The 517,904-nt window shown below is 42.8% G+C and overlaps 1 protein-coding gene and 5 long non-coding RNA genes across 7 annotated transcripts; 5 read left to right on the forward strand and 1 right to left on the reverse strand.

Moving 5' to 3' along the window:
* The first annotated feature begins 95,418 nt into the window (after positions 1–95,418).
* LOC111932922 (uncharacterized) lies at positions 95,419–97,067 on the forward strand. The gene is made up of 3 exons (XR_002866419.2): positions 95,419–95,617; positions 96,768–96,882; positions 96,965–97,067. It is a non-coding gene; the product is annotated as an uncharacterized LOC111932922 (long non-coding RNA).
* Positions 97,068–122,376: 25,309 nt separating this feature from the next.
* Positions 122,377–389,943, reverse strand: TRABD2B (TraB domain containing 2B). Its single transcript, XM_086841861.1, has 7 exons — positions 389,467–389,943; positions 388,469–389,029; positions 244,394–244,540; positions 228,742–228,916; positions 165,362–165,452; positions 144,391–144,660; positions 122,377–125,216 (listed from the first exon to the last, which is right to left on the reverse strand). Exons 1-7 carry the CDS (start codon positions 389,572–389,574, stop codon positions 124,994–124,996), a joined length of 1,575 nt encoding a protein of 524 aa, XP_086697987.1. The 5' UTR covers positions 389,575–389,943; the 3' UTR covers positions 122,377–124,993.
* Positions 154,743–157,856, forward strand: LOC111933076 (uncharacterized). The gene is made up of 3 exons (XR_002866510.2): positions 154,743–154,861; positions 154,962–155,395; positions 157,671–157,856. It is a non-coding gene; the product is annotated as an uncharacterized LOC111933076 (long non-coding RNA).
* A 321-nt stretch (positions 389,944–390,264) lies between the features above and the next one.
* LOC111933074 (uncharacterized) lies at positions 390,265–411,079 on the forward strand. The gene is made up of 4 exons (XR_002866506.2): positions 390,265–391,459; positions 402,078–402,132; positions 403,786–403,927; positions 410,836–411,079. It is a non-coding gene; the product is annotated as an uncharacterized LOC111933074 (long non-coding RNA).
* Positions 411,080–441,767: 30,688 nt separating this feature from the next.
* LOC147651730 (uncharacterized) lies at positions 441,768–442,336 on the forward strand. Its single transcript, XR_015273769.1, has 2 exons — positions 441,768–442,019; positions 442,166–442,336. It is a non-coding gene; the product is annotated as an uncharacterized LOC147651730 (long non-coding RNA).
* A 31,211-nt stretch (positions 442,337–473,547) lies between these two features.
* LOC111933073 (uncharacterized) lies at positions 473,548–478,691 on the forward strand. 2 transcript variants are annotated; one of them, XR_015273768.1, is made up of 3 exons: positions 473,611–474,966; positions 475,232–475,352; positions 476,035–478,691. It is a non-coding gene; the product is annotated as an uncharacterized LOC111933073 (long non-coding RNA). The 2 variants fall into 2 exon arrangements; XR_002866505.2 differs by lacking the exon at positions 475,232–475,352 and having other exon boundaries at positions 473,548–474,966.
* Positions 478,692–517,904: the final 39,213 nt, after the last annotated feature.

Genomic DNA, 517,904 nt, shown 5'->3' on the forward strand with positions numbered 1-517,904 from the left:
ACTCACAGAGATTCCAGGGTTTCACTCTGCCGTGAATTACACTCAGCAATTGAAATTTCAGTGCAACTGTTTGCAGATGCCTTTCTAGGGATTTCTTTAAGACATACTAGTGGCTGAGTTTTCCTAGCAAATAAATGAGCTTAGAAACAAGGCATGTTTTCAAGCCGTGACACCATTCCGAGGATGTGGCAAGACCCTTCTGGTTAGGGAATTCATTTTGCATGCTATGAGGTTTAACTTATTTCCCTTTAAATCCTCACTTTCTCTTCTCCACTTCTTTGGATGAGGGGTGGGAAATCCTAAAGACTCAGGCTTTTGCAAAGCTATGGCTCAAGTCAGGATTGAAAAATAACTTAGTGTTGCGTGTTTCAAGCCCAGGGTTACCTGACCCTCAACACCAGCTGTGATTTTCAGAGTCTGGCATCACAAAAATGTCAAGAGACTTTGAAACTTGTCGGGGCTGCTCTGCTCCCCAGAGCCACTCTCATTAGGGTAGCATTAGCTGTGCCAGCCTTAGGCTAGCACTGTTTGGGGTGAGCTCTGTGGCAGGGCAGTGCATTGTCACACCTTCCCACCCACTGCTGAGCCAGGTAATCGCTGCAGGGTCTGAGCCCACCTCAAACACCAGCCAGATCATAGCCCCAGCCTCTGTACAAAGAGCCAAGGGCAACTCATCTTGGCTCTTGCTCCTCTCCTTTGAAGGACACCCACACTGCTGTTTATTGTCATTCCATTGACACATGCTAGTCTCTTAAAATGCAGGAACTCAAATGTGTTTTTAAACTTGGGGCACCAGGAAGCTGTTTGCCAGTTTCCCAAGAAAAGTTGTCATAGTGTAGTGTACCTGCATCCACACGAAGGATTGGCACAAGTGGAAAGGTGTTGCTTAAAAACCCCTTTACCTCAAATGGGAAAATGGGAGACAGTTTATGCTACAGAAGTAGTGTAGCCTAAACTCTACAAGAGATGGTCATGAGTCACTGACTCTATAATCACCTGACAGAGAATTATTTTGCACTTTTCTTAGGTAAGTTTGGTGTGATTCATGGTTCTCATTTATTCTCCCAGTGGGGAAAAAAGCCTTGTATAGTTACAACAAATGCCTTAAAATAGAAAAGCATGACTTGACAATTTATTTCTTCAGTTGGGTTTTTTTTTTTCCTTTTAGTAAATGAAGAGAAAGATGGTGCTGCCAGGAGAAGTGGAATTAAAGAGTGTCAAATCATTTTTCAGTTCTCTAGGCCGCCTCTTACCCAGGAAGAATGCTAATTGCTGCTTAATTGTTCACAAAACAAATGTGGGTTTTTTTTTATTTTTAGGTGGTAGGGAGTCTGAGAGTGTTACTCTTTCAGTCTCTCGTGGAATGGGAAGAGGGGACACTTGTGTCCTGCGAGACACATGAATGTGCTTAGTGCTGGAGTGTGCAACCTGATGGCATTTGACAGATAAAAGCAGCCTCAGCCCGTGAGGTGGATGATTTGCACAATTGAAGTCTGGATGCAGGTCTGGCTCTGGATGTTTTGCGTGGCTGATACCAATCCTGAGCAGAGAAACCTGGATGTCTGCTCCTGAGCACAGCATCTCCACCCACGGGTGAGGGTTCTGATCATGTGCAGTTCCCAAGGCTAGTCCCCTCCTAGGAGGGCCCTGGATGGATGTTTTAGGGAAGGCTCAGATGCACCTCCCTGCTTCTGTTTTCCTCAGATGAGATGAGCTCCTGGGCACAGGCTTACAGTGCCCCAGTCCTTGCTGCTTTGTTTGTACCCTGCTCTCGGGGCAGAGATAATGGGACTGATCCAAAGCCAGCTCCAAAGCAATCACAAGTCTTTCCTTTGTCTTCAGTGGGGTTTGGATCAGGCCCAAAGCTCATAAGCAGTTTTCCACCAAGAGTTCCCGGCACTTATGTCAGTCACTGGCAACAAGGGAAGGGATAAATCCAGCATCGGCTGCTTCAGATGCCAGGCACATTCTGTGTGTGTGTGTGTGTGTGTGTCACAGGGGTGGATATAAACTCTCACAGTCCGGCTGGGCTCCTGCTAAACTGCATGACAGCTTGCAAAGGGCAGGCAGCTACGGGGCTGCTTCCAGGACCGACCTCGAAAGATTTCAGTCTGAAGAGAGCCGGGATGTTCTGTGCTGTGCCCAAGGAAACCTTCCTCAGGAGCAGCTGCATGGGCACGGGAAGGAGCTGGGATGGCTGCCCAGTCAGGCTGGCACAGAGCAGTGAGGATTTCCTCAGCATCCCACAGGGCAAGGCAGGGGGAAGGTAAGCACGGGAGAGACACTTCTGCTCCTGGGGGGCTCCCTGTGCTCCCCCAAACCTGTTTGTTCTCTCTCCAGAGCCTTAAAGCTGCTCTTGGCCTGAGGGCGGGCGGTCAGTGGGGGGCACATGAGCTCGCCCACACCAGTGGGAGTCTCTCGACAGCCTCTGGTAGCCTTTGGACGCCTTCCCGGGTGTGTTTTAGGACTGGGTGTTCATTTAACATGAACCTTAGCCAGCCCCAGCTGTGTGCGGGAGGAAGAGCCATGGGGGGACATGAGGAGGGAGAGGGGGAGGTGTTTTTCTTAGGAAAAAGGCAAGCAGAAATAGACACCCCTTGTCATTTTTTTTGGCAGGCGAGGGGAGTTTTGGGAGGGCTGGAGGTCAGAGGAGTTAGATCTTCGCCTGGGTCTCTAATTGTTTTTTTGGCAACCCAATTGTTTTAATCCCCTCCTTTCAGGGGGGATAGGGGAGCCCTCCTGCCCCCTTCCTGTGCTGGGAGCAGGGCAGGAGCTCCTCTGTCACCTGCAGAGCCATTTTCAGAGCAAGGTGCGGGCAGCTGGGATTTCCTGATGCAAAATGCAGCAGGAAAGCTGGGCTCTCCAGGCCAAGGAATTAATGACACTGTTAGGGGGGAATTTGAGTTTCCACATCACTAAGAAAAGGAACTGGATACCCGAGGCAATAGACCAAAGTCAAGCTATAAAGTAATTACATTTCTCCCTGCGTTTCATGTGTTTGTTTAATTTTAGTGTTTAAAGGGAAAGGTTTCCTGAAAGCACTGTGCCAGCAACTCTAAAAAAATAATTGTGTGTCTTTCTTTAACATATGTTCTGGCAGGAATGTCCTGCCTATATTTTTTGGCAGAGGTTTTTGCTTTATCATTAGTCTTTTGACTATGGTTTTAAGTTAGACTTGATGTTGGTAAGATGGCAAAACACACCATTTCTGGGTTGTCACCTCCATCTCTCACCCTTTACCTGTGGGATTCTGGGGCACTTTGCTATCCTGTGCTGTGTTAATCCCAGTTCCTCCAAACAGCAGGCACGAGGAGTTTGCACAGCCATCTTTTGGCATTGCTGCCTGCCTGGCTGGATTGAGGTGTGAAAAACTGCCAACGTTTAAAACAAATCTTGTGAAGACACCAGGCCAGCACTTTGCTCTGCACTCTGACCCTGTTTCTGAGTTGAGCCAGTGCTGCACCTGCAGCTGGCTCAGGATGCTGTGGGATGGTCCCTCCTGCAGCCCCTCCCTGTGCCTGAACCGCAGTGCTGGGTGTGAAGTGAGGTACCCCTAATCCCACACAGGTGTCCCTTGGAAGGAGGGAGAGGTTTTCTCTAAGACTTGCATATTTCTTGGTGTTATTTTCTATGAATGACTTTTCAGGTTTAATAGTCTCTGAGGGGCTGTAGTGCCAGGAGAGCACCCACACTGCAGGACCTCATCTTGCCAAAGTGACGGCTTTGTAAGGGCATTCTGCAGTGACACACCCTTCTGCCTTGCCCTGCTGAAGCAGACCTGGCTGTGGTTCATGTGTCACTTCTGGGAGTTATTTTCTCTTGGGTATTTTATAAATCCTGACTTTTGGCGGAGCTGCTCTTTACAGGGTCATGACAACCACAGCCTGATGCTAGACTTGGAAACATCAAGTGAACCACCCCAAATTGCCATTTAGCACCTGTGAAAGAAGCCTCAGCCCCTGGCAGAAGGAAGGGAATGTGTGCCTGGAGCACCCTTCAGCTGGGGACAGGGCAGGTTGTCTCTCACGCTGTCATAATGAGAAGCATGTCATCCCCATAGCTTGCAAGGCGAGCAATTCCTACTCTCATGTGCAAAACCACACTAAATCCCAACCCCTGGAGTTACACTGACATGCTGTGCATGTTAACACACCCTTCAGTGAACTGGGTAGCACAGAGGAGAGGTCAATAAATGGGGAAAATAAAAGGAATACAGTAGAACATGCTCATATGTTCATGCAAGAGTCACTTGTTTTGTGACAGGTTTTTTGGTTTTTTTTTGTTTTGTTTTGTTTTAGAGGTATCTTTTATTTGGTGCAACAGAGAAGCAGAAGAAAGTATATTCAGGCATATGATGAAATGGAAACATTTCAAAAGCATGTGGCTGAGTGGAATGACATGGAAAAATGGCACAGCTGTTTTCATACACCCACTGTTAGTGTGTGTAAGCTGAAGATGCGAGTGACTGTGCAGAGCCTTATGCAGTGTAAGATTTAGCCCAAGCCTTACTTACAGTAGCCTAATTTCTACTTCAGGAGAGAGTGAGCTTTTTTATTTCATGGTGAATTCAGTGTGAGTGGAAAGGTTCACTCCAGTATCTTTAAAGATGGAAGTCCAGTACTCCTAGAGCTACATGGTCAGTTGGGGGTGTTTGGGGAGATAAGGAAGCTGCTTAATGTATGCAATTGAAATAATTTGATAAGATTTAGAGCCAGACATTTCTCACAGCTAAACCCACACACCAACAGCTAGATAGAACCTCTGTGCAGCTGAGAGGTGTGTAAAGGTCCCATTCAAGAATGAGATGTGATCATCTAAAACAGGGAATAGAAGTGCTTTGTAATGCCAAGTTTGCCGTCATGCCTACTTTTGTATAGAATGCAGATCATCTTAAAGTGTTCTTGAGATAAGTGGGATAGACTGAACCAGAGTGTATTGCTAAAGGTATATCTTTGTATTTCTGGAGTAGCTGCAGATTTAGATGTTAAACATTATCCATAATGTGTTTTGAGTATTCTGTACTGTGTTAGTTTTCCCCCACAAAGCTACGCAGTCTGTTCTATTGGAAAGTCGGTGGTGTAGTTGTTCTTCTGTGATTATCCAGTAGGAGTTGGCTCCATTGTCATCTCTGGTTTGATAAGGATAGAGAAAAACAGTTTTCTGAAGCTGTTGAGAGGATGAAATAATATTTTGATGCCTGTTATATTTTAAGATTTGCAGTTCTCTTCAATCATGTGTTCATTCATGACTCGTGCATGCAGACACAAAGCAGGTGTCCTGTGCAGTAACAAACCTGTCTCCTCTGAGAAGTTCTGGCACTGGGACTGTACACAGTAAAGCACTGGGGCCTTCCATGGCAGGGAAGGACTAGGAGCAAAACTTGCTGCAGTCATCCTTTAGCAGCACTGGCAGGGAAATTGTGTAGTTTCCCCTTATTGGGATGATGTATCCAAAAAGAATCCTCCCTTTTTTCAGTAAAGGCTTTCTCCTTTTTGCTTCCCCTTCCACTTGGTCAATTATCACTGCTTGAAATTTAAGATAATTCCTGATCTCTTGTCTAGACAGTGGGTTTTCATTTTCTGATGTGTAAGGAGTTTTCTGGCCCTTCCTCATGCTGTTTTTCCTGCAGTCATAAGCTTTGTTGTAGTGGTAGGGGAGGTACATTGATTTGCAGCCAGATTCTCTGAGGCTCTATCTGTGCTGGGTGACACTGCTGAGAGCATGGGGGTTGTGTCAAATACATCCCCAAACCAGAGCAGCCAAGGTGGACCTGTTTCAGGGAAGGCAGTGGCTGTTCTTCCCTCGCAGGCAGGAGAGTCTTTGCACAGCCCTTGGTGATGGCACCAAGTTGTGATTCCCAAGAGCTAAGGTCTGGCCATCCCAGATCCAGGCAGTGAAAAAGAATTCAGCTGTGGGCAGCCTCTCTAAAGAGTAGAAAAACTGCCCTGATGGAGAGGTCCTGGACCAGTTGGGAGAAACAGTCCTCAGCATCCTCCAGCACTTACACAGGATGCAATTTGTGCTTAGACTTCAGTGTTTTCTAGCTGCAGATAAAGCTGTGCTCTCCAAATGTGTCCTATCATATCCTGAACATATTTATCCTCCCAGCCCCACTGCATGCTTAAGAATGGGCACTGCCACTTTACCAAGTGTTAGTGATGCCCATGACTTTGGCAGCAGTTTCTCCAACAGGGATTTCTTTTCTGAAAGCCTCAGCCTCTGAGGTAGTAAAGCAATGGGAAAGTGCAGATTCCAGCAATAGAAAGTTAGAAATTCTGCTGCTCAAGGTTGCAAGAAGCAGTGATTCTTAAGGGTTAAAGACTTTCTAGATATTGTATAGTTAAAATCACATGAATATTTATGTTATACCCATGATTTTGTGGGGAAATGATTTCCAGCCAGAGCGTCTCTGGATAGCAGCTGCGTGAGAGTTTTGAGAGCCGACTTTGATTTACTGCTGCAGTTCACTACACCTCATGCATACCATCAGCATACTCAAAATTATGGTGTTTTCTAATCTGACTATCTCTGCCCTCTCATTACATCTTCCTGCCATTCTTTTTAGCCTGTCAGCTGTTTCAGTGGGTGTTTGGTGTAGCAGTGAGCTGCTTTGCTGTTCGGTTTCCTGGTCTGTTTGGTGGAGAGCTTGGGGTACTCTAGAAATGGTAACAGGCACAAGCTGTTTTACATGAGAAATTAAAGCTGAAATTCAGAAGCCTTGAAATTTGAGAATTAAGGCCTTAACTGTGGCCTTCATCATCTTCCTTGTGCTTATGTTTTATCTGTGCTTTTTTTATATATCACTGCCAAGCCATCCTAGCTCGTTTTTCTGCCTCATCCCAATTCCCTGATGTCATATCAAGCATCCCTTTGGGGTCCATCTCTCCCCTCAGGTGTTTGTTCCTGGCTTCTCCCTGGTCCTTGCCCCATTTCTCCTACTTTGCAGTTCTGTTGCTCTCCTCTTTTCTTGATTTGGGCAGTGAGGGACTTGCTGACTCAGGCCCTGAGATGACAGGGAGGGCTCTCTTGTTCTCTCTTCTGGTGCCCGGAGCCACAGTCATGTCCAGCAGCCAAGAAGGGAATTATAGCAAGGAAAGACCTGAGCAATCCCCAGAAGAAGCAAGCCCTAGAAGCCCCCAAATGGAGCAAGATCAAGGCAGACAGAATCTATAGAGGTTTTTCTCCCAAAGGCTAATAAATTTTCGGTGGGACATTCAAAGTCTCTTTACTTTGCCAGATTTGGATGTTAAAGGCACATCCCTGTTCCCAGGGTGACACCAAATTTCCAGTCTCCTTTCCAGAAGATGGAGGCGTGAGAGCGACTCCAAAAAAATAATTGTTAGAATTTTTTTATCGACCAAGCACTTTTCTTTAATCTTGTGTTGGAAAACTGCCAGGCCTCCCCCTCTCCCACCCTCCTTGTGATTTCCTAGAAAACTCTGCTGGAGTCAGACACCTGGCAAAGGAGAATTTCAGCCCCAAAAGTTTTAATGTGGTGAAACAGGGGCTCCTGATGGCGCAGGGTGTCTCAACTGATGCCCTTCTGGCATCCCAGTGCTGTGCTGCACCACATCTCCCACCAGCTCAAACTCAGGGCCTCGTGCTAGAAAATTCATTCCTTGTCACTTCAAGCAGGGTAAATGGGAGATGTAAAAGCACTTTGCAGCGTTCAGGGAGCATCAGGCATGAGTGCAAATGGGAAGGCCATGGCAAGTGCTCCCTGCCTGTGCTTCAAGGTAACCCCTGCCAGCGTGCGCCGCCTCCTTGCAAATGCCATACAACGTTTCTCACTCTCTGCTGGAGGAAAAACTGCCCTAAGAAAAGCAGAATGAGGGCTGATGTTTTGAAAGGTGTCCAAGATTAACAAAACTCAACTCTCCAGGGCTGAGTTTTGCCTCTTGTGTTTCTCAACCAGGGTGGTTGAATGTGTTACAGACCTATCAGAAATTTTGCTACAAATGCACAAATATTAATCTACAGCCATTTCCTTTGCTTTCTTAAACATGAATGAGGATTTTTGTCTCTTTCTCCCTCCATAAATTGTTCATGGTCAGAGGGGGCATGTTCCGTGTCAAAGTCTTGACCGCCAGGATCAAACAAAAAAACCCTTGTGAACTCAGAAGTGGAGACAAATAAATGACTATTACTTTTTTTTTTCTTTTTGCCTGGAGTTAAACCTTTTCTCTGTCAACAATATTGACTTTGTTCACTTGGAAGGAAACAGAGGGAGAGAGAGAGAGGGAGATTTCTCTAGATGCTGCACAGAAAAAAAACATTTTGGAAGGAGGAATGAAAAAAGACAGAGGTTACAGGAAATGGTAGACATTTTTTGTTGAATTAAACCATTAGGAGTGACCCAAAAACCAACGGGAAAGAAAGGAAACAACTGGATACATTTAGGTCACAAGAACCAGCCAAACGGGGAGCTGAAACCAATTATCATAAATGAATGTTTCTCTTTTATTCATGACCACCGTGTATGCTCCCATGATGCTCTTTGTCTTATTATAAAAACAGATGAAACTATTTCATTTTGTTCTTATACTTATTAGCTAATGCAACTTTTGGGCAATTTATCAAACACTAACACATGTTGTGATTAATAAGCTCAGAGAATTAATCACAGCTAAAGCCCCTTAAAAAACAGAGGATGTTGGGTCCCTCTTAAATATATGTTTGTGCAGGATTATGTAACTTAAGCAGTCACATCTAGTTTTGATGCATATTCATGCATTTTACACACGGAAAGATCCCTGAAACCATATGTTCAGGCAAGCTATAATTACAGTAACTTCCATTTCTGTGGGACTTTGCCCTGCAGCATGGGCAGAGCAAGCCCTGCTTGCCCTAGACGGGGGTGCTGGGGGTTGTGCACAGAGCCCACCCCCTCCCTGCTGTCAGGAGAGGGGAGCAGCATGTGGGGTTTGGACTGTCACCCTTCAAAGGGGAGATGTCACTGTTGCTGTGGACCACAGAAAAAAACCCTGTCTGCTCCTTCTTTGATTCTTTCCCAGAGGTCTTGCTGCCCCCTTGAATCCAGATGCCATTGAGGGCGGGAGGAAAGTGCCACTGAACCTGGCCATAGCAGCTCTCAGCATCATCCTCCCTCCCACTAACCCAGCTCAGCCTCTAATGAGCCATAACTGGCTCTTAAGTGCCCCTAACCACTTCACCGAGGTTAGAATAAATTTCTAACTGGGGAAGAGGAAAGGCAGAGGCAGCCAGCATAGCCTGCAGCCTCACTGAGGTGCGGAGAAACCGGTTCTGTGCCGTGAGACAACCGTCAGACATAGAGAGGACCAGGGGGAGTACTTTTCACTAGAACATTTGGGGTTGTGGAAGCAGATGTTTTGGGAGTTTGGGTGTCCTTTGCCATTAGGCAGATCTGAATGTCTGCAGTCAGGAGGGATGTGGGGAAGTGGTCACCTGGGCACTGGCAGAGGCTGAGTTGCTTATGAATATCTCTCAAGAGAAACATTGAAAAGACTTGTGGCCTGGCTGAGGGACACTGTCGAAAGAACATGAAGCTTCTGAGAATATTTGTTCTTTACTGAAATATACATTCATATACCTATTTTTTACATTGCACCCCAGCTCCAGGCAAGAGCAAATATTAACATCCTTGAGCATCACAATGGATGGAAAGTCTATTGTTTGGTTGCTATAAAAATGAATAAGTGCATCCCCGTTTCTAAGCTCCAAAGTACAGTAACACAGCTCCCTGAGGCTCCCCGTTAGCAGCCTGTTCTGCTCAGCGAGGTACTCGCTGTGTCAACATCCAGTTGACTTCAGCAGGAACAAAGTATTTGTTTAAGTTGTTTTATTGACTAGGATGGGACTTGAGCATGTGTTTAAATGCTTTTTAGAACTAAGGCATAAATGCTCGATTCTCACAGCCCAGCAAAATAATGGGGCTGATCCTCAGTCAAGCATAAATTCTACACTGTGCTACAGGAGTAGCTGAGTGAAAGTCTATAGTATGTGTCAGACCAGATTTTCATAATGATCCTAAAATATCTCTATCTCTCCATAGACTGCAATGATCTCAGTGTTAAAAAGGAAAAAAGGGGAAAGTGAAGTTACTATCCTCTGTGGTCAAGGCATCTGAAGAAACTCTTTCTTACTCGCTAATGGCTGCAAAATGGAATTTACGCAAGTTTATGCATTCTAATTTGTCAAGCATTCAACAAATATGCAAAAGGGTGCTAGGCCTGCTTGTGTGGAACTACTCTGGCATTTAAGAAGAAAGAAACATCCCTAAACAGCACCTGCTGGCATTTCCTATAAGGAAAAGGTCTTTTTCTGTGCCTCTCATGTGTCAGCAAATTAATTTTTTTTCTCCCAACTTAATCCCAGTGAAGTGTATTTTTTTTTTTCCCCTAAAATAGATGCATACCACCAAAATATTTTTGGTGTGTGTTAACAACATGTTGGCCCTATGGACTACATTTCTTCTGGGGAAGATAGACGACCTTCTTTTACTTTGAGTTTCCAACCAAGATCGCCAGCAAAAGAAAATTAAAAAGCAGGCTTTTCGTTTTCATCTTTCGGCAACCCTGATGTGGTTGCCGAGGCATTGCTTAGAAACACAAACATTACAGCACATATGGAAGTCTACTGTCGAGTGGAACCGAGTCCTAAAGCAACATGTTAAGTCGGAAAAATTTATGTTCATGCTAAAGCGGCAGTGTGGTAATCGGTTTCAATGGAAGTAAAAGGAATGCATCAGAGATGAAAATGGCTCGCTCTCTTGGATGCAAGTGCAGGAATTCAGACCCATGGTCTGGGATGACTGTGTGAAGAGGAAGTTGCTTTTGTTAGTCAGGGCAAATCAGGCTCGTGGCAACTGTACTTCTCTCCTTGCATGTGTATCTGTCTGCATAGAAGCAGCTTTATTTTGGACAGTTGTTTAGTATTAAAAGACCTTTAAGTCCATCGAGTCGCATATGCCCATTTACATACACTCCAAATAGTAATTTTTCCCCTTTATTTGGATGTAAATGAGGTACTTTCAGGCTTGCCAAGGGCAATGGAGGCACAAGTCCAAATTCTTGCTTTGCCAAGTCAAGCCGTTCATCTCTTTCCAGGGTCCTTATCAGGGTTGCTTCTTTAGGTACCTTTGTATTAGGGAAAAGGGAGATAGGAATGTCCAGGAAGGGATTAATTGTGACTCTTTTAGGATGGTCTGAATAACCTCCTGTGGGTGCCTTCTTCAATTGATTCAAAAGCCTGGAAAACTTGCTTAGACAAGATACCTTAAAGCAAATAAATCACAGTAAAGGTTTGCTCTCTGGAACCAGTGGTTTGTACTCCTGTCCAGAAAATCTCTTGGCATCTCGATTACATGTCTGGTTCAATATCTAAATATCTTCAAAAAGCCCAGATCTCCCTAGTTTCTCATAGTTGTGTGCCTCAGTTTCTTGTTTGTGAATTTGAATCTCCTTACCTTATGAGAATGGTGTAAATAATGATGGCTGTGACTTTTACAGATATTGGGAAAAGTCATGGTTTAAAAATATTTCAGAGACAGAGCTTCTAATATTATCAGGAATAAAAAAAGGAGGACAATGTTTATTGCTGCTCAAGTTATGTACTTGCAGTCTCATCATTTTCTAGTCAATAGGCTAAAGCATTTTTGCAGATATAATTGCCTTGAAAATTAGTGTTTGCCTTTCTCTAACCCCAGGGAAGCTGCCTGCCTAGACAATCCTGCATTTTGGAGTCTGGAGGTGGACCCAGCGTGGTGGTGGTGGTCAGACATGGTTTTGAGGGTGAAAGGTGTTGGGAAAAGGCACCTGCCCTGCCCTTCACTGGAGGCCTTGAAGCGCCATCATCACCACCACAGTACCATGGGCTGGATAAAGTGCTGAGCTGCTTCTTTCCCCCATGGACATCATACCCCTGGCCTCAGCAGAGCTAAAAACTTGTGTTTTCTGGGTTAGACATGCAGGTAGCCCAGGGCTGGGCTGAGCCCAACTCAGAGGAGCTGCTGGGGCAAAGGTACCAAGTGTCTTGCAGGAGAGAAGGAGAGTCTGAGGACCTAGCACACAAATCCTTTGTATCCCAGTTTTATCATCTTGCCTGCTGAGGGAATAGGTTGCTTTTTAAGTTGCTTATTGTCTCAGGCCTACAGCTAATCCTCTAAGAAAGTAATTTCTGTTGCTCATGGCTAATACCCCATCCTGCATTGAGAGTTATATCAGAGCAGAATTGCTGCTTAGTCACTGGCTGCTTTTCAGCCAAAGAAACATCATGGGTTCTGGATTATTGTGCTTTTTTTTCCTTTTTTTGCTTTCTCTCTCTTTCCCTTTTTTAAAAACAATTTTTTTTTTTATTTTTAATTTTTAATCCAGATGAATATGTAGATGTCATTTTCGATGTTCAATTCCTTGATTTTGCCCAGTTGGAAAAGCCACCTATTTATTTGAAAAATATTTTTGGAAGCCTGAAGATAACCATGTCGCTCCCATGGTTAAAATGCCTTATATAAAACTTGTTATTACCATAGATCAATGGGATATGTACAGAATATGTTACAATGGGGCCTGTGTTAAGGATTTGTCAAGATTTCCATTATAAACCGCTATTTTCGAGGGTTTATAACTCAGTCATAAAAATTCATTCCAAGCTAAAACTTGGCAAACAAAATGTCAACCCAGGAGAGATTTTCTTTTACCAGATTTACTTTAATGCTTTAAACTGATTTGTCTATTTTAAAATTATACGAGTGCCCTGTTTTATAGACTTTCTGCGTATACAGGGTGCATGTGTGCTAATATAACACACATACCAAGGAAAAAACAACGTTAAAAGCACATTAGCACAGCAAATCAGAGCTCCAGAAAACCCACAAGGTTAAAAATGAGGTTGGATTTGCAGTTTGTGGAATCTTAAGCAGAGGAATGCCAACTTTGAGATAAATCTTCAACTGGTGGACTCAGCTGTTAGGGGCTGGTTTACACCAGCTGAGCTGCTGTCCTGTCATGGTGCCACCCAACGTGTGACATCTCTAGGCATCTGAAAAAGCTGCTGTTGAAAACTGGTGGAAATCATGACACTAAGGTGAGGGGTGGCTAGAGAGGATTGAGGATCTTCTCAGGGCAGCTGGTGTGACAGGAGCAGATGTTCATCTGACCTCCCATCCAGCATTTCTGGATTCAGCCTGCTCTTGATGGTCACAGGGAAGAGGTGGGTGTGACAATGAGGTGCCAAAATCAGAAGATTAAAGCAAAGTTCTCTGTCTCTTCTCTGTGGTTAAGGATCCAGAATTTGGCATCATGATGTAGTAGGTGGCCTGAGCTGTTCATCACTCTTAAACACAAATGTCATTGTCGACACCTACATTTGTCCTAGGTACCATGATACCTGGTCCAAGTATTTCTTTCCCAGTGCTCTGTCTTTGGCTGTGATAGATGAAGTGTGGTTCATCCTGCTCACAGCCCCAAGTCCTGCCTTGCAGCAGGGCCTGGAGCAGAGGAGGACATGCAGCTGGGCTTACAAAAACTCAGCCTGAGCCCCTGAGGTTGGACAGGCAGCAGCGAAGCACAGAATCCTCCAACAGATGTTGGAGAGGAGTTCTAAGGCCTGAGGGAGCTGATTTGCATCCTTAGACCACAGCAGGGGTCTCAGGTAACCCTTCTGCCAGCCTGTGGGCCTCAGCTGCCTGCCCAAAACCCTGAGGTGGATCCAGGCCTTGGTTCTTTGCAGGACTGAGCTTTAGAACACAGGGTCAGACCAGCTATTCACTTTCTGGAAAGAGATGTACAAGACTTGGGTTTGGCAACCTTTACTGGTGCACTGGCTCCCTTTCTCCTGAAATCTTGGGCTGTGAACTCTCTTTTGCTGATAGGACCGAGGTGTTTGCAATCTCCAAATATCACTAGGCTGTGTGACACCCTGCTCCAGCAAACCCCTCCTGGGATCTTTTGTGGAGCTTGGTGTTGAGTCCCTCTTGCTTGTGGGTTTTGTTAATTGAGGGTAGAAGTGGGTTCCCCTCTCTGCCATAAATCCAGCGCACACACACGCACACACACTTTTAAGATATTTAGAAAAGTTCTACTCTGTGTATCTTAAATGTGTGTGGGGGGGGGTGGGGAGTAAAGAAAAGCAATAAAGAACCTACATTATACCACATGTGTGAGCAAAGGGCTGTGGTTAACTCCCTTCAGATAGGTTTCAACCAGGGCCCCTTTGTAACAGCCCCCAGAAGACTACTGAAAAGTCGGCATCCATAGTTTTAAATAGGTTAGTTTAAAAAATAAATTGTATTAGACACTTTTCCTACCCCCACCTCTGCAAACCAAATACACAAGTGACACAAATATGGAAAAATGCAGCTGGTTGTGGCTCACACAGGGTACCCAGTTTGTCCTGGCATGCTGGGGACATTGGCTGTGGACAGGAGGGAAGAGCACCATGTGTGCCTCTACCTGGCAGTCTTCCTGTGCTGGGAGAAATGGATGGTAACTTTGTGGTCAGTGCTCTGGAGAGGGATGATTTTAAATAGGCTGGTGAGCATTTCTGGATACATATGGGATGAAGAAAGCCTTGACCTAAATAAAAGAGACAGGAGTACTCCAACCCCTGTATCCTTTTTCCTCCCTGCCCTGCTTCACCTTCCCTTCATTTAGAAGTGGTGCCAAGCTACTGCTTTTTCTACTGTTTATATTGCTGCTGGTTATGGGCTCCTCTGCCTGTTCTAAGTGTCTGTGCTGCCCCCAGCCCCACTTATCCCCACGGTGTGTCCACAGCCAGCTGTGACACAGTGACACGCAGCGCTGTGATGGCTGAGCACACAAGAGATTGAGGGACATTAATAAGAATCAGATTGAGAATAAAGTGAGTTGACAACTGAGCTTTGATTTTCCAAAGTGCTTTTTGGATGAAAAATGCTTCTCTTTATTTTCTTTTTTTTTCCTGGATGTTGTTTGGCACAAAGGATGACATTATTTGCATTGGCACCTTTTCCAGATCAGCTCCCAAAACGCTTCCAATCTAGGATTACTGATTTTTCACTTGTCAAGAAAACAAAACAAACCAGAATAGAAATGATGGGTTTGGCTTTTGCTTTGTGTGTTGTGAAAAACAAATAAACAAAACAAATATTTTTCCAAGTTTTTAATGGAAAATCAAATTCCCATGCTTACCAGAGTTGCTAATTAAGCAAGCCAGAAGGAGAACACTACACCCAGGGGCATGTAGCATTTCCTCATGGCTTGTCAAACTTATAAGAAACATATCTCAAACATGTCTCTTCATCATTTTATTTATCACTGATGATAAAAATTAAACTTGGATCAGTGGGAGTGAGATCTCACTTTTCAACTGAACTCTATGTCAGAAATAAAACAGCTTCTGAGAGAACAATATAACCACAGTGGAGGGAGCCGGGTCACCTTTTGGTGAATTTAAATGAGTTCTTAATGAAAAGGGGAATAAATTTTTCACACATTCCTCTGCATTAAAGAGGGGTCAGAGTCTAGCATCAAGGTGAGCCTAAACTCAGGAAAGACACAAAGGGAATTCCTGAGCTGCCGACAGAAATGTCTCTCCAGTCTGCCAGGAGCCAAAATGCTACTGCTGGAAAAACAGCAGGCAGGGTGGAAATCTGGGTCCAATGAAGGAGCAGCCAGGGAAGCTGTGGAGTGGGGTCGCAGAGCGGGGAAGATAAACAGCATCCCCCCACCACAGAGGTCAAGCTTATTACAGGGATGGGGCTGCTGGTGGGTGTGAATAGGTTCAGCCAGATGGCAGGGACCAGCAATTCTGTCCCCCATTAATGAAACTTTGCAGCATCCAGTCCTTATTGTAAAGATGTGATGCATTTGAACAGTGGCTGTCAGGATTTATTAAAAATGTGTAACCTCAGGCAAGTTACCAAGTTCTCCGTGTCTCCGTTTTGCTCTCTGTAAAAAGGGCTGTTAATCCAAGAGAATTACCATAAGGATAAGCAATGGGGGTGGACAGGACAACTTTTTTTTTTTCCCTGAGAGTTAATTTATATTTATCTGTCTGATGAAAACCTTAAATGCCAATGCAACGGGCTTTTAAAAAATATATGGGTCATCTCAGAAGCAATAATCCAGAGCTGTTGTTTGTATAGTGTTTTCCTGCTCTGTGGTGTTCCTCAACGATGCTGCCAGTCAGCTTTGAGAATGATCTTGCAAAAATGGATTTCACTCATGTGACTTCCACTTAGGTGGGACAGCTGTGGGAGGACCACAGCCTCTTCCCAGGGCACACATACAGGGATCTGCTAGGCTGTCCTGGGATTTCTGAGAGCACTGCAGTCACACCTGCAGTGCCCAAATTCTCTAGTGTGGGAGTGGTGCCTTTGCTGTGTGTTCCTGGTGTCTCTGCTCCTCTCCTGGGGTGAAGGAATGAATTGCAGTCCCACCAGTAGGCAGGAGCTGAAGCACTGCTGTCAGGAGCCCCATGCAGACCTGGGCTGGGTTGTGGCCTGATGATGTCCCTTCTCAGCTGGACCTGTGGTAGCTCCGACCCCGCGGTGGGAACCTCAGCCTCACTGCATGGGGACAGGGGGTGGCAGAGCTGTGGGCACAGTGGGATGGACAGCAAGCCCTCCTGGGCCTCCAGCAAGGACTGGTGATGGGTAGAGAATAGGGAGACATCTCCAGGAATAGGGTCTGGGTCTTGTTCTTAAATTAGACACGTAATTACTCAAGTCTTTCCAGCATTAGTAAGGGACAGGCATTTCCAGAGGGAAATTCAGACCTGAGTGGTGGGAAGCCCTCCCCTATGGGGGAAGGGGCCCAACTAGGTCCCTAATTTAAGCTTCTTGATTGAGAACTTCACATTTGGTGTAAAGACTCACAGTCTTTGGGGATAAGTCTTTGGGATAAGCATAAGAAAACGTGTTAAATCCTACAAATATTCCCCACTGTTGATAGTGTCCAGGAGAGTTATCTCCTCTGGGAATGGCAACCATTTTCCCTCCCTGCATCTTCTGGGGGGAAATCAGGGGTCCATTGGAGGTGGACAGTGCTGAGCTGCCTTCCCTGTCTGAGTACCCAGTTCTTTTTCTATAATAACTTTATTTAAAAGGAGGGGCAGGGAGCAGTGGGGAGACAAGGAAAATATTTGTGTAAGAAAACTCCACTTTAAAAGACAGCTTAAAACTGGGATTAATAAGTCTGCTTTTATGGGAGCATTTCTACATGTTGTAAAACATTTTTAAAAACATTGTAAAAACTACAGAGTTTCAGGTTAAATATGGCTGATTTTCTTTATAGAGCTGACCTGCTTCCCAGAGGTGATGTATACACACCATATGACACAGGGGTTGCTAGGATAGGCAGTGTTTTTACATTGATTACTGTAGTAAATAATAATGTAAAACTGTGCATAAATAGGGAGTTCAATCCAGAGCTACCCCTGGGGTCTGCAGTTCTTTACATATGGCCCATTTTTCATCACTTCTGTGATTATTTTATTTTTTTGGAGGAAGAAGGAAAAAGGGAGGGAGTGTACTGGTTTGTTTTTTTTTTTTTTCATTTGTTTTTGTTTTTTTTTTTTTTCGTTTGTTTTTTGGGTTTTTTTTGGTTTTTTTTTTTCTCAGAAGAATATCTCCTCTTGGGTCAGCTGTTGAGCAGATGCCAAAAATACTGGTCAACACTATGGGGAATTTGTTCCCTCAGCCATTCAGGAGTTACAAAGGAGAACAAGAAGGAGCTGAGGTGGCCAAAGAGGAGTGGGCAGATGAAGTGCATGCTGTAGTTTAGACACTGGGGAAGACATGAGAATATTATCCAGATATCCAGCAGGAGCAGCAGCCAAGTGAATAACCTCTGCTCCCTGCCTGGGTAAAATATGGAGTGGTGGGTTTAGACTGCAAAAAGGTGTCTTCATATGCCTTGGAAAAACTGGATAACTGCATGGGTGGAGAAGTGCTGGGAGCAGGTCCATGGGTGCCTGTCTGTCTGTCTGCTCAGGGATGACCCCCACTGCTGGGATATACCCATTGCCATGAGCAGCTCTGGACAGACAGATTTCAGCTCTCCTTTGATGGAGACACAATTAATCACTCCTTAAACACATGCTTTGATGGCATTGCCCCTTAGACAGGGCTTGTCCCAGCTGGAGGGGAGTGGAGGGGAAACGAGGACCTTCCTGGCCGGTCTAATAGCCCTGGTGTCCCTGGTGAAATTATTGGCCGCCACTTAACGCAATTTGTTTCATTTTGCAATTATTCTTCAGGGGGATTTTATAAGCTCCTGTAATAAGTCACTTCTGCTGGGATCTGGAGAGGAAGTGACCTGCATTAGAGGCAGAGGCATTAGCCCAGCCTCCCCTCCACACTGCCTTGGGATCCCAGCACAGTGCTTTCCACAGTCCTGTGTGTGTGCCTGTGGAAGCCTGTGTAGGTGTGCCTATGTGTGAGTACATGTATAGTTCTATATGTGACTTTTTCTAGAGAAATATGTGTGTGTGCTACATATGGAAGCAGGGGTCCTCAGGTTTTAGGGGCTGAGAAGCACAAAACCCAGCTGAGCTCTCTGATGTTTCTGCTACAGAGAGATGTGCCAGTAGAAAACAGTTGCCTGCTGGTTTTCCTTGGCCAGGACTGGAGGTGCTTAAGCACAGGTGCTCATACTCCCAAATCCATGGTCATGGCTGAGCTCCTGCTCTCCAGTCTGTTTTCCCTTCAAGGTGTGCTGTGAGCTGGCTTTCCCAGAGGAGGCTTTCAGGTTATGGTGGTGGAGCAGGGCGATATTTCAGTCAGCTGCTCTCCCGGGCTTTCCCGTGTGGACAGGAACCTCAGGCTTGGGCAGCTTCCCACGGATGTGAGGCAGGCACAGGCCACAAACAGCGCTCCGTTTCCACACCAGCAAAAGCCCCACGCATGCACACTCACCATAAATGTGTCACCCTGTCCCATCCACACACAGTGGGCGCCCATATAACCACACACACACAGACACACACACACGCTCCTCTTCCAGATTCCAGCGGGCCTGCGAGTTTTAACTACCTAAATTAAAAACAGATTCTATCCTCCAGTGGGGAGCTGCCAGGAACTCGTCTTTTCCCCCTCCCTGACTTTTCTCTCCCAAATGCATTGGGGGAAAAAATACATGCAGTTCTCCAACGGGGCAAATGACTTCTCAGCATTTAGAGAGGTTGAGGGTGGGGGCAGGGGGATGCACAGAGGAGGAAAAGGGAATGCACAGAATTACTTTCTAGTGGTAGGAGAATAAACAGCTTAAGTTAATAAAGTTGAGGCCGAGGAGAACTATTTGGAGAGTGTGGAGGAAGTCAGGGATTAGTGAGAAAATAGGAGCGCAACAGCAGGAAATAGTGTGGCAGTGCAGTGGATCTGAAGGGAGAGCGGAGGATGGAGGGATGGAGAGGTTTGGCCTGCACAGTGGGCATGAGAGTGGGAAATTGAAGGGCTGGCAGCTCTAAGTCACAGCCCTGCTGAAGACACACCACCTTGTGCTCATCAAAATCTGCCTTGGGAGCCAAAAGCTCCGCCGAAAATGATGCAACCTATTTTTAGGAACGGGTTTACTGATGGAGATGCCTTCTTTGTCGCAAGGCACGTGTAGCAGATATTAAAAGGAAACAATTCTAAGAGGAGAAAGGGGAGCTCTGGGGTGAGAGGACAATGCCAGTCCTATGGGAGGACACCAGGGCTGCAGTCCCTGCCTGTCCCCTCTGACAGTGCTGCTGTCCCAGCACGGGCAGCCCCTTTGAGTGACAGCCCTGGGCACCAGGCACGTTGCTGACTCGATGACTTTTTGCAACTGTTGGAGAAGCTTAGCAGATAAGCACACAACAGTTTTTATTATTCCAAGAGGCAGAAGACTTGCCTTAGTGAGCGGTAACAAATACGGACATTCACGACCAGGATTAGAACAAACTGCACTGGTGGGCAAGGGCCAAAGGCAGCACGGAGCTGCAGTGTAACCCAAAACCTCCACAGCTGTTTTCATTTTCCTCCCTTCAACACAGTCCCTGTGTGGTACTTCAGGGAGAATTATGAAAGTGGCGTGTAATTCAGAGAAGTAATGTCTTTCTTTTTTTTTTTCTCCTCCCTTCTCTCTTGCTCTCTTTTTCTTGGAGTAATGAAAATTGCTGTGGTAGATCATTTTGGATTCAAGGGAAATATCAGACTATTTTCTGCAGCATCTCATTCATCCCTCAGCAGTCAAAACTATAAATTTAATGAAAAAAAAAAAATAAAAAGAAGAGGTGAACAGCTTAGAAGTGCTGGACTTTGTGCAAATGAATGAAGTGACTTGGTGGCCTGAAAGAGACTTGTTGCTTTCATTCCAGTACAAAGGCTGATCTGTACAAATCCCCACCCCGGAGAAGGGGATTCTTACTGCCGTGAAGCCCTGCTGGCTCCCGCCGGCATTTTGATGGGAATTGTTTAAAAAGGCCACATTCTCTGCTGTATCCTGGTGATTCACACCAGCTTGGAGGATGCTCTACCTCTGAGAACAAAAGGTGTTTTTTTCTGGAGGACAAGTCCTCACCTGATCTAATGCTCTTTGCTCTGCTGTGCTTAGGCCAGCAGAGAATTTAGCCTTCTTGTTTTTAAACAGAAATGACCACACTGTGGCTCCTCTGTCCTGTTGCTGGCACAGTTTTCCAAGAGGTGCTGCATTTTCTCATTAAAATCTCTAATTCTAGCATATGCAAAAAATCTGAAAAAATTTCCTTCTTTCAGTCAACTAAAATATTTTGTTTAAAATATTTTGAGGCCCTTCCTTTCAATTGTGCAAAAAAATTTTAGGCAAGAAAATTTAAACATCTTTGTCAGAAAAAAATACATATCTTAATTGTCTAAGTATTTCAATCCAGCTTTATCAAAGACTACATTAAAAAAAAAGGACTTTTTTTCATCTTCCCTTGTTATACTTTAAAAAAATTCCCAACAAACCAGGCTAATATATTTGCATTAAAAAAAAAACAAACAACTAAACAAAACAACAAAACAACCCCCTCAAAGCCATCAGTTGCACTCCAGGAAATACTTCACCTCGAGTGAATATTAGGAAGAAGTGCTGAAAAGTTATATTTCTCGCCTGAAATTGTTGGGATTGTTCAAAAACCTTAGATAGCTGTTGCATCTTGTTATCAAATTCTGTTGGTCTTTCTTTTAATGGGTTTCACATGATTTTTATTCAACAAGAAAATAACTCAGAGAGCGACTGGAAACACTTAACGTGTGTACCCTGACACATCTGCACATACCATAATAGACACATGAATTTAATGCTCAGTTGATTCAATGCAGGGAGTGGAATTTAGTGTCAAGTCAATTAAAATATCCTGTTCCCACCCCCTCCCCCCCCACAACCCCCTCCCTTTTCTTTCTTTCCTTCCCCCCCTGCAGTATTTATCGGGGTTGCTGCATGGGAGGTATGTGGTGTGGAAGTTGTGGGAGCGCTGGAATCGCGCCGTGACGCGGCGTTCGTGCAGCCCTCGCTCCGCTGCCGTGACCCTGCTGAAGGCACCACAACCACACCACTGCAGAGCTCTGCTGAGCCACGGAGCACAGGGGCAGGGGTGCCAAAAGGCTGCCCACATGCACTGGTGCCCACACTCTCCTGGCTGGGCAGTGAAGAAGAGGATTTGGCTGTGTGAGCACGACAGACACAAACCCTGTTCTCAGTGCCCTGTGTGAGTCTGGAAGGCTACTGGGGCTAAACAAGTGTTATAAAACAGTTATGAGCAGCAGATAAATACAGCGTGAAAAAGATTAATGGTTAGGCAGCAGTTAAGGGTAAAGAAATATATTGCTTTCCATCTTGACATGAGCTGTTTTGGTTTTCCTGGAAGCCTATCCATAGGTCTGTTGCGTCTGTTGGGATTTAATATCCTCAATCCAAGGACTTCGGGATGAGGGCTGTGTGTTCCATGCTGTCGATGGACTGTGTGCCACTGTCATGGCACTGGGAGGCGTGGAGCAGTGTGGGGAATATGCAGAATACACAAATCCTTTATTTGGTAGCGATAATGCCAGAGATGTTACAAAAGCAACATCATCTCTGCAGTGATTTTAGAATCAGTTTTGGTTTCAGTTTGGAAGATCGGCAGAGCTGGATTCCTGGGCTGCTACAATGTTCCCTTTAAGTCAATGGGTTTTCCTCCACTGATGTGCGTGGATTTTGGGTACAGAAATTTATTATGAAGATCTGCACTTTGTGCATCAGAAAAAGCATGGGGCAAACCTAAGTATAGTTAGACAAATGTATTTGGATGCACACATAATTTTTTTAACCAAGGGGATAAACAATTGTCCTGTTTTCTGTTGTTTTAGTATTTCTTCCAGTGTAGACAACCTTTGCAGAACAAAGATGTCTTTGTAAAACTAAGTCCTTCAGCATATGAATACTTACACATGTCCTTCAGTGTTTAACTGGAGGCAGGAGGAGCTTAAACCTCAGAGATAAAGCTTGTATGTGAGTCTTTGTAGAGCTGGAAGGGATCCTGCAGTGTGCCAGTGCAGTGATCCCAGCACACCATACCGTGTCTGGTTCACGTTTGGGGCCAGTTCTGATGTATAATTCATACACAACATTTTATTAACTGGCAAATTTCCCCCTGAACCCGCCCCCACAAATTCTCCAGACTGTAAGGAAGGAATTTGTTGTGCGGTGGCCTCTTCCCCCTCTCCTTGCCCATTTTTTTATGACTGAGGAAACCCTTTTATTGTATGCGAAATAAAAGCTTGATGTGGTCTGCCATTTTTTAATTTACCGTGGTATTAAATACAAAATGTATCCGCTTTCAGAAGGTGGTTCATGGCTTGTGGTCTGGGGTTGATCCAGTGCTTGTTGTGACTGGTTGTAGGGGGACAGGGAGAAGGTAAAATCTTCTCCAAGGTCTGAGCAGAGATCAGTAGGGTGAAGGCATGAGAGCCTCATCCCTTCTTGCAGAGTTTATCACCTCTATAATTTTCCTTGTGTTGTGCGATGGCTGCCTTGCAGTGCTGCAGGTTTAATATCATTCTCCTGGGGTGAGGGTGACAAAGTGACCCTGAGTACCAGCATAATGAAACCAGCAGGTCTTATTCTGCTTTTCCAGTGGAGAAAAGTACAAAAACCCAGATGAGCTGCAGCGGTGGTTGGTAAGAAGATGCTGTGGGTGACTGCACGGAGGTAGCACAACCAGCCTCTGGTAAATAATGCATCTGAGGTTCCCCAGAGGGAGGATGGCTGCGAGCTGCTGGGGGGCTTGTGTGGGGGCTGGAAAGGCACAGGCTCATTTTGATGCAGCCCTGTTGTGCTCCCTCATCTTGGTTTTGCGTTTGCTTAATGTTGTGGGCTTGTGGTACAGTACTAACAAAAATCGGATGAAGAGGTCTGGACAGCCTGGGTGCTGATGGCTCTGTCTCCATAAAGTACTATAAATAATATTTGGGGCTTTGAATACAAAGATCTCTGACTCCAAAAGGCAGAATAAAAGACATGAAAGCATCTGAAATACAAAATATTAGGGCTTTTGCTTTTGAATGATCTTCCTTTATACTGCTCCATTGTAATGAAACCCCTTTCTGACCACTGTCTGACAATGTTAGAGATGGCAAAACTGCCTTTTCTGGGAAAGGGAAGCTTTAATGAAGACAGATTGGGGCTCTTTCTGCTACTGTTATTGCTGGATTCCAGTTTTCTTTCTGGAAGGAGAAAGCAAAACCTAGTCCCAAAGAAAAGCACATATGAAAAGAAAAGAGAAAAGAATGCCAGAAAACAGCTTCTGAAGCTGAGTCATGGCAAGAGCTCCGTGTGGGAGAGGGAGCAACTCCCTGCCTTGGCAGTGCCAGGCAAGCTCCACCATGGACAAGCTACTCAAGGCATTGCTTTTTGTTGCCTTTTTGGTTGCAGGCTCACAGAAACACAGCTACATAAATAAATAGAAATAGTAATGTAATCTTGGCTGACTGGATCGGATATATGTATATATATTTGAATATATGGCAGGCTAGAGAGAGGATTAAATTATAGAAGGAATAGAAGATGTGGGAGAGAAAAGCAGATCAGAAATTGGAATCAGGGCAGCACATGGTATGTTCTCAGAGGTGATGGAGAAGGAAATATCATTTGATCCTTTCCAGGGTGGGTCATCTCAGGATGTGGGTGCTGCAGCAGTGGGATCTCAGGGGAAGACTTCAGGAAGCTGTAGCACTACTCAGGACAGACTGGGGTGTTGTCTTCAAATCTCTCTGAAGCGCAAGGGGAAGAATGAACAAATCAGATTATTTACATTTTTCATCATATAATCCTGATCACATTTATCCAGCTCAGAAAATGGTTATTTATTACAGGATCAGAGACTCACACTCTGGATCTTACATTGACATAATTACTCTGTGCCCACAGCCATGATTTTCATTAAGTTCTTATGTATGGACAACCTTTAAAATAGATATTCTGGCAAGGCTATTAATAATTATCAAAAGAAAGAACTCAAGTGTTTTGTCTGGTTGATATAATATGTTTAGCACTAAACCATTGCTTTGTTAGTTAAAAAATGTGTTTCAGGCAGCACAGGCAGTCTCTACTCTCTGCCCATTGAAAGTGCTCCAAAACTTTCACCAAGACATTGAGATAAATAGTGAGTGCTGAGACCATCTTCTCTTTGCTGACACTCTTTGAAGCAACAATCAAGTAAAGAAGATCAAGAGTTGATGGGAAATAATTAGAAGCTGTTACCTGGGCCCATGGATGCTCTGCTGTTCATGTCATTTCACTTTGGAAGGTTAGACTCACCAAAATAATTGCAAGCCAATCTCAGGGGCAATTATTGTTGTAACAAAGATTCAGGCCTGTAATTTTCTTCATGAAGGGAAAGCTAAAAACACCATTTTGACTTTTTGCTGGTAACAGCATTTAATAGCACACAGGCAGTTTTTAAGGCAGTTTCGCCCTCCCTCTTCAGTCTTTCCCCACTCAGTTTCACAGACCATGAGGTCTCCAGGACTTATCCTCAGTTGGTTTACATCCATGGCAGGAGCCAGCCCAAATTCATTATTGTTCTTGTCATGGACATGAGTGTGGCCCCTTCTGACCTAGGGTGAGATGGTCCAAATGCTCACCTAGATGAAGGTTTAAATGTCTATTATCCATGTTCTCTGTTACCTCTGCTAGAGTTACAGCCCATGGCTTGGTTTCCTCGTGTGGGAGGAGAGGCTGGTGCTGCCAGTGCCCACCAGCTCACGGACCAGCTCACCCCAGGCTGTGAAATGGGATCACAGCTGCCCTCTGTTCAGCAGTGGCTGCTGGAGCTGGGCGAGACAGAGGGTTTGAGGTGCCCTTGTGCCCCTTCCTTGAGCCCCCAGCCACCCCATACGGAGTGTCTTCTTTGGGGAAAGCCCTTGTTTGGGGATGGCTTGTCCCCTGGAGGTGATGTGGGTGAGCTCAGGTCATGGAAACAACCGCTCCCTCCATGCAACTATTGTTGGATCCCGTTACCCACATCACAGGGAAAGTTTTCAAAGCTGAGCATACCCACTGCATGTGCAGGAACTGTTTCTAAAACATAAATAGTGTGACCATTAACTGAAGCTTTTCCTTTTTTTTTTTTGTTGTTGCTTAAAGACAGTTCATATTATGTACTCAATGTTTTTCAAATTAAACCATTATTTATCCAGAGGTAGCCAAAAATGTAGCCAAAAAACCACCTCTGATTATTTTTGACCTCTCTAAGGCTAATAATCTGCTAAAACGTCTTTAAACCATCTTAAAGAAAACAGGCACACCACTGCTGACAACTCACATACCTAGTTTTTAATGCAGTGTTATTTTAAATGGCTGCGTTTATAAACCTCTAAAGACTGAGGTTTGTAATAGGAATGCTGACAGATCCTTAACACTCCATCCCATAATAACAATATTTTGAGAAAGAATGGGAATGTGGACACCACTGTCCTTGTTATGGAGCTGGGAATTTATTCCCCTTTTATTGATTTAAGTCATGTAGCCAGAAAACTGTTTTTCCTGTGGATTTGGGGTGAGGACAGAATCGAGATGGCAGCACCCAGATGTTGTTGGACTTTTCCATGAATTTCCAGAATTTTTTCTTCTACTTTCCTATTGCAAAAACACCAGAGAAATGTCTCAGTGGCAGGGGGGTGGTTTGAGCGGCTCTGCACAAAAGGGACCACATTCCCAGGTGGTGCACATCAACCTTCACAAGTATCTTCCTGCAGCCTGGCACAGGGAAAGGTATTGATTGCACAAGACTGCAGCATTTCTCAGGAATGGGTGCTTTTCAGTCATAAGAAGCTCCTTACACACATCCAGGTGGGTATCTTTATCCTGCTCCCTGGCCTGTAAAACTCCCTGAAGGGGAAGAAAAGCTAAATGAGATTTATGTCCTCAGAAAGCAACGTGATAATTTGTGCTGTGCAGTGGAGAGGGGATGTTACCATATCATCATTAAATTAAGATGCGCAGGCCAGATGTGAAATCTTGATAAGGAGCTTTACAGGGCAACGTGGCTCAGCTTGTGATTGACTTTACTGGCAGAGCAAGGAGAGCTGCAGGCAGCATAAAGTGCCCCCATGTCCTCAAGCCATTATCTGGCTCTGATCATGGGCTTATTTGATGTCTGCACCCTGTGATCTCACCCTTCCTCGCCCAGGTCTCCCATAAAGAGCACCCATGTGCTGTGGAAAGTCCAGGCTGCACAGGAGCACAGATGGTGTGGCTCTGTCCATCCCAGCACTGTCAGGCTCTGTTTCTGAGGGCATTCCTTGGAAAAGAAGGCTTTTTGAACATTATTTTTCTCTCGTTTTATTTTTACATCTGGCCATCTGGTTGTGTGTCTCTTTTTCCTCTGCTGGGCTGATAGATGTACGCTGAATTTTTGTTGGCTTTGTTTTTGGACTTTCAGTGTCATAAAAAACAAAGGCAGTGGCTCAGGGAATGCAGGCAGGTATCCACACCTTGTCCAGATTCCCTGGATTTTTCCACTGAGGTCTAGGCTTTGATGAACAGTGTGTGGCACAAATCAGGATGGACCAAGTGAAACTGGGGTTTTCATGCCTTTGAAGATCACAGCCTGAGCTTTCTCTCTGTGTTTTCCCACGAAAAGTGAAACAGCCCTGGAAGCTGCAAACGAGCCCTTGGGTTTGTTTGTTTCAGGCTTTACAACGAAGGGAGTGGCAAAACATAATTAACTGGCCCCCACCAAAAAAAATAAAAATAAAAAATAAATAAATAAAAAAATAAAATAAAATAAAATAAAATAAAATAAAATAAAATAAAATAAAATAAAATAAAATAAAATAAAATAAAATAAAATAAAATAAAATAAAATAAAAGAGGAAGAAAAGAGACACAGGAGGAAAAGAGTTCATTCGAGATTGAGTCATTCTCCTACCTGCCAGGAAAGCCCAGCCTCCTCAGACCTTCCTATGGAAGCCACATTAGGCCAAGCCAGGAGCACATCTGTACATCACCAGTGCTTAAATGCAAGTTTTACCTTTGCCATAAGCTTTTAAAGCACCAAGGAGCAGGGGGCTGCTTTTAGCTTGTTTTCCTGTAAACAGTGCTAGCATCTCTGTTGCTGGTGTGGGATGCCAAGCTATAATATTAAGGGTCTTGTTTATAATTTTGCAAAGATTTCAGCAGCAGGGTTGTATTTTTGCCTATGTTTTTGGCTTGGCTTGCCACAGTCAAACAGCTGGGATCACTGTATGTGTGTGTGGTCAAATTTACTGTGAACCGATTAGGATATTAAACAAAATGAAATAAACATGTAAATCTCAAAAACCATCTTGGAGTTGAGGTTTACTTCTATGGAAAGAATACAGATGGAAAAAGTAACATAAAATTAAAGACATTCCTAATGGCAGGCTTTTTTTTTTTTTTTTCTGTTTTGCCTGTTGCCACTATTTTATTTTCAAGGGGAATAAATAGAAGGAAAATAATTTCAAGGAAAATAAATAGAAGTTACACTTTTTATAGAAAAGGCCTTGCATCTCTAAGGAAAAATTGCAGAGTAGAAAATCTTGTTTCAAATAATTATAAAGCTGTATATATTTGTGTACTCTTCCATGTGTCTGAATATATTTAGGCAGGAAAAAAAAGAGAAGGAAAGAGAAGGAAGCTTTTATTGATCTGGTTTTTCATCTTTTTGTTACCAAAAGTCATCAGCTACAGTCTTGGCAGGCCAAAAGCGATTTCAGCAGACTAACAGGGATCTGATATGATCTAATCTAATCGATCTATGGATGAGAAAAGCTTTTCTTTTCATGCCAGTTTGTTTGCTTAGCAAAAATGTGACTCCAAGAATGGCAGGGACCACCAGGAATAAAGGAAATATCCTTGAACAGTCAAATCCATGCCCTTTTTTTTTGTTTTTTGGGTGGCCTGTTAATGACTCAGGTTTAATGAAGGGATTGGATTTTTAGTAGGACAGCTTAATCAGAATATTAATTATTTCTGACTCCTGCTGTTCCATAGAGGACAGATCTCTCTGGCAAAAATTTCAAACTCAGTGTCTGGCTTTATTCTGTTTCTGAAAAAGAAGTTCTCAACTTTCAAATTTACCTTAATTTATCTTAAAGGAGATTTCTAAGTCTCTTTTGATCTTTGTTGTAATTCTTTTAGGTCAGACTTCTTTTTAAAAAAAGGAAATTAAAATGTGTAGGGTTTAAATTTTTGTTTTTAATTTATTTGGTGTTGAGCATGTTACCTAATGAGCAAATATATTTTAAAAGGGCAAATAGAGTTTCTCCCAAAATAAAAATCAAATAATTTTATTAAAAATTGCTGACATTAAGGTTTTTAATTTTCTCACAACTTTTTCCATTTTGGTTTCTCCAAAATAAAATGCCAGCTAGTTTGGAAGCAGGCAGGTACTCCCCTCCTCTCAATTCCTATATATATAAATTAAAATTTCTGGAAACTGATAAGGATCAAAATTTTTTCCTTTGGTACCATCTTTTTCTCTATTTTGCACCTCAGGGATCTCAAAATTCTTCCAAGATGTGGCTTTTCAAAGCAAGCCAGTCCTTTCTCTTCTGCCTTGACAGTTTTCTGGGGTGTAGATTTTCCAAGATTTTTTTTTTTTTCACAAATTTCTGCCTCAACTCTTCTCCCTCCTTTTCCTGCCAGATCTCGTACTTGTATCAGTATTTTTTTGTGAAGTAAGTTTCTTGGGGATTTTTGGCCTAGAAATGTCAATGGTGGGCTCAGAAGACAATTTTGGAATTGTCTTCTTGTTGCCTTTACTTGTTGCCACCCAGCTAAAGAAGGGTCACCTTTAGTAATATGAAGGTATGATGGAAACAAAAAAAGACTAAACTGTTTTTCCTATATATGGAATAACACATTAAAATTTCCTAGAGTATTTTCTTTTAGGGGAAAAAAAAAAATCTTAATTTTAGACCCATTGTTAATGTTGGATCATAACATGCCTCTAAGAGAAGTGCAGAAAATAGATATTAAATTTCATCTTACTGGATATGGGCTTGTTTATATGAGTTACTTTCCACAAATCCTTTGAAGGGGAATCTACAAAATTCCGGCTTCTACTCTGGCTCCTTTATATTCTTGCTGTGTTCTATCTTACATAGATGGGTTTAGTAAAAAGGTCAGTGATTCTGACAAATACCTGCTACTAAATAAGTTGCTCTGGATTTTCTGATGCAAGAAAGTATGCAGCCTAAATTTTTATGACAATTTTGATACAGATTTTTAGGATGTACAGTTAAAAAAAAAAAAAAAAGCAGAAGATAAAATTTCTCTTGCTATTTTGGTCTGATGGAAAATAGCCTGGCGTGTCAAATATGTGTGTGAATTCTCTTTGAGTTATCTTGGGCCTCATACCCAGCCTTTGGTGGTTCTTTTGCCTTTCTCATTTTCTTAAAAAAAATATTTTAACACCTGACACTTCTTTTGCTTAGCCACTGAGACAGGGGTAACTTTTGAACTTTTTGATATGCCAGACAGGGGGAATTCCTTAAATTTCTTCAGTCTTCAAGTAATTTCATTGCTACTGTCTGCCCATCTCAAAAAAGATTTTAGATCACAACTGCAGCAGTCAAAGTCCAGGAAAAGGAAAGTAGTGAAAGCCTGAACACTGGGCTTGAAGCACACCAATGTCTTAATAGGTCTGAATCCCATTTTCCCTCTGGTATTGATCCAGTCTCATTTCCATAATGTCCCTTTCCCCCTCTGTTCAAGAGGAATATTTTGAATATGAATATTTATATGTGCATGTAGCCTTCAGTAACACTTGTAAATGAAAAAAATCAAATTGACATAACAGAAAGTAAAGACAACATCTTTTTCTGGAGAAAATTAGCTCCCCCTTTCTTCAGCCTCATATATGAATTTTGTGACCTTGTGACAATTTGGGAGGTACTTAAAACTGTCTCATTCAGTTATTTGGCTTTGTTTTCTTTCCATTTTTTTCTCCAAATGCCTGTGCTGCTTTGTTCTCTGAGAACCAATTGCACTGCAGTGACTTTTTTCAGGAAAAATCAAGAGCAGCCTTTAATGGGAAAAGATGATAAACATAATTTAACAACCGAGGGAATCCTTTGGGGAACATGATCCCCTGAAATGTCTGGGTTAAACTGATCTGGATACACCTGTGTAGGTACCCATCCATCTCTCCAAGGAGTTGCATCCCCAGGGGAATTCTCAAGGAGTGTAGCATGTCCTCTGCAAGGCATTTTTGCCAGAACCTGAAGCTCATTGGTGCTATTTTGGGATTTTGTTACAAACCCCAATGCAGGTGCACAGGTCAGCAGATGCTGACAAATGGATTAACTTTGCTCCGCTCCATGTTGGGTTTTTTCAAGGGAATGCAGCAAGCACATCTCCAATGCCTGTGCATGGACTGGGGGTAAGACATGAAGAACAAGACTCTTATGTCTAAAACCAGGCTTCATATTTAGCTTGTTGGAAGCTAAAATATTTGCTGACATCCTGGGTGATTCAGGACCGCATAAATCAAAAGAGGGGATTTCTTCCTCAGGGGCCAGGTTTATCATCTGTGAATGCCACAGTTTTGTGCTATTCTGTCATGGGTTCCTCCCTTACCAGGTCTGCTCTAGGAAAGAGATTTAAAAATAAGATCTCTGAAATCATAAGCATCAAGTTTATTTTTTCTGGAATAAACAAAGTGCTGTTTCCATTCCAATTATGTTAACCATGTCTTCAGTATTGTCCATTACATGCTCAGTATCTAGTGAACCAACCAGTGGATGAGTCAAAATTAAATAGGAGAAGGCTTTCCAGTGAAATATATTAGATATCTAAACAATATTGCATGTAATAATTTCATGTAGAGGCATGCTGGTCGTTTAGATCCAGGTCCAAGCAGATAACTTATTTTATTTTGTTGTTTATCCTCTGTCCTCCCATCTTCCAGATTTATGTTCCTGCAGAAGATAATCCTGTGATAAAAACAAGACTTTAATATACATAAATAAATATGTCTTTACCCCTGGAGAGATCAGGCTGCCTCTAGTCTCATACAGATCTCTGTTTCCTCTTTCTCTCACCAACTATCCATTTAGATGTATGGCTGAAAAAGAACTTAAAATTAATTAATTGTTCTGCAAGAATTACTGAGAATTGTGAAAAACACTCCTTGTAAAAAAAAATAATTGTGTTTTTTTCGGCCTTTCATGTTATAGGCATGTGAACACGTGTGTCAGGTTATTTCAAGGGAAAGTCAAGCTGGATGAGCCAACATGGAGAATACATTCTGCCTCTTCTGCAAATGCAGAATCACTTTTGTGTGGTGTTGCTCAGATCCAGGACAGACTCGGTCCTCATCTGTTAGAAACGTTATTAAAAAGAACAGTGACAGGTAAAACCAGCAACACAGGCAAGACCAGATCTCTGCTTCCCCAGTTGCCCCCTCACAGGTTTAATCCAGGAGGATGCTGCTGTCTCCTGCAGCACAGAGGCCAGGCACATCCACGGCAGAGGAAAAGGCATGCTGGAAATATCTGCTCTGCTCTCAGTCTGTACCTTGTGACCCTGCCAGGACCAGCCCCCCACAGCCTCCATTGTCCCCTGCTCTGCTCCCCATTGTTCCCTTGCAATCGGAGATGGTGCACACAGCATGGGCTGATGGTGTTCTCTGCGTGACATAATTTAGGTCAATCAGCATCAGTTACACCATCTGGAAAGGGAATGGCTGCTTAATGCTTCATCACTGGAGGTCTCAGTTCCCTGCATGCCCTGGTCTTTCTCCAACCTGGGTATAATTGGTGTGGCAAACATCTAGCAGGGAGTGCTAGTCATGCTTTGGGGTTGGTTTTGTGGTGCTAGAAGCCCCAAAGAGCCACTTTCCCAATGGCCATCCTTGTTTTCTGGGCTTTACATTTTCAATGTGCTCCCCCTGCCCTGACTCTGTAAGCTCAAACCTTTCCCACAACCCCCTTGTAGAATTTATTTGACAGTCCTTGTGTCACTTAATTTCGTTAGTAGATTGGGATGGAAAGTTTATAAGACAGCAATAAAAACAAGGAGATTATTCCTTTCAGGCAGAACGGGACTTTAAGTGATTTAACCGAGAAGGGATCCAAGCCCTGGCTCCTGTGCCTTATGCAGATGCTAAAATCATTACCGCCATGTAAAAATATATCTATAAGTTTCCACTTTTGCATTTCCTCACTGCAGTGGGCTGTGATGCCATTTTCCACCTATTTCTAAGCCCAGCAGCTGTTTCATCTCGCCCCCCACTCCCTCCCTAGACCTTTCCACAGCTTTTTTGCTGACTTTGTGCTGTGCTGGGTGTCTGCAGGAGGCCGGGCTGGACTTTCCTCTCCAGCTCTGTCAGCAATTCATCATCCAGATGAGGAATGAATTATCCCAATGAGAATAATCCTGCTCATCTCTGCTTTCTTCTCACTGTCTGCATGGTGGTTTCTTAGCAGAATTGCTTAACCAACAGACTGAATTAAGGAGGGCTGTGCAGGGCAGGAAGTGGTACCATCACCAGTTATTGCTCTCAGAGCATGGAAATGTCACGTGGAGAGGAGAGGGCTGCTCTGCCAACCAGAGCAGGCAGAACTGTGGGACTAATGAAACCTTGAATAACTGGATGGAAAATGAAGATGCTTTGCAGATAAGTATTTGTTTAAGGTTGCTTTGGTTATTTTTTGGATGGGAGAATTGAAAAAACTGCACTCTCTCCCTTGATTTTCCCTTCATTCTCTCTCTTTAGTCCTAAAATCCACACGAGACAGAAGACAAAAAAGCATCCTTAGTCTGCTTCCCTTCTCTGCTTTTTTGTTTTCTCACAAAAGTATTCAGAGAAAAGACAAAAGAGTATTTAAAGAGGGGAGAGGGCATTCAGAAAATAAAAAAATTGGAATGAGAAATTCAAGGAGCTTAGTAGTAATTGCTGGAACAGTAACATTAAACTGTGTCTCTGTGGTGTCCCTTAGCTCTGGTCTCGTAATTCTGGGTAGGAAACAAAAGGTGTAACTGCAGCCAATGGATTTTCTTTTCTATAGCTAAGATCACTGCAAGGAAATTCAGTTTTTCAACAACATGGCTCCTGTTTTACCTATAAAGTACCTATATATGCTGTTGGCCTTGTAAGATGCTTACATCAGGAGCAAGCCAGTGGTCCCCCTGAGGAGCCAAGATGTGTTTTGACTTGGAAAGGATGACAGTACTTTAAAAACATTTTCATAAAAAAAAAAAAAAAAGAAAAAGAAAAAAAAAAAAGAAAAAAAAAAAAGAAAAAAAAGAAAAAAAAAAAGAGAGAGAAAAAGAGAAACATTGCTTGGCTTAAGTTCATTGCCTTGGAAAACTCTTATTTTGTAGCTCTCCAATGAATCCTCCTACCACAGACCATCAAAGTCTATGGTAAAAAAATCTCCAAACATGCAGAGTTTATCTGTTTAAAGACAGAAGTGATGCCTGGAAAGAAATTCTTCCATTATGATTTAAAGACGCTTTTAATTACCTGGGCAAGCATCCATTCCAAAGTAGCTGGTTTATCACCCAAGAGTGGCACTGAGGGAAATGCTGTCACACATCTGCCAGGTTGCTGGTGACCCATTTTGCTAATCACAGATTTGTGCTTTGTGCACATGACATGCAGGGATATTCTTCTATGAATACATGAAGAAAAGAGTAATGCCTTGTTACACACACATTTGTGGCACGTGTATGATCCACCTCTTCACCACAACTACTAAAATCAGATATTTTATTTTATTTTTCATTTACCAACCCTGTATTTAATTTTTCATTTTTATTCACTTTTATTTTTCATTTACCAACCCCGTATTTCACTGAACAGAAGCTTTCTGTTAAACTGAAACAGATGATGTTTTAAACTAATACTAATTGATTCCATTCCTGGAGTTCACAGTGGTAGCAAGTAAAACAGCTCCCTGACCCTGCCGGTGAATTCAGATCTCAGACTGTGCCGCGTTTTGACTTCTCTTTTCCTTTTGCAGTGTCCACACAGCCCTGTGTTGGCTCTCAGCATCACTCCCCAAAACTCTGTGCTGCTTAAGGAGAGGGTTGTACTGGCATGAATGAGGTGTAGGCAGGTTCCCAGCACCACTGGGGACACCCCTGGGGAGTTCCTTCATTATTGCTGGAGTTCCCTCTTGGTGTAGTAAGGTTAAATATGCACTGCCTTATAGAAAGGTAGGATGAAATCCACCAGTGATTATGAGGAGCTTTGTTACAGTCATGCTTATATGAGAGTCACCTCATATATCTCACTAATAACTGAAGTTCCCTGTTCCACAAGGAAAAGAATCAGGTGCTATTTCTTCTTTTCTTTGCTGCCAGTAACATAAACTATAGTCAGCAGTCCAAAAAAATACCACCTAAGCCCTCTCAAAAATATAAATATTGGGGATGCTTGCCTTGGTCTGCAGAAAGGACCTCTAATTCTTTCAGACAACCACATCATAAAAGCATGACACTGATGCTGGGAACAAAATCTCCTTGTACTACTGAGGTAGGGAAAGTTGAATGTCTCATGCTGAGACCAAGGGCTCTGCACACTCTAAGGGTTGTGCACTTACAGTCTTTAAATCAGCATCTCTCCAAAAACCCTGTGCTTGGATTGGGTTGGGCAGTCTTCCACTGCCCCCCTCATTCCCAGCCTGGCTGTGGTCTAACAGGAGAGGAGCAGCCCAGTCACTTGGCAGTGCATTTAGGATGTGCTGGGACAGCCTGTATTGAGCATCCTCTCTTCTAGGAGAGGTTGGGTGTGATGTGGGACAACAGGAGATGATACAGAACTTCCCATTTAGCAGAAGGATGGTTTACTGGGAGCTGGCTGTCCATGCTAATATATATTCTATAATATCCATAAATTTCTATTTACATCCAAACCTGCAATAACATCTGCCTTCTATTGCAAGGCAAATGTTCTCCAAGCTGTGGGCATGTCCAGCTCACCAAGAAGGGCTCTTTAATGGAAATGCTGACAGCTTACTAGGAGCTCTGATGTCAAAACATGGGGCTCTGAAATTGCACTGGCTTTATTTTTGACTATGTAATGAAAACTGTTAAATGCTGGAATGGCCACCATTGGTTCTTTGTGATAAATACCATGCAGATCTTAGCCAGGGAGATCTCTTTGAAAAGCCTTGGTTTTATTACTGTTATAAATTAATCCCCAAATTATTCATCACTCCAAAATGGGGCAAAAAGATTTTTCCTTTGTGTCTCCACTTCCACACACACTTTTAACTCACAGCCTCTGGAACTGCTTGAGTTGATTTCTATAGCAAGGATTGAAAGTTTCAATTAGACATATTTGACAGAAAAAGAAAAAGACCTGGCTTTTATTTAAAACAGGTTTGAAAGAGAGGCATGGAAATATGGGTACCACAACAGGAGCATCTGCTGTTGCAGGTGTATGTCTGGGTGAGTTCCTCTGCTTGAGGAGTTTGTGGAGGCAAGAAGATGCTTTGTCTCCTCAGAATGGCTCATCTTTGGCAGTGAAGGACTTGTGTTCTGTTCATTAGAGGAACCAAGTTCCTTTTTCAGGGAAATGAGTGAATTCTGCTGACCAGGGGATTGATTTTCCTAAGGGACTGAATTGGATAGTCCATCCATATGGGTTCACAGGAGTGGGATACCACCTGGCAAGGCTTGGGGGAAAGCACCATGGGGATCAGGCAAGGAGGCATCAGGACATACTGTGACAGCACAACATGGCTTGTTCTCATGTTGCCCAACATCAGCCCCACCGCTCAGAGACCCCACTTACCCTGGAGGATGCCTCAGCTCCCACCACAGAGAAGGGGAAGAGCCTTTCTGCTGGGTAATAAGGCAGCTTGCATGATTACAGCCCTGCCATTTGTGTCCATAGCTGGGTGGCACAAATCCCATTGAAAGTGTTTTAATTACATTATAAACTCACAGGCAATTAACTTCTCCTCTTTGACACATGGAGATTGAATTGACAAGCCATTACTATTTTTTTCTATGTTCCCTTGGTGTTTGCTTTTGTTCTCTTTCCAGAATGGAGCCCAGATCAGGCCCTTTGGTATTAAATATGTCTGGCTAGAAAGTCCTCAAGTGGATCAAAACAATCTTGATCAGCGGAAAGTTTTTGACGTGGAGCTGGATTTTACAGTGTGCATGTGTTCCTGAAGTGTTTCTTCTGCAGTGTTCAAATAGAGGGTTCATTTCACTTTAAGACCATAAAAAATGGAGTTATTTAATAGGGCCCTTGGTTGGGTAATTACGAAGCAAAGGAAAAGCAGACAATCCACCCAGGGGGTGTGTGTGTTTTTTCTTCAGTGGTGTTAAATACTATTTGGATTATTCACTGAATAAACATTAAATAATGTAATTTGGAAACCAGGTCCCATTAGGGATTTAAATGTGTAGTCTGTCACTGGTAAAGGATTAAGATATTAGTATATTACTGTAATATCAAAAGCTGTGGATTCCTTCTGTGTTGCTTAAGTGCTTTCTGATCAAACATGTTTGAACAGTTTGTTGGTTTCTTTTTTTTTTTTTAATTGCTTGTTTCATGGTGTAATGAAAGTGAGGATGGATATAGCACAGTGTTTGGGTTTGCCTGCTTAGCCTGAAACCCTACAGAAAAAAGAGCCTGTGGGTCTAATCCACCATGGCCTGAGACTGGAGAGACTTGGCAGACCCAAAGCTTCACCTTTGTTTGCAAAGAGCCCATCATGCTTTGGCATTGTAAAAACTCCCTTTCACTGCATCTCCCCCTCCATTCCTGCCCCTTTCCCCAGTGCCACACAAAAAATGCTTTGTGCTTTGGATATTTCTACTGTGTTTCATCTTAGAGGTTTCTTGGGACGAGGTGCTTCTACGAGGCACGAACAAGGATGAGTAGATAAGGCTTTTCAGAGATCCAGGGGCTCTTGAGACTGACTCAATTCTATATTGAGGTCAGATCTGGAAGGGAGCTTGAGAGGCCCTGGATGATCCTTTGGAGTTTCAGGAACACCTACAGTCCCTTTTGGAAATGGGTCTTGTATGAGTTCAATGTGGGAGGCTATTTCCATCCCTGTGCAGAAGCACGCAGCAGGTTAACTGTGTTTATGCTGTTAGAGGTGGAGAGCACAGCTTGATTTTGCAATAAGCCCCAATATTTACACCTTGGAGAGTTTGAAGATGTTGGTTTCCATTGAGCAGCAAGTTCTAGGTGTCTACAACAGCACTGCCAGAAGCATGCTCTGCTAAAACGAGCTCATGGGATTAAAAGTGCTTCCTTCTTTTATGGGTTTATGAAGTTCACATGAAATGCCCATTGTCATTGCTAGGAAAACCTCATGATCATCTATTTTGAAGATGAATCCAGAGACAGGAGCATATCAAGCCTTTCTTAAGCAATCCCTTAAGGATTTGAGTGCTTTGGATTCCTTTTCAAGTGACAGACACTTTGCTGCTGAAGGAGGGTGAAACTGTGGGTTTGGCAAGTTGGATTGGCTTTCATCCACTCAGGATCCAGGCTGAAGAGTGTATTATTAGGGCAAATATGAAAAAATAAAATTGCTTTTGTTCTGAGCTGAGCACATCCTATTGGCTTCGGAAGAAACACAAAGCTTAAAATAAAATATGTGTTTGTTTAATCTGTGCCAGTGGTGAATATAAATCAACAGCTCATCCGAGTCAGAAATTGTGTGCTCCAAATCTGTAGACAATCAAGCATTTTGTTTTTGATAACCAGTCACTGTTTATTGTAGAATACAGCAATGTTTTAAAAAGAACAAGAGTGTTCCTGCTCACTGGGTCAATTCCAAGTACTACATTTCAGCAAATGAAGCAGGAGCTCAAGCTGATGAAATTTGCAAACAAATCCCCATGGAACCCCATCCATTAAAAATTAGCACAAAGTTTGATATTAAAAACAACACTGGAAAATGGTCTCTGTAGCTATTGTCTTGAAAATCTTTAGTGTAATAAAAATTTGCCATTTTCTGTAAACGAGGGGAAAAAACCCAGAATTGTTGGAAAACACTTCAGTTCACCTAATTGGAAAATATAATTCAAATATTCATAATGATTCCTGTTAAAAATGGATGAAAAGAACATTCTTGAATATTATTTTGGAAGCAAGTCAAAATATGCACTTGTTGTTACTATGGCAATAAGCAAAAAGCAGAGAAAAACCCCCAAGAACAGCAGAAAGCCCCTCAGCTTTGAAAGGAACTTGCCATGTATGATTATTTTTATGATCACAAACCTCTTGCAGCAACCAATTTGCTGAGTATGTGATCTAATTGAGGGCAATCGTTGTCAGAGGGACCAAAAATATACTAGGCCTCCATTTTCATATTAAAATGCCATGCCTTGGTTTAACATTTCCAAGTGGTTATTTTAGTCCTTTTTTAAAAAAACAAAAGCCTGTTGAGGATAGGGTAACTCTGTTGACCAGTATATTATTGAACTTGTTTATCTCTGGGAAATGGGACCACCTGATCTCAATAGAGTTTTTCTTTTTTTTTTTTCCCCTCTCTCTTTCCCCATCCCCCTGAGCCCCCCTTCCCACCTCCCACCCCCCTCCAATTGCTCGAAACATTTCACAATTAAAGCAGAAGAGGCTTGTTCTGCAGTTCTCACCTTTTGTCCTGAATAGCCTGGAAACAGAGGGACACTTTCCCCGTTGAAGTCTGGTGTAATTTCCCCTTGAATGGGCTCTCATGATAAGAACAGGGGTCACTGGATGGGATGGTATGCAATAAAGCTTGTGATTGCATGGTTCTTCATCGCCACAAAACAGCCCAACACTCTGCTTTATGATAGCACAATTGGTGCACACAATGGCTTGGGTAGAAAGCTAGAGAAACAGAGAGACGGGTATAGATACTGAGATGGAGATATCAGTCAAGCGATTGTCCCTCTTGGTGTGTTTCAAGTGCTGAAGTGTACAAGTGGCTGAGAACAGGGTCCCCAAACATTATGCTGAAAAGCGGTGAATGAATAAAAAGGGATGGCAGGAGTGGATGAATCTTGCCTATAGAATGCACCTTTGTGGTCAAATGTATAAGATAATATATAGCAGCTGTGTTATAAGCCAGCAAAGGGAATTGAACTTACAAAGCACAGGCTTTCAATAGCTTCCCTTGTGGGAACACCAAAAGTTTAAGAGGTGGAGGAGGGCTTATTGCTGACTAACGCCCACGCTTAATAAGAGTTGCCTTGCATGCTGTGGAACCTATCCTTTGGGCCAGTTGCTAAAGTCCTTATTTACTGCCCCTAAGCGAGAGCTTTGATTGAGTAAAGGCTGAGTAAAACCTGGATAAAGACTCAGGAACTGGCTGAATGTGAAGTTGGTTGCCACGAGCCAGCATTTAGAGGGTCCGTTTCTGGAAGAGCTGCCAGTTCCCATGGACTTAATCGGGAGCTGCAAGGGCTTAGTGTTAGAGGAGGTTTTAACAAACACTGGAATTTTTTAATGATAATACCAAAACCTGGAAACATTTGCTCCCGCTTATTCTTTCCAAAAGTTTTATTAAAAGCAAACCCAAGCATCATAAAGCAGGCCCTCAGTTTTTCAGGAGAAATCTCTCCTTCTTCTCCCCTCAGTTCCATAAATCAGTGAGAAATAGTTTTTTATGAGCTCAGTCGGTACTGTGTGCGTTTTGGCCACACTAATAGTTAGAAATTGCCTTCTAGTGATGCAGAATGAAAATCATACACCATTTTTGTTTTTCACATCCCCATTCCAGCCTTTCTGTAAATCTGCTGTGGATGCTGAGGGTGGGAGTAAGGTCAAGGGAAGTGTCGGCTGGAAGAGGAATTACAAAACTCTTAAGGGGAGCTAAAATACTTCGAGTCAAATAGTGGGATATTCATAAAGGACCAGTTGCTTTTCAACATAAACAATAAGGAAGAAAAATAGTAATGGAGCATACTGCCTTCCCACCAAGGTCATGGACAAAAAGAGCTTTTAAAGTAAGTATGGTGTACTTAGCAAATTTGATTGCAATAGATTTTTACAAAGATTATCTGAAAACTCTTTAGTTTCAGAAGTGAGCTGATAGAATAGGCTTGTCCTGGATTAATCTCAAGACCAAAGACAAGGTCTTACACGCATGAACAGAATAATAAAATTGTTACATCCTCCTAACAGCTCCTACATAAAAAGAGATTTCAAATGTTTAAAGGTGTCATCTTTGTGTAAAATTCAGTTGTACAGTGGTAAAATGCTCTGTGTTCAGTGATCCAACAACCCATCAATATCTGGTTAAAACTCCCCATTTGTCTTACAGCACAGAAACTTTTCTGCATATCTACAAATGGACACAGCTGTAACTATATCTTTCCAGTTCTTAATCCTCTTTTCTGGCCTTTAGGAGAAAATACATTGCCAGGTGTACTAATTAGGGGCCACTGTTTTGTGATTATCATTTTTGATTGAGTGAAGGTTTCACAGATGCACAGAAAGTTTTGTGGGATGGTCACTTTGAATAGGTTGATTTCTCACTTGATTCTGTGGGTGCTGAGATCCTCTGCTGATTCTTCATCCTTGGGAGAAGATTTTCATAGACCAGATTTGGCAGTCTCTTCTAAGAGAGGTGGATGTGGAGTCAGGAGTGTGCTAGGTTTGTCAAACTCAGGATTTGTCTTTCTCTGGAATGCCAGGGAGAACATGGTGATGGATTTTTTAAGAGGTCATGTGAACAATGATCTTGGCAATGTATTAATGCTTTCTACTTTGTAATCATAAAGGGACATATAAATTGCAACAATTGTGCAGTGTGTACTTGGATTAATGTAAGTGTAGGTGAATGTGAATATGTGTATGATGGATGCATGCTCTAGTCTGCATCTCTAGGAATGAATATCTCTGTCTGAAACTGGATAAGGAAATCTTTAAACAATACAAAGGCACTGGTAACCAGAGACAATGCTCTGGTTTCTGCTGGCTTCTTCTAGCAACAACTATTTGACTATTATAAATCAAGCAAGGAATCAAATATATGTAGCATCAAAAATTCTCATTTTTTTTTGAAAAGACTTCAAATTAAGGGGATCCTCTGTGATGTAGTAATTTGTACAACTTGCTTTTGGAAGTCTTCTTTTGTGGTTATCAATTTAAATACAGCTTTCCAAGGAAAGAATTCATTCATCTTAATGGAATATATTTTAAAAAAACCCACCTTGAATTCTGTTGGTCAAGAGGGAAATTTTAAACTGCCCATTGTTGTTTATGGGCTGTTTTGTAACTGGAGAAAAAGAATTTGTTCTTCTGGAAAAACAAAAAGTATCTTTTAGTCTCAGTGAAAAGTGCTACAGAAAACAGTTTTTAGATGAGGGGGAAATTTCATACAATATTATATACAATTATATACAATATAATCCTTATCTTAGTACACTAGGGGAGCCAGACACACTTTTTGCAGTCAGAGTAACTGGAAATAGATCTCTGAAAACACGCTTAGCTAAAAAGGAATCATGATGTCCCAGAGCACATGTAGTGTCTTAGGCTTTGAAAAATCCTGAGGTCTGGAAAAGCTGTGTTTTCACCTCTTTCCATACATTTATTCTCTGTGGGTCTGGTCCAGAGCTGACCGGGCAAAGTTGACTCCCACTGCACAGGTTGTGCTCCCAGCATCGTGTGAAGTCAGGGCACGTTACGCTGATCCCTGTACCTCAGAGGGCTGTTGTCAAAGCAAATTTTTACCCCTGCAACATTCTGAAAATGAACAGCTCTGAAAATTTTGTTTTCCAAGGCAGCCTGTGGCCAACCTAAGTCAGAAAACTTCCTACTTTCTCAAAACACAGAAGGACTTTGGACCAGACTCTGACTGTAATTCAGTGAAGAAATTAATAGTGGACATGGGCTGCAGCTCATTTGTGTTTTTTAGAGATCAGTTTGACCAGTGGATGTTGGCTTCAGACTTCAAATCTTCCAAAAGAGGAGAATATTTATATCCATTCCAAATCAGTATCTGATGCTTCTTTAGTTTTGCATAATTTTATCATGGTGGAATTTAATTAATTAGTTAATCAATTCATTAACAGGAGGATTTTGATCTTGCAGAGGACAGTCCTTGAAACATCAGTGTGATCACACATCTAATTAACTGCTGTGCTGCAGAGTGATAGAATAAATACAGATGCACATATATATACAAAAGCAGCATATTTTGTTTCATGCAACATATATATTTTGTACCCAGAATGTGTGTCTCAACTTGAATCTTCAGTAGTACAAAAAGCTACAAAAATAAGTTCCTCCAAAATATTTAGTTTCAATAGAGCCATTTGTCTCAGAGGATTAGGACAAGCAATGAAAAAAAGTACTTGGATCTTCATGGGCTGAGCACAAGAGGAACCATTACTGGAGAAAGCAATTTGAATGGAAGATTTGGGGTGACGATATAAAATAAGAGCAGAAGAATAAAATATGGAACAAACCAAATGAAAATGTCCGCTTGGGAGAGCAGAGTGCTTCCAGCCAGACCACACTGCTGGCCAGACATCATCCTAAATAGATTATTCAAACAAATATTAATTTGAGTTGCTAGGATGGAATATCTGGTTTAACTGTTATAAAGCACTGTATTAATGTGCAAGCCAGTGATTAATAACAAATGTACTCCCAGAGAACAAAATGTAAGATTAAGGAATGCTGTACAAAACGCTTGCAAGGAGTGGGATGTGCTTGCTCCAAAGAGTTTCAAAGCCAGCCCAGGACTCACTGACTGTGTGGTCACACTGGGTTTGCCTCAGTGCTGGCAACATATCCAGGGCTGGGATCGTCACCAAAATAGCCATTTTAACTGGCTCAGCCATGAGGAAATCCAGTCTTCTGCCTTCCTACCTTGCCAGGACCTCAGCATGAAAGGAAAAAAAGGAAAGCAAGAGAAAAAGGCATGGGGAAAGGTGGAGGTGGGGGTAGAGGGGGAAGAAGGTTCTGTCATGATAAACGGTGAGTGTGAAGGATAAAGTCAATGCCCTTTTAGGAAGATATTGGTTTTTCACTAAACTTCCAGACACTGGCTCTAGAACAACAGCTTAAGCCCAGAGACAAGGTTTAATTGTTGGTATCAGCAGAGGCTTCACCCAGCCCTTGCTCTCTAGGCACTGAAATTTTTAGCTGACACTACTAGAGGTGCCTCTAGTTCTCATGAGTGATGCAGACTACTTGAAGAGCCTAATGTCTGCAGAGCGGTGATTGAAATTACTATGGCATGTCTGCTTTGGTTCTTTACTCCACATTCACAATATCATGGAATGGTTTGGATTTGAAGGGATCTTAAAGAGGATCTTATTCCAGCACCCCCCACATTCTTATATCAAAGCTCACACCCTGCCCCCTGGTAATGTAATATTACCAGATATTCCTTCCTAATAGGGTTAATTTGGGACAGTTAATTGTAAGGTTCCAGTTGGCATCTTTGGACCAATAGGAAACCCTCTCAACTACTCTGCCACTCTAGTTCCCTGCTGAGGAGGAGAAAATGTGCACTGGGCTGTTCTGACCTAGTCCTGAGACCTCAGACTGGGTAACAGGAGATAGCAGAAACCCATCAAATATTTCCCTAGGCTTGTGATTTAGACCTCTTCTCCTTCCTGCTCCAGATCTGGATCCTCCTGTGTGTTTTGTGAGGGATGCAGACCACCCATATGTCACTAAAGTGAAGCCATTAACTAGGCCGGTGAGGAAAAATGAAGCACCACCAAAATGACCAAATCTGTGTGTGCAAAAACAAAGAAAACCCTCTTTCCAAAGAGAAACCCTCTTTCAAAACCGAGACATTCAGTATGAAAAGAGCATTTTAGGTAATGGTCCTTAGTGGGAAAAAAAAAGTATCTGGTTTAAAGTTGTGCATCCCCCCAGCATGACCTGATGCTTCCAATTTTTGCTGCCTCCCAATAAAGGATCTGAACAGCTTCACATTGTCAGCTTAAAAGAAGGGAGCTGGAAGGGAGCTGATGGAATAAGCTCAAGAGACACTATGGGTTTTTTTCTATGTGGTGTTTTATCTGAAGAGTCCAACAAAGACATCCAACTATTTTTTTTTTCTTTTTTTTTCTTTTTTTTAAGCTGGAAAGAAACCTTGATTGTATTTCAGTTCCTTTAATTATTTTGTCTAGCAGTGAGATCAAAGGCCTAGGTCTCAAAAGGAATCAATCCAGGGCCAAGCACTCCAAAGTGGGTCCTCCAACTTCATAAAAAAATACCATATTTAGTCATCTAACTTAGTCTACTATTCAGAAATGTTTGGGCCTGCTGCTCTCTAGCCAGACATGGTAAGCTGTCCCAAGATTGTCAGATGACTTGTGCTGAATGAGCACTGAGTACTTCTGAGCCTGTTTTCTGTGGGTTTATTTGGGGTAGTCCCAGATAATCCTGAAGAGTGGCTATTTTTTGTTTTTCAGTATCTACTCAGTCTCCTTCTGATCAGGCTGTGAGTGAAGGTCTGGAGGGAGGTGGGGGAAACAACAATTTCCTCTGGCCCCTTTGATACAGCTTCATTTGGCTATGTGGTGATGCACTTTTCAGATAAGGCTTTTATCTGGCTCCCTTTTCCATCCCTCTGTCCCTGCATTTGTTACTCTGTGCACATGAATAAACAGAGCCTCTGGAAGGATCCTGTGGGAGGATAACACCATTAGCAACAGTTTAGGAAATGGAGGCTCAAAGAATTGGGGCCAACTTCCCTAATTACAAAGCAGGCCCCAAAAGTAGGTTCTAGGAGGGATTCCTACAACCTGCTCTGGGGCTGACCATCAGTCTGTGCACTGAATTCAGGCTGCCACACTTGGAAGGTGGGTTGGTACAACTCGCTAACATTATTCAGAAAATCCATAGCAGAGTCAAGAGAGAAGAATCTCCAGGTCTCCCTGCTCCCAATCCTGTAAAGCAAGCTATAAATCTAATGCCCAAATTGCCAGCCTCCATCACAAAGTGTCGCTCTATTAGAAACGGCTGGGAGTGAGCAACACAGACTCTCTACGGAGTCAGTCAGGAGAATATCTCGTAGTTTATTACTTCAGCTTTGCTTTATAGACTGGTACGTGGAAAGTACAGAAAGGAAACTCTTATTGGTTAGCAAATTACTACATTGCCATCATTGGTCAGTGGGGTTCACTACCCCACTTTCTCTTGCAAAGAAAACAAGAAACAGAAAACAACACCTGCAAGGATGTTTTCTGTCTCTGAGGATTGTTTTAATTCTTTCCATGAATTTCTCAGGCCACTTTCTCAGGCTGGACTGAGAGAGCTATATGGCCTGCAGTTTCACAAGCTCTCTGTTACAGAGTTAGCATCCACAACAAAGAGCTTATGCTTGAGTTGTACAATTCATAAGGATGACTGCCCTAAAAATGAAATAAAGGACTTGAACTCGTCTTATTTGGGATCCAGTATTCCTATCTATTCCACATCCCAGATCTCTTCTAACTAGGTTGGGTATTTCCCAGATCTCTATCTATTCTTTCTGTGGCCATCACCATCCTTAGTAATTTCTATTTCATGTCTGTTTATCCAGGGTGCCATGGCTTCTGCAGCCTGTACTTCTCCTTCACCACCTTCATGCCAAGCTCCTTCTGGAAACCCCATGGGTTTTGCAATGCTTCAGCATCAGCTGTCAGACCACAAAAAATCTCCTGCAGCACTTCCTTCCCTAAGCAGCTGTTTACAAATCCATCATATTTGGCCCACATTTTAAGACTTAATTTGAAGTGGAGACAGGAGGGCTATAGTCTATGTGCCATGATTGACACTGGTAATGCCCAACAGAGGCTGGAAGGAATATTTCACATCCTCTGTGGGCTTGTGCTGGATGAAACCTAAGTGACGAGTGTGACTGTACAAAATCTCTCCCCTAGGAATGCTTGTTTGGCTATGGAGAGAGGAACCATCTTCTTTTGTCACCTGCAGAGCTGAGGTTACAGAGTAAGAGGGGAAACACAACTGCATAAATTCAAAACTTACTTCAGCTTCTTCCTTGTATGCCTCAAAAACTACCAGGGTGCTATCATGACCTCCAGCGTCTGGGAGATGATGTTCTCTGACATCTGTGGCAGCACTAGGAGCTGCCAGCAGCCCCAGAGCCTCCAGAGGAGCAGTGGGCAGAAGTTAGGACTGATTTGGGCAGCAGGAAACCCTTCTCCAGAGGCATCCTGCAGCAGATCTGTCCTGCCACAGCTCCCAGCCTGATGTACTAATTGAAATCAATACTGTAGCATCACAATGCCAAGTGGAAAGTGCTGGAGGTGTAAAAGCAAGCAGGTCTCCTGTCCATCGAGCTCTGCTGGAAGGAGCTCAGCTTCCAGGGAAGAGCTGGGGTCAGAGCTTGTGTTTAGGTACCTGGGCAGGTACCAAAGCCCTCAGCCTTCTCTAGTGGTAGGAAGCCTTGGCACAGACCCCAGGGAAGGCAGTTTTTGTATGTGTAAAACTTCCCAGTTTCAATAAGAATATCCATATAATCAGTGACCATGGCCTAGAGGAGTGCTGGTAGCTCCTTGAGCCATGCTGATTAATCACAGAATCACAGAACAGTTTGGGCTGGAAGGGACCTTATAGATTATCACTGCAAAGCTGCTGCCAAGGGCAGGGATGCCACTCTCTCAATGTGACTGCTCAGAGTCCCATCCAGCCTGGCTTTGAACATTTCCAGGAATGTGGCACCCACAATATCTCTGAGCAACCTGTGCCAGTGCCTCACCACCCTCTGAGCAAAGAATTTCTTCCCAACATCAGATCTAAATCTCTCCCCTTTTAGTTCAAAACCGTTCCTTGTCACTCTCTGCCTGTGTAAGCACTATGCCAGCCTGTATGAGCTATGTGACATGGTAACAGCTCCCTTGGAGCACTTTCTTCTCAGACACCCTCCCTGCCATGTGTTGTGCTATCTGAAAATAATGTCCTCAGGGTTTTAATACCAGGCTGGGACAACAGGGAGCTGCTGCATCTGGATGACTCTGGGAAACTCTTCCACCATGCCATGCTCTTCCAGCCCAGTGCTGAAGTTTCTTACCTCCTGGTTTTTAAGACTGAATGAATATTTTCCTGTCTCTTTTCTTCTCCTCTCAGCCGCTTCTGCATCTCTTTAATCTGTAGGCTCTTCAGGTCGGGTCTACTGCTCACTAAATCACAGTGGCATTTTGATCTTGCCTGGGTCACCTCAGGTCTCCTGTGTTACCCCTGATGATGATGATGATGATGGACTGGGGTTTGATGTATCTGCTGAGACTGGGATAATCCAGCTCCTGTGCTAAGCAACTCTTCCTCTGCTCTCTGGGGTGCAACAGTAAATTGGAAGTTTTTTGAGGCAAGGACGCTATTTCAAATAAATATCAGTTAAATACCCAGCACATGGGTGTCTGGTAGACATTCTTAAGCTTTAGTGGATACAAGTATTTTATTAATACTGGCAATAACAAGAGCATAATAATAACAGCCACAATCTAATACAAAACCACTTTCTGTCGCTTTGAAGTCAAATGAAAAAATCCCCTTCTCATGTTTATTTGAAATATCTTTCACTTTTGTTCATCTGCAGTTTATTTACATTTCAAGATTCTCAGGTTTTCATTTCAAAATTTTGTAGATTGATAGTTCAAAAAAAAAAAGTGAAGAAATGGGAATACTTTATTTTCAAAATCTAGAATTTCACTAAAATCTGAAAAGAAGGTGTCCAGCTGTTCTCTGCTTGAACTTTCTTATGGGTAGGATTTGAATGCCATGTGTTTAGTGTGAGAACTAACATTTTAATGCTAAAAAAATTCTCTTTATTACAGAATGTACATTCTCAGTCCATTTCTTTCTACAATAACTGCACCCCTGGGTTTCTTTAAGCAAAGCTAAGACCCCCAATGCACACAAATTTCACTTACTAGCAGGAGGAGAGCACGGTCATGTGCATGTGACTTTTTCAGGATGGCTGTGATTGAGTAAGTGTGTTAGAACACATTAAGTGATGCAAGAGTCAGCACTGGTGCAATTGCTTTTCTTCAGGCACTGGGGTTGTGCTCTGTATCTCAATTTTTACCAGCATGTTATTGCTGTGCTGTTTTATCCCGAGCTGTAACTCATGCTTAAACTTCCCAGATGGCCCTGGGCCAGACCTCTGCTTCTTGGGTGTTTCAACCAAAGTTTGCACAACGGGGACCCAGGCTATGACTGAATCCTCTCATCACGTAAAGAAATATTGTTGTAGTTAACAAAAGAGGAAGGAGCTATCCCAGAGAGATTTGAAACATTTACAGCAACCTATGACACTGGATGACAAGTTATGTGAAAGTGTTGCTGCTCTGGTTGGGCACTGGTAAATTTTGTACCACTGGCATAAGTGCCACTGAAGAGTTAAAACCTAGCACAGAGATATTAGTCTAGTGCTCATTGCTGTGATAACAACCTTCAACATCTTCCCCAAAAAATTCTTTTTCCATGTTGTTTATAAGTTGTTTATAAATAAATAATTGAGGGTACAAAGCTGAGACTTCATGCTAACACACACATAAATGTTGTGCTCCCACATATGAGGATCTGTCATTCCATTCTGTTCCATTCTTAAGGGCACTGAAATAATTTATTCCCTCTGCCTTCTTCTTTTTGTATAATTATTACTCTTGAAGTTAATCACTTGCTGAAAGTAAATAAATTCCTCTCAAGGTCCTGAGCTGCAATTTTGTCATGTGGAGGGCACTGGGTTTCCACATTACTCACTCAGAGTGAGAGTACTTCTAGTTCAAATCTGTGACGCTGCATGTTCATTTTCCTTCAGCACCCTTTGACCAAAACTTGTTGAAATTAATTGTGCTGCACTGATTTTATGTCACAGAAATATGAAGGAGAAATATTAATCAGTTTATTAAAAATCCAGCAAATGTCAGGGTATTACCAGCCTTAATTAATATGTGTTTAAATTCTCTACTCTGGGCCCTTTAGTCTTTTATTTTGTTTAAACTGAAGCTTGACATTTTCAGTCAGCGCATTATTGTCTAACAGCGGGAGAGTGAAAGCTATACCCCTTTCCTTAAACACACCAGGCTGTGGAATGTGCTCTGTCTCTCTCCCATTCCCCTTCCATTTCTTAGGTACTGGACACGAGACCCTGACTCTGTTTGAGAGATTGCTTTCCTCTGGACTGAAAGGAAAGAGTCAAGCATCAAACCACCCCTGTAGCCAGAGCCCAAAAGCTGTGTTTCAGGCCTTCAGTAACTGCAGTGGGTAAAATCTTTTAGTGCTGTCAGGAAAGTCTTTTTTTTCTGTACCAAACCAATAATACTGTGTATTTATTGGTTCAGAGTTTTTTTTAACTTGCACCATAAATCATAGTTAAACAAACGGAACAAAAATTCCCAGGTCATAGCAACTGATGGTTCTGTCAATAAAAATGGACAAAAGCCAGAAGGGATATTTTCATGCCACCCACAAAATATTTCTGCTGGGAGCAATTTGACTTTCTCACTGTGGTGCCATCCTGACATCATGCCTCTATTAGCATGTCCTTTCTCCTTCATGTCAGTTCTTCTAATTAGTCCCAAAGCCATGGAGCAGTGACCCCAGTGCTGGCATCAGGCAGCAGTTACCCATGTGGACAAGCATTTGTGTCCTAAGCCTGCCCTCAAATGGTTTAGCTTAACCCTGCTTTGGAGATGGGTTGGAGAGAGAAGTTTTACGAAAGTATGTAGCGACAGAATAAAGGGTAAGCTTCAGACTGAAAGATAGCAGAGGGAAGAGGAGATTAGATATTAGTAAGGAATTCTTTACTGGGAAAATGGGGAGGAACAGGCACAAGTTGCTCAGAGAAGTTGTGGATGCCCCATCCCTGGAAGTGCTCAAGGGCAGGCTGGATGGGACTCTGAGAAACCTGGTCTAATGGAATGTGTCCCTGCCCATGACAGGAGGAATTGGAGCTAAATGGTCTTTGAGGTCCCTTCCAATCCAAACTCTTCCATGATTCTATGTTTCTAAACCAGAATAGAGAACATCCCACTTGAGTCACTGATGAGGAGTTGTTACTGAGCCTGCACTCCTACCCTGACTCTGCTCTGTGGGGATATGTGTATGTGTCATTTGCCAGGGTGAAATATGAGACACATACTGAATATAGGAAATATACTGGAAATAGAACACAGGCAAGTGGCTATGTTATGTCTGTTACTTAACAGACCTCTCATTTGGCCAGTCCTCATTTTCATCAGCAGTTTTATTTGCTCTCACCACTTTGTCAACCTCCATTTTATCTTGGGGAATCATGGATTAATCCTGCCCAGCACTCCAAAGCAGCATCCTGTAGCTCACCTCCTCATTCTTCAACCCCATTCTTCAGTCGTGCCTTCAGGTTTGTTCCAGCTGGACTAAACCATTTGAGAGGCTGCATATGGATTGTGATCCTGAATCTATGTATGAAAGTAGATTGGTCCTTTCTGGTTGTGTGGGCCATGAGAATTCCACCTGTCTCTTCAGGCATTGGTTGAGCCTTTCTCCCCACCTCTCTAGAGAAGGAACACCTGGGATTAGTTTGGCAAGTGTCCCACCTGTGCATATTTTGCCCCACAAGACTCATGATCTGGGCTGTACTCTGCCTTCCAAGTCTGGTTTTCCTTGGCTTCTCTTCCTTCACTGAATGATGTGGAAAGAAGTCTCCAGTGATTTCATGTAGCTGGAGATGGTGTCCAAAACCAAAACATATTCAAGCACCTTTCCCTTCTGTGATGGACACCTTTGATCCACTGTTACTAAATCTCCCTGAATGTTTTTAACTACCATAATCCATCCTTTTTTTGTCTAACCTGGCTCTAACACAGTGATCAAATTGTCACTCTCTCCTGTCCCTGTGCCTGTCTGGATCCCCATGGATCCCAGCTATCCAGCTTCTACCATCTGCCTCCTGCTCTTGGAGCCTCACAACCACATGAAAGATCTTGCTTCCAACAAAGTAAAAACGTTATGGTGGAGACTGATTTTCTTGGCCGTGGGCGAGCCACATAACCACAAACCCATCCTTCCTGACACTGCTGTGCCTCTGCTTATCACCCCACAGGCATGTGGGGATGACATCTACTGCGGCCTCGGGCAGCTCTTCCTATGTGCACCACCCCACATCAAGGGTTCTGAGTGCAGGGGGTGGCAGCAGATGGAAAGGAAGTCCGGAACATGTAACATCAGCCTGCTCAGTGAGCAGTGGGGTCTCAGGAGTCCTGTGTCCTGCAGCTCTGAGTCTTGTGGTTGGACTTGCTGTTGTCTGAGGTTGGAGTACTGTGGGCTGCTTCTGTGCCACAGTTTCTCTGAGAAACTTTGTATTTCAGGGGGTCAGAAAGGTTGAAAGTCTTACTCTGTTCAGTCATTTCATGTTTTGGAACTGGTAGATGTGTCAGAACACAACACTTAACAGTGTTCAGATAACAGGCAACTGAAAGGTTCACTGCTGGTTTAAAGCCCTCTCAGATTTCATTGTGTATTTCTTGCTTCAGAGGAAAGGATTATTTTTCTTATGCTAATAGTCTCATCTACATAATGTACACTGTGTTCCATGGAATTAGCGTATTTGATTAGGTCTCCTTAGCAATATAAGGTACCAAATAAAACCCCCCATGAATCCAAAAAGCTAAGAATTTTGGGATGCTCCAAGTACAAATATGAATTGATCACCTTGTACTGTTTTCTAGGAACAAACTTCAAGTGCAGAAAAATTACCATCATGGTTAAAGTCATCCCCTCTATCAGTTCCACCTTTGTGCATTGCTTCCTTGGATGGCAGGCTCTTGGAGCACAAGAAATCAGCTTCTTTATTTGTGTTCAACAGTGCTCAGCAAAACAAGGCTCCTAATCTGAAAGCAGCCTTTAAGGCCATTAAAAACAAGAAATACAGTTTAAATATTCCTCTGTTCTGCAGGGTTTGACTCAGCCAGCTCTGGGAAAACCCACCTTGTTTCCTTCTCTCTGCTGATGTTGGCTTGGGTAGTTTCCCTTCCCTCCCTCTTCACTTGGATGAGGCCTCCCTTCCCCCAGAACCTGGGATGTCCCAGTTGACATGAAGCCCATGACACTGGAAAAGTGCTGCTTCTGGCACAGCATTGCCCAGGGACAAAAAGAGAAAATAAAACATCCACCTGTCGATCCCACCTTCTCTGTCAGCCTGCACACAAGCTAAAAAATGCTGTCAGGAAACACAGCATCATTGTTCAGATCTGTTGCTATTCTGAGTAATTAAACTGGGGCTTGTAAACAAACATCACCAATGGTTTCACTGCAAAAACCCTCTTGAGAAACACACTTAACATTTGGTCAACATGGCAGAGAGAAACTCTCCCCCAAGCTTTGTAAAGGGAGATGAGTCATTTCCACCCCTGCCTGGGACAGAAGGAGAGTTTACTTAGCACAGCCCCATCTGATGGTTTTGTGCTGTGTGAGTCACTGGGGCTTTCTTTCCAGCTGGTCACCAACAGAGAGTGGCTCTGCTGACAAAGTGTGCTGTGTACAAGGGAGACACGGCTCTGGCCATGGGCAGCCAACTTTCTCCTCTGCCCTGTTGGGGCAGGGGAGCCCAAGCCCTGTGCAATAGTCTTGTTGCACATCTGGTGGTAGATGTGGGATTTATGGAGGGATGGCAACTTGCTTATTTAAGTTAACCATGGTTTTAAGACATGTAATCCCTCTGCACTATGATTGGCGTCCCTGCAGCTCCATCTGGCTCTACAGCAGACCTGAGTGGCACATGGGAATAGCCTGCAAGCCAGATGCTTAACATTTATTTTTAGTGATGAATAAACTTTGTAAGCATCTCATTATATAGTCGCCTGCCCTAATTAGTAACATTCAGACAGGCATTAATCTGCAGAAACGCTTAGTGGTGCTGAGAGTCCTCAGTGGAGCTCTAAGGAGACATCTTCTGAGGGAGGGCATTAGTAGAAACAAATGAATGCCTGGGGCTCTGGTGGGATCTAGTTAGGTGTTCCAGGAGTTTTCAAGGTATTGGGTTCTCCTGAGTGAGTTAAGTGGAACTCTTTGCTGGACTTCATTGAACATCCAGTGGATTCCCTTAACAAAAGGGACTTTGATTTTGGCCTTGTGATTTGCACCATCATCCTGAAAAGAGCAGACCATTGAATGATCTTGTATTAATCTGCAGTGATGTTGGCCCTCCCTCTGCTGCCTTCATCCTGCTGCTTTGAAAGTGTGAACAGAGGGTGAAGGTAGGACAGAATTGCCTGGTCTTTGGGTTCCTGGTCCTCTCCCAGGCCCAACAGTCCCTAACATCTGGGTCTCATTGCGTCCTGTCTTGTGTCTGTGAATGAAACCCAGGCCCTGTGAGGAGCTCCATGCTGGCAAAACCCTGGTGCCACCACAAAACCACTCTTTCAGGAGGATGTTCCTCTCGAATGTCCATCAAACCAAAAGTTTCCCATGCTGTTGGATAAAAGATGAACACCCTGTTATCTCTTGTTGGAGGAAAACCTGTATTAGGGGAGACCCACAGTCCCCCAATGTACACAGACAGTTATCCTGAGAGGTAAAGCAGTAACTCTAAATGCAAGACAGAAGACATAACAAGCAAGTGGAAATTTTTGCATAAAAGAAAATATCTGAGACTACAACAGATATTAATGAACTGAGAAAACAGACAGATGTACATTAGGGATTTGAGTGATACCTGGGAGCATAATTTACTTTATTTTGTTCATATTTTTACATCTGGCACTTTCACCATATTAATGATTTAAGGAATAATTATTGTAAGGTTGAGTTTCCTTTTAAAAACTTTCAGTATTCCATCCTGGAATTCATTCCAGATGCTGGTAACTAAAACTGAAGAAACATGCTTCAAAATGATAGTCTTCTCCAAGTCAGGATGACAGCAAAATATGTAAACGACCAATGGCTCTTCTAGCTGCTTGGTTCTTTATGAGCTATCTGATTCCTTTCCAGTTTGTTTAAAATTTTTACCATGCAGATGTTCCTTTGGGTGACCAATTTTTATAGTTTTGAAAAGATTATATCAGTTTTCCATGGTATTGTGTTACTGTATTTCTTGGATTTTTTTATAGCACTTGAAAGGCTAATTTCTTAATCAGACATTACTAGTGGAATGTAGAAAGAGAGGTTAAAAAGCCAAACTGGCACTGAGAATTAAACACAGGTTCATAATAATATGAAAGGAAAACAAAAAGCATCAACTTGAGGATGTTGTTATTGAATGAAAGTTGAGAAAACTGCTAGGAACATGCATTTTTTATTATTATCAAAGGTGTTAAAATATATACATAGCATATGTCTGGCACTGAATTGTTGTTACACAGTTCTGTAGTATTCAGCTGTCTTGGATAAAAACTATCACTTTGATACTGGAAAATTATTATGAAAATGTTAGTTTTGGGCCTACTAGTAAAAAGCAAAGATTGTCTTGCATGCCAGTGAGGTTTCAGTCAAGGGTTTGCACTGTTTCCAGAAACTATCTTTGGCAGCCACCAGCTTTCACCTCCGTCAACAAGCCTGCATAACATTTTGTCCTTCTTTATCCTTGTCAGGAGAGCTGATGGGGAGACATGAGATTCCAGTTGGCTTCACACCCAGAAATTTCAGAGACAGATTTCAAACACCACTTTAGGATTATAAGTAGCAACTGAAACGGGATTTAAGGAATGCTGGTACAAACATTAAGAAATACTCAGAAAGCAGGAAAAGAACCACATTTCTGACTATAGGGTTATTCTGTTTTGTTTCAAAGTAAACATGAATGCTGTTATATTGACACACAGCTTACTTAGATGTATGGCTTGTGTCCACTCCAGTGCTACCATAATTGCAACAGCCACACCAGAGGCAGGTTGTTTTTTTTCAACCATTCCCCAATTCCAGGTTGTGATGGCTAGGCTCATCCCTCCAACAGGTATGTTCTTTCCAAATTCTTTAGAGAGTATCTTATTTCTGGAAGCTTAGGATTCAGAATGGGCCGCCTATTTCCCGCAGAGTAGTTTCCATTGAGTCATATCATGTTCATGGGAACAAAAAAACAAACCAGAGCTGTGTTAGTTTATAACTTTGTGTAAATGTTACGTAACTTGGCTTCTGAAAGTTTTCTTTACCTTCTTCTGGAGCGCTGGAAATTGGCCCCAGCCAGCAGCAGGATGCAGAGCTGGTTGTGTTGGCGCTCCAGCTGGTGTTAGCTTTTTCTCTGGAGCGTGTGCAGGGAGTCCTGCTCACACAACCAGTGTTAAATCACCAAGCTCAGGGTCAGGCATAGGTGTTTCATCAGATGACAGAGCCAGGGACCTGTCACCTCTTCATTGCCTCCAGCCACAGCACAGCCCATTGAGGATCACCCAGGAATTAGCACCTAGCAAATTCCCTTGCTGCTTGCAGGAGCCCTAGGCATCTCTCTGCCTGTTAGCTTTCCTGCTCTCCTCCTGTTTTATGTTGTAGTTTGTGGCTTTGGGTCTTTTCTGCAGCTTGTTTTAAGCTTGTTACAAGTTTGGGGGAAATGTTTTGCAACTTCCTTTGTGTATGAGCAGGGAAACAGAAGCAGAACTGCTCTATATCTTACATTTCTGTCACTTTTGGAGTTGCAAGGGGCCTTGGTCTCATTTTGGTCCTCCATTCCTGGGAGACATGTACTTTGCAGCAGGAAATGTTTAAGTGTGATAGGGAAGCACTGATCTCTGTGCTGGGGTTTCAGTGCCTGCTGTGTGTGAAAAGCCAGCCACCTGCTCTGCTCATTGGATTAAAGATGAATACAAGTCCTCAGACACAATGATTTTTCTGAGTCATTGGGAAGCAACTTTACCAACTTATTTCTGTCCTCTGCTTTTCTAAGCACTCCTTAGTGCTGAACAGGTGTGCTGTTGCCCGAAGATCTCTGCCTGCAACACCATGCAAAGGGTTTTGGAGCAGAGGTGCTGCTTGGGCCTGCAAGGAGATGTGAGATTTCCTGGGGGAGACCTGCCCAGAGAGGGAGGTCTAAGCTTCCTAAGTGCTTCCTTTCCACTGCCATGAAATCCATGCACACACAACGCTGAGAGCCAAGCCTCAGGTCACAAAACTGAATTTCTTTTAAAAATAACCAGCAGCCCAAGCTGGCATTTTCTTTTTGGTGAATTTTGTTTCTCAAACTCTCAAGGAAGTGGGTGCTTATCTTGCCTTCTGCTCAGTGGCCTTTGGGGTCAGAGCAGCTGCCTGACCTCAGATACACATCCCAAAGGCTGTGCCTTCATAGACCTTGTACTGAGAGACAGCAACACTGAGAAAGCCATTAAGAGCTGAGTTCTATCCGGTACAATTAGAAGTAAGTCAAGCATTTCTAAACCTTCCAGCAAACTTGACCAAAACTTTACAAATCTATTTCCTCAGCTGTTGTCTTCCACCCCTTCTCCTCCCACTTCAGCCTGAATTAAGAGAAGTTATCCATGGATTTACATGAGGAAGGGGCCTGTGCAGTTTCCATGCCAGTCATATGGACTCTCACTGGATTTACCTGGAACTGTCTTGTTTGGTATGAAAAACTATAAATATTTTGATCAGTTTTAAGTAAAACAAATAGACTTTAAAGAACCAAAACCTGGGACCTGTGCACATGGAGGAAGAGAATGCTATACGACCTGATGTCCTGTAGGAAAAGGACAGCAAGAGCATATTTCCTCTGAGCTCACTGAATTTGACGGGTGATGGCTCAATAAATTACGGATAGGTCTAACTCTCTGAAAAGTGTTTACAAATACCAGAATGGCATTTCTGGTTGCTGGGACTACATCTTAGACCTGGCACTTTTGTTCTCCTAGCTGGTATTAAGATTCCCATGCATTTATGCCAGGGCAGAATTGACTTTATACTATGCTCATCTCTATTCCAAGCATGCTGGAAGGGAAGAGAAATGGAGACACTTTAGGTTACATTTTGTTTCCTACACTCTGCCCATTTAAGTCAGAAATTAAGGAGCTGACTAAAGAAAATACAGTAAAGAGAAATATAGGTATTTATATAAATGTGATGTATGTTGTAAGAAAAAAATTTAATTGGGAATTAATGTAATTTTCTCAAAAATACAAAATAATTTGGATTGTAAAAGGGTTATTAGGGTTGAGAAAATAAACATTTCCTGTTGTGGTTTCTGCAAAATATCTCCAGTGGCAGTTTTAGAGTCATCTGTAATTTGTGTTCCCTGGGGAAATATTTCTGTGATTACATATAGGTCTGAAAAGTTACAGTAAGTATGTCTCTCCTGGATCAATGAGCCCTGGAAATCTTTATCTTCATTAGTTATAGCCTCTGCCATTCCAGGGCTCTGAAGGATTTACATTTAAAGTATCAAGCATAGTCATTATAATGCAATAGGAAATAGTCTAATAAATTATCTGTCCTGTTATTGTTTCTAGGACAAATATTGGATGTAGGAAAGATTTATTAGACGGATGTATTTGTGAATTTATCTTATAAATTAAACTTTTTGGAAACTGAGTCTATTATTAACACCAAGACCCCACAAGGATTTAATTAAAGGCCTATTAGTCAAACTAATTCCTGACATGACATAGGTTTGTATTACACAAACATATTTGACTTTCCAAACATGCTTGTGAGATTTGGCATTTTGCTGAGAGATACTTATTGATAAACATAACTGGGAGAAATTACTGAAAAGAAATTCTGGCTTCCACTGGACATATAAATTACCTCTTATTACTGGTGCCTGGGAAAAAATGAACATATTGTAGAATAATCCACTGTTATAAAATCACTTCTAGTAAGACGGATTCAGAATATTGGACGCGACCCTGTGTTTGGAGAGCAAGAGGAAAAAGGCCACACACACTTCTAAAACAGACTCAAATTTTCAAGATATGAGCATGAAAATTTGGTCTGTGCTGTAACAGAGCAAAATGTCAAGAGGAGCTCAGCACCACTGGCAGCAATGCAGTCCTGGGAGTTGGGATATCTGAGCTGCCCTCCTGTCTCCGTCACAGACTGCATCATAAAACCACAGAATGGTTTGGGTTGGAAGGGACCTTAAAGATATCAGGTTCCAGCCCTCTGCCCTGGCCAAGGACACCTTCTGCCAGACCAGGTTGCTCCTTTCCATGTGATGTTGGGATTTAAGCCAGAGTCCTGTTTGGATCTTGCTTAGGACCTTGTGATTGTATGTTTCCAGGGCTGTAGAGAAACCAGGCATGGTCTGAATCTTTCATCACTCTTTTAAATGCAGAAAGCATTGGCCATGATATCTCCATGGACCAATTGCTGGGATAATTGTGCCATTTCACACTCACCTGTAGAATAGATATAACAGCATTTCCAGGTGCTTCTCTCTGTATGGATTTTAGAACAGAGACTGGGAAAGGTGAAGTCATCATGGAGCTTTGGTCCCTGCTTTGCTTCTGTATCAATCCCAGCACCACTGGATGCAGTCAGGGATGGTAACTGGGGGCTGTTCATGAGGCCATTGATGGAAGTCAGACCTGGCAGAAGTTTATAGGAAGAAATGTAATTGCAGCTCTTCTCCTTTCAGTCAGGGGGTTTGTACAGTGTGAGTGAATGCTGCTTAGCCTGGTTTAGGTTTAGGCACAGCTGATCTGCACTGGGGTCTCTGCCAGTGCTGGTTTCTTTGACTCTATTAGATGTTTTCACACAGAGGCTTTACAGTCACTGCTGATACATCATATCTCAGCTAATTCAGCAGACACCTTGGTACAATTAGTAAGAAGATATTTCCCTATCACATCTAAAATGAAGCTTATTTTACAGCTTCTTGGCACAGAAAGTGTTTTGCTAACCTCTTACACCACAGCCATAGAGGTAGAATTCATCAGATTAACATTTTGGCATTGTAGCTTCATCAGAAGGGTCTGTTGTGGTCTGTATCTCCTGCAAGGGCAGTGATCCCCTTCTAGCACCCAAGAACTAGTTCATCAGCTCATCAGCACATCAGCCAGATGTCAAAGTCAGCCTTGCTCTTACCAGAGAATAAATAAGGGAGGGCTTTCACACCAGTTCCCTTCTATAATCCTGTGGGGTCTCTCAGTTTTGGTGAGTATGACACAGGCAGAAGAGAATTAACTTTATCCTCCCACTGCTGGTGCATGGATTGTGCTGTCAGTGGGCAGAGGTGCCACATGTCACCCATGGTGTGGTTCAGGCCCACCCTGGTGACAAACTGCTCGTGGAGGAGAATGGCTCTGAGCCAGCACACTGGGCTGGGGCATTTTCAGTGAAAATGTAATTAATGAGACACCTTTCTCTAGCCATCCTCAGTGTTCAGCAAAAGCATGGCTTGATGTTTTAAAAATTTGTCCAGAGATGTTTTTAAAAAATCCTGCATGTTTATTCAAATCAATTTTTTTTTCCTTTACAAAAATCTATATGGAAAATAAAAAAAGTGTAGTTTGGAGATTTTTCGGTGGACAAAGAAACCAAAGTCCTGTTCTTGCCCTGTGCCCCTAAAAGCCTCAGTGCAGAGGTCTGTGGAATTTTGTATTTAATTTAGGTTTGTTTGTTTTTTTCACATCAGTTAGGACAGGATTGGCTTTAGAAACAAACAAAAATTATAGGCTGAATTCTTGTTTGTGCTTCAACAAGACCTATTGGTGAGATTTCAGTATGGAAAATGTAGGGGAAACAGAGTAGAAACTGAAAAGGTATCCACACTTTAGAGAGCTACAGAGATGAATAAAGTCATTGCCCATCATTTTAGCTCTTCCCTGGACAAAATAATCCCAGTTAATTACCCCACATCAGCCAAAGATTAGCCTCCTCTCTTTAAGCAGGGCCAAGTGGATGGAGGCAACTCCATATACTTTGAAAAGGGTGAGGACTGGAGCATGACTATCATGAGTAGCCTGGATAGATGTGAAGACATCAAAGGAGAAATAACTGCACAGAAATTGGGAACTCAGTGGGTTTTTAGGCCGGATTTAAGAAGGAAGCAGATGATGTTGGCTCTAGTCCTGGCAGTGGTGGTGAAAGTGGAGGCTGCCTCAAGCCCCGCAATCCTCTGTGAGAAACTAAAGGAAATTTCTCTGCAGACTTTAATGGAAAATGTTCTCTACTTTTCAGTCTCATTCTTGCTGAAAGTGGAAAAATTTTCTAGAAATTAAACTTCAATGGAAAACAGGGGTTTTGAAACTTTGAACTTGTCTGTTTTCCAGGAAACCCTTCATTAATAGCCAACATAATTAGAGAGGACACATGAGTCATGAAAACCTCAATAAATTTTCAGCATGAACTAGCAAACAATGAAAAAGAAACAAATTGTCTAAGAATGTGATAGAACTTCTGGGGTTTTTTACCTTCTCTCTAAATGGCAAATGATATGGAAGATTTGAGCTAGTATTAATCACCTCTTCCAACCTAGAAAATGAGACTGAATTCTGCTGCCAGCCTGCTGGGTGACACTGCTTTGCAGTCACCAACACTGAGCCACTTCACACCAGCCTGCCATTTGGCCCTGAATCTCCTGCTCATCTGGTATTTGAATATCATCTCTCCCTGCACCCTGATCTGATTAAGAGCAGGACTTTTAGAGATCAGAGTCGTCACAAAATCAAGGCAGAATTCATACTGTGTTTTTGCAATGTACTGGAAAGAAAATTAGTAAAGCTAATAAAGGCAAAAGGTATTAATTTCTTTATTTTCTCCTGGCTTCAGCTCAGGGACTAGAATTAACTTGAGCAAATGCATATAAATCTCAGATTTAATTACAATTCACAGTCCTGATCTCCTTTCTGAGGGGTTACAAAATCCTCAATGGAAAACCTTAGAAGACCACTAAATATAAATTACTAATGCAGTTCTGGGTGCTTCTCTCACGTCCATCAGTTGTCAGTTCTTTACCTCAAGACTTGAAGAGATCAAGGTGTTGTTGCAAAATGGGAGAGGTCTTTGCACCAGCAGTCCTGGTGACTCAAAATGCCGAGGGAAATACACTGATTGCACTGATTTAAGATCACAGACATTTTCCATCTTTAATGATCATCATCCCTTCTTTGGGATCGATTCATTAAAGTATCTCTTTGTCCTTTGTCAGATTGCTGTGTCATAATGACATTTTTTCCCCTGGATCCGCTGAATCCAAAGCCTGTGTAGTGATTTTGACTTTCCCTCCTCGTTTTGACCGTCATGAGTATTGTCAAAGAATTGGCTTTTCCTGCCGCAGCCCAGGGTCTTGAGGGCAGCACTAATGCAAGTCAGTGTTGAAGACTGATCCATGTATCCCTGAGAAGGATTGCTCCTCCCAAACTCCTCTGGAAATACCAATCAATGTTGCCATCTGGAGGACACACGGCTTTACAGTAGACCCTGTTTCCATTTTATGCTGCTGCTGTGATACCCCCATCATGAAAGCCCAGCTCACCACAAACAGTTGTTACTCTGCTTTTCATGTCCCAGATTTCCTTCAGTTCCTTCTGCAACTGATTATATCTGTTAGTCTTTTTTTGTATGTTCCATGAAGCCTATCATTATTGTATTACTTTTACATCTGAGAAATTGTTGCTATTATCATTATTAAATAATAACAACCATATCTGATATCTTGATTTGTCAGAAACGCAAAAACCCAACCAAACCCCGTGTTTCCTTTACAAATGATTTCTGGTGTCTTGGAAAAGCATTTTTCCTCAAAGCAAGGGCTATGCAGCGTGGCAGACTCAGAGCAGACAGAGCTCAGGCTTGCTTTCTTTAGGAAAGTCAAAGAGCAAATTTCTCATGAAACTGAGTCATGGATATAAAGTGCAGAGACAGAAAGGGCTTTTACACAGGTCAATTTAACCCCTTCATTTGAAATATTCCTAAGGATAGGTTATCTTCTGAAAGAGCTATAGATAATTGATGTCTAATAACATCTAGGTTTCTATAACCTGTGTGGTGAGTGTGGTGTCTCCATGGGATGGTCCATCTGACTTACCCAGACATCTGCTGCAGGAGGAATGAAGAGCTCTCCTTTGCCCACTGACTTTAGAGGGCTGGTCTAGAGGAGTCTGTTCAAATAGACAATTCAGTTTTTACATAGCTGAAGGTGACTGAACTGAACACATACAGCTGACAAAGCAGGGTTAAAAATCTTAGATATCTTGAGACACTGACTTCACTAATCTAGACCAAGGCAGGTTCTCCCTGTTCTAGTCTAAGACAGTGAATCTTTTGTGATATAAAGACAATATTAACCTTTATAAATCTAGAGTTTATGTAATTTGTTTTGTAATGATTTTATACACAGTTGCAAGGATGAAAGAGGTAATCCAGGCATCTCTGTTTCATACCAGCTACTCCAAAGAAATTCACTACCGTGGTTCACCAGTAATTATATTAACTTGTATCACAGAAGTGATTCTGCAGCTGTACCCCAACATGCACCTGATATTCTGATTTATGTTGAAACCTGAAACAACAATTAAAAATAAACCCTCTGGATTTTCTACTTCTGAGCTACTTTCTTATCACTCAGGCAATTTTATATTTGACACAAGGTCCATTGCTCTAAGAGAAGATTTCTTCTGACCTCTGTGAGGGCAGGATGTGCTTCCATTTCTTGTGCTTCAGTTGAGATTATGTGGGGGATCTGTGGCTGGTGTGGCCATTCCAGCTCTTTAGGTCTGAATTAATGGCAGCAGTTGAAGTCAGTACCTTCCAGGGAAGACACTCAACCTAAAGCACCACAGGGTACATGAATATTAGTGCTGGAAATTACCTTCAGAGGTCATCTTTGCCCACTTTCTGTCCCAAGCTGTGCCTAAGCCTCTTGGTCAGAAGTTTTTTTAGCCTGTTCTCAATGGCTTTAACTTCCAGAGATCGTATCACCTCCTCCCCAGACAGCCTCCTCCGGGGTTTCACTGCTCCTCCTGTTTAAAATAGTTGTTCTTCTTCCCCAGTATTTTATCCAAACTTTCCCTGCAGTGTCACACTATCACTCCCCATCTTATCCTCCACTGACACAAAGTTGGAAATTGCAGAGCCAAGAAAACAGAACAGTGATTTTTCTTTACCAGTTGAGACAGAGACATCAAACACAGTTGTCAACGTCAATTTGGGCAGCACAGATGGCCCCTCTTCGAACATCAGTCAGATCAGAAAGTGATTTCTGGTTCTCAGTGGAAACAACATCCCCAAGTTGTTGAATCCTGTGAGCTCCCAGGGATAATAGCTTCCAGCAACATTCACCATGTACAAACTCTGGTGTGCCAAAGCTCCCATGACCTGAGGGCAATAACTCCAGCAGACAGTGGCAGAGGATGGATATTGCAAGGTTCAGCAGGAGTGGTCCCTGTAAAAATTAATTGATTTTAGGACAAATTGCATCCCAGAAGATCTTGACAGTAGGATCCCAGGAGGAAATGGGCAGCCATCTATTCTGTAACCTACACAGCTTTTGTCAGCTTGCAAGTTGGGTTCCCTGCTCCATAGGGTGTTTATAAATCGAATGTGGGAGCCTGTATGGACACATATAGAGACATATGGAGACCTTGTGTTCTCAGGCCCAGGCTCTCCTATACTTCTTCTAATTTAAAGGAATGCCTCTGTTCCTAGCTGGCCTTTTAGTGATTCATGGAGTACTCCTTCAGTATTCCTGTTTTAAAATTGGAATGCAAGTTTACCAGGGAGACTTCTGTAAGCAGAATGACATTAACTTCATTTAATTTTAAATTAATTTTTCAATTTATTTTAAAAGCAACATGATTTCTTGCTTGATGTCCTGCCAAGTAGTCTTGTAAATAATTTTATTCTCTACTTGGTGTAGTGGGGTTGAGTACAGCCCTAATGAGGTACTTAATTTTCTACTTTGATGTATTAGCAGTCTTCTTGGTTATACCTGTTTGTAAACAGTGTAAAGTTGGAAACCATGTTATGCTCATATATTTTCAGCAACATTATGATACAACATCCCTTGTAAATCTCCAAACAGGCCATTAAAGGGCTTTCCTGTGGCTTGCACCAGAGCACTGATGGAAACTGAGGCACAGTGCAGTGATGGGATTTGTTCCAGCAGGACTCTTCAAGCCCTCCAGTGCCCCTTTCTGTGCTGGTGTCCTTACCAAAGTTGCTCAGGGGTTTAAAGATTCCTGTGCCAGTTTTGTGCCTTTGTCTCCACCACTGAATTGTGTGTTAAATCCAGTTAAAACTTCCCAGTGGCCTGGAAGGGCATGGAGAGGATCTTTGTGTGTATCTCCAGGTAGATGTCTGGACAGGCTGGTGCACTGTGACCACATTAACAAAACTCTTGGTGGAACCATTTTCTGCTGTCTTGGAAACTGCTGTGTTTAAGGGAATAATTTTGCTATCAACACTGTTTTCTTTTGTATCCCTCCCCCAAAATCGAGCAATATTTCAGCCCAAATTAAATGGGCTGTCACTTTCAGAGCAGCACATTTGACTCTTGTGTGTGACTTTGCCATTTTTGTCTTGTTGAATACTCTGTGTCGGACTATGATGAATGATTGCAGAACAAAGTAAAAAAATAGGCTGAAATCAAAATGTTTCAGCTTTGTTGAAAAAACACATTCCAATTGAGCCAAAGTGGGTTTTTCAAGGAAGTTTCCTAATGGGGAAATTGTAATTGTGAGCAGAGGGAATTGTAAGCTACTCCTGGGATTTAGTAAAAATATTTATTTTTGCAAAGGATCTTGCAGGAACCTTTTCCATAAACGACCCCCAACAGAGATGCACTAAACTCTCTCCTCATCCTTTTGAGGATCAGAATGTTTCTTGTGACTTTGGGGTTTGGGAGCCTTTGGAGAGAAGCATGCAGTTCTCACTATGCCCTACCAGAATATTTTGCATTTATCCCGCTTCAGTGTGCAAAGCGTGTCTTTAATTTCCAGTGAACAAAGATTTGGTTTCTAGTTCTGCCTTGTTTTTACCATATATTTTCCAAAACCACTTTTTTTCCCCATTAATGTTCACCTTTAACCTATTGATTTGCTATAAAAACAAGCCCTTTTATAAAGGAAAGGTAAAAGGAAATGAGGGAAAACATAAACACATTGCAAAAGCAAGGATTTCCCAGAATAAACCCACATATAACACAAATATATGATGTAGCTTCTTTTATTAGCACTGTAAAAAAGAAGGCAGGGAAAAATGTGAAAATACATTAGGGATTTTAAAGGCAAGCAAATCAATTAGTCATTACTGACATAAATTTCCCTTTCTTGGGGACGTTCAACCTTCTCATATCCCGTGGATGAACTCTAAAGCACCTGTAGTAGATCTGTTTTCAGTAAAGAGATTTAAACTACTGTAGATGTTTTTCCAAGGAAAATACAATGTTGACAGAGTAATGCGTGGAAGAAGAGGCTACTAAAGCAGCTGCTATAAATTGCCAGCCTTGTAATCCCTCTTGCAACACGCCCAGCTTCACAGGATGTGCATTTGTTGATGCTCTACATATGGTTTTGAGCAAAAGTAATTCCCCCCACAACATGACGAAAACTAAGCATGCCCTGCAATTGCAAAGAGAGGGTCCTCCCCTCACTTCCCTCCCCTGCTCGAGCACTGGGATGCTCCTTTTGGAAAGCAGAGCCGTGTTTTCACATATATCTCCAGCACCTGGATAGGTATCTGGCACCTGGAAGATGTGGCACTGGCAGGAGTTAGGACATGAGTGTTCCCAGATGTCCCCAGATCCCCTGGCCATGTGCTGGGGTCTGGGATGGTCCCCTCAGGATGCCCAGCACACCTTGTGCTGCCGGTGAAGGTGGGTCTCTGGCAGTGTCTCTCAGCATGGTTGCACCATTCTTCCTGTGGCCCCCAATGTCTGCCAAGGCAGGAGAGCATCTGGGAGAGATGGTGGAAACCTCTTCCAACATCTTGGTGTCATTTGGCTCTTCAGCCTTTCTTCTCCAACATCCTTTTCCACAAAGCAATTTTACCGTTTTCGCCTTGGACACAATAAGACCTATCTTGTAGTCAAAGCTGATTCTGTGCTATTACAAGCCATTTTTTTTTTTCCTCCCAAATATTATAGTTTAAGCATTCCCAGCCCTTTCTCCTGGTGGAGGCACCCCTAAACTCCACTCTTTTCAGCTGCATTAATTTTCTCACAGACCATTTCCCTGTCCTCTTCCTTGTGTGGCCACGGAAAGAGCTGCCCATTGCTAGTTGAGACCAACTGCTGCTGCTCAGGAAAACCCTGCTCACAGCTTCCTCATCTGGGATGGGTTTTGGATCCCTCAGGGATGATCTGTGCATGCTCATGCATGAATGCTCTGGATCCCTGAGCTCACAAAAATATCCCTGGAGCAGAACTGTAAAACAGGCAGGGGAAAAGATTTTGTGGAAGAGCCCACACCACGGGAGTGCCTGATCCTGAGAGAGCAAGAGTAGGAGCATGAGGAGGCAACCAGCACATTCTCCCAGCTATTGTCCTTTGCAGAAGCCTTGCTGTCTCCTCCTCAGCTACTCTGGTCTCAGCTCCAAGAACTGTTTCTGCTACATCTTGTAATCCAGTAACTTTTCCATGTAAAATGCTTTAGCAACTGCAGCGGTGATCAGCACCCAGGACCCCTCTGCAGCAGCCCTGAGCAGTGGAGCCAAACCCCCTCGTTCCATCCCTTATTCCCAGCAGCTTTGAGCTGCCTCCTGCAGGACCACATGGAGAGGGCTCAGGATGCTCCCACCCTGTCCCTGCTCCTGTGCCTTTGGGGACCATGAGTTGGAGCCTCTCCAGGATGAGGTGTGAACTGCAAACACCATCTCCCTTCTCCAGTGCCTAAACCACGGCTGGGGTGAGAGATCTGGGCTGTGCAATTTGTGGGAGCATTTCAGAAGCACCTCCCACACTGGTGCTGCTGCACAGAAGGAATGAAATCCCATCCATGGCAGTTAGTGAGCAGCCAGGGCTGTGTGTCAGCGTGGCACTGCTGAGCCCCATGAGAGAGGTGAGAATAGGAGGATAAATAAACTGCCACTGGCATCAGGCATCAGGAGGGTTTCACTGCTTGGCAGGGGAATTTGCATTTTCTTAAGTCAGGCAAACTTCTTTTCTGTTTGTGTTTTTTGGTTTCTTGGTTTTCTTTAATTCACTCTAAATAAAAAGGAATGTTTCCTATAGAAATTAATTTCTATAGAAAAAAAAAATAGATGTGTTTCACACACACACACAGACACAAACCATGCAGTTAGTAGGAATCCCATTGTCTGTGGAAAATCAACATAGATGGAGGTTTCTGGTTGTTTGCAATGAGCCCGCAGGCCGACGGCTCTGGTCTGACCCTCCCCAGCATGAAAGTCTCAGGAGGAAAAGGTCTCCTCACATTCTTCCATTTTGAGTTCTGTTGTCTGCTGGGGAGTTCCTGGGGACTGTGGGATGCCCATGAGGAGGGACAAAGAGCTGGTGGAACTCGGTTGTGGGAGCTTGAGAATCGAATGCACTTTAGGTTGGCAAACTGTGGATGGCCACAGGGCTCCTGGGCGCTGCCTTTTGGCCCAGGGTTTGATATTTACCGGTTCGCACTTGCTCTATGGGTCTGTGACCTCTTTTTGAAACTTCTTCTTTACGAGTTTATTTTGGCTTGGCTCAGGCATTCATAAAATTCCTAGGGAACGGGAGGCTTGAAGCATGGCTTGTAAAAGGAGGAGTGGGGAGGTGGGAGAATGGATTGAGGAGGAGAGTTTTCCATTACCCTGTCATAGCCTCCCTAACACAGGTCTTACGCCTCTGAGTTCATTTGCAAAGCTGCAGACTTCTGAAAAGGGGAGAGAGAAAGGGAGGAGGCAGGGGGGGAAAGCTTCCTTCCCCATTTGGAAGGCAGGATCCATCCCTAAGTATATAGGTCTTTCTCCAGTTTCCCTTGTCAGTCATCCTTCTGCAGCTTTTGGTCTTCGCAGCAGGTCAGCAGAGTTGGTGAATAGCTCGGCAAGCACAAGGCATCTGAAACAAATTAGATCTCTTATAGCCACCCAGAGACTGATGATGGATGGAGGTCTGTATTTACAGCAAAACTAATTGGCAACATACACAGACATCCAAAAAAGTATATTATTTTGCCAGACTTTGGAGTCACTAGGCCCTTTATTTTTTATTGCAGAACATTATACAGCTAGAGATAAAAAAGAACAGTGAAAGTTTTAAATCTAATAAAAGCATTTGACTGCAGAGTAAAAATAACATACACAGAGAAGTTTGATTTGGAATCGAATTTTATTAATGGTCTTTTCTCCGCAAAATGTTTCCAATTAAAAAACAATTCTGAAGTGATGCATTAATAAACTGCTCCCCCCTCTCCTTTGGAGGGACTAAGAGTTTTAAAGGCTGAGGTGGATAAAAAAATCCAGTGGATGTTATTAAAACATAATTTAATATAACCTAAATATAGTGCTTGCATACCACAGAGAGAGAACCGGCTGTATAATTGAATTCGAAACAATGATAGTATGTTGACTTTTCAAAGAGAAATATTATCAGATTGTAAGCTGCTGTTCAAAAGAGGGGTCTTCTTTAAACACCGAGGCATGCAAGAAGCAATAAAGAGCAAAATCAGCCACATTTCCCTGGACAGCATGTGGCAGATTTAGATTTCTCAGAGGCATGAATCTATGTGAAATTGGGAGCACGCGGTAGATGAACAGTCTGGATTCCAACAAGTCATTTGTTTGATTTTTAGGTGAACGATCTCTTTGCTTAGAAAAGAGGAGAGAAGGGGAAAACACAGAGAGAGACAGATAAATGGGTCTTGCAGAGCTGGTCTTCCAAAAGCATTTGAGAAAATTGTGTATTTCTATCTGTCGATGTCATTGGGCAGAGCCTGGCTCTGAGTGATGAAAGCTCCTGTAAAGTGTTTTCCCTGGGCTGGGAGCATTGTTCCCTGATAGACATATTTGCATGAGAAATAGGTGAGCTCTAGAGAAGGTCAAATGCATGCATGATGAGGGGGCTTTGGGCTGGGGAGGGGACTCTGATTCCCCTGACCACCTACACTTCTGTAGTTTTCCTAAATTTGGTTTTGAAGTGGGAATGAGCGGAATGATCTGCATTAGCATCTTTCTGTGCTAAAAATCCAACTTTCTCTTTGCTCACACAGAAGACAAAAGAACAAGTTCCCTTGCCTACCCCAAACACCAAAATCTCTGTCATCAGGAATCCTCCTCCTGAAGCCAGAGGCTGCAGCAGAGGTGGTGGGATCAGGGAGCATCCACACCCTGTGGCACTCTCAGCTGGCACAGAGCCAGAGTAAAAGGGTCCTCCTCGTCTCACCAGGCAGGGTGAAGACCTCTCTACACCCAACCATATCATCTGCATCCACTTCAACGCCCCTTTTCCCAGCAGCACTGTGTGAAGGGATCTAAGTGCAAATAAGAATTAAACCCATGATCTTCCTCCAAAGGATTATCCCTGATCGCCCATTATTACTATTATTACCGTGTTTGCTGGGGTGGGTTTTCTTATTCTAAGCTTTTTTCTTAGCTTTTTATTATTTTGGGATTTTTTTTGGCTGCATCTGGGAAGCCGTCCTTTGTGTAAACAGCTATCAGAGTGAGCAGGAGTATGTGATCCATTAGCTCCGCTGAAAACACAATCATTGTGTTATTCCAAGCTGATGAAAACGTCCTCTGTAGTTTTCTCTCCCAATATCCACATGCCAATCAGCATTTGTCAGTGATATAATTTTCTCGCATAAACACATCCGTTGTGCAACTTCCACCCCGAGTAAATAGACATAATTCCAAAACCAAATAACACACTTGGAGGGGAACGGGAGATTAGACAGACAAGGAGGTGGAGGGGGAGCAGAGGGGAGTGAAACTGCAAGGAGAGATCAGCTTTAATTGCAAAGGGGGAAGATGGAAAATCCTCAGGAACAGGCAACACGACTGGTTTATTTCTTCATGGAGCAAAATAGTCTGGGAAGGCGAATAGTTTGGGCTATTTTTTTAATGAACATTTGTGAACGAGGACCACCATGAATTGCTGAAAGAAGGATGGCTGTTGTTTATGGAATTGGGAAAACAATTTTTTTTCCCAATTTGAAACAGAATAGACAATACGCTATAAGTTGGGAGGTGCCATTTCCCCGTTTTCACCAGAAGGCCTGCTCAGACATGCTACATTTTCCCCCTCCTTCTTCAAAGCTTACATAACCTCCGGGAAATTGTATCTTTGAATCCAATATTGCAGACTTATGCAAAAGAATGTTTTCCATCCCATATGTTTCCAGTGTGTTTGGTGTGTCTGTGTTTGTGTGTAAGGAAATTTGTAAAATAAATCCTTTATTTACATGAGTCCCCAGACTTGGCAGAGCATGGCTGTGCCATGTGCCTTCATACAGGATTGGTCTATGGCTGTATTCAGTGTTTATTTAGATATATCCTCTGCCTACACGCTGTACAAAAGGCATATGTGTACATCAGAAAACACTGTATGGCAGTAGAAAATATGGTTGTTCTTTAGTGGAATGTCTCATGTGTGATCCTGCAGAAAAATTATACAAGAAAATAGGCTGGTGCAGGAGGAGGGGTTTGTGTGTATACACATACATTTTGTGTGTGTATACTTGGACCCTTGTGTGTCTCTCCAGGTCACAGCCCTCGCAAAATTGATGTCTGAGAGGGCTCCTACATGAAATAGGATCTACCTCTTGTCCTGGGGCAGAATTAAACCTATGAACCATTTTCCAAACCAATTCAAACTGCCGAAAACACGGCTCTCTGCTCGTATTTGAGTGTGCACTTCTCTACGAACACACGAACCTTAAATTCTACTCTGTGCTCGGGAATGATCTGGAGCGATTTCAGGGGCACCCTGGGCACGGGGGGCCAGCAGAACAGTGCCAGGGCTCCCTCCCCGGGCAGGCAGTGTGCGGGAAGCTGCCTGCACACCCCAACCCCGCCGGCCGGAGATGTTTCCATCCCTTTTCGTGCTCACGGCGGTCTCTCGTGGGTACCAGCCCGTGCGGCTCAGGCTGAGCATCAGCCCGCCTGAATCGGGTCCCCACGAGGTTTTACAGAGCTGTTCCCGTTCTGTCCCGCTGTCCCAAAGCTGCCGGTGCCCTGTTCAGGAGCCAGCCTGGCTGCACTGCACAGGGACGATGGCACAAACATTTGTGTGATCCCATGGGAACCGGTCTGGTTTCAAACACAAGAGCTGGATCACCTGATTTGCTTTTTTTTTTCCCCCCCATTCGAGGGTCCCAGGCTAGGGGAGAGGAGAGCTGAAACTCGAAACCGCTTTGTGCTTATTTGCTTTATGATCCTGTTGGGTGCAGTGTTTACTCAAATCCGGCAAGCATCTGGATTAGATAATTTGTTGGAAATTAGCAGTGTTTGATGGTTATCGGCCCTTGCGTGATTAAAACCCGGCTGTCAGCGTCGTGTTTGGCTTTCAGGAAGGCAGGGACAGCAGCTGCAGGAATCCCGGTGCTCAGAGCTGCGGGGAGCAGCGGGGCTAGCACCACCCTGGAGGGATCCAAACGAGAGCCCCTTGCAGCGATGGGGGCCTTTCCAGGAGAGACAGAGGGGAAAAAGTGCTGGGAAAAGTTCTGTTCAGCTCCTACTGACACACAGATGGGATGCGGCGGGCTGGGGGGCTGCGTCTTCTGTCTTACAAATATTTCAGCTGCTTCTACAAGTCTGTGCTTTGCCGTTCACATTTACACCAAAGGTGGGCACAGCATGAGTGCAGAAAAGCTTTGCTTGCTTTCTACTCTTCGTTTTTGATTTTTCCTATCTAGGAAAGTATTTGTGCATCCCTCCCCATCCTGCACTCCCACATCCAAGCACAAAGAACATTCACCCTCTTCCCTTCTCTTTCCCCCTCCCTCCTCCACCCTTTCCTTTGGGGTTGGATCTTGTTCCCTTTAAGTTACCTGGATTAAATGGTGACAAGCCCAAACCCTGCTGGAGGGGTTTTGTCATCATTTTATTAATATGCACATTTTTTTTCACAAGGGTTCACGGAGCAGTTCAGCAAAACATTCATGGCATAGCAGATGTTTTGCTGGTCACTGGGAGAGGAAAGTATTAAAGACATTGCTTCATTCACCCGGGGCCAGTGGGGCTCAGTGAGTGCAGTGCCCAAGTGATTTTTGTAGAAGAGGGTTAGATATGTCTGTACCTTGTGCTGGGGCAGAACCTGGACTGCCAAACAGGTGCAATGTGCATGCTCTTCCTGGGGACACATTCACCAGCAGGAAAAGCCAAGAGAATGCTTAGGAAGTGAAATAATTACAGTCCCTTTCTCAGCTATATCAGGTAGATAAATGATTAAGAGCAAACTGTATGACAACTTTGCAGGATGGTTAGAGATATGCATGTATAAACATATTTAAAATATAATATATAGCCTTTTAAAGTGTGCTTCATCCTACAGTGACTCTTAAGAATTAATATTTTCAGCTGTGCATGTACAGATATATTTATTGTATTGTATGAACCACATAAAATTGACTCATAGTAAATGAGCAGAGCTGAAATATAAAGCACTTGTTCTATTTTTTTTTAATATAGTGTAATATGCTATCTTAAGAAAGAGTGCAAAATGATAAATAATCTCTGCAGTTATATTCTGAAGCTGTCTCCACCACTTGCTCCCAACAGTGTTTGCTACAGCAGTGCCTGCCAGCTCCCCTTGACACAAGTGGGGTGAGAGGTTGTTTGGTCATCTTTGCATCAGCACAGCAGCACTGCCAGGGGCTGCACTGGTGAGCCTCAGGCAGACCTTCAGGCTGCTCCCACCTGGGCTGCCAGCCTCATCCAAGCAAGATCCGAGCACTGTAAATTTATGAAGGCAAACCCAGAAGGAGCTGCAATATCATACAGGAATGGGTGTTATCTTTCAACCCCTCATTTTCAAGCTGCTGTTACGCATTTGAAAGCTATTTCTCTAGTTTTCAGTAGTCAGCTGTGGGACGTGGGTCTGTCTGCAGACATTCTTGCCGGGGATGCCCCCAGGTTGATCCATTCCACGTCAGTACATCCATATGGACCAATGCATGGTCCCGCAGTACCTGCATCCAGGGCACTTGGGATACGGGGCACCTCTAGACCAAACTCTCTATGTGTGTGTTCTCTGCAGGCTTCTGGACTAGGGAAATTATCAAATCATCACCCTTTAAACCTTTCCAATCACTTCCCGCCCACAGCTTGATTTCTGGGGCCTTCAGATCTCCAGGCAAGTTTGCTGCCTCTCACTAATGAATACCGCGCGCTGAGTGAAAACTCTATCTGCACATCTTTAAATTAAACCAAACCACACACACGCACACACACAGAAACCATTTCAGCCTACCCAGTGGGTTTTTGCCTTGCTGCATGTGCAGGATTTCTTATTGATGTGGGAACCGTGCAGCAGAAGAAACTCCTTAAATATGCATCAGGAGCATTAATTTCTCCGTGTTGCCTGCAGCATGGGTTCAGACGATATGATCATGAAAAGGGAATGGTTTCCTGCCCTGTAGAATTTAATTTTATGAATGGAGCCATGTAACACAGTATAGTAGCTTTAAAAAAACACCATAAAAGACATGAGAGGAGAAAACAAGTTCTACACCACTCTGTCACACAGAAAACAAAGCTGACTTACATGGATTGACTTCCTTGTTTGCCCTTTCATTGTTCCTTGATGGTAAAACGCTTGCCTTATGATTTTCAGAAGCACATAGCACTGAATAGTTTATGGTGTTTACTTAGCATATAGGACAATAGATGGAAAAGCGCCATAATTTGTGACGCTGACTGCAAAATAAACCTACCATCATTCACACAGAGTGCTGTTCCTCTGGATAAACAGCCACGTTGCTGCTTGGCAGGAACAGACCATCGTCTCCTGGGTCCTTCTTGCTGGAGCTGCACATCTTCAGGCCTCGAGCCATTGGTGTTTAAACAGAGAGGCCTTTTGACTCTAGTGGGGCAGTGCTGGCACTGCACAAGCTCTTTGTCCCTATTTAGATAAAATAAAGATCCCTGAAAGGCCTCCTGGCTCAAAACCCCTCATGTGTTGCTCCACAATAGCTGCTGACATGGTAAAGTTGCAGAGAGGCCCCCAGACAACAGTTTAGATATAATATCTTGGGGCCAGGAGCAGCTCAGATGTGCAGCAGGGTCCACGTTGTAGCCCTGGTCACAACTCTTTATTTGATTTACTAGGATAAGAAAATCTTCATCCCAACTTTGACTTATGAAACCATCTCCAGTGCATCAAGGTGGGTTGGAGTCCAAAGTGGCAGAACTTCGTAACTTTTTCTGTGAGACTTTGAGTAAGGCCTTGCCTCAAGACCAGAGTCTGAATCAGGACTGTGTCTGAGAAAGTGTGTCCAGTGAATTTTATATATGCTTGAATCAACAAATCCTAGAAGACAGAGTGGGAAAGGACTCTGAGGAGGTACTGATATTTTTTCTCCTCATCCAGGAGCTAAACAGTCAGCCTTAATCCATTCCTGCCCCACACACATCAAACCTCTTCTTAAAACTCCCTAATGATAGAGGTATATTAAACTTCATCAGCAAACTCTTCCAGTGTTCTCTTGTCTTTTGAACAACTTTCAAAAGTTCTCTCAACTTCTTTCAAAGCTCAAGGACAAGACTCTTCCTGTCCTTCCCATAGGAGACACAAAGCGGGGTCTATAACCTTCCTCTTCTCATTCAGGGGTTTATGGACTGTCACACTGGGGCCTCTTTGCATTTCTTAGACTGAACAAACCCACTAATTTTCAGCTATTTTTCATATTAAGTTTTCTAGATTTCTGATCCACTCTTTGTGGTTGTTATGCTCCTCTGAATTCAAGCTGCTCTGTGCCTTCCTTAAGAATCTCCCCCAAGATCTGACTGTTTCTGGATTTGATCAGCTCTGATCAAAAGTTGGTTATGGACCATCTTTGTGGTTTTGACGTGAACTGGATCCAAAACAAATGAATCCCATGGCTTTTTTTCCCATGTGTCTCTTGGGATGTGGCAGTTTTAAAGCAGTTTCAGAAGATAAACCCAAGGGAGACCTTTCTGGTAGTGAGCAGTGGGACAGCTCAAGTGTCTTGCATAAGATGCCCATGGTTGTTAATTTCAGTGTGAGGCTGAGTTTTTCCCTTTGGCATGTCACACCAGCTTTTGATCAGCCAGGAGCAGTGGCATAGAGGAGAGGGAGAAACTGTACAGGTGCTGAACTTTGTCCACAGCCACATTGAAACAACAGCCCTCCTGGTTTGCTTTGTTATGCAGCTCACCTGCCATAGTCCAGACTCTATAAAACTCCATTCAATATGTCCTGTTCTGCATGGGTGTCCACTCTGGAAATGTTTTTAGCTGGTTTTAGCTCAAATAGTGTAACAGGTTATCAGCCAGACTGTGTGCATGCACGTGGCTGATAAGGAACAGACAGCATGGATTTATCTGATCTCATGTCACATCAGTCTAGTCTCTTCTCCTGACAGAGTAATAAGTTCTTGTGGGCAGGGAAGCTGCAGTTGGGGTATTTTATCTTGATTTCAGAATCAGTGATGTTCCCAAAAACATAACAGTCCAGTCAATACTGCTCAAGCCATTATGTTGTGCTGGGTGTGGAGAGAAATACAGCCGAGGTGGCTGCTTTATATGAACCATTCTGAAAAAAACCCAGACATTGTTTGCCTTTTGCATCCTACTATTATAATATTATTATTATCATTTATTGTCATTATTGTTATTATTAATATTCAAAGAATGTGTCTTCTGGAAGAAGGAACTTTCCAGTTGCACTTCAGAAAAAAAAAATAAAATTATAACCCCTCTAATAAAATTACCAGGAAAGTTTCCTCTAAGAGCATGTCATTATGTCAACTCTGTTCAGTGGAGAAGTATTGCATTCAGTAAATATATATTCGGGAGCTACTTGGTGATCATTGACATTTGGCACTGTTCTTACATCTCTCCCTATTAGCATGTTTATGTTTGGAGTGTACTTGACCTATTTCAGAAATATTCCTCATCTTTTCCCATTATTTACGGAGAGAGTAATAAATAGAAATGCTGCATTTTACAAGCTGCAAAGTTTCATAGAAACAAGAGGCCCCTCTTGTGTTGCTTAAGTAGCTCATCTGTGAAGGTAAATATATTCCTGGATTTAATTAGGAGTTTCAGTATTAATATTTATGCAGATGAAGCTAGGTTGGGAGAGAGGCAGAAGAAGGGGGAGCAATGGCGTGTTCATCATTGCTGAAATGAACTGACCAATTCATTCTTCATGAGGGGTCACAGACAAATATCTGAGGTCTCTTGCATGAAAATAACTGTTTCACTCCTCACTCCTAGCTGAGGGCTGGGACCAGGTCAGATATCAATGGCACAGCTTGCACCAAAACCTTGTTTTGTTTCCTATTTAAATGCTATTTTTCATGCCAAGACAAATTTGAAGGCCAAATGACACTGTTTTGAAGACAGATCCTCTAGGGAGCATGGAGAAGGGAATTTCAGAAGCTGGAGCAACAGGAGAGATCTGATCCATTCTGTCTCATGTTGGATATGTTTTTCATGTGCTGCAATACTTTTCTGGATATTAGTGTGTTTTGGGGCATGAAATGAAAATTCAGAATCTTCCACTATTTCGTGACTGAAAAGGGAAGATTCAGCCATAATGCTTGGCATTCATATTTTGAAGCTGTACCATTTTAAAGTACCTCCTCATTATAGTTATCAAATAACCTTTTCATTTCCAAACTATTAAGCTGGAACATATTGTCCACTTTCCAATTCTCACACACAAGAAAAATATTCGAGTCTGCACTGACTCTTGAAACTCAGAGACAATTCAGGTCTTTCTGATCCTGCCTTTTCAACACAGATGAGAAATCTGTGGCAGAAATCTCCTGGCTTGGACCTGACTTGGTTTTTTTCACTCTTGCAATGACTTTGCACCCCTTACAGAACTTGGTTTGAAAAAAGTTTGGAGGTGCATAAAACAAGGGAACTGGAGATCCATCCTACATGAGTGGTATCACTGTGAGCTTAAACATGAGCACAAATTGTTCAAAGGTGGCATCTTCATGTTGATACGTGTGATGGAGAGTCCTGGCACATCAGAACTTACAAATCACTTGGGAACAGAAAGCTGTGAAAGGCAACAGGGAAAACATGTTTTTTTTCTTGCTCAAAGAGCAGTTCACCTCTTTCTTCTCTGTTTTGTACCCAAGCTGCACCTGCCCTCTTTGATTTTAATTATCAGGTACTGGGGGAGCGCAGGAACAACTGTGTTAGAAAGCGTCACCTTCCCTTCAGGCACAGCTTCAGCTCTTTGTTCTGCTCTTCTAAGGTAATTGGATGCTAATAAATCAGCTCTCTGGTTCACCATATTTAAGATGCTTCTAGTGACTGGAAAAATAATCACACTCTTGTCTGTTTATTCCCTGCCTTTGGTTTGCTCTGTTCTTTTCTTCCATTCTTTCTGTCAAGACAAACACCATTACCTCCATTCTGCAGATCAACTTTTGCTCCTGTACAATTCAATTACTTTTTTGGACAGTAAAGGAGAAAGGGCTTTGGTCCCAGCCCTTTGCTTCTGCTCTTTGCTCTGCTGTGGGAGTCACTTACATCCAGCATGATGCCACAAGTCTGCCCCGCTCCAAGGTATTACATGGCAGGTGTAGAAAACTGGAGACAGCCACCAGCTCTGCACAAGCCTGAAAGCAGTCCCAGGCCCCATGTCTGCCAAGGGACAAGGGGTGTCCTTCCCTCACGTGGCAAGACATGTTGCACAGTCATTCACCACCCCCTGCCCACTCAGGCACTGCAGTCTTCCAGTTCCAGTACAATAGACCATAATATCACCCTGCCACTCTGCAAAATCTGCTGTCAATAGAGTTACCTGCCTCAGGCAGAGACTGTAACTGGGGCTGGGAAATGAAATTGTGTCCATCCTTAAAAATAGACCAAGCCAGGATGATCCAGATCTCAGAGGGGGCAGCCTTAACCCCACGGGAATGGCAGAATCTGGCCATAAACAGTGTGCACCACAAAGACACGCAGGAAAAAAAAAACAACAACAAAAAACCCCCACTTAGCAACAACAGCTACAGTTGCCACTGCAATTATTCCAGCAAATGACAATAATTTGTGCTGACCACACCACGGTCTGCCTATACCTTGCCAACTTGCTCCTGCTCCAGCCATTAATATCAGTTTATTTTGCACACAAAGAAAATAGCTCTCATTTAAAGCTCCCTGTGCACTTTGTGAGTCGTTAATGAAGTCTCATGATATCTATGGCCTAAAAAGAGCACTGTGAGCTACTTTTTCTTGAGCAAGGATCATGATCCGCTGGTTGTCAGAGGAACTCATTTGTCACTTTTTGTCCCACATATTTGTGGCCCTGTTCTTTGGAATAATAAGAGCTTGGCTTGAGGAATGGGCATGAAATGTGGTTGTGTTTAAAAATTGTTTATTTTCATTGTTTTTCTTTAGCTTTGTTCTTGGAGCTTGTACAATAAAGGCAAATAATTTAAAGGACACAGAGGGCTGGAGTTTGGTTTTGTACTGAGTGTGGGAGGCTGACAGAAAAGCTGTATCCAAGTGAAGGGACTGCATTCAGGGAAGCCAAGGTGAACTGAAATATTTAGAGACTCTGGAGGACTTGGACTTGGTGTAACCTCCATCTTCTCTCTCAGCTTGTAACTCACACCAGGCTCACACCCAGGCTGAACTCACACCCAGCTACTGGCAGGGAAATTACACCTCTTAATCATCGGCTGCAAAACTGGCTCAAGAGGCCAAAAGGAGCTCAGTGTGGGCAAACTCACCTGTTGAATCACACAGCCAGGAAGCAACAAGGAGGAGACACTAAGCCACTATGAATCAACGCTAATTACTCTCACTAGCTAACTGATGCATTCCTAAAATTCCTCCTGAGCTTCTTGGCACTCTGAGCTCCACACAGGTTCCTGAGAAAGTCCTTTTTTTTGGTAAATAAACAGACACCACTGCTGCTTAACCCAGAAGGATTTGTGAGACTCAAGCTGATCCTCCACTCCCCACAGCTGCTCCTTCACAACCTGCTTGTCTCAGAAGTGGTACAGTACCTCCACCACAGGCCGTTTCCAAGCTGCTTATTAACATTTATGAACATTAACAGTTACTTTGTATCCTTACTGGCATTCAGATCAGCTCATCTGTAGAGTTGGTTCATGGGAAGATGACAACCAGCAAGTGCAGGGACTGTCCTTGTCTCAGGGCATGCAGTGTGAAACCTCTGTCTGCTGGGCAAGGAGTCTTCATTCTCCTGTGGTTTTCAACCCACAGCATGAAGATCCCAGAGGCTACTTTGAGGTGCTTCCTAACACCATCTGAGAGAGACTGGTCCATCCTCAAGAGGCCTGACATTTTTGCTCTGACAACCTGTGTGTTCAAAATGTGTCAGAAACTGGTTGAGTAATGTCAGGTAGTTTGACCCCCTCCAAAGTCAGTGAAGACAGAGCTATCTCCTCCAGACAGAGAGAGACAAATTGAGTTTGGAGATGATGACTTAGGCACTCATTCCTATGGCAAAGTTCCAGTCACAATCTCCTCTGCAAATATTAAAGACATCCTAAAATAAAGTTAAGTGTTGCCTGTATGCCTTCTCAATGAGGTCTGAGGATGTGTAATACTGTAAGCACAGAGGCAAAAATAATTGCTATTAACAGCTTTAAGTTGGTATTTTCCCTTCCCTTCCCTTCCCTTCCCTTCCCTTCCCTTCCCTTCCCTTCCCTTCCCTTCCCTTCCCTTCCCTTCCCTTCCCTTCCCTTCCCTTCCCTTCCCTTCCCTTCCCTTCCCTTCCCTTCCCTTCCCTTCCCTTCCCTTCCCTTCCCTTCCCTTCCCTTCCCTTCCCTTCCCTTCCCTTCCCTTCCCTTCCCTTCCCTTCCCTTCCCTTCCCTTCCCTTCCCTTCCCTTCCCTTCCCTTCCCTTCCCTTCCCTTCCCTTCCCTTCCCTTCCCTTCCCTTCCCTTCCCTTCCCTTCCCTTCCCTTCCCTTCCCTTCCCTTCCCTTCCCTTCCCTTCCCTTCCCTTCCCTTCCCTTCCCTTCCCTTCCCTTCCCTTCCCTTCCCTTCCCTTCCCTTCCCTTCCCTTCCCTTCCCTTCCCTTCCCTTCCCTTCCCTTCCCTTCCCTTCCCTTCCCTTCCCTTCCCTTCCCTTCCCTTCCCTTCCCTTCCCTTCCCTTCCCTTCCCTTCCCTTCCCTTCCCTTCCCATTGATCCTTTTCAGTCTTTACTGGCATATTTACTTATAAATTGATATTGGTTATATTATTAAGATAAATTAATTAGGAGAGATAGGAGATGGCCTGAGTGAGTTTTAAGGAACGATTGTGGATTAGGTTCTATCTGGATTTACTGCACTGGAGTCACGGTGATAAGACGAAAAACTGGGTTACATCAGGCGTCCTCCTTCTAAGCCAGTGGCCAAATTAAAGCTGCTATATTCCTGTAGTTTTTCTAACAACATATTTCTCTCAATGAAACAATTGCTGTGGCTACATTTCAGCTGAATGAGTTCCGCATTGTCCTTCCTAAAAAGCGCTGAGCTCAGCACGCAGCGCTGCAAAGTTGCTGGATTTGTTTTTGTCTCGTTTCAGTTTAGACATATGGCTAATCATGCTTGAAAACCACGTAATCTTATCCAGGGCAAAATTCATATCATTATGTAGGAAGAGTTTAAGTGTTTCCCCCTTATTTTAAAATAATGTTAAACTGGGATTACACTGTATTATATTCCTTTTGGACCTTAGATGTCCATGTGCATTCATATCAGCCGTGTGGCTGTCACATCCATGCTTGCTGCCTCAGTGAGTAACAGTGAAGGAAACCAGCATATTAGCTCCTGGAACAAATGAGGCCTTTTCTTTGTAAGAAGATAGCTTGGACATAACTTAATATAACTGCTCCCTGTTCTTCTTAATGGAAAGCTCAGTGACATGACAGATGTCATGTCAGGTGACAGACAAATGAGTATTAATGGTCTCCCAGGCTGCTGAAGTTTTAGAGTGTAAAAACACATCCTGCCTCTTAAGAAAATTCTCATTTGTGCATTTTTGAGAAAAAAAAGACAGTATTTTTGAGCAGCATGATTTCTTATTAGATACAAATATAGCCCGTATCCCACAGTAATAAACACAGAGCTCTCCTGCTACACCCAGGCTCAATTCTCTGTTTTTGCAATTTGCACAGACCTGTATGAATAGATAATATGAACAGCTAAACACAGGGGTTTTTTTTGTCAGGTGTGCTGGGCTATATGTGATGTACCCCCACATATTTTGTGTGTGCAGCACTATTCCCGTGGCCATAAACTCACACATCTCTGCAGGCACCTGAGGGTAAATCTGTGTAATCATCCACACTGATGTCTCAAGGCACAGCTCTGAGGGGTTTTTATCCAGTTCTCTGTGGGGAGAATTACTTGCAGGGATCTGTTTATAACTTGCGTGGTGTGTGTGGCAGATTTCTGTGCTGCACTTTGCCCGCACACACACACACCTGTGTGTGCCAGGGCCAGTAGGGCAGGTAGGGGAATATCTATATAATATACATATCAGTGCATTCTGAGCAGCTCATTGAGCTCAGCACAGTCCTCCTTCTGCTGCTTTTGTGCAGTTCATTATAGAAACATACTTGAGTTTGCTCAGTTGCTTATCCCAAAGGCCAACTTTTGATCTTCTCTTGGGAACCTGTCGCACTGCCTTGGTCTCTAGGTACCACAGCCAATGTGTTTACCAACTCTTTTTCTCTTTCTCGCCCTTTCTATTATGAGTCCCCTTTTCTCTGTCGCACAAAAGCCCTGTGCGGAGCTTGTGTGTGGTCCCCGGGAGATGCGGGCGCGGCGAGGAGCCGGCTTTGGGCGATGCCGGGCTGGAGGATCTGTGAACCCGTGCAATTAGCGGTGTGGATCCGGGACCCCACGTGTGGGAGCGGGGCCCGTGGCCGTGCCCCGCTCTGGGGACAGCCGCCCCCCGGGCGAGTGCACCGACCCCTGGCAGAAGGGTCACGCCGTGCCGCAGACAGCCCCCGAGCTCAGGAAAAAAGCCCAGATCAGAGCCGCAATCTGGGCCGGGGTGTCCTCCCCCCCCGCCCTGCACAACACATGGATTCAGAAAGGGATCATTTGGAAAGCATTTGCAAACATATGGGTCGTTTTTAAGTCAAGATTTCTTTAATTCGCTGTGTTTCCTAGTTTTTTTGGAGGGAGGAGTTTGGTGGGGGGTTCGAGGGGAGGTGTTTTGTTTTGTTTGGGGGGCGGAGGGGGATGCAGGCTCTTGCTGCAAAAAGCCTGGCTGGGAAAAAAAAAACAAAAAAGAGGATGGCCGAGCGGTGGGATAAAGAGTGCAGCAAAGCAGCTTGTTCCCAACTCATGTCCCTTACAGAGAGATTAAAAGAACAAACACTCTGCTCTTCTTAATGATGGCATTACCAAGTATAATTAATTAGAAGGGTAGCAAAAGGAATCAGATCTCTGATGCTAATTACTTTCCTAAAAGGATAATATGCTCTTATGTTAGCAGTCTAGATCTGACAGAAATATGTCTATTACTGCTACCGCTGCTACTAATCAAGTAGTAAAATAAAATACCCAAGGGACACTCCTGCCTGGGTTTATTTATATGGATGGATGTATGCATATAAGGATACACTCACTAAATTATATATATTTAATGCTATGCTATATATATAGCACGATGTGTACAAATACACATGTGTTATCAGTTCATGGAATCATAGAACAATTTAGGGTGAAAAAGACCTTTAAGATCATTGAGTCCAACTGTTAAACAGCACTGCCAAGTCCAGGCTAAGCCATGTTTATATATTTATAGTTAGAGTGGATTTTAGACATGTGTATTGACAGACAGCCAGGCAGAAAGACAAATATTTATGACACCACTTCTCTGCAGTGCTACCACCAGAGGAGGGGAGCGATAAACAAAAGCTCCCCCACCTCTGCCAACCTTGGCCTGTGCACTTAGGTCTGGGAAGGAGCAGGGCTGTTTTCCTTTTCTTGGATGGAGATGTGATGGCCCATTAAGCTGGGTTGTGAAGAACTAATGACTGGATGGCATTGATTTGCAGAGGAATTTTAGCTGCAGAAAATGATCAATGCCTTTCAGCAAAAGATTTGTCTCAGCGAGCTGGACGTGTTTTGGGTAGCCTGCTCTGGTTACTGTGAAGGATTGCAAAATAAATGGTGGGTTAGCAGCTGAAAATCACAGGCTTTGGGTATGCAGTGGGAGACTGGGTAGTGGAGTGGTTATTATCATCACTTTGAGAAGCTGGGGGATGTCTAACACAGCCCACGTAAAATCCCTGCTCTCAAATGACTTTACCATATCCACATAGAGTGCAGGGGTTGTTAGTGCAGGTTTTACTAGCTGTTTATCTACATCCTTCCCCCAGATCCTTGTGTGGATGAGCCCAGAGGTGTGATGGACCTGTGGATGTGCATATACACGTGTGGATGTGAACACACATATGCACATCCCTCCATGAGTGTATGAGCACATTTGTGTCTCAGTCTGTGACTATATTTTGGCTATTTTTTGGCCAAAATTTGCATATTTGGGTGCATATATATATATATCTATGTATAGGTGCATTTTACTCACAGGTGTAGAGCTGCATGTGTGTTTTCAGGTGTGTACCACATGCATCAGCACGGACTTCATGTGCTGGTTTTAGTCACTTCCCATCCCTCCAAATAACTTCCCAAAATATCACTGTCTCCCCACTCCTGCCTTCCACTGCCCCAGACTGTGAATTTTCTTCAGGGCTTGAGTCCTCTGCCCAGTGCTCCTCAGTGAGCAGAAAACAGTAAGTGCAATTTAATGTATTATTTATGAGTGGTGGGAAAGTCTAAGGGGGTTTTAATCTCTGCTTCTCCACTTCCTTCCCAGATGAAAACCATTTCACCTCCCTTCCCAGATATTCAGCTCCAGTGTGCTCCCCCACCCCACTCCCATCTGCGCCTTATTTGTACAAATGTTCCCGTGTCTTTAGAAATCATCTTCAAAAAAAAAAACCAAACCAGAGAGAAAAAGAAAAGAAAACCCCTTGGCAAACCCATATTGTACTTAAACATTTGTGAAGATTTTGTTTCTCTCAATATGGAAGCGAGAGGGGGCTCTGGGAGGGGCTTTCGTGGAGAAATGTCTCATTCAGTCTGCTGAGCCCCCTCCTTGAAGTTTCTTTTCAAGGCTGTTGGAAAGTTGGGCAAACTGAAAAGCAAAACAATAATTAGAGATAATTGCTTGTGTCCAAACACAGGCATCAAAGCCTCAGGGGTCTCATTTGTGATGGGCCTTAGTGTGTGATCCAAAAAAAAAAATAAAAAAAAAAATAAAAAAAGGTGACCCTTATTTTATTTATTGAGTGGGGGAACAGAGAGAAAGTGCCAGATGGAAGGACCTCAGAGCAATCTCCAACGGCTCAGCCCTGCCTGCTTGGGCGAACAGGCACTGAGGCCAGGATAAAAGGGATAGAAAGCAGGGTCAGGAGAGGTTGCATAATTACTAGGGTGGAGGTAAAAGGGGTGAGGGGAGAGACAAGGGTCTCTCTGGCCCCACTGTGGGGATCTCTGCAGCCCCCCAGCTCTGTGTAGTTGGTGCCATCCCCTGTACTCAGGATAGGTACCAGGGAGGCTGCAGGATGCAGAGGTGGCACAGGAGTCCTGGTTTTCAGGGGGATGTCACCCCCTTTCCATCCTTCCAGGCTGGATTCCTAGACCCAAGAGACTCTGCCCCAAATTCCTCCCTGGTGGGATGCATTGCCAGCAAGGACACGGCAGCCTCAGGGTTACCCACAGCACAGGCAGCCCTGAATCTCTGGTGTTTTCATGAAAAACAGTCAGTCAGTGAGGGGGACTGGGAAAAGAAATAAGAGGGAAAAGTCAGAAAAAAGAGAGGTAGTATTAAAAAGAAAACCCCACCAAAACCATTGAAATGGTCTCAATCCCCTCAGCCTTACTGGGAAGATGTGTTGCCCAGGCTGTCAATGATGTAGAAAGGGTTTCAGGTAAGGATGGAGAGTGTCAGATTTAGGGGTACTGGGCCGCTTTCGAGGGGACCACAGTGGTCTGAAGGAAAGCAGTAAGTGACAGAAACGTCCAGAGGACATCCGTGTAGGAGAGGGATAACGAGGGACTCTCTGGGGAACCCTTGTTTCATTCTCTGGTTTTTCAGACGCTATGATGAGACGTGGCCAAGGTTTGTCCTCACCCCGCCTGTCCCTCGGTAATGGGCTTGTAATGACCTAAACGATTTGCTGATTAGGAACAATAAATCTGCCTTTCCGTGCGGGATGTCCCTGGCCGCGGGGCGGGGGGAGCCAGCGGGGACAGCCGGAGCCGGGGACACTCGCCCGTCCCCTCGCAGGAAGATGACAGCGTTTGTTTATTTAGCCTGTTGGGAGTTTGGCTGCAGAGCTGAAGTTATTTATGCCAGCATCTGCCTCCCACCTCTCCAGAGGGGCAATTCCGGGGCTCAGACGGAGAGGGGAGATGGACTGCGGGGGCGGGTTCCGGTTCCTCTGGAGGGCTGTGGAGCAAAGCGGGCTTTGCAGGTGAAGAAGAAAAAGGTGTGGATGTGTGTGGAATAGCCAAAAAAAACAAACCCCAAAAATAAAAGCACGAAAGGAAGCGCCGCTGTCTCATGCTCGGCCCCGAGCGGTCCCGCGGCACCCCCTGCGCCCCGCCGAGGGAAGTGCACCGGCCCCTCCGGAAAAAAATCATTATTAAACACTAAAAACAAACAAACACAAACAAACGAGAATAAAATAAACAAACAAACAACCCAAAACCCGAAAAAAAACCCCAGCAACCGCCAGCAGGGATAACAAACATCTCAGTGCATTAGCTCAAAAGAAGCGGATCCTGCGGGATGTGCTCAAGCGCATCCCCCGGGCTGTGAGCGCAGTGCCGGGAGGCAGCTGCGGCTTTTGGCAGGAAGGAGAGGGGTTCTTTGCCCTGTTTCCCCCGGCCCGGTGCAGGTGCGGGAAGGTGGCACGGCGAGATGCCCAGACCGGGTGGTCCCCGGCGGGGCGGGTGGCCGTGCCCTCCCGCAGGAGCGCCCAGGCGCCGGCATCGCCAGGCACTTCTAATTAGCAAAAAAAAAAGATGTTGATCATTAGCGAGCAACAAACCTCCAAGCCAGGCGGGATCTCCCCGGCGCTGCGGGGCCGAGGGCTGTGTCCTGCCGCTGTCCCGAGCCGCTTCCCTCCCGGCCGCCGGGCGCTCCGGCCCCATCACCTGGAGCACAGCTGCGACTCTCCCACACCGCTTTCTTGCTTTACACTTCTTTTTTCTTTCCCGCATAGGGCTGCTGTAGTCGAGGGGAAATCCGCCTCATCCCGAAGCCCCCCTCAACACCCCGACCCTACCCACTGCTAATTAATCGTCGGTCTTGTAATTTTTTTTTTTCCCCCCCGCTCATTTTTTTTTAGCATCTCTCAGTGTTTCTCCATCTTTCGATTCAGCAGGAGCCCCGCATGCCGCTTGTAGCTTCTCCATCCTCCCTCCAGCGACCCCTCCTCTCCCGCTCCCGTGGGAGCGCGGAGCCGCGCAGCTCTTCGTGGGCAGCATCCCGAAGGGCTTTTTACACAATCACATTGGCAAAATCATCTTTGAAAATTGTCCAAAAACGCTCATCCCGGACCAAACCCAACCAAACCAACCCAAACCCAACCAAACCCAACCAAACCAAACCAAACCAAACCAAACCAACCCAACCCAACCCAACCCAACCCAACCCAACCCAACCCAACCCAAACCAAACCCAACCAAACCAAACCAAACCAAACCAAACCCAACCAAACCAAACCCAACCCAACCAAACCAAACCAAACCAAACCAAACCAAACCCAACCAAACCAAACCAAACAAACCAAACCAAACCAGGTTTCCCGCCCCTTCCCTCCACTGATTTTTGCTAAAAACAACGAGTGTCTATGGATAGGACTGGCTCCGCCAAGAGAGGCTGTTTGTGTCCGCTTCGCTGTGTTTTTTAATTTATTTTCTTTGTTTTGTTGTTGAACCTTTATTTAAATTTCTCCGCAGAGATTTCTGCGTAGATAGAGGTTCTACCTGAGAATAAGCGGGTGAAAACACATTTTTAGTCCCGCAGCCATCATCACCTGCCCAGGGCCGACTGCGGGGGGACCCTGGGGGGGTCCGGGATTCTCCTGCTCCTCCCGCGGGTCCAGCTCGGCTGGCCCTGCTTTCGAATTGACATTTCTCCCTGTGAGCCGAGCCAGGCTCCGAAACAAAATCAGCATGTTTGTATCCCCCGGGGTGATTTTTTTTCTGATATATGGCTGCCCGGGGCTTTTGCCTCCTGCTTCGTTCTGTTCGTCACACACCCTTATACCTGTGTATATATAGATGACACATTGGGCAGTTTCGTAATTAATTTCATGATACCTTTGTGAAACACGCCATGAAATATGCCTCATACTCATGAGGTACGTTATAGACACATTATTTGTAATTCGAAATCTTATATACAGTTTTACATACTGTGGAACGTGTTTTGAAGCAAATTTATGTACATCTTTACTATAAACATACCTTTGCAACTAAATTTGGCGCATATATTGAGGCGAACTACGTTCTGAAATGAAAATTGGAATTACAAAACTGGCATATTTGTATGGCAGGCAGTTACAGATATCTTAGGCTGACAGAGTAGGAGAATATATAAATACATGTCATTTGCGGGACGCTTTATATAATATTCCTGTTTGCACGTGTGTGTCCATATAGAGAGAAATGGCCTCTAAACGCATACGTATGTATATTTTTTTACCTCTAAACGACCTTTGAGCTGTACCCACCTACCGAAACAAGCATTTAGATGCAGACACGCACGTCCTGAAGTGAACCGCTCGCAGACGGAGCGCGCACACGGGCACGGAGCGCACACACGGGCACGGAGCGCGCACACGGGCACGGAGCGCACACACGGGCACGGAATGCACACAGGGAGGTGCGAGGGGCTGGGGGGAGAGAACGGGACCCCCCACACCCCTGCCGTGATTCCCGACCTGCTCGCACCGAAATGCGCCTCTTCTTCTTCTTCCTCCTCCTCCTCCTCCACGCCGTGCTGCTCCCCGCCCGCCGCTGTGGGCAGGGTGGGCTCCCCGCTGCTGCCGGTGCTCCCCCATCCCCGGCGCTTCCCCTGCCCTCTCCCTGCGGTGGGGAGGTGCCGCTGGAGCCCCCGGTTGTGCCCCCCGAGCCGGGCTGCTGCGTGTCCCCCACCCCGGCACCTGTCCCCGGGCGGGGGCTCCGGCCAGGGCGAGGGAGGAGGGGGGAAAACGCGGGGAAAGCGAAGATTCCGGGCTAAATACAGCCGCGTTCAGCTGTTCTAGGGACGGGGGTCGGTTCCAAACCCAGAGGCACCAGCTCCTCTTGTGCTCGTCACCCAAAACGTGAGAGCACGCGGGAGGGAGGGGACGGAGGGCTGGCTGCACCCCATCCCCCGGCTGCTCCCTGGGTTTGGGCACTCATGTGCCCACCTTGTGCCCCTCCTACAAACTCAGGCGCCCTTTGGAGCAGAGGAGAAGTGAAAGCCACTTGTCTGTTTTGTTTTAGCACCTTGATGGGTGAAACACAGAACATTTTATTCTGAAACACAGAAAATACAGTGTGACCTGTGTATAGCCCAGAGCCTTAGCTAGAAACCCTCCTTGTCACCCTTCTTTCTCCTTCTGCAGCCAGGGGAAATGATTCTGACTCCACTCAGCAGTATCGTGCCCCCCACAGGCTGCAGTGCCAGCTGTACCTGCCCCTCTGCTGGGTTTTTGCTGTGAACAGACATTGTCACCAGTGTGGGTTGGCACCTGGTCCTGGCGTATGTACAGATTTGCACAATATGTAATATAATGTAAAATACATCTGAGTCAATATGCAATATATGTGTATCTATGAGAAACACTACACAGCATAAAGCATGCACGATATTCTGTGTAATACTGAATTTCCATCAACAGGAGACATATAGTCATGCAGGGATTTTGCAAACTGCTGTGTCTTGTACGTGTCTTGTATGTAAATCTCATATTACAAGCCATTAGTTAGGTTGTTTGGTGATCTTAAGATCATTCATAGTCAATTAACCCATGGGACTAAATTATCCCACACTACTCCTGTCTCAGGTCGATATCTACATAATCTTTCAGCTCTAATACATCAGCTGCTTCTGGGTCTGAGTCACACAAAAATGCTGTATCTTATCCCTGATTTTACATAAGTGTGTGCATGTGTGTGTGTAGTCGCTATATATAGTGAGTGTTCCTTTGCAAAGCTGTGTTGTGTGTAGGACTGCATATATATGGACACTATTTCTTCATAAAACTGTAAAATTTCAAGATTGACAAGGTGTCTTATACACCCAAAGCTACCCAAGCTAAAAGCCAGGAAGGAAAAGAAAGGAGGAAAAGGAGAAAAATCATTATTGTGCTGAGCCTGAGGAAGGCTGGTTTGTTGGGTGCCCTTCTGGGCTGGGATGCCCACAAAACAAAAACAAAGTTGGAGGGTTTATTTTCCAGCTGCTTTAGTGACCCAGCCCATGGAGGAGCCAGCTGTGAAGGGAAGAGCTGGCATGTCTTTTGGTATGTGGCTAAAGCAACTCTGATCTGGGATGCACATTACAACTGCCCTTAGGAGCTGGGTTTGCTCTGTTGTAGCTGCTCAGGGCTGAGGGGAAAAAGAGCCTTGTAACTATCAGCACTTGAGTGCTGATTCTCATTTAGATTCTCATTTAGAGAATGATTTTCTTCTCTGCTACCACTTCTATGTGATTTTTGAAGAAATCACTAAAACTTAGGGTTTGCAAGAGGAATAATGCCAAGTACATTATGAGCCTGTGTGTGCGTGTTTAGAAGTCACAAACACCCACATGAATCCCACAGCTGCCAACAGGAAACACGTGCACGTCCACAGAAAATCAGTTTGTGTTTTGGGGTGGATATCTGTGTCAAATACTGATAAATAGAGTAGAAGTAGACACAGACACATCAGCTGCTCACAGCTTTTAAAAAACTATTTGGGAAGAGAGATTTTTCTCAAGTGCTAATCTATGCAAATGGACAGGATAAAACTATTAATGTTCATGGAGTAGAAAGCTGTAAAAGCACATGCAGAGTGGAGTTTATTTTCTGTGACAGTTACATGGTGTAATATTTTGATCTCAAACTCTAATCATTTGGTCACTAAAGAAGTCTCTTGCTGGGTCATGTCTCAGGGGTTCCATTTTGATCTCTGATATTACAGTTGTCGTCCAGTCATGGTAATATTGTCTAATTTAAAAAATGCATTAATTATGTTATAAACTTTTTTCCTGCCTTCTCCTCTAAATTAAAAACCAGATTTTTATTTTGTGGTTAGTTTGTACTGAGTATGACTCATACTCATCAGGCCAGGCCTATTAATTTACTTGAATTGTTGTTTTTGAAAGGAAAGATGTTTCTTTAAAGTACCATCAAGTGTATTTCTCTTCTCCCTCCCTAGTGAAATAAGACACTTTTTTTTTTTTTCTCCTTGTGATCTGTGTGCAAAATAATCAGAAACAAACTGGTGAGGGGAGATGGAAGAGTTGTTCCAACCTCTGAGTTTTCTGTCTTACAGAGGGGTTTATGAGGGGGTTTGTACAGCATCTTTCCTGTAGCTTCACAACTATTTTGGGTTCTATTTTGCCAGGTAGTTCTCCCCAGGGGGTTCAGTTCAGCCACACAGAGTAAAGTATTTTACTTTATCTTTTATTTTACTACCATGCTTATCTATCTGATGGGCCACTTGCTGGATTGACACCTTGCAGCCAATAAAGGGCTTAATGAGTAGGAACAGGAAGCCTGATTTGTCCTACAAACTGTTGTCATCTATCTGCATGGACATCTCTAGCCAAGTGCAAGCCCTCAATCTCAGCTCTGTAGATTTCTCTCTGTTTCTTTTTCTAGCACCATGTAGGGAAGAAACTGCTGCTTTGACCTTGAGGGAAATGTGCATATCTATTCTGCATTAATTACCTCTCGTCACTGCTCCCACCCCCTTTTTGAGGGTAAAACACCCAGGGCCATAGAGCAGCCAGAATTTAAGAACATTTACTTGCATTCAGCCTGGGGTGCAGGGGCTCAGCTCTGCCTGGAGAGGCTCAAGGTTTTGCCCTGTGAGGGTGGGGAACCTCTGTGGAGGCAAGATGATGTAGTGGTGATATTACAATGCCATCATTAATAGTCCAACAGGAGATAGCCTCATCTGAGCCCAAATTACTGCTTTAACCATTTAACCAGCCAACATTACATTGCAGGTTAGTGAGCCTGTTGAAAAGCAGAGACCTGACACCGTTCAGTTGCCCATGATCATCAGATCAGAGAGGGCACATCAGATTGGGCTGGAGTCTGAGTTCCCATGTCATGGCTCTGCCCAACACCATTAATCACTGCTAGGGGCCAGTGCATATCACAAAAATGTCCTCAGGGACAGGGCCTTTCTCTAGGGTGGTGGCACTTACCCTGGTTGGAATTTGGCTCCTGCCTTCCTCCAGCCCTGGCAGCATTGCACCTGAACTTTATCTGACATGGAAGTGCCACTGACTGATCCCTTAGGCAATTGCTAATCCCAGGGAAATGCCCTGGAACTCTGCACTGGCTGTTTAATCCAAGTCTCTTCTGGTTTATTTCCTAAATCCCATCTGAGCAGTGTGGCTGGATAAATCAGCAGTTACTCACCCAGCTGGGAACTGTGCAGAGCCCCAAGGAAGCCAAGAATGTGTTAGGGAGATCAGGACTGCTGGGCTTTGCTGCTCTTTCTCAGGAAAATGAGTTTTATTTCTGCATCTTGGAGCATGGATTCCCTCAAGCTTTTCTTCCCTTGTGAGCATTGCCACTGGAGGAAGCACAGCTGACAGATGTGCCCTCCTGGCCCTGGCAGCCCCTGGTTCTTCTCTGGACTAATTATCCCCTTGTAACCTACTGCAAAGGGGGTGTGTGCACCCCAGAATGGGATGCCCCTGGTTAAAACCTTCCCAGGCTTCCAGCAGAGGCACAGCAAAGCATCCCACTGGTTTTAATGACAGCACAGGACCAGTTTCCAAGAAATTCAGGGATTCTGCATTGCCTTGTGGCTTCTGGGAGCGATTTGAACCAGTGACTGAAATTAGAAAGCTGCCTGGAGTGAGTTGGTTTCACTCCCACCCCATCCCAATTTTAGATTTTCATCTCAAATCTCCTTTTCATTGTGATTATATATAATACATAATCATCATCTGGTTGACAAGCCAGGGTTCTGACTCCAAGCTCTGCTGCCAAAGAGCCATGGATGGAAATAACCAAAAAACCGTATGTACTTTGGGCACAGTGCAGTGTGCAAGCACAGCACAAACACCCCAAATCTGTTCTTCTGTCTCTGATTTTGATTGACTTCGAAGAATCGTTAAGAATAATAATGAGAAGCTGATGACATCTCAGCCTGAGGAATTCACCACTGCTAGAGAACAGATGGTGCAAAGACTTTTTTTTTTAACTTTTTTTTTAAAAAATCAGCTTGGCACCTTGGCCTTTCTTAGGCTAAATGCTGAAACTTGGAGCAACCACAGCACTTGGCAGTTGGGATCCTTTCAAAACCATTGATTTTGCTGCAAAAGAATGCAAATTTAGCAAGACACAGATTTCTTTCTCGGTGATCAATAATATTTCCTCTTTCATGTTTGAGAGGGCTCATCTCTTTTTTCTGTGTTGTAACTGGAAGAATTTAATTTCACAGCTCTAAAAATGTTCTGATTTTAGGGATAACCGACTGGTCTTTGAAGTAAATAGATAATTGTGAAGAGAAGGGATCATTAGTCTGTCCTTCAGCTCTGTGTTTTATCAAGTTCAGTGCTTTCTGCTCTATTTTTTTACTTAGCAGTCCCATAAGCATTTTCAAGTGGAAGAGAAATCTATCTGTAGTAAATTTAGTCCTATTGATAGCAGAGTGGCTTTTCTCAACCTTAATTCACTGGCTTCTTATAAATAGTCACAGCCTCTTAGAAAACATTAAGTTCAACAGCTAATGTTGTTACTGCTAGATTGAACCCACCTAGATATCCTAGAAGAAAGAACTTTGTGACAAAAGCATTTGACCTTGGTCTGAAGACTTTTAATGGTAGAGTCCACTTTATCCTTTGATCAATGATTCCATGTTAAAAAAAATCTATGCTTTATCATGCATTCAAATTTGTCTGGCATTTATTTTCAAGCAATGACTCCTGTGTGTCATTTCTCAGCTGGAATAAAGAACCATTCCATACTGGGTATTTCCTTTTTCCGTCTGTACTTGGACATTCTAGTGAAGCCACCTCTTAATCTTCTTTGTGATAGAATAATCAGACTGAGCTGCATAAGTCTCTCACTAGAAGGCATGGTTGGCTGTTAGGTTTTTTTACAGCCCTCAAATCATATGGATTTCCATATGGCTTGACATCAGCAGAGATTTATGCTAGCTTGGAATTTGGCTGTATATTTCAATTACTGTGAACATTTTGTGGCCTGGGGTGGAACGCGCCTCAGAGCATGACAAATTATTTGTAACATGCATATCTGTTGAACTCAGGCTAGCAATCAAATGGAGTAAAATTCAGTTGCATGCAGATGATCAGCAGAAAGCCCATGTCCCATTAAACTGTTTTCATGGGTTTATGTTCATCTTAAGTGCAATTGAGGCAATGGGAGCAAAGATAAACATCAGCCATTGAGACAGATGCTTAACTTATGCACCTCATTTTTCATGGCCTCGGTGGAGCTGGGCTGATTTACACCAGCTGAAGACCTTGGCCCATGGTAAGCAGCACAAACTGATAAAGGAGTCCAATCCTCAGCTGGCTGCTTATATGAGAGCTTGAATGCAACCTCAGTGCTTGGTAACATCTCATTAGAGCCTGAGTAAATATGGCAAGGGGACAGAGCTGTAACAGAGCAAAGCTGCAGAGGCTTCACAGAATCCTAATTGCTGTAGGGCTTCTGAGAGGGAATCTGCTCCATCATTTTGGTTATTAGCTCCAGGCAGGAGTTTTCCCATTAAAATAGATACAAAGACAGAGGTAAGTGAAATCCAAATGTTTGACTAATGGAAGTTCTTTGGATCCCACCCAAATGCTTTCTCTAGGCTGCAGAAACCATACAGCAAGGTCCCAAGCATCCATGGGAATCCATGGCATGTGTTAGTGCCCTTTGCAGTCCTGGTTTTCCACCTATGTGCATTTTCACACCTGTGTCTTGTATGAATAGACGCACACACAAACCATAGACATTAATGTTCCTCTACCTCTTACAAATACGTACGTCTAAATAGAGGAATGTGCACATTTATATTTCCTGCAGAGGGCTACAGATGGGGATGGTGCCATGGATGGGGATGCCTGTGTGCTTGTGCTAAGCTGCTGTCTGGTTGTGTACAGCAGTGTGATCAAGAGAATGTGGATAGAAGCGTGTGTGTTTATGTATGCATGTGTGGGGAAGGGCCGCTGGGAAATAAATGATATGAAACGTCTGTACATTCCAGGGAAATGTTCGGATCCCTGAGGTTAAGGGATATGCTCTAGTCATAAAAATAAACACATTGGTATAGCAAGCCATTGATATGTGGATAAACTCACTAAGGACGGGTAAAGTTTCAGCTTTCACCTCCTCCTGATGGTGAACTTGCTGCTTCCCTTGCTGCCTCTTTTGACAGTTCAAAGTAAAAGGACATTTTAAATAAGAGGTTAAAGAGCAGAGGAAAACAGAGGTTTTCTGCTTGAACCAGGGGAAATTTGATAAACCAGTCTTCCAGAGATGCCAGCAATTTCAAAAGGCTCCATTTCCTTTTGATAAGGTTTTGAGAGAGTAATTCAGAGTAGGATCTGTTAGCCAGAGCTCTTAGCTGCTAAAATGTCAGATCAGAGGCTGAGCTATTTCCCCAAGACTAATGGTTAGTTATTGCAATCTATAGCCTATTGTGCTGAGCCCTTTACAAAATCTTTGCACCACTTCTCTCCTGCCCTTAAAATCACACTCAGATTTGCAATGGGCAGAGGGCTTTAATTAGGCAAAACCTGAAGAAAGGCTCATGTGCTTTAAAGCTTAACCTACTTTTTCCAACCCAGTGTGTTCTAATAAAAGATGCTACCTCCTCTTGCACACAGTGCCTTGTACCTCCCTCCAGACCACGACAGCTGCACCAATAGTCCCTCAAGAAGAGCAGGAAGCACAGAAGCACCCAGAACTACAGAGGGTGGAAGTTCTAACCTGCCATCATGAGCTGTGCTGGAAGATAAACCCACAGTTTTCCAGGTTTCATTGGAGATAACCAGTGGCAGAGAGATGCTACACTTCTGTTTGGATGTGAGTTAGGTGTTTCACCAGTGGTTGTAATCATGTTCATAGGAATGGATGTAGATTGCTGAATATGTAAAAAGGGAATTAAACCCATCCTACTGGTCTGTGTGAACCAAGACCATCCCATACTTATACTGGCTCACATTCGTGGTTATCAGCTCAAATTCTGCCTTAAAAAACATTTGGCAGAATGGGGCTGACTCAGATTTGAATTCAGGTCTAACAGTGATGTAGGCACAACTGATTCAAACCATTTTCATCTGTGCACTGACACCTGTAGCTCCAACCCCATGCTGGCAATGTGAACAGAACTTTTGGTTCCAAATCAGCCATCCTGATTTGGAACCAAATCCTGATCTGTGTTCAACTGCACCCTGGCTGAAAAACTCCCTTCCCAAATTACTGAGGAACTCATCAGCTCCTGGGAACTGGTTAGCCCTATCTAAGTCACAAAGCCAATTTCTACATATGAATGAAACATCATCTGGTTCATTTTCCTTGATTTTAAGATGTTTCAGTGAGGGCTTTGCAGCCATCATTGCTTTGAAACCTGGGAGAGGTTTTCTCTTTTAGTGGTACCTCTGCAGCTTCATGGAAACTATTCTGTATTACTCATAGGAATATCTGGTTATATATGGATATTCCACAGGAAAAAGTATGGACATTTTTGCCATCAGACATCTAATTAATCAATCCTTGGGCATAAGTCTGGGCACTGAGGAGCAGACTTCCCCATGTAGTCAGCCCTGTGGAAAATGACAGTGGAAGAACAAGTGTGTTGGAAGCTTCTTTCACTGATCTTTTCCTCTTCAGGGAAAAAAATAAAAGAAGACAGCAGTGGTATTTTGAACAGAATTTTACTTGCTGTAGGTTTGGAGAAGAAGGAAATTTGATGTTTCTCATGCTGTGATGCTGACTGACTTGAGATCACTGTTTTGTCAGTGTACAAAGGAGTAACATGCTACATTTCTGAATGCTTTCTTGAACTTTCCCTGGGATCAGAGGGCAATAACTGGGTTACAAAACATCAGTGGGTTGCTCTGTGTGATGGAGCAGTTATGGCATGGCTTTGAGAGCCAGATTTTTGACCAGAATTTTCCAGCCTTCATCTGAACACCATGTGAAAGATCAAATACACTCATCTTTCCTCTGTCAGGTGCATGAGAATGTGACCAAACATCTGAGCAAACTTCAGGTGATCAGACTTCAGGCATCCTCATCATCTGATGGGACTTGAGAGGTCCCCAGCAGATTGTTCTGTGCTTTGTGAGGTACGTGCCAGTTCTCAGCTCCTGCCTGGTTTCCCGTGTGACCCACAAGGAAACACCTCTCTGCTTTGTCCATGTGCTGAAGGAGGGAGTGCAGGACCTCCAGGAGAGGCAGCAGTGGGGAGAGATTGCTGAAGCATTCCATGGAATAGTAGATCCAGCCTTGGCCAGACCTGAGGACCTTCCTTGTAAGTCAGCATCGTGGCCCATCACGTTGTTCTGGTGGAGCACACCTGGGCTGAGGGGCAGAATCTGGACAACTTTGCTGTCAGGTAAAGAGCTTGGTTTGGAAGAAGGAAAATGCATGTCCCATGGGCTGCTGTCTCCCAGGTTTCCTGCATTACACAAGCCAATGGCTTCACATCTCTCTGACCCAATTCCTCCTGGTACACACACAGCTTTGCTAAGCCACTGGGTGCTCCAGTGATTTCTGAAAAACTTGAATGTGTGCAAAAGCTGAGAAACCAGAACATCCAAAATTCTGTGTTGAAAGAATCAACCAAACACAGATGTAGAAACCCACCACCCTTAAACCACACAATCTAACTTTGGTGAGTGTGACTTGCCAAAAATATTAATAGGACTGTGCTGATTCACATAAGCTGTAAATTTGGCCTATCACTTGTAGGAACAGTGAGTAAAAGATATGAAGGCTGTATAAATCTGGATCCTACAGATGTGCAAGCGTGCACATAGTGTAGATAGAAAGATAGAAGATAGAATCAGGTATCTGTCTAGGGAAAAAAATGTAGCTATCTTTCTGTAACAAACTGGAGTGTTACACACTTAAGATTCCTGTTATGGGTATGTGCTGTACAGCAAAGCCCCTGATTTTCATTCAGGCTTTCACAATCAGTGCTATCTTAACTCCAAAGCCTCGTTAAATCAACCCTGTCTGAACTGTGGTACAATGTTACAGTGCAGATCCTCCCCTTCCCCAGTGGGAAGCTAACTTGGACTCAGGAGCCATCATTTAACCTTGGAGTCTCTGAATCAACAAGGCAGTTTCTGCAGAGACACCTGGCAGCACATGCATTTTATGCTTTAACATGGCTGGTAAATCCTGGGTGGTTAAGTAAACTTAACCTTCATTTATGAAACTTGCGAACCAAAGGGTAAAATGTGCCTTGTGCAAGTAATTACGTAAAGGTCTTAGAGAGTGGAGTTATCACTTAAAGACGCCGGGCATTGCTAATGAGTTGACTGAGAATTGATCTCTCTGTAATTTAGTTATTTATATGCAGTTCCTGTTTTCCATGCTCAGCTATAGGTCAAGCCCACTTTGAACTGCTCAGAGACCCCCAAGTTTGTCAAGCAAAGTCCCAAAGCCGTGGCACAATGATATTTTAGAAAAGTAAATATTGTCCTGAGGGGCTTTAAAAAGGAGGCAAAGCTGTTTGCTTTCTAGCTGGTTCTTTAAACTGGACAACTGCTTCCTGTTACTAAGGGGTCTCTCAGCAACGTGACTTTGCTTCTGTTAAATAGAAAAGAGCTTCAGAAAAAATGTCAGTACCACCTTGCAGGTATTTTCATATCCTGGTGAGCTGGGCAGGAACAGCCTTGGCTTTCTGAACAGAAATACATTTGCATTATTCTGCAAAACATGTAGCATGGAGATAATGAATCTGGGGCTGGAGAAAGCAGTGAAAAATTCAGGCTGCTAAATATTACCCTCAGGACTGATTTTATTCCAAAAGGCTGTGAGCAATGTTCAAAAATCTGCTTGCTGCTTTATATATTCATGTCTGGGCATATATCAACACATCTCTATGTGTGTGTTTTATTCCATATTTGTAAACTCAGGTGTGAAGTTACAGGTGCTGCTGCCTGGAGGTAAATGCAGATGGGCTTTCATTTTCATGAGGTCATCTCCCAGGGAGGAGTAGAGGATGCTCCATTATGTAAAGGGATATTTTGGATGTTTGAGCTGGCATCTGTGTGCCATGACCACCACACTCACACTGGGAGAGCACACACAGCCTCTGGTCCTTTCTGCAGCTTCAGCCACAGGTTCACACTGGGCTGGGCAGACAGAGAGGGTGCAAATTTGAGCACACCTGGGATGAAGCTGCCAGCATCTCTGAGAAGGAGCTGTTTGCAAATAGCTGAGGTTGTGTAGGGAAATCTGGTTAAAATGGTGTCGAATTTGCCTTGTAAACACTGATGAATTGTAAGAGCAGGACATTCCTGGGATCCAGCTGCTGCAAAAACGTGGCTGAAATTACTCTCCTCTAACTCACTGCCGTAGTTGCTGTGTTGGTTTATGACTCACTAGTGCAGTTGAACACTTTCAAAAGAGTCTTGCTTGGCTCACAGCTTTGTCTCACTTGAGCATTTTAAATTGATGTGTTTGTTTGGGGTTTTTGTTTTGTTTAATTTGTTTGAGAGTGACAGGTTTGCTTATAGCCAAGCACCCTAGACAGAGCATTGTCCTTTCTTGTGCTTCCTTGGTTGTGGTTGAGAGGCTGAAGGTACCCGGGGCAGCCAAGCCTCCCAGCCTGGCAAATCATGAGGTTTATTCAGGTCAAACAAACACAGCCTCTGTGGGAGGATTTAAGTCTGGCTCTGACACACTTCTGTCCCTGCATGTGCTGAACAGCCCTGGGACAGCAGGGGAATGCTGCTGTGGAGGTGATGCAGCTTTGGTGGCTGTGGCCTTGCCCGCAGGTTTCTTTCAGATCAAGTGAGGAGGGAGATTCTCAAACATGTGGCACCATCTCCTCAAGGAGAGCTGTACCACCTCCTCCTCAGCCTTGTAACTCAGCCTTCCTTCTCCTGCAGCTTTAGCAGGCTCCAGATGTCTCCTCTAGTCTCCCCTCGGTGATCCAAGCCCTTTCCTCATCAGTCCCTGCTGCTGTCGGAGCTTTGCGGGAGGAAGGCATCCTTCGCCATCTAGTGAGCAACACTCTCCATCACCGGCTCCTGCACGAAGGGCTGGTCCACGGCTCCCATGGAAAATCCTTTCCTCCCCTCCACACACCGAGCTGGAGCCTGTGTCGTACTCTCCCACCCACCGCCAGCAGTGTCTTGCTGACAAGTTTTTGCAGGCAGAAAATTACTCTTACCTAGAGTTGAAGCATTTCGGCTCCTGGGAGGACCTCTGCTGCTAAAGCTCGTGTTTCCTCTCTGCTCTGCTGGGGATTGCAGTCAGAGCAGCGGGAGCACCAAGGGGATGGGGAGACACATCGGTGTAATATGGTCATTTAGCTACAGATGGAGTGCAAAGTCCACAGTTGGTCTGTGGTTGTATTAGAAACAAAAACTTTCTGTGAGATATAATACATGCACTGAGAAAGGTTTTTTTTCCTTATATTTATTATTATTTTTCTCTGTTTTTTTTAATTTTAATATTTTTTTCCTTCTGGGATGCCCATAATTTTAAAGGGTCCAAATTCCCTTTATCTCAATTTAAGAAATGTCTGATAAATGACATCTTCTTTAGGGGGTTTCTAAAGGTTACCTGACATCTGCTGAGAGACACTAACAAGCAGGAAGCAGGGCAGGAGCTATTGATAGATCCATTCCTGCCTTCCTGTCTCGTTTTCTACTGCCTGCCCCCTATTTTTAGCCATTTTTCCAAAGGAAATGGGGAGTTGTGTGATTGCTCTGCCCACATTGGTCTATCAGTCCCTGCCTAATCACTCAAAACAGGCAGGTTTCAGCCAGGTGTGTGAGTGGAGTAGACTCCTATTAGAACCCTCAGTGTTTTTTGGAAATAAATAACCAAGGAATAGGGAAGAATCCCAGATCACTGCTCTGGCTGATGGGAAAACTGTTAAATGAGCCCAACACTTGATAAAGCCTGAGTGAAGCCACATAAAAACTGGATTCAGATAATGAGGTTTCATGCATTCAGCTATAGAGTTACTTGTTATTATCATGGCTAATTAGCAGATTAAATATATAAAGCATTTTATATAATGTTATATTATTACAACAGCATCTTAACAACCCCTGATTAGGAAGGAGATCCAGTGTGTCAAGTGTTGTACAAGCTCATAACTCACAGATGATCCTGGCTCCTCCACTCTGGTGTTTATTCAGTCATCCCATGGCACAGCCACTGCACTGCATTGTTAAGGGTACTGTAAAATTCAGGATCTGGACACTCCTTCAGAAAAATAGTGAGGGATTTTCTCTATTTTGTATTAAATCTGAGGGACATCATGAACTGGAGTTTTGTCAGGGCTAGAGAAAAGCTCATTTCAGCAGAGGATGATGCTACAACACTATCCAAACGCCTGTCACTCAGTGTCACTGAGACTCCCCAAAATGAGCTGCTGCAAAGCAGATATCATGAGCTGGGCTTATCCCTCCAACTGCTGCAAACCAGCTTTTATCACTGTGACTCTTTTCCTGCATTTATTCTGTGTGTTTCAGGGCTCGGGGGAGAGGTCAAGGGCTATCTTGAGGGTTAGGAGATGAGCTCACAGCCAAGGGCCATTCCTGAACAGTGTCAATATTTGGTCCTACACAGAAGATATGAGCAGGAGATAAGAGGGCACTGTGGCACATCCTCTGGGAAGGTGAGGCCAGGCATCTGAAGAGGAGGATGAAGGTGAGGGCAGTGGGGCAGAGGATTTTGCATAGCCCCATGTGGCAGAGGTGGCACGACATTGCAACTCTCTGATATTTCTCTTTGTTGTGTGTAGATGAAGGAGCCTTGTCAGCCCTTAGAGGAAGGAATAAGCAGTTTGGTTGAGGTCAGAGTATAAATTCTTGCTAAAACCCAGAGCCCCTGAACTTCAAACCCAAGTGCAACCCTTTTCTTGCCAATGTTATAAACGTGGAACCCATTTATCCAGCTGCACAGCACCAAGTTCTCTGGGTGCAGTGTGACAGCTGGTTGCCCATGTACCCTGAAAAGCAGAGATACATGATAATTTGGGACCTAATCAATCTTGTATTCAGTGGTCACTGTGGGATGAGGGCATTAATTTGAGCGACCTCAGGACTCTTTCACTGGGAGCTGAAAGGAGGGCTCAACAGATATAGAGGAGGGGATGTAATTCTGAGTGTTAACATGGGGTTAAAATCCTGATAATTTTTAACTAAGGGAAGAAATGTCTCTTGGCTTTTCCTTTGTCCCCAGGAGACTCACCCTGATGTCTATTAAATAGCTATTACGTAATTATGGTATATATTGCCTACTTAAATGCTTTCTGTCCTCTGATTCACATGATTGGGCAATTCATTCTTCCCATTCCACCTGTTTCTTTGTGCTCCAGAGCAGCAGTAAATAGCTTGTGAGCTTCACCAGAGGAATGACTGCAGACCACAGCAAAACCACCCCACGGGGGCTGCAAATGGCAAGTGGTTTTAGGGTGCTCAGTGGTTTGCAGTGACACCTGGGCTTGGGGAGACCAGCTCCTCCTGAAGGCAAAGTTCAACATCCTGGAAAACTTTGCTAAGGTTTGTTGACAAAGGAATCCTGTCCCTGCACCTTGGCTGTGGCTCAGGGGGTGCTGAAATCTGATGGGCAGTGGCTTAGTCTCTGCACAAAGAAGCAAGAGGGCTGGAAATCTCCTTTTACTGTTCAAACGGATGTTTCCCCGGGCTCGTAAAATACACAGTTTAAGTAGTAGCTATATTTCTAAGGCTGCTCCCACACCTGCAACAACCTTGTAAATGGTGCTGGGATATATGGCTTTAAGACTCCTTGTAAAAAGTAAGATCAACACAAGATTTACACGATTTTATGGAATTGTTTTATAAGCTATTTTGACAATGAATCCTGCTATCAACATCACCTCTGGTGTTAATCACGGAGGAAGCATTTAGCAGGAGCCAACAAAGATTAATTTAAACCCCTTTCCTAACTAGCTGTGGGTCTGAGCTGGTTATTTCTCCTATTCTGGGACACCACTCACGCAGTATTCATGCCTGTTTCTCTTTGTCAGGGGCAGCCTTGTCACTCCTTAAAGGAAGGAAAGAGCAACTGGGACAAGGTCAAAGAACAAATCTTTGTAAAAGTCCAAAGGGCTCTGGGTGGTAGGCCAGATTTCCAACCCTGGGAAGTGAATGTGTTTTGGGTTATTTCACCCCACACAGACGGGGATGTCAAGGAGGTACACCCAGACCTCAGCCCCAGCCTGCTGTCCTCCCCTGCCCAGAGATGGGGGACTTCAGCATGAGGCCCAGGCAGGCAAGGGAGAAGGAGGGGATGCTTCACAGCAAGCCAAGCCTAAACACTGTTTCTGGGGTAGTCAGGGATGCTGCAGTACCAGGAGCGTTTCCCTTGAGAAAATCTTCTCGCAATTTGCCCAAAAAAACCCGATGTCAAACCTGACCTTATCTACATTAAACTGAGAGCTGAGGCTCCCCACTGCTAATGTTCTCTCACTGCTCACCTTCACATAGCTCTCGAAGACAGGAGGTCAGGATCAAACTGGCACTCGCTCCATGCTCCTAGGTTGTTCCCAGTTTTCTCTGGAGCTGTAGTTTTGAGTGTAAAACCCACAGTGCTGGCTGACACCTGAGCCTCTCCTGCACTGTGTGTAGGACTCCTGTGGCAGCATCTCCGTGGGGAGATGCCTTGGAGAAAGGACATTGTATTCCTGAGTGCTTTCCCAGAACTGCAGCACAGGGGACTTCCAGCACTGCTGCACCTTTTTTGCTCCAGTGTCTTTTTGCTTTTTTTGTCTCCAGTGGAGCTCTGTTTTCCTGATGTTTGTGCAATTTTCCTTTAACCCTGGTGGGCTTTATATATTCCCAGCCTCCTTCAGCAAAGAGTCTCTCTTGGATCCTCTACTGCCCAAGAGGAATCTCTTTCTCCTCTTCCTGCTCCAGCACAGCTATCAAAACCTTCACCTGAGTCCTGTGCTGGAAGAGAGGGAGCAGCTACCCCCTTTCTGGTTTCTGCCAGTGACTCAGCTGTAGCTCTCTGCCATCCCCTGGCTCTTTTATATGTGCTTACAAGTCTGAACAAAAAGCAGAGACAGAATATGCCTGTATTTCAAATTTCCTCATGCTCTAAAGGCACCCAGGGAGAATGCTGGAGGCTGAATCAGGTGCAGGGTATTTTGGCATCCTCTGCTGCTTGGCCCAGTGGAGTCTGAGGCAGTTCTTGGCCCTCTGCATACAAGGCATGCTCCATGAACAAAATAGCTCCTTTGCAGTATAAGCTGTGGCCACGAGATGTCTCTTTGACTCCAGCCTGGGAAACAGGAGCCCCAGTGGCTCACAAACTGTGCAGAAGCTTCTGGGGCCAGTGGTTGGCACCATCCCTGGTGAACACCCCCACTGCTGCAGTTAACAGGATTGGAGAGCAAAGCCATTTGTGTAGGCAGAGCTGATACCTGTTATCAGGCCTGCAGGTGTAGGTGGGGGAGAAAAAATACCCCATGAGCCCAAACAGCTAAGCTTTCAAACACATCAGGTGTTTTTCACTCCAAAATAAAAATTAACATCTTCAAACTGAGCCTTAGCTGAGAACAGTCTCTCTGAGTGTAATTGGATTTTGTTGGTTATTCAGATTTGTGGAGGAGAAAAGTGTGATTGATACCTGTGGAGAAAAGGCAGTGGCCTTATTGAGGAGAGTTTTTGGTCAAAGGGAGAGAGAAAGGGAGGAGCAAAGGGATCGATGGGGATGATAAAAGCTTTGCTGGTTTTAGGAAAATACATGTATTTTCCTAAAACATAAATACATGCCATAGTAAGAAGTGAGTCCATGAGCTCTAATATGCAGCAGATCTGGGGATTTAGTCTTGTCTTTTAACTGTGTTTGTATGTTTCCCATGAGGTGCTGGACCAAAAAGCCAGAAACTGTCACTGTTTTCTGAACACATTCTCCAGTTGGCAACTGAGTATCTCAGATGAGGGGTAATACAATATAATTTCCAAATAATAATTTTTGGTAGATTATCTGTAGCATCATAACAAATTCTCAACACAGAGCTGACCCCGATCAAGACCTCATCCCTACCAAACGACCATTTTCCAGGTGAGAAAGTCCTGATGGCCATGCTGGGAAAAACTGACCCACCAGCCAGTTTTCAGCTGGTTACCATCCCAGCCTGGGACCAGAACCATTTCTGCAAATAAGTGGCAAAATGTTTGTTTGATCTGGTAGCTGGAACCCTCCATTGGTAGCTCACAATGTGTGAAAAAAAGAAGAGAAGAAAAGCTCTGGCTGTAATGCAGCTGGGAGGAATGCTTTCCTTGCCTGCCGATCAGAGCAGATTATAGCTCACCTGCTGTGAACTAATCTCTCAGGGAGAGGGTCAGTTGTTTGGATAGTGTTGCTAATGGAAGGCAAAACCTTTCTCCACATTCCCTCCTTCAGTGCCGGCTCTGTTAGGAGCTGAGTCAGTCCTGGGTTATTCATCAGCTTCGTTAGGAGCCACCCACCCAAGCTCACAAGTACCTCTAAAGCGCTTTACAATTACAGGAAATTATACTTAGGAGCTAATGTTAAAACACAGCTCTCTGCTCACTTCTCCAGCACGAGAGGCAGAGTGTCAGGCCCGTGGCCTGCATTAGTTCCTTGTGCTGGAGAAATTACGTGGCAGGAATTTATTCCTTACCACGCTCCTCTTTGTGGATCTGAGTGCCAGTAGTGCTGGGGGATGTTTTCCCCGGGGGAGCTGGGCAGGGGGGGAGGCAGAGCCTTTCTGGTGGCTGCAGGAGGTCCTTGCCTTGCTGCAGAAGGTGTGAGAGAGGTGCTGTGGGCACCCTGGTCACCAGGGACAGTGTGACAGCTCTTCTTGCCAGGCTCAGACCACCAGGGGAGAGGATGGTGACAGTCCCCCTCTGACATCTTCAACCCCGACCTCTTCACCCCAGAGGATTTAATGGGCAAGTACATTTTGCTTTTTTCATTCACAGCCTTTCTCTTGTAGGACTCATGAATAGCACAGAGCCATAGAATGGCGTGGGTCAGATAGGACCTCTAAAGGTCATCTCATCCAAGGCCCCTGCAATGAGTAGGAACATCTTCCACTAGATCAGGTGGCTCAGAGCCCTGCCCAGCCTGACCTTCAGTGTCTGCAGGGACAGGGCATCCACCACCTCTCTGGGAAATTTGTGCCACTGCACCACCACTCTTGTAAAAAACATCTTTCTTGTACCTAACATTCAGGATTCAACCCAAGAAGTTCGTGTATCAGGGCAGGAGGTTCTCTCTGTGCCCCATCAGTCTCTCTGACCCATCTCTGGCTCATGCTCTGGGCCCTCTGAGGAGGGTCTCCAGCTCTTCTTCAGTTTAGGGTAGATTCAGCAGCGGCATATGCTCCGTAGCTTTGTTCCTACTTAGGAATTGTTCTGTGTGGATCACCTGTCGGCACATAGGGAAGTATTGTTTGGTTGATTTCTTACTTGTGTAAAATTTGCAGTGTGGGTTTTGGAACAAAAACCAGTACATGTACCCATGGAGTTCAATAACTCACATTTCCACCTTGGAGACAGACTAGAGCCTCTGTTTAGACAGTGGGTTTTAACCACACTTTAACCCACATAGTCCTAAAAAAGTGATAATTTAAAGTCTTTTTTACAGTCTTTGTTACTGCTTAGTAGATGGTTTGTACTTTTAAATTTTAGTGAGAGATGTTTCAAAAAGGGGTATTGGTTCAGCTACAGCTTGCAAGATGTAGTTAAAATGACAAAAATGTTGAAAAGAAAAATATTTAATACTGTTCCTTTTAGCCTTTTGTTGCTTTACTGCAGACTCTGCAACACCAGCATTCCCAGCCAAAGGCTCTCAGGAGGGTGATTTGCCACTATCAGGCCCAGCCACCTTCACTGCCCAGCTCTGAATGTCCAAAATGCCCATCTGCAGCAGGGTCCACCCATGAGGGGCTCACAGGTTCAGAAATCACATCTCCAGGTGTTTACAGCGTGTTCCCATGTACTCTGTCCTACAGGACCAGAGATGTGGACCTCTTTTTGTAAGACAAGACATCAATTCCCTCTTCCTTGGCAAAACTGGGCTATCAGTGGGATTTTGATCATGATGTTTCTGTCCTTTCCAAGTGACCAAGACAATATTTTCCATTCAAACCACTACTACAAGGAAATTTATAGCCATGGGTAATGAGAAATCTTTTAGGGATGTACAAAAGATGCATATTTTGCTCTCAGGCTCTCTGTATTTCATTGCCTTCTGTTTAATCCAGCTTTCTCCTGGGGACATCCAATTGCAGTGGAATATAGATATTTTGCCATCAGATGCCACTTGCCTTATGATTAAGAAGAGGTTTTTCAGTGCTAGCAAGCTGATCATCAATTTTATATCCTGTAATTTTTCTGTGCTTAGCTTTACAACATTTTAATAATTTGCCTTTGATTTAGTGGCTTAAATTTGTCTGTAAATCTGTTCTCCAGGGAGTATAAGAAAACATCTTTAAATGTCTTATGTGGAGAGACGCTTGCAGTATTTTTTTATTAATATTATTCATTACTTTTACGACAAGTTAAAGCCATGGCTGAAGTACTGAGCAGCCACACAGAGATCTGAAAAGAGAGAAATAAAATAAGAGAGATAAGGAGAGAGTGGAGGAGTCACTGTCAGCTTTCTGTACACCCCAGGTCCAGCAGTGTCTGTGATACAGCTGGAAATCTGGATTTAAACCTGTATCTTCCTTACCAGGCTAGTGCTTTAAATGTCAGCATGCTATTTTTCCCTTCTATGTGACTAAATTTCAAATTTTCTCTTCTGTGAAACCCCGTTTTTCACTCCTTCAAAGTACTTAGACTCACAGAACCACAGATTCTTGCTTTTATTCAGGTTGTCACAGGAACATAAGGATGGTGAAATACCAGAACAAGTGTTGGTGTTCTCTATCTCTGCCTACACTGGCTTTTAAGAAGAAGACAGGAATAATTCCAGCTGTGTAATGTTAATTTGGTGGTCCAGGCACCACTGTCCCTGGAGTCACACACACACACACACACACACATACACACACAAGTATCCAGAGCTGTTTGCTGTGCTGGATGCTCTGTTAGTACTTTTATTTAAAAGTAGAGCTAATCATGATGAAATCTTCCTCCTGGGGAAGTGGGACAAGACAAATCCTGGCTTGTGCTGAACCCAGCAGAAGCCTTTGCACTGGGCTCTGTGGGGTTTGGTGTTGGAGCCCAGAGTTACAATTAAGGGCTGCTGGAATAACAAGCAATAATCATTGCTGGGATATAACCCCACAAACAACGCTGAAAGGTTTAGGAACAAACCCTCTTTAATTTTTGTAACTGTCTCTAGATGGCACTATGGCAGTAGGAGTTCTACAAGGAGATTTGAAGGGGATGAGGCAGGAGCCAGGGGGCTGCAGGCTCCTGCCCTCTGCCAGGATGTTCCTCTGCTGCAGAGGAATGAGATCCTGTCAGGTTTTTTTTTTCAGTGCCCCACAAGACATCAATCAAAACAAGTAAACTTGTTTCTTTCTCAGGGGTTAAAACTAGTTTTATGACCCAGAGGAGATTAATTTCTTAGAGCATCTCTGTGTGCTTTGTAGATGGGAATACAGAAGTGAATCCATTTCACCTTCATCATCCTTTACAAGTTTTCCATAAACTATTGCCCACAGGGAAGGATTCATTTTTGTATACTTCTCACCTTACATCAGGGTTTCAGGTGTTATTTTTCTGTTGGTATCAGGTGCTTCTCTGTGACATTCCCACTTAAACCACCAAGAGCAAGGAAATACCACTGAAGCCTAGATTTCTTACACCAAAAATTTGCTTTATTAGAGTCCTGGTGGGAGAAAACATTCTTTAAGACAAAAAGATTGCTGGCAAATCATACTAATGAAGTATTTAGAAGCCTGAGAGACACAATGCTTAAAGGGCTAACAATAAGAGGATGACAGTGGAACACAGGGTGTACAAATAGCAGGGTGGCTCTGCATTTTCAGTTTACATATTGTTTCATGTAATTGCAGCGTTGTTATTTCATCTATCAGGGAATCACTTGTGTTCCTGCCAGGGCAATTCTAATGCTCTGTGGGTTCAAGCTAGCCTTATTGTCTTGCTTTTTAAATGCTGTTTGATTTTTCAGTAGTTAGACTCTAGGGATATTCTCCCAAGAACAATGAATTGTTTTACTTCCTTCTTAATAATTGAAATTAAATAAAGGAAGCAGTCTTACTTCACAGCTGCTGGGTAAAGAGAGAAGTTGAAGCAGAGCCCTGGCTTTGGGCAGATGATCAGACCTGTCCCAGGGTGTTTTCTGCCTTGGACCCTTTAGCTGCAGGGGAGGAAGCAGCTTCATCTGACAGCAGCAAAGCTGGGTTCATTTTCAGCATCCTGTGATGGGCTTTGGGATGAACTTTTCCCAAGGTGCTCAGCCCAGTTTTAGGAATCCAGTTAAGTATGGTCCTCATTGTCCACAGGAATGTGCTCTCAGATAGTGGATGAAAGCATATAAATTCAGTGGGTTTAGGTAGAAATGGCTTATCCTTCTTATGGAGATACAAGTTACTTCGGTGCCTCCCATCCCTTGCACTTCACTGGGAGCTACAGACCTGGGTCTGTCTGAGGAGGTGAGCCTTGGTCAGGGGAGGGTTGTGCCCATAAATTCAGTTCCAGTCTGCCTCAAGAAGTCAACAGCCACATGCTGAAGCTGGCATGCAACCCATGATTACCAGAGAAAAGAAGCAGGAATGTTTCTTTATAGGGAACAGTAATGGAAGATACAGACTCAGCTAACTTCCAGGAATTACCTTTCCACCAGTTTATTGATTTTAGATTTTAAAGGGAATTTTCTTTCCATAATGAAACACATGCAATAAGCAGCTTCCCTTTCCAGATGTGTTAGTTGAATTTTCCAAGGAAAATGTGGTTCTCTATCCTTCCTTTCAGTGGTGTTGCACTTCCAACATTCAGTTGCCCCTTCAGAGCGAGGAGGCTTCTGCTACAATGGGGACAGCTGAAGAAAATTAAGAAGACAGCCCTAAACAATTGAAGAGCATGTGCAGAGCATGTGTGGAAGTGGCTGATGCTCTGGGATGTGTGTCCTTGTGAGCCCCCAGTCTGTCCCCACCACCGCCCTGCTCTGTGCCCAGCCGTGTGTCAGTCCCTGGCAGCTGCACTGCAGGTTGTCCCTACAGAATCCCTTTGAGTACATGAGTTAAGGTTTGGGGTTTTCTTCTCATGGGGATGTCCCAGAGCACCCAAATCCTCTGCTTCCCCCCACTTTACATTCATACCCTGCTGCTGCTGCTCCTCAGCCTTGGGAGGCCATCAGCCCAGGGCAGAGCTCAGCCCCAGTCAGGCTCTCTGCTGCTCTTCTCCCTCACTGTGACCTCAGTGCATGGACCAGCCTGCTCCATGCCTGAAGCCACACATCATTTCTGGGAAGAATCAGTCGTCTCAGGGCCAGGTCCTGGCTGCCACAAGTGCCTAATGCAAAGCAAGAAGGGAGTGATCAAAAGGTTACCTGGCACCTTTGGTGTGGAGTGCTTTTCTCTCATGTCAGCTGCAGCAGGGCTGCTGCCCAGTGCAATGAGAATTACTGGTCTGGAGCTAAACTGGGGAGCTGGGACACTGCCCTCCTGTCCAAAAAAAGTGAGGAGGGGTGAAACACGCAAAAAACAGTGCAAAAACTGGTGGTGCATTCCAACAACTGGACTTTGTGAACTGCCTGTCCAGTGTGAGTCTGCAGCAGCTGCAGGCAGGCAGCCAGCCGCAGTGGAATAATAATAATAATAACAACAATAATAGTTAATACTATTATTGTTGTTATTGTTATTCTTATTATTATCACAATCATCATCATTATTAAAAAATATAACTTCAGGGCTATAAGACAACATGTTGTTCACTTCTGCTGTGCAGCCACTGTTTGGGATGTAAACAGAATGTTATGGGGCCTTTCCATTAAGTGATGAGCAAAACCAAAAGAGAAAATTATGCTTTGTACTAAAAATCCATTTAGCCATTAGATCACAGCATTGAAAGCATAAAGGAAGGGTTATTTTAGCTTTCAGCTGTCCAGAAAATGCCAGTGGGAAGACAACAGGAGGCTCCCTTTCACAATGTTAGAGCCCTTTCTTTCCTGGATGGAGGGAGGGTTTCTGACAGTGGCATCATGCTGCTTGTGTGTTTCATTCTTACTCTGGGCTGAAATGCTCCTGTCAAAAGGTGGAAAACAAATCTAATTGCACATGACATAAATAAAGTCTTGCTGTACATCAGCACTGTATTTTTTTTTTTAATAATTTTGGAGTTATTTTACTGTTTTTCCTGTAACCTAAAGCAATTTCTTTGCAACAGCCAAGTCCCATCCTTGCACAAAGCACATGACTTTTAGGGAGAATTAATATCATACCAATCACTGATAGCCTAAAGGATAAATAACCTGTCACAGGCCATGCTACAGATCACATCTGGGCCTGACTTGTGCCAGACCATGGGAATGCAGGGGCTGATGTCTCTGTTGGATTGCTGCTGCTTGCACTGCTACAGCACAAGTGAAAAACGAGAGATGCGGAGGTGAAAGGCTATCCTCAGGGCAGTGCACTGGGCTTTCAGCCTTATTACCTGTGCTGGGGTCCAGCCATGTGCTTTGCTGTCCCCATCAGCTCTCATTGCCCACTTTGTGCCTCAGGGACCCAAATTCCCTGGCAGCCCCTGGGGCAGCACCTCTGCTGCTGCTGCTGTGCCACAGCCCCTCCCAGCAGCAGGTCTTGACCTGCCTCTGAGCAGCACAGCCTTAAAGAGGAGCCCTTTGGCTGCCTTGGAGAATTAGGCTTGAGGAAGGCTGTGGTTTTTGGGGTGGAGAATGATCAATTTTCTGTTATTTTTGCAAAGGACAATGGGTGTTTGGGATAGCTTTTCTCACAGTGTTTGGCTCTGGACTTAGCATGAATTTCTGTCAAAGCCACCCACCTACGGAAATCTCTGATGCCAGAATGCATTTATGAGAGAATATTTAGTCTACAGGACAGAGCTGCTCAGTGTAACCCTTAATCTGGAGTCAGGATGATTTAACTGAGGAATATTACATTTATTTTGGAGTTGCAATACCTGACAGCAATTTTGGACCCAGAGGAAGACCTCCAAGGAAATGCTTTCAACGGTGTGGAAACATTTCCCAGCATGTTTTTGAAATGTGGCATTCCTGAAGCCTGTGTTGGTTGGGTGAAGTTTTCTTCACTTGCTCATCTGGTAACAGAGCTCTGGATGCCTGGCTCATGAGTCTGCCCTTAAAAATCTGAGTGCTGATCAGTGCCAGCAGCAGGATTTCAGCAGGCACTGAGATGACTCACATCAGAATCTTCTCTCAAGGTCTCTTAGTCACTAGCATGGTTTCCAACACAAAGATTTTACATGTTAAGTGTTAAATACATACTGGCATCCCCAATTCTTCCTTTAGGCTGTATCCATCTATACTCAGCATATTGCATCCTCTGGAACCACCACCACATCCCTCCACTGACCGTGCCTTTGGCAGCTGGGAGACTTTTCTTTGTTTTTAAACACAGCACCTCCTTTTCTTCCTCCTACCCCTCTGCCATGGCCGTGTTCTAGCTGCCAAAATCAATAAATTAAATTTCTAAATTTAAAGTTAATCTGAAGTCATCCATTTAATTCAGAGAGCTGTTTGCAAGAAGGAGCTTTCAGTCATCATTCATGGGAACTGAAGGATTCCCATGGCAGTGAAAGAGAAAAACATGGGGTCTGGCAGACTGATGATGTAGTTCCAGACAGGAATCTGCTTGCTTGTTTGTTTGTTAGTTTTTAATATAATCCCTTCCCTTTTTTGCTTGAATATATCAGTAAGACAATAATCAGGTTTTGCAGCAAAACATATCCATATTTTTTTTTTGGCCAGAGTTTCTTGTGCAGCTCCAGTGTCACAGAGCATCTGTGTGACCTGCTGTCTTAAAATCTGGGCATTCTCTGCATTTTATAAGATACTCACCCCTCTAAGCCTGGTCTGTATGATTTTTGCACTCTCTCAGCTTGTCCCAGCTGGCATCAGAAAGTTTTCCCAAGGGTAGGAGGTAGCATGAAACAGACTTGAGCTGTATCTGGTCATGTTTGAACTCCACTTACCCCACAAGAAGTCTAATCCACATTGGGTTTGCATAGCACCCTACTTTATAAAAGAATCTTTTACTAATGAGTTCATTTACCTCACTGGAAACTACTCTGCAGAGCTGGGCACTGGCTTTTATCTGTCCTCTGAGCCCACCAGCAAAGCACACAATCTCTCCCAAAGCAAACACATTCCAGTGTGAGTACCAGCAGATGGAATAACAGGCTCTGTTGGCATGGAAAAGGTTATTGCTTGAGAAAAAATTGCAGGATTGGACCCCTGAGGAGTGCAAGTCAGCAGAAGACGGGGCTGACAGGATGTTATGTGTGCTCTGCAGTGCCACTGTGTCCACTACCCGCACCATGGCCTGCTAACATCTCACCCTTGCTTTTCTGACACAATCCCTGTGTTTTCAGCTCAGAAATTAGATCTCTTTTGAAGTTTAAAAGCAGCTATGTCATCGCTGAAACAGCTGTTCAGCAACCACCCAAGCAAGCGGCAGCTCCCCGTGCTGCCTTCCCAGAGATGAGCTGGCTTTGTGCATCTGTGTGTCCCAGCACAGAGGAGGAGCGTGAGGAAGCACGGCCAGATCCAGAAGAGTTTCAGGGAATGCCAGTGGATGAGTTTAAGCTTCACAGCAGGGCACTGCCTGAGAGCTGGTGCATAGTGCACGTTGCCTGCCTGTCTTTCAAGGTGGGAAGAACTGGCACGCTTGACCGTTCCACGGATTTCAAAACGTTGTTCTAACACAAGCACACAACCCTCTGCACCTGGCAATGCAGGGAATTCAGGGTGAGGTTTCAGCTATCTCCCCACAGCTGCTGGCCCAGGAATTGTGCCTTGCTGGTGTCAGCCTTGGAATGAGCTGAGAGCCCCAGTGAGGACAGCAGGACAGCGTGGCCACCCACAGCCCTTCACATGGCTCCTCAAAGAGCTCAATGTCAGTGTGCAGAGACCTCAGAGTAAAAGAAGAGAGATGTTCTACAGCTCAGAGATGCCCATCACAGCTCCCCCACCCACTGGTGTGTCCTTCTGAGAGGTACCTGTGCTGCCACTGCACCTGCCAGGTAGTCTGCGCAGGACCTGTAGCACATGTTAGCAGCACCTTGTAATTTCACCCAGTCTGATGCTCTAGGTGTGACCACAGACTTCTGTCATGAAAGAAATCATGGCTAAAAAGAGAACAATTCACAGAGCTGAAAGTGGAGATGGTGCCTTATTTCTCACAATAAAAAGAACAGAGGATGCAGACAACTTCATCTTCAAATACTGGGTGTTACTTGTTAACTTTTCAAAACATGTGGTGTTCACAGCACACCATGTGAATGGCAGCATGAGCACATTCCTGTCAGCCTCCTTATGGCCATGTCTCAGAATGCCTCAGAGCAGCACAGCAGACCACACTGAATATGAAGTTTCCATGATTAACCAATGGATTTCAGCGCTGTGATTATGGTTTGACCAAAGATTATTGCTTTGGTTCAGTACTTCAGCATCTTCATCATCAAATTATCACATTGCAGTGACAATTTTCTTCACACAGTGATTTCATTCAAAGCAATATTTGCTAAGAGAGAGAACTGAGTTGAGGTCTGAAGTATGGGGGGATTGCAGGAAGTTTGATTTAGATAGACCCCATAAATTATTTTAGCAAAAGGCCTTATAAACTCAGAATGAAGGTGTGCTCAAAAAGCTCTTGCTATAGAGGCCCATGCATAGACCTCAAAGTCTATTTGGGTTAATCAAAATCCAGTTCTTAGCCTCAAAACCAGGATGAGAAGAGAAATTATGCTGTTAGGAGAGAGGAAAGGTGCAGGTCAACAATTAAACTGTAGTTTCAACCATCAACAGTGTAAGTAACGCTTTCATTTAGAGCAGAAATAGTGATTTTTTTCCATTCATTAACATTTAAACACTACTGCTGTTTATCAATTACATATATTATTATTATTTGTGAACTTAAACAAAATTTTAAAATTTGGTTGTTTCATGTTTTGTACAAACCACTTGATTTTTTTTTTTTTTAAATTTTGAACTTGCAGTATGAAAGCACATTGTAACAAGAAGTAATTTCGAGTTGAAGTTAAAAACTCCACATTTCTTTCTCAGAGTGGGCTATTTAGTGTTTACCTGAGATTTAGCTAGCAGCTAGATATAAAAAATAGAGATGCCATTTACTGAATGTCACAGCATCATTCAGTCCAGCAGTTTTGACCAAAATATGCAGATGATGATGATGATGATGATGGGCTGCAACTCTGTGAAATGATAATTTTTTAAATGGTCAAGCAGTGGAGTTATTTTAGGTGGAGATTTCAGCTCATTTCTCACCTTGTCCACTTCACAGCTTGCCTGGCAAGCATCCTGCCACATGCCTGCCACATCAGAGACATTTTATGTGGTCACAGCAAACAGTGGACATGAGTCAGTTGTTGAGTTTTGGCTTTGTTTTCAAATGATTTTGAAGCTGGTCATCCTTTATAGGAGACAAACTGAAGTGCCTTTGCAAACATTACCCATATAACTGCATTCTGAGGGCAGGAACTGGCTGGGAGCAAGCACAAGAGCCTCTGTTAAAATAGCTGGCAAGTCACATAAGCTGGAAATATTTCTCTGAGGGCTGAGTCAGTCTGGGTGGCACCACTGAAGGAGGCAAGTTTGGGTGACAGCTTTCAGACAGTGCATGGTACTTGAACAGAATCCTACCTGCATGTTTTTGAAGAGACAAAATGGGGAGACAGTGGGCTGCATGCTTAGCTTTACACTTTTTAAAGAATTTTACCTCGTGGTTGGAGAAGCCCCTAATCCTGCAACACTTGAGTGAATGTTGTGACAGGAGCCAGGCCTGGTGGAACCACTTGATTAGTATTACACAGAAAAACCACTGCAGAGCTGAACTGTCAGGTCAGGCTTGTCTAAGAAGAGATTTTTAAGACTTCTATTTTTCACTTCTAATCCTTTATGTTATTCCTGAATTTACTCTTTTGGGCAAATTTCACATAGTCTGCTTTTAGGGAAACAGCTTATTTAAACACTAAAAGAAAATTATGCCCTTTGGTGCTTTTAATTCACTGTCTTTGCAGTAGATCATGCCAAAAAAAGGTGGCAGGGGAGCCCTTATAAAGCTCTATTAATTGAAATAAATGAGCCATGCTTCGGAGAACAGTGTACCATAGAGGAAGGTCTGCCTTCTGAATCCTGCTCCCATAGATGTCCCTCGTGATTTCAGGCATGTCATAAAATCCACTGTCCACCTCATTTTCCCACCTTATTAAGTGGGGGCTGAGGTTGTTCTTTACCAGAAACCTCTGGGTGTTGTGAAGCCCAACTCAGCGCTTCAGAAGTACTTGGAGGACCTGGAATTTTATTTTGAAAACCATAACGAATGCTAGTCTTTCCCAGGGAATGGTGTTTATGAGCATGCTTTCATTAGTCCCTTAGCCTTTTCTTTCTCATTTGAGTCTGGAAAAATGTGTGGAAAATCATTTCATGGGGGCCTCTGGGAGAAATGAAGCTTCTTGCAGAGTAGGAGCTCTAGGGGATCATGTAGTGGCAAAGTCAGCTCCCTGAATCTACCAGAAATAGAAAAACCCCTCTGGCCTGAGGATGGACTTAAAGCCCCAACTGGCCCTAGGTTGGACCCAAACACTTGACTTTTTCCCTCCTCTTTCATTCATATGCTCAGTCTCAGAGAAAGGGGAAGGTGAGCAAGGCAGGCAGAGAAATAATTGTGTGCTCCCTTCCTCCTCTCCTTCTCCCCAAAGATTATTTCCATCCACCTGACTTCTTTCCCAGATATGGTATCATTTGCTTCTGTGACTGATCTCTGGGTGGGAGAGAAAATTATTTTGAAAGTTCAAGAGAAATATAAGCCTGCACATTTATGAGTGTTTTTCTCCTCTTCCTTGCCTCTGAATGACCATAGTTTTATTATTCCTCTTGACTGCATGCTGAGGTACTTTCCTTTCAAGCAGGGCCTGGTCCTGGCAGCAGGCAACAGAGGCTCCAAACCTGGGATACTCTTTTAATGTCTGAGTCTTCCATTGACACCAATAATTTAACCTTCCCCTCACCTCCCACACCCCCCTTGCTGTTGATGCTTTTGGATAAAGATGGCCCAGGAAAGATGAGGTTCTAGGGAAAGTTAGGTGTTTTTAAGAGAAACCAAACAGGGCTCAGAATTCCACTCTCTTCACATGCATCATGATCTCACTTCAGGTGTCTTTTTACAGGCCTGCTCAGCCACAGGAGGGACCCAGGTGCTGGTGTCATCATTAACCCCTCAGTGATGGGGAGCCAAGCTTCACCTCCAGCCCAGGCTCTGCACAAAGAGAGATGGATGGCTCCAGGGACTCAGCAGCAGCAGCAAATCAGACTCAGTGCCACTAACAGGGCCTAGAACAAATGGCTGGCTGTCCATGAACTGCTTGGAGGAAAAGGCAGCAGCAGGATCAGGTTATTGTGTGGGTTGGATCCTGCCCTCGGGACCACAGCTGGACCAGACACAGCCAGAGAACACAGCCAGCATTGTCCATCCTTCAGTCCACAACCACCATGCAGAGCACACCTTGTCTGAAATAACAGGTCTTCATAGGATCCTTCTGGTTGAGAGATGATATCACAGATTATATCTGTGTCTGCTTTAGGTCTGGACTGTTGCTAAGAGAAAAACAATTCCTGGCAAATTCCTCGAAGTGCTTGCCTCATACAGTTTGGATGGAGACAGTTTTTCCAAGAAAGATGGGTAGGTGTGAGTTTGTCTCTTCACCTTCTGAGAATTGTTTTCACCAGTGCAAAATTGAAGATGATAATGCTCCCATTAAAAATGAGGTGAATGCTCAGACTAACATGAGTGGGTGGAAAGGACTTCAAACAGGATGAATCTGGGGACAAAGCTACCCTTGCCAAGACAAACAGCTGCAGAGAGCTGCAGGAAAGAAAAAGGGCACTGCTGTTCAAAATGGTTCAGTCAGACAGGGCTGATTGAGGCTGTGTATCCATCAGTTTATAATGAAAACCAATGGCTTTCATATGAAGAAAGAAAAGGTACAACATATATCACACAGGAGGACTGGAGAACTGATATCATAGGACAACAAACTGATACTCCATAGGACAATAGAGATACAGGATGAGCACAAATCAGAAAGCTCTCACTCTCCTTCCTACATCTGTCTTTCATTTGCTTTGCTCTATCTGCCTGTTGATGTTTTCTCACATTATCTTGGTCCCTTTGTTCAAGCTGTATTTCATTCCAAGAAGGCAGGGAGCTCCAGGTGTGAATGAGGGCTGTGAGCATGAACTCACTGTTCCAGTTATTATTGTTATCATTCCTCTGAAAACCAGCCTGGTGGAGCTTTGGCTCTGTGGAATTTGTTCTGCTGTTTAACCATACCCCTCTTAAATGTGAAAAATGGAATGAAAGTGGAATGAAAATGTGGAAAGTGGAATGAAGTGCAGTGCTTTGCACGATGGCTTGCACCCAAAGGTGCAGCCTTAGCTAATGAAATGCTGGCATGCTGTGAAGCAAGATGTTTGGGATTGCAGGATTGGAACCTGCTGCTCAAATGAATCAGCTGTTCTTCTTTGTAATGGGAGAAACTGTATGTTAAAAAAGCCAATACAGAATTTTTAATGCTCTATATAGTTTTTAATGTTCTTTTATTTTAAGACCCCAGTGATATTCAGTAATTGTATTCCTGCCATCCAGCTATTTAGCAATCTGAACACATACTATTTTTCCCTTTACTATTGTTTCCATTACTGGCAGTAGACTTGTGGATGCCTGGTTATTTTTGTCTTTGGACACCCCCTGCGTACATCTAACTGGGCACAGATATTTTAATACATTTTTCAGTGGTTCCTTCTGCTCCAGTTGAGCCCCTGGAGGTGGTATGGAGCCCCTTAGTGTGTGTTGGATGAACACATCTCTGGGATGAGTCTGGAGCAGACAACTGCCATAACATTAAGCTGAACTCCAGCTCTCCCCCAGTCTGGCATGATGTGTTCAGTCCCTCCACAAATCAGGTGCAGCTCAGCCCTTACCCAGTGGGGATTCAGTGCACAAGCAATGGTGTGTTTTCCCTCGGATGTGCTGCCTCAGATACGTTTGCCAGGGCCAGGGATAGCCCATGGCTGGACCACACAGACTCTCCAGATGGGCTGAGACTCCAAAGATAGGACGCTTTGGCAGTCTGGTTTGTATTTCAATAGATGGACTCTTTTTAGCTTTATTTTTCAAAAGCTGTCCTTCTATTTTGCAACAGGCCCTTCCTGTGCCATGTTTAGCTCATTCAAACCCGCTGCAGTGTTTATACCTCCCACTGCATTTCCTACAGTGGGTATTTCTAAACCAGCTTTGCTGGTGGAGTCCTCTCCAAATGGTGTGTTAAAGACCAAATGATTTAGCACATAATTAAGAAGTAAACAATGATCAGCAAGAGGTCTGCTGTGTCAGCTACAAGGCATGGCTTGGATGCAAGAAGCAGCAACATGCCAAGAAAAATGAGTGAATCTGTGTGTCTGTATCTTGATGTGGAGAGGCAGCTTCTGCTCCATCCCCAGTGGAGACACAGTTCAATGGGTATTTTCTTTTGTTTTGCCAGGGGCAACAACAGCGGTTCAAAGGACACCAGTGGGACAAAAGAGCTTCCTGCAGCCGCCAGGAATGTGCATGGATGCTTCACCTGGGCTTTTGCACACACTCCAGCTGGTTTGTGTGGAAGGGCTCGTTTCCTGGCTCCTTGTGCTGTTCTGATGTTCTGATGTTCTGATGGTTCTGTGCTTCCCAGCACCAGTGCCTGAGCTCTAACACCAGTGACAGGAACTGGTGCTGCTGGTGTAGCTCCAAGTGCTGTTTTACAGTACCCAGGCAAATGGATTTAGTAGTGAGGGAAGGGAGCACTTAAAAAGAAAGAGCTTGGTTCTGCTTCCTCCATGTCTCATCCCATTTTGGCGTTGGGCACAAAAGAAGCAGCATGCCTAAGGCCCAAAACCAGAATGTTCCTTTTATTCAGTGATTCCCTGGCTTTTAGTGCAAAGGAAAGAATCAAGACACACCAGATTATTGTGCTATGGATTTATAATAACATTTTATTAATATATTATGCTACAAAAATATTTTGATAAAATAATATTAGAAAGCATCTTTTTATTACACTCTTCAAAACAGTTCACAAAAGCAGGAGGCAGAACAGGAAAAACATATCTGAAATATATTTGAATTGAATTGAAAACTGTCAAATACGCAGTTTGAATTTCGATGTGAGCCTGAATCTGCAGGATGGTTAATCAGTCCTGTAGAAGGAAAATATTGCCTACTTATTGCAAAGACCTCTCTGCCTTTACCTAGATTAAGGTGCCTCCTGAAATGTTAGTCACAGGAAAGGCTGAATTTGGGTTGGGACAGAACACAGACAACACACACATGTGAATGTACACACAGACATACACACACACACACCCCCTCCCTATGATCTCAAACTTCAGCAAATTATCTTTCTGCTTCAGTTAAGCTGAAACATGCTTAAATTGAAGCTGAGTTTTAGCACACTCCATGGAACATTGATCACTTCAGAGATATGACAAGACCATATAATTTTTAGATATAATACAGAAATACGGTACTAAGCAAAGTTTGGCATGGTAACATTTATGCTGAGATAATAACTTTGGCACTTTGGTTTCTCTAACAAAAATATATGATGGGAAATTCCTCCCTAACAGTGGTATATGGTAATGACTGAGTCATATCATTTGACTAATCAATGCACTAAACACAGAATAAGTTCTCCTTCTTTCCATCTCTTTCTTTCTTCACAATTGTATACTGAAGAACTTAGATAAATATACAACTCTGTACCTTGGGTGTTCCTAAATTACAGTGGAGCTTGGAGGAATGGGAAGTTCAACAAAGCAGATTTTTGACACCTGTATAAAGCACAGTTATCATAAATCACGTTCATCATTTATTGCCAGAAGACGTATTGCATTATTCAACAGCTCAAGGGATTGAAGAGAAAATACATCAGTCATAAAATATAAAATACCTTCTGTCCCAGCTTACTGACTGGTTCTCCAAGTGGCAGTGCATATTAATATAGTATCTGTAGTTAAGCAAGAAAAGCATTAAAACACTGAAAGAGGAGAGATTAGATTTGCTGATGATATGAGATTATTTATTTCCCCGGGGCAAGATCTTGGCAGATACTCAGTATTTGTTTACAATGCTACAGTTACATTTAATGTGAATGGTGTTGGTGTCCCTTGTAGCTGGGTTGAGAAGATGAATCAGTGACCATCGAGCTTTAGACTCACCCAAAGTTGTGTCCCAGATTGCCAGACTCTGGGTAACTCTCCTGATTGTGTTTCTCAGAGATAAGCAGGATCACCAGTGTTTTCTATTATATTTGGTGGGCATGAATGTTTTTGCTAAATCTCCTGCTCTTGGAACCTTGTGCTAACATAGGAATCTGAGCTTTCCTTTGGAAGAAAGAGTCAAATCAGTTTTTAGTTTTCTGAGAAGCCCACAGAGGAAACTGAAGCCCCCTGAAGCTGGTAGTCAGTGCTGCCTCCAGAGCATGTATCAAATCTGGTCCAGGTTTTAATCTCATGGTTTAGAAAATCATTAGAAATTCAGAAATCATGATCTATTGCGACAATGTGCATAAGTCTGTGCTAACCACTACTACAGTGTTTTAATTAATGCTGGGCTGCCGTAGCTGATTAGTAAAGAACCCATTTTATCAACCACAGTAAAGGTCCATTATCCAGCACTGCTCTGCATACAGGTCCTGCATTGAAGAAAGTGACCTTAAGTTGTACTTTAGGGTAAAACAAGAGTAAAAAAGAAGTGTTTGGTTAGAGACCTGTGCTGAAGCCATTCACGTGGGGTTCCTGAGCTAAGATCTACAGAAACCTATTTTACCTTTAAGTCATGTCTCCTCCCTGCAGCAGAGAGAGCTCAGCTGACTGAGGGAGCTGCTCAATGGCAAAAATCAGGTGTATAGACCCCAAATTCAAGAAACACCTTGTTTTGACCCTGCACTGCACAAATGTGAGGCACCAGCACAAGGGTTCCAGTAAAATTCATTAATTACCAAGAATTACAGATAAAATGCCAGGAAATGTAAAGATGTTAAAACATACTCTGATATCCAAGCCATTCACATCCTGTAATAGCCAGACATACCACAGTATCTGAACTAATGAACATTGAATGTTACTGTCCAGTGCAGGAGAGACTCAGAAAACCTCACTGGTGATAAGAGTGGCTATTCTGTGCAGCACAGTGACAGCTTGGAGTGTGGAGAGATCTGTGTGCTTCTCATATTAAAAAATAAAAAATAAAATAAAATAAAATAAAATAAAATAAAATAAAATAAAATAAAATAATAAAATAAAATTAAATGAGGCCCCAGAGGTTTATGGAGAAAGCCACAGATTGGGAAACTTCAGAATTGTAATTTCTAGTCTTGGTCCTGTTGTTGGTTTTCCTTACAGTCTTGGACAAGTTGTTTCTGTTTTCTCTTATTTTTTCTCTCCCTTATCTTTACATGGTCTTGTCTATTTATACTGTAGGTTTTCCAACACTTGAAATTATTCCTGGGATAGTACCACAAAATAATTTCTGGATATGATCTGGTTACAACAAATAAAATTCAATGGGTTTTGGTTTGCTGGCTGTTCACTTTTACTATGTAACTTATCATCACCCTTCAGATTTACCTACCTTATTTCCAGTTACGTTCTTGTAAACAAGACATTATAATTCAGTTTTCATCTCTGCCTTGAACACATGAGGAGAAACAATAATCTTTTTAAAATGCATTAATATTGAATTTGAAGGTCTCTTAAACCATTATATTCAAATGAAGGCATTTCTGGAGTAATAGCTCAAATAAAACCAAAATGAAAGTTCTCAAAATATGTTTCCAATATCCATCTCTGTGCAATAAATATTATGCAAGGTGAATGGCTTCTGTCCAAAACTAACATCTCTAATCTTCTGCTAGCCAAAATACACAATATGAAAATATGCACAGGGTCTGTTTGAATCTCACATTTGGGGCAAAGCTCAGAGTTTTCCATTCAGCCTTGTCACAGAATCACAGAATAACCAAGTTGGAAGAGACCAACTGTTGTACTTAAAAACAAAAAAAAGTGTGTGTGGGGAAGCTTATAGCATCCTGTGCTATTACCCACTTAAATTGACCAGAAACCTACACAACCTGCTGTCAAAACTAGAGCAAAGGCTGGGGATGATGGTATGTTAAAAAGAAGTTACCTGCTTTGTCCCTGGCCTTTGCAAGGCAATGGGCTGGGAGGCGTGATGGAAATGCTCAGTATTCCACCATGAAACCCTGTGATTTTTGCAGACTAGTTACTTTCTAACTTACTTTCCTAAAATAACTGGTATGAAACGAGCAAACTGAATTCTGAACTCTCTCTGACTGCAGACTCTTGCAGATTGCATGGAATCATCTGCAGCTCCAGGGACCAGGCACTGTAGGGCTGCTGGGAAACTTACAGGGTTGTTTCAGCCAGAATTTTATCAGTAATGTTATCATAATTTTCGTCATTATCTTTTTTCCAAGGTGAAGAAGCACTGCTTTTCCATAAAGAAAAGCTTGTATTGTATTTTTCTGATTTTGAGACTTCTTTTCTAAATAAGATTATTTCATCACATAGTTTTGATTTTTGGTTTGTAGATGACTTAGAAAAAACCCCATTATTTCAACCAAAACTCATTTTCTAAACTCTTGTATCCAAAGAGACTTTTCATCATGTTCTGGTGGTGAAAAAACATCTACATGCCTTTTTAAACATAATAATTTTTAAGATGGCACCAGGTTTTTTTTGTCCCCCATAGATGATGTAAATCTCATTCCTCAACAACAGCTTTTTGGATGGGTAGCATATTTTTCAGTGAGAGTAAGGTGTCATAACTTTTCCATCTAAGTCAGGTACTATAGTCTAAAAATGGAAAAGTGTTCTGAATGTCTCATGGGGGTTAGTTTGATTCCTGTGGTGTTGAGCAGGTTTTGGACAAGACATAATTATTTCAGCACAGGGATATAGGCTCTATCAGCTCATGGCAGCAAGAGAAAAAGGAAAGTGCAGATGTTTTTTGCCTCCAGGTTGTCCATGGGCATTAATATAACTGGTACAAAGGAGTTCTATAGATTAACAGGACACTACATCTTTATAACCTATAGGCACACCAAGCTCTCTTCTCATTTATGCTAGAAAAGGTTGTAGGTTTATGCTTATATAAAATGAGGAAGAGAAGAAAATAATTCCAAGTAGGATTATTCCAGACTTTAAAAGCAATTTTTTATTAAGAAAAAGGTGTCTTAATTTGTGTTAGCTGGTGAATTAATCCCAGGGCAAAGAGGGAACCTGGTGATTTCCAAAGAAGTAAAATAGTTTAGTTAAAGAAAACGGGGGGAATGTAGAGGATGATCCTGACTAATGACTTATTAAATCATGTAAAAATAACTGTGATTTTAGATTGTGGCAGCTAATGAGTTAAGAATGCACTTATTTTTCCAATGGGAACAGGCTCCAGAGAGCAGGATCTGTTTTATTCAGAGTAAGCTATACTAATGAGACAAAAGAAGTAAAATAAAGAGGTTCAGCAGAAATGTACTTATTGGACAGTTGCTGTAAAATGTAATGGTTAAAGAAACAAAGAAAGCATTCATTTGGTGTCAGTTCAGACATTTGCAGAGTTATCAGAAAACAAATATAGAAAATATTAATTTATCTGTTTCACCATCGCTACAGATTAATACGGATGTTATTAACATATACAACAAGAAAAATAAGTTTACCAGTTGAATAAATACATTTTTTCTTTTTCTTTTTTTTTTTTCTTTATATGAACATGTATATTTTACAAAACCCCATAGCACTATGGGAAATAAAGATCCTTCTACAAAAAGAAGATGTAAGTCAGTGTTACAATAAAGCTTTAGAGTTTCAAAATGTATCTGGGCAAAGAGACAAAATCAGCTAGAAGGCACTACTGAGTCACTGAGAAGGTCCAGCTTGGAACTGTTGCTGTCTTAAACTCCAATTCATTCATAAATTATCTCTCTTCTCTATTCCAGGGGATTGGATGCAATACTAATGTGGTCAGGAGGGCTGCAGTAGGTTCAGAAGAAAAGAAGCTATGGCCATGCAGAGAGGAAATGTTACTGATGGCCATGAAAGGCTGGCTGGGGCTGAGCTCGTGGGCTGGGGCTGGGATGGGCGGTCGGGACGTGGCCTCTGATCCAGCTGGTTGGAAATCCAGATGGGAGGTTTGACTGTGATGTAGCCATTGGTTATCCTGATATAGGAAGGCAACGTGGTGGTGCTAAAAGAAAACACAAGACAAGGAAATTAAACAGGAGAACCCTTATCTCTGCTCTGTGAATTGTCATCCCAAGTGGTAGCAATCACAATGGCAATTCCAATTATTGCTGTTATTATTATTATTGCTTGCACACATGAGACACCGGGGAGAGAGCCAGACTGATAACTGCTCTGATCCAGGATGTCCCTCAGCTCCTGGCTGCTGCCAAAATACAGCCAAAGGAGGGACTGCTCTTAGTGTATCTGACTTACTGCACTCCATTTTTAAGCATCCATTATGGCCAGCATCAGAGATTGTGCTAAATGTGTCCTTGTGCTGACCCAAGGTGACCTCGTTCTTACGTCCTTTCTTCCCACCAAAGGTCTCCAAACTTGCCATGTCTCAGTGACACGTTTAATTCACCATGAACCACATACTGAGTCCAGAGGGTCCAGAACACATTCCTTCCCTGTTTCAAAAGCCTTACAGAACTTCCCAGGATCCCCTTACACAACTGATAACCTTGAGCACAGGAGAGCAAGCAGGTTCATCTCTTTTCCTGCCTTTAAGCCATTTTGGATCAAATCACAAAGCCAAAACCAGGCTCAGTCACTGTTAAGTTTCCCTGACTGTGGATTTGCCTCAATAGTAGTGTGATTGCTTATTGATTGTAGCTTGAGTTAGTACTTTGATTTGAATTTGCAGGTTGGAATTCATCATGACTCCCAAGACACTGGAGGTCAAAAAGGTCCATTTACGATTGATTTGGAAGTTTAAGTTGTAATCTCCATTTCATAAAGTGCCCCCAGTGCATCCATTATTGGATGATCCATAATCCACCAGTTGTCAGGGAGCAGCACAACCAAGCATGCAAACTGCACAGGGTGGATTTTGGACTTAAACCCAAGACATTCTGCTGAGAAGTGAGGAGAAAAATGGCAAGCTCCTCTGAAAAAAAGATGTGACACTAATACCTGAAGATTCTCTAAATCTTCCATAAAGGGGATTTGGAGGCACTGAAAATGACCCTCATATAATTTTTTAATGGGGTAAGAAGCTATGCAGTCCCATAAATATTTAGCTAAAGTATCTAAGATCTTGACCTTGGAAGAAAAAGGTTGTGTCTTGCATAATATCAGATAAAAGGAGTAACATCTTACTTCAGATTCATGCACACAAACAGAATTTAGAAGGACTAAGGGCTTTTGTCTTTTTCACCCCTAAGCAATACCAAGATAGATATTTTAGCTGAGATGCTTCAAATGTGCTGAGTCAATCACAGACTGAGAAGATCAGAGCCCACCCAGAAGGGGGCATTGGTCAACATCAAATCCCATGGACAATCCCTGCACATTACACTTCACCCCGAGTTTTGGGAGAAGTCACTTCATTTCTTCCCTCATCCTTTATACTGTCACCACAGCTTCTGGGTGGGATAGTTATTCTGCAGCTAGAAGTGACCTAAATTAATGTGCAATGAATTAGAGTAAAAAGAGAAGGCAGTCTTCAATTAAAGACATAGGAATTGCTTCATGGGAGCAGATATTATCCATCTAACCAGTATTAGGATTCTGACACTGAGGAGCAGTGCTTGCTCCAGAGCAACAAACTGCTGTGAACAGAGAACTCTGAAATCAAGGCTTGTTGGACGAAGTTCTCTGAATTCCCACAGTGGGTGATTGGTTTATGTCTTGAAGGGATGACATAAGGCACACAGCTTTCGAGTTTCAGCTATATTGCATCAAAACTGCTGCAGTCATTTAACACAAAGAGCTGGTGTGTGATAAACTCATGCTGCTGTTCCCAATCTGCCTGGCAGGAATGGCACTGGATTAGGCACTGTGTGGCCAAGCTCCTGTAACATAACATCAGCATGAACAGCCTTCTCACAGAGAACACAAAGCAGCACTAAAGCAAACTTCTGACAAAAAGAGGTGCTACATACTCTGAGTAACCCCACACAAATGCAGTCATGCTTCAATTTCTCATCCAGATCTCATTTATCCTGCTCAGTGATGATGTGGTGCACAGGCCTGGCACTGACAGTGGGATCACAACTTGGGTTTTTCACCTATACCTGGTTTCCCTAAGGTAAGCATGGGCAGGTGTTTGTCCTCATCTTTTGGTACTGATTGTCACGTTACAGAACTGCAAAACTTTGCCCTGAATTAAATTTTAAACTACAAGGAGGGTCTGATTTTAAATTTTAATTAAAAAAACCCAAATCACCAAAATGCCATTCAGATTTCCAGTTTGTGTGTATCCTGCTCTTGACACATTCTGTGAGCTTGATCCTCCAGTGAGATTTAAGTTTCTCTTGCACAAACTGCCTTTCTACTCCTCAGGTTTGTTCTGTGCACACAGGCTGGCCAGGGAACCTGTAAAAGCATCACAAGCCCACTCATCAGCAAGCTACATCTAAGGGACTCCTCAAGCAGTCTTAAATCAACATTTTATGCTTCTGTATGATGTTTCTGTGTCCTAGTTAACTTTCATATGTGTTTTGGTTTTGCTTCTTGGGGGGATGGGATTTTTTGTTATTGTTGTTTGGTTAGTTTTTGTTGATTTTCTTTTCTCCCTTATTCAAAGACCTGAGAATTGTTGACCACTTCTCCTTAGTTAATGAGGTTATTTTCTGTTTTCAAGACATTACATTTTTATAAAAGCATTCTTTTTAAGATAAAAAGATACTGTTAGGTGGGGTTGTTTGTTTTCAAAAACTCCTTGAGTGCTTTACAAGAGAAGAACAGTGTGTTTCCACTAATGTGTACAAAGCATTTGCTAATAGCAAATGAACCACAGTTTATCCATACAAAACATTTTCTTAATGTACTTTTAGCTGACTGCCAAGGTGGTTTAAAGATATTTAAGGAGAATTATCCCTTTTACCAAATGCTACAAGTCCTTGTAAATCCTCTGCTCCCAGTTTGTAACTAGGCTGTTTCTGTAGCAAATGGGGAGAGAAACCTTTCCAGAAGCTGGTCCACCTCATTCCAGGGCAGGTCTCTAGGGGATCTTACTCTTGCTTGGGGTCTTTCACTTCCTAGGAGTTACAGAGGGGCCCTGGACAGCCAGGTTGGATTATAACGTAATCTTAGAGGTGGCCCTGGTGTCAGGAGATGACTTCTGCAAACTCCCTCTGAGCACGTTTGCATGTGGATCTCACTGACCCTTGGACATTCCACTAAGGATGAAGCAGTCCCCCAAACTCAACCAGAAACCTTCCTTGGGGAGGGTTTGAGCATTCCTGAAATGAACACAGAGTATAAAACGAATGAAATGAACACAGAGAATAAAAATTAATCACAGAACGGTGGGATAATAATCTAAATTATTATCGCGTCTTCTCTTGCCGGACAAGGATATTCTATATTTCAGCCTTTTGTGTCTGATAAAAGTATCTTTAATAAAACATTCCACATGATCTGTGGTTAACAGGCAACCACTGGCTCTGCTCTTCATACCTCTCTTTTTTGCTTCTGTGTATGGGATTGTTTTAAAAACTTGGAAGACTCCAGGTACGATTTAGCCAAATGACCTGCGGTATCATATTCATGAGCTTGTTCTTTTGATCAGATAATAGGGCAGTTTTTCAAATCAGTGCATTACTCATACATTGTCTTACCATCATTAGAATGTGTAAAACTTTCCCCAAAAATGGGGCCTCAGGCACAGGCTTTGTGCACAGATTCTACTGAATTACATGATTCAAGTCCTCTAAGCTGGGGGTGTGCTGAAGCACCTTGATGATTTGGGAGCATTTTAAAGCTGAAAAATAAAACAAACACACAAGCAATCTGTTGAGGGAACTTCTGCTCTGATTTGTCTTGGGAGGACTTTGAAGGGAGCTCACAAACTAATTTTTAGCCTGACTTGGTTCATCCATGTAGGCAGGGTTCATCTGACCACAAGGGACCACAGCAGAAGGACACAGGTTAGGACCAGGAGAATCTTTCTGGCACATCTGCCCCAGTCACAGGAAGATGACCTAAACCCCTCCTGACATTTATGTCTCATCCAGTCTCTAAAAACCAGTGATAATGGTAGCAATTCCAGAGTCTGTCCAGACATCCATCCCAGCATTTCACCATTTCTGACTCCCAGAATTACTGCCTAATGTTTCACCAAATCTCCCTTGCTACAGTGTAAGCTCATGACTTATCCTGTCCCCATGGACAGGTTCATTCCTCTCCTCGTCTCAGCAGCCTTTATTTTGAAGATTTAACCATGTTTCACCTCAGCCTTCTCTTTTTTAAACAATTCCCTCCACCTTTCTTTGCAGGTACTCAAGTGCTTTCCCTCTATCCTTTCCTCTGCTCTGCCCTGGCTCTGATCCATGTCCTCTCTGGATGCTCCAAACTGGAAACAGTAGTGAGATCCCACCAGCCCTGTGCTTGGTGCAGCAGGTACCACTGCCCCTGTGTCTGCAAAGTGCATGAAAAACAGGCAGTCTCCAAGGGGACAGACAGTGTTGGCACTGCTTTTTGCCCACGATGTCCAAACCACCATTATGGTCCCAGGAACTCTTCTGAAGCTCATGGAAAACTGATGGTTCTCTGAGGGGGTGAGGACCAACACAATTATCCTGATATTTCTATCCATTTTTAAGCTGTTGCTGTGCCTTGGTCCCAACATGGTTCTGTTCAGGGTGGAGGAAGTAACCCTTTCAAGTATAACTTACAAAGTGTTTGGGGATTTTTCTGGATCAAAGGAGCTATGTAAACACAAGACAACTATTTTTAATAAATGTAAGCAAATGTTGACTCAGACAGCCTTTCTTACAATAGCATCTGATGAAAGAAGCTAGATTGAAACCTGAAAAATGCATGTTTCAATTGAAAACCTAAAAAGCTAGTAAAGTGAAAGAAAATTTTTGAGTAAATACAAGAGTGACTGTTTTGCATTTGTGATTTGATGTTAACCTTATGATGGCTAGGGGTTTTCTTAAGTGATATTAAGCATATGCTTCCTGTTTCTTTTCAAACAAAATTTGCCCTACTTTTTTTTCCCCCCTTTTTATTTAATGAACAGATGTGAAAGGGCTGATCACATTATTTTTTCTGGTGATCAGAAATAATGTTCTGCAAGTGAAGACAATTATTCTTGGAACTAACCAGGCCTATTTATGTCACCAAAATTTATTCATCAAGATTTGAAAAATACATCTGCTTAAAGCGCTGGGACCAACCCGTTGCAGTCTGTAAATGAGCTGGCTGGCAAGGAATCTGACCACACATTTGAAGGAAAAGAATAGGTGCTCAACCAAGAGTTAACAAGAGTATATTGGGGGGTAAAAAACAACTAGAAAAATGTCAAAAGGATTTAAGTTTGAAGACAACTATAGTAGCGTCTTAAAGGGAACATGAAATCTCCTTCTCCTGAAATGTTCATATTATTTCATGTGTGTCTGGAAGGGATTCTTTAGATCAACACAACTCTGTTCCCCCCATCTATCTCTTCATTACTTTCCTTACAGACACTGTTCTTGCAGCCTGAGAGATAAATCCTGCAGGATGCTGAGTCCTGTGGTCCCAGATGAGCAGGACTGTGAGCTCACAAGTGCTTCCAGCAGTAGTATTCACATACCTACAACTCAGCACATCCTAAGGCCCTTTGTGGGACCAGGGCCAAGAGGCTCATGCTTTCACAAGGTTCAATTCCTTAAAAAAAAAAAAAAAAAAAAAAAAAATCCAACCTGGATATGATCAAGGAATCCAGTTTTTGGTCCAGAGGAGGCCACTGCTTATTTGCAGTAGTGCAGTGAAGTGCCTTAAGTGAGTAAGCATTATCACGTGCTGGTTTGGGGCCAGCAGAGATCTGGCCTGAGCCAAAGAAGAGCCTTCTCCATGCTATTTTTTGGTTAATTTTTGGTTACCCCAGTGTCACTGGGAGCCTGGATCTCTGGCTGTGTCCCACAGTGCAAGCTCCCTGTGAGCAGCACAGCCCCAGGCACGTGATGGACACAGGTCAGCAGCAGCACCGGGAGCATTTCCACAGCCCTCCACTGTCCATCTGAGCTCTCCTTCTGGTGAGACTCAAATGGGAGCCATCTCCATCTGAGAGCAGCGTCCAGTTCTGATTCTGCCTTTTTACAGTGCTCTGGCTCCTCTGGAGAGTGACACTGAGCAATTCCCCTCGTTGGAGTGGGCACCTGTGAGCCTCCCTGCTGTGCAGAGGCAGAGGACAGTGCAAATACCCTGGCAGAGGTGCAAACCCCCACCCTGCTTGTTGTTAGGACATCTGCCATGGCTCATCTCTAGGAGAAAGGATAGGATGCCAAGGGATCCACCAGGCAGTGGCTGTGAGAGCTGTGAGCAGCATGCCATGATCACGAGCCACACTGTCACCAGGTGCTGCAATGCAGCTGGGGAGGACATTGCACACAAGCATGGGATCCTAAATGTGCCACTGAAGAGAATCACAGGCAGTCCTTCAGCTGACCTGGCCTGTAGTAGGATTTAAAAGGTGGCATTAATTGTGGCTATGCCATGCAGGCTTGTAGCCAGAGCTATTCAGCTGATTCCTGCTACAGTTTATAGGGAACAAGACATCTCCAGAGGACAAGCCTTTCCCCACAGAGGCATGTCTCCAAGGCTGGTGAGATCAGCTGCTTCTAAAGATCTCTATCTCTGGAATGCAGGTCTCCTGAATCCCAACCAAGCTCTGGCCCCACTGGGGGCTCTGACAGGTAGGGATGTGTTCCCAAATTGGGTTTGGACAGCAGGGTGGGGAAGAGGCAAACTGCTGATTCTGCAGTACAAAAAGCAGCTGCTGGTGGGACACAGCTGCAGTCCCCAGCACCAGGCAGAGCAGGGCTGCAGCTGCTGTCTCTTCCATGGGGTCTTGGCTCCAGGGTTTGACACGAAGGAGGAAAAGGTGGCTCACTTGATCAGGGGCTCCAGGGGGGCCATGATGGTGTGAGCAGGAGGAATCTCAGTGCTGAACTGCAGCTGAGATTCCTCTTGTGCAGGTTTGGGGCCCTCTCAGGATGGGCTGTGGGCTGGAAAAGATTTGGTTTTTATCCCCAAGTCACCCACTAAGGAACCATCAAAACCTCATTAAATCACTTTACTGCTACGACTCCCCTGACTCTGCTCTGAGTCAGGACCTCAGAGCGTTGGTGTGACACCAGCAGCATTAACACAACCTCAAGTGTTTTGCAGGCTCTCGCTCTGATTTGCAGGTCCCTGTGGCTCAGGCCACCTGCAAAACATCTCTGTGATGACAAATTCAGCCCTGGAGAGACACTGACCTGCATCCTAAAGCCACAGGTGGGTCATGTCTTCAGGCAAAGTGGATCATCTGCTGTGGGGCCAGAGGAGGGAACAGGGATAGGAGGGAACAGGGATGGGAGCGGACAGGGATGGGAGGGGACAGGGGTGCATGGGGCAGTGGGGATTGCTGCATCTGAGACAGGGAAAGGGGGCTTTGCTGTCACAGCAATGCAGCCCAAGGGCTGGAGAACACAGAGAGGCAAAGGTGGACAGGAGGATGCATCCAGCAGGTCGGGAATGAGCAGGTGAGAAACAACTCCAGCACAGCCCAAGGGCCCTTTTCTGAGGTGAATTTCCAGTTTGTGGGAAGGATTCCTGCACCTCATGGTTGGATTTAGCTTTTCCCACCCCCAGAGGAGACTGTGCATGGCCCTTCTCAATGTCCCACCCCAGAGTCCTTTAGGAAATCCCAGTGAATACAAATCCTGCATCCACACCTGTGGCTGTGGCAGAATCAGGCCTCCTGCTCCTTTCCAGAAGGCTGAAGAATGGTGTAAAAACACAGAATGTTGTAAAAAACCAATAACCTTTGAAGCACACCCTCTGAGTAATTACCCCATTCCCATCTAATGACTAAAAGATGTTATATTCCTCTCTGATATGGCAACAACAAAGATTTTGACCTTATTAAAACCAGCCCATCAGGAAACTACATGTCATCCTTAAAAAAAAAAAAAAAAGCCAAAAAAGAGGTAAAAAAGAAATTAAATTCTTTAAAATCCCTGTGAACAGTAATTCAAGATACTGTAGCTGAAGACTCATGATTTGTAGTAGTGTCTGGGTGGTCCTGAGACAGGAGATGACAACATTAGCTCTTTCCTTTGCCCTTCTAAGAAATGCTTTGATGATTCTCTAATATCCTAAGAATATCCCCTGTGATTCTGCAGTGGGACGAGGCAATCACAGAGCCGGGATAATGCATCCCAGTTTTACCCTGGCCCTGCTAAGAGAGGATAGCTCAGAGCCCTTTGTTCCAGCAGCTCTGCACTGACATCTGAGCCAGGATGTGCTCATAGTGATGTGGGCTCCAAACCATCCCCAAACTCGCCCCCACCCACTGCACACATCTGGCTGTGTACCTGATTTGTGTGTGCAATTAAAGCTCTCATCATCACAGCCCAAATAACCACGGACATGTTCCTTGGACAGATAATGACTGCACTATTGCAGCCAAAGGAAGCAAGAACATCAAGGGCACAAACACAGACGGGCTTAGCATTGGAAAAACCCTGCCAGTGAAGATTTTTGGGCAACCTGCTGATACACATCACATAGGGATTTAATTTGATGGAGCTGCAACCAGGTGCTTTTGAACCAAATCCCAAGCATGAGCACAATTTCTGTTTTCTGCCTGTATTTTGCAAACTGCTTTCTCTTACCAATACAGCCCCACATGCAAAACAATTTATATTTTTGGGGTGGTCAAAACTGTAATCCATATTTTATATCTTGGGCTCAACCTTTCAATTAATTAGAACCAGAGTGACTCTCTCTGCCCTTTCCTCTGTGTACTCAAGTGTTTGTTTGGCATTGTGTGGGCCTATGGCTCAAATATTTTTTGCAGATGCACAGAATTAACCATGCATGTTTAGATGTGCTTGGGGAACACATACATTCACAGAGATGTATATACTTGACCCTGTCACTTTTTTTGTTAAATACTGTAAAAGACATCGACTTTCCCCTCCAGATTTTAAAATGATTTAGAATAGGTGGTAGTGGGGAAATACCCAACACATCCTGTCAAATTAAGTATTTTTTAGGAGACTGCTTTCTAAGATAAAATTATTTCAGCTACAAAGATGTCTGTGCAATGTATTAAGAAGCAGAATGAACAACGAAAATATAAACTACATTAAATGAATATCCAATATACTGCATTTTTCTGCTTGATTTTAATTTTCTTTTTCCTTCTCCCTGTTCTTTTTCCATCTCCACATAACAGTTTTTCTCTTTGCTTAGTCTGTATCACATTTTTCTTTCTAATTCACCGGGCTCACTTTTTTCCTCACTGCTTGTATTTTTCCAGTGTCTCTCTTAGTAAGAATAATTAAGGTTGGGTCAGATCTTTGAACCTGTTTGTTTGGAGCAGTGTCGAAATCAAGCTTGTACCACTGAATAAAAGCACCAGCCTCTTTTTCTTGCCAATAGACTCACTTATAAAATTTTAAAAAAACAGTTCACAGAGCACATCTACCAGAAACATTGAAGTGCTGCTCTGGTCACAAGGTTTGGGTTCCTCGTGCTGCTGGCAAAGCAGATTCAGTGACAGCAAACTCCTTTTCCTCAAGCACTTCCAAACCCTCTGAAAGCCTGGAGATGCCATCAGTGGCTCATAAAAAGCTGCTTGCTGGCCTGCAGGGCTGGAAGCACTGAAAAACCTTTCCCTGCCAGGTGTCACAACCCAGACCCTGAAGTGTCTCTGCAGATCTGAGCTTCTGAGAGCGTGGTCTGCAGCACGTCTCTCCATGGTTCTGCCATGGAGGCATCCCTGGCACCCAGCAGCTCCCAGGCACTAAGCCTGGCTCCCTCAGGCCCCAGGTATAAAGCTCACTTTGTTCACTTATGTTATTCAGGAATTGTGAAGAGGTGATCTGAGCAAAACCTGAATTTGGCCTGGCATTTTCATAATTGCAGGAACCCGGCTTTTACAGCATTAAAACCATATGAATTCAAATAAATCCTACTTCTCCTTCATCCCAGTGAGTAACTGGACTTAGACCAAAGCTGCCCTTCGGGATCCTGCTGTGTTTCCAGCCTGCAGCGCACCCCACGCTCCTGGGAGTGTAAGGGAATCCAATTTCCTCCTGATTCACTCCACAATGAATCTGTCTTATTAGATACCACAATATAACTGTGGTTAAACCCCTCCTATAAAGCAGCTGCCCACCACAATAGTAATGTGGCCTTACTCCCTGTCATACTTTTCCTCACTTCATTTTCCAGGGCATGACACTCACTAATCAGAAAGGGAATAGCAGAACCAGAAATAAATCCCATATCCCTTACCTTTTTCCTCTGGGCTAGCACTGACAGCGTTGTGTGTTTGCACTTCCCCTGAATTTTAAAGACTTTTCTCTTTCTTTATAGTAAATCACTGGTAGATGATTTTTTTTAAAAATATTTTATGGATTTTATATAACTCTGCTAAGAGGAACAGCAGATTTGCAATTTTCAGGACTTAAGATACTGCTGGATATGTAGGTTACTCAAATAAAAAATTCCAACTTGGGGCTGTGGCATTTGAGCAGGTTTATTCTGGCATTTTTTCCCTTGCCAAAGAAAAAAACCTCTGTATCCAGAATTGCAATACAGGGAGTACAGGTGCTTTACTACCCATTCACGTGTTTGAGGAATCCAACTCAGCCTGGGCACAAGCCCATTCAGCACTTTTTAGTGTCTGCAACTGCAGTCAGCCTTGAGTTAACACAAACCACACTCCTCACCCACCCTAAACTGCAGGGTAAATGTGTTACTGGGTGTTGAATTTTCTCTGCCTGTTAAACCAGATAACTTATTTTTCAGCTGAGTGAACACAAAGAGTTTTGTAGAGCCGTGTTAAAACGCAGCTCAGGTTTAGAGGAATTACCTGAGGCTACTGAGTGCATTTTCCCATCTTCTCTGTTTGATAAGAGCCAGATAACTTTTATTTGTGTGTGTGTGTGTGTGTGCAATAGATAATATGCCATGAGGAGTCATTGTTAAAGATTCCAAGAAGCCAATGCTCAGAACATCTGGCTAGTGAAAGCCCTGGACATGGAAAATATAAATGTCAAGGCTCATATTTATAAATTGGAAGGGCCATGATGACATCTGCTAACAAGCTTTCTTCCAGAGCCTGCTTGCTGCTCATGCTTATTCACAGGCAACAACACAAACGTGCACGGATCACATGCATGGCCTGCCCTTCCTTTCAGGAACACACGCTCCAATAACACACAAACGCTCTGTTCTCACAACACAGAAATACAAGTGTTTGCAAACCTCCCAGCAAAGCTCTTGCATACCAGACCACAGTGGGACACACACTGCTGGAACAGGCTAAAAATAGCTGGGGAAAAAGCCCTGCATGAACACAGAAGACAGTCAAACTCACTTAGCGTTAACTCTTTCAGTAAAATAAGCGCTCTCCTTTTCTGCCTCGCTCTACAGGAAACACTTTGTACTACAAATCTAATCCTGAAGCCTTGTCTTTGTGACTGAGTAGTTGTGGATGGGAATCTCAAGACTTTAAACAAAGTCTAACCTACTTGACCATGGTAGCTCAACACTAACATTAAAACAAACTACAGGTAAAAGAAATGTGATCCTACATTTGTAACCACAGGCACCTTTTCTTCAGTGCCAAAGAAGGGCATTTCTGATGCCTGAGAAATATAAAATGTACCCAGTGCATGAGAATAAAGGTTTAGCTAATGAATTATTATTGTAGGTGTCTAGAGCACAGTTTACCCCAACGCTGTTGGCCCTGGCCACCACCACAGAGGCTGCCCACGAGGCTGCCAAGTTGTCAAGAGAAGGAAAACCAGCAGCAGGAAGAGCCCGGACTGCTTTATGATATCCATGAATTTAGCAAAGAATGGATTCCATGCTGTCTGTCCGGTCTGCAGTACAGCTGGACACACATGAAAATGGCAGGAAAAGCAAAGATGATGAAGTAACATGGAGGAGATGCACGTCCTGGTGAAAAGACTAAGGAGAAGGATGTCAAGCTCTGTCTCTTTCTGCAGCCTGTATTAATGTCAGGTGACAAAGATATAGGACAAAGATGCAGGACAAGTGAGATGTCCCCATCTCAAAGAGATTGTGCTGAAGGCTGCAGGCTCCAAAATATCCCACTTTAATTGGCATGGATGGACTGCAGAGCAAAACGCTGTGTTTGTGTGATCCCAGCCTCCTGCAAAGTGAGCTCGGAGAGCTGGAGGTGAGTGCAGCAGGTGGAGATGAAGAATGGGTCCCTTCCCAAACCTTTCTCCAGGGCCCATACAAGGATGTACAGCCAGAGTTTAAAAAGGCAGGTAAAAAGAGCCCTGGAGAAAGAGAATATTTAAGCAGGAAATGGAGGAAGATGGAGCTGAAAAGTTAACAGGTTGTAGAAGTCCTGTCAGTGGATGAGGAAATGAGGCTGCACTGGCTTAGAAACAGCACAACAAGTGGGGATCACAGAGGAAGAGATCATCTAAACTCAGCTGCTGCTGCTTTTTGAAACTGAATCCTAGGAAAACATTCTGTTTGTGGTGCATCAGGCAGATCTTAGGCAGCTTAACAAAGTTAGCAGTTGCAGGGCTGTGTCCCATGCCCAGTCAGAAATACACCAAGCTGGGACAGATATAAATAGATCCTATAGACTATCTTTACTCAACACATCTCAGATGAGAAGTAGAAAGCAAGAAAGAAAAAGAAAGCTCTTCATAGGCTCCATAAAACATTTTGCATTTTATTTTCAATCTTAATCAGCATTGAGGAGGAAAAAGCAGAAAGTGCTCTTGGATACCCAGTGCTGAAAAATACCTCATTGTTCAAAAATCCTGACTTGTGTGTTCCAATTTTGTTACTCGTTCGCCTTCAGAAATATGGATTTAATATTCATGAAGGATTTAAATTTCACTAAAGTAAAATACCCAATGCATTACCAATAGAGAATTTGGTTCAATGAGACAAAACTTAAATCTATACACAAGTTATGTTTCCAAAAGACTTCTGTGTTCTTTAATGATTTTACTCTCAGGTATTTATAGCTTTCATTAAGACAGCGTTTGCATACTGCTTCATATGAATTGGTTATACTGCTGCTGAGACACAAGCAATAGTGAAAGTAAACATGCAAGGCTTTTTCCTGTTTTTCTCTAATTTTATCTGTGTTTCATCCCACAGTAGCAGCACATTATTAAGAACATCAGAACAAAGTAAAACACATGTATCTTTTCGTGTGTTCAGCAGGTAAAAGTGAGGTTGTACATCTTTTCAGCCCCATCTGGAGGATAACAAATTAACTCTTTGACTTTACAAGGGGAAAGAAGTTATCAGTCACGGCCAGCTGACAGGGAAGGTCTATTAGCACAGAGATGCTATGGGTTTGGACATGAATGTCAGGACTTCCCGTCATTACTGAGATGCATTAGAGAGCTGTGTGCTGAGGCCAGGTTCCACAGCTTTAATTAATATATTCTGTGCACTCTGACCAACCTGATGATCCAAGAAGCCTCAATAAAAACCATCTAGGGAAGGAGGATATGTCATCACCATATCATTTGTTACAGTCAGGAGATTTACCTCTTGTTTTTACTGTGCTGAGTTACACCGTGCTCCTATTTTACTTTCACTGGAGGGCTCGTGTACCTGGGGCTGTGCAAAGGGCATGATGACAGAACTGCCAGAGCCAGGGCTTGTCTAAAGGAAGCACTGAGCCATCTGCTCACCTTTTAAAGGGGGATCAGGTGGAAACAGGAAAAAACTGAGGGGAACATGCAGTATTCCCTACACTTGGCTCTCTGCTCAGGAGGAGCTCAGGATGCCTTCACAAAGCAATCTGGCATGTCTGAGAGAGGCAGGCAGTGCTGAGAGAAAGAAGGAATGACTGATGCACTGCTAAACTGCCCTAAATATCTTCTTCTGGACACTGTATATCCACCAGGGTTCAAAAAAGCTGGGCAAACTAAGAGCAGAATTTAGGCCAGTTCAAGATATAAAGGTTCACCTTCCACAAAGGAACCAGGAAAGGGCATTTGTCCAGGAGGTGTTCTGGGACCACTCCATGTCACAGAAAGCTCTTGCACCCAAACTGACAAGCCCTGAGGCTCTTCTGATGACTGTAGATATTTGTATGCCACACCCTGGAGCCTGGGGGTCTCTGATAGGGACTGTGATCAGGAAAGATTCCCCAGAAGGAAATCCTGCCAGGAGAACATGAAGAAAATGATAGAAATTCTGTAGGAAAGCCAAGGGGCCACACAACCCACTGAAGCCGCAGTCAGCAATGAGGTGGGACAAGGGAGGGAAGGTGGGACTCCCAGCACACCCACACTCCTGCTGCTCCCACAGGGACACAGGTTCACCACGAGACAGAGAGCTCCTGAAGCTGTGTCCTCATCCCTGGCTGAACACAGGGCAAATAAATGCAAAGGTGGCACTGCTTCCTTGGCTGCAAGGCTGGAGGAGGCACTGATCCCCCTCCCCACGAGCATCAGGAGGCACTCCCTGAGCAGTGTCCTGAGCAGGGAGGCAGACAGGGTAATTTAAACAAACAAGGCCCCAGTGATGGAAATTTCAAGCTCAAAGCTACCATATGGAGGGAAATCATCTGACCACAATTTACCTGTTAGACTTCAAAGGTGTCTAGGTCTCCTCTAAATAAAAGCAGTCTTTTCTTTAATGAAGTTAAGTACTGTATTTCAGCACCATGTGTTGTGAAAAGGAAGCAATTTGGATTAATTTACTGAAATTTACCTTTCAGATGCAGTTAAGTGGAATTAAAAGTTTGTCTGAGTTGACAGAGTTCTGTTTTCTATCACTGCATTGTCTTGAAAGAAAGGATAGCAGGCTAAGTGCTTAAATTCCATCCAAACTGATAAGGTTCACTCTGTACAGGCAAACTCAGTGTAGTTTATCACGTATTGTCTCCCTTCATCCATCACTGGTATACGTTTTCTTTTCCCCTAAAACAACTGCTCCTTCCAAAAGAAATTGATATTTGTGATGCTATTGCATTCATCTGGGGTTGAATAGTTTGCACTGGGCTATCAGGGAGCTGCCATTTCTACTTACAGAGAGAATTCATTTCATTTCCCACTGATGGCAGCTTTTGCAGGGCTGAGCTTCCATCTGGGACAGTAATTACTTTTTTCTCTTCTGAGAACAATTCTTTTCCCTTAATTTCTTTCCTGGTGAAGCGTGTGTGTCCTTAGCTTCTTTCCAAACACCACCTTCACCCAGATCTCTTCCCTGGCAGTGGGAATTAACTTGCCCATTACATCCTTTCTACTTTTTCCTTCCCACCACTGCACTTCTCTCTTTCATATCCCCTAGCTGCCGTTGTTCCTTCTAAACCTCACCCCTCCCAGTTAATAACTCCCCTCCCTCCTTTTTCCCAGGAGCTTTCCTCTCTCCTTGCCTGAGGTCCCAGGATAACTCCCCCCAGCAGCTGGGAGAGGTTCTCCTTCTCCTGGGCTGGTTTTGTTGGTAACCTTGAACCATTTGCCTGCTACAACAAAGGTGCAATCCCGACCTGCCCTTCACTGACCACTCTGAAACCTCAAAGGCATTTCTCTATTCTTTCAATTAACTGAGCCTCTTGTCATGAAAAGCCAGTGAATGATCTGTAATTAATTATTTATATTAGATGGGGAAGCCTAGCTAACACAGGAACAATGATACTCTGTATGCCAAACTGCAGCCTTGCAGCCTGAGGGTTTTGCCTCCCCTCCCTGCTGTCCCAGCTGGATTTTGGCCATGGGAGATAGCCAGGGTTTGAGTTTTGTCTAAGTTCAAATTTCTCCCAAGGACAGACTTCAGATCTGCACATTTCTGCAAAATCAAGTAGTTGATGAAAAAAAAAATCTTGCTACTTGAAATCTCCATTTAATTTCAATTCTTGACAAGCCATTTCAAACAGAAACTGCAGTCAGGCAGGACTTTTTCAGTTTGTTTAGATTTTGGGGGAAGGAGGCAGAAGGGAGAGGAAACCACACATTTCATCAGCATTTTTTATATTTTAATAGCCTTCAGTGCAGCCAATTACCCAGGAGATCAGCAAATCTTAGCTCTGTCAAAGACAGGGAGGAGACAGAGCAGAAGCTTCCTCATCCTCCAGAGCAGTACTAACCCTCCAACACACAAATCTAAACACTGTCCACCCAGGGGTGCCAACTCCAATGCCTCAGCTGTTAAGACAGAACAAAAAGAAAAGGACAATCTCCAAGGTATAACTGAAAATAAATACTAATAATGATGTGTGGCATTAAATGATGACTCATTTTTCACGAGGCCATTTCAGATTGTAGCCATAACCTTGGATCAGACCCGAATGACTGTGAGAGCTGAAGTCTTAGTGGAACCATTAATTATGGATTTCCTGGCTTTTATAGGTTGGAGTCAGACCTTTGATGTTCCTTTAAGATTGTTCTCCTGCATTCATTTCCTTTGTTTCTGTGTTGGTAGCTTAAGAAAACACCCTAAGATTTCCATGGAAGTGTATGAGATTGCCTAGAAATGCGTAGTCCATAAAAGCCCTGCAATTCATGGCTCATAAAGTCCTCTAATCCATGGTCAATAAAGCTTTGGAAAAGAGCTGTATGAACCACAGTCATTTCACAGTTCAATGAGGTTCATACAGGAATCAATAACCTGGTTTAAATTCGCCTGGATTTGTCCTCCACCTGTATATTTCTCTTTGACTTTTCAGGTTGAAAGGCAGCTCCAACAGCTGAATTCTGGGGACCTCGCATGGAAACAATGAGCTTTATGCAGCTTTCCCCCCAAAAGACATAACAAAGACCTAAATCCCTCTACTTTGTCTCAAAGGTGAACAATTCAAGTTCCAGGTGACAACTGGTGAGTTAGGGAACTGGAAGAAGAACCATTTGGAAATAATAGGGCCATAGCTCAAGTTAATACTGAATGCAGAGACCTCAGTCCATACAAATCATGGGGGATCCAGCTGAAGAGTATGAAAATGCACAATGGATTTTTGGGACAGGCCAGAGCCAGAACTCCCTAGTATACCAATTACCCTTCAATAATGAGTGCTAAGTCTCACTGCTGAAACATCACCGATGCAAAGAAGTCCACGTGTTTATTCCTGCACAGGTAACCCTCCATTGCCTGTAAGCTCAGCCACCCTGCTTGATTCCTCCCAAAAATGATCACCATACAAGGCTTGGTCACAGACACACATTTCTGCTCTTTTCTTGCCAATCAGAAAGGAACCAGTTAGAGAGAGCTCACTGTTTATTGCTTTGTGCAGGGTCCAGCTTGCAATTAATGCTGATGAAACCCAACTGCCAAAAGCACAATATGCAGCAGCTGGTTTATGAAAATTGAGACTCCATCCAATTTATGGAGAAACCAGAGCTGGTTGTGAGTCTCTGATTTAGTGAACTTGTATTTTTTTGTGTTTTGTATTTTTTGTTTTGCTTCGTTTCCAGGAAAACACCAGAAGTTACTCCAGAACTGTAGAAGCACTAAAACCATCTGAAAGCACTAAGGCAGGCTTCCCTTCTTCCAGCCTTCCCTTATTTCTAGGCCTGTGATCTCTCACTAATATCTCCCTGGGATCTTTCAGCAAGGCAGGCAACACACAGTGTCTGCTTCATCACCAGCGTGGTGGGAGCGGAAACTTGTGTTTCCTTATCCCAATCTCCAGCCTTATGAAATGGAAATAGAGGGATAAAAGGATTTGATTCAGATGAAATCTTACAGGAGCCCAGAGAAAATAATTTAATTCTAACCTTCAAATCTACCTCTTAAGTATCTTTCCTAGGAGCATTTACTAAAACCAGCAAAAGGTGCAAAAATCCATAAGCACCACTTTAAGCTCCCATATTTCCACTGCCAGTATCCAATATCCTTTCTGGATAGATAGGACAGGGGTAGGAGGATTGTGCCCAAGTGCCAGGCTCCCACCAGATCTATTTAAGAACCTCACTTGTACAACACATGAGGAACTGGACCACTTGTGAAATGCTGGGACAACATGGGACACCACAAGTCAGCACCCCCCAGGCAGAAGGACAGAAAAATCCCTCATATTTGAGGCACTCAGCTATGGTAAACCAAATGAGACTTAGTTCATGCTTAAACATCCTCTGTGGAGGGGATCCAACCACTGAATACACTTTAAAAATACATGAATCCTTCTTACAAGGCTGGCACTGACCTCAGAAACAGCCTTATTACATTAATATGCACCACCTTAATAGCAACCCTTACATCATTCACCCTGAGAAAATAATAAACTACAAAAAATGAGGTAACTGCTCCATTAAAAATAAACGTAATAATAATAAAAACCTGAAAACACAAATATGCAAAGCTTTTTTTTCTTAGCAAAGGGAGAAGACCCTGAGAGACCTGCAAGGAATTTAGGTGCTATGAAAATGGGAATATGTTATGCTCAAAGACAATCATTATATGTGTAGGTGAGCAGCCAGCTCCCAACATATTACTTAGTTCCTTTTACTTGTTAGAAGATCAATAAACATTGTGGCTGTTTATCTGCCCATGAATTGGCCTGGATAAAGGCACTAAGCTTTAAAGGTGGGAGAATAAATTGCTCAGGAATCCTAAAAGCACACTTTGAGAAGCCCTGGTCAAACATGAAAGCTCTTATTCAAACACTGAATGGGAGTTTTTAACCTCAGACCAAGATTGGAACAGCCAGGGAAAAGTGCCTACCTCTATTCTCTTCACATGGAGGATTTAGTTAAGTACTTCATTTTGTTTCAGTTTACTATTTTCAATGCAGTCTGAGATGTTAAAACATTTCAGCCCCACAGCAGTTAAGAAGGTTGAAAGTCAGATTTGTCAGAATCTTAAAAAATCTCAGGATATTCTGTATGGTTGGAAAATGGGCTGAAAACTGCTAGTACAGATAGGATAAGAATTATTGGAAGAAAAAGGACGAGCACAGAGTATTTTCTATTGTTGTTCTTTTCCTGGTTTTTATGCTGACAAGTCTTTGTTTTTGTGTATTTTAAATATTTTAAGCATTAACATTTTTTTCCTCTTTACTTTTTGATCAAGCATGCCTATGAGCATTCCTCTTTTCCTCCTAGCTCTTCATTAGGCTACAAAAACATCATCTCACTCCCTATGTCTCCCAGCTAGCTTTTATCCAACCCTCCCTATGGTGTAATCAACAAGAACTGGGATCTGCATGGAGTCAGGAGCCAGCAGGGAGAGGACAGGGAGCAGCCATGACTCACCTGTCTTCTATCCGAACCCAGAGGTCATTGAACTGCCTCTGGCGATGGTGTTTGTGCTGCTTCTTGTGCCATTTCTTCTGCCTGCCAAACTCCTCCAGCTGGCTGATGCTGTCAGGCAACAAGAGGTGAGGAGACAGGCTGTCTTCTTCATCCATCTGCTGCGGCTTCAGGGAAGGAGATGCCAGTGGGACCTGCTCAGAAAGCTGGACAGGAGGCAGGGCTGTCACTGAGGGTCCCTCCAAGGCTGGGCTTGTCTTTGCTGTCCTTGAACTGCAAAACACAGCATTTAAATATGAGTAAAGGAGGAAGGGTGCCAAAACAAGGTGAAAACAGAAGACTGCACTGCTTGGTGGGTGCCCCTGACTGCTGAGGAGGTGCACAAGGCCTTTGCTCTGGGGCAGCAAGTAATGACAGCACTGGACTTTCCTAGGAAGCTTTCAAGTAAAAACTGAAAATCAGGGAAAAGGCAACAGATGATACTCTGTGGCTGTTTTCTGGCATTTCAATGACTTCTTAGAGTCTGTGGTGGGGGTCAATGCCTCCCCTGCTGGGCTGAAGGTCAAATGACAAAACTCTCTCCAAGCTGGCAAAGGACTCTGTTTGAGGGAAACAAATACCTGAAGAGGAGACGATCTTAAATTAACAAGATAACACAAGTTATCTCATGATCTCTTTTTTCTTTCTTTTTTTTCCCCAACTTTGTATACCATCTGCAGAAAACAAGTAATTGTTTTAACTGCGACAAGAATTATGTCTCCTCATCCAGTCAGGATTGGGGACAATCCTAGGCTGACAACAGAAACATGGAATCATGGAAGCTTGGCAGCTGGTATGGGAGATGTGAGACCTGAACTCCAGCAGGTAATGAAGAAAAAAGGGGTAAATGACCTGTCCACAGCCTCTTTGAAACAATTCTGCCAGAGCTCTTCAGTCCTGTCTGAAATATTGCCACCTTTTGTACATGACTGGAATGATGCAGAAAAAGACCTTTTATTTTCATCTTCTAGAGTTTCACTGATTTTAGAGTAAAGTCAATATAAACTCTCTCCTTTGGTATGCAGCCATGTGAACTTATTGTGAGCTAAGATAGCTGCAACAAAAATCTAATAAACCAGGACTGACATAAAGTTATTTTTCCCCCCTAACTTCAGTAGAAGTTCATATTGAGTCTTAATTGCAAGAAATTTTCCTGTCCCTGGGATGGGCCAATGAGTTGTATGTACAGAAAATGGGAGAGAATTAATAGGCAATATGAAGCTGTGGTCTGCAAAACTATTTCTATTACATGGATGCTATGACTTTTATGACAGAAACAATTAAAGCCACGTGAAAAATTTTGCCTCCTGAGTGAAACCAGTAAGACATTTTAATGAAAAAGTAATAAAAAATCCTAAACTTCATTGGTGACAATGTACAAAATGTGCCGCAAGTGAAACCACATGTTTCATTTATGGAACATTTTGTTCTCTTCCAAAAAAGTCACATCCACTACTAATGGAAGTTTTTTTTTTTCTTTTTGACTTTCTTGAAGTCTGTTACAATACCAGTCTTGATGGTCACCTCTATTTCCACTGCATTGTGTTTCATCCAAAAGTCCTTCCAACACCTACTGTTAATTAATTATTGTTACTGTGAGGCTCACTGGCAAATACTACAGTAATTGTCACTTGTAGCCAACATTCATGAAGTTCTTCAGAGATCATACAACAGATAGAGAAAAAAGAGAAAGCTTTCTAAAACTAATTCTAAAATTCTTCATGGTTGGCTTTATTAATAAAACACACAAGAAAATCCCTTTTTTTTCTTCTTTTCCGAAGCATTCAGCCTCCCAGCGAGTCCTTTCCAAGCTCATTCATACTCACTCCATGCTCTATTTTATATCACAGATCTGCCAGTTCCCAATTGTTTTCCCCATTAAGACATTCTTTCGTGTTTCATGTTGAGGGTGAGTTTTCCCCAGTGCAGTAATTTCATTTGAGAGCTCTTGGTGCTCTCCAAGATCTTTAATATTTCCTCAGCTATGGCACAGGCTCATGGCTGAAGCAAAAGGCACCTCCAGAATCAAGTAAATGGAGAGGAGCTCACATTGAAATGAAGAGGTTTGCACTGGGGGGTCTCTCAGGCCACACTGGAGAGCTCTCAATTTTTATCAACATCCAAACCCAGCCATTTATCAGCTTGGAGGATAACACAGTGTGGAATTGGACAGGAGAGCTTAGGCAGGTAGGGAGGACCTGGATGAGGAACCTACAGACACCATGGGTGGGTCCTGAGATGGCAGCAGAGACCAGAGGGTGTCAGGAAGCCACTGGAGCTGAGCTGTGGCCAGGATTTCTGTTCCCATGGACTTCTTTGTGCCTCATGCTCTGTCCAGCCAGTAACTCCCCAGGATGCTGCAGGCAGGAGCAGCCCCCCTGTGCCAGCTCAGGGCTGGGGCTGCCCTTTGATTCCTTGAGTGGTTTTAGGGATATCTGAACACGCACTTTCCACCTTTTAACACCTACTATTTTCTTACATGTGTTTACCTTGCTCTGAGCTCCCTGTAAACTGGAACCAGTAGAGAGGTGTTTTTATGGGTTGAGATTTTACAAACCACTTAAGACGACTGGCAGCTCCCTTCTTATTAAAATTAATGACTATGGGCATCAAAATCCCAGTGGTGGCTTTGAAAGTTTCTGGCTTAATTGTTTCCACTGCCATCACATGAGCCACAGGTTGTAAACTTGATATTTCAGAACATTCTTTGGGAAGAGAATAAATAAACACTGGAGAAACGTTAAAATGCTGTAACCTAAAGAGGGTTATAAACCAACCACCAGCATGTTAGAGTTGAGTCAGGGGGAATAGATCCACTGTGACAACTGCATATTACATTTGGTTGATATTCATTCCATTATGCCCACACTAATATTTTTTTAATTATTAGTAACCACTAATAATTGTACCAAGACGTAAGAGGGACTTTTGAAAGCTGCATGTTAATGCATGCTTGCCCCTTTAAAAGAAAAGAAAGTTAGTTTTAAACTGATTTAATAAATCTGTTACAATAATTATAATATGCTATATAAATAATTATACTATGTTATATAACAAAATAATGATTACAATAAATATTACAATAAAATATTACTATAAAATATTACAGAAAAACCCCCAACAAATATTATAAAAATACAATTAATTCACTATCAACCTGTTTCTTTTCAAATATGACATTCTACCAGAAGGAAAATCAAAACAGAATATGGCTATTTCATCCAAATATATTGCAAGAATATTTAAAGATGTTAATTTAATGCAAGAAACATTTTCTGTAAGATGATAATTTCCCCACTGATTTCAGTATAAAAATTACTAATAAAAAGTGCTCAGATTTATTAATATTCTGGATGTTTTTCCCCTAAAAAATAATGGTGAAAACCTGCCATCTGCAATCAGGTACCTGGACAATCAATCTCTGCATTATTTGAAGCTTTATTGTTAAATTCAACTGCTCATTTCATGGACTATTTTGTGCCTTTTCTCTGGTCTCAGTCTCTGTGCACTCTGTTAGCACAGCTGCACTGTATGAAACCATGGGGATATAATGGACTTTTTTTTCCATTCCTTCACTACTGCTGAGACAGCTTTTCAAGATACACAGTTATTTTTAAAGTCAGGGAAAAAGCAAGGCTAGTTTTCAGTTTGTGAGGCCACAGCGCCTTTTCTGAAGAAACAGTGAGAAAGTACCACCCAAATATCTTGGTCCACACAAAGATCTCAGAGATTTTTCATGAATAACTTGATACAATTCCAGGCTTAGAGGTTCCACCCATTTTTAAATGTATCATTCCCACACAGGGTGGTCTTGGAGAAATGAAAATTATTTCAGGCCCTTAGGTGGGTTTTTCTCATCTCTGACCTTAATTTCCTTCCCTGGGATGTGCAGTCCTGCAAAACAAGTTCTCTAAAACAACCAAGTCCAAATAAGAAAACTTTGGAGCCTCAACAAATATCCTATGTGGCTTGGTCCTAAGGTACAGTAAACAGTGAAAACAGGAAAACATTTATTCTTGCTAGTTCTTGAAAACGCTTAATCCACAGACAAAGACCTCTGTGGTTTTCTTTCACTTTTGGTGAAATTTGCCATCCTTTTCTAATTCTTTTCAAGAATTAAAAGAACAAAACAAAACATGTAAGTTGTTTGGACTGAGCTGGATGCTCCATTAGGCTGTCTCAGCATTTCTCTCTGCCTTGTGGTCTGCAGTGTCACTCTGTGCTGGCAGTGACCATTGAAAATTGACTCATTGCTGAGATTTGTTAGGCCTATTGAGTGGATCTGGTCAGAAAAATAACATTAACACCACGGTGTCCTGCAATATATTATTTTCATAATTCCCAGGCTTAAAACTGCACAGGTCAGGCAGGGCAGAGCCCAGTAACGCCTCTGCCCCTGACCTGCCCGAGTAACACCAGCAACGTTTGGACTGAGTCCCACCAAGCCTTCCCACGGGTTTCCACAGGGCCAGGGAGGGACTTGCCCTTGCTCTATGCCTTTGCTGATGATACACATCTTCCAGACAACAAAATCATCAATCTAATTTTTTTCAGCAATCTTGCGGTAACATCTCTGTTCCCCTCAGACATGTGCAGAATCTTCCGAAATCCCAGCCTGCCAATTTGTTATTTGCATCCTGACTTTGCAGCACGAGCAATGGAAAAGTTTTGCTCAGAAGACTGCCATGCTTTGCATGGGCTTCCAGGCACAGCAACATCAGCGAGGTTTTGTTGCTTCAGTTCTCAGAACTGTCAGACAAGGGGAGATTTTGTTTCATCAGGAGAGGAGCCGCGGTGATAGCAAGGAATGTGCGATGTGGCAGCCGCATCCTCATGCCACCGTTCCTGGGATGCAGCCGGCTGACAGCCAGACAGCAAGTTAAAAGCATTTTATTGTGGATGGATTCTCATAAATTCCAGTTGGGGTGTCTTTGTGAAGGCAGGAATTCGTCAGCCCCTTGCACGCCCCCTCGCTCCCCTCGCCACAGGCCACGGAGACATCTGCTGCTGGCTTTGCTTTCCCTACACATCTCTCTGAGACAGTCATGCACACCCACAAGATGGGCACCACAATGTCCTGGCCCACAAGGGGTTTTGCTTTTTTCCCCCCTCTTCCACGCTAGGATGAAGCTCAGACTTTCAAAGCTCTTGGGAGAGAAGCAAACAAAAGAACAGAAAAGCAGGCAGAAATCCTAACCCACCCTGGCACAGCTTATAGGGTTTCTTTCCAGTGATGGGAAGTGTGGACTGAGAGCACAGACTCACATAACCAGGTGACACCATGGACACAATGTCTTTCAACATGGAAAGCATAAATATATTTCACTGCAAAAGAGAGTTAACTGCAAAGCAGAGATCAGAGTGTTCGATTCTCCCCATACTTAAAACTTAATTTGAGGTGCTTCAGGCTAAGTGCTGTAAATCACTCAGGATGAATTTGGGCTCAAGAGACAGCAAAAGAGAAATCCCTGATCACTCCTGTGAAATCCCTGATTATTCACTCACCTGATCAGCTTAATTATAATGAGGTTATTTTATTTGGGAAGTAGTTGCCTTAGGCCTGTACACTAAAGTTAAAACTTCTTAACAGAATTTGGAAACAAATTTGTTTTTTCATTTTTTTGCACCAGAGTCAACTACATCTCATGAGCACTTAAATTAGGTTAAGTAGTTAAATTAGATTACAGTCCACCCCAAACTTGGATGGTATCTATCTGTGCTCTGAATCCACATCAGACTATTTCTCTGGGAAGAATCACTATTGCTCAAGAACTGTAACCTTAGTTTGGAAGTGAATTTAGTCCTCAGAATACACACATATATGTACAAATCTGTGCATAAATGAAATGAGAAGTTTGTGATGTGAAGCCATTCACATGGTAATGTTTTCCTTCCCACTCTGAGAAACTATAAAGTAAGAGGAACAAGTAAAACCTTTTTATCTATTCTGTTTCATTAGAAGTGAAGTTGGTCTGAGGCACAGGAGAAAAAATTCAAGCTTTCTGCACTTTAGAGGCTGAATTTGCTGAAAAAAGAGAGGGCAGCTGTAACATTTGTAACGTGTCATTTCCACATTTTCATTTGAATTCTTTCAGAAAACTCAAAATGTTTCATTTCAGCATTTTCTGAACAAAGCTTCTAATTTTTTTTTAGTCTCCAGACTTTCAAAGACTTACATGCTACAAAGTGGCCTTTTTTGTTCAGAAATTGATCTCAATTAAAAAGAAAAACCCAACTAATATATAAAAATGACAAAACCCAACAAAACCCAATTCCTGCCTTCAAAAGCATCCTCAAAATGTTCCATTTCAAATGGCTCTGAACTTTTTTTTCCCTTCTCGATTTCTTGGTTCAGTTCTTGAACTGAATAATCCTTTGTTTATGCATCTTTCATGAAAACTCTGAGAGCTGCACACTCCAGCCCCAGAGGATGGGCTGTGCCCTCAGAGGAAGGATGGGTTGACCCTCTGGTCTTGTTTCCATTTTCCACAGAAATAGCAAATAAGAACCTTTTTTGCTCATGGTACACAGGCCTCACCTCAGGCTCTGTTCCCTAAATCTCCACAGTCTCATTACCACCACACCAATTAGTGCTAAGCTATTTCTGCCTGGGTGGTTCAGCTTAAGCCAAATGGTTACAATACAGATACCTTTGGTGCCTCACTGTCTCCACTATCCCTATCCCATAGGTCTGGATGGGCTTTTCCCTGCTCAGGCATCCTGGTTCAACATGGGAGCACAGAGATATGCAAAATGTCCTGGAACACCTTGAAATCTCTTTCAGAGGAGGGAGAAGACTTCACGTACAAATTACAACTCTGTATGCCCATGCAACACCCAAAGGCTTGCTACATAAAGTTAAAATGTTTTATTGTCTTATAATAAAATTTTGACTGCTTAGTTTGCAATGAATTTTAAGGAGTTGACTGACAAAAAATACCACCAAACTGGCTGCTTGATTTGATTCCACAGTAGAACTACAGCTAATATACAACTGTTTATATCTTGCTCATTTACAATCCAAATCAAGTTCTGCTCCCAGTTTGTCTCCCCTGGGAATTAATTTCCCTTCTTTGCTGGATCCTCCAGAGAGAACATGTATCTGCAGAAGTCCATATTCTCTACCATATCTTAAAAACCCTCTACAGGGACACAGCTGAGCAAGGCACCAAATGCTTAGCTTGAGGGACTACAACATTTCCACTGACTTCAGACTGAAACTAAGGACTGATTATTCACTGTCTGCCTGGTGCTTTTTCCTGCAGTTCCCTCTGATGCTCTGAAGTTGGGTCCTGGCCGACGTGAGGTACTGGGTGGGTCACAGATCTGTGCAAGCACAGCAACTTGTGTCCCTGAAGTACCTTGTTCAGTCGAGGCTCTTACAATTGCAAGACACAGATAAGGTGGGCTCATAAGTAGCTGCTATCACCAGAAGGAGAGAGACACAGACCACTTAAGTCCAGCAGCAGGCATAAGTGTGGAACCAAAGAGCCATAAGATGACCATGTCTGCAAGAGACTCTACATCTCTGTGACACAAAATCTACTTTTCTTCTCTGTAGCTGACACTGCAAAACATCTGATCTGCTCAGCCATTGATGGCTGCTGAGCTAAAAAAAGGAACACACAGACACTCCTCAAAATATTTTCTTCACTTGTGAAGAACACTTTCTTCACAAAATATTGTGAGAGCCCATTGGCCTTGCCCATATCACAGTGCCTGAGTGTTTCCAAGAAAAGAACAAGACAGTTGTCAGAATCCCTATTCAGGCAACACTTCAGCCTGTCTGTGGGCATTTTCACTGCACAGTAATGGACAGAGCCCTTGAAACGTGATGAAGGCAAAGAGTTCTCCCTGCAAACCCCACTTGCTTTAATGTCTAATGCTGTTCTGTCAACTCTAATGCTAATGGACTTTACATAACGTCTCTCTGTGTCACAGAGGGTTCCCTCTTTGTATCAAGTCATGTTGATGAAGCTGCTTCTATCAAATGCTCATTTCTGTCTGACAAAGCCATCTTTCACTTAAATTCACTTCTTCATTAACAAAGTATGCACATTGCTGCTGAAACCTAAAGAAAGAAAAGAAGGTTTTATAGTCTCTTTTTGAGTTTGCTAATTGAAACTTATGAGACCAGACCTTGAATATCCATGAGCCATCTGAGGCCATAGGAGACACTGATTTTTAATGAACTCAGGCAAATCTCACTGTCTAGTTATAAAGAACAGGCTCCAGGTCTTCCTTAAAACAGAAAAACTTGCATTGACCCCAGAAAATACCTTTCCTTCACTGAAATGTCTATGATTATTATTTTTATTGGTATACTTAAGAATCCCAGAATTAAATTATGCATTCTTTAAAAACTTCATCTTAGCAAGTTGACAGGCAAAAGGTGTGAGACAATGACAGACAGTACAAAGGTGACAGCCCCTGCAGCCTCCCTCCCTAACTCCTCATTGCACAGGAGCATTAGGGGCTCACCTACCTCCATTATATGTGAATATCTGTTTGTTTGCCTTGAAATGCTTTATCTAAGTGCCAATTGTCCGAGAGAGTATCACAGCTGAGTACTTGTAGCACTGCCTAGCTATGGAAAAACATGTAATATATCAAGTGGAACAGACGTCAGAGACTCATCAGAAGTATGCCTGGCATTCAGCACAGGTTCCAGCAGTCATTAGCTTCTTATCACTGCACAAAGCTGAACACTGAGAGTGACCAAACTAGGACTTCTCATGAGGTGGTGCTGTAATACAGCTCAAACTGCAGGAAAGTCGACGCTGTTGAAATGATTCCCACGTGAGATGTTTTAATTGAAACTGCAGGACGACTCATCTGGCTCTTTCTACAATGAGACTGAGTGCTTGGAGCTGCCCCACAAGCCTGTGAATTCTGAACAGAAGGGGAGGGTACTCTGTCCCTCTGTTGCCTTCTTTCTTTAGTAAGAATTCATCTTGAACTGACAGCCAGTCAGAACGGAATTATCCCAAGTAACACACAGATCAAAAAAGACTGTATGTCCTTATTTATGTGAAAATAAGCATGATGGAGTCAGGCTTTATGAGGAAAGGTTCAGCCGTTTTCTATACACCACAGTCAAACAATTAGGGAACCTACAGAACTCATCAGGTCTGCTCAGGGCTTCTTGGAAAGGCAGGAGAGGTAAAGAAGGAGGCAAGTGTACGCCAGTAGTGAAAGAAGAAGAAAACAAAATCAATCTCCAGCTCCACCACCTCATTTAAACCTCTTCTGGCTGCCTGTGGATTTCATTTGATGCCTTTCTCTGACACGACTGGGAATGGACCATTCAGCAATGATTACAATCAGTATGAATGCTTGAGTACATAGAAATTGCCTTAAATTCGTGGCTACATTTGCGAAACAAACAAATTAAACCCTCTGCTTTCTTTCAAGTCTAGGTCCTTTCTCCTTAAGGGGAATGTTTCCAAAATTGCCTCAACGATTTAAAACCTCAGTGCCTGCTAAATGTCAATGGAAGCTGCAATTCCCACCTCAAACTTAATCTGCATACAAATTTGATACAAATGCAAAATTACCATTTAACATTAGCAAGAAAGCCCATGCCTCTAGGGAAGAAAGATGATCCTTTGTCACAAACTCAAAGTGAGGTTTGTTTTGACAAAACGGTGGCAAAGGTGAATTTGTATCTACTGCATTCACCGACTGTAGGTCAACAAGTGGAACCACACCCTGCTCCTGGGTAAAGGTCTTCAGCCTAAGAGGCACCATGGAGGAAGGATAGAGGCACCCAGCAAAACCAAACTGGAGTTAGAGGTGAGGACATAACGAGGTCCTTCAGACCTGCACCTGCCAGAACAAGAGAAGCAAAGGGAGAACCACCCATTGATCCGATCAAACCACCACCAGTATTGCCTTGGTGTTACACAGCCTTGGTTCTTAGCATTGCCAGTTTCAAAAATCAGCTTTTTCTCTCCAAAGTTCATGGAGGGACTTTTGGATCATCCTTGTGATGGAATATGATACCTTGATTCTGCGGGTGTTAGGAATAATTCCTTAAAATTACTTCAAATGCCACAAATACAGGCAATGTTACAACCAAAACCTACTGCAGCATCAGAGATTTACTGCTCTCTTTGTAGAATCACAGAATTATTTAGGTTGGAAAAGACCTTTAAGACCATTGAGTCCAACTGTTAATCCAGCACAGCAATGTTCACCACTAAACCATGTCCCCAAGTGCCACATGTACACACCCTTTAAATCCCTTTAGGGATTGTGACCCCACAGCTTCCCTGGGCTGCCCATTCCAATGCGTGGCAACCCTTTCTGTGAGGAAAATTTTCCTAATACCCAATCTAAACCCCCCTGGCACAACTTGAGGTCCTTTCTTGTTTTCCTATCGCTTGTTATTTGGGATAAGGGACCAACTCCCACCTCAGTAAAACCCCTTCAGGTAGCTGTAGAAAGCGATAAGGTCCCCCCTGAGCCTCCTGTTTTCTGGGCTAAACAACTCCAGTGAGGTTATTTCTAGCAATGTTTTCTTTCCCTTTCAGAAACCATGAGGAGACAATACCACAAAAGTATTTGAGATCCATGTGAACCTTGTTTATCCACTGTGGATTGGGATTTACATTCCAGGGGTATAATGAACCCAGAGATGCAAAGATGTGGGCGCACAACGTTATTAAACCCTTGAAGATTATCCCAGTCTCACTCAATAACAGAACCTTTCCTTAATGACTCTGGCATGGATATGAACTATAGCCTTTAACAGAGCTCAATGCCAACAGAAACCAGGAACTCTGCCGAAGCTTTATCATTTTTCTTCAGTGGAGGGGGAAAGTGTTTATCTGGGAAGCATTTCACATCACAGACAATAGGAAACTGTTCAGCTTTCCACAAACAGGCTGGTGTGCAGCTTCCAAGCACTCTCCAAGGAAAACTTTGGAACACTGGCCACGTCTTTCCAGCTTGGATTTAATGTAAAGTAGGTAATGCCCCACATCCTTCATCCTGATTTAGTCCTGCTTCATCCTCATTTCAAAGTGCTCACTTCAAACATAACACGAGGCTCATCTCTGAAAGCGCGCTTTGATCACCGGGGGCTCCAGATTGGTATCGGCCCTTCAAACATAAACAGGGATGTGCTGTCCCGGCACAGGAATTTCTGGGACTGCCTTTATTTTTGCAAAAGTAATTTGGAAATGTGATGCTGGGGTCATATGACAGGAGATGCAAATCTAGTTGTCAGACAGGGCACTGGGTACTAAAGCACTTGGAGCCTGTCTGTGACTTTGCTGCTGAAGTGCTACAGGTTAGCAGGAAAATGTTCTTATTCCTGAGTTGACTGGAAATCAATGGAGAAAGGCTTCAGTGTGCTCTCTCCCACAAATAAATGAGAGCACCAAATTGGGTCTCCTCCTCTGCAAGCTGTCACCGGCAAAGGGGCACTATGGAATTGAGAACTGCTCTGATGTCCCATACAGCAGTAGGAATGGGAAATATCCCAAATTTAGTCCTTCTGTCAACTCTGTCTCTCAGTAGGACCAAATGTTTTCTGGCTGAAGTGACAAAAGTTATGCACACGGTGAGTACAAATTTACACTTAATTCTTGATGCTGATGAAGAATTCTGTACTATGGTGGGGCTACACGAGGCAGACAGATGGACATAGCCAAGTCCACAGTGGCCACGAGGGGATGAATCCTCCAGGTCCTTCTCCTGACCAACAGGAGCCTCTGACAGTGGCAGAAGATCCAGTTTTCACAAGCAGAACTACTGCATTATGTGTAGCTGCTCACCTAAGCAAGAGGTCAATGGGAAGCCCAGACAGTTCAGTTTCTGTCAGACACACCCTGTGTCCCCAGCTTTCTAATTTTTCCCCCATGAATCCTGAAGCTGGATTTTTATTTAAGTGGTGTGTTTTTAGCAATCACAATTGCAAGAAACTGTCTTTATTCAGGAAGTTCTTCCACCATATCACTTGACAGCCACTGTACCTACATCCATCTACAGAATCTGATCCATTTTTCCTCCCTCCTGTTTCTATTCACAGATCCATTTTTCATTCCTCCTGGAATGCAGAGCATTTGGGAGTATAGGTGGGAAACCAAAATCTTTCACCACCCACTAATAGAAATTTGTTTTATTAATTAACTTTGTGGGAAGAAAAAAAATGAGAGAGAGCTGATCCTCAGCTCTGAAATCATGAATCACTGTGGAAGAGAAAACATGTCCTGTGAGACACCTGAGGCCACTTCAGACAGAATGAGTGACTGAGCTGCTTCCTTGGAAAGTCCTGAGTCATCAAACACAGCAGTTTAATCCCCAGGAAATGGGAAACACATTGGCATGATGTTCACTTGTATGGAGCATGAGGTCCAGAGAAGGGTGAAACTCCAAAGATTCTTGAGATCAGTTTAGCTTGTGGAAGGATTTTAAAACCTAAATGCTTCTCTGAAGTATATCTGATCTGGATCTGGGTACTGTATTCCCAGCACATGATTTCCTGGATGAATTAAACTCTTTACAAACTTTACAGACTGGATATGAATTTATTTTGACTTCTCATAAAAATGATTCAATGATCATGACACAAAAATGCATTCTGGCTTCTAAGGTATTTACTGTGACAAGCGCTTCATAAATTCACCATCCTTAATTTACTGTTATAAGAACTTACTCTTTTTGGCATTCCTGCTCCCTCTACTAGCACCTAACTAGGAGGAGGGGCTGATGTACATGGATCTCAGGCTAACTCTTCACCATATTCTCCTGAAGGGACACCTACACTGTAATTTAGGAGCCAAAGCTGGGTTGTGGCCAGAATGAAGTCACCTGGCTTGGCTGAGATACCATGAGCTGTCAACAGTAAGAATGTTCTGCACCAAAATGGGCAAGAAATGACCCAAAATCATACTCCATATATACGTTAGAGTGACTTTCTACTCGTGGGGGCAATTGAAACAGGTTTCAGTAAATTTCACAGCTTGCCACAGTAAGATCCATCCACAGGGAGTCATTTGGTCATGCCACCAGTCATAATAGTACTCTGGAGGGCTTCTAACCCCATTTGGAATAAGAATATCCTTATGAACACCTGATCACTCATGGAAGATGACAGAGGTACTTCTCAGCAAAATCCTCTGTAGAACACTGCATCCTTGACTGTTTTTTCCTAAGGGACTGTTATTAAAAGAACTTTAAATGAAAATATCATTGAGAGAAGTCATTGACTTCCTTTCTCCTTATCCCTTTTTTAGGAACTTGTGCATTGTAAAGAGCTCCCTGCAAGCTGAATTACTACACTCATGCTGAATCAAGCAGCTCTACTGATTGCAGCACAGCCCAGAGACCTCTTGTTGAAGGAAAAGAAGTCAGCTCTGGATGTGGAAAAGCTCTCTGTCCTAACGTGTGAGGTCTCTTTGCCTGACAACGTGATAGTGAAGGTAAGGGAAGTCGGCACTGCAAAGACAGAGTGACAGCAAACAGACCACAAACTTCCTCAGATAAACGACATCTTTCCAACCACACAATACCACTTGATACCTTTGTGCTCCTTGAGCTGTTACAAAGTGCAGCTGCACTTCAGCCCAGATTGATATCGCCCTTGGAGGAGGCCATCAATCCACAGGACAAGTGCAGGCTGAACACACAAACAAAGTCATACAATCTCACTGTTCCAGCAGGGGATGGGTTGGTGCAGTTCTCTCAAAGGCTTAAAGGAGCCTAGTGACACATCTCACAAAAACAACCAACCATCTAAAACTTGATTAGCCACCTAAAACCAGTCAGACACCTCCTGCAAGCAAGCTGGGCCAGTTGTCTAAGATGCCCATGAGCACTACTCTGGAAAAGCCAGTCTTTTCACTTGGACTGTAGAAGGCCTCTGCACAACTGGGTGAACATATTTTGAGTTTTCCACCAACTCCCCCATGAGCTGATGCACAGAAGATGGGAGAGGATCAGCAACCATCTCACATTAACAATGACCTCTAAAAGCTACTGGCAGTGATGGAAGCCAACAGTGCAAGTTGGATCAGTTTTATCTCTAATAACTATAAACCAAAATTATCATCTCATACTCATGACCTAAGGTGAAAAGATCTTCCAGCGCTGGCTGGAAGCAGAAAGAGGATGAAAAATCAGCTTCTCCTGTGGAAACAAGAACTCTAAAATTTGGCTAGGAAATAAGGTAAGAACTAGCTCTGAACTTTTGAAGTCTCCAAGGCTCTGTAAGTTTACTATTAGAGTTTATGGAGTATGAGATACAGATCTCCTAAAACTGATAGGCTGCAGAGCAGCAAAAATCTCTAGAAACCTTAGCACTGGCTTCAGGACAGCTCAGCGAGCAAGCTGCCCTTGAGCAAAAAGAAGCAAGCCCAGCTTTCCCCAGAGGCCCCATTCCCAAGGAACAGAATTATATGGAATATGAAACAATTTTTTCAAAAGAAACCAGAAATTTTGCCAAGGATAAAATCTGATTATATACAAAGTGAATGTCCCACTGGGAGAACTAGTCAAGCATGAAATTCCTGAGAAGTTCTGTTTTCTTACTCCAACACCATGAACTATCTTGTTCTTTCCCAGTTTTGGGGTTTTTTTTGTAGCAAGTTGCTAAATTCCATTCTCTCAGAAGGTGTTCAGTGTCTAAAGGTGGCCTAAAGAACATGCAGATCCACTGTCCCTATGTAATGTGTTGCTCAGGAAGTAACAAGATAATTAAATTTCCATGGCTGAGAATTTGTAAGTTGAATTTGCTTCTTTAGCACATTTTGGAGACCTTCTTCCATGTTTTTCCCCCTGAGAGTTACTTGGCTGGCTCAGGCTTTGTGGCTGTAAGGTAGACACAGAGACAATTAATTTGCAAAGGTGGACATTTTAAAGGCACATAGGAACACGAAAATGTAATGTGCGTATTATCGTGGCTAAGTATTTTAATCACTGAGTAGTCATATTCTCCAATTTTAGATGAGGCAATAAATTCACCAATGCATGTAGAAGAACCCTATTTAATCCCTATGCACCTCTTACTGTAAATTATGCTGTCAGAGAACACCCTGAAAAAATGGCTTCACTTTTCTTCTCAGGAGAGGGTGCTAGTGATGGGAGTACAATCCCCAGGCTCAGATCAAGTGAAAGATCCAAAGGCTTACAAGAGGTTTAAGAAGAACTGCAGAATCCCGATGGGGAGATTATTCCACCCACATTAAAAAAGAAGGATGCATTTTCCCCTGTATCAGAAGAGATGGGATCCAGAATCTACCTTTCTCAGTTCTTTTTTCCTCAATTAATTGTTTCCAATTAAAGTGTTACAGCTCTTGTAATTTTTTTTTTCACCTGTGTATTTTCTAAATGAATGTTTACTTATTTCACAATAACTTCAACATTATCCCTAACACATTCCAAAAATTAAAAGCTATGCAGAGTGGAGCAACCCTGACTAGCAGGCACCAGAAAGCTGAAGCTGTGTAGGCATCCCAAGGAGCTTGGCAACTGCTGGGAGATTCCTGACAGTTCTAAGGGCATCTGTAATTTTCAGGGTTATCCAAAACTGGGTTTACCAAACTGGGGCTGTGGGGAATGTTACGTCAAATATTTTTCCCAATTCTGCCTATCACCTTGGGAGGGTTAGGGGTCCTGGTGGAGTGAAAAGGCTGCATCACTGTGTGGATGGAGTGTGCTTTCACCCCATGGGGAAGGAGAGCATTCCTAAGGGAGCAGAGACTTCCACCCTGAGGCAACAACGAGCAGCAGAGCCAGGGTCACATCTGTAGGATGCTATAGGAGAAGGAAGGGAGGAAGCTCTTTGCTTCAGACAGAAGGACAGGAGTAAGTCACAACAGCAAAGAGACGTTGCTTCACCTGGGGCAGGAAGTGCAAATATAAGGCACAAGGGTAATTAATTGAAATTAATTAATTTCAGAGCTCTGAGAGTTTACAATAAACTCTCAAACTCTCAGACACGCAGACATAAAAACTTGTGCTGAATTATTCCGTCATCCTGAACTCCCTGATTCTGAAGGAAGGCAGCACTGATTCCATCCTTAGAGGGAGCAGCCTGATAAAAACGAGCATTTCTGCATGTTCCTCTGGCCAAGAGGACGGTGTGCAGCACATCAGGGCTTGGCATGTGGCAGCAGGTCAGAGCTGATTCTGAGAACCCAGCAACAATAGAGTCATCACAGACACAGGTGCTTCCTGGATTGATCTTGCAGCTTGGCTGTTTCCAGTTAAATGTGAAGCAGCTGTGGCCCTTTATCTGCTCAAGTCACTGGAATCCATCTAAGGGGAGACTTTCTCCCATCTCCTCCTCTCTCCCAGCCCCATCCATGCAGCTCTGTTTTCTGAAGACAGAGAGGAGCAGGGACAGCCAATTGGCAGAACTCCACACAAAAAAAAAAGAAAAAAAGAAAAAAAAAAAAAGTTGTCTTTCTTATCTCAGGGCAAAGCAATGAGATATTGATTCAGTCACTAATTTTCCAGTTCCTTTATCTGGGGACAAGGATGACAGCCAGCAAAATAAGAAGTAAATATGAACACTGCTGAAGGCTGTCACGCAAACAGATTCAGGACACTTCCCCCAGGCAACAAAATGAACAAATTAAGCCAATGTGAGAATAAGTTCTCAAGTGTTTATGGCATTGTTCTGCTGGATGAATAAAACAGGGTTTCTTTTACAGAAAGGGATTGAGCTTTAAAGAAGGTGTTTTCAATAGTCAGATGGTGGAATTCTGGAAGAGACACAGGAAGGTCAACACTGGGCCACCAGGCAGATCAACAGGAGGAGCCAGGAGATTTCAGAAATCCAGTCAGTAAGAGTTCCCAAATAGCTCCACACCAGCTAAATGTACTTTATATAAACTCTTCTTTGCCAGTTCACTGATTCTGGAGCCATCAGACCCCTATATCTTGGCTATCTCTTCAAGCCAGACAAGATCTCACTTTATTTTTTCCCAGTACCTTAGGAAAGGGAGGATTTGGCTCAAATTTGTGCTTGTCACTAGACAACAGAAATGTGAGACTCTAGGTATTTAGTTTGGTTGGCTTAAAGAGCAGCCATTTCACAACCCATGCTTAGCATTTTGGATAGAGGAAGCCAACAATCTTCTGGCTTTTCCCAGTCTGTATGCAACTGCAGGCATGAACAGTTTCAGCCTTTGTCCTGTTTCACTCTTCCCAAGGCTTTTCTCTTCCTGATACCTAGGAACAGTGCTAATTATTTTCTACAAAAGGGATTCTCTTGTCCTTTCTAAAAGCAAAATGGATGGCAGAGTTTAGACATCATACCAGACTATACTCCACCTATTTATGGTAATGCTGCTGAATTATATAATTTTATATTAATATTATAATGCTGTTGAACAATAAAGATCAGACTACTAATCATGTTAATAATAGTAATAATCACACTGTTCTGGGAACAGAGAGATTAAAGAAAATGACCATTTGTTTTTTTGGCAAGGCAGAACTGGTGGTAAGTAGGACATAGCATGAGTGTTTTGCTGAAGTTACTTTCATATAATGGGGCTTCTTACTTAACCTGAGAAAAACTGTCCTGCAAATCACTGTCAAGGAATCATTGATATTCATCCAAAACCACTCTCAAATTCGATCTGATATATTCTCAAACATTCCTATGTGCCAGCTCAAACTGTTCCTCTTCTTTCTCCTGCATACAGCCTGTCCCCAACATTTTTTTTTAATTCCCTTTGCCAAAACATAAGCATGCAGCTGCTTCAGGTTTTTTTTCCAACTCTTGCATTTTTTCCATGTGCTGTCCACCCCTCAAACTCCACATTAGAATCCAGCTGATCTTCCCTGAACACTATCCAATTTTTCAATTGTCAATGCCAGAATGCAACACAGTGGGCTTGACTCCCTTATACAACTTATTTGGAAGTAAAGCAGAAATGTCTCTTTTGGGTTTGGGCACAGGAGAGAAATACCTCTTCATGTATGCCTCCACAAGAATCAAGATGAAAACACCTGCACGTCTGTAAACCACAAAATAATTTCTGCTTTGCAAGCAGCTCAAAATTTGTTGAGCTCCTGTTTGTTTATTCTGTGTATATATTTTGTTACTACAGTCACTATAGCAAAATGGTTCCTCTTCTGGGCCTTTCAACTGCTTTTATTTAATATTTTAAAAAACAAAGGGAAGAGTGAAAAAAAAGAAGGCTAAACAAAAATGCAAGGTTCCTTAAGACACTCAATTACAGCACCATGATGATATACCATAAACATGAACAACACAACAATCATTAAGCTGTCGTGCTCTCACAATGTTGTACTGTGTTTGGCTAGACTGTCTTTTGCAGTTCACCCAGAAATCATAAAATACAAGCTATTCTACAAAAAAAAAGAGACAAAATGGTTTGCAGCAGCCTCTTCATTTCTAAGGGGAAGCTGCAAGTACTTCTGATAGCTACAGCCCCAGTTAGGGGAAAATGACAATACAGTCCCTGATGTGCAGTTTTGAGAGTATTTTTTTCTTCCTAAAGCAGAAAGCTGCTTCTTGTGAGTATATTTAAATGCTCTTTATTCACAATTTCTATAGTTTTCTGCTGTTTCTGCACCTTGAGTAGTTCAGTCTGGTAGCAACTCTGGACTTTTTTGCCATGCAATTTATTCTTTCTTTATTTTCATCTAGAACTGGCAGACCTACCTTATCATCAGACCACAGGAAAACTCACAGAGCACCCTATGGGGGGCCACCATGTGCTCTCTCATCCATTCCTGCACAACCATTTACCCTTTAACAAAGTTTTGTATTTCACTGTTCAGAGCAGACCCCACTGGAATTAGGTTTCTAGTCCAGGCAAACCTGCCCAACATGATGCTCTGGAGCTGGGAACAGAAGCTACCAGTGTGGGACCATTCAGCTGAGGACACACACATTGATCTTGGCAGAGTCCAAGCCTTCTTGCTTTCAGGTGCATTTCCCCAGAGACTGAGAATTTTAGAGAAGACATCATGAACAGGAGACATTGCTGCCAAGGTAGGGGAATGTGCACATAGAGATGTCCTGTCACCCTGAAAATCAAACTTTCTGACATTGTTTTCATAGTTTCTAAACACTTTCCCAGGAAAGTAACTATAAACATAGATGTTTATACATTTTATTAAAGATGTGTCTTTTATGAATGTTTCTTATGGCCAGTGTGGTTGGGGAGGTGGTAACCTAACTGTCCAATCACTGGTCATTGTAGAGAATCTATAAATACTTGAACAACAGAATAAAGTTGCTTCTTCCTCTACCACACCTCCAGCAGTGTCTGTGTAAATCATTTTGTGTCTGACAGTGACAGTGCCCCACTCTGCAAATAAGTCAACATTTATCACTGGCTGCGAATCAATTTTCCAGCCCCATCCCTTATTTCAAGTCTGTGATGATGTGTACAGACATAGCCTAACACCAGAGAGCAGAGACTATTCTTGGACTTCTTTCACACTACTGCATCTTGAGTTCTTCTCAAGGGCTTGCAACAGCCAATAAATTAATAGTTTCACAATTTCCAGTTGAAACACTTTTCATGGGAAGATGATACTTTCAACTAAATGAAAATTGCTGAAGAAAGTGCCTGCTTCCCCCAGTGGAAAGTTTCTTTGTTAGAAACCTAAGAATGGTACACCTCGGCTGTTCTGCTCTAGTTTGCTTGGTTTTTCTGTTTTGCTATTTTTTTTTTGGTTGGTTTTAGTCAAAAATTTCCAGCTCCAGACTGTTACAGTGTTTACTGCTCCTCCCTGCACCATGTTGACTTTCCTCCCCCTGCCAAAGTGCTTCTTAAACCTCCTGAATATATGCTCTTCCTGGTGGTGTTTAACAGCCTTTTCTTCCTCTTTCCCCCATTGTTATTTAAGACGATGCTTTTATTGCTCAACAGATTCCAAGAAGCATTTAGAATAAATGCTCTGTCAAAGAACACTTATATACAGTTGAACTATATTATATTCTATATGAATCACTGTGGATGTTTCCCAAACAAGGTTAGATCAGCCAGATTTTCCAACAGCTTTTAGATTACACACAGCTTTTTCAGACATGGTCTACTACCTCTGCCATTAATCCTCCTCATTGAGACTCACCTCAGTTTTGGACCATGTCACGTCTGCCCACCAGGGACAGGAGCATGCTGCTAACACTTTCTCCTAATGAGGATAACAATCCTATGACAGAATAGCCTTAGCCAAATTTTATCTGCAGAATGTAGGGGAAAGGCTGATTTTGCAAAGCTGGATGGTCTCTCACCAGCCCTCATGGTTTTATTATCTGTGATTTCTTCAGACAGAGACCTCGTTTAAATAGCCAGGAAAAAGAAAAGTCTATGAGATGAAGGAAGCCTGTTTCACCAGCTAAGGACAATTTTTTGCCATATTTTATTTGATACTAATGAAGATTGCCAAGAGCCTGTTGATCAGTCCTTCTTGCTTGCTTTACTTGACCAGATAGATGGAGAAGCTCAGGGAATACTGAATTGCTCTCTACCTGCCCAACACACTTTCAAAGGTGCATCTGCTACATTAAATGTGGTCCTTCAGGAAAAACTGAAATTCCACCTGAAGAACAGCAGCCTGACAGAGGTCTGCAATGGAGAAGCAACAAAAACCCCACGGAGAGCAAAAGGAAAAACAGCTCTGGGGGAAAATGAGCTGAATGAGATGTTTCTTTAAAGAAACCATGGCACTTCTGAGCTGGTATAATGAAGCAGCTGTGATATAAATAATGTCCCTAAGTGGAAAAAACCCACAAAAACACCAGCCATTCAGGCTCCATATGTTTCCAAACTCACACAATGGATGCTTTACAATGAACTTTTTGTCTGGAAATTGGGTGGGAAAGGGAGGTTCCTCACCCACCTCCTATACTAATGCAATAATCTTGCTTAGTCACAGAAAAAGGGAGAGAAAAAAAGGAGAAAAAGTGATTAATAATCTGTGGGCAGCTGCTTACTTTCCAATTGGTTGTCCAGGAGGGGTGTGCTCCACTTCAAATCCTGCTTGTCTCAGTACATCAATCACAGTGTTGTTACCCAGGAAGTGACCTAAAATACAGGTAGAAAATAGCACTGTCAATCAAACTACTACTCTCACTCTTGAGTGAAACTTGAGTTTCTTTCTCCTGTTGGAACAGCAGCTCTGGGAGACAAGGGTACCAAAAACTAGAGCAGAGGAAGGGACAGCATACAGCCCAAACACTTTCTTCTTCCATCTTATTTATCCCTCCCTCCCCTCACATGGCCAAGGGATTGGGTGGATATTATGAAACCTAGATGGGTTGCTAGTCTTGCCTTCCACTGTGACCATTTTTAGTATGTACACTGATTCAGTAAATTTCCAACATGGAGATCAGAATGAACCTGCAGTGGCAAAAGGATATTACTAGGGCTTAGACTCATGAAATGGAACAACTCACAACCCTGACCATCACTGTTCATGTGCATCTGCTAGTGATGAGACTCTGAAGCTGCTGTACTGCATGTTCAGCACTTGTCTGACTAAAACCACAGTGATTCAGGAATTGCCTCATCAGCCATTCAGCCACCTGCACAGCGGGGCTGGGAGGAGCTGGGATGGTAACCTTATCTCTTCCAAAACATGGAGATTTAGTCCTGTAATTCAGGGCTCTTTGTTAGAAGTGTAAAGGTCACGTTCCTATTCACAGAAGTAACAAGGAGCCCAGTAAGTATTGCAGTGTGTCCAGGCCTTGAAGGAGTTTACTTAAGGGAGTCCCATATACTTGAAGTCTGAACCAAATCCCACCGGAGTCAATGGGAGCCCTCAAAGGGCTTTGGGCACAGACTCAATAAGGCAGTGTAATCCAGCCAAAGCTTTCAGCTCATTGTCAGAGTCCCACACTGTTTGCAGGATGGGTTGGATAAATAAAGTAAGGAGGCAAGAAGCCCACAAACAGGTTTATTAAAATCCACATAGCACTGTAACCTGTCTCCACCTGCAGCCATGCCTGACACAGGACAGAGCAATCCTCTTCCATTATATCCATTAGCTTCCAGCTCTGCAGGGCTGGGGGACCCCCATTTACACCCAGGTCACTGCACCTCACTGCCAGCTCTGAACAGACCAATTCACCAGGAACGTGCTCAAACCTCCGTGTGCTCTGTGCACTGTGGCATCTCGGAGGAGAGAGTTCCACCACGGTGTGGGGTGTAGGAACTCACTCCTCTGGGTTGCTGGTGCTGCTTGGAGAGCGTGTGCTTGCCTGAAGCACAGTGAAAGTGTTTGCAGGAGATGTTTCTGACTGCCTGGCTCCACAGCAGAGCCAAATGTTTTGCATGGAAAAAACCAAGGCAGGCAAGATGTGCCCGAGTCCCCCTCCAAGGGCACCGCTGTGCAAGGAGCTGGTGAAGCCACCAGCAGGGTCACCCCCGGGATTCTTCACCCACACTGCACAAAGTCCTGATGAATTTGAGAGCATTCAGCACCCTGGATTTGCTCAGCCTGCATCCCTCTGCTCCTGCTGCCAACAAGGGCGCTAACTCTCCTCAGTTGTTGGAACGATGTAGCTGTATGGCTTTGAGTGCAACTTGCAAGCTCGCTGGTAAGAAGAGCTTTTAGCCAAAAGACATTTCTTTAAATGATTAAATGTACATTTGCAGAGCCCTAGTGTGTTCCAGGATTCCTCCACTTCCTTTTAAGAAAACTCAAAATTTGATTTTCCCCTTTCTAACTTACTTATAACAAAAGCCAAAGCAGCAAAGAACAGTCCCAAAAATGTGTTATACACCCTCAGAGATTCAAGAAATGAGACATTTGTGAATGATTAACTGGATTTGATCATATCCTGTTTTTTTATGCAGTGGCCAAGGCAAACAAAGGTCCCCATTCTGTCACTGGCAAAGTGACACTGAGGAACCAAAGTCAAAGGTATCAGAGTCCGAGATGTTTCCGAGTCCACTTTATTTTCCCTGAGCCAGATTCTTAAATGCCAAAAGATTTCTTAATGTAAATAATTGTCCTGAATCCAGCAAATTTTTGACAGCATGAGAGCGCAGGAGAAACCAGTTTTAACTCTTTTAAAACCAGGGAAAAAGTAACTGTGCAAAGGCTCTGACTCCTCATCCACACAGTGGTAGGTCTGTCAACAATGTCAGCTCCTCAGCAGGGCCTGCAAGTCCCTTCAAGCGATGGATGAAGACCAAAAGATGACACTTCCTGGACTTTTCCTTCCTGCCCTTTGTGTGGATACCATGCTGAAAGTTGCCAGCTTCTGGGACTGGTGATCTGCTGTGCAACATGGCAATAGGGCTTGTTCTTTTAATTTTGCCTTTCCTAACTTGAAGGAATGCCAGCTTCCATTAAAAACCTCTCAACTTCAAATTCCCAAATAAATTAAAATCTTAATTACAAATATCCATGCAAATATCATAGTTACTTCATTGTATGCCCACAATCCAATACATACTGAAATATTTTCAGTGCCTCAGTTCAACCAAGAGAACAGAAATAAAAAGAAATGAAAAAATCCAAGTCCAACTTTGAGCTGACCCCAAATAATTTGCCATTCCACATACATCAACAGAGCCCAAAAATTTAACTACTAGAAAATAGCATGAGCAAGTGTTTGCAAAACTTGACCTTTAGACTCTGCTTAAAATTTACCTGCTTGTATTATCTCATGTACAGCTGGGTAAATTGCCACCCATCTCACCCCCAGATTGCATCTTCTCCATCTGACTGAAGATTTCTATTTGTCTTAAGTTCTCTGTCTAGTCAGAATTCACATATTAAGGTTGGTTTTGTATCCACTTGTTCATTTTACATCATGGTAATGCTGTTGTAGCCAACTCATGCACACCAGAAGCAACCCAGAATCATGTTCTACTTTAGCACCTTTAATTTATGTTCTCCTGATTGGAAACATGAAATTATGCATGCTCAGACCTGCAGTCTTTCCCACCCAACACAGACATATCCCAGCAGTGATCCATGTTATCCCATGGCAAGGAGCTCCTCAGGAACAGAGACATAGAAGAGGAAGGTTTAAGGAAAAAGGTGGCACTTGAGAGGTCCAGTGTAGGTAGGTAACCCAAAAGGTGAAAGAGTTCCTGGAAGAATTGTCTTGGTCTGCCTCCTGCTGTGAAGTCCACCATAATTACCCCTTCCAGTTTTAAAATCCAGGAAAATCTACTACATGAGAAATATCTTACATAAAGTAACTCTCCCTAGTCACCCACAACTTGAGATAAAGACTCACTTAGATATTTAGATATTTACAACAACAGAATACTTTGACAGCCTATGGCATGTGATGAAAATAACCAGCAAGTTAGAGACAATTAAGCTCAGCATCAGAAAAAAACATCAAATTACTTCCTCTGGCTGCTCATATGTGCAAACAGAGTATGCAGTAACTGTCACATTCTTTATAACATCAGTGGATTTGATTTTTATTTAAAGTTATAAAATAAATGACCTTTATATATATATATATATATATATATACATACATATATATGTATGTGTGTGTGTGTGTATGTATGCTTCTGCTTAAATATTTTAAAAATGTCTCTTCCTGGCCTGGGAAAAACCTCAAGAAAGTACAACTACTAAAAATTTAGTGCATCTAGAGACATATCAGACAGGTTAGAGAGGCAAGGGAATGATCTTGCATTTCCATCACTATTCCCTCTTCAGTCTAAATCTGAATAAACCATTTCTGGAGTATTAACCAAATTTATCTTGACAGCTGATGAAAACTGGATCCGAGAGGTCAGAACATCAGCTGCCTTGGGAAATCCATGGAAGTGGAAAAGGAGAGAAAGCAGACATGAAATATTTTCTACATAGGGACCTGAAGAGAAAGTCTGTACTTGGGCATGGAGATAGGCAGAGCAGCCACCCTTAACAGCTTAAGATTAAAAATGCCCAGGTGTGGATGCAATCCTTCCACTCTTTGAGAACAAGGAGATACTCATGGGATTTGCTTGAGGACAAGACCCAGTGCTAAACACAGTCATTTTGCAGTTTGAACACAAACACAGACACAGTGGAGTGGTCAGTGTGGCTGCTGCACTTAAGAGGGGGTTTCTTACTAAATTTGATGAGGCCAACATTATTCTCCTTTCATTCGTATCTTGTTTTTTCGAGACAAGGATCTGGAGACAGTGGAGGAACACATTATACAGCATGGTTGGTAACATTAATCATAGACCTTCCATCCTTGGTTTGTTTTTTTATTTTTAATTAAGAACTGTGCTTTGGACTACACAAAACAGATCCATGTAATGTGTTTCCTTATCTCCCAAAGGTTTCATTTTTCACTGGACGAAAGAAAGAATAAACCATCAATTAGGGTTGTTTTTTTTACTAAAAAACATGTAAAAAATACATGAAATATCCGTGGTTTCCTTAAAGCACATGTTTTGTCCATGCACAAACACACTGCTGAAAGAAGGCACTTTCTTTCTTTCTTAGTGGAATATCCTGAGGCAGAGAGAAAGACACTTCTCAGCCAACTCTTGACAGCATTTATTTTCTAATTGACCACAAAAACTAAAGCTCTCCTTTTCCATTTCAGATATCCTAGTGACCCTCATCAATAAGCCAAGCATCAGGTTGCATCCCTCAAAAGTTAGATGAACCTGGGTGTTCCTACACAGAAAAATTATAACCGTGTTTTGATGACAGAAGCAGAAAAAATGTTTTTAAGCAAATGTTATGTACTTTATCTAGGTTTAGAGATCTACTACAAATTACTTTGTCTATTCGTTTTGCAATTCTTTGTTCCATGGCTTAGAAGGATAAGGGGGTACAAAGGAGCAGGAGATAATTCCCTCACAAAGGACCTCCATTGCCAGAGCCTTTGAAGTTGTGCTAAAAAAGCCTTGCTAGCCATTAGCTGACACACAGCAGAAATCTGAACTGTTTCCATGCACACTACAAGCAGAGCTATTTTCTGCACAATTAGTCATAAAAAGGGCCAATGTAAACTGTGTCGGGAGGTCTCAATTCTTTACATTCTCCACACAGTGAATCAGACATTATGTATAACGTTTTGTTGCCATTTAGACCTTGGGCTGCTCTGCAATCAGGAGGCGGCAGCCTCTGTTCCTCCTTCTCCCTCGATGCTGGTTCTCAAGCCCCTTGGCAGCACCACAGTGTTTATGGTAGGAAGGCTTCACAAGAATTAGTGTAGGGAAAAATGCAAAGGGCTGAGAGCTGCCCCTTCACAGGCAGGGTAAATACTTTGTGGTTCCTTTGCCTGCTGCCTCCTTTTCTCCTGCTGTACAATGGTCAAAGCTGAGTATTTTGGAGGCTGAAAGATGACTTTGTCAAGGTGAGGCTGTAGGAAGGAGCTACAGCAAACACTCCAGGCAATGACTTTTATCCGAATTTGCTGATTTCTCCACTATAGCATTCCAGTCTGAGGCAGAGGTCTCTGGGTAACAGCAGGAATTTACTGGGAACCACATGCCATCCCACATTACTCTCTTCTGACTGACAGATGTTCCAGACCCATGGCAGGGAATCAGTTTTGTGGATAAACCCTGCAAATTTTTAATTCCCTTTCGTTCTTTGTCCAGCATCTTTCTTTGCTAATGAATACCATGCTTTAAAAACTGAAGGCTCTACAGCCTTCCTCATGATGACCCTCACTGCCAGACAATTGCTGCTCTTTGTTCTTGAACCACTTTCTTCCTTGAAATCTCACTCTAGTGGTAAGGATGGTCTTGAGTAAGTACCTTGAATGCCCTTTGACGAGGAGCCAATGCTGGATTTGTGCGGATCTTGCTTTTGCAAGTTGGATCTAGATGTGTCTGAAAGGTTCCCCCAGCCCGAGTACCCCTCTGAGTGAAGTGTCTTATCAAGGAATGACACTGGTAATGGATTAGGTGGGTGACATGCAGCAGCTAGACATGAATACGATGAATATTTTGATTTCAAATTTTACTGATAATGTGAACAGATTTCTTGCTTGTGGGGATTCAACAGGGGAATTTTCTGGAAATGGCTTGAAGGACCCCAGTCTACCCCAGTTAGTAAGAAATAAAGTGAGCCATACCATGCCAGAGGCTGAGTCATGCAGCCCCACCACACCAGATGTAACAAAAGCTTCCTAGAGGCTGGTGCTCAGGCTTGAAACAAGAGCTGTGTGGGCTTTCCCAAGAGAAAGGGATTATCAAAGGCCCCACCTTCCAGAAAAGTCTGTCACTCCAGGTTGCTGGCTTTTGCTCTGCTTCAGGACACGGTTTTGCACTTGCAAATTGCAGCATTGTGCAAAGAGCTGTGAAGGAGAGCTGGAGATGCAGGGAATGAGCTTTCCTCCTCCTCTGTTTGGCAGGAGTGTCCAAGCCCAAAGCATGCCTTAAAAAATACTTTGCACAAGCCACGTGCAATGGTCTTGTAAACCAAGTTTTCATCATAGACTCCTTACATCATGCCACCCGTTCTCCAAGCAGATGGAGAAATCATTTTCCCTCTTGTTTGATGTTGTTATTCCACGCAGTTGTGAGGAACTGACTCATAGCCACTTTTGGACAGTCACGGGAATCAGAGCAATAACACATGAAAAGCCAAAGCGTGCAGCATTTCCAACGTCCAGCAATCCTCCCATGGCTCCCCTTCATTCTTTTCTTGCATGTAATCACCTCTCTCCCCTCTCACCCGAGTGCACTTACAGAACAAGCTCTGGAGAAAGGCCACACCGTAGCCAGAGGGAGAATGGAGAGATGAGGGGCCAAAAGTTGAGGGGGTTATTCCAGATTGACGCCAGGCTAATAGAGCACAGATTTGTGCTTCCCTGGGGTGTCTCTGAGATCTGCACTGCAATTCTATACTTGGAGTATCTCAATCTGAAGGACAGACAGATTCCCACAGACTCCTATTTCCTTGCTGCCCCCAAGTATAATAAACTCCCCCATGTCTCCGTTTCTGATCTCCCTTTCTGAACAGCCCTTCTGTTAAGAGTATGGAGCTGTTGTTGAGGCACTCAAACGTCACACCATGGAAACCCTTCTCCAGAAGCACCCTGGAGTGCAATGCACACTCCTCAACAGGCTCAGCAAGAGCTGGGACAGAGTTTACCAGTTTGGAACTGGCTCCTTGCTGGTACAGCCCCCTGTTTCCAGTCTCAATGCAGTGCCATAATGTGAACTCAGCAACTCAGTTCTCTGCTGCCTTCGAAGTCTTGGAGCACTAGCAGACCTGCCCTAAACATATGTGGTAAACAATAAATTTATTTTTTTGGGGGGGGGAAAGAAAGCTTCGTTTTCATCCAAGTCTAATCCAGCTGTTTCACTTGGGTTAAGAAAAACAACACAAGAGCTGAAGTGAGGTCACCTCCCAAGCATCTCCTCTGGCCTCTGTGTCAGTTTGTAGCTGCCTCAGACATTTCCAAATGGAATGACTGGTCTGTGCTAGCGAGTCTCGCTGGAGAGGATGGTACCTCCCCAGAGCAATTCATTCCAGCATCTCAAATACTAGGTATGGGAAGAACATGAGCCCTCTGTGTGAGTCTATTTCCATCGACCATGTGAGCTTAAGGAGCTCCTTTAGCCTTGGTGTCTATCAGACATGGCATGGTGGCCCACCAAGCCACCCTGCTGCTTTTCAGAAGCTCCTCAACACTGCACAGAGCCCTTCCTTCTTCCCCATCATTCCCTTTTCTGCCCTGTCCCCCGCCTTTCTCGTCATGTCAGAGTTTGCACAGGACAAGAAGCTGTGCAAACTGCTGTGTTGATCAGGGCTTTGGTTGGTTATAGGGCAATCTGGGCTATTTCATATTCTTGTTGCTTCACTTATGTGTCATTAGAGCAGTTCTCCACATAAAGAAGGTGCAACACAGGATGACTATTTCAAAATATATTCTTAAAGAAAACATAGGATCCCTTGAGAGTCAAATAACAAAGTCTGAATATTTGAAGTGTTTATTCTGTAAAATATATTGGTTGTATTTACTGGTATAAGCTGCACCAACTTACCAAGGCAAAAAATATGGATGCAGAAAATTATGTGGGCAGGGCTAAAACAGATGTTTGATTTACTTTGTCCCCAGGTTTTACTGTGAGTAAAGGCAGGGTTTACTCAGTCTGAGATACTGCACAGAGAATGGTTATTGGCATTTTCCCCTCTAGCAGAATGCCATGACTAGATGTGATTATTTTTATTGTTTTTGTTTATTTTATATTTTTTAACGAGCATGCTCCTCATTGAACCACATTGCTGGGAATGTACCTTTCTACACCAGGTGTGACTGGAGGTGTGTGCCAGTCACACAGATGTGTGAAGGGGAAGATATTTCTGTGTCCCCCATGGGACCCTCTCCAATGGACAGGGTCAGTGTGTGAAATCATAGGAGCTTCACCATCCCTAACACTGCAGCAGAAGAGAAGGAGACGAGTCTGAGGAAAATCTAGAGAAAACCCAGCATCTCTAAGGGTCTCCCCAGGATCCTGGAGACATCTCTGGGACCATCAGATCCCCCAAGTGCAGACAGTCTGCTGTGAAATGCATTGTCTTAGCATTCTTTGCCATTTGTCATCAACACCTCAAGCAATGAGGAAATGGGTGAGGAAATACAGCCTCTTTTTTTTTACCCAAGCTGCCTTATTAGTGCACATACAGCCTTGCTCAAGTAGACAACCCTCTCCCACCTGAACCACAGTTATCAGCTCTTTCCACAGAAGCTGCTGCCGGCCTCATGGACAGCCAGTGCAGGGCGAGCAGCCTCTGAGAGAAGTGTTTCATATCCCATTGCAAATCCCCTGAGCCATCCCCAGCTGGTCTGGAATGCACGTGGACCTGCTTGCCAAAGCCAGGCAAAGGTCGGGGTAGGGGGGAGAAACTAGATTCCCTAACTCCTGCCTTCTTTGCAAAGGAGGATTGACTGTGAACACTGTACTGCACCTCAAGGACACGGTGGAGTCTGAGCTCCGGGCAGCTTCGGGCCTTGGAAAGCTCCAGCTTCTTGCAAGCAGAGAATCTCACTGAACTTGTGGAGGTATCTCTGAGGCTGAGCAAGGAGCAGACCATGTGGGACCTCAGCTGTTCTCAGCACACAGCCAGTGTTATGAAATGCATCACCTTAGCTTGACTTCGACACGGGCTTCTAGCAGGTAATGCACTAAATGGCTTCTTATGGAAAATAAATAGGGGTGAGGGTCATGGTCTATCACTGCAGCCTCAGTAGTGAGCTGGACTGCTGAGTCTGTCCTTTTCTGGCCTCATGGATGCATTTGGCTCCTATAGTATACCGTGTCCACAATGTAATCAAACCTGGTGTGAAACTGTACTTCACTGTGCTTGCTTTGAACCTGCTTACCTCAGTTACTCTAGTTTGCACAAGACAGCTCTAAACTGAATTAAACAAAACTGTAATCTCCTCTAGTGTGAGATCAAACCACTTCAGGAAAGTGAGTTGGGGGCAATGTATGTCGAATCTGCAAAGTTACTTCAAAAGACTACATGATGAGCTGTCATTTTCTGTTTGAAAAGCAGTTTGAAAGCCACAAATCAAAGGTCCCAATTGGCAGGATATGGATCCTTGCTTGTTCTTTCTGGTTTTGACCTCTCAGTCAATTATTTTACAGACTACACTGCTTTCTTCATCTATTCCAGGAGTCCCTTTCTGGTGGTTTATTTGGATTGTGCATGTCTCATAAGTGAAAAACGTGGTGATGCCTTAGCAGAAAATGGAGTGATTCTTCAGCAAATTGCCAGTCCCCTGGAGTTTATGAACACAGGACAATCTGCTTGCTGGAGCAGAGAGTACTGATGCTTTCTACCCTACAGACATAGAAAAACAAAAACCTTTTCACCAGATTTCTTTTTTTAAGAAGGAAACTCTTCAAGGAAACCCAAACTGAACTTCCTTAGTCAGGATGTTTTAATCTATAAAAAACTTCACATTGTTAAGACTGTATGTGGTTCATTCGTTTCCCAGAAAAATCCAGCTGGCCACTGGATGTCACTGTTGTTGCAGAAAAACACCCCCTGAAAGTTCACAAATGAGGCTGTGAATAAGGTGAGGTGTCACCCCAACCTGGAAATGGCCTTTTCTTCCAGGTTAATCAGCGCAGCGCTGGTAGCATCTGGAGGCTGCCCAGCCAGTGCAACACCTGGAGGCAAGACACCCTTGATGGTCTCCATCAGCAGCTGAGGGCAGCTCCAGGGAGCTCATGGACCCTGATTCACCTGTGCTCAGGTGTGTGTGTGTCCCCTCTTGCTGGATCCCCCTGCTTTTGCTGAGACACCCCTGCTGAGCACAACAAATCCAACCTGGTCTCCAGTTTGGACTCGACCCTTTCTCTTTTGCCCTACAGAGGAGCACACTGCAGCAGGCATGATTCCAAGCTTGTCCTTGATCATGGATTAAAGGCAATTCCATGTAGTGCTGCTCTGTGGTTTTAACTGGCGCTGCTCTAAAGGCATTTTGGTGCAGCTGCACGACTTGCAAGGGTTGAGCTAATTGCTCCATTGAAAACTGCTCTGTGCTGCATAGATCATTTGCCACCTCACAAGCTACACCAGGCATCTCCAAATGCATTCAGCCACACAGCAGAAACCTGCCCTAAAAGACCATCCTCAGCCCTATAACTGAGCTAAGGATTCCTTTGCAGCACCATAATGAGCCTTGCCAGTGCCAGCAAGGGGGTTTTTCAAGGAGTGCTTTGAGCCCTAGGCTGAGGTCCTTCCCACAGAGGGAAAGCAGGAGAAATAAGCCCCAGGAGTCCACAGGACACTCTCAGACTGGGGTCAGGTGCTGGCATTCCAGGAGGTGCAAACTCAGACTTGTTTCCCACCTTACACTCCAAGCTCAAGGCCTGCTGCTTGATTCGTGCCTGTCCTGACACTGGGAAGCAAACCCCCAAAACAGGGCAGATCACCAACAAACTCTTGCCCCTGAGGAGAAAAGGAAGGCAGGAACACACTACAGACAGACATTTGTGAAGCTGCTGAATATGGTATTACAAGACCCTGAGATACATGTGGTGCTGTTGGAAGAGATCTGGAGCACCTACATCTGGAGCTCTGTCTCCTTTGAAATGCAAAGCATGCCAAAAATGTCGAATAATAGAAAACTGGGCTAGAAAGTACCCATTTTAGTGCATCTAAATGTTGTAAACCAGGATCATCTCTGCCTGGATATGATGGATCAGATCAGCTTTGACACTAAGGATGCTGGCATAAATTAGAAAAAGGACTTTCAGAGGACACTGACAGCATTAGGAGATTCCATGGTTGTGTATTTTCTTAATTATTTTTTCTTTCTTTAGAAGCAAAACAGAAGAAAGAAATGTTTTGTGAAGGACAGACAGTCCTTTGGCTAAAGATCCTTTGATGGAAGAATGGGGACGTTCCAGCCAGCAATGGCAAATGCTCTACTAGAAGGGTCAGTAAATCTCATCTGTCAGAGAGACCATCTGTGTAGTGGGGAAAGAACAGAACATAGTCCTGCAGTAGTTAGAGATTCTCAGCTGCAAAGGTGCTGCATGAATACCTGTCACAGCCCAGCAGAGACGAGCTCCATCCTGCAAATGCTTCCATTTGTAAGCTACTCTGGGCATGCAAACAGTTGTATCAAGTCCCCACATTCCCATGGACAAAGGGTATCTCGCTCATAAATTTAAAATTCAATTGACTAAAAGTCTTGGAAAACTGTATTCCTCAAGTACTAGTTTGTATATGCTATGTCTATGAATAAGTTCTTATTACAAATTTATTCCCTATTAGAGCATCAGATGTGTCTCTGCATTCCACTCATTACTAGTTATTTTTGTGAGTTTCACCTACACAGATCTATTCTCAGCCACATGGCCAAACATCCTGACTAGTTTCAATTTAGTTTTTTTCCTATATAAATATACAGGATTTCTATATACATCCATGTTTTGAGCAAGCAGAAATATTTGATTTGAGTCCCCACTGCAGTACTCTGGTTTTACACTGATATAAACAGTAGTGGTTTCCACTGTTATCTCCTGCTGCCCAGCTGTTAACACTGGGGGAAAGGAGCAACAATGAAGGCAAGCACAATTTATCTGAACATCCTCTCATAATATTGGCTCAGGGAGTAGACTTCTAGTGAAACCAAAAAGAAGGTGATTCAGTGCTCCTGTGGAGTTTTCCTGACACAGCTGTCCACTCTGACACCTGGTCACATTCAAAAGCTGACTAAGTTATTATGGAAGTTCAGAAACCTCAAAATACACGCGACAGATTTTGAAAAACATTGTGGTTGTGTGGGTTTGAGTGTGCTTGAGGAACATGTCAAAATCCAAACAAACAACCCCTGCCTTCACCCCTTTCTGTTAACACACGAGTGTGTGAGCACATCACCAAGCCTGCAATTTGTAGCTCTGTTATTCACAGCCTTCATTAAAGAATAACAGCCCCTGTTTGAGTATCACAAGGCAAAATTGTTCACACATGTGGACCAAACAGACACACCAAGGCTGCACCCTTATGGTTTGTGAGTGACAAGCTTAATAAGATTATGCTTGATCTTTCTCTTAATAAAGCTGGATGACATTCAAGCAAAGCCTGGGTTTTTTTTTTTTAATGGTACATTAAGGGAACCCAGAGTTTGGCACAGCTGGAGGCCTGAACCATCGAACAAAACTTGGCACTGCCAGCATTCCCTTATGATCTCAGACCTCACATAATGAATATTTATATCTATATATACAGACACACACATATATTAAATACCTATCATTAGCTGGTCAAGGTCAATGCTCTGGGTAACAGAGCTGGATGTAATACCAAGAATGATGATGGCCCTTTTTTTTTTTTTTCCCTGTGTTATGAATCACACAAATTAAGCAACCCACAGTTTATAGAGTCTGCAACATGATGGACTGCTTTTAAACCACACATACTGAAGGGAAGGAGAACAACTCCAAGAAATTACAAAAGCAAAAGAGAAGTGTCATCACCTTACTGTTTAAACTTGAACACAGCAGAACACGGAGACTCCTGCTTAACTTTAATAACACCAGCAGCCTCAGCCTGCTCCAGGGAAGCAGTCATTTGCTTGAGATAAGTCAGGGCTTGTGTGTTTTGAAGCTTTATGGGTTAGAAGCTAAATAGTGTTAGCTGAGTCGCACTGATTTAAACCCTCACTGCAACTGGCCCAAAGATTACAAAAGACGGTTCACGAAGAAATCACTCAAAGGAAGAGGAATTACTGAATTTTTATTGGGGAACATATATATATGTATATATATTAAAAAAAAATGCCTCCCCAACTAAGACTTTACTTTTGGGAAAGGTTCCATAAGGGCAAACTGAACATTCCCATCTTCTCTTTCCCTCATCTCTGTTGGTAATGCCCTCAAGCTGAGTGTCTGTGTATTAAGTACCAGTCCTACAGATAAATCAGTGGGTCTCAGGATCAAACAGAGAGTTCATGATGGAGCTGGTGTCTAGATGTACAGAGGGTAGGTAGATTGTGTAATTCATCTGCCAAAAAAAAAAATATTTTTTTTTGATAGCCAAAATAGTTCCCAAATTACATTAGGAATATGATGAGGAATTTAAGACTACTGGAATACTGTCCTTTGCTATTTCCAAAACAAAACAAAAAAATTTAAAAAAATCACAGTTTTATTTCAAAGCATTCAGCAATGATTTACTGAAATGGAATATGTGTACATTTAATTTCAAAAAGAATACAAACACAGATATTAAATTAAATACTTTGCAGAGCCTGAATTTTCTTCCAGGCTTTTGTTTTGGTGAGAAAATGAAAACATGTTTGTTCAGCATTGACCCAATATAACTCTTCCTTCAATCATTTGGTTCAGCTGACAAAACAAGACATAAATCATTTCCACTGCTCTAGACTGAGTCCAGGTCTTGTTAATGTGGATGAATGATCCTTGGCATCTCTCTTTTTCTTGAGATCTACTTGCAGTATCTTAAAGCTTGAACATGGTGGTGGGACCTTCCCTGGCTGTTGAGGTCATATTCATGAACAAGAGGTTCAGAGCCAAAATACCACTTTGCAGAGTCCCATCTCCTTCCCTTAAAGTCAGTAACAAGACTCCCACTGAATCCAAGGGAGCTGATCAGAGATCTATGCTACAAAAAAGTACCTGAGAAAACTGTGCTTCCTTCTGTCTTCAACTCACAGCACTCAATTTACTTCTGGGGCTGCAAACCTGCCCAGTCTATTTCTTTATTTTCATTTAGAACACTTTAAAGCTTCTCTTTGTGTGCAATCTGATCAGAACCTCATTGAATCCAATGAGAACACCTAGAAGATTGCATTTCCTGTGCAATGTGGGATCCTTGCTTCCAGCTGGTTTGAAGACACCAGAGCTGCAGAGCACTAAGCACATGCAATTACAGGTGAGCAGAATGTGAACAGCAGACAAGATTCTCTTACCTAAAGAGTGGCCCCTTGCCACTTGCCTCTTGTGGCCAAAGTGTGCCTTCTTGAAGGAATCTAGCCCATAATTATCCAGTTAAATAATTTTCTGCTCCTTTCAGTGGATGAAACGGAGATAATCCTGACTGAAGTAGGAAATTCATTGCTGGCCCTATTGGCACTTTTGTGCTCAAACCCTGCAGAACTTCTCATTCAACTGAACTCCACCTATGATGCTCTCACACTGTATTTTGGCTGATTATTCTGGGCTATTATACAAGCCCTTTGGCACAGACCTGTCCCAGATTTCTCCCAACCTCCACACCTTTTGTCATAGCCAGGTTTCTGCAGGAAACAAACCACTTTTCATTGAGGCCAATTAGCCCAAGAACGTCAAAAGAAAAAAAAAAAAATCAAAAGGCTTTGGGTCAGTGGCAAGAGCAATAGAGAGGCCAACAAAATGAAAGGGACTCATTCTGAAAATGTTTTTGACTATGTCAGAGCCAATTCCCAATGGAGTGAAACAAGAAAAACATTCCTGCAGAGATTCGAGATCTGTCATGAATTCCCAAGGCACATTAAAAACTCTCACTCTCCCCTCTGTCTCTCATTCCTTTCTGAGGTACATCATGGGCTCCAGAAGGAGGATGATAAGTCTGTACATCACCCACCCATTATCATATAGAGGATGATAAGAGATCTGTACAGTGGCCCCAGAAATTCGAAGTCACAATCAACCAAGGGTTAGGGAATCCTACAATAATGTTCCATAGGTTCTCATACTTTTTGGGGAAAAACAATAGAAATCAAAATTCTATTTTATAGTATTTTCTTTGTGAATGAGATACTGGTTCTTGAAATCTTGAGATTCTCTTAAGAAACACCCACTTGGATTCCTTGAAAAGTAATTGGTTTGTGCCCCTGCTACTCCATCCTTAAAACAAGCATTATGTGTTTTCTTCCCAGAAGGACACATTTGTCCCATTACACGCCTATATGTTGATAAATTTGGTGATGACTGAACTTTGGAATGAATGTCAGGGTACCACAACCTCTGTCTTTCCCACCATCACCACAATGCTCATCACTGACTCCACATCCAGGGTGAGGAGCTCCACCAGAGCAGCAGACACCTCTTTTTCCCAGACCTGGAGACATCAGACTCACAGACTTGTCAGTATTAGAACCAAATCTCACCTTTCAAGTTGTTTGAAGTATGAATTCAAAGGATTACTAAATATCAGTCTTAGAAGGAATAAGGCTTCTCTAGGGGGGAAAAACATCACTGGTTTCCAGCTGAGCTTTATTTAATGACAGACTTTGCACTTCCTAATCTGTTTGGAAAATAAATGCCACATGGCATGTTAATATACTGAGCAAGGGACAGTCAGGCTCCCAGCAAATAATTCATAATGACATCTTTTGGGTTAGATTTTATGACACTCTTTGTAGGACAATGCCATGAGTTGGTCTTGAGTATTTCACCATGAGAACAAAGTATTCCTCCTGACATCTAGCTCTGTGTTCATGGGTTCATTTTTTCTGATGATTAATTCTGAGTTCACGTAGAGTGTGTTCAAGATTACACGGATTCATATTCAGTTGACCATATCTGAGAGGATTATTTTAGTGTGCCCCAGTTTATGGCCCATGAAACATGATCCCTCTTGTCTCTCCATGTCTCTCACTCTCCCAGCAGTATTATTCTAACAGCCTGTGCTGGGAACTTGTATTACTTGCATAAAAGCAGAAAACAGCTATTTTTCTCTATGAAAACCAGCTCTCATTCAATGCCTTACACTTGCTTTGCTCTTGGAACCAACAGCCTAGCAGAAGACATCGAAATATCAAAACACCCTTAAGAATTAATCTGCATTTTGGGTTTGCCACAGTCTTGGTCACTTTTGGTGCATCTAGCACATATTTCTGCTCTTACTAGGGATACTGACCTGAACAAGATGGAATATAGTGGAAATACCCTGATGCCACTTGAAGCCATTGTTTGTGTCTCTGAAGAGCTGTGACATGTATTACACTGGAAGGTGTTTCCATCTCTACCCAAGAGACTGGTGCTGGCAGCTCAGTGCTGATCCTGGCAGCCAGCAGGAAGATGTGCTGTCTAATAGTTTTGGCAACTTCTGACTATCTTTGCTATCATGGCATCATTATCTCGAACTGCCTGCCAGCTGGCCTGAACGGTGCTGGATACATGAAACACGGAGAAGCTTTCAACTGACAACACCCTGTAAATTATACATAGCACTGTTATTTCATCTGCAGCCCCCAAAGATCTCAGAGCAGTTTAAGGACAGAAATCAGGTCCAAAGCTGTGACCCTTACTTAACAAGTGTTAGCTAATTAGAAAGCTGTCCCATTGAAATAAGCAGAGTTCCTTGAAGAAGTCTGCTTAATGCGCAGCTGCGCAATTTAAAAAATGAAAATAAAAGTATTACTTACACTGGGGTTGTTTCTCAAAGCCACAGTTCTACTATATCCCCTCGGTGCTGTACCAAAGTAACAGAAATATGGAGCATTCCTGTTCAAGAAAACCCCATTCCTGCTCAGTAACACAATTACTTTGGAACCGACAAATAATCGCTTCTCCAGATCTTCAGGCAACTTACAACACACTTATGTTTTGGTAAGTGGCCTAAGTTCCCACAACTCATTAGCTGAACCAGAACTTCTGCTGCACACAACCTCACCTGAACCAACAGGCAACGCAACTTGCTCGTGAGAAAGAGACGGATTTGAACTAAAACCTCTCAAGTGAAATCCCTGCAGCAATGAGCAGCAGTAAGCTGCTGTTGCTCAGTATCATTACTGCTGTGACCAGAGCTGCTGGGATTTTCTGTTGGTATTATCAGGCATCCCTTCCCTCACGTGTCACTCGCAGAAAGCAGAGGTTATATACACCGTTCCATTGGAACAGAGAGCGCCTTTCACAGCCCCTCGGCAATTTCATTCTCCTTTGACTGATGCTGTCAACACGTTATCTGAAGTCTGCCTCGAGAGCAAGGGCTCGGTGAGAGTGTTTGCATTGCACTTGGGCGTTACGCTGCACCCTGCTCGGGCACCCTCTGCCCATCACTCACCGAGCCCACTTTCTGATCACTTGACTGCCGTTTGGACAAAGCCCAACTCCAGCCCTCTCTGAGCACACAACACAGTCAAAGAAGGAAAGAGTCCTTTTCGGTTCAGTTTTCAGCTGAAAGTCAGCGAGTTGTGTGGTTACTGGTCCTTTTTTGAAAACAGAGCTTTCTGTAAATACTGTGCTTGCAGGAAAGATCAGAACCCACTTTGTTTTTCACTCATTTCAGGGAATTTCAATATGCAGCCTGCAGAATGCTTCTTTTGCAGACAGGAGTGAGACTGTCTTTCAGTAACTAATAAATACAACACATACACTTTATCAAAAGATTCTGAGTACAGTACTGCTGTGCAGTAGCAAAAAGCTTCCTTTTTGTTCTTGTCTCTGAACATTATTACTGTAGTTGACATACTCATGGAATTCCTTAGCTGATCACAGAAAAGAAAGCACACCTTAACGCTGACTAGCTGACAGTCTGTGACAGTGAACAGCAAGGAATACTCTGCATCTGGAATCGCAGTGGAAATGCATCTCATCCAACTTTCCAGGAAAGAAATTGGCCAGGACATCAGAGTACAGAGTCTCTTTGGGAAGTGTGCTACTGAAGCATTACTCACAGCAATTCCTGCCCAAGGCTTGTGAGTCACCAAAGAGAGGAGGGACCTCACCATCCCCTGACCGTGCACGGGGGGACGGCCAGTGCAGATGTACAAGGTAAAGAATTACTCCTGAGCTGCCAAGAGCTCCACCAGCACTTGGTTTTCCCTGCCATGGCTTGATTCCATCTGTGGCTTGTGCCAACTGAGAGCAGTTAATGAACAGCATTAAAGAGATTTGCCTGTCCATGGCACTGGAGTGGCAGAAGTGTGAGGCAAGGACTGCCACAAGGATTTGTTTCTTTTCCATTGCTGAGCTCCTTTTCCATAACACTGCTTTGCTTTATTCAGCATCCAGTACCTGCATCCTGAAAAATAATAATGCCAGCAATTCCAAATCCACACAAATGCAGATGTACTACACACGCATATACAAAAAGCATGTATATATTTTCCTGTAGAGGATATATGGTATTTATGCTTTATAAGATGAACAAGGAGAAGAGAAAACCAAGAATTCTGGGCTATTGCCCAAACCACACAGCTTTGAAATCAGCGGTGCACTGAAAAAAACCCACACAACAAAAAAACCCCCTACGCTTCCTTCCAAGGAAAGTGTCTAAGTTTTCCAATTTGTTTATGACTGATGTCTACCCACAAGAGTCTAAATTCCGGGCTGGATGAGACTGGACTGGCATACAACACCAAAAACCTCTCCTTCCTGAACTGGGGAACAATATCTCAAGTGTTTGTACATGGAGGCAGACCTGGTGTTGCAGAACTTTTTCCCCAAACTGCTCTATCTGCTTTTAATTTCCAATGAATCAGCAAACACATCTGTAGGCTACTACTCTTCCAGACCAATACTCTTTGTTTTTTTATGCTCAGAATTCATCTCTCTTTTCCTGACACCTGCTCACTGTTCCCTCTGAAATACAGTCCAGAAGTATTCAAGTACTCAGGAGTATTCAAGTTTCTTTCTCTGGAAGTCTCTCCTTAGCTCTGACTTTAATTAAATTGTATTATATGTGATGTAGAAACAAGTGAAGTTAAAAATATAGTAATTAAGGTAACTTGACTCTCTAACGGAGAAAGACAGGATCTACAGCAATCTCCAAATGCTTAATGTAGGTGAGGAATGTGATACAGTTCTGCACAGAAACAATATCCAGATGATACAAATACAACTGCAATATATCCCTAATTGCCCCAATCTTTAAGTAGTATCTAACTTTAGGAATCTGTACTAGTATTAGCGTCATTTCTCTGGAAAGCTCAGTCTACCACAATGGAAACAATCCTTAGTATCAGCTACATCTTTGCTCAGCTTTGAGCCAAGGAATCACTTTGGTGAATCCTCCCCTAAGTCCCTAATTCCCAGATCTGTCGAGATATTGAAAATAGACCTAAATTGCAAACACTACCACTTCTTACTTCCAGACTGGAGGCGCCAGCCCAGAGGCTGGGTTTGGAAAAAAGCCTGCTCTGTACCCCAGGAGCTCTGAGAGAGCATCACCTACTCCTCACATCCCACTACTGTTTTCAACTTAACGCCATTAGGGAGTTGTTTTTCCTCTGAGCCAACACCAGAGGTGTGCTGGGGTGTCATGGCAGAGACCATCCTGCTAATTGCTTGTTCTTTCACTTGGGTTTGGCCGATGGTGCTGTAGCAAACTTTTCTTTGCTCAGGAAGCCAGGGCCAGGCTGCATCTGAAGAAATGACTTGTCCTTTCACCTGCCAGTCATTGCTGGGGTTATTGCCCAAAACCTTGCAACCTCCAAATCAGAGGTGGGACTTGCTGGTGGGGAGATCTCCACAGCAGAAAAGCAGCATTATATAGGTCCCTGCCACCCTCCTTAACGCAGTCTCCAAACATTATTGTGCTATTCGTGGTTTGTTTTTTGTTGTTTGGTTTTGTTGGTTTTTTTTCCTCCCTGCAGAGGAGGCAATTGAACTATCCTCATTTACCCAAGGCATAAAGAAGATAAAAACTTGGCCCAGGACCAACAGGTGGCCAGTAGCAGAGTAGCAATAGGAATAGGGCTCTCCTGAGACTGATGTCCTGAGCTCTCAGAGGATGTTCTGCACACTCAGATGAAGCATGGCCTGATAACATTATGTATGACCATTTCCCTGCTTATGCTGGGGCCTTTCATCTCTGAGACTTCACAGCTCTCGCTGTCCTGTCTTTAACCTTGAGCTAAGCAGATAATTTATGGCCATACCAATTCCAAAAAAGAAAAGGAAAAGCTGCAGTACTATATTTGAAGTGAAGTCTGGCAAGACGTCCTGCTCTCTCTCCACAAGTACTTTATGGCAAAGCCTGAAACGGTTTCCCGGGATGTCGTATATCTGGCATGAATCCCTGCCAGGCAAAAATCTTGTCTCGTTTAATTAGCTCTCACAAATTTTCACCATCCAACTTTCTCACTGAGGTCTGAACCACAGCTCCTGCTGTCCAGACACCATGGGGAGTGAGACACCACGTCCAAGGCCACTGCTGGTGGCCCGGCTGTGAAAACGCCTGGTGGAAACTCATCTCATTAAACTTTCGAAAGATGGATGCTCTGGCACTGGACCAGCTCTGAGCTCTCAGCTGGAGTTTCTGCTGGCCTCCAACTCTCTCTTTGTAATATTTTAGGGTTTGCCTGCTGGAAAATGACTTGTAAGAATGCTCTCTAGTGCCAGTGTTTGGAACCAGAGCTGTTTCCAGCATTCCCAAATCCTGGGATGCTCAGAGCTGATGTGCTGACTCAGATCACTTGAGAGGAGCAAGTTAGTGAAAAGTTCAATCCAGTGGTAATGAGATCTGGTGGAATTAGACATCTGTATGATTTATTCTGTGTTTTGTAATCAGTGTAGAGTGTTAATGTCATCCATTTGCTTCCAAACCCTGGCCTAGGAAAGAACAAGGCTAGTCAAAGAAAATGGCTCCAAAACCTTCTAATGTTAGCCTCTTCTCTTTGTGAAATGAGTGGTTCCAGAGTTGCCTGGCAGTTTAATCCAACCCTCTCAATGAGTATTTCTTATTCATATTGAGTATTAATTGGTTCAGCCACATGATGTTTCCCAGCTCCCTGACAGAGTGACTGACATTTTTTATTGAGCATATCAGCCAAACTTAACAGGTGTTGAGATGAGAGCTCTGATCAGGAAGTATGGACATTTTGTGAAAATTTCACCAAGTTCAATGGGCTTTGAAGATTCACTGACAGTAAATGATAGGATTTGGTGAATCCCAAAATCATCAGAGTTTTCTAGGGCCCCCTGCCTCCTCAGTTGCCTTCTGCACACCACAGAATCTTCACCAATAATTCCTGGAAAACATGTTATTGTCTTCTGAGCTCTGTGGTCTCCACTACATAGCTTTTTCAAGGCCCAATCTGTCATGTTTATAACCTAGACAGAATATGTGATGGAGCAAGAAGGCTTATGGCTCTGGTAATCTGGAAAGCCCTCTGGCACACAGCAGAACACCAGGGGAGTAACACAACACCAGGACTTGCCACAAGTGTACAAGAAGCTGGATGTGTCTGTGCATCAGGGAGCAGAGACTTTGCTTTGTTTCTTGCAACTCAATTGGAACAACAGCCCTTTAAAGCACATCTTCTTTCTCTTCAGTTTTCATAGCAAGGCAAACACTGAACAACAACCACTCCAACCACTCAACAGGCTTGTCCTCTCCATCAAGGCAAAGGTTTGGGGCTTCTGAGGTGATTTATCTTATTCCTTTAACTGAATTCTACATGTTATACCCCAATTTTTGATAAAAATTACTTTTATTTTTCCCCTATAGTGCTTATGATCAAGTGGGAATCTTTCCTTATTCCTGCCTGTACTGTTAGATATTTCCCTTAGATTTTTTTTTTAAACTGTGTCCAGCACTTTCATAGGAAGAGAACGACTGCTAAAAAATCCATTAGCGTGGTTTGGCCAGAGTCCAAAATTTCAGCTACCAAGAATGTTAAATCCTCCATCTGTTTGCTAGTTAGATAATGTTACCTTTGAGCTTTCCTTTGGCTGCTAAAGACACTTTATCTGCCTTAAATGTTGCAGAAAATTACACTTCAGGTCAAAGCCTGTGTGCCATTAAATAAGGTGGGGGAGGGAAAGGTTCTTGCTATAAATTTCCACCTTCAGTTCCTCCTAGCTCTTGGTACATTCAGACACAGAAGAGTCCCGAGCTGAGTGCAATCATACTAATGACCTGGGTAATTGATGGTGAATGATGGATATGCTGAGCTAGACTCTAATCCACTCTTAAATATTTGCTTGACTTTTTCAAAATCCAGGGAATACCCCAAAGGGAAGGAAGTTCTTTTGCACAGGAGAAGCTAAGCAGCCACGGTGTGCTCAAGCGAACATTTGGCTAAGACATTACTTCGCGCCTCAGCTGGGGATGCAGCCTGGGCAGCGAGGCCCAGCTCGCTCCTCAGTGCCAAGTCCTGGCTTTAACATCCATCAGACACCTCCAGGGAGAGGTGACTCAACTGCTTTCACTGACGTGATCCCACCGAGGGCAGGCCAGGAGGTGAGCTTGCACAATCCCTGCCTTCACCATTTATCTCTTCACTTCTCATTACAGCTGATGGGACACGCAGCCAGCCACCTTCTCCCCGAGGAGTGTGCTGCATGTGGAACTCACACGATTGACATGCATAGGAGTTTTCCTTATGGCTTCAACCACAACCTCTTTCCACCCACTATTTCACCAGAGAACAGGGGTTGCTCCCAAATCACATCATAACTTTCCATCTGTCCATGACAGATGGTCTCCAGCCAGGTCTCCAGCCTGGCGCATCAGGTGCCTTCCAGATGAGCGCTGGAGATTGTCCAAGCTGCCTCCTGTGCTCCCCAAGGAGGCAGCAGCCCTGCTGAGAAAAGCTAACAAGAAACCACTAAGCACAACTGTATGGGACACTGACAGCTACTTATCAGGAAGGATTAAAACACGACCCAAACCCACAGAAATTCAGGCACTGCCCGTAGCAGGTCCAGAACATATCTGCCTCTGATTAGGTCTCCACACTCTCCAGGAGTGGGTGGCCGGACAGGATTGGTCAAAAACATGAATAAATGGTTGACCAGAACATAAAAACCTGAGATGCAATTGATGAAGACCAGAGGCAACTGTTACAGGCCAGCACGAGGATCCTTGCATCCCACGGTCGGGAGGACAGCAGGGTGAGGCTGGTCCTGACAGTCAGGAAATCCTCCCAGGTAGCAAGAGGAGCAGGGATGGGACTCCATTCCTGAAATGGGAGGTACAGACCAGCCTGCTGCCTCCATGCAGCTGGGAGAAAGGTTTCCATCCAGCCCTGACAGGAGTTTCCCACCATCCAGCCAAGTTTCCTTAGCAGCAGCTGTGGGACTTAACTTTTAGGGCTAGAAAGAGATTTCTAAGTACAAGAGCCCCATCTACAGCAAAGTCAAAGTGACCCTGACAGCCATTGTGGGAGGCCAGGAGAAAAATGCCTGGAATATATGGAGTTGTCACTCCATCTTCCCCATCAAAGAACAAGCTGGCAAGGAAGAAGATTGGGCTGGCTGAACAGAGAGCCTTGGCTGGAATTCAGGAAAAAAAGAAGAGTTTATGACCTTTGGAAGGAGGGACAGGCAACTCAGAAGAACTAGAAGAAAATTGTGAGGCTATGCAGAGAGAAAATTAGAAGTGCCAAGGCCTAACTATAAATTAACCTGGCTACTGCAATAAAAGACAATTTAAAAAGTTTTCTACAAATACATTTGCAGCAACAGGAGGGCTAAGGAGAATAGCCAGACTTTATTGGATGTGAGGGGAAATGCAGTGACTAAGGAAAAAGCTGATGGACTCAATGCCTTCTTTGCCTCAGTCTTTAATGGCAAGATCGATTGTTCTATAGGTACCCAGACCCCTGAGCTAGAACACAGAGATGGGAAGCAGCATGAAACCTCCTTAATGCCAGGGGAATGGTCAGTGACCTGCTACACCAGGTTTAACACACACAAATGCTAAAATGCCCTTATCACTCTCTACAGCTCCCTGGGAGAAGGTTGAAGTCTGGTGGAGATCAAGCCCTTTTCCCATGTAGCAAGGGACAGAATGAACAAATGACCTCAAATTGTGCCAGGGAAGGTTTAGATTGGATATTGGAAAAAATTTCTTCACCAAAAGAATTGTAAAACCTTGGCACAGGCTGCCCAGGGCAGTGTTGGGGTTACCCTCCTGAAGGAATTCAGAAGATGTGTAGATGTGGCCCTTGGGGACGTGGTTTAGTGGTGGACTTGGCACTGATGGATTAACAGGTATACTGGTTGATCTCAAAAGTCTTTTCCAACTAAAACAGTTCTAAGATTCATTAAGAACTAAAGAAAGCACCAATATAAGCACAAAAGGCATAGAGGTGGGAGAACTGGAAAGATAATAAAAAGGTCATCCTGCAGCTCAAAGTCACAGCTCCAAATCTGGCTTTATACAGAGCAATCACAATTCATTAGCCATTGCTGTAGTTGCCTTAGGGAAAAGTCCCTGAATAATTTGTAATGGAGGAACATCTGCAGAACAGTTGTGCAAGAAAGCCAGCTCGCCAGTCTGCATGATTCCCAGGTATGCACAGGGTCTCAGGGACTACCAGTCCTCTTGAGCATATCAAATGCATGAAAAGAGGAGCAAAGATAGGATTTGCACAATCCAGGCACATGTTTTCTTCAGTAATACACCAGCTTTGTGTAAATGGCCACAACCAGTCCTGCTCCTTCCACAGAGAAACCAAGCCCGGTTGCTACCACTGACCTAGGAAGTGTGAATGAACCGTTTGTTTGGAGAGGGATGAAAGGAAGTGTGCAAATGAAGCTTGTCTCCATCACCACGACAGATTTACTTCTTCAAGTGGCCTCAAGTAGCCTTGGAAAGGAAATCTGGAATGTTGTAACATTCATAAATATTTGACTGTTCTGTCTTACCTTGAAAACAGGCAGAAACTCTATCTTAAAGAAAGCACTCCCAGATTGAACAGTCATTTTGTTAAGCAGGCCATGACCTGTGGAACTAGGTATTGGTGACATTTAATCTGTATCTGTATCTATGCACATGTACAAACACACACAATAAAATGCAGTGGTTGTCCCAAGGAAAGCCTGGCAAGCATTTGAAAACAGAGCTAAATCTAAGCTTGGCTATTTAGACTTACAAATGAAGTCTTGTAAGTTTTAGAAACAAATCAGAAATATTTTAAACATGTTAGAGGCAATAAATCATTAGTTCTCCTTTATTTTAGTTACCCCCAGAAACCAAAAATGTTTTACTATTTTCATTAGAGCACAATATCCAGTGTTTTAGGCATCTCCTATCTGATCTAACACCAATCAGTTATGGCAAACTCCCACCTTTCATTCAAACTTCCCACCTCGTCACCACAGTTGAATTTGAGAAGAAACAAACAAGAAGTGCTTGTGGAGAGAATAGTGAATGGGTATTTTAAGATGCACCATGTAATGTGATCTACAATTTAAAATCTGCACCACTGAGCAGATCCAACACAAACCCCTTCTGCTCCTGTTGAGATGGAGTAATTCAGTACCTGTGGTGCTGCTGGCAGCTACAGAGAAGGAGAAAAAATAAATAAACCCAAGGAGTTTCCTTCTTGAGATACTAAAGAATCTGAACACACTCACCCAATACAAAACCCCCTACCTTCAATGGGTATGAACTGCATTTAAAACAGTTTGGTTGCTCAGCTAATGAAAGACACTGATTCTTTAACTGAAAAAGATGTAATTTGGATCCACAGGAGATTTCCCCTACCAGCTGGTTTTGAATGCTGTGGGGTACTCTCTCCTCTGGGTATAATTAGATTGCTGTAACCTAAACAGCCCTTCCATTCCCATCACTTTAATGTCCCCCAAGATGAAAAACAGCATTAAGGTCTCATTTCTACAGCCCCTAGATTAAGAAACAGGTATGATTATATGTATATCTTAAATGCTTTTCCTTGTGACCACAGAATGAGCAACAATTATTTCACTGAAAGAATTGCAAAATCTGACACACTCTGCTTTAAGTCTTTCAAAGCCATATTAACACAGGAGCCACATCTTATTCAACATGGTGTGATACCAAGCTCAGTGGAGCCAGGAACCAGTCTAGCCTTCATGTCAATCAATAAGAATAGTAAAGAGGAATGCCAAAAAGGAAAAGAATTTGTCATATACCAATTGCTTCTTTTACAAGAAAATATACTGAGCACTGAGTACCGTGACAGATGTGCACAGATAGATGTGTGAGTCTGCTTTCTCCAGTTCATAAACTGTTTCAGTAAAACAATTTATAAAAACAAATAAGCAAACAATTATAAAAGGAAATAAAACAGAAAACTGGTTTTGTTTGTCCAGGACAAATGTTTTGAAATGTATTTGCAAAACTCTTTTTTATCAGTCAAATCAGAGATTAAATATTTTGTTCTTGGGTTTCTATATTCTTCTGTAATATACTCAGAAATTTTCTTTTATAAAATAATAGAAGTCAAAGTTCCTCACTTTTAATACATCATAAGGCGTATTTGAATTTTCTGGGATATAGAAAACACTGGAGAAGGAAGGTACTTCCATGATTTTTTTCCAAACTCAACCCAAATTAATATGGCATTGCAAAACAATATTTTTAATCAAGAGAACTAGTTCTACTTTTAGCATAATTATGTTGATTGAGTAGCACTGGAACTGAATCTGGTTACTTTCAGGAATTCTCTCTGGAACAAAGGGAAAATATAAGTTACCTAAAACACTGACATTTTGTATCAAGAATAAAACATAATGAGCACCTCGAATCTGAAACTGATAGGAATCATTTAAAGACACTAACAAAAACACTTTGTTAAAGAACAAACCCCCAACATATTAAAAATTGAACAAGCACACTATTACATTACGAACTCCAACAGGGTTCCCTGAAAATTTCAGGAGTATGTTTTACTGTTCTCTAGAAATGCTTTGTTATTGCTTTCTGTTTGAAAGACAGGGACCAAAATCTTCAGATGCTTTTAAAAAGGAGCAAAATAGCAAAAGAATAGTAAGAGCAGGAAAGAAGAACTTGTTCTTGTAGACTTTTTTTTGGGGTGGTGAGATGATTGACAAGATTGAAATATACCAATGTGGGAAGATAATCCTACAACTGGTTTTTCATGGATGCATATTTTACACAAGCTGTTTATAAATACATATAGACACATATATTTTATATACATGTATGTGCACACCCAGAGTTCATAGAAAGGGTCAAGCAATGTGAGGACTGTGTCTCTCAGTTTTAACAGCTATTTTTACAGGTATTTTCCTTTGCTCTAATTTCACTAATTAAAGAGAAAACAAGCTCCTCTTTTCTGTTATTTCTGAGATACACAGGCATCAAAGGCAGGGGAGGAGACTGAAGTAGAGGTGGAAAAGCTTCAGATGAGGATTAGAGAATGCAATGTAATTCTTCCATTTGAACAGGAAAACCCTTTAAAAATGGATTTCATTTCAAGGGGAAGAAACCTTTCAGATTAGTGAATTTGGCTTTTTTTTTACCACCAAAGAATTGCTTTAGTGGTCTTTTAGGTCTTTAGAGTGCTATCCATCAGAACATGCTCTTGGGCTGGGTGTTTGAACCCTTCACAAACACTGGACATACGACACAGGCTACACTGCAGGGTTGCAGAGACAAAGTGCAAGTTCTCCATCAAGCTGCAAAGATTATTCTGAGAAAAAGCAAAGACAGATGAAGATGGAAATTTCCTCCAACCAGAACTCCAGCACATCATGATGTTGTTTCTTATTAACTAGAAGGGAACATGAGATTTATGAACAATGCTATTGATGGGACATACAGTAAATTTCACATGAGATTAAAGAAAGTTGGTTCATTAACTAGATTTAGATAGAGGAAGAACCAAAATGATTAATCAGTGGAAGACAAAAAGGAAATCACATTTAGCACAGGAAACACACATATATCCTGAAGGCATATGTTCGCTCACTTAAGTAATTTTACTAAACACTCAAAAAATTTAATTGAACAAGTGAGAGATTCTGCAATAAATTAGGCATGGAATCAGAAAAGAAGATTAAACCCGGGCCTGAGAAAAGGAAATGCATTTAAGTTTCTGTTTCCTTCTGTTGTTAAAGTACTTGGCATTGCAAACACTCCTTTTTTCCCCGTTTTTTCCAGTGCTGTCTATGACATTTTAGAGTGCTCAGGATACAGGAGAAACACAGTAAAAGTTCAAGTTCAAGTCAGTTCTTTTATCAGGTTAGGTGACTTTGGTTGAAAGAGTTTGGAATAGATCCTTGAAGAAGAATATAGAATACTCACTGGGTACAGAAGATCCTTAGGAAAGGAGTAAGGTAATTTGTAGTGGTAGTATGACATTAGAGAAAATAATCATGTCAAAAAAGAGTTGTTTCCTTCTGACATTATTCAGCATCAGTTGATAAAATGGCTAAAGTCGTAAGCCAAGGGAGATTAAGTTTCTGCTTATAGAACTAGAAATATGTAATATTAATAGAAAACACCTCAAACAGTTTGAAAATTGACTATACTGAAAGATGTCAAAAAGTAGCTGTAAGAATGGAGAACCATCTGTGATGGGAGCTTTTTCTAGCAAAAAAAAATTTATAGGGATTGGTAATGAGCCCAACACTAGTCAACATTTTCATCCATGACTTGGAAGTTCTCGAAATGCTGCCAATAAAATCCACATACACGAGACAGACTGTCAGCATGATGAATTCTGAAGACACGGAGCCATCTGAACAGATTTGCCTCCTGAAACGAAGCAGGCAGGAACACACCAACACCCAGAGAGAGTTTTGCAGACGGGGATACCAGGTAGAGCTCTTGGAAGGTGAATCTGGATGCTCATTGCTGACCACTGACCCTACTCTTTTTGTGCTGGATGTACAAGATACCTGGCTCTGTATCTGAGCATGGTGAGACTGAGCTGTGAGCATCATGCACAGCTCCAGGGATGCCTTCAAAAAAAGCATCTTCATGAGCAATGTGATTCAAGAGAACTTGTGGCAGGTTGCTCCAGCATGGATTTATTGATGTCTAATAGCAACTGAGCACAAATGCTTTTCCATCACTAGGGCACTACCAGGATTTCCCTCCTCTTTCTGGCTGTGTGTCTTCATGTAAAGATGAAGCTTTAAGCTTAAAGATCTTAAAGATCTTTAAGACTCCTCCTGCCTTTATGAAATTAATGGGGAGGGAGAGGATGGGGACCAGGCAGACACACAAATGCACTTTCAGTACTTAAGCCTTGTTTTCTTAAGAAACCACAAACAGAAAGAAGATCAACAGGATAATTCAAGGACTAGGAAATAAGCTTTGCAGTAGAAAATTTAAGTAGGTTGGTCAGTGTAGTGTGAGATGGAGATGGACTGACTGCAGTTATGCACATCTTTGCTAGGAAAACTTGTGGAAATGGACAGATTCCTAAGTTTAGCAGAGAAAGGCACAACTCAGTCTGAAGTGAGATGAGACACATGCTAAACAGAAAGATTTCATCTACTTATTTATAAACTTCATCTATTTATTTATTTAGTCAGTTGCAAGTAAAAACTACTGGAAGAGCTCATCAGAAGGGAGGTGGAGAGAGATCCCTCCAGGTCCTTTAGATGACTCCAGATGCCATGAAGATAGATTTTAATGGACTGCATGTTACTGGCTATCTGCAGGGCTGGAGCAGGTGACACTGTCCCACCTGCCTCTGGTATTTTTTGTGACATCTGTTCACCTTAGGGCCACACTGATTCACACAGGATGCAGCTCCACAGGGGACTCCCATTAACTCTTACAGTCTCCTTGCTGGGGACTGGGACAGGAGGGTGAATAAAGTGGGACAACCTCTACAGTGCCTCTCTGAGCACAGCAGTTCAAGGGAGCTCAACAGGAGAACTGCATCTTCTGTGGACCTGCAGGCACCCAGCACCCTCCAACATTTGACACCTTCCTAAGTCTTTCTATCCTTCCCCCTTCATCCTCAAGACCACCTGACCAGTGAAACATCAGCCTGGGGATGGAAGGCAGCTGAGAAACATCCCCACTCCCATATACAAAGCCCTGCTAATACTCAGTGATGCTCCTGTCAATACCAGAACCTTTCTCTGGTGTTTCAGTGGGAGGAAGATTTAGTCTCCATTCTTCCAGAGTAACATCACAGAAACACCACTCTGCTAAAGAATGGCTCTGATTTGTCGCAGAAAAGGCCTCACAAACTGACAGTTTTTGTCTGATTTTCTGTGGGCAGTGGGGGAAGGAACATATTTTCTCCTCCAAAAGCATTCAGCAAATTTGTACTGCGGTCAGCTAATTTTATTACTTCTCATAAATGTCTGTTCCTGTAATGCTCTCAAGGTATTTTCATAATTCTACCCTGGGAATTACAAATCAACTTTCTCTTTGATAAAGTAACCTGCAGTATTTTATTTTATTTTTTATGTTATGAACAGCTGAAAATGTATGACATCCCATAAAATGTCTGGGTTAGGCCTTTGAATATTGCTTCTTTTAAAGAGTCTTTTAGCATTGAAGCAGAGAAATACAGTCCTAGGATTGGAGTCTATTAAGCAAAAAGAGGAAAGGAAATCCTTAAAGCCCATGTCTAGAGTGTCTTTAAAGTTGCTTTTCTATATTCCAAAGGGATCTAACTTCCATTTAGTTAAATTCTTGTTTAAGAAAAAGGAACTTGGATTATTTTATTTATTTATACATTTTTGCAGAAGTTTATGATGAAGTATATTAGGGAGGGGAGAGGAGAGACATGCTCCCCAAAGACAATACATATTTAAGTAATGAAGTATTTTACTAGAGAGCCTAAAAATTGGCCTCATGGCCTCAGAGGCAGAGCCACAGCATCTCTCACATAGCAACAACTGCAAGCAGAGGAAAGAGCCCTCTACACTTAGACAGGCCAGGCTGCATTTTCATTTAATCACCTCTGAAATCACAGGCTGGGGACCATTGCTGAGGTACTCAGCCAGTTTTCTGTCATGCAATTGTTATGAGAATTTTACAAGGCTAATTCTTACCCTTTTTGATCATTTTATATCAAATTCTGACGGCAGGCAGTACCACATCTGTTTGTAAACAGGAGAGGCTGTACACAAAGATAGCCAGCATTTCTTTTACTACATTTAGGGATATAAAAAAAATATCATTTTACTACATATAAGGATATAAACCCAAATGATTTTATATTTTAAATTCAACAAGCAAGCCATTTTCCCCAGTAGTAATTCTGGCTCAAGACTGACTCAGTATCTCTGCACTTAGAGAAATAACAGAAAAAAGACATATGTCCCAGTGGAGCATTTCTCAGCATATCCTTCCACTCTCCTTGATTCAGAGAATTGCTGGACCAGGGGTTACACCTCAATCATAACTTTAATGAGCCATTGGTGAACTTATCTTCTGTGCATGTGTCAGAACTTTCTGTGGAACCACTAGAAAGAGCAATTAACAAAAGTGGGTTCACCAGCCCCCTCCTTTCTCGACACAGCTGTCCCAAAGCAGTGACAGCATCTTCTCTTTTGTTGAGGTTTGCATAAACAGTGTAAACTTCTTCAGATTCCCCTAAAAGATTTCTCTCTTCTGTTTAAGACTCAAGGTGTTTCATGATATCAGATCAACAGCTCCCTCTGTCACCTACATTTAGGGGGATGGTGTCACCAGGTTCCTCACAACACAGTCCCCCAGCTATAGCAAAGTCCAGGGATGCTTCACCACCCATGAGCCCTTGCCCAACCCTAATGAATGTACTACAGACACAGTTTTTTCAAATATAAATACCTTAATGGTATCATTTCTGGTGCAGAACCTGCTTGAAGGTTCACAACTCCTTGAGAATAATTTCCTTTAAAAATGCCACAGATCTAACCAAGCTTCCTTGGTTTGGCATTATCACCATCAGTTGCACTGACCGCATCAGAAGAGAAAAAAATTGCCCATTTGTCAAATGCTGAGAGTGGAGACACTCTACCACAAGCAAATCTTTGACTGAGGGATGATTGGAAAATTTCTGAAAGCCTTTGTACTAGAAATAAAACTAAGGATACACACACTGAGTTTTGAGAAAAGGCAGGGATTGCTTTCAACGCCCCTGTTTGGAGGCTTCCTCTCTGAGGCTGCAGATGCCTGCACATGCCAGGCAGGTTAACAGGGCAGTTAACAGGACATCAGGTACTCAGCACCATGACGTGCTCAGGGAGACCTCAGGGAGACTGGGAAGCCAATATCCTCTCCACTGCTCTTAGCTTGCTTTATAAGAGTGATGTAGACATTTCCTATAAATCTAGAGTTAACCCTATAAGCCTGGGGAGCCAGAGTCCCAGACTCAGCTCAGGACTAAGAAGGTCTTTGCAGCATTAGCTCATTCTAAACAATCAAACCTGTTTCTTGAAACATTTGTGTAGATTTATGAGGCTCTGGTGGGTGGGAACCTGAAATAGATACCGTGCTCTTCTCTTCAGTGCAAGGATGATTTATGCTGCCAGGCAGCTCCTTGGCACGAAGCCAGAACAGATCTATCAGATGTGACTAACAAATGTTGTAAAACTGAGTAAACCAACTGCAACGTGAGCATCAGCTCCCCAGGCATGCGGGCCCCGATGGGGAACAACAGGTGCATAACTTAATTACAAGCAAGGAGGAAAACAAGAGGTATGTACACAGACAAACCTCCCAAAGTTGCATTCATTCCCATAAATCACTGTGACAACTACAATACCAACAAGGAAAAAGCCAAAAAAAAAAAAAAAAAAAAAGGAAAGAAAAAAAAAGAGAGATACATGCATGGAAAAAATGTCATAGCAGATCGAACAACAGAACAACAGAATTGGAAGCAGCCGTGTTAATCCCTCGTGGACTATCTCACCATAATGATTATTTATTCCTTACAAATGGGAATTCTAATCTGCTGATTTTGTGGTTGCATTTTTGTGGCTTAACATTCCACATGTCAGAAGAAACATCGGCCTCCCCACCCTGCCTAAATCTCCCCTGGTTAAATTGATCACATGTGTGGCATACAAACTGAATGGCCACATGCAAACATCTCATCTCTGATGGGCTGAATCCTGTTTATCCTTAAAATAAAAGGGAGTCTAATCATCCTATCCTCACTTCTGCAATGTGAATTTCTTCCTAAAATGCCACTGGAATAATTCTGTCCACCACAAAAAAATCCCACAGAAAAAAACCCAAAGAAACAACATAACATTAGCCTGGATCCCAGTGGCTATTTATTAAACATTCCTTTATCCAAACAAACAAAAAACCCCAAAAACCACTCCTTCCCTGAACACAAACATGTAAGAGATTTGGATGTGATTTGGGTTGGTGTTCTACTGTCTCTTGGTTTCTAGCCAGGACAGCACCCTGGAACTCAATCTTTCAATGAACCCAGACTTTGCCTGTCTACAAGTAGACAACTGGATTATTTGATTCCAAAATGATGAGAATGAGAGGATCAGCAGCATTCAAAACCTTTCTTGCAACTCATGATACCAAGCTCCACCAACCTCACCAAGACCCACAACACCACAGATTATTCCATGGCAATTTCTCCTACCAGGAGTATCCAGGCTTGTCCCAGCATAGGCTGGAGGATGCTCAGTGTCCTGAGAGGAACATTACAGATAAATTAACTTTCTGTGGAGCTTGTTTGGATGGGGAAGGCTTCCATACATTTTGCTGTTGATGCAAAGAGCACTTAGATGTCCTGCTGCTGGACAGTGTCTTGCCCTTCTGGGATGAGCAATGCAATGCCTGACTGCTTTCTCACACCCTCTGAAGCGTGAAAGAAAAAACATCTCTATTGCTCTCAGGTTTGGCACTGTAGCATAATAAAACCATTTTAATAGAAAGCAGCCTCCCAAGAATCACAGAAGATCCATGAACTGACTTCCCCACACACGCTGCTTGCACTTCTGGGCTTTACCACAAAGTCTGGTGGCTTTTCCTGAGCTTTGAGCCACATCAACTGCACAAAAGCCACAGAAAAGCTCCAGCTCTGTGCTTCAGGTGTCATCCTGTGAACCTGCCTTCCCCAAAACAAAAAGTTGCCAAACTGATGGAGAGGTCAGACAGAATTGGCACCAGATGCTGCCTCTGCCCAGGTCAGCCAGGACAGGCTGATGGGATCGCTGTTCCGCGAGGTCTCGCAGCTGGAGGCTCCGTCAGCATGTGATATTAAAGTACATCTGATGGTACAGAAGGGTGTGCCAAATAGCTGAATTGTAGCCTTCCTCTAACATACCAAATAACAAGGCAAACTCAAACTAAATTAGAAGGCAAACGGTGGATTAAGTAATATAACAATCGTCATATGTATTAAATTTGGTATTTTACTACAGCGGGATGTTAGTAATGAAAACAATCCTTGCCCTGCTCAGCCTCGTAAAGCCACAAAAGAAAGTGTGCTCGTCAGATCCCTCTGTCCTGTCACCCAGGGAATGGTTTGTAGCAGGAGGCCACATGAAAATGAGAGCAAAGATAAAGACAAGTACAAAGTAGGTTAAAACACTCCCAAATTAGCTGTCTGCATGCAGTTATTTCAATGACAGCATTTCCAGCCCAGCTGGTACTCAGCTGCTGGAGCTGTGGAGAAAGATGGTGAACCGGAATAACTGTAATTTATTGATTAGAAGTTACGCTTCATTAGAACAATTTGCTATTAAATTCCACAGTGCTTTTCTCTTGCAGACCTAAACAGCTATTAATTTTCACAATCCACATTCAATCTGCCTAATAAAATAATTTTTAGAGCAATATTTTGCTTCTGGGAAATGCTGTCACAGCTCCAAAGCATTTTGCAGATGATGTTGGTTTTGCCAAAATTATTGAAAGGGAAAATTCAGTTTCAATCAGTTCGACACCATAATGTCGCTGTTAGAATTTTCATAATTTCTAATAGCATTCATTTAGTTCTGAATAGCACTCACTTTTGAATGACATATTATTTTAAAATATTAGTATCAGTGTTAAAATGATTCCACAGATCATACTGTTGCATGATAGCCAATCTGTTATCTGCAGTGCTTGGCAGTTTGGTTATCCTCAAGAGAGAAACAAAATCAGATTTCCACTGAGGTTCATTTTGGAGCAGGTTGGAATTTCTGTTCCAAAACCTTTTAAGTATTGCTTTTTTGATTCATCTTAAAGTACAAATACATTTCTTTCCTGGGGAAAAAGCAGGAAGAGAAATCCTGCTTTTCAACATCCTGTATGTGTGGTGATGATAACAGCATTCATTTCCACTGATTTTCAACCACTGTTTTGGAAGGAGTTGGAAAAAACCCACGAGGAGAATTCACTGGTGCCACAGTGATCAATATTCCTGCAGAACATTCCACATAGAAATGGACACTTGCACTTTTACCTCCTTTAATAGGCATGGCCAGGAGGTTTGCCCAAAACACAGGAACCCTTCCTACACCTCCTGTTGACTAAACCATCTCTCCATGGAGGAGCATCCCCTTCAGGTCATGCTTCTGCAGTTGGATCCCAGCACCAGGCATGTGCCAATTGTGGCTGCTTCTTCACACTGAAGCTTTGCATCTAGTCTTAGATGTTTCAAAGTGAGATTCCTCAGGCTTTGCAGCCCCTGAAGGAGAGTACAACCATGGGCAGCCCTGGCAGACAAGCTTCAGGCAGTGAAGAGCAAACACACTGAAGAATGAGGCTTTGCCTCTTGATGAAGCAGTTTCCCTACATCAAGAAGGGAAACTACTTCATCAAGAAGAGACTACTGACAGTCTCCAGATCATGAATTCTTTACCTTCAACGTTGAGGAAAGAACAGTGGCCATCTCAAAGCTGGGGACAATATAGAGTAAATGTACATGGGCAGCACTTTTAATTCAGACAGAGATGGAACTACACAACTATCCAACCAAGACAGAGCTTACTGATTTCTTTACTTGCCCTGACATTCTTTCCTACCATTTTATGTGGTAGAGCTGTTTCATAAATGTAAAGAAAGGGTCTGTGAGTGAATCTGAAAGCTGCTACCCTGAGTGTCAGAAGATGACTAAACTCCACAGCAGCTCCATGAAAACTTTCTGTAATGTTGCCTTCATATTGCAAATGCATCAATTGTAGAAATTATGCTGTGACATGTCACATGCTTTATTCTCTTTATAGTGCTTCTCTTTTTATATTGCTTCTCTTTCCAATAATTTGCATCATTGGTAGCAAAGAAATGCCCCTGAACAACCTACCCACTACAAAAATCACACTGCTTGACTATGCAGGAGGAAAACACTTGTGGTGAACACAGCAAAAGTAAGATACATTTACAAATGGCCCCTTTGAGAGGTAAAAAGGTGATAAAATTTATTATCAGCCATAGCACCACAGTAAAAAAAACTCAGTATAATGCCTATGTTTCAAAATGGGAACTGTGGAAGGGGAACTGGTGCAGAATCAGTACTGAGGAAATTATGAGGCTGGGTTACAAATGAAAACTAGATACTTGCTGAGAGTAATTTAATACAGCTACAGTCAGCTATTTGCCAGAAACTCAAAGCTCAATAAACAATCCTATCTGGTTTATTGTTAACTTATTTTCTTTTTTTTATTCTTTTTGGCCCAGGTGTTTTTGTTCACCTGCTCAGCCTCCAGCAATCAGGCAAGAAAACACTTAAAAAAAAATTCTAAATCCCATCTAAAATTGTAAAAAAAAAAAAAAAAAAAAAAAGTCCATGGAGTTCACTGGGTTCGTGGGAAAAAGGTGAAACACATGTAGAGACAGAGACACCGTGGAGATCTGCAGGAGTAAACTGGCCATCACCCTACAAAATTAGATCCAGGCAGCTCCCACTGCAGGCCCTTTTGTCAGTGTGGAGCAGATGTTGGGAGGAACTCAACTGGTGTGGTGCAGCAGTGAGGGAGTAGCTGCAGAAAGGAAAATAAGTCTACAGCAAAGAAACAACAAGGCTATGAGGAAAAAACCACAAACAACTAAACCCCAAATCCCAACCTTTAATCCGTAGCTGGCCTGAAAAGGATTTTTCCAAGCATTCTTTAAACAAACAAATATTCATTTTTAGTTTCATTTTAGTTCCAGGCATAGGTGTTAGAGAGTAGGCCATTTTTTAGGCTAAGATTTTAGAGATATTCCCTGTCCCCTCATGAAAGCTTCCCCAGGAATCTCCCCCCAAGTTTCTGTTTAATGAATTATTGGACTTCATATTTTCAGAAAGGGGAGTGGGGGGGAAAAAAAAAAAATCTTAATTATTTTTAAAAAGAGTTTTTTGTTACTCATTTAGAAAAGAATATTTTTGTTTTAAATAAATTAATTAATTAATTAATAAAAATTTTTAAAAAATCTCTTTGTCTTCTCGTTTCCTGATGTAGGTTCAAAACATTAACTGACAGGACAGAAAAGCTGCTGTATCATTTCTCGAGAAATCTTTGGTTTTATACTAAATGGGGCCACAGGATCTGGAAGAGCAGAAGCAGGACAAAGTAGAGCAAGAGCAAGACAAGGTATCTGCTCAGTGTCTCACGTTCCCATGACTGCCTGGCAGGTAAGTGGCTTCTTTAAGCAAATCATGCACAGACACCTGTTAGCAAGAAAATAAAACAAACCATGGCAAAAGGATCTTCATGAGGCCTGAAAAAAAAAATGCTTTAAAGCTCTTTTTTTCTAGGATTTCCAAGCATTTTTCTATTGTAATTAGACTGTGAGAGGCTGGAGTCACTCGTGGCATGCTCCACTGAAGGCCATCAAGGCAGACTGACTGGTTTGGGCCAGTGACTGTCAGTGCAAGGGCAGTAACACAGGGCTGGAATTTTGTGGCTAAGTCATAAAATGTGAACTGTAATCACTGTTGAGGATGTGATCCTGCACCTGACCCAGCTGTCAGTCTGGTGACAGGAATTTGGAGGCTTTGGGAAACCCTACCCAGACCAGAGCATGCTGTTTCAGACCACTGCAGGGCTTCCCATTCCCTCTAGGAGGAGGTTCCAAACACACCCCAAGAAGTCCCTGTGGCCTGGGGATGCCTGTGCCCAGGAGGGCTGTGCTTACTCCCTCCATCACACCCCAGCCTGCTGAAAAGGGAGCCCTCAGCTGCTGCCAGAGATAAGAACATAATCCACGTTCAAGTGTGGTTAAGACATTTCTTCCTGGCAGGATTTGCTCCTGGGTTTTCACACAACAGGACAGACCAACTCGGAGAGGCTGGAGGCACTGGTGATGTGCACAGTGAGGGTAAAAACCCCAAATGTGATGAATGGCAAATGTCCTTACAGTGACATCGGGACATCTGCCCCTCTGTCAAAGGCACTGAGGCCTGCTCCCTGGGGAGGGGAAACATCTTCCTGCACCACTACACTGGGGTCTGGGTCCACAAACAGAAGACAGCACAGCAGGTCCAAAATGAAGCTTAGAAAGTTTTCATCCCCACAGCCCAAATCCCTGATTTTCACCAAACACTCATTTGCAATGGTAAGAAAGGAAAGGAGGATTAAAAACGAGCAAGAACTCTATTAACACATGCAAATGTCGGTAAACTAATGTGATTCCAAAACTGCCTCTCTCCCAGAAAGAAATTACCCAAATCAGGTCAATCTGAATAGTAATGAGATGACATTTTCTCCTCACGGGAGGCCAAGCCTACGCACTTGAAGCCGTTTACAGCCCTCTTGTCTGAATGACCGCATCAACCTAATAAACTTCTGTTACATCAATATTGTTCCTGTCACTGCACTTAGCATAATTAATGCAGATGCAATCAGGATGGAGAGCAAAACATTCTCTGCAAGCGCCCCCCCAGTGCTGCAGTCAGGCTGGCATTTTAAAAGTGGATTTAATCAAATGTTAATCAGGAGAGAAAAAGTTCAGGCAGGTGCAGCCGCAAATAATCCAAGAGGATTAAGGATGTCTGGGTGGCTGATTACTCTGCAGCGCAGGAAATGCACATCTGAGGAGGATGGCAATATGTTTCCATCTCCTCCTTTAACAAGGGGCATTGTAATTACTTGAATATTTATTTTTCCAATGGGAAGCATTTGAAACATTTTGCAACATGTGACCTACCACCTCTCTTCTCCTTGTCTGTGCAAAACAACCTGAAGTTGGAGTGACCCGGTCAAAATGAATTTGTATGAGTATTTTCTCCCTCAGTCACCTGTTTGCATTATGGTTTAATGAAATTCTATTATTAAACTTATGTTATTTTCCCCTTCAGTAACTTACTAGCAGTAATGTTAAGGTACAGCCACATTCAAGAGTTTCCCTGCAAGTCTGGAGCTCCAGGGAACATTGTGGATGCTGCCATAGTTTTGCTGACACTCAGGGAGGAGTTTTTAACAAGTCTGAGCTCCTACAGAGACCGGGGCGAGCGCAGTGATAGGTGCAAAGCCCAACATGCGGGTTTGGGGCACCCCTGGGTCCCTGCCCGGTGTTTATCTGCTGCACAAGACAGGGCTTGGGGACCCTTTAGCTCCTGGACACTACTGGGGCTGGTCTATGTCACCAGCTTTACAGCCTGATCCTTCGGCTCGTTATCAGTGCAGGAGGGAAATGCCAATGGAACAACTCTGGCTGGAGCTGGAACTGAGCAAGAAAAGCTCATTTAGCAAAAGCACCAAGGGAGGGAGGCAGCGGGGCTGGTGGGGGCACACAGACAAGTGTTCCCATTCAGATGCCAAAACACATGTGAACAGACAATTTATTTACATTAGCCATTTTTTGGAAGAAGAAATGGGAAGGGGGAGAGGCTGGCTCCACTGTGCATTCTCATGTTCTGTCTCAGCAGATGGAAGCTGCTGGGCCCCGTGCTGTATCCCCTGGCACCACAACACTGCCTGATGGCCAGGGGCCAGAGCATCCTGAACAAAACATCACAGCTCCACGGAGCCCTTCCTATCCCAGGGCACTCTGCTGTTGGTCCAAGCAGTCCTACCCATCTCCTTTCACTCCCAGTCCCACCACTGGCCTGCCCATGGCCGGGAAGGCTGCTGCTGGAGGACCAGCACTGCCTTCAGCTGAAGTGGAGCTTGGCCTGCAGCATATGGTGGGATGCAAAGTTACCAGGCTTCATTCCAGAAGGCTTTTAGATGTTTCCAGTGCATCTTTCCAGACCATTGACAAGGGGAGATGAAAGGAAGCCCTGCAATTGGAGGATGTAGCACTTACTGAATGGGATGTCACAGACCTGTGAGGTTGTCAGCAGCTCCCACAGCCACACAGTCAGCACCTGAATGAGCACCTGAAAATGGCCCCAAAACCACAGCTGGGCCTCAGTTTCAGAGCCTTCTCCCAGGGCAAGGAGACACTGTACAATAAAGTTACAACCTGGAGTATTCATTGCGTCCCTCAAGGACCTCGTATGAAAACAGCACTTGGCTTTAGAGCTCAGCTTCAAGCTTCTCTCAGCTTGAGAGTGCTCAGGTTTCCATCTCCAAGCTTAGGACTATCTAGGCTAACTAAAGCAAAGGTATGGCACAGATCACCCTATTAGAGCTCATACAAGTGGGTTACAGATGAGTCTTTAAAAGGCAAAAAGAGCCAGAAAGCTCTTGGTGTGATCTGGATAAACGTGCAGCAGCTACATTTATGGAAAAACTCCTTGCACAAACTTTGAGGACACTGCCCAGTAGATCCAAGACAAGTTCAGACCAACAGAACAAGCTACATTTCAATGGTGGTGGGAATTAATGCAATTTCATCTTTCCAAGGATTGAGCTTATCTTGGATGTATCACAGAAGGGAAGAGATAAACAGTGCCACGTGGCTGATAATGAAGAGCCAAGAAACCAGGTTGATGTCTGAATGCCAAGCATCTCACAGGCCCAAAAGGATGAAAAACAGCTTTTCATGTGGACTCATAGCTGTTTTTTTTTATATGTGATATTGAAAAATTGAAGTTTAAGATAAAAACCACCATTATACAATTATAAACTAGGCCTGCTCATGCTGGTATTCCAGTAAAGGAATGTAAAACTTTTAACTGAACTCCCTTCACAAAATAATTTTCTTACTCATAAATAATTTAAATTTTAAACAAATGAAATTTTCCTACAGAAAATTATTAGCTGATATTTTATGCATCAGGTCTTGTTTTCAGTTTGCAAAAAGAATTTTTTAGAAGAAAAGAAAATAAAACAACCAAAAACTCCCAAGTTTCCCGTTAGACTTTAAATTTAGTATCTGAAACAAATTCAGGACTTAGTGCTCCCTGTCTGATCTCACAAACTGCTGAACTCAGCTCCATAAAAACCAGGATGTCAATTCCTGGGAGAGCTCCTTGTAAATCCTTAAACCTACTGGGGACTGGACAGGTGAGCTAAGTAATGAGCATGGGGTTTTTTAATGTAATTTTTCTCTATGTTTCCCAGACTCAAAATACCTCAGGGTTCCCAATCTTCTTAGTTAGCTCAGACACACACAAAGGTGCAGAAACAGCTGACTGGAGAGAATGGGAACCAGAGCAAATTGAACTGGAAACTGATGCCATGAGGAATCCCATGATCCATGGCTGTGGTGAGCCCTGTGAGCATTCCCTGGGCCAATTCTGGCTCACACCAAGCTGCCCCACAGAGCCAACAGCACAGGGACTGGCTCAGAACCCGGTCCCTGGCAGCAATGGACATCATAAATGTGAAATATCTACTAGGGTGACCAAGCTAAACTTCCAGTATACTCAGCCCCTTATAAAATTAAGATCAGCACATCTGATAGCAGCAGTTCTCTCACCAATCTTACAGGAAACCATTTAAAACTGCAATTTAAGGAAGTTTTAGGTGCACACCTATGTCCATCCCTGGAAGTGGCCAAGGCCAGGTTGGATGGGGCTCTGAGCAATCTGGTCTATTGAAAGGTGTCCCTGTCCATGGAAGGGGAGCTTGGGAAAAGATGATCTTCAAGGCTCCTTTCAACCTAAACCACCCTGTGATTCCATGATCCATCTTACCCAGCAAAGCCCATGAGCACATGTTAAACTTTAAGTGATGTTTATGTCAAAATGAAGCCAAGTTGAAGGTAAGCATATGTCTAAAGTGCAGAAGGTGTTGAGGAGAGTCAGCAAAGGGGAAAGGCCATCTGTCCTGGGAGTAGAATGTTGCTCATTTTATAGTTCCTCCCAAAATCCAGAGTTGTAGGTCTTGCCTCTAATTTTAGCTACTCTTCTACGCTACTTAGGTTCAGTTTATAAATGAGTAATTGCTACTAAAATAGAACTTCTGATTTATTTTATTCATTTTTTTTTTTGACACAGCTGCATCTATTACCCAAGTGTACAAACATTGTGCTAACAAGATCACCTGACTCAGGTCTGTTTTTTATCACAGCAAATATGTTACAGATCTATAATCACAACCATGCCTCTCAACATGATTTGTGGGAACTCTGTTAACAGTTCATGCTAAAAATAGTCTTATTCTTTTAAATTTAGCAGCATCACAATATCCAAAGAAATTGTCAGTGTTTGATTCTTGAGCATTCAGGGCACTGCAGTTACAGGGAAGTTTAACAGAAGTTTGGGTTCATATTCCTTGAAACACTGCAAGAGCCCACCCAAGCTCTTCTCTCTCTTTCTGTGCTAAGTTGTGTTGTGATCTTGTAGCTGATTTTGGGTATGTGGGAAGGATCCATCAGGAATAGGCTGAGCCCACCAGACAAACACCAGGGTAGCTCTGTAGGGATCCTTTCCCCTGATCCCTCTCAGCCCCCAGCCTTTTGCACCTCAGTGGCTTCCTAAGCCAAGTGAAATCTTTGAATGAAGTAATTTTCAGTGGATTTATTTCCATTCCAACACCAGCCAAAGCTTGTTTGGACCTAACAGTTGTTTGTTTTTTGTGAGAAGTTGTACAGTTCAATAACACCTGGTAATTAGGAAATGCAGGTGTATCTCAATTTTATGTAGATATAGTCATACACACACACACACAAATATCATACATTAGAAATATGTGTTTTGTTTGGAGGGGTACAAATCCTCAGCTGTGAGCAGCAGCAGCAATGGCATGGAAACAGTTAAGGTCATAACTGGACTCCAGAACACCCATGATCACTTCCTAAATCTGCCACAGATTTTCTGGTTTGCTTTGGGCATATTAATTGAGTCTCTTATCTGTCAACTAGGAAAAATTATGCTGGTTTGTTCCTCTCATAAGGTCCATGGGGTATATCAATTCCCAGCCCAGATTTTGCCTAACTGTAGGTATTTAACCACAGCATTTTACCTAAGGCTCCATTAAAGTCAATGCAGAGAGACAGATGCAGTGAGAGTGAGACCAATCTCCTAAGACAGCTGTAGCTTCCTCTGGAGAGGTTTACTTCTTACCTGACATATTCAGTAGAAATCCCATAATGTCTGAATAACTAATATAATTTGCTGAAGAACCTGGAGTCAGCTACCATGAATATCCAGGTCTTAGCATTTAAAACAATGAGCTGATATAAAGAAAATTTCCAATAACAGCATGGAACAACTGCATCCCACCTGCTGAGCCACAGCCCAGGGTAACTATCACGTGGATGAGCATTCATGGAAGTGCCTGAGGATAGCAGATGTGAAACCCACAGGCCAGATGCAAAGCACTGGCCTTCCCAGCATCACACTGACTTTCCCATTGACAGTCCCCTCAAGCCTTTGCCCTGCAGGGAGGTTATAACCTGAAGCTTCCACATCAGTTATATTATCAGTATATTACCAGTTATATAATATTTCTATTACAATAACTCAACTTCTGAAAGATTTTTGTTGGTTTAATAATACTTCTAAATAAGCACTTTGGTGCAGCTCAGGTTCATTCCAGCTTACATATACAGTCAAATCCTATACATATGATCTAAGTGTTTGTTTTTTAAAAATTTTCTTACACACTCACACACATCCTTGCACACCCTTACACACTTTTACACACTCTTGCACAGTTTCTTGCTCTAACAAGAGCACAGCTACTTTCTGTGAAGCCCATGGCTAAGGCACAGGTTGATGTTACAGTCTCTGCTCTGCTGTTCATCTATAGCACACCTTGTTTATCTCCCAGAGTATGTTTTGCAATAGCCATAAACTTCACCTCAGCAAGAAGCATCTGAGCAATGCTTGGACGGGGAATTGCAAGCAGCCATGGCAAACAGCAGCCACCTGGCTCACATCCCAGTGCTCTTCCATTCGAGCAGCTCAGTTCTTTGGTGGCCACTTAGAGTTGTATTTTATTTATATAGTGCTGCTAAACCTCATCTTTATTTGTTCATGTGAATTGCCTGAGTAGCCCTGGACTTGGAAGGGAAACACATTTTCTTCCCTGACAAAGAAACAGATGATCTCACTGGCAAATGGGACACATACGGCATTGTGTTTACTTTAGAGTAAGCTCGCTTACCAATCAAGGCACTTGACTTATCAAGCTTTACCCCCCCAGCTTTTCTATTATGGGGAAGCCCCCTGTCAATGAGAAGAGGATATCCCTTCTCCACCTCGTGCCATTTCCCATTCCCCTGCCAAAGGGTTGCTGCCCTGGTTGCCATGGCACAGCTTTTAAGTATGGTGCTGACAGGTCACGCACTGAAGAGGTCTGATCCCACCATAATGCACATGGAAATCAATAGGATTCAGTTCCTCCTAATGATGCCATGAACTTATGAGACAGACTGTCCCTTTCTGCTCGATGAACATGTAAAAGGTCTCTAAAGCCAGCCACTGGAATTCAGCCAGGTTTTCAAAACTGCTGTCTAAGGGCTCAGGCCTTCTGAAAATCCAGCCCTCAGTGCAGCCTCTGGTTACAGAGCACTCAACATCTATGATCCAAGAGTCAAATTGTCTCAAGATTTTGGATACATGGAAATCTGCCCCTTTGTATTGCATGTACTGAATCCTAAGAGCAAGGTCCTCCAATTAAATTTGCTGCAATAGATAATGAACAGTAATCTGCTGTTGGAGAATGCTTCTGGAATTAACCTTTCTTGGCATGCTGCAGCCATCACCGTCCTCCTGCAGAAAGTACTCCAAAAGCAAGTCATAAACTCAATTCCCTGTGTTATCCCTGGGAATCAGAAATGGATGTGAGCTTCTGTTTTCCACATCCCAAAAGAATCTAGCCATCACCGGGCAAATTTGCAAAGGAAAAAGTGTAAAGTCTCATGGCGTGAAATACTGATACTACTGTTGTGTTTGGCACTGGAACAGGCTGCCCTGGGAGGTGGTGGAGTCACTGTCTCTGGAAGGTGACTTAAGAGAATTCTGGATGTGGCACTCAGCACCATGGTCTGGTTTACAAAGTGGTGTTCGGTCATAGCTCGGACTTGATGATCTCAAAGGTCTTTTCCAACCTAGTTAATGATGAGATTTTGTGTTTCTTTTATTCCCCTGGGGAACCTGTCCATTATATTTCTACAAAAAGACACCATGAATTGGCATTCTGGAGCAAAGGATCATCTTGTCACAAGGTTGTCTTTTAGCTCTTCCCAGGAGACTCTGGTCCTTAATGGACAAGTGGCCACCCATGGCTTCCCAAACTGTGGAAGGCTTATCCTGCCATTTAACTCCACAACTTTTCTCTGCAACATTTTTAAAGTTGGGACAATCTTTTCAGTGCACAAAACATAAGGTAACCTTACAAGCCCTCTTTGCTGAATTGTCTCTGTTGCAGCTCATATCCATCTGACTTAAAAAGGACTGTAAGTCAACTGAACGACAGAGTGGAGGAAATCATGGAATCTTCACTAGTCTGAGCCCTGATTATCCAAAATGCACAATCACAGATGGAATAATTTCAAATACAGTTCTCTGTTTACAGAACACGTGACCACAAGTGCTCCTCTCCTAATTCACGAGCTGTGACACTCCACACAACCTCTGTTCCTTGCTGTTATTAATTAGCAGGACAGTGTTCAGCCTGGGGACTGCTGCCATGAGTGCTACCACAGCCATGAGCTAACATATTTGGAAACTCATTGTTAAATGAATTGCACATGCTACCTGGTAGTGCCATTAGAGTCCAGGGCTTTTACAGCCTTTTCTCCCTTTTATTTCCTCTTCTCAAGAACAGACTTTCTGGCAGTTGTAGTCCTGTTGATAAAACCATGCAAAGTCTGTTCATATGGAGGAGTGAAGAAAGGCACCTTTTGTAAGAGCTTGCACAGTTGAGTACACAGTGTTATCTCTATCCATGTGCTGATTCACTTGTTTATCTGGGTTATGCCAGCCATAAAAACATCTGTGAACACACAGGAATTTGTGCTTGTTTAAGTGGCAGCACGAAAAACCTACTAGAGAGGGGACAGAACCCACAGGTTCCCAGAGCACACACTGTGTGCCAGCTCTCCTGAAGGTACTGGAAGAAATTCTGCAGATCTAAACAAACCCCAGCACAAAAATCTCCACTGCAGCTGTTCTTCTGCAGCACTGGGAAGCATCACCCCCAAATATCTTTCTGACAGGCAACGTTATGGTCCCTGAAATTCATCCTGCTGTCCTTTATTATGCTGCAGTATTCAACAGAAGAGGCAAAGAGCAAAACTCCCCACTCCTCTGCACATGAATTATTGTGCAGTGTCTTGGAGGCAGAGCTCATAACATTCCTTTTATACATCCACCTCAGCTTAAACCTGTTCTTGGGGTTATCAGTGCAATGCAGGGAGGAGCAGTGTGAAAACAGCTGTGGGGTATGATTGGGTGCAGAGGGATGAAGGGTTTCCTTCCCTGGCATCACAAGCAGTTGTGCTGTACATGCATGTGAGCCCTGGACAAAGCTAACTGAAGCCAACAGCCAGGACTTCTCAGCCACACAGCTCACCCACAGTATCAAAAGAGCACTCGACTGAGAACACATTCTGCTGCACTATTTCAGCTGCATGCTTCAGCAGCCCTGACTGATCTTCCACCCCGGGGAAAAGGAAGGAAAAAAACGGAGTAAGAAATTCCTGCAACATCTGAACTGAATATATAGCTGTTGGCAGCTTTTGGTTTTGTGTTTTACCCCGAGCTTTCACTGGCAAGAGACAGTAAAATCACGAGCTTTTTCCAAGGAGCCCAGGAGAGGAGGGAGTCTGCTTGACAGAGTTATATCTCTGGCAAGGAGCATTGCTGATAATCACTTTCACTGGAGATGCTGTAAAGTGGCTCATAACTCATTTCTTTTGTACAATAAGTGCAGGACAATTAAATCCAGCGCTCTTTGAAACTGTGCACAGAACTGTGGGACAATCCATCACTGCCTGCTTATACACAACAGCATAGAATGAACCCACCCAAAACAAAGAAGTAAAAAAGCAAATGTGCCTGGGTAAACTGTCTCATCACATTTTCCCACAGTCACAGTGATCCAGGGCTGTAACTCGACTGCACTTAGCTCCTTCCCTTTTAAGACTCAGATTTTATTTTCCTGTGTTCATTTCCCTTTCCCACCCAGCAGGAAGAGATTTTGAACCCAACTGTGTTTGTATTTCATTAATACAAGACCTGTGCCCGTGCCATACCAGACTGGTACCCAGCCTCCTCCCTGCTGGCCACTTGCTGAGACCCAATCAGGAATCTCCTTCCTTTCAGCCAAATTTTGGAAAAGCCTCCTTGTTTCATCCTTCATATCCACTGGAAGCAGATGAGGAGCTGAGCGCCTGACCTGAGAATCCTAAGCACTTAATTTTAGTAAAAAATATCATTAAAATCCAAGTCCTTTTTTCCTGATCAGTGTAACCAGCAAAGCGTGTTTTTCCTACACATCCATGTGTGGAGAACGAGCTCCTTTTCCAATACCTAGGAAAGAGTGAGTTTCAGTTTATATCACAGTATTTTCCTGAATGGCAACATTACCAGAAGTTTCCTCCTCTTGCCAAAGGCACCTCTTTCCAAGTAGGAACATAACCACAGGAACTTCCACCTTTAATCAAAATTCCAGGGAAACCAGCCTATGGTTCCTAGCAGAGATGAGTAGAGCTAGGCTAGTGCCTCTGATGGAAACTGGAACCAAGCTTCCTCCCTGACTACACCAAGTCTGAAGGCTCTCACGCCCCTGCTGTTACACTTCCCAACCTGTCATCACTGACCTCCCCTGAAGCTGCCCAGGGCACTTTGGTATCCAGATCTGTGCAAGAAAGCTCTCAAAATTAACACATGGTCCTTAACTGAGGAAATCACAGATTTTAACAAAAAGTCAGTCTAAGACAGCAGTCCTTATCCAAGATAAGAGCTTGTTGAGACCTCAGCCAACATCTGCCTTCAAACAGATCTCAAACCTGACCTTTTCAAGCGAGACGTTTTTGTCAGACCCAAAGAGGAGAAATAAATGATTCAGGGCCACACAAGACTGTCACACAGGTCTGAAACCAGGCTGACAGGGTACAATAACCTGGGGATGAAAAACAGTAATGGGAAACTTACAGCATTCCTGCTAGCAAGCATTAAAAAAACAGGAAAAAAAAAGTTTATGCAAACATATTTCAGTCTGCCTTGTTTGCAAGCTGTTAGTTTTGTGCTGTTTGCCATTCTTGGGATGCAATTAGACATCAGCATCCCTTGGCCTGTTCATACAGTGACTGAGATTGAGAACAAAAACAAAAAGAATAACAAATAGGACAACAACTAATGAGCAATAAAAGCACATCCACAAGCCAGTATCTTTATGTTCTGACTGATATTGAAGAATAATTGCTCTCCACCAAAGTGACACAATCACACTCTCTTTATAGATGGCAAGAACCAGAAGAAGAAAAAATATTTTTTAACTTTATTTCTTAAACAAAAGAAATTCTTCAAGATATGTTTCCATGTCTAATCTATAAAAATAAAATAAAAATAAAAAAAAAAAAACAAACACTTGAGAAAGGCAGATTTGTTTAATTAAATATGCTACAGGAAGAAATTACTAAAGAAATGATCAAAACCATTTGGTATCCTCAAGTTGTGCAATATTTACACTGCATAAATATGGCAATTTCATTTTAACCTTGCTTCCAAAAATCATGATGCTTACAGGATCCTGCTGTCTCTTTGTGTCTATGTTTTTGTTTTTATGATCTCCCTTGAAATATTCTGAACCCATGGGCAAATTTCAAATCTATTAGACAGAAGAGCAGCTGTCTCCAAGAGAGCCCTTTCTTATATATTTTATGAATACAGATGGCTGGATAGAGACTCACTGATCTCTCCTGTGGAAAGGAAAGTTGCAGAGTGAGACTTTTTAGGGACATCAGAGACCCATAAAGATAATACAAATGCCCTAATTAATAGAAATGACTCAGCTACAGCTCAAACCTTATTAGACTGCTGGGAATCCAAGCAAATGACCTAAATCCATAGGAAACCAGGCTTCATTAATGTTTCTCCTCACAGTAAGCGTCTGAGGATCAGAGGTTTAAGTCCAAGTGGCTTCATGTGAACCAGAGTTTAGGTAGTTAACGCCCTTAGCCTGGGATCTCACTTACTCTGTGCATCTGCTACATCCAACCCAGAAGTCCTATCTGGGGGTCCCTCTTGGGGCTTCTCCACCTGATGTGTGTCACCACCCTAACAAAGAGTTGTTTCATACAGCCCTGGGTGAGTTGTATGAAAGTTCTGAGTCCCCATGGGCAGTACAGCAGCATTTATTTCATGCAATTTATTAGGACTGTCCTGAGCTTTAAAATAAATGTTCAAGGCAAAACTGGGGGCTTTCCTGCAAGGGGAAAAAATGTATTCCTCTGGCCATCTTCAGCCTTTAGTAAAACCCACCTTATACGAGTAAAAGCTACTCTTTCATTATTTAACTTTTTACTATTTTATGTTCTAGATCTTTATTTCTCATGTCCATACTTGATACTGAAGGAGTTAAAAATTAGCACTTGTGGCCCATAGTTTGAAATTCACAGTTAAACACATGGTGTTAAGGCCCACAAAAGAACAGGATGAAATTCCAGGAGACCAAACCAATTAATCTAACAGTCTCTTCTGGCATTTAAAGTTTTGAGGCTATCTCTTGAGGGTTTTTAATTGATTGTCTCAATTTTTCAAATCCTTATAACCATTGAAAATACTATTAATTTTTCTCCTTTTATTAAATAAAAAAGCAAGTGAATCTAGGAACAAGGAAATTTATCCTGGATTCTACTAAAATATCAAGAAGAATTTTACCAAATGTCAGTCTCCTCAAGCTGCGTGTATTTATTTAAACCATTTTGGTTAACAGCAGACCGAGGGGGTAACTTTCAGGCGAGGAGTTTTGCAAATATTTTAAGTAGAGTTTTAATTGACCCAGTTTGACATTAAAAGCACTTTTTAAACTCTTGATATTGTTAGCCATTTAAGATAAGTGGCAATAAATACAGATTAATTGTAGCACGTGAAATGAAATCTCGGGGCTGCGGTGGGCTGGTGAAAAGGCCCTTTGTGAGGCAGGGAGGTGGAGGATCGTGTGCTGGGCTTCGGCTGACAGAATCCCCCGTCAGGCTCAGCCAGCCTTTTGGTAGCTCACGCTGGGACCAACTGCAAAGACAACAAACTTTGGGCAAAGGCAAGCGGGGTGATTGGCAGGTCTGAAGGAAAACAAAAGCGCCAGGACCAAGGGCTCCCTTTTGACGGGAGCGCTGCGCGGAGCAGGACTTAAAACGAAGCCAACACTGGGGCTTTTATTGTGTGGGAGATGATTGAACTGGGAATGTAAATTCAGGAAGACAACTTCTAAGATGCTGGTGTTTCATAGAAATGCTGAGTAAATACTACAGACCCGGTGAGTGACCCCCACAGGGGAGACTATCTGGTGAGTCTCTCCATAATGCTAAAATAACAAAACAGAAAACCCACCCACATGCCTTCTTATGTGCCTCTAAGTCTTGCATGCAAAAAACCAAGAGATATCAGAAGGCTTTTCCAAAGGGTCTTCAGGTCTGAATCACTCCTCACTGACAGCACTCACGTGGATTTGGCCTGGCTGTAAGAGAACAGTGAAAGGTCTGACACACGGGATGTCGAAATGCTATTTTTTGTTGTTGTTGTTTTGACTGTTTGCTTTTTCCCTTGCAAAAGGGATAACCATGCCTGATGAACAGAAATGGGAGCCTGCTCTCCTGTCTGCAGTTCTGTCTCCAGGCAGACCAGCCTATAAATGACTGTGCTGGCACTGAACTGGCTTTTGTTCCCTCAAGCCATGAGAAGAGAAAAGATGGAAACACTTTACACTTCTGCATGTCCAAATCCACCTCTTCCATCCAACCACAGAGATGAAGAGTTTGTCTGAGCACTGGGCTTCACAGGGATATCTGCACAGTGGAAAAAATGTGTAGTGAACCTTGGGCTCCAACCATATCACACGACAGGATGTGAAAGTTTCACGTGGTCGGGTGTTACAGCTCCTTCTCCCACCCCAAAGAAACTTAGCCCTGGAAGAGTTTTCCAGAGCTGGTGGCAGAGGACTTTCTTCTCCCCTTGAGACCACACCAAGATGGTCTCTCCAAAGCATGATAGAAAACAACCCTGTGTCAGTCTTCTGCTTGCAAATTTGCCTCAGGACAAGCAATGCTCTACCATTGGCAGCAATGCAAAATGTTGCTCAGGGAGCACTCAGTGCTCCGAGCAGCGTGTTCAAGGTCAGGTAGAGGTAAGGACAGAACACCCTGAATTCTTGACTCCTGCTCTCAGGGTTCAATAAATCCCACTCATCTGAAAGTCAGGCATCTGTTGGAGGCCAGTTTTCTAGGTTTCCTCTGTGGTCAGTGGAAAGATATCTCCAGAGGGCAATTCCCCCCATTTTAAAATATGCATCTGAGGTAAGTGGGAGGATTTGTCCTCTGAGGGTTTCAAAGGAACTGATGGTCTTATACAGAACACACACTGAACTTTCAGACACCTAGAGTTCAAGAGGGAGAGTCCCACCCCAACAGCTGCCACTATTACCAAGACACTAAATACATAATTTTCAATCTCAAGCAAAATTAAGCACTAACCCTGGCTTGTTTTTTCTGATCCCCATCTGTATTTTCCTTTGGAAAGGTTTCAAGAACTCTCCTCATCACAATGTTTTTGGAGCATCTTCTCCAGCTGCTATGTGGCAACTATCCCCTTGTTTGATAAGCTAAAGTTGCAAACCCCTTTCCTCCTGGTCATGCTTTACTCTTCCCTTTGTTTCTCAGTTTTGTTCCCCATTGCCAGGGAGCTGCTCCAGCTCTCAAGGGAATGACCTTGGTTCTGGGGAAAGTGTTCCTGAACTCTGCACACAGGAATGCTGCCCCAGGCTGCCTCCTGGACTCACAGGAGTTTCTGATGCTCTTTTCACCCCTTGTCCACTTAAGAACATTTTTGGGCATGGTTGATGGCACACTTGGCCAATTAGCAGTAGTGAGGCTGCACAGTTTGAGTGCCCACGACTCATTAGGTTTATAGAGTCCTGGAGCCATGCCTCGGTCACATTTATTAACTTGCTCCCTGCTACTGCTCTGGCCTTGAGAATGAACAGCTCATTAGAGGGCAGCCCAGGGGTAATGTGGCTCCTCAGATACTCTAAATAATAACTATTTGCTGTAAACATCATCATTACATTTAAACCATGCCATGTCTGATCTATTTACTACACACCAAAGCCTCCCCCATGCAGAGGGACCAGAAAAATGCTGTTGTCCATGCAGATGTGACTCACCTCCCTCTCCCACTGGGATTTTCTGAGCTGTAATAAAAGTTGAGCTCATGCTATGCCCTTTCAGTGGATGCACACTATGAATGTCTTTTCCTTCTATCCAACCACTTATTTTCATGAAGCATGCAAGAACTTATTATCTTGGACACTCAGCCATCTGTCAGGTTTGGTTATAATCAGCCAACAGATGAAAAATTTACGAGGGCGAAGGACACAGTCACACACACCTATATATACACACACGCATACTCACAAACACTGCCATTGCCTAAGCCTCATTTCCTTAGGAAACCAGATTAAAAATAGCATTGATGTCAATAATGAAGTCTTTATTTCTTTGGCAGATCTCTGTTCCTTTTAAACCAATCCTCCCAGTGAGAGGTACTGCAGAATTTTCAACTGGAACCAGACCAGATTGCTAAGTGATAAGAACCTCACAGCAGTTTCACTGTACCTCAAACACCTCAAGGAAAAACACAAAGTGAATGTGAATTCTGTATAAATACTGAAAACTGGTGCTGAATTTCATACTGAGTTAACCCAGTGGTGGCATTTGATTTTTCTCTCCATTTACCTTCAGTGTATAAATACTATTTAAAAAGTTTGCAAACCTCAGTATTTAAGGTATTTCCCATAATAAAGTACAGAAAAATACTAAAAAAGACTTAAGTTATTAATTTAAATACAAGTCACATAGGTTTCAGTCCTGCAACATTATTCCAGGAAAATGATGGCAGATTTCACTTTTCTGACTGAGAGTTCCAAAGCTGAACTCCACCAAAATGTTGTGCTTAGATGAAAAAGCTGTTTGGAAGTTCTCTGGCAGAGTAATTGTCAAGCAATGAGCAGAATTTTATCTAAATCTAAGCATTTGGTAGGTCTCATTGATTATCTCTTGCAAACTAGAAGTTCCAAGGTACATTCATCTGGCTTTTTATTTATTCACCTACCTCTTCATTCTCACTGCCTGCCCAGAGGTTGACTGGGAGCAAAGCCTGGTAGTTCTGAAATCATATTTTGCCATATTTCAGTTCACAACTCTTTAGCAAACTTTTCTAGGAAGAAGGGCTTGTCTACCTCTAAGTCAGTCCATTTTTGCCAAGAATTACCCTATTTTCCAGTTTTGTGAGTAATCTCTTCAAAATCCAATTTGAAACAGCAACACTTTTCTACAGATTGAAGTTTCTTCTCACTCCCCATCAGTCCAGTCCAGATTCAGGGTTTCTACTGAAGAGAGCTGAGATTCAGGCACGAACCCGAACATTTTCCAGTTTCAGATGGCAGCTCAGCTATTGGACTTGGGCTTGAGCCCAGCTTCAGCTGCCACCAGAGCAAATTTGTCCAAGAGACCTCTGTTGCTTTCTGTAGGCCTCCATAAAATGCCTGAACGGTGGCAGAGTTTGTGTTTTGAATGTCTAAGAGAGGTGAATAACTGAAGTTTACGACATCTCGTCTTGCCGGCTGGAGCTTTAATTATTTCCCTTCTGCCCCTCTAAGTAATTCTACCTTCACTTTACATTTCTGATGTTTAAATATTGTTTTTGGGCAGGGGTATACTGTGCATACATTTTCTTTTCCTTGACACATCTCTTCTGATCTACCAGAGAAAATAACAATGGAACTGGGATTTAATAGGCTTATAAAGAGGATATTGATGTGAAAGTAGCAGACTAGATTAAAGACCTGGAATGACAAATAAATAATGTCTCATCCAGGTGCACATGCCAGTCACCTTGATGTCAGTTGCAGAGCTACCATTAATTCCGTGAGAATAGGATCTGATCCCAAATCCATAAATCCTTTCTCAGCAAGTTTTCTCTGATGATATTCCTGGCACAACCATGACTAAGAAAACCTGAAACTCTCACAAGAACGCCCAGTTTAATGAGATTTCCAGTCCCAGTTTCCATACCAGTAAAAATCCTCAAGAAATCCACATAAATTACAGCCAGGCTTTCTAAAGCTTTCAGCTTCAAATCCACTTTTGCAAAACAACTGACTCCAGCCAACTCTTGTGCCCTGCCTTTCCAGGGCACCAAGACTACTACCAGTTCTTCTCCATATGCAGCCCTCCTGCAACTTGGCTCTTAAACTGGTCAGAAATGGCGTGAACCTCTAAGAGACCAACACCACAAGCAGTACAAACTGGTTCCTTAATATCTGGCTTTACTAAATTCCCTTTCCAGCTTCTGCTCCAACAGCTGGAGGCTCCAAGAGTGGAGCTGCAGGGAATTCAGCTGTGGTGGTCCAGAATGCCTTGGGACATCCCTGATCCTCCTCCAGAGTACGCACCCAGGCAGGAGGGGCAGAAGAAAGAATGTGAACTCAGGCCAACCCCATCAACTTGCATTAATTTAAAACACCACTGAAAGATCTTTGCTTGTGCTCCAGGCTCTGAATTCAAGGAAAAGGAGTAACCAGATTTCCTTCTGCTCTGGAACACCACCAGACTGCAGGGGGACTAAAAGTACACTTGGGTGCAGAGACATTTTAATCAGTGCAAGCAGCACACAAAGGTATCCCGGCTGAGACAAGATCCTTGGATCCTTTGCAATCTGCTTGCCTTTCACAGGAGCATCCCACACAAACCTCAGTGTTAGAGAAAGGTTGCCAGTCCTTGGGTTCGCCTTACTGCTCTTTTAAAATCTTCCCAACAACACTATTAGAGCTGGATGGGAATTTTCAGCTGAGTTTTGGGATGGGAAGTGATGAATTGTCTGGCATCCATATATTGATTTCAACACTCCCATTATGAAATCTAGAGTTATATGGGAGCTATGCCTGGTCCCCTGAGAGCTTACAGGGTGGCCTGTGGATCCACAGCAAGCTCTTGCGTGTGTGTGTGGGTGAAAAAGTATTTCATCCCATGCTTAAGCCCATTCCTGTTCAGCAGAGTGCTTGAGCCTCTCATGCTGCTTCAGCTCTGAAGAGAAATTTCCCAAATTATGTCTACAATTTTTACATCTCAGATATTGAAGAGAAATACAGTAAAGGACTAATAGCCAAAATCCCTATATTATAAGGCAGGAGGGGCCAATAGAGTTTTGTTTCCTTTGAGAACAGAGAGGCAGAATTAGACTTACACAGTAGAACTTGGCACAGGCATAATAATAAATATGATATGAAAATGACAGGGACCCAGAGGAGCTGACAGTAATAGATGTGCTTCTTTAAACCCAAATCCTACAGCATACAGGCAACCTTCCCCACATACACACTGCAGTTTGCAATGCCCATTTTAGTTGCTTTCAGTATTTGTTTGAATATCTGCAAGTGACAAACAAAGACCTGGATTTGGGGCTGCACACATTTTCAGTGGAGCAATAATGCAAAGGTGGGAAGTGGCCAGGCTCAGCAGGACTCCCTGTTGAGCACAATGAATTCTCCACCAGACCACCAAACACAGTCCAGAGCTTGACCAGCTTACCTCAACAGTTTAGACAATGACATACCAGGGGAGAAAACAAACTGCAGCCTCACATACTGGAGTATTTTCTTTCACCTGCTACGTGTTTTGCATTCCTTGGTTGGTATAGGTGATGGAGGCCTCAAGACAGCTCTCACCATTGCATAGGCAATGCTGTGTTTCTACAATTAATATCTTGTTATACAACAAGAGTTTCTCAAATCAGAATTACAGGAATCAGCCTTCAGAACAGAAGTTCCCTTTTCACAAAGGGGTGGTGCAGGCAGGTTTATTTTGGCCTCCCTAACTGAAGTGCTCTTTGCCGATTTAAGCTTCAGGTGAAAAGCAAATATTCAAGGACTTCAAACCCCCTGTATTATACAAGATCAATGTACATAAAAAAAAATTCCCTTGAATTTTTTTTTATTTTTTTAAAGGCTGCAGGCTGGATTTGCACTTGGAACAAGCTTTTCCCTAGTGGAGTATCTCCTGATTTACAACAGTGTCTGAAAAGAGAATCAGGCATTGCCTGTTTAATGAAGACTTTTAAATTAATCAGTTGCATGGTTTTGGTCAAAATTTGCATGCAAGTCTATTTCTAAAAGCAAAGTGATACTTTGCCTTAAAAACTAACAGTAAAAGAAGCCCATACACAAAAACAGGCTGACCTCACTACAAGCATCTGCATGCCCAAATAAACACGAGCAGAGGGAATTCTAGCATCTGCAAACTGTTAATTCACCCTTTTCTTCTCTTTTGTAGGCTGGCCAAGTTCAATCTCCTGGTCGCCAATTTCTTGCTCCACTGAGACAACCCTGTTGATGAACTGTGCTGGTGATGTCAGTAGCACCACTAATCAGCATTGGATCAGGATGCCTGACCCAGGGGATAAAGTCTCTTTATATTCCAACCTGCAAGTGCTTTCTTTTTCCCCCTCCTTTTTTTTCCTTTTGTGTTCCACATAGGATCCAAGATGACGAGTGAAAATTGTAAAGAGCTCCACAATCCTGGTGGAGAGAGGACTGGACTTCCAGTGAGTTGGTACCCAGTGACACAACAGTGGTGCTGGTGCCTGATTTGCACTCAACACTGCCTCAGTTGGGAGTGCAAAGCAGTTATTTGCATATTCAACATCTGTAAATCCCCATCCCTCAGGGTGCTGTTGGACAGCGGCCTCAAGGCACTTCCCTCCTGAAAAAACACTTCCAAGTAACACATGTGAACCCCCGTGCCAGATCCCGTGGCAGGTGCTAATGGCTTTCACAAAAACTCTCAGGATTTTAATTAGTTGAGTTTCAGCTGCTCATAGTATCCATCACTTCCTTTCCTCTTCCAAACTACTGAGCAGAAATATGGTTTTCCAACAAAACCCCACTGCCACCTCTCCTCTGGCCCCTTCCCCCAAAATTCAGCATCCATAACATCCCAGCTCAGCTGTGCTCAGCTCAGTACCCTCTGATGAACCATGTTCAAGCTATATCATCTGGATATCTCCTCAGGCATGCTGCAGTTTTCAGAGAAAAATAAGAACATCTCAGTGGTGATCAAGGCCATTGCAGACTTGAGTCACCTTGGAGACATCTGTAACTCCTGCTCATTGCAGAAGGTGAAGAGTGAGCCTGTTTCTGTCTTTGGCACACCAAGTATCTATAATGATGTGTGCTGAAACTCCCTTGGGAATCCTCTGCAGAGAGGACAAAAGGGAAAGAGCTGGAGCTGAGGACTACAAGGAGGAGATTTTATGTTCTTCTTGTGCTCTCTTACCAGCCCCATCCTATAGAAAAGTTGCACAATTCACTCTTTCCCTGCTGAAAAGAAAACTGACCTTTGATCAGTTTGATCAGAAAAGAGAGTTCAACCCACTTCTGAGCCATTATGAAGAACCACCAGGGAACATTTACTTTGGAAGCAAAAGCTCTCAAACTTCTGTTTGAGAGCTTGGATTTAGATGACCTTTAAAGGTTTCTTTCAACCCAAACTATTCAATGATTCCTGCTAACAGGCTAATTTATGGTGATCAGAATCATTCCTGATGATGCTGCCCATCCAGTGATGACTGAGAGAACTCTGAAGGATGGGCAGAGAATTCACCTGTTCTGAGAATGGAAATTATCTAATTCTTGATTCTCTGATCTGCTGTTGCTACACTGGGATGGATTCTTCTCCTTTCATGGCAGCACACAGACATCTACAGCAGAGCCTGTGTTTATTTTCTTGCAGAATAAGTCAGAAATTTAAACCTAATCCATCCACAAATATGAACCTAAACTCAGCCAGCTAAGCCCACAGATGAGCAAGAGTGCTCTGACTTGCACACAAACAGATCTCTGTGATCACCAGCTTCATCAGGAGCTGGGGGCAACCTGGCTTCCACCACACCACAGACAAAAGCTGGGTCCTCTCTGACCTCTCAGATGCTGTGGGGGCTGGTGGGATGGTTTAACATATGCTTTCCTCCACCCCAGAACTGTGGTCCAGAGACAATTTGCTTCCCCTCTTGCTGTGGGAGATGCTATGGTACTTGCATTTCTACTCTGTCTCAGTAAAAGAATATTCTCCATGATATATTTATTATTTTAAGAAACAAAACCCACTGCTTTAAAGCCTACTGATTTGGCTGCAAATAAACATTGTGAACTGGAGCAGCATCTGAATTTCTGAAGCAGTAAATCCAGCTCTCATCTACAAAACTGACAGCTCTCATAAAAGAAAGAAAGAAAAAAAAAATGCAAGTAAAACATCCTAAGGAAATTATCGTTCAAATTAACTGCAGACATAAATTTATCCATCTGTTATCATAAGTGTTACTTGAAAATTATTTGCCCATAAAAATGAAATAAACCAGAGTGTTTTTTTTCTTAAACATTGACTTCATGTGTATGCTCTTAGCTGCCAAAATATTAACTCATTTTAACAGCCCGTGTGCTCTTGGCTGTGTGTCTCTTTCTTGACTGTAAAAGGACCTTTATAAATTGTCTGTATAAATGATGTCTAAGGCACTTCACTGTTATTCCAGATCAATAATTCCAAGTAAACCATCAGGATTTTCAAAACACAAAACCCAAGCAAATGCCCAAATTTTACTTGGAAGTAGTCTATTTAGCTACCTTTATTCATTCAAAGGGAAAAGTACCCTGCCCATTAAATGAAAAATATCATTTAACTGCACAAACAATAACTGCTGTTTCATTCCTAGGGTACAGTTACTGTGAATACAGGTATGGTGAGATTTTCACATTAAGTCTGAACATGGCAAATACTGGCAGGAGTGGAACAAAGTCTTCCGAACTGGGTACAGAGCTGGGTCTCTTTTACCCAGAGCCTGTGTTTTTCTTGGAGAAGAGAAAGAAATGAAAGTAGAAAGAATAAATGGCTATTTTCACTTCTATGTGTTTTATAAGGGAATAAATTAAAAGTCTGAATTACTCCAACACATTTAAATAGTAAGTAAAGTAATGGAAGAAAGAAAAGGTGGAAATCTATTGAAAAGTCTATTTTTTATTTTTAAGAATGACAGAAAACTGAAAAGTTCCTTTCAGAATTCTGTAATTTGTTTGTTTGTTTAATACTTTTAACTGGAACAAAACCCCCATCTTTGAACAGCATAAAAAGACTTCGCTTCACTTTATGAAAAACTTTTATTTCAGGTTGCATGGATATTCAAATATCTGTCCCTGCTCACTCCTGTGTCCCCAGGATTTGTCTGTTGAATGTTTCACAGCCTGGTGCTGTTCCAGGCCAGACTCAGAACCAGCTCTCCTCTGATGCACCACAAGGTCTTTGCAGCACAGATCTAAGTGGCACGTGGTGAAACAGTTTACAGGGAGCAATGATACCCAAGCACCTGGATTTTGACTGGAAACTGCAAAAATGGATTTATTTTTCCACAAGAAAACACAAAAATTCTGTTTTCCACAAATGCCACAAAAACTGTCAGCAGAAAGATTTTGATCAGCCTTCTTTTTACCAGGAAGGATGAAGAAGGGAGAAAGTCTGTGTATAAAATAGGTAATAACCAGCCATAAACATGCAGAGTTGCTCAACTAAATTAATTTGCTTGCTGTACTCCAGTCAGTTCAATGGCCCCATCTTCCACCTCTGAGCTGAGTGGGTGTTTCCTGATCTCCAGATCTGCTGGGACTAGGGTGTGGAACCTGCCCCTACAGGGAGATTATTTAGATCTGGTCAGAGGGGTGGCCACAGCTCCCTCCACCTGGGTGAGGTATTTATTTTTTTTTCTGATGGTAAAGTGCATTTTTTGTTATGGGGACAGGGCTTTACACTCTGCCATGTTTCAACCCAGGAGGGATTTCTGACCACACCACTTTCTGCTGACAGACCCCTGCATCTTCCAGCTGAGTGGCACCAGGCTCCTGCACCACCAGACTGCCAGGATATCATCATCATGTTTCTCCTTTGAAGCCACTCACTGGATTTGTTTGGGTTTCTTTTGGGTTTTTTTCAGGACTACAGTCATGGAGCAGGACACACTGAGCCAAACCTGACTGCAATTTGCAAAGACACCTGTGTGGTGCCCTCTGCCTTAGTCAAACTTATTATACTAATTCATTATGGGATGCTGCAGAACTACCCATCCATGGCACTGGGATTTTACAATAAGCTGAGGATGATGCCCCAAGAGAGCAACAGAGCCTCAGTTGCTGCATGCAGCTGTGCAAAAGCCAAGTAAAACTTCACTACAGCAGCACCCACAAGGTACAGCTCCCTGCAGGGAGGCCACCAGAGGAACAGGCAGGGCTCTGCCTCGGGAGTGCTGTTTTCTGGGAGGGATCCTATTTCCCAGCCCCTTGGCTCCAGTTATACCTGGGAGTAACAGGATACCTCTGAGTCCATATGAATCATCCTGCAGGGCTTGGGGCTCCCTCCTAGAGAAGCCCTGCTCTGTAAAACTGCATTTGTTGAAGTGTTTCCAAGGTGCTTTTCTCATAACAGGCTTATTTTCATTCTTAGGAAAATACTTATTTTCCTAATTTTATTTGGCAGCACAGTTTTATCCGATTCTTCCTTTCCCAGAAACTATGATGGAGATTATGAAATTTGGAAAACAATTCATAATACACATATATAATTTAATCACTTTTCATTCATTAGTTCCAATATCCTCAGAATTAAGGGATTAATGCAGAGATCATGTTTGGCATAAAGGCCAATATCTTCTGAAGCACATTGTCCAGAATAGGTTTTTTTTCAAATTATTTCCCCTTCACCATATTAGTCTTAGAGATGCAGAATCTTAAATTGCACTGTTCTGGGAGCAAATAAACTCCCACAGACACTATCATGCCTTTCCTAACCGAAAGTGCATTCCTAAAATTTTGCACTTCAGAATTCATGGGAATATGTGAAAGCCTAAACTTTCATCAAAAACATCCTTTACTTTTATAAAAGGCGAAACCAAACCCTCAAAGTTTTATAAAACAATTTGAATTCATGACCCAAGCACATATGAAAGAAACCCCTCAAAATTAAAGAACTAGATATAAGGATGTAAATGAAATGGTTTATCAGTAAAACCCACTCTTCTAATTCAGTGCATGGGGGAAAAGAGGAAACAAATCCTCCAGGAAAAAAAACTGCATTTGAATCATATGAGGAAATGAACTTGCCTGCACTTTGATCACATAAAAGTTTTGGCATTGAAAATAATTAATAATTTTCTTAGTGTTCACTGCATGAAGAAAAATAAAAACCCAGAGAAGAAAGCAGGAAGTAATTGTACTTGAAGTAGGAATAGCTTGCAGGGATGGCCCAGTCTGGTGAGAAAAACCAAAGGGATGCTGGAACAAAGAACCCAAAACAAAAAGCTTTCCTCGGCATCTCCCACATCCCAGTTTTCAATAAATCCGGCTGCGCGTGTCTGTTCTGTCCTGCCACGCTCAGTGCTGGGGAAACAAAACAAGCCAGCAACAAAGGCAGTTTTCAACATCACCAGAAATGGGCCTAAAAGACAAAATGAGACTTGCTCTTTATGAGCCAGCTTTCCCAAGGGATGGTCCCTGGGAGTTTCAGGAAGGTGCTCTCTGAGGGGAAAGAAAGCTCAAACCTCCCAGAAGTTAAAAGTGCCTTTCTAAAGAACCTAATGAGGAATTATCATCCACTGGCTTAATTTCACTTGTGTTATTAGCACAAATAGCTGAAGTGGGTTGGAGCCATGACCCACCTAGTCCAGGGTTTGTAGGTGATGCCCAGTTTATCCTCTCAGCTCCATTTATGTATTGGTTCAGGGATTTCCAAAACTGGAAACTGTTATCTAAGCCATCATGTTTGATAATCTCCAATAAACCTCACTCCTTGGGTTAGACAGGCTGGTTTTTATGAATGCCTGTCCAACTATGAGCCATCATGATGTATTTTCCTACTGTAAAAACAGTTAAGCAAAACTCCTTGGCCAGAAATATCAGCCAAGCCTGAGATTAAATAAGCTTGGGAAAATTCAGTCTGGATACACTCAAAAAATAAATACATCAAAATGCACGTGTCTCTGCTGAAACCCACAGTCTTTAATCAAAATTCCCACTGAAGTGAGTAGCAAAAGGTGAATTGTTGCCAAAGTTCATAGAGAGAGCCATGGGATGAGAAGAAAAGTTCTGTCAAAAATGAGGAATTTCCAAGGAAAGGGAGCAGGAGGAGCAGATCGGTTCTCAACACAAATCTCAGGCTGCCTTGAAGTCGAGGGAGCTCAAAGACACTTAAGCTGGTGCTCAGGATTCTGCTGAGCTGGGGCCTGAATGGTTATTATTTATACTCTTATCACACAGAAATGTGAATTCCATTGGAAAAGGGAAAAGAAATAAAAAAGGAGAGAAAGGACAGTAGCGTGTATTGCTGCAGGCTCACTGAAGTACTGCAGACATCTTTGTTCTGCAGACTTCAGGAAGAGGGACATTTTGGATTTTCATTTAATGGTTTAAAAAGCTGCTATTTAGTTACACACACAACTCATGCACTTGTGCACAGCCCCAGACCAGCCAGTCTGTACAGACACACCAACATATTCTACACCTGTGGCCGAGTAGCCCACAGGTCTGGGAAGGGAACAAACACAACAGCATGAAAAGTGCTTACAGCTTCACATTTCTACAGCCAGATGGAAAACAAAGTGAGTGCAGCCTGTCTGCAGCCTGGCTGGACCTAGACCCACCTCCTGCAACAACTCACTCCATTTTAGAAGTGGCTCTGGACAAACAAAAGTCTTTCGGCTTCAAAGGGAAGCCTCATAAGAAATCTTCCCACAGGCCCAGAGACCTGAAGCATTCTGAACACTTTCCTTCCAATCATGGTAATGGAATAAAATAGAAAAAAATCATGCCATACCTGCTCCAAAGGCAAAGAAGAAGCTCTTGTCTCTGTTCTCCCTTAGAAGTGACATCACTCTTCTCCCCATCCTCTCATTCCTCTTGTAGATGAGCTCCTGTCTGAAGTAGCTGTCTATTTCCTGAGCTGTCACCTGCTCGTGGGGTGGGAGTGTTGTGTTGATGAAGTTTGGGACCTGAAACAGAGAGAGAGAGGCCACAGCCCAGGTGGCATTGGTTAAGGAACCCACAAAACACTGCATGTTTTAATGCAGCCTTCTTTCAGCCAGCTGAGCAGCACTATCACACAAAAAAACACTAGAGGATCAAAGCATAGGAGGTTGTTAGGAACTCTCAAAAAAAAAAAAAAAAAGTGAATGAAAGAAATTCCCAATGAATATACATTCAAAAGAGTGAAACTAGTATTTTACTAAAGACCACTTTAATTAATTTTGATTTTTTTTCTGCTCCTTCATCAAAATGTAGTTTCAGGCATTACATTTAGGTGATTTACTTGGACCTTTATTCTCTGTTTGTTCCAAAAAAATAATCATCTGTTTAATACCAAATTCCTGTGATCTGTTCTCAGCTGAGGTCACCACGAACTAAGTATGGACTGTAAGATTTGGCTTGTATATGTGGCTTTTTAAGCACTTAACAGTTTAGAAAGAAGAAAAGACAGCAAATACAGACAGAGGAATATGCACACAGGGCAAATATCCTTACATGCTATTAGGTCTCACCAGAGAAGGCCATGCACAGCAACACATAAACCCCTGGAACATTCCTGATACATCTGAGGAAGAGATTTTCACAAGCACTGCTCTGTCAGTCCCTGCTTTTGTGAGGAGAGATGATCACAGGCACAGCACAAAGGACACATTGGTCAGGGCAGCAGATACAGGAATGAGCCAAGATCCAAGCTGTAATGGATAGATGAGCCAGAAGTCTCTGATTATTAGGACAACAACTTATTTTGACACAGTCAAAACCCCAGGTCTCCCACCAGGGTTTGGGAGCCCACGTGCCCTGCAGAGAGAAGAGCTGTAAGGGGGCTGTGTTTGATGGCTGCTAACAGGACCTAGCACATTGTGGTGATTTTCTGTGCCTCACCACTGGAAAGCAGCTTAAGCTGCAAACCCCAGATTCAGATTTCTGAGTCCCTAGGCACAGGTAAAGCTGCCAGGATTTCCAGTGTTAATCTGAGTTGGTGGTAATGACATTGCATGCACAGCCCATGAGGGGAACATCCCTCACTCGCTGTGCTGAAACACTTGGTGCAGTGACTCTGTTACTTGTGTTAATTCCATCTCTGGTTTTCTACTATACAAAATCCCTGCATGCATTTTCTAAAACTTGCTTTTAATTTTTGTTTTTCAGCCCACATCTTCCCGTTCCATTTGGTCACATGGTTTTATCACAACAATTTTTGTCTCTTCCCACCCTCTTTGCTCATAATGCTTCTCCCAAAGTTTTCAGCAAGTCTTAGGAAGGAAAACTGATTTCCATCTTCCCAGTGACTCTCCTTAAAGCTTTTTCATTGCAGCCCCACCTGTATCACTCCTAATATATGCCAGGGACCAAGCAGCAGAGATTTCTCACCATGCATTTTGCAGGATGAGTCTCACTCATGGATGGATCCACCTCACTCTGGATTCACACTAAAGGCTGTTCCCAGCTGTGTGAGACAGAAAAGGGGACCACATCTCCTGAACCAGGGCATCCTGAGGGGATGGAGATAACACTCCATGTCAAGGACCCTGCCCCAGCCTATTGGATCTCACAGACCAGCTGGACCTTTGACTTCCCAAACTGCTTCTCAACCTGCTTTGCCAAATCACTGTGCTCCTCACAGCATGTTCTTTTTCAAGCATTCAGTCATATTACCCTGAGTCATTCCCTTCCTCCAGGCTTTCCAGCAAGGCTTGGCATCACCAGTGTAACTTGTGAACTCCTCAGAGCACACAAGTACTTTGCACCTTGTTCTCAGTTTAGCCCTGAGCCAGCACTCAACAAGTAATAAGTCCCATTAAGTCAGACCTACTGGAGACACCAGTTTCCTGTGAAAACCCAAGGAAGTTGCCTCCATGTCTGGCAAGAATACGTGTTTGTCTCTAAGGGATGGAGAAGCAGACTGACGGTGTCAAAGAGATAAAATGCTGCTGGCTACAGCAGCAAAAGACATAGTTGCTTCCATTCCTGCTGAAAAACAGGGAGAGATTTATATTGCAGGAATAAAGTCTGAGGAATGAGTAGCCATTTTACACTTGCAGTAACCTTAGTAATGCAAAGCTGCAAATCAGGTCCATGGAGATACCACAAACCTTTGTGTCTCCTCTGTGCTGGGGCTCTCAGGCAGGAGTCAGGGAAGCCTTTAGGCACTGAAGTGGAAGGTGAAATTTTCTGGAAGCATCTGAAGGCTCAACACCCACATAAGAAAAGTCTCTTCTTCCCAGCTTCTGGCTGAAGGGAAGTGAAGGCTGGGACCTGGTTTTGAATCACTTGAGATGGTTTGGGAAAACAAGGAAAGCCTTGCCTGTGAGCATAACCTGCTCCTACATAAAGCAGGAGCAGCTATGCTGGGGGACCAAGCAGCTCTGTGCATCCCACTGGTGATGGAGGTCTAGATAGCCAAAACCAGATGTTGTATAAGGTCTTTGCTAAGAAAGGAAGCAAGCACCTTTCACCTCCTTGTGCAACTCCATCATTTGCAATCCTATATCGACATTTAACCTATAGTTTATTCCTTCTCTTTATCTAACCTAAAATACAGTACACAGACCAGAGGCAGACTTGCCTTTTTTCCCCCTTCCCCTTCTTTCCTTCTCTTTTGTGGGAAAAAGTTTGCCAACGGCAGAGAGATAAACTTAAACCCAAGGACTGGGTTTTGTCAATCTTTCTTTTGCTTGCCCAAGGAACAAGACAGAAGAAGGCAAAACCTAGAGAGGCACAGCACCAGCCACAGGTCCTGCTGCACTGTGTGCATTCTGCATCTCTGATGGCTGGCAGGAATAAAGTCTGCATGTGTGTTTCAGCGTGTGTGTGGCAGAGGACAGAAGATAAATGACTGCAGTAAGCATGCCCCTACACAGTAGTGCAACCACACTCTGAGCTGTGACACTTGCCCCATTAATCAGCTCCGTTCCTCCCTGCATCCAGGTCCTTTCCACACACCATGCCTGGCTTCAGGGAGACAGCTGCTCCTGCTGATTTAAGAAACCCTTAAACCAGACAGGGATCAGGAAATCAAAAAACAGTCACATGCAATTAGGAAACTTTTAACTGGAGCCAAAATTAAAGTTGGGGGTTTTTTTGGAAAAGAGAAGATCTGTTATTTTAAAAAGATGGGCTAAATATGCACCAAAAGGATGCATCTTCCCCCTTCTACTTTAATTTTGTTTTAATTCTGTGAAAAAATTAATTTTAACATTTTAATGACATGAATCCGTTGTTTTTGAGCTGAGAGTGAATGGATGAGACATCTGCTGTGCCCCTGGGTGAGGGACTGATCTAACAATATCTGAATATTGCTACCAGTATTTAGATGTACAATGGAGTGGATGATGTGTGTGTTGAAAGATCCAAACTTTTAATTTTGCTGTTCACCTAGGAGAGTAACAGCTGGATCAGCAGAAAAATGCATCACCTGGGGTGTGCTCACTTCTAGTGGATACACATGACAAGAGATAAATAGATTCTTTACATCCAGTCTCTGCAAGCTGTGCAGTTTTCTGAGAACCCAACCACCTCCTATTTATATATAATTCCAGTGGAAATTCAATACTGTATCTCATTGAGATGTTCAAAATAAATAATATTTTGTTTTTCTTAACAAGGTAGAACTCATTCTTTTTTCTACTTTGATTTCCTTTAGGTTACAGCTCTCCTATGGACAGTACTGATGGGCCACAAACTCAGTCATTAGGTACACCCTGCATTTCTCAGTTAAACTTTTGAGGTTAAAGAAAGAGACTATGAAAATAAAAAAAAGAAATCCCAGCCTTGCAAAAATTTCTTCCCCTCCCCACTGTCTGGGCAGTTTTACTTGAGTCAGTATCCCTGATGGAATATATGTGTGGATAAAGCTCTGTACACACGTCTGAGCTCACAGCACTGTGGGATGCGGGCCATAATTCTTCACCTTTGAAGTCAGTGGGAGCTTTAGGGAGAAGAAAGAGGAAGGATTGTGGAGTGGTTATGACACTACCCTGAAAAAATGGTTCTGCTCCCATGGGTGATACAAATCTCTTCCACGATCACAAGCATGTCATTTGGGTTTAAACCTTCAAAGGAAACTCAGCACTTAACCTCCACTAAGTGTCTTTGAAGCATTTGGCTTTATTCCTCTTGTCTCTCAAAAGTCCATCTGTAAAATGGGGACAGCAAGACTTTCTACCTTGATGTTACATACAAGGCACTGGCTCAGTCTAGCTCTGGAGGGACCCAAAGGAAGATCCAAAGTCCAACACAGTGCTCAGCAGTAACCTCTCTTCCCATAAATTTCCACTGAGGCTTGGATTCTGCTGCAGTCATTAGCATAAGAGCTAACAAGATACTTCAGCTTAGAAAAATGCATCAGCCATAACTCAAGATCTATGCTATGCTTTCAGCTTTGTCTATAGAGACAGAGAGAAAGAAAAAAAAAAAGAGAAAAGCAAAATATATTGATGCAGAGTCTTTTATCACATTTAGGGCTTACTGCCAAAGTTCAGCTGAAAATTCATGGACACGGGACTACATTAAAAATACATTTTTTTTTATTTACTCTTTTTTAATATTTGGACAAATATTCTGGGCAGGGGCACAATGCCAGAGTTGAGAATATCTATCTACAAATAATTTTTTTGGACTCACATAAGCACTATCATCTTTGATTACATTTTTTTTCCTACTTTGGATTTATTGGCAAAAGTGGAACTGCTCTATACTCAGTCCAGTATAAAATCACTATAATATGTGGAGTAACAGTGCTATCATTCCTACTCCTATGCACTACATTTCCCAGTCCTCTGATAACCTTGTTTAGCCTCTTTCTGTTCCAGTGATGAAGTGTATTTCTGGAATGTGCATTCAAATTGTAATATTATGTCAATCAAAAACCAACATCACCAACACTGGACTAAAGAGATGTGTGCCTTTCCTCACCTGCTTGTGGGCAGAGGTGATCTTCAGCCATAATTCTACTTGCAGATGGAGAAGAGGATGCTGAGATAGGGAAACAGGAAGCCAGCCCTTCCCATGAAATACACAGTGATCCTAAAACCTCTCCAGCTGCCATCTTCCTGTATCTTGGTCAAATCTCTTGGCTTTTGAGACTCCTCTCTCCCACTGTCCTAATCAGCAGACTCAAGGATTTCCAGGCTCCTCTCCTGAGAAATATCCAAACTCCAGACTGCTGCATGTACAGCATCATCACCAACAGTTGCAGGGGAATCTCTTAATAACACAAGTGCCTTATTTCCTTATTTCTCCTTCTCTCCCCAGAGGGTTCACAGGCTAAATAGAGAAAATAGAAGGCAGCACACCCAGGGTCAAAAGGGACAACTGTGGCAAGACAGAGAGCTGGCCATCAGCTTCCAGAGTTCCAGTCCAGCTCCTCAACACAAACCCCATCCATCCCCCCCTGACAAGAGGGCTCTGCCTCCACACTCGTAATCCTTATCTCCAGTTGTGAGCAGGGAGTTGTTCCCAGATCACGGCAACTACATTAATTTTTTTTAAAACATGATAAAGATTGGGTTTTCTTTATTAGTCTTCTGGTTTATGAGCTTTATGTGGGCAGAGGCCAGGAGACAAGTAAGGGATCCTGCTTTGAAGGATTTTCCCTGCACCATGCAGGTCAGGAACCTTTACACAGCTGACAGCACTACACAAGATAAGGATCTCAGGAGCTGACAGGCAGCTTATGGAGGCTGCCAGGAGCCAGAGCAGCATCCCAAAACCTGCTGGCTCCTCCAGCAAACCAAACAGCCCTAAATTCACACCAGCCCTTCTTGGGTCACAGGCTGACATCTGAGCTCTAGTTATCATTCCTTTATGAAGGGAGGATACCCTCCTGTTAACCAGCCTTGACAAGGCATTGTGGCTTTTACTGCAGGGTTGCAAAATACACTGCTCTGGACTTGGAAGACACCTGTTTTCCTCTGATTTATGGACCCTTCTGGCATCTGGGAGAGCAATATCCTCTTACTGCAGCCTCTGATAGGAAGGACTGAAATAGTGCAAAGTGAAAGGGCTGTGAGAACAAGTATCTCCATGAGGAGGACGTGGCTGCCACGAAAGCAAACGATGCTGCCAACTCACCTGGTTTTCCTCCAGCACTCCTGAGTGTCCATCATGAGGGACCAGCAATGGCCAAGGAGGGAGTGCTGGGTTAAACTGATTTAACCCAAAGCCCAAAGCTGGCAACTGCCAAGAAGATAAGCTTCCAGCTTGTTATGGAAAAGGGAAACCAAGAAGGAGCAGTCCCCAGTTTGAGCATGTGATTAACCCATTATGGCCTTCTTTCAAGCACCAAAATTTAAAGCAGTATATTAGAAGTCTGAGTGGACTGTAAAAGGAGCCTTTCATCTTTGAGTAAAGTTCAGTTCCATCACTCCTTGTCCTTTTTCAGAGCAAGAGCTGGGGGAAAGGCAAAAATACTTTTTGCTTGAAGGGAAGTGAAGAACACAAGCAAGAACATCTCTTGGGACTAACTCTGGGGAGTCACTTCTGGCCATGAGCTAATCCCTGCCCACCTCCCCTCAGTGCTCATGGTCCATAGATGTTGCAGTTACAACACAGTTCATGTTAGTGAGATTTCTGTAACTGGCCTCTCTGATTTAAAGCTACCAGCAAACCCCTCAGCATGCCGTAGCAACTTGAGTGTGAAAATAGAGGTCTTTGTGTTTCAAACTGGTTGCCTCAGATCTAATGGCCACTGGAGCATCTAAACTTGTAAATGGGGGAAAATTACAAATAGGAGAAGATGTGGAGGGGAAAAGCAGACTGAATGCCAGTGAAGTCTCTATGGACAGTGAACAATATATTTAAAAACCAGCTCTGCAGGTGACACAAGAGCTGTAGGAGTCATTGCTGGCCTGAGTGTAAAGCTGCCTGCAGGCAGGGTGGGCTGCAGCCCTTGGACACTCCTTGTATCTGCAGTTTCAGCCCCCACTGCACCTGCATGGACACCCTCCCTGGGAGCACCAAACCCATCCTGCCAGGGCTGTTCTTCCAGGTGGCACCTGGCCAAACAACAGCTGTGTGTCCTGACTAGTTCCACCTTCTCTGTCCATTTGGGCCAAAAGAAAACATGTTTATTAAAAAATAAAAATAATAAAAAAAAAAAAAAGGCAGAAAGGCTACAGGGATGGGCTGTGTGTCTCGCACAACTCACAGCTTGGGGGTGATACTTCTATCCCTGTTAAAAAAGACTTTCAACAAATCCCTGCAAAGTCATGACCTCCATGTATGTTTTCTATTTGTTCTTACACACCAGTTAAATAGCTGCTTTCCAAGCACTTGGGAAAAAAAAGGAAAAGAAGAAGCAAGCAACACCAACCCCTCCTCCTCCCTCCCCACCCCAACCCCATCCCTGCTCCCCTTGGTCGCGATGCCAAAATATGCAGCCGGCCTCTCTATCTGAATGAATGTTTTGATTAAAGAAGTCTTAACAAAACACAGTCAGAACAATGATCTCGGCCCCCTTTCTGCAAGCTTCACCCAACTATGTGAAGTATATTTAGGACCAGATTACAGGGACCTGCTCATTAATTGACTAAGGATGACAAGCCTGCAGTGTATGTAAATAAAGGTTTGGGTTTCGGAGGGGAGGGTAAACCTTAACAACCTAATGATACTCCTGCCACACTTAAAACCCCTTTAACACTGGGATTTTTTTGAGGCCAGCTTTCACGAGCTTGAAAACATATGGAAAAGTTCAAGTTTTTCTATTTCCCTTCCAAATGCTTTCTTCTCTTTGACAAAGAATATTTTTTTTCCTGTTCTGACACTAAAACCATCACCTATTATATTGCCATGACACCCAAGTAAAGATACTGATCAAAGGGCAAAGCAGGGCAATAAAGTGAAAAAACTGGGGCCAGAAGGTTTGGGTTTGGGGTTGGTTTATTAAAGAACTGCATTTCTTTTTCCAAAGGTATTTTTCATTTTGTCTTCTGTTACACAGTGAGAGAACAGCTGGTTAGTAGTGGGTACAAACTCAGCTTTGGTTGTCTTGGATATGTATTGTTCAGGGTCCTTCAACGAGATTCTTTCCATCCCTGTGTAGTGAGATTCTAGGAAAACCCTGAATGTGAAATTTGCAATGTTATTTTAACCTGAGGCGAGTCTGATCCAAAATATATGATTTGCAGAGTATCACATAACTTAGCAAGGAGCAGAAATCTGGTTCATAACACAACAGCAGCTGGGCTGGACATGGGTCCTCCAGAGCTGACCCTCAAGGGAGTTCATTGCAGAGGTGGCTCTGCCTTCCTGTTTGGTCCTAGAAAAATTCCAGGCTTCTCCCAGTCCAACCAGCTTTTCTAGTTATGCTGGCATCTGAAACAAACTGGATGATAGCTTTCAAACTGATTTTAACTTTCTTTAAGGTGGGGTTACTTGAGAGATCTAGTACCAGATGAAAAGATGGAGAACATCTCCAAGAGAGCCTTCAGAAGTGGAACAAGGACCGGTGAGGAGAAATGTAAGGAATGATTCCTGTGAACTTACCTCTGAAATGGATTTCTTTGCATCCAGTCTGGTGGAGCTTTACAAGCCTTTGGGTTTATCAGTATCAGCTCTCTCAGAGGACACAGATCTAGGTCTGAAATCAGCATTAAGGAGCTCAACCAGTTTACACTGGAGATACCTGATCTGTGGCACTCACCATTCTGCACACCAACCGTATCAGATCAGGAAATGTTGTGAAGATGTTGAGAACACAGTGTTTTCAATAATGTCTAGCACTAATCCTGCCAAAACCTGCCAAACCAATGAAGTTTCCCCCTTGTCCCACTTTTCTCCCCCTCACAGTAATAATGAGGAGCAAATATATCTGCTAGATAAAACAAAAAGGAAGAGAAAGCACTTTGCACATTCAACCAACAAGATGCTATTTAGAATTCTAACCAGTCTTTTTCATTTCTCTTTAACAAGTATTTCCAAAAAACACTTCATAAACCAGCTCTTTAAAAAGAAGGGAAAGTAAATGCTTTACAGCAAACACACAGCACTGCACAGAAAGCAGCACCTTCAACTCCAAATATTTTTCTAACAGTCACTCTTTTATACTCATTTATAGTCTATTCCTGTACTAATAAATACAGATAATCAGCAATCATCAATGTTTTAATGCAAATCAGCCCTTGTCTGCAGGTGAATGTGTTCTTTATCTAATAATACAGCAGTCTGAAAGAAAAATCATAGCTTTTAAATGTCTTGTTCCAATTTCTCCCTGACTCACTCTTCCCTCACGTTGCTTTCTTCATGGAAAAAGGAGGGAAAGAACTTCCAAGGAAAAACAATTCCAAATGCAAATATGTAATGAAAATTTTCAAGCAACAACAACCTATTTTCAAAACCTGTAGCATATCTGGGCATGTTCCAGATTATTAATAAAAAAACAATCTCTGCAATGTTTTCCCCAGTGCTGTCATCAACAAGTAGACTTCACTCTCAATCTGGATCTGCAACCAATTTTCTGAAACACATAAGCCAAAATACAATATTGCTCCAATCTGGAATCCTGTTCTGACATAATATGAAAATTAGACTCTGAAAATTTTGGCTACACTTCTGTTTTTTTGTTCACTTCCAAATGCTCACAGCGTACCAAAACACGGAGCAGTAACTCAGGTGCGAGTGGAAAGGAATGATGATCCCACCACAGCAGAGCAAGAGCTGTTCTGAACTCTGGCAAGGCAGCCCCTCTGCAGCAGCATCTCCAGGGAGGAGGAGGAGGGGACAGGCAGCTCTGAGCACTCGTGTCACCAGCACCCAGCTGGCGTCAGGACTGCCATCAGTGTCCTCCTGACAAACACTCCTGAAGTGTGACCAGCCCTGCACACACGCTGGGGAATTTGAGGGATGGCTCCCCTGCTGCACTCGCTTTTCTGGAAAGCCCACAATCATTTTCCCTGGAAGAACCAGAGGCTGTGCCAGTCCGCCTGCACTTTGTTAAGGCTGAGAGTGATAAGATGCTTCCAGAGCACTGCATTATAATAGCTGTGCCTTCAGTCCATGGATTTGCCCTAGATAAACTCCTCTTCTGCCCTAGATAAAACCCCATTCCTTGGACAAATTAGGTCTGCTTGTCATTCAACACTCTACCTAATGGTCTCAGCTGTGTGTTTCTAAAGTTACTGAAGCTGGAGCATTCCACAGATAGTTCTCATTGATTTGAGAAGTGAGCCAGAAATCCAGTTGTATTTTATCCAAAATGACAACAGGGCAAGTTAATGATGTAATTAGAATTATCAGGACTCTTAAATCTTAAAGGACAGGTTTCATTGAAGGATGATAATTTTTAAAGGGGTACGTAACACAACATGGTGATTTATAAATAGCAAGTGCCTTATAAAGTGAGCCACTAAACATTTTTTTCTTTAGTTTAGGGAGGCTGATACTGACATGGGCTTAGTGTACAAATCTTTAAGATCATGTTATCAAGATCATCATATGCTTTTTAGAAGGCAACACCCACTATCTAAATCCACCCATGGCATTGTGAACTGCAGAGGCAACTTGAAATATGGGTGGCATCACTCGAGTGAGGTATCCAAAAAGCTTTCTTGTTTCTGATGGACACAGCTTGAAGGAGCATGCACAGCACCTGGAAGGGGTTGAGAAGTGTCTGCAAGCTGTGGTGACAACCAAACAACTTCACTTTTGTTTGTGACAAAAACAAACCACAGTTTGTTTAACCATGTGGGATGCAGTCAAGGCCTTACCCCTGCTGTCAATGAGATCCTTCTGCTGAGCTGAGCTCCAAGCCTGTAAACTGGTTAGTCACTCACTTTATTTACTCACTTTGATATCCAGTGATGGCTGGGCCTGCTGAGATGAATACAAATCCATTACTTCAGTGGGCTCTCAATGGATCTAACACACAAACCATAAAGGCTCCCTGCATGAAAGATGCTTTGGAAGTGTCAGGTATGACTCTTGCCCCATGCTGTTAACCCCAAATGGGACAGGTGAATAGTTAAGTATGAAACCTGGGTAGCTGGGCCAGTAGAAATTGTCTACAAAGTGATCAGCAAAGCTGCAGGTCTCTGACATTCCAGATCAGCAGTGAGAGAGCAAAAACCATCTTCTCCTGGGACAGGAGCCTCCTGAGGTCAGGAAAACAGCTGGGGACAGAAGATGAGAGACAATAACTGGGGACCACAGCTACAATTTTTGGGAAAGGCTGAAGAAAAAAAATCTCAGCCTTGGATTTTCAATTTTCCTCATAATAAAGAGTACATAGGGGTACAAGGAAACATAGAACCAGCTAATTCAATGCTGGAAAAGATGAATTTGCTTTACAGAACTATCCTTAAAAATGGAATAGCACAAAACTGACCACAGGAAGTAACTGGTGCAAAAAACTCCACACAATAAATTGTTCTGCACTTCCTTCATGGAGACTTTGGGTCATTAGGCAATTTCTCAGCTGTCTCAGGTAAAAAATGTATCATCTGGAGATAGATAATTTTCTAATTTTGAACTAACAGATTTTTTTGCATTTTAATACTTCTGGACACACCTCAATTCCCTAGTGAGAGCTTCAGACAGAATACAGAAGTTAAAACTACTGATCTAATCCAATCAATTTTTGCTTTTAGGGAACATTTACAAAAGAAGAGAAAGAAACTGACTTCTTTGAGGTGAAAAACAGTCTGGAACAAGAGCAGAAAATTTACCCATCCTATCTTTAGCTTAGAATACTTTCTCTTCAGTATCATTTTGACTCTCTGCCCAGAAGCCTCAACTTAAGTCTCTTGATTGCACAAGTCACAAGAGAATCAAGTGTTTGAGGAAGGCTATTGAAAAAAGAGATGTTTCCTACTGCACTTTTGGGTCATAGTCTAACTTACTAAATTCACCCCCTTAAAATTTTACTAAGTTTAAAGAAGGATTTTTACATTTGGAAAAATACTGCTTGCAAACAAAGTTTAAAAAAATGGAGAGAGGAATGATGAATGATGAATGTAATGTAACCACAGGAAAGCAGAGGTGTTTCCTCTTTCACTGTTCTTAATTAAAATAAAAATTTTAAAAATCCACTGAAACTGAGAAGGATTTGTTTACTCCTCTGCTCTCATCAGGGCTGATGGCTCTGGGAAAGGAAAGAGTTGGACATGGGGCCCTGCTCACACCCCTTCATTCTGGGCACCCAGGCTAAGCTGCACTTCCCAAGCCCAAGGTGAGCAGCACCTCCCTGGGGTGGTCCTGTCCCTACCCAGGGGTGACAAAGGAGCTGTCCTCTGACCTAAAACCTGCTTTGGACTAGGAAGCATCTTTCCCTGCACTTCTTCTCCCAGCACCATCCTGTCTGTGCACCCCCTTGGCACAGTCTTGGTCCCAGAAGGACTCTGCCCTCTCCTGCCAAATGCTGCAGAGCTCAGGAATGTGCAGGAAACCACACCCTTCCCAAACTCTTTTGGGGAGGCTGAAGTGACTCAAGGAACTAATCTCTAACATGTCAGGTCAACAGTGCTGGTATTCCTCTTCTGGTCATTTCTGCTCCAAGATGGTTTTTGCTCTAAAGGCACCTCAGCATCTTGCAGGCAGCTACTGAAGCTGCTTTGTCTCTCAAGAGTCATTGAGGCATTTAACAAGTTTCTGCACCCACATGAATACTGTGGGTATAAATGCCCTCTCCCTGCCACCATCCTCACAGCAACTTTGGACTTTGGCACCTCCTTCCCAGTCCATTACAGCCACCTCAAGCATCAGCTCTGAACTGAGCCAGCTGATGGACAGTTTGCCTTTATTCTGCAGCTCCTGTTAACCTTCAAGGGACAAGCAGGCATGAATAATCTTAAACAGCACCCCAAATTGGTTCTCAAAGAGTGAGAGTCCCATCCTTTTGCAGCTGTCCTGAGCTGCACCTGATGGAGCTGAATTCCCTGGCCTCCAGCATTCACAGAGGTGTTGATTCTTACAACTCCATTCCTGATCTTTTCTTCCATTCTCTGGGGTATTTCAAGGTTGTATTAACAGTACCAGCTGCAACTCTTATCAGACCTCTGGAGAGCTGGGCCAGCAGCTGGGTACCATGGAAGAAGGGACATTCTTCTAAATCTTCTAAATAAATACCTTCTAAAATCACTGTGGCACTCTTGGCTCCCAAGACTGCCATGGGTACCTGCCCTGAACTGCAACAGACTCAGCACATGATAAATAAATCCCTGTGCCTACATTTAATGTCTCCAGAGGGAGATCCCATGGGGGATCTTTCATGTGTAATATCTGAGCCAGGCTAATCTAATTTGGTAACCAAATGGCAAAAACTCTCCATGACAGACAGTCTTTCATCCTTGCAAAAAACCACACAGAACAAACTTTGGAATGACCCCAACTGGCAAAACCTGACTTGAATAGGGAGTTTATTTTACATTTTAATTTTCTATTTTGTTCTGCTTGCAGTTAAAATAAACGGTATAGAGCTGATTTATAAAAACACTACCAAACAAAAAAACTCTTTACCCAACAGTACTGCACAATATTTAGAGTTCTGCAGGGACCAGTATATATAGAGGGATTTTAATTTTCCATGGCCTGTAAGCGTTATAATCTCCATCAACTGCGTGCACTCTGGGACCATGAGTAACACCAGTGCTTGAACTCTGACTGGCTGTTGGCTTCTTTCTTCTGTCTTTAACACTGTTTTGAAACTCACACTTGATCCAATAATTTGCAGGAATAAAGAAGTTGTTATAGCAAAGGGTTCCTCTCGAGTCTAACTCACAGGTCTGTTATAGGACAATGTGTCAATAAATCAGAGGTGTCTGTGAGTCCAAGCAACTGCTATGAATGACCAGCACTCATCTTAGGGACAAAGGCTTTACTTATTAGGAGAAATTACACTGGTAATTTAAATTACACATTCAGATGCCAGGACTATCTTCATGGGTTTGACTACTAGCAGTCCTCTCACAGCATCCGTGGCAAATATTCCACTACATCTTGTTTATCATGTGTGCCGTGCCTCAACATTTCAGGAATAGTTACAACCACTGACTTCCCCAGGATCCTCTATAGGCATGACCTCTCTACCTTTTCCAACTCATATTCCCCATCTTTAAAGATGTATTCCTACTCAAGCTGCTTTCTCCCTTTCTCCTTTTGCTTTTCAGTGCAAGGCTGACCAGAATGAACAGCTCTGGCAGTTTTGGTACCACACACTCTTGTGTTTCGGTGCTGCCACGTTAACCACTCTGGTATGTCCTGTTCAGTCATGCTAAAACAATGCTTTGCTTTCCAGGACTGAGTTAAGTAGGACACCAAAGGGGTTTTATCACATGCTGGGGCCCCACTAGCTTGCCCAGATTTTCTATTGAGAAACAAGCGACCCACAGAGCCCTGTGCAAGCCAAGACAGTGATGGCAAGATAAAAATGTCTCAGAGACCTCTGCCTCAATCCACACACTGAGCTTGCCCCATCTCAGTTCTCTCTGGAAGTCACACAGCTCTCCTTGATTTGCATTTGCTAGTGGTAGACTGCTATCAGGATTTAATTATTGCACAGGCAAAACACATACAATATTGTGGCTGTCAAATTTAAACAGGTGTGCCCCAAGTGAGTCACTGCACCTGAGACTGGAATCTGGGAATATTGATCAAAAAAAGGAGATGCTGGAGATGACATCCAAGGACCAAGTCTTCATAGAATTAACTGGAAAGTAGAAAGAGGAATCTCAGTTTGCCATGAAGCATCAAACTGGTCTGGAAAACAGATTTCTGCTCCCTTGAGAGTTTTTAATAGTTTTGGATAAATAAGCTAAACAGAGACTGAAGGGCTGCCTGAAACACACACAAAACTATTGAATTATGACATGTTTGAGAGGTTATTTACTTTATAGAGTATTTACATAAGGTCCACTTCTTCTTCATATATAAGCTCAAATACTACAAAGATTCCCCCTCCACCCTTAATGAGGGTTCTGCATTAAACAGTCCCAAATATCCATAATTAACCTTTTTTCAGGAACATCCCTAGGAAATTTTTCCAAGCAATCCATTGCTCGTTAGCAATAGAACAAGAGGAAACAGTCTCATGTGGTGCTAGGGGAGGTTTGGATTGGACATTAGGAAAAATTTATTCATGAAAAGAGCTGTCAAGCATTGGAACAGGCTGCTCAGAGAAGTGTTGGAGTCACCATCCCTGGAGGTATTTAAAAGACGTGTGGATGTGGTGCTTGGGCACACGGTTTAGCTGCAGACTTGGCAGTGCTGGGTTAGCAGTTAACTCGATGATCTTGGAGGTCTTTTTGAACCTAAACCATTCTATGGTTCCCCAGAGCCTGAGCAAATCCAGGGAAATTCCACTCTCTCACCAGGCAAATGAGGCACGTGTGGAAAGAAAACACAGGGCATTAAAAGGAAGAGGAGTCAGAATATGAAGTGATGACTGGGATATTGATATTAAAGCAGCGGATTTTTCCTCAATTCTCTGGCCCATCTGGACCAATTCTGCTCACCTGAGAAGTGTCATGGTTGAATATGACAGCATTCAGGTCTCCACAGTTGTAGTGCTTGATGAGATCCTCAGTGGTGTAAGGGGCCTGCAGACTCCCTGCTCGAAGGCTTTCATGTTGGAGCAGAGTTTGGTTTAGAGCAAACAGCACCTGCAGAAACACAGGCAGGAAAAGGCAGAAAAAGTTAAAGATAGTAGGAGTCAAAACAACAAGGACTAAAGGACAAAACTTTGAAAGACTTTCCTGCACTCGAAGTCTATTCCCTTGATCCATTCTGGCCCACAGTAACAAGGGATGGTCTTTAGGCATTCCCAAATGGAAAAGCATTCAGGTGCTTGCAAGGCCCTATTATATTTATATATTTATATATTTATATATTTACATATTTATATATTTATATATTTATATATTTATATATTTATATATTTATATATTTATATGCTTATATATTTATATATTTATATATCTATATATTTATATATTTATATATTTATATATTTATATGTTTACATATTTATATATTTATATATTTATATATGTTTATATAAGTTTATTTATATATGATGGCTTATATTTATATTTATATTTATATTTATATTTATATTTAATTTATATTTATATTTATATTTATATTTATATTTATATTTATATTTATATTTATATTTATATTTATATTTATATTTATATCTATTGCAAGGCCCTCACAGGGAACAGCTTCAGAGCAGACACATATTGCTCAGAGGTCACTGAGGACAAGAGTCTTAGAACTCTTGGGCTCTCTATGCTGGTTGATTTGCTTCATGACAGACACTGGAATGGAAACACCCCTAAATGAGGAAACTTCTGTTGCCTCTGTTTCCTGTACCCCAGCTTAAATCCAAAGCCCAAACTCAGTTGAAAGAGTTTTGAGAAAAGAATCAAAATCTTCTGACCTTCTGAAGTCAAAGGTGGGAACTTTGGGATGCTTGTACTATTGGGATTTTGTTCACACTGGTAGTAACAGAAACTTTAGGAAATCATTATTAGTGTCCCTCCTTTTGTCTTTCCTCCTTCACCCAACCATTTGCAAAGTGAGAACTGAGATACATATCTGTAACACTGTCCCAACAGACTGGTCCAGTATCCCCATCCCAAACTTGGAAAAAACCCAAAAAAGCAGAAGCAGTATCTACTGTGTAATTTTGGGTAACCAAAGAAATAAATGTCCTTGAATTACCAAACAAAAACAGAAAAACCCAAGCAAACAAAAAAAAAGGTTCCCACCACAAACCTCTCCTCAACAAAAAACTAAATGAAATCAAACAAAAAAAAGGATCACTAAATTTCACATGAACTACCAAAAGTCTTTTTAGATTTGTGACAGACTGTGGGAGTAATATATATCAGTTATTGAACCCCCAAGTCTGGACTTTATGTTCTGCTTTCCAAGAACCTTCTGAAGAAACTTGATAAAAAGTAGATGAATAAATCTGAAGAGCAGTGAAGACTTTTGTCACAAACTATATAAATAAACAAACACACTTTTTCTAAAATAAAGTGGAATGTGGTGACTGTGAAGATTTTAATCAGATTTTTCAGAGTTCTGAAAAATTATACTGATGTGTCATTTTTCATGAAAAGACTCCTGCACCCCTCAGTCTCATATTTCACCACATTTTGAGCTTTTCTCATTTTTAGCAGCAGTGCCCCATCCTTCCCAGAGAATAACAATTATCTCAAAATCTGGGTAAGGTAATCCCTACTGAGCTGCAGTGTGGGACCTGAATTCTTACCTTCTTAAATTTTAGCAACTGAACCCACTCCAAGGAGTGAACCCAAGAGCAGTTTAAAATCAGCAATTTACATATGTATTTGCAGGATGGAAGTTCTTCTTAGTTTAAAATTATGATTCCCATTGAAGTTTATCTGAAGGTGAAGGAAAGGAAATTGCAAAATCTCAAGTATATTAAAAAGTATCAGATAGTTAATTATTAATAATAACAATGATAATGTTAATATGAATAATAAAAAAGGTTCTTCAGGGCACTAACAGCCTCAATAAAAAGCTGTTACATGCTAACTAACATACACAAATTGGGTTGAGAGACAGCAAATGTTATTTTTTAATTTACTTAGGGAAAAAAAATAAAAAGGATGGTCTTTCAACTGAACCTGTTATAATTCAATCTGGTAATCGGTTCCCAATTAAGAACCAAGCCTAAAAGATTTCCTTGCCCAGATCTAAGGGTCTCTTCAGGCTTTTCTACAAAGAGATCAAGCCTTCCCAGGACCACAGCTTGAAGTTAAGCATCTTCCTAACTTAGTTTTTCTCTAATTTAAAAAATATGCAAAAAACAGAGTTTGAAAAATTTCTAACATTTGAAAGGATCTGCGCTTTTTCTTTTTCCCCTAAGGGCTACAGCTCCAAGAGGAAATGGTTCATCCCAGGATTTCCTGGGGATTCTAAACATTTTGACTAATAAAAATAAAAGCTTAGAAAAACATTGTCAGGAAAAATGAGAGCAGAGGTTTTCCCAAAATGCTTTTAGCAAAATCCTTCTCATTTTTGATTTTTTAAACAATGGATGTTACTGGATTTTTTATATACAAAAATATGTATACACACAGGCACACACACATATACAAACCACCAACAAGTCCTGAGGGCAAGCCCATGTGTTTTATGATAAAATATTAAGAAGGCAATAAACAAATCCTTACTTATTTTATTCCCAATGTCCATTTTCCCTCCCTTTATTCTTTTTTTTTTCTTTTTTTTTTTTTCTTTTTTGTTATTCTGGGGAAATCAGTCCTGTGCATTAATGCTGTGGGTCCTTCTCCTCTGAGTAAGTTTGGAACCTATTATAGTATTTCAGTCACATTTGCAGGGGGTTAGAGATCTTGAAGAAAATTGTCTGTGTGCTCCTCAAAAATCAGCCTGCAGAGAAGTTCACAGTACGAGTTCACTACTTATAAGACACCAAAGATTCCAAACGAGACAGAATGGGTTATTTTGCAGTTTTTGGCAGATGGCCCCCCATGATTTCATTAGTGCCAGGACGTTCATGTCCCTGCTTTCTGCCTCAGAGCAGCTTTGGGACCCAGAGGTGATGCTCGCCACCAGCTGAGCCCATCCAGCATGCTGCTGTTGCCATGGGGAGCTCAGCACTGGGTTCAAACTGCTGCCCCAAAAAACTCCTCCAGAGATTTTATTTTAGGAGGAAAGTTAAAATCAGAAACTTGAACACTTGAATATGCTAAAGGAAAACTGTAATTAACTGATTTCTAGAGAAATCTTACTTAATCAAGCCATATACAACATGGATTTTGGTTGGGTGGCTCAAAACAAATTTAAAGAGAAGCGGGGTCTCATCACAGTTGCCTGTTTCCTGGCTGGATTTGTAGACCATTTCCTTCAGAGTATTTTAAAGCCAGCTTAAAACCCAAATTTATTTTTCCTTACTGTTCAGTTAATGCCACAAAAACAACGCTGTTTCCTTCCCTTCTCTCTATCTTAATATCAGTGACCCCACGACCCCCAGCCTAATCCTCTAAGTTAAATCTCCCAGAGCTGCCTGAGATTACTGAACAACTGATGACTTCAAAATAAACACACTTAGAGTGACTGCCCATACACAGTCCCACCTAATAAACAGAGCAGATGGGATTTGTTCTGGGAAGCAATGGAAATTATGACTTTGGCTCTCTGGAAGTGGATTTTTATTCACACAATTTATGGTCCTCACCCTAGTGTGCTTTGAAGACATTTTTGCACATCTGTCTCTGGCCCCACTGTTTGTGACTGACCAACCTTTTAATCTGGGCGGTGTCATTCCCCCAACACAGAGGTTTTATTTGGGTGTTTGGAGACACCAACTCAGCCCTCAGGGCAGTCCTGTTTTACTGTCAGTGGGGGTGGATCCCACTGGTCCAGGCATTTTTGGAATTGCTTTGTACAGCCTTTGGACCTCTCAAGGAAAAGGGGCTGGACCAGTGAAGACCTTCACAAACAGCTTTACTGATCACCTTGACTCTCAAACAGGATTCCCTCTCTCCACACTTCTGGATTACAGAGCCAGGAGTCACACAAGAACAGAAGGAATAGGTTACAAAAGCAAACCTCCCATATAAATCAACTGGAATATTTATGGTGTTTAACTTTCACTTTCAGAAAGATAAAGCATTATAAAACCTCCAAACCACACATAAAGCAAGCAGACACAACTGCAGTGAGTCCTAAGGTCTTGAGGCTGGCACTGCCCAGAAATGTTGGTATCAGCACTTGTCCTTGGAACAGTTTGAATTTTGTTTAGCAAACACATTGGTGAGGTTGGAGGTTTGATTTTATGTGATAATTTAATGAGAGTTGGTTTCCAGGGAAATAAACCTAATCTACAGAAACAGATCTAGAGAACCACTGCTGCCTTTTTAAGGAGGTAGGAGAAATGAATAAATGTGTACTTGGCTGGGCGTAGGAACACTCCAGCCTTTCCACCAGAAATCAGTTTCTTCATTGAACTTTTGGGAGCACAGCTAGATGAAAATCCCATTGTTCCAAGGTCCTCTCACAACCATTCACATATTGTGTTTTATTGTGCCTGGTCAGCAGCTTCAAACTGGACATTTAAAGGCCCCTGAAGGCCAGGACCATGTCAGTGCTGTATGTGACAGCTAAGGAGGAGAAATCACAGCCTCTGTGCCAGACAGATTTCTCCTTATCTGTGTTCTACATTTGTCTCTAGGTAAAGAGCAGTAAGAAGAACCAGAAAACAAAAAACAAGCTAAACCTCATCAAATACATCATCATTCCTGGTTACATCAGCAGTGGACAGGTGGACCTGTCAACCTGTGGAATCAAGTAAAAAGGTTGCCAGGTCCACCTCTTCAATTTTATTAAGGCCCCAAATAATGCCAGAATAAGAAGAAAAAAAAAAAGAAAAAAAAAAGAAAAGAAAAAAAAAAGAAAAAAAAAAAGTTTTGTGGGAACATCTAATAAGCAACTGTGAAAGTAAGACAAGGAAACCTTATTTGCAGATAAAACACTTAAATGGTTCCAAACCTTCCCATGAAATATATTGCTAATAAAACAGAAAACAAATTCAGGAATTGCAACAGGAGAAACACATTTTTTGTGAAGCTTAAGAAAAAATGGAGCTGTGTTCTTCTGATGTGTTTGCTGTACAGGAGACTTGAAGATGAAAGGCAACCCTAGGAAAACTGTCAGGCCAAGCTCTGCATTCACAGGACTCCAGTAGCTGGAATTACAGGATGACCCCTGCACAGACCCATGATTAATAACAATACCACAAAAACAAGTACTTAAATTTCACACTATGATGTCAGCTCTTGAGCAGGCAACTTATTGTTTTCCTTTGCTCTCTCTTTTGGACACGTGCCACCATAATGCAAACACTAAATAAGCATTACTGGAAGTGTTTGAGTGACTATATCCTGTCAGTGCCCAGATTACAATTCCAGAAAAGAAATACCCACTTCTCCTACTTGGTTCAAAACAAACTGCAACATAAATATTGAGATATACAGTTCTGTAGGGGTTCTCCTTTTGTAGTTATCCTCATCTGTAATCAAACAGAAAATCAAATATACAGCTTCAGTCAAAATAGTTACTTGGGAGAAAAAAAAAAAAAATAGAAGAAAGAAAAATGCAACTCCCTGATTTTCCAGATTAATGAAAAGCAATAAAAGTGCTTGCCCAAATCTGTTCAGTTCCATTGGTTTCCAGAAGACGGGTTTCCCCTTTCCTTGAATCTCCTGTGCTATTGCTAGGAATTAGTGAGCTGTGAAACTCACCTAATGAGGTCAGCGTCAGGAAATAGCTCTGGAAAAACAGGTCCTGGGGGATCTACTAAAGGACTCCCCCAGTGTCCCAACGAAATCCTGGATGCATCGGCACATTGTACAGCCGGGGCTGTGGGAGGAACGTGCCCAGCTTTGTTGTTGTTTTTCCTATAAAGGGACAGCTAAGGAAAGTGAAACTATTAACTCATCCACTGGAATTTCTACTCACAAACCGTGCCCCCTGTTAAAGCTGCTCATAAAAGCCTTTCGGCTAGTTAGTTCCATATGTTCCCCAAATCCGCAGTTATTGCTTCTGAAAGGCAGGAGTAGTTAACAGTCTGCGGCTTGGCACTGTCCAGGGAGACCCAGGGACCTCTCTTTTCCCCCTCCCTTTCCAAGTGCCAATTAGCCAGTTTAACAAACCAGTTAGAATGTGACTGAGGCGCTTGGAGAGACCCCAAGCCGCCACCCATCCTCCGGCTCAGTCACGACAGTGACACAGCGGTACAGTCACGCAACTGACGCGCAGCCACCGCACTCAGACTGGTTTTCTTGATGCTGGGAAAGCTGCAGGGACATTGAGGCCCCAGTTTTCAGCCCTGCATGCCCAAAGCTCCTGCTGAAGTTGACTCCAACAGCTTGACTTTAGCGTCCTGACTTTTCTCCTTACGCAGAGTTCCCATGATGAACTTGCACAGGAAAAGTAATATTTTTATTTTATTTTCACTGTGTTCTGATTGAATCAAAAACCAACAGAAAATTTCTAGATATCAAACATTGCAGAATGCATGAGAACCCCGTTCTCTCAGCCTTAAGTTCCCCAAGACAGAAAAGGAGTCTCCTGGATGATGGCAGCTCACACATTCCCTGGGCTGACCCTACTACACTACTGCTTCTGCTCCAAGTTCCTGGCTTCAGCAGGGCTGGGGCAGGCACAGGGTTCAGTGAGACCCTGGAGAGCAGAAATTTGGGGTTTTGGTGGGTTATGTGATGGAACAGGCAAGACAGCAACAGTTTGAGCTCTTAGGTGCACGTCTTCTCTTACACAAGGTCATTAAGAAAACAAAGACATGGAATTAATTTCTGTCCTGAAAACACTTTTAAAACTTATACTATAATACACTATTAATACCACATCCATTCTAAACAGGTCAAATAAAAACCAAAAAAAAGTCTTAAATATGTAACCTGAAGTCAGCAGCAGCTGTAGTAAAGGCAGTATTAGAATGAGGTTAAGAAGTGAAAACTTTTCTTTTAATGGCAGTGACCTCTGTTACTTTCTAAAGGTACTTAGAGTCCAGATTAACATAGAAGCAAGGGGGGTGGGGGGGAAGGAGCTTTGATATGGAATTTCCATGCTTTCCCCTTTTGTGAACCACCACACTGATGATGTTTTAGTCTCAATGCCCTCACCACACCATCAGCAGAGTCTCTTTTGCCAGTAACTCAGCTTGATGTCCAGCCAGTCACAGTGTGACTGAGCAGTGACTCTGTAGGACAACTCTGCTTTGGTCAATGCCCACATTCAAGCTTAGGGAAATAAATTAAGAAACAACAGGAAGACAGATTTGCATTTTAATCAGAACTGAAACTCTGGAAGGGACAGAATTTCTTCTGTTAAATTTGCAATCTAAATGTAGGACTTGTATGGATTTCACATGCAGTACTTCTGCATCAGTCTTGTTTCTCAGCAGATTAAGTTTGATGAGTAAACCTATCTAAAAATTTAAATATTTTCACCAAATGAGTTATACTCTGAGCAGTCGAAGTCTGCAAATGTTTTTACAATGAATTCAACCAGTTCCAGTAACCAACACCCTGCCCAGCAGTGATGGCTTGCAGGTGCAAGTGTCACTGTTTAGACTTCTACACTGAAGTCTTAGATCTTGTAAACAAAAAAGTAAACACTCAGTAAAATCAGTTCATACTTCTGGCATGAGAGAGCACTCTCGAAGGAAGGTTGAACTCAGAGTGGTTCTAAAGCAAATTCCTTCTCCCTAGAACTCACCTCAGCTATTCAGTTATGTGACTTAAGGAAAGGACATATTAGACAACAAAACACTGCATATGAAATATGACCAGAGACCTAAAAATCCCATATTAATTTTAATCAAGTCAGACATCATGGTGTAAATTGCTTCGGCTTCTTTCTTTCCAGCCTTCATGTTAACTTGTGGCAAAGCAGTAACAGGTCTTCCAGGGCTGAGTAGCTGGCAACTGGGTTTGATTTTAAACAACCCATAAAAGATATCAGAAAGACCATTAAAAGGGCAAAAGGCTGGAGTGCTCAATTGGTGTGTACGGACTCGACTCCACAAAGAGAAAGGAGATGGACTGTGTGCCACTGGATGTCTAAAGCAGCAGCCCTGGATCATGTGAAACCCACAGGCACAGAGGAAGGCAGAGACAATTCTCACCCAGACAAAGCAGGCAGTGTTCCAGTGGGACAAACCAGACAGGGCCCTGCTGCCTATCTGGTGCTGCCCTGGGCTGGCTGCCAGCCTGGCTCCTGCACACCTCTGGGTCCCCACAATTTCCCCCTGTGCCACCACCCCAGCGAGCCTTGCTTGGCCTCCAGCTTCACTTTGTCCTTCCTGTCCTGGGGCTGTCACCACTTACCAGTCAACAGCAAACCCCCCGTATTCAGAAACCCCAAACGCTGCCTCAATGTCAGGGAATTGCCTCCCCACACACACCCCCCATGTGACACAAGAGCTCTGTGGGCACTGGAAGCTTGTGAGGAGGTTTCTGGAGAAGAGCAGTGTTCCAGGAGAGGTGCCGCAGCGTCTGCAGCACGTTGCTCAAAGGTGTCATTGAAACAAGAACAGTCAGCCCAGATAAGCCCAACATCCCCAAAAGCGTCTGGTAGCAGATACTTTGGGAAAGCATGTAAGAAATGAGGTGAGCAGAGCATGAACTTTTCTCAGACAACACTTCCCATCTTCTGGAAATCTGCCAGCTGGGGACCTTGTGGATGAAAATACCTCTTCTCCTATCACTCCTTCCCCCCCACCTCCCTGCTCCCCACGCCTTCACCTCAAAATTATCCCCATGCTTGGTTGCACCACTCTTCTGAAGAGCAGCCATCTGCCTGCTCTGTGCAGAGAGGAGCTCTCAGCCTGCTGCTTTGATCAGCAATTTCACTCCCAAATGGAAGCCTGGCAGCACGCCCCAAGGGCAGCGCCCACGATCACTTTCCTCCACCTTAAATGGGCACATTGTCCCTTCACCTTCAGAGGGGGCACATGAAATCCTTCCCAAGAACCTGAAACCACGTTTGCGCTCGGCTCACGAGTAAAATTGTTACTGGGCCCTTCTGGGGTTTCGATTTTTCTTTTTTTGTCTCCACTGTAACAGAAGGAATGTGGGAACATGCCCTGAGTGGAGCGGACCAGTTGGCCCCGGTGACGAGTGAGCTGCAATGAAAGGGGCACCCTCATGGAAAAAAAGCAAAGCTCTGGGGCGGTTTGGGGAACTCCCAGCTTTAGGCACCCAGCCTGAGACATTTTCTTTTTTTTAAAGTCTAGTTTCATGATATGCTAAGCATCCACCCACTGAAAAATGCAACTTGTCCTGGGTATATTTAATTTGGGGTTTATTCATATTACTGCTTAACTTTGAGCTGTTGCTTTTTAATTACCAGCTGAAGCTACATAGTAAAATGGACTAGCCCCACAGGCATGTTTTTCTTTCTATTAAATTACAGTGAGGCAGCAGATTAACTCCTTCAGCCATCCCAGCTTAACACCTCGCGATGCCAGCACGGCCCCTTTCCAGACTGCTGTTCCTGCAGCAGGAATGGCTGCAGGGGACACAGATCTTTACGTCCTGAATTTCCAGCTCCCAGCCTGGGGTATCAGCACAAGCAGGTGCCAGTTTTAATATGCCTCTATCCTGGAGAGTAAATCACAGCCCATGGGGAAGGGGAGCACTTTCCAAGGGAGCCAGATGGAGCTGCGACCTCTGGCCAAGGACAAACACTTTGGGGCAACAACTGTCTCAGCTTTCTATGCTCCACGTGAGCACCACTGAGCTGACAGCTGTAGAAAAGGGAATGTTTCCTAAGCCTGAAGGGGGCTGAATCCTCATGAGGTCAGCAGGGAAAGGGGAAAAGGAGGAATAGAAATTACAGTTCAGACCAGCGTAAGAAAAGGAAAACTTCCAGCAGGAAGCAGGGAGCTGAACTCATGAGGGATAAGAACATGTTAAGAACTGTTGTTTTTTTCCTTTAGCTTAGCATTATCTCAAGATGAAATAATTTTTTATTGCAGGATTTTTCTGCCATTGGGGTACATAGTGACCAGGCATGGAGTACCCCATGTGTGTTAACAAACACAGAACTTGATCTGGCAGCTTATCTCTTTGGGTCTTCCCCACCTGGAGAACACCTATGCCCTTAACCAGGACAGATGGGACCCCATCTTTCCTGAGCACCTCCTTCCTCCTGGGAATTCACATCTTCAGGGTCAGGGTTCCAGTCCAGACCTTGTAAAGCACAGGTTGGGCCGTGCTCTGCTCACCCCTCGTGCTGCTTTCCTCTCCCAGAGCTGCTGCATCAAAGCATGAAAAGGGCTGAAACTGGTGCTCCCCTTGAGAGTGTTGTCTCTCTAGTGCAGTCTACATAAAAATTACTCAAAATTCAGTTAGCCAGGGAAAGAAGGTGGACTACCCATCAAATCACAGCAGATCAAATTTCTAATATCATCTACTTGCAGCCAAGCACTTGCCTTCAAATTAAGCAGAGGCCAAGAATAATTACTTACTATTCACTGAGATATTTACATCAATTATTCAGCAAATAAATTCAACTAACAAATAGCTTCAAGGAAACTGCAATCTATTCACAGCCAAGTTGCCAAACCAAAAGAAAATTATAAAATTAATTATTTGCAACAAACTTCTCTGTTAGCTTTCAAAGTCAGAATGATAAATTCAGACACTTTATTTTCTACTATATATTGGCTGCCTCAATCTAATGCTCCTGTTTATGAATTATGGGAGGTTATAGCCATCTCTTGAAAGATAGCTATTATACTTTTATGATCATTGGAACTAAAAAATCTTTTTGCTTGAAGCTTTTTTAAGCCTAGCCTAAACAGCCTCCACTCCAGTCAGAGAACACCTAAGAAATCAGCTACCAGGGAGGATATGCTGCTAAAGAACCAAGAAGAGTGTTCTCAGATTTTTGCTCTCCTGGCTAGAGCCAGAAACCAGATGCCTCTGCAAAACACTTATTTCAATTGGCAATTTCTGAAGAAAGCATTCCATTCAAGTAACACTTTTATTTGCTTTTTTCTTCCAACTAAGAAAGGATGTAGAAGAGTATTCTTTACACAGCTTCCTAAATTACTGAAGCTGGGATATCATAATTGATGTCAAATAAACAAATAATAAACAAAGTAATTAATACTGTTTACAGGCACCATTCTGGTCTATGCACATAAACAGCAGAGAGGGTATCTGCCTCAGATTCTCCTTCTGCCCCTTTAGCTGTATCTCCTCACTCCTTAAATGTACTCACAGAAGCTGAGCCAAACAAACTCCTCTCTCCCCTCCTATTTTTCCTTGCCTGTTTAATACCGATGCTCTGTAAATACACCCACAGTTAAGCAAGCACACGCTGCCAACCCCTGAAACACTCCATAAATGTCCAGCAGGTTTTTCCCTCTCGAGCTGTGCTTCACCAGGAAGATTCCCAGAGATCCTACAGCCACTGAAGGCATTGAACACGAGGACACAGTTCAGACAAGTCCTAAAGATCCCAAAGGGAGAAAAAGCAACTCCCAAAAGCAAATGTCTTTGCTCTTGCCCTGGAATAATATGGATGGATGACAGCCTTTTGCACAATCAAGACAGTGGGGCTGGAGCTCAGAGGCTTCAGTCCACTATTCTACCTCAGGACAGAAGGGAAGATGATTGGAGAAATCCCAAAGCAGTGGTGTGTGTACTGAGCAGAGCACAGAGGATTGCTTCCAGGTTGGACTTCACTTCCTAAGGCTGACTCCAGTGAGTAGAAGGAAGCTCATCTGGTGTAATTTAGCACTGTTCTGATGATTGACACCCACTGAAGTCCTGCCCACATGTCCCAGAGGAGGAGATGGGAGTGGTGCAGGGGGTAGGAAATTATATCCTCCAAAACCTGTGGGGGATCAGCCCATTTTGAAGATAATATCTGATCTGCATTTCTTCCTTCTTCCTGGTCTTTTTACCTTCCATAAAGCAGGCAGGATGGGGAGTAGGTTCAGGTGGCTTTATGGGCCAGTTTCTTTGCAGATGGGAGTTGGTCAGACTAACTTGCCCCAACTGTCCTTTATTAATTCACTTGGCAGGGAACTTTGTGCTACGTTTATATTTTGTGCAAGGGCAGCTATGGTGTCCATTTAATTGTTCCTCAAATTTGAACTATAAAATTCTTGAATTTTGAGCAGCAAATGTTCTGGACCACTTAGAGATGAGGTGAAGCTCTGGAATCATTCAGTGAAGGTACAAACAATGAACACATCTGAGAAAAATGTCAGAGAGTTTATATAGAAAGGCAAAAATTGAATAGGTTGCAAAAGAATTTGCTCAGGAAACATGGCTTTACTGAGCTCTGGTAACTAGAACTTACTGGATTCAAAGCATTAGGATACAAGCATTATTAAGACAAAGACTCTGTGGAGTCTTGTTTAAATTGCAAATTCTGACTCTTTTTTTTCTGCTGGGGTGACCTCTCCTCTCTGCTTTTGGGAAGCTAAATTTCACTTTAGTTTGCCTGTTTTCATCACATTTTGCTTTGGGCACAAATGACCATGAGCTTTGCTCTTTCTATGCTGATAGAAACTGAAAAGGGATTAACCAAAAAGCAATAAACTATTCCCTCCGAATTGTTAGCCCTACATTTTCTTATTAGTGTCTACCCACACTAACTTGAAACTTAGCAATGCTGGTTTTCTCCAGAGCTGTCAGCTGAAATTAGGTGGTTCTGTTCCTTGCAGGCTGCATTTGCCAACAATCTTTTTGCTTTCAAAACACGCCCCCTCCACCAAACACAGCGAGACTGCTGCCCTTTTCAGAATTTCCCACAGGTACATGGCGGGAACATGTACATAACATCCCTCATTGTTAAAGAGGGAACAAAACCAGCATGGCATTTTTCAAGCTATTATCATGGGAATGCTTTGTACACAAGAATGTCAGAGTGAAGCCAAGCCTCGTGCAGAGCTCTGAAGGTAGATGGATGGGTGTACGAGCCAGTGACTTGCAAAGATTACAGACCAGAGCCATTAAAGTCTTGAGAGGAAGGATTCCTGATGCAAGAAGATAGTAGGATCTGAAAAGATCCAAAAAAATCCCTTTCAGTTACAATGGGAGTTGCTCAAGAAAAGCAATCCCATTGTCTCCTCTTTGGACTTCTCGTAAGAGCATTGGGAATGGCAGAGCAGATGTCCCTGTAGCACGGAATAAAGGCTCCAGCCCAGCCCTAGACATCTTAAAGCACTTTTGCCAGCCTCTTCTCTAATAAATTTAGAAGCTCTGGCACCTAAAAGTTTCCAGATGATACTGCAAGCCACCTATTGAGGACTGACTCAAGTGCCTTGGCTCTGTTGTACTGCCTGACCAAGAGACCAACTCCGAGCTGGCACCAGTATTCCTCTGAGCTGGGCCTGCCGCCGACTCTGCAGTCTTGGGCAGAGTTTGACCCTTTGTATTCACAACTAAATGCTACCAGATGGATGCATCAGTTCAAAGGCTGGTGGAAACAATTAAGATTGCAGGAAGCCACGTTTATCCTTCCACCTATAGCACTGAATTAATCACGGCTGATAGGGATCTAAGCAGAGCCCACTCAAGGCTCTGATTTATATCACTACCTGTCAAGAGATGGCAGAAGATTGCCCAGTAGCTGCTGAATGCTTTTCTCCCACCCTCTCCCTCTCCTGGGGAGGCAAATATAAGCCAGGACATTCCTGCTTTGCTCAGGTTGCCATGAAACCTAACCTCCTGTTGACACAAGCATTAGGCCCCAGGACTGTATAACAGGTCACTGACAGAAAGATATAAGATAGAGCTCCCAAATTCAGCTGGCCACACACAGGCAGGCACTGGGATTCGCATGGTCCCGGCTCCCAGGGCCTGAATGACTGTGAGGGAGCCTCTGAGGCTGATGGACATCGTGGGGCCCTCACCAAACCATTTTGCAGTTGTGTCTTCGGGCAAGTCCAGTGGCTGATGCTGCCTGAAATTCCTATGAAAACTGCTTCCTTACTAGGTAGGAAAGGTTGGATTTCATCCTAAATACAGGAAAGAACCAGGGAGCACCAGACAGTTGCTATTAAAAGAATGACAAAGGAGGAGTGCCAGAACTCACCCATACTGGGTGGGACTGGAAGTCTGAGTGCCCACATGTGAATCTGAGTATTTGTGCTCAAATAAACTAAACCCTCAGTGCTCATCTGCCTATCAGAAGTCCAGTGTCAAGGACTGATGGGGGACTCTCAGTAACTGCGAGCTCAGTGCTTCCTTTGGAAGCAAAGCTCCTGAAGCCTGGATGCTCCCTTTCCCAGGGACTCACTGATGAGCACATTTCACATCAAGCATGGAACGGGAATGGATCTGTTGCCATATGCTAAGCTTTTCTCCATCCGTAGGAGGCAAAAACAAAGACAAAGGAGGAGGCTTGAGTCAACACAAGGGTTAATTTAAGAACTGAGCTTGCTTAAAGTAAGAGTTGTCACCAACCAAAAAGAACAAGTAGCCATTGAAGAGAAAACTGTTGAGATTTATGGGCCCCATTCTAAAGACATAAAAGGGGAGTCAATCATCATTTGAAGTTTATTTTTTTAATAAGAGCTCCTCAAATATTCCCCCCACTTTTCATTGCCAGAAACGTAAGCTTGTGGCTGTGAAAAAGTTAAAAATTAGGGGTTTCCTAAGTGGGAGCAGAATGCATGGTTGCTCTGTATGACCCCAGCTACTCTAACAGCTACTGCTAATTCCCAGTGGAAACATCAATAGCTTGTGAAATAGACTCCTTTCTTTTCTTGTACAAATTATTCCTTTATATTTTTGAACTTCTGAACCTCCTGGCTTAATAACAACTCCACAAGAAAGAAGGAAAATAATTGAGTGTTTATAACAGCACGCATCTTTTTTTATTATCATCCCAGGCTGTGGCACTTTCAGTTCAGCAAAGCTTTAGTTGAAGCTGCTCTGCAAAACTATTCGGAAGTGGGAGGAGAAGAGGGATGGGAAGGACATCTCCTCCTGCATAGGAACTGTAGTCAGTGGACATTTTTTAAATCTCCCAAACATATAGTTTCACTATCTTCCTCCTACTCCCTAAATTATAACCTACCCACTTACTATCTGTTTGAGTTACAAGCAGAAATTAAAGCATTGCTCCAGCCTCACAGCCTGTGAGCAGCAGCACATCAGAATGTGGGCCAGCCATAAAAAATTGCAAAACAAAGCAAGACAAAAACCTTAACCCACCCACACATGCAAGGAAAGAAAGAAACAAATCAAGAAAAAAAAAACAACAGGAATAAACTGTCTTTAGCCTCTTCCTTTTTCCAGTTTTAAATGGAAAGCAATGTGACAGTGCTGCAACAGATGACAGTCTATTTATTTTCTCTAACAGATCTACAGTTGATGGATTCCCCTCTACCTCCCAAAAGACTTACATGGTTTGAATTAAAAAAGGCTAACAGTAGAAAGTATGTTTACTCAATAGGAAATGGCCATGCCAGGCTCAGGAAGTGCTCATCCTCCTCCAGCAGTTGGTTTAACAAGCACTAAATCACTGAGTATTACATTCTAGATAATTTGCTGCCCGGTTTCATCACTTTGTTGATTAATATGCTAACTCATAATAATGATAGATTCATAATAGTACACGTGGCAATTCATATTCTGAACTAGACACCCAGCCAGGGAACAATCCTATGCCCTCTCAGGTCAGCTGCTGTGTGCAGCACAACCCAACCCTTTTAAAGGAAGATTATGACAAGATGAGCATTGTAAGGACTGGGCACATAAAACCCAGCAGCATTTCCTTGAAGAGGCTCAAGAAATGCCATCACCCACACTTCAGCAGAGTCCACTGCTCAGAGACACATCTTCACTTTGCTGTCAGCAAGGGCAATTAAAACCTGCTTCACTGGAGCAGCTTCCTGTCAATAAAACTCACCTCAGACCAATACTGGCTTGGTAGAAACTGAGCTGTGTAAATCAGAGCTCAGCATCCTTGAGGTTTTCAAATGTTTGCCTTTCCAGCAGTTATTTTCAGGTGATGTTTTTTCGGGTTTTCACTGGTGCAGTCCAGAAATAACTCATCCAAGCTGATGGATGTGCACCAAACTCCACCACTCAATTGATTACACCAAAAAATAAGAGGCTCCCACCTTCCTTGCCTATATATTACAAAGATCAACTGAAGGGATAAAATGAGAACTAATTTTAACAGTTTCTTAATGGGCATTGGAGGTGTTTCCTTCAGTCATCCTTATTTAGACATCTTTTCTTTTTCCTTAGTGAGGGTTCCTGAGTGTAGCTTCTGAGGCCAGGCTAAGCCCCCATTAAATTTTCTCCATAAAATGAGATCCCCTGCAGCTGGAACATGTGGATGGTGTAGGATTCAAGTGGCAGCCACCGCCTGCCGCTCTCCCAACCACTGGTGCTTCAATTGAAGTCCATTTATCACAGGCTTACTGTCAGATCTAACCTTAAATGAGCCACTCCATGACTGTGACCTAAAATATTTATTACTTCTGAGTTAGTATGTTAAGATGGAAAAGAAAAATCCAAACCCTAAACCCAAACCAAGAAACAACACTGGCATCTCAGTAAAAGGCTGAGCAGGAGGCTCTGTGGCTACTGCTCACATTTGTGCAGGATATGTAAAGGATCCCTCTCACTTCCATCACTGGGCATTTATCCCACAGCCAGTAAGTGGATGATTTCCATCATAAAATAAATTGTATGAGGCAGTGGAAGCCTGAAGGGATGAGACTGCATTTGTCCCCATGTTAGTTTTGCAGCCTCCTTTTTCCATGTATTTATTGCCTGTTCTTACAGCAGGTGACGGACAGGGTACAGCTCTCCAAACAATTATGTTTCTACAAGTTCTGTGAAAAAAGCTGATGGGGCACACACAATGTGAAGGGAACCCTCAAAGAATCCATACAGGACTTCATCCTTGAGATGAAAATCCTGGAGAGATGATGCTCCCCCTTGCTCTTCCTTGCACAGAAAAGTTGTTTGGGCTTCAGGTGGATTTGGGATGAGTTAGAAGCAATGGAGAGGAAAGAAAGGAAAGAAAAGGGGAAGGGTTAGAGGAAGGGGAAGGGTCAGGGTTAGGATGGGAAGGAAGTTTGTGCCCAGGGTAACAACTCTAACTTGTGTTTAGCAAATGTGGGTCAGCTTTCTTGATGTGAGTTTTGATAAATCCCCTTGGGTAAGGGGAGAGTGAGACACAAAGGGTTTCCCTCTTTGAAGGGGTTACAGGAATATGAAGATGAGTCACTTGCTGCAGCCTTATGAACCCACATCCCAAAGGACTGTGATGGGGATGGGAAGGGCCCGTCACAGAGTGGAGCTGTCTTCAATTAGTGTGGCATTTTTTGCCATGGCATTGTTGGTTTCTGGGCTAAAACGTCAGTCACTGCACAGGAATGGGTCTCCAAATGGTGGAGATCTCGTTTCTCCCAAGTACTCAAGTGGAGCAACCTTCACACCAATCTTTCCACTTTCCAGCTGAATGAGAAAACTTCCTTTAGCAAATATTTGAATCATTTTTTCCTCCTCGTGACACATTAAAACAATAAAAAAAGTAATAGCCATTGTTTCTTTGTCAGTAACAGTAAGGAAACAATATTAAGCAAAAAAATCCAAACATGAATAAAAAAAAAAAACAACAAAAGTGGGTTGTTCCTCATGATATAAATTATTCTTTTGAGTGGGCTAAAATCCACATAAATGGGACAGAGCAATTGAAAACTTCTGCATTTTGGTCCAGCTTCTGTGTAAGTATATGGCAATCCTAAGACTGATTTCTATGGATCTTGGATCAAGCACCACATGGAATTCAGCACTCTCCAGGTTAGAACAGAAGCTTTACAAAAATACCTTCTTATAGCTCCTGCCAGATTTAGGTTTCAGAAGTGTGACTGAGAAGGTTTCAAGCAATGCTGAAATTCCATTGCTGAAATCCAAAGGGGAAAACCGAACAATTCCAAGTGAAAAAAGCTAGCAAAGCTGCTGAATCAGCTCTCTATAGACTCTCCTATTCTCCAGCCCAGGTATTGTGAGTGTTGTGAGTGTTGTGTCCATAAAACCAAACTCTATTTCCTACAGACACAACAGAAATTGAGATCCTTCATTTATTTTCAGTATTGCTTTCTCTCTTGGGTTTATTCCCCTTAGACACTGTCTTTCTCTCTGACTCTTTCTTCCAGCTCCCTTTGGGTAACTAAATAAAAACCTTGTTTTAGTGATGCAAGGATGCCTCTTGGCTCCTGAGGTTTTGTTCTTGGAGAGCTCCCATTCTTTCTGAGCTCATTTCTGTGCAAGTTTTTATTCCTCTTCTGTGCTGGTTTTGGGGCTATGGCTGAATCTGTCAAGAGTGACCCACAGGCTGTTAGATATTTCTTTCTCTCTTTGGGTGGGATTTTTGAAGAGCGCTCAGAGTTGGCCTCACAGAGAGCTGAAATCATCCAGAGTTGGTTGAGAAGAAAAGCTGTTTGGATAAAACTCCAGGGACATCTTTGGGACACTCTACTCACCTGGTTTCTCAATTATGACACGCTTGTATAAAAGACACTACAAAATCCCTGACCCACATAAACCCCACAACCAGTTGGGATTACCACTACCACCACTCCCAAACAGTATAAAGATGAAACTTTGAAGGCAGCTTCCAAAAAAAACCCTATTGTCAGTTTTATGCTGCTCTTTTCCTGCTTTCAAACTCAGCCCCAGAGAAGCCTCCACCCCCAAGCTTTCAAACACCAGGAGACATCTCCCACTCCCTGAGTTTCAATCTGCATCATTGGCTACCTCTGGCTGTCACCAAAGCCACGGTGTCTGGCCATGAGCAGGGCAGAATTAAGCCATCCCTGGCTGCTTGCAAAGCCCTCCTTTGCTCCCTTTGCCTCCTGCTCTTTCCAAGCACCACTTTTCCTTGACCTCATCCCAGCCAAGCCCTGCTGACCGAGGGCACGACGCCTGTCACGCAGCACAGGGAGAGCAGCCCCAGCCAGCCCTACATGCCGGGCTTTTCCTGACTCCCTGACACTGCTGAGCTGATGGATTTTGTACTGGCCTTGTAAATGGGAATTACTCATGCCTGGAGGGTCAAGGTTGTCAGACCTCATGCTGAAGTGCACATGTATTCCTCAAAGGAAAACTAACAAAAGCAGGTTCTGTGCCAGGCTAGGAGGGAAAGAAGATATCAACAAATTGACAGAAAACAGCTTCTGTGACTTTTCAGCCCAGCAAGGACCAGGCAGCAGGGCTGGGGGGGAAAAGAAAGAAAAAAAAAAAGGGAAGAAGGGGCAAGTAGGGAAAGGGAAAATAAAAAAAGGAAAAGGAGGAAAGGGAAAGTAAAGGGGAAGGGGAAGGGAAGGGGAAAGGGAAAGGGAAAGGGAAAGGGAAAGGGAAAGGGAAAGGGAAAGGGAAAGGGAAAGGGAAAGGGAAAGGGAAAGGGAAAGGGAAAGGGAAAGGGAAAGGGAAAGGGAAAGGGAAAGGGAAAGGGAAAGGGAAAGGGAAGAAAAAAGGTGAAAGAAAGGAAAAAGCTCTACCACCACTCAGTGGTACCAAATCATGTCAGAGAACAAACTCTTACTTTGGCCATGGCAACCACATTCTAGCTAATCACTCAGGATCTTTACTGATGAGGAAGGAATTAAAAGCATTGCAAGATGTGATGAATTCAGACAGCCTGGATAATATAATCCCTTGTCTTTATAATACTGCTGTTAGGACAAAACATACTGATAGATAAATAGGAGTGAACACAAAAATAGAGATAATGAAATTACAATAGACTTAGCTGGTACAAGTCAGCCTAGGTCAGCTAAAAACAGTCAAAACAGTCAACAATGACAATTTTCCATAGCACATAGTCCAGCTTCCCACCTTCTAATCAAGAGAGTAAATCCCATCCCTGTGAGTTGCACCAGTTCACAAGGACTACAGTGAAACTGAGTGAAAAGGGTTTCTTGTGAGGAGTGAGATGGAGGAGGGGTTCAGGGGAACTGCAAAAAAATCAAAGTCTGAATTGGCTAAATTGGCAAGTAGTGTGGCCTGAAAGGAATGGATCAGGGGAGAGGCAGGGCCTGACATAAACATTACATACATTTCAGGAGGTTTATTTTGGCTTAGTACTATGCTGAATGTCTGTTGAATTCACAATAAGGACCAAGGTGCACAGGGGTAACACCGAAGGATATATTTCAAAAGCAAGTTCCTAATCCAAACTAAATGCTGATGTGGACAACTCCAAATTTATTTTTATGTGGGGACTACATTAAATGCTGCTATCATTTATAGGCATTTTGGGGAGGAATGGGGTAGAAGTTTTGTGCTAAGCATGCAAACCATAGTTGAAATTACTGTGATGCAGCAAGTTAGATGCCAGAGAAAGCGTAAATAGCTGCCCACATGCCAACCCTTGGCCTGCCACAATGGCAGGGGAAGGTAACTTGACTTAATCATCATTTAAGAGCATTTGTGCAGCCTGTTAGGGAGCTCTGAAGGCAGGCAGGAATTCAGTGAGCTCCCAAAGGTCCCATATACCTGAACTCCTAGATGTTACTTTTGGGTGGGTTGCCAATGCTGAAGGAAAGATTAATATGAGAGATCCTGACCCTGCAATAAACACTCAACAATACTTCTTCCTATTAGGATTTATTTAAACTTCTGCTGGTTTATCTGCTGAACCACCTCATTTGGTGGGTCCTCTCTGAGAAGATCAAGTTTGATCATGATAAAAGATACAAGAAGGTTTTCCAGATGGATGAAAGTTATTCACTTACAGACAGCAAACTGGAGAAACTGCTAACACTGGAGAACTGAAGAACACTGGAGATCTCCTTCAGTCTTTGGGGAGGCTGCAAAGCCCTCCCTGTACAAAGAGTGCAGAATCTCCGGGCTCACACACAGCACCAAGGACACAGCAACAGGGCACAAGCTCTTATCTAATGAAGATACAGGACAAAACCAACACTGCAGAAGCTCAAGCTGTCAGCTTTGTTTGTCTACAGTGCTTACATGACCTTCACTATCAGAGTTTCTCTCAGGGCCTGGCTGATACCTCCCTGAGGGGCTTCACTGGCTCTGCCCAGTGCACTCGTTATGATCTGCAAGAACCAGCCCATTGCCACTTCAGCTGTCCCATACACCCTTCTGGTGACAACATGAGGCTGAAAACGTGATCTGGGGGTCCCTTCTCACAGGAGAGAGACATTCTGCAACCCACTTAACCCAGAACAACACGGGAAGTCCATGACAAGCCTTAAACACTTCAGGACAGAAGTGGAAAATCTTTATTTTCACAATATTCAAACTGGAGTCTCAATGTATCTGATTATTCATTTACTCTTGGTTTTCCTGGTGCAGGAGGATCTATCAACTTCATCCTTGGAGAGGTTACCACTTCAATGGGAGAGATGCTGCATTTTATCTACAGAATGGGAGAATGGGGCCAGTTCTGGGCAGAAGGGGTTTTCAAGGAGGAGGCAAAGCTATGCAGGAGCTTGATGCTTCTGTGATAACAGCAGGATACTCAGTTGAGTTTGCTTTGAATGTCTTCTTAGTCATGAACCACCCAAACAGCTGTCAGAAAAAAGGTGTTGAGTCCTGAGAGAAATCCCAGTCCTCTGACACTTGCTTTCATGTTGATATGAGCCCAAAAAGTTGAAAGAGCAGAATTTTCAGCTCTCAAGTGTGACAAAACAGAGAATATCACTTTCTTTGGTGCCAACAAAAGAGGAAAATTCAAAACAGTCTTGTGACAGCTCTTGCAGATTTTCCCTGGACAAGCAGCATCACTGGGTTTCCTGGATTATTACCTTTAGTCTGGAAAAAGTTGAGCCTAATCTAAACCCAGCCCCAACACGAAGACACAACAGACTGAAAGAGTGAGGTGGAGGCATACAGGGAACCCCCTCAATCTGAACAACAACCACAACTGTGATCCACTACCCCAGAAAGCACCACCCTGCCCTGCTGAGCTGCCATCCTCCCCTCTGCTCACAGCCAGACAGAAAGGACTCCGTGAGCTGAGCAATAATCCCAAGCAGAGAGACATTAAATGAAAGGGTCCACCTGTGCCTGTAAAGTACATTGAGGCAAAGTCACTCGTGCTTATCAGTGGGGACAGTCAGAAGTGTGAGAGTCGTCCCTGAATGGCACAAGTGTTCCTGCTTCAGTCACAAAAACATCATTTCCCTGTTTTTTTTGGTTTTTTTTTAATAGGTATGCTTTTATTTAAACAGCCCTTTTTTAAGACTGTAGGCTAAGATGGCCTTGCTTCCCCAGGGGTCTCACTAAAAGCCAAACTGCACCCGACTCACCAGTGTAACTTAAAAAGTTAAGCAGTGGTTAGGGACAAGCCACCTCATTCTTTCCAGCCCTGGAATCTTAGTGCATATGAATTTTGGATACTGCTGCAAAAGTGGCACATTACAAATTAGCAACAGTTTAGTTTATTAGTCCCCAAGTGGATTTATTTATGGCACAGAATATATTGCTGTAGGTTCCCTGAGACCGAGACTGTGACGTTACTGAAATTAAAGGGGATTTCATGTGGAAGACCGTGCCAAAACGGACTTACTCCTATTGTGATTTCAACATGTGGTATTGTTTTACCATATACTTCTTCAGCTTGATGCCTTCACACCTTACAAAGATCTCCTGTTGCAGCAGCTGATGGTGCATTCTGCTGAGCTCACTGCCACAGGCACGGAGGGAGCCAAACAGAACAGGAACCTGGATCCTTCAGCCCTGGTCCACTTCTTCAGGGAACAGCAGCACCATCTGCTACTCACAGAGGGAATTCAGGACTTCTGGTGCCCTTGGCTGCTCAAACAGTAGGGACACAGAGGTTTGTAGTGGTGATGAAGAAGGAAAGAGGTTTCTCTCTAGGGACACAGCTTAAGCTGCAGGAATTTTAAGCTACAGGAATTGTAAATGTCTAAGCTACAGTAAATTCATCCCTTCTCGTTAGAACAATGAAAAAAATACCTTCACTTTTACAGCTGGGGAAACTGAGGCACAAAACTCGGCATATGCAGCCCTTCTCATCATCTCAAGGAAACCATGATGTCTCTGATTAAGCAGGATATTCAAAGCCTGTCTCAATGAAGTTTAGTTTCCCTGAATTTTCTGAGTGAGGGAGCAGCCAGATTCCAATAACAGCTCCAGCATCCAAGGGTCCTTCACCATCATGATGCATATCCCCAGTACCAGAACTAGTTCTGGACAGAGTTAGGGGCCCCTCAAGCAGGTTAACCTCTGAACACAGCTCTGAGCGTGGCAGAGGCAGGAAGGGGAAGCCAAGGAGCTTCATCCCTTCATTCTCACACTCTATTAATGTACCTCTTTTCTATCAGTTGGATCAGCCCTATGCCTGGCCTGAAAGAAATGGCAAAGAACAACTCCATCTTTGTGTCTGGGATAGGAAGTAACTGCTGCAGTATTCACATTATTATTCACTTTATTTTAGTGTCTTCCCTTTCAACTGCTAGTGTAAGAGGTTCTACTCCTTAGCAGGATGCTACTGTTTATCCCAGCTGTGGCTTGGCAGGTGTCACTTCCCCATCCAACAGAAGGAAAAACTGCTGTGCTGCAGAGCTAAGTGAGTCTTCCAAGGCCACACACCGAGCAAACAGCAGCTCCAGGACTGGAAATAAGGAATCCCAAGTGCCTCACCACAAACACAATCCGCTGAGACCACAGTTGCCTGACAGCCAATGCCCACTCTCATGTACTGGAACACAGTAAGTGAAAAAACAGAGTTTGGTTTTAGTGCTGGCTGGCCTCGCTGGAGCAGCTCTCGGCTCCTGGGGAGGGAGTGGGGAGGACATCAGTGCTTACAAGGGGTGGAAGGACAGTGCCATCCCTGGGTGACAGCAGCTTTCCCATCAGCCATCACTGCCTGTGCAGACTGAGCCCACGCCGTAAGCCTCTGCATGAATCCAGCAGCAGGAGCAGGAGAAATACAGGGAGACCATCAAATTTGGGTCTCTTTGTAGGCTTTCCTCCAGGGGTGATATGTGTATGAGGCTGGCTAGTGTGAATTCCTGTCCCTGAAGATGTTTTGGGGCTGATTCCCTGTCCCTGTTTTCTCTTCAAGAAAGGAGGTGTTGAACAGGATGGGAACGGGGCTTGTACTTCTTCCTCCACTCTCTCTCCTCAGTGAGGTGAAGCTAATGACAATCAGACTTTCTCCCAAGGAAACAAAATCTCCTCAGCACTTCCTCACCCACTGCTGAACTGTAGAAGAGTTAAATGAAATGTCTTTATCAGCAGAAGGTGGCTTGGTTCATCTCCATGGACTTCAGGGACAGGATCTTGATCAGATGTTGCTCATGTGAATTCAGGCCAAGTCATGACAAAGTTCAGACAACCTGTTACCTTCTGCCAGGGACAAGAGGTGACAAGAACTGACTGAATGTTTGGCTTCATCCCCTCCTACATGAGTCAACTGGATGCACTGAATTCAGCTGAGTTGCCTCAGCACAGCTTGTCACAGCAGCCTCCTTTGGTTTGAAACAACTTTTGGCATTATTTAGTACATCTGTTTCTAGAGCCCAAGGCCAAGATACTGATTACCAGATTGCTAATTTTAATTACTACCTGGCATGTAGAAAACAAAACCAGATACATGTGCCATTTACCCCAAGGAAAAAAAAAAAAAAAGAAAGAGTCAAAACTAACCAACAAAATACAGAGCACTGCACTGGAAGAGAAACCCAACCTCCTTCTAACAAAACAGTTTCTGCGGCATTCCTCCCTTCCTGTGTTTGTGTTTCTCCTTTTCCTAAGGGCTATAAAATTTAGCATACTAGGAATTGTGGGTTGCTTTACAGACCAAGCGGTTGGGTTTGTTAGAAGTTGGCTTGAAAGGCTTCCTGACGGCTACCTGGCTGCCCTAACTAGTTTGACACCTGCAAATTATTCATCTTTTTCTTCCCAGAACACATGCCAATCAAAAGCAGCAAACCTAATTCCTCTGAAAATTTGTGCCTGAACATGCAGATCTCTCTGCTGAAAAAAACCCATGAAAATAAAGCTCTGCAACCTTCAGCACCTGCCAAGGAACATCAGCTTGACCTTTTCTGAATTGTTTTGGACCAACACTTTTTTCTCACCTACCTCTAGACCTTGACTTCATTGTTGACCTGTGCTAATCCTTGGCATAAAGGGCAGTTTAATCTCTAGAGCTGGACTTGGACAGCCCTGCAGTAACAGTGTCCTGTAGCACGCTATGTCACTAATCCATAGAGATTATGAATTAATTATTCCTCCCAACAGGAAGACATAATTAGTTGCATACAAAGCAGCAGCTCAGCAGTTCAAACCTTGCTGTTCTAACCAAGGTGCTGACTGAGGTTCATCACAGTGCAGTCAGTCAACACCACTGCTCATTATCCACAACGCTGGGATTCATTCCACCTCCTTTCCCAGGCATGAGTTTCACCAGAGAGAGACTGGGGACGTTAGTTAAGCAGTTGTATTGAGTTGAATGGGTCCACTTGGATGATGGAGGAATGACAGAATCAGTCATCAAACAGGCAAAATTCCCACTGGTGGCATAAAAATGTCAGGGCTATATCATACTGTAAATGTCACCCGTTTCTGCCGATGAATTTTTATTTGAATTGTTTCTATATAAATATTCTTTTCTAAAAATGTCAGTGAGAAATGCCAGTTAGTTTCTGACAATGATGACAAAGAGAAGATACATGGGAAGCTAAGTAGCAGAGTTTCCCAGAAAATTGTAGAGGATTTTTCTAATGGAAAATATTGCACTTTTGTTGAAAAATCCCTGATCCTTTGGCCACCCACCAAAGACTCTTGGAATGGACAATATTAGATTTGGCCATTGGGCCTTCAATATGGATCCACAGCAAACACACAGATTTGGTTAAAGAGAGAAAACCCCAACAAGTTAAACTGTTAAGCACTCAGCTGATCACCAGAAAAGTTAAAATGAGCTGTATCCAGTATGTCACTGGTAATTGACACTAAAATCAATGACACTCACTCCACTGTAAAGCATTTAGCACAGGGATCTTTCCTGATCCATAACCCAGCCTGGCATTCTGCTGAAGAGGATTTTCCAGAGAATTCTGCAACTTATACTGCTTTGCTGCAATGTTGCTGATTTCCATATATATACACATAAATATACATATATAGATACATATACTTTTATATATATGTCTTCATATATATTACATTTATTTATATACTTTGATGTATTTGATTTAATTTATTATTTATAAAAAAATCTTCTAGAAACTGTTTAATGCAGTTATAAATTTTAATTGAGGATTCCCCTGCTTTTATAAGCAACTATATATGAGATTAGCACTTTAAAGACTAAAAGAGCTTTATAAAGAGCTGCACCATCCCTGGTCACTGTAAAGTCTGAGTTATGAAGCTTCCAGTATTTCCTGCCAGTGGTAATTAAAGATGCAAACCTATATTTACAGAACTTTCAAAACTTCTTGAAGACATAACTTCTTCTTTTAGAAGAGATATAAACTAAAACTGTGTAGAAATGAAATAAAAGCTTTTAACTGCATTTATATACTACTTTAAGATCTTTTTTTTTGCCCTTTTCCATCAGTCTGAGAGCAGCTGACAGTAACACAGCCTAAAAATCAGAAGCAGAGTCAGAAGAAGCCCTTCATGGCCACAGAAACCTCACCCTATTCACCATTACAAGTCTTGCCATCATGTTAGAAGCTGTTCTAGAAACAAGGTATAAACCGATGTGTGAACGTGTCTCAGCCCCCGTGAGACAAACAACCACTCCTAGATTTTACCCAAGCATGGCTCTAAAAGCCAACAGACAGGGATTATACTTGAAAACCCTCTGAGCTCCTCCAAAGCTCCAGCATTGTCCCTGAAAATTCTTACATTTCTTTGGAAGAAGGCCCACAATTCTGTTCAGCTCAGTCTCTGTAGCACCTCCTAAAGTAGCCTAGCTCCAAGGAAAAGCATGCTTCATTTTTGTTCTCTATTTCAGGCTCTGAATGTGGCAAAAGAAGGATGCCTACACTTCCTTTGGCAAAGGGAAGGCTCCGCCACGCCGCCGCGCGTGGGGAAACCTCCAGTGCTCGGGATCACTCCCCACACTGGGGTTTCTCTGGAGGTGACCCCACGTGGAAACAACACAGAGCTGAACTTCCCACCGGGGAAGGGTAACTCTGACAAGGTGAGAGCTGAAATTCCCCCTCCTGGTGAAGCTGTGCTGTCCACACCTGCCGATTAGGCTGGGGGCTGTTGTGGTGCCATATTCCCCCGACGTGCACGCCTGCCAGGCTTTGACACAACTCTGCTCCAAAACCAACTCCTCATCAAAGATATCTTACAGTCAGCTGAAATCAAAGAGCCTGAACAGATGTCTCTAAATATATTTCCTCCTTGTAATGATGGCAAATAAAAGCACTGTCCTCTAACATGTTCTGCACAGCATCTGTAACGCAAGTGCCGCAAAGGGAAATCAAAAGGAACGGGGTAGGATGTTATGTATGCTGTGTGCTCCGAGAGTATTTTAAACTCCCTTAGCCTCTGTAATGAAAACCACACTGTCTGAAAGTGAAACACTGCTGATTGTTAACTGTAGGTCTGTTGGAAATAAAGTGAGGGACACAGGGAAAGGGAATTTCACGTAAATCTAATTTCTTCTGTGTCAAACAGTGCTACTGTATTTCCTCCCATCTGCAAGGATACTCTGTGAAATGTGGATGAATGTTATTACAGTCTGCAATAAGCAGAGTTCAAAGCGGGGAAAATTTGGTTCAGATTTGGATTCGGCAGTTCAGAAGTTTCTTCACACTTTCTTCAAACGACCCAGAAAAAAACTCTCAAGCTCTGACTTGCCAATCTTATATAAAAACTTTTACATGAATCAGGTTGCTATGCAAAGTAGGTAGATTTAAGCAAATATTTATATATTTTGCTTTTTCAGCAGAACTAAACTAGATTATTTTGCGGTAGGATGCTGACTGGGATGAAAGAGAGAGCTACATCACGGTTCCCAGTTCTGTCTGTGGCTCCCTGCATGACTTTGGGCAAGTTATTGCTTCTCTTTGTGCTTCATCCCCTTTCTGTAAATCAAAGAGCCTGCTTTGCTTTTACTCCTCCTTAACTAGATAGAAGTAGCCTGTGCTACGTGAGCAGTCAGCAGAAACCAGATGGGGAGGGGGGCTCTGATGGCAGTGAGACCTCTTGGTGCCATTGTGATGGACATTAATAACAGAAGCTGTGTAAGAAGAGCTCTTTGAAACAACTTCCACCCAATTCTGACTCTCTGAGGAGCCAGACTACAGCTTATGTTCGCTGTGCCTAACTGAACTTCCAAGTTAAAGGTTGTGCTGTTAGCTCCTGATATATGGGCTTTTCTGACCACCTCTAACAGACTGTGCAGCATTTCAGATGCTGTCAGATGCTCTGGACACCCACACACCCACACCCCACAGCTCTGGGCTCCTTGTCCTCCTTGGCTCATCTCCTCCCTGGATGCCCAGTGGCAAAGCCCATATAAACACCCCAAAAAGTGCATTAGCAAAACTCAACACCAAACCCTGATGTACCTCCTGGAGTTTCCTTCCTCTTAATGTCCCCATCAGTGTTCCAGATTCCTTCCCAAAACACAGCTCTGGCACAGACAGTAAAACTTAAGCTGGTCGAGGTCTTGCCACCAAGGAGAAACTGCTGACACCTCTATCTTCCGGAGCAAGCTTGGCTGACAGAACAGTTTAGGAGCCAGCCTCCTTTCCTTGCTTCCAGACTCACAGCCCTGCTGGCTGTGGCTCCCAGGAGACCTCTTCTCCCCTTCTTCCCAAAGCCCTCACCTTAGACATTGGACCTACTCACCTCCCGAGTTCCCTCCAGGGACCATTAACCTTTCTTTCAGTTATTACTTTCTTTGTCAGCTGGGTGGAATAAAGACCCCTAACACATACCCAGATCTGTTCAGTCCTGAAGGGATTTGGAGCTCCCTGCTCAGTCTTGAAGGGACCAACATATCCCATTACAAAGTCCCAGACTAAATTCACTACCAACAAAAAGTCATCTCCCTTTGGACGGGTAAAGTCTACCTTTTGAAATGTCCACATGTTGTCTCAGCAACTCTCCTTTATGGCTGTTTACATTGGATAAGAAGTGCAACACAAAGCAACATTCAGATGAAGAAAGCGCTCAGAAGTAGTAAAATACGGTGTTATCTATTTTTTTAGCTGAATAAATTGAGCTTGCTTTGCATTATTGCTGGCTGTCTTAGCCCCGCTCTGAAAGTGAGAAAGAGAAAGGGAATCTTGAAAGGCAGCTCCCGAGAGGACACTAATATTTTTAATAGTTTGTGGGTTATGAAACAAATCTGTGTTAGCAGTATTATATATCTCAGCCTGAACCACTGGGGTGTTTCCAGGCTCTTTAATGAAACTAAAGCACTCACACAGCATTGCCAAGAAAGTAGATTTATTCACAAAGAAATGTTTGCTAGCAGAAATGAAAGTGTAGGCATGAGTGGGGCTGTAGCATACTAATGCATGGTCTTGTCACTCACATTGCCCCTTATCTCACCAGCTGAACTCTGCTATTGCTGCTGGATCACGAGGCAGACCTTGTCCCCCTTCTCCTGCCATCCAGTCTTGCCTCTTCCCTGATTTTTGGGGCCCACAGCAAAGCAACACATCAACATAGGCCGAAACCTGTGCTAAGAGCAAAACTTGATCTATAGCCGAGGAGAGCTGAACATAAAAAGAAAAAAACATACACAAACACTAGGGACTTTTTTTTTTTTTTTTTCATTTTACAGTGTGAAATAGGACCCAAACTAATCAATGGAGCTCAGTGGGAGTGCATAATTATTAATAGGCCCTACATGGGGCCTCAGAAAATATGCAGTTCTCTTGCAAGTTTAAAAGGTCACTGTGAATAACTAAAACATACTTTTCTTGGTAGTTATTTTGCAGTAAAAAAATAATTCATAAGGAAATCAGTTTAGGAAAAAAAAAAAATCCTCATGTTCTAGCAGGGTGGTTTAGGAGTCATTCCTATGTCTTCCATGTATCTTTTCTGGCAGGTTAATGGGCCATGTTTCATTCTCTGCCTTATTTCCTAAAGCTCACATAGCCCAGTCCTCTTTCACCATTTGTTATTCCAGAACTTGCCTTCCTGCTGCCCAGCCTAGAGAAGGAATGAGAAATGGAGTGCCCCTGGAACAGCCCACACTGGTGGGGAGCAAGGCCAGATGAACACCCCTGCGTGGTGCTACTGGTCTCATTTAGCCTCATTTACTAATTACACAGCCTGAGAGGCCTGGGCATGCACGTGCTGCTTGCCAGGCTGAGTTCTGCTGGGTTCAGACCTCTGAAGGAGCTCTGCACCGTGTCTGGGCATCAGCAGACATTTCAATGAGGAACACTGAACAAACCCCCAAGTCTTCCTAACACTGGGTGTTTAGTGCTGGCACCAAAGAAGTTGTGCTCCTTCAAGAAACCCTGGGAATTGTAATGAAGCAGCAGGAGAGCTTGGCAGTGCTCCTGGGACACACTTCAGGTACACCAGTGTCCAGTAGGAGAAATTCCCAGCACCAAAATTCCTCCTGGCACAATGGATGGTGACACACCAGCAGAGATCCCACACTGAATGGTTTAAACATGCAGCAAAGTAGTGACTGTGGCAAAGATCCTGACGGAAGCAATAGCTGCTGGCATGAGGCAGAGCCCAGGCAAGAATCACCTTCAGGCATCCTCCCACCATTTTCTGCATTCAATTCCAACATTGAATGAGTGATGTTGGAATACAACATACAGAGTTCAGCACAAGTGAATTCTGAATTTGCATTCATTTCAAACAGCAGAAACTGCAACTGAGCATGTGTGAGATGGACAAACCAAGTTTGCCCTTACCTCATACCAGGGAGTGACAGCTGGCTATGTGATGTGCCAGAGGGCTGCCACCACTCATGGACATGGACCACATGGACAGCTGAACAAAACACCACAATGCAGTGGTGGAGCACAGTGCCAGCATGGGCTGGGAGGCTGAGCAAACAGATACCTTAAATCTCAGATCTCAGGAAAAAGCCATCCAGCCTTATTTAACACAAGCATGGCCTTCATCTGAGGTAGCTGTACACCATCAGAGGGTGGGTGGGGATGTGGACAGTGTCTGTGTATCCTCCTAGATATGTGCTTCTGTGAGCTGAACCAGACAGGTCCTTGCCCAGACCTGGTTTGATAAGCTTTATCTTGTATTTATGCTGTCATCAGCTCTGCCCAACAGCACCCAGAGGTGCACACAGCAAAAACTGTGACTTGGGGCAGAAATACCCACAAACTGGCCAGCTTTCAGTACAAGCTCTTTTCTCAGCAGTGAAGTCATTTTATTACTATGCTCTACCCAGGCATGTGTAGCATCTGGTTAATATATTTCTGGGTAGTTCCTAGCTCTCCAAACACTCCATCCCTGCCATACTGCAACACACACAAAAGGCAAACTTTCCAACAGTTCGCTTGGGTACCTGTTCCAGGCACTTACAGACCTGGTTAGGAAAATTTTCCAAGGAGCTAGCCTGCATTTTCCCATGCTTAATTTAGTTATTGGAATGTCTGCCATTTATATGTGTTCTCCTTGGCTCCTGCACAGGTCAGCTACTATAAATCAGCCCAGTATCACTGCCTGTAATGGAGCTACAGTAACTTACAACAGCTGAGTATCTGGTTTATGAACACAGTTCCCAGAGCTTCATGTTAAATACAGCCCAAGGCTGGGGCATTGAAAGAAAATGAAGAGGTTATAAAAGGTACATGTGCCAGTTCCAGTTCAATACTGTTTGTCCTAGATACCTTCTAGGTGATGAGGGATAAATAACCAGACCCCAGGCACGGTGATGTCAGACACTGCTTCTGCCAGTGATATTTTCTCTGCAAAAGGAGTGCACGTGAAACAAATGAAGAAGCAGGTGAGAGCAAATGTTTGGCTGCCAAACTTGGCCACAGATAAAACATGATGAAGATATTAAGCCTGTGGACTGGAATGCGAGTGCAAGAATACCTGGGGAGGGAAAGGAAATCACCACGGCCATTGAGAGCCCTGCCTAAGTACCTGATGGCAGCTAATGAGGAGGTGTGCAAGGAAATTCACTTCTGAAGCCACATCAAGCATGATCCTTAAAGCCCTGATCCCATCTGGTGAGGGAAAGAATTTACTTCGCAAATTCAGTTTACTATGCTCTTCCCTGATCCTGCTCTTCTCCAGTTCTGTGTAGACACATCCACGTCAGGTTGCACATTATGGGAGCTCCATACTCTTCATTCAAACCCTTTTGCTGCCAGCAGCAGCAAGAAAGTAAAAAGGAACAGATTACTTCCCACCAAAATGGAAACCACGTGGGAAGCACCTCCATCTGACAGAGCTTTGGTAGTGTTTGGTTTTGCTTTGGGGGAAGGTGTGGTTTTAAAACACTGGGAACAATCATTCTGGATTTCTTGAAATGGAATAATTCTGCCCAAACTAAAGCACCGGTTTGGGCCAAGGACTGGAACAAGCCTCCACTGCACACTGGTGATCCAGCTCTGCTCCCCTACCCAGGAATGCACCAGGACCTCCTCCATCTGCCAGAGAGCTTCACCACCTCACCAAGCCTGACCCCACAGCACCACTCCAGGGAGCTGTCTCTGAAAAACGGGATAAAAGCACAAACCCCACGAGCTGTGCCAGCAGGCTCTGCACAGCTAACCTGAGCCAGGAGAGACCCCAGCTGGCAGCTCTGCCCATCCTCTCACTGCAGCAGGGAGCTTTCTGCTCCCTCTCCCTGGCCATGCACTGGGGAGGGGAACCAAAATGCATCACAGCCGAGATGTCTCTGCAGCGAGCAGGGCAGCTCCCATGGGAACTGAAAATTCTGTCTGAACTTGCATCCAACACACCGAGGAACGGTTTCTTCCCGCAGAATTTACTATATATTAATTAGTGAGCAGCTTGACATATCTCTGGCTAGCACACATTAAAACAACTCCTCAAGTATTCACCAGCTGAGGTCTATGAAGACAGGGGCCAGAAAGAAACGCAGAAGATTAAAAAGAAACTCAGCTAAGTGAGGCCACGGCAAATTGCTCTGCTGAGCTTTCAGAGAAGCAGCTCCTTCTCTCTTCTCCCCCATGCACAGTTCTCCACCACTCACAAAGGTGCAAAGGGCAACCTGTGACAGGCTAGAATGATGCTGGATAAGGAGAATAGACCCTTAAACTTGTGATCAAGAAACAAAATGTTGATACATGTGGCTAAAACACTCTGGTACCTGACATTTTGGGAATAAAAGAAGGTAGCAGGGCAGAATTTCTCAGTGGAATCGAACATAAATAGAATAAGCTGTTTATTCCCTATTAAAGTCACCAGCAATTTCACTTCCTAATTTACTACTTCTGTCACTGTCATAATATATGGACAGCATTCAGCAGCTCAGAGGTTTCTCAGAAAAAAAAAAACCAAAGCCACTTTGGCAAATGTAACCACAAAAATTCTTGTATGTTTTCATATGGATAAGAATAAAAGGCTCTTTTCTAAATTCAATGATTTTGCTTCAAAAGAAAAATGTGAGTCTAATTAAAGCTATTTTCTGGCATCAAGCAAAACTCCTACAATAATCTCATTATTTACATTACATCATTTACATTACATTGCAGGATATTATTTGCAGTCTTCTATCTCTCCTTTCTTGATTCCAGAAAGGGCTTTAATGATGGTGAAAAAGTTGAAATATTTACTGACAGATGGAGTATAGGCACAGCAGGCACAGAAGATGCTGTCTCTGAGTTTAAGTTCTTGGCAAAGGAACTGGGTTTTGGCATGGTTTGGGCCCACCACCTAGGGATGCATTTTCTGTTGGGTTTCCCAGCTGTCCTGGAGTCACCAGCCTGATTTACAGCACATCCCTAGCCTGGGCAGGACAGGATGAGAACAGTGCTCCCATGGCATGTGTGGAGAGGGCAGAGATGTCAGCAGCAAGCACATGGTCACAGCCTGGCCTCCTCCACTGCCATTCCCAGGGTATTTAAAAGCTTTGTCCCTTGATACATTTGAACAGTTACTCATTATTTTTGCAAAGAAGGTGATAAATTACAAAGGGTGATTGATTTACTACATCAAGGTAGCAGCAAGTGATTTCCCCCAGAGCAGCTGCTCTGCCAAAACATCAGCAGAGCCCCAGAAAGGCACATGCCTTTGGAAGGCAGAGCACCAGAGGCTCCTTTTCCAGAGCTATTTCAGTCTCCTGATGACTGTATAATAGAGGAAGAACCGAAGTCATCTGCTTTCCTATTTTATGCAAGGTGACTAAAAAAGTCTTATTTGGTTTGAATAGATTTCAAAAGTGTGCACATATATTTTTATATATATATATATATACACACACACATACACACACACACACACATGAATAAGCCTCTTTCATAAGAAAGGCTTCATGAATATTTCATGGCTTGCCCCTCAGGTTTGTAGGTATTTGGTTTGCAGGCTTTGCTAAGTACAATTTACTGCCACCTGGGCTCAGGAGCAGAAGATTTCTGCTGGATTCTGTCATGTTCAACAGTGGCTACAATGCCAGGGGTACCTCAACTCCAACAAGTCCCAGCATCCTCTCCAAACAGAGCCATCTTCAGTTGTTCCTGAAGCAAGTAGATGACAAAATAACCTCCTGAAGTTTTGCAGCCCAGTTAGCTACAAGTCAGTGTTGCCCAGTGGGTCTTTCTTTCTCTGCCTGGCTTTTAAATAATGTTTTCTTTAACCCTGGTGCTTGCAAGATGCTGTTCAAAGGGAAAGAGAAGTACAGGGTCACCCATGGAATTCATCTCTCATCACATCCCACCACTTTCCACATATTTTTTAAAAATGTAAGTTTGGATAGCCAGGCCAGTTTGCTGTCATGTCTCCCCCTTGCAACTGCTGACAGTCAGATGTTCTTGCTTACTTTAGGGTTTGATTTATTGTCTGCAATTAGGCTAAAAATGGATATTTTAAAAAATACAAAGGAAATCTATGATTAGTTGCAAATTGGAAGCAAAAATAGAGACAGAAAGAATGATTTCTTTATCCAACTTGCCAGGCATGAACTCATCTGTGTTTTCATCTCCATAAACCTGTCGGAGGGCTCTCTCCACTCATGTAAGGAATACTCATCTCACTGAGCATCTCATCAAGATGAATGAATTTCAGTTCAAACCATCATGAACTGAACTTTCTGCTGTCCACTGCCCTCCCTGAACACACCCTCAGCTCTATGCACCACATTCAAAATGCTGGCACAAGTTTGGTGGTTTTGACAGGGCTTGTAATATCCGGAAATCCAGGTCTCGAGCGCGATGCTGACATGGAGCACTGTGAAAATGAAAATTCAGCATCACAGAGCCATCTGCTGAGAAATGCCATGACTGAGAAACGCAGCCCAGGAACACGAGTTCAAACCAAAAACTGGAATGAGATTCCTCCAGCTTCCACCAGCTCATCATCTCTATCTCAATCAACACCTGAGCTCTTCAGCCCATTCCACTCCTGCCCACAAGCAGAGGACATCATACACTAGCCAAAGGGTGGTTTAGTGCAAGCAGGATCTGTTTTATTTTGAGGGAGCAACTGAACCTAACACAGCCACCTTCTTTGGGCTTCTTTTGAGCACATTCCAGCAGAGCCAAAATGAGTTGGCTGTCTGGTGTAAGCACTGTCTGGTGTAAAGCAGCCCGTGGCCCTCACATGCTCCACCTGCCCAAGTGCTTGGCACAGGCTGAGGCTCAAATGCCAAAGGGTTCCAGTGCATAAAGGCCTTCTAAAATTGAGGCTGGGTTTAAGTAGCCAGGCAAAACCTTTGCATATAATAAGGGGCATGAGAAAGGTTATGCCTACTTCACAGAGCAGATTCCAGCACACAGATCCCTTTTCTTGGCCACCAAAGATGCAGAACTCTCTGCAATTTGGTGTTTATTTATACGAAAATAGCCTTCATTTTTGTTCCATGCCTTGAGGCTGTGAAAAACATGATAGGAGAGGCATGTTTCCAGCAGTGATAAGCAGCAGTATTCTGTCTAGAAACTGTTATCACACCCCTCCCAACCCTGAACAAAGTGAATTAAAATTAGCAAGATGTTAAAGAATTAACACTATAAGCATTTACGAGCAGTGTCAATCATTCACTCTCTCCTGGACCATGCAGCAGAGGGTGAACAAGCAATGCTGTGCTCCAGGGATTAATGGTACATGACCAAAGCCCTGATTGCTGTGGGCTTTTTAGTGGTGAAACACATTTGCCCTCAGCCAGGCAAAAGGAAGTAATGAGCTGAAATAAAGAAATGGGAAATATGAGTTGGGCAGGAGAAGAAAACATCCTAAAAAGCTGCCAGGGGAAGTGTTGGTTCACCGCTTTGGTCATTTCAGATTGGACTGGCTAATGCACTGGAAAGCATCCTGGTTTCTGGGAGGCTGTGCACTGAATGTGAAGGATGAAGGGGTATAGCATATTTCTGCCTCTTTGACTGGGTATCTTCCATGACCTGCTCTCCAAATACTCATGGTTCAAATAAAGCCCAGGCTTATCTTCCACCTGTGGCACAGGGCAATTACTCAAAAAAACAAGTATGCTCACCATCCATACCTGTATTAACCATCCACACCTCCCTGGGTAGCCTTCACCACCTCCCTTTGGCTGCAGCCACCCATTTGCAGCCCCCCATAGCAGTTCCTAACAACCCATTTTAATTCCCACTTAACACACACTGGCAGTGACTGTCGCTGGTCACTGACTCAGTCACTGGTGTCCACCATAAATAACCATGAGACAACATAAAACACCTACCCAGAACTTCTTCACAGGCTTAGCTGCCTCTAGGATTTTTTTGTCCACATGGCTCAATCTATTCTTTAGGGTCAGCAATACCCAAACTAAAGCTCAGACCCCATGGGGGGCAAGCACAGTTATTAATGGCCTTACGAGCCCCACAGAAATTTAATTACTTGGACATGTATTCAGGGATCACACATATTTTCTACATGGAGGTCGTCTGGCAAGCAGAAAAAAAAAAAAATAAAAAATGGGGGGGTGTCTGCTATTTTATAACCCTTTTTCCCCAGAGAGAACAGGGAGGTAATATCCAGCAAGGTATGCCCCCCCCCCCAGCTTCCACAGGCAAGGAGAACTCATTTATTTCTGTGCTGATAGAGGGAATGGTGGTGATTTGGGAATGAAACTCAGCCAGCTTGTTACATTACATGCCCTTTTCAAACAGGAGCGATACTGCTTTCACGTCTGACATGCATCATTAAAAAGCAATCACTTCGAGCAGGGCTCTTTTTATTTATCACGAAAAGAAACAGAATGGGAAAAAGAGAGAGATAATCATCACTCAACCCTTTCCCTGCTGAAAAGCACAAGCCTGTGTCCAACAAGGCAAGACCACCCATCTTGAAAGGGTTTGGTAAGATTTACATTTGGCCGGTGTTTTAAGAAGCAGTGATTCCTGTGCCTTGCAACACATTCAGGGTGATAGTCCTGGGAGCCCCATGTACAAACCCAGAGAGTAATAAAAATCAGATGCTTCTGCATAATAGATATTGATGAAACAGAGTGTCTGCTGAGAGTGCTCTGTCCTACCTGCAGACAGTTTGGATTTGGCTCATGTCCTGGATGAAGAGTGTTTATACCACTTACAAACGTTTACTCAACGTCATGGAAGGGAGCAGAGCCGTGTAAGTGTCCAATTTCCCTCGCATCTTCCCGTGTTCTCAGAGCCCACTTTTGATGGTATCTTGTGGACATAGCCTGGAAATGGCAAAGCCATTAGCAATATTCACCTTCCTGGCAATGTTTGGCAACTTTGGCAGATGAGGGAGGTTTGGAGGCAATGTGGTGGCAGCTCTCAGGGGAAAAAATCTTGGCTACCTCAGAAAATGATCTTTATGTTAATTTGAGATGTAAAGTTATATTTCTGCTCATGTGAAAGGGATAAATTAATGCTGTATCAGGGAAAAACTCCCAAATATAAGAACCTGAAAATAATTTTTCCATGAACAGTTAGTTTTGACTTAATCTGCCTTCGCAAACAGAGCAAGTATTTTGACAGCAGGAATGCAGTGCAAGTGTTGCAAATCTGGATTCAGGGAATGAAAAGATACCTCCTCATTCATTTCCATGGCTTCTCCCTCCTTTTTAATGCCTGAAGCCTGGGTCCTGAGTCCCATGAGTCCTAAGCCATCTATACTGCATGGTAAAGGAAAGTAGGATAGCAATGCCTAGAGGTGACCCAAGCAGCTTCCCAAGGACTTCAGCAATTGATTTCCATTTGTTTCCAGGCATGAAACTTGAGACTCAGAGATGGGAAACGATTTTCTAGGTGCTGTGTGAATGAATTGCACAAGCCATTTGAACTTCTTTTATCCAAGAGAGACACACAAACAAATGGGAAATCTTGGCAAAAGGGCTGATCTTGACTAGCAGACTGAGAACATCCTCCCTGGTGTTGCTTCAAAAAAAAACTTGAAGCTTAAAAACTTCAGTCCTAGCTTGCACACTGAATTAGCTCTGAATTAAGTCCACCACCTCTGCTGGAGAGATTCCTGCTCTGAGGGTGAAAGCAAACAGTGGAGCAGGAGGGTGAAACACCCAGGTCTGGTGCTGCTCTCAGCAGGAACAGTAGCAGGGTCCTAAATTCAGTGGCTTAGTCTGACCTATTCAAATAGCATTTTCTCTGCCCAAATAACAGATCCTTAATGAAGCTATTTGTGTAAGGAAATTAAATTAAAAAGGAATGTTAGTCACCTGGGTGTTGCCACACGGCTGTAATGTGTGTCTGGGAGACCTGAGACTCATAAATTGTATACAACACACTGAATGAAGGTCTTTAGCCTGTATAATTAAGTGGCAACTAGTTTTATATTTAAGATATTACACATACACAGAGGCACAAACAAAATGTCATATTCTCTATTTCCTGTGTATAAATCTCTGCTCACAGAAAAGTCAAAGAGCGTGGGGTAGGAGCAAGGAGGTCATGATATTAAAGAAAGGTTTCAGACTAAAAAACAACCTACCACTCTGCACCCACAGCTTTTGGGGTTGGAGGTAAGAGGCACACACCAATCCAGAGGCTGCTGTGGCCACTGTTACAGCTTGAGTCTTCAGACACTCAAGATGAAGCAGAGCACACAGGATCTCTGAAAAATGAATCATCAATTGCCCAATGCTAAACAGTACAGGCCAGGCAGAGTTCAAGGGCAGGTTATGGCCTTTTTCAAATACCTGTGGCAAAGATGCAGGATGAGAGAAGGCCAACAGCTACTGACTGTCAAACCATGTTTGACACTGAACTGGCTGCTACAGCCAGAGCTCAAGGTGTGCTCAGCTTGCCTGGGACCCTAAAATACAGAAGGTAAATCTCCATTTCAGGGCAGCTCAGGTAACTCAAAAAACCTGTCTGTGTCCTACAGGCTTTCACTGTGGCTCTGCAAATGCATCTTAACTCAGGACTGGGGCAGCTATGAAGTACATAAACCCGCACAGTCAGTTCCTGAGTGCTCCCACAGTGCCAGGCTGGGGGCTTCTGAATTTCTGAATCACAGGCACACGACCCCAGCGTGGCTCTGCACAAACACAGCCAGGACACACAGGATCAGCTGTCCAGACCTCACCTGTGTTCAGCAAAGAACAACTGTACCCTTCAGCCTAAGCTACAGCAAGGCTTCCTCTATAACCAGCAAACCTTGAGCCCAGGACTTTTCCTCCTTCAGCACACTGAGCGACCTGCTCTTCATCCTGCAAACAGCCACAGCTATTGCTGATCCCCAGGGGTTACATCCTCACTCAGCAGCCAGTCCTGAGCTGGCACAGGATCCCAGTTCAGCCCACAGCAGTACTGGGCTCCAGGCACCCCAGGAAAGGTGGTTAGGGTGTGAAAGGGTTTGTAAGACACAGGACTGCATCAACACATTCGTCTTCCCAGCACTCTGCTGGCACGTGGAGCTAATGCTTAATTATCCTGAGTGATTTATTAACATATAAAGTCAGATTAAATGGGTATTTGGAGCTGAGTGGCTGAGAGGCTTTGAAAGGGAAAAGTGATTCACGCTATTTATCCAGCTGAGACAGAAGCCACGTGGCGTGAACCCACAATACTGATTTCTCCAGATAAAAAGAAATACATTTCTAGGAAAAGAACCTCATTAACATCCAGCAGATGTGTCAGTTAGGAGTAATTCCCGATTTAGACAGGCACACTGTTCACACCTCTAAACAGAGCAGAGAACATTACTTAGGACCCTGTATTTTCTCTAAGGCACTTGTGCTTTTGCTCACCCATCACACAGGGTCTGTTGGGGCTCCAGATCTGCTCAGGCACAACTGGAGCTCCACCAGCTTCCAGGGCACATCACCATCACTGTGTGACCACATCCATGCTCAAAAGGTTGTTCTTAGCAACATGTAATTCCTCCTTCACTGAATAAACAACCTCTTGGTTGTAACCTGGATTAAAGTCTTCCCTCTTCCAAAGGAAACTTTGGAAACAAAAAAGAGAGACAGCAACAGGAAGCAATATTTATGTGTACTCGTCTGCCACAATCTTAACTGGTTTTCTGTGATACTTGCTGGTGTGGGCAAAACTTGAATCATCTGATGTGTTAAATGGACAGTTTCTTAACTTCTACCTGTGACATGATCACATTGTAGGCCTGGCAGGGTACACTTCTGATATGCAGTCACTAGGACCTGGGGACTTTGTACAGAAAAATAACTTAAAACTTTTTTTCAGCGTAACCATATGTAGTTTATGCTTGTCAAGTAAAGAGAGAAGACAAGTAAACTCTCAGGCTGACCTTGATGGAAGATATGCAAAAATGTGAAGGATAGAAATCAAAGAATGTAATACCACGGTTTTATAAAACTGGTGTTTCTTAGGCCAGGTGCCTCTACCCTCTTCCACTTAATTCCTCAGCACCCTCCTGCACAAGGATGGAGAGAACAGGCAAATTACTTGCATCAGCTAATCTAAGCAGCTGCAAGGGAATTAAGACATAAGCAAAATTTTCACTGGGGTCAAACTACACTTTTTGTTCAAGCCTAAAATGAAGTATTTCAGCGTTGAAAGTTTGCCTTTTAAAAATTCGCTTAAATGACAACTCCACTTAAACTGGAAACAAAAGCTGTAAGGATTTTGTGTTGAAATGGCTGAGATGAAAATTTTGGGGTTTACCCCTTCTTTTCTTTTCCTATATTTTTCTCTCCATACATAAAAAGATGTCTTTTATAGCTAAATTGTCTCACATGTCTAAAAGTGGTGGGTTTGTACCCACCAACCCCAAGATGCTCACAAAGTGATGTCAGAGAAGAGGAGCAGGTACTCTCACCTCCCACCCACCCCAGCCACTTGTGTAGCACAAAAAAGACAATCTGGCTCTGTATTAAGTGCACCCAGCAAAGCTACAGAGCAAACAGCATCTTCTTAAAACAGCGTTTTAAGACCCAGCTGCTTTTACAGCTTATTTTTATCTCTGACAGGAGATGGAGTCCAGCTGAAGAGCAGGGCACGTACTCTCACTTCTGGCTCCACTCTGAGCTTTCCCAGCCACTTCATCAACACAGCCTCAGATTGGCTTAAAGCAGGAGTAAATTTCTATTCCTCCCTGTTGGCCAGTGAATGAGCAGAGGTAGCCAAGATCCCCCTTTGCTGCAGTCCCCGCTTGCCCGTGTCCCGCCCGCAATCAGCCCGGTGGGAAGGGCTGGCGGTGTCAAGGCGGTTGGGAATGCAGGTTGCTGGTTCCTGGCATGGCCCAAAATCCAAGGCACAGTCAAACCCACAGAGAGCCACTAGCAAATCGCTCGAGCTACTTTTTTATGAGACACTTTAGCCAGCCCTCTTTTCATATCCTTTACGAGGCTGCCTTCAGCCGTACTTGTAGTAAAAACTCCCGAGTTATGGAAATCATAAGAAAGAAATTATGTATGGAAAAATCATTACATTATAAATTGGTTCCACTGTTCAGAACATGTAGGAAATGGGGCATATAAAACTCAGATGGTGTAGCAGGCTTTGATACAAGGTTCATTATTACACCATGACACAAGTGAAATATGTGCTAACACACTGCCAGCTAATTTGCCTTTACTCACAATGCAGAGCCATCGCTGGGCAGCTTCACAAATTTCATCGACCTGGGTGATTTCTCTGATGGGATGTGGCAGCCCCCACGGAAACACCACAGGAAAGAGCAGATCTTGTATCTTCAGGGCTGGGAACGTGTTCCTCCACCTCATTCAAAAATAACAGCCATCTCCCTGTTTTCTCCTAATCTTTTTCAGATTTTATCCATGTACTAGGCTATTGAAATGCTGTTATCCAGTTGTACAGGTGTTGTGTCTCTGGCTTTTAATGACCTAATCAAGGTAGGAGGCAGGGAAATGGGACAGGAACGGCTTTGACAAAATGTTCTTTGTTACAAGATACCAAGTGGTTAAAATAGGAACATTTCCATGAAAATGCATCAGTTTTCCTTAAACTTTTGTCACAAAATATTTTGAAACCAACCAGGGAATTTCAACAGTCACAGGCTGATGCCTGAAGCTGTCCCCCAGAAAAAGGGAAAACTAAGGAGTTTTTGTAACTGTGTTGGATGCAAGATGCTTCCCTGGGGGGAAAAAAAAAAAAATAAATAAAGGACAACCATGGGATTGCACTTAGACATGGTTGTTAATTGAATAAGAAGGGGAACAGCCTGAGAAGTCAAGAAATCCACAGAGCTTACACCAAGTATCCACTGGATTTCTAGTTTTCTTTAGAAAAGCTCTTGTTTTAATAAAACAGTTTAAAAATAAAATCATAGTCATTATGAAAATATTTCTTTACTGGAAAAATTTAGGGGAATATTTTTTTTAAGATTCAAATGGTCTGTTTCCATACATCCGCTGAGAAGTTTGGTTTCTTCCTGCAAAATTACTTTCTTTAAAATAGACTCTACTTTCTATTACATTATAAGGGGTTGAAATCTGAATGAAGTGCTTAGAATATATTGAAAATGTTTCAAATGACCCAAAAACAATTCTGCTTTTTTTTTTTTTTTTTTTTCATTCCAACACGGAAAAAAATTTCTTTTGCTTGCTTCCCAAAACCTCAACAAATTGGAAAATCCATTTGCCATGTAGCTCTACTCAGAGCAAGAACGTCAAGAGGTCCAATTTTTAATGCCTAGATGGTGTCTGAATTAAAGAAGTGCCGTCAAAATGTAAAGCATTGTGAACCTCTTCAAATTTCCAGCTGGTTTTGCAGAAGGAGGGAGGCTGATGAAGGGTTGGGGCCAAGATCTCAATGCTGCCATGGTCAGGGAGCGTGCCTGTTAACGAAACCTCGGATCACCACCCAAGCCTCTCGCTGCCTACCTAAGCTAAGCCCTAATTTTGAAGATACTGAATTAGCTAACTCTCAGGTTACAACACCCCTGCCCGTGGGGGGTTGGTTTTTTTTCCCTGAGGCACGCTGACAGACTGGAGGGGTTTACATCTTGCTGTGTGTATCTTCTTTCACATCTTTCACCATCGTTTTAAATGAAACCACATACGGAGTGGGAGGCAGGAGGGGAGGCAGCACAGGGCAGCCGAGGAAACCCGTCAGGAGACGCTCAGGGTGTGTGATGGGCTTGTTTGTGAAATGCTTTTTTCACTGAGGTCCCACAGCCAAGGACTTACAAAACCATTACTTACAGTTGGAAAATTGGTGTGGAAAGTCTTTAAGACCCACAGGCTCACATGGACTAATGGCCTTCCACGTCAGATTAAAATTACAGAAAGGCCACTTGAGGTGGGTGGAATGAGAGTTTGGGGATTTTGCTCACCGCAGGGACTTGAGGCCCTGCTCCTATTTCAAGAAGCCCAGATGCCTGGCTACTACAGTGGTAAAAATAAAGCATCCTTCATTGCTAACACAACTTCAGGGATTGCCTGAAGGAAAGGTGCTTCTCTGCCCATCCACTCAGGGTCGTGTCATGGCCAGAGGCTGAAGGCAGCTCACTCAGCTGTCAGCGAGCAGTGCCTGCCTTCCATGTGGGATGGAGAGCTGGTGGTTGGCATTTACAGAGGAAAACCAGCCAGGCACAACATTAGTGCTCAGCACAGTCCCCCTGGTAACCACTCCTCTCCCAAACCCTCCCTGGTACCTGTCTGCTGCTGCCAGGAATACCTGAGGTGTTTTTCATGGGGCACATTTCACCCAATGGGCAATTCTCTGGGGAGAGGTGGTCAATTCTCTGCAATTCAGGTAATGGTGAAGGCCTTGCTATAGATGCAAAATGACAGCTCTGGAGTTGCTCAGGTCCAGCAATTCTTGCACTGAGCACATACCCTGAATTCATGTGATTCTCCTTTATTTTTACCTTAGATTTAACAGCACTATTTAAGTTACAACTTTTTTTTTTTTTTTTTTAATAAGGAAATTGCATATTTAACGGAAATTAATCTCCCAGTCCCTCTCAATAAACCTTTTGAAGGTCTGCATGACTATGACAGGGGTAGGTATTTTTAGAAGGACCATGCAGTAATTTTCTCGGCAGCATTCAATAATTTGCAATATCATAGCTGAAGGTAAAGATTTCCCCTAAGAAAAATTTGGCATTACCTGGGCCTTCATTGCAGAAAGGGCACCAGCCTAGAACACAAGTAGGCTCCTTTACCCTAAGGATGCTGGGGAACTGCCAAGCTGAATAACCCAGCCTAAGGCAAATTCACAGCCAGATAAAGGCTGGACAAAAGCCCCACCTCAGACACAGTGATCTGCCACCACTGGCCAGCACCTCTCTCCAGGTGTGCCCAGGCAGCACAGGGAGATTGTGCAAGCAAGAAGAGCCATTCCCAGGCTGGCATTATCACCAGAAGCATCCTTCCTGGGAGAGGAAGGCACAGGGAGGAGCTGACCTGCAGCACAGCTGATGGGTCGTGAGCCCAAATGATCCACAATGCACAGATTTATGAGGTTCTGGGTCCCCTTCCCTTCTTTTCCCATATTATTACCATGGATAATGTTTTGCAGCAAGACTGGGAGGGCTTAAACATAAGCACTGCAAGGATGTGTACTGGGTCGTGGCAAGAACAAAATGCTATATAGGGTAAAAATAAATGCAAGGCAGAAGATTTACAAACTGCTCCTAAAATGTGTGTGCTGTGCATGACTGCATACACTTCTTCACCAGAATGGCTCTGTCTCAACCTCCTCAGTGCTTTAAGGAAAAGCCATCTGACAACACTACACTCACAACAGAATAACTATTTTATTACCTGGGCACTAGGTCATGGCAGCTTTTTTTGAAACAAAGTTGAATTTAATATAGATGTACCCAAGCAATATATAGACTATGTTGGGGTTTTGTTCTCTACGTCTTCCCCTGGCTACAGTATCTGGAATTTCTTATTTGAATTTTAAAGAAATAAATTTATATGCAAGTTAAAGAATAACTTGCTAAAGAATAGCACCAAAAAGTCTGACTAAGGGACAAAAATCCAAGAAACTTCCTTATTTAATGAACCATTGAACATCACTGTGAAGAGAGGAGGTCAAAGCTGGCTTTTGCCACCTTATCACCTATTCCCAAGTACCCAGTTAGCAGATCTGCACAAAGTGGTGGCTATCACTAGAATTGCCAGAACAGCAAATTGTGTGGGAAATGTCAACATCTTGGGGCCTGCATTCCCAGGAACCAAAATTTCTCAAGAACAGCCGTTCTGTAAGGGTTTTTTTGCTACAAATGTGTATAGAATTACGGGCTGTTAAAACACACAATAAAATATTACTAGTAGAGATGTATAGAAAAAAATCTAGACAGAAAAATATATAAAACAATTTAAAAAGGGATAATTTGTTAAACATGATATTTTTTCAATTAACTTTTCTTCTTCAGAACCAACCGTAACAATTGCTCTGCAATGAAAATTTCCCAACCAGCTTATTTCCTTCTGACAAATCTTGTCAAAATGAGCATGGTATGGAGGAAAAAACCCTTGGGTTTATAACAAGAAATAAAACCAGATAAACATTAAATAATACTTAGTGTTTGGCTCCATTCAAACTGCTGGGAGACATGCTGCTGTTTATTATGGACACACAAGGATCTGCAGAGCTGGAATCCCACATTCCCTCCCCTGCACTCAGCCCTTTTCCAACCACAGCGAGCATCTTAAACCAGCCAATATCCTCCTGCTTTCATTTTACATATGTATAACTTAATACCTGATTACATCGGCGTTTAAACTGATGACTTGTGGACCCACAAGACCTTGGGTGGTGGCTGGCAAACATCCAGGCAGAAAACATGGAAACAGAGGGCTCCTAAACCTGTAAGGGTGGGTGGAAACACTCCCAGCTCTCCTGCCCCCATCTGCTCAGTATCTGATCACAAAGACTGTCGTTATAATAACTTTATTATGGACCTTCTGGGGAAAGCGAGCTCCCAGCAAGGGGTTTGCTGCAGCAGACAGGAAACTCGTTTGTTCCCTGCTAGAGCAAAGCCCTTTATAATTAATGCTGGGTAAATAAAGCGCTCATCTGTAAACACTTTTAATTAGAAATTGGTTAAAGCTAAACCCCTGTGACCACATTGGCCAGGGGGATTAGACACACGTCAAGCTTTGCCCGATCAGCAAATAAGAGGCCCTTTAGTATCCTCAATTCCTGTGCTGTGGGACCTCTTTCAGCTCCGATCACACATTGCTGAGCTGCTCCAGCCTGCTCTCCAGGCTCAATAGAGGATCAATATTTGTCTGTACTTTCTGAGAAAAAGCCTCCTTGACACAGGCAGCATCTGTGTTTGAACAGTCACTTGCTAACACATAGCAGACTTTAACCAGAGACATCTCGAGTTGCTGGGTCAAGCACAGCCAGGGTCACCCAGCAGTGCTGGTGGTTTCTGGGTTTGCTCAGGGCACTGCTCACAGCACAACCATCAGAAAAGTGCTCCCAGGGCAAAACAGGCATTGCAGAAAAACAATACATGGATAGAGAAAAATAAAGAAAACCCCTGAACCACCTGTATTTCCATTTTGTTTATCCCTGTAGCTGACCTGTGCCTGATGTCTCTACTCCTTCGGTAATATTGAAGGTTTTCCATCAGAGGGACTGATGGATATGTTATCAGATCTCAGGGAGAAGGGACTTTCTCTTCTGATTGCTGCCATTCCTCCTAGTTCCAGGTGTCACCTGTGCATAAGGAGAACAGCAAAAGCATTCAGGGATGAGGGAAGTGCTTCCAGCAGAGATGGCTCTCACTTTGGCCAGAGCGTGCCAGCCAAGTGTGGCTGGCAAAATGTCTGCATTGCAAATGGTTTGTCTCCATCATGGAAAAGCAACAAGCTGGAAATGGCACCAGTTTGCCCTCCCCAAGACACCCAGCACAGCACTGACCAGCAGCCATGTGTCCTCTCCTTTCCACCTGCAGGAATGCTGATCACTTCTGGTGCACCATCTCCTCTCCATGCTCTGTCTACCCAAAGTCATTCCTCATGGAGGAAAACTCCGAAAACACTCATCTTCAGTCACCTGTGTTGATGCCAGTGTCTACCTGACAACTGAACTAATGAGTGTAAGTCAACACCAGCACCAAGACTTATGAGATTCTCCTCTGCCTCTGCTGCCCAGGGCCAACAGGGGGACTGCAGGGGAGCTGAGGGGTCCTGAATGCCATAAAATATGAGGTCCTGGCACAGCATGAGTGAATATGAACACACCAGAGAGGTACTTTTAGAGATGGGGAAACTGAGGCACAGGAGGTCAAGACAATGTGCCCATGTCTGGCCAGAGTCAGAACCATTTCTGCTGAGCCCAGCCAGTGCTGCTCCAGATAATGTTCTCCCATGCTCCCCATCTTCTTTGTTCAACCTTGTCTGCCACTTCCTAAAGAAAAAGAAGAATCTTCTCGAGCACAAGATGGGATCTCTCCCAGAAGTGCCTCCCTTTGCCCTGGAGGCCCACTGAGTGAAGCCATCAAGCTGTCTGTTGAAATGCAGCTGGGCATGGGCAGGCTGATCATCAGGGCAGGGCTCACGCAGAACACCATGGCCAGAACATGCTACACTGCAGAGGCAACCTTGCCAACTGGATAATTCCTGGCCCGTAACTCCAAAACCCTGTTTTTTTTCCCATTCCCAGCTCTCCTGTGGATTTTGTGCATGTTAACTTCTCTTTTCCCCTTCCCCACTTTCTGTCTGTGTAGGAGTCCCTGGAGGGCACTGTGCTCCCTTACTCCCTCCCAGCTGCAGCTGCTGCAGCGCAGTGACCTCCTGGCAGACACAGCCATGCTGCTGGACACTGCTGGGCCTGGCCAGCCCTGCCACGCCTTACAGCTCCAAGTACATGGAGCCAGCACACATCCACAGCTCACTTGGCCTGCCAGGAACTCAGACACCCCTGGGAGTACGCAGAGGGGTTGTAACTTCAAAGCTGTCCCGTTCTTGCTAACAGGCTGGACTGCAGACCTCTGGAAATGCCTTCCAAGCTGAACTGAGCTGGGATGAAGAGGGGATTTCCACCTTTGTCTTATAGATGGATCATCTCCAGCCAGCCTGGCTGCAGCCTGAGTGAGACTTCCAGCCCAAGCCTGTGCTGCAACAGTAGCTGACAAGCAGCTCTTCTCCCCTGACACATTGCAGGGGGACAAGTTGCTCCAAGTCTGTCCTGAAATAACTTCTGTCCTGCCACCATCACCACCTGTGTTTTTCCTTTCTCCCACATCCAGCTGGAAGCAAGGTCCAGCTCTAGCTCCAGGCAGACCTTTTGTTAATGATGCCTTAGAAAAGAAAGCCAAAACTGCTCCATAGATCCCCAGCTGGCTCCTGATCAGAAGGCACTTGGTGGCAGCACATCAAATACACCCACGTGCAGCATAGCTGTCTGGACAGACATCCTTCCCACCCAGGGACCCATCAGGAGTCAGGAAGTGGTGTTGGCTAAGGGCATCTTGTGGGATGGAAAGATTTTTGGAGACGTGGAATATGCCAGTCTTCCATCAGATGCTCCATCACAGCTCCCAAGAAATTTTTGGAAAAGAAGAAGCCTGGCTACCAGCGCAAAGGAGCCTGAAATGTCAATCCCACCCAACTCCCCGTCCACACTGAGGTGAGGTCTCTTTGTCCTTGAAACAACTGAATTTCTTGAAACACTAATTTCAGACATTTCCAAATTCAGCCTAACATCATCTCTCTTCCCCAAGTGGCCTGAATGTAAATGGGCTCATGGGATGTGTGGTTGCTGGAGTGACCTTCATCTGGGAGGTGAAGCCCATCACCATGAGTAGGAATAACAACCAACCCAAGAACAACACCCACAGCTCATATTCCATAAGAATATGGAGCTCCAGTACTGCAGGATTTGGGTCTTAATTCAGAAATGCCCTCAGGCAACCTCCTAAGTGGGGGTGGTAGTGTGGATGTGTCCTTCTCCAGGAATGGCTTTAAGTCCTCCTCCCAGCCCTAAGTGAGATTTGAGGTTTTAAGAGACAACCACCCATTGCTGCAGTGAAAGGAAGGATGAGTTGCTGGGATTCTTGTGGTTTCCACACTCCTCTTTCCTAGCAGGAAGCATTTTTAATTTTTATTTCAAATGCACAAAGTATCCTTCAAAAAGAGAAAGGCAACAGAGAAATTTTCACGTGGCCAAGAGACCCACTCAAAAGGCATTCAGTCTCTTAAATCATGACATAGTGTCCAGATGTGTTATTAGTATATCTATTATTAGTTCTTTTTAAACCCTGTCCAGCACAATAACTGAGCTTTGGCCTCCTCTGGCCTGTTGGTGAACAAAAGGGAATGGTGCCCATTTGGATTACCTACCTCCGGAGAGAAAGCTTTGAGTCCACACCCCAGGCCTGAAGCTCCCGGCTGCCACTCGGCTGCCCTGGGATACGGTGTCACCACTGCTCCCTGCCAGAGGGATCAGGGGCTTAGTGGGATTTAGGGTGGAAAATCCAAGCCCAGCCAGAGGTGTCTGCAACACAGGATTTTGCAGAGAAAGGGGAAGAGAGCCAGGTCTGTTCTTTCCCTCCTCTCTCATCCAGGACCAGCCTCATTTCTCTCAACCAGGCGTGGAAGGGGAGATGGCAGTGTTACAGTGTCTGTTGTTAATGTCATTACAATCCTAATTGCATAATTATATATCACACCTGCTGAAATTATAATAGCAACTTTAATAGCCATTATGAAGAAAATAATTAGTCTGCTGGCTGAAGAAAGCAGAAGTCTGAATACAATGGTGAGCAAATCTCTGCCAGTCCTGGATAGGGACAGGGAACAGAAGGTAAAACTTCCTTTAGAAGAGGGAGGGAGGCAGGCAGGCAGAGAGGGAGGGAGGGAGGGAGGGAGGGAGGGAGGGAGGGAAGGAAGGAAGGCAGGAAGGCAGGAAGGAAGGCAGGAAGGCAGGAAGGCAGGCAGGAAGGCAGGAAGGAAGGAACTGTTCACTCCCTATTCTTGGTTCATGAGCACAAGTGAAACCATTCCATATAAATGGGAGTAAAATTTGGAGGGGAGAAGCTGTTCCTTTTACTCCTCATTACTCTGATGTGTCTTATTCAAGAAGTATACATTGCACAGAGCACACCCCACATGTGCTGTCCTCAGCGTTTGTCCAAAGGCAAATGCTTTTGATCTGACCATATTTTTACAGCTCTGCAAATACACAAGGTGCTTGTATTAAAATTAATTACCATGAAAGCCCCACAAATTCACAGGATTATTCCCAGGCAAACCTCCCTTATAAAACAGAGGTTCAGGATGTCAGGCATCCTTCCCAAAGACACAGAAGAGAGATCTGGGTGGTAGAAAGCTGAAGCTTTAAGACCTCTGCTGGCAACACTTCCAAAACTCAGTGATTGCCTCACATTGCAAAATTCTGTTCCCATTTGAAGAAGTAGAAACTCCATGTACATGACAGGCAAAAAAGCCAGGCCAAATTCTTCACAGGAGTGATTTTGGGTTATGCCAGTTAAAGACAGGATGACTCATGGACTACACAGACAAACTCTTTGGGAGAAAATTTCTCAAGTCTACATTATTCATGAAACATGTAGCTAATCTGAATGGTCAGGGAGTTACTGTCTTGTGTATTTAACATGAAAAAAAAAAAAATCTGGGAGCAGGTACCTCCACAAGAAAGCACATGTTAAATCACCTCCAGTGCATGGGGCTGGATTACCATGATGCCCCCCCTGCAAATGAGTGCCCCTGGTTTCTTTTTCACCTTTCATAGGGCTGAGGAGAATGAGGTTATTTGGACTTTGACATACTCTGTCTTAATCCTGGCCCTGATTTCAGGGAATGGAAATAATAAACTTCTGTTTCAGGACTTTAGATGTGTTCAGGATGAGGAAGAATTTCCTATGCACATACACACAAAGGTCTAGAGGTTATTTTCACTCCAGACTTCCTGCAGCAACACCAAAAGCTGTAACAGTGGCAGAAGAGAGTTTGAGCAGCCTAGATCAGTGCTGCAGGCTGAGCATAGAAAATCTGTGTCTGACCAGTGTGCACACTGCAAGAGTGTGGAAACAGTGACCTCCTCCAGTCCATCCCAGAGAAACCCTCCAGGATGGCACAGAATGGTCCCTCAGGATTATTTAGGAGAGTATCACCTGAACAGTCTCCTGCTAATGTGGGAGCTGTGCCCATGATGTCTGCTGGCAGCTGAGTTTGGTCCTCTGGGATCTGTAATGCAGGGGTAACTTTACCTCCAATATGGAAACACAGAAAGAAGCCAACTCTTGACAGATGCCTGCCTAACCTCCCCTGAAAAATCTCTCATGGTGGAAGCACCACATCTTGCCCAATCTATTCCCACCCAAGAGCTAGAAATTACCTCGCCAAGGTCAAACCTGGCTCTCCTTGGCTGTTCTTCAAGGCATAGCACTTCAAGTCTCATACAGGGGACAATCTGCCTCCTGTCTTGTTTTTGTTTGGGATTTATGTTTGTTTGTTTGGAGTTTTTGGAGAGACTTGCATGATTGAAAATGTATATACTTGGAATGAGGTTTATAAAGAGGTTTATCTGGGCAAAACAGTTCATGAAGTGACTGCTGACTTCTCCCTGCTCTGTGCCTCTCAGTCCAGCTCAGGGCATGAATTGGAGGCTTGAAGGAGCTCATCTGTACACCACACCTACATGTCTCCATCTTCCCTCATGGCATGCTGCTCGTGACCTGAAGCATTTTTTGGGTCTCCCAAATTCCCATCCTCTTTTGCACTTTCCTCCGAGGCCAGACCTGTGCTGCAGTATTACAGGAACAGTGTGATGTTACTGCCAAAAGCAGTAACAAAGGACTCATAAACTTTCCCTCTCAGCCAGGAATAATACCCAAGGAGTCCATCTGAATTGCAGACAGGAGGAGGGAAGGAGTGGGGAACCTATTCACTTGTTTTGCTGTTTAAACAAAAACGTGTTCTCCAAGCTACATCCATGCACTGCTTGGCAAGCACAGGAATATTAACTGGCTTCACTGGAAATGCTGACAGCACGACCCTGAAAGACATTCCTGAACATGTGAAGCGTGCAAGACAGGGATCTGGAAATCTGCATGTGTGTCTTTGTGTCTGTAACTGAAGATAGGCCCTTTGGGAAATTCTGGGAAGACACAAGCGCAGCTTTGGATCCCCTCCCATTTCCTCCTGAGAACAGCTCGAGGTGAAAGGGGTGGCTCAGCAGCATCCAGAGAGCAAAAGAGGTTCATGTCTCTCTTTGAGCCTTATGACATTTCCATCCTGCCTTCCCTGTTTGTGTTCACTTCCCTCCCTTGCCTGTCCCTCTTTCCAGGACGGAGCATTTTGGAGGCTCTGTTCCAGCTGGAACAACGTTCATCTGAGCTCCGCGGTTTCTCAACCAGGCAGAAGCCAGGTCCAAGAGGACTTTGGGTTTTCCTCTAAGCCATTACCCAAGTGTTAATATTACCACCCAGAAGCTCTTAGATCCGTGTTCTGCTGCTGGATCCTCGTTAGGCTTGTAACCTTCTCTCTGTGGGGAAGCAATGGCTTCACACCAGCACACCAGCTGGCTGCTCCATTAACTTCAGCTTCCCCAGAGGAGAAGATGGAGGGCATCAGCATCTTGCTCAGGCAGTTTAATGTATTGACATTTCACGGTGGTCATGAGAGCAGGGAATCTGCAGGATCATTACTATTCCACAGAGGGAGACATGTGGAAATGGAGAGCCATATAAATATATACAAACAAATATATACAAGCTCAAACCCCAAATCTCAAGTGTCCCAGAATCTTGGCATTCCTTTAAAGAGATTTATTTCATCCATAAAATTCCCTGCAAGCTTGTATTCTTGTAAATCTGTACTACAGACTGTCAAATCCCTTCTATGTGATTAAGGGAAGGAAATCTGCCAATGTCATCTGAGGGCAGTCATTAGAGGCAGGCAGAACCTCACCAGTCCACCTGGCTTTCTCCAAGAGGAGAAGCCTTTGGTGTAGCTGAGGGTGCAATGATGCTCAGCATGATGTGGCCATGGCACAACCTGTCAGGACACGAAGCTGGGAGAGGAAGAGGCATGTTTCCTTCCTTGCAATAAACCAAGGAAGTCACAATATTCCCCCTTAGAGGAAAGTCCCAATGTAACCAACTTCAGTAGGTTTCAACTAGAGATCTCAATTTACTGAGTAACAGAAAGGAAAAACCACCAGGCATTTTATTAGGTGGGGAAACTGAGGCAGAAATTTGCACAGAGCTTAGAATCATAAAATCACAGAATGGTTTGGGATGGACGGGACCTTAAAGATCATGCAGTTCCAACACCCCACGCCATGGGCAGGCACACCTTCCACTGGACCAGGTTGTTCAAAGCTCCATCTAACCTGGCTTTGAACACTCCCAGGGATGGGGTCATCCACAATTTGTCTCAGCAAGCAATAGGAAACCCTCAGTCTGTCTTCATGCTCCTGGGAATTTGTGCACTGGAACACATATTGCACCATTCATCTGCTACCCATGCAAACCCCTCTGGGATGCTCTCATTAAAACCACTTTGTGTGTGTGTGTGACAGAAAGCTGGTCTTGGCTCCTCTGCCTGTGACTGGGTAAGGCTGCTGGGTTCTTAATTCTGGCTGTACCACACATTTCCTGTGTGACCAACTCTTGCTACAACTGCCTGCACAGCCAAGAATGAAAATCATCAGTGCCAGTCACATAGGCTTCACAAGGCAGAAACACAGAGCGGTAAGCAAAATATCCAGGAGTGGAAAAGCCTCCTGTTCTTGATCATAGCAGGATTTAGTCCAGTATGGTTATTGTCCTGCTTCCAGCAGCTGCTGCTTCCAGATGCTACAGGAGAAGGTGTCAAAGCATCCATATGCTGTGAGTGGTGTGATTCCTTCCTGACCTCAGCTCTTGTGAACTTATGCCTGGAGCAGGGGAGCTGATGGGCCATGTGATTTTACTTTCCCCGGCGTAACTGCAGATGGTATTCACCTTGCTAAAAAATAATTGACCACAATATGAGAGATGTGTTGAAAACCAAAGGTTAGCATGGCTAAAATGTGTCAAATTCAATTACCTGGGACAGAAAGAACTATTGCTACAGGAAGAAAAGGTGAGGTGCTTATGAAAGCTATGGATAGTGGTTTTCTGCTCTCTCTCCATTCTTTCCTTTTGGGTTTCATTGCTTTCAGGTGGTGTAATTTTCCTAGCAGCTGCTGGGAAAGCCAGCCTGGGCTACTCAGAGACTCTTCAGGATGAAGCTGTCTATTTTTTGTACTGTTGGGAGTGGCCTGACCCACCTCTTGCAGATGTAGCCTCCAACTCAGGAAGTTCTCACAATGCCTGTCTGCCCCAAACCAGCCAGAAACACGTGGGAAAAGGTTACTACACTTGCACCCTGAATATTCACCACCAACCCTGTCTGATGGCTGGGTGGGATCTGAACCAGTTCTTATGCACTAACACTGTGACAGTGGCAACATTCCCATTTCTGGGAAGCAGCTGTGGGTTAATGAAGGATGTGGTTTGCCCATGGGGAAGGGTGGGTGCAGGATGGACCCACAGCTAGGGAAGATTGAGGCTGAACAGTGAATGTGTGGGACACAGCATTTGTGTTTTGTGGCAGTCTCACCTGCTTCTCTCCTAGGATGTCAGAGAGGTGCTCTGAGACAGGAACACAGCAGGGAAACCATCACACGCCCTGGGAGAGGCTGCCCCATCACTCATGGCCTACTTCTCAGTGTGCTGAATGTTAAAAGAAGAAAATGGGAATGTTTCAGGAGCTCACCAAGGAAACAAAGGAATTTAAGAGGGGGAAAAAAGACCAAATAGAAAAACACAGTCCATGCCAACTTCAGATTCTATAATGCATTATCTAAGCCAAATTCAATCTGGGCTGGTTCACTGCATTGAGGATTTGTATGGCCCAATAACAGCGCCTGTAATCAATTCATCTCACCATAAAATTCATCCCAAATGCTGCAAAATACCTGGTGTCATTCCCTTTGAGTTCCTTTGTCTGTCACTTCATCATTTCCCCTGCTTACAGAGGAGTAGGGTTCCCCTTCAAGCCCATTAGCCGTGTGGCGAGGGTGGCTGGCTGGGTCTATGCTGCAGCATTTGTATATATATTGGCAGATGTGAAGGGGCTGCATTTCTGTTTCTTCAGCTACATGAACCCTACCCAGAATCAAATGCTCCATCAAAATCTTAAATTCACTTCAAACCATTAGGAATTTCTTTCCTGGCCTTGTTAGTGGTGGCCTTGTTTCAACCCAAAAAGCAGATTTTTGATGGAAACAAAGACGGCACTTATGCAACTTCAGCATTGTGGGGAGCATTCCTCAGCAAATACCAGCACTCTCTTTTTTTATTCTCTTTTTTTTCTTTTTTTTTTTTTTCTTTTTTTCTATTTTGTTTTAATTTCAAACATGTCTTTCTCCTTCTTTCCCACTTCATACAGGAGAGGCTCACGAGGTCTGCAGAGATGTGGCACGCTGGAAACCACTGCAGCCCTCCTGGTTACAAAACAACAATAACAATAAAAATAAAACAGTAAAATAAACCCTGGAATGGATGTGGGTAACCAGCTGTTGAAACCTGAGGTTGTGCTTGACTGAGGCATGATAGGAGAGCCCCAGCTACTGAGCACACTAAACAGCTCCATACCCACCCCGCCTTTCCCCAGCATCCTCGTCCCACACCCCCATTCACAAAACAGGAGCAGCAGATCATTAGCCCGAGGGCTGTTTGTTTTCACTGGGGTTTTATTTTCCTTGTAAAGCCCCAGCCCACAGCGTTAAGAGGATCTCTGCAGTGCTGTGGTTACTCCCCTCACAGCCATCTGGGGATGATGGAGCGATGCTTTCCCAGCCTGCACACACATGCACACAGATCATTAGCACGCTCCCCTCCTGGCTGTGGGTGATGTTCATACACCCTGGCTCTCAATGATGTTCATATTCCACTGGTTTCAAGCTGAAAGAAAAGTGCTTCCTGAATGTCTGAAGGGTGTGCTGGATATGGACACACCTTGTGCAAACCTCCAAAGGGCCACCCCAGGGAGTCTATACCTGGAGGGATAAATCCTCTATAAGCATCTATGTCCCCAGCACTTTATTTTGTGGACTGGAGTAACACCTCCTTGATTCCAGTTAAACTGCATAATTAAAGAACAATTATGTGTGGCTGAAAGCACCTCTACATCATCTACTTTGGATTTTCACCTAAAGTCTTGGCTTAGGGAGGTGCTGAACATCCTCACCTCCTGCAGACTCACTGCACCAGTGAACTCTTAGCACACAAAACAAGGTCCAGGGAAAGCTAACAAATCAGATGTTTCTTTGTGGGGTATGCATGGCCAGGATCTCACAGGTGTAGGATGGGTTGGGGTTTTATTGGAGTCACTGGCACATGTGAGGAGAAAATCTGTCCCCAGCAGCAGCCACACTGCCCTGGCACCATTTGATGCCCATTTCACTTGGGTTTCATGAACTTTTGCACCATTTCCATGGACTATGAACACGTGCAGTTATCCTGGAGAGATTTCAGCACTCCAGACTTCCCTGTCTCTAACATTTATTACCAAGGACAGCAAAGCACTGATCCTGACAGTCACGAGATACACCTTGAGATTCAATGCAATTCACCAGCACACAGGGCCCCCTCAGCACCTCTCAGTCCTCCAGACAAGTTCACCTTTACCAAGTCTGTTTCCACACAAAGGCCTGCAGATCCCATGCTGACCTGTTTCAGGATGGATCTCCAGCCATACCCACTCCTGCCCATATCACTGCAACTGGGAAAGAGACCACAGCAACAGCCTCTCCCTCTCTACCCAAGATGGATTTCATTAAAGCTCTTCTACTGGCCATGGGTCTTGTAAGTCTCTCTGAATTACAGAAAAGAGATGTTTCAGCAGACAGTAAGTGAAAGTGAACCAGATTTGGAGAGGAAAATGCATTCTTTGAGAATGTAATAAAACACATATTGACTGGGGATTTCATTTATAAGGGGAACCATTGTGCCTTGGGTTGGAAGCCTTCTGAACACACACTACAGCCTGCAGGGCATTGCTGACATGTCATAAACCTCAGCTCTCCTCAATAAACAGCACATGCACACGTGTAGCCATGTAAATAACTGCACATGGAGCAGCACAGAGTGTGGGTCACACACTTCAACATGGCCTTGGAAGCCCTGGAACAATAGGCTGAGCCAGATGGTGGAGCAGTCCCACAGGAGAACCTCATGCACTAATACAGAACTTCTGGCAGAATCAGCACAGTTCTAAGACAAGGATAAATCTCTTACATTTAGGCATGATGCCTAGGCATTAACTTTCCTTTCTTAAGTCAATAGCCTAAGTAATATTTATTTTCTGAGGTAATCTTCTTGTTTCCTCTCACAAACACAGGACGAGGGCTGCTATTGTCATTACATTCTCCCAGACTGCCTTCTCCAGTGTGTTGTCCTCCTTCATTCAGAGGCCCTGGACCTGGCAGTGCCCTGCACAGCTCTGTAATCACCTGTAAAACTGGCACTGCTTCACCTCACAGAGGCTGAAGTTGCCACTTCCATAACATGGATTTGTAGTCTGCTTGCTAACTCCTGTTGAGAACTTGTAAGACAGTCAGGTCCCTTTCCAGCCAACTTCAGATATCTCAGGAACAGTTCTTTTGCAATCTTAACTTCAGCTTATTTATGCCTTTCCCTTAATCACTTGTATGAGGGGAAAGACCTCGGTGTCCTCCAACCACCTCAGCTGCAATAAGGGTGCAAAAAATGTAGATGCTGTGGCTGCCTTCCACTTTATAGTCTCTGGGCTTTCAGAGGTACATGGACTTTATTAAAGCCTCTTTTATGTCACATCCTGCCCAAATCTACTCAATGAATTTTGTCATCTTTTTATACAGTTTCTAGTAAATGAAGAAAAATTTTGTGTGTCCTTGTCTGCTGACTAGAAGTTTGAGAAGCCGTGTATGTTGTATGGATCTGGATCTACTTATGTGATCTTTGTTTAAATTACTGACACCTAAAAGATGAATAAATGTAGAATATTTGCTGAGGTGTTTCAATGGAAAAAGTAAATTATTTAACACATTTTAATACAAAGGTTTCAGAATAAATCATATTTTTTTTTCTTAAAATGACACAAGAACATGTTGAGTTTTCAGTAAAGATAATTTTAGTTAAATTCATCAGTATAAAAAAAAACTTTTCCTTTGGAGTTCACCCCTAAATGACTTAATTTTCAGTGCTGGTAGCAATACCACAAGAAATTACTTGCTTTAATTCCAGTTAATTCAACCCCTGGGAAGGAGTATTAAAAAGATCAAATTTTAGTTCTAAGTTTGGGACTGATAATAACTTTTTCCAGAACTTCAGAGATCCTAAGGAGAAAAACTATTATGTCTTTTAAATATAAAATTTCCCAAGACAGAGAAATAATCAAGAATTATATCTGCTATCAACCCTGTTTGCGCAGCCAACCAGACTCAGAGATGCTTAGAGAATCTCAGCATCTGTTTAAGAGTCATAAAGCTGAAGTAAATGAAAATATCACCTTTTTTTTTAACCTCTCATGAATATCTGCAGCCAGGCTTTGGCCTTCAAGGCTTTTATGGCCAACACTATCCACACGGGATGCTGGTGGATCACAGACCAGCAAGAGTCTCAGTACAGTAAAGGTGTTGCACACATATTAAAATTGCTAAGCCTTTTCCCCAAAGCATTTCATGAAGCATATCCTATGACATAATTGGTGAGCTAATAGTAAAACCTGTGGCAAGTTCTGGACAGTGTTTTAGACAACAAGATGCGTTTTCTCGTGATGGCCCCACGGAGGAGAGCCCTGGGATGCGATAGCATTGCAGCCTCACCCAGATCACTTTGTAAGGACCACAATGTTATTTTACTGGGGTTTAGTGATCCCTTATGCAGACCTGGGCTCAGACTGAACTCCATAAACTTCCCTTCTTGTGCAGCTCAGTGCTACACCATGCTATGCTTAGGAAAATTAATGCCTTACTCCTTGCTACACGGCTACTGGGAGGTATTTCGGCACTGGTAAGGGTTGGAAACACATGTGCCCTAATAGACTCTCTGCGGCCCCGTTCAGCAGCCACAAAGCTGCTGAACTTCACATCACGTTATTTGCAAACACGGAAAAAGGGGATCCTGCCAACCTTCTCAGCATTCCTGTAAAACATGTCTGATTTTCACTCATGGCACTGCAGCCTGCTGACAATAATCAACACCTCTGCCACAGTGCAAGGGAGCACTGTGGGAATGTGCATCAGGCCCCCAGGCTTTGCTAAACCCAACCAAGGGGCTGTTCTGTCCTTCCAGACATGGTATTGTCATAACTTCCCTCAAACAAACCGTGCCTGGACTTATTCCAGCCCTGCCAAACAGCACAAGGGCCTTAGCTCATTCTTTGCTGCTTAAAACATCTAAATTCACTGCAATTCCTCAACCAAAATTAATTGTAGGTTTTCAGTTCTTAAAACCTTGGACCCTCCAGACTGTCCCACACCTTTTCCCAGCACTATAGTGAAGTATGTAATAAACTAAACACATCTACGCAGAAAGAAACTGGAGGGGGAAAAAAAGCTCACAGTGCAGTTGAGGTCTGGGATTTTCACTGCTCAGACTGCTTTCCCAGTATTTGGAATACCAGTAACTCCTGGAAGTGATTCCCAGCACTTGAGAAGAATAGATACATGCCACCTGTCTGCACTTGCTCCTGATACCACTTTTCTCCTCCTCCTTGGAACATTTCAGTCACTGATGGCACCAAGTTTCCAGCCAGTGTCCTCAGGGCTAGCAGGAATAAGGCTGTGGAGTTATTCCAACCAACAGAGCATCTGACCCTTCTTTGCATTTTATTTCAATTGTATTTTGGAAGCACAGAGTGATTTAAAAGCAAATCAAGGATTACAGGGTGATCTTTGGAAGGGGCTGGTACATATGCCATGCCAAATACCACGTAGTCACCTAAATGGTGTCTTTGCACAAATTTAACAAGCTCCCTGTCCTCAGCCTGTCCCCAAATGCAAGTGCAATTCATAATGCCCATGCACACTTCAGGCCTTGTTTAGGCCCTTGACATCTGCTTGCTCAAAAATAGCTTTGGCACAGACTTACTCAACAGCAAATCTACTTACACTAGGAAAACATGTTATTTGTTGTTATGGTGCATTACAAGTATAATTCAGAAATATTCACAGGGAAAAAAGAGAATGATTTAGGTCTGGTTTTCTGGCATCAGCCTCTCTTTCCTCCTTTTTTTCTTTTTTTTTTTTTAAACCACAACATTTTTCTAAGCAGGTTTTATCTTGATGGAAAACCATATAAACACATACAGAGTCTGCAGACTGCAGACATGCAAAAGTAGTTAATAACTGCAGCATCTTTTTAAGGTTTTTTTTTTTCCTGTAACCCCTGTACAAAAAGCATACGTCAGCAAACAAGGAAAGTTAACATCAAGGAGTAAAACAAGAAAGGCCAGACAAACTCTGCAGTAATTTTCTTTTGACATTTATGCTTTAATAGATTCCAGAACCTCATAATTTCTAAGAAGTCTGAAATGGCCATTTGACAGATTTTCACCCTGATGAAAAAGTCATATACTTCAGAGTAAAATATGCAAAATAAAAACAAACAACCTTCCCCATACACAACAGAGTGTCCCTGAAGCTTGCACAACAAAGACTGAATACCCCAAATCCAATTCACCAGCTCTCCCCAGCCTGGGCAATAGGCTGGATGCTCTGCTCTTAACAGCATGAACTCCCTGTGGCTCTGTAGTGCTGCCCATGTACCACACCCATATCCATACAGGTGCAAAGACATCATTCTGGACATCCATCCATTTCTGTTTCGTTGAATTGGAGACTTAAATGACTTCTCAAGAAACATAAACCTCCCTGCTTTGGCTTTCTCCCCCTCTCCCTTAGTCCCTGCTCCCCTCGGCAGGGTTGGCTTGGCAGTGAGAGTGGCACAGAGAAATGCAAACACACCACTGAGGTCTGAGCACTCCAGCTCTGGCCAGAACTTGTGCTCTCTGAAATCCCCTTGGATGAGAGCTGGGGCAGGGAGCCTGTCCCTGCCAAACTACTTGCAATGATTCCTTTGGATCTCAGGGAGGCATTCCGCATTAATTCTGACTGTGCCACATCTGCACGCTGGATTAAGATAGGCTTTCATTTTCCAGAGTTGTCAATCTGGTATTTTTCCATGCTCAATAAATTCACTTTTTCTATAAACAAAAAAAAAAAAAACAAAAAACAAACAAAAAAAAAATTAACAAAGGAAGAAGATGAACTACAAGGCAATTTAATCCTGAAATTTCTGGCCACTTTTCCTTTCCTACTGAGGGATCAAGACATACTGCTACAGCTTCATTCAGAAAAGTCTTATGGAAACCTCATTTTGATACTAAAATGATGTTTCCAAATGTATGTTTTACTCATTGAAAAATCCACCCTTATTTATCTCTCCTCTTGGACAGAAAAGGAACCATAAATTATTCCAGCTCAGAAAGCAAATAGCCAGTGACAAAAAAAAAAAAAAAGAAAGAAGTTTAAAAATAAAATTTTAAAAATAAAAGAAAAATAAAAGATGTTTGCCACTTGCTTTTCATTTATCTGCCTAAATATTTCAAAATACCTTTGTATTATGAAAAATATGTCTGGCTCAGCTTTGGATAGGGGCTTACTGTAGCTGAATCTCCACAGCAGTAGTATTTAGAGAGGGCAGCCAGACCTGTACAGCCTCAAATCTTCCTTCTTTCCTTGTGATTTCACACACAAGACTTGGTAACAGAGTGGTATTAGGTAACCTGCTCTGGTTTTCAAGTGTTGGTTAAAGCTGGAGTTGCCTTTCTTTTGGATGAAGCTGGTAACCAAAGATTCACATGAAAATCCAGAAGTACTTCAAGACTTCACTACAAGTAAAGCTGGCACAAGAAATGCAACTGGGGGCTAAAAAAGCTTTCTCAGGCTATTGGCCAGAAAATGCACTTGCAGAAGGTGATGCAATCACCACAAAAGCAAACCCATGCCTTTTGTTTTGCAAATATTTCTTCACCAAGATACTCTTCAGGTCAGTGCACTGGCTGACAAACCCTGCCAGGGGGTATGATGTGATTTGGCAGTGCAGATGAAAAAAGACACCATCAGAAGGGAAATCAGGACAAGGGATTTGTAATGGAGACTGGCAAGTTCCAGGGACTCAATTTTTAATGACATAATTTTAAGGAAATTCCACGCTGGATATCATAAGATCACAGAAATGCTGGTTGGAAGCGATCTTTGAAAGTCTCCAGTCCAACCTTCCACTCATAGCAGGACTATTGCTGACAGCAGGTCAGGTCAGCCAAGCTTTGTCTAGCCAAGCCCTGAAAGTCTCCAAGGACAGAGACATCATGACAGCCAGGGTAACCAGAAGTGCTTCCAGTGCTGCTCCACCTTCCTCATGAAGTGTTTTTCCTCACATCTAATTCCAGCCTCCCAAGCTGCAATTTGTTACTGCTCATGGGTCACTGCTGTGTTCCGTGCCTTTCCTCAGACTCATGCTGATATCTTTGTGATGACCTTCGAGCAGAATTAGGAGGCTACTCCAACACCCCTGCACCTCCTCCTCCCAGTCTGGGAGAGCCTGCATCCCTTGTCCCTCTCCAAAAATTGTGCTCAATGCTCTTGAGTGCCCTGTGCAAATGCAGAGGGCTCTGAGCAGCCAGGGCAGTGTGACAGCCCTTGGGTACAGCCTGGTGTGGCCACACTGGAACCCCCTGGCCATCCAGCTCATGTCATGACCCAGGTGCCCTCCTACAGCAACAGGCTCTGATGCTTAATGATGACATTTTACATGCAAAGGCAACTCTCTGTTATTCTGCATTCCAGTCTTGTTTTGCCTGAATATTCCTCGGGCTTAAAGCAAAGAGGCTGAGCAGACCTTCACCAGCCCTCACCCCAGCACACATATTTATTTCACTGTATTTCATCGTGGCTTCCCTTGCTCATCTAAGATACCTATCAGCAAACCAAACATTTATTTAAGGCCAAGGTCTGCTTTTTTGGTTGTTTTTTGTTTTGGTTTTAATTCACTGCATCCTTTTGATACTGAGCAGAAACAGCAGATGACTCATGGCCACAGAGGGAATGTGCCACCCCCAAAACCAGGGCTGACTTAGTGGCTCTGCACTGACTCAGAGGGAGAAAACCCTCCTGGGGAGCCTCACCATTCCAACCTCCAGCACCCTGTGTTCTCCCTGGCAATTCCCAGTGCAAGGGCTGATCCTGCCTGAGCCTGATCAGCCGGTGAGATAAGGTGAGCACACACCCCAGCAGTGATGCCTCTAGGCCAGGGAGAAGTCACACGAGCTGGCAATACCAACTCAAGGGATTTCAAGAGGAAAGAGTGGCAAAATGTGTTACTATTTACCAAAAACACAAATAATGTCTTCTGCAAAAACAAGTCCAAGTTGCTCCTCAAAGTCATGTAACTATTTCAAGTAATTATTTTAGTTTGGGTTGAAATCTGTATTCTTCTCTTGTCCCGTAAGTAGGAGAAGAGAGCAGCAACAAGAACAGAGTTCAGGGTCCTGGTGTGGGTTCTCTCACTCACTAACACAGCAATCTTCTGTGAGCCCCTAAATTTGGTTTCTCCTAATGCTAGCTCTTTACTAACCAGCGTGCAAATCCCTTAGAGAACATCACTTACTGCATCCTCTGCAACGAGTCCTGATCCCATTTCAAACTTGATACTGCTGCCAATTGAAGTAATTCTCAGGACAGCAGGACTTCCAGACTATTAGTAAATGCTAAAGATTTGTCTGGGTCCTGTCCTTCTCCTTATGTGTGTGAGGCTAGTTGTTTTCTAGATAAACAGAGGAAGTACTGCAGTAATATTTTTTTCCTATATTCTTGAAATGATTTAAACTAAAGTTCTGGTCTTGATTCCCTATTATACTCTCAATACCTTTCAAGTGCCAAGTAGTCAATCTGTGTCTTTCATGCATTGAGGATCCATGACTCTAAGTCAGCACAGGGATCAAGAGAGGTAGGACTGATTTCATCTGAATTAAGCTGATAGTTGGCTGCCTCATCTCTCCAGTTCAGCTCCTCCCATCCTACTGAGCCAAAGGAGATGGGAGCTGCTCTCCAAAGGTGTCCCTGTTAGCCTCTGATAAAAAAGTGATCCTAGATGATGAGATACCAACCCTGAAATTGTTAACATAGGATGAGTGTCACCACATAGGTCTGATTCAAAGCCTAGAGAAATAAATTAGGAAATTCCTGCTGAATGCCAGGAATCAGGTTCCACCCTGTACTAGGATTATTAACTAGCACATGAAACTGTCTCTGGGTCTGCTCCAAAGCCCACTGGAGTCAACAGTGTCTCACTAACCCATGTAAACAGGCACTGGATTAGGGCTTTTCTGGCAGATCAACGGCATATTAGTGCAGTATCTTTTACATTAGACATGTCTGGGTATGCTTGTTCCAAGCTCAAGATACAGAGAACGAAATAACTTTACCCTTTAGAAAATGAACCCAAAAGCCCAGAGCCTGAGCAGGGTCTGCTTCTTTATTTTTTTTTTATATTTTTTTATTTTTTTTTTGGTCTCTTGTACCAAATAGTCCCTACCAGGGCTGTGGAACAGAATTTGTTTGGAAGACAATTGCTCAAAATCAAATTAATTATTCCTTCTCTCTTTACTTACAAATGCAAAAGCTTAAATGTAACTCCAAGCAGTTTGGATTTCAGTAGTGATGGATAGACACTAGAAAATGAGGACTTTCTTCTGGTGTATTGTTCCATGTGAAATGTGATTGATTCCTTTGCCATCATATTTTAATATAATTGTGTTTTTCTTGGGGAAGCACCTTTTCATTAACAGACAGTAAAGCATAAACCTCTATCTTTAATGTGGTGTAGAATTGTTTGACTTAAACTATTTTTACTATTTATTTTGACAGTTTTCCTGGTTCTACATTCAGGAAATATTTATTGGGAAAATGGCAGTAAGTTATAGAGGCCATAGCTGAGCTGAAGATGAGCTGATAGCTCTTCCTACTGGCTAAAACCAAGCAGATAATGTCATTTTTGTCACACTGCTTTCCCAGTCCCTAGGGTTAGCTTTCACATGATCCCATATTTAGAAATGGATGGCATTAAAGCAATTGTGGGCTGTCAGCTGAGCTGCCACAGCAGACTTGTGCACTGTCTCAGCACACTGGGAAGTGGCCTTGTGTTGGTTCAAAACCATTTCTGAAGCTCAGACCCCCCAGTGGTAACACAGTTCAGAGTATTGGTGTCTCAAGGTGCTTTTCAGCTGCATCCAGTGGTGTACTGGGCTTCTCCAGCACAGCTCTGTAAGCCTGGAGGACAAGTCTTCAAAGAAGCAGTTGAGGGAACTGTTTATTCTGGAGAAAAGGAGGCTTGGGGGACCTTATAGTTTTCTACAATTACCTTAAAGGAGGTTGTAGTGAGGTGTGGGTTGGTCTCTTCACACAGGTAACAAGCCACAGGACAAGAGGAAGTGGCCTCAAGGTGCACCAGGGAGGTTTAGATTATAGATTAGGAAAAATTTATTCATTGAATGAGTAGAACAGGGTGTGCAGGGTTGAGTCACTTTCCCTGGAAATGCTCAAAAAACTTGTAGATGTGGTGCTTAGAGACATGGTTAAGTGGTGGGCCTGGCAATATTAGGTTAACTGGTGGGTTCAATGGCCTTGGAGGTCTTTACAGACCTTAATGATCCTCTGATTCTCTAATCAGGCTTCAGCAGGTATGCCAGTGACTCCCAATCCTTCCTATAACATGCCTGCTCACATCCCAAGACTTCCACAACTCTCAGCTTCCCAGCAGTTAAAAGAACCTGTCAGACCCAGCACCACAAACCTGCCCTGACCCTCCTGGGCAGCAGGAACCAGGGCAGTCTGCAGGGGAGGGGAGCAACAAACTGGAGTTCCTGCAGTGCCAGGCAGCCAGCCACACCCTCCCAAATGCTCAGTGAAAGCTGCCACCTCTCCCACACAGAGGGACGTGGGGGAATTTAGTGGCTGTTACTGGCTGATCAAAGGTTCTCAGTGGGACTGACTCAGTGCCCAGTGAAGTCAATGGAAAGCCCTCCCATGGACTTCAGTGGGCTGTGGATGAGACACTGTGTTCATAGACTATTATGGCTATAATTGATTTATATGAATGCCATGTGTGCTGAAACAATACAAAAGAGCAGAGCATTCAGAAAATAAATAAATCTTTATTACGTCTCTTCCAAGTAACATGTCACAAATTTCTGTTAATCTGAAAAAATGATAGTCCAGATGTCTGTCCTCTCCCTCTCCCTTGTGTCAGTCTCATTCCATACAATATCTGGGTGCAACCACATGGAAATTACTGCATTATTCACCATCCCTCTCCACAAATGTATCTTTCTCCCTTTACTTCCCTTTTCTCTCAGTGCTACTTTTTTTTTCCTGAATTGCTGGAATAATTTAAGGAAAGGAGCCAGATGTTTCTGTTGTAAAGACAAGCTCAGTACCTGTAAGTCATGGAGGGGGCTTAATAAACATAAAGTGCCTATTCTTTAAAGCGTTCCAGAGTTTTGCATTCAATTTTCATTTCAAAATCCACCAGAGCTCTTCAAAGATTTTGCTACTTTTCAACATCATGATGTTCCTATCAAAGAAGGAACTCATCAAATCTATTCAGTAACAAAGCTACTAATCCCAGTCTTTTCTTCCAAGACTTTTTTTTTCCATGTAATTTCATAGCATCAGGATGTCCTGCCACAGTTTAAGAAAGCAAGCCAAAAATTCCATGTGATATAGCTTTTTCTAAGTATGCTTTACCCCAGCTTGCCAGTTACAGAAAGATCAATTGCTTTCTAGCCATTGAAAAATAGAATAAAATTAAATTAAAAAGAAAAAGAGGAAGACCAGAAACAACACATAATTCTAGAAACAGTCACCTTTTGAGAGATCTGTAAGAACTTTGCCAGACCAACATATTCACAGAATAGCAAAAACACATGGAACTTTATATAATAAAGATGAATAAATAGCAGTTTCATGACAGATACTGTTGAATGGCTCAAACCTTCTCCTGCATTATTGGCCAACCAGCAGATACCGAGAATATTTTGCTGTCTCTGCTGCTTTGGATTGCCCAACTAAAGAACCCAACTGCTGCTTCCTAATCTGGTTGAATTTCTTGGGATAAATATCTGTATTTTCATTACAGGCACTGCCAGGTCTATATCCATCCTAATCCCACATCCTTACACACAAGATGAAGGAAAGGTGCAAAGACAGAACACCTTCACATTTACCTTCACACCTGCACATTCTGCACAACAAGCCAGCCTCAAGCTGAGCAGTGCCCGGGAGGACATCACCAGCTTTAGTTTTCTGGCATTTTTAACAGAATTGACCCTGCACCACCACCCTCTCTGAATTCTCAGACAACAGCCTGAACTCTCCATTAATTCTTGAGATACCTCTATGTGCTGTTACTCAACACTTTGTCTCCCTCCCTGCCCCTCCTTCTATTTCCCTCCATCATATAACATATACTGGCTTCATATTTCCTAAATACATAAAGTGAAAAAATACAACCACATACAAAAAAAACCCAAAACATCAGTCCTATGCAGTGTATTTCAGAAAATGAGGTATCTGGTTTTTAAAGACACATTCCGGATATTTGAGGATTTTGTTAACTTAGACTGTCAACTCCAATGCTTGGATCATGGACAAGACAAGTTTTGCATGACCACTACCTATCTGTAGATTTCAATTTATTTCCTAAATTCTTTTTTGATGTACATAAAATAAAAATCTTCAGGCGTATTACCGTGATTTGAACAATAAAACAAGAATGTTTGCTGCCCGTCTGCCAACCTCACCATTGTATCTTCAAAAGAAAAGACCCAAAAAAGCAAAAAGCAGTAAGAAAATACAGCCAGAGAGTGATAAACACCGGTATTTTAAGTTGGTTGTCGGTGAAGGGGTGACTGAGCACAGCATGATAAAAGCAAGAGGGTACCAGCTGGAAGTACTGAAGTGGCAGTGGAATGAAACTGAATGAGTTAGAATAGAAACAGCTTTTCTAGACTTGGTCTGAGAAACACCACATGGGCGATAAGACAAATATGCAAAAGGGCTGCCAATTTTCTAAGACGCAGAACTAGCAAAAATGTTTAAAATACTAACATCCTGCATGCTGTTGCATTTTTTAAAAACAGGTGTTATCAGTTCTAAGAAACCAGGGTAAATACTTCTGCTGCATGTTTGTTTAATCACTTCTAGGAATTTTTAAAAAACAAAATCTTGAAGAAATCTGCTAAGGAGGAAGGAAAGAGGCCATTCAACAACTGTTCTGTCAGCTTTTCAGGAACCCATCCTTCTGTATTCTCAGATTTCAGCCATAAAATGTTAGGAGAAATTTTTAGTCCTGAATGTTTGGGTGGATCTAGATAGTAACATGAAGCTCCACCAGTGGGAATACCTACTTAGGATCCCAAGAGTGTTCATATTTTAATTCCTAACCCGAATTTTCCCTGCAAGTGTTAACCACGAGGTGTTCTGAACCTCACAGTTACTTCAGTGAAACACCATAAAGGGTAGGACAGCACTCCTGAGCACCAAGGGTAGAAAAATCTCACTCAGAGACTGCTCTCCCCAGGCAGGGCTTATTTTTGGGGTTTTAGCTTGGATGGCACCTAAGGCATTTGGATCCTGACCCATGACTGGGGAATTTGTCAGCACAGATAAATGGCAGTGGTCAGGTAACACAGCCATGACTTCAATCAGCACCCTGTGAGATTGGCAGCTGAAACCTGGTCACCACCCCAGATTTTAGAAATGGTGATGCTACTTCCTACACGATGTAGCTTCCACAAGCAGAGTAACCTGCCCTTCCATTCTTTCAAACTCACACCATCCTTTAGGCCTTCACTCTTGTGCAGGTCTAGGGGAGTTTTTCCCTTTTATCTTGCTTCACCTGGATCAGGCCTCAACTTGGCAAGGGAAACACTCTGAGCACACACAAAAAATGCACATTTGGGAAGAATCCTGAGTTATTTTCCTAAAGAAGAGAATTCTGCAGAGCACAGAACAGGAAATAATGTGCTCATGGGTGGTTTCCTCCTCCACAGCAGCTCATACGCTGCAGCTGAGACAACACACACGCTGGCACTGGAATGGAGTGTGCCCAGATCCCTCAAATGGGGTTTCACAGCACTATAAGGGAGCTACAGATGGAGGTAAAGATGGTTTTTCAACATGTGTCTACAGAAGGTGGAAGAATTCAGTCTTCTTCATAAGCTGGAGCTGTTTTTCTCAATGGGATGTGCTAGTTCTTGCTCTCTGCTTTGAGCAGTGATTAGTCTGCCTTTCAGTAAACTCTTTGACATATTCCCATTCTCTGTGGTTTCCTCACACAAACCATGATGGATAGCCCACACCAGAAGGACATTTCAGCAGTGGTGCCATACAGAGAGGAGGATGCTCGGCCCATGAAGTCAAACACAGTGCTGAAGATTGATCTCTTCTGGAATTCCTGTCTGATGCACTGACCATTAAGTTATGCAAACATGCTAATTCGCATGGCAGAATAAAGCAACTGCCTCCTGCCTTCCCAGGAATGTTTCATTTGGGGCCCAGCAGGGAGAAGACATTCTGTTAAAATGAACATTTTGTTAGTTTTAGCAACAGGGAATGTAAACTACAATGGAGAAGTAATGAATGAGTATTGAGAAAGAAGCTCAAGGTTAAAATTTGTGTCCTCCAGTAAATTAACATGTGTCTGAGAAGTTAGAAATGCAGGCACAGAGGCTTTTAGAATTATTTTATTCTTTTTAAAAACTATGAGTTGTGTCAAGAGTGCTATTTGTGGACCACTGTACACTAAGCCAAATCTCTGAAGTAAGCAGGAGCTCTTCCTTTACAGAAATTTGGCACTAAAGTATCCTCTAAGATCAGAGCCTCTGCTCACAACTTGCTGTGGCATTGTACCTACTGGCAGGTACTCTACAAACTCATACAGAAAACAATGCCTGCTCAGAAGAGTTCATAATTTAAATAAAGAGTGGATGAAAGGAAGGATTAGCACTTTGGGGCTGCAGACCACTGAAGGTGGGCCAAGATGATGCAGGAATTTCCAAAGGTCATATGGAGAGTCTGTGGCAGACCCTGGAAAAACTCCTAGATGTTTGATTACCACTTTCCTTGCACTTGTTCCTTCCCCTGACTCAGTCTATAGTGCTCTGTCCATTTTTAAAGGTCGTGTTCCTAAAGCAATTTGCCTTATTGTATGACCACAGCTCTTATCCTGGAACCTAATCCGAGCTGCAAGAGAAACAATGGGCACACAGAAGGAGATGGGACACTGGTGTCCACACAGCACAGCTACAGGACATCCATCACACCTTCAGGTTTCAGTGAGAACAACTCACTCCCCAGCCCCTGTGCTCCTGGAATCTACTCTGCCATGACCTCTCCAGCCACACAATGATTTGCCAGCACATCTCACTGCAGTCTAGAGCACAGCCTTCACTCTCCCTGGATTAGCACCCCACCTTTGTCCCCATCTGCAGAGGCTGAATGCTGATCTGTGCCTGAGAAGATGGGCTCAGTCCTGTTCTTCACCTCCCTCTGCCCGCACCAGCAGCAGGATGCCAGCACAGCCCACGGCACTCTGCTTACACAACTTACACAACTTATACAACGAGCTGAGAGGGGTTTTCCCGTCTTCCCTCTTCCAAAAGTGTCAGGTGCTTTCTGCTAGATCAAAGGAGAGGCAAATTAGTCAATCACACCCCTAAAGCAGCAGTGGCACATCAGCTTCCCAGAAGGGCTGTGTGCACGCTGCCAGCAAACCGCAGGTGTAACCTACTGCTACAAGCACAGCTATCCATCATCCCTGGCATACAACACCAAGATTCAGCAAAGAGGCCCCTCTAGGGCCAGAAAAACTGCAGCAGAAGTGACACCCAAGACCACATTTGTTAGCTGAGTCCTGTCTGGGACCTGCAGCACAGGGTGGAGCACACAGCGGGTGCCCAGTGCAGTTTGGACACCTCGTGCTGCAGAAACATGGACAGAAAGCACAGCAGCCCCGCAGCGTGATGTTATCACGAAATACCTTGGCATCCCTGCCCCTTTCCCATCATATCTGGACTTCTGGCTTCACTGGGAGTGCTGGGAGCCCTCTGGGGCAGCTGCTCTGGGAAGTGCTGCAGCTGGTGAGTCCTGGCACTGCTGCTGCTGCCCAAGCTCCATGACCACATAATCAGCCAGGGCACGAATTCCACATGCCTGTGTACATCTCTCCAGCCAAAAATATCTTCCTCCCTCTCCCCTTGTCTCCCTCTAAGGCTTCACAGGCTTGATGATTTGGTTTTGGTTAAACTTTATAAATAATTTTGTTATTTCTCCAGCATGTGTGTTAAATAATGTGATGTGAGGAGCAGGAAATTCTTTTGGTTTACATCTTCGGTGTTCAGCTGGATGTGCAAAGTGGGTGAGAAGGAACTTAATCATGGTGGTTTTGAGGTTTCAAGACTATGGGGAACAGAGTAAACTGCTTCCTGACCCTGATTTACATTAAGAGTTGAATCTAATGGAACAAGTATCTCTATAATGATGAACCCCCTCTGAAGCTACACCAACAATCAGTTAGGCATCATCTCCTCTCCCTTCCCCAACTGCTTTTATAGCAAGGAATCAGTAAGAAAACAGACATATTTTTTTAATAAACAGCCCTTGTTACTACATGATAACCAGCCCCAGGATGTTAGCAAAACAGACAACACGTCTTGCTAGCAGCAGGCACACACAGTGCTGCAGCACTACACAACTCCCTTCTTTGGAGGTAGCAAAGAGCATGAAACCACTCCTGACCAGCCCATGTCCCCAGCTCACACTGGCAAGCCTAAAAATAAACAAGTTGCAGCCTGAGGAGTAATTACATCTCACTGGCACCCAGCACTGTTCTCACAGGGAAGGGAGGCAGGAAGCCAAGGTGAGGGGATCAGTTACCAGTCCATCTTCCTGCAGGTCCCCAGTGCAGAGCTGGAAGCAGCAGTGAGGAGGGGAATCCATGTTCTGCCAATGTCAAGCACAAATTCTCAGCTCTCTGCTTGTTCAGGACGAGTTTAAACAACTCTGTCATCTTCAAGATGGAAGAGATCAATGAGGCCAAATGAGCCCCTGAAATTGCACTCTGGTGCTTAAAGAGGTGTGAAAGAAAAATAAATCCCCAAGACCCCTGGTTTCCTTACAAGCACTTCAGGACACTGCTCCTGCATGGATGCTCAGGTGGTGGAGTCGGTGCCTCAAGAGCACAGCAGAATAAAAAGTGTGAAGTCTCCTACAGACAGACCTCTGCTGCATGACACCAATTGCTGCTGGCCAGGGGTAACTGGGAGTGGAAAGCTCAAGTGAAGTTTGGTTCAGGCTTAATGAATTATGTTCATTTTCCAGCACATTGTTTTGGCTGATAAATCACAACTTCATGCACCATTAGCATGTCATGATTGGAATATTTAATCAAAGGCCAGCTTTTTGTATCATTTACCTTTGAGAAACCAGATTTGCTCGCTGGAACAGTTTTGAACCATTACGCATGCTTATCGGCAAAAATCATTGCTTTATGTCAAGTGTTGCAAAATTTAAAGCCCTTGCAGGCAAGCAAGGATTGGGAAAAATGAGTGGCTCACTTAGCTTGATAAATGCAAATGCATTTGTGATGTTATTTGAATGAATTGCAGGAAAAGAAAAGAAAAATTAAAAGGAGAACAAACAATTCTGCATTTACAATCAATTATTATAAATGGTCTTTTGTTTTGGGTTTGGATCTCCAAGCAAAATGAGGATTCTTTTGTTCTGGATGATGTAAGACATTGTTTGGAAGACAGAGCATCATTGTTTTTGCTGTTTGTTTTTCTTTCTCAGAGGATGCCTCTCTGACAGCAGCCACGTCTCCACCCAAGAGTCACCCCTGAAGTCCACACAAGGCTGTCCTTGATGCAAATTAGAGCACCCTAGGGAAAATGTTTTGGTGCCAGATGAGAAATCCAGTCCTTGCCTGAGAGGTCAGGATGGCTCATCAGCATGGACCCTAAACTCAGCCTTGACCCAGAGTGGCAGAGGACAGAGAGTATCTTTTCATGCCCTCACCACAGAGCTGCCATGAAATGGCTGGAGAGAAAGTTTTCTGCACTTCAACACACTTTCCTCCTCTATCTATATACTTTTGGAAAGGGGGAGACAAAAACCTCACTTGTTTCTGTGGAAAACTGTTGAGAAATGATTTGTCCATAAAACTATAGAGCTATCAAATGCTAAAAATTAAAAACGCCTCCGACAGAAGGGACAATCAAAGGTATGCAAAACTGAATACAAATCTGAGCTTAAACAGGGTTTCACAACTCCCTCCTGAGTACAGTTTGTGCTCCTGGATGGGAATGAAGTCTTGTATTTCCAGAGCACTGGGTGCTTTTGTTTGCTTCTTGAAATGCTTGGTTGAACAGCAGTGCAGAGCTGTAAAAATAGGTTTATTTTTATGTGCTTTATGGGTCTGATTGTTAACAGAAAAGGCCCGAGGGCTGTGTGAGTCTGTGCTTGTGCACTTCTGCATTAGACTTTTATGTGTGTGATCTCCCACACTATGTAAGTGGTGTCTGTGGCCACATGAACCGCTTGTTCTGCCCCAAACAAGCTTCTGTTCAGGCACAGCGACAGCAGCCACAGTGTCAGTGCGGTGTGGATCTCCATCTCCCAAATCCCAAGAATTAAGGATTAGGATCACAGGGGAGCCTGTACATGTGTGCGATATACAGGTTCAACTGGAACAACACCACACAAAGAAGGAGGGTGAATCTTCCTACCTGTCACTCTCCTTCTAAGATGAATTTTCCACTATCCCAAAGTGCCAAGCAGCCCTTTCTCTTCAACTTTTCCATGGTTTCAACCTACGCTGAGAACTCCAGATGTGAAATCCCAAACTTTTGGGGTTTCCAAATCCATGTGCAGATCCAGTCTGGATCCAATTAAGTCAGATCTTCTGCTGTGAGTCAGAACAAGAACGACAGTACTCAGCTTTCTGATGACAGCAGTGCTGTTAATCTGGCCCTGGACCTGATTCCTCTGCTTCAGCCCACTCTGCTTATAAACATTTGCCTTCCAAGGCAGATGTGAAGAGATTTCTTCCCAAATGAAGAAAAGGAGATGAAGCTCACTTGAAACAGCAAAAATTGCCACACCAGACCATAGACCTTCAGCCAACAGCTGCATGTTGCAAATGTGCCACCAAAGGGCCTTCATCATCAGTGGGTCCCTCTGTAGGTCTCCAAAGTGACTCCAGAGACACCAAGAGAATAGCCAAAAAACCAGCATCCATCTCATGATTTCTTGATCGTTTACATCAGCCAAACTGTGCTCAGAACAGTAAACAGATTTGTTTGAAATGAATGGTGCTTGGCACACAGAGAGAAATAAAAATACAATTAATTTCATTTTTTCCATGGTGACAGTTTTCCAGCTCACCCAAGTTGCATTTTCCAGAAAGCTCAGTACTTTCTACCATAACTGTTCTTGTTGGACTAGAAGATGGCAATGCCTTTCTTTCCTTATTCAAATAAAAAAGAATGGAATTAGTTTGCTAAAGCCTTCCAGTTCCTAAAGGGCAGGCATGCTGATATGCTTTCCAGATCTTGGTGCAGTTTCCTCATAATTTCCTTGCAAAATGTTTTCCCCCTGACAAAATCTTCTGGTTTTGCACCCTTGCAGCAAGGTTTGACCAGAACCCTGAAGCCACCTACAGACCTCTGTGACAGTGACCTGACCTGTGCTCCATACAAAGAGCTGTGGAAATGCCCAAACATCCATGTCTGTGTCCCCAGGGCTTCTGATCACAGATCTGGGAGTCACTCTCCAAATTGTCCTCCCTGTCCTCTTGAGGGGCCAACCATCACCTTTGCCTACCTAATCAGTTTGTCCTTTCTTCCAGTTCCCCTGTCAGTGGCACCACCAGCAGAAGCTTAGGAAGAAAGCCGATGGCAACACAACCCCACGTGTGAGATAGTCAATGACAGGTAACATGAGGGTCACATTTTACTGGCTCTGCCAATCTCTCTGTTTGTTTTTACAACAGTTTTATTGAGAAGGTTCCTGGGGCCAGGACAAGGGTTTTCTTCACAGTCACAGATAGGGGAGCTCGTTCTTCAGGAGCACCAGAAAATCAGACACTTTAATTTAAATCCTGTGTGGCTCACAGGAGGCATCAAAAGAGCCCAAAAGTTTTGTGTTCCCCTTTGATCTTGTGCAGGGTGGTCAAGTCTCTTCTTCCAACTCATCAAAATTTTGTCCTGAACCAGAGTAGTTCTTCCCAGAGCTTTATCAAAGCCAACATATTTCTCCCAGAATCTTCTCTGACAAAGAATGAGCAATTTCTAGAAAAATCAATGAAAACATTTTTCAGTGAGCTCCCTCCCATCCCTCAAGTTGAGTGCCTTTCACTCCCATATTCCTATGAGAGAAGGAAAGAGGTTTGTGTCTCGTTTTGGGGACGACTGGCGAGCTCAGGCGGATTGCTCTGTGACCCACTTGGTGGCAATGGCCAAGAACTTGTGTCCTCACCTCACATGACTCGCTCTGAATCCTTAAATGTACTCGTTCCCTAGGGAATTTTATCCTGAAATGTCTAACCACAGACTTGGAAATTATTTCAGATATACTATAGTGACTGTTGTTAATCACACCCACTCTCTTATAGCATGGCCTGTAAATTAAGAATAGTGAGGAGGTCTTCCTGCTCCCCATACTCTGGCAGCAGATGCATTTCCTGTGTTCCAGAGCTATACATTTCACTGGGAAGGGATGCTCTCTAGTGGTTAGACTATGAGATGGGAAAATTAGATCCCAGAAGTTTCACTTCCTGTCTCTCCCCTCGGTATCCTGTGTATGATGAGGCAACTCATCCCATCCCACTGTGCCCTGGTGTGTCCCTTCATGCCTGTGGGTGACAACAATCCCTCTGCTATGTGGGAAGGCTTAAATGACACATCCAAACGATTGGAGGGGAGGTTTTAGGGTAGGGACAAGCACTGTGGCCAAGTTGCATTAGGATGAAGACAGGAAAAAGTGAAAAGTGGTACAAAGAAAAGCAGAAGAAGAAACACCCCTCTCAGATCTTCCTCACCTTTTTATTTTAAATCATGGAAACTGCTCTTTAACTGGACTGCTCCTTATCTTTACCTAAGGCATCACAGAATTTTATATAATTAAAATTTCCTTGACAATTGCCAAGGATTTACAACGTGAAATGTTTCAATTTTTCTTACATTATGTCTTGGCATCAAAGAATCTGCACTCATTTCCTAAGCATGGGATAAAGATGATTTCTAGTGGGAGACAAATGAATCAAGACCTTGACACCCCCATTTTTTTTATTTCTCTCTCCTTTTCCTTTCCTTCTTTTTTTTTTTTTTCTTTTTTTTTTTTTAAATACATCTGGTTATTATTGAACAGAGGCTTTCATGTTTTAATGATAAATTGTCTTCTCCCGCTGTAACAATGTCCCCAGACGGCTTGTCTTGGCTGAAATGTCTTCTAAGAGCATCTGCTTTTGATCTATAGGGGTTTTAAATCTTTGGATCTAATCTCTAGCCTGGCTGACTTGAAAGCTGATTTCCACAAAAGCAGAGTGTGAAACATGTAGAAACCCTTTAGTGGAATCACTTGAAATTGTTTAAAAGACTGTATTGACAATACTCAGTACGTCCTCATGACTTTTTTCTTTATATTTACATATATACACATGGATATAAAAATACACGAAAGAGACATAAGAAAGGAATTTCTTTTAACAAATGCTCCAGTGGTATTTCCATGTAATCTGCATGTGTTGTGGCTTAATACTCTAATAAAGAAGGAATGGAAGCTTTCCAGAGCACAATATTTATGCCATGTATATCAATTAAGATAATTGCCAATTATAATGATATGTCAATTAAAGTCAAGTGACTTTTAAAAGAGTTATGCCTGCTATTAATTTAGTTCCACACACACACTGTAAGTGTATTTATAAGGGTTGATCTTAAAATTTCCCAGTGTTGTTCCCCTCCAGTACATCCAGCACATAATCCCCGTGTTCATTTTGCTCTTTCTGGTCCACTTCAGGCTGCAGGACAAACACAGAGAAGACAAAACCCAGCAGAGAGCTGTCTCCCTTGGTGGCACAGTGCTGGCACGCTGTCTGCTGTCATTTGAAGCATGCCAAGTCGATTTTGATTTCACCCCAACACAAATGAAAATAGGAGCTGGCTTGTGAACTCATGGGATTTCTGTGGCTAAGGAGAAACCACTGTGGTCAAACTAAAGAGAACCTCGTGATGCTGCAATATATATATGGACATATACACATTTGTGTGTGTTTGTGTGATAAATACCCTCTCAGAGTTCATTTGTCTATCAAACCCCCCACAGAACATTGTAACACATTAACAACAGCGACAGACAGACCCTAAAGGACTACGAGTTAGGTTTTGCTGTGTTTAAACTGAATTTACAACAAATTCAGGAGAGTTTGGAGCACAAAAGCTCTTCTGCACGAACTTTCTGGTTAGGATATAATGGAAGCCAGACCCCAACCTCCCTGGTTGGAGGTTTGTAAAACCAAATCATAACAACTGGTGAGGTTTTGCTAAACCAATGCACTCTCTGTTTTCTCATCACAAAGATGAGATAAAAGAGGAATCTTTTTTCAACCATTTACTCTTTGCACCTTAGCAGCAGCGCTGAAATAGAACCTATAAGATATTTTTCCATTATCTCCCACTATCTCCAAAGCAATTATTTTTCTAGTCAGCTTTTACAGCCTCAGAATGCAGCCTCTCCCAGGCCATCCATAGATTTCTCCCAAAGTTCATGGCTGAAGATTAATTTTCGAGGCTCCACCAAAACTTTAAACTATTTATGTGGCTGACTGGGCCAGAGACACGACGGAAACAACCATTTCATAACCTTTCAGCACTGCTGCTTCTATCCAAACCCAAACTCCAAAGCTGGGATGGGATGTGAGAAGCAATCAAAAACAACACTGGAAAAGCATGAATCCATCCTAGTAGTAAGGCTCAGCTTGGCTTTGGGTTTGATCCCAAGCATGAGGAAATATTCAGGGAAAGTGGAGTTATTTCCTTAGATTCATTTGCCCATTTCTCATTAGCAAATCATTTTGATACTCTGCAAGAAAGAAAATAGAGTGAATTATTCCTAGTTTGTTATAAAACCGGACTGATAGAATAAATATCTGGGCACAAAGCCTCAAACTGAGCCAAGAGGCTCATTCTCCCCTAGAAATGAGCCCTGTGCAGCACAGAATTCTTCTCTGTCTTGCAAGATGATCAGCGAGTGATAAGATTCTCTCTGGATTTGAGTGCTAACTGAAGCATCTTGCCTTAAGTGAATGTTTTATGGGGAACTTACTGCACTGAGCCATTATCTACAAGTTCTTCTGTTGTCACAACTGTTGTTGCTTTGACCTCAAAAATGTATGAGCTAACTGGGGAGCCAGGAGTTCAGTCCAGGCTCCCCTCCCCAGGGACACTTTCTATCAGTTTTGCTACAGCTACTGAAGGGTTTGGTTTGTGGGGTGATAAAGGAACCACTATGAAGAAACCCCAGCTGCCAACGAGAAATGATGACACAGCCCAGCATTCCCAGGCTGGTTTCTGGCAGAGGCATTAGGAATTGTTACTTGCTGTTGCTTTGCTCCAGCCAACCCTTTTCAAAGGGGAAATTCAACTGCACGTGGTCCTAAACTTCCTCTAAATTCAATCTGAGGCACTGAGCTGTCAGTTTAATTGCCCTGCTGTGGATGCTGCTATTTTATCTGAGTGTAAATCTGCCTGTCACTCAGGGTATCATGTAAAGTATTTTTGATGAGGCATGCAGAGTGTCTGCTCTTAAATGCTACAGCAGGGAAGAGGCCCAAGTGTCTCAGATTACCCCAGGGACAGACAGCTCACACAGAGATAAAGAAGGAGGCAGGATGCAAAGGGGCTCCCTGGGATGCAGGGACAGCAGAGGATGAGATATTTGGTGTTTTCCCCATTGCAAGGATATGCCTGGAAAGTCTGTCCATGGTGACAGGGAAGAGCCCAGAGCTTTTCTGACTCTGCCAGGTGAGTTTAGGACCCTCTTCCACCCTAATTACAGGTCAGCTAGAGTGGGTGTCCACAGCCACAGGACTCAAGAGGTGTCTGGGTGAAGCATAGGGTCAGCACAGGGCACCAGTGGCTTGGGCAGGAGCATGGAGCTGAACATCTGGCCACAGCTGGCAGCAGGCTTATCCCCCCTGCCCTGCAGTATCACTCTGCAGATTTGCTAACTCTCCTGTTGAGTGCAGTTATGCATTAGAACTGCTAATATGCAGTGATTTTGCCTTAAGCTTGAAAGCACCAGAGGTTAAACAGATTTTGATATAAGAGCCTACAAGGAACACTCTATTTAAAAAGCCTATGCATCACTGGCTCCGACTGAAAGGATGATGAGTGGTAGGAGGAGATGAAAGGTGGTTCAGACATGGGTATGATGACAACAGTAAAGGGAAATTAAATACACTGCAGGGAAATAGAAGTCATAATCATCTTGGGCTTGCAGCTCATGAACAGTGAAAAGCTTATGTGATGAAACAGCAGGTAGAAGTGCCTTGAGACTCAAGTTTTAAGGCCCCAAGAGTTTAAACTTGACATTCAAGCCTTTTAAAGTTTTATGAGGGCATCCAATAATTCCTCCTGCTCTGCCCCCACCCCCTGCCTGATGTGCTGGTTGTTTGATTTACACACCTTCCTGAATGTACAATGAATTCCAGGGAAAGCATGCAGAAACCATTGCAGGTCTGTAATTAAATAGCCTTCACGCAGCTTAACCTCTCCAATAACTAAAGTCCAAACCTATGCAAAAGGTCACCACACCTTTGGCTGGTGAAAACTGACACAGTCCCACCAAAGACTCCAGGATCCAGAACAGATTTACCCAGGGAAGTAGAGCATGGCCATTCCCAAATGGGCTCTCTGCTGGATGCAGGCAGGAAAATCTTGCAAATACACACAGGGCTAATTTATACACTTGAGCATCTTCCCATGAAAGTTACTAGCCCGACAACACACTCTCTATCAGCAAAGAATACCCAGCAGAGAGCTCCAGCTCTATCAATTCCACTGCCAAGCTCTATCAGTTCCTCTGCCGGTCAAGTGCATGAACCACCCACCAGAAATCACCTGAAGCACAGAGTGACAACAGCTGCACTGACCAGGCCAGGTTCATGAACAGTACAAGAGACCCTACACTTAAAATACCTTTGTGCTAATTTTATACATGTTCTAATTATACTAATGATGTTTCTAACTACAGCATGCTAATTACACTGAAATTACACGATTATGTTAATTATCTAACTCTGCACTAATGCCACTTCTATTAGATACAAATCTCTTTTGTTAGTCTTAAGTAAAACTGATGATTCCTTAAAAATTATTGAAAGCCATGAGTGCCCTTTCTTTTACCCACTTAAACCATTGTTTCCTTGCTGTAACTTCAGGAAATGTCCATGCTTTCAGTTGTGGCCATTAATTTGAGATCCTCAGTCTGACAGAGAACTCTGGAGAGTGTGTCCATGATCACAGAGGACAAACTCCACTCTCCAGAGAAGACACAGGAGAGCTGCTGAGTACCTCAAATCACGGACACAGACCCAAGAGCCCATACTGTGCTGGAGGCATGATGGAAAAGAGAAACTGTCTATCTCAAGATCCCAATCATTCAGCAAAACATCAAGAGGAGGTTGCTTTGCTCCTGATATGCAAAAGGATAGTTCAGGACTAACCATCCCTTGGAGCATGTTTGACGTTTGGATGGACACAAGGATGGGCAGCACATCTCATCCATTATGGGTTAGGAGCACACAGGGATAGGGAGAGAAACCTGAGCTCTGGATGGGGACAACGAAGGAGCATTTTCTAACAGATCATTTTTGAATAATGGGAACATTTCAAACATATGGATTATTAGGTAGAAGGAGAGATGAAGTGCATGTTGGGCCTGAATTCCTAACACACTTCCACAGATGTTGCATCAGCCTACAGTCACCAGTCAACATTGTCAGACACGTCCCAGCATAAGACCTTAATCGTGTTTTGGCAATGCTCTGCCAGCTTTTAACAAATCATAATGCAATTTTTTTTGTACAAGATTTTTTTTTTTTCCCAGGCAACTTGAACTCCTCATTCAATGCTCTTTATAGCCTAATTTCCTTTGCCCTATCTAGCTGTGCTTCCTTTGGATCTACCTGTCACAGTAGCTTTCCATTACCTTTTAACTCCCTAGGCCCATTTCCATCAAAATGAAGGGAGCATAAGGCCACTAACTCCTACATCTTTCATGAAGAGAAATAACCAAACACAGAGAAAAAAAATCTGCTAAAAATCACTAAAGAAACAGCATGGCTGCAGCACAAAATCAACCCGTACTAGCGCTGAGAATCCAGCCAAAAATAACTTCCAGTAGAAATTTGGTTCCAGTGGGTCAAACCTTCAAAGAATAACAACTTGATACAGAACAAAAAAGGGTGAAAAGGATTCTGTTCAGCATCTACAAACACAGTCCTGGATGGCTGTGTGTAGATACAATATGCCCAGGGGAAAAATCTTAACAACTTGTAATAGCCACATGGCTCTGAGTATCAGCTCTGATTCTGTACAATCCATTGAAAATACCCTTTCCTGTTGTTTTGGTTTTTTGGTGGGTATTTTTTGGGTTTTGCTTTGTTTTTGGGTTTTATTTAAGATGTATCCTTGTCATGGCTCCAGGTACTCAGGATGTCCCTATAAACCTACTTCTGACATCTCAGCTGCCTCAGGCTCATTGCACCCGTGAGACACAGGTTGTGCCTTACAGTGTCAACACACCCTTAACATGGCCATGAGCTTCCGAGCACACAACCTGGGAGAAAATCAACAAACAATACAGGCCACGCTTGTGCTCTTCAAAGTGTGAGCCAATGCTGCCTTTGATGCTACACACAAAGCTCCCTTGTTCTTGTTTTCCTAATTCCTGCACATCTGATTGTAACATATGGCCAGTTTCAGCAACTGACAAAATATTTCCTTTCTATATTCCCCCTCCTGTTTGCATCACAGCTTTCTGGAGCCATGGATTGCCGTGACTTAGCAAATGACAATTGGGAAACAGTGACGTGCCCTCTGTGTTTGAAAACAAACCACAACAGCAGCAGCAGCAAGTCAGCTTCTCTCACCCACAGACTCCCATCCCTTCACGCTGGATGCCTGCTGTGTTGTTTTATTCTAATTTTGATGATCCCCTTTTCACTGGTGATCTGTCCAAGATTTAGACAGACATTGAGAGCATCTGAGACAGAACACATTTTCTGTTGCTCTACAAGAAGCTCCAGATAAGCGACAGACAGGCCAGAAGAAAAGGGTTGAAAAGATACACCACTCATTAACAGGTTGAATACTCATATGGTTGCATATTTAAACCACATACTGTTAAAATCTGGCATTCATTCCACAGCTGACCTATCCTAAAACTCCCCAAAGAGAGGTCCAGCCTGAACTCCTGCTGCAATCATTATCATCACTTCCAAACTCTCAGAACGTATTTTCCTCAGCAGAACTCAGGAAGAAAATTGTTTTTTTTTTTCCCCTCTGCTGAGGGGAGGTGATCTTCCCAGGGCCACCATGTGCCAGGACTGCAAACACAACCCAAATCTACTGAGGCAGCACTAACGTGGCCTGGATATCTCACATAAGAATGATCTTCATCAGCTGGTTGTTGACTGAAATAGATGTTCTGTACACACACACACCTAACACATCAGCAGGATCACCAGCAGCACTCAGAGATTCCAGCAGGACAAACTGGAAACTTGAGGGTCAATTTGCAAGCACAGGATTGAAGAGTCTTCCTCTTAGAAAACCAATGACTCCCCACTGACCTTAATTTCACGTCCCTTCAAACAAAAGGCCAAACGCAGTTGTAGTGGCCTGGGGATGAATCAGAAGAACAGAATATTAATTCCATATAGAGAGGATTGGAAAAGAAAAACTCTTCCTGCAAAATTAACAGTGAAAAATTAAAAAAAATAAAAAAATCCTAGTGCAATGATTGTTTGGGTGTGTTCTGTTCCCTTTTCCTCCAGAGACTGAACTCCCTCCTTAAATCTTTCCCAAAGCACCAGGGTGATGGCTGTTTCCTGAGGCTCCCTGGCCAGCGAGCCTGAGGAGAGGTTTCTGGAGCTCGACCCACAGAGGTTAACCAAACTACAGCTCCAGAGGGGATATTATACAAATGTACCCAAATTGAAACAACCTTTTTTTTGCCCTTCCTTTTTCCTGAAACATCTTCTTTTCCAGGATTTTGAAGAAAAACAAACTTTTTTCCCTGCTTTTCAGTAGTAAACCCTTTCCCACAGTGAAATAAAAGCAAAAGAATATGCTTTTAGTTGTGCCATTTTTCAGGGTCTCTGGCAGGTTCTGGGGAGAGGGGGCAGCCCCCCCTGGCTGGATGACTCTTCCATCTCTGGAGGAGAGAGAAAGAAGAGCCCAGGCTGTGGAATCCAAAGCTGCTGCTCCTCTGAGCTTCCCTTCACTTCCCCTTCACTTCCTTTCCTATCCAGGGCTCGGTGAGGAATGCAGCAGCTCTGGACTCAATGTGGGTTGCCTACATTAAGCTGGCAGAGTATTTGGGCAGCATATTTGCACATGAATCCTTTTTTTTTTAACCTTTTTTCATCAGGGAAAAATATAGAAAATTTTCTTTGACAGAGCAGCAAGTCTTAACACTGCAGAGGCTTTATTTTTCTTACTCCCATAATTTTCCCCTGCTGTGGCAGTACGTGGGGATAAAGGAAGAAGAAAGTTACTTTTCAAAATTGCAGCAAGACCTGTCCAGATTCCATCACTCCATTTATTCCCCTGGCATCCTGAAAATGAGAGCCTGTGCAAAGGCTTTGCTTTGCAGGAAAGACTTCAATTGGATTTGCTAATGAAAGCCATGGAAGTTTCTTAGATGGCGGAAAAAAGTGATTTTTCAATTGTCCTTGACTTTTTGTTTTTCTCTTCAGGCTGGAATACAAAAACTTACTCATTCTCAAGACATTCACTGGAACTTTTTGAAATATAAAAGACTGTGACAAGCACTAAGCCTCTGTTCATAAAGTAGAAAAAGAAATGAGCGGCAATTTGTTGGAGAAATATACTGGAATAATCTCATTCCAAAATCTTGGGGACACTTCTCCTCAAGAGACAGCACCTGTGGTTTTGTTTTCTGTTTGGAGAGCACCATGTCCAGGCATTTTCCAGATCCAGTTCCAGGGAAGCAGATTTTGTCAGGGAAGTCTAGAATTCAGTGGAGTTTTAGGACCTGCCAATGACTTCTTGCCAGAATCTTTTAAATTTTTTTGTGATTTTTTTTGCTTGCGTTTCTATCAGATGGAATTTCCTACTTTTTCCTCCCACTGTTTTTTTCCTTTCCACTTGAAACACAGATGTATTTTTTCACAATATCTTACTTGAAATGCATTTCTCTCTTCCAAAGAAACACTAATAGTCTGTTTTTTCCTACCAGCTGTAATAAGGACAGACCACATCAAACTTTCAGAGTTCAAATATCAGCTGACATTGTTGAAATCCAAAGCCATTTTTCAACTGGATAAATCCCCCTGATTTTTGGTATGAAGCCATATCACGAAACTTGCTGCCTTTAAGGTCCTGTTGCTCAAAATAGTAGCTCTGCATCACTAAAAATCAAAGAAACTACTTGATCTGTGTTTTGGGGTGCTTTTTTTTTAATTTTTCACGGTCAGCTCATAACACGGTGTTACATAAACTCACTATTCCCTTCACCTTGGATGACTTTATGTTTTGGCTGAGGCTCGTTCCAGGTAACCATTGCTGCTGAGTACTTGGGTATTAAATCTGAGGGGGACATCTGTGTTCTTCCCAGGTTCAGTGGAGAGAGACAGATCTTGCCAGAAATAATTCAGACCAAGGGTGGTCTCAGCCTCTCATCTTTGAATGAAAGGAACTCCACCAGGACTTGTATTTTTCTCCTTTGATTACAGGAGGAAGAAAAAATTTCTGTGACTGGAGAGACTCCACTTTCTGCAGCTCAAAATGGGTGTTCTGCATGTGTCAGTCTCTCTGAAGATGCTGGAAATTCCCCACGGAGGAATGGACAGAGCAGTGGCCAAGCTCCCGCCCCTGGAGAATTTCAGAGCTGAACTGGGCAAGTCCCTTGCACAATCTGACTGACTTTGAAGCCAGCCCTGCCTGGAGCGGGGTGTTGGACTGAGATCTGCAGAGCGCCCTGCCAACCTAAATCATTCCATGCATTTATGAAAGAAGCTTTACAGGAGCTGGCATTACAGAGAGAAGTGCCCCAGCAGAATCTTTTCCAAACCACATAAAACAGGTATCATTACAGAATTCGCAGAAGAGCACATGAGCTCCCAAATCAGGCCCTTCCAGGTAGTCAATCAAATTCATCATCCTCTTCCTGCAGCGGCCAGTGGCAGAGGCTTCAGGGAGAAGTGTGTGGAGCCCACAGTAAATGGCTTCAGCAGAACACAAAGGAGAAATTCCTGCTTAATCCCATGCAGCCAGTAATGGGTTGGTGCCCTGGAGCACTCGGGTTATTATCCTCATTAGATTTGCACCTATGCAGCGTCACCGGGGATGTTCTCATTGCTCATGCCAAGAACATGTTTTCTTGGCACACATCTGAGGTGATACAGAGCTTGCTCAGGCCTTTGCTACTCAAGCTAAGCTAGTGCATGCCAATAAAATCTTTACACCACACCATCTTGCATTAGGCAATATATATTTACACAGTCTGTGTGGTAACAGTAAGGGTTGTTGATTTTTTTTAAAGGCAGAAGTATGTAATAAATGACATCCCTTCAAACACACACAGACTTTACATTTCAGCACCTTCTGCCTTGCAGTCCTCCTACAACCTCAGCTCCTATATTTTGTTATGAAATTTATAGGTTTATGCATACCAAAATTGTGTGTGTGTGTGGACTGTTACTGCCAGGGTGGTCTTTGAGAAAAGAAGCAAGTAAGATGCTCAAATTTGATTACAGGATATAATAAAAGTCAAAGACTTCTTCCTGCTCATTCTCATATAGTCCCTTGAAAGAAGAAGAAGAATAAAAAGTCTTTCCTTTTTTCCCATTTTCTATAAAGGAACTTCTTTCTCCCCACCCAACAGAGCTGGCAGTGATAGCCAATTTTCCTGTGTTTGAACCTTTGAGTATGCACTTCACAACCTCACGTGGTGAAAACTAACCCCAGAATACCCAGGAGACAGCTGAAAAACCCATTTCAAGGGCAATGCTTTGATTTCTGCACATACACGAAATTGGACTTTTTTTTTTCTTTTTCCTTTTTTCCCTTTTTTTTCAGTCAGGAAAAATCCCCAATCTCTGAGTGAAGGGAAAACTGCAGTGATTACTCCTGCCTTTAGATGGCTGGATAAATATTTACCCTCTAAGACCGTATATTAAGGAATGAGGTTGTTTTTTTTTTTTTTTTTCCCTCCCCAAAATACTGTTTCACTGTCTCAGCAACTATGAATGGTGCTGGTGTCTCTCCCAGTGTGGGCACTCATTTTGCTGATGTATCATCTCACCTTTGCTGGAAAAGGATTAGAGACCAACACCATCAGTGGCAGAATTCCCAGGCGTTGCTTCACTGTGCCCCACATCTTGTGTTGTTGCTCATGTCGGGGCAAAATAAACACACAGTGGTCTAAATGCAACACTAGAACAAAATCAGATCTTTCTGCAGCCACCTTGCACTTATTTTTCACAGTAATAAATGACTAATCAAGGGGCCAGGCTGTGATGGCTGAGAACTGTCCAATACTGGTTGTGTAGGACCACCACTCTCCCTCCTGCATCAGCCTTGGAGTAACTCCAGCAAACTCCACTCCCAATTCAAAACAACCACATTTATATAGGAAAAAAGCATTTTAAAGTTGTTATTTAGCAGATTCTCTAATTTTCTTAGTCCTTAGAGGAGTGGGCTTTTAATATCTCTCTGCACAGGGAGAGCCAGATAGACTGTAATAACTTCACTGATGTTACACAGTATTTTACCCCACAAAAAGTCCCACTGGAAGGAGTGAGTGAGAAACCCATCTCATACAGGGAGAACAAAAGTAAGAAGAATGGAGCTGCCAAATCACACTGGTTGGTTTCCCCCAAAATTTTTCCCAAACCCCCAAAAAAGTCCTCCATAATGACAAAATTCCTTTACAACAGTATTGTCTGGCTGTTGCTGAAATAAATAATGTGATAAATGCAAGCAAAATATATAAGAAAAATGCAAAGCAGTGAATTAAGCATTGTTGTCTTGAGGAAGATTGCTGTGTGGAACAAAAAAAATCCAGTATGTTTATATATCAGTGACAGCTTGAACTAATTTAGATAAAAATAAAAAGTTTTGAAAAGTAAAATCCAAAGAGGAAATAAAAATTTGCAAGAGAAAATATACAGTAGATGTTGCCATTTCTGCAAGCTTTTGAAAAAAAAAAAACAAAACAACAAACTGAAGTTTAATTGAAATGTTGTACAACTAATTTTGTGGTATTTGCTTCTTCCATGAGAAATTCCCTGGCACTGGTGGATACAGCATCCCACAGCACTGATCTGAGAGGTCATTTCCACAGCAGCATTTACTGGTAGGAACCATGGCTGGAGCATAACATATGATCAATCACAGAAGTAATGAAAACCTGAATAAATAAAATTTTGTTTCACCATGGAACTGTCACTCCAATGCTAAAGTAGTGCCAACAACAGCATTTACTGATGATGAAATTATTATTTGTTTTACAAGAGAAGTTATAGATCGCACACAGAAAAGCAAATTCTTCAGTTTCTGGGGGGTTTATCCTGAGATTTAAATTATGTTTTCCTGTATTATAAACCTTATTTAGAAAGCAGGATGGATTTCAGCAGACTTATTTAGAAAACCTTATTTAGAAAGCAGCAAAAGGATTTCAGATCCTTTTGCATCCATCCAAGCAGCAGCGATGCCATGTGGCAGAACAGCATTATCCAGGTTACTGGAACGACAGAGAGGAACTTTTACCTAATCTCGCTTTCACTTTTCTCCAACACACTTTGCATTCAGCAGAAAGGCACTGTGAGACAGGCAGAGCATTCTTCCTTCTTTTGGCCAACAAAGTTCCTGAAATATGTGTTGTTCCCAGCATACTATCTTTCACTCATTAAGGAAACCTGGGTTTTCTCAAGGTGAATTTTCCTCCTCTCCTTACTTCCACTCCCACTGCCCGCCTCCACCCCAGCTTCATTCATCAAGTGAGGGAAAAACGAAGTAACTTTGGTTCACCATGAAGTGCCACAGGTCTCCAGTAAGAACATAGTATAGCTACTATGTTCAGCAGGAGGGAGTGAGAGAGAGACGACAGAGCGATCCAGCTCCTTCCAAGCACAACAAACATGACGTTGAGAAATGCGGTCGGAATAACTCTGGATAAGCCTCACCTCAGCCTGGCAGCCAGCTCTCCAGAATTTCTGGATAACAAATACAGCACTGGATGAATAGATAAGGCAGGAGGTTCCTCATCCCTTTCGCCTGAACTCTTCCCTCCAGCAGCTAAGCCGGTGTTTTGGCCTCTAGACCTTGCATCAGAAATAGTTACCCATTAGCTCAAAACAACATCCAAAAAGAGTTAAATCAAACACACAGATTGTGCCCACCTTGAAAATGGACTGTCACCCACAACATGATGGGAACACATTTTCAAACTGAGGGAATTTAATTTTTTTTGACTGTCAATCATCTTGGACCCCTATGTGTTTGGGACTGATGGCGAGATAAAACTGCTGAGTGAAACAAGAATTGCAGAAGACCATTAGCCTGCACTCTCCTATGCCAAGAGGGATGCAATACCCATAAACTGGCCATGTGTTAGCTGGTTTTGAACCACTCACACCTTGCCTGATGCCAGTTCCCAGCATGTTCACTACAGCTGAACACAGAGAAGGTTATGTCCATACCTCAGGACCCTTCCCCATTTGCTATTAGCACCCTTCCACATAATGCCATGCTTCTGGCTGTAATCTATAGCATTTAAAAGTAAAATGAAATTATTAGGTGGCTACAGTTACACCACAGAATTGGTTTTCAGGGAAGACATCTAAAGCCCCATGCAGCATAATGCAGGAAACACAGAACAGCTTTATAGGTCTTCCCCTGCCCCCACAGGGCTGAGGATCTTGGAGCGTCCCTGCATCTGTCAAGTGTGATGTTTATTTCCTCTGTGGAACAAGCTATCTTTATGGAATGAAATGACTGCCCTTCATATATTAAAATAACACCTCCTTAGGAGAGGCTTCCATGGGCACTGGCTATAGCCACTTCATAAAGGGAACATTTACACTGCAGAAAACTTAAAAGTAGCTCAGGATTGGAGCAAGACCAATTGGGAAGCATTGGGACGTGGGCATGTCGTCTTTGCTATGAAATTACGGACCAAGCAAAGGCTGGGGTTTGGTTGTTTATTGTTGGGGATTTTTTAACTGACTTTTCCATCTTTCAAAGCCTCATTGCTAGAAACAAAGAAAGCTTAAATGTGGATTTTTAATAGTACTGTTAAATTTAATAGACATTTTGTGCAGCTTTGCGCTGAAATTGTTTAATGGTTTATATACATGGCTGGCTTCATACCCTGGTGCTTTTACTTCATGCTAAACTATGTAAACCTTCTGCTGGGAACACAACTACTTTTGTATCCAGGAAGCAGGGCTTTGAAGCATAATGTGTAAAAGTGAGTGGGATTTCAACACACGATACTTAAATGCCATTCTTCGCCCCATATGGACAATGTATTTCTTGTCGGTGCAACAAGGTTTGCAGAGAGAACAAGCAGACAACGTCGTTAGATATTAGTCAGCTAGTAAAATTTGACATTTTGGAGCTCTGCATTAGGTAATCAGCTGTATAAAACAAAAGCATTTGGGTGCCTTTCTTAAACCTTCAGCTGCACATCACAAACTTTTCCCTGAAAGCATTCTGAGTGAAATGCCCATTTTGCCATACAACCTTTCCAGCACTTGGTCTTTAAACTTTGGTTTCCTACCACGGAATGCTCCCTTTGTCCACGTACAGATGATGTTACCAGCACAGAAACAACATTAGATTGGCCTGTTTCTCAAACTTTTTTTTAATACTATTTACAAAACATGGGTTAGAGATGTAATGAATTCTAGCTCCCCACTAGGGTAAAAGAGATTGATTTAATTCTTCGTTTTGCCAAAATAACTCCTTGGTGACCTGAGCAACATTAGCTTCAGAGGTGAACTTGACTTTGAAGATGTAATTTGAGTGGCAATCTAGAGCAGAGGACCTCCTGAGATGCTTCCAACCTAAATCATTCTATCATTCCATTATTAGATGCTGCCTATTGATCTATAATGAGGATTACACCTCCCCGTTGGAATGAACATTGCTGAGGAAAAATCACAAAGTGACTGAGAAGAGGTTGTGCTTCATGATGATGGAAGCCATAGAAATAGATGTTCAAACTTCTTACTCTTCCTTTCTTGATTTTCACTATGCATTTAACTGAAATTACAAACACCACACAGCTTTTGCTGAAGTATTTTTTACCTCAATAAAGCAACAAAATCTGAGCAATAAATGCTGAAAGGAAGTAGTACCTTCTGAATACTTTTAAAGTACTTTCCAGACTTTTTAAGACAGTCTCAAAATAAGACCTGAAAAGCACCGATCAATCCTGAAAATGCTTGATTGACAACAGAAAATACGTTCCTCAAAATTCTGCCATTCTCTTTTGCAGATTCAATGAGCTTTGATATAACAGGGCTGAGTTCTGGTCCCACAGATGTTTTTGTTTACAGCTTGTGAGTATTTGCTAGGACAGAACTGTGAAGCACATCAGAAATACAAGAACACAGGAGAGAATCTATAATTTCTGCAGTTCAGCACTAGTAATCAGTGTCTCAGTATAGGAGCACTTTCTCATGGTAATGACCAATTCAAGAACTATTACCCAATGCATGGCACATAATCTCTTCAAAAATCTTCTTCTTTAGTGGAAAACTGGAAATTGGTAGATCCCTCCACAGGTACCAGAATGTATGAAGTTGAGTTAAGGAATCATAAGTCACTTCAATTGAAGTTTCTTACTCAAAGGTTATTTACACCTACAGACACAACCAAAACTAATGCAATAAAATGAAGAGTACACAGAGGTGGTAAAAATCCTCCTTTCTCACACCAATCACCCACTCTCAATGTGAGGTTTGTGCCCTGCACACACTGCTGGGACTGACCACACTATTTCTAAAACACCCTGTTATTAAGTGACCCTTAATACTCTTAGTACCATGACAGCACCTCAGAAATCTTCCTCCACTTCCACTAAGTGACAAGACAAACATTTAGCCCTGGTAAGCCACTCATTCCTTTCTTACTGAATGAGGCAGTCATCTGACAATTTTGTTTTCCTTTCTCATCTGTGGAGATACAAACAAATACACATTTATCAAGTGAATATGTGCTCTTCTTAAGTATTCCTTGAGAGACTGAGAGACTAAAATCTGTATGGGAAAGCAGTTACCATGTTTGGGCTCCTCCACATGGAAGGGAAATGCAGGCAAAGAGTTCTACTCTTCAACCATTTCACTAAAATCATATAAACATGCCTACCTACCTATGTACACTATGTTCTTTCCCTTATAACTATGGGATCACTTCCACACTATCAATACAAGCCAACAGTTAGGACTCACAAAATAATCTTCATTTCCTATTATGAAATATGGGGAAAACTAGCATTATAATGCTAGTTTATGGAGAACACTGTATCTAAGAGTTTCAGAGAAACTGCATGGAACTTGCACACACGATGGACTTTTTAGTCCATTAATTCCTAGAAATTCCAAAGGCAAGCATAAAATAAGATGTATATATCCAAGAAGGGGCTTTCAGGAAAACACACTTTGTCAGAATATAAACATCTCTTAGGAAACAGAGATGCAGAACAAGTCCACATCCTTCTTTTCAGGTCTGTACTCAAGATGCTCACTCTACATCTCACCTGGCCCATGATGCCAGCATGTACTCCTTTTGTATTTTAGCTAATGTGTAAATTTAAGCCAAAACTCTCCTTTTCACTGAATACTGTGAAACCTATGTCTTGCCTAGAAACTTCTGCATACCCATGCCTGAAAGAATTAACCAATTCCCTTGTGATTGCTATCTCACATTCCTATCACACACCTAGCTGTCTGCCTGTTTCCATCCATCGCACAGAATACACCATTCTTCTTCTAAATCATTGCTGGAAATCTGATTTCTTTCTGAAATCCATTACAGCCACTTTGGCAAGGAGAATCGAAGCTGGATTTCACAGACTGCCCATGTGCATTCAAGGGTTTCAAAGTTTCAGTTTCCTGCTCACAGAAGAACCATTTTCTTTTTAACTCCCTCTCAAGAATTCTGGAGAAAGCCAGGGGTATCTGACATATTTTGGCTTGCTGTAACTAATACTTCATGGTCTGATGATGAACATAATAGGCTGTAAGCTGGATATTGTTCCAAAATTGTGTGTCAGGCATTAATTGTTGGGAGCTGGAATCTAAATCAGATGGCCCATTTTGGACTGACAGAACCCAAAGGGTTGTTCTTCACACCTGAGTGACAAATAAATCAGTGCTGGCCTGACAGCACGTGACATTGCACTGTTTAGTACAGCACCAGCGCAAACGGATTGGGAAAGAAAGACACACACATGTGAGCACGCACATCCATAAATACATGGAAATTATTCAGGCTCCGTGTTGCTGCAGCAAATACATGGAAATTATTCAGGCTCTGTGTTGCTGCAGCTGCTAAGCTTTTACATTAGGGACTATTTTAAAGCTCTTTAAAAAGAAACATTTTGTCTCGGCTTTAATGCGACCAAGCAATTGCACTTTCCTTGTGTGCCAATTCTCCGTTCTCAGGATGTCTCCCTGAGTCAGGAAGAGCATTTCCAAACCCTGTTGTACAACTCAGAAGCTTTGCTAACACAACCAGAACAGTACCACCCTGTCAAATGCCGGAGCCTTTACGCGAGCTCTTCACCAGGACAGCAGAGGAAATCGGTGCTGGTTGGAGCCAACTGGTCTGTGCACAGCTCGGGCAGGAAGGGAGTAAAAGTTACAGGACTCAAAGGGAGCATGGGGAGAGAGAATTGTTGCTGAAAAATTATTTTTGGTAGAAACAGCATTGCTACAACAGAGTTCCAGTGTTAGAAAGGGCATCATGAAGCAGAATGTACTTTTGAAAGCGAAGGAACTTGGGCAATTAAGATGGTTCTAATAGTTCAAATGTTGTGTGGGAGGAGGTATCATTTGATTGACATTAATTGCTTCTATTAGGGCTGTGTGTGCTATACTTCAGCCAGGCACCAATAGAGACATACAATCCATGGATTAAGCAGAGGACAGTGGCTCTTTTGTAGCTCCTGGAGTGCATTTGGAGCTGAATGACAGTCCCTGAAGCATGCAGTCAGACCGCCAAGAAATCCCAGTGGAGCTTAACATCACAGGTGGAAATAGTCTCCTGAAAGGTCTTGTCACCTGCTCCAATTGCTGAGTTTAAATGTTTCAAGGCTTTTGCATCTGTAAGCAGCCTCTCTCCTCGATGTGCCCATAGGGAAAGGCCCATCTGAGCTTCTCTGGCCTACTGATCACCTTAGCAAACATCTCCCAGCCAAAGACATTCCCAAAGACAGTAACTTGAGGCTGGCTTCCAGCCTCACTCATGGCTCCTCAGCCTCATCTACCACGCATCCACTGAAAGCAGATGGCCAGAGGAGCAGCATTTCTCACAGCTGCAGCACAAAGTCCGAATTCACGTCTCTGAAGGGATGTGAAGCACTACACTGCCATACTAGAAACAAATTAATTCCTTTCTTTTCTTCCTCCCCTGATTATATGCCTCAGAAATCTCCTAAAGGCAGAAACAGCCTCCCTGCCCACATTCCACAGTTCTGATGAGAAGATCTAACAGTGGGAGAAAAACAACTACAATGTGTCTTTAGACAAGTAGCTTAGCTGAGATGTTTCATTTTTAGATAACTAGAATTATATGAGATAAATCAGTCTCTCATCATTTTCCCATTCAAAAAAATAGAGCTATTAACACTTCCCTGTGAGCACACTGATGAAAACATTGGGAAATGCTTAGATGCTTTGTCACAGTAAGACATGAAAGGATCTTCAGAGATGCTCTTCAGGGAACAGATCTGTAATTGCAGTTGAAGAAAGAGCTTGACAAAGATACACAACATCTCATCCCAAGGTGAGAGAATAGTTGACTATTTTTTTAACTCATTGTCAGCAGTAATGAGAAGTATTGCTTTAGGTTGCCTTGAGTAGACTTTTATTTTTCCTTTTATTACCAGTTTCCTTAGTTTTAGTCAAGTAAAAGTTTTTGTTTCAAAATTCTCAAACTCATGACTCACTTCATCTCTCAGAGATTTTTCATCCCCTTAGCAAAGCCATTTAAAGACAAGTACATATACACAACTTCACCAAATTTCAAAATTAATTTTGTGTTGAAATAAGAAATCTAAATATTTCTTTCAGAAATTATCAAAACAGACCTTTGCCCAGGATTGGAGTATGCAAGGGGAGGGCAGGGATGTCACCACTCAGCACAGATTTCCAAACACCCTCAATTAACTCAAAAATTACTTTTCCCAGGAAAGAATCTGTTTATTCCCATACATCTGGTGGGCAGGGGGAACCCAGGCCTGATCCTGCTCTTCTCTGGGACAGAAGCCCTGTGCTGGACCTATCATCAAACCATCACAGAGATGGTTTTAACTGCCTGTTCTGTAATGCTTACAGACAGTCATAAATTGAAGAATTGTAATTCTTGCAATTACATTTTAGGAATAGTTTTAATGAATATTAAACAGCTTTAAACATCAAAGTATTGACTGAAGTGGAAAAATGGTATCTTTACTAGCAGCCCTTTCCCCTTGCTCAAAGAAGACGCAGTGAGGAAGGGAGAGCATGGGTTTTATCAGGGATGTCAGAACAATTTATAGGAGCTCAGTGACCTGCACTTTGAACTGGGCTCTTCACCTACAATCTGTATCATCCTATAAAAAGATAGGCTGTTATCTCCTTTGCTGCAGCCAGACATCCCAACAGGAAGGGCAGGCTGCCTGCAATGCCTGCGGAAACACTCGGACTATTAAAGGCAGACAAAGGTCCTCCATTTTATTTTTTATTTTATGTACACTGTTTGCTGCAGTTTTCTTTACAGTATCTCAAGAATAGCAATTTGGGCCTTTTGAAAGTCAGCCATCAAATCTACCTAGGAGAAAATCTGAACAGGATTGTCAGCACTGATGCTGCTGTGATTTATTCTGGACTTTGTGGATGGGAGCAGAAAGAAGCCACGGTTCATTCTCCACAGTTGAACCCTGCCTGAGGCCAGGGGATGCCCAGAGAAACACTGCCTCTCCTGCTGCTGAGCCAGCCCAGCAGCCTCTCCTTCCTTCCCTCAGCTCTCTCAGATATGCCATCCATCCTGTGGCTTGTGGAGAAAACGTGGGGATCCTGCAGGAATGACCACTGGTATCTCTAACCCTTTCTAAGCCATGTGCACAGTGGTTCAGTGACAGGGTCAGCAGTTCAGCTGGCAGCACATCATCATCCTGGCTGAACTGTGACACACCCCTGTGAGATCAAGGCTCCTTCTGCACATGATTATTATTTATGTATGGCATGTGATAAAAATTTACAGTATCACAGGGAGGCTAAAGCTGAGACCAAGATAGGAACTGTAAAAAGATTTTATCAGTGAGAATAGTCAGTTTTACATAAGGAACAGTTTTATATGAGAAAATACCAATACAAGAGTGCTTCTCAGACCATGCTGATATTGGCAAAATTTCTAGCAGGGAAAATTACCAAAATCCTTGATTTCAACAAAGCCAAAGTGCTTTATTTCTACTGTCTTATGGACATGAAGAGAATGGGACACTGCAAGAAGTGATTCAGTCTGGAACAACTTGATGCCACAGAAACACACCTGACAAGTTCACTTCTCGTGAGGAGCAAGGAAAAGCCTGGCTCCATGGTGCTCCCAGTGGGAGAGTGGTCAGAACGAGTTTCATCTGCAATGCCCATGCATGAGTGAGCCTGACAGCAGGGAGCTGATCAAACCATTTCACCCACTCAGTGCCTTTCCACCCACACCAGCCTCTCTCCAGGGATGGCAACCTCCAGACAAAGAAAATGTGCCAGGTGAGCTCAGCAACCAGGCTGCACCTCCCTGCACAGTGATGGCCACGGGCTTGATGCCCTAAACTGCACATGTGCTCTCACCAGCATCTCCTTGCCTACAGTAAATGTATGTTTGGCTCAAGGAGGAAATCAGTCAGCATGTTTCATATGGTTTCTGCTGTTTAGTTCCCCAGTCCCACTATAAAATCCATGATAAAAGGACATAAATAACCAAGCTGGAAACAGCTTCTCTAGGAATCATCCAGAATATTTCTGAGCCATAAATATTCTGTCACTGCTGATTTAATTTCTAGTACTCAGGAAAATGCAATTAAAAGAGACAAATGGTGATGAATGCTGAAACCAAGGGTATGTTTTTGACAATGGGTGACAGGACTGGCTCTCTGTGAGCTGGAGTCAGAGGAATGCCAATCCATGTTTTAGCACTGCCAGCTTTTGAAATGCCTCACTTGCACTGAATCCCCTACAAGACATAAATTTATGCAACTGTTTCACTCAGTTGTTGCATTGCCCATTTGAAAGGGTGGATGTCAGAAGCCCAGATGCTGGGACAACATTTATAAAGAAACTTCTCAATTAAATTGGAAAGAATAAAAGTAAGCAGGGTAGCTCTGATTCACAAAAGCACCCAAGAGGGGTTTCCTTTGAACTCAGCACACCCTAAATACCACACTGAATGAAGAGAACCATCTCACTCCTCCTGAACTGCTCACAGGACCCAGACTGTCATTTACTTGCCCCAGCTGAGACAAACTGCTGACCATGAGGGACCCAACACTATCCTCCTCCCTGAGGCCCAGCTCCAGGGGCAGGAATGCTGTCATCCTTCACTGGGAAGGATGTTGAGCAAGAGCTTGAGGGCTTTGCTGGAGCCATAGCCATGGTGCAGAACCCTCACTGCCCACCTTCTGCGTGAACCATTCCATTTGCATGACACAATCTTTTGGTTTTTAGATCAGCAAAATGAGTCTCTAACGAAAGTATGAAAGGGTGGGAAATAAATGCTGACATTTCAAAGTGAGTCTTTAATCTAAAAAGCTTTCCCTTAGCATTTCTCCCAGGGAGGTATCTCACTGAGTATTTATCATGTCATTTCTTTGCTGTCAGGTAACTTCCACTGTTAGGCCATGCAAAACACCTTGCTACCACGAACACAATCCCAGGGCTCTGAGTTTGCCCAGACACTGCATTCCTCACCTCACTTGTGTAGGTCACTGAGAGCCTCCTGCACAGTAAATACTCCTTCATGGGGCATGGCACTGATAAAATCCCTCTTTCCCACAACACCTGGCTGCTGTGTGGTAGCTGCGGGGTAACGTCAGGCACTTTGGTTAGACACTCATCCCAGAACTGATCCATTTCCCCTTAGGGGACAACGCTGCTAATTATTGAGCAAATAACCAGACTCTGCTCTTTTATGTTCCTGTGTGCTGAAATACAATACAAAATCCTTTATGGGGTCTGATCCAAAACCAATCTGATTTTGTGGGCTGTGAATCAGGCCCGCTGCAAGTAATTCTCCACACACCTCCAATTAGACAACTGCATGAAAGGCAGGTAACCACAGGGAGAGCCTTCCCACACAGCTTCAGAGAGCTGGGACCACAGAAAGAAAACCTCTGTGTGCAGATGTGGGTGTCTTCTCTCCTGGGGCTGAGCCAGTGCCATGGCTTGCCCCCTGGCAGAGGATCTGCCTGATGTACTGCCAGGAGGGACAAGGAGGGACGAGGGCTGCTCTTGGAGAATGTGACTTTTGACTGTCTTTTTGTGAGTGGTGACCACCCAGAAGATGATCCTTCATCTCGCTTCCTAATTCCAGTTTCTGGTGGGAAGGAGACCGAGAAACCAGAGCTGTGTGAGAGCCAGGGAGCTTGAGGTGGGAGAATGTTGGGAAGCATCGCAATCATGTCCAGCTTTAGGCAGAGGAGCTGGCTGAGATCACAGCCCCAGGGCTTGGGGATGGAGCCCAGGCTGTGCTCCCTCAGGAGGATTCACTCACACTGCAGATGTCCTCGCTGTGCAGCAGAGATTGGGCCAGCTACCTTGAGCTGTGCTGCAACATCCTGCAGCAAGAACCCATAAACCCCCTTTTCTTCAACCTTCACTGACGACACTCAGGCTGGTCCACAACAGAAACACCAGGGAGGCCAGAGAACCCCAGGAAATTTGGGGGAAAATGTCCTGCCGGGACCCCACACACTCCATTTTCCCCTAGATTAGTTCAATCCGCTTCAGCTTCCAGCCAAATCAAGACATGGGCTCATCTTGCTAAATATAGCTCTCAAGTAATTTCCTGCATATTGGGAGCGAGTCGTTTGGCAACTGCCAGATCATGTGTAACACAAACATGGGGCAGCGCCTGTGGCTGCCCATAAACCATTAGCGGCGAGGTCAGCAGCCTCCGACCTGATTGTGTAACCCCGGGCATTACCATTCCTCCGTTTGTTTTCTCTTCCTCTCAGGAGGACGGTGGAAACTTTAGGAACAGGGAAAGGGCATCCAGCACTACTTGCCTGCCGTTTCCCAGCAATCTTCTTAATCCTACCCGGTTCTGTAACGCTGTTCTTTTCCCAAGCCCCTCCTCAAAAGAGAGATGGAGGTGTCCCTTGAACTTAGAACATATTGCCTTTAAGTATCATCTTAAAGTCTTAGTGTAATGTCTTTACATTGCTTTCCATTCCCCAGTAACTTATTCCATATGCTTAAGTACTCCTCGAGCATAATATGTCTGCCTTATTCCCATCTAGCTTCCCAGGGTTTTCAGACTATCCCCCAGTTTCTGAACCCCTTGCCAATGTGATTCATCTGCCCTTCAGGAATTTCTAAGTCCTTTTAAAGATAAAACCAAAAGAAGAATCAGAGCCTACGTCTGTCTTGTTAAATATTCTGTCTTCCAAGTTGACTGAAAAGGGAAGAGTGAAAAAGAAAAGGTCACATGGAAAATGGTCACTTTTCATGGCACATCCTTCCTGATGTCTGGAAATCATCACATCAAGGACTGCCCAGAGGTCACACCAGGACCAGGGGCTACTCATGGACTTACCTTCCATGAATGTGTCTACTCCCCTCTCAAATCCATCTGTACTCTTGGCCTTCACAATATCCTGTAGCAATGAGCTATTTAATTACGTGGTATGTGCCACAGTCCTGCAGTCCCTCCTCACTAGGTGAGATTAACATCCTTTAAGCATTTCTCATGGAGACTGTCTATCACCTCATCATCCCAGGAAACCGCTTCCAAAAGCAATAATGTTTGTCTGTGGTCCAGCGGCCCCCAGTCAGAACAATGTTCCTGATGAGGACAGAACAAGAGCCAGACACCTTAAAAGCATTGCCCAGGGATCCTGCAGCACCTCAGCAGTCAGCCATGTCCCCTGCTCTGTGCCTGGCTCCTGGTGATGCCAGCACTCCCAGAGAAAGGCAGTAAGCAGTTCCAGTATCCTTGTCAGAGGAACAGAGTGTTAACCCTGACGAGCCAGAGATGAATTTATGTACCAAAGCAGAACTGTTGATAAAAATGGATATTCTTGTTATCCATGGAAATATCTCAGGTTTGGGGTTTAGTGTTTGTTTGTTTTTAATTTCTGCTAGGTTCCTGATCTCAAGGCATCTTGAAGAAACAAGCTCTCCTTTTTAATTATGCACCCTGTGAAGAAGTACTCTTTTATCAGCATTTCTTTCATCACCTTTCTATTTTAATCAGATGTCCCCTTCTCCTTTCATTATGAGGCAAAGCAAATATAAGTTTCTGGTCTCCAAACTATGCATTTTCTTCTACTTGCTCATTCCAGCTCTTACAATTCACCCTAGGAGGTCAGCAGCCATTTCTGTTCTGCATCTTTGCCCTGGGCTGTTTCAACAATAATTTCCAGATTCATTTCCTGAGGACTGTTGCTTTTAGCCCACAATCCCCACGCTGGCTCCACCATAGCCTTAGCCTTGCTGCCATTACGTTGCATGTTTGCCACCTGCAGCTTCACTTATCTCAGTGATCTGTGACACCATGAAGTTGTGACACCATGGTCACACATGGGCTCTGTCTCCACATGGAGATGCAGATGGGCTTTTGTTCCACTCACAGATAATCCCATGGATATTATGTATAGAGCCAGAAGGGATCCAGTGGTGTGACACAGCATAAATCCACACTTACTGACTGCCACCATGGGTGTGTCAGGTCTACCCACTCTCACCAGAATCCTGAGCTGGGGAACTCTAAATGTGGGATCACCCACTCTTCTGATTTATGACTGCAGCTTCCAAGGGAGTTTAACTCTGGTAAAATTCAGTCATATTAATTAAATTGACTTGTGCTAACTCAAATTGTATCAAATTATATCAAACTGAACCTTTGTTCTTCATTCAGGACACGACTTTACACCATTAAGAGTTGTTACACTTAAACAGTGATGGATGAGCCTCAGGAAGCACTGGAAGGTGGTTTGGAGGAAACATTTGCATCTTCAGGTGCTGATTTCAGATGCAACAATCCTGCTGGGATTAAGTTCATATCTTGAGACATATGAAACCATCACACTTTGCATGGTTTCCAGCTGGAGACACTAACTCATTCCAGGCCATCTGCAGGTCAAGCTCATTCCAGTGATCGTGCATCTGAACGGATGCAGGTCTGCTGAGAGGTTCATGGGAGCCTTCCCTGCTACAGTGCACCTAAAATACTCTATTAACTTGTGAAAGGAGAAATTATTGTCTCCTCATTTCCTGACCAAGCAGACTTTTCTTTTCCTACAGTTGTCTCTTGTCTAATTTTGGACTGGGAAGCCCTCTTTGTGTAACATAAACACCTTTCCAGTAGATCAAGGCTACATCTCTCTCCCACCAAGGGTCAAAATAAAGTCCAAAGTGTCAAAATAAAGTCCAGAGAAGCCAGTGTTTGTACTTCTCAAAGTCCACATTTTTCTCATTAATTTCACAGAACTTGAGTAACAAACTCCTCTAGTAGCTTTAAAAAAAAACATATCCCACTTATCAATCAAAAAAAAACCCCTTGTGGTCATTAAATTACATATCAAATTAAATGGAACAAACATGGATGAGCCAAGAAGGAGCTAGGCAACATATTTTTACTAAAGTATTTCTGTAAAAAATCTTTTTTTCTCACCAAAAACTCATACATTGTGAAAAAGTTACTGTGACAATTAAAATCAGCAATGAAAAATCTAAAAAATGAGGTTCAGGTTTATATCATTTTAAATCCAACTATTTTAGAAGAAAAGAAAGTAGAAGGTCCATTTTGACTGAAAAGACAAACTGAAAACTAGAAGAATTTAAATACCAATACTTTAGACTAAATAAAAATGATACAGTATTTCCCACAGTAAGTAAATAAACATGTTTTGGTCATCTGTACTCCCATCAATGATGGCATCAGCTTTGGCACTTCAAGATTAAGTAGAAAAGTTCTCCCTTCTGCTTCCCCTCTAACTGCTTCTTGATATGAACAAGATACATTTTTTCAAGTGCTGTGTAATAATTTGGGCTTTTCCCACTATACGGGATAAAAATTTCACCCTATCAACAGATTATGAATCTGTACTAAGGTACTTCTAGATTTTTAATAGATAATAAATATCTCTTATTTAATCTCTTAATTAACACCCTAACCTCAGACCAGGCTGTTTGCCATCCTCCTCTACGAGATGATGAGTTTAGTTCTCTGAGCATCCCTGTCTGATCTCGGGGAGTTGCATTGCTGCAACAACACACTGATGGTTTTTTACTGAACATAACTACAATGTGTGAGTTACCACAAGTAAAAACACAGCCCATTATGCAGTGAAAATGCAGTAAAAAATATTGTCATACCAGTTTTAGGGTGAGAAACTAGGAAGGGCCTGAGAAAACTGAGTTTGCAACCCCACCCTCAAACACTTGGAAAGAGTTCAGATACTACAAAGATGGGGCCAGGCAGACTTTCCTTCGATATTTCAATAAACAAAATTCCCAAGCCAAATCCCTGGTCTTAAACAAATGAAAAGAGAATAAAACTTCCCCTTCAGTGTTTTGGTGGAACATTGTTTTTCAATGAACACTGTGCTTCAGTGAATGGCAAAACTCTTCAGTAACCTTGGAGGGATTCCTCTCCAGATACACAGCTCAGACCAGACCTCAGGCTTGGCTTGAAACTACTTCTTATACTCTTCTTGCTGGGAGGGATTTGGGAATTGGACACTACTAATGCAGAACCACAAGGTCTGAGGAGCTTGAGGATGAGAAGACCACTTTAAGCAGAAAAGGACTCTGGAAAGGTCAACAGTTCTGGGGTGCTATAAAACTTCCCATAGGAACTGGACAGAGATTATTCACAGGCTTTTCTGCTGAATTTCTCTTTGTTGCTTAAGTCAGTGTGAAGATTCTCTTTTCCACCTCCAGCAGTACTGCAAACCTCTTCCTCTATTGCTCATGGTAAGCTCACTCTTCAGGAACTTCTGCCACTGCTGTACATTGTTTATTTAGGATTTTGAGAAAGCAGATTTCAAGACAAGGCAGCAAACGAAATAAAGGACAAGGCAAGGCAACAGCTACAAATTTTACACTGGCAACAAAGTCATGATGGCAAAGCAGGTGAATGTCTTTCTCACAAATAATGTCCCAAGAGAGGCTATGGATCTGGGAGCTGGTCCTCCAGGATTCCTTTGGGATGCCTAAAATAAATGCCCAGTTTGTGGAACTGCTGGTCCAAGTCCCCCAGTGCAGGAATTACGTGACAGCCCGTCGATCCAGCCTGAATGACTGGCAGAGACCCATCGGAGGCAGCAGAAGTCAATTAAGTCTCTGCTTACACACAGCCTTTCTGAGCCAAGCTAAATTTTTATAACCCCAAACGTTCTGTTTCAAATTCTAAACTCACACTTTCACATCCCTTCCAGTAGAAAATATGTGAATTAAACACATGTGTAACAGTCAGACAGACACACTCAGAGCACCTTAGGAGACCCTGACAGTAACTGAGGGGGAAAAGAGGGGCTGAATTTAGGGCAGGGGGAGGAATCATACTTTGCTTTTTACAATAAGGAAGCAGGACTTGGTGTGATGGGCCTTGGGGCAGCTGAAAGCTCTGTGGGAAAGGAAGAAGTCCCTGCCCTTTACAAGAGCCAGAGGTGAAATCGATGCAAGGGCTCTTCATATCTCCAGCAGTTAAGCTGTGACTATCCCACCACAGTTCTCCAGGGACACATCCTGAAGAGCTGCCTTCGCTCACGCTTCACCTTTCTCAGGCATTGCTTCACACTGCCTCCAAATAACGACTTGTGGCTGGCCCCAGCACAGAAGTGGGGGGATCCACCTGGTAACAGCTACCCTCAGAAAAGTTCAGGCTCCAGGCTCTTTTCCATAAGCAGGCAAATGTTCAAACGCTTATCCAAAAATACAGGTACAATCTGGCAGTACAGCTCACAGGAAACATCCCTCACGTGGGAGTTTCAGCACTTGCTGTTTCTAGAGGTGCCAGAAATACTAGGGGCGGAGGGAGTGCTTTTCTAATAGTATTTGGAATATTTCTCACATCATTATGAGTGTAGCTGGGAGAATAATTTATAATGAATCATTTTATTTTAATTAATTTCCCTGTTTATTCTTTGGGTGACTAACACACTCCTTCAACTGCCTTACAAGCACTTAAAATTTCTTCCTCAGTAACTAGGGCCAGAAATAATAGGGGGGAGGCTTCATTACATGTGATTTTGGGGTTCATTTTATCTTTGAAAGCTGAGATTTTTTGATGGGTACTTCTTGTGACTTATGTACTGCGATTCTGCACTGTGATGTTTGTCACATTTTGGCTCAAATTTCAACACCAGCAGGTGCCACTTCAAATCTGGAAGTGGTTATCCACAAGCATCTTTTAGCTGTCACAAACTTTGCTATTTTAACAAAGAGACTTGCTGGTAATCAGAGTGAACCCAGAAGTGGTTCACACATTCAGAAGAGATCATCTTCAACTCTAACAAGAGAACATATACCACTTGCAGTCTCACAAAAACAATGCATAAAAGAAAAAATATTTCCTCGTGGATGTGGTTTATTTTCTTGCATGTGTTTATGAAGGAGGCAGTTTCACACCAAGAAACACAAAGACATCTGCGGCCAATTCTTCCTTCACGGAACTCAGAGAAAACAAGTATTTTTCAATAAGCTGAAATACCTGCCCCATATCTATGTGCTATAAGGACAAATCCTTTATGGGTGAGAGGTCTAAGGCCTCTAATTATGATCTGTTTTCCTTAAAAAAAAAATTTAAAATTCAGCTCTGTCCATCTGTTGTCATCAGAGCTTGGCTCTGCTCTCTGCTCCAAGAGAACAGACTCGGCCCTGCTGCAGCCTTCTGAATGTTTCACCAGGGTGGTGACAAGCCTTTGTGCTGTTTCCTCAGAAGAGGACCATGATACTTGAACCAGATGTCATCACTTGAAGCCCACATGAGTTGTAGGACTTCCTCTCTGTGTTAAGTGGAAGATATATTCTTCAGCAAACTCTTTTATCTGCCTGAATGCAATTCAGCCAGCCTGAGTTTCTTCTAAATGCCTTCCATCTGCTTTTGATTTGATTCAAGCAGGCTTTCAAGGTAGATACATTCCTCTGTTTTGTTTAATCACTTCACCACAGACATACCTTGCTGCCCCAGGTTTTCTCTGCCTGCTCTTCATTTCAGATACAAGCCAAGTACCCACTTTTCTGAGTTTCATTACGTCTGAGTAGTCTCTACCCCTCTGTGCTCCACAGATGTGCAGTGCATACCCTGTCTCTGTAAAGCTGACTCCTGAAAGAAAGCATTTCAGCAACATACAAAGAACAATGTGGAAGCACCACATTCTGCCAGAAGGTTAATTATTCCTGAGTCTGCACACACTGTAGGAGAGGACTGCGGTCTTTGGTTTTTTCCTCACCTGTGGAATCGACAAATATACCACAACAATGGTGCCTCTAAATCCAGTATCCTGTCACCAGCAGTATCAGCTGTTTCACAGGAAAAAGCAGGGATTTCTGTAGTGAGCTCTCAGCTAATAGAGTATAATCAGAATCAAAACTGTAATTCTCCAATAGTTCAGACTGCCATGCTCCAAACCCAGGTCAGAGGTGTGACACCACAAAAGCCAACGGGTATCTTACTCAAGCAGAAGGAAAAGATAGAATTTTCTCCCAAAAATATTTTAAATTGAAGTTTGATGCCTTGATGTTATCTTTAAAATCCTATCCCAGCACTGTGGATTTAAAGGTTTTCCATGAAGTAGGACAATCTTTTTTTCAAGTTACCTGCCCATTTCCCAAATGCAAACAAATCCATCCTACTGTTCCATCATTATCAGTCCTACCTATAATAGTTTGCTGTGCAGGGTATTCAGCTGAATTTCTCATGTTTTCACTCACTAAATGTGATCTACCAGATGGTATAAATGGAAAACACACTGGAACCCTTGGATTGGTGCCCACACATACTAATGGTTTGGTTTTTGGGTTGTTGTTTTTTTTTTTAATTTGGGAGGAAAACTTGATGAGACCTTGACATCATAAAGGGTACACTTTATTTCACACCCTTTTGGTGTGAAAGAGTTCCTTGAAACAAAGTTTTTTTGCAGGAAAATAGATGAGATCACTTGATGTGGAAGAAAAAGGATCTCATGGTCAAGAATTATCCTACATAACAGAAAGAGTCCTGTGAGGCTGAGACACAAGAGAGATGGAGAACAGTTGTCATGGATGAAGCAGATGAAGAACAGTTCTCATGGATGAAGAGTGACTGCTAAAGAAAAATGTGCCTTTCCCATAGGTGTTTATGGGCTACATCTGCTCATAAGCATCTGAGAAGAGCTAGCCAAAAAAAGGTGCTGCAAAGTCAAAGATTATCCCTAAACAACACAGGCATCTGAGGGATGTCAAGGGAGACTAAGAAAAAAACCAAACCAGTCTCTTAATCAACATTTTTTTCCCACTGCCACAAAATGTAAGGCAATCTATTTAGTTAAACATGGTTTATTGCAATCTAAGTAATTTTTATTTATTTATATACCACAAGATGAAAACTAATCTAGTTAAGGAAACACAGTTTCACTGCATTCTGAGTAACAGCCCCTGCTTTCCTACACTCTGGTGTGTTTTGTGCTGCTTTTACCACTTTCTGCAGGCCTAATGGCTTTCAGAACACCTTGAAAACCCTTGGCCACTCCCTTCTGGAGTGCACTTGGATTTCAGAGCATATGCTGGGGGTGGCATGAAAAACTCTCAATGCACTGCAGTGGAAAAACAATTTGTAACAACATTTCCTGAAGCAATAGGTTCCAACCCATTGAAAGTCTATTTACCATATGCTTGAAAGACTCCAGGAACAACAGAAAGTCATGCATGGATGCCTCTGTGCAAACACAAGGCAAGTAAAAATAGATCCTTCTGACCACCATCCAGCTGCACTTGAGGAAGACATTTTTAGCTTCTCTGAGTACCTCAGCACTCCTCAATGCTCATCATTTTATACCAAGGAAACACTTGCTCTTGCCCCATGGAAAGCCAGTGGAAAACATGAGGGGAAGTTCCCATCTGATTTCCTTGGGGTGTGCAGGCACATCTGCCAGCAGAGGAACTGCTCCTGAGAGCAGAGGGCAGCTAGGTAAAGTCTGCCTGGAGAAAAGACACCCATGAACATGCAAACACACGGCAGTGCCACATGCCAGGAGGGCAAACATCCTCACCCAGCAACCTCCCACACCGGTGCAAGTGTCTGGCTGCCCTGGTCGGGCTCTCCTGGCTGGGGCAATCTCACCAGTTCCGAGTGCCACACGTGTTCTCCATACACGGACCCAAATGTGTGTTTGGTTTCTGAAAGTTTGTCCCCAGAAAAGGGGAAGGTTGACCACCAAAAGCTCACATTTTGTTGTCTTTTGTAAAACGGCAACTCAAGCAAGTTTCCCAAAACCAAAACTGTCCAACAGAGAGTTGTGGCCAATGTCTGCATGGCAGCTGACCGCTAATGTTTACCAACACCCCTCATCTCTGGTCAGACAGCTTTGTTTCGCAAATATTGACCTTAGAGGTCACAGCTTAAAAGAGGTCAGAACTTCTGTTTGGTTAGGATGAGTATTAGGGAGCATTTAATCTTTTTTGGTTTGGAAAGTGCACTAAAAACATGAAGGAAAGGACTCATGAAAGGATTTACTGTTGAGCTAACTCTGCTCTCCTGGAAATTACTGATAAAACTGCCAGCACTGTTTAATAAATTGTGTTTGGGTTTTGTTTTTTGTTGTTGTTTTTTGGGGTTTTTTTTCCCAAACCAACACAAGGTGCTTCAGTCAGATTTTTAAAATTATTTCTGAGTCAAGTACCCAAGAATAAAGGCAAAGGGAGAGAGCTAAACACTGTCTAGAAAGGAGTTACAGAGAAGATGGAATTGAGCTCTTTTCAGAGGTGCCTGGAAAATTAGAAAATGCAATGGACACAAAGAGCACAAGATAGGTTGAAACTCGATATTATGAAACAAAACTGTTCAGAGGGAGAGTGGTCCAGAACTAGAGAGATCCTGTCAATAATCTTCCTGCAGATTTCCAAATTTTAACTGCTTGGAGCAACCAGACCTGATTTTGAGGGCTTTTCTGAGGAAAAGCAAACAACACAATTGCACTCTGCATCGTTACTTTCAAGGTGTTTGTCCAAGACTCTCATACTCATGTGTATTTCAGCACACTGTGCCAATGAAGAGTTTTCACTTAATCAGAAAACTGTTTTAATGTTTTAAAAGTAAATAGAGCCAAACTTGAATACCTCACAGGACATGGATTCTAGATACCGTGGTCAAATGCAGGTCACATCACTACTGCTCCAAGGTTTTTCCATCAGATGCCAGCTCAAAGAATTCCAGGAAATAATCTGCTGTGCATACACGTGCCGTGATTTTTACCAGTTGGCATTTTGTGCCTGAAGTCCTGACGGTACAGATATCTGAAATGTTTTTAAACAAAATCCAGTACTAGGAAAAGTTTCTCCATTGAAAAGGTGATCAGGCACTGAACAGGCTGCCAAGGGAAGTGGTGCAGTCACCACCCCTGGAGGTATTTAAAGGACATGTAAATGTGGCATTCAGGGACAGGTTTTGTGGTGGACTTGGCAGTGCTGGATTAATGGCTGGCCTCAATCTTAGAGGTCTTTTTAAATTTGAATCATTCTGTGATCCTGCTTGATGAAAAGTGGGGAGGTTGTCAAAAATTAATGCTTCATGAGAATAAAATTATTTTTTTTTAATCAGAATTGTCCAATCCATCAAAAAAGGAGCTGAAACCAAAATATTTATTCTAAAAAAAAAGGCAGGAGGAGGGTGCAGAATGGAAACCTCATATACTTAAAATATAATATGTATACACAGAATACACACATATTTTTTCCTTCTTAATAAATAAAACTGTATTTTTCCAAGAGTATAAATAATTTTATTTTAGTTTTCTGTGAAAAAAAAAATTGTGTTCTTGGCCCAGTTCTCCCTAACGGAAAGGCTGAGGGAAGAGATACGTGGAAAAAGAAAGGCTTCTTTTCAGAGGTGACCTTCCAGGTAAGAACTGAAGTTTCTTATAACGTTGCCAATGAATTGCTTGACCCATTAATAAGGAATGAGAGAGCATGAATGTCTAAGGCTGCCTGGTGAGTTAGCACCTCTGGACAGTCTGAATTCCCCATAAATATAAAGATTAAGGCAGGTTTTGAAAGAAAGTGCAGTAACATTTACTTGTGTGTGCCCAAATGAATGGAGAATCCCTGGACTCAAACACAAATCCCTGGTTCATCACATGCAGCCCCTCGCAGCCAAAGTATAACAACATTTATTCAGAAAGGTCCACCAAACTTGACTTCACATAACTCGACACACCACAAGCCACAGAACACTTCCACATAATCTATAACAACTTAAAATCTCTAATTTGAAAAACCAAAAGCCACAAAAAAAAAAAAATTACAATGCACTTACAGGCAGAAAGAAGAAACCCTGATGCTTGCAAGAACAGGTAATTTGTTAGGTGATAATGCCTACTGGTCAGAGAAGAGTGTCCCATACTCAGTGCTGCTTAGCAAACACAAAAAATGAAGGAAAAGAAGGCCTTCTGACACTTGTATGCATGAGAGAGACACAGCCACAAGGCACCTGAGCATTTCTAATACACCAAAGGGAGCAATAGATGGAGTCACATCCATTCTTTTCCTTCCAGGGAATCAAGAGAAAGAAGAAACAAAAACCCATTTAAATTTAGAAGGGAATAATAATCAACAAATAAAATCCTGCCCTTTGTAGGTGGCTAATAGAACCAACGCATATCAAATGAGGGCAAGTAATGACAGTGAGACCCCACATGGCCTCCCCACTGTAGTAGAGTCAGGGAGCACTTCCCTTCACAAGGAGCTGCCCATCACTCCTACCTGAATTTGTGGTTTCTCAGGTAGTGACTACAATGAGAAATGAATACATAATAAGACAAGTTTCTGAAAAAGGAAGAAGAAAGGTGTGGGAACCTAAAAGCCTAAGGTGTTTTGCTTGTCTTCAAGTAGGTTCTTGCTCCTCCGCTGACAGTAGTGAAGAAAAAAGTGGGTGTAATCTCTGTTGCTAAGGGCAAAGTCATGTACAGTCAAGGTGGATAAATGTTGAAAGCTTTGGTTTGGATAAGTGCTTGGGAGCTGCGGTGCTTATCTACATCTCAGCTTATCTGGAGCACTTCGATCAGCAGCACTGAGTCAGGAATCATGCCACGTCTTTGGGCTCTTCCCAAAAGGTTCCCAGCACTGACTCTCACCATCCTGGTGAAGTTAGGGATGTCCAGAGATGGGTGAGTCTGAGAGCATCCCAAGGCTCTACGGCATCTCCATCCCTGTGTAAAACAAGAAGGTAGCCTGTTGGGCAGAACCAGACTTACATATAGCTTGGAGAGTTAAGAGGATTTTCATCAAATCCAAAAGCAGATTCTGTTCAAGTTTGGGCAGGAAATTCAGAAATGCTCAGATTTTTATCTAATTGATTTGCATGCCCCTGTTTATAAGGAGATTCCAGACGTGGAACCACATACAGACTGTTTATTATTGCTTGCACAACTGTCATTTTCAGACAGCTTAAATTCCACCCGAAGTTCCCGGGGGTGAAATTCACCTCCCATACCATCGGCTGCCTAAAAGTTAGGCGCCGAGTCTCAACTCCTTGGCTAAGCTCCACTGAGAGCCAGTGGAGAGGGGCTGGCACCTCCAGGGAGCGAATCCTGCCCCGTATCTCACCCATCTTTGCTCTGTGGAGATGAGTCACCCACCAGAAGGGCCTGTCCCTCCCCTGTGCTGCAGAGAGGAGCTGGGTGATTTGCCAAGACCAGCCCCGCCGTCTGGAGCCCCAGACTAAATCCCTCCTGCTCCCACCAAAGCGGGAGAACATTGTACTCCATCTCCCAGTAAGCCAAGGGAAGAATGAGGTGGGAAGTGCTTTATCATGAAGACCTTTAGATGTGTAACTCCAAAGGGAACACAGGGCACCTAAGCAGCAATAAGAGGCTTAAATCAACTTGTGGATTTAGGCCTAAGTGACTTCCCCCAACTTTTCACACTAATTTAAAACACTTCTTTTCTAGTCATGTCTATGATTTTCCCCTGGCTGTGGTCTCCCCTTTGAAGATTCTCTCATGAATTTTTTACTGAAAACATCTCCAAACTCCTGGATAACCAAGAAAAAAAAAAAAAAAAAAAGAAAAAGAAAAAGTAAAGACAGAAACAGAAATTAGCATGAAGGAAAGTCTCCAGCAGCACTCACAAGGCATCCTGCTGCACAACGTTTTGCCAACAAAGCAAACAAAAGCTGTGAGGCCTTTTCTCAGCCCCAGGCTGGAGAAGTGAATGCTCACACTAACTTTCTGTGCACTGCCCTGAGTCTGTGAGCCCCACCAAGTGACCCCAAAAACCACCCCTGCCCTCCACACTGACCCCCTGCCGTGGCCCTCCAAATCACATCCCATTTAACTCAGCACAGTAGCCCCTAAGAATTGCTGGGTTCATTCTTATGTTCCTTGCTGAGAATGAAACATTTTTATTGACATGGAATGATTGCACCATGTGCATAATTGCTGCATACAACAAGATGGAAACCACAAGCAATAAAACACTCCATGGGCGATGACTCGTGTTTACAGTAAATAGGAACGATGCTGCCAGATGTCAGCAGCACCAAATCATGTGTTGCTATCCCAGGTCTCCAGAAGAAGGAAATAAAAACCCACCACGGATATTTTTATTTCTGGCGAGGGGATGACTGCTGGGTTGATTGCATCTCTGAGGCTCTGGGTAAGTGGCAGAGACAAGATCTTACTCTTGTTTCAAGAATTCTTGTACACTGTAGTGGGAAAACAGACTGTAATAGTTTTTTGAGCCTCGATATTTAGAAATAACATGTTCCCTTGTCTAGATCTGCTAGTGTGATGAGCCTGCATTGAAGCCCAGGGGAGCAATTGAATGCAGAACATTTGTTCCATATGCCACCCCTCCCCCAGACCACAAAACACATCCCAAAATTCTACAGTTCGAGCCTCTGGTGATAGACCAAATGTCACCATTGCAACTTGCCAGGAGAAGGAAGTAGAGGAGATCAAATGTGTCACTGTCATCACAGGAACCAGGGTACATCCTCCTTCTAGCACAGTCTTTCAAATGAAATCTTTCCAAACACTGCTAAATCTCAAGAAAAAAGAGACAAGCTAAATTCCTGAGTAAAGCACAACAGTTATGCAGAAGGCTGGACCAGAGACTTCTTTGTGGATTATAAAACTATGTATTTGTGCAGCTCTAGCCACTCATTCAGGACCCATGGGACAGCTTTTAGGACTACTTTTCTGAAGAGTCTAGCAGTTTTGAAATGCTCCCTTTAGGATACCTCAGAAGTTCTGACCTGAAGGAAGTGCTAGGAATCAACCATTAAAAAATAAAAAAATAAAAAAAAATAATAATTCAGGACTTCTCTAAAAAGGATTTAAGTTGTCTATTACAGCTGTAACAGTCAGTTCAACTGGCAGGTTTTTCTTCAACTGCGTAGAGCTTGGACATCCAATTTTCAGTCTCCTTGCTCCCAACTGAAGACTAAATCCCAAACCCTCCTTTTCAGACTGCAGTGTCACAGTCTAAAAAGCACAATTGTCTCTGGGTATGCCCAGGTGGAACCTGCCACCAGATACAGTCTTGCCCTTCCTTTATGCTCCCATTTGTCTAGAAATGAGCCGGCTCCAGAACAAATGCTGGCTGTGAGGGTAGATCCAGGTGTACCATGTTGAAAGCTGTACCATGTGCTGCCTCGAGATCACAGAGGACCCCCTGTATATATTGTCTGTTGGTAGATACAGGCAGAGCACCAAAACTGTTTGTCTTAAATAAAAAGCATACAATTAAACCAGTTAGATTTGATCCTTAGTATCAGAGATAGCTGCATTTGCACATCAGGCCATTAAGGGAAGAAAAAGATAGAGGAAATATCCCAGAAATGAGATGTCTGTAGACCATAGCCCACTGACTGCAAAATCTCCATCTGTCTATCACAGGGTTCAAACTGTCCTCTGAGCCTTCCCTGTCAATTCACATAACTCCTGGTAATGGTCTCTTGGCAGCTTCACCCTGGAAATTAATAAGCCAGCAAATTACACAGTCTTGGACTTATTTCAGAAATACAAGTACCTGATCTAATTCAATAATGCATGATGCTAACAGTCCTTCTTGCAGATGTGATTATCCTGGTAATGATGTATTGTGGAGACCACAATTTGGCAAATGACCTCATCCTTATCTGCAGCTGCAAAGCACTACTGGATTCAAGGTTTAGGCTGCAAGTGGCCTCAATTCAAATATGTCCAGGGCTCTGAGGCTCTCAGTCCTAAACGCCCCCATAAGACCAGACATGACCTGTTGTCTGAGCCAAATTCTCACCTAGAGTAAGTAAGCAGGAAAAATGTACATTTCCAAATGGCTGGGGTTCTTTTTTTAATTTATTTTTCCTATCCACAGTTCTGAAACTAAAATCTCCTAGTCCCAGAAGACTGGCATGTTTCATTAGGAATTGTTGTCCATGTAAGAATAATGTTGTCCTGTCAAATCTAAGTGTTTTACTTAGGATGAACTTTTCTAACTCAAAACTCTCCTGAAATTTTCATTTCACTGCATCTTCCGCCTTGTTGGCAACTATTCTGATTTCCTGTGCTTATTAGGAGAGTTACTTAGGAATACTGATATTCCCTATGCAAGTAAAAGAAAAAAAACAACAACCAAAACAGTTGTGAAGCTGAGCATATAGCACCTATAACTAGCCAAAATTTGGTGTGTAGGACACAGCACACTCTTAAGAGTCATGACCCTGATGCTCACACCCAGAGAGGACCCTCTCAACTTTCTTGCTCAGCAGCTTTTTTTCAGCTCAAGATCAGGTCTGTGTCCATTTCACAACTCCTGCACACAGGTTCCCACTGCATGACCCCTGGATAAATACCCCACACCCCATGGCTGAAACCCTTGGCTTATTCCAGTGCAGTAATACGTTTTCTTGCTGCATCCGACAGACCTAGAAACTTGTTTTTCCTCTGTTAGTTCACAATGTGCAGCTAAAAACATCCTCCCAAGTTGTGACTTTGTCTGCTCAGGTCTGAGGAGCACCTGTTATGAATCACAAAAACTTCTCATACCATTGGCAGCCTTTCCCTGTTTGGAAATGGCTCTCTTCATAAAAAAACCCACCCTGGCCTCAGTTTCTTACTGCCAGAAAACATGGATTTTTTTTTCTCCTAAGCACAATATTTGCCTTGTATTCCGCTGACCTTCACTGACTGTCCTGTCTAACCGCGATTTTGGTACAATGGGGTTTTCTCCAGATGTCTGTGGCTTTGGGGTGACGTTTCAGCACACTTAGGAGCTGAAAGTTGGTTACAACAAAACCTCAGTCACCCCAGATCTCAAATACCTACAGCACTGTGCTACTCTAAATGGGCTTGTGTTCCCTCAAGGTCAGCAAACAACACTGAGCATTCCCTCAGTTAGCTCAGAACTTGGCAGAGAAGCATATTTATTGGTCCTAATCCACACAGCTGGAGTTCACAGGGATGGCAGCACCTGAGTTTACCTTTAGTAAAGGAACATTTCTCCTTGAAAGTCAACTGCCTGTATTTTTCCACCTTAAAGGAAATTCTCCATGCCATCATCTGCTCTCAACGTGCCTCTGTCTGCCTGAGGTTCCCTGAAGAAGCTACCCCATAGCTTCTAATGCCTGCAAAATCCAAACAGGCATCAGAGGGGAAAATCACAAAAGGAGGTTGCAATTAACCATTTAATTCCCAAGAGAAAAAGTGGATCATCTTTTTCTCTCTTCAGAGAGACAGTGTCTAATCCTCTGGAAAATATGCTTCACCCACCCATCCACTATGGGTTTCTCTGCTGGAATAATAAATTTCCCTCCTCCTTGACCTGTGATAAACAAGGGATTGTATTTGTTGATTAATGGTCCTTTGAACTGAATATAGAAACCTTCCCACACACAAAGACCTGTAATCAGAGCTCTTTACACCTCCGAACATCCTTGCCAAGCAAGGAAAGTAGCAATCCTAATGGCAAAACCTTTCCTGCAAATTCCAGTTGATGTACATCTCACTCACCTGCATCCCCACCAGTTCCTTTTATTCCTTTAATTAATACAGTCCTAAACACCAGTCAGTGCCACAGTTTCTCCAACATTTTCTCCTATTTAGCTTGATTTTCTTAATTCTCCATTCTTCTTATCTCACTATATATTCTATGCCCACTCATTCAGATATCCTCTTTTCCCTTCTTTCTGTCAGGATGTATGTGCATCTAGAGCCAAACCAGTCCAGTTTGGCTTTCCAACCATTCAGCAGGAGCCATTTACATAGGGAAGATTCTATGATAATGCAAGAACCAACTCCTTCAGTGCTTTGATTTCCTTGTCTAAGTGAACTGCAGTAAAATTTTCATACCCCTTCCTCAGTCTATAATGGCATGATTATTGCTCATGATAGGGAAGATAAATTGCCAGGACACACAGGGTTCTTCTGGGGGGTTTACCAAGAATAAAAATTCAAAACCTCACCTAAATTACAATTAAATGAACAACAGCACTCTCTGGCTGTATTTCCAGGGCACAGCATGCACCAAGGACATGCTGAATCCATGGCTGGGGCCCCTGGAGCAGGCTGTACACCAAATCAGCATATTGTGGATGAGCCACTTTCCGCCTCGTGCCTGAGATTGTAAATCCACTCCCATCATTCCTAACCAGGAACAGCATCAGCCAAGAGAAGGCAGCCTGGACACTCACACTGGCTGTGGACATGGGCTTGAAGCTAGATGTGTCCCATAAGGTCATCCCAGTCAAAAATAACTCTTACTTTTGAGAAACAAAGCAGCTTTGAGGACAATTCCAAAGTGGAACCTTGGGGAAGATGGCCCTAATTTAATGGTTGTAGCCTTCCCAAAATGTCTTTGCCCAGAAGGCAGGCTGTCAGCCAGATGATCCTGCAATTCTGTCCTCTTGCCAGCTCCCCAAGGAGGATCCATCCCTCCACAAGGAGTCTGTCTGCACAAGATCCCAAGGAACAAGGGGACAGCCTGTTCTGGCCGTCACTCGGAGCCGGCAGGGAAGCCCGGAGTCACCGCCGAGCCTTGTGTCAATAAGCACCGGCAGAAAGTCCTCTCTGTTTCCCTTTAGCACAATAAACTGTGCCTCCCCCTTCCCTCCGCTCCTTCCTCCGCATCCAGACAAGCACCACAGGGATGGACCCCTGCTCCCTCTCATCACCTCCAATCCCTCCCCCATTTTCCTGTCTCCACTGCTGAGGAAGTGTCTCTTACAGACAAGGGCAGGACGCAAGTAGCTTTGACTCATTTTGCATGATAATGGATAGATAATGGAGGTATGAAATTCCAGCAACATCCCAGAGGGCTAGCGAAGGACCCCTGCCACTGCTGAAGTGGAAAAAGTCGTGAATTCTGTTTACAGACCCCAAAGATAGCTAAAGAAATGGAGGAGGGACAACACATTAACCCAGAAATCCTGGTTTCACATCTAGGAAAATGTATGAGAGAAAGAAGACTGAAAATATAAATCTAGGAGTTAGGATTTGTATAGTACTAAATTAAAATCTATTTTTAGGCCAGGATGAGAAAAGACATTACAGTCTTTCATCATGCAGGAAGTAGCTGTGAGAAGAGATTGCGGAGCTGTCCCTTTGGCTTCTACCTTGTCCTACACTCCTTCCCTACTGGGCTTTAAAGCTGGATTAAAGCTGGGGATAAAGTTTGCCAAGGTTGACATCTGCCTTGAAGTCAAACCAAATTCAACTGGGATTTTCTTTTTTTGTGGCAAACAAACAGCTTTAGCATGCAACAAACAGGGATATTCAAGGTTTTCTCTGCCCAAGGGACACAAGCTGCTGTACTTTCACTATTCTTGGAGTACAAGACTACCTCTTAACACTGAATCACACATCCTTGCTGTCCATGTGCTTTCTTCCAAAAGGGAAATAATGGGGTGAGAAAGGAGCTTGATCCTTGGTCTTGAGTTTCTTTACATAAACCTGCAGAGTCGTTTCTTTTCCCCACTACATTCAGCATCCCCAGGCCCCTCTGTGTCCTTCTCAAATGAAAGGCACCTTGCAGTACGATGTGGAGCCCCAGGCTGAGGAGCTGTGCCAGCCCTGAAGAGGTGAATAGGGAATTCCTGCTGGTGTGGCCACATCCCAGCAGGGAGGGAGACTACAGCACCTGTGGATTCCTGAGTGATCATTCCCTACCTGACTCTCCTCCAGCACACAGTGAGGCATCCCAGCAGTGCCTCAGCCTGCTGGACTCAGGCTGACACCAGACAGCCTCAGCTGGACCATGACCCTTCCTCCCCAGCTCTGGGCTTGTCTGACCACCAGAGGCTCACAGGAGGAGACCCTGTGGTGGCCCTGGGAGCCAGGGTGCCCTCCCCACTGGGCATCTCTGTTGTGTGGTCACACAAGAAAGCATTTTCTTCTAGTAAGACATGCCTTGATGGACAGCTTTGGCTGATGGAGCTGCAGCTCAACACTCTAGTGAGGACAAGGGCCTCGCTCTCCACTACAAACCTGTGAGGCTCATTAAAATGGTGGCCCTTGTGGAAGCTGCAGCCTTTCCTAGTGATCCCAGACAATCTATTCTTAAGGGGTTTTTTATGTGTCTTAATAATCTGTATAAACCTTATCCCTTTTACAGAATAGAATGTCTCCTGAATAAAATCGTATTCTGTAGCTGACCTTAGGTGTCAGACAGCTTGGGATCAGAAAGGAATAGTGAACTGAGGCTTCCACCTTCCTGTTTGGTGTCTTCCTTAAAGGATTTTTCAGTGAGCTACTGAAGCCTGTAACAAAAACAAACTTTAAAGGAAAAAAAAAAGATCTGAAGTTCCTTCCAAATTTCAACTGAATAATAAGCACAGGAATAGTTTAGTTCCCTAAAGCCAAGGGAGATGTAAAGTAAAACCTGAAATACCAAACATGGAAGCAAACAGTACTGGACAATGGACATCTAACACTACCAAACTGAGAGAAGCATTTTGCCAGTAAATGTAAAATAAAAATAACATGAAAAATATCTGTGGAAACTAGGACATATATAAAGCCTAAATATGAAATTAGATTTTAGGTGGGCCATCCAAAACTTGCATATGCTTTCTGAAGTGCAACCTTTTGCTCAGTGCATGTTTTATAACACTCTATAGTAAGAAATAAAAGATGTTTTGATTTGTGGCACTGTGTCTGGAACTAAAATCTCAAGTAACAGCCCTGATCATTTACAGTGCATTTTTTTAAAATCCATGGATCACAAAGCATTTTAATGTTCCTAACTAACACCACGTGCATCAACATAGAGTAGCACAACTTGCCTCTGATGTAGGCGGTATTATTCCCATCAGACAGGTGAGTAAACAAAGTCACAAAGAATTAAGTGTTAGGGTCCGAAAGGAAGTCTGTGGCTGAGCTGGGAACAAAACTTGTCCCTTGATACCATCCTCTTCCTTAACCACAGGGTAATCCTTCCCTGACCTATGCACGCAACAGTAGATCACAACCGGGATATTTTTTCCTATGCAAAACATGAGGGTTTTCAATTCTTCCTCTTCTCCCACATCTGCCCACGATGGCAAGCTGAGCCCTCCCTTCAACAAGCAACTGTCTTGTACCACATGGTTAAAGGCTGACAAGGTGAAAAGGGAAACCAAGCACAACTGTCCCAAGGTCACATGGCCTATTCAGGGCAGAGAGCAGCTGGACTTCTTCCCCCAGAACAATATTTCACCCACTGACTTGCAGAGCAGTGACTGTCCCAAGGCAGATGGATTTAGTGCCTCACTACAACAGGGATCTTTAATTTTCTGTAATGGTATATAGCTCTGTAACATACAAGGAAAAAATACCAAATGTCTAATCCTAGTGAAGAAATGCCTTTCAGGCTTTCTGAAACCTCAGGAACAGCAGCATGGGGCGTCCTCCAGCCTGTGTGTGACACCTCATTTTAGCTGCCACAGCTTCATCTCTGGAAAACACAGGGAGCATCAGTGACACCGATGCACATGGAAATGGAGCTCAAAGCCTTGGAGCATTGATGAAGTTCGTAGTCTCTGTTTTTACTGTAGATTACCCACAATACAAGACCCTATTGTTTTTGGCAGTTACTGTGCATGTTTGTGATCCACACATCACTTTTCAGACCCTGGATTTTTCTTTCCCATCACTCCAACTTGCAAAGAAACTGGACCCATGGTAAGAAAGAGCTCTACATCAAATTTTCTGTCCTGCTTACCTAGCCAGAGGACAGCTTTTCAGTACAAAGCCTCTCTGGAGCCTACCTGCTTCCTCTGAGCCTTTCCCAGCCAGAGGCAGTGCAGCCTTGAAAACACCAAGAAGGGGATGCCAGCAGCAGGCTGCTGTGGTCAGAATGAGGGATGGGAGGATGGAGGCTTTCAGCCCTTCAGGACAGCCCTGCCTGCACCCAGCTGTACTACACAAGCTGACTCTCGAGCTGAGCCAAGTCATCACTGGCAGATAGAGGGTAGTGGATTTATAAGGATAAGTGATTTGATCCGTTACAACAAACCTTTATGTTCTTTGGCAAATCTTGTGAAAAGACTTCCTTTTAAAAAAAATTGTAATAAATGCGGGTATTAAAAAACAAACCCCAGTAAATTGTACTTAGGAGCAATTCTCAGCTGCGAAGCTCACTCATCCCTCAGATTACTGGGAGATTTAAGAAAGTGAAACAGTTGTTATCACTTGGTCTGTGGGATTTTGTTGGCTTTTGCAGGCTGATTGCTGCGTTTAAGGTAGAGCTGTTGTGTCAGACTCCCTATGGGCCAAGAACAATATATTCCAATTATTGACATCCCAAATGTATCTTTTTTGAGGGATAGGATATTACAGCAAGTTTCAAAGACAGAAGAGGCATGGTACCCTGAAGAGCTTAGCAAATCTGGTAGGCACAGCATGCAGAGGCACTTGGATGGAAGTGATCTGAAGATGTGACCTCCTTGCCCACAATCTTCCCACAGAGAGGGGATATAATTACCATCCATCTCAATTCAGTGTCCCTCAATAAACAAAACCTGGAGGGGCTGAAGTGACTTCCCCTGAGTCAGTCAGCACACCAAGGACAATGATGAACCACTGCTGAAAAGCTGCAGCCCCAAACTAGCACTTGCTCCAAGCCAACTCATATCCAAGACAGTTACACCATATCAAGTAAGGTCCTCCATATTTCAGTGTTGAGATCTCTGAAAAAACACTAAGGTTCCGTCACAAAAATCTAATTTATTTAATGGGGCTCACTTCCATTCTGAAGTGAATTCTGCACTGAACCTCAAATCAGCAGAGATTCATTTTTATAAGGTTCGAGAAACTCTTTTTACAATGTTCTCTTCCCTTAGCATGGGTTGTACTCATTCTGTTTTTCTTCCTAGAGATATTTTTATCTTCACTTATATTGATGGCCAGCTTGTTCGCATTCCCCATACATTTATTAAGCTTACAGAAGGATTCTCCGATTCTTGGATGCAGATACATTCTGAGTTGTCTTACAGGATAATCAGCAGATCCTGTAGCTGTAACTCATTAGATTTTGTATACTCTCCACCTCTTTGGAAGTTTTCTTTCGAAACTGGAGTATTATTCCTAATGGTTGCAGAAATCAGCTGTGATAACAATACAGCTTCTAACTTTGTCCTCTTCTAGAAGCCACACTCCAACAACTGGTTTGCTTAAATAGGCTCCTTACAACCACTGCTCTTCTTCATTGCTTAACAGCTGGCAATGACCTCTCTTCTTAGTGCAGAAACATCAAGCACCAAAATAATTCAGAAAACAAACACCAGCCCCAAACTCATCCCAGTAATGCCCAGAAGCTCTTGAAATACATCTCAGAACATGAAGCCAAGCCAAATATTGGGTTCCCCACTCCAGACATGCTTTTAAATTGTACAGAACAAAAGGCTTTAATTTATATTTGAGTTTAAAATTCTAAGAGCAACAATAAATTAGGCAAATAAACCTGTTGCCCAGGATCAAAAAAAGCTCTGAGAGTGCCTAACTGGGAACATGACCAGCAGTTAATCTTCTAATGATCAGTGGAAAATAGACCACTGAAATACCCCCTGCTCAGAAGAAGCTTTCTTTAGTTTCTTTCCTTCTACCATTTTTTTTCCTAGCCAAATCACTTACTGAGAGCCTCGTTTTCTCATGGTGTGAGGTCAGTGCAGCTCTGCTCCTCACACTGAGCTACCTCAGTGAGGAGTCGTGCTCCGAACCCCAGCTCGGAGGAGGCTCTGCATGAGCTGCCTGCCCCTTGGAAACCTCCAGCCGAGCACGAATCCCAGCTGTGCTCACACGCGGCAGGAGGAAAACAAAGAACCAGATAAATAACTCCTTTTGTAGAGCTTTGTTTTTCTGCTTTCCCTCAGCATGTGTGCTTCTGTGTGTACATATGCAATCAAGCTGTGACTGTTAGCAAGTGACTTCTGAATTTCCTATCACCCGAAGCTGAAACCTGACTTACCTTAAGGACAAGAAAATCAGGAATTCTGTCAGAATCTGCATATTTGAAGCAACCCCTCTAGGGTTGCCACAAATCTGCCTCATGGGCTATTTCTTAATTGCATCAGGAACAAACCTCGAGTCAGGATTGTACTTTTACTCACACTCCTGTGATGACCTAACATCTTCAAAGTAGCTGCCACCCTGATATGGACAGCCAGTAGCTGAAATGCTGAGAAACAGCTGCTCAGTGCCACAACCAGCTTTGTTTCCCAAAGGTAAGTTACCATAAGACTCATGGTAAAATGAGTAGAGGAAAGGACTATACTGAGCTAAAAGCAGGTAGATTTTCTGTGGAAAGACTTGGAGTAACTGTAACTGCATTTTCCTGTTTAGATACTGATCTGAGATTGCTTCAGATGCTAAGAGGGTACCAATGAGAGAACACCCAAGAGCAGCACTATTCCCCAGCCTAAGGGCTTAGTGGAAACACTGTTCAAGCACATGCAGAAAATATCTGTCATTCACTGCTGGTTTTCTGTCCCTTTTTAGGAATGGCTCACCAATCAGATTAAAGGTGTTGCCCCTGTGACTGCTTACCAATTACAATTACACACCACTAATTACAGGAGGAATTAAACATTTCCTGAATGAGCTCCAGTGCTGTGGATTATACATGGGAGTTCATACTTGCACTTGAGAAGAGACACAGAGATATGTGGCACTCACTGCAAGCTCTTTGCCCCTGGTATGAGATGGACAAGGTGAGCCTAAGAGCATTCAACCCACAATGAGAACACACAAATCCTTGGTAACAACAGCTATGGCTGTCCATTTTGAAAAGAAGTATTCTGTCTCCTTCACAACTTCTGTCCTGCCCCACTCAGAAACTCCACATCAAGCAAAGAGTGGGTTTCAATGCAGCTCTCCATAATGGCATAAACAAAAAGCATCATTGTTAGAAAACAGCAGTTCATGTGCTCCGTTAATGTATATCTCTCTGTCAGGACCTGCTGGAACAGGACATGTGAAAGGTCAACCAGTCAAGTGTAGGGAAGACAAAATCATCACCCTGCAGTGTTGGCTGTTCTCTGCTTCAGGCCTGTAGTGAGCATTGGGCAGTATCTAAATCAGAGCATCCCTGCAGGAGCTCCAAGCAGTCACAAGGACACTCACAAGGACCCAGGCAGCTGCAGATAACAGAAATTGCACTCTCTGCTCAACTAGAGAATTGGTCCTTGCTGTCCCAAAAGCCAGTGTAAAGCCTAAGCACAACACCATTCTTCCCCCCTAATGTGCCTGCTCACTAGCTAGCTGGAAAGAAGGGGATTTTTGTCCTGCACAAGTCCAAGAAGCCCCTCGAAGCCCTCGCTCCACCTTGCCCATGTGCAGTCAGTTTACTCAAGCCTTGCAGGTCGGCTCCTGAGTTTGGCCCTTTATGAATAGATCACTATGCTGGCTGCTCCCAGACGTACACAGCCAGTTGTATGTGGTGAAGAATCGTAAGCAAGGGCAGGAATGCTTGGTTGGCAGACTTTCCTGGCCTCTGAGTGTCTACTGACTACGTTTTTCTTTCTTTCTTTTTTTTTTTTTATGTCTCTGTCACCTAATTTTTAAAGCTGGGTTTTGATCTTCTCTGCCAACATAAATCAGAGAGAGAGTCACTCCAGACTGACATCAAGTGGGCATGTGCAAGCTTCAGAATGCTGTGTCCAACCATCTGCACATCTTGCAGCAGATGGGACCTGGGATAGGTGACCACGCATTTCAACCTGCTGCCTCACCCCTCGGGATCAGCTGGGGGCTGTTCCCTGCCTGTTAAGTCAGCAGCCAGGTGAGAGAAGACAGGTCACTAGTGAAGAAAAGAAACAGCTAAAAAGTCCTGTAAAAAGTCCTGTTATTTATCTGCATGTGCTCACCAACTCTTTCCATATATATATATATATATATATATATATATATATATATATATATATATTATATCTTGCTTTTGCAATTAAAACACATTACTTAGGGAGAATATAATATTTCAAGCTGAAGAGTAAATTGGAAAGCTGTGTTTTTCATTTACATGAGTTAAACCCACAAGGGACAGCTGGAATGGCAGTTACAATTAGGCTGCCCATTAGGATGCATTAGATGACATTAACCCAAGACCTCTCAGGTCCACCACAAAACCATCAGGCTGCAAGGCAGTTTAAGAGCAACCTAGAGCTTTATGGTGACACTCTTGCTCAGTGCAAACACGGTAGGGAGCTGTTTTTCCCCCTCTGTGACATGGCACATGGTCAGTGCTGCTGCTTCCAGACTACAGGGGCTTGGCACTTCTTTTCAAGCCTTTATAAGTCTGAAATCAAACGCTGTGATAACTCTTTCACTTCAACAGAAAAGTATTCCAGAAATGCTATGCAAAATGCACCAGCAAGCACAGCCAGACAAGGGTGTGACCAATCAGGCTCCATTCCCAAATACTGCTTATTCATCCTTCCCATGCGTGGTCGTTGAGATTGGAAATTATCCATCTTCCTGGTAAAGAAAGAAACAAAAATACACTGACGCATCAAGCCACTGAAGTGCTACACAAGCACTACTGCTTTTGCAATATCTACCATGGCTGCTTATCTGTGATTTTTCTCCTGGGATCCAACTTCATGAGTCGTCAAAGAGAGACCATGAAACACCATTCAAGTATTAAAAGACTCATATGAAGCTTGAAATGAACTTAAACAGCAGAGTGCCTACAACTTGGAGTACCTCCTGAGATTTCACTCACATAATAACTGAATTATTAACTAAAAAAAGAGCAGTGTGTGGAAAAAAAGAAGCCACTTGCTTGTATGTGGCTGGAGTTCTACAGGGATTTAGGAGATATTTAAAAATACCAACTTTTTTCCAAATGTCTCCTTAGTTATGAGAGGAGACTTGCCAATTGGAGATCAGGAATGCTTTAAGGGAAAACAATCACTCACAACTAGACGCACTGCTGAGACACGCTTGAAGTCCCAGAGACCCGACCCAGTCTCGCTTGCCTCAAACTACCTGATCCTCTTGAAATCACCAGCAAGCTCCTGTTTGTAAAGCTGCAGAAAATCAGTCATAGCTTTTCACAAAAATGCCGAGTTGTCCATGTCAAGAAAATTATAGAAAGTCAGGCTATGGGCAGGAGGGGGAGAGGGTTAGAAAAAGAGAGTATTGTTTATGGAACATGAAAAGCTCCAGCGACACAATATATGGAATTCGGAGGCAAACAGGCCCTCCTTTCTTTCTGTACAATTCAAATAATTCCAATGGCAGACTGGATATTCCCCAAAACGAGTTAAAAAAGCACAGGGCTGTCAAAGCAATTTAGAGAGGGAAAGCTGAAGTAAACATGGTGACTTTTTTTTAAGCCTTAATGCTTGGAAGACCTGAATGTTACCCTACCTAGTGTATGCTTTCCATAGAACAGAAAGAAGTAATAGCTGGATATGCAGCCCAGTGCAAGGAGACTGGGCATTTACAGAAAATGTAAATTTTCTAGAAACCCCTAGAAACAGTTCGAGCATGACAGCACACACACCTAACTCTAACCCTTTCTAGGTGGTTCTAGGTTCTAATTAAAGAAAAAAAATCCTTATGATGTCCTACTACTGACTTGGTGTTGTTATCTTCTGTAATGAAACTCTCCTACTCAAGGATGTTTTAAAAATCAGGATTTTAAAAAATCCTACTCAGGATGTTTTAAAAATCAGCAAAGCAGACAAACAGTTTTTATTGCTTTCATGTTTCTGCATTCATGAAGATGGGGATTTATCATTAAGAGCAAAACACTCTGAATTTATGCTTTCCCTAACTCTATTCTTCTTGCAACTGTTTTACCTCCTTACTCCAGCTCTAAGTAGGAACTAATTCCTGAATTTGAGGGATTCTTTGGACCTTCTAATTTCAAGCAAAGCCTTGTGCAAAGCATATGTAGGACATTATTCTCCTTTGTTATGGAAAGATGGTTTCCAGCATTTTTCATGATTTGGTTTTCACTGAGAAAAGGAGAGGTGACACTATTTCCACATCCCTACTTATCATTTTGATTTATACGTATATACATGGAATTGTGATTAGATTATGGTAAGTATAATCTTAAATAATTTGATCTAAACACATAAGACTAATGTAATCACAAGACCTCTATTCAGCTGGGTCTAGAGCAATTACATCCAGTAAAACTGCTTGCTTTATATATAAACTTTATTCCTCTAAAGGCTTCTGTTATTTAAAGTATCATTTTCACTGAGTTTGTATCAAACACAAGAAAGGCTGCACACTTTGCCAATTCTGAGAGATACTGAATTCAAGGTCTTGCTCACTTACCATTAGAAAGACTTATTACCTGGTGAACAATCTCACCAGGACTCAACTTGTTTAAATTTCTACATTAATGGATGACCTGAAACCTAAAAAAGTCAGTCTGTCTTTCTCTTGCACAAAGCTTATCATCTAACTCACTCTGGACTCATGTGTTTGAAGGAATGGGGTTTGCTTTGTTACTTTTCTGAACTGACTGGTGTGGTTTTGACTACACTCAGTTTTTGAGAAGCTAAGAATTGCAGCAAACTGCATCCATGTAGTCTGAGCTGCCTGCTGTACTTCTTACAGAATGGGAGTATAAGCTGGAGTGTGGGAATCTAGGAACTAACCAACAGTTCCTTTCATCTTGGAATAGAAAATTTCCTTCGATAGTTTTAATTATACTCAGGCAGACAACATGTTGCTGTTGGGTTTGGGGGTAATTCCACTTTAGAACAGATTTGCTTAATTGTTTCCATCAGAGGAGAACTTGAAAATACTTCTAGCTTTTAATTAGCAGGTTGGCAGCCTCACTCTTAACTCTTTCTCAAATAACTCTGGATGTTGAGGCTTAGAATAAATTAATTTGACATGAGCACGATGCGCTCTGTAGAGCTCCTGACAGCCACGAGGTGTCTCTAGGAACTGTCCCAGAAGGGGTGTGAATCCTGGTTAACCAACAAGACAAAACCTGAAATTCAATCTCTGCAGAAGCCTGTTTTTTGTCTGCAGTTGTTAAAACTTTCTTTAATAAATGACTCCTAAAAGAGAGAGCACGATCTTGTCTATCAAATAACTGCGGAGTACTAGAACCAGAGAAAATATATTTACAGAGTAGAAGAATGGTAAAACAAGGGTCTACATCTGGAAGCAGTAAAGGAAAACCTTAAATATGTTAGGAAAAAGTTCCAACAGTGGAAGTCACTTAGACAAAGGAATACGTTGCTAGTTGAGAATGCATGAGGCAACGCTAGAAAGAGGTGCTTCAGAGATGAATTTTGAATTTTATCATGACAACACTATTTGGCTGTGTCATCAAGAGCATTAAAACCCATGCTGATTCTCAGAACTTGAAATCTCATAATCCAAAACCTACATCTGCATTTGGGCAGCAAAGCATACAGCACACAGCAAATGTTCTCTGCACAGAGCAAGTGGTTAGGACCTAAAATACTGTGGAAATACAGGAAACAGAGCCTTTGTTATGGAGTGATCACTGTCCTGATAGTCACTGTGACCAAGGAATTAGCCAACATGGACTCTACTGATCGAATCTCTTAAACATTACTCTGCACAGAGCAGTCAAACAGAAATAGGCATAACAGAATGGGAACAGATACAGAAATTGTGTAGAATCAAACAGCAAAGCCAAACAAGAATTGCAAGCAGGAGGCTCTCAAAAGCTGGACTAGGCAGATCACACCCTTTGTGATAGAAAGGGGACATTTATTAGGAAAAAAGGATGAACCCTCAAAGTCCAAACCATGATCACCTCTTCTATCTGCCTCATCAAGTGAAAGGGTAAGTTGGTTGTCTGGTGAGATCTGGGTCATCTGAGCTACAAAGAATGAAGTCCTGGAGCTGCAAGAGATGCAGACCCAGAATGTATACTACAGCTTATGTGGCTTCCATGTATGTGATTTTTACTTCTGAAATTAACTTCAAGCTAAGACAATCCAAGAGAGACCTCCATGATGAAATGTTGAGGTGAAACTGCCATGTCCTGCCTCCCATATCATTCAACTCTACTTCAAAAATTGAAATGACCATGCACAGCACGACGCTACTGATGTGAGCAGAGACCTGACCTGCTGCAAATCAGGTGTAATTACATATTAAGTAAGCTGTAAAGCGCTATACTCTCCTGATGTCTGTAAAGAATTTTCTATTATTTAGAAATCTATTAAAAATTTCTATATTCTAAAGAGGTAAAGTCCCTCTATTTCAAACAACCTGCAGTCAGGCATCCTGGAGCTGTGTTAGAGGGCTCCCACCAAGGAGGCACAGGAGGACTTTATTCTCCCTTGGCAAGTTCATCCAAAACTGCTACAAGATTTCCATCTCTGTGGCTATCTACAGTTCAGTGGGGAAAAAGCTAAAAATTCATCCTTTTGTATCTTTTATGTGTTGTTATGCACTAATAGCACAAAAATTTCCATTTGGGTCACTCACCAGATTGTTCTTTGCCGATGAGACTCATGGGGTTTTCTTACTTCTCTTTAAATTTGAAATTGAGACATTTCAAGGAATGTTTCTTTCCTCAAATTCAAAAAAATTACATGAGCACTGTTTCTGTTAAAAAAAAAAAGCGTTTTCCAAAAATAAATAGCTCTAATATCTTTCCCATCTTTCACGCAGAGAACTGAAACACAAAAGGCCACATCAGAGCTGTCTTTGAGAGCCCAGAAAACTCCTGCCTCCTCCTAAAAGAGCTCTCCTGATAAGTTTGGAATAGTGCACGTAGAGCTCAGAGTCCAGCTGGCCTGGAATGCTTCATGGATCACAGACAGGTATATCCCACATATGGAGAATGAGCAGAAGAAATAGAGGGGGTGCTGCTGTTTCAGAGCCTCATATACCCACCAAGGTTTTGTCCCATCCCATAACATTTTCAGATGCTTCAAGTTTATTCTCCCTGGACTCTGCATACTCGAGGCTGCATCCAGCTGCTGCTGAAAGGGTTCTGCAGTGTGCACTGCACAGCTGGCAGAGCAGCCACAGCAGGTGACAGGAGTCTGGCACAACTGACCCTGTTTTCCATTCCCTCTGCCTCGCAGCGTTGTCCATTGCACCCCACTCCTACATGTTGAATTACCACTCAAGTCCTTGTCTTGAGCTGGCCACTCTCCACTGCAGCAGATTTCAGTGGCAGCAGTCCCATAGTGCCATGGATGATTGGAGGCACCATGGGATGAGACACCAGCAGTAAGGCACAGCCCAAAAGGAACCACAGAGCCTCAGTGGGGCTCACTGGCCACGCCAAATGCCAGCCTCTGCCTAGTGCAGAAGGCTCCCCAGAAATTTTGAGCAAACACAATGGCACCTCTTACATTTGGACAAGCTGAGGTAGCCCAAGTCAGCTTAAAACACCTCGTTCACTTCAATCCTGTTTTACACTTGGACAACCCTACGCTCTTCACAGACTCTTCAAAAAGTGTCCTGAGTGACACTTCAAATGCACAAGGCACATGGGGGTCAACATTACTGTCTTCTCTCAAACCACAGGTCCTGTTCAGGGCTGCCTGCCAAACTGCTGGATGAACTGGTCACCCCTGAGGCATATAAGCCCTTGTGAAGAGAACTGGACAAAAGAAGACCAAGGAAACACCCTTCCATTGATCCCAAATGTGGTGGGGAATTCAAAGGGCTTCAGATAAGAGGAAAGACACGTTTGATGAAATAAAACTGGTATTTTTATTGTTTTGATAAGCACGATGGATGATAAAAGATCTTGGAAGGCATTAACTCTACTTCACACTGGACTGCTGTTAAAGCCAGCATGGCAAGAGACTATAACCCTGTAAACATATGTTGTGTATTAGATTTTGATCTGGCAGCTTGCCTTAATTTTGTTTTTTTAAGGCTCCAGCTAGTTCCAAATACACTTCCATGTTTGTGTTCCAGCAAATGAGCAAAAGGCAGAATGCTTGAGCGACGGGGACAATGGAATGCACTGGTCTGTAAGTTCATTTTAAAAAAAAGCCTCCATTAGTATTGGCACATCAGAAAGAGGATGACAAAAATATCAGTGAATTCTTTTTCTATCCCTTTCTCCAAGCTTTTTGTTTTTTCCAGTGTGCACTTCACAGCTGCTGAGAACGGTAACAATTTTAGTCTCTTCTATCTGATCAATATAGACAGAAGTGACAAAAGAATGCCTTTCCAGACAATTTTGTGACTCCCAGCTCCTCACCAAAAAAGCAGCCCACAGAGCATCCTCTGAATAGCAAACAGCTTGGGTCCCTGTAGGTGCAGATGAAGACATTCTTTCAAGAGGCGCTTCAGACTGCTCAGGATTGAGAGTCCCAGCTCATATAAACAAACAGTGTTACAAGAGGCAAAGCTGATATGGATTTATGCAAGGAATGCATAGACTGAATAAGCAATCTGATAATTAATGGAGTTGACAGGCACTTTCTAATAGTACTCAAGTATGTGCAGACTGAATGCTTTCATATACATGCTGAACCAAATACAGTATTAATTTTTAACCCATTTTATACCTAATCACTCAGATAAAGGAAACATATGCATTTTTTTCCTCTTGGGTATTAGTCCTGACCTCCCAAAGCCTGACTATTGGGACATAAATCTTTTGCACTTAGAACTATTGCACATAACAAACCTGCAGATGTTTTGTACAGGATGATTTTTTTCTTAGAGACCATTTGAAGAATGAACTTTTTATTTTTTTCTGAGTATTGATTACTTCTTTTATGTCCCACAGCTTAAATGCAGCAGTTTTCCTCTTAACAAAGAGCTGATAGCTTAGTTGCATGAGTTCAGGGAATTTCTGAAGAGACCCTCATGACTAAAAGAAATTTTTTTTTATTACTGGCTTCCAAGCAAGCCAAACCACTGTTCCTGCAAGCCCAGCTGCAGAAACTAAAGATGCTTAGTACAGTCTTGAGCAAAGCACTGACCCACCCGGCAGGAGATGATGGTAATTTATTGTGTATGGAAGACATTGTGACATTTTGAACTGCACAGGGAGAATGGAGCAGTAATATAACTGCTCCCACACAGGAATGAGATACTCAATGTTTCCTCAGTCTGGAACAGGTTCAGGGATGATGCCTTTTGATCTGTTTCACAACTTCACCCCTTAGGATCAGGAAACAGGCTTCTAATACATTTGGTTTATGTTCTCATACCCCTGAACACAGAATAATCTTCCAAAGGTCGTGTCCACCGAAACCACCTATGGAAACAAGATTTGGTCAGTCTTTCCTTACCCCACACTCTCCTTCTCCTTTAGTGACAAAATCAAAATTAAGACCAAGACAACCCCTTTCCAGGGCCTCCATAAAGGCATTGAAAGATCAGAAGGGACAACTTGGAAACCCTGTCTCCAGTATTGAAACTGTAGGTAGTTGGAAAACACCTCTTGAATGACCCCAGCTCTCCAGCAAAAGGTAGATGAACGGTCAAATAGAGTTAGATTTTAGGTGCTTTAGGCCCATTATTCTGTCCAGCTATACATCAGACACCTAGGAAAGTATATATTAAATACATCCTCTGTTAAAAGCCTTATAGATGGGGCAGAATTCTGGCAGCCTGCTGGGAACCCCGCAGCAAGTCAACATGCTATGACTCCTCAAACATCAAATGACACAGTGCTGCCTGCTAAGTGCCCTCCACTCCAACTCCAGCTGCAGCTGCCTTTGAAGAAAGGTGCAATGCCTTCTGCATAGATGTATGCGCCGAATAAAGTCTTTTAAAGCACGTGAGAAAGAAAACTGTCATCAAAATGTACCGAGCAATTACGGGTTGAAGGTTGAACTATTATTACTTCATGCCCTCCCATTCCCCTCCCCTCCAGGGTGGGAAGAAAGGGGGAGGATTATTCATTTGTATTCAAGCACTTCATTAATGTTTATAAGAGAATCCAAACACGCAAGCAAAACAAGGACGAAACACTCGCGCCAGACGTGTGATGCGATAAATGTCACTGGGGCAAATATTTAGATCTGTTTACAGAGAGGCCTATTAAGTCCTTTTTGAAAAGCTGTGCAGTGTTGTGGCTTGGTCTCTGCCTAGCAGCTCCAGCGTAAACACATGGAAGATGGCTAAGTCTCTCTCTCTCACTTTGTTATGACATCTGGAAACCTAAGGAGGTTGGGAGAAGCCAACTGGCTGCCCTACTGCAATGTCTAGCTAGAGGGTCTGCCTGTTGAATGATGGCAGGACATGCAAAGTGGAACTGCTGAGTTCTCCAGCTTGTGCCAGAATCAGTGGATTTTCAACACAACAATCCCTCAACAAAGGTTGTTGCAACACACAAGCCCTTGGTTCATTGTTAATATTGCAAGTCTGTGTTCTCTGCCATTTTTCAAGACCATTTGCATTTGAGAAAATCAGCTCCACTAGGGGCTAAAATAGCAAAGATGGGTGGAGACACTCTATTTACCAAGGGATGAAGATATGTCCTATAGTCCATTGCCCAAAGAGCTGTAAGTTCTGGAGTTCACAGTCAGCCTGGACTTCTCCAGCAGATGTCCCTTTCACATCACCATCTCATCAACTCCAGCCCCTCTGCACACAAATATTTCTTTTTCTACAAGTACTAAATAAATTGAAAGGCATAAGAGAAATTTATAGATGGAAAAAATCATAGTTTTAGCCCCAGATGTAGCAATGTAATTGGGGTATTTCAGCCCGTGAAGTCATGCCTCAGTTTCCAACATGTTATGTAAGGCCTACAGGTATAAAATTGTCTGTGTTGTGTACACAAAGACTCAGGGTTTCTTATCCTCATGCTCAGCTTGTTTCCCTTCTGTTTGGAAGGAATAGAGCTCAGGCCATACAGATGTACAGGACTCTGCAGAGTGACTTCAAGTGGTGCTGAATGAATCAAAACACTTTTAGTTTGAAACTCTCCTTCTGACTTAGTGAGTTTAGTTCATTTTTTTTCTTGGCATCAAAAATTCAACATGAAATCACAATTAAGTCTACTCAGTCTGGTTTTTAAGCCTGTCAAAATCACACATAAACTAGAATATTGACTAACATTTCTCTCTTGTTCTCTTAATAAATCATTTGCTTACATTAAACTCCTTTCTGCATAAACCACCAGCAAAGACACCTTGCCTGGTTTCAAGAGATATTTTGGGTTCCCAGTAGAAGGATTGCCAACTTGTTTGATTTGTTTTAATGGGAACTACACTGTGCTTTGCCTCAGACAACAGGGGAAGAGGTGCCAAGTCTTTTGGGATTCTTCCATAGTTATATTCCAAGCTATACCCTTAGGTCTAAGCACTCTTGGGAAAATACACCTCTTCCTTCCCTGATTGATAATAATGGATTATTGATGTGACAGTTGCGAAACTTGTTGTTCTCTTATAAAGTGTAAAAAGGTTGTGATACTTCATGTTTTAGAAGAACAGAAAAATTCATATGACCACTCAGCTGAACAGTAAATAAACATTGGTTGTCCCTAATGAGTAACAGGGACTAATCTTTTCAGACTTAAGCATCCAAGAGATTTTTTTTTTTTCTGCTTAAGTTTTCTTTTTTAATTAGTGTCCCTGATTAATTCTTGCAGAAAATGTGTGACAGCTTAGTGGCTTGGTCTCAAACCATGGTCCTTTCCATGATGCTACATTCAGCTGTTGTTCTCTGCTTTTGCTGTGTTATACTGCTCTTAATACACCAGACTCGTCAGGAGTGCCAGGCCTCAAAACGCTCTCAGTAGCATGCCAAACATCCACAGGGAAGAGAGAGGAATCCCTTCCCCTACTCTTGTTCAGCTACCTCCTGCTTTGGAGCTAGCCCTTGGGTTATTTACGTTGCGTGACCTTGAGATAAATGGCATTTGGCAGGCCGCCGGATGACTTTGTGCTTCAAATCAAACATTCTCCGTTTCTCCCACACTGACAATGGGAATAACTTCTGAATACTTTTTTTGGGGTGGTTCTTCCCATCTCATTGCCTGCCATGGAGCTCTTTGTAGCTACGTCAGGGTTGGTGAACTTTAGCTTGACTTTCTTGTTAGACTCAAGTACCAAGTGGTGTGTGTGGTTTTCTTCTGTGGTTTGGTGTGTATGTGTATGTGTGTATTTTCTCTTTGTCCCAGAGTGTCTGCACTGCTGGTATTAGAGCTACAATTGTTCTATATATAAAGCAAAGATCCCTTGAATGATCTGCCAAAGGCTTTATCTGTGAACAATCTTTGTCTGTACTTGCTTTGCCGTCAACCAGTTTTGACTCTACTCCATAATGGCTGGAGTTGCTTTGCCTTAACTGATATGTATCAAAGAGAACTGCTAAAATTAACTGTTCATGAACTGTGTCCAGGATGTTAGATTAACTCATGTGGAATCCTTCAGTGAACAAACTGATTTATGATGTGTTATGACATTGTTATTTGATGTGTTGCACAACAACTCAATTTTAAAAAATGAAGAGTGCTCCATTAATAAGAGATAAATCTTTACAGTGTAATTCAAATGAATCTGCAACAACTTTAGAGAGAGTGTGATAAGGGATCTTGTGTGGGTTTAGTGATTGTGTTTTGCATTCTTAGGAATATCTTCCACTGGGATCTCTTTGTCATTAATGACAAAACCCATTCCAAATTACGCCAAAATACAGCACCTTTTGGGAGATTGTAGCTCTTTGTACTTCCTAAAATACAAAAATACTACAAGTGATTCCCAACGACTAATACCTCCGGCTCAGAGAACATACAAGTGCATCAATGATGCTTTCTTTTCACTTCAGAGCCATCATTTGCTGAAATCCCTACAGGGTACATTCATTTCAAGCTGATCCAGTCACAGTTAACACACAGCAAGTGCTTAGAGCAGTCATTTTCATTTTCAAGAAAAAAACCTACCTTTATACATTTAGATATAAATTGAGTATTTTTTTTAAAGCAAGCACTACTCTATTACTGGAACATGAACTAGTGCAAATGCTGACCTTAAATTACGAAGTTTTTAGAGTGTGTTTCAGATGAGTACATGTTAAAGGCTCAGATCTCTCTGGACACCCAACTTCAACAAAAATGCCTTTGAAAGCGAGCTTGAGTTATACACTGTACAGTATGTCTCATTTCACAGCCAAGCCACTCAAGTTAATAAAGAAAATCCTCTCTGGCCTCACACAATTGGCTGGGTAAAAAGCTGGCCAGTGCCAGTCTGCAGACAGGGACAAGCTGATCCATAAAGCTGGACAGTGTTTCATGCCTGCAAAGGCTGTTGTGCAGAGAGCCTGCAGAGGCTGCCGTGAGCCTCTGAACTCCATCTTGCCACGAAACACCTGGATTATTTCAGGGTGGTATAACCCGGTCTCAGGGACTGATGAGGTATTTTCTTACTGGTATTCTGTAAATGGAAAGGAGAAATGCTGAAGGAGCAGCACTGCATCCCAGTTGTTTGAAGGCTAAGCCATATAAGAATTGTTTTGGTCATACTTCATATTAGAAACTTGACTTTGTTCAATTCTGAGTGTCAGTGAGTTATCTTCTCCAGAAGGAGCTTTTTTAAGCATGTTCTTTTTTCCAGTATTAATCAGGAAATTCATTATGAAAAAGAAGGGCCTTCAGTATCATTAACTCTTATGAAAACAACATTTTTATGCCCATTTTGCACACTTGCACCTCTCCTGCCTCTGTGATATCCCAAAATTAATTACCTCAGTTTGAAAGCAAGCTACAAGTTAGCATCTCATTTGACTCCCAGTATGTCAGGAGCAGTTCCTCTCATGGTGTAAGGCTTAGCATTTTCACAATTAATAACAATTAACAATTAATAGTGCTGTGATGATTTTACCAGTGCTTTAGAACCAACAACACACTGGGACATCACACTTCCTTCTGGCATAACATTTATCTCAGTGATCATTTCTAAAACAGTAAACCAATCATATGCCAGGAATACAAATACCTTCAAAAATTTGGGCATGTTTCTCAAATCACCCTTTTGCCCTCTCCCTCTCTGCTGACTCTGCAAACTCCTGCACTCTGAGCATTTGGTCTCACATTTAAATAAATATTCCCCATCACTATTATGCTGTCACCTGTAATAGGAAAAGGCTGCAAGAAATCAAAGGACAGCTAAATTTGTGCAGTGGCAGAAAGTGTACAGAGAATAATCAGTCTTCACTGTGATTGTTAACAAAAGTGAGGGAGCCTAATGGAGACCTTGGATTTAGTACAGTCTCTAAAATATTGAGGGGATACTTTCAAGACACAGAACTGCCTGCTTGAAAGAAATACTTTTCCTGTGTTCCCTGTAACTCTACTTTTATTAAAATGGAAAGGGGTTAGAAAATAACTGTAAGATTTGTTTCCTTTTTCTCATTCCTTGGCTCACAAAGGGACTCTGATGAATATTTCTTTGCTCTATGAAGATGCTTCCTCTCTGTTTTATGTATTGGAGGTATGTGTGTCTCCCCAGTACCCCAATGGAAGAGTTAGGGTAGAAGCAGCTAGCAGGTTTAATTAAATCTAGGGGAAACATAAAACATTTCTTCTTATTTCCTTAATTATGTTAATACAGCTATCGGGCTGCCTGTGACTGAATTCCTAACTTTTTGCCCCATCTTAACTAACTCCTATTTTGTAGGGATTCCCAAGCATGAAGAACCTCTGGACTAGAATTCATGTGGAAGGCTTCATAACTTCCACTCTTTACTGAGTCTAGGAAAAGAGGAAATCAGATTAGCTTGTTTTTCTATTTTACAATCCTTTCCCTGTGTGTTACTAGGAGTTTTGGGGATGGTTCAGTGTTACCCCTGGCTCCAAGGAATTCTCTGGAATGGGTACAACATACAGGATTTGGTCTGTCACTTTTAACACTACTACCCACCAGCATGGACTGCAATCCTGATTTTGAGGAAGTCAGGAATAAAATAATAAAGTTTTTGACATCTGCAAGACTTTTCAACCCCTCAGCATCATTGCAGTGCCTGGACAGAGGTGACCAGCAGATAAAAACTGATAATAAATCTAATTGTAATACTTCGGGGATGATGATTTCTTTAGGTATAACTGGCAGTCTATGTATGATGAGAAATGGGGTGTCCAGGACTATGCTAAATTATCCTCAGACTGGAAAATCTTGGGTCTTTGATCTCATTCAAACCAAAAATACTTTTGCTAATGAGCCTACTCAAGTCATACAACATGCATTTCAAAATGCTGAGCACATGGTTTTAATTTACAGTTTTTACCAACTTTCATTTATATTGTGCTAGAAGTCCTGAAATTATTTGCACCAGAAGCTCTAAAATATTGGAAATCCAAATGTGAAGAACTTCTGTTGGAATAACTAGTGGTAAATGCAACAGACATGAGTGTGAATTCCTGCTTGAGCTTCTGACAGGTATTAACCAGGTCACTTTTCATTCTCTGTGCCTTTAAAAGACAATTAGATTCAATAAACAGTAACAATAATACCAGATAGTTGTATTGTTCTCTTGAGCACCAGAAAAAGCAAATTAATGGAGATTCTGAGATACCATAATTAGAGACTTAATAGGGATCCAGCTATTGTGATGGATACAACCAGTCTTACAGATTAGTTGCATGTCTGTTACCACTCTGCAGAGGGCATAGTCTTGCTCCAATTCCTGCCCAAGAAATGTACTGCGTTCAAACACTGCAGTTTTAAGCTCTGCAGGCACCTCTTTAATTTCTGGTGTCTCAAGCGAGTTGGAAACTATCATGCTTTTGGGGTTACAGAAGGAGTATTAAGTTCAAACATTGTTGCCATGTGCAGAAAAACATGTCTTAGTAATTGCAACCTAGAAATAATTTGAGAACTTCATAGAGATATTAAAAATTTTGTATCAGCCCACAGTGCTTTCTGCAGATTTTAAGTATAGCAGCATGAAGCATCTGTATGGGTTGTCTACTTGGAAGAGGGATTGGGGAAGGAGTGAGAACACAAGGCAGGTATGTTTCCCTGCAAAATGGGGCTCTTCTAACACTGACCCTTGAAAGTTAAAAACAATGAAGTTTCTAAAATACCAGTCATTGCTGAAAATCTCCATTTTTGTGCTACAACCTAAACACTGTGCTCTGAGGATGTCCGCTTAGAGTCATTCACCCAAGCAGGCAGGAGACTTCGCTAATAAGACCAAAAGATGAAAGAAATTACACCAAGTTCACATGGCTCAAGTAGTAACACCTTGATTTCTTCTGCCTTTTACCTGTCTCATCAACTCCTAATGCCAGTGAAAAGATTAATAAGGGTTTACAGTGTAAAGCTGAGCACAGGGAAAACCCGTTACTTTACAGTATGTCCTCTGAAGTCCCTAAATATGCTTTGCCAGGAGCCCTGCCACTGATCTCCTCTCTGCAGGAGTGCAAGGTGAGTGAGTGCCCTTGCTTAAGATCATTTCTGGCCTTTGCAATCCAGGAACCTCTGACTTGCCTGAATGATGTGGGCTGACTTTATAACGTGGATTGCTGCTCACTAGGGAGCTGAGGGGAGGCTGTTAAAGACTTTCTGAGGACTGTAGGTTGCACTATACTTGAAGTTGAGGTTTTTAAGGTCAATGGTTCATTCTGTTTATAAGCAAAGCACTGGGCCTGGAAGAGGACCCTGACTGCTGCTGCAACAGCATTACAAAGTGACAGCAAATAACAAACAGACTGAAAATCATCACTGTGAAAATACCATTTACTAAACAGGGGTTTTTGTACCTGCTGGGTTAGCAGCCCTGAGGTGGCAAACACACACAGGAAAAAAAGGCACAATTGTGCTATTTGACTTGTAAACACTGGTAAAGTAAAGCTGCCTCAGGTACAGTAAGGACTCCCTTAAGTGTCTGTCAGACTGTTTCCTTGGGGGTTTTCTCAAGACCCATCTTACAAAGATGTAATTCCTACCAATACAAATCACAGGCAGCACCCATAATTTTGCAGACAAATCAACCAGCAGAACCCTCCAGACCTGCTCGTGGGAAGCAGGCAGGTACACCTGCCTTGGGCTTGGTTGTTACCAAGGAAGGTGCGAAGGATCAGAGGGAAAGGAAGGGCTCATACCTGACCTGTTGTACAAACACTTCTGGCAGTTATATATACAATAAATACAACAGATTAATTACCAGCTGCCCCTCAAGCCATTATTAGTGATTGGCTGTTTTCTTAATAGGCATCAAATGCCTGGGTGAGCCTTCCAAGGGGCTGTGGGGCAGGAGCACACAGTCACTGGCTGCATAGAGCAACACCTACAGGTGGGTACAGCTCTAAAACATCAGCTGCTGATCCCTTCAGGTGTTACTGCCACTACTGCAGTTTTAATACTTGCAAACTTTCATCCTCACCAGTTCCCCTGGTGAAGACATAAAGCAGCTCCCACTAGTATTTAAAGGGAATTAAATGGAAGGATTTCTATTTTTGCTGGTATTTCTACCCTGAGGTTAATTTTGCTGGGGGAATTTTTTTACCCCAGGGCATAAAGGGGTAAAGGGAGCAATAGTTTAAGAAAAGACAGCAAGCTGAAAACTATGTGCACTATGTCTAACTATGTGAAATCAAACCCTCTAACAACAATTCTTTCAAGAACATTCAACAATCAAAACAGGTAATGCTGTTTTTGATGACTCCTGCTCTCTTCACAAAGCCTGAAATTCTATAAAAGCAAGAAGGTGCAATTTCTACTAGGCAAAAACCACTTTTATTTCAAAAATTAAAAAAAAAATCAGTAATATTCCCTCATATAAATCTGTACAGACTATCAAAAGTCAGCTACTCTGAAACTGAGCCCTTTAATTCAGTTCAGAAAACTTTGAGCTTGGCTCTTTCATTAGGACAAACAAGTAAATTTCTCTTTAAGTCAGTTACACTGGTCCTGTCAGCTTGGAGAATCTCAGTGTTGTGATTACAGAAATGTTTAGTTTTTCAAGGGGACAGGGCAGATTGAGCAGAGAGTCCAGGATGTGGCCCTGCCTGTATATTACTGTGTATATGACTGTTTTGCCACTGAAGGTCCAGCTTCGAGCCTGCAGAACTGTCAGTGACCAAACATGACAGACCACCCATTGGCCTTTTATTAACTAGCACTTGTTCCCCTCTCTAATCCTATCACCAGAGTAATCAAAGCTGCCATGTCCCAGGGTTTGATGGAACAGCAGGACCTGGGAAATGAAGACTGATTTTGTTAACAAAGTCATTCCTGCCCCATGAATGCTGTCTCATTGGTGGAAAGCGGGGAGATGAGGTTTATTTGTGCAGAGAACGAGGCGGCAAAGAAATGAAAGGGGGAGAATGGTGAAGTGTGAAGTTTAATCTGGCACAGTCTGAGGTTTCTTTCTTTGAGGCCGTCTCTGATCCAATCAACACTGGTTTGATATTTAACATCTCCCCCTGCAGTTGGAAATGATACCAGCTGAAGGATTCCAGAGTCAAGGCTTCCCAAACGGGAGAAAAGGGGATGCTGGCAGCTCCTCACCAGCCTGACAGCTTCCCCACCAACAGGCTGGCACGAAGCCGGACCCTGACACAAAATATCCCCTACAAACCTTGGGATTCAGGGCATCTGCAATGAGCTGAATACAGCCTGTCCCTGAGGAGAGCAATCTCGGATGGGATGGGAGGGGGATTTTAGTTCTAATGCTGAGGCAGGGCTATGCCCTGTCTGGGACTGGGGATTCTGCTGAGAAACAGGATCAAACACAAGCAGGAGATGCCACCCACCTCCCCAGGGAACAGCAGTTTGGGTAGAGGAGTAAGACCTTCTCCTTGTTGACTGTACAGACCTTCAGTGGGGACACACTGCAATCACTCCAGGGTGATGGGGGTCCCATGACAGCCCTGGGCCATCAGGAGGATGCAACAGCCACCACCACAATTCTTACTCCAGCAACAGCCTGGGGAAAACTTCCCATCACAGATGCACATGAGGGTCCCAAAGAAGAGAGAAAACTTAGCCCTATTCCCAGCTGGTGCTCAGAGGACACACAGATGAGTCCTCACAGCCAGCAGTGGCTGCAGTGCCTCTGCCACGATTCCACGAGAAGGCCTGGAATGTCACCTGCCCCTCAGCCCTGGCCAACTTGATTTTGCCCTTTTCTGGCCACTCTCTACATAAACATCAGTGCTGTCAAACAGACTTGTCTGCTTCCTCTTCCTCACTTGCCTCAGCTCTTTCTGTCCCACCTTCCATGAAAACCCTGAAACTTCAAATAGCAAGGCACAGTAAAATTTCAGCCTGACCCAAACGTGCTATGAGTTCCCCTGCATCCAGGCTCCCAACACTTCCTTCTGCTGGGATTCAGACACCTTGACACCAGCTCTACCATACCTGGGGCCTGCACATGGAGTGATCAGCAGCTGCCAGGGACCCAGGAGGTGGGATAACACTTCCCCCCAGGATCCAAGCAGGAGAGCAGCCGGTCAGCAGGAGGCAAGAGGACGGGAGTGAGGTGGAAAAGCAGCAGGAAACACTGTGCAAGGTTTTCAGGGGGAGCAAGAATCGAACTACAAAGTTTCGGGGTTTACAATAGAAAACAATGCTCCCTGCCTTACCTGCAGGAGCTGGCTCTCCAGGAAGCAGCTAATTATATGAGCCACCTTAATCTTTTTATCCGGCTAAGACAATCAACATTTCAAAGCCACGAACAGAACGTTTCAAAGATCGTTCCTGGTCAAAAATGCAAGTGTATCCACTTTCTTTCAGAGCAGATCAAAACCAAGTACCACACCGGGACCACTCCTAGATTTCCTCCTCCTCACGGTATCAGATTAACAGATTTGGTGTATGTAGTCAGATTAAATATTTGCAGTAGCACAAAGCTGCCTTTGAGGAGAAGAAGTAGGGAAAAAAGCTTTTTTTGTCTTTTTTTAAAAAAATTTGCTTAGGGCAAAAATACTGGACTTTGGGGACGTGGGAAACAAAAGCATTGATGTGATTCAGCAATCCTAAAACCTGAATTCTGAATGCAGAAATAATGTACAGTGTTCCTGTAATAGTAACACTGAAAACAGGTAAAAAACCGCTGATACCCTTAGCAGATTTGGGACTATAATTTATCACAGATGTTCTCATCAAACTGTGCAAACACCCTGCGAGACAAAAGCTGCTCAATTTCTGATTTCCATTTTATTGTGTTTTAATTATGTGTTGCTTAAGGAAGGCTTCAAGACCTGGAATTGGGAGGTGAAACCTTGCAATAGTAATCCACTCCACTAAATTAGCACAGTAATACACCAAGCAGTAGGACTGCCAGACGGTGTGATAACATTACAAATTACTATTGTTAAACAACTAGCCAGGTGTCAGGATGCATGGAAATCTAGAGGAAGCAAGAAAATAAATATCTGGTTTGTTTTGTTTAATTTTGTCTCCTGTTGTTCTGGTGGCCTTGTTCCCAGAAAAAGCTTCAATCTAGGAAATTTCCTCCTGAACACTGATCTATTTCAGCAACTTTGTCAATTCTCTCTAACAATTAAAATGGAATGTATTCCTTTAATCAGCACAAATGTTTTGCATAAATGACTGTCTTTTGCTTGCCAAGAGGAGTAATACCTTTACTGTGCTTTTTTAGATTATTTTGGAGCAAAATGAATGAGAAATTTTTGTTTCTATTTAAAAGTTGGACAGAGAAACAATTATGGTTAAGAGCAGCAGTCAGTTTTGTACTCAGTTCCTTTTCCTTTCTCTGTTGCTCACTCTCTCTGAAAAGAAAAAAATGTAGTATGATTCACATTTAAAAGGCTTCCAAGTGGTACATTTTTAACCAGGTGCTTTCATATGCTTGATTCTAACTGCCATTTTTGACCTAATACAACCAAACACTATAGGATGACTGGAATGGTTAATTATTTTTACCTCACCTTAAAGAAAGGGTTCAGCAGAAAGCACTCAAACCTTTCACACAGAACAGTTTAAAACGAATTCCTTGATTTGGATGTGTGTTAAATAATGCAAAGGTCCTGAGGGGCTTTCTTTTAATTATTTTTGTTGATAAACAAGAAAATACATTCAAAAGTGTATGCAACAAATCTTCTCTGAAGGCTGTATTCAGAGTTAAAACTCCTAGTTGAAGTATTGGATAAACCAAATGTTAGTGAAAGTCAGACTTTTTCTCCTTCAAATAGTTCCTACCGGACTTCAGGGGAGCAGGGGGTGAAGGCACTCTAAGGACATTTTAATCACACCGAAGATTAGTACTTTAATCCTTATTCCCACATCACCAAGAATTTTTATGGTCAAAGTAGGACAGTAAGATAAGGCTGGAAATAGACTGATCCAAAACTAATGACGAAAAGCAGGTAAAAAATGAAATATCAGAGCAGTAACTGACACCATCTTAAATCTCTCCTGGATTATTTGTTTTCTTCCACACACATTCATTTCCTCAATTTCTCGTAAATCTCATTTCACATAAACAGTTCCACAAAGCAAAGTCAATAGCTGTTACTGTGTTCCTGATTAATCCACTGAAATGAAATAGATCTCATGGCTTAGTATTTGGTTGTTTAAAGCTAAATCCATTGAAAGAATTCCGGAGTCCAGTTACACCAATAACTTTTGTTTCTTAAACTACATCCTTTTCTGTTTGCTGAAATTTACCTGCTCTAAAATGAAATAAACCCATGCCTATTGCACACTTAATTTCCCCCAGTACAAGGGCAACATGAGCCACTTTGTTTTGACCCAGAGTGACCACTAAAAAGACAACTGACAGTTTGCATGTACTTAAATCAATTTGAACAATGTCGAAATTTCTATTTTCATTGTTCATGCTTCATCCTCTTCCTGACAAGTACCACAGAGCTGCTTTACTTCAAAACAAACAAACAAACAAACAAAAAAACCCACTTTTTACCCAGCTCTGGGGCAGAATGGGAAGCATGGAAGTTTCCCTCACAAGTGGCAAGCAAGCAGACACACACATTCACACCCTGGACATTTGCCTCTCAAATAAATTATACACACGATACCCACACAGAGCTTGCCACGCACATCACGGGTTCCAGCAGGCAGCACGGATCGGTGTGACGGAGAACAGGCAGCCCAACACAGAAGCTGCTGAGGCCCACGAGTGACTAGCCCACTGTTTGGGGTTCACCCCCTTCAACTGATGGAAGTGCAAGGAGAACAGCCCCCATATCCTGGGATAAGGCACGAGGCCCAGAAAGCCTCCTTACCTGGGAGAAGTTGAGCCCGTTCAGCGGGTGACATTGCTCCTCCACCCGCTCCACCGCACCCGTCTTCTTCTTCATCCTCTCGGCCTCCTGGGCGAGGTAGAGATCGAGCACCGGCACCCCTCTGGAGCGGATGTCCGTCTCCGTCAAGGAGTTCACCATGAGCATCACCCAGACGGGTCTCTTGCGCTCCCAGTTCCCGGCGATGGCGTTGAAGAGGTAGTCGGCATAGAGCCCTTTGCCCCGCTGGTCCGGGGTCATCCAGTGGGGCAGCATCAGCTTGATGTAGTCCAGGTGGCGTTTGAGGCGGCGGTACAGCTCCCGGGGCAGCACGTCCTGCAGGTTCTCCCCGTGGGGCAGCATCTGGCAGCTGGCCAGCCCCGAGATGGTGTAGGGGTCCGTGAGGTCCAGCTCGAAGTACACGCTGGAGCTGGCGTGGAAGGCGGCCTTGGAGTTGTCAGGGATGAAGTCCCAAACTCGCGTGTAGGGCACGTGGATGGTGCCGAAGAGATAAGCGGGGGGGTCACGGCGAATGGTCCAGAGGAAGGAGTTGAGCTCTCCTTGCTGCGGGGAAGACGGAGGGGCCGGTCAGTGATGGAGGGGCACAAAGGCAGGAGACAGCGATGTCACCCTCGGGGCTGCCCGCAGGGCAGGAGGAGCGGGGGTCCCGCTTCCCCCTCTCCTCCTCGCACAAGCCCCACGCGGGCTCGCAGCGAGCAAAGCCCCCGGGCACCGTGAGGCCCGCGTGGGGCTGGGACCCGCCGTGACCCTCCGCTCGCCCCCGCATCCCTCCGGCCCCGCTCCAGCCCCGGGCCCCTCCGCGGGGGACGCGCGGGGCAGCGCCGCCACACCTGCGGGGCCACGCGCGCCCGCGAGCGCGGGGCCCCGCTCCCTCCGCGCGCCCCCGGCCCGCCCGCGCCCCGCGGCCCCCGCGCGCCCCGCGGACACGCGCGCATCCCCCGCGGGCCGGCGCGCCCCCGGCCCGGCCCGGCCCGGCTCACCGAGCGGGGCAGGTCGCACTGCCCCGTGTCCATCTGCTCCCGCCGGGCCGCGGCGTCGGGCAGGAACCCCCCGAAGACGATGCAGATCAGCGTCAGGTTGAGTTGCATCCCGCTTCCTCTCGGTCTCCTCTCTCTCCTTCCCAGATGAGCCTTTTTGGATTTCTAAGATCTTTTTTTTTTTTTTTTCCCTCCCCCTCCTCCTGCTCTTCCCCCTTTTTTTTTTTTTTTAAGCCTTTTTTTTTTTTTTTTTTTTTTTTTATTCAAACAAACTTTGCCAGTCCCATCTGCATCTGACAAGTGCAGGGGGAAGGACTGGCTGCCCCCTCCCTCCCATGCTCTCCCCCCTCCCGCCCTTTCCCACCCCCTCTGGCTCCGGGCTTGTCAGAGGCGCTGGATGCTTTGGGGAGGATGGTTCTCATCGCCAGCCTCCGCCATGCTTTGGTGTTGCAGACCGGAGACGCTCCTTCCCGCCCCGCCGCCTCGGGAGGAGGTTGGGAGGAGAGGGGCGGGGGGGGGGAGGAAGAGAGGAGGAAGGGGGGGAGAGCAGCCAGAAAGTATAAAAGTTTAAAACCAAGATTTTTTTTGACTGTTTTTTTTTTTTTTTTCTTTAATTCCGCGGCCGAGAAGGGGGTCCCGCGGCGCCTTTCGGAAGGCGGGCGGTGCTCGGCGGGGCGGCGGCGACCCCCGCACCCCGGCCCCGCTCCGCGTTCCCCGCTCCGGAGGCCGGACCCGCGCGCCGGCGGAAAGTTCCGCGCAGCCGCCCCGGCCCGCCCGCGCCTCCCGCCGCCCGCGGCCGCCGCCAGGGGGCGATGGCGCCCCAGCTGCGGCTGAGGGGCGGCGGCGCTCGCCCGTGGCCCGCCCGGCCCGCGGCACCTGCGCGGCGCGTCCCGCGCGTTTAACAGCCGACAGCGCGAATCCGGCGAGCTCCCACATCCCCAAACTGCCAAAACCACTTGAGAGAGTCAGTCCGACGGGGTTTGTCACGGGCAGGAACCGAGGGCAGGCGGCTCCCCGGGGGATGCCCTAGGGCGCCCTCCCTCAGCCCTCGCCGGCTGCTGACCCGCGCGGCCGGGACACGTCCGGCTTTCCCCGGCCCCTCCGAGCCCGGCGGGGAGGGCAGGACAAGGACGTGGCCCCTGCATGGCGCGGGTGGCACCCTACCCCGTACCTCAGCTGTCCTCACCGGGACCCCCGCCTCCCGAGCTTCACAAGGAGGATGGAAGCACGGAAACTTGTGTAGTTTTCAAACATGCATCATTAGCGATCCAGCTTCCACTTGAACTGAAAAGCTTCAGCAACACGACCCGAGGTGATTCTTGGTGACAGGAGCGCTTGAGGGTCCCTGGGGGTCTGGAGCCCTCTGTGGAGGTCATTGCAGAAGGCGATTGAGTCCAGCAGCTCCAGCTCACACCACTTACCGTGTGTTTAAAGGGTTTCAGAGCAGAGGACAGGCTGAGAGTGCCCGTCACCGTCGCATGCAAGAGCTCCTGCTTGTCCAGATACATTCTGGGCAAGGATGGGTGTCAGGCTGCCAGACATAGCCCATTTTCCCTGCTGGACACTGCCCCGGGCATTGCCCTCATCCTGCTCTGTGCAGCAGAGCCAATCTGTATCCTGGCTTCCCCATCACCTTCCTGACTGCAAACCCTGACCAAAACTAGGAAGTTCCACACTGTATTGACAATGATCAAACTACCAAAATTGACATGATGAAATGCAGTCATTACCACTATGATGCATGGAGCCAGCAGAGTTTTGAGTGACAGACTCAGGCCCACCTGGATGTAAATGTGGCTTCCTGAGAGCCCTGTGGAGACTGTGAGGGACACTGGTTGTTGTGTGACTGAAGGCACTTTGGAACCACTGTGTGTTCATCCCCTGCACGCTGCCCCTGGCAGGAGAGCATCCTCCTCACCACAGTGTTGGAACCAGCAGCTCCTTTCTAAGTGATGCCATTCATCCTCTTCTCTCTCCTCCCAGATCTCCCAGACAGGTAAAAATCAGGTGGAGTAAGGGACTGGCTTTTCTTCATTTTCTTCATTCAAAGCACACAATCCTGTTGCTTTTCCCTAAGCTGCCACAAACCATTTCAAAGCTACAGGCTTGATGATGTCATGACACCATAACATGGAGCTCCATTTGTTTTCTTTTTTCTTTTTTTTTATAAATTAGATTGGAAGAGATCTTCGAGATCATTAAGTCCAATCCATGCCCTGACACCTCAACTAGATCATGGCACCAAGTGCCAGATCCAGTCTTTTTTTAAACATATCTTGGGATGGTGCTCCACCTGGATCAAACTCTCCTTGCATTCAGCAAGTGCCACGTCCAAAGTGACATGGCTGCACTTGCCTGGCTTACAGGCTTTGACTTGGCCTACTCTTTCTCTAGCTCCTTCCCAAATCTCTTCCAAAGCCAAAGAACAGAGGAGCCTTGTCAGGGGGCTGCTAGGGACATCAGGAGTGACATGGCCCAGAATCTCACGCCCTTGAGAAGACTCCTGGGAGGTCTGTGAGGATGTGAGGCCCTGCTCAGTGCCGGGTGCTGTGCAGTGAGGGAGGCGATTGCCCTTATCAATAGCGTACATATCAAAGCAGGGCAAGAATAAACAAACATCTTTGGCACTGTGCTCGTCTTCCATGAGCCAAAAGGCAGGTGTGTGTGTGTGTGTGTGGATGTGTGTGTGGATAGCAAGTTTTCCAGCCGTTTCCCTGAACTCAGCCCTGATGTTGCAAGAACTGTCTAGCTGTGAAAACACGGCCTCGCCTTGATTTATGCCGCTTGTGGGTAAGATGACTAAGAAGAAGAAGCGGGGGGGGGGGAAAAAAGAGCATAACAGGAACAGAAATCCCAGTGGGAGCACGATGAGGGTGTGTACAGATTTGGTGGGACAGTCAGGTTAGGGAAACTGCAGCCAGAGCTTCAGGCAGTAGGAAGAGGAGACCACAAAACCACATGCTATGTGTCATGATGTTCCACCTAAGATACAAAAGCACACCACAAGTTTTATGAAGGCAACTCTTACAGTAAAGAAATTAATTCTTTTGTGAAATTGTATCATTTTTTTTTTCCTCCTTCAGATGAGTTCCATATGTCCTCATGATTTTTTACTTTTAAACACAGCAGTTTAGAACAAATCTTAAGTAACGTTTAGCCTGCGTCTAAAGTAAATATTTACAAAAACATTAAATAATGGTGCTGATCTTTGGAAAATGTGTATTGCTCCCTACCTGCTACTGTTTTGTGCCTATCTGGAGTAACAGAGAAGCTTTGTAATACAGCCCAAGGCTGTAAAAGCAGTATAACAGTGTGATTAGAAGTAATCAGATGGAAAATACTGACTATTAAAAACTGTGAAGAGAAAAGAGGGCTAAGCTGCAAATAGAAGGTTACATTAGTTTGGTTTAACAAATTTTAAGAAAATTAATGGGGGAATTGGCTTTTAATCTTACAAAAGCTGTACTATTTTTGTAGAAGCATAATAAATAGTTATAGCTGTTATTTATGTCATGTATCATTTTCAAAGAACCTTGCTAAATAAATATTAATCATTTCACCAACCACTTAAAGGCAACCACTTTAGGGGTGCGGTGAGGCAACAATTTACCAAGTGAGTTGTGCTAAACAGGAAGTGAAGACAGCCAGATTCAATAAGGAGTCTGTGTGGGTATAAAAAATATTTTTGGAGGCTTTAACAATATCTTTAATGAGGTAAAACAAAACCCCATGGAATAGAGGGTAGATTTCTTTGTTAATGAGAAGCTTGCATTGGAACTTGTAATTACAGTGAGTTTCCAACAGGTAAAGAAGATTATTATTACATCTGAGAGAAAACAAATTGTGATGGATCAGTACTTGCATGCAGGGAAGTGTAACATTTTTATTAAAGAATGTGCTTCTCTCTGCTCACCTTCCTCACAGGAAAAACACCATATATTGTTGGCCTGTGATGTAGCAGTATTTCCCTGTCTCCACACTTTCATTTGAAGGCACTCAGTGGATTTCAGTCTCTGAATTTCTTAAAACCTTCCTGCAGTAAGGAATTCTGCTGGCCAATGACTCTCCCCAAACCTATCCTGTGTTAAAACTGGAAGAGTAAGCACCCAGCTTTTCCTTTTTCCACCTTTTTCCACAAATGAAGCTGAAGGTGTCTTCTGCTCCTGCCAGAGATGGCAGATGAGATTCAATCTTCTTGTATGCTAAATATCACAGAACAATCTAGGTTGGAAGGAACTTTTTTTCCTTCCTAGGAAGGAACTTTCCTAGGAACTTTCTCCTTCCTAGGAAGGAGATTTTTGTCCAACCACTCTGAGCAGGGTTCATTTCAATGTTAGATCGTGCTGCTGAAGTTCAGTTAAAGATTCTAATTAGATTTCTTTACTCCTGTACACAGGTGGCATTCTCTGTAGCTGCCCTGGACTCAAAAAAGTATCAAACCTAAAGCAGTTGCACCGCTAGCTGTCATGCCATGACTTGTTATTTGCTGTGACACCTGTGCTGTGATATGTCTGGCAAATAGATTTTCCTGCAGAAGATTGATTTTGATGTTGTAGTCACATAAAACATTGTGGCTCAGTCGTGCAATTCATGATTTGAAACATGCAGTTGTCAGATGAACAAGCCTCTACTACTTAAGGCTGTCACGCTGAAACTGCTGAATTATCACAACTGTTTCAATGTTTCACCTTTTTTTTTATGTGTGTTGCAAGCAATACAATGTAGTCACTGTAGTAGCTCTTACATTTTCTTGCCTGTTTGTCCTTCTGTGTCCAATTCAGTGCCTTTTGTCTCAGTGTAGCAAAAACAACCAATCTAGTTGTATGAAGAAAATCCCCTCTCAATCCTGACATTCTCCCTTCTAAGAACGAGGTATGAATTTTGCAGACCAACCAGCATTAGTAGCTTGTATTACATTTTGCAAAGTCTCACCTTGTGCTGTGGCCTCTGCAATGACAGACCACATCCTGCCTGAGACTAGGCGTGTAAATAGCTGAAGAAAACCTTTCCCAGTGTCAGACTCTGGAATGCATTCTCCCTCTGTAGAAAGTTTAGTCTGTGCTTGTGTATGTCTGTATTATTACCTATGCACACCTCTAAGAAGGTGTATGTAGCTATGTGTGTGTGTGTTTATATACATTAGTGCATTCATATATATATATATGTGCATACACACACACAAGATGATGGGAGAGGTGAGTGCTATTAATGCTCCCTTATATTCTTTTCAGTCCTTTTTCTCATCCTCTCAAAAATATTCTGAATTTTAGTCTATGGAGGCAGAAGCCTATCTTCCTCTTGTGAGCTACCACAAGTATGGTGGAGCCTGTCTTTTCAAGATCTTATGTCTGCACTATTGTTCCATTCCATTCCCAAAGCATATTAAATCAGAGAGATTGTGAAAAAAAGATCTGAAGGCAGCTCATCCACCTGAACAGAAATAATCTCCCTGCTGCATAGAAAAGGCTGAATCTGTTTCCATAGCACTATAGATTATCTCCTTGAGGCCTAATAAGCAAAGAGATTTCTTCCTGTTCAACATAGTTCAGTGTGCAGTTCCAGAAGCTCCACTTAATTTCATAAACAGTTGAAGCCTCTTTCATGTTTGGAGAATGATTGTGAGTTCAGCTGCTCAAGAGTCCTCTAAATGCTCCACTCTTTGTTATTCACTCTATTTTCTTTTTCTGCTTTCTAGATTGCCACTGATTTATACAACCTGGGTATCATATTATGTTCATTGATATTTATTAATGAGAAGCCTCAGAGGGTTTTTTAAGTGGGATGAGTCTTTATTATAAGGCAGCTAAACCAGCCCTCCAAGAGAGCACTTCTGAAAGACAGAATCTGTGTCTTTGGCCTGATCTGGAGCAGAATATTCCAAGTAAATCCAGTAACGTTGAGTGTATGTCTGATGTAGCTCATTTGCCAACAGCATTCCTATTCCGGTTGGAACACATAATAGACATGCAAAATATGCCAATATTTTGGTAATTTGGTGTAAAAACTGCTGCTTTTTTTCCTTTGGAGCTGGTAGAATATGGCTCACGTTTGTTGCGTGTGTATGGGCCTGCTCCTTATTAAACTCGTGGTCCCTTTTTCCAATAACCACTTCAGTGTTGGGAATCAACATAAGCAGTTCAGAAAAACACCATCTGTTGATTGGATAACCAAAAGTCTAGTTAGCTGGAAGTTTAAAAGACCACAAAGTCTCACTGAATCCATTTTTATGTTAATAAATTCCACCATGGAATATTTTCTGATGTCACATGGTAAAAGTGCCCCAAATAAATAGCAGCTGAAGCATTTTCCACTATTTATCACAGTGTTTTGTGAGCTTAACAATAGAAATTGGCCAGGATCTAAACTTCCCTAATCTCAGAATGCCATATGAGCATGTATATTTGGTTTCATGGATCTTAGACAAGTAGGTTCAGAAGGGATCTCATCTAGCCTGGCCAGAGCTGGGTCAGGTGGGCCTCTCCTATCCCAACCTCATGTTCATCTCACTTAGGAGTGGAGGCTGGGGGTAGCACTCTGTAATAGCTATTGACCTCATTCCATGCATCCTGTGCCATCCATTCTTTTGGTTCAGGTCACCTGCATAACTGTTTTTCAGTAGCAGTCCAGCACAAAACTATTGCTCCTCTGGACCTGTGTGCAAATACTTGATGAGACCTTCCAAGTCATCCTGGGTCTACTAAAAAGGGTAAATAAGGGATTTGCCTACGATGTTATAAAATTACTTCTAAGTAAAGCTAAGGAGGAGGACTCTGCCTTAGTGCTAGTGGTGCTGAGAGACCCTGAGGCTCAAAGTTCATGCCAGCACTGCAGCAATACTTTTGCAGGGTCATCATGGGGATGGTCTTCTCTCTAGATTTCAACACAGCCTGTGCTAGTATTTCCTGATAAATGGGCTACTGGCGATACTAAAGCCAGTATGTGCTACCCACTCATGGCCTTCTAGGGCACCTGCTGCAGCAGAAATCTGGCTGCCTCCTTTTATGAGAAATTTGGTTGTGGTTGTTAGAAGAGAATCCTAACCACCTCTGTGCTGTATCCCTTGTCCTCTCCCCCAGGTGGAAAATGACAGGGAGCTTTTTCAATACATGTAATTTTCTTGTAACACTGGCAGTTCTCTGTCCAAATCATGATTTTGTCCTGTTTTTAGGAACTCTCAGGTGAGGAGCGGTGTGTATGTATTTTGTACAGCCACATACCTAGTGTAGAGTCCTACTAATTTCTTTCTGTTGCCTGGAAACAACTTCTGCTGTTTTGAGTAGAACATGTAAATGCACTTAATCATGTGGAAGAAGCTTTGACATTTCAGATCTTAGCAATCTTCCCCTTTCCTTCCTCATGTGCAAGTCAAAGTGGCTTATACACTTGAGATCCAGCTGTGCATGCTTGGATCTGTGATACTCAGCCCATACTTTGAAACTACTCCTGCCCTGAAATCACACTGTGTATATCCATTACAAGCTGTAGGGAAGAATTAATTGAATAAAACCTGATGCTCTGCTGTGCAAAAGCACATCACAACTTACCTATCTTTTCCTACATATCTTCTGATTATTGCAGAACTGTAAAGGTCTTCTATTGTTTCTTTGAAACAAATTTAAAATAGTCCCAGTAATCCTTTTGGACTTGAGAAAAAATAAACATTTCACACTATGGCAAGTCCCTGAAATGCCTACAAGGGCTCCTCTGCTGAGCTATCCTAGGGATATCAAGTTTACTGTGATCTGGAAGGCTATGGCCAGCTCATCTTTTATTTATTTGGTAGGATCCCATTTTCAGTTTATCACAGAAGTTACTGTTTTCAGAGCCTTTTTCAGTGCACTCTTTTCCAAACAGTTTGAACTGACAAAGAGAAAAAACTGTCTGTTTTGGAAATGTGTCTCTAGTGCATGTTGATCACTCCCAGTTTGCGACTAATCATTTTTAGTCTGCCTGCATGAGGAGTTACGGACTAGTCTCTCCTCTTGTTAGCACTGGTCATGTGGAAAGCACCAAGAAAGCAGGGGGAAAAGTGTCAAACAAAAGAAATGCCATAATTTGGCAGGAAGAATGAGCTCTCCCGCCTTATTAGAAACTAGCTTTATTTTCACGTGGAAGTAGATCTTGCAGGCACTTTGCTTTCTGAGCACATCTTCTTGTTGCATCTTTTTCTACACACGCCTATCCCTGTGATGATGACTAGTCTCTGAGCATGAAACTAAAGGATGAATTATATCTGTGTTTCTGTCAAGAGCAGAGAAATATAGCCACAATAAACCTAGAAGTTTGTAGGGTGAAGTATAAAGAGAGACTTTATTTTGAGAAGCAAAAAGTTATGACTATTTAAATCTCATTGGGATGATGTTCATTGGGATCATCAGTCACACTTTTTGTTGTTGTTGCTAACTTACACATGCACATAGAAACTGCCTTTCATGGATGAAAAATGTCTTGCTTATTCACAAGCCCAGTAGAAATAAACATCATTTTATATATATATCTGTACTGCTGGCAGTGAGGATTTTATTTGTCATGCCATGTGCCAAGCTTTCATTAGTCAAAGTGTGAAAAATCCCATTTGCTGTGTTTTGGAGAGTTCCCATTGGAAGCATTTAGAGAGCAATTCACTGATCTTTCAATCCCTGGAAAGGAGAAGGGATCCCCCTGGGCACTGGCCAATAACATGGGACTCAGGGGTTCTGCTTTACTCCTCAACTTTGTAACCCATCCTCTTTTTAACTCTGAGCAAATTGCTTCATCTGTCCACATCTTGAATCCCCAGTGACAAGGATCAGGCTTTCAAGTCATAAATTTGTTCATTAGCATAAACTTAATATCTCAGATGCTAATATGGTGGTAACCACATGGTCAGACTCTTCAAGCTAAGTAAGTTTGATAAATGGAGGCAAGTCTGGGTCTGAACATAAGTTTTGGAGAAGCTCCAGAGCACAAACAGCATGGCTCTTTGATTTCACTGTACACTGTCACAGAAAGCCAAGCACACTTTTCTGCACGCTTGGATCTCTGCCACTGCTGAAGTCCAGGTCCTGTTCTCTGCATCCCAAGCCTACCTCATTTGGGGGCTGATACAGGGAGGTAAGGTCCCTGTGGTGTCCTCTCTGAATGAGGTCACTGTGAAGATAGTAGAGTCATGCAATAAGTAGAGCTGACAAGGAAATGGCTTTGGCTTGATGAATTTAGCTTTGTGAAGCTGTGCATATACCCACAAATCTGCAGACTGAAGAGTTTGAGGTCCTGCTCCTGCCTGTGCTGGTGAACTGTCTCTACGGCCCCTATTCCTTTGTGTAAAATAGGTAGCGCCTAAAAGCCAACATGAGTAAGATCAAACTCTGCTTATTCAGATGGAAAGTATTGCTCCAGTCCCCTGGGAGTTTGCTTTCTTTTTTTTTAGGAATGGTGTTGCCAAGTTCTGGACAGAATTTACAGAACAAATCTCTTGGCATTGTAATTCATTGCAAAGGAGATCTAAGTTTATCAACTGAATTATAGCTGATGGAGCCTTATATCAATTTTTTAAGTGTCCTTTTGACTTCTTTTATGTTTCTTCTCTGCCCTCATCAAGATGCTCAATGAAGGACTTAAATCTATTTTCACCTTCTTTAGAGGCACCGATGATAAAGCAAATGAAATATTACTCTTTCTGGGTAGTAAATTTATAGCAGGCAACAACAAAACCATGAGAACTTATATGGCCTTTTGCCAAAGAAACCAAGGATTTGAATCCATATACTGAAAATATATGCATATCTGTTCCGGTGTTTAAAGAGCTGTGAGAAATCCTTTTCTTAAGTGAAATGAGAGAAAAGTCTCCCAAATCACCTATGAGCCTCCTTTTAAAGCCTGAGTGTTGTCAGAAGTTTAAAACTTTATTAAGACTTTGCTTTTAGCTCCATGACATATCTTAAGAAGATGCAGGTATGAGAAGAATGAAGGCATTGTAGGATCAAACAGCTGAGCGTCCATTATCCATGCCTGGGACAATGTGACTCAAGGCTCAGTGTCCATGTCTGCCCATGGAGATAAGGACTAGAAGCCTGACCAGATCTTCCCCTGAAGGAGTCATGGAAAATGGCAAGACATTCCCTTTGAACTGGAACAGCACCATCAGTCCTAAAACCAAACTGCCCCTGGGCTCCTGCAGCCTCTGTTCATTATCTGTTGGTAGCTGTCTCCTTGCTGCAGTTTTCTCAGCCAGCTTCCCACAAAAGGTACTGTGCCCTCCTCCCAGGAAGCCCTGTGTTCACTGGCTAAACTCTCTGTTGGAGTTCTTTTGCTCTTTCCATTCTCCTCCATTACTTCTCTTGTGATTCAGTCATGTTGTAGGATAAATGAGGTATCAGCATCTAACCAGCCTGGACCACACTGAGGTTTCATCCTCTAGTCTTGGATTTGAACTCTGTGTTCTGAGAAGCCTCTCAAGAATGACTGACCATCACAGTGTCTTGCTTGCTTGGACACCTCAGGTCTTTGTGGCTCAGTAGTTAAGGGAGTCCACCACATCTCTAGATGGACATTTCCCAGGCTGCCTGCTAGGGCACAGTCCCCCGACTGTGCCCTAGAAGGCAGCCTGGGAAATGCCCATCATGTGCCTGCAGAGTTTGCAGGTTCCTGCCTGGGAAATGCCCATCATGTGCCCATCATGTGCCCATCATGTGCCTGCAGAGCTTGCTTTAACACTGCTGGCAAATCCCATCGTGTCCTCACCAGTCCTCGTTTGACTACGCATGTGGAAGTCTTCAGACATGTCTGCAGTCAGATGCTTGCCGTGTTTTCAATCAACACAATTCAGTTTTAAATTATAGCTCTAAGAGCTTTCCAGGCTGTGCCGACAAGCCTGGTCCTTAAAAAAAAAAACAAACAACAAACAACCAAGCTCCAAACCAGTGTGCTTTGAGCAGAAGAATGAAGGGAAAGTGACATCCATTCTGGGAAGGAAGAAGCAAGAATAACAAAATCTGGCACCCTGGTCTGTGTTTGCTCTAATGATGCATCTTCATGTGCTTCGTGTCCTTTGGTAACACTGCCCTTTCCGTGCCACGTCGTGGATCGTCAGATGAGGAAGCTTGGCCCAAAATAAACGCCAGGCTGGTTTTCATCTCGGGGATTTGTTTGTGCCAAGCGAACAAAGTAACTTCTTTGTGGCTGTTTGCATTTGTCGTTCCAAGTTGTCTGAGCACTGGGTTATAAATACACATCACCGATTGATAGCCTCAATATGTCCAGCCGGACAAGCTTTGCGTGCTGGCAAGGAAAGGATTTGGCTTGCCTTAATTATTTTTGTTTTAATACTTTTTAAAAATGTTTGATATAAATCAAAGATACTGTAAATATAACACAGGAGGAGCGGGTTCCTTCCTTACCCATATTTTAGACTGGGTTTCTGTGCAACGATTTTAGGTAAATTTTGTTTCATATGTATATTCTTTACAGTCATGTATGTAAAGGGGTGATGTCAAGCTACGTGTGTAATTTAAATGTTATTTTTAATGCAGAAATAAAATAAAGTCAGAATTTTTATTAATTTACCTCCTATTAGAGGAGATATGAGGTATGAGAGGAACGTGAAGGGCTGAGTTGTTCTGAGCTCTGCCTTAGGAGTGCTCATGGTAAGCCAAGACCTGCTGTCCTGGGCCTGTGACAACAAGGCCTCTTAATCACCGGTGACTCTGAGCAGCCTGAGCTAAACCCTGAGTCTGGGGGACTCTCAGCCAAATCCTGACTCCTTCATCAAGGAATGTTCAGCCTTCCAGACTTGCTTTACTTCTGCGCCCACCCCCAGCCCCTACCACTGAAAAACAATGCTGGTGAAAAATGCCTCTTTGGGAATTTAATTTGTATGGAAAACATTTTATTTTTGTATCCAAATCTTCCAGTCTGTGTAGGGTTTTCCATTTGCTTTCAGCAAAGACACTTTTTCACTGTTTTTCTCATCCAAAATTCTTATTAAGAAACTGAATGCTTCTACCAAAAATGGGCATCTTTTCCTTCTCCTTTACCCCCTTCTCCATTCACTACATCCCCTGAAAGCAAGTTAATTTAAAGAAAGCACATTTCTCTTAAAAAAATTCCCATGGAATTGATTTTGTTGTGGTTAATGTCTGCTTTGTCTGTCTTCTGTCTGGAGGAAAATTCCTTGAAACATTATCAGACAGTGCATCTCTACAGCCCAAATGAGGTTCTAAACATCTCATTTATTCATTTATATGATAATCCAGTAACCATAATTGTGGTCGCTGGCTTATTTGCAATTGGTATATTGAAACAGTTGTGCACAGTTGTTTGAAAACTGGATCCCTTTCCAAAGGTCTCAGCCTCAGACACATTTTAGGAAGAATGTGCTTACTGGATGCAGTGAGATGCCATGTTTTGTTACATACACATGCACATGTGTATTTTTATTAATGTATACACATCTATTTATAAAATATGTGCATGTAGCTAGAAGTGAAAAATCACAGTATCTTGTACCTGATTTTAGTTTTGCTTTGAACAAAACTTTTCCAGGGTGTCCTGGAAACAATGCCCATACAGAGCAAGAGACAGGCAATTTTACACAAATTTACAAATTTACGGTGATGACTTGGTTTCGCTTTCAGGTTCTGATGCAAAAGGAGAATATGGGGCCATGTCCATGCGTGACAGTGTGGGAAGGTACGTGCTGGATCTGTGTGGACTGAACTGGCCAGCATCAGTCTGTTCCCCACTGTCTAAGAGTGAACAAGCTTTCAGAGTGTGGTTGACCCTGAAAAAGCATGAAAGAAAATAGACGTGTGGGTCTGAGTCCCTTCATAAACCCAGGTTGCAGAAGTGGGCTTCTTACTTGCACTTATTCCTGTGTGTGTAAGTTAAGGGGCGAGTAATATAAATTGAGGCCTAATTTTTTCTTTGAAGCCATTAACACCCACCCACAAGCAACAGGAAACAGACTTCAACTTTAATTAGTACCAACACATTCAAAATTCACCGTATATTTGCCTTCAAGTGCAGCAAAGCAGCTTCAAAGCTAAAAGCTTCTTCACTTTCTAAGTAATAATGAGGTATTAATGAGGCAATTAGGGGCTTGTAAACATGGTGTCAAAGAGATATGAACTAATCACCAGCAACAGGAAAAAGACAGATCCCTCTGACTTCAGTGCTCTGTGCTCTCCCTAGGCCCCTGAGGCATTCTGTGCTTGTAAACTAATCCACAAAAATGTTCTAGATTAATTCAAAACACTATCCTCTTTTTAATTCCCTGACTGTCTTCGGGCTTGTTTCTGAATAGATGCTCTGTGTGAAGGCTTTTAAATACGCACTTTTGTTACTGCAATAAAACCCAGATTGAAGTTCTCTTGCACTAAGCTGTCAATTTATATTTGGCTCTCTTCTTAGATACATATGAAATACTTCTAAATAATTTGTTAGAGTATTTCTTGCAGTTTATTTCCTTTTAGGCTATTTAATTAAAAAAATAAAGCATATAATTTAATTAGAACTGACAAACACCATGAATTTGCCCCTAGAATTTGAAATGTTTGCATTGAAAATGAAGGATTAAACACACCAGTTAAATCTTGGAGTGATGCAGAGAGGGCAGGGACAAACATTTCCCCTCACAGATTCGTTAGCTTGAATCTTGGACTGGGATTAGTGCAATGTGATTTTATGAGAGTAGAGTCTCTTTTTCAATTCTCATTTCCTTGTAGCGATAGAGTTCAGATCTCATCTAGCTCATGTTGAATTCAACCTGCCATGCTGTTTTCTGTTGCTAAAGGAAAACTCACAGCAGATTTATCCACAGTAAGATATCAAATATTGTTCTGCTGTCATGATAGATTTTGAGGTTACCACTATTAAAAAACCATAGAATCACAGAATCATTTGGTTTGGAAGGAACCTTAGAGATCATCTTGTTCCAGCCCCACTGCCATGAGCAGGGACACCTTCCACTAGACTGGGTTGCTCAAAGTCCCATCCTTGGCCTTGGCTACTTCCAGGGATGGGGTATCCACAGCTTCTCTGGGCAACCTGTGTCAGTGTCTCACCACCCTCATATGGAAGAATTTTTTCCTAATGATTCAAATAATTTTGTACTTTCTAAGTGCAAGTAGAGGCAAAAAAAATAAAAATAAAAAATACCCTTACAATATAAAAAAATGTCACAGATATTCACAAGACAGTGAAACTTGAGGTAAAGCACAGACTGATGAATTTCATAAGCTGGGAGCAAACATATCCTCACAATATCCCTGATATGTACACTCCAAATCTTCATGTGATAGTTGAAATTCTGACCTCTCTGTTTCCTTCACATTATCTCCACAGATGGTATTTCTCCACAACTGGAAATACTACTGATTGGAGAGAGGATTTTTGGATATGGCATGTTGTCTCCTGGAGATTAGTGTGAAACTCCATATCTTTTCTCTGTCTGATCTCATTACAGTCAGCTCTCTAGGGGTGAAAAGTGAGTTCTCTAAACCAACTTATTGTGAAAAAATATTTTGAAACATAAAACATTGTGGTTTGATCCTACATTCTCACAGGTATACATTGGAAATCACTTGGTTGAAGTCAGGAAAGTGTGTTAAGCTCTCAGAAGTAAAAACAGAATGGAGGCTCTAATAGTTTTTCCTACATCAGGAATTTGATCTAATCCACAGGAAAATTGTACATGAGTTCAACAGTCCAGCACTTTGCCTAGTGGTATGCAGCTGATTATAACTCTGGACTTGTCCCTCCAAAGACCAGTCAAAAATGATCTCCAAACATTTCTGAGAAGAATTCTTGTAAAGATGATGATGGTGAATCATGTCTTCAAATGTGAAAGCTAGTACTGTCTCCAGAAATTCAGTTGATTTGAATTTTCAGCAACATTTTCTTCTGGACATTACTCACCTCTGATAGCAGCAGGTTATTGTTGCAGAAGAGATTGATGAGTGTTCAATGCTGTCATGATTGTCTCTTCTAGAGTCATCGATTGTCTCCTTCACCTAAGCCCATCTAATTTATGGCTGATTTAGAACATTTCAGTATTTATTAAAACATTTGCACATTGAGGAATCAACCTCCCCCTGTGGTCCTGTGCAGTCCAGTAATGGCTGTCCCCTCAATATTGATCCTTGCAAAGCTTTAGTTTGTACTTGGATATGACCAAATCTTTTTTCTGGATATGAAATTTTGTTGCAGCATCCCTGGTCAAGAGAAGCAGCCCTCAGGTATCCCATTGTGTTTCTGGCAGGTCTTGGTGGAGACACCACACCTTCCACACTGCATGTAAATTCCCAGAGCACGAGCACACACACTCCTGGCTTTCACCCAGGGCTTTGTGCCTGGGAGCTCAGAGCCACGTGAAGATTTTGGTGTGTGGTTGTAGGACCAGGAGAGTTGACACTTGGGTGAAGATTTCACCAGCTCTCATTAAGCAAACACACATAGGCCAGTGTCACAGCCTTTCCAGTATTCCTTGCCTCAAGCACAAGAGCCATCAGTACCTGTGATGCTGTTAAAAAGAGACCACAGCTACAGACATCAGCTGCAAACACATCTTGGTTCCTCCCAGGCAGACAAAGTGCTTGAAACCTCTGACTCCTACTGTGAGTTGAAAGGAGTTTGGGACTGGTGACCCTAAATGCAGCTGATCATTAAATCACAGCTCTGGCCCAGAGTCCCAGAGAGAAGGGAATCCCCAGCATCCTGCGTGGAGTGCATCCTGTGAGTGCATGGAGCAGAGGCCGAGCTGTGGAAGGGGGGACAGCCACAGCATCCCCTTTTCAATGTGTGAGACAGCAGACCTGCCTTGATAGCTCAGAGCTGTAGTGCTTGGGACATTACCTTTCCTTCACCTCTTTCCTTCCTCTCCTCCTGTGTTAATCCTACATAACTCTCTCTGTTCTTTCCATCTGGGGATATCTTAAAAGACCCCTACAGTTCTGCAGGGCCTCTCCTGATTGTCTGTAATAATACAGGATGCCGGGACCATTAACACCTTCTCTGAGCACAGCATGTTGGAGCTGCAACATTTTCCAGCTTGGGCTCCTTTGCCAAAGGGTATTGTGTGTGCATGCTCAACTTTTCTTTTAAAATCCCAAATAGGGTTTTCTTTTCTCTCTTCCTTCCAGGTTGTGTGTGTTTTTGCTATTGGTATCCATGGGACTTTTCCTCTTGGGTTTCCTTTAGAGGTCTAGGGTTGGTTTTGGTTTTTGGTTTTTTTGGGTTTTTTTTTTTTTTTTTTGTTTCTTCTCCTTCTCCCCACCAAACCACAGTTTCTGGGAGGGTGGTAACTGAGAAGGAGAGAATGAGTGAGTCTGCAGAGTTGTAAGTGAACCCTTAAGTGGAGCACTTTTCTTTGGGGGTCATTAGTTCAAAGAGAAGTGAAGTGACATCTGCAGTGTTCCGCCACCTGAGAGCTGGTAGATAGGTTTCCATCACAAAAACATCATGCAGGCAGGTTACTGGGGATTTATGACTGAGTTTGGTTCTCTGGAATATAATAGTCACCACTAAAACCTTTTTCAAACTTGAGACATTCCTAGTAGCTCTGTCATATACATACTTTTGAGGATCTAAGAAGAGCCAGTTCAAATCCCAGCTGTGCCTCCTGAACTGGCAACTCAAGGGTAAAGGAGAGGAGCTTTGTAAAGAAGGTAAGACAAGAAAATGAGTTTTCACTCCAAGGACACAGCTTCCTGCATTGACACAAAGGTATTGTAAGCATATAAACAAATGTGTCCCAGAGATACATGGCAAAGAGTGACTTGTAAGTGCATGTGAGGTTGGTTTGAAATGTAGGTAAGCAGTGAGCAAAAAGCAGTCTGAGGGAGAGAGATCTCTACAACAGCAGAGATGCCTGCTCCTTCCCTTCATGTTGAACCTCTGCCAGCAAAATGCAGGGGAGGAACTTCAGATGGACCAGGATGTGTCCTGTGGTTAGTGACAGCCCAGATTTGTTTCTAAGTGGATAGACACATCTTTCTAAGAATTGAAATTTTGCTGTCTACATGTAGTTTTCTGAGGTAAAATCTTGCTCCATCAAAACTGAGTCATCCTTCCCAGCTGGGTGGGTACAGTTCTGTCTCCTGCCTTGAATAAAGGAGATTATACAAGTAACTGGGATAGGCCAAAAGCATCTGTAATATAACACTAGTGAGAAAGAGCAGTTGCCACGAGTGATTTTGTGACCTGTGGAGTGCTGGAGATGATGTGACCAGAAATAGGTCAGGCCAGTGACCCTCCACCTGAGCTTGGACCTGCCCTAAATGACACAAATTGCAGTGGGAGCTGTAAAGCTGGAGCAGTTTGGCTGTGAGGCGAGCCGTGAGCTAAAGTGCAGAACACCATTGATGGCTCTCCTGTGAGTGGAGAGTCTCTCCAGGATCTCCTTGTGTCAGAATGGTCACCTGAGACACAGCAAGAAATGACCAGTGCCAGTTAAGAGCTTTGTTCCCTCTTTGTCCTGGGCTCTGCAGGGGCTGTTCCTGAACTGCTGCTGTTTTCCACGCTGCAGTTCCCTGGCATGGGAATGTGTTAACAGTCTGTTTAGCTGGTCTTTGTAGACTACAAGCTTTGTGTATGCATATGCTGTGAGAGATTTGTCAGAGCCTTTCCTGGAATGGGGTGCGGATTAGCCAGGGCCTCCGGAGAGCTTGTAATGGAAATCAATATAATGGTTGTAATAACTAATGATAACAATGTCAAGAATGGCAACAAAAAGCTTCAGAGCACAGTGTCCTTTGATTTTGAGACTTTTGAAGGGGAGCAGAAAAGAATTATTTGAGGACCGTTTCATAGAACTCCTCCTGGGAAAAATATTTTATTGAAAGAGGGTATGTTAGCCAAAGCAAGACATAAATATTTTACTTACTAGAGCACAGGCTGTTTCTCTTCTCATTGGCCCCTTTGCCAAGGTTGGCCTCAGACAGAAATTTGCAGTGTCCATTTCTGTACTGTGTGGAGGGGGAACTGGGGGCATGGAGACCCAGGCCATGAACTGAAAGCCTTCCCCAAAGAAAAGAAAAAAACCCCCATCTTAGAGAAATTGCCTTGCTCATAAAATGTGACATTTGCATGGCAGTTGCTAAGATTGTTTTTTCTTCATAAACACGGCTTCAGAGTAAAGATGTGGGAAGCCCACTGTGGATTGAACTGGGTGAAGGTATCAGATCTCAGCAGCTAACTTGACAACAAAACTAATTACCCTGTGAGGGCAGAACAGATACTGCCACCTTTCCAGTACACACTGCCCTGTGTGAGCTCTCTGATGTCTAATAGAGCTTGGGCTGAGCATGATTTCTCTCCCTGGGAGAGCTAATAAGATTTCATTCCCTTCTACCTGACTATTTCCTCAAGATGTGGAGAAATGTGGGATCACTGAGCTCTCTGGCACCATTGCACTTCATTGTGTCACATAATCTTAAGAAAGGAGATAGACAGGAAGGCAGAAATGCTCAGGCAGCCGAATTCACATAACAAGTGAAATCATAGGTGCATTTCCTTCCCATTAGAGCTGTTCAATCACTTTTCAAATCTGTCAAGGAAAATACCTCTAAGTCTCCATCTCAAAGTGTCCTTACACTAGAGGCTGTGAGACCCTGAGTGTAGGGTGCAGTAGCTCAGAGAAGCAGGGCTGTATTTCTTTCATATTCTCTCTCCTGTAGCATGAGTGTCTGGTTCTGAGCACAGATGGATCCAGGGTGACAGTTTTTATCTTCTTATACCCAGTTTTTAAGGGTGCTGTCGGCACTGGTAGTTTGTAGCAGATGTCCAGGGAAAAGCATGAAGGTAAGATAGATGATATCCATAGTTCTCCAAGGTATTCTCTTTCAGCCTCTGGAAGATTGTCATTTAGAGACATTGAGCCAGAAGTGGTATCTGTTGTGTTTTGGTGCCTTTGCAATTTATTGCTTTTTCTTCTATGCCTTTGTCTAACTTTTGAGCCCATGTAAAGGGCTGACACGTGCCAGAGAGCTCGAGTTCAACAACCTCTGTGAGTGTAAAAACCTCTCTCCCCTCATCTGCTCTGTACACACCTCCAGCTTATTCAAGCTGGCATCAAACACCTCTTGGAATCCACAAGATGCTGTCCATCCCTCACTGCTCACACAATTCTCCCTCGAGTTTTATAGGGCTTGAGCATATCTGTTTTCTTTTCTACCCTCAAGCATCTTAGTGCATTCTCACACAAAAGCTCTCCAGCTATTTTCTCCCATATCTCCCATTCCAGTTTTACTATATCCTTGGCTGTTCAGGATGAAAACTGCCAGTTTCCCAGGGCCAAGCCAAGGGCTGTTTGGCTTGTAGCATCTCTTAGAGAAGTTTAGCATTTGTTCTATGCTTGAATTCTTACTGGTAAGCTGAAAGAGGGCAAGAAAAGGTGATCCAGAACCTGATATGGCTGGTTTCTGTTCTATCATGTTAACTCTCCAGCTGCACTGTTTGGAGTGAAAGCAGGTTCAATTGAATTAGAAATGGAGAAAGTTTGTCAGTGAGTTGGCAGATAAATTTTGCTTTACACCATGGAAACAGATATGGCAGTAGAAATCCTTGCTAGCCAGTGTGCATTCTCTGCAGCTCTCTCTGCCAACAAGAAGATACAGCAAGAGCCAACTTTTTGCTTGCCTGGTATCGCATTGTGAATCTGCTTAACCATGTGTTCACCCCCAGTCTGCAAATGCTTCTCAGATTGAATATCTGTTGGAGAAAATAGTTCAGAGGTGACTGGTTACTTTTTAACCCCTGGAAACTGCTTTCAAAGAACTTTTTTTGCAAATGTGGCGTTTTGTAGCCCCCTTTTTTGCCATCCAGGGAATTCAGTCTGTGTACAGGGTATCTGCAAGGGGCTTCCAAAAGGTTAGGCTCCAAAGCTGAGCATGTGTTTTTATGAAATGCATGAATAGCTTTGACCTCACTGAGGGAAAATATCCTCTGTAAAACTTCAGCCATTGCAAGGCAAGCTGTGAAGCTGGAAATGTGGTGCTGTCAAGAAAAAAGAGTTCCTACAGTCTTCCAAGGTGAAATCCTAGCCTTCATCTAACTATACAAAGCTGGTGGCAGATTTCCCAGATTTGAACAGGCCATGATTTCACCTACAGTTGTCATGGACTGCAGGAGCTGAATTGGACTGGACAGAGTTAACTCTGATGTCATCCAGGCAGTGGGATTTTTTCCCAGCGTTTTCTGCATGTGGGTCTAGGAACTTGGTATTGAATTAGAATCTGTCTAGGAGGAGTGCTGGTAATTGCAGAAACAAATCCCAGGGGTTGCCATTTAATCTACAAGCTCAGTTTTGTTTCAATTAGCTGTAAAGTTGGCAATGAGCACAAATGGGTAACCATGAAATGAAAGCTCCTCCAGTGAACACTGTGTCCACAAACTCTCCAAATTGCTGACTCTCATTAGAAAGCAAAGGGAGGGGAGAAAATAAAACCACAAACAGTGAGATCCAATTATGGTCTTTCTTCTTTGTTCTTCCACCATCTGGAAATGGCTGGTTTATGTTCTAGAAAAGGAGCATGCTCTAGACCTGGGTGTGTAGTCCCTCTGCAGCAATGTCCTTCACTGGGACTGAAAGATTTCATTTACATGGGGCAGAGGAGCTCTCCCATTTCTTTGCTCAGGATTTCTGTGCCCACTCAGGCCTAAACAACAGATTGTGCTGTTCCCAAGTGTGCAATTAGCTTCAAAACAGAACTTAAGTCAGTTAATGTTGTGTCCAGCTTCCTCCAAAGAGCAGAGCCTGTTTGAACTACCATCAAGTAGAATTCAGGTAAATACCTCCTAAAAACTAAAAATGCTGCTTCTCTGGCAGCTTTCACCAGGCTTTGTTTAAAGAAAACATTGTGTTTTCCTGACTTTTTAAATCAAGTATTCAGTCAATCAAGCAGGACTACATATACCCTCAATTATTATACTAACTCTTATTTTCAAAGTTCACTCATGGAGATCTTCTTCATTTCAAAATGTCTTTTGAAATCCTGCAGATGATAGGAAAAGGAGGACACAGAAGTAAATTGTCTGAGGTGACAGAGCAAGCCAGGATCAGAGCTGGAATCAGGATTCCTGACTCCTGGAAAGTTTCTTATCCAGTGAACACAGATATGTGTTACTGCTGTTGAAGAGGATGATAGCATTTTCATTAGGCAATTCAAAAAGAACAATTGTTCTATTCAGTACTATATAACAAAAGAATGTATATTCAAAACAGAGCCAAGACTGTTAATACCTTGTTTCCAACCCACTGGATGCTGATGTCTTATGAAGAAACCCTTAGTGATTTCCCTAACAGGAAAAGCAATAAAGCCATCCTAATCATCAAAGATGTTGATATTTACAGTTTCCAGAGCTATCTCCATTGTATTATCTTTCCTTTTCCTCCAGACAGGTCCTGGTGGAGCCCATCAAAGCCTTGTGGTGTGGATTGAACCAGAAACCACCAAAGGTGCCGTTGGGTCTAAATTATGCTCTGATTTTATAGGCTAAGGGTCATCTAATCAGCCTCTGTGAAAAATTTCCTGGGCTACAAAATACTTGTGTCAGAATACTGAAGTCTGTGGGGGCAAGATTTATCTTCAAATAACTTCAAATAAATAAATATGGCAACTGCCAAAAACTTGGCTAGAAATAGTTCACCACTATGGCTTTTTTTTCCCAGGATCCTTTGCAACCATAAGCACTTCTTTTTTTCTTTATTTTTTTAATTCCATTTGCAGGCTGTTTACTCAGTGAAAAGTGGTGGGTGAGCTCATGTCATTCCCACACAGGTTTTCAGAATGGGAATGCTGTGTGTTACCTCATGTTCCTGTGGCTTTGACCAAAGCAGCAGTCCTGACAGACGTTAGTTCAGAGATCACAGGGTACAGAGTGACTAAAAAAATGTGGTTCAGGGTAGATTTAACATGTAGTTTTTCAGATGTAGTAAGACTTTGGGGCCAAAGAACAAGTGGCAAGAGTTGAGGGACTGGTAAAAAATAGTGCACCTTTCATATGCCTTCACCCATTAATGCAGATAACGCTTAGAGAGAAGTAAAGAAACAGAGAATTCCCAGAGCTTTGTTTCAATTGATTATAAGCTCTTCTGGCTTCCATGGTATCTTATCTTTACCAGGACAGTAGAGACAACCTAGTGTCTAACACTTTCTCCTTGCTGCATTCCTGTGGAGGAACTCTGTGATACCCTGCCCATTTTACAAATGAAACACCACAGGGTTGAGGGACAGCCTCAGGGTCATGCAGGGAATCAGTCTTAGAGCAGAGAATTAAACAAAGCCCTCCCAAATCTTCATGAGTGCCTTAACCATCTTTGTCTCCCTATCTAGTTTTAGCACAGAGCAAATTTTAATTTGATGCTGAGATGGGCAAAAGCACCTCAGGCACTGTATGAAATGAAGCATGGGAGTCCTTTCAGAAAAGTCATTCTCTGGTTGTAGTTGCTTTTTCAATCCATAAGCAGTCTCACCACAGAGAGAACTATTGAAGTCAAAATGCTCTGGAGAGTAATTTGTGGAACCAAAATCTGGCCCAAGAAAAGAGAAAAAGAGTGTCACTGCCTGTCAGGGAAACTCATCTGAACACCTCTAGCAATTTAAGAAAAGTCCTACAGACACACCAGTAAAGCATTTTTCTGTTTTCCATTAAATAGTTATCATAGGTCCTGCTTGCAAGCAGATCCATTTCTTAATATATAAAGAAGTTTAGTCCCAACCATTATATATTAAAAAAAATAATAATAAATAAATCTATGCATTCAGGAACACTTGAGCTATGCAGTAAATTCTCCTTTGAACTATTAAAATTTTTGTTAGGCAACATCATAGCAAGAACATCATCTTGTCTTGTGACGGTGGGTTAGTCCAATGAGCCTTCCTATGTTCTTCAGGTCACTAATGAGCTATTCAGCCCTCACTAAATAAATCCTGTGGCAGTCCTCACCCAGGAACTTCCACACCCCTTTCATGAATACATTTATTCCCATGTTATAAGTGTGATAACACAGGTCAAGCTGTAAATGGGATTCTTGTTTCATTAATCTAATTGGACAGCAAGGTGGATTAAAGGATTAAACTAATAAATGGAGATAACAGACTTTTCAGCTGTTTTGGACTTTCAGAGCAAGTTCATTTGAACATGGTTTAACCCTGTATGCCACATTTTTACCACCTTGCAGCCCTCTGAGATGATAGTTCTATGACATCCTGCAATGCTCTGCTAATTCCCATGCCAAAATATTAGCTGCCATCCTTTACCCTCTGTGAGTTACTGGGTCTGAGCCAAGAATCTGTCAGCATAAGAGAAGCAAAGTCAGATGGTGTAAGCCTGATTACAGTCCATTGGTGTCTCACCCAGGCCTCCCACTGGTCGTTTCTCAGCAGACTCACTGCTCTGCCAGATTGTTCTCCTGCCAGTTCATCAGTCGACAACATTAATAAATGGTTATAAAGATAAGTTCCATCTTATCCTGAAGGTAATAGAAAAGATCCCAGCAAAGAGAAAGAGATGCAAGAGTAGTCTCGGCTTGGGACTATTTGGTAGTGCAGGGGCAGGCAAGACCTCCCTGGGAAACAGTATTACTCTGCAGTCAGCGAGATTGTGATGTGTGAGCTCAGTAAAATCTTTCTGTCTATAATTTTTCTCTAATTCTGGTACCTGCATCCAGTAAATGAAGACTGTCACACATTGCAAAGCTCCCATTCCCCTCCTGAGTTCTTTGCTACAGCACAAAAGGAAGTCTGGAGCAGACCCAAGTACTTTTTTACTTTGTCACATCCAATCCAAGTTATTTACATATTATCACATTTAAACAGAATTTGAAAGTCTTCACTCTTTGAGTAGGGTCCCTGTGTGTTAAAGTATCTGAGATGCCTGCAGGTTAAAGGTAGTGAGGTTCTAGGATTACACCAGCATTCACACACAGTTACCTCTAAAACAGACTATGCTTATCTCTACTGGTGGCTGTGGTAAAAAAGTAAATGATGTTGCTGACAACCTGGCTTTTCATCACAAGATTTTTGGAGTATGGATGATCTCTTTATAGCACACAAATTTCAGTAAGTTAACCTTATAATTCCTATAGACCCTCTTCCTCATCCTACCCCCTCTAATTTTTTCTGGATAGATTTAATCTCATCTCCCACAGTGGCCTTTCTCTCCTGTTCCTAGGAGGACCCTTAGGCTCACAATGCTTTTCCTGACTGAATGTTGATCCTTGTGCAGAAGAGTCAATATTTTGGCCTATCGACCAATTTCGTCTGGGCTTCTGGAGCAAAGCATGTGCCTTGTAGCATTCTCCCTCTCTGCACAGCCAGTCACCAAGGTTGGGAATGTGTGAGGAAAGCTGGTGTTCCTGCACCACATAATGTACAGCTCCACATTCACTCTGCTCTTAGCTTGGGCCAGTGGCCAATCCTCCTCCCTGCAAGCCAAAGAATCTTGGATTTGTCTCATTTCTGGGTGGGACCAGATAATGAAGATACCATCCAAGGTGTCATGTCCTAATGCCAGACCACAGGCATAGAGTAAGTCTTAATTTAGTCCGATTGTCATCACAGAGCTGTCAGACTAGGAATAGCTCTGCTTACAGACAACACATGGGAAACTTCCTGTGAATCCATACAGGAAATATTTTCCCAGGCAGGACCCATTTCAGCCAAGCCATTTCTAAATGAGTGCCTCAGGAAAAGGCTGTGGTCAAAGGCAGAACCTCCCCTAGCTCACCATAAGACTGGGGAGGTCTAAGCAGCAATAGCAGACTTTTCCTCCCAGCTGTCAGAGACACCATCACAAATTTCTCTCCAGCTCCTGGGGCAGACGGGAACAGGAGCCAGAATGTGGTGAGTGTGAACTCTCCCTGGTACCTGGACAGAGAATACAAACTCCTTTGCCAACTTATCACAACTAGTAGTGGAAATGACCTATTAAACCTATTTGCTCTTTCTACTGTCCTCACCCTGGGTTCTTCCTTTCCATAGGTCTGTTAATGCTTTGTCAAAAGGCAGAAACACAGCTTTGACATAAAAAGCTGCTGTTTACAGTTGACAGAAAGCTTACATTAGACTGGGCCACCTGAACCCCCTCACCCAACATAAACAGAATCTATCAACACTGCTTAAGCCATTAACCCTGACAACTGAGTTTTTCCAGGGAAAGCCCTTATCAAGAGGGGGCTGCAAATGAAACCCAATGGAAAAAAATCCTCATTGCCCCAAATGAATCCAAATAACTTCCATGAGAAGATGTGAATGAGTCATCTTAAACTCACCCTAATCCCTTTGACAAGCCAGAGTTTCCTTCAGGTTGGAACACAAATCCTCCAGGAATCTGTGTCTTCATCTTCCTCTGCTCTCCATTTGTATGGCAGCTATACTTTTTAAAAGATCATTATTTGATTAACATGGGATAGGAATGTTTGGAGTTGAGCATCTGAGTCATTAGTGGAAAGGCTCTCCCATTTCCAGTGAATTCTGTTCAGAATGTGTGCTCCCCACAAGGTTTGTGACTCCTCTCTTGCGTGTGCCCAGACACCAATAATGTCCTGGTGAAGCCCTGAGAAAAGTCTGTCTGAAGGAACCCACCTGGAGAATGTCTCCTGAAACTTCCTTCTCGTCGGTGTTTAGAGCAAAGGGTGAGGCCAAGGGAAGAAGTCTGTAAAGAAAGCTTCACATGGGCTTTCCAGATGTTATCAGGCTCTTACCTCAAACATTTGGCCCTTGTTTATAAGGCAGAAGGCTTCTGGAAAAAGGTGTTTTCCAGCACAGTGCTGACTTTCCATCTCTAAATTTAGACTCTGGAAAAAACAGGCAACAAATAAAGAGTAAAAGGAACTTCTTCAACTTTGGGATGAGTTTCTGATTTTTTCCACTCAGGATTTTTCAGGTTTCAAGGGAGACAAGATATTTTCACATTCCAAATGCAGAAATAATTTTCCTTTCCATTCTCTCAACTTCTCCTTCTTTTGAGAAGAAAACAAAAGGGAATCATAGATAAAGGGATGATATAGGAGATTTTGCAAACAGTTATTTAGATGCACATAAAATTGCTTTCTGAGCTCTAGATCTCGCTTGTTTTCCCAAAGGAAAATCTAACACACATCTACCTCCACCTGCTGGAAGGAGATTAAAAATGTTAACAACTATAATTTTCAGCTTATGGACCAAGGATCTTCTACATACCGTGTGAGGCTTGAGGTGGGGAAAAAGATCATAGTGATCCCTCATAGTGAGGGCAAATGTTACAAATCCACAGTTTCTAAATTTACCAAGATTTCAGTACATAGTATTAGTAAATGTTTAGCAGTGTAGGGCAGGGGGAGACTTGTTTTTGTACTGAGTAAATTTTTGCCTGACATTTTTCCTTTTTGGACAGATATTTAGGGAACAGTATTAGCCTCACTGGTCAGTGGTGGAAATTCAATGGAATTTAGTTTGAGGCAGAAGCAGGCCATTGGTATGTGAACTGTGAATGCAATTGAGCCTTTTCCTCTCTGCAAATGGTAAATTCACAGACATTCAGCACAGAAATATTCTCATTTTAATGCGTTCACTGTTGGCTGAAAAAATGAAATATATTTAAATCACAGAGTAATCTTTCTGATCTAGATTTGAAAACAAAAAAAAATAAAAAGCCTTTAAGCCTTTTGTCATTTTAAAGAAGGTTGGAATTTTCCCACTTTTTTTTTAAACTTTTATGGCAGTCATAAAGAATATCAGACTGGTCCTGAGGAAAGGATTCTTCATGACAGTATGCTAGCCTGGACTTTGGAAGGTTCAGTTTTGAGTCTGTATTTCACCACTGATTCCCCATGTGGTGGTGGCTGTAAAGCATTTTGTGAGATCAGAGATACTTCTTTCTCCCAAGTTTTCCCCAGGCATTTTAACTAAAGATGCAGAATGGCAAGAAGACATTATCCAGATGATTAAGAAGACAGCCTAAAGAGAGATTTGCTAGTACTGTCCATAAAATTAGGATTTTACAACTCTGAGAATATGTTTTCAACTTTCTGAGTTCAAACATGGCCAGAAAGCCAGGACATCTATTTGGGGATATCATTGGATTCATTTAGTTTCTGCCTTGTCCCTTGTCAGTAAACCCAGCAGCAGGAAAATCCAGACTCAAGGGAAAAGGGGGAAGGGGCTGGTGGGATAACAAGTATCATTTCCAAATCTTTTCTCTGCTCTCTGTGGATGGACTTCACCATGAGCATTAGCAATAAAACACTACATTTTTGCATAAAGCATCCATGGGTTGTCAACATCTTCTTTCCTGATCCCAGGAGGAGCATGGAGGAACCAATAATCTGAAAGATCTTCCTAAATCCAAGGACTGTCCCACCAGATGGCTGGTCCACAAAGTGCATCATCCAACCACAACCGCTGAGCAATTCTGAAGGCCTGACAAGGGAATGCCAGTATTTTATTGCCGCCACATCCCGCCCCGCTGTTTTCTTTCCAATCAGTTAAACATTGCATCTGTCAAAGCTCAGCATAGGTGACCCTGAATATCTGTTCAAAATTGAGGTTTAAAAATAGTAGACAGAACGTGTGCATACTTTTTTTTTTTTTTTTCATGCAAGTCTCCAGAGAACCTTCCACAAACCAGAGTGTGTTTTTTATTATGGTTTACATCAACAGGCTGATCTTGGGGACTTCTGTCTCTGTGTGTTTCTGTAATTGATTTTTTTTGCAGGGGATGTGTGTGTGTGTGTGTGTGTGTGTGTGTCTATCGTGGCCCTTGTTTGCTCTGGAGAAAGGAGACAGTAAAACCCACTTGAAAATTTATACACACAGTGTCAGGAGCCCAGTTCATTCATCTGAAGGCACTCCTGCTGTGTTGGGTAAAATGCCCAGAAATATTCAGGGCTGTGTTAACCACAATTCTCTGCTTCCACGTTGTGCCTGCTGCCATATTTGGAAGCTGTGATTCCTTTGCTCCATGTGGCTGACTCAGAATTTGCATTTGCTTGATAACAGCATTGATTTCCTGTCCCTTTGGGTAGCTGTAATGGATGGAGTGGCCACAAAAAGTTCAGCAGGACAAGTAGTGAGAGTTAGTAAGCTCAGTGGAGCAGTATCGAATGTCAGCCAGTGGCTGCTCAGATGTCAGGGATGCAGATTCAGATGCTGGAGTCTGGCAGACACATGACCCATGGGTTGAAATGCATTGTTAAAGAAATGAAACCTACCCAAGTTATTCATACAAAGTCTGACATATTGCAATTGGCAGCCTCATGCTGGGTCTGCCCTAATCACCTGCCAGCATAAGTTAAGAATGTGATTTCACATCTAATGATATTTCTAGACTAGCAAAAGACTTCTTTGAGGGAGTGGCCTACTTTTCCAACCCTCTCTGCCTCACAGCAAAATTTTCATGTAGCCAAGAGCCACAAGACTCAAAGTAGACCTTTCAGGAAACAGGATTGCTTCTCAGCAAGAGACAGTGGCTCCCTTCAGAGTCCCACTGGGAAGTGTCTTGAAGTAACCCATCTTTTTCAGACTCAGCTGTCCCTGCTGGCTCATTTCCTGCCACAGCTAGGAATTTGGATTTACCCAGCAGCTCTCACATGGAAAGCCACACTTGGACTACTTACAGCCTTCAAGGATGTTGAGTCATATGATGCCATCCTTGTCCTGGGATGTGGAAAGTGGAACTTTCCTGGGACTAGTGGACAACTGTCACCCATTTTGGGTGGGGAGTATTTCATTAAGGGTAGAAGGTATAGGGCATTCTGATGCTAATGCTGAGGGGAGTTTGCCACCATGGTAAAACCTGTAACAACCCCAGAAACATTTTCCAGGGTAGACTGTGAAATAACAGAAATGGAAGCTGTGACTTTGGCTGTCTTGGAAGCACTGGTTCTTGCTGGCAGCTACCACATAGCTCACACAATTTTGTCTGCTTTCAGCACTTCTGGGGGCTTGTGTGCACTGGTGGGTGCAGGATGCAATCCAGAAGACCAGAGGTGCTAGGAGAGAGAGGTCACATGTAATTTTTGTTTGCCATGCTGGAATTCTCAGAAGCCTTTGTCCTGGAGAAAAGCTAACTGCTGCTGTGATTTGATGTGATGTGATAGAGGCAGTGTGCATAAACACAGTTCCTGCTCAAGAGTGAGATGAGAGACAACAGCAGATACAGCTAATGAAATAAACTTTGTTGCCTCATCATAAGCGGCACCAGCCTCAGTCTGTCAGTCTTTTATCAAAGCTTTTTCATTCATTGCAGTTTGGAAGGAAAGCAACAAGTTGTCTCTATGGCTTCTTGGGAATGCCCTCCCTTGGATGGTGGCAGCACACTGTAAACCTGTGCCAATGAAAGTCCTGTGCCACTGAATATGAGGAAAGATGCAGAAGGGATGTTAAAAGTCACAAACCATTTACAACTGTTTAAACTAACACAAGAAAGGAGGGCACTAAGTGAACACAAAGAGAAGGGCCACATTTAAAAAGTATATGAGAAGAAAACAGTTGTGTCTGTCAGACTGCTGCTCACAGGGCTGGTAGTTCCCTTGCATTCTAGGACAAGTTTGAAGGTTCAGTTTCAAGCCATGTTTTTCCTGCACCTTTTAGTACCACAAACTATGCATACATTGCACTCTCCACCCAAGTGTCTTCCCCACAACATCCATTCCACTTAGTAAAATTGTGTACAGGTTGCCATGGTAATTGGTCTCCAGATCCCATTCTGGGTCTCAAAATAAATGGGAAATACCTGTCACAACATTTTCAGGCTCACCCAAGAGTAGAAAGAACCTTTGTGAAAGAAATCCTGAAACAAAGGGAAAAGCAACATTTTATCACTCTTGGCACAGAGAATTCCAGTTGTACTACTGCCTTTATCCCAGTGAGATAAAGAAGAGAGCAAGAAACAAGGAAAATGGCTAGTGTGTCACAAACACAAAAAACCTTCTGGAGCCAATTGTCCTGAAAGCTTATCACTGTATTTTGCACAAGTCTTAAGTCTCTCAGCTGCTCTGTCGCATTCATGTCATCTATAGGAAATATAAAATATCAAACATTAAACATTTTTGTTTTAACTAATTAATATATTTTTTCATCCCACACTTAAATAAGCTTAACCAGCCATCCTGTAGTGTGTGATAAAATTCAGGCCCTGCTATCCTATGCAGATGTAAATGTTTGCAGCCATATTGATGGATGTCTCTCCAGATAGTTTTCAAGAGCAGTGTCTAGACTTGAAGAGTGAGCACAGTGCACTTCTGACTCTATCAGAGTGATTGCAGCATTTCATAGAGACTCTCTTGTCTCTTCAAGGCAACAGCAGGACAGTCAGCAAATATCCTTTCTTCTTCTGTAACTCTGCACAGGGCTTTAGATCAAAGGTTGTACAGGAAAAAAGGCTGTATAGGAAAAGGGAGGAAAGTGTCTGAAATCTGTTGGGAACTGCCTCTTACATTCAGTTGTCAAATTTCCAGTACTTTGTCACACTTTGCATTTATGTCTGTTTAATGAATTCTTTATTTTTGCTATTTTTGTGCTGCTTCAGATGATGAGGACAAAGCTTAGCTGAGTCATTGACAGCTAACAGAAGAAATTATATTTCCATCTATATCTGTAGAGTCTATAAAGCGTAAAAATTCAATGTTTTTTGAGAACAGCCAGGAGTTCCAACAATTTGCACTGCAAACCCTTCCAAACCTGGACATGTGGAGCTATATCATTTATTAGAAAAGATTTGAAATACCACAGAGAAATAGCCCTTCCCTGAGTGGAAAACTTTGTCTTCCTGCAAAGAACAGAGATAAAGCATACCACATTGGCAGTCCTCTAATGGTTAAGAATTCAACTTCAATAGCAGATAAATGTCTCAGTTCTTCTGAAAAACATTACTGAACTCAGAAAGAAATGGGCCTCTGCAGAGTGCAGTTTATCCCATCCAAAATTACTCAGGCAATAAGCCTAAGCAGCTATAAGCACTCATTTCGCCTTGTGGAAAAAGTGCAATAAATATCTTTCAGTTTTGGTATTTTACTCTGTAGCTCTCTGCAGCTGATTGTCAGTGTTTGTCAACATTAAATTTAAATAAAATACAAGTCTGAGTCAGGTTTTTAGATGAAGAGAGCAAAAGGGATGTTTTGGCAACCTGACTGCTGAGAAATTACAATCATTGTTTCAGTCCTTAAAATAAAAAAAAAAAAAAATGGGACATTCATCAGATGACATTCATCGTGAACAAAGTTTATATGTGAAGATTTACACACCCTAATCTCAGCCAGCCACATCCTGATTCTGCAGTAGATGTAACTTCCTAGCCTTGAAATCAGAGACTTCTCCACTGTAATTAGGGGCAACTGGGAAGAGTGGTTTTCCTAGGTGGTTTATGAGGCAGTATTGAATCCTTGTCTTTCTGTTCCCTGTGGAATTCTGGATGGTCGTCAATAGGATGGAGGTGTCTCAGTGTCACCTGAGCTTTCCCATTTGTAGCAGTCTTTAGAAATCTATATTTGCCATTTAAAACAGTCAGCAGTCTTGCCCCAAAGCTTGATAAGCAAAGTACTCTCACAGTTTCTCTCATCATACTATATTTACTAATGTATTCTCCGTGGTTGATTTGCTGTCATGCATAAACTGCACAGGAAAGATCTACGGACAAAAGACCTGCTTTTTTAAGTCATTCCCTGTAAGGGGAAGCCTTGTGATCCTTTCCAAACAGCAGCTGGGAAAGTGGGGCCAGAAAATGGCTGTCACGTTCCTGCTAGCTGAGAGCAGGGCTTGTCCTCTCTGACTCCTTACTTCCAGTCTGCCAGAGTAATACTACAGAGAAATGTCTTATTCCAGAAGCTGTTTGTGCATTTAATGAGAAGGAACCACAGTCCCAGTAGCCAGCACTGCCTTCCTTAAGGTGATACCCTGGCAGGTTTCCCACGGTAGTTCAGTAGCTTGGCAATTTCTTTTCTAAATTTACAAGCAATCTCCTGTTACATAGTGGGGCCAGCTTCTGGGATATCAAGTGGTTTTTCAGGTGTTGTATTACAGGGGGCTGGAAGCTTTTATTAACCAGGCAATGTACGTAACCAGTGTGTGTTAGAATGACTGTGTCTCCAGTGTTTCTGCTCTAATTCATTGCTCAGCTTTGCATCTTCCTTTGTCCCTTTCTCTACTTCTGGTTTCCCACCTATTAAAAAATTAAAACTATGGGGAAGAATAAGGCTTAGCTCAAAGGAGTGATGTCTCACTTAATCACAAGTCCCAGGAGCACCTCAAAGAGACATTATTGCAGAAAGTTTTAAAACTGGTGGCACATCCAAGCTCCAATTTATGACAAGGAAACTCGAAGTGTAAATATAGTTCACAGAACTGCAGATCAGTGACTAGTCCAGGGTGATGAAGAGATTCTGGCTCTAGAATGTTTAGGATTGTTCTTGTGTTGTTAGTATCTGTCTAACTGCTTAGTTGAATTAAACAAAACATCTGAAAATGATCAGTCCCCCTCTGTAAACGTCACTGTTTCATAAAAGAAGACTCTGACTTACCAAAGATTATAATATATACACATGTGTTTTATCTCTGCAAGATGTTTTCAAGAGGTTGAATAAGCCAGTCTATGTGCTGACATGAACTGTAAGCAGAAGATCAGCTTGAAATATTAGGCCAATAATATGGATAATATACATCCAGTTGCACTGCAATCCATCTCACTAGGTTACTCGGGTCGTGGTTTTGCCAACTGAAGTTAAAGTGCAACATCTGGGATAATCCCACATTTCACATGTTCTTGCTTTGTTTTCTCAGTGCTTTGGAGTTATTTGTAACCCCAAATGTTGACGAAGCTCCACCACCGCTGTCTTTGAGACGAGGACATTAACTGGGCTTTTTCCCAACTTGGTCATTCCAGTGCTATCTAAGGGTCAAGAACCACTGCAGAAAGCTCTCCCTCGAGCTCTGTCTCTACACGGGTGGCAGATTCCTCTGTGAGGGTCAGTGGCTATCTCAGCGTGTGTTTTATATTTGCCAAGTCATTGTTTAAAAGAAGACAATTTCTTTCAAAGGCCAGATAGTTTTAAGACCCATCAGGGTTCCACTCCCCAGGTGCTGCTCACCGTTCCTGTTGTCCTGCTTTTGCTCTGCTACAATCATGCAGGGTGAATTCTGTGCCCACACAGAATCCTCATTCCAGTTTATAAGATCAGATAAATCAGTATAGACTGGACTTCATTCTTGGGAACTCTTGAAGATAAGCCTAATTGTGCACTATGGGTTTTTTTCACATGAGTTCATGATAGCAAGCCTGTGAAATAGTTCATGACCTGGCATCCACATTCAGTATATCTATGGTACTGAGAAAAATGAAGTGTTATACCCATGACCTCTAACATGGTAGATAATTCAGATAAAACTTGTAGTGAGCAGAAAAATCTCATTTGTCATATTTCTGGCACAGACTCCATAGCAGCAGAGAGGCTGATGGGTACAACATAAGCACATTTAAAATCTAATAAATCGTAGCAAGGAAATAGTTGAGTCATGTGTAATTTCTCCCCCCCCCTACTTTACTGTTGGGAACAGTCTTTATTTCTTAAGCATATCTTTTTAATGTGATGTTCAGCAACCAGTTGCAGAAGGAATTTTTAATTTGACCAGAAAAGCAGGGAGCATGTAGCATCTTTCCATGGGTTGCCGCTGCTCAGGGTTTCCAGTTACTCTTCTTTTCTAGCAAAGCTCCCTACAGAACTGGACAAGGCATTTTTGACTGAACTATAGGCTATTTGCAGATACTTAATGGTTGTTGGTTTGCAGTCAACACTGAGCTGATTGAATTAAAGGTATGATTATTCCCCTAATGGATTTAATGTAAAGCTTGTGTGGACAGGTTTGCATAAATAAATTTCTGGTAATGCCAATCTTAAGTGGTTAGGAAAAGGTTTCAGATCAACAAAAGTAATTTTTAATTTAACCAAGTACTCATTAGAGGTGGTTTTCTGCTCACTTAAAAGGCAGCTTAAGAATTCGAATAAAGCGCAAGGGGTTCATGTGTGGACAGGTTTCATTCAAGGCAGGGAGGAAGCATTAACTGCTGGACAATGCACAAAACCATTTGCTTCTGACACCACCTCAAAGCAGAGATTTGGAACAACCAAGACACTTTCTACTATCATCAGTGTGAAATATTAATCTCATTTAAATCCACTGATCCTTCTGTTAAGATTTCTGCCCTGAGTGTGTTTTGGGACACATACAAACAGAGCAGCTCCTGGGAAAGTCACTGCAGAATAACTCAATAAGCTTATCAAGATTCTGAGTCAGGGCTTTTGCTGGATTGTTTGTCCATAAAAAGGGTTGATGGTCAAACTGAGAGGGGGTGTTTCCTCAGCTTGGACTGTATCATCTGTTCTTAGTGAGCATCTTTAGATCCTTCCCTTGCTGAGACAGTTGTATTTCAATATTTTACATCAACAGACTGGGAAGCAAATCAGTCCTCACACCTTCCCTGGTACTGCTGGCAAGTCCATCTGAACTTCATGAAGAGATATTGTACTTGAAGGAGTTTCCTAGATCACTTTTAGAAATTCAAGTGGAGCTACAGATTGAATGTTACCAGCTTCATAACTCAGTGAAGAGTCACCACTGATACAAAGTGTGTTACTGCAAGAGCAGAGGGACTTGTCCAACATTGAATCTTTATTGTGTGATGCTTCATGTACCACAGCTGACCCCAGACCCTGAGCAGCCACTGTTTGTTGGGCACCTGGATCATGTGGGACATGCCTGTGTTGGCCAAAGGAAGAGAACAGATCTGTCCAAAGCCATAAACAAAGTCAGTTACAAAAGAAAGGTTTGAACTGCAACTCACTAAATTCCCACCTCAATAGAACAGTCCCTTGGACTGATGCTGCCATTCCCAAGCATCATGCAACAGCATGAACCATTTGTGACCTATCATAGGCAGACGGGGATAAGGAATAAATACACCAAGGACTCCGCAGTAGTAAAACTGACCTAAGATGAAATAGTTTAAAAGGGTGTGTGCTATTGGTGTTGGTATGTCTCAGCATTTGTGTCATCCATGGATTGCTTGGCAGGAGAAGCCATCTTTTCCTCTGGACACAGTAATATTTGGGAGTCTGTGTGGGCACGAAGGAGTCATCAGTGTTCTTGATGAAAATAAAAGAAGACCATAATTATTTGTATGGGTGCAAGGAAGATGTTATGTAGCAGCTGGCAAAGAAGCCCCATCTCCAATGGCAGTGGTGGATCAGGGAAAGCCCTAAGCTTGTCCTTATGTCTATCACTCAGAATAAATGGTAATGCAGACAGCATGGGCTGGGCAATTCTTTCCCCTCAGTCCCTTACAGCAGAGGTCTGAGTGCAGAGGTCACTTTCTGTGGTTAATAGCTGTAGATGGATTTCTCTTCCCTGAATTTGTCCAGTCCCTTTCTGTACCTGTCTGCATTTATGTCAGATTCCTTCTGCTCCAGTCTGGGCTTCTGTCCTGTCTCCTAGTGGTGAATCACCCTCCTCTTTTGCAGAGGGTTTCATTCAACACAGAGTTTCATTTCCCTGAGCTGCCACAATGGCATAAGCCTTAAAGGAAAAAAACCATGATTTTTAAAAAGAGAGGAGGAAGAGTAAGAAACTTGAACTGGAGAAGTAATGATATGATTTAACAATCAGCAGCTTTTCCCTATTTGGTGTCCCAAAAATTTTAGGAGTAGATGAAAACCACAGCATGCAGGTGATCAAACGGAGTACTTTGCCTCCTAAATCAATATAAGGAAGAAGGACTAGCTGGCATTTGTCACGCCCGCCAATTTGGTTGAAGTGGAATTTGAACCACGCTGCTGGAGATATTGGACAGTTTTCTTTCATCTGGTTGTGGGTCGTGTCACATGGTCACCATATGTGTTGTTCCCCAGCACGCACACACACACCTCTCACTCTGCACAGCTGTCAAAACAAACATCAGCTGCCTTTTTTCAATCCAGGAGAGTTTCAGCTCTGGAAGCAGTGGAAACCCCTTTTCTAACAGGATTTCACATTGCAGATTATCTTTAATCCAATTCATCTCTGACTGATACACTTTTTGGAAGCCTGTGACCCATCTGCAGAGTTTGCTAGATGGAAAATTCTGTCAGCTGTGCTGAAACTGCCTTCTCTGCTGGGCTGTAATAACAAGGAAAATCCTGTAATGATCTTCCTTAACCATTGAAGAACTTTGTTGTGGTCATGAATAAATCTGAATTTATGGCAGAAGCATTAGGTTGTATACAAGGAATAGATTTTACAGGACCTATTGAAGTCATGCATATTAAATTGGACTCCTCTCATTTCTTCTAGAAATGAATGCCAGAAAAGTATGTTTTTGTTGTTGCTGTTTTTAAAGTAATGCTTAGCCTTAGGATTGCACCCAAACCCCAGAAAGCCCAAGGCAAAATGTTCTGTCACAATGCAAAGAAATGGAGATCTCTCTAACCCATCAGACAGAGGAGCCAGTCACAAACTGCTGTCTTGTCCTAGTATCTCAGGATCAGTGCCACAGCACAGTACCCCAAAAAGAAACCTGACCCAAAAACCGAAAAATACTGTGGCTGGAAGTTTCTAGTCATGTTGCAGCCCATGCCTGGGCTGATGGATGAGGTAAGATGCTGTTGGGCAGGAACAGAAGTGGTCTGTGCTGTTGAGCAGTGGCCACAGTAACTCTGCTTATAGCCCACTGGCTGAGTTCAGGGGCAGGGTTTCTTTGCTTCATTCCTTACTGGTGTTTCCAGACTGGGTATGGGATTCCTCCTACCTTCAGTGGGCTTGTGAGTAAAACCACAGCAGCTGTGGGAGTGCTGGAGAAAGAAGCAGTGCCTGTAAATGACACATTTCCCTCTGCCTGATACCCCACCTCCTGTTTTCCAGCAAGGTATTCAAGTAGGAGGCAGGGAAGGCAGAAGCATTTGTCCTGAGATGCCACAGTCCCTTTCAAATCTTCTAAAGGCCAGAATTTTCTTTATGTTTGTTTTATCCCTGTTGCCATTTAACACTGACTGTTCCTTCTTTAGCCACATTTAGCCTCCTTTAACAGAAGGAAAGGAACCTCCTGTTAAGTTAAAATGCCATGCAAACACCCTTGCTTATAGCCATGTTTTAATGCCATCCTTATGACCACAAAATTTTAGACTTCTGGTAGTAGAGATTACTTTTGTCTCTGACACTGTTCATTCCCTTCGTCTTCTAATGGAGGTGAATTCTCTGAGAGCAGTGGAGTCCTTGCTTTGGTAGGTTTTATAAAAATTATTTATGGGGTTTGTGTGTGCAGGAGGGTGTATACATATGTGCTGATTTATGTTTGCTTTAGAAGAGAACCTCCAGTTCAAAACCACCCAAAACTGCTGACTTCCAAAAACAGCATGTAATCAATGGATGTCCTCAGGGTTTGGAAGGGATGAGGAGCGAGGGTCCTTGGCAACAGGGCTGAACTCATGCTGCTGGATTTTGTATTACTACTTCTGTTTGTCTAAAAGGGAAGCCCAAAAACTTCAGACGAGCTCTAGCACTGAGCAAGCTGCTGTACAAACCCATCCCAAGCAGAGATAACTGTGCCCAGATGAGCTGGAAACATGATAGGGACATCTACCTTTTTACTAGTTCATTGTAGCTTGACTTCAGAGATTTTCTTGCAACCCACAATCATATTTCTACTTAAATTTTTGTTTTCTTTAGAATGAAATAAGATAGCAGTGGGTAAAAACAGTGAACATTTTAAAATGAAAATGTGTTTTGAAAAAAGAAAAAGTTCTTCCATAGAAAACAAATACTGAAAAATATAAACTCTAACAGAGAGAATAATGGCATAAGGGAATTCAGCAGCTTATTGCAGAACTATGCTAACAACCTAAGAATTCAATTTTTAACAACCACAGCATTTAGACTTCAACAGACACTCTTGGTGTGATTATTTATCCTGCTTCTTACAATCTCAGGGACTACGGGAGTCTTCCAGAGGGTAAAAGTTTCTCCTGTAGAGTAAATCACAGGCAAGGCAGGCAATACCATTTATACTGGAGGAGCAGAAGCTCAGAGACATTAAAGGTGAGACATCTGAAAGTGCTCAAACAATGCCCCCTTTGAAATATTCTTTGACACCCTCAGAGTTAGGACAAGTAACATACCCTTTGAAGATACCACTTAAAAAGCTTTCCAAAATCTGCTGGTAATTTGAACCCCTTCTGTCCCTATCTCAGAGTCCAGAATCCATCCCTTCCCTCTCTAACAGCGTCATCAAGGCAGGACCTACTTTCTCTGTACCATTCCCAAGGCCATGGCCCACAGCACTACACTCTACTGCCCTCTAAAAAGCCCAGTAAGGTTTTTCTTCAGAGCAAGGTTTAGGATCCTTGGGCCAGCGGGTCTGTTATCCCTTTTGCAGCATTGGGCAGCAAGATACTCCAGGGTGGTGGCTGGAGGATGGTGGGGCTCAGCCCTGCTGACACAGAGGCCTCCAGCTGGCAGCAGCTCAGAACCAACATACTTGGTTTTGTGTAATTACCCCTTCTTTCCAGGGATAGCTCAAAGCTGGAATGGCATGGGAAGCCTTCTTCCCCTGGCTGCCTCCCTCCCCCAGCCCATCTGAGGAGGGCTTCACATTCTTTGGTTGCTAAAGTGCTGTGTTGATGTGTGTGTGCAGATATTCCTGTGCTAACAGATATGTCAGGAAAGGAACCTCCTGTTAAGTTAAAATGCAACCAGGAGAGGCTTCCCTGCAAGATTGCATATGTTTTCCTTAAGATAAGGCTTTAGAGGGATAATATCATTCCCTGCAAAAAGATTTTTCAGCTCCCATGACACCTGAAGCAAACAAATGTCTTGTGGCTCAGCATTGATTGATGCAACATTAAAAGCAATTTGATATCCTCTCCTAGGCTAAAAGGAAGGAGCCTTCTCACATGCTGTATCGAGGGACTCACAATGAAGGAGTTTTCTTCTAGACCTGGGATTCGTTCTGCTGTCTTCCATTAATGTATGTTTGCTGATGTGGAGGGAGTTGCACCACTGAGAACATAAAGAGAATGAAGCTTTCTGTTGTGACAAGACCTGGAGGAATAGGAGGTGAAAAATGTTCCCTAAAAGAATTGAAAATTTCCTTCAGACACAGAGAAATCACTTCCATTTCAATCTTCTACTCCTTTTCCCTTCACTGAATGTTAGTAGTATCCGACATCTGTTTATCTCCTGTCTTCATCTTACCCTTTCATCCACTCCATGCTCCCAGGCTTGACTTGTTGCTCCTTTGTGGGAAGAGAGCCTGAGGCACACATTCTTCTCCATCCTCATATCACTGCTGCATTTGAAGATATGGTCCCATGCCAATTCATCTGTTTCTATGGATATACAAAGTGTCTGGAAATGGCCTTCAACTCCTAAAGCTTACTTGTGTACCTTGCTCCCTACACTGCTCTTGTTCCTATCACCATGAAGAACTTGTGTTCTGCTTTCCTGAACTTTACAGTCCCTGGAAGTCACTTGGTTATCTAGACAGAAAAGATCATTGAGTTCTCTCAGATGACGCCCACAACTCTTTCTGTATTAAAGGATCTGGCCAAAGCATCATTCCTTGGTGAAGGAGCACCTCTGCTTAATTAAATGTTTGATTAAATAATGGAACTCCTTGCCAAATGATTCCATAGAAGTGAAAGCTTTGTATAAGGGCAAAAAAAATGGGCAAAATTCATGGAAGAAAAATCCACCAAATCTTTTTATATCCAAAGTCATTATCACTAGCTCCAGAGTCACCTGAGCTTGTATTTGGAGACATGTTTTAGAAAATCAGGACAGTGTTTGCTTTGTTCCATGACTGCTGGGTAGCTATCTGTACATGGGTGCCGTGGGTGAAAGCATGTAGTGGTAGATTGGCATCAGGCCTGAGCAACTCCAGGTACAATACCCACTTGCAGTTCCTTTTGCAATAATCCTGCCCAAATCCTGCTCTTGTTCTCTTTACCCCACCGACTTTCAATCTCGTCTGTCAGTGTGTTGCAAGAATCTTCTTTCCCTACAGCCTCCTTCTAGCTTTCTGCTTCTGCTTTTCTTCTTTCCTTCCCACTCAATCTCTCCCCCACATCATGCTTAATAGTTGGGGGAGAAAACAGTTCCTTATCATGTAAATCTGCAAAACCTCTTAGGGTTCAAGACAATTTACATCACAGAGACCGTGCACCTTAAAGCAATCCCGAGCCCTCCGGGGGGAGCTCACGGAGGAAGTTACTCATTTTGTGGTTCACTCAGTTTGCCCAATGATTTCACATTTCAATCCACAGTTTGCTAACCTCTCCTTTGGAAACGCTGATGAAAATCTTGTGGAGTTCAGTTAGGGGTTTCTGGATTGTAGTTCCTGCAGGTGACTTTTACTTTTCAGGCTGTTTGGCTGCTCCTTTTCCCCGGGGGCGTGTTCGTGCCTCCCCAAAGGGCAGTTGTGCAACACGGGCTGCAGTGATTTCCAGTGTCTGCACTCACTCAGCCAGGGCTGCATTCAGGCCCGAGGTGCAGGACACTCCTCGTTGATTGCCAGGGAAGCCAATCCTTTCCTGCAGTTGCAATGCCGCCGAGGGGGGCTGATAAAAATCACTGCATTGTTCTGCCCTGGGAACCCTAAGGACATTGTGCTGGGGAGGAGCTTGTGAAGGTATCTTTTACCAGTGAGCAAAGCTAAAATAAAAGAGCTGTGGAAGCCTCTGCCCAAAGTTCAAATTGAAGCTTGTTTTCATCCTGCTTTATTTTGGAGGCAATTAAATGTTTGCTTTTGATTTCTTGCTGTTCATGATAGTAGGGGATGAGGAGAGGGTCAGTCAGTTAAATGTACACTTGAGCCCTCTCTACTCCCTTTTATTTTCTTTATGCTTTCATTTTCTTGCCTAATTTGTGGCAGTAGCTTTCTGGAACTAGATTTATTTTATTTTCTTTATTTCTCTATTCTCTATTCTCTTTATTTCTCTATTATTTTCTCAGGGTACAGAATGGACCTCTAAAATTTTCTCAGAGGAGCTAATACCTGTTGATGTTGATTCAAACCTACTTTTAAAATGTTACCAGTTCTTAATGGATATTCAGTTATATTTCTTCTTCTAAACACAGATAATTTTTCTTCAGCTGATTAGAAAAAAAGAATAATACAAAAATAAAATAATAATAAAAATAAAATAAAAGATAAAAAAATAATAAATAATAAATAATGAATAATAAATAATAAATAAATAATAAATAATAAAAATAAAATAAAAAGTAATACAGACATCAGTCATTACATTTAGGACAGTTTTCACCTGAAATATCTTACAGCTGGAGATCAGGATACCAGTTCTTTACCCTACTCATAGTGTGCATATTAGATCTATCGGAGAGTCTACCAGGAATTCAGCTACTAAACATTTGAGAAGAGTAATATAGCATTTGAAGACCTTTTCAAGAATAGCCATTTCACAGGGAAGGTCTGGAACACTTTGTTCGGGAAAATTGTACTCACTGAAAACTTCCAAGGGTTCAAAGGGCGACTGGACAAGTACATAGGAAAAAAAATATCTACAAAGAACTATTAAATACAAAGCAACTAAGCCTGGTTCAGGGAATCCTTGCAGGCTGGGGGGTTTCAGAAGTGTTGCTGTATATGTTCTCTGTTCTTATTCTTTCCCTCAAGGTGCCTGTTGTTCCAGTTTAGAACTGTCACCCTTCACTCCCATCCCTACAAAACCTACAATGATACTTTACAAAGGAAGTTTAAAGAAGAGATTGAGGAGAAATAACCAACTACAGAGATAATAAAATAAAGAATGGGTCAAAATACAATTTTTTTTAAAAAGCCCCAGGAACAGGAATGCAGATAAGGATGCTGAAGGGGGCACTTATGCAGCACCAATCATTCCCTGACATTGTCCAAGGAGTTATCAACAGTCTAAGACTGGAGATGGGTGGGACTTCATAGAAAACACTGGTCTGACAAGGAGACTCTTCTGTGCCCATACTGCTGAGCTCATTGTCACAAATATTTCATGAGATTCCAGACTTCAAACCCATTTTACTGAAGGGGAGATGTGGCTGTAGGACACTGTGACTGAATAACCTATTTCAACCTCACGACTCATAAATTGTTTTTTGCCTTGTGGTTTTGTTGGGGTTTTTCTCTTCTTTTCCTAGAGGATGAGCTTTTGTCTGATACCTGTTCAAAAATGATTTAACTTCAGTTTAGTTAAGACAAACCTCATCCTATACTTGTCCAAAACTGGTTCCTGAATTAAAGATCCCTTATTCTGAACATATTCATATGTGATATACGTTACAGACATCCCTTAGCCTTGACCAGGAGCCTCATTATTGGCAGGAGAAGTCTACGGGCTTTCAGGGAGCCATTTTCAGAAGAAAATAATAATAAATTAAATAAGCACACAATAAATCTTATTATGTGCTTAATGTCTTTTTTGTCCATCTGCCTGCATCCTGGGTTTGAAAACACAGCCCTGAATGTCTTTATGTGGCCTTTTTTGATGTGTACTGCTGACCTGTGAGCCTCACCTCTTGCAATGAAGGGGTGCCTGCACCTGCACTCCTGGCAGACCTGTTCTGTTGGTGAGGGAAGGCAGAGGGAAGGGACCAGACCTTGCAGAGGCAGCTGGTTTATCCCAGCACTGGTTCAGTGGGGCAGCTTTGCAGGCAGTGGGGCATGACCCAGATGGAGAGACCCATGGCTCTACTGCAAGGCTGGGAGGAGGATGAGTGTTCCTTGCACTCAGTCGAGCCAGCACTGGAGATGAGCTGTGTGAGAGGCTGCTGGGGGATGCAGCTGGGCCATGCTGGTCTGAAGGCAGTGCCTGTGGCTCTGGTGGGCTGGGAACAAAAGGATGCGCTGAGCATGGATAAATCAGCAAAGCAAGGCTAACCTGCCTTCCCTTTCCACCCATGCTTGAGAGTCTGTAGCTCAGTGAAAACATGAAAACTCCTGACTGAGGCCAAAGCAAAATGAGTGGAAACAGGGGATGCAATGGAAGGCGGATGAGTCATCTCTTTTGAGGGATATCGTAGAGTGCTGGTTCCCAACATGGAATACCAGCAGCAAGTTGAATTGGACAAGTCTTCCAAATCATAAATGTAAGTTCTGAATGGCAGTAAAGTGTTGCTGGGTGTGCAGAGAATGTATTGCAGGTGAGGATGATGTCCACATCTGACTGCTCTCTTCATATCTGGGCACTGACGAGCAGCTCATAAGAGGCTGTAATGCCTGTCCACTACTGCTTTAAAATTAGGAATACTGTGTTGTTTCCCATTGTCCTCAATTAACCCTATATGCAAAAAAAAGGTAGAGCTTTTCAGGATACAGGTAGGAACAGCCTAAATGGAAAAGAAATCAACAAAACCAAATTAGAAATAGAGAGCTTTGGAATTTCAGCCAAGTTCCAGAGAAATCCCTGGCAAAAGTTTGGTATTGGCTCCCTTAGAAAGGTCTGAATATCTTGAAGTAGAAAAGTCTGAAAAAGTAATCCAGAACATCTTGGTGCAGAGCAAGGTGACAGAATGAAGGATGCGTCACTGTAATTACTTCATCAAAGTGCTTTCAAATGACTGTGGCCTTTGTTGCACTTCCAAAGCCAAAGGAGGGATTAGGACCTCTGCTTGGATGTGCAGCAGAAGTTTCTCCCCTGCAGATCCATTATATGGAGACTGCACTTCTATATGAGGGCTGAGGAAAGGTCAGCCCAATGCCAGGCGAGATTCTCCCAGCCAGAGGGAGCAAAACCAAGCCCTCTCATGTGAGAAGCTGAGTTACGCAACAGGCACCTGTGAGAAGGTACTGAAATTGAATCCCTGAGACTTTTGCTTATTGCCCTTAGAAAAACACTTGTGTTGGAAGGCTCCGCATTTAATTGCTGGGGAAACTTGATCAGAGCAGAAAGGAGATTCCCAGCCTCTGGCTAAACTGTTGGCTTTACTCAGTGGTTTCTATCAGCCATATGCTTCTCAGAAAGTTCCTTTCAGGTGCATCTTTCCTGAAAGATTAAATGCCTCTTTGCAGATTACAGTGGTGGGGATTAATTGCCCCCTGAGGCAGAACAACTGATCTCTTAGGCCATGTGCACAGAATGCAAACCATGTATAAAGCAGGAAGCAGCGAGGGTTTGCTACACAAAACCATTGGGAAACATATTGTTCAAGGATAATCTAATCTCTTAAGGAAGAGAAATAGGGAAGGAGTGCAGAGCAAAGTCTGTCCTAGGCAATAAGAAATAAGTGGTCTTAGAAAGACATCCGAATTCCAATTGCTGCAGGAATTTGGGCTTAATCCAATTCCACTAAAGTTGATTGAAAACTTGTGAACATTGCATCCTCCATGCTGCAAGAAGTGAAGAGCTGTTTGAAAGATGGGAGACAAGTGAGAGTAAAGGTTGGTGAAAATAAGAGAGAAGACTTAGAAAGAAGAAGAGAGAACTGAGAAAGTTTTCAAACTTGAGGAGACTTGAAGGGTCTGGAATTGAGGATACCAGTTTGGACAGCTACCAAGAGAGAGTGACTGCCTAAATATTTTGATCATAATCTTGCTTCTGAGTCTGGTGTGACTTCTCTCCCTTTCCCAAATTTATTAAGGTTTACTGAGAGCAACTTCCTAGATCCCATCTGTTAACTGGCCACATCCACTTTAGTGCAAACCCTCGTGCAGCTCTGTGTAGTATTTCAGCTGTGGTAGGTGCTTCAGGTGCCCTTTCCCATTGGGTGCATCAGGCTGTTGCAGGGTGGGACTGTCTGAGCCCCTGCACCCCATCAGAGGTGGAGCTGAGCACAGAAAAGACTTTGCCTGAAGGACAGAGATCCATGGGCAGGAAGATGGGAGCAGATGTGTTAGATGATATCAAGAGTTCACTCCCAGATTAAATAAACCACCATGATAATACAGCAGGAGCTGTGGTTCTGGCAGACAGCTCACTTCTCACATGACACTGAGTCACTTCGGGGGTTGTTTTCTTCCTGTTCATTTACCTCTCATTTAGCGCTGCCAGTGAGTAAATAGTGAAATGGGATTCTCAGGGTGTGATCTTTACAAAGGCCACTGAAACACTTCCTCCAGAGAGCCCTGGTTGGAGACAACTGGGGCTAGAGCCGGAGGAAGTGTCCTGTTTGAACTTTTTGGTGAAAAATGCGGATTCAGTGACACCAAACTGTAAATTAATTTCATTCTCTGTTGCAGAAGGGGAAAGAAAGAGAAGTCAAAACAGTTCTTTTTGTTTCCAAATTGAATGCTTGTGTTTTCACATGTGAAGAGACTTTTCATGTCAAAGATTATTTTTTATTTCTTGTTTGAAATCTTGCAATGGAAAAGAAAATATTTTAGCTGATTTTCCCCCCATTTCATCAGATACTTGAGAAAGTAATTTCAGATCAAGCCAACATTTTATTTCAATATTTAATTTGGAAGAGGCAGGAAACTGAAATACCCACCATTCCAACAGTTCAGATTAGAATGCAAATATTCTATTTCCATGGAGCTCCCACTCCTCATCGCAGGAGTCCAGAGCCCTCTGCACATTTACTGGGGAGGACAGGATAAGCACCTGGCCAGTGCACTGAAAAATGAGTGTCTGGTGCCCTCTACGGGTCCATCAAACCGGTGGGCCTGAGTCTGACCCCCGAATTCCAGTTTTTATGCCTGAAAATCAGATTTAGGAATTAAACAGGTTACTCCTCTAAACAAGAAAAATCTATGAATTATTTGAAAGTTCTTCTTGAAATAAAACTTGCAACTGAGTTTTAAAAATGTGTTTTTCACCCTGGAATGCAGGATGATTTTTTTTTTTTTGGAAGACAAGAGATAAAAAAATTAAATTATTGTCTCTTAATCAGGTTTAATATGGTATGAATGAAATGAGACGGGTCTCTCACAGGCGAGCAAGTCAACAGGGTCTTTCACAGGACATTTCTCTTAAATCAAGCCTGTATAGAAGGTGCAAAGTCCCTTTATCTGCATGCCTGAGCTGGCTTAATTTCCTCAGTTTGGTCAGAGCGAGTGACAAACCCGAGTTTCCAAGCAGGCTGTGCCCAGGGGCAGCCTTTTGTATTCAGCAGCTGGAGTCGGTGTGTCTGTGCTGGCTGTGGTCCCCAAGAGCTGCTTCAACTGACAGTGTAGAACAGCTCTGGCTTGCAGTAAAATACTCGAGGCAGAGGGAACTGAGGGATACTGAGGGACTCCTAAGGGATTTTTTGCAAATCAGTTTACAAAGGTGCCAGAAATAACATGGAGTGCTGGCTGGGATGAGGGCAATTTTTGGGACTGAGACTTCCTGTGCAGTGCTGATAAAATAAACTCTACTTACCTTTCCCTGCTTCCATACACCGATGTGGCTCGTTACAAAGTTCATCTCTCCCTTCCTTCTCATTTATTTCCTCCACTGGACATGGAGCTGGCACGGGAAATTTAATGGGCAAACTGGAAAACTGATGATCTCTATGCTCAGATCTGGCAAAGCCCAAATTACGAGCAAGTATAAAATCTTCTCTGTTCAGGTATTGAATTATGGGTCTAAGACCTGTGAATCTCACTGGTTGCCAGCCTCATTCAGGGTCTGTGGGACCACCAGGCTCTTCCAAAACATGTGTTGTGGAAAGATAATGAATAGGAAGCTAAGGGGCAGAGTGTGGACCTGAGCCTGGGCAGGAGAAGGGACAAGACAGCAATAGTGGTGGGCCCAGTGTCTCTTGCAGACAGAGGGTTCCCTGCAGACAAGGGTTCATGGTGGCTGCTTTTTCCTGAGCTGTAGCAAACCTTTCACAGCAAAGTGACCCAAGTCCCCAAGCTCTTGATGGCATCTAAGCTCTGTCAGCATGTGGGAATCCCGTTGAATTTCCGTGGCTGCAGCCCATCTTCATGTTGCCAGCAGCAACTTCCCATCATCCCATGCTTTGCCAGCACCAGTCCTGAATGGAAGAGATTGTATATTCACCTAGAATTGAATTTTTTTAATTTGACAGAAAGCAAGAGAGGTGCATATAGAGTCAAACTTACAGGGCCTGATTGATTTGAAAAGAGAGGGAAGGGGAAAAAGCCTTAGGTGCGGTTTACCTTGTAAAGTATGTGTTTCCCTGCTGGTAAGGTATGTATATGAGTTTCCCTCCAATTCAAAGCAAGCTCTGTTCATCTCTTAAGCTCCTGTGTTGCCAGGATGGGCACATTAGGAGGGAGCAATCCATTCTGTGAGAGGAAGCAAGGAAGAACGAGGCTGCAACGTGCAGCTGACCAGAGACATTTCCCTGTGGCAGGTTACTGGGTCAGATGGTGCTGCTCAGCACTGGGCTTCTTCAGCAAAGCACAGCCCTCAGAGCCTGGGATGGTTTGCAAATGATTTAATCAGATCCTTCATGTGTCACTGACTGATGGATCCCACCTTCTGCTGACCCGAATCATACAAGAATTCACCACTTCCTGTGGTAGTTTGTCCTAAGATTAATCATCCTCTTCGTTCAAAATGTGTCTTTTATTTCTCAGTTTCTGGCTTTGCCTCTCAGGCACAGACTGTAACTATGCCTTTCTCTGCTGCCTGAAAGGGTCTATTCACCTGAGGTGTTCTCACTGGGTGAAGATTTTTTTTTTTTCTTTTTCTAATTGACTCATCTCAATACATTTTGATAACCAATCAGGGAGTAAATTAATTGTTAAGGAGGGTTTTGTCTATCCCTTTACTTCTATTGCGTTCTACCCTCCCCAAAAAAACTCTCAAAACTGATATGCATTTTAATTATTCACACAAGAATTGGTCTTGGTATTGTACCAAGACCACATAAAGAGAGAACCACCTGCTATCTGTTCCTCTGTGGATCTAGTCAGGTAAAAATGATATATTTAGTTTCTTTAAGTGATATATTTAGTTTCTTTCTGTTTTGTCAGTGCATCCTCTCTAGACTCTTCTACAGATCTCAAATAACTAAGCTTTGCCTAAAACATGCCTTTATTGATGTGTTGTTATGGCACTTTGTATGTGGAATGTTACATTGTGCACAATTAAATATATACCTGGAATTTGCACATTGCATTTGTCAACCATCTCCCCAACTGAGTGCAGGTTTGCTTATCAAACTCTCTTTTCCTTAAAAACTTTTATGGAAAACATTAGTTTTATTTTCAGACTTCTGTTCTTTCTTTGCTTTTCAGCTGAATCATCTATCAACTTCCCCATTATTTTTGCCTGAACTGATTTCAGGCTCCCTGGATGAAAATTGGCAGGGTGAGCCACTTTTTCTTTGCTAAACTCCCCCTGTGTTTACCATGTCAGTCCTCTTGAATTTCTTAGCTTTTTAGGACTTAGCTTTAATCGTGTACTGACATTTGGCTATGGTATGTGCACATAGACCAGACAAGAGGTGAATCCTTCTCCATATTGCTGTGCTCCTTCTGAAGTGTTCCAAATCCAGAGCTAAATATTTTTATATTTATATAAAAACATATATATGCAGAATATTTTTTTCTTTTCTCAGTTGTTTGTTATCAGCAATTTTACACTCTGCAGTCAGGTAACAGACAATTGTTAGAAATTCTGTTATCACAGTCTTACCTTAAGCATTTGGCTTTGGCTTCCAATCTGCCAGCAGTAATTTTCCTGATATCTTCTGCCTCCTTTATCAGTTACCTGCAGTTCACAGCTTCTAACTGATATTTAATGATGATATTCTCTCTTCTAAAAATGGCTTCATGTAGCTATTTCTATTACTGCTGGGTTTTTCTCTGAATTTGGCTTTTAGCCAAAACTGGCCTTGTTCCTTGATTGGGAAATTAGTGGTTTATTAAAATATAAATAAATAGAGAGGAGGAGGTGGTTAATGATGCAAAAATTGGCTGAAATAGTGATCCCCTTAAAAAATAAATCCTGTGCCAAGAAAAATATGTAGAGTCAGGTCAGAAAGACCCAGTCTCAATAACTGTGTTAAGAGAATGGAAACATGTAGAGATAAGAAGTTACTGCACATCCCAGGTTGTTTAGGGAATAGCTTAATAAACATAAGCCTTTGATGGGAGGCAGTGAAAACACAGAGGAAAGCAGCACAGTTCACCTTCAAGTTCAACAAAAGAATTGCAAATGTCTCAGTTGTAACAACTGATCTGTTCTGGGCCTGTCATACCCAAAGTGGACCTTCTTGTCAGATTTTTACTTTTATTTTAATAATGCAAATCAGCTATACAGGTTTATAAAAAGTTCATCTTGTTTGGCAAACCTGTATTTTTTTTATCAGAGTATTTTGATTTTAGGGAAGTGTAAAATCCCAGTGTCTTACAATGAAACCTGCTTAGGTAATCAATGCAAAGTTGTTTTGGAAAGAGGTACTGCTGCTGGGCTGAAAATGCTCCCTATGGGAGCAATGAAAACAAACAGCTTTAAGATGCAGGCAGGGCTTTTCGTGGGTCACCAAAGAGATCAATGTAGATCCAGGTTCTTGACTTGCAGAGCTGATTTTAAAAGTAACAAAAAAAATGTTCAAGATCATTATGTGTTCTTGGTCATGAATTTTGCTTCAGTCTTCAGCTGGGAGATGGGATCATGGCTGGTAAACACAGACATGTGTTACTAAAAAGAAAAATAACACAGAAGGGAGAGAAGCAGACAAGCAAGGAAGCAGGGCTGTGGAGAAAATAAATCTGAGACCAATCAATTTAGTAGGAAAGGTAGGGAAAATAAACATATGCAGAAGCAAGACTGGTGGAAACATAGGAGTGTTTCCAGAGGGATCATTCTGGAACATAAAATGATCCAATGGGATGCAAAGAAAACCCCCATAATTAAAATTTTTGAGGCTGCTTGTGCAAAAGGCATCATCTTATGGAGTAAGGATGCAATCAGCTCCTCTGATCTTGAAAGTTTTTCCTGAGCTTGACAATTCTATGAATCTGTTGTGGTTATATCTGGCATTGTGACCAAACACTGAATTCCCAATATTGTCAAATTTGAGATAGCTCAGAGAAGAGGAAGGAAAAAAACTATTAAAGGAGCAAATTTGTCTTTTTACATGACTAATAGCCCATGCTGAGTCCAGCAGGGTTACTGTGTGTTCACACCCTGAGTGACTGAGACCATAGCCTGCGGATCTCCTCTCCTCCTGAGTCTTTAGTTCATGCACAGAAGACATCTCTAGGCCCATTTAACTGTTCCTCTCTGTCCTGGGCCAGTGTTACAGTCAGTGAACCTCCAGTCCACAGCAATACAGAAATATAGGCAACAAAGACTATTCCATGGGATAGTTTCCTGATAGCATGATGTGTTCAGGGGATGGATGTTCCTGGAAATGAAGGGGTAAGGAGTAAATTCCATCATTAAAATGGCATGGTAAGGATTTTGAGTTAACAGGATAGGTTGGGGGATATGTTCCCTCTACTTCAGTAAGCTGTGCCTTGGCACTGCTCAGTCTGCAGGTCCCTAGAGAGGCTGGTGGTTTGTACTCCCTGACTGCTGCACAAAGGCTGGAGAGTCAGTATGGAGTGGCCTTATAAGCAGGAAACAAGACTGAGTTTTATAATCCCCCAAGACAGTAAATACTTACTTCTGAACTACACCTGCTTTCCTGATTTTGTTACATCTGATTGCTTGTTCACACTGCACTGCATCATTACTCTTAGCCTGGGACAGCTGGGGATGGTCTTCTGTCCTAGCCAAAGTTGTCAACATTGTGCCCCACAGCTGATGTATGCCTCAAGCAGGGGTTTACAGAATTTCTTCAGAGTCTTTCAACTCTACTGTGTCAGAGCAGGCCATCAGAGATGGCTTTGAATTTGCTGCTAACTGACATATGAACAGATTTTCTGAAGAGCAGAGGAGGATTTGGCAACACTCTGGGATCTCAGTCATGGAGATCTCATCATGCCCTTCTGTTGGAGCCAAGACTCAGAGGCATTGCAAGAAGGATTGACCAGACCACTTGCTATGACAGCTATAAATTGTCCTGTCTTTTCAGGCAGACAAAAGAGCAGTGACAACTGTATTGTAGGCATTTGCTTTTGTGTGCAGTCGGATGTTGCCTTCATTCCAGACACACTGAATTCATCTCCCCAGGGCTGCCCTGGCTGGTGCTCTGCACTCATGCCTTTCCAAGGCAGCACTTGCCAGGGTAGCAGTTTCTTTACCCATGTCAGTACAACATTGTCAACTGCCTTTATACGCTTGCCACCAAGACCTTTCTTCCCCTGCTGCTGGCATTCAGCCTCCTTAAGCAACTAGTAATGATCAGAACATTTCTGAGCGTATGTAAAACCAACAAATGATTGTTGGAAGATGACAGATTGCAGGGCAGCAGCTCTGTGATTTTTTGTCCCATGAGAATGGCTGCAATGGAGCAGACCACAGTTCCATCAATCCCAGGGTTCTGTTTCCAGTCTTGGCTCAGAGAAGAGAACTACTGAAGGATGTGAGAAGAAGGTTGAGTGTGCAATACATCTCTCCCTAATGCATTCCTGACCTCCAGTTGTTATCATTTTGATCTTGCTAAGGAAGGCACGGGCTGGTGGCAGCCTCTGTGGGTTTCTATAAAGTTGTTCACCCTCCCTTTGAGTCTCTGTAAATTCCCAGTGTCCACAATGCCTCGTAGTTCATCTGTCTTCTGTAATCAGAGACACTTTTCTTGAGCTTTTTCTCTTTGCCTCTAATAATGACATTTACTGTCCTTTAGTGTTTGTAGTGTAGTACTCCACTGGCTAACAAGTCTGAGTAACACACCAGCGATGTGCACCTGCATAGAAATCTACTCTGGGGTATCGGTGTTTACCCCTGCAGTTCACCCATCCAAATTGACTTTGTATTTGCTAAGTGATACTTGCTGCCTATAAGAGATCTGCAAGACACTTGTGTAGCACTCTCCTAGTGACCACAGTCACTCTCCAGCTTCAGATATGCCTCAAATATTCCCTCTTTGCTGATTCTCTCTGCAGAGTGCATCACTCTGAAAGGAAATAAATCAGAAGAGCTCCCCAGGGCTGTGCTGGAACACCAGAAAGAGAACTGCACAAGGCATTGTCTCTTTTTTCTTTTTTTTTTTCCTGTGTAATCTTGAGAACACTTTGTAATTTTCTTTCAAACAAACAAGGAGAAATGAATGGCAGTTAGGAATATTGTGTAAAACATTTTGTTGATTGAAGCATTCATGGCAAGAGGTAGGACCTATAACTGTCTTTTCAGTAGGAAATTTTCACCAGCAGTTTTCTGAATCACTTTCCTGACTTATCATTAAAGAAACAGAGTAACATATCTTTACCTCAGCTGTGTGGACATGGTGGATCTTTGCCAAGCTGTATGTGTTGGGAATCTAGGCCAACTTTTTTTATCATTAGGTATCAGTTACTTGTGGCCTTGAATGAATAGGTCATGCTAGAAATAGACCTTTTTCATGAAGAAAACATTTTTGTTTCATGGCCTGTAGATGTATTGGTCTATTCAGGGGGCTTTCACAAGAAGTTCAAGGAAGTACAGTACAACACAAGCAATAGAAGCAGTGGGAGGACTGACATTTATCTACAAAGTCTGTCAAGTGACAATGAATATATGTCTGTTTGGGACTCATGGAAACACAGCTTGTGCTAGTCTACCTAATAATATTTTAGATGTGGGCTGTGGAGTTCAATCCGAGGTACATTTACTGTTTTATTGTCTTTCATGATCACAGTGCAGCTGTACTCTTGTGTCTGTGTGTGTCTGTGTGTGTGTGTGTGTAGGGCCTATAATTTTTCTAGAAAGAAATACTTAATTTAATGAATCCCATCATCTTCTTTATAGGCAGCATCCTCGTGGTTTGTTCAGATGTCGTTTTCAGTCCTGAAGGTCTTATTTGTTCATTCAGCTGGATTTCTCCAAGCAATACAGTATTGGAAATTTGAGCTCTGCTGTGATAAGCATATGATGTCACTTATTTTCCCTGATTAAAGGACTGCAATTCTCATGATTTGATTTCTGGAGTGTATAATACATTTAAAATTCACTTTTAGGGTCAAAGTCTTAGATGGTATAAAATGATGAGGCTATGTTATCTTACATATATAATAGACAGCCAGGAAATGCCAGATAAATGCAGCACTGACAACTAAAATAACAATAATTCCATGAGGTTTAGGCCTCCTTTTAATCCACAGCACTAGTCCAACATTTTACTGACATTTTTCAAAGCCATATGGGTCTCATTTTCTTCTCACATATCCCTGCTCACGTACAGATGCAACACCAGTGAGTTCAGTGGAGTTGTGTTTTGATTTAAACAGGTGTCAGATCTCAGCCTAGAAAGGCACTTAAGCACGTGCTTAACTTGAAAGCAGGAATGTGCTAATACAACTTCTGATCTGACCTTGAAAATGTTGGCTATCTGCTTGAATGCTTGCTGTCATAAATGAGAATCAGAAAATAATTACTGTGTTTTGACCACTCAAGAAATCAAATAATTGCTCTAAAATTGTTGCCATCAATCCATAAGGAAAACTGTTGTTTCAGCAAACAATAGTAATATTTGGAGTTAATATCAACTGGTTTATATCAATTTAAAAAATACTCTTCAGGAAGAAGGAAATGTACTCAAACTGTGCAATTTCTTGAATGGCATGTCTTATCTTTTTTGATCTTTTAGAAATGACATTTCAGTTTGAATTTTAGCAAAACTTGTAATTTTAACAAAAAACCCTGTTTCTCTCCTTTGACAAATTAATTTGCTGTAACTTTCCAGAGATGACAGATTGTCATGGAAAGATTTTCAACTTAGCTGAGTAGCAAAATATCACACAACTAGAATAAAGTACAACTAATAGGTGTTCTTTCCTGAGCATCACCAAAAAAAATCAGCAATACCTAGCCAAAACCTGCATTTTGTTGGAAATTTATAAATTAGACATTTAGATTGTGTCTTCCTTTTTGTTAATGCAATGTACAGGATGCAGGTTAAAGGTTTTTGGTGATTCAGTCTTCACATACCATTAGCAAATCCTTTGTGCCAATATGAATGTAAAATATTGAACAAATATAAAATACTGAAATTATGTAAATCTATAAAGCATAATTGAGTTTCAGTGTAGAATTCAGAACTGAGGTGGATTTTTCAACATTTCAAACAGAAAATCTAAGAATTAAACAAACAAACCATTACCTTCTCTTTTTTTTTTTTAAAAAAAATATGCTTAAGGTGAAAGAGTTTCTAATAAAAAATAAATTATGTTTCCCATGTGTCTAAAATTTAAATATTAATGGTTTTATGGGAACAGGTTTTTTGGAAGGATTGTTAAGATTTTTTTTTCTTCTTGTTTTTTTTTTAACCTTTTGTTTGTGAATTCCTCTGTGGATAAAGATGAGATGGTTTCATTAAATATTGGGTGATGAAGGTTAGATTGAAGCTGGTAACACCAACCTGGTGTTCTGCAAAGCTCTCCACAAAAATCAGTTTCCTCATTTGTCTCTCTCCACTGGAAATGTGTTCTGCTCCTTGTTCTGTTCCAGGGTGTTCCGTGCACCCATACCCAGGAGGATCTGAGGGGTGCCCTTGTGGAGGAAAGTCAGACAAGCAAGAGAGGCCAGTTTGCCTGAGTGCCACATTCCATACTGGTGGGAGACACTTGTACCAACAGTTTTATAAATATATACACAGGGAAGATAAATTCTACAAATTCTCCTTCTATCTTGGCTTAGGATGCCTTGTTTCTTGATATTTTAGGAACACCTTATCTCTTTGAAGGCTATATACCTCAATATTCAGGGATCCTCCTTTTAAACCTATAGTTGACAGGAACTTACATTTGCATATGAAAATCATATTTCTGCAGAAATTCAGAGATTTCTTCTACATGTGAAAACAGGTTAGGAAATACCAAATTGACTAAGCAAATCCTTCTTTCAGTTGGCCTGGTGCCAGCTGTTGGACTGCACTGTGCAATATTTCATGCAATTCAGGTTGTCCAATGAAGGAGCTTAGGCTGAGCCCACAAAGCTGGACAACATAAAATGCAAGTTCAAAGTTTTGGCAGAAGTGTTAGAAGCATGTTCAGTGCCTTAGTTCACCATCTGAGACTTCATAACACTGATATGCCAGTTTATGGTCCTGACCATAATTCTCTAGAGAAAGCAAAATTAAAGCCGTGCTCTGGAAGAAGCAAAGCACCTTCAAATCTGGAGCATCACTAAGGCTTCACCTTGAGTTCTGTGAGTGAGAAAGCTCCCAGCGCTCCATAGTATTTTGGTGTGGGATGAAATAAAAAGAAGAAGAGCAATTTAAATACATCACCACATTCAGAGAGCTTGTTAACATAGGCACTGTTTAGCCTCTGAAGAGGGAGGAGTTAAAGGGAGCAATAACTTAAACATTTAACATCACTCACCAGAGCTCACTGCTCAGAGGATAAGACTATAGAAGTATGACACAAGGGGCTGCCTTTTGCTGATGAGAGTACCCCTGCTTCCCAAATGACTGCTGTAAAGCCTTTCTGGTTTACTGTGATGGGTGTATTTTTGAGCTTCTACAAGGCAATTTTCTAATTGGGAGATGGGGAATGGATGCCCTATAGTCACTGCTGTGCTGTAGGGACCAGGTGGGACAGCAGAATACCCTGATGGAATGCTGTCCCCTGTCCTCCACAGGCTGGGGAGCAGTGTCCAGGTGGGACCTGACAAGCAGGCACAAAAGCAACTACATTGTTATGTCTCAGTGTAAGCTTCTGTCTCAACTGCTGTGAGCACAGCTGTGTTCATCTGCCCTCCAAAGTGCTCTTACGTGCAGCAATTCAGATCACAGGAAATGGGGAAGGAGTGGATACTGTATTTTTGTATTTTGTGTACAGCCTCATGGCAGGATAGACTTTGGTTTTCATATGTCAGTCCTTGCTGCATAAACATCTATCAATGGACATGTCCCTGCTTCTGTATCATAGAGTCCAAACAGTGCAACACAAGGAATATTTTAGGTGTGGCTCAATGCTGTCAGTACCTTTGGGACCTTCTGGTTGGTTGCCTGTTGTCAAGCCCACAGTGCCTGGTCTTTTCACCTTTGTTCTTCCCCCAAGAAAGGCAAGAAGGCAGCTCCATGTGCCAGGCGTTAACCTGGGAGCCTGACCTGTAGAGAACATGTCCCATTTGTGCAGTTCAGTGCAACAGAGAAACATCTGTCCGTCATGTCGTGCAAGATAAGGTGATTTGTGAGTCTGCTTACCTCATGTGGATTCAATTTTTGATCTTGGAAGGAAACCAAGCTCGAGAAAACTGCGTATACTCCTCTGTCCAGCCTGCAGAGCACGCACTGAGCAACTGGCTGTTGCAGAGATCCTGTCTCTTGGATGCTTTCTGGAGGTGCTTGGAGATTCCCAGCCCCTCCCAACCCTTCTCTCATCACAAACAATAACCAGATCCCCCTGTTTGCCTACAGAATCTAAAAGGAGACACCTCAATTAAAGTGAATGTTTCCCATTATTTAGGCTGATAGGGAAGTTTCTGTTGTTTCAGCCTCATAGTGATTCATGTGTGCAATATTTTTTTTCTCCTCATGGGTTTGTTTGGTTGGGTTTTTCTATCTGCAAAACTTGCATTAGTTCTGTAATAGAGCTCTGTTTTTAGGGGAACTATATGGAAAAAGTGAGTCAGAGTAAAGCCAGTTCCAACCCCAGCCTCACACACGGCAACCAGACAGGGATGAAGTGCTGCCATAAACTGCTGATGGCCAGAAGACCTTGCAGGTGAAGTGTTCAAGTGAGCTTTGCTCCCTGCTTTGGCCTGATTCAGCTTCTGTGGAAGCCAATGATAGTTTTATCCCTGACTCCATGCCAGCAGAGTTAGGCTGATCTGTGGAATAGTGCAGGCTCTTAATCCCAAAATGTAAGTTTCTGGACTGCAGCTGACAGTGAAGCACTTGCGTTCTTTCAAGTCCTGCCCCAGGTTTTCTTGAAGAGCAACAGAAATATGAGTGGGGAAAGGGAATTGGGGTGTGCTGGGGGCAGCCAAACATCTCCTCTGGAGGATGCAGGTTAGGTCTGAGATGTACTGGGGGCTCACTAAGACACAGAAACAGGAATAGGGAGTTGGACTTCAACGATCCTTGTGGGCCCCTTGCAACTAAGGATATTCTATAAATGTGTTTGCAATTCTGCATAAAATCTGAATTCCTCTACTCAATAAGGAGTTCTTAAAATAGAAGCTTGGAACTCTCAACACCTTAATTCATCTAGAGATACCTTTTCTTCAGTTGTTCAGCAGCCTGGCTGACAGGAGATAAGTGAAAGAGGAGTACATGTGATACGTATGATTTTAGAAATTTAAATATCAAGATGCTTGGGCAGCTTATGGAATCAACAAGACAAAATTATGTGGGAAGAAATTTACAGCAGAAAATTTGATGCAGTGCATTAAATCTTGCATGTTAAGTATCACCTATGTATGAACTGTAAGAGGAGACCTTCCATTCCCTGTTACAAACCTCAGCCTCTCTCCTAAACATGCCAGATGCATATGCCACAGCTCTCTTGTCTGATTTTGGTATTTCTATACATCATAATCTACTTGGCATGTAATCCTTCTCAGGGTCAGATGCACAGCAAAGGAGGGCGTGTTTGCTTGTTCAAGAACAGGAAGATGATCTCTCTAAGAAGAGTGGAACACTTTAGTGTAAAAAGTGAATAGACCCCATCTCTTCAGAGCAGGAACAATCTGTATTATCTCTTTGGAAAGCACATGACACAACAGGATCTCAGTTGTTTACTGGGACCACAGCGAGTTGGTAATTGTACAGTCATGTTCAGCAGATACAGGTAACATGTTTTTTTAGCTCCACCCAATGTGCAATTGTAATCATCATTGCTCCTTTGCAAATTCGTGTTGACAGATTTTAATTGGAACAGATTTTTCTGGCAAATCCCCATCATGTTGTAATTAATTAGTTTTCAGCATCTGCTCAGTGCCAGAGCATTGGACCATGTCTGCCATGCTTCTGTGTGGTGAGTGAGAGAAAGGGAGATCTGGTTTTGTCTCATTTTCTGCAGATGATGGGATTTCCCCAAAAGAACTCAGCTTTGCTGACCTGAAAGGAGAAGAACAAATACAATAAACCCCAGTCCATTCAGCTACTGAGAGCTGCCTTCCCTATGGTGCTCACCTCTGAAAGCTCAAACCCTACCCATACAGGAGCAATACAGCAATACTCACTGATAAACTTTGAATTGTCTTTGCAGCCTCCAGGTTTTGAGCCACTCTGGAGGTCTAAAGAACTCTCTGGCATAGTTTTCACCCATCAGATAGAAGAGTTTGGCACTTCAGTCCCAGAAATTGATCTCTCAGCATCACACTCCTTATCATGGTGCTAGCTTCAGCTCTGGGGGCTTGTACATGGAGAGATGCAGAGGGAGACCATGTAGGTCAGTGATGTTCAGCCTGTGGAGCAGATATATTGTGTGATGCAGGATCCCACGTGGGGAAATTCTGAGCATTCTTCATCCTCACTAGAAAATCAATTATTCAGAGTGTTGAGTCTTGAGGAAGGAAAAGGTTGAAAAATTCTGTCTAATAGAATGGAAACAATACAGATCCCTGGTCCTACCAGACCTGAACAGAACTATTTCTACAACAATAATTCAAATTACATTTGATTGTGGTAATGCTTAATCTAAATAATGAGTAATGATCAGTGATTATTTAAAATTTGGATTGTGCATTAATATAAGTTGTTATGGTCCCAAGAGGAGATTTCACCAAAAGGCTTTTTCTTTGTAATACACACACTAGAAAGGAAGCTCTGTTTACAGCTTAGAAAACAGAGAAGTAGGAAAAAAAGTTACTAAAAAGGCTTTTGAAAATTTATTTCAAATGCCAATTCAGTTGTCATCCTTCCATCAAAGGATCTCAGAACTTCTTTAAACTGCTGATAACTACACTATGACTTACCTTTTCTGTGGGCATTGTTAGGTCCTTGAGAAGCTGTGGTGGAGGCAGTGCAGGAATTTTCACTCAAAGTCATTCTGTATGTGAAGAGCAGGGATGGACAGACTATTTTGCACATGCTGCATATTTTGGAGAAGCATTCAGCTACCACAGCAAAGTGTGTGAGGGGAGGGAGAGGCAGAACACCTGTGAACTTCTCCACAAGAAATTATCCTGGCATCCTTGGCACGTCAGGCAACACAAAATGAATTCCTGATCCCACACAAATAATTAGAAACACCAAATCACAAAGTTGTCTTGCAATAATATCATGTTTTCTGTGCCCTGTGTTCACTCCTTGTATCAGACATCCTGACTTGTCTGAGCTTCTAAAGCATTATTTTGTTTTGATTTTTTATGAACTTTCCTGTCTCCCCCCCAGTGTCTCTCTTTCAATGTAGATTGAACATATTTGTGCAATGTTAGTGTAAGTTATAATGGGGAAATTTTACTGTCAAAGCAGTATTATAAAGTATGGGTTAGTTCATGTGGACATCTGAAAAAGTGGGCTTTGATTTCAGATCTCTAACATCAGCTCCACTCATACCTTTGAAAATGAACAACTTGGAAATCAGGAACCTCAGCTCCTAGTGGCTTGGAATTTTACTTACCATTTGTTTTTTATGAGGAAACATGAGAAAATGTTCATTTCTGTCCAGATCCCCTGTAAAAATCTCAGAGGTAAAGAAGAAACTGCCAGTGCTGAAACATCTTCAAAGCTGAAATGTATGTTTGAAGTTTTTAAAAAAATCACAGTGCCCTAAATTCAGCCACTGTTTTTTAATAAGAACACTTAATGAAATATTTTTTCTTTTATTTGTAAATTAAAAAGAAAAATGATTTTGTGATGAAAAAATGGCAGCAAGTTGTAGACAAGATTAGAAACCATTTATGATAGCTGGAAGATGAGAGTTGTTGCAAGGCCAGCAGAAGATCCTGCTGGAAGAGACTTGGCTGTCCAAGTTCCCAAACATCCAAAGCCTTCATCAAAAGGGAGTAATTTATCACATTGGAAGATGAAGGGTAAATATCCCATTTCACCAGCACAATTCCTTCCCTCCTCCTCAAGAATTTATCATTTTGCTAATCACATGCCTTCAATTAACATTTGCAATATTGAAAGTGATTATAGGTGCATCCAATCCAGCAAAAGCAGCATTTCTCAAAAAAGAAAATCTGTTTTTTTACAAGGGCTTCACATTTTGTGTTATGTAACTTCCATCTAAGAATCCCAAAGACATGCAGAAAGCAATTTCTTTACAGCTCTCTCCTATATCCTCATTGCCCACATCACAGCACTTTCTGTGAGTTATGCAAAGGATTCAGCACTCAGGGCAACAGCAAAAGTACAGGTGTAATGTTTTTTCTGCTCACCTTCAGATCACAGAACATCATGTTCCCTTTTTCAGAGGTGTCAACCTGCTAAAAAAAGGCTTTTCCTCAGCACAAGCTGATGCCACTGAGTGCTGAAGGCTGAGACATGCCCACAACATGTGGAGGGTGAAGTAAGTTGTCCCAGAGTAATTCTGATTTTTGTCTGCCTCAGGGAGTGTTGTGAAAGGGACTTATTCTCACTTCTCCTCCAAGAGGACTCCCCACCCATCCTCCTGACAGCTCGACTTGAAAGGGCTCACCCGCAGGAAACTGTTAAACTGATGATCATTCTTGTGGTTTATGCATTGATACAAAAAGGTTTCATTGCAGAAAGAAAAAAAAAAAAAATCTGTGGTAATTTTCATAATAACTTTTTCCTCCTCTTAAATAAACTTGGGCAGGATCCCAGTGAAGGTGGTTGACTGTGTTGTATAATTAAAGGATAGATCTTTTTCAGCATAAACAGATTTGTGAATGTTGTGTAAATATGCATTTAGGCAATTGGAGGATTGTGCTTCATAGCGTAGGCAAATTCATGGACACCTGCGTGGGATAAAGCTTAGATCAGCCAAAAGGAGCGCTAGAAGTCAATGCAGAACACTTTCTGCAGGGGCCTCACCAGTGTCAAACACAGCTGGGGCATTTTGCTGAAATCTCCCTGGAACCAGTGTTATCTCACTTCATCAAAAAGCCGTGCATTGTTTGTGTTTTCCCAAGATTTTTCCAGGGGAATAGCAAGCCAGCAAAGTTAAGCTGAAAAATGGAGAACTTCTCCCAAGAAGAGAGATGTGAGAATGTTAGGGAATGTGTTTGGTAGTGTTTGAAGTGTGGCAGTGGCATGGAATCAGAGGCAGGATGCTTTCAGAGAGAGAAAAGATGGTCCTCTCACCAAGCACATTTGGCTTATAAAAAAAAGCTGATTCCAAATTGAACCTCTTTGGTCTAAGAAATGAGCTGGGCTGCTCCCAGGAATTTCCCTGGAAGATTCTCACCTGCCTCTGAGCCAGAGGTCAGAGAGAGCCAGGGACCAGTCAGTACCTCACCCTTAGTCTTATTTCCTACTCCTGTTAAGGAGTGAACTGCTCTGAGACTGGACCCAGACTAGTTGAGGTGACGGCTCAAAGGGTGTTTGACAGTGCTTTTAGCAGTGTGAGACCGACAGGTACAGCAGGCCCAGGCAGATGGGAAATCACTGACTGGACCAGCGAGTTCCAGAAGCTCCTTGGGACCTCATTTCCCCCTCCTGATTTCTTGTTGGTTGTTCCTTTTCTTCTCCCATCTGCAAAAACAGGGCTCTGCCCATTTATGTCTGAATCATTCCCTGGCAAATTATTTGGGAGTAGATTTGGGTTCGACTCAGGAGTAACGCTGTTAGTCTGGAAGAAGTGTGCGACACACGTAGTCCACGTGTTTTCTGTTGACTTGAATCCTGATCTTTCTTTCCCTCTGTTACTCTTGGTGCACAGATCCCACAGGATGACATTGGTGTAACTGATTCACTGCTGACACCAAACAATTGGAGTCATCCCACACCAGTGAGATGGGAGCTGCCCAGGAGCTCTGGGAAACATGGGAATTGACATGTTTCTGTGGAAATAAAATCTCCTGGCAGGATTTTGTTGTCCTTGCAGAGGCTGATTGAAGCATCATTTGGGTGATAAATGGGTGATAAATAAAACAGCCAGCAGCTGTGTTGCTGCTAGTCCTGTCTCTTTGCACACTGGCTGACTTTTCCAAGGACTTCCAGGGTAGGGATGAAACAATCTGATGATTTGACTTTCTAGTAATGTGTAATCTTTTTTTATGTTTTGAGGTTAAAGTGCCAGTGTGTAGAAAGTCTGTGTGAAACCTTTTTGTGTTAGTTTGCTCTTTTCAGAGCTGAACTCCCTCCTTTGATTAGAGAAAGAAAATGCTTAAGAAGTTTCAGGGTCAGGACTGAGCTTGGGGATAAGCAGTTGAACCACAAGAAGGTAGAGCTTGACAACCACATTTGCATTGTAAGAGTGCTCAAAAGATGCCCTGAGATTCAGCAGCTTACCCAGACCAGAGTTTTAAAAGAAAAGAAGCTTAAAAATCAGACAGAACCCTACAGCAAGGTCTCCTAAATGTCATGTGAATGTCCAGCATTCACAGACAGATACCATGAAATGTGAAAGTAAAAAATAAATATCATCAATATGATTATGGAGCCATTGTGCTTGACCAATTAATACTGCTCACATCATACTGATCCAGAAAGTATTCTGCAATGCTAGGAATAATTTGTTGTTTCTAATTTTTTTTTTTTTTACTTTTTAAATTTTTTTGCTTGAATTGGGGAAATTTAATCCTTGAAGAGTGTATGCAAATTCAGTTTGGACTGTAAGTCACAACCTATTTTAACCAAACCAGTTTGCAAGCCCCTGATATATATCTTGCTGTTAACTTATTGATAAAACCCGTACTGCTTGAGATGGATTTTGTTTTGTTTTCCTCTCTCCCAGCCGAAGAGCTCCCTAGGAAAGTGTTGCCAGGTAAATTACTAACATGTATCTAGCAGCGACAATTTCAGGAATGTTCCAATTCCTGTTTTTCTGTTTGTCTTCTCAGTAGGTTTATCAAAAAAATGTCTTGAAGAGGTGGAGTCTGACATAAAAGAGAATATAAATCAGATTATGAAAGTACATGCAGGGGCCTTTCCTTAACTGTTCCAATTGTGTAATATATTTAACCCCAGGAAGTAACTTCATGACTAAACTTTACATCATATTCAGAACCACTCATTTTGCCTGAATCTCATGTTGAAATGGGGAATTGCCCACTCTAAAACTTTATCCTCATCATCTGACTTCTATTTTAAGAGGTAATTCATCTTTTCCTTAGTCTGCCTCCAACAAAGGTGTTACCTGTTGTGTAGTTTAAGGGGCTGTGTAGAGATGACTCAGAGCAATAAGTTCTTTCTCTTTCAATTCTTTAGAAAGGGGATTTTCTTGACACTCATCCCACCAATTAAAACTCCAGCAGAATGTGGTAGGGCTCTGCCATCTTTATCTTTTCAGATTGGTTTCCTAAGGAAGTGAGAAATATGACATTACATGTTCCATATGTCTGTTTTTCTCTGTCATCCCCTCCTGCCCCCCGCCTGCCCCAACAGTGTTAAAATCTGCTGATTTATTCTAACCACAAGTATAACAGTGGAGTGCTCTTTCCAAAAATATCAAGCTGCTAGAAATGTCTTGGAAATCAGAGGCTGCATAATGTCAGACAAGTTAAAGCACAGATTTACTCTTGTTAGACAGCAAAGAAATTTAGCCTTAGATGTTCATCTGTAGGAAACCAGGCCTCGGTAGCTCTGCTGCTCCTACATGTTTGTATTATGGAGAACAATTATGTCCAGAGATCACATTTTGCTATCATGCTTGTGTTTAAAAGTTAATTCCAACTGTCGACACTTCAATTTGCAACCAGAAACCAGGAGTGCTAAGACCTCCTCTCAACATCAATCTACCCCAAATCCTGGTGGGTGTTTCTTCTTCATTTTTGGCTACAACACTGTGCAGGTTTTCATACAACTTTTGTCATTCACAACTTTAGTCTAGTTCTGAAAAAGCCATTTTGCCCTGTCATCCCCTGCTTTGGATAGCTAACTTCCTCTGGGGAAGCTTTTCATTTCTGTTGTGGCAGGGGAAGTAAGCACATTGTGCTTGGGTATTTGGCTTATTGGTCCTAGAAAACATGCAGAGGCATAGACTGATGTGGCTTCAGTACTTCCACTAAATTCCAGGTTTTAAAGGCAAGTTCTTTCACCTATGTCTCCAAATGGAATCCTGGGCTTTTCTTGTCATGTAGGGTGCTGAAAAAAAAATAAAAAAAAAGCAAGTTCTCTCTGTTAATTCAAGGAAAACCAGAGAAAAGATTTTGTCCAAGCAGATGCTGTGACAAAATGGAACAGACAAATCATATTAAACTCTATCTAACATTATTTTGATTCAGGCTTTGTCTGTTTTCTCAAAGCTGGCATACTGACAGGTTAAACATCCTATTGTGTGCCTGTGCAATGGTAAACTTGTATCTGCTCACCATCAGAAGTGTTGTTTATAGGAAACTTAGTAGTGAGAGTCAAGACTGGTGGAACTGTGGTCCTGCTAGGCTTTTCTTCAGTTACATCTCTGCTTCTAATGGCTTTCACTCCAAGGAGTGACTTCTGCCACTGCAGAAAGAAAAGTGGTTTGCACTCACCAAGCTCAAATCTATCCTTCTCCAAAGTCTCCAAAGTGGGCCTTGTCCAGGGCTTCACAATAATTTCTTGGTCCCTTCTGAGACACAGGTAACATCTCTATAACTTTGATATACAATAATTCCTTTATTTGCTTATTTCAGGTAGTTTTGCATGAAAAAAGCTATGAATTGTGTGGTACCCAGTAACAGTCACCATGTTTTTTTCATTAAGGATGTTTCATCTTGGGGCTTGGAATGAGAGAAAAGTTTCCCTGGGGAGTGTTCAGGGAGCTGGACGGCATGCTCCTACTTTCTTAATGGCAGGGGTTGCTTCTAGAGATACATTGAGATTTTTCTGAAGGAATTAGCTAGTTCTGTCCCAAAGGGATCCCAAGGGAAAGCACCACAGACAACTGAAGAATCAGGATCTGACAATAAACCAGGGAGCTCAGCTATTTGGCAGCATAGATGTTTCTACTGCTGTTATTTTCAAACCAAATCTGTTCTGTGTTGTGGAGCAGTGGGAGATGACTCTGGGCATGCTGCTCCCGTTCACAGCAGGGCTGTCTCGTAAGTACAGAAAGGGAATTTTAAGTGATCTGCAGGATTATTCAGTTAATTTTTGGTGAGGACAGCTGAGTGACTTAGGTCCTCTCAGCAGGGGAACATTGTATGATTTCACTCTGCTAGTAAGACAGGCACTTTGCACTCTTGGTGAGACTCTGCAGTGAATCTATGACTGTGTTTCCAAGAGACTGCAGAAAAATGCTAGGGAATACAAGATTTTCTGTAACAATGCAGGGCCTTTCACTGACATCAGGGAAAAATATTCCTTGGGACCTAAGCTGAAATCAGATGCCATGATGGACAGGTCTGGACATATAAACTTGATTTTTGAACTGAAGAGGTTATTTGGCCCAAAGTGCACTAGGGTTCACAAAGGAATTTTACAGGAAGTGTCTTAAATATAATCAGGTTGTTGTCACTCAAAGTCATGGCAAGTGGGCTTATACCTCACTGACTTCTCATCCTCTCAGACAATGAACTTCCCTCTCCACCCCTTCTTAGGGGAGAGAGACCCTGGCAGTTGAATTTCCTTTTGATTCTATGTGCAATGCACTAAATGACTATGAGAAAATTAAGGGCTAGATTTAGGATTTAGGATATTAGAATGCTCAGAACCAGCATGACTCCATGGCAAATTCAAATGCAGCATCATCACAAACAGTTGGGACCTGAACTCTCTTGGTTCAAGTCAAGTCATGCCCTTCGCTTTTATTTGGAGGTGTGGGGGTGAAAAAACGTATTCTCCTGTCTCACACAGCAACATGAATGCCCTGAGAGCTTACTGAACACTGATGCTATACATTAAAGCCAGCAAAAACCTCGCAGAAGAATTCCAGCCTCATGGGAAATATTATATACAAGGATGTTTGAGAACTAGGGCTGAAGGGTTTAGTTTGATGTCTTAATTGGGACCTGATGCACAGCTGCCACTGGGTTTCTTTGCTCCCTAATGTTCATTTCTTTTGCTTGGCAGACACCCTGCAGACAAGTAAGCCTTCAAAAGCTGAGGAAATGTATTCTAGGTGAGGGTCTAACAGGTTACATCCCAGAAACCTCTGAAGGATGCGCACAGTTAAACAGACTTTCCCACTGAGCTATTAGCAGTCTAAAGTCAGGCAGAGTTTTCTTTGGATGAGACATACATTTCTGTCCCTCTCCTGATCTCCAGACCCAGTCCAAGAGCACTTGGGTAACTTTTTCTCCTTTTACAGAGTCCTGTGACCTGCAGGAGATTTATAGCTGCTGCAGAGAAGCGGGTGCCAAAATGACCATGGCATATTGGGAAATTCCATTCCACTGAGAGAGTGCAGATTTTTCAGGAGATGGTCAGAGCTGGTCCAGGACTTTGAAGAGAGCGCAATCAACTTGAATGCCAACTTCTTTATTTCCTTTTTTTTTTTTTTCTCCTTTTCCCATAAAGCCTAGAAATTGATTTTCAGAGTTCCTTATGTCTACATGATGATGATATGGGAAGGAATACAGAGAATTCCTTGTGTTTGCCATTAGTGAAAAATTGTTTGCATCATGAATGATCAATATCTGTCATATGAGAGAGGGTTTTTCAGGCTGGCTTTCAATCTTCCTTCAAAATGCTTCCCCTTGCCAGATTCACCACTGAGCCCGGCACCATGTGGATGTCTGAATGATAAATACGGAATGTGGAAATTCACTTGCTCCAAAGTCATTGTGTCTAAGTGACAAGTAAGTGCAAAAAGAGACATTGTCAGACAGAATAAACCTTCAAAATGGAAAAGCAAAGTGAGGAATTTAGAGGGAATTATGTCTGCCTATGAGTTAGACTTACCCTAGAGAGATTCTCCGCCTGCAGACTCAACATCTGGCTGCTCTAAAACATTGGTTTGGGGCCATTTTAGAAGTTGTCATCCTCACATTGTGTATTCCTTATTTCCTCAGAAACATTCTTCTGTCCTGACTATTTTGGTTTTACTGCTTCCTGGGGTCATATTTTCCCATATGACTTGTGGCCTGGTCTCCTCCTGGTTCCTCAGTGACAAAAAGGAGATCAGAGCTTGGGCATGCACCAAGTCTCCCCACAGTACTCTTGGCTTTGTGTCCCTTGGAGCAGTTTCATTCACCCAAGAGGTAGCGATATTTGCTTTTGCCTTTGCTACCATAAAAAAAATGACCACCCCAGAGTCAGCTTCTTCTCCAAAAGAACCAGACTGTTTTATGAAGTCCTAGAAATATGGACCTAAAAATGCCAGCTGGCTTAATCAGCTGGAGTTTTCTCTAAATCTATTTTGTTCTTCTATACCATATCTATAGCAATGTGTCCAGCCTCAGTCTCTGTTTCTTGGCATCCTGTTGTAATGGGTAAAAGAAATTCACCAGAACACACTCTCCAAAGCATGGAATTTCTTTTAAATTTATTCTTTTAATAAAGCTGGAAATGAAAATTTGGGGAAACAATGGTGAAACATGTCCAAAGTATCAAACCATGGAGCAGGCAGAGATGCTGAGATCCAGCTGTGAAATTCCACAATGGATCTCCTCTCAGAGATCTGCCAGAGAGGAGCTGGGCTGTGCTGCTTATAGCTTCAAGTTAACTCTACACTGAAATTTTACACAAAAGGAAAAATGTCCCTTTTTTCTTGCATTTCTAGCATTTTCCCAGCAGGGACCAGCAGCCAGTAGCCAGATTTCAAAGAGAACTATGATTGATGGGTGAATATTTAATTGGGAAAATAACTTGCTGCTTCCTCATGTCTAATTCCCACTGCTTGTGAAGGCTGTATCCCAAAGTACTGCTGGGAATAAACAAATGAGTTTCCTTTCTTGGACATGTTGATGCTTATGAGATGGACAGTTCAATGTGAAATCACTTCATGCTTATTAAGTGCTGATTTGACATTTGTATACAGAGATACATAAGCAGAGCTTCCCAAATAATCAGAATTCATTAAGACTCATTATTAACAGGGAAAATAATGGCTTCCAGGGATCAGGTATGCTGTGGGTGGAGATCCATGTAAGTCCTGGATAGTCCTCCTGGTGTCACTGAAATTGGGGCTTTTTGGATTCCTGCTGTGGCTAACTCCCCAGTGAGGTCACATCCTCCTGGCAGGATGCAGGGGGATGTTTGAATTTTGTTTGCCAGTGACAGAAAATGGTTGATATGTAAAGGATAGTTCTGTTGCACTCTGCAATTGTTTTTAGTGTGTGGTTATGACTTCTGTAAGGTTGGGCAGAGTTTTGTACATCAGGATTCTACAGGAGATGGCATTAGCATGGATGAGTGAAGCACCTGAGCAGCTGAATGAGTGGTAAAAGACAGAATCCAGAAGTAATGAAAACTTTCTTGATGTCCATCTATTTTTTGAGGGCAGTTGGCTGATAAGTTCTTTCTTGCTAAAAGGAACACATTTGGATGATTCCCTGAAAATCAGTACATCTTCAATTACTTTAAATAAAATGTCAAGACCATTTGAATAAATCCAGTGTCAGGAAGGAGCTATTAAGGGGTTTTTCCCCCATTCTGATTTCACTATTTCTGCAGTGAGTATTTGGACATGCAATTTCTTTTTAACCTTCAGATTCATTGAGTGCCAATGATTAGTTGCAAAGCAAGAAAATGTTCAGATAGCCAGTGTTTTGCAGATGTTATCCATTGTTGGTGATGCTGTCTTGAGGTTAATTACAAAATAGAAAAAAAGCAACCTTGGAGAAAGTCAGAGAGCCCTTGGGAATGGTAATGCAGTACAGAGCCTTTCACCCCGAGGTCAGCAGGTCAAACCCATTCCAGATCTGGAGTGACCAGCAGTGATTACATGTCTGCTTTCAGATTCACAGAGAGGATTTGTAAAATGTTACTTTTATTAGTGCTACTGGAAGGCCATTCATGCACCTATATTACAAATCCTGCTAGTCTGTGTGATTCTATCTTGACAAAATGGCAATGAATGAATACTTTATAAATGTCCACAAATATGGGCTTATTTACAGTACAAAAACCATCAGAGTTGTCATCATTTGCCCTTTTGTGGGCCAGCACAGTAGAAAGATCAAGGCTTTAATTGACTACAATTAAGGACTTTATTCTTGCCCTTGGGGTCAAACTCAGAACATTCATAGCTCCTGCCACAAAGCTAAGTCACTCTTCCTGGGTATTTCACTAGACATATTTATCCTCAAAAAGTGTCCAAGCACCTTAAAGCAATGCAAATTAAACTTCACACTGTTGTAAAGAGAAAATGTAATAAATGGAATAAAAGGGAAAAACAAGAAATAGCAATTAAAAAAAATGAAAAAGCTGATAACAAGAAAAACTCATCACTCTCTCAAATTCTGCTAGGGACAGTGCTGACACACAGACTCACCTTCCATGAGAAGCATAGCTGTAGGCAGTACATTAGACATGTGGAAGGAGTAGTGCATGAAGTCAAAGAAAATCTAAGATTCTCTTCCTCTGCCATAAGTCACAGTGTGTGTGAATTTTTTTTTTTCCAAGGAAAGGTGGAAGATTGATTTTTGCAGTGTAGGGCTGCATAAATTAGCTTCTGATTTTCAAGAAATGGCTCCATCTATGAATTACGTGACACACATTGTTTTCATTTTCAACATGGGCAGTAATACCTAAAACTACTCCATCTTGTGACCCTGCTCTCTTCTCTTGTGCCCAGCTCTTCTCCCTGATTGTTACTTTTCAAGCAATTTCTCCTAAGCAGTTCTTGCTTTTCAACTGAAATTTGAGGCTGTGAAAGACATTAACTTCTCTGAGGTGGCAGATGAATGAAATTCACCCTCACCATGGCCACAGATTTAAGAGGCCAAATATTTTGGTTTCATTTAATGCACCCATACCATATAAAGCAACACTACATACTGAGTATAGCATCAGTATTCTAGATGTGATTGGAACAGACTAATTATCTAAAAGCTAAGCATGATGCTGACTTTGCACCACAGTGGGGTCTGGTTTTGGGGATTGTGCCTTGCTCATTACCTACAGGAACCAGCACAAGATGAGGGAGAAATTAGTATGAAGGAAGAAAACACAGAAAGCAATAAAGGCAGAGGTGAAGATGTGAGTTTCAGGAGGAAAAGAAATGGGATTGCCAGAGCCTATGGAAATCATAGGCTGCACTGAACCAGTGCACTGAACTAGGAATTAGGAAGTCTATTGGACTTTCTGCCATAAAATAGGTGCTGATGGGCCACACTGTATGGTTAGTCCCCTCTTTGGAAAGGTTACTGTAGGGCCCAGAACTGCAGCAATGTTTTCAGCTTTATAACAGCTTCTACACCAGTGTTTGTGTGCTCTTCCTATAGCAGATACTGACCAAATACTGAGCACAAACTTCCATGTTTTGTAACAGTGGAACAGTGATGGAATTGCTTTCTAACTGAATTTTCATTGGAAAGAAAAAGAAGCAGTCTTTCTCCATCTCAAGGGTTAAAGTAACTCTCTTGAAGACAGTGGTGCTCTAACAGTAGGGGCCTTGAGTCTATGCCTAAAACACCTGCCTTTATTAATTATTCTCATCTATCACATCTATGAGGACAGTCTCTAAAGACAACCTGTTTCTTTTTGGTACAGACTGATATGATTAATGGGCATCTCCAACCTAACTGGTGGACCTCTCCCAAGTTAATTCATCCACTTCTCCACCTCTGCATAAGCCCCACTGTAAGCCAACCTTCACCATGGCCTGCAGTTTGCACTAGGCCATGGTCTGGAAACCTTTAGGGACTTTCAGGTGGTTTCCATCAAAGTTGGCTTTCTTAGAACCCACACCAGCTAGGAGCTGGCTGTGCCACAGCAATGGTATAAAATAAATTGTTTAAGAGACATTTATTTCCCTTCCTGATCTTAAATGAATTCAGTTTCTTCAGATCTTCAGTTCTTCAAAGTAGTGGATCCATCTCTGCCATGAAACTGGCACAGAAGAGCCTTGCACTCAGTGTTTAGTCTGACATTTCTCTCTTCCTGGCCCACCCAACCTGCAGCTCTGATGAATCAGCCATGGGAATGCAGCCCTTTCTCTCGAGCTCCACAAGCCAGTGCTGCCCATGTGGCTGTTTCACTGCTCCAGCCTCAGCTTTGCTTAACTTCCCTTCCTCTGCTGCAGGATGGGCAGCTGTTTAAAGAGCTTTTTAAATCTCGAGTTTAAAGAAGCAGACAAGGTAGAAACAAGATTGCCAGGTCACAGAGGTGGGGTGAGTTGACCCCATCTGAGAATGAAGGAAACATGAGTTCAGAGTAGGTGTGGCTGGTGCTCTGGGCTGCTGACCCTGCTTGGGGAGCTGTGGGACACAGGGCTGCCCAAGAACACCCCCTTTCAGCTGATTTCCCTTCCCAGCTCTCAGGAGCCAGTGCTGTGAAGATTTACATGTTTTCTTTTTGGATGTTACTCTCCCTGTGGTTCTCTGCTTTCTGATAGAGGGCTCTTATGGGCTCAAGTAAATGTGGGATGCAAAATCTTTTGGAGATCTGCTTCTTTGTGGTTGTTTCCTGTGAGAGGTGGGATCCAGCTTAGAACTGGATCTGCACTGTGTGGTAATGGTTGTGTTTGTTTGTTGTGTTGGTTTTTGTTTTTTTTCCTATAAGGCTTAGAAGCAGAGCAGGGAATATTTGAATACCCCTTAAAAAACATCACAAACATGCTCTGCTTCAGTGAAAAATCTCATGAAAACATTTGTTTACACATGAGACAGGGGACAAGGAAAAGCCTTAATTTGTATCTCAGCTAATGATAAAATTTATCTGAGCTGAGAATTACATGTTAAGTGACGACTGCTGGCTGTGGTGACTTTATCCACTGCAGCACATTCTCCCTCAGCTGTCCCTTGGATTAAACTCTTCACAAGGAGAAAAATGGTATTTATGAGATCACCAATCCTCCAAGAAATTGAACTTATGTGTTTCTTTTAAACTTCATGAGTTCTGCAGAAAGAAGTCCATCTGAGCCCAGCATGGAGAAGATATCATTAGACAAATGAAAATCAGTGACAGTGCTACAATAAAACTATATTGCACAACCGTAGACCTGTGTGCTGCCATGTCTGTTCAAAGGCTTGTCCCGTATTCTAAAACTCTTTGAGAGAGAAGTTATTCAATTAAATTGAAAGTTATTTCCATTATTCTGGTTATGCACCCATTCTGATTATACTAATCTTGTTTCAGAAGGGGGTTAGAGAAATTAATTCTTGATTTAATAAAAGAGAGGAAATCTTGTGCAGTTGAGGTCAGGGTGACCTGATGAGTTCCTTCCCCCACCCAATAAACATTCATTTTATGGTCAGAGGGAACTAAGTCTTGGGTGGATCCCAAAGATGCAAATGGAAAGCAACACCCCAGCCCCTCAGGCCGGGCCCTTGAGAGCTTTTTGTTTTTAAAAGCAACAGAATTTGATTAGCAATTTCTGGCTTTGAGAGGATGTGACTGTTGGTGAATAATTTCTCTGGGCAAACTGAGATCTTTACTATAAATTTCTGTTCATGAATGGGTACAGCTGGCATCTACTGAGTGTAATTCAAGACTGTAAACTAACTATTTTACTTATACAGGTGGTCTTTTGAAAGATTCCCAATGGTTTAAAAGACCTTCTTGGCTGTGAACTTGAGTAGGCAATATTATATCCAATATTATATCTGTTCTAATATATCTGTTAGAGATAGCTCCATTTCTCCTCACTGCAAATTGGTAACTGTCCTCTCCTTTGCCTGAGGTGGTCCTTTTTGTGTCTTTGGGTGACCAGCTCTCCATATTTTTACCTTTTCCCAAACAAATATTTTTTCATACTTTGGGTTATTATTTCTCTGGACTCTGCTGATGTTGAAGGATAAGGCTTTTCAGCTTGTAAGGATTTCATTTTTCCCCTTCTCTCCCCAAATATTTGGATAAATTTGACCTGAAACTATTCTCCTTTTAATTCTTAATACACCAGAAGTTCTCTAGTCCCTCCAGTGCTGTGGGAAATTACAATCTATTTTCTGAGCAAATGGCAGCAGCAGTTGTCTGCAATAGCTGAGAGATGTCTCATTTTACAGAGCAGCTTCCTTGGGGCTCTCCTGATCCCCTGTCTGTAGGACAGACCCATTAACAGAAAGGCTACAGCCAAGGATCAGCACATTGAAGGTCTCCAGCCTCAGCAAAGACCCCCAGGAGTCTGGGCAGATTTCCATTGGAAGCTTGCCTTGGAATCAATAAAATTTCATTAAACCAATGCTGTGCCAAATGTAGCATATAAGGCTCAATGAAAAAAAAATGCTGGCTCTCACAGTTTTCCCAGTACAATTCTCTGGCCCATACTATCTATTTCTACTGCCTCCTTGCCCTTCCCAGTAAAATTAGCTATTGTAGACAACAGCTGTAAACAAAAGGACAGCTAAACCATTACCCAAAAGCCACTAACTACTGCAGCAAACCCAAGTAATTCACAAATAATTTCTAAAAATGTATAGCTTGAACAAATTTTTCCATAGTTTTCAATTATCCATTGCAGACTTCTCCACACTACTATTTTTAGGAAAGACCAGCCTATGATAATTTTCTTTTTATGACTTATAGTGCTAAAAGTGGTTGTGGAATATGCTGTCTTCAAAGGATGACTACTGCTTTGGGAGATTCTGTCACAGCCCTTATTTGTGTCAGCAACCTTAGATAAACCAGTGAAACCACAAACATTAATAGCAGAAATGCAGGTGTAGTAGGATGGAAAAGGTATGAGAAGAACCATGTTGGTCTGAATCAAGAGGGAATCAAAAGGGGAGAGAAAGGGTTGGCTCTTCTCTGAGCCAACATCTCTTTTCCCAAAATAGATTTTAGTTTATAGATCTGATCTATAAACTATCTAAACTTTCTCTTTTATTAACAACATGGAATAACTGCTTTACAGCAACCACACCATCAAAACCCTTACTAGATTCCATGACTGGAAGCTATAACTTGTCAATTTCAGTCTAAAAATAAAATGTGGAACTTGTAGTTCTACAAGAAGCTACAGTTTTTAAGGTAATTGAGGAACTGGAATATTGTAGCTGAAATAACTGGGGATTGTCTCTAGTTTGGTGTATGGGTGCTAGGATTGCAATGTTTTGTGGTTTTTTCTATTAATTCAGATAAAATTTATAATTTTTAGGGCAAGAAATCTTGAATTACATGGGATTTTTATTTGTCTGGTGCTTTGTAGAAAAGACAGATTAGAAGTCTCTTCTAAATCAGATTTAAACTCTATGAAATGTTCACAGCACCCATGTTATGAAAACTGTTGTTTCTTACATTTACCAAAGCCCTGGGGGAATTCAGTCATAACATTTCCTCACCTATTTGCTGAAAGGATCACTATGATCACACCAAGAGAGGTATACAGGGATAAAATAAGAAAGAAGATAAAATACATAGAAAGAAGCAGTAATTACTTTCTATCAGAGTTTAAGAATAAAAGAAATGTATCTTTTTTTTTTTTTTACCAGTAGATTTTTTTACAAATAGACTTAAAATATTTCTTTTTAGATTTGTGGCTCCAACAGCTGCAGCTGAAACCAGAAATCAGCAAAGCCCCTTGTTTTTATTGGCACTGAAGTGGCTTGTTGAAAATGGATTGGATTACGGGGATCAATCAGCAGCAGGTCGAGGATGCAGAGGGAACTCTGCCAATGCAGCGGGCTGCCAGGAGCAGTGAAAATCCTTGGGCTAGTGGCAAGTTCTAATGTACTGGAAAATCCATTGTTTTATAAAGAGCTTTGGAGATAGGAAGAAGATTGAGTTGCAGAAGAATGCAGAAATAACAATAATACTATCCCAAGTTCCTGTTCTTTTGCACGTGACTGAAAGGAAAACAAACTCCATGGAGATGCTGCCTCAGTGTAAGTCTAAGCAGTGCCAAGAGAGGATCAGAAATAGGACAGATGCTAAATAATACCCTCCCTGAGTCATAATTTAGGAAACAGAACATTTCTGAATTTCAATAGCAGTCAATTAGAAATTTACAAGCTGCTGTATAGTTCCATCCTGGACAGTTCTGGATTCTCCCAGAACAGTGTTGATTGCTGTTCCTTTCTGTTAAATGAGCTGAATAATCTTGTCATTGTTCTGGAGATAGTCAGTTCAAAAAATATTAAGCCTTGGTTGATGTCAGGATGAGCTGACACTCCTTTGTGTCCCTAGTTACACAGTAGATTCATTACACAACTTGCTGGGAATATTACTAAACAGGCTAAAGTCAGAGTAATTAGTAACTTCTGCATTCAACTGTGATGGTTCTGTCATATACTAATTAGCCCCCTCATTAAGCTGAAGATGCCTCATAACCGTCTGAATTTTAAAGCCACACATGGCAGAGAGATGCTCATGAATCCTGCCTGGCCTTGTTGACTTAGGAATCAGATTTTCTAGATGAAAGACTTACACTACTGAGTGTTTGGGAATACTGACCTCCAGCTGGATGCTGAATAGAACAGTAGTTTGCAATTCCAAGAAATGCTTGCAGCATGTGGCTTGTTCTCTTGAACTTTGGTCACATGGTGAGGTAACACAGATGTTTTCCCCAAATATCATCATTATTAAAAACAGGTAGCTCTGATAGAAGCATAGAGGAGGAATGTATCTATCTGGTGACATCTACTCCTGTGTCAGTGGCAGGTTCCATGAGACTGTGTCAGATATCAAACCAATTCTATGCTTGAATTTGGCCAAACGTCTGGCCTGAGAGGATTAGAAAATCCACTTAACGAGCATAGTTTATAACAATAATAAAAGTTCTCCAAACTTGGATCCTAATGAAAATCCACATAACAATCTAAGAAAAGCTGAGTAGCGGAAAAAATGAGGCATTTGAACATTCTCCCTCTTTCTGTATTGGGCTCTGGTACTCTTGGGACTGACTCTTAGGTGTGGAAGAGCTGCAGCTCCCCTTAGAGAAATGTCCTCCTTGTCTGCTTGCAAGAGGCCAGATTTTACATTGTAATATCAGGCACAGAAGAGAAAGTTTCAGAGGTTTGCTGATTCTGGTTTGAAATAGCAAACTCTTTGTGAAAGGATTTGAGATGTAAGTTTTTTAGGGACAAATGGAAGTTTTTGCTTCACAATTTCATATCAGTTCTGACTCTTAAAACCTTGTAGGATGTAAAATTTTTTAAATATAAAAAAACCATGTTACTTTGAAAGGAAGACGTGGAATCTTTCTCTCTCAGATCTGAAGGCTTCTGAACACATTCCTCTCCAGAATAAAGTGCCAGCAGACTAGAAGGCAGTTTTTGTTACTTTCCTGATTTTTTCTATCACCCGGCTACTTTTTATGCTATATTTGGGGCATAGATGTTAGATGATTTGGGAAAGGAATGTCTATTTCTAGTTGCTCACTGGAATGCTTAAAACACTTTTAGATATTTTTGGACAGTAAAATAATAAAATGTAGTTCAGACATTTCTGTTTTCTGTGATGTCAGTTTTCTAAGGCTGTGATACCGGTGTCTCTCCCAAAATATACATAGGACTGTGTTCTATTGCTTGCTAAGTGGAGAATAACCAGAAAATTGCTCTTTTCCAAAGTTTTGTGGTAATGCTGCCAGAAAGAAGGGCATTGTAAGGGATCTGAGTGCCAGTTTTGGAGGACTGTCTCCCAGACCATATTTCATTTGAGCTGCTTTCTCGTCACAAATTCTCAGGAAGATTTTCTGGAAGGGACTCACTTCCAAACACTGAAGTACCTCACATACCCTCCTATGATAAATTGCAGAAACAGTGAACTCTGCCTGCTGCCAGGATTGACTGATCATTTATTTTTCATATTCATAATACACTGTGGTCATCACTGGTTGTCAGAGAATGGACCAGGACCTCACAGGTCAAAGTAAAAATCTTGCTACTGGAGCTGGCAGAAGTGCTAATTTGTTGTGCCTCAGAAAGGAGTTAGGAATAGAAAGCATATTCTATTTTAGGCCCTGAGTGAGCCACCTGTCAGGTTACAGGTAAACAGCCAAACCCTATTGCACCTACTGATGCAAAACCATCATGTATCTGTATCCCATTTAGAAAGCTGTAACCAGTGTATGTGGATTTCAACAGTTACTATTCCCTTTGCATTTCAGGGAAATTTCCTGAATAGCTGAACAGCAGAGTGATTTTCCAATCCTTCTGAAAGAGTCTGAACATGTAAAATACATGTAAAATATATATACATATTATTTTAGTTTTGCAAACAAAGGGCACTTTATGTTTAAAGATTTAATTCACAGAGCAAAGCTTCAGATGGAAACACAACTTGTCTCCGTGTGGTGGGCAAATAGCATTTTAAGCCACTCTTCAATGGCTCCCATGACATCCTCTTAAACAATCAGAGGCACAATAAACCAGTGATTTAGATGAAGAAGTTTCTTGTTAGAGAAATAGATCAATAGGATTTTATGGAAAAAGTCACTGATTTTTACTCCGGAGTCAATAATGATGATGTGACTGGAAACTTGATAGTTCCTAGCTTGGATTCTCAAGCATCTGACACATTCACATGCAAGATATTCATCTTTGCTCTGACAGGGGTCTTCCTTTCTGCATTTCCTCCCCTCTCGCCAAGGACTCAGGTTTAACCAGCAGAAATCTACCAAACTCTCATTTCATATTTATCTCTCTCTGAAGCAAGAGTCAGATTTGTTTACAGTGGCCAATTGATAAAATGTGTTTATCAGGGCATTTTCCAAAGAATAAAGGCCCTGGAGATTTCATGATGGTGGAAACTTTGAGTGACAGGGATGTGCCCACATTTCTTCATATTCTTTCCTAGGTGATGGAAGGATCTGGTTTTCAAACAGAATGAAAATAGAGTACAACTATGTCTATGTCTGAGTCTCCTGGATCCACCTCCTGTGCTCTTAGCACTAAAAGGCAGTCACTCACTTTGGGATTTGCCCCCTGCAGCAAAACCATGTGCCAGCTGTGAGGAGATCCTCATGTCCAAAAGAACATGATGCTGCATTTCTTGCAGCAGCTTCTGGAGGGGAGGACAGCCTCTGCTGATTGCCCTTTGAGGTTTAACTGATGTATCAGCCCACCTATATATGTTTTTAGGGGTTTAGCCTAGCATGAATTTGTCTTCTAAATTCCTGTAGAAGCCACGAACAAACTCATGGTGAATCTGCACATTGCTCTGGATCTGGGTGATACTGCACATCTGTAGAGAAGTCAGAGACCCTGTGTCCTTAGCAGGATTTCCTTCATGACAGGCTGAAACATAGGAAAAGTCCATGATCTGGGTCTCTTTCCCATTTTTTCCCCATTGAAAAATTAAAACCACTGAAGTAATGAGGTCAGGTGGGATGGTCACACAGGATCTGAGGGTATGAAGAGTTCAGTTTGCAGACCCTACCCTGAACTGAGCATCTCCAGCAGGAATGACAAGACTTTTGTTGCTGTTCCCTGCAAATGAATTTTGCTGGTTCCTTTTCACTTGGCAGCTAAGGGAATTCTGAGGTTCCAGGATTTTACATTTTAAGATGTATGTTTTAACTGTTCACTCATATAAAGCACAAACCTGGATGGAAAGAAAAACATTGCAATCTATTATTTACTCTGTTAATTGCTTCAGACAGCCAGCAGAGAACTCATGTAGAGGGAGAACCAATCTAAATCACTTTTATGAGCAGAGATAGTCGATAGGGAATTTTGGTTTTACTGTGCTGCAGTTGGATATTTGGTATCAGGCTTCCTAAATGGACTTAATCTCAGATTATGGTTCTCTGTGGAGCCATTTGGGTCACTTTGTAATTGCCCAGCTTTCCACACTTCAGGTGATGAGAAGGACGTGCACAGGAACAGCATTCTTGTACTCATTTGGTTAAAAGAGGGACCTTTCCAGAGATGCAACCCCAGTTTGCAAGGACTGGGGTTAGGAAGAAAGACCAAAGCACACAAAACCATACATTTTTAGAAGCCCTGATGATGATCCCTGGGAACAGGGATATGCACTATGCAGTTGTGTTTACTTTGGGTGTATCACTGTGGTCTGGTTGGTTTAATTACAACTGTGACTTCCTCTCTTAAAACCATCACTCCTAAGGCATGGACAGGAGGGATAGATAATAAAACAATTTTTTGGCTGACTGTGATCAGCTAGCCTTAAGATTTATTCCTGGGAAAGGATGTCAGCAAGTGAGACTGCGACCAGAAGGAACATCCAGATACCTCCCTTGCAATCTAGCTTTATTCCTGTGACTTAGGAACTTTGCTGAACCCTGAAATTTCAGGAAAACAAACAAAAAACACCAGAGAAAAAAACAAAATATCAAACCTGAAATAATGATGGAAAAAAAACAAAGCAGAGTTTGGATCATGATTTCCAATAAAACATAGAAAGAACACAGAAGCTCAGTTGTTCAGGCAAAAGCTAAGAAGGGAGAAATCCTTTTGGCCCTGTAAGTCACACAGAAGCTGCATATGGAGTTTTATTTTATTTTAGCTTTAAGGATCTAGCTCTCTAAATGTTCTTTCCTTTTCTTTTTCTTGTGTCCCATGATGTTTGCGAACATGAGAAATGGTTGGGGAGGCTGTAAGCCAAGCACCAGTGATGTTAGATTTGTTTTCACATGGACCAAAATAGACCAAGGAAAAGAACTGAACAAACTTGCCCTTTGCAGAAGTAGGGTGGCTCCTCCTTGATGTTTAATAGTGGTGTGTATGGACATCATGTAATTCACTTGAGTTTAATGGGATGAAGAAATAAACCAGGAGCTGATGTTGGAGGGTGATCTATCAACCTGCTCCTGTCACACACCTGGCTGTACACACAGTTCTCAAGGATAAACATCTCCAAGAGGGTTTGGTCAAGTTAGCAGAAGAGAAGTTCAGCAGAGACTGTTAGACACGATGTGTCCAAAGGCAGCTTTTGTTTAAGAAGACCATGAGCTGCTGCTTTCTGAGGGCTGGAAGAGCAGAAGCAGAATGCTAGAGTAGTTGGTTTTTTCTGCTTGTTTGAGCACTGGCTACTGGCTGCTAGAAAGGCAGAGCACTGGCCCAGAGGACCTCCTTTTGTGACTAAATATAGTGGCTCATATCCTCTGTATTTGGCCTCTGTAAAATTTTCTGTCTGACTTAGCAAGTTGGGTATTTTTGAGAAAGAAAGAGTATATGGGCATGTTGCCACTTGTTTAACAGGAATAAGGAAAAAAAATCCTCAGTTAATTTCATTCCAGTTTTTTCTAAGTGAAACTTTTATGTTGTTGACTCTGAATACTTTCAAATTAATTTTTTTTACTTGACTATTAGAAAAATTAATATGGAAGAAAATTGATGTCTGAAATGGATTAAATATATTGTTCATTGTTAGCTTTTTCAATGAAGCTAAAAAAGCAGTTAGCACTCTCTTGTCACCTATGTGAATAAGCAGTATTTAGGTATCATATATAATTGAGCATATTAATAGAACTTTATATGTTAATATATATTAAAGCATATTGCATATGTTAAAAATAAGTGCATTTATGTGGTTAGGTAAATCAAAATGTTAATTTTGATTGGTTTATAAATGGTTTATTCCTGTGTTAAGAGTGTTCTCACATCAGATAGAACTTCAGCCTGTACCTGCAAGGCTTTCCCTGCTGTTACACTGCAGGTCTTACAACACTTCCAATGAGTGACCTGTATTTTTGGAGGGAAGGTTTCTGTGTCTTGTCCTTAGCAGTGTGTGGATGTTACATCACCACTGAGTTGTGGAGAAGAGCTCCTTGGAAGGCTGTTTGCTGGGTGGGATCCAACCTCTCCAGTGAGTCTGTAAACCAAGAGCTGAGGGGCAGTGCAAGGGGAAGGATCTCTCCATACATGCCCTGTTCCACTCTTCACTGAGCATCCACTGCCAGATGCATCTCCTGCTGGGTGGACTTTGCTTTGACCTACCTTGGCCGTCTCTGTGTTCTGCTGCAATCCATGAAAAGCACGATTTCAAGTGAAGTCATGTTGTTCCTAAACAGTTCTTGGAATGGCAGCAATTTTTAGAGCAAAATTTTTATGGAAACCTTTTGAATTTCATTCTGTTTTGGAAGAAAATGGGTCCCCAGGTCAGTCTGTGAGGTCACTCGATCACTCAGCACTTGGATGAGGAGAGTCTTCCAGAGCACATTGCGAAAAGCACTAGCAGAAAGCTGGCTACTCGTTTGTGTTTCACACCTCCTTAATTACCCACCTGTGTTCCTTTTATTATCAAAGCTTGAACAGGATTGCTCATAAAACAGAGGCCAAGAGGAAATTGCTGGTTTGCTCGGATTGCATCAGCAGCATAAAGTGGAATAATTTAATATCAGAACACTCTGCCCTTTCATTTTCATTTTCCTTTGTCCCTTCCATGCCACTGTGGATCCTGCCCACCCAACACTTACAATACACTGAGCAGCACATACCTGTTACTTTTTCTCAGTCTAGCACTTCATACAATGCCACTTCAGTCTCATGAGTGACTGAAAAACTGGTGAGAGGTCTCTTCAGCTGTATGGAGCTGCCCATGTAGCCATTGTCAGTCAAGCTGCTCTGTGAGAGAGACTTGAACAAAAGCACATCTTGGATTAGGAGGTGTGTGGAGCGTCCAGTCCACCCTGGACAGGAGTGGCTTCATTCTGAGCAGTTTATTTCTAGAAGTGGAAGAGTTTGTAAGACCTTTAGAGTTTCTAAGCAGTGTGTATAACCTGGGTGTGTGAATACAGGCAGTCACTCCTTGCAATACCAAAGCTGATGCAGCTGTATCTCAAGTACGTAGCAATGAAATGACAACTCTGTCCCCACTGTGTATGTTCTGCTCAGTTCAGGGGATTTTTTTGGGTGCTTCTCTTCCCTCATCTGGAGGATTCACTTCATGTTGCTTTCACTCATCATTTTTCCCATTTCCTTTATTCCAACCTTTTGGTATCTTCACTGAGGGCAAACCCCTGACATTACAGAGAACTTGCTTCATGATCTGTGTTAGTTAAAAACAGATTGTGCCATGAACACCACTTTCAATGACATCCCATGAATTTGTGATTCAAGGGTGGCACACTAATGTGGATTTTCCAATGGGTAAGGTGGAATTATCCATGCAGTCCCTCTATGAAGGATTTGCCAGTAACCTCTGTTCAAGAAATAGGCAAGAACTTATTTTTTTATTCTTCCACATCTCTGCTAAATTTGGTTGCACCTAAACATTATTGGGAAATACTATCATGGATTTCTTGTCGTGTTCAGAGACACAACAATGGCTCACAAGTTTGATTTCCTTTCATAACCCATCTGAAAGTAAGATCTTACATTTTTGCTGACTTGTCCTTTACCCAGGTTCCCTTCTGAAAGTGGTGCTTTTGTTGTTCCATGTTTGTTTGGAAGTGCAGGGGTGCCCCAGTCCTCTGTATTGACTGCACACTTAACCCACCTTGCCAGGCCTTTTTATCATCCTGTTTCTCTTCTTCATACCAGAATGTTTTATCCCAGGTCCTGGAATTTGCATTTCTTACAAGTAGCACAGCATACATGGTTTCTGTGTATGATGGAGACACAAAATATATAAAAATATCTTTTTTAACATTTCTTAACCCATGCCTCTGCAAACCACAGTTCAGCAGAAACAGCAACATGATCACACCACTTGTGCCTATGACAGGAAATAATCACTTTTAGGGTTTAATAGCTGATCATGGATCTTGTTCTGGATGTTAAATGGAAGCTTTTCTTTTTTAAAAAAAATACAAATCATGATTTACTTGCACAGAAAGTGATCAGTCTACAGCAGAAACATAAGGTTGTTGTCTGCTTTGGTTTTTGCTCCTGTTTTTCTTGCCTAGACTGCTGTATCTGGTAATGGGTCAGGGAAGGAACACAGAAATTCAGGCTATGCCTTCACTGGAAGAAAACACCATGCTCCTCCTTGGGGTTCAATGTCATGAGGCACCTGGCCTGAGGTGAAAACAAGGAGACAAGTTTGTTGTGTGAACAAGTGTGAGCAGGCCACAATAAAGGTTATGGGGAGAAGCCAACATTTTCTTCTCACCACATACTTTTATGACCACTGCTCCATCTTCTCTGGTTTTGTCATTTTGTTTCCCAGACCATCAAACTCAAAAAGACATGAGCCACTTCCCTCAGTGAAAGAAGCCTTTCTGGCTGTGACAAAACACTCATGCAACATAAATCCTTGCAATTCTTCCCTTTGATATTACTTTTGCTTTTGGTAAAGCCAATGCTTTTCCTTCTCAGCCAACATCCTTGCAAAATTATCTGAGGTACAACCTAAGCACTGAAAATAATGATAAATAACATAAATGCCAGATTGCATCAGTTTAGGTAGCTGAAAAGGTCAGATTTTGTGATTTTTGTCTGGTTGAACAGATTCCTCACACATGGCTACTTCATTGACCATCTACTTCCTGCTGTGAACAGTTTGACTTGATGATTTTAAAGGTCTTTTCCAACTTAAATGATTCTATGATATTATGAAAGGCAGAACAAGGGGTCTGGCAAATTGTGAAGGACAAAGCTCTGGTAATGGAAGTTGGAGATTAGAATTTGACTCTGTGCAGGTTTTGGCAGGTTTGTGTCATTTTATCCATGGAGGGCAAAGGAATAAAATCACAAACATGCAGAGACATGGAAAAACTGTTTTCTCTTTCAGACACTTCCTGTGCTATTCTTCTTGTCCATTTTAACCTCCCACTTTCTTGAAAGAGAAATGATGGAAACAGATAAGAAGTGACTTCAATTAAGGCTGATTCTTTCTTCACCTTAAAGAGGAATCCAGGAAGCTCTCCACAGCCTTATTTCTCTCTTTGAAGTGTTGACTTATCATCCTCCTGCCATTAAAATATAATGGGCTAGCAGTGGGTGTGCTGGGATTTGACACCCAGTGGGAAACCACACCTAATCCTGTTTGGCTTATTTTCCCAAGACATGGACCCCATCTTCACCATTCAAAGCAGAGGAGAGGGAGGACCAGAGAATTATTGTAGAGGAAAATATAAATATAAATATAAATATAAATATAAATATAAATATAAATATAAATATAAATATAAATATAAATATAAATATAAATATAAATATAAATATAAATATAATTTAAATATAAATAAATATAAATATAAATAGTACAAGCCACCCAGTTTCTGCATAGGTGTCACAGAAGATGGTTTCAAACACAACCAGATAAGCAGCTGCCTGCAGGAGGGACTGATTGCAGACCTCCATGAGGAGGAGAGAGGGACAGGGGATTTTATCAGATGTTTGGTGCATTTGATCACAGGGTACCTTTATCTTCCCCACACAGTGGGTTATGGTGACTCACCAGTCATTTAGTGGAGTGGAAATAAGTTATGGGTCATGGCAACAAACAAACAAGGATGGGAGCCAGAGAGACAGAAGACATCTGCTCCAGCACCATTGGCCTTATCTCTGTCACTTGACTGCTTGCAGAGCACTCTGAGTCTGGTCTGACAGCCCTGTACGAAGCAGAGGTTTGCCTGCCATGGAGCTGTGGATGAAGGATGGAAGGATATGGGGGGAAGATGGGCTTTATCCTTTCAGCAGTGGCTGTGGTTTCCTTAGGAGACAGACAGCTGTTACTGCCTCTACAAACCCGTTTCGCAATGACAGTGTCTCAAATGACCTTGTCTGATTGCTTTTCCATCTGAGCCATGAACAACACCAGAGCAGGGATTCACCTTCAGTCAGTCTTCTCTCTCTTCAGCAGTGGAAATGGAAGTGAACTTGTGTTGTTGTGCCATGCACACGTGCACTCTGCATATCTCTTCTGGCACAGCAAAACAAGACATAACACAGTGCTCACAAAGGGCAGTCCATGAAGTGCTTCCTGTAGAAAAGAAGGCTGCTCTCTCTCTTACCTGTGTGGTGAGCAATGTGTTTGACAGCCCCATCTAGGGGAAAAAATCTCAAGTATTACTCAGGAGTTAATCTGCACAGGAACACATCTGCTTTGCTGCTCCTGACCTGCTGGTGCCTTGTCACATCATCCAGATGCTTGTTCTGGTGGCTGCAAAAGGCTCAGATAGGGCTGGAACTGCAGATGTTCCCTAGAGGTGTGAGAGTAAGAATGAAGAAGATATGAGGATTTTTGGCCATTTTCCCCTCTCCCTGCTTCTTCTGCTTTTGCTTAATTTTGCCAGCCTAGCCCTGAACGTTTGGGAACATTTTTTCCCACTAAAATAGAATTAATTCATCTGAGTTGTAGATTGACAGCTCCAGTCATTGCAGTCACCCGCCACTACTTGTTCATAGATGGTGAAAGGAAGGATACAGGCAGGTAATTGCAAGTAATTGGCATACCTGGGCTTTTTCCAGGCCTGTTTCTTCTCGCTCCTTTTCTTTCTGTGTCCAGTCAAAACCAAAGCTGTCCTGTTCACTCAACACAGCCTCAATTTTAAGGCTATGAAAACAGCAGCAGGCAGAAGATTTCAAGAAGAGCACCATTGCCTGCACGCCTGTGTCGTGTTAGATGATCTGTAATGATTTTGGCTTCTGACAGCGGCTGTCTGCAGTTGCACACATCAAAAATAATAAAGAAATAAAGAAATACACAAGACTGACTGGTAAGTAATACCAACACCTCATGAAAATCAAAGTTTGGATTCTCTTTTTTTTTTTTTTTTCAGGATTTTTCATTTAAAAGTCAAACTTAGAAAACCAGGAGACAAAATACAATGTGTAGTTTGGTCTGGATCATGAGACTTGGTCAAAAAGTTTTACTGAACTGAGGGAAGAAATTCCAAGTTTTATTGTCTCTGCTCAGCTCACTATCTGGAACACAACATCCCAACCTCATCTTTACCTTTTTTTTAAACCAAAACTGAGAAGCATTCAAGTCCAAGCACAGTAACTTACTCACATCAGCAGCCAGAACTGAGCTGGAAAATCAGATCCAAACACCATTGCTGTCAGGTTGACCGTTGTTATTTGTATCTCTTGGTTGTTTCAGGTAAGTGCTTTCCACATTCAACTTGTTTCTTGGTTTAGTTGAACTTTCTCTCCAATCAATTTGATCAAAGGTTTATAAATAGAAGACTGGCTACAAGTGACCATGACATTTCCTAACAAGTTTCTACCAAGCAACCATTTATGCCAATACTTTAAAGCTTTCAGGAAATATTAATTTTTACACAAATAATGGTGTATTTCCTAATAACTTCAGCTAACATGACATGATGAATAACTGGGAACTGAAATCATCAAGGAAGTAAGTCTGTTACTGACTCAAACCAGTCATTTTTTTAGTTGAGTTTTGGTCCAGCTACAAAGAAAGTTTTGCTCTGTTGGTTGGGGTTTTTTTTGAGTCCCACATAGTCTTCAAAGTAAGAGTGTAGGTTCAGTTCTGGGTTTGAAAAGAAATAACAGTTCAAATCAGTTTTCAATTTGGGTTTGGGTTTGATTCAAAGCTGTCAAGCATATTCACAGAGTGATTAAAACTGTTCCAACAGTTCTGGCCATGAGGAAGGTAAGACAAACCCAGAGGACATGCAGATCTGGACAAGTACTCTTGCTATTAGCTAAATTTTTCTATTACTTAAATGTTCTTACAGACCAAAGCCCCATTGTTTTAGGCAGGGCAAGAAACAGGTAGTAAGAAATTACCCTGACCTAAAAAATCTTCCTGTCTACAGATGCAAAGCTAGAGATGAGAAGAGATCAAGATGAGAAAAAAGAAGCGATATTGCCTTTCTCGGATGAGGAACCGAGGCATGGGGAGGTGAAGTGACTTGGCAAAGGCAGTGCAGGAAGGCTGGAGCAGAGCTGGGAGGTGCAGCTGAGCTCTGGGAGCCCCTCACCACAGCCACAGCCTGTCCTTCCTGCCTCCCCCTGCCACTTGTGTGGCACCCACACAGAGCTCCGGAGAGCAAGACACAACAGTGACCCCAGCGGCTGGGGAAAGAGGGGAGAAAGAAGCCCCGTTTATTTTTCTTTCTGCTACTTTATCTCACTTCAATGGGAGCAGTTGAGAATGTCGAGGATAAATGAAAACAACTGTTGGGCATCAGTCCAAGTGGTTAACAAAGAACCCCAAACTCTTTTAAGTCCTACAACTAAAAGGTGCTGGCATTAAAAGAATAGCATTTTTCTTTGCAGAAATCATTTGTTGAACTCTCTAGTTCTGAATAGGATTTCTTGCCTTTTCCCCCTTTCCCCCCCAAAAATATCATATTCCTCCCTTATATGCTATATTAGATGTTTGCTGAGAAACCCTGCGGTGTTGTCCCCATGTGATGTCAGTGTAAGGTCCTGCTTTAGATGACATTCCTTAGAAACCCAGTATGATTATCCCCCTCTCCCTTCCAAAATCACACTCTGGAGTTGGGCCACATGCCAGGACAGGTACCTATTTTCATCCTCATCTGGACAGGAGCTGTCCTGCTTTCTGTGGCTCTGTGGTGCATCTGAAAGCACCTGTCCATCCTCAACAGGGAGGAATGCAGCACTGGAGAGGGAACGTGGGTGGCTGCACTGTGAAGTTTCTCCTGATAGCACGGTGGAAATTATTTGGAAAATTAAATAAGAAGCCAAGTGAAAAGACTGGATTTTGGAAAGGAAATTGCTGATGCAATAAAGCAGAACAGACAACCAGAATATCTTTAATAACCTAGTAAAGAGACTGACCTGTGTAACTTGGGCTGTGGAAGAGGTTTTGCCTGGAGAGAGAGAGAGATTGTGTTTTCTGCAGCACTGGGACCATGTCGGTGCCAGGGTGGGAGCATGCAGAGGAAATTTGGCCTTGAGGTTTTGATGCCTGCAGTGGGGAGATTTTTTAAATGAGCATGCAGCTGTGAATTCCCTGTCAGTTTGCATGGCAAGGCTGAAATTGTGTTTGAGACTTCAATATTGCTTGAGAACAGCAGACTTTCACCTACCCTGTGCTTAGTACAGGTTGAGGGGGGAGCCCAGCTGTATTATTAGCCTGGGCCAGACCTTGTCATTATAAAATTCTGCGCTGTAGTTGAACCTCGAGTTGAAATCTAACAAGTCAGGTGCCAACAGTGGTCTTATTGCACTAAAAGAAAACAAGGAAAAAAAAACCAAACAGAATGAATGTACAGGGGGAAAGTATATTATTTTACATAGTAAAATCCACAAATATTCATCTCAAAAAATCTGAAAAGCATAAAATTGGGCTCATTGTTTGGAGGTGATACATTATGCCCTGTGAATACATTTGCTATCTCCTCCCTGCCTCCCTCTAAAGCTTCCCCTGTCTAGTTACAGCATAGTGAAAGAAACAGCTATTTTGACATTTCCAATTCCTCCTTTGTTCTGAACTTCTGTTGTGGGAACAGAAAAAAGGAAATGGAGAACCTTGGAAAGACTGTGAAGATGAGACAATTTACACTACCTTACTCATATGCAACCTTAAAACAGGGCCTGTATTACCTGTCTCTTTTGAATCCTCAGCCATCAGTAGAGACCTAAGCCCAGGGACAAACTGCCTTTATTTATGTGCACAGCTGATGTGACAATTTATGTGGTCTTTGTTCAGGTGGCTGAAGTCCATCCCATCCAGGCCATCCAGTTTCTCTAATTCTTTTGTTAGCTGTTTAATAGTGAAACCAAATGCCCCTGAAAACATTAATTCAGCCACTTTCTATGGCAGTTTTTACAGTTTCAGTTAATTATATACATTGGCTTTTTCAACCCAAAACTCTGTCCTTTTCTAAATGCACAGGAAAGTCTCACTCTGCAGATTGAAATAAGTTATCATCAGGACACATCTGCCTCTGCTGCCAGCAAAGCCCTAAGTGGGAAGGTCAAAAAAGTCCTCCAAAACCACAGGCTTGTTCCCTCCTGGGTGCCAGGCACTACTTGCATTAGAAGGATGAAGTGGTGAAAGAGCAAAAAAGCTCTAAAATGTTCATGAGGTCAGAGGTCTGGTGTGGGAATTCTCAGCGCAGGAAAGTGGTCCACGTCCAGTACTCCCTAGGAGGCCCTGGGGAATCAGTAGATGCCTCCTGTCAAGCAGGCATCAATTGTCTTCTCTGCACTTCTGGAGACGTCTGTTGTGGCTGGGCTGATGCAGAGGTCTGGCAAGGTGCAAATGTGAGAAGACACTGAGGAAGGTGCAGACAGAAGCTCCTCTGGAAGCTCTGAAGAAAGCAAGATGCAGTGTCAGCTGCAAACATCGAGCCACAGGCCCCTTGAGTTTCTCAGGCTTGGGAGAATTGTGGGATTTAATGCATCTTTCTATCCTTTACCATCCATAAAGCAGCAGTGACACCAGCCAAACTTAACTCCTCATCAGCAAGTTGGGAAAATAAATCCATTTTCATCATCATTTATGAAATGCTTGGATTCCTTTGTGATAAATGACATAGAAGAGGCCACAAGGAAATGAATAATTCCAACTTCAGAAGAGAGTTTGAGTAGTGTGCTGAAAAGAGATGACCTTGGGACCACATGTTAGTTCTGTATATTAAACTAAAATATTCAGCATCTCCATATTGAACTCTTTTCAGGCTGTTACATGAGGCAGAGATGTTACCAAAACCAAAACCAAGCAAAATCCAAATGAATAAGGACATCTTTCAGACACCAGCAATTCCATAGCTGCCAGAGTATCCTTCTAGATGTTTTCTGGGTTGGCAAATGTCTGGGTTGGCAGGGAGTATTTAATGGTGGCAGAAAACTTAGAGGGTGAACAAAAACCCCACGTGAGGATTGACATAATATTGTCAGTGTAGGAAAACCCTGTAGTAGCATGTCTCTTGCTGTCTTCTTTGTGCAAACACAGAATATTTCATATGGATCTGAGTGCTTCTTTCCACTCTGCTATGCAGGAGGAAGGGAAAGAAGAAGGAGAAAAATCAGCTGGCCTGATTTCAATTTCTGATTTTGCAGACCGCAGTAATTCCACCACAGTGAGCAAGATCAGAATTAATCTCTAAATATTTATTTAGAACTCCTTGAGGATGACAGAATAGAAAAAGTGGGGATGTGCTGAAGCATTGCCCCAGGCACATTCAGCAGTTATTAAAAAGAATTCACTTCCATGCAAATTGTATTTCATCAGCTAATTAAGTTGGTATTTATCCTCTGGTTTAATTAATATCTTGTATCTTCCTTCCGAAATACTTAATCGTGGAATGAAATCATCACAGAAATATTGCCCTGAAGTTAGTATCAGCATTTTGTATCTCAGCAAATCTGACATGTGTGTATGCATATATATATATATATATATAAATATATATATATAATATATATATATATGTGTGTGTGTGTATATTTTAATAGCAGTAATTATAAACTACTCTGCCAACTTACAGAGCTGCTTTACATTTCTGGCATGCTGCCAGGCTTTTTTTTCCCAGTGCCTGATGAATAGCAACTGTTGTGTACTCTAGATCTGTGCTCCATTTAAGCAATATCCCCAAAGAAATCGGCCTCCTTAGCCGTTAAGCACAATTTTGTTAGGCAGTGCCTGGGGCAATTGACAAAACCTATTTGTTAACTAAAAACCGTAATCAGTGGTTTGTGTATCAGCAGCATAATACTCTCAGCAAGGCTACAATATAATGGATGGAAAATCGGTTATTTCCTGAGCATCAACAACCAATTTTCCACCAGTTAGGCCAGAGATGGATATCCCAGAGGTATGTAGGAGTCAGAATTAACTAGTGCCAGGTTAAGCATGGGAAAGATACTAGCAAGGCATATGGGAGTGGGCTTTCTAAACAAACCAGAGAACCCATGCTGGAATATATTTATTGCTGCCTGTAATTCAAGTTTAAGTTACAAATCTTGCTGGTCTATTGATGTTGGATTGAAGTGGAATGCATTTTCTGGGAGTAGGTGTAGTCCTTGTCATTTGCAATATGTCAATTCAGACTGCTTACAAACGTGTTAAACAGAAGTTATGGGCTTGTGGGAGGTACTGCAGAAACTCTACCAAAAAAGAAAAGCTTGAAGATAATAATCCTATCCATGCTTAAAAAAAAAAGAAATCGATGAAATTTTGAGATGAGGCCTCAATTCCTTAAGCAAACCTCACTCTTGCCACAGCAGGCTACATTCAGTCTGCTCTGAGCATCACTCCCATGAGTGTCATCTTCCCATTCATCTGGAGACATTCCTCACCCAGAATCCTTGATTCAGCTCAGCTAATCCATTAATATAAATAAAAACAAACACCAGCAGGATGTAGCTTATCAGTTATTCCTGAAATGTTCTTATCTCTTCTAGAGTTTCTCACTGGGAAATAATGTGCAGACTTTCTCTGCTCCTCCTTTTCTGTCAAACCTGTGGCTGGAATGCTCCACAATTGCTAAACTGCAAACCAACAGTCATAAGCCTAATTGGAACAATTTACTCACTGCAGCACTCTTAGAGATTTTGGAGATTTTTGGAGTTTCCCTTATGAGTCAAGAGCTGGAAAGCCAGGTCCCAGAGGCAAGTGACTGCACGTGCCATCAGCCAATAGCGCACAGAGGTCGCAGGACCCAGGCTTCAAGCCCTTAAGTATTTGTGGGAAATCTCACTGTGTTAACAATTCCCTTCTTTATTTCTCCTCTTAACAGGGTACATTATTTGAACATTATTAAGTGAATCCTTTGTTAGAGAGCATGACAAATCCCTAACTAAGTGGAAGCATGGTGGACTGAGTGGCCTGTAGATCTTTCCACTCTAAAGAGAATGATTGCAATTCCTTGTGACATTTTTCATTGAAAAGATGGATTAGTAGGCAGGCATGTGCTGGGACTGTAAGTTACAACTTATCTCAGAAAGTTTTAACTTTATTCCTTTGCATGCCTAAGAAGTAATTTTTAAATGCAGCTTTAGCCTTTATGAGTCCCTCTAGATCTCTGAATAAATCTGTAGCTGCAAAAAAGCTGTCCAGGCTGTTTGATGAGGGCCTGGGAGTTCAGATGGGACAAGAGGAATCATGACTCAGTTTCTCTTCCTTAATGTGTCACCAACTCTCATCATGTCACTAAAGTTCTCCAGGCTCCAGTTTTCCATGTAAAGCAGGTATAGAAAGATCTGGAATATTTTAATGTTTTGTTAATTGTTGGAGAAAGGCTTGGCTAAATGGCATCACCAGGAAGTGTTTCAGATCAGCGCTGAGTTATGGAACATTGGTGTCTACAACTTTGTCTCCCTAGGCTTGTTACTGAAAATGACACAATGAAGGGCTCAGAGTCCTGGTGGGATTGTTGTGAGGTCTGATGAAAGGAAACTCAGGAGTTCCCACCACCTAATCCACCCACATCCGTGCCTTGACCCTCTTCTTCCTCCCCTTCAGAGCTCAGTCCATGGTGTCCGCTGCTCAGTAGATCCTACACCTTTAATGCTGACTAAACAGTTAAGAAATCTGTGCTTCTGTGTCCATTAGTCCCGTTTTCAGTCAATATAATCAGGTTTGCTGTAATTTCCACATTTTGGGATTCATATTTATTTCACAGAAACAGTCAGAACAGTGAGAGATTCATTTTCTTGCCTAGGACAGATGGGAACTATCTAAACATTTTTATCTGCCAAACTTAGTCAAAAAAATGAGAATAAGTCCAAAAATAAGACTTCTTAGAACTTTTCCTGAGGAGACATATTGACAGATGACCAGTAAAAGTGCATGACCTCCCAGCCCTGAAACAATAGAGTTCTTTAGACATTTTAAAGGCCTTCTTGATTTGTTCAGGAGTCTTGCCAGATTTGTCTCAGTTCTTGTATTTTCTGATCTGCTTTGCCCTATCAGTGCCCTCATTAAGCAGTGGAGGCAGATGCTGCTGGGAATTTTAGAAGGAGCTTAGGATGAGGCAGACATTGATTGTTTTGCCCTTCCTTTTTCAAGCACTGAAATGACATTCAGATTCCAGGGACGAGCAGATATGGACACTCAACCATGTGATTAGAAAGGCCGAAGCAGAATCTGCATGTGTATAGAGAATATATCTGCAGACTGGGCTGTGATTTACTGCAAGGCTTAAAAATGCTTTAAAGACTTCTAAGCACAGGAAGAAATATGCTGTTAGTAAAGCTTCCGTGTTATCAGCCCAGCTAAATAATGATGTGCAATGTGTCATGTGCAAAGAATATATTAATGCTTGGATAAATATTTTCCTAATGTCTGCTTGGTTGATATCTCCTTGGCATATAACCAGGGGATAGTAAATAACACTCATGACTCTGTTTACTTAAGGTCTGTTTTCTCTCTTGTCTTTTACACTGGTAATAATTTTGGGGGCTTCAAGGGAGGAAAAGGCAGAGGAAACCAGAGCCTTGTAAAATGTTTGTTTTCCTTACAAATTTCACAAGAAATAAACTGTTTATGCTTTAGTGCTTCACTGCCATGTAAATGTTAGATGATTTTGTGTGACTGTCAAAGTGTTTAATGTGTAGCCAAGCAGTAGCATTATAGAGAGTGGGAGGGGAGGAAAAGGAGAAACAGGAGGAACACAATGAAAAAAAAAAGAGTCCATTTTACCTCTTAGTTTCTAGCATGTTATTTTCCCTTGCTTGTGGGCATGACTTAATGCTGGTTGCTTCCCTTGGCTGTAAACTGCATTCATTTTAATCATCTGTTTTGACAGCTTCTTCCCCCCTCAGGCTTATCTCTAATTGAATTTGTCATGCAATCTCACCTCCCCTGAAATTGTTTGTATGGGAGGGAACCTGGGAGGCAGCTGGACCCAGGTTGGTTTCTGTAGTGTTACCTGCAGAAATCAGCCTGTTTCAGTCCTGCCTTTGGAGCTGGGAGATCTGGCATTGCCTGCCATCCCACAGATGTGGCAGTCATACTTTCAGGTCTAATCTGATGCCTTCACACAGGGCTCAGTGAACTTCCAGTTCAGATCCCTACCAACTCCTGCCCTTCTCTGCCATCTTCTGTATCATGGAATAGACATGCTCATAAAGAACTATTCACTATGAGATTAAACTTCTCCCTGCAACCCCAAAAATGCAGCTCCACAGCTAAGTTCTGTCCTTTCTGATGTCCTTGTACATTGAAGGGTGTTGGTGGATTGAGCAGAGTGGATTTAGAGTCTCCCAAGCAAAGATGCAGCCCTGAAAAACTGAAATTTTCAGGGATACAGGCATCACATAATTTGACATGTGGTGTTTAGTGAGGCTGTGATTTGTCCTAGTGGTTGAGAAGCACTTTAAGAAGAACACTTCTTCATTTTTCTCTCTCCAAATGTGTTCAGGACTATCAGTCTCAAATACTGTGTTTTTATTCTTAACAAAGGAAAATAACACTTAAAAAAAACCAACCCTAAGGCAAGTTTCCCATGTGGGTACACATTTACTGTAGAAAAGAACTGGCTACCTTTTGCTCTCTGATCCCACAATAACAAAATGAAATCCTTCTCATACCCAAAAGAATGATTTTTTTACCATTTCTGCTATTGAATTAATCTGATTCATTCCTCGCTGCGAGCCCAAGATGACAGAGTTAGGCCTGGCAGGGGACACACACATTAACATAAGACCACTCATCTTGTCCCTTAGCATAAGTGGAGCCGTCATGTTGTCTACATCTCCTCAAAAGTGCTGTGTCAACATGTCCCTGCCACAGAAGTGCTCATGGTGTCCAGATAACACATGTCACGTGTTTGACACACCAGCCTGTTATCTCAGCTGGCCAAACACTGAGGATAAACAGTGTCATGGAAGAGCACACGTGCTTTAGACAAGGTTTGTGATCAACTCATGTTTACAACCTTTATATCTGACTGCAGCATAAACAAAAATATGATGGACTTATATGGTCTACATCTGAAAGATAACCTGGAGGACGAGTTGCTTTATAAAATCACAAGGGTTACACTTTGGAAGTCAAAGCATTTCCCAGCAGAATCTACAAGATTTCCTATCTCTCCCTACCGGGGTCCTAAGTGCAAGAGAGATACCTGTTAGTATTTTAACTAAATGCTAGTTAAGTGTTTGTTTTGCTTTCTAAAGACATACACTTTCTAAAGACATACACTTTTAAAGTGTGTGTCTAAAACTCATCAAAGCCTATTTATTATACTTTTCTTTTTCTTTTTTTTTTTAATCAGGCTCTTTACTTTGACCAGCAAATTTCTTCCTCCCCTCTTTGGCCTCTCCTCAGAAACAACTCATTTTTTTCCTTGTTTATTTTGCGTATTTTTCCAGTGTGTATTGTCAGAAAAGAAAGGAAATACTTTGAACCCTCCTAAAAGCTTTTGCTTCATTGATGAATCACAGAATTCAGTGGTGGGCTAAAGAGGTTACTATTCCTATGCAGTGCAATCTGGAGTAGATGAAAAAAAATCAAACTTCTTATGGCAATGCCATTATAAAGTGAATAAATATTTCCAGATTCCAATTTGAGACATTTTCTTTCTTTCTTATATGCAGAAGATCCATGGGTCTTGTAAATAAAGGATATAATGTCAGGGAGATGGAGGTAGGAAATGAAGATTAGTTTCCTTTTCTTCTATCTTCACCTCCCAGGGAGAAGTTAATTTTGGCTGTGTTCAGTCTGAGTTCACAGAAAGGAGAACACAAAAAGCGTACTTCTTCTGTAAGTCCATTGCCAAATTAAATGGAAAGAAGAAGCAAAAATAATAATATAAAGATCATATTCGGATCGGGGGAAAAAGCTAATATCCTCTCCAGATTTCAGCTCTCACCCCTTTGGCATCTGTATTTGCCAGTTCATTAGGAAACATCTCAGTATTTTGGTCTAATTTAAGTGGACAGATGCTGGTTTTCCACAAAACGAAGTGGTATGAGAAAAGCCTGTCAGATTTCGTTTGGCATTTTCTTTTGTTACATTTTATGTTTATGGGCCACTTTTTTCCTTCCCACAAGTAAACTCTCTAAGATAGACATGAGTCCCTAGGCAGCAAGGAAACAGAAATCCTGCTCGTAGGCATATGCCCTGCTCTGCAGGGTCAGAAAGCTTTGCCAGTGTCCAGGTTTGGCAGATCCATGTTATGTTACATATATCTTTTACATGCTGGCAGCAGTCCTTTCCATTTAGGATAAACTGAGTGCTGAATAGGCATAAATATTTGGGCTTAACTGAGATACAGCACGGGAAGGTGAGGCCAGATGATATTATATGTGCACTGTGGTGCAAAACATCTGAAGCCTGAGAGGTCCTGTAGTTGTACCTGGCAGGAAGTGCAGCAGAAATCCAGCCAACCCCCTCTAAAGGCCCAGCCTCATTCCCCACATCTTCCTGGCCCACTTGCAGGAAACTCCGGGCGAGGTTTATGGACTCAGTTTTGCTGCAGGTCAACCAAAAGGCTTGTAAGTCTCTCATGGGTTTGAAATCCAGCAGAGCAGGACTGGATCTGGTTCCCATGACTCTGCTTATTGGCTGTTCTGAAAATTAAGTCCAGAGTATCCAGAGCAGAGTAAGCAATCAACGTATCTGAGCTGGTGTCTAGCCTGGATAAATATTCACTCAGCCCTGCCAGCTCCAGAACCTGGATACCCCTGAATCCAGGTGGAAACCAAACAGGATTTCCTCATGCAGAGGGGCACAATGAGCACCAGTCTGAATCCCACATCACTGCTGTATCTAATTACCCCCAAAGTCATGCCCCATCTATCTATTCCTTGTCACTTTGATTCAATCTCCCCACTAACACAGCCCCTGTGCTGGAGCATTCCCTGCTGGAATCGCTGGTCTGCATTAGCTGGCTGTGGAGCGTAACAGCCCAGCCTAAAGCCCATCAAAATCAACCTGTGGATTCCCAGGGGCTCTCAAAAATGTGCAGACATCATCTGGCAACTCACAGCCCTAAAAGGCCGCCTTGGAAATCAGCAGAACCAGGCATTTCTTGCTGGGACAGAGGTGAGGTTGTGCCAGTGAGGAACAGCGTATTCCAGCCAGTGTGGGCAGGAGCAGAGCTCTGTCCAGCACATGGGGTGTCATTCCAGCAGTTCTGTGTGTGTGTGTGTGCCCAGAACTGACATACAGAGCCAAAGTAAAGGCAGAGCACATGCTGTGGGGTGTGATGAGGTGATTCGGAGCAAATAAAGCTTAATTAGTGCACAGTGACCCTCAACAGTAATTTCCTGGATGATGAAATATCCACCACTAGTGATCAAAACATACCACTTAATCATATAGCATTTTTCTTGGAAATATGCATTTAATTTGAGCTTTCATGTTTTCTTCAGGAAAAGGGTAAAAGGGTAAAACACCTCTCACTGATCTGATGCTAAAGTCCCCTTTCTGCTCTTAGTTCTTATGGCCAGCACTGCTTTTTTCTCTCTCTGATTTGCAGGCTTGGCCCTAAGTTTTCCAGTGTTCAGGGCAGAGAAAAGGACTCAGCTCTGGCTCATTTATAAGGACTGTTTGAGCCTCAGGAGAGTGTGCTCTGTTCTTCAGGGCATTCATGGTCTGAGGGACCATGTGGGACTCCTCTAACCTGGGACTCTGTGCTGACACTGTGCTCTCTGATATCTCTAATTAGATGTGACCTCGAGGGCTTTTTGCAGCTGGGGAATTTGCACTCCTCTCAGGAGACAGATGTTTTCTCAGGTACATAGGAGCTCAGACTGCACTGAAAGGATTCTCCCAGAATGGCACTGTCTCTTCTGCTCCGATTTAGTGAGATATAAGAACAGTATGTCCTGTATGGACAGGACTTCTCTGTGTCCAGTGTTGATATTGCCCCATGTATTCAGACGTTTTAAGGAGTGGGATGGAGTAACAGATTAGGAAAGACAAGCTGTATGGAATCATTAAAACTCCAGCTGCAAAATAATGCTAATTGCATGGTCCCTTACCGCCGTAAGAATTGGGGTTTCTATTAGCAAATTAAATCCACTCCCAGATGAGATACACCACAGATGAGATTCAGCCACAGGTCTGCTCTCTCTCTCTTGAAAGCTTTTTGAATATTGCTCTTTTCATTTCCCTTGCTGACAGAGCCTCACACGACAAGGGCTGCACTTGCAGAAGACTCTGCAAGAGCCCGCTGACAGGTGATTAACAGCTCCTGGATGCTGGCAGCCTGACCACACATCTGACCACCGGAGCAGTTAAACAAATTATCAGCAGAGCATTTTGTGGCTAACTCACCCTTTTCTCTAAACAAGCCATTCCCTGGCCTGGCACCCCTGCACGCTTGTGTGCCGAGAGATACTGTTTCTCATGTCTAACAGATTCCTTAAAAAAGCAACAACATAGGCAAAACTGCAAGGCAGAAAGAAATCTGGACTCCCAGTAAAATGAATAGCAAAATCTGAATAAAGGAGTGCATTTTAGTAAACGAGTCATTTGGAGCCAGGTGAGGGAGCTGGAAATGTTTTTATCCCATTTATTTCAGGGCAGTTTTAGCCAGAGTTTTCTATCAGACTCAATACTCTTTCCATCCCAACCAGTGGCTGAGAGAGTGGGGTAAGTCCCTGGCACTTTGAAGGGCTAAGAACTCAGAATCCAAGAAACTAACTGGGATCCTAAACATGGGCAGCAATTGTGCAAATGCTTTCACTTGCTGCTTGTCCAAAGCCTTCATTGGAAATGATCCATGGCATGAAGAGAAGGGGAGATCACAGTTTCAGACTGGATGGAGAAAAATCCCCTGTGAGCACAGTGAGATGTTGACTGTATGGGAAAAGGAAGGAGGGGTCCATTTAACCCCCTCAAGAGTCACTATGGGTTTTGTAGGGTGGTGAGACAGAGAGCCTCGCAGTAAGTCTGAAGCAGGATTTGATCACACCCAAGTCACTGCTCTGACAGGTAAAAGACACAGATGGAGCCAGGCAGCAGCATACATAGACCTACAGCAGTATGGAGACAGATTATTTTCCATCTTGGATGCTTCCCTGGTGCATCTTATTCACTGAAACTTCTATCTGATGAACAGAGCTAAGGGTAGAAGGGAGCTGAGGATATTGCACACCCTGGTATGGCTCATGGGATCTTGTGGGCATCATCTTCATGGCTGTGCAGAAGCTTTGGATTCTTGCACCTGGATATCTATGACCAAGAGCTTAGTCTCCTCAAGAAAGGGGAATTTAGGGCTAATCTCAGTCTTTGGCCTTCTTTAGAGGTGTCTAGAATTGAATGCATGAGGATGAAAGACACAAAAATACCCTTTGAGCTTTAATCTTTTAGTTAAGAATATGTGGTGATGTTTCAGGAGATTCCTGTCATGTAATGTGTCTTAGAGACAGTTCTTAGGAAGCTGTAGTGATCCAAGGTATTGAAGCAGCTCTAATGCCAGCTGTACTGAAGATCCAAGCTAGGAACTCCAGGACTGGCCACTCATTTGTACTCCTCTCTACACTCCTCTTCACAGGAGGATTGTCTTCTCCTTGATTGTCCCTTGAGATTGTCTTCTCCTGAAACTGATGGGGGAAGACAAAATTCCAGAGATCATTAGATATTGTCATGAGGAATATGCTGGGTAACACCTGGTTGTTTTGGATTTGGGGAGACAGGAGCTACCAGGGGAGATTAAAAGTTGTAGTTAACTCAGGAAATGTGTCCACTTTAATTTTAACCTCTCCTCTCTTGTCTTTCCTCCTTTTCTGTAGTCAAAGGAGTCTTGTAGGAATCTTCACCATGACAATTAATTCAATAGCTCCCCAAGGAATAAAAGCAGATGGTTCCACACCTTTACAAAGTGAATTGCTTAAGTGAGAGAAGAGTCCTTTAGAGAGGTTTTCAGCTCCAGTAACTCACTGAGGTGTGTACAGAGAGCTCAGAGAGTGAAGACTTGCTGTACTTATAGGATGGTATTTGCACTGAAAACCATTATGTGAATCCTGCTTTTTTCCCTTAAAATGAGTTAGAAGCATGTGGCTGTGCAAAGTCCAACCCTGAAGTGCTTTTTCACTTTGAAGGCTTCAGGATACAATGCCTTTTTTTTTTTTCTCTATGCATGAATGAGAAGTTAGGTCTGCTCACAGCCTGGCCTGGCCTCTGCAAACTTAACCCTGCTGAAAATACTGGCTATGTTTGTTCAGAATTGAGAGGGAGAAAGAAATCCAAGCTGTCATATCCAGGCTCTTCTGAGCCTCTTCTGCTGTGTCCTGACATTTTCATTCCAGAGAAAGAGAGTTATGCCTTCAGCATGTCTTCAAATTCACGAAAATGTGATTTTTGAAAGCAATGCAGTGGGATATGCAATTTATAGAACAGTTCACATAGCTCTTTCTTTCACAGCATTTATTAATATTTCACTAAGCAGATTTTTTGTTCAGGAAAAAGAAAGGACGAAAAGTCAGAAGACTCATTCTGAGGAGAAGCTGCAAGTAACTTTTGTTGCTTTACCTCAAAAGTAGCAGCTTCTGCTATAGGGTTAAAGATTGTGAGTGTTTCTACCTGCAGGATTCGCTGCAAACAGCTCTGACAGAGGCTGATGGAGTGTTTTGAGAGAAACTTTACAAGGGCCCTCAATTTCCAAAAAGAAGCTTGACTGATCTGAAGGGTCCATTCCGGAGGCAGGAAGGGTAATAACCCTTCATTTACCCTGTAGCCCTTAAAGTCAAGGGATAGCTCTCTCCAGGCCATTGTAAAATTCCACTGGTGGCTATTTAATGTGATGGTAATTTTTTTTTTTCTGATGTTAGTTTTTTTTTAGTGTGTTTAAATGAAGAATAAAGTGCAAATGTATAATTATTACCATGCTTTCTAAGTAAATGCTTCTTAAAGCAAAAAATCATGTCAAGAAGTCTAAGATTTTTATTTCAGGTTTCCTGCCCTCTTATGTGTTGTCATGACTTGTTTTCATGTGGAAGCCATGGGTTAGTTTTGCCAAGAAAACTTTACATGTTCCTTTGTATCTATACAGCAGTCAGAACAGGTTTTTGTCATTTTGCTTGCTTTTGCAGAGGGATTTGTTAGCAAAAACTATCTCTGTGTACTATGGAGGGCCATGAACAAACAGCATTTCTGGATTAAATTTGTTGCTTTCAAATCAGCCACAGAAAGATGCAGTCACTTGCAGGTGAGCTAGACCTGCACAAAAAAAAAATGACTCTTTTTCTCCCCTGTGGTTACAAGGAGAAATTAGGACCGGGAAGGAGAGAATTGGATTTTGTCAGACCAAATCGTAGTGGTTTGGACCATTTGGTGAAAAAAAAGAAAAATAAGATCAGTCAATTTGGGCCACTCTGTTTCACTTTCAGGTTATTTAACTCTGAAGATAATAACAACAATTTTCAAAGAACGATATCAGAACTGGCAGAGCAGTCTTCAAAATGCATCAATACAGAGGGAGGAAATCAACTTGCATGGTTGGTTCAGTTCATAGTTATAGAGAGACAGCATGATTTAAGTTTTACTCAAGTTTTGGAAACTGAGCCTCTTTCAAAAGAAGGTGAAAGTCTTCTACCTTCCCCCCTTCCCTGAGTATGTGCACTCAACAAGAGTTTGGACAGCAGCTTTTGTAGAACTTCATGATGGGCTTCTTTTTGTGCTTTAAGTGGTGAAACCAATAAAAAAACCCTGAGGGCAAGGAGCAATTTAGAGATGCTCAGACTCACAGTTCCATTGCTGCTTTATCTATTATAGGTATTTCCTACCGTCTATGTGCTATATCAAGCACTGTTTAAACTCTATAGGGTAGATGTAAGCAAACATGCAATGTCTGTTGCATCAGAGACTATGCCTTCCTTTTCAAAGAATATTTTCATAAGTTACTAGTTAGGGCCTTTAGGTGTATTCAAGCAGCCACTTGTTTCTGAGGATCTGAGACGATGATTTTCTAAAAGAACTTTTAAGAGGCCTTTCTGTTTTCACCCATTTCTCTTACCTCCCTACACCTAGAATTACAGAGAATTTTGGGAAACATTGAATTATATTCTTTATGTTGGGAGCTTGCATTTCAGCTCCAACACTGCCCTTGGTCCCTTGTGACCTGGAGATCTGCTTTGCTTAGTGCTTGAGTTTCCACATTTATGGATAATTAATAATAAGAATTGCTTCTGGAACTGTGGGACCAGTCAGGCTCATGCTGGGGTGCTTTCCAAAGGATACTCTCTGGGATCATGGCCCTTTCACAGCTCTTCTACTCACACACCAAATCAAACATTTTCTGGAATGTTGAGTCCTTATGATAGAAGCTCCTGAACTGCAATACCAGAAAGGACAGGAGCTACAGCAGGGGAGTTTGTGTCCCCCACATAGTTCCCATTCATCCATATTACATTCTCAATCCCTTTTTATGCACAGTGAGACCGTGGGCAGCACTTCCTTCATTGGGCCACTCTCCATCCAGCAATCCACAGCCCCAGGATTGCACGTGTTTATGCTTGACAGCAGCAGATTTAGGTCTTGTAACAAGTCAATGGCCAATCTTTTTCCACAGATACATCTTCTAGAAATTTGCTTCCTCTCCCCAGTCCTAACACCCCAAAAACTTTTGCAAAATACTCGTTTTTTGCTTTTGGCAATCTTGGTTTCAGATTCGTTTTGATGGCTAAAGGATTTCTGGGCAGATTGACAGACATAGAATCTCCTCTTTTTAAAAACAGTCCACACATTGGAGTGATGAGCTGGGATCTGTGTTTGTCTTAACTTGAATTGCAGAGCCATCACTCAAGCTGGGAAACTCTCCCTTTCTTAGCTTTTTCTGAAATGAAAGACCCCTTGCCTTCACGTCTGTGCAGGCTGATTTAAAGTTGCTTCTGCATTTTTCAGAATCTACATCGTATGTACAAAAGAGTATTACCATGAGAAGGGATTTTTATAAAACATGCTGATGGCAAAGAAGTAAAAAAAAAAAATTGAGAATCTTTTATAAGCCTTGAGTCAGGGGTGCTGCCTTTGTGGGTGACTTGATCTGAGTTAACGTGTGTGTTATTTCGCAACTGCAAAGACATTTTCATTCATTTTGGGACGAGTCAAAGCAGCTTGAAAGGCCTTGTAGATACTTGGTTGTGACTGTGTATGAAGCATTTCTTAGGAGTCTTGATGCTTTATGGAGAATAGCACCAGGGATGGAATACCAGAAGCGCCTTGTTTCCACTTACTGTAAATGATCATAAATTCTACTGCTACTTTATTGTGGTGGCTGTAGCTCTTGGAAGAGTAAAAGGGGTGGGAAACCAGCTCCCATTCAGTTTTATAAAGTACAAGGTTGCTTGTATTGGTACCAAGTCCAAAGTGCAATATTTCAACTATGAATGATTGGATGTTTTCCCAGATTCCCATAAAGTCATTAAACACACTGTAAAGGGTCACCCATAACAACCAAAAGATCCGTACAAGCAGGACTGGAGCAGATTGTCAAGGCAGTCCTGGTTTTCCAGGAGGTGAATTCACACTGAACTGTGAAGCCTTGGAGGTTGCCCCAGCTGGGAAAATAGGCCTTGTAAAGCCAGCTCTGATCATGTCTCATTTACAGCTCACTCTGGCCAGTCCAGTACATCTCCTAAAAGGAGCAGCCAACAGCCAAGGCCTCTTCCATCCCTAGGGAACTCATCTCATGTGGAACTTCCCTTTGGAGAAATCTTCCCTTAAGTAAGATCCAATCTTGGACCAGTTCCCAGTGATCTTCCAAAACTGAGAAAACAGCAACTCTCACGGTTATTTTTTAATGCCTTTGTGGCAAAGTTTCATCTGAAAGAATGAGGATGATGCCCAGAGGACCTACATATGTTATTTTAGATCTCTCCACAGAAGTAGCAGAGAATTGGGTTGTCACCTATGTTTATTGAACCATTCTGCAGAATTTGATAGCTGTAATGTGATTTTTCTATTACTCTGTATGACTGTTCTGCAGCTAGTGGGGAAATCATTATTTTATAGCACACTCTGGTAAAAGGTGAGAGCCCACTGCTGGCAACAGCTGGTGGTGTTCTGCCTGCAAAAACACTGCTTCCACAGGGGGACTCCTCCAAGAAAAACTGAGGAGGGGACTTGAGCCAGCAGAGACACAGCTAAGCATTGGGATGTCACAACAGCTCAGCAGACAGCTGAAGTTTCAGCTTCCTGATCGTCTTCTCCAGAGGAGGATCTCCCTCAGTGCCTCAGAGGTCCAAGTGTGCTGCCTCAGCACAACACTTGGCTTCCAGTGGCGTGGGAAGGAAAAGAGGACATTGGGAATCAGCTCTTGTTTCCTCTCATAGCACACAAAGCATTGGCACTGGAGAAACGCAGGTCACCACGCAGATTTAAATATTCACAAAGAGTTTGTTTTCTCAGGAAATACCGAGTTTAGGATGGAAAATAAACTTTTAAAATTTGGCTTTTGTCATCTGTTGTAGAGACAGCTCATTATGAAGCTGCAACAAGATGCACTTCCAAACCGAAGCAGGAAATATATTGGTTCATCTGTGATATACAAAAGGCCTATGCAGCCCAGTTCATGCTTGCTTAGGGCAGCAACAGACATGGAACCAGAGACTGGATACAGGAATGAACTTTTCACAGTCCTGGGTGTGTTTGGGTTAAGGCTTTGGCTCAGTTTATGTCAAAATACAAGCAGGCCATGAATCTGAATTTCCCCAAAGTTCAAATGCAGCTGTATTCAGACTCATCAGACCCTTGCTTATTTGGCATGTTGTGACATTTACACACACACACACACAGGGACTCATTTAAACCATCCAAGTCAAATCCTCCTACAGCCACAAACGCATAAAATTTGAATGCTTTTTTTTCAGACAGTTTGGCTGAAATTAGACCTTTTTATAAATAACAGAATAATTATTTTTACTTCCTACACAGGAACTCAAATGTTTGATTCATTTTGCTCTTTTTGGCAGAGCTGATAGTTCTGAAATAGTTTTCCCTGGCATCTTGGCAATAACAGTTCCCATTAACCCTGAAGACTCCTGATGACCTAAATTCAACTTCAGGACATTTAATTTCTCCTTCTCCCTCCTGCCCACACAGGAATGCAAGATGAAACACAACACAGCATAGTAATATGAGTGCCTAACTTTTCTTGTGACTGTATCTAGGATATGTGCAATGGCCTGAGGTACTTCACATCTGTCTTTACATAGAAATATGCGTATTTTATATTTGGATATAATTTTTGGTAGAATCTGAGGATTTTTTGATATTTTTCTAGGATTTCCTTACCCAATAGGAAGAGCAGAGAGCTACTGAGTATTTCTCAGAGGAAATAAACTGATCATACCTCCACTGCACCTGAAAATCCCAACTCTTTCTGGAGCCCACATCTCCATGCTTCCTGGAAGATCTGGACTAACTGTGCCCACACTGAACAGAGGGTTCTTCAGTGAGCAGTAAGCCATGTGCAAATCAAAGATGTTGGTGTTAAGAGCCTGCATGGAGTGGCTGTACAGCTTGATGCTTCCCAGAAACCTCAGAGAGAGAGTGTGTGTGCAGCACATACTTCTGCCTGGGAAGTGCCAGGTTCCACTCACCACTGGCAAATGCTGGGGTTTAATGAGAATTACTGTGCTGACAGATCTTTGGCTGCTTCCATTACACGGGAACGGTAAAGACATGATTGTTCTCGCTGTGTGACTAGACCCACATGCTTGCCTGCCCTGGCCTGTCCCAAGCCACTCAAGATTTTGTGGCCTGTATGGCACACATTTGTCTCATTGTGTGTCTGAACTGGTTCAACCACCACCAAACAAACCCAACCCACAGACAGCTTAATCTCTCAACCCTGACCAGTTTTATTGTTCATGCACCCAAAATGATACAGCAATCTCCTTCTAGTGATATTTATATGTGGGATAAAGAAGTAGAAGAGTAGACTTTTTCTAATTTAACCTCTTTTTAATAATCAGTGAAGAGCTCAGAAATTGGGGAGCTCCATATGGAGGACAGACACTATTGGGGTTAGACAAAACACTATAGGCTTTTTTCAATGAGCACAGTAGTGATGATACCAGCTTAGAGCTGCAGAAAACAAGATGCAGACCAAAATTCTGGGATAATGTTTGGAATCTCTTAGGTGTCTCTGCATTTCGGGTGGAGAACTCTTGGATCTGTTTGACTGTTCCTCTACTAGAAAATTGTTCCAGATTCTGTGGTCTGGAATGATTAAGACGCAAAGGATCTTCTTCATGTTGGAGAACATCGCTCTTCCTACTGCAGTAATGTACAGCAGAGCTGGTATATTTATATTTATATTTATATATAGCTAAATTATTCTTCCACCTGCAACTGTGTTTTCTTAGTCCTTGCCCTGTCAGCCAACACAGTCCCTCTCCTACATTAATCTTTCCATTCTGAACATTTTTTCTTAAACTGTAGACACCTTTCATGTGTCCTTTCAAGTGCGCTAGAGTTGTTTGGAACAAAGCAATACCAAGTACAAGTCAGACCTGTAGATGGGGACCCTTCCAGAGGAGACAAAGAGGCAAGGAAGTCTGACCCTGGTTTCCCCATATGGTGGCTGAGAGGATAAATATATTATCAGAGATATTTAGAAGTGAAGGGCTAGAAGAGCACACATGATAGAGATGCTGCTGTGTACGAGTAAGAGATTGTCTCTGTCTGTGTGCATAATCTCAGTCAAATTACACAGGCACAATCCAGCATCTGAGAATCATTTTCTCTAAGGATCATAATTGTAAAGTTTAACCAAACAAATATTGAAAGACATTATATAAAACTCCCACACAGGGCCCTGCAACCTGAAACATAAAATATACATACAGCAGATTCTGCTCACCACAAAACTATGCCAGGAATATAAGAGTATCTTTTATACAGATTGGCTCCCATCCCATTCTGGGGTCAGAGACATGACGTCCCAATAAACATTCACGGATCGCTTGGAAATCACAGGCATCTATGAGCTGTCTTGCCTGCCCTCCCTTTTTTAGATTAACATTTAGTGCTGAGTTGATAAAGCTCCTCACTCCTTCCTCATCATTCTCATCTCCTTAATTCCACCAAATAATTCATATGGAGCAGTCTCATCAGCTAAATAATTTTTAAATCTCTAAACCTCTTCTGGGGTTTTTAAAACAGTTGGCTGTAGAACTGACTCAAAGTCTAATCTGTATCTCTCCTGAGAGGATACTTTTTTCTGCCTCCCACCTTCTTGATGACTGCAGGACCCAATAAATACAGTACTTCCTAATGTTCTAGCTGCTTGCTTGCCTGCAAGAGGCACAGAGGGAGCCACTATACTGAAAAAACAGCTGAAAGAAAACTCTATAAATTCAGTCTTATGCATTCAGAGCTTGTAAAACCGACCAAGGCATGAATTCCCACAGGAACTGTGCTCCTCTGTAGTGGTGAGAAGAGCAAAGCCCCCACCATCTGAACCCTGAAGCCACATGATGTGTGCTGGCAGGCTCCCCATAGCACCCAGAAGTAGCTTTGGCCTTTCTTTGTTTGGGAATTAGTAGGAATTTCTATTCTGAACCAGCTAGTGAGCAGACAGTGGGGACAACAGCCACACCTAAATGTCCATGCCACTGGTCATGGTATTTGGTTGGCACTTGGTCACCTGGGAATTAGACAGCCCTCACATAATTCCTAGGCCTGCTCTTCTCCATGATAGCTGATCATATTTCTATATTACAAACATATAAATGTGCATCTATCAAGTTTCTCCTATTTCTATGTCCCATGAACAGAGAAATCTAAATGTATTTGAAAAATTCTTCATTGATGTGTCTCTGATATGGGGAAATTCCAGTTTACTGTGGAGGTAACAAGGTCCAGTCTAGTGCTAAAAGACAGAGGTTCAGACTCTTCTTCTGTCTCATTCGCTTGCTCTACCTTTGCCCATTCTAGATGTTAGATAATAAAAATGTTATTTCATCCTGAGGTACTCCTGTGGATTTCAGACACATCTATAGATCCTTCAAGCTACAGCAGCACAGAATAATAAATACATTATTATTTTTCACTGAGGAATGAAAATCTGGATATTAAGGGAAGGGATGACTAAAGATTGGAAGACCAGATGATGTTTGATTCATTTGTCTGTATGGCTTTAGGAGAGTTCACCAGCATACAAAGGGGACAGCTGGATAGAGACTTGCACTCACCTAAGTCCATGGTTAGGATGTATTTCAGAACTTTTTGTTGGAGAGGTGTTGGGAAGTGCATTAGAAGGACTGTTAGTTACATCACTGCCATGTCTGGTGGTTTTATTGGTATGAAACTATTCTCTCTTGCAGGCAAGCCTCTCCTTCAGAGGGGACAGGTCACACAAAGTGTGGGGACATCTTTGTGTAATGAGCTCCACAGAAATGGAGGGGCTGGTAGAGTTTGCTGAAGAGAGGAGAAAGGCATCTGTGCCCAGTCTGTAAAGATGGGTATGACCTGTCTTCATTCACATTTCTGGGAATGTGAACAGTTTCAAAACTTTGGAGAGTGTTCTGCAATCTGAGTATAAAACACATGGGCAGACAGGTCAGTCAGTTGTCCTGGGCATCATTCCCAGAGCTTCTGGGACAGATGGGCTTTCAGGGACAGAAATTGAATCCTGAATTCTGTGGCTGGTAAACATCCTTGATGTGCTTAGATCTGCCTTCTTCTGACTTAACCATGTGCAGATCTGGGCCTACAGAGGCACTTGGGAGCCCAGTCCTGGGAGGACATGGTTACACAAACCCAGCAGTAGCACAGCCAGTACAAAGCAGTCGGATGAGTCACAGGCTTTGTGGAACACTGAGGCTGCAGATGGAGATTCTTGTTCACGCCGAGAAATGTGGCCTTGTTCTGTACTCGCTGCCATCTGGAGACACAGAAACCAAATCCAACTGGCATGTGTTAAAACCCCTCCACCCTTTTGTATGGTTTGGTCTTGCAAATTGCATTTGTTTAGCAAAGGAAAAATGTATTAATTGTTCTGCAAGTGTGACTAATGGTAATTAGTTCTATTCTGCTGTCAGGAAAAGGGCCGCAGTTGACTGTATTTAAATCCTTCTTGAAGCTGCTCTTTTTTATACAAAGTTTCCAGACTTTTGGCAGCTTCAAAGCTAGCATTGCCTATCCAAAACACTCTGTGGTTAGCAGAAGGACCTGCAGAGGCAAACTGCAGAGCTCTCAAATTCAAGACTTCTAGAAGCTGAAGAAACCGAGGAAGTCTGAACACAAAAATGTTCCCTTCTGAACAGAAATATCCGTGTTTCTCATTCAGCATCTTGAGGCTGATTTCTGACTCCTTTAGCACTGTGGTCCTTCAGTGGTTGGAGACTTCATCATTTTTAGGTTAGATGGCAGTAACATGGCCCTTATATCCAATCTGAAGCTTGTAGATAGTGCCACATTTTGTTACTTAAGCATATAAATACATAAAATAGTAATGTCTTAGAGGTTTCAGAACTGAAGGTCTGAGCAGAAAAAATTATGTTGGTATCCCCCTCATCAGGGGGACTATCCTCCTTTCAGTGCACGGAATTTGGAAAAGGCATTTTCTACACTGCTGGAAATGTACAAATAATAAATGTGTGTGCTGAGGGATAAGAAATAGTTGGGATGTCAAATCTATCTACAGTTCCATTTAACATTTGTTTTCTTAATCCTCCTGCTTCCATCTCTGTCTGTGTCTTATAATGTATTCAGCACCGCAGTTGTGTGGTGTGTGGCCAGGAACACATAAATGTGGCTAAGAAATGCCACACAGAAATATAATGTTATCAACATTAATGGTCTTTTTGTATGTCAAAGAAACCTCTCCACAGAATGAAGATGGGACAAGGTATGGATGCAGCTCCTTCTCCTCCCTACATAATATGTAAAAAAAAAAAAAAATAATTGTATTTAAAAGGATTTCACAAAGTCTGAGGACATAGAATCAGTGCAGTTGAGGGAAAGGAAACTATGGGGACATAGAATAACTTAACAGGGAGATCTGTTAGTGGGAAAGTCTCAGAGAAGTGAAAGACTTTACTCTGCTGTATCTGAAACTGAGGTCATGAAAGCACTGAAGAAAATTCACCAGGGCACAAACATCTGTGATGAAAACAGAGGTGCATGTGAAAAAAGCTCTTTTCCCCAAAAGCCTTCTTGTGGCAAGAAAGAGGGACCAATAGCATTTTTTTGTTTTTCTAGGGGTTCTTCTACCAAGAAGTCAACTGACTAATGTGTGTGGAATGTGATCCCATCCTAAAGCCACACTCAGCTTCACTGTATTTGTGCTATTATCTTTATAGCTGCTCCTGTTGCTTATAGAGCTGGACCGAGAGCACAGGACTGGTAAATCAGAATGGACAGCCTAGGAAGTGGTCATGTTTCAGCATCAGTCAAGTGCTTTCTCAGGGAAGAATTTGCAAAGTCACATGTTCCACATCTCTTTTTGACATAGTCATGAAGGAATAAACAAACAAAAGGAGGAGCATGTGTTGTCTACTCTGCAGCAACCTACACAGATTTTCTTTTTAAAGAGAAAAAAACTGCCAAGGTGGAAGAAAAGTAAAAAACTGAAACAAATTTTGTCCTGCTTTGTCAGTGCCATGGAATTTGGGAATGCTTTGCAGCTATGATGACACCCAGATATATAAGTAACACTCTGCTATTCTTTCCATGAAATGGCTATGCTCAGAAATATGGGCAGGGTTGCTGCCCTTTGGGGGGCCTGCCTTTATTTTCTCCTCAACTTGCCTGGCCTTGCCTTTGTAGCACATGGACTCAGAGTATAAAGACAACAGAGCTCTGAATGATGAACATCAAGGGTGCGGCTTCTTTGCCATGGGCAACAAAAGCTCATTGCCAACTTTACTGGATTTTCCAGTGATCCTATGTAGAAACAGCAAATTAGGGACTGATGTGAGTCAAATCACATCGCTGGATTTCTTCAGATCCATGCTGCTCCTGCCATTTTAAACCATGTTCCCTACACTCTAAGGAATGTGTTAACTGCTCTCAGACCTACCTGTATTTTGTCAACCACACAGTCAAGGCCTTGAGCCTAGTCCAGGCCTGACTGCAACCAAATGCTCTTTGTTTCTTCTTCAGGAACATCACTCTGTAGACTCTGCCATTCACTTGTTCTGTATTTTCTCTTGCTGTTAAGGGATTAAATTATAGGTGAAGTGATTAGAAACAGAAGGGAACTTGGCTTTAATGATCTGTACTCTGTTCACAAAATAACTCACAAACCATTCACCGATATCTTTTGATTTGCAGATCTTCCTTGCAGGCTCTGAGTCAAATCAATGATCGAGAAGAGCTCAGAAAGGAGACATTTTTCCCCCCTCAAAGCAGTGATATTGGAAAAAGATGTGGCCCTCTGCAGCTGTCATGGCCTTTGATATCCAGCTACATGTTGTTTCCATATTGCATAGTGAACTGTGAGACCAGATGATCTCCATAAATAGTGCAGGCTTGTGATTTCCTCAATTACCATTCCAACAAATACTTCCAAAGGGTTGATGCACCAGGGAGCATTCATGAGCACAGAAGGACACCTAAACTTTTGGAGTGCTCGTGGGCATGGATGAGAGATGTCCTGATGTGAGAGGCCACATAGACATAAGCATCCAGTCCTACACAGGGCTTTGACACTTGGAAATAAACCTAGAACAATTTGCATTATGGAAGAGTCTAGTGCTGGGCAGTGTGAGTTCTTGATGATTAGTGTTGTTAAGGTGGTTTTTTCTCATCCAAGGCTGTCTTACACATAAGATTACATTCTCAACACAATAAATTGTGCACATAGACTATGAAGATTTCTTTATTACCTCTTTCTATAAAGCCCTTCAAACATCTTTCTAGAAAATTCCCATGAAGAATTTTTTTCTATTGTGATATCATTGCTGTTCTAACACAACCTTGTTAGATATTTTTTCAATACATAAGAAAGGTCCTAAGAAGTTCCTTTCCCAAAGAACACTCGATAAATCTTTCCCCACCAAGACATTGACCACACGAGTCAGAAGCACATATAACTTACTATTATCTTTATACTAAGTAAAATTAAATATAGTGAATTTCCTTTTCCCTGTCACAAATTTACACATTTGCACTTCCTCCACCAGTGGCTGTAAATTAATTTCCAACAGGCATACTTGTCTGGTCTCCAAAAATTCTCCTTCCCAGTGAAAGACTACATAATCTCTAAGAAGAGTCTTTACTAGGCCAACTGAAGGCATCTTTGGAGGACTGAGCCTTCTGAAAGGACCTAACAGTGTGTTGTGAATGGTGATGTTTTCAGAGAAACAGCAGAGCAGGATGTTATGGCAGACAGCACTGGCACAGCTGAGCAGATGGCAAGCTGAACTGGAACAGATCAGTTATTCACTCAGATCCCAGCTGAAAACTGATTATACGGAGAGTTGTGTGTAAAATATTTTTAGTCCAGCCTCAAAACTCAAAATCTATTCCAAGTGGGATAGTTTACATAGTCAAATGAATTACCTGTATTTTAGTTCTAAGATGCTTTGATTAGATTTGAGGGGGTTAGTGGATTTTATTTTTCTTATTTGTTTTTGTTGTTTTTTAAAATTTGCTAATTAGTCTTAAATAATATCACACTGTGAAATGTTCTTACTGAAAGATAAAAGATACGAGAATTCCCACCTAACTGAGAACAGATTTATGTCTAAATTCATCCCCCCATCTTGCCTCCCACAGACAGCTCCCAACAGAAGGAGTGGTTGGGTTTCCATCTTTCCGTTTCTGAGCCCCACATGCCACATGCACATTGGTTCTTGTAGTTATGCCTTTAATTTGAGGCCTGACATGAGAACATGTGGTACCACAAACCCCACCAAACACGGCAATCCAGGGATTGGCTACAGAAATCACAGAGGGCCTGCAGAGATCAGTGACAGCAACTGTGAGAACCTGTAGAACATCTCACTGGAAGGTAGGTGGGTCTTCTCAGAACAAGACAGAAATTCATGGACACATTTTCCAACATTTCTGTGTAAATACATGTGCCCAAAATAAACACTGTGTTCAAAATTGCCTTTTGTAGTCTGGTATTACAGCTGCATTAGCAGCCTGGGAACATCATAAATGAGGGACATGTCAGATCTCTCTGTCATATCCTCTCTGAAGGGTTTTCACTTTGATACTTTTTAGTTTTGTCTGATGTCTGTATATATTCACACACTGAAGCTTGTCTCTGTGTGCATACAAATATTTATTTAGAAATATTTATTTCTAGAAATAGTATTTATTTTCTTTTTTTATAGTTTCTTCTATATTTTGTTTGTTTCTAACACTATGATTGCTAGGATCCTGATCCATATATTCCCAAGTTTGATTCTTGTATATAGATTAACACATTGAAATAATTCCCATCATTTCCCACTGCCTAGAGCCCAATTTATAACAGTTTAAAATGAGGGGACAGTGCCTTTTTCTTGGTGTGAGTTTTGTTGAACTTTCAGGAAGAACTTTGCTGCCATGTGACCTGAGACAGAGAAAATGTTGATACCAATAAAATTTTAGCAAAGCATGCCAAGAAAATCAGCATTCAGTTTACCTAGGATATCCCAAAGGAAACATACAGTTAATACTGAAGTTTAAAATATCTTAGTCTTGGAATCTTAAAACTCCATCAGCTCTTGGAAGAGAGGGAAAAAAGAGTAACAAAAAATCCTGTAGCAACAAGGAGGTTAAATACACACATGTGCAAAACGTAGCACAACTCAATGGATCACTTTTAGCAGCTACAATTTTGTCTGACATGGGTTTTGCTCTTGATCTCCTCATATTTGTAGCATTTCACAAAAAAAAAAAATTAATAAAACCTTCCCTTTTCTGAGAGTACCTTATAATGAAAACAAGAATATTTTGAAAGGAAAGAATAGGAAATGTTGACTGGGGTGTCCTGCTGCTTTCTAAGTAGTCCAAGCTCCCAAGATTTATGTCAAAAGCAACAGAAGGTTGGAAATGAAAGAATGCCCTTGAAGTTACACTCTGTAACTCAGCCAAGCAAGATGGATTTTCATTTACCTTGTCAAAAACCCAACATGAAAAAAAGGTTGGAGATAAAAATCTTGCAGCATTACTCGAGATTTACAAATGATGTGACAAAATAAGGTGTGTTGCACTCATGAGAAGTGCTCCTTTCAATGATCTAATGGCTCCTGGGCTCAAGATAGGTGGTTCTTAGTTTCAAGTCTGCGGAGCATTGGCTTGAGTTGCTGCCCTTTTGGCCTGACACAATCAAACATGGGCTTTCAGTAGGGATGAGGAACTGGCACAGAGGCAATTGAGTCCTTCCCTTGCTGCCCCAGGTCTTGTGGCATCGTTTACCTGCTCTGTGTTTTAATTCAAGATCATCCCATAGATTCCACTGTCCTGCCAGTGTCAGTATTCCTGAACTGTGGGACTAAATGGCCAACACGAGACAGCAATGGAAGTTAAATAAGTAAAAGGTAACAGGGCAGCTGTGTGAAGAGAGAGTTATTGCTTCAGCAAAGTCATTTCTATACGAGAGTGGGGATGTCCCCATTGCACATTGCAGATTTTGACACACAGCAGTTTTGAATCAGAGTATGAAAGGGCTCTCACTGGCTTCTGTTGATTTTGGACATGCAGCACTTGCCTTAGTTGTGCTTTTTCTTAACAACAGCAGAGTCCAAAAGTCATTGTGCTGAGGTGTTAATGATTTCTCTTAATCCAATTGGTTCAGCAAACACAATAAAACCTGGAAGCAGCTTTCTTTTCTTGGGAACCCAGGCCTCCCAGCCTTGATTAGGCACAGAAGAAAGTCCACATTCCAGATACAACATGAGATAGGTTGTGTTAATACCTGAAATAAGATGCACATGGTCTGAATGGATCAATAGTTTTGAGAGTGAAGGTAGTGCCACATAAATAGCACAGGAACTTTCAGTAGGCTGAAGTGTGCAGTGTGTAATTCAGCCTGCTCATCCTCAAACTGTTGATTATTTTTGCTCTTTCCTAAGTTATCTGTTTCTCAGATAAGATTCTTCTAGCCATGTATGGTAACAATACCTAGACAGCAACACTAGAAAGGGCTGCCATGATTGTACTGACTTTTTTAGAGTACAGGTGAGGGAATGGCACATTGTTTACACATTTATCTTCAGTTTGCACTGTTCCTTGTATGAGAGAACACCTTGTTCTCCAAATAGCTACTGCACTGACTTAATGCATATATAATTCCCTGTAGAACATTAAATACAAATTAATTCAGGATGATAGTGTATCTAATTTAGACACCTAGAACTTAGCATTTTGAGAATCTCATCTTCTGTTTACAGTGTAATTCAAACTTTGAGAGTAAACACTCAAGTGTCTTCTGCCAGTGTAGATCCCTCTGTGTACCTTCAGAAATGCAATTCCTCTGTGCAGGTTTTCTTACAGAAGATGACCAACCTGCTATAAAGACATATCTCCATTCAGGATACAATTATTTAAGTCTTCTTTCCACAAGATAATCAAAGGGGCCTGGCTCTTGTTAATAAACAAAACAATGGTAACAATTTTGTGGCCAGAACATTCGTCTCAGGGGGATGGATACAGGTTATAGCATTACCTTCAGGAAATCTGAGCTACCACACCAAGAGAGTTCTTTAACCAAAACACATCATCATATTGAAACGAGTTTGCTCTGCTTAAGACTAGTATTCATGGCTCATGAGTCTCCAAGGCTTTAGGTAGCCATGTTTAGGTACCTTCTGACAGATCACACCAGAGTTCTAGATGTTTATCTAGATAGGTTTATCTAGATAGGTTTATCTCCACACACAAGACAAATTTAGGTTGTGTTATCTAATTCCAGAGCCTGAAAAACTTTTAAGTGAGTGAAGATAGTAATTAAGGGCTAGACACTAATGGATGTGTAAGTTCTGAAGAGCAAGTGAATTACATGGTGAATTTTACTTTGTACATTTTACATAGCTGAATCCAAATTTTAGAAGATTTTATGCTAAATGGTTGTTAGACTTACATCTTTCTTCCCTGCTACCCAGTCAGCATTTTGCTGTCTTCAGTGTCACAGGATATAAATATCTATTACTTTAGACAGATTCAATCAATGAAGGTTTTGTACACGTAGTATGATTTCAGTGCTTCATAAAAATAAATGAGAGCAGTCTAAACTCTGCCCTGAATGAATACCCAGTCACCTAAAAGACAGAGATAAAGATAGATATGAATTCCAGTTTATTTCTTCACTTCTCCTTCTGTAATGGGCCAAGCCAAAAGCCTTCAATCCAAATAGCCCTGAATTGTGAGGAAGTTCAGATCCAAACTCTTACAAGCCAAGCCATTTCTAATTATTTTTATTGCCTCATTAAATTTACTATGTTGAACCATTTCAAGTGACCTCATTAACTCTCAGCAAAGAGTTTGTCACGTACAATCTTTAACAGATGTCTGATTTCAGGCATGGCAAAGTCAGTCATCTGGCCCTTCCCCCAGCATGTACAGACCCTTAGCTCTCCAATCCTATGCTCTACTCTCTTTTAAGAGGGATTGCATTTTGATGATGCTGTATTACTGGCAAATTTGCTGCAATCCTGCTTGGGCCAGTTTTTATCCCTTCATCCTCTGTCTGTGTCCCGCATATTTCTTCTCATCTGTCTTGTTTCCTTCTGCATATATCCAGACGGGTTGTATACTAGAACTGCACTCTCTCCTGTGGAGAATATCTTCTGGCTTCTTGACTCAACCAGGGTTTGCAGTGCCCCTTTGGGCTTAGGCTGTAAAACCCCTCTAGGATATGTGCAGCTGGGCTCAGAGAGCAGATTTCACTTTGTTCTTTCTTTATCCATGATTTAAATGGCTCGGATAGCATGACAGTTAAATGCTAGGATTCTAGACCACAGCCTTCAATGGCTGTCAAAAGGATTTTGAGGCACTCTGCAGCTGAGAGCAGGATGTGGGACTGACAGGATGAAGAAGGAAGGAAGGAAGCTCCCATGTGAACCTGAGACTCAGCCAGGTCTCCTACCACTGGCTTGCCGGGTAGGCAACAAGCGGTGCCAGACGTCTGGGGATGAACACAAAGCAAGGGTTGTTTTTGGAAGAACATGTGGATTCTGCAGTCATCTCCTGTTCCCAGAACATTACCCCAGCAGGCTGCATCACATGGATTGACACAAGGACAGTCATTGAAACAGGCCAATGGTCCATCCCTCTGCTCAAAGTCAGCCCATATCCAATGATGATGGTAAAGGCAGCATATTTATACAGAATATATGCGTACCCCTCAGCATACCCCCTGGTATGATACAATTCAGGTGACTTCTTGTATTGAGCATTTAACATTTCTTGATAAATTTGAGCTTTTTTTCCCCCAAAACCACTTTTTGAGCTGTTGCAAAACTTTACTCTCCACAAGCTCCTGTGACAAGCAATTCCACAGCTGAATGAAGACTCACCTTTATATTTTTTAAATCTTTCTTCAGCTTTCCAGTTTGTTTTATTTTTTCCTTTCTTTGAGTTGAAAGACTGTGAATAATTATTCTATTTTAATCTTCTGCAGACTAGTCATGATATTGCAGACAGCTATTTCTCTCCTTCTCAGTCATATCTTTTTGTGTTGCTTCTGTACAAATTGCACAACTTTCTGGTAGGTTAAAAATGTAACAGGCTGAGAATTAGGTAGAGTTTTCAGTAGTACAGAGAAGAGGGAGAAACAAGAAAAGGGGAGGAACCTGGACAGCAGTGATTAGATTTTTTTGTTGTGAAGGTGCTGCAGCTCTTTCCTCAAAGAATATCTAGTTTTCTAACTTATATTTGCTAAGTTTCAGAAGCTGTACACATATAAAAAGGGGAGGACAGGAATATATACAAACCTCCAATTTCCACATAAAAGTTAAGCCCATTTCTCCTCTTGACTTCCATAAAAGCTGGTTGTAACTTGGTGCTAACGTGAATGATTGCAGAGATTAGAAGGTGAGATGGGTCCAGTTCTTAGTTCATCTCACTTCTTGGTTTTATAGAGGTGCAGCTCACCTGGATTTATATCTGATTTACACCAGGACAGATGGGAGGAAAGTCAGGCCTATTGTTTTTTTCACTCTGCTTTTGACAGTGCTGAGAATCTTCATGCTATAAAAGTGTCCACGCTGTGCCGTTTTCCATCTGTATTGCATATATTGTATCTGTCACGCTGTTTGGGAAGAGCTGATATTTTTGGCAATCTTTCCTTCTTGTACAACTCCACATATAGCATCACATATAGCATAAAAAATAGCAATGGATGGGAAAAAATATCTGACTCATGGGAAATTCACATACTTGTTTTATCCCATGTCAGAGCGGAAGAGGAGAGTACCAGTGGAATAAAAGGTGTTATCAAACTTAAATTATTTCTCATCCAAATGTAATGAGAATACTGATGCTGGAACATTTCAGTCATAGGAGGCTCAGATTAATTTCTTATAGCTCTTGTTGCCTAAAATGTCTTCTAACATAAGAGAAAGAGAGGGATGACCCAATCTAGAGTGGGAGTCCCTCCATTCTGAACACCACAGCTCAGATACAACAGATCCCTGCCTGTTTAGAGATATCTTTGCTTGCTGTCCTCACTAGATAAGGAATCCAAACATCCCATCTGACTAACTGCATGCCCTCCAAATTTTTTGGGGGAGATAGTGTTCAGCTGAGAAGACAAGGTCCTGACAAACTCAGAGCTGCATCTTCAATGAGAAGCGTGTTGGCTGATACAGAGTGCAATGCAGCTGAGAAATATTTTATCTTCATTTTTTTCTGGCAAAGAAAAAAATCGTCTGAAAATCAACCATTTCATAGGGAAGACTTTTGAATGAGATGACACCCTGCCTTCTCATGGGAAAATTTTTCACTCAGAATTTAAGAAACAGATCCAAGAAGTTAAAAAAACAGAGTAGAAAATTGTTTGGTAATGAAGCATACAAGTGGCAGCTGATAGATTAAAAACCATAATATTCTTGGCTTCCACAGCTGAAATTTATGAGGGTCTTTTCTTTCACACTGGCACTGACTTTATCCATGCAAAATTTAGACATCCAATCTAAGCAATGTTTGATGTCCTTCCATGCTCAATATAGAGACACAGGCACGTCTGCAGAGAGACTCATCTCACTGGTTTTATAACTGTGTTAAAATCTGAGGAATTTGCACGTCTCTGAGTGAGGAAGGTGCATCTGATAAGGAAGTTGGCACCATTTTTACTCCACTAAAATACTTAAGTCATTCCCAGCATCAATTTATAAAGATGCTATGAATGGAGAAGTTACCTAGCACAAGATATGCCTAACAACCTCAGAAGGGACAGGGAACACAAATCCCCAAATATTTTCCTCAAAATTAAGAGGTCTAGAGAGGCAGAATGGAGGAGACCTAAAAGAATTCTTGATTAGATCCATTAACTGCACCTGAGATAAATGTCCTTAAATATAATTAACCAGCATTATATTATATTAAAAACCAGCTTCTACCTCCAGACATGGTGCAATCTTTAATTTCCTTGCATCAAATTTTGATGGATTTTGATTGATTTTGATTTTCATAGCAGCACTGATGTCAGCCTCCTGATGGTAGCAGTCTAGAGGTTGGAACAATGCTTCTTGGTGGCTGCAAAGTTTCACTGATCCTGCAAACCATCCTCTGCGTCTAAAGCATCCAAGCATGGGGTGAAGGGAGGGATTCTGCAAACCTGGTTACTCATTTGGAGTATGACAATGGGAAAACCAGCAGTGAGGAAGGAATCTGGAAAACAAGCACTAAGGCAGCCTGGCATTTGCCCCAAAACACTCTGCCTGCTTCATGGTGTCAGAACTAGAAACATAAAAAACCCTTTGCATTTCTGCAGGTCCTTGGAAGGGGTAAGTGTGCCACACCCTGTGGCCTCCTTCTTTTAGCAGGCTAACAGCTGGTATCCTTGCAAGGTGTGTTTTCAGCAAACACTGATTGCTACCCTGTGACTTAAGGTTGTGTTTTCACCCTCAGTGACCCATAATCACATGCCCTGGGATCTTCCCCCAGAGTATTTCAAATTACTTTACTGACTGACTTAAGTTTAAAAGCAAAGAGGCCTTATACCTTCAAAGCCTGTGAGTGTATTTTTCACCCAAAGCAGAAAGTTCAGGCACTGTTTATCTTGTTCTGCCCAGGGCTTGCTCTTTTTTATTTTGCACTTAAGTTCTTTCCTGCTAGACATTGTCTATGAACTAAGGTTTTCTTTGGAACAGTAAATGAGAAAGGACAACCTGGATTGGGAATTCCTGTCTTCTGGAATTGCAATCTTCTGTGCCAGTTTCATAAACTCTTTTTTTGTCAGAAAACAAGGATGTAGTGCTGGCTGGGAATGTGTAGACATGCCCTTCCCTTTGGCTACCAGCTGTGGATCAACACAGAGAATAATCTTCCAAAATAAAATGCATTGTACTGTAATGACCAAGGTGCCTGCCTATTCCTACCAGAATCAAAAGGCAGCTATAAATACATTAACAATACATGCATATCATCCTGGAAATGTTAGGAGGGAAGCTCTACCAGAGGCAGCAGTCTGGTACTCAACAACAGCCCTCTGTAATCCCAGAGAAGGAAGGCAGGTATGAGGGAGGAGCAGGATTAGGTCTGTGGCACAGTGTCATCCCATGGGCTGCTCCTGCTGGGCATATGGAGAGGGGAACGAGATGCCCACGTGAGCTGCCATGGCCATGTCTGTGTCCTGTCAGAGCCAAGGAGTGAGACCACAGCACAGGCATGTCAAACACATTGTCAGAAGGCGCTGAAGTGGCTGGGTTTATTTTAATCTGGAAATGTGGCCCTTGCTGCCTTTTATGATGTGCCAGTCTAAGCTGCCTCTGGCAGCTGTGAGAATATTGGTTTTGGCAGACAGCTGCAAAGAGCAGCAGACTGGAAGGAGTCAGCAACAAATGTGATAAAAGGGGAAAGTTGCTGATGCCAGGAGGAAAAGCACAAGGTCCTGCTGATTACCAGAAATCCTTCAGGAGCTGTGAGGAAGAGGAGGTCTCCTCTGACACTGGGATGGCTGAACAGATAATGACCAGCCTTCTCCCCCTGACTTCCCATCGAATTGTCCCACTCCCCATGTAAGATGCTGCACTGGCTGGAGGGGAAGGATGCTCCAAAGGAGAAGGACAGAAATCATGAGTAATGGGAAGTTTTCTCTTGATCTGGCATTTGGCTGATTTGATCACCTTTGATAAGAAGCACTGGGTACAGGCCACCAGTAAAACACAGGATCTGTAGAAACTGAAGACACAAACTAAAGGGTAAAACAATGTATGCAACCTAGTTACATAGTTAATATAGCTAGTAACCTAGCTGTATTAATAGATATGGTATTTTCCAGTGCTACTTTTATTGCAAAGAAAATAACTGTCTCTGTCTTACAACTACAACCCTTCAGGGCTGAGCCTTTTTTTTTTCTGCCAGCTAGATAACAAGCTCTTTGACACCATGATTTTTAATGTGTTCTGTGCTCACAAAGAGAGTGGGATCTTCAAAATGTCCCAAACCCTTGTGAATGTTAAACAGTGATGATAACAGTATGAATGCCAGTGAAATTCCCACAGCTCCTTCTCTAACCAGCTGGCTGTATTGAGAAAGTTCCTCAGAGATGATCTCCGAGAGTGGATCCCTGAAAGCAGGAACAATTTAGATGCCAGCTTGAGGATCCATCCTGCTTTTTACTATTGCTGTTGCCAGTTACATCCAGAAATGAATGGAGCTGGTTTTTTTTCTGTCAACCTGCAGCTCAGATCACCTCAGGAGAGGAGGTTTTGATGCAGCACAAGGCTGCCAGCAGAAAAGGGAAAATTCCAGGTAGCATTGCTAATGTTGCAATGAGATGGGAACACTAAATCCATGAGGCAAGACAGAATTCTTCAGAAAATGGTTTTAAAGGTCTTGGTTGGCTTTTTTACTTTTTTTCCCAAGGCCTGTGAAGGTCTTTTTTTTTCAAGATAATTCATTTTTAGCATGAACATGGAAGACTTCTATTTAAGAGAGTCTTACCTTGCAAAGCAAGATGCTTGGCCAAAGGACTGGTTACCCTGTGCCTGCCTGGTTTGTACTGGGGTGCCCAATGTCTGGGTGAAGACACAACAATGGGTCACAGCTGCCCATAACCTCACTGGAGACTGCTCTGAGCACACCAATGCTCTGGAGTTTTTGGAAGAACAGCAGCTGTTGGAAAAGGTGAACTAGTCAATATTTAAGCATTATTCAAAAATAAACAAAGGGCAGAATCTCTGCTGTCAGTGTGGCCCTGCAGAGGGGCAAGGAAATGCAGTGTTTGTCACAGTGAACTTGTTGTGCAGGACCTTCTGCACAACTTGGCTTAAAGCAAATTTCTCCTGGACCCCAGTCACTTGGGTGTCATTAAACCAGGTCTGTTGGGATAATTTGCCCATACCTCCATGGGTTATCTTTCAATATCCAGTGGCTGAATTTTGCTTTCTCTTGTATTTCCTATATTTTATCCAGCAAAAGACAGAGCTGGAGGAATAATATTAAATACTGTTCTAATTTCATTGGAAGGAAAAGTAGAAAAAAGGTGTAGAAGCTCTTTGTCAAGATACTTATAGCTTAATTTTGCAAGCTGAAGACCTTTAGAAGTGACACAGATAAGTCTCTGAAGCATTTATACCTTATCTGAAACAAAAGCACACTCTGAAACTATCTGAGATATGCCTGAAATTAGCTTTCAGAGAGGAATTTACAGCCTGGAACAGCTTACAGAGCCAGCTTTCCAAGAAATAAATGTAGGAATAAATATTTACCTCCTTGCTCCAAATCTCCATACTAAGACTTGTGCCGGAATAATTATCTTGGCTTTTAAGTTGCATTTATTCAGGGATCTCTGGAGCATGAAGAAAACAGCCCAGATTTATATAATAGACACCTTGTGTTCTTGTGTGTAAAGGAACACCATAAATGTTAGTCACCCCTGGTGTGTTAGATCTGTCACTTCATGGTGATCCTGGGGAGTATTTTTAGGAATAGGATTGATGTAGTAAAATTTGTTGCTTACGATACTAGATCAGAGTGGTTTGCTGGAATGGTTGCTAGTGACACAGATGGAAATAGCATGCATACCACAAGTTAAAGACCTGCTCAGTGGTTTTCATATACTTAGGCATATTTGCCAGGCATTCTTTTTCCCCAGCAATTTCAGAATTTCAAGCAGTTGATTTTAATAAAATAAAAATCACTATTGTGACTTGAAAAGAAAACTATGCCTCCCAATATTTTCAAAGGCAACTAACTTCCTGAGAAGTTTTGCTTATAGACCTCATTCGAGTATTTTTTCATTAGAATTCTTCTTTGAAAATAATTAAAAAAAAAATAAACTGAAAAAACCAAACCAAACCAAAGCAAGAAGACTTTCATGCCAATGATCAGCTTGTCCTGACTGGCATCTAATCTCTCCATATTTTAATGTAGAGCCTTGAGGTCTGTGGCTGAGGTGATGTTGTTTCCACATTCTGGTATTCTGACCCATGGCATTTTTCTCTTATTTAATGTTGTAACAGCAGTGTCCCATCACCAAAGCCTGAATTGTGCCAGCTGGTGCTTGTGCACCTCGAGAAAAATTATTCCCGTCACAAAGATAAAAAACAAGAAAGAGGCAGAGAGAGGACAGTGTGATGGTGATTACAAAACAAGAGAAAATAGTGAAAAATGATAACGATGCTGAGAAGGACTGAAAGTAGAAGTTCTGTGAAAAAGATTGACAGAAGTTGGATTGTTTAGTCTAGGAAAAAGACAACTGTGAGACAGTCATGATAACAGTCTTCAAATATGTTAAAGACTGCTGCAAAGAGGGAGGTAATGAACTCTTCTCCATATCCACTGGGGATAAGGCAAGAAGTGATGGGCTTAAATTGCAGTAGACATGGTTTGGGGTTAGACAGGAGGAAAACCTTTTTAAGGGAATGGAAAAAACACCACAGGGATAGATTGCCTGGATTTGGAGCCTTTGCCTCTGTAAGTCTTTAAAATCAGAATGGAGGAATATTTGGCTGGTATAATCTCTCAAGGTCTCTAACTCTACCAGCTATAGGATTTTCCTTATGGAGAGTGTAAGCACAGAACACTGAAGTGACTTTCTGACAGCACAATGGGTAACCTAGAGCAGGAGTAGGAATCAGGTTTATTAGCTTACTGAGCAAAAAAAAAAAAGTGTTAGAAAATAATATTAAAAAAAAAATAATTGCCCAACTGTGTGATACCAAATGAAAGGGAAACTGAAATTGAGCTAGATGATTACATTTTTAAGATTTAGGTAGTTTGCTCATATATGTTTTTAATGAAAACTGAGCAAAACACCAAAATTTCCAGTATGCAAAGAATTACAATATTTTTGAAATGTCTTTATTTAGAATTGGCTTCAAGATAATATGTTCCATTCGATGCTGAAACATAATGTTAAGTATGGAAGGATGCACACATTAATGCACTGTAGTGACTGATGCATGTTCATGTATATTCATCATAGCAAATCAGAACGCTATCACTGACACACATTTTATCATTTAAAGAACAAAAGGAAAGAAATAAAAATGATTAATTGTCATTCCTCTCATGTCACAAATGTTGTTGCAATCAGAAAGTTTTGCTGAACCAAGCTGGATCAAAATTTGCCCATTCCAAACATGTTTTTTGAGCAGGTCTGTCAATTTATTTTTCATTATTACAATTTTTCTCTCAGCTAGAACAAACTCCAAATGATCAGGAAAAAAGCCCCACAAGGCTTCTCTAGCTGGAAGCTGCATTACCTGATATGACCTCAAAAGGCCTGCTCCTTTCACATTTCCAATCAGCGAAATTACTGGGTTGTCAATGTGTTTATTTTTGTATTACCATGCTCAGTGCAATGAAATCAGCTGCCTCCACTGGAAAGGCAAAGGACTGTGCTGGCACCCACTTAACATTGCCTTTTTAAAACACATGCAGGGAGCACGAGAACCTGAGCAGAAATGCCTGTGTGAGGATGGCTCTCTCGTGTCTGCCTGGGTGGGTGTTGTGCTGCCCATCCTGCTGTGCCTCATCCTCCACTGGCAGTCACAGCAAAGCCAATCCACTATAGGGGCAGCATTTTATCCTAATGTCTTTTGTCTGTCCATCCCTTCCAACTGGATGTGACAGCTGGCCATTAAAAGCCTGATTTAAGTGAGGTGCTTTGAGTCATGTACCAAGAGTTGGTAAAAAAGTTTCCCAATGTGTGTGGGGCCAGTGGAGAGGGTAAGAGTGAGAGACCCTGAGGACCAAAACTACTTGGATTGGAAGTGTCTTCCTTGGATTTAGCCTCAAAAAATCCTTCACTGACTTTGCTTGTGCAGTAGCTATTTTGCAAAATAATTGCATTGCTCATCTGACACCTTCATCAGCCGTTAAATTCCGCTTTGGAATGGCTCCACTGAAGAATGTACCACACATGTGGCACAAAATGTACAACAAGTACGTGTCTGATGTTGCTGTTATCGCTTGGAGGGTCTGACTGGCATATTGTCAAACATTTTACAATCTAACAAGTTGCCAAATACCTTCTAATTAAACAAACCGTTCCTTGCATAATGCCAAACAATTAAACAGGTTTATACTTTTTAATCTAACGCTGCATCTGGTTTAAAGTTTTAAATATCAAAGTAGTCTGATCATCCAATGACAGCTGACAGCTGATGATGGGGCATTTCATCCTCCCATCTGGAAGTGCCTGGAGAATTCATGTCTCTTATTTTTTTCCCTCCTTCAGTGTATTCATGACAAGTTGTACACAAAACCTTTTCTTGACATGGCTACTTTTGGGGAAGCACTTTTGCTATGCAAAATAGGTTAAAGTTCCTTGTTATTTTTTTGAGATCTTCCCTCCAGGATTTGGTGAGTCATTCCTTTGAACAAGAGCATGCATCCATGGCCTGTTTAAGGACCAGATCAGAAAGCCTGGTAGGAACCAGGCAAGGTTTGAAAGGATGCTCAGTGTCCAAGTTGATCCATCTGCATGTCCAAGATGGTCTCATTCCCAGACTTCACCACATCACCATTTGCAACAGCTGGGCCAGAGCTGGCCCAGAGAGAAAAAGAAGGGTTGCTGAAGCTCTCTGGAGAGTTGATGTGAGGAAGGAGAATGCCTCAAAAGTGATCCTGGATGAAAGCTGAAGATTATGGCTTGCACCTGAACTATAAACAGAAATGTTCAACCAGCCCTCAGACACAGAGTGGCCAGTAAAATCTGAAGTCTATTGACACTAGATGGACCCTAACTTAGAGCAAATTTCACAGTGGAGGAACTGAAACCATGCTTTTTGCTTCTATGGCAACCAGAGGGTCAGGTTCAGCAGTGTGTTCACTCAGTGAAACTTTGCTGTACTGCATAGCTCCAGCAAGGTCTTTACAACATATTGTTGCTTTCTATTGTTATTTGCCTTTTCACAATGATAACCACTCAGGTACTGAGGATGAATTCCCTGTAGAAGGCAGGCCAGCACACCAAGCCATAAAGAAAAGAATGGCTGGTACAACAGCAGGGCATGTAGCTGGAAGAGACAATGCCTGCCCAACCAGCCTGGCCCAGCTCTATTTATGCAGGTGTAAGAGGGCTCTTGCCATTGGAAATAGTGTGGAGTCATTGTATTACACATTCTTTCCTCTGCCGGCATCCTGTTTAAACAGGCTGAGTGCAAGGGGGCGTCTGCTATTCATTTGCGGATGCCTTGTGATGATATGAAACATAATTGTATAATTTATGCCAAATAAACCAAGGAATGGCTGCTGTTCAAGGGAACTAGGAAGCCCCCAAAACACTTGAAATATTGGAGCAGGCAGAAAAGATAACAAAGCCTGATCTTTCTGCTGCTCCCTATGTTAGGGCTGCTTTTGTGCAGGGGGAGAGGAAACGGTTAGCAGAAGAATGTGATTCAGATGTGCTTGGAGACTGCTGGAAGTGAGACACACAATGGCTCTGTAAGCCTATTGAGTAACTCCACCAAAGCCAATGTACTTGCCTGGGAATGAATATTGGCCCCTGGACTCTTCTCTCTGTGTAGTGCAGCTCTTCAGATGTTTGTCAAAATGAATGTGCAATTGTTTGTTTGTTTAGAGCCAACAATGTCAGGCTGCATATTATGGCCCTGTTGTGTTTGGCTTGTTTGTGACTTCTCTGCCTGAAATAATTTTATTTTTATATAGCTGTAGAGGGGTGGAGGACTCTGGGGACTTGGTTTTATCTTGTAATGCATGATTCAAGCATTGAACGTTAAATTTGGGGCTTGGCATAGAGGCAGGTCAAAAGATAATAACTTGGAATAAACTGCTGATATAGAGCCTTGCTTTCTATGTAATGGAAGGAAGTTTTCATGCTATGAAGATACGAAAAAAATCCTCCAGAATTACTACAATCTTACCCTCCAAAGAGATTTTCTGGCTTAAAATTATTACCTCCTGATTTTGACCTCCTGAGCAGGAATGCTGGTTCTACACTGAGGTAAAAAATTCCCAGGCTTTTAGTTTCACTATTTCAATTTGGTTTACAAGTTTTAGGCTGTGAGAAAGTAGCGAGAAATTAAAATGTGAAGAGCAAAGTGTTTCAAACTGCAGTTGATATGCTGTGGTTGTCTAGCTCTGGCCCAGTTCTTGTGAGAAAAAATTTTGTTTTTCTTATTCTTGAGTAGCTTCCTTTAGAAAACCAGTCTCATGCAAGTGCTTTCCTGTTAATTGATTTCAACATAATCAGGGTTCAATTCTTGTAACAAAACAGTTTGTTTGAGGTACCACCCTGAGCAGAGCAAAATGTTAGGTGTTTGAGAAAGGTGCACCCAGCATCCCTATTAGAGACAGGCAAAAACAGATGTGAGAAAGTGTCCCCAAAATTCTCGTTTGCTCAGCTGTTTCAGCTCCAATCTGATCCTATCTTCTGCTTGAAGTGGGATTTGTTCAGTGTGTGTGAAGGAGATTCTGAGAATATTCACTGGGTCAAAATGAACCTCTAGTTCAGCGTCCTGAAATTTGTGAGGGTTTTTTTCAGGTGAAGATAAATGGCTGCTTTTTAAAGTGCTCCTTTGGTACTTTCCAGGAAATCTAAACCTCATGCCCTTGGCCCAGTCAGTCTCCCTTTTCCTGAATAAGCAGCTGTGTAGGTGTGCACTATAGTGTTTGTTCTGATTTATGAACAAAAATAACTTCTTTTTTTTTAAAAAGTATTTGCATCCTCTAAGACTTTGGTGGTTTTCTTTTTTCCCTCTCTCTCTTTGACCCTAGCAGAGGCTGAAATCCAAATGTCAAAATAATGGTATTTAGTGCAGGGACAGAGATGACCTTTTCCCATCAGCTGTATTAATGAACTTCATCAGAATGTGGTGTTACTTGGCAAAATAAAGCCCTGTGTCCTTGCTCTGAGAAATATGTACATGTTGAGGCATAATCAAAAGTTGACATTTTCAGAAGACCATAGAAAGGGCATTCAGACTGTTTTGCAGTCGTGAGAAATATTGACCCTAAAAATTCCCAAGTTTTAATTATGAAAATACGGTTAACCTAAATAATAATTTTTTGTCTGTTGTCTCAGATAAACTCAAATTTTCCTTTTTTATTGTCTTAGAAGGACCTTGAAAGAATAATGGCTAAACCTCTCAGCATCTCAGAAGGGGAAAAATATCTTGCTGGGGTGAAACCTGTTGCATTAGCAGCATTCCCAAACATATGTCCAGTCCCACAGCATACTGAGGATGCAGCCACAGACCAGAGTGCCCAGTGTGGATCTGTCTGTCCTGCCTGGTG

Source organism: Cyanistes caeruleus, chromosome 9, assembly GCF_971803275.1.
Source record: "Cyanistes caeruleus chromosome 9, bCyaCae1.hap1.1, whole genome shotgun sequence".
Lineage (NCBI taxonomy): Eukaryota > Metazoa > Chordata > Aves > Passeriformes > Paridae > Cyanistes > Cyanistes caeruleus.

Coding starts and splice junctions, on each gene's coding strand:
- TRABD2B (XM_086841861.1), bottom strand. CDS start 389,574: ATGCAACTCAACCTGACGCTGATCTGCATCGTCTTCGGGGGGTTCCTG. Junction 228,917..244,393: donor TCAACCATGACACTTCTCAG/GTGAGCAGAATT, acceptor TCTCTGTTTCAG/GTCCCAAACTTCATCAACAC. Junction 144,661..165,361: donor CCTGGACAACCAATTGGAAA/GTAAGCAGCTGC, acceptor TGTGTTTTGCAG/TTCAAGGACAGCAAAGACAA.